This window comes from Saccoglossus kowalevskii, chromosome 13 (genome assembly GCF_978046115.1).
Source record: "Saccoglossus kowalevskii chromosome 13, keSacKowa6.1, whole genome shotgun sequence".
NCBI lineage: Eukaryota > Metazoa > Hemichordata > Enteropneusta > Harrimaniidae > Saccoglossus > Saccoglossus kowalevskii.
Genome location: NC_140653.1, coordinates 15,783,830 through 16,246,720, shown reverse-complemented (window position 1 = coordinate 16,246,720; position 462,891 = coordinate 15,783,830). Strand labels below are relative to the sequence as shown.

The following is a 462,891-nucleotide window of genomic DNA, read 5'->3' as shown; positions in this document are numbered from 1 at the left end:
GACCTTTGTCAGTAATGAAACTCAATGCCTTAAATAAATTAATTACATAAAAATATATATATATAATATTCAACAAAATATATGTACATGTATAGTGCATAACCAGTATGTGTGTTCTTTAGGAGTAAATAAAATAAATTATAATTTCTCATCAAAAATACAACTCTTGTGTCAAGTGTGTCATTCAGTATATTTTGAAAATTATTCCAGACTATTGACACAGAGGGCATCATTCATAAATCAGAAGCAAATCTTCAATTAATTCCTTGCTTGGTTGTGGATGAAAATCCAAATATGGCATATTGACTTTTCCAGATGTATCATTTGCAAGTGGTTCTCTAGATGGTACTATCATGGTATGGACTAGTCATGGTCTGAACCCATCAAGAGAATTTAACTTTATTAAAAAATACAAAGGTGATCACCATGCTTATCCATTCAGTGTACAACATATGGTTGCAATTGAGGAGGTAAGATGCACAATATGCACAAGTTTTAAGTTCCGCCGTCACCTTAGCAACTTGTGCACTCTGGTGTGAAAACATTTCAATTTTGTCTACTTTCGGGGAGGAGGGGTAATTTCGCAGTTGAATACTTTAACACATTGTCTGCTAAAAGCCGCACAGATAGCAAAATTGAATGAGAAAAATGACATTTGCAGGTGATTTTTTAAATTGTGCAAAATTTTGGCGGGAAAAATGATGGTGTTCAAATGAATCACCAAAACTGTTTCAAAATGTATAGTTAATATGAATGAACTCTCAAAGCATTATGTATCATCGATTATAGTATTCTTGAGGGGAATTCATTGGGTTTGACAGACACATATCGTTTTTCACTTTTCACAAAATCGACTTTGATTTTTTCCATATTTTTCAACAATTTTGATCAAGACTTGTAGGCAGGTGATAATTGTATTCATTTTATGAAAAAAATTAACAAAAAAATGATAGAAAAATACTTTAAAATGTCCAACATTTTGGCAAGAAATGCCCACAGCTTCAATGCTACAAAAAATTTCCATAGAAACAAGAAACCATAACTTCAGACAAACACAAGAAAAGTGACATATAAAAATGACTATATATAGTACCGATACTTACTATAATTTGTTTACTTCTTACAGAGATATATTCTAGCAGCAATTGGATCTGGTTTCTGTCTATATGATGTCATCAAAGAAACCTGTTTAGCTCAAAGTATAAATTCACATTATTCAAAGATTCTTCATATTAATTTTGTTTACAATGGGTAAGTGATCAGTTAAATGTGTAAATTCAAGGAATTCTGTTTGTACAACTATTATGTACTGGTATTAACCCTTTGAGTGTCGTACTATAAAACCTTTTATTTTTCACTGATATTTAAAGGCGAACTAAATAGAGCCTAATTTGGTGTTTGTATTTAGCAAGTTATGTATATTGATCATAAATTTGAAAAAAAAATTTAAAATAATGATTGTCATAAGTATTATGATGATTTAAATATGAGAAACCATAAACCTGCGAAGGACTTCCGTTTGCGCCATCTTGCCATAAAAAAACACCCTCATGAGGTATAAACAGGAAAGGTAACAAAGCATGATGACGAAATAGTATCTGATTAAATATAAACAACTTAGGGAGCCATAGTTGGCTGGACTGGTGAATTGACTTCTAGTCTAGGTTGTTTCACTTTTACGTTAATGTTATTTACAAGCTTATCAACATACAAACATTTTGGATGTGCGAAACAGGCATTTTTTTATCTAACTGTCTAATAAATGCTGTTTCCAGTACTGCACTGTGCATGCAAATTATTTCAAAGTCTGGATGCTGGAGTATGCAATCTTGAGTTTGTAGGGTGGTGGTGGAATCATTTTCATTCATGTATTAACGGGGCTGCACTGACAAATCATGGGACAATTGTCACAGGAATACCAAGCAGATTGTTCACAGACCTCCGTGTAATTTGAAATAAAACTATCATCTGAACAATGGGAATCGTCGACGTCAGATATACTCTCATCACTGACACTGGACTGATCTGAATCTTCACAGTATACCGTACTTCCCTGGTCATAAGCTCGGAGGCATGAACACGTAAGAGAAAAGTAGGGGATGAGCTTATACTTGAGGATCAACTCAGAAAAGATTATTTTGTTTTGGGGTTAAACACCGTAACCATCTTGCCTACAACGAAAAATTATCCAAAAAAATTATTCATTAACCACGCCGGGCTCGGGAAAATAATACTTCTTTTTGGAAAAAAATGCGTCATTGATTTCTACTAAACTTTTACAATGAAGAAACAAACATCTTCATAAAAACACACATTTGATTACAATGCGATTTACATACCGTCTGAATTTACGATGAAATAATGGGTAGGGTCTGTGGGGAAACAGTCGAAGGCGTATGCAAACTCTCGAAAGTAATTTTTCACCATGAGGTTTTTCATTAACCAATCAAAATGATGTGTCGTAATGATGAAATTTTTTGATTATTGACGATGATTTTTTAACGCAATGCGGAAGTGAATTACCGCAATGTTAAAATGTGATCTGTAGCACAACGAAAAAATGATGATTTTTTTTCCTGAAAACTTGCAATTTGCAATTTCAGAAAAGTAAAAGTAAAATAGTAACTGTGGGTAAACTGAGTGTGGAGGAAGAATTTAATCACTATTCACGGTCGCCAACATGTCACATCGTTCAAACCCTAGGCCTTTGATGATAGTCTCAAAGTAAAACATTAATCAGGTACACAACTTAATGATCACATTTTTGGTTTTGCGAAAGCTACTACTTAAAGAAATATGGATTACTTCAGTATTGCAACATTGGGGTTCATCCTGAGTAAATGACAGAATAGAAGGATGCGAACCACGTTGTGTACGTTTGCCATGCACTCTGAAATTAATGCGAGTTTTCTCATAAAAGCACGAACCAAGCTACCATGCCAATCACGATTATTATGAAATGAAACACACTTTTTACACGCATACTTTAAAGAATATCGTTGATGCCCAGTAAAAACACTCTGGGCTTATAATCGTGAATGCCCTCAACTCAATAAATACCTAGTACAAATAGGGATGGGCTTACGATCAGGCTGAAGTACGGTACTTTAACGCAATTGGGCTTCCACTCTCAGAACACTGTGGTTCAAACACATAATGCTCTAATCCATGTTCTCAAAAGCACATTGTGCATATAAAAGTTGAGTTTATATTAGTAGTACACAATGCTTGGCAGCATGAACGGCTATGTACAACTGCGTATACGAATGCGATCAGATAGTAAAACGTCATAGCTTTGAAAAGTACCCGGATGTTAAATATGTCCGTTCGTTATTAAACAAGTCATTGTCAATGACACGTCCCCGTTCCGTTCATATTTGAGTGACATATACATTCAAAGAAGATCATGACCGAAATGCACCTGCATATGTACAACACATTGTGCTAAATCTGAACAAAATCCATCCATGCATGACTGAGATCCGGTTCTGGAATTGTGAAAATACGTGATTTTGATGCATTTTCGGCCTTAAAATGGCCATCATTCCGCTATTGTTAAGCAGATCATGAAACAAATGCACATATCTATTTGTGACATGATGTACCATGTGTGTGTGAAGTTTGAACTTGATCAATCCAGACATGTCTTGGATACGGATCCAGAACTGAATTCTTTAACAAAATGGCCGCCAGTCGGCCATTTCGAACTTGATCCGAAAAAAAAAGACGTGCATCAAGGTCCTATTATGTTTAATGTATGTACCAAATTTGAACAAAATCCATCCATGCATAACTGAGATACGGGTCCGGAATGGTGAAAATGTGCGATTTCAATGCATTTTCGGCCTTAAAGCGGCCCCCATTTGGCTATCGTTAATGAGATCATGAAACAAATGCACATACATATTTGTGACATGATGTACCTTATGTGTGTGAAGTTTGAACTTGATCAATCCAGACATGTCTCGGATACGGATCCAGAACTGAATTCTTTAAAACAAAATGGCCGCCAGTCGGCTATTTCGAACTTGATCCGAAAAAAAAAATGACGTGCATCAAGATCCTATTATGTTTAATGTATGTACCAAATTTGAATGAAATCCGTCCATGCATAACTGAGATCTGGGTCCGGAATGGTGAAAATGTGCGATTTCAATGCATTTTCGGCCTTAAAGCGGCCCCCATTTGGCTATCGTTAATGAGATCATGAAACAAATGCACATACATATTTGTGACATGATGTACCTTGTGTGTGTGAAGTTTGAACTTGATCAATCCAGACATGTCTCAGATACGGATCCTGAACTGAATTCTTTAAAACAAAATGGCCGCCAGTCGGCTATTTCGAACTTGATCCAAAAAAAAAAATGACGTGCATCAAGGTCCTATTATGTTTAATGTATGTACCAAATTTGAATGAAATCCGTCCATGCATAACTGAGATCCGGGTCCGGAATGGTGAAAATGTGCGATTTCAATGCATTTTCGGCCTTAAAGTGGCCGCCATTTGGCTATCGTTAATGAGATCATGAAAAAAATGCACATACATATTTGTGACATGATGTACCTTGTGTGTGTGTGAAGTTTGAACTCGATCAATCCAAGCATGTCTCAGATACGGATCCAGAACTGAATTCTTTAAAACAAAATGGCCGCCAGTCGGCCATTTCGAACCCGATCCAAAAAAAAAAAAATGACGTGCATCAAGGTCCTATTATGTTTAATGTATGTACCAAATTTGAACAAAATCCGTCCATGCATAACTGAGATCCGGGTCCGGAATGGTGAAAATGTGCGATTTTGATGCATTTTCGGCCTTAAAATGGCCGCTATTCGGCTATCGTTAATCGGATCATGAAAAAAATGCATGTGCATATGTCCCATATAATGTGTGATGTATGAGTGAAGTTTGAACTTAATCGGTCCATGCATGTTCGAGATACAGGTGATCACGGACGCACGGACGCACAGACGCACGGACGGACGGACGCACACAGGGCAAAACATAAGTCCCCGTTTTCGGACTGCGTCCGAACGGGGACTAACAACTGCAATATTATTTCGAATACAGTTTACAATATACACAACTATAAATTAAGACCGTATTTAGGTTTGCTTTAATTTCTCTATTTTGATGTTTTGAGCATATTCACTGTGTCCAAATTTCACAAATTTGTTAAGGAGATGATAAGTTTTATTGTTATTTAACTTAGCGGATTTTACTTATCAGCGAAATTAAAACCCTGTGAATTGTTAATGTATTGACAGTATTTCTTACCATTAAAATTCTGGTGAAAGATAATATCACGTGTTTTTATATACCGGTATTCACATATTACTATCAAGCTTATCCCCAATATTGAAACACATAAAATGCGTGTACATATAATAACTTACTATTAAGTACACCAACAAAACAGCCCAAGACCAACATCAGTTCTTTCATGGACTCATTCCTTTGCATTAATATTTCTAGATATACATGTTTGTTGTGCAATATCTGATCGTATAAAATTGACGTGACCCTTTTCTAGTTAACATAGGGTTCATCACATATCCTCATCTTATAGTTTTTTGTTTTGAAAACTAATGCGTATCAATTAATGATTTGTTATAGAATGTTTGTTGCAACATGTTCTCTAGACGGTACCATTAGACTGTGGGGTAGTCGGCCTATCAATGATGAGGTGACAGGGAACAGTAAAAGTGTTCTGTCTAAGTTTATGGGTTCAAGGTATGTATGAATTATGAAGGGCTTGTATTGGTAAGCCCTCATGAGCTGTAAATTGAATTCCTTTTGTTTTTTTTCTTTGCTTGGCTAATCTAGCCCTCATGTACTATAAATAGAATGTATTTTGTTTTTATGAGTTGCTTGGCTACTTTCAATTTCTTTTGTTTTTATCAATGCTTGGCAAATTTCAAGCAATATGCCGCAATATATATTGTTGATTATTACTCAGTCGTGATTACAGGGATATACAAAAAATCACTTCACTGGTTATGAAATGCTAGTAAAATTAGTTGAAACAGGAAATTAGCAAATTTTAGCTCATTGCCATAACAGAGTTTATCCATACTTGCTAGTCATCAAAATCACTGCATCCTTAAATAGGCATCAAATCAATCTTTGGAACTCTATAGAGTTATCAGCAGTGTGCAGTCATGGCAACAAATACCGTACTTGCTCTATCTCCAATAGAAATATACTGGACCTATAATACATATGTGTATACTGGGTTCTCTGCTTTGCATTATAAAGTATTGGTTCCCAACTGTTAAATTTTGGATAAACAATACAAGCAATTAGCATAACAATGAATACAATAACAGTTATTATTATATTCTATTGTTATGTAAATTGGGTAATTCTGTATGCAATTTTTCTGAAGATAAAGCAAATAAAAGTACATGTTTTCCTTCCATTCTGGTTTAGTGCTCCAAACAGCCATGATGGGAGATCTCGAAGAAGAAGTGGCGATGTATCTGTATTTCATCCGGTTCTACTTGGTGAATGTTATGGTCATTCTGGCGCTGTGAACGCATTTGTAGATTTCGGTTATGACGGTTTAGTGTCATGTGGCACTGATCAACTATTACTGCTATGGAAGGTAAGTTAAAACAATTGTGTAGTTCTGACAGAAATCCATATTAATATCTGCATAATTATTAAGCTTAATAATTATGTGTATATTAATAAACATCTGAAGATGACACAGCCCCCACTTGTCAGATGTGATTATAGTTGGCTATGAATTATAAAGTTTGAATGTATATGTATAAAACCGGGTAGGAAGATTAAGTTGAAAATCAAAAGTATGTTACTCAAAGTTAACAGCTAGGACATCTCTATTAAATTTGGTAAAATTTGCATCAATTTTAACAAAAATTCACAATCAATTGAATATGGAAATTCAATTGAGTCAATATTAAATAGCAAATACATGAACTATTAGTTCACAAGATATTATTAAAAGAATGGCTGCCACTAGTCTGCTATATTGATTAAAAAAAATTAATTAAATATGCAAATAGACCCATTAATTAAGTTGAAACTCAATATTGCATAGCACATATCGTATGTTGACAGATCAAGTAAGTCTATACCAAGTTTGGTTTCATTTGGACTAGTTCACAAGATATCAACAAAAATTCAAAATTCATTAAATATGCAAATGAGCTTGTCCAATTGAAACTCAATATTGCATAGCATATATCTTATATTGACAAATTAAGTCTCTACCAAGTTTGTTCTGATTTGAACTATTAGTTCACAAGATAATAACAAAAATTCAAATTAATAATTAAATATGCAAATAAGCTCAACATTGATTCCTTGAAAAAAAAAATCAATGTGCATCTGTACCAGTGGTCACTCTGTCTTTGTACCAAGTCTCAGCAAAATCGGTTCAGGCATCTCCGAGAAATGATGATGGACACACCCAAAAAACTGGATTTTGACATTCAAAATGGCCGCCAGGCAGCCATATTTGATCAAATACCTCCTTACTGTGTCTTTGTATCTAGTATCATTGAATTCAATCAAGGCATCTCTGAGAAATATCAATGGACAAACAAAAGCCATGATTAACAATCAAAATGGCTGTCAGTCGGCCATATTTGATCATTTCAAAAAAGTAAAACAACTGTATGGGTGGTCCCTTTGTCTTTGTAACAAGTCTCAACAAAATTGGTCAAGCCATATTTGATCGAATCGGAAAATAAATTTACGTGCACATGTATGATTGACCACTATGTCTTTGTCCTAAGTTTCAAAAATTCAGTCCAGCCATCTCTGAGAAATCACTCTGGACTGACTGATGGAATGGCGGACTGACAAAGGCGAAACTACAAACCCCCTCCCGGACTTTGTCCGTGTGGGGTCTAATAATCACATTAAGACAGTAATTAAATTAATTACCATTAGTAATTAAATAAATGCATAATTGATGACATAATTAATTTTATGATGTAGATGTAATTCTTGAATTTCTGTGTTTATATTTCTCATATTAGGATGGTGAAATACAGTCAAGTAAAAGGAATGACATAATCCGACAAATGTTGAGATGGAATGTAATGCAATAACATATAAAGTTACTGCATGGAAACTATGTGATTCAGTGTATAGCTGGTATATTGCCATAAAGAATGGGAACTATTTGATGCAGTGTATATCTGGTCTATTGCCATAGAGAATGGGAACTATGTGATGCAGTGTATAGCTGGTCTATTGCCATAGAGAATGGGAACTATTTGATGCAGTGTATAGCTGGTCTATTGCCATAGAGAATAGAAACTATGTGATGCAGTGTATAGCTGGTATATTGCCACAGAGAATGGGAACTATTTGATGCAGTGTATATCTGGTCTATTGTCATAGAGAATGGGAACTATGTGATGCAGTGTATAGCTGGTCTATTGCCACAGAGAATAGGAACTATGTGATGCAGTGTATAGCTAGTCTATTGTCATAGAGAATGGGAACTATGTGATGCAGTGTATAGCTGGTATATTGCCACAGAGAATAGGAACTATGTGATGCAGTGTATAGCTGGTCTATTGCCACAGAGAATAGGAACTATGTGATGCAGTGTATAGCTGGTCTATTGCCATAGAGAATGGGAACTATTTGATGCAGTGTATAGCTGGTATATTACCATAGAGAATGGGAACTATTTGATGCAGTGTATATCTGGTCTATTGCCATAGAGAATAGGAATTATTTGATGCAGTGTATAGCTGGTCTATTGCCACAGAGAATAGGAACTATGTGATGCAGTGTATAGCTGGTCTATTGCCACAGAGAATAGGAACTATGTGATGCAGTGTATAGCTGGTCTATTGCCATAGAGAATGGGAACTATTTGATGCAGTGTATATCTGGTATATTACCATAGAGAATGGGAACTATTTGATGCAGTGTATATCTGGTCTATTGCCACAGAGAATAGGAACTATGTGATGCAGTGTATAGCTGGTCTATTGCCATAGAGAATGGGAACTATTTGATGCAGTGTATATCTGGTATATTACCATAGAAAATGGAAACTATGTGATGCAGTGTATAGATGGTCTATTGCCATAGAGAATAGGAACTATGTGATGCAGTGTATAGCTGGTATATTGCCATAGAGAATGGGAACTATGTGATGCAGTGTATATCTGGTCTATTGCCATAGAAAATGGAAACTATGTGATGCAGTGTATAGATGGTCTATTGCCATAGAGAATAGGAACTATGTGATGCAGTGTATAGCTGGTCTATTGCCACAGAGAATGGGAACTATGTGATGCAGTGTATAGCTGGTCTATTTCCATAGAGAATAGGAACTATGTGATGCAGTGTATAGCTGGTATATTGCCATAGAGAATGGGAACTATGTGATGCAGTGTATAGCTGGTCTATTGCCATAGAGAATGGGTACTATGTGATGCAGTGTATAGCTGGTCTATTGCCATAGAGAATGGGAACTATGTGATGCAGTGTATATCTGGTCTATTGCCATAGAGAATGGAAACTATGTGATGCAATGTGTAGCTGGTCTATTGCCATAGAGAATGGGAACTATGTGATGCAATGTATATCTGGTCTATTGCCATAGAGAATGGGTACTATGTGATGCAGTGTATAGCTGGTATATTGCCATAGAGAATGGGAACTATGTGATGCAGTGTATATCTGGTTTATTGCCATAGAGAATGGAAACTATGTGATGCAATGTGTAGCTGGTCTATTGCCATAGAGAATGGGAACTATGTGATGCAGTGTATATCTGGTGTATTGCCATAGAGAATGGTAACTATGTGATGCAGTGTATAGCTGGTCTATTACCATAGAGATTGGTAACTATGTGATGCAGTGTATAGCTGGTCTATTGCCATAGAGAATAGGAACTATGTGATGCAATGGATAGCTGGTCTGTTGCCATAGAGAATGGGAACTATGTGATGCAGTGTATAGCTGGTCTATTGCCATAGAGAATGGTAACTATGTGATGCAGTGTATAGCTGGTCTGTTACCATAGAGATTGGTAACTATGTGATGCAATGTATAGCTGGTCTATTGCCATAGAGATTGGTAACTATGTGATGCAATGGATAGCTGGTCTATTGCCATAGAGAATGGAAACTATGTGATGCAGTGTATAGCTGGTCTATTGCCATAGAGAATGGTAACTGTGTGATACAGTGTGTAGCTGGTCTATTGCCATAGAGAGTGGGAACTATGTGATGCAGTGTCTAGCTGCTCTATTGTCATAGAGAATAGGAACTATGTGATGCAGTGTATATCTGGTCTATTGCCATAGAGAATGGGAACTATGTGACGCAGTGTGTAGCTGGTCTATTGTCATAGAGAATAGGAACTATGTGATGCAGTGTATATCTGGTCTATTATCATAGAGAATGGGAACTATGTGACGCAGTGTGTAGCTGGTCTATTGCCATAGAGAGTGGGAACTATGTGATGCAGTGTTAAGCTGGTCTATTGTCATAGAGAATGGGAACTATGTGATGCAGTGTATAGCTGGTCTATTGTCATAGAGATATGTGATGCAGTGTATAGCTGGTCTATTGCCACAGAGAATGGGAACTATGTGATGCAGTGTATAGCTGGTCTAATGCCATAGAGAATGGGAACTATGTGATGCAGTGTATAGCTGGTCTATTGCCATAGAGAATGGTAACTATGTGATGCAGTGTATAGCTGGTCTATTACCATAGAGATTGGTAACTATGTGATGCAGTGTATAGCTGGTCTATTGCCATAGAGAATAGGAACTATGTGATGCAATGGATAGCTGGTCTGTTGCCATAGAGAATGGGAACTATGTGATGCAGTGTATAGCTGGTCTATTGCCATAGAGAATGGTAACTATGTGATGCAGTGTATAGCTGGTCTGTTACCATAGAGATTGGTAACTATGTGATGCAATGTATAGCTGGTCTATTGCCATAGAGATTGGTAACTATGTGATGCAATGGATAGCTGGTCTATTGCCATAGAGAATGGAAACTATGTGATGCAGTGTATAGCTGGTTTATTGCCATAGAGAATGGTAACTGTGTGATGTAGTGTATAGCTGGTCTATTGCCATAGAAATTGGTAACTGTGTGATGCAATGGATAGCTGGTCTATTGCCATAGAGAGTGGGAACTATGTGATGCAGTGTCTAGCTGGTCTATTGTCATAGAGAATAGGAACTATGTGATGCAGTGTATATCTGGTCTATTGCCATAGAGAATGGGAACTATGTGATACAGTGTGTAGCTGGTCTATTGCCATAGAGAGTGGGAACTATGTGATGCAGTGTATAGCTGCTCTATTGTCATAGAGAATAGGAACTATGTGATGCAGTGTATATCTGGTCTATTGCCATAGAGAATGAGAACTATGTGACGCAGTGTGTAGCTGGTCTATTGTCATAGAGAATAGGAACTATGTGATGCAGTGTATATCTGGTCTATTATCATAGAGAATGGGAACTATGTGACGCAGTGTGTAGCTGGTCTATTGCCATAGAGAGTGGGAACTATGTGATGCAGTGTTAAGCTGGTCTATTGTCATAGAGAATGGGAACTATGTGATGCAGTGTATAGCTGGTCTATTGTCATAGAGATATGTGATGCAGTGTATAGCTGGTCTATTGCCACAGAGAATGGGAACTATGTGATGCAGTGTATAGCTGGTCTAATGCCATAGAGAATGGGAACTATGTGATGCAGTGTATATCTGGTCTATTGCCATAGAGAATGGGAACTATGTGATGCAGTGTATATCTGGTCTATTGCCTTAGAGAATGGGAACTATGTGATGCAGTGTGTAGCTGGTCTATTGCCACAGAGAATGGGAACTATGTGATGCAGTGTATAGGTGGTCTATTGCCACAGAGAATGGGAACTTTGTGATGCAGTGTATAGCTGGTCTATTACCATAGAGAATAGGAACTATGTGATGCAGTGTATATCTGGTCTATTGCCACAGAGAATGGGAACTATGTGATGCAGTGTATAGCTGGTCTATTGCTATAGAGAATGGGAAATATGTGATGCAGTGTATAGCTGGTCTATTGCCACAGAGAATGGGAACTATGTGATGCAGTGTATATCTGGTCTATTGTCATAGAGAATGGGAACTATGTGATGCAGTGTATATCTGGTCTATTGTCATAGAGAATGGGAACTAAGTGATGCAGTGTATATCTGGTCTATTACCACAGAGAATGGGAACTATGTGATGCAGTGTATATCTGGTCTATTGCCACAGAGAATGGGAACTATGTGATGCAGTGTATATCTGGTCTATTGCCATAGAGAATGGGAACTATGTGATGCAGTGTATAGCTGGTCTATTGCCACAGAGAATGGGAACTATGTGATGCAGTGTATATCTGGTATATTACCACAGAGAATGGGAACTATGTGATGCAGTGTATAGCTGGTATATTGCCACAGAGAATGGGAACTATGTGATGCAGTGTATATCTGGTATATTACCACAGAGAATGGGAACTATGTGATGCAGTGTATAGCTGGTCTATTACCATAGAGAATGGGAACTATGTGATGCAGTGTATAGCTGGTCTATTGCCATAGAGAATGGGAACTATGTGATGCAGTGTATAGCTGGTCTATTGCCACAGAGAATGGGAACTATGTGATGCAGTGTATATCTGGTATATTACCACAGAGAATGGGAACTATGTGATGCAGTGTATAGCTGGTATATTGCCACAGAGAATGGGAACTATGTGATGCAGTGTATATCTGATATATTACCACAGAGAATGGGAACTATGTGATGCAGTGTATAGCTGGTCTATTACCATAGAGAATGGGAACTATGTGATGCAGTGTATAGCTGGTCTATTGCCAGAGAGAATGGGAACTATGTGATGCAGTGTATATCTGGTATATTACCACAGAGAATGGGAACTATGTTATGCAGTGTATAGCTGGTCTATTACCATAGAGAATGGGAACTATGTGATGCAGTGTATAGCTGGTCTATTGCCATAGAGAATGGGAACTATGTGATGCAGTGTATAGCTGGTCTATTGCCACAGAGAATGGGAACTATGTGATGCAGTGTATATCTGGTATATTACCACAGAGAATGGGAACTATGTGATGCAGTGTATAGCTGGTATATTGCCACAGAGAATGGGAACTATGTGATGCAGTGTATATCTGGTGTATTGCCATAGAGAATGGAAACTATGTGATGCAGTGTATAGCTGGTCTATTACCATAGAGAATGGGAACTATGTGATGCAGTGTATAGCTGGTCTATTGCCAGAGAGAATGGAAACTATGTGATGCAGTGTATAGCTGGTCTATTACCATAGAGAATGGGAACTATGTGATGCAGTGTATATCTGGTGTATTGCCATAGAGAATGGAAACTATGTGATGCAGTGTATAGCTGGTCTATTACCATAGAGAATGGGAACTATGTGATGCAGTGTATAGCTGGTCTATTGCCAGAGAGAATGGGAACTATGTGATGCAGTGTATATCTGGTATATTACCACAGAGAATGGGAACTATGTGATGCAGTGTATACCTGGTCTATTACCATAGAGAATGGGAACTATGTGATGCAGTGTATAGCTGGTCTATTGCCATAGAGAAAGGGAACTATGTGATGCAGTGTATAGCTGGTCTATTACCATAGAGAATGTGAACTATGTGATGCAGTGTATAGCTGGTCTATTGTCATAGAGAATGGAAACTAAGTGATGCAATGGATAGCTGGTCTATTGCCAGAGAGAATGGGAACTATGTGATGCAGTGTATATCTGGTATATTACCACAGAGAATGGGAACTATGTGATGCAGTGTATAGCTGGTCTATTGCCATAGAGAATGGGAACTATGTGATGCAGTGTATAGCTGGTCTATTGCCACAGAGAATGGGAACTATGTGATGCAGTGTATATCTGGTATATTACCACAGAGAATGGGAACTATGTGATGCAGTGTATAGCTGGTATATTGCCACAGAGAATGGGAACTATGTGATGCAGTGTATATCTGGTATATTACCACAGAGAATGGGAACTATGTGATGCAGTGTATAGCTGGTCTATTACCATAGAGAATGGGAACTATGTGATGCAGTGTATAGCTGGTATATTGCCAGAGAGAATGGGAACTATGTGATGCAGTGTATATCTGGTATATTACCACAGAGAATGGGAACTATGTGATGCAGTGTATAGCTGGTCTATTACCATAGAGAATGGGAACTATGTGATGCAGTGTATAGCTGGTCTATTGCCATAGAGAATGGGAAGTATGTGATGCAGTGTATATCTGGTATATTACCACAGAGATGATGCAGTGATGAAAGTGATGCAGTGCAGTGCAGTGCCATGAGTGTATAGTGGCATCTCCTACAGATTAGGAATTGTGATGCTGGTCATCTTTTAGCAGGCGGGCATGTTCAAACTTTTCAGAGCTACAAATCCTCTATACAATTTTACTGTACAAAGTATGATTATTATAATTTACATTTCATAAAATAATGAATACACAAGTGTGTTTATGTTTTCTTCTCCTTCACGCAATATTATTTACACAACTGATCTATTGAACACTGGTAGCAAGTATAGCATATTTAGTATCAGTATAATGTGAGCATTTTTCATATAAAATAAACATTTTATAAATTTCAAACAACGATTGAACAACAATTATTATGTAACTGTACGTGTGGATGAATCACCACAACAGTCGGTGTGTTTTTTCACCTAACACAATAGTTTCATTATTAATACACTACATAACAAAGATCTGTACCAACTGTAGTGACAATATTGCTTGCACATCTCAAAAAAATATATATATGTGAATGATTAATTTCCTGAGATCTGTGTTCAATGTAAATCGTTCATAATTGCGGGAAAGACTCACAATCGTGGGTACTGGGATTTATAACCAATGAACACAGTTGGATTTTAATGTACAAATAATGTGAGGGTTACTAGTGTTAAATGAAGTCCATGAAAAACGTACTCTCCTTGAAAACTAATCAAAAATTCTTTAAATTTGCTTGGGGTATATTGCACCATATTTTTTTGTATTGTTTCATTCACACCACATTTTATTTTGTTTCAGTTTATAAACATGTGTAGTTAAAACGGCAAAGCTTAAAACTATTCATATACTTAACACAAATAAACAGACCAGGGAATATTTTCATAACTTGTTTGAAATTAAAAATTTGCTTATTCATACTTATTACATTGTATTTTATTTATTGAATGTTTTGCAAAAATGTTATTTCTGTCAACTGTTAGAATTTGTATTTCTAAGGATGCAATCACTATGCAGATGAGTGAATGGTCATCAATTCTGAACTAAATTAGAATTAGTCTGTAAAATAAGCAGTGGCTGATATAGCTATTCTTTTTATTATGCAACTAATATAAAATGTGGTTTGTCCTAGAGTACATGTACCTACAAATGTATGAACCAAGTTTCTTTGCAATCCAATGATTCTTGATACTGTAAAGGGGTTAATTATTCACTGGGTTTTAATTTGGTTTATTTTGCTGACTGGAAAATGCGCTAAATTAAAACCCAGTGAATATGTAAAATTTAGCATAGAACACATTATCTAAATGATAAAACCGTGAATTTAAAATCTACTGAATATGCCTGAAAGGGTAAATCAGCGAAATTTAAACCCTTAAACCCTAAATCTAATAGATGTAGATGCATACAAAAAAAAAGAAAAAAAAAAACTGCAATATTTGCTTTTATACACATGATAGTTAAGGTGGCAAGAAGGGAAATTTTTATTTTGTTTCTTGATTTTTTAAAAAATAATGAAACAGTTATTTTAGACCTTGATACGACATCCCAGCTTTTCAAAAGATCTAAATTTCGGAAAGACACTGCTCAAATTAGTGTTTTAAAAGCTGACACAAATATCCGCAACTGCAATTTTGTGGATATTTGCATGTTTATCGATCGGATGGTTTAAATGATAACATCTTATCTGTATACTATGTTGTTGACGTTTCAGATATAATGGGTGATAATTGTCTGTCAAGACTTCGTCGGAAAAATATAGTCATAACTTTGTGCAACTTTCTTTTAAATCTTTTAAAGTCAATATTCTATTTACTAACACCATTTCACCAATGCAATGACGAGGAACGAAAGAAAGCGAAGATGCCAATGACAGAGGTAAAGAAGAAGATGCCAATGACAGAGGTAAAGAAGAAGACGCCAATGACAGAGGCAAAGAAGAAGACGCCAATGACGGAGGCAAAGAAAAATCTGCGACTCAGTGATGATGGGTCATATTGTGACCAACCTCGCGAATGGTTCTATGCAATTCTATATAAGCACAACCCACTTTTAAAAAACATAGTTGAACTCTAGTGACCTTGCCCTTTGTTATATAATATAATTCCCTTTATCATAGTTTGATTCAATATAAATATGCATTGTCATAATTAATTTTGAATACAAACAAGTTTTGGGGTTGAACCAACAGTGGGGAATCAGTCTACCGAATGTCCTTAAAAGATGTAAATATCTTACAAAAACATTGGTGCCTTATTTGTTTAATTATTTTAAGGGACACAATTTCCAGCTTTATTCAAAGTAATTCAGATATTTTAGTATAAAAACAAATGTCTCATTGCAAAAAAAAAGTGCTGCATTTAGATGTGAATAGATTCATAAAACATGCAAGATAACAGGAAATTTTAGCTGGCTTTAGTCGAAGTATTTTGTACAAATATGAACTGCTTCATTGTGTGACTACTGTATTATATGAAAAGTAAAAAAAAACACCCTTTATGAATAGCTATCATGTTGCAAGCACTGCTTTGTATGCAAATCAACTTAAATAGTTAGTTGGTGTCCAGTGGAGGGAGAAGTCAACAGTACTGTTGCCTCCTGAGAATCTACATCTTCAAACACTGCAATCTTTGGAAGTGCGTTTTTTTAACTAGTATTATAAAAACTCTATCATTCTGTTCCAATAGCTGAAACATATTCCTGTGAGTTTTCATTTGTCGAATGAACTGTTTGTCAAATACAGAATACATATATTTTAGAATAATTTTCTTTTTAAAATGTGGATGAAATGTTTTGCTTTTAATGTATTTTTTATGTATTGTTTTTGATTTGATAACTTTGAACTAAACAGATTTTCTATTAGCTTCAGATCTTGATCAAAGTTAGGCATCCAGTTCATAGGAGTGCTTATATTGATTTTCTGACATCTTGTTTTCTGTAAAGATTTTATTGGTAGGTTTGCAAATGTGTATCAGACTGTGCAATCTCTCCATGAGTTGGTTTTGAAACCCAGTATGGGATTCTGAGATACATTACCAAGGATATTATTACAAGATAAATCATTTGTTTCATTGAACACATACAACAATGCATATTTCCACTGAGATCAGTGACCTTTGATGTGTATCACCAGTGATCAGTCAAGTAGAAACAGTCAAAATATTTTATCAGATTTTCTCAATTTTTGCATGATATTTTCATACAGGACATCTGTTGTTCAAACTCAGGGAAGACTTTATACTGATGAATAAGGTGACCAAGTTTGATAAAGTTTGGAATAGAATTAGTGAAGTTATTATGCACACAATAACAATTATTAACGACGACGACGACAACAACAACAACGACAACGCCGGACAATTTTTCCCTTAATATACCTTTCCCTTCCATCTTTGATGGTACGGGCAAGGTAAAAAACAGAATAAAACCAAACAACCTAATTTAAAAAAAAACAAAAACAATAATATCTTAAAATTAATACTTTTATTACTCATAGAAGGTTAAATAACCATAATAAATGCCACTATATTAATATAATTAGACTTTACATTAGAATAAAAGATTTTTTCACTTTATTTTTTACGAATATACAGTAATACGCATTATAATCTGAAATTTGACACAAGTTTACAAAAGAAAAATCCTACAAGGTATTGTAACTTTCATTAAAAAAAGTGTTTGTTGGCAAATTTTGAGCTGAAAAGCAAAGAATTGAACTAATACCTGAACAAATTTCAGTAATTTTCACTTTAAATACAAGATTTCAGGTACAATTCAAGCTGAAGGAAATAATACAACACTTTATTTAAAAGTTGTCTTTCTTTAAAAGATTACAGAATATTGGCACATTTCTATGATAAGTGGAATATTTTGTTGCAGACAGATCAATACATTGAATGTTTGTTGAGGAATGTGGTTTTGTGTGGAATGGTGGAGTATCCAGCTTTATAGCATTTCTGAAATGTACATTTAATATAATTAGCATCTATACCTATTTATGGCGAATTTGTTTCTGATATACAAATTAGAATGCATCTAAAAGGCTTGTCTGATTGCCAAATTTTGGTTAATAAATCCCGGTATGCAAATTGAAAAGAATACAAAGTATCAAATTAGTATAAGCAATACCATATTTGGTTAATGGTTTCTGATATGCAAATTACAATGCATCAAGGGGATGGTTACTCGTAAATGGCTTCATAACTGTTCGTACATAATCAAAAAATCAGTTAAAACAATATTTACTACAAAATGTACAATTAACAAAGCAATACAAAGTTACAATATAAAACAGATGCATGATATATTGAAAAAAAAAATCTATGCACTTGTTTTACAAAATGTGTAACTGGTGTTAGATCAGTGAGAATGGCAGATGCTTCCTGCATGTACAATCAGGAAGTTGTGGTTGTCAGGACAACAATTGCATCATTTTGCAAGTAAGGCATGCTGGGAATAACACATGGATGGCTAAAAATATGGGAGTTGGAAAGGGCAACTCTCACAACGTGCATTACAAATAGTTCATATACAGAGTGTAATGGCAAGCTGGGCAGGGGTATTCAATTCCTGCATTACCCAGAGTAATGTCATTAATCTGGTAATCTCATACATTTCTTTCTATATTTCAAGGACAATATTTGAAATTAAACATTTCCATAATAATGATAATATGAAAAATGGGTTTGTCAAAATATATAAATGAAAGACTAAAATATGTGCCATATTTATACATGACTGATATGTAGCATAGATTCATAGGGTATATAGTGGTGTGATATGCAAGGAATACCTTGCGCAAATTGAGAGAACTAAATTTCCTAGTAATTCTACTGCAACATAGTCAGTCTGTGAAAGATCTGATTAGTGTCCTTGCTTATTCATGTACCAGGTAGTACTGTCAAATCTGCATTAGAAACCACGACTTATATTAAAATGTTACAATGCAACAGAGAGAAGGCAGCTTCTATTACAGCACCTGCACATACGAGAAATGGTAAAATTTTGGTTCTTAATTGTTCAGGAAGAATTGATGCAGCTTCTATCAAGGATACAGCTTCTAATGCAGATTTTAATGTATGTATGATGTGCGATTTTCCAATACGATGATAATGATGCTTATTTCTGTTTACCTAACCAAACCTTTTATAGAGTTTTGGATTGCGGAATGAGACCTTCATTGCTAACAACACTGTGTGCAAGATTATTAGTGGGAGATATTTGTTGCATATCACCATTGTGTTATGAAAATTTCTTGCCCCTATAAATCCTTGCTTGTACATTCATTGGGTTGGCGATATTATTATAAATATATTAGTTATTCATTGGGTTTAATTTAATAAATAGAATCTACTTAAAGTTGCATCCCCACTTTGAAAATATGTAAAACATCGCTCTCAGAACAAAATAAAAAACATGAAATACTGTTTTAGCTAACGTAAAGATATGATATTCTAAAAGTACATATCCTGGCCTTACTGGAGGGTATTGTTCTTTAGACAAACATAAGGACATAAGACAAACATAAGTGGTGAGTGTCGAATGTTTACAAATCCAGCTTAATGTAGGAGACCTGCTTATACAGTGGAATACTTTATTTTCGCTGGAATTAATTTTCGCTGAAAAGGCTTTTGGGGAGTTTTGTATGGAATTTATTTTCACTGATTTTTGATGAGAAATATAGGAAAAAAGTTTATTCGCTGGATTTTTTTGTCACGGAATCTTCCCTTCAGCGAAAATAAATTCCAAGCGAAAATAAAGTATTCTACAGTATTCATATTATGCAGTTGGGTTTTCATTTCTCATCCATAATTTAATCTCATCCATATACACCATCCACGTGATGGTGTATACGTTGATCAGGGGATGGTACTTCACAACTTTGCAAAATGGAGATGCAATTTTACATTTAACTATGATAGAAATGATTGTTTATAACTCTCAAATTCATAAACAGCAACCTAGGGAGTATAAAATAAAAATGAATGCTAATGCTAAAAACTGCAGCATATGGCCCTTTAAGGAACAAAACCTTAAAGCGCAGTGGTCGTCGCGCAGAGCGTGTTTGAATTTCATGTAAATAAACAATGTATTTTACACGCATTGTATACGTCGCTGAGTCCCATATCGAGGAGGACGGGGCGCGACGACTGTCGCCTATTAACCTCTTTAGTTAGATTTGTATTACTGTAAAATACTTTATTTTAGCTGGAATTAATTTTCGCTGAAAAGACATTTTTGGTGCTTTGTGTGGAATTTATTTTCACTGATTTTTAACAAGTTGAATGTAAAATATAGGAAAAAAAGGTATATTCGCTGGTTTTTATTTTAACTGAATCATTCCTACAACGAAAATTGCGAAAATTAATTCTAAGCGAAAATAAAGTATTCTACAGTATTTCCTGCCTGAACTTATATTAGGTTCAATTTTAGGTACAAGGTGACAAAAGTTGGTTTTGGAATTCAGCAACCACGGCATTGAGTGTAATGAAATGAAAGATAGAGATTTAAGTATGCAAATTGCACACATCCAGTCAGAGTACTCTTTTCAATAACCAGAATGCATTAACACAGTATTTTGCTCTTGAATACATTCAGGAGGATTTGTAAAATATGGTTTTGACATTTGTTTACAATTTGCACAAGATTTAAGCATAATCTAGTATTATCTAATCAATATATTATGTAATCAATATATTATCTAATTGATATATTGTCTTATCTATGATGAGAAGCCTTGTTTAAACAGTTATGCAAATTTTCAATCATAGGTTTCTTGAAATCGTAGTGAAAATCCAAACTGTTCGTGTCAAGACAGACAATAGTGTTTGTTATACGTTATCAGTCGTCTGCTGATGTGTGTATGCACAGTAAATGATGGGCGGGCCATTCAAATTATATTTCGCGTTATGCATTGTGCAGAGCCATGCGTTTACATCAATGGGTTGCAGTTTTTGGCTTATTTTACAATCTATATAAAATGAATTGAAATGTGTCACTTTTCTCATGTGGGCATGAAATTAAATATCTGAAAATATTGGAAATGATTTGTTATTAGTTTCATACAACATAGACCAGATATATCAGTGATTTATAGATATATCATTATTATTATCAAGATAAAAAATATTACATAAAATTATGCTTCCCATAATTTTTAGAAAATACTACTAATATAAATTTTATGTTACATGTACATAGAATAAAACAAATAACACAAAATCAAATAAATATGGCAATTCATAATTTCGCACCAGCAAAATTGACAAATGTCTGTTGTATCGATATGCAAATTAATTGCAAGGCAAGTCTATAATAATTGTGTAAATATATATATATAGATTATATCCATAATTTATTAAGTAAAATAATAATCAGGGAAGTAAATAAAAATATTAAAAATGTGATTATTTTTCTTCTTGAAATATTTTACAGGTACAGTTGATCAGTAGATTTTTGGCATAACTTAATAGAATCATTTGTATTGCATCAATGCCCCTGGTAACACTAAGAGGCATAGACATAAATACTGTATACTGTATCAACTGCATTTATTATGTGAAAGACAAATTATGAAGGATGTCTCTGGGGTCTTCACGAATCAAGTACAATCTTGAAATCACAAAAATTGTAGTGAAGATTTTGAAGGGTTTACAGTACAAAAATCATTGTAGAACAGTGCACTTAATTTGTTTTCTAACTGACGTGTCCAACTAGACCAGGAGAACTCTGGTTCAGTTTAGCCCAACTCAGCTTAATTTGGTTTAGATCAACAAGACCTGACCTGTTCTGTTCAGTCCAGTCCAGTCAAATCCAGTCCAGTCAAATCCAGTCCAGTCCACAATTCAGTTCAGACTAATCAGACTGGACCAGCCCAGGCCAGCCTTGATTTCAAAAGTCTCAAATATTTAAGAATTGTTTATGACAAATTGAAAATAAGAAACTTCCTAAAAACAGAAAAGCACCAAGAAATGTGATATTTCTTTTAGGTTTGATGCATTTTTTGTCTTATTTTTTTATACAATTTTCAAAATTTATATATCCAATTAAAAAAAACACAAAAAAAATGAGTTTATATGATAGCTTTAAGTTCTGGGCTCAGAATATACAGATCATTTACATGCATTACTTAGTGGACATGAAAATGAGGTAAAGTCGGATGATGATGATGATGATGATGATCATTTTCAAGGTAGAAGTACACAACAACATAAAATGAATATTGACAAAATATTTCAAATTAGTTCTGTATATAAGATCTCTTTATTGTTTTAAGAAAACCCAGAATGTTCAGTCAATTCTGTTCAAGTCCCTGTATTGAATTTAGGTGAATTGATATTTGAAACACAAAAGGGGTAAGTAAGTAAAGTAAATTCAACAAAATGATGCACATTAGTAAAAATAATAATAATATCTTCAGATACAAATCAGGGAATTGGTTGGTGAAAAGACTTTAAGTTCTATCAGTCAAAATTTCATTAAATCCGAAAAACAAATTGACACACGGATGAAGAGGACAAAAATAAACTTTAAAAAGTGATGGTTGTCATGCCGCATCCTGTTCAATATGTGACTTATAGCGATGTACACAACGCATGTAAAATATATTGTTTGTTGACACTACATCAGGTTGTCATGACAGCTGCTGCCATGACAACCTGAAATAGACAAAATATGTGGTTAATGTTTTTATTTGTTGAATTGCCATTTATTTTACACATATGATAAATTTAGTTTGGTTTAATAGAAACAAAATTCCGCATACAAGAATGCGTTTCTTGCATTTTTAGTTTTACGAAAAAACAATTTTTTTTTCCTTTTAAATGAAAATTTAAAATACATTAAAAAAACATTCTGGGCATTTTTTAAACATTTGTATTATCTACTTAAAAAGAATGTTTTGTTTAGTCAATATACTTTCTAAGTTGTTTATAAACACCATAACTGAAGGTAGAGGTAAATTTAAACTTCAGTTACATTATTTTTGAGGTAATTGTGGGTGATATCATTAATTGGTAGGTATGTACAGGGTGGACTGCAAAAACTTTACAAACATTTCTAAATCCTTATTTACAAAACACCAAAAGAACGATTATTTTTTTTTTATTATTTCTTTTCTTTCCCTTGTTTTTCTTTTTTATCTTTCTCTTTTTCTTTTTCTTCCTCCTGTTTCCAGTATTTATAGTTGTTCTGCAGATGAGTGGTCACAACTGAGCAGTCTGCAAAAGCTATAAAAAATAAACATTTGATCTATCAAGTTTTTGCAAATAATAACTGTTGATCAATATTGCAAGTACTGTATTTGAAAGTTCCACATTTATCATAAATTTTGCCTTGAGTGTGCCTTGCAACTCAAGTTGTCCCACCCGTTGATAGGTTGAAGGCGCTGTTTTATGAATCCAAGATTAGGCTAAAGGGTGTCCCACCTGTTGATAGGTTGAGAACTTTCTGTTTGAGGCTCCAAGATGAGATTAAAGAATGTCCCACCTGTTGATAGGTTGAGAACTTTGTTTGAGGCTTCAAGATGAGACTAAAGGGTGTCCCATCTGTTGTTAGATTAAGAACTTTCTGTTTGAGGCTCCAAGATGAGACTAAAGGGTGTCCCACCTGTTGATAGGTTGAGAACTTAGTTTGAGGCTCCAAGATGAGACTAAAGGGTGTCCCACCTGTTGATAGGTTGAGAACTTTCTGTTTGAGGCTCCAAGATGAGACTAAAGGGTGTCCCATCTGTTGATAGGTTGAGAACTTTCTGTTTGAGGCTCCAAGATGAGACTAAAGGGTGTCCCATCTGTTGTTAGATTAAGAACTTTCTGTTTGAGACTAAAGGGTGTCCCACCTGTTGATAGGTTGAGAACTTTCTGTTTGAGGCTCCAAGATGAGACTAAAGGGTGTCCCACCTGTTGATAGGTTGAGAACTTTGTTTGAGGCTCCAAGATGAGACTAAAGGGTGTCCCAGCTGTTGATAGGTTGAGAACTTTCTGTTTGAGGCTCCAAGATGAGACTAAAGGGTGTCCCAGCTGTTGATAGGTTGAGAACTTTGTTTGAGGCTCCAAGATGAGACTAAAGGGTGTCCCAGCTGTTGATAGGTTGAGAACTTTCTGTTTGAGGCTCCAAGATGAGACTAAAGGGTGTCCCACCTGTTGATAGGTTGAGAACTTTCTGTTTGAGGCTCCAAGATGAGACTAAAGGGTGTCCCACCTGTTGATAGGTTGAGAACTTTCTGTTTGAGGCTTCAAGATGAGACTAAAGGGTGTCCCACCTGTTGATAGGTTGAGAACTTTCTGTTTGAGGCTCCAAGATGAGACTAAAGGGTGTCCCATCTGTTGATAGGTTGAGAACTTTCTGTTTGAGGCTCCAAGATGAGACTAAAGGGTGTCCCTTCTGTTGTTAGATTAAGAACTTTCTGTTTGAGACTAAAGGGTGTCCCACCTGTTGATAGTTTGAGAACTTTCTGTTTGAGGCTCCAAGATGAGACTAAAGGGTGTCCCACCTGTTGATAGGTTGAGAACTTTCTGTTTGAGGCTCCAAGATGAGACTAAAGGGTGTCCCACCTGTTGATAGGTTGAGAACTTTCTGTTTGAGGCTCCAAGATGAGACTAAAGGGTGTCCCACCTGTTGATAGGTTGAGAACTTTCTGTTTGAGGCTCCAAGATGAGACTAAAGGGTGTCCCATCTGTTGTTAGATTAAGAACTTTCTGTTTGAGGCTCCAAGATGAGACTAAAGGGTGTCCCATCTGTTGATAGGTTGAGAACTTTCTGTTTGAGGCTCCAAGATGAGACTAAAGGGTGTCCCATCTGTTGTTAGATTAAGAACTTTCTGTTTGAGACTAAAGGGTGTCCCACCTGTTGATAGGTTGAGAACTTTCTGTTTGAGGCTCCAAGATGAGACTAAAGGGTGTCCCACCTGTTGATAGGTTGAGAACTTTCTGTTTGAGGCTCCAAGATGAGACTAAAGGGTGTCCCATCTGTTGATAGGTTGAGAACTTTCTGTTTGAGGCTCCAAGATGAGACTAAAGGGTGTCCCACCTGTTGATAGGTTGAGAACTTTCTGTTTGAGGCTCCAAGATGAGACTAAAGGGTGTCCCACCTGTTGATAGGTTGAGAACTTTCTGTTTGAGGCTCCAAGATGAGACTAAAGGGTGTCCCACCTGTTGATAGGTTGAGAACTTTCTGTTTGAGGCTCCAAGATGAGACTAAAGGGTGTCCCACCTGTTGATAGGTTGAGAACTTTCTGTTTGAGGCTCCAAGATGAGACTAAAGGGTGTCCCATCTGTTGTTAGATTAAGAACTTTCTGTTTGAGACTAAAGGGTGTCCCACCTGTTGATAGGTTGAGAACTTTCTGTTTGAGGCTTCAAGATGAGACTAAAATATGTCCCACCTGTTGATAGGTTGAGAACTTTCTGTTTGAGGCTCCAAGATGAGACTAAAGGGTGTCCCACCTGTTGATAGGTTGAGAACTTTCTGTTTGAGGCTCCAAGATGAGACTAAAGAATGTCCCACCTGTTGATAGGTTAAGAACTTTCTGTTTGAGGCTCCAAGATGAGACTAAAGGGTGTCCCAGCTGTTGATAGGTTGAGAACTTTCTGTTTGAGGCTCCAAGATGAGACTAAAGGGTGTCCCACCTGTTGATAGGTTGAGAACTTTCTGTTTGAGGCTTCAAGATGAGACTAAAGGGTGTCCCAGCTGTTGATAGGTTGAGAACTTTCTGTTTGAGGCTCCAAGATGAGACTAAAGGGTGTCCCACCTGTTGATAGGTTGAGAACTTTCTGTTTGAGGCTTCAAGATGAGACTAAAGGGTGTTCCACCTGTTGATAGGTTGAGAACTTTCTGTTTGAGGCTCCAAGATGAGACTAAAATGTGTCCCACCTGTTGATAGGTTGAGAACTTTCTGTTTGAGGCTCCAAGATGAGACTAAAGGGTGTCCCAGCTGTTGATAGGTTGAGAACTTTCTGTTTGAGGCTCCAAGATGAGACTAAAGGGTGTCCCATCTGTTGTTAGATTAAGAACTTTCTGTTTGAGGCTCCAAGATGAGACTAAAGGGTGTCCCACCTGTTGATAGGTTGAGAACTTTCTGTTTGAGGCTTCAAGATGAAACTAAAGGGTGTCCCAGCTGTTGATAGGTTGAGAACTTTCTGTTTGAGGCTTCAAGATGAGACTAAAGGGTGTCCCAGCTGTTGATAGGTTGAGAACTTTCTGTTTGAGGCTCCAAGATGAGATTAAAGAATGTCCCACCTGTTGATAGGTTGAGAACTTTTGAGACATTTTACAGCATAAATAACAAACTAACCCCCTAAGTTTGCATAAATTCATCATAGTTCATACATCAAATATAACCCCCTAAGTTTGTATAAATACTTACAATCCCATGCATCAAACATGTCCACAACAAAATAATCGATAAATGAAACTTGTGACTTTGACACATTCAGCGTATTACGGTCAAACACTGGCATCACCACCGGTAATCCCCGCTGCTTCTCATCATCTGTCTGAAATAAAAAATGATGCAAGTCAATTTATAAACGTAAAATAAATTTGCAAACAATCAAATTACAGTATTGATTGCCTTAATGAATTTGCATTAATATCTTTTGAAATCAAGAAAACCATTGAGTTTGGGCTGAGATAGCTCAGCTGTTAGCAAGGCACATTTCAATTAAAGAACTGAAGATATTATTAGAAAATGAACAATATGTACAGTATCAAAGCAATCAGACTTTTTTAACAGGTTAATCAGGTTTTTAACAAGAAGTCGAAAATATCACTTTTTACCAAAAATTACAAAAATATTCACCAAAAATAGAAATTTTGACATGAAATGAACAAATCTGAGAAAAAACCATCCAAGGTACTTGCATATCAAATTTGAAAACATTCTGACTTGTGGTTTCGAAGAAGAAGTTGAAATTGTAAAGTTGACGACGATGGAGGACGGCGACGGACAATCAATAATATGAACAGCTCCGCTGTGTCGACTTTGTCAAAAGCGGAGCTAATAAAGTGGTATACAATGTTTTAATGATTTCACACAAACATATTCTCAGTCTCATCTTCTGTTTATTGTTTCATGCATTCAGAGTATCTCATATCACCATATATAGAAATCTAGCATATCGTTATCGTATAATCTGTGAAATACTTTATTTTCGCTGGAATTTATTTTCGCTGAAAAGACTTTTTGGGTGTTTTGTATAGAATTTATTTTCACTGATTTTTGATGGGTTTAATGTAAAATATAGGAAAAAAGGTTTATTCGCTGGATTTTATTTTCACTGAAACATTCCTTCAGCGAAAATAGCGAAAATTAATTCCAAGCAAAAATAAAGTATTCTACAGTATTTTATGTAGTGTTGCATTCCTAAAATTAGGTATAAGAAGACATTAAATGAATTGTTTAACTTATAGTTGACAATATGATACCAACCTGGTTACAGTACTCTTGTGCTATTCTGTTAGCCCACTCCACACATAGTTTCAATGGTCTTGCTGGGTTAGAGATATCTGCACACTTAATTAACATACGCTTTATAAGAGTTCTACTTTCTGGTGTTGTCAGAGCTCCTGAAGATGCCGAACTATCAGGTGTACCTCTACCGCTTTGCTAAAAAAAAAAAAAAAATTATTATTGAATCATTCACAATGAATGACTAATGACATACTGCATCGTATGTATAGGATAAAACAAATCAAAAAAAAGAGAAAAACTACACATTTGCCCTGATTTCAATATTAAGTCATTTTATTATGGCGAAATAGAAATATATTAATGAGACCATAGATACATTGTATATTTGAATACAAGTTAAACTACCAGTAATTACCCTCAAACATTTTCATGATCCTGTTGCAATGGAACTGTCTATAAAATCACACCTCATTCTACTACCAAATTGAAAAGTGAAAATTCTTTTCAAATTTTGTAGAAAATTTACCAAAAATTTTGATCAATATTTGCAGAGTCATTGTCAATGACACAGTCCCCGTCCAGAATTTTGTGATCTGACATATCAATATGATGCTGATGAAGTCATTGAGATCAAATTGAAACCATTTATAGGATATGGACTTCATCCGAACGGGGATTAAATAAATAAGCAGCATACTGAATGTTCCGATATTCATTCCAAGTCACATGTCAAAAATTATCCAATGGCAAGGTGATTGATGTAAATCAGTATTCAATACTTGATAACTCGTATGGTTTCAACCAAGAGTAATACAACATATCAAGGTCTACATTAATGTATATAAAATGAATAATCACAAAATATACTGATGAATAATAGAATAACAGATCTTGTAATGTTCATGATGAATAAACTTCATTAGATCCTTTTCCAGAAAGACAGACATGTTTGTCACGAAAAATTTAGGGATCTTGATTTGATCATACATGTACATACAGGGTTCTGCCCAGCCTGATTTGAGTGTCAGTTGCTAATTAATACTCATGAGCTAATTAACTGTATTTAATGTATATGTGCAAAGTTTGGATGTAACTGTTCCAGGCATGAGAGGACAATCACAAAGAAAGACAGAACAATCTATTCTAAGAACGTTGACTAAACAAAAATTAAAGTGAACTATTTCAAATACATACCATTGAGGACCCATCATCTGCATCTTTCATCACTAATTTAATGCTATTTACAAATTTGGATAGATGCTCAAAATGTCGCACCATTTCAGTTGCCAGCACCATGTCTATTACAGTTTGTCGTATTTGTCGGTAATCATCCCTAGTTTTAAAAAAGAAGTGAGACAAGAACATGACAATGTTAGTATAATAAAGGCAGCACAGAATAAATTATCATTATTATGAATTATTCTCAATCATTATAAGTATAATCATTCTCAATTATAATGGAATGTACCATAGTTTCATTAGTCAGAAAAAAATGTTTGTGTGAGGTACAGGTTTTAAACTGAATCAAAACCTTTTCATGAAGGGCATTGGAATATTTCTCAAAATACAATGGTGGTGAAAGGGTTGGTGATATGTTGATTACCTAATCAGTATTTAAATACAGAACACAGAACTACTTTTTTGGAAGGTTACAAAAGTTGACAATGGTGGGGAAAGGGTTGGTGATATGTTGATTACCTAATCAGTATTTAAATACAGAACACAGAACTACTTTGTGGAAGGTTCCAAAAGCAGGCAATAATGATGAAAGGGTTGGTAATATGTAGCTTACCTAATCAGTATTTAAATACAGAACACAGAACTACTTTGTGGAAGGTTAAAAAAGTTTAGAATGGTGGTAAAAGGGTTGGTGATATTTTAACCTTCCTCATCAGTATTTAAATACAGAACAAAGAACTACTTTGTGGAAGGTTACAAAAGCTGGCAATAGTGATGAAAGGCTCAGGAAGTAATTTGTCTAATTATTATGCACAAACAAAACCTTCCTTAACACTTACCTTTCTAATTCTTTGAATATATTACATCTGTCATCTTTAGTTGTGAGTTGGAATGCCAATGCAGCGTGATGGCTTTCTAGAACAGCACTAAAATAAAAATATCAATTTCAGAATATTTATTCAATTGATACCAGCAATAACTAAAAAAAGCTTGCCTGAATATTGAGAGGTGCAGCTATTACAGTTTATTTACAAAGTTCTGTAAGGTTCAATTGCTAAATAACATACAGTCTGTGTGCTGCCCTCTGTCACAGTGGCAACCATATACTGACATTGCAATGGCTGTTCTTCCTCAATACTGCTCATAAAATTACAGTTCTTTTAAAAATCCCAGATTACACCTAATAATAGGCTCCCTCATTGTGGAGAAAAGTAAGGAATCATAACATGATAAGAACTAAGGAATTAGGTATCTATAAACAGTGATGTACAGTGATGTGCAATGAATCATTATCAAGCGAGTTCCATGCATTGATTGAATATATTTTAATCAATAGCTTGAAATTGATGATTGTGTAAACTGAAAAAGAATATGATTATTGCCATATTCAGAAACAAAACAATGTATGAATCCCAGCTTTTTAAGGACACTTGCAGTAACAACCCATGACAAACATAACCCAGTTGTTTTACAGACTCTCATATTTGTATAGTATTTCTAGTAAGGTTTGTTAGTCTTGTGAATTTCTCACAAACTACATGACTTTTTCAATTCACATGTGCCATTTCATCTCGTACATAGCGCCCTCACTTACAGGACTATTTTTGTAATTAACTTTTGTTTTTATTATTTCTCAGTATACAGTTATTACAATTTCTTGATAACTTTGATTGTATACTCACACATCATTGTAAAGAACAGCTAATTCACTTGAAGCATTGCACAGGAATGAGTTTGTCCTGCCAGGATGGTCGACATCATGTACTACTGCAGCAATTAATGAAGCCACTTCATCTGCAGGTTCCAAACAAGCCTACAAATACATCACAATTTGGTCAATATAATGTAATCACGGAAAGTATACATGTAGAGATGAAAGAGTATGTGAAAAGTCTACAACTGGATCAGACTGGATTAAACTAGATCAGACCAGACTGTTCTTGATCTGACTGGACTTGACTGGAATAAACTGGATTAGACTATACTGGTTCCTTTCAGTGCTGCTCACACAAACTCAAGGTGTATGTAGGCGTTTCAGGCAATCTTATCATTAAAAACCAGGAAGGAATAAAAGCAACAAGTCATTGAAAATGACACAGTCCCCGTTAAATTATTGAAAGTTCTCTTTGTGCTCATCATATTAAAGCGGAGGGGTTGTCGCGAACGTGTCCTTGAAACTTGAGTTCCAATTGGCGTATACAACAGATTATTTATTTATATCAAAACACATGTTCCGTGTAGTAGTAATATGGCCAAAAATAAAAACAGTCGTTATTCGGCCATCTTTGATCTGATTATGATCAAATTGCGAAATAAATCCAATTGCGAAATAAATCATCATGGACATGTATCCTAACATGTATAATCTATGTACCAAGTTTGAATGACAACTGTCAAAGCATGTCCAAAATACAACATTTTCAAAAAACAAGATGGCTGCCAGTCGGCCATTTTGAATCGAATCACTAACCACTGCATGTGCATATGTCCCACATAAGGTACTAGGCACATGCAAAGAATGAACGTAATCGGTCCACAGGATTCTGAAATATGACTCTAGACAGGCCGACACACAGATGGACAGACGGACAGACTCAGGAACTCACAGACGGTCGGAGACATGTATCCTAACATGTATGATCTATGTACTAAATTTGAATGTAAACTGACAAAGCATGTCCAAAATACAACATTTTCAAAAAACAAGATGGCTGCCAGTCGACCATCTTTGATCCAATTGTGAAGTAAATCGTCATGGACATGTATCCTAACATGTATAATCTATGTACCAAGTTTGAATGAAAACTGACAAAGCATGTCCAAAATACAACATTTTCAAAAAACAAGATGGCTGCCAGTCGACCATCTTTGGTCCAATTGTGAAGTAAATCGTCATGGACATGTATCCTAACATGTATAATCTATGTACCAAGTTTGAATGAAAACTGACTAAGCATGTCCAAAATACAACATTTTCAAAAAACAAGATGGCCTGCCAGTCGGCCATTTTGAATCGAATCGCTAAACCACTGCATGTGCGTATGTCCCACATAAAGTACTAGGCACATACAAAGAATGAACAGAATCGGTCCAAGGGATTCTGAGATACGACTTCGGACAGACGCACAGATGCACGGACGCACGAACGGAGACCGAATTATAAGCCCCCGTTTTCAGACTTCGTCCGAACGGGGACTAAAAATTTTGCTAAAAAGGATGAAAACTTGTCAATGTAATTTGTGTATTTTAAATTGTGGTAAAAACAACAATGTGAACATTTCTACAAAATAATTTTGCCGTACCTTGAGTCGTTCTCTTTCGAGAAAGAATGCTGTAGCATGCAAGACATCGGCCGCATGTGATGAATTATGGTAGGGATTCGTACTATGATAATTGGCTTCAATGACTTGTAACCAATTCAAAATAACACTTTCTGAAACTCCAAGAAATTCTGGTACGTTGAACCTCCGGAAAATGGCCATTCCTAAAAACATTAATGGCCTGCAGCAGAGCAAATACAGATAAGCATGGTTTAAATAGGTTGTTATGTAATTTATGAATCCATACATGTGATTTAATATTATTTGGCATATTTAAAGCTTCAAAAATAGACCTTTTCACGGTTAGTGACTGCCATCTTGAACAAGGAAGAAATCAAATGATAATGGCTAGGTAATATTCATGAGGGAATACAGAAATCAACCAATCAAGTAGAGCGCTTGGTAGCATATTCAGAGTTCATATGCAACTGTTTTATGAATCCATACATGTGATTTAATATTATTTGGCATATTTAAAGCTTCAAAAATAGACCTTTTCACGGTTAGTGACTGCCATCTTGAACAAGGAAGAAATCAAATGATAATGGCTAGGTAATATTCATGAGGGAATACAGAAATCAACCAATCAAGTAGAGCGCTTGGTAGCATATTCAGAGTTCGTATGCAACTGTTTTATGAATCCATACATGTGATTTAATATTATTTGGCATATTTAAAGCTTCAAAAATAGACCTTTTCACGGTTAGTGACTGCCATCTTGAACAAGGAAGAAATCAAATGATAATGGCTAGGTAATATTCATGAGGGAATACAAAAATCAACCAATCAAGTAGAGCGCTTGGTAGCATATTCAGAGTTCATATGCAACTGTTTTTATAGTTTGATTATTAACCGTGAAAGGATCTATTATATCAAATAGATATCATTTTTTGTTTGTTTTGCAAATAATAATAATAATAAAAATTCATTGTAATACAATTTTAAAACTTTACTTAAAACAATTTTAATAGTAACCATACCGTAGATGTTATGATCAAGGGATCATTACAAGAATTTTGCTATCGAACAGTTTTTCACAGGCATTAAGTTGTGTTAGTTAACACTGCCAATACAAGATATAATATTGGCATGCTATATTGAATGCACAACATCTTGTGCACCTTACCTTTTGGACGTAGCTTTTTCCAACTCTATGACATTGAAATCCCAGCTGGCAACGCTCTCTAAAATGGCTTCCACATGTGGAGGTACTTGATGCTGATTGGTGGGCGGTGTAGATGGCACGTTATGGTGCGCAACTGAAATGAGTTTCAAATTATTTAACTGTAAAAGTGATATGGTCATGTATCCTAAAAACAAATACATGTAGTCTTGTAAATTTCTTGCTTTATATGGCATAGTTTCAGGAAATCAAATTGATATGCAATAATTCACATGACAGATTAGTTTACTACGTACTACATGTATATACATAATATGCTCATCAATAATATTCAATTTTACTGAAAAATTATAGTGTTCCACCTTCAAGGTTGAAGCAATGGAATCAAAATTTTTTCCACACTAAGCTGGGCCAAATATGAAATCGGTACCATCTTAGTGTTCATACATAGATTACACGACATCTCTGAGTGAAAACAGTCAATTTATTAAAAATTGAGAAAAACTACCCAAACTCAAATCGGTTTTGAAATCGCTCATCAAAATTTTTTTATTTTTCAACATTTTTTTCAAGTTAGAAAGAAAATATTTGCATTACAACTGAGGGTGTATTAATGATAACAAAAATCTTACCTTTTGAAAGTGTGATATCTGAACCTGAGAACTTTCTTCTTGGGTTTATTCCTTGCTGTAAAAACGAAAAAAAAAAAAAAAACTTTGAAACTAGATATTTTATCACAAACCCGCATTAACTACAATTAACTACAGGTAGTATACGAGTTCTGATCTCTTAAGCTTAGTATAAAAAGGAGAAGAAATGCTGCAAACTACGTAGTTTAAATATGGTAGAAATACAAGAAGAAAAGGGCATATTAATAGACCTTGCATGTGCTTCTAAATGTCACATATTCTTGGCATTTATTTTGCTATATATGCGGTATGTGACAGAAAATTACCTCAATTTTTGTCACGTTTTTGGAAAAATTATTTAAAAAAATCTGCATTGACTTATATAGTCACACACAAGGCCTATTAAATTATTTCATAGTCTAGATTGCAGAATGTCAATAGTCACAAAAATGTTAATAATTTTAATTTTAATCACAAATTGTGAGACTACGGAGAGTAACTGAAATGTGGAAATTCTCTAAATTCTCACAAATTTATTGGTGAAAATGAATATTAAATCTAATAGCAAATCAGTTTCAGTTTCTCTCTCTAGTCTCAGTCTTTTAACCAATAGTGATTGTGTCTCATAATTATTGCAAGTTTCCTACGCAGTAAAAAAAGGGTCTCAAAACATGCACAAAATTTTTTTTATCAATAATGAATAAAATCTATAAAAGAACAATAACAAAAATTAACCCTTTGAATGCCATAATTTTTCCCGCAAAAATTTTCAACAACATTTTAATCATTTTTATGTATTTTTCTATAATTTCATTGATAATTTCATTGACTAAATAAACCTAATTTCTTAATGCCTGGAGGTCTTGATCAATATTTTTTAAACAAATATGGAAAATATGATTTGAATGGTGACAAAAATTGACTTTGGCACACAAAGAGTTAATAAACTATTACTGGAAATTTATGTTGAAAGATGATACGAAGGCATGGTTAATAGGAAGCTAGGAAACAAAAAGGATTCTGGGAAATACTGATACCTCAATGTTGCCATTATTCTGTTCCCAGCATGCAAAGTGACAAAGATGGAATATTAATTATAAATGACAACGTAATGATTCAGTTGTGTCGGGATATATAAAAATCAAATTGGACCTCATAAGAATAAACCACAATTAAACTATCAGTAACATTTTCATCGCTGCGATATGAGAATTCATGAGTGGAGAACAAGAATTACTCACATGGTAATTTATTCATTTTGGGTATATGTCATTAAGAAGGATAGTATTCCTGTCATTTTCAAAAGCCATTGGCAGCTATAGCAGCACATGTGCATTAACGGATGCGCTTAGATGTCATACCTAATTAGCATGAATTAACATACGATTCTTAAACATAGTGCTATAAATTTACCATTTCTCTGTTCTCTATGCACTTTAAAGTTGGTCATGTGATAAAAAGGGTGTCACCTGATATCACTTATTAGAGCAGGTAGATAATTGTGGTGTCATGGGTTGTATTACCCACACACCTTGACCCATCTCGTTACTTGTATAATTCTGCTCTTAAAAACAAGGGATAACCTCTGAATACATTTAGCTATTGAAAGTCGTTTGAACTTAAATTTTTTATATATACATGTAGTGATTCTTTATTCACTTATTCAAGGCCATAGGCCCAAACAAGTTGTACAGGTTGCTTATTTGAAAAGAAAATAATAATATATATGTACATTTACAATCATCATATTAATATTACAACAATTCTGTAATTTCGCTCCTTAACTTTAGGGCTTGAAATACAAGGGCTGCAAGCCGCATCAAAATATTTTTATCTTCTGATTTCATTAAGTCAAAGAACTTATTAAAAATAGGTGGGTTATACAAGAAATACGGTAAGTACTTGTCTCTGAGGTTTGTAAAAAAAGTACAGACTAAAAGAAAATGATATTCATTTTCAATTTGGTTCAAGTCACAGAGAGTACAAACCCTTTGAACATAAATTAACATCCTAAATCGACTTTATCATAACAATTGTGCTTGTGATTTATTTATTCTTAGTATTGGCTAAGAAACGCTAAAATAAGAGTTAAATTTGCTTTTAATACCAGACTCTTAGAACTGGCTATCAAAGTGTGCATGGATGCTTAGCTCCGGCTAAGCGCCCACTGTGGCGACCTTTAGAATGGGAATATTACGCACATGATCAAATATATGTAACTTTACATTTACAAAATGACAACCAATCCACGACTGTGCAAGGGTCACCAACCGATGGCACCCATTACATTGTAGCTCGTACTCAGCGCGAGCTCTTCCTGTGCAAAGACGTAATTATGTCTAGCAGAAATATACACTCAGACAGTACGCTGTTGCATCAGTCATACTCCCGCTGCATACTTTTCGGTATATCCTTGTAATAACCTCATATTATGAAGAACACTGCAAATTATTCTTGAAGGCAGTACAGTGATTGTATGCCTACTGCATTCTCCTACATTTGTGAAGCTCTTTCTTCTGGGAGCATTATGTTGTTTGCCTCGACTTCCCCTTTAATGGGAGATTACAGACCGAAAAGGCAACGAAAACCCTTTTTGCGGTGTGAACATTTGGGTTCAGTGAAGGGATTCTATTTTCGTCATACTACAGCATTTTCGCATTCAATTTAAGCAAAGAAAAATCTTCAAATATGACACCAGTAATCTAACACATCAAGTTGGTGACACAGTTTACCTCAAACGAAGACAAATTTGAACATTCAAATGAGATATATTTTGGAATAAATACTGACACAATTTTTTAGGCAAATTCTATTGTTTTTGATTCTAGATGTATTATAACGATTATAATAAACCTTATACAATTAGTTTTGATGTATTTTTGATACAACATGAAATGGTGAATGATACCCGACTTACCGACATGAGACCACCAACATAATCACTGGTCACCTGATCCTCTTCTTTTACTTGTTGTGAGTTCAGCTGCGGAGAATAGAGCTCTGACGTACGCAAGATCTCCAGTACCCTATCTAGAGCCTGTACTACAGTGATAGGACTGTTCTCCTGTGCAGCATTAATTATATTTATCACCTGTAATATAACCATTTTTAATAAATTTAAAAAAAAAAAAAATATTATTTTTTATTTGGATGTAACTGAAAACAGCTTTTATTTTTCGGGGAAACACGTTTGTGAATAGATGATATTCCATTCATTGTAAGATTTTCGTTTATCTCGCATGAAAGGCACAAACCAAATGTCTGCCACAAACAATTTGATTTTGAACTTGAATTTTTTTTATTCTTATAGCTCAAAGTCAAAAAGAAAGAGGAATATTGTGTTGAGATATCCTTACTTCATTGAAATTGATTATCATCCAATGTGTATAGCACACTATTAAAGCGAGAGGGTCGTCACCTGCACATGCCCGGGAATTGAGTCCCAATCGACGATAACAACACACGCTAAAAATGCAAAGGCTCATGGGTAGACACTTATTTGTAAACAATGACACGCTATGGCTATCTGCACATGCGCAGGTGACGACTCCCTCGCTTTAAGCATGCTAATACCCCCTGAAATACTGTTTGTCGAAACCCACACAATGTTTTGACATGACCACGATGCTATGACTTTTGTTTGTCCTGTTTTTACATTTAATTACTTGCATATAACACGGATCAGTGAACGAAAAATTGTCTATTTGACAAATTGTAGAAAATCTCTAAAATTGTTTTAGTGAATGTCATAGTTTTGGTACAACATTTTTCATATTTTCCTGTAAGTTTTTGTAATATTTTTGATAATTTTGCTAATTAATACTTGTAGATCTGATCAAAGTTTTTGAAATAAATTATGCAAATTTTAAAGGTGACGAAAGTTGACTTTCGTGCTCAAAGCATTAAACAGAGAAGTCAGTGCCATCTATCCATTCTTCCCCCAAATATCTCAAAAATGGGTCTTACTTTTGTGATAGGAGCTTCAATGGTCATTGAGTGTATACGTGCCATGGACTGTCTTCTATGCATCCCTCCTGGGAAAAAATAACACATATTTCAAAATACATGTACCGGTAATAAATTAATGAAGAATAAAGCAAAATGAAGTGTTACAAGACTGTATTATTTGAGCAAACATATTTGCATTCGATGTGCCAGTGCTGTATCAAAGGTGAATAAAACAAAGGGTATGCAACTACTGTGAAGATAACACTGAAATCTCGCAGAATATTTATGGTACTTTGCAAGAGTTTCACAGTTAAGAATTGAGATTTGGTTATATTCAAGGAAAACAGTTTTCAAAAGTCTTCTTTGCCTTACAAACAAATTTGATGTCATGGTTACGAGAACTACCATTTTGAAATAGATTATAATTACTGCCATGGTATTGAAATTGTCTGTTTGAAATAAATTGTTGCCATGGTTGCATTTTGCATTGTTCATCACTCGATCTGAAAATGATCTCCATTAAAGTTTGTCAATTGCATAACCGATCGATATATATCAGTTTATTAAATGAGTCTTGTATATCTCTATTTTTCTAATAAGCCAAGCTGATTGGAAGGGGGTTTATAATTACGTGGAATGAACTTAATCACAATATACCCCTCAGTTTATGCAAATCACACGAACATCTCATTTCAATGGTGTCTGCATGTTGCACGAACCATGTGAACACATCATATTGGCTGCCGAATTTGGAGCGAATTTGGACAATTAAATGCAAAATGTTGAACATTACACTGCAGTGTTTGCCACTGAGACCACTGACATTCAAATAGATGTATGTAAATAAATTTGACAAATAAAATTATGAGTTTGAGATGACAAAACAACTATGAACTATAAGATTTGGGGTACCGGAGTGTAAATAAAGATCTTACGTAACTATTATTTATCAGTTTGCAGTTCATAAATGTTTTTATTTATGCATATGTGAGAAATCTTGTATAAACAGTGAGGTGCAGTTTTTAATCAATACAAGAATAAAATAAAAATATTGACATGCAAAATTTTGAAACAAACTCATTGAACTTGACATAAATGAATCAGGGTAAGTATCAGATTTATACTATTGTTTGAAATTACTTGTAAATAAATTTGTATGACAATTATACCATAATTGTTTCATGAAACAACATCCTTTTTAATATTAACACAAGCCAAATATCAGTCATATATTTTTTATCACAGTTTCCACAGAAAAATTTAATGAATTACTCCAAATTTGCTCTAATGATGCATATGATGAGTTGAAATAATTGACAGAATTGTATATGGTAAAAGTACTGGTAAGTCGTATTTAATTGATCCAAAACACAATAAATGCAAATATTGAATTATGCGCACTTATATTGGACGATTAGATAAGAAATTATAATATAACCCTTTGGCCAAGCCAACATTGTAAAGATTGAGTGAAACTTACATTATTCATGAAAGGACAATTCGCAGATTGGCAAATAAAAACATGCTGAATAACTATATATGAGTAACGTGAATATAAATCAATAAACATAAACAAGGACATGTCGGATTATTGTGAGAAGAACATGCTAAAAACAAACATAATAGATGTCGCTATGGTAACCATTAACGAGATACAACACACAGTATTTATGACAACACATGGAAGAAGAGAACTGATGAAACAAGAATGAGTCACTAACCCTGATCGCTTGACAGAGAACGAATATCTAGAGACCCTCTACGCAACCCACGTATATCAACAGAACCACGCCGTGCAAATCCATATATGGTTTCTATCGTCAACAGCACAAAACGATTGATGTCATCACAGAGCATGAGATACAAGTATGTAATGGTAGATGAATATACAAACTGAGGCATGGTGCTAATATAAAAATTATTTATGTACTGCATGGCCACCATTAACTTATTCACCACCAGTTTTTCTCGCCCAAATTTTTCTGCACTTTTTTTTCTTATACATTGTATTCTTCAATATTTCTAGAAATAGATTCTAATTTTGAAGCCAACAGACAAAATTTGAGTAAATTTTTATTCCAAAAATTTGGTTATTTTCATCTTCTGAAGAAAAGTGCAGACTATAAACTGGACTATTTTGTAAATTTGTGATGAGAAAAAGGATCTGGTGGTGAAATGGTTAAGACCACAAAAAACACATCATTCTGTTTCTGTTTCTGGTTCTGAGCTGTTGAAAAAAATTGTGCAGTGAGTGTCATTTTTTTTCCATGTTTTCTTTCATGTTAGAGACAAAAAAAAAAACTTGTGACTGACACTTTTTGAACTGAAACTCAAGCATTACTTAAATAATTGCATGCTTTGCCAGGAAATTAATGTTTTATGATGGGGTAAATTTGCAAAACAACAAAACAAATTTAGGCAATTTATGTCAAAGTTTATAGTGTAAATGACATGCATTAACCCAAGTTGTGGATTTCAGAGTAAATGTATACATTTTTCAAATTAAAAGTAATTCACAATATATCACAAAACCAAAAACATTTTCAAAATTTGACACGAGCAGCACTATTTAAAAAAATGACATTATTAAGCAAAGCACTGACAAAAAAAAAAAAAGGACTGTAGTGGAAAAATGAAGCAGATGATTGCTAATGAGAGATCAACAAACAGAAAACAAGCAAACACTGTTGCAGTTACTATGGCAATGGTCATCAGTTGTGAAATCGTATTTGGAGAATGCGCCCTCAGTGTTGGAAATATAACAACCTAAAGTGACCTTATTCTGATATCATCAGATCTGAATCTCTTACTTCAAATCGTTTTCCAGAATAATGACTGCCAAATAGTTTCATTTAAAATCCCCCCAAGAGAGAAAGAAAAAGGCTTGGCATATCATTTATTTTTTAACTTGCTCCCATGGTTGTCTCGGGAGATCCTTTTTTCAATTTCCCATTAAAATGCCATTGCTACAAATAGGGTAGTACAATTTACACATCTCACAATAAAATGTGGTCTTACAAGGTCGATAGAAGTGAATAATTTGGGAGTATAGACCAAGAGATGAAGGAGAAAGAGATAATGAAGACGAGAGAATGGGAAAAGAGAGACAAACACCTACATTGTAAACTTCATAAAACAAACGCAAAGACCACCTTCAACAAAATGCAATTTTTAGAACTATATGCAAGTTCTACAAGTAATTAGACAAACAAGGTACAAAAAGTGTATCTTGACATAACAATTTATGTTGCTCTTAAAGTGAATGTTGACCTCAAACCTTAAAGTGTACGTTGACCTAAATGTGCATGTTAACATAAAACTATGAAATCATATGAACTGCGTTTTCCATATATGTATATGCATTGCTTTATTTCTTTTAGGTATGTATTGTTTGTAAAATGTTCCATCTAATCATGTATTGCATAAAACTGGTGCAATGAACCTTGGTTTGGTACTGATCAATCGGAAAGTAAATCTAACTGAATTAACAAGTTTTGTGTAGCACTCACCATTTGGTAGCTCTGCCCCATCCTTGTATTTCTCTAACTGGTTACTGTCAGAAGTGTAATTTGTACCCTTTCTGACGAAGACATGATGACGCACTTTGCTGCAAAATATAAGAACATTCACACATCAGTAGAATAGAATAGAATAGAATAGAATAGAATAGAATAGAATAGAATAGAATAGAATAGAATAGAATAGAATAGAATAGAATAGAATAGAATAGAATAGAATAGAATAAAATAGAATAGAATAAAATAAAATAACATAAAAAAAGATAACATACAATATAAAAGAATAGCACAGAGAATAGAATGGAAGATAAGAGAAATAGAAAAGAGAATAGCATAGATATATAGAATAGAACTAGAAGAAAAAAAAGAATATAATAGAAACCAATAGAATAGAACAGATTAGAAAATTTCCAAGTTAATTCCGTTATAACAATTTGTTGAGACACATGTTTATAGTTTATAGTTTTGACCAGTTTACTGTCCTTCTGTCTGTGTTTGTCTTCTCGCTGAAAGTGGAAGCAAAATGGAAGCATGCCATCTTCACAATATATGATAACATCTTACATTATTTTATCAACTGCAGTGTACCTCCCTCGCGTGAGATATCAACTTTTGTAAGCAGATAATAAAAACGTAACATACCCTCCATAACCGAGAACTGGTGTAACATGAACATTCTGTAATAGACTGTCACCGTTCTTCCTTCTTGTATAAAAAGTACCTTCCCACATCTGTTGAGAACAAATCAGAAAAATTTCCCTAGGACTGAATTGTGGCACATGAAATTCACACAAACGATGTCACTTCATGTTGACGTTAATTCAAACAAGCAGCCTGTCGGCTGAGATAGCCCCGCTGTTAGCAATGCACATTTCAATTAAAGAACAGAAGATATCATTAGAAAATGAACAATATGTAGCCTTGCTGTTCTCAACAAGAATTCAAAAATATCACTTTTCAACAAAAATGACAAAAATAAACATCAAAATTAGATAATTGAATATATCACTACAAAATTAACAAATTTGAAAGAGGTCCACATGTAGTACCTTTATATGTAATATAAAAGCAATCAGACTTGTGGTTTTTAACAAGAAAATATCACTTTTTACCAAAAATTACAAAAATATGCACCAAAATTAGAGAATTAAAGATATCATCACGAAATGAACACTTTTGAGAGAGATCCACATGTACATGTAGTACCTATATATGTAATATCAAAGCAAATATCACTTTTTACCATAAATGACAAAAATATTCACCAAAATTAGAGAATTAAAGATATCATTACAAAATTAACAAATTTGAAAGAGGTCCACATGTAGTACCTTTATATGTAATATAAAAGCAATCAGACTTGTGGTTTTTAACAAGAAAATATCACTTTTTACCAAAAATTACAAAAATATGCACCAAAATTAGAGAATTAAAGATATCATCACGAAATGAACACTTTTGAGAGAGATCCACATGTACATGTAGTACCTATATATGTAATATCAAAGCAAATATCACTTTTTACCATAAATGACAAAAATATTCACCAAAATTAGAGAATTAAAGATATCATTACAAAATGAACAAATCAGAGAGAGGTCCACATGTAGTACCTATATATGTAATATCAAAGCAATTGAACTTGAGTGTTTTAACAAGAAGTCGAAAATATAATTTTTCACCAAAAATGACAAAAATATTTACCAAAATTAGAGTATTGAAGATATCATGAAATGAACAAATCTGAGAGAGATCTACCCAAGGTACATATACACCAAGTATCAAAGCATTCAGGCTTGTAGTTTTCAAGAAGAAGTCGAAAAAGTAAAACACAGACACAGAGGACGACGGACAATTACTGATAAGATAAGCTCCGCTCGACAAAGTCGTCAGCGGAGCTAATAAAAAGAAAGTAAACAAAAACTAGAACAGTAATTTACACAACAGTTGGGATATTTAAATAATGCTTTGTTCAGGCAGTGAATAACATGATTAAAATCTAATGAAGGTTCCATTTTTTATCTATTTTTTTTATTTTCATATTTATTATTTTCTTCAATTTTACTTTCCCTAATAAGTTTATTATATATTGTATCAAGGTCGCCAAAACCACATATAAAAAAAAAGGCATTATGGACAAGTAAATCCGAAAAATAGTCATAAATAAAACATAATTAATAAAATATAAAAATTTAATTTAAAAAAAATTAAATAAAAAAATATTGGAGCCTATATCCACACCTGATTTTAATCAGTGTTGGTAGTGAAGTTTCTTGGGATTTACTACAAAAAGCCATAGTGAAGTACTATCGTAGAACCCTAATAGAAGTCGCACCCATTCATTTTGAACAATTGAGAACCAAAAATTCACCATTTCTTATATGTGTAGATGCTCTAATAGAAGTCGCATCCCCTGTGTTGCATTGTACCATTTTAATAGAAGCCACGGCTTCTAATACAGATTTTACAGTAGTAATACTAGAAACCATGGTTTTATCATCTGTGCACTTTGTCTACATTTGATCTGTTTTACATGTTGAACATGATTACCGTATGTTCTATTTTTAGTAAAGATCTTGTAAGCATGACAAATGTTATACGGTACATTTATTTTCCAAAGGTTGAATTTTGTAGGAGCTTTAAGAAATTAATGAATCCATCGCGAATTTAAACAAGAAATGTCATGACATGACAGTGTCCCTCTTAGTTAAACAGTGAACAGAACTGAACAGCATTTGTTTAGAAAAATGGCCACCAGTCAGCCGAAAAACAAAATGGCAAGCATAAAGGTCTCTTCATGTCTAATTTTGAATGTGATCAGCCCATGCATGTCTAAAATAGAGGTGGGCACGGATGAACACGCTCACAGGTCAATCTATAAGTCTGTTTTCAGACTGTGGCTCAATGGGGACTAATTAATGTATACCATTAACCCAATGTTGATTTTGACCAGCAGGAAATAGGACATTACATTCATTTGATGCAAAATAAAAAAAGAAATTTTATAAAAAAACATAAAAATGTCTTTTGGTGAAAAAGATTATCACATTTAAAGTGACATAATTTCTCTGCTTATTTTGAACCATTTATCCAAGTTTTTGATAAAATAAGAAAACTGCAATTAATCCAACAAATCCAAACATTAGCGATGCTGCCACCCATCTACATTACAGCAGTGCTCCATCACTAGAGGGCACTGTTTAAAGAAATCAACATAATTCTGATTTGCATTTCAATGTGAAAATTATAAGCAAGAAATGACATCAAGCAAGAACGCAGCTAACACAATTTGGAGGTGGAATTTATGAAATAGTGATAAATGATTCCCTGTGATGGATGATTTGAAAGTTTGATGAAAAGACATATTTTTGGAATATTAAATTTTTAATTAGTTGTATGTATTTTGAACAATTTGCAATTCAAAATAGCCACCAGGGAATCATGAAATTAATATTTCCATGAAAATAAGTTTGAGTAGCCTACTTTTTTATTATTTTTTTATCATTTAAATTTAGATTACAAGCTTTTGCTTCGCGAAGTTTGCATTATTACTCGTAATACCTACATCCATTCTCAGCTTGTTACTGTATAAACGAATATACTCACTTTTCCCTTTTTTAATTGCGAATACATTGTATCTAGAATTTCTTGTTTGTTTTTATCACTTTTCGTGAGTCCGTCAGTCCTTTTACCGATTATTTCATCTGTAGTGTAACCCGTCAATCGCTCATATGCAGGATTAACGTACTGAATCTCGTGGTCATTACTTGTGATTTCAATAATGTCCGACACGCTGTCTAAAGCAGCAAATACAGCATTAGCAGTCCTACAAGAAATAAGATAAATCAGATTATGATTCTGGCAGTTAAAACAATTGAATTTAGCTGTTGCTAAAAATCCATAGATGTGTTCAAATGTATTACGGAAATCTTATTTGAAAAATGTGCATTATATTTACACCACACTTTTTTTTTTTTCATCAAATGCAGCAACAATGTATTGCATGGCAGGAATAAAATTTTGTTTTGATTTCGTAGACATTTTCGGGATTTTATATTTCACTGACTCGATCACTGTAAATTATTACGAGTATACTGCAAAGTATACACTCAGGCAGCATGGGATCACATAGACCTTTGCTACATGTACACATCAGTTGTTGTGCTCACCGCACTGCCTTTGCATATACTTTGCGGTATTCTCGTAATAACCTCACAAAATAACAATTTGTTGATATAAGGAGTTTGACCGCGACATATAACGCATAAAAGCACCTAGACGAGTATCGTGCTTTCTAAAAGGTTGGTTTTGTAAAATTTTGAGTTATAAGACAATTCCACATTTTATACGAGTCATTGCAATGTTTATAAATTAAATAGATTTCCTCAGTTATTTCTCGATCTTGGACACCAATAAGTTCATTATATACTGCATGATCAATATATCAATTTAAAAAAAAAAATATATTGAGAGAAAAATTTTTTTGCTTTACAACTTAAACACTGCATGTGTAAGGAAGGTACTAGCCTGGTACCATATTTTACCATTCAATGGGTAAATTGTGCCTGAATCACAAAAATCTTGAATTAATCCTACAATTTTGGTCATTAACCTTTTCACCACCAGACTGTCTTGCCCAAATTTCCTCACTTTTTTCTCATATTCTTCAATATTTTTGGAAATGAACCCTAATTTTGGAGCCAACTGATAAAATTTGAGTGAATTTTCTGTCCCAATCGTATTTTTGTCCCAATATCTGAAGTAAAGGGCAGACTATAATTGGGACTATTTTCTGAAAATGTGCTGAAAAGAGGGAACTGGTGGTGAAAAGTTCTAATAATTATAAACATGCAACGTCATAAAGAATGGGATGTCACACTTTCGTCGTTATGGCAACTATCAGTCGATATAATGCACAAGGAAAACGTATGAAAATAAGCATAATAAAATTAGAAGCATGTTGAATTTTCCAGAATGAGAAGGTGAAATCTTAGCACTGTTGCAGAGAGGGTAGGACCCATGGACCAATAGGATGCTTACCAGGCCGCTTAGAAACTAGAGAACCGGAACTTGTCTATTTCTTTTATAAGTCACTATTGATATCCAGTATTAAGTTTACAAAAGTATACTTTATACTCTGATTTTGTTACCGAACAACTGTTGGTGATCAGAAACATGTAATTTTAGTTGTGTGTGAATATATCAAATTCAAACTATTAAAATATCGCAATACATATGTTTTATTTAAACCTAAATTTGATCTATGGCACCAAAATTGGCCAAATTGTTATTGCAAATAATTGGCCAAATATAAAAACAAAATTTGACTTTTTCTTTTTATTTCTGTAAGTTATGAAAATTCATAGCTGTGACAATTTCTGCAAGGTCCTACCCACACAGAACGTTTTTTGGCAAAATGTTGCTTTCACAAACGTTAGTGATGTTTATTTACAAACCATAGTTTATGTCGTAACCGCACTTCGCCATGCTCTAACTGTATCAATTCATTGAGACAAGCTCCTGTATTGGGATTCTCAACATATCTTTTGTTAAATCCAGCATTCAAAAGTGGTAGAATTGAAGGCTCTTCTTTTTCAGATGCACTGTTTAAAAAAAGGAAATGAAAATTAAAATATCAATTTATTTTACAACAAATAAAAATAAAAGCATTCAATGAAAGTTTAATTTCAGTTCACTGCATGACACGTACACACATGTTAAAAAAAGTACATTAACACTAGTGAGATGAGTTATTATCTGTAAGTTTCTGCCACTTCGTAGTTTTCAATATGCTTGGATAAACGTGTTATATGAGAAACACCACAAATGAGTAGAACCGTACGGGGGCGTTGACATGCACGTTCGTGTCAATAGATTTCAAAAACAAGTAAGATGCTATCGTATTTTTTTTTCATACTTTCAACATTTACAAATCTTTCACTTCACTGTAGAAATATGCCTGCGATAAAAAATGTAATCCGACAATATTCTCTCTCTGTTTGACGTCAGCAGACGTTTTTGACTATATCATCAGAGTAGCGTCAATACTCTTGGAAATAATTGTATATAATTATTCAACATGATAGAAAAGGGTGCATTCAGTATTAAAATAATACTGTTTAAACTTGCTGTAATCAGATTCTTCATCAAAACAACAGTTCAACAACCCTTCATAATTTAATTTCAAGAGTTCAACTGATGAAGCGCTTGCTGCTCTTATGATGACACAATTTTCTGGCATTATCTCTTCTAGCCTACATTACATTTTCACTGTGAATAAATAAAGTGCGAAATTTTACACATGACCAGCTTCAACTATTCACCCCGGGTGCTGTATTTGGCAGCCATTTTGATCTGAAAATTGTGAAAATCTTGAGTTATCAGATTCTTAATTGAAAAACGAGTACCCGGTATAGTAACTTTCATTTTCACATAATCTGGTCAAGTTTATTTGAAACTAGTCCGAACCTACAAAGACCGCTGAAAAGTCAGCCCCAGTTCTCATTTAATTTGTATTTTTAAATAGTCAGAATTACGAATAACTTACGAAAGCTCCTGCATCAACAAAAATCACAAAAACATTGGCATGATATTATATGTTGCAAACCTTACAGCTGAAGAGTCAAGTATGTAACTGGAAATATATCCTCGGTTCTACAAAATGTGAACAGAGATTACGGAAACAATAGCATTGCATCTGAATGAATTTGTAAGCATCGATTTAATGAGAATTTTACAATATAGTCCATTAGCAGCCAGAGATGACATTAGGAAGGTGTTATTTTAAATTGGCAATACCCAATGGAAACAATAATAATAATACTTTAAAAAAATCCAATTATCAGTTAACTAGTTATTTTTTTATTACAAAATTTAATATGATAGTGCCAAAAAGTGAAAGTGCCTACGTGAAGTCAAAAATGAGCCGTGACATAAGATTTTTATTGAATGGAACCATCAGTGAAACACAAAATAATGGCACTTGAAAAATCCAATTATCAGTCTATCGGTAACTTTTTTCCATTATTAACAAATTTAATGAGTTTCTGTAGTGAAAAGAAGTGGGCGTTGGTGTCAAGAATGAAATGTGATATCAGTTTCCGTTTAGTAAACAACATTTTTCTCACTAATAATATCCTGCAACTTTTTTTAATATTTTTCTAAATATTTGCTCTATTAGAAGCACATCTCCAATAGAAGAACATACAACCAAAAATCACATTTGTAGTATAGTGAATCATTAAAATATTACCCATTTTTGGCCAAAGAAAGAAGTCTGTAACTTAAGTGAGCGTAATGCATTTATAATTTCTTTGTTAATCTTGTCAACACCAGACATTATTTTGTACTTTTTTCTTATAAAGGTATTCTTAAATATTTCTGGAAATGAGCCAACAGACAAAATTCAAGTCAATTATCAGTTTTTACTCAAAACATTTGGCTATTTTTGTCCCAATCTTCTGAAGAAAAGTGTGGACTATAAACTGGACTATTTTGTGAGATTGTGATGAAAAAAGGAAACTGATGGTGGAATTGACAACACACAGACAGGGACATATACATCAGAAAAAAAAAAAAATGAGCGTTACATGAATCTGTCAAAAGTAATTTTTCATATTGTTATCTTCAGCCTTTCAACGCAACTGCACAAGTTGAACTTCAGAGAAAGAAACTGTAAACACTCTTAGAGGACGCCCACTGTAATGCTGCAACAGCGATGACTGGCGTTTTAACCAAATAATCATTTGACGCAAGGTAAAAACGTTTATGACAAGGACGCTGACAAGGACAAATGTCTAATATACCTTTAAGTTGTCAGTCATTTGTATTAAGAACAAGGTAATTGTGACATCTGTACAAAAGATGCTGTCGTTATTGCGCACGGTACAATAACTGATTGAGTAACGTCATTGATGAAACAATAAGATATTAAAATACAAAATACAAGACAGAATGGTAAACACTATAATTGCACTTTAAAAAAATTTTCAATCACACATGGAAACTCTGCGTAGGAAACTAGCAATCAGATACGTCTTTAAAAATTCATCTATTCGGAGATGACTTCCTGTCCACAGTGTAATCGTTTTCAAGTGAATTACACATCACTTACTGCGTCTTGCTGAACAGTATTTACTTCTTTTTTTTTTGCCGTTAATAATTGTGTACTTTAAGAAATATTATTGAATCTTTTGGGAATATGTTCCCTTATATATCCAGTTTACAAAACCACAATAGCACAAAGAAATTAAGTTAATACATTTTCATCTTTCCCAGTGTATTTTACTTATTAAGCTTTAGGGATTGGATCATTACACTGGCATACATTAGTCATAAGAACAGAGGATGTTAGAGTACCGGTATGTTCGATTTGACTTATTGTGAAACATCAACACTTGCTAAGCGTTTCTATCTCTGAATCAAATACAATAACAGTGGAGCCATGATATAGTAACAAGTGAATTGAATGCAATGTCAAATATTCAACAAATGCAATTATATAAATGCACTGACCATTTCTTTGTAACGCCTACTATAACTGTGTGCTCACTGGGTCGCGTGGCTCGTATTGACCTGCAAAAAAATATGAATATAGCTATAATGCACCATATGCAAGATAGTGCATAAGCCACAGTCAAGCATACTTAATCCAATATGGCATGATGGGAATTTCTTTACTGTTATTATGATATACCAACACCATATGTAAAGTGATAAATCTGTTATATATAGTGATATAGTCTGTTAATTTTGACTTGGTTTACAAACCGGGAAACTGGTGCGTTTAGCGTAGAATGCTGTAACCATGCAACGTGAATATTTGTATCACAGTACACTGAAATATGCAGAGGACACACTGCATTGTTCGTGTTGATACAATGTTCATGTGTGAAGTGGTTTGTTTGTTTGTATTAAGCTTTCATTTTCACCTCAAAAGCACTGTAACACCCGAATTGCAACATGATTTTTCGTTACCGAGTTTAATATCAAATTATTATACATATTCAGGGCCAATGAAATGCAATTTAGTAACATACATCTGGAAAGTAAAATACTGTATTTACACTATTAGAAGCACACAAAGAAAAAAACATAACAATAGATCCAATACAAGCACCCTTCTCCACCGACATCGACCCCCATCCATTCCCAAGATATTGACATAATATTCAGCATGCATTTACAATTGTACTCACCTGCACAGTGCATCTGCATCAAAGTTTTTGGAATGTCTACGATCTATTATAATAACATCATGGTGTTTTTCTAAAAAACACTCCAACGCAGCAGTAGGATTCCTTACAATGTTACATTTGTAACCACCTTTATCAGCCGCCCACCAGAATCCATCACTCTGAGCATCTTCTTTACCAAAAACCAACATAATCTGGATAATATGAAACGTGACATTATAATTAACATCAGAATGACTTTCAGTTGTTCAGTTTTAATGCAGTGGTTCAATTAATTTTTTTGTTTTTTATACACCCTGAATATTGCATATATGTTCATTTCAGACAGGATAATATTTTGGGTGCAAAAATTCAATTCACCTTTCATGAAATCAAATCCCCATGATTTTTGTTCTTGATTTTCTCAAAAATGTTGATTGATACCTATAGCCAAATTACCGGTATGTTGATCTGGTCCAAAATCATCAAATAAATTGGAATAAATGTGATGATAACAATACGGTAGCCAAAAGTTTAATAATCAAGCATGCATCATTGTTTTTTTTTAATTTGAAAAGGTGGCAATAATAAATCCCAATCAAAAAATTATTTTCAACATCTTATTAATATGTTTTATTATTCACTTTGTGTAGCCATGGCAACGACAATATTCTATCAATTCTAGGATAGATAACAAATCTCAATTCAGAATATACTACAATCTGCAACGCTGATTTGACAGATAAAATGAATCTAGTCATTTGGATTTTAATCTTTCACACAACAGAAGACAGGAAGGCATGTATTCTTTGTTGAAGGTCACTGAGTAGAGTATCCCAAGTAAAATTCTTATGCTGCTGGCATATAATCAAAATGTTGAAACGTTGAAATGTATGATGAATGAGGGTTGCACATCATCCAAGTCATTTCTTTTCAGCTGTATAATGATGATGAAGCTTTGTAGTGTTGCATCTTGTATTTCAAATAGTTCTATGATAGATATGTTACCTGTCTGTCTGTCTGTCTGTCTACTTAATGCACGTTATATTCAACACGAGAACAACACATCATAAACCTGTTTTCATTATAACAAAAATTAGTCAAGATTTAAATACTATCACGGTTTTTTTACAAACAATTGTTGATCATTATCTTCACATAAATCTCGTACAAACATGCGCTTGATTCAAAGTTAATTTCTAGAAATCAAAAAAAATTACAGGAAGCAAGTTGAAAATTTTATTTTAAAGGATCAACAGCAGTTAGAAATCCATCAAGAATGGGAAGTCTTGTGGCCTCCTTACAATGGTAATAGCATGCCATTCGCATCAACAGAATACATAATAGCTAGTATATCATCCATAGGCAGTTTTTATTTACTTCACTTGCTATTTGTTATTCCGTACACTTATGTGATCGTGAGTTTTATTTACAAAGCCTGGGATGTTCAATGCATGTTTGAACAGTCTTGTAATGATCTGATCTGATACACTTACGATTACATTTGTTAATCAGTGGTTTTATTGTAACCATGGAAATTAATTGCCCAAGCATTTTTGTATGATATAAACCTGTGTTGTATATGACAGTAACATAACGTCTGTGAAAGCCTTCACGAATAGCCATTATGAATGGTATAAAACAGCACCAACGGTGTTAAATGTACATTGGACATCAAATGTATGTAAATGCAACAGGGTCTATAGAGACTCAAGTCGAATGGAAGATAATATGTCATCTCTTTCATGCTGTCTTTATTATGGATTAAAAAAACAAATATTTTTTTTTTAAATTAAAGTGACTGGACATTTTTTTGGTGAAACAAAAGATCGAAATGTCAATAAAAATGCTAAAAATTGGCATTTCTACATTAGTTTCTATGGTGAAATTATCTTTTCATATCTCAAAATTTTGCTCTGTGACATATTAGATGGAAAAGTGATTGTTGATATGAACCCTCATGTTGTTTTGTTAAATTGATAATTACTCAGTGTGATAATTAGTTTTCCATTACATACAGTTGAAAGTGCTTACCCACAATGCATTGCACATACACTACAGCACTGCACAGGAGAGCATCAACAGTACAGAGATTAGAATTGGGTGAAAACTGCCTTAAAGAACACGTGGAGGGGGAGAGATGATGGAAATTGAACTGACATTCACACAGCTGTATGATTGCTAGGAGGTTTTTAAAACCAAGTTAACGACTAATGGACATAGCTCCTGTACTCATAGTAACAACACCTGTCTGTCTGTCTGTCTGTCTCTTAATGCATGTTACATTCAATCCATTTCTGCTTTATAATAGCATTTAAGGTTTTTAAAGGTGCAATTTGTATTCAAATAGTTTCACAATCTGCATGAAAATGTCTATTGCCTCACCCTTAGCGACCACATACCATATTTGTTCATTCACAAGAACATCTTGATTAGAGGAAAAAACAAAAATTGCATTTACTTGTCATTAAAATATAATTTAGTTTGAACACAGACACACCTCATCTGGTAATTTCCACAATATTTCCATTTTCCATAGGAAAACAAATTCTGGCCTTGGAATGCGACAGCAAATCGAACCCAACCACAGAAATCCATGTCATCAGTACAATACAAGCTTATAATATTGACGTAGTTTCCTTGGAGACATCAATATTCTCCAAGGTAGAAAATATTTGATAGATATTTTCTTTTTTTTTAAATTGATCGTGAAACATTAACATTACGATTTTCAATATATTTCATGTGACCTAGATTCCAGGTAATACTTATAGAACATATCAAAGGTGATTACTTCCGACACCAGTCTCTGTAAGCGTTGATATTTTTAACAAATGAGATACTGACTATGTATGGTGTGATGATACACACTGGTAATTATATTAACGATTATAAATACTGCTTCCCATTTTCAGATTTTCATGGGATATCTACAAATTTCAAAAAAAAACCAGAGACTACTTTGACTGTAAGAGTACAGATTGAAAAATCAAAAATTCTTGAAAATTAATAATGAATATAATCAAAAGTACACAATACATTTTATGTAGTTCATCATTTCGAAAAAATCAATTCAATTTTGTAAGAGACTAAACTAACATGTTTTACAAATCATATTCTTGTGTACATGAAAATAAATATGAAATTCCCCCCAAAATAAGTTATACACACCTGATGGTCATAGAAAATATTTTTTACAGTCTGAAGATTTTGAATGTTACAACTTCCCGCCAAAATTTGTGTGTAATATTTTGCACAATTTTTGTTAATTTTGAACCAAACAAACATTATTCCACATTGGCTACACATATTCATCAAAATTATGAAAAACAATTTGAATAATTTTTTTTTTTTTTTTTGTGAAATACACATCTGCTTTATATTGTTCTTTCAGACGACAGCAGAACATGCTTGTAGCGGTCGATATACATTACATCCTTACATCATTATCTATTTTGAGAACAGATTCTATGACCACTGTAAACTTTTATTTAGCTGATTATCAACTAAACAAAAATAAGTTAATGTCACAATAAAAGAAAGTGACAGATGAAAAGACATTTAAAGCAGGAACGATATTTTGAGATATGCCACCACTTGTAAGGCACAACATCATGCATTTGTGGTCTTGTATTAAATTTAGTTAATATGTCAACCATTTAATATACAAATGTTTTGAAAATGTATTATTCGTGGGGCTTTCGAGAGAACAATATTTCAAAACAAAAGACATCACAACTGTCTGAAACTAGGTTGCTACAGGTGCACTATATTCAATTCTAACAAGTGAACAACTTAATATGCTGTGGTATATCAAGTAAAACTGACACAGCTCCACACTCAATTTTCAAATTTGAAGTAAAGTTTTTAATCATATTGCATATTTAATGGTTTCAAAAATACTAATTCAGACAAAATGACATGATTAACACAGAAAGTTAACACTGTGGACAACGACAACAACAGACGTTTATTGACACTAATTTTGTCTTCAACCTGTCTTTTCTGGAAAGATAATGATGCTGTAGTTTTTTTAAACAATGTGGTGTATCATATCATTCAGACTGTCAGTGAACACTCAATGGGTATCATTCTATATATATTTTGTTAGGCAGCATAGTTGTGGAATAATTTAAAATTTACGTAGGCAGATTTAATCGATCATTAACTCTTTGTATTGAATATTACAAAAATCATGTATAATAAGGTTATTACGAGGATACTGCAAAGTATGCACGAAGACAGTACAGTGGGAGTATCGCCCAACGCGCAGTGCAGGTCGAAGCAACACGTACTGCCTGAGTGCATACTTTGCAGTATCCTCGTAATAACCTTATTATTATACATCTTTTTCTCCCAGGAATACATCATGGGATTGCCGAAATCCAAAATGTTTAGAATAAATTTAGCAAACTTTTTTGTGTAGGATCAGATTACACCCTGGGGGCAGCCATGTTTGTTTTCTATTATCAGAGGACGCTTACGTGCGTAATTGTTCCATATTTGGAATTTGCGTTTCCTAATATGGTAGGATGAAAATACCCCACAAAATACCGCAAAATTACGACACGCTGTAACTTTATATGTCCTTACAGTGACAGATGTATAATAATCAAAAAGATTGGCAACTATATTAATAATGCATTTCAATCAAGAAATGAAAATGATATGTAACACTTGCTTTATCGCATTAGCAACATTCTTTCCTTTTATAGTAGTAGTTTTCACAACTAATCTTTATTGCTTTTAACTGATAGAGAAATAGAGAACATATACGCAACATGGTTTTCTCGCAAAAGCTTTGGTCTCTCAAGAATGTTTGGAGGTATTACACAACAACAAACTATGTTTGGAGGTATTAAACAACAACAAACTAACAGTTTTAAATAAGAATACTACAAACTGCTTTAATTTTTTAAGCACCTTGGATCATACAGAGTACGTGATGACGACATTTGCGAAATGTCCTACAGTTCATCAAATTGCGAACATGTACTAGTGACAGATAGTAAGGGTCACAGCATTCAATTGTCAAACATCGATCAACACAGGAACAAACATCTGAATCTTTGGTGGAAGGTTACTTTTAAAAGTTGACAACAGAGATGGAGGTTGATAAATGTCAACGCATCCATTTTTTGAGTGAATATTAAAAGACGTACCGACTGATTTTCCCACTCAAACGACAACACTATGATAAGTGCATCGAAAAGAAAATCTGGAGGTCACTGTTACCATAGTGACACTGATAAACTCAACACAAAAAATGCATTCACTGACTTATCAGCTGCAACATTGTCACCTCTCAAAACAACATGAACAAACTAATGTACCAACGCTATTCTTTCAGTCTCATCTCATCTCCAGGCAACAATAAACAAACCTTCAGGGCACTCTGATAATGACCATATATGGCAACAACAAATGCCTTGATAGAATCAGGAAAATGATGAGTTTTAGAACCATTATGCAGCAGGAGAATTGCTGCTAGTCATATACGGGAATGAGAATCAAGCCTTTTTTTAATCTCTAAAAGGATAAAGTTTAAAAAGATCTTTTTAAAATTTTCGGGATAACTACAGTGAATGACATAAAGCTGGGGATGTTATAACATCTTTTATAAATATAAATTTCAATAAATACTGGTAGAATTCCAATTGATCAATCTAGAAACAAATAAGTGGGCGGTCCAATTTGAATGAAAGCAGATGATTAGTGTTTACAAATTGTTATAAATATGTTTTAAAACTATGCTACTGCTTTATGCTTTTCACAGTAACCATTTTTAAAAATACACATGTAGATACAGTATTCTAAAATTGAAATACTACTGTAAAATATCATATCAAACCTGTAAGGACAAGTCATTGTCAATGACACGTCCCCGTTCCGTTCATATTTGAGTGACATATACATTCAAAGCAGATCATGACCGAAATGCACCTGCATATGTACAACACATTGTGCTAAATCTGAACAAAATCCATCCATGCATGACTGAGATCCGGTTCTGGAATTGTGAAAATACGTGATTTTGATGCATTTTCGGCCTTAAAATGGCAATCATTCCGCTATTGTTAAGCAGATCAGGAAACAAATGCACATATCTATTTGTGATATGATGTACCATGTGTGTGTGAAGTTTGAACTTGATCAATCCAGACATGTCTCGGATACGGATCCAGAACTGAATTCTTTAAAACAAAATGGCCGCCAGTCGGCTATTTCGAACTTGATCCGAAAAAAAAAATGACGTGCATCAAGGTCCTATTATGTTTAATGTATGTACCAAATTTGAATGAAATCCGTCCATGCATAACTGAGATCCGGGTCCGGAATGGTGAAAATGTGCGATTTCAATGCATTTTCGGCCTTAAAGCGGCCGCCATTTGGTTATCGTTAATGAGATCATGAAACAAATGCACATACATGTTTGTGACATGATGTACCTTGTGTGTGTGAAGTTTGAACTCGATCAATCCAAGCATGTCTCAGATACGGATCCAGAACTGAATTCTTTAAAACAAAATGGCCGCCAGTCGGCCATTTCGAACCCGATCCCAAAAAAAAAATGATGTGCATCAAGGTCCTATTATGTTTAATGTATGTACCAAATTTGAACAAAATCCGTCCATGCATAACTGAGATCCGGGTCCGGAATGGTGAAAATGTGCGATTTTGATGCATTTTCGGCCTTAAAATGGCCGCTATTCGGCTATCGTTAATCGGATCATGAAAAAAATGCATGTGCATATGTCCCATATAATGTGTGATGTATGAGTGAAGTTTGAACCTAATCGGTCCATGCATGTTCGAGATACAGGTGATCACGGACGGACGGACAGACGGACGGACGGACGCACACAGGGCAAAACATAAGTCCCTGTTTTCGGACTGCGTCCGAACGCGGACTAAAAAGTTTAATCCCTCTCGTAATATAGTTGAATTCTAATTATAAGTCAATTTTTTGTCACCTTTAAAAAAATTAACTTGTATCAATTTCTCCATTATTTTTGGCCAAGGCATACATGTAGGCATGTGAACTTTGGATGTGATTGGCCGAGGCATACATGTAGGTGTGTAAAGTTTGAATGTAATTGGCCGAGGCATACATGTAGGTGTGTAAAGTTTGGATGTAATTGGCCGAGGCATACATGTAGGTGTGTAAAGTTTGGATGTAATTGGCCGAGGTATACATGTAGGTGTGTAAAGTTTGAATGTGATTGGCTGAGGCATAGGTGTGTGTAGTTTGAATGTGATTGGCTGAGGCATACATGTAGGTATGTAAAGTTTGAATGTAATTGGCCGAGGCATACATGTAGGTGTGTAAAGTTTGGATGTAATTGGCTGAGGCATACATGTAGGTGTGTAAAGTTTGAATGTGATTGGCTGAGGCATAGGTGTGTGTAGTTTGAATGTGATTGGCTGAGGCATACATGTAGGTATGTAAAGTTTGAATGTAATTGGCCGAGGCATACATGTAGGTGTGTAAAGTTTGGATGTAATTGGCTGAGGCATACATGTAGGTGTGTAAAGTTTGAATGTGATTGGCTGAGGCATAGGTGTGTGTAGTTTGAATGTGATTGGCTGAGGCATACATGTAGGTATGTAAAGTTTGAATGTAATTGGCTGAGGCATACATGTAGGTATGTAAAGTTTGAATGTGATTGGCTGAGGCATACATGTAGGTGTGTAAAGTTTGAATGTAATTGGCCGAGGCATACATGTAGGTGTGTGTAGTTTGAATGTGATTGGCTGAGGTATACATGTAGGTGTGTAAAGTTTGAATGTGATTGGCTGAGGCATACATGTAGGTGTGTAAAGTTTGGAAGTGATTGGCCGAGGCATACATGTAGGTGTGTGTAGTTTGAATGTGATTGGCTGAGGTATACATGTAGGTGTGTAAAGTTCGAATGTGATTGGCTGAGGCATAGGTGTGTGTAGTTTGAATGTGATTGGCTGAGGCATAGGTGTGTGTAGTTTGAATGTAATTGGCCGAGGCATACATGTAGGTGTGTAAAGTTTGAATGTAATTGGCCGAGGCATACATATAGGTGTGTGAAGTTTAAATGTGATTGGCTGAGGCATATATGTAGGTGTGTAAAGTTTGAATGTGATTGGCTGAGGCATAGGTGTGTGTAGTTTGAATGTGATTGGCCGAGGCATACATGTAGGGCATTTTTGATACAAGTCTTAACAAACTGACAGACACACTGATGGACTTGTACATTGAGGTCAGTCTAGAAATCCTTGTTTTCTGACTGCATCAGAACTGGGACTAATATAGTTTTGAAAAACTATAGGTTAGACAAATAAAGGTGTTTATAGGGTTCATGTACTCAGTAATCACCTACGCATGAGAAGCGTGACATTTTACATAGAAATGAGTTATCATGAAAACAATCTGAGAAAACATCTAGTGTTACCATGGCAACTACTACTACCACAATGACAGGCAAGGTTTTGAACAACACAAAGAGATGTTGATCAAAGCGAGGATAATACCGAACATCTTTTGATGCTCTGGTATTTAGCGTGAGACCATGTTGAATTTAGATATGCGTCTGTTTGTATATTAGGAGAACAAAAACTCAACCTAGAAATAATCCTGAACAACCAATGAACACTCTATTTTAATGAACACTCTATTGTAAGTTAACTGAAATCAAGAATAAAATTTCACCATTTTTAATGACAATGTCAATTGTTTATATCCGTCTAGACAATCATAATTTGTTTAGATTGTTTCCAGTTTTGTATTTGATACATTGTTTATTTTACACAATATTCAAACTGTCTGACATCTGTGGTACTCAAAGCTCTACTGTTGTTGCGCAGCACATTTCGTGTAAACAAACAATGTATATACATGTTGCTACGGGTCCCATATGGAACAGGATGTCCATGGTGCGACGACTGCAGCGATTCAAACTAATTAAACTTTTGAATGAATATGCATATCACTAACTATTTATGTCTGTTTGAATGAGAATTAACCTTTTCAAAACCTGTTCCCTCTTTTCATCACAAATTCACAAAATAGTCTGTTTATAGTCTGCACTTTCTTTCAGAAGATTGGGACAAAAATAGCCAAATTATTTGAGTAGAAACTAAAAATTGACTCAAATTTTGTTTGTTGGCTCCAAAATTAAGGTAAATTTCCAGAAAAATAAAAACGAGAAGATATCCATTGGCAATATTTACATTCTACAGTTTATTGGAGCAATAAATCATCCCATGATCTCAGAAAAAATGAATGGTGGCAATTTAGTACAAATCATTAAAGAGATTTGATTGGAATGTACAAATGTGTACAATTTTCCCAGCATGCACAGCGTGCACATTGGTTTTTAGAAAATGTGGTTATTCAATGTTATTTATCATCAGACTGACAATTCAAGAGTTTTTAGCTGTGTTTTTCTGGGTCTATATGCTTATGTATTATCTTATATGCAAAATCAAAACATGGTTGTAACTTCTAGACGCATGGAGCCGGGAACAGCCACTGGTGGCGCTGTATACAATCAAAACCTATTTAGGCTTGCCTATGCTCATGCGGACTACAGTGTAACAACCAGAAACAATTGTGACGAGTTTTGTATGATAGAAAGCGTGTACAGTCTTCAAATCACCAAAATAGACAGAGTGGTCGTCATTTCATAATAAATGCTTTTTATTAATAATTTCACTTTCAAAATAATATTCATGAGATATGTCTACGTCATAACCTCGTTAAAGGTTATTAGCATTTTGCGTACGCAGTGCGCATACTTCGGTCCATTTTTCAATATTCCACAACCGATGCGTTATCACAGTGAGGTCAATTGCAATTTACATTTTATGTAAGTGATGCTCAGCACTGCCAATGAGGTTTGTCAAACAAAACTCATTGATGGCGCTGAACGTTGTGTTCGTATTCCAAGCCCACACATAAGCGACGCTACCAGATATATACACAAGCTAACAAGCCACACCAAAACAGCGACTCCTCCGATAGCAGAAGATTTGTACACACTCCCACCATGTTATACTCTGTAATATTCAATTACAATTCTGGTTCCCAACAACACTGGATTAGTAAATGACCTATTGTATATGTATTTTTACTTAACATTTCCTGCAGACTTTCTTTTTTTCACCTCGCTGATTTTCAGTATTTCTGTGGAGGCTTTCAGTAGGAAATGCGTTAATTCCTTACTTTTTAGTATAATTTAATAATCATGGAATCTATTCGTTTTGTGTTACATTGGCTTAATTTTTTTAAATTTCCTGCATACATAGCGCCCACATCTGGTTTCAGGTCTGTATTCTCAGGGGCGAACATCTGGGCATTTTTACCGCCTGGCAAACATAACAGTAAAAACAAAGGCCGAAACTCTCAGAAAACTGTATTTTCAGATAGTTGTTGAGACTCCTCTGAACAGTGTAACATGATTAGCCAAGCGTGTGCAACATTGGTTGTTCAGGATTATTTCTAGGTTGAGTTTATATTGTTTTCTTGAATTTTCACCGGCTTTTCAACTGGCGTTCGACAGCACACTGGCTGAATATTAAGTATTTCAAGGCATGATATAGGAAAGGCAAAATACAGTGTACAATATAACAAAAGAAGGCAAATTCTCATTACATTTGATGCTGTACATCAATTTGTACAATGACCTCATATTAACTTTGTTTCATCCTTGACATGAAATGCCACATGTAACAATAAAGAAAATGACTTGAACATTGAGTACGTTACAATGAACCTATTAAATTACAAAAGTATTTACAAGGTAACTTCTCATTTGTCACAGTAACCACACAACAATTGAAATACCAGGTGTTATTAAACTTGTTGTATAAGGGTGACAAACCAAAATGAATCAATAGACTTGATTGTTCCACTCCTGTATCTTGCGTATTATGTTCTTAGCTGGTTACTAGTAGTTATATTAATTGTATTTTTCAGTTTTGTTGACCTTCATGTGGCATGTACTGTGACTGTATGTTACAAATAAAACCTTATAAATCAAATTTTTTTTTACGAGGATGAATTTATTTTGAATTTCACAAGTTAAGGAAAACTGAAATTTTGTATCGAAGATAACTTTGTTTATGTATGTATCAAAGGGTACCGATTTCAGCTAAGTATAAAGGGTGAAATGTACGGTTCGTAAGTATGGGTGTTTAAATATCGAGTATGGGTGGTAAAATATATCAAGTAGAGGAACTAAAATTTACCGAGTACAAGTACGGCACTAAAACTAGCAGTACAAGAACTAGAATGTGTTGTGTACGAGTGTTGTAACTATCGAGTGTAGGAGGTAAAATATACTGAGATATACTGAAACTATCAACATTTTGTAGCGCAGAACATTTTCTTGGAATGTAAATCTTTAAGACGATGAGTCACAATGACTATCAAACTGCTAACTCTTTTTAACGAGTTCTTAAAAATGGATTAAAACAGATTTCAGAAAGTCAGGGAAAGCTGCAAAATTTTGTAGCCCAGAACATTTTGTTGGAATGCCGATCTTAAAGACAGTGAGTCACGGTGACTATCAAACTTCTGGATTAAACGAATGGATTAAAACAGATTTGCCAGATCTGAATTTATTACTGTGGCTTGAAGTGATTTGGAATAAGGAAAGATCCTCTGATATTTCCCACAATTTGCGGCAGTAAATATTTAATATTCCATAAGACTCCAATGAAACAATAGAGAGGATCTGAGTATGCTGAAATTATAGTACCAGTAAACAAAATTAAAATTCATTGATTCCAAAAAAATGTATATTCAGGTTTTAAGTCATAAGGATTGTCAGTAAAAACAATGCATGTCACAGCTTTTATGATTTTTTGACATAATTTAAAAAAAAATTATTTTAGAAAACAAATTGACCAGAATTTTTTTTTTTTTACAATGTATATTTCCAGATATTAAAACAGGTTTAATATCTTATTTCATAAACTAGTCTTAATGAAAACACAAAATGTAACCCAATAATGATATTTGTTCGCATTTCAGTGTCATGGTAATATAACCTGATAGAACAGAATAAAGTGAGCGCTATACATTATAATAAGATTACCAATAATCCAGGCGAATAATGAAAATTATTTAAATACACAAATTATAATAAGCAGTTACTGGTAAATTTTTGCTGCCAGTAATTTCTGGGATTTAAAAACTTAAGGCACATATATCTAAGCGTTATGTATTGTATTGTTTGATTTGGACAAATAAATAAAACATTCAAAAAATTAAAATTATAGTGATAAACATATTTATAACTGCTGTGACTTTGAAATAATTTGTAAGGACTTAGATAAAGGTAGTAAACTTCCTTGTGTTTCAAAATTAATCACTTGAAACCCACAGCAAAGTATGAAAATATCTCTTTTGCCCATGTACACTGATCTGATCCAGGTGCTGTATTCTATGATTATCTACTATATTTTTAGTGAGATTTCAAAATCATCATGACAAACTATATTCACATGAACCAAATATTGTAAACCAAACATTTTCGTTGCTAGAAATGTTCACATTTTTAGGATTTTTGGTGGCATTCACAAAGAAAAAATTTTGTGAAAGTCACATGTGTTGTACAATATCCAAGATAAATTTTCCATGCTGCAAAATTTATATTACTGACTCGCAAAAAAAATTAAATTAAAATTAAATAAAAAAATAATTAGTCTCATGAAATTAAAACTGTTCAATTTTTCCTGTTAAATTTTCAGCTCAATATTTTGTATAGTTTTATAAAATTTGCAAACAAAATTTTACGAGAGAATTGTTTTAATAAATGTTGGACATGAATACATGCAATCCTTGAATGAAATATACAAAAACAATTACGCAGATCTATTATATTAAGGTGACAATTAATTAACAAAGTTGACTTTACCATTCAAATGATTAAATATCACCATGGAAATTCTCAGCGCTACTAATTAGAATAACCCGACCCCAAATGGGGTTCAGCAATACATGATATCATAACGGAAAATACTAAATTAAATAAATCCAATATAATCTGAGAATAAATGGATCTGTGCAGGTTTCTAGTTGCTGGGTTAGACGGATTTTACAGGCTGTCATAACAGTTGCCTATTGTTGCTTCAGGCACATTTTATGGTAACCATGGAAACAAATCCCTGTCGTTAAAAGTAATCTAATCGTCAGGGAAGGTTTGACCCATATACACGATATCGCCAAACTCTTTGAGTACCAAACACATGTTAACACTGATAATAAATTGCCAATAGCAATAATATTCGGCATATTGAATAACAAACAAAGTTGAATAAATTTTATAATAATAATAATAACACCAAAGACACCAATGAACTTTAACATAAAATAGCTTTAAAGTAAAAAAAAAAAAAAAAATCTGTTTTTCTTAACAGAATTGCAGTTAACCTGTAGAAAATAATGTCTAAGCAGCTAGCTTACATGGTTTTCTCTGATTTGAAGAATGTATATAGATTTCCAAAGAAAATACAAGAATTCTAAAAATCAAATCATTTTGTAAATAAAAATGCAAATTTTACTCTTTAGCAAAAAAGATAGATATTTTAATACAAGTTTACAATGTGTCAGTTCATTCAGCAATACAACTATATCTTTGTTGGTACCTAGTCTGACAACAACCGCATAAAGTCAGTGACCCAGGTCTAAATACTAAAGCATTGATAAAAATTGAATTATGATTAAAATAATCTTTATCATAACTAAATAATTGGTGCCTTCTTTGTAAATTGCATTTATTTACATAAATCCAGTTTAATATTGCGCTGTCATGTGACGTCAAAATCTCATTCTGCATTGCAAACTTTATTAAGTTAGGGATTTTTTTCTTCAATTCAAGATTATTTCCTCATACAGTAACAAGTCATTGAAAATGACACAGTCCCCGTTAAATTTTTGAATGTTCTCTTTGTGCTCGTCATATTGAAGCGGAGGGGTTGTCGCAAGCGTGTCCTTGACACTTGAGTTCCAAGTGGCGTATACAACAGATTGTTTATTTACATCAAAACATGTGATCCATGTAGTAGTAATATGGCCAAAAATAAAAACACTGATATGTATGATGTATGTGCCAAATACGAATGAAAATGGTACATAAATTGTGGAAATATAGTAGTAAGGCCAAAAAGTCAGATGGCTGTCAATCGGCCATCCTTGACCGGATTTTGAAACAAATTGTCATGGACATGCATCCTAACATGTATAAAGTACATGTATGTGCCAAATTTGAATGAAAACTGACAGAGCACATTCAAGATACCGCAAAAAAAACAAACAAGATGCCTGCCAGTCGACCATCTTTGATCCAATTGCGAAATAAATCGTCATGGACATGTATCCTAACATGTATAATCTATGTACTAAGTTAGAATGACAACTGACAAAGCATGTCCAAAATACAACATTTTCAAAAAACAAGATGGCTGCCAGTCTGCCATTTTGAATCGAATTGCTAAACCATTGAATGTGCATATGTCCCACATAAGGTACTAGGCACATGCAAAGAATGAACGAAATCGGTCCACAGGATTCTGAAATATGACTCTGTACAGACTGACACACGGACGGACGGATGGACAGACAGACTCAGGAACTCACGGACGGTGGGGGACATGTATCCTAACATGTATGATCTATGTACTAAATTTGAATGAAAACTGTCAAAGCATGTCCAAAATACAACATTTTCAAAAAACAAGATGGCTACCAGTCGGCCATTTTGAATCAAATCGCTAAACCATTGAATGTGCATATGTCCCACATAAAGTACTAGGCACATGCAAAGAATGAACGGAATCGGTCTGAGATATGACTCCGGACGGATGCACGGAGGCACAGACGCACGGAGGCACAGACACACGGACGCACAGACGCACGGACTCACAGACGCACGGACGGAGACCGAATTATAAGTCCCCGTTTTCGGACTTCGTCTGAACGGGGACTAATAATAAGGTTAAAAAGGCAGTTTACTAAGAGTTATAAAAGTGATTTCTACATCAAGTGTTGCTAAGGAAACACAGCATTAACAAAATGCCTCACAGTTAGGAGTGTACTTGCAAATCTAAATACATAAATGTTGCTTTTAAAAAAAAAACATTAGAAAGATAAAATGACGTTAAAATTTCAGGAACGGTGCAAGTATGACGAAGCTGGAATAAAGATTAACAAGCCATGCATGGCACAGTCCCCGTTAGTAATCAAATTTAAGATATATAGTTTTGTTTATAGTAATATAGCTGGAATATAACCATGTCAGAAATAGGATTTTTTAACATTAAAATGATTGACATTTGTATTTGTATTGCTCTGGAACAGCATTCAAAATCCATCCATAAATGCCAGAAATGCTTGATATTTGATGATTGTTTAGCACAAAAAAGGCCACCATTTGGCCGTTTTGAATAGGATCGTCAAACCAATATATCTGTCTATCTATGACATGATATAAAATGAATATTTAAAATTTGAACATAATCAGGGAAAGCAAGTCAGAGATATGGCACGAGAACCATTCAATAATACAAAATGGCCGCCAGTCAGCCATTTTGAATCTTATCTGAAAAACAAAATTATTTGCATCAAGGTCCCATAATGTCTAATGTATATACCGGTACCAAGTTTGAACAAAATCCATCTGTAAACAGCTGAGAAATGGTTGATTTTTAAGATTTTTTAGCACAAAAATGGCCGCCATTCGGCCATCTTGAATCAGATCGTAAAACAAAATGATGTGCATTAAGGTCCTATAATGTCTAATGTATATACTAAGTTTGAACAAAATCCATCTGTAAACAGCCGAGAAATGCTTGATTTTGATGATTTTTAGCACAAAAATGGCCGCCATTTGGCCATCTTGAATCAGATCGTGAAACAAATTGACGTGCATATGTATAATATAATGTATGATGTATGTGTGAAGTTTGATTGTGACTGGTCCAGGCATTTCTAAGATACAGGTCTGGACGCACGCACAGACGCATGCACGCACGCACATACGCACGCACGGACACACAGAGGTCAAAACATAAGTCCCCGTTTTCGGACTGCGTCCGAACAGGGACTAATAACACAGCTTGCACAACTAGAGCAGCATGACCTAAAACTTTACATCACCAAAGTCATAAAAGACATAAATATACATGTATGTAAACTGACCTTATACAGACAAGGTAAAAACAATAAATATTAAATGGCATTCAGTTGTCAAAGAAATTATGCCTTAATAGGATGCTTTTAAACAGGTTTACTCTTGCACAAGAGCTGCTATACATAATTAAAGTTAACTTAAAGAGTACTTATAAAGTACACTTTCATCCGCATGTTTCCTGATAAGATTATACTTTGAATAATAGGGGTCACCTGCGCATGCACGGAAATTGAGTCCCAAGTGACAATAACGCACAATAAAAACACAAAGGTTCATGGGTAGACGCTTGTTTGTAAACAACGACAAGCTATGGCCGTCTACCACATGCGCAGGTGAAAACTCCCCCGCTTTAAACTTACAAATGCAGTAAATAAATAAAATAAAGTGAACTGTTTTTTTTTTTTAATTAAGTATTAGAAAAAGATGTAAATGGCTGTACTACTTATAATCTCCAAACATCATAAAGCCACATATGGTTTTCGAAGAACTTCTTTGTTTCAGCTTTGCATATGACCACGCTGTCAAATGACAATTATGACCATATTTGCCAGATGACAGGTATTGTATGACCATATTTGTCAAATGACATATATTACATGACCATATTTGTCAAAAATACAAACCATGTACGAGGGAACAAACAAGACTCAAAGAAAACAGAATGTTGTAAATTAAATAAATTTAAATTGACAGGTACACTTGAATGGCAATGTCAAGGCCCACAAATTGAAACTGGATCTACTGCAACAAAAACGTAACTAGAAACGACTTTTTAGCTTAGGATCAGGTCATCGCTTCAAACACTGTTAGACTGGCAGCGAAATTCCTCCTAAATGTTATCTATCACAGTATTTGAACTAGTTTCTCAGTATCTTAACCAAAGCAGAAGAAATAGCACAGCAAACAACTCCACAACTGTTTTAGCCTATTAATTACTATCATCATTTTTTTAAGTCTTTTTTTAAGTCTTTTCCCGCAAAACAAGATGCATTAATTGGAAACACCAAATATGGCCACCTCTGAAATTTGAATTGCTGCAAAATATTGTACATACGTGCTGTATAAGCAGAGAATTAAGTCCTATAATGTCAAGCATGGAATTGCAAAATTGCCAAATCAGCATGACGCTAATCTCAGACGTGATCCGCTGATTAGAATTCTGTCATGAGTACATTTCTGGATGAATAACAATACAATTTGTCACCATAGCAACCATCAACAATGGTATTAACATGGCTATTAATATGCAAATTGGCCAATTATTCTATGAGGAGGCAGTACAAATCAACTGCCCAGGAGTCAATGAATCTAGCTGTTCTACAAATATGGAAAACATGCAGGAGATCTGGTCATAATGAATATATATAGATATATGCAGTCAAGGTTCCAATTAAAATACTTCATTATGATATCCTTACATTTAATATCTCTCTATAAATAGACTATGTGGTCGATCCAGACAGGAGAATAATTTGCAAATGTCAACGGGTTAATTTTCTTATTTTTTTTTTCACTTCACAAGATAATTTTTAAGATTTTAACTAAAATTTGGATCAAAAACTATATAAATAAGTCTTTGTTAATGGTACAGTCCCCGCAATTCGGTCACAATTTTAGCAATTAAGGGAAATGTTATTAATGCCTAAAGACAAAGCAAGATGACGACAATGCTGTTGTCTTATCTAATCACACATTGAATTGTTTTGTTATAGACATGTATTGATACATGTATTAAATATCCAATCAAATTTGATATGCAAATCACTGGTCATGTGATCTAGTAAATTGTTTTTTGAATTAATTTGCAGTGTATGGTCAGTGATTAAGAGTAATAATAGACTAATCTAATATCAACAAAAATTAGAATCATTAAATGACTTTTAAATTTGAAATCTAACTAATGGTCATAAGCTTTATTACTTATGTTTATGCAATTTCTGTAACTAAACTCATATAAAGTTGTCTATAGTATCAAATTTTTTTTATTTATTATTTTTTTATTAGACGCATAAAATCCTTAGGAAAGGATAAAAAGGGTCTTACAGAAAGAAATTAAAAAACTACAATCTAAAAATAAAAACAAAAAATAAAAACTTTTCTAAAAATATAAAAAAAATCAAAAACAATAAAGATAATTTGCAACCAATGGTGAATACAGAATATAGAATGAACACAAAATGTAGCCTAATACACTGATAGTTGATGCTGTTTTGTTCCATAGCTGTTTTTTAAGAAGACAGCTAAGGCTGGTGCAGAGTATGGTTTGCCATAATCAATATGAATTTATTCTGACTATTTTCTTTATCAAAATTTGGAACTTTATTTTGTGCAGTCAGGAATAATTTGTTCCTATGGTGACATTTCAATACAAAATGTTGCTCATCCTCAATTATATTTTGGCTGCACATATGTGCAAGCTTATTTGTTATGACATTACCCTATGACACTCTTTCTAAACAATGTTTGCATGGCATGAAATTAAGGCACTTTACAATTTAATAAGAACAAAGGATAAGTCCAACATGAACATGTACCAAGTGACTGATATATAATGTATGTTTGTGAATATACTACTTGGAGTGGACAGAAAAATGAAGGCCAATACAGTATGTTACAATGGCACTATAGCCTTGGCCAATACAGCATATTACAATGGCACTATAGCCTCGGCCAATACAGCATGTTGCAACGACACTATAGTCTAGGCCAATACAGCATGTTACGATGGCACCTTAGTCTAGGCCAATACAGCATGTTACAATGGCACCATAGTCTAGGCCAATAGAGCATCTTACAATGGCACCATAGCCTAGGCCAATAGAGCATATTACAATGGCACTATAGCCTAGGCCAATACAGCATGTTACAATGGCACTATAGCCTAGGCCAATACAGTATGTTACAATGGCACTATAGCCTAGGCCAATAGAGCATCTTACAATGGCACCATAGCCTAGGCCAATACAGCATATTACAATGGCACCATAGCCTAGGCCATTACAGTATGTTACAATGGCACTATAGCCTAGGCCAATACAGTATGTTACAATGGCACCATAGTCTAGGCCAATAGAGCATCTTACAATGGCACCATAGCCTAGGCCAATACAGCATATTACAATGGCACCATAGCCTAGGCCATTACAGTATGTTACAATGGCACTATAGCCTAGACCAATACAGTATGTTACAATGGTACTATAGCCTAGGCCAACACAGTATGTTACAATGGCACTATAGCCTAGGCCAATACAGTATGTTACAATGGCACTATAGCCTAGGACAATAGAGCATCTTACAATGGCACTATAGTCTAGGCCAATACAGCATGTTACAATGTTACAATGGCACTATAGCCTAGGCCAATACAGTATGCTACAATGGCACTATAGCCTAGGCCAATACAGTATGTTACAATGGTACTATAGCCTAGGCCAACACAGTATGTTACAATGGCACTATAGCCTAGGCCAATACAGTATGTTACAATGGCACTATAGCCTAGGACAATACAGTATGTTACAATGGCACTATAGCCTAGGACAATACAGTATGTTACAATGGCACTATAGCCTAGGCCAATACAGTATGCTACAATGGCACTATAGCCTAGGCCAATACAGCATGTTACAATGGTACTATAGCCTAGGCCAATACAGCATGTTACAATGGCACTATAGCCTAGGCCAATACAGTATGCTACAATGGTACTATAGCCTAGGCCAACACAGTATGTTACAATGGCACTATAGCCTAGGCCAATACAGCATATTACAATGGCACTATAGCCTAGGCCAATACAGTATGTTACAATGGCACTATAGCCTAGGACAATACAGTATGTTACAATGGTACTATAGCCTAGGCCAATACAGTATGTTACAATGGTACTATAGCCTAGGCCAATACAGCATATTACAATGGCACTATAGCCTAGGCCAATACAGCATGTTACAATGGCACTATAGCCTAGGCCAATACAGTATGTTACAATGGTACTATAGCCTAGGCCAATACAGCATATTACAATGGCACTATAGCCTAGGCCAATACAGCATGTTACAATGGCACTATAGCCTAGGCCAATACAGTATGTTACAATGGCACTATAGCCTAGGCCAATACAGTATGTTACAATGGCACTATAGCCCAGGCCTAGGCCAATACAGTATATTACAATGGCACCATAGCCTAGGCCATTACAGTATGTTACAATGACACTATAGCCTAGGCCAATACATTATGTTACAATGGCACTATAGTCTAGGCCAATACAGCATGTTACGATGGCACCTTAGTCTAGGCCAATACAGCATGTTACAATGGCATTATAGCCTAGGCCAATACAGTATGTTACAATGGCACCTTAGTCTAGGCCAATACAGCATGTTACAATGGCATCATAGCCTAGGCCATTACAGTATGTTACAATGGCACCTTAGTCTAGGCAAATACAGCATGTTACAATGGCACCATAGTCTAGGCCAATACAGCATGTTACAATGGCACCATAGCCTAGGCCACTACAGTATGTTACAATGGCACCATAGTCTAGGCCAATACAGTATGTTACAATGACACCATAGCCTAGGCCAATACAGCATGTTACAATGGCGCCATAGCCTAGGCCAATACAGTATGTTACAATGGCACTATAGTCTAGGCCAATAAAGTAAGTTACAATGGCACTATAGCCTAGGCCAACACAGTATGTTACAATGGCACCATAGCCTAGGCCAATACAGTATGTTACAATGGCACTATAGTCTAGGCCAATACAGTATGTTACAATGGCATTATAGCCTAGGCCAATACAGTATGTTACAATGGCACCATAGCTTAGGCCAATACAGCATATTACAATGGCACTATAGCCTAGGCCAATACAGCATGTTGCAATGGCACTATAGCCTAGGCCATTACAGTATGTTACAATGGCACTATAGCCTAGACCAATACAGTATGTTACAATGGCACTATAGCCTAGGCCAATACAGCATATTACAATGGCACTATAGCCTAGGCCAATACAGCATGTTGCAATGGCACTATAGCCTAGGCCAATACAGCATGTTGCAATGGCACTATAGCCTAGGCCATTACAGTATGTTACAATGGCACTATAGCCTAGACCAATACAGTATGTTACAATGGCACTATAGCCTGGACCAATACAGTATGTTACAATGGCACTATAGCCTAGGCCAACACAGTATGTTACAATGGCACTATAGCCTGGACCAATACAGTATGTTACAATGGCACTATAGCCTAGGCCAACACAGTATGTTACAATGGCACTATAGCCTAGGCCAACACAGTATGTTACAATGGCACTATAGCCTAGGCCAATACAGTATGTTACAATGGCTCTATAGTCTAGGCCAATACAGTATGTTACAATGGCACTATAGCCTAGGCCAACACAGTATGTTACAATGGCACCATAGCCTAGGCGAATACAGCATGTTACAGTGGCACCATAGCCTAGGCCAATACAGCATGTTACAATGGCACCATAGCCTAGGCCAATACAGCATGTTACAATGACACCATAGCCTAGGCCAATACAGCATGTTACAATGACACCATAGTCTAGGCCAATACAGCATGTTACAATGACACCATAGCTTAGGCCAATACAGTATGTTACAATGGCACCATAGCCTACCTAGGCCAATACAGTATGTTACAATGGCACTATAGCCTAGGCCAATAAAGCATGTTACGATGGAACCTTAGGCGAGGCCAATACAGCATGTTACAATGGCACCATAGCCTAGGCCAATACAGCATGTTACAGTGGCACCATAGCCTAGGCCAATACAGCATGTTACAATGGCACCATAGCCTAGGCCAATACAGCATGTTACAATGACACCATAGCCTAGGCCAATACAGCATGTTACAATGACACCATAGTCTAGGCCAATACAGCATGTTACAATGACACCATAGCTTAGGCCAATACAGTATGTTACAATGGCACCATAGCCTAGGCCAATACAGTATGTTACAATGACACCATAGCCTAGGCTGATACAGTATGTTACAATGGCACCGTAGCCTAGGCCAATAAAGCATGTTACGATGGAACCTTAGGCGAGGCCAATACAGCATGTTACAATGGCATCATAGCCTAGGCCTAGGCCAATACAGTATGTTACAATGACACCATGGCCTTGGCCAATACAGTATGTTACAATGACACTATAGCCTAGGCCAATACATTATGTTACAATGGCACTATAGTCTAGGCCAATACAGCATGTTACGATGGCACCTTAGTCTAGGCCAATACAGCATGTTACAATGGCATTATAGCCTAGGCCAATACAGTATGTTACAATGGCACCATAGCCTAGGCCAATACAGTATGTTACAATGGCACTATAGCCCAGGCCTAGGCCAATACAGTATATTACAATGGCACCATAGCCTTGGCCATTACAGTATGTTACAATGACACCATAGCCTAGGCCAATACATTATGTTACAATGGCACTATAGTCTAGGCCAATACAGCATGTTACGATGGCACCTTAGTCTAGGCCAATAGAGCATGTTACAATGGCACCATAGTCTAGGCCAATAGAGCATGTTACAATGGCACCATAGTCTAGGCCAATAGAGCATCTTACAATGGCACCATAGCCTAGGCCAATACAGCAAAATGCAATGGCACTATAGCCTAGGCCAATACAGCATGTTACAATGACACCATAGCCTAGGCCAATACAGTATGTTACAATGGCACTATAGCCTAGGCCAATACATTATGTTACAATGGCACTATAGTCTAGGCCAATACAGCATGTTACGATGGCACCTTAGTCTAGGCCAATACAGCATGTTACAATGGCACCATAGTCTAGGCCAATAGAGCATCTTACAATGGCACCATAGCCTAGGCCAATACAGCATATTACAATGGCACTATAGCCTAGGCCAATACAGTATGTTACAATGGCACTATAGTCTAGGCCAATACAGCATGTTACAATGGCACCATAGCCTAGGCCAATACAGCATATTACAATGGCACTATAGCCTAGGCCAATACAGTATGTTACAATGGCACTATAGTCTAGGCCAATACAGCATGTTACAATGGCACTATAGCCTAGGCCAATACAGTATGTTACAATGGCACTATAGCCTAGGCCAATACAGTATGTTACAATGGCACTATAGTCTAGGCCAATACAGCATATTACAATGGCACTATAGCCTAGGCCAATACAGCATGTTACAATGGCACTATAGCCTAGGCCAATACAGCATGTTACAATGGCACTATAGTCTAGGCCAATACAGTATGTTACAATGGCACTATAGTCTAGGCCAATACAGCATATTACAATGGCACTATAGCCTAGGCCAATACAGTATGTTACAATGGCACTATAGCCTAGGCCAATACAGCATGTTACAATGGCACTATAGTCTAGGCCAATACAGTATGTTACAATGGCACTATAGTCTAGGCCAATACAGCATGTTACAATGGCACTATAGCCTAGACCAATACAGTATGTTACAATGGCACTATAGCCTAGGCCAATACAGTATGTTACAATGGCACCATAGTCTAGGCCAATACAGTATGTTACAATGGCACTATAGTCTAGGCCAATACAGCATATTACAATGGCACTATAGCCTAGGCCAATACAGCATGTTACAATGGCACTATAGCCTAGGCCAATACAGCATGTTACAATGGCACCATAGCCTAGGCCAATACAGCATGTTACAGTGGCACCATAGCCTAGGCCAATAAAGCATGTTACAATGGCACTATAGCCTAGGCCAATACAGTATGTTACAATGGCACTATAGCCTAGGCCAATACAGTATGTTACAATGGCACTATAGCCTAGGCCAATACAGTATGTATGTAATTTGAACATCTGACTCAAGTGTTTAGTCACATGACTAATTTGAACATCTGACTCAAGTGTCAATAGTTACTAGTATAGTTCTTTCTCAACAATTTAAAATATCATCACAACATGCTGTTTTTTCCAATTCATTTTAGCTATCCATAGAGGCTTTAGGAAGTGGAAGTGTTGTAGTGAGACCAGCTGTTTAACAAAATGAAACTAAAAATGGAAAGTAATTCCAGTATACAGGGTATCCGAGACCATAAATACTACTCACTATCGTAATGAGATTTCAGCATTTAAAAAAAGGTCATTGAGAGGAATGCTTTATCACTTGTATTACACCAATGACTGGATATACCGGTATGAATGCTTTATCACTTGTATTACACCAATGACTGGATATACCGGTATGAATGCTTTATCACTTGTATTACACCAATGACTGGATATACCGGTATGAATGCTTTATCACTTGTATTACACCAATGACTGGATATACCGATATGAACATTATCATAAAGTGTTGATATCATATTTATAGTTACCACACAACAATTAGGAAGAGAATTAATTTGCCACATAGACACAAATATATTAGAATTCTGTTTTGTTTTTCCAGAAAGCCTATGCTTTTAATTCATAATACTGTAGATTACTTTATTTTCGCTTGGTGTTAATTTACACTATTTTCATTGAAGGAATGATTCAGTGAAAAAAAAATCCAGCGAATATAATTGTTTTCCTATATGGAAATGATTTTCAGCGAAAATTAATTCCAGCTAAAATAAAGTATTTTACAGTAATACTGACCATTATTTGTGTACCATAGCTGTTCTATTGGAAGTACATGTGCATTTAGATCCCTAAAAGACCTGTTCTATTCCAGAAGACAAATATATGAGGGCATACAAACATACTTAAACCATTTTTGTCACAGATTAAGCACATCTAGAACTCCATATACTTATAATTGTGGATCGTTGAAATAATTCATTTTAACTGTAGATGCACCTCTGTCATTTACACAAGCGCATGCATTACTAATAGAGTAAAAACAATATATGGAACAGGATTTGCCATCAAGTGTCACCTGAACCAAACACAAGAGCTGTTATGCCTTCAGGAAAAAGGAATACTAAGCGCACTATAGGCGTCATATCCATTTCGTTATTAAAAGATTGTACATCATATCAAATAGTATTGGATGTGAATAACCAGATCCATCCCACATAGAAATCAACTCAGCTGTTTCACAAAAAACTGTCAATATCTGAATTTCCTTTTTCTTATGGATGTTCTCTTCATGAAGACGTACAATTTACGTAAAAGGCGATTATACAGTTAAGCAATCTAATTACGTGACCTTTCAATTTAGGTGAAAGTCCTATGTTCAATGGAACAAATTTATTCATTTAATCTGTTCTGAGGTCCCACAGAGGAGTTTTGTATAATGAGGTAGATACATAGATATTGATAATATTTTACCCACAGAAAAGATGGTTTATGTAAATAAAATAGAGCAGAATTAAATAACAATTAAGTCACCAAACTCATTTTTAGGGTCATGAGCTTAAATGTATTTTTTTACGACAAAATACACACCGCTCTGAAGATATACAGTTGAGAATTTCTTAATTTTTGCTTGCATCTGAAATCAACAACATTATAGTCAATGTCAAAAAGTACAAATATTTTCATTATTTTAATCCAACCCTTTAGCGAATCGGAAACTATCCATTTTGTTTTAAAATTAACCAAAAAATGTCTTGCTAACATGCCGATTCATCATAATTCATTCTTTTTGCCCAGTTTTGTAGTAGCAAAAAATTTCCCAGTCTTTTTGAAATTCAAAGTCAACTTTGTCATCTTCCAAAAAATAAACTTCATATTTTTCAAAAAATTGTGATCAAGTTCTGTATCAATGGGAAATTATGTCCAGTTATTCAAAAATTGACAAATAAAAGAAAAATAAATAAAAATGTGCAAATCGCTTGGCCTAAAGGGTTAATATCTTAACACATTGACATCTGATGCCATTTTGTAAACGTCATAAATCATTGCTCCAAACTGTTTTTACTGCTTGCTTGCAGCCAGAATGGCTGACTTTTACTTTTCAACTACGGACACAAAATCAGAATATTCAAGAATTTACGAATATTCATACATGTATAAGGAAGACAAACGAATGAAATACAAATATTCCTGGGGTAATCAAGCTGTCAAGTGTACCTTGGAGCAGAGGTCAAGACAATTTACTCAGACAAAAAGATATATTCACTTTTTTTTTGAGTCTTTGATACTGACTCACCATATCGAAAGACGTGGAAGGGAAATTAATGTTGTTGACATAAGTTGCCAAAATATTCATACATTTTTTTTAATTGGAAGAACATAATGACAAATTTATCATACTAATAAATGGTTTTAAAAAATGAAGGGTCACCAAAAATATAACCATATCCCTGGTATTGCAACCTACAGGTGTTGTGTTTGTCATTATGATACGATATGCTTGCCGAATCAGAAACACAATAAATTTTTATCATTTTTCACAAAATACAGAAATGTATCCATATTTTTTTTCCAAAAATTGATCAAGATCTGTAACAAACAAGTAACCTGTAGAATGCTGTGTGGGTAATATTTTTATATTGATTTTTGTTGCATTTGCAGCAAATAGTTACCAAACAATGAGAAATCTATAGGATTGGATATACCTCTCAGCTGGCTTCACATGCATAGTTCAAGACTGCCTAACCGGTGCTTATACCAGGATTTAGTTGCAGCACTGTGGTCTGTGGTTACAGCTTCATTTTCCGAGTAATCACAAGAAATTGACATTACAATAGAAAATAAAAGACTGGCACTCCCATACAATTAATAGCAAGTGAAATTCCTGGAATTGAAACATAGATTTTGAAGTCACTGGTGTAAGCATTGAATAACTTCAAGTTGGCATAAAGACGAGGTAGTTTATTTAATCAGTGCTGAACTAGAGGTTGAAATTATAATTAAGTTCGTTGTCATATAATTTGTTTATTTAAATTTCTCCTGAATTCAAATAGAATACACTGGTGAAAGGATGTTTTTGAGGTGTGGTTACATTGTGTATGGAGTGGTAGGGTTGGGTGTCATAATTTTTTCATTTTCAACTCTCATGAAATCACACAGAATTTCACTTAATTTATTTTCGATGAAAAGTTTTCAAGCATACGGTGTGAATCAAATTTTCACTGTGCTGTGTCAAGTCTCAATAGAGTATGAGGGAAATGGCATTTTCACTGGAATTTATTTTAGCGGAAAAATGTTCACAGTGAAAGGAAGTATTCCACATTATTACATATATATTGCAGTTTATTTTGATTCGTCCCTGAAATCAAAATCAGTACTTCCACACCCCATATGCAAATGAGGTCTGAGAGCGAATAAAGTAGTCCGTTCAAGAGTAGCGTTTTTCGAAACATAGCAGAAATAAACAATATTTAGAAGTACGATACTTTACGTTTGGGTACATGAATATATTTGCCGAGTGAAATGAAATTTGAACAACAGTAATGGTACTTCTAAGCAGTAACTTATTTTGACTAAAACTAATTTGCATATCACCCATGCAATGATGTTTTTGGTATTTTCACGGTCAATATGCAAATGAACATGGTATTGGCGATTCGCTCCACTTGGATTGCCCTTAAAATCACTTTAATTTTGTGTATCTGTGTGTGTGTGTGATTTCTAGTGTTTTCACGTATTAATTCTTCTGTGATTTGTTTGGCTTGGCCGATTTCGCTCAAACTTAGCAGGTAGGTCACACCTTCACCCTAGTTATCAGGAAATGTATCTCCTACAAATTGTGGATACAACACCTCAGACATAGCTCATTTTGCTCAGCTTGAGTGTGGGCACAAAGTTACTATTGGTAAAATCTGAAAACAAATTCTGACCACCGTTTCCATGGAAACAGCCAACAACTGAATGTTTTAATACCTTCACGCCAAATGTATCACACCCTACATTTCTAATATTAAAAAGCATGGACGTAGCTCATTCTAATCCGCTTGAGTGTGGGCAACAATTGACAGATTTTTTTTGGCTTGGCTAATTTTGTTTATAATTGACAGGCAGGTCGTACCGTCACTAATTGGCAAAACAATCCTGGTCCACAGCTACCATGGCAACAGCCAAAAACTGTTTTTTGAATACTTTCGACCCCAAATTTATTACCTCCCACTAGTCTTGTATTCATGCCTTTTATTTTGGCTACGTTGCACACCGGTAAGAGATCACCGACGCCGACATTGTTACATGTACTGTATCAAGGTAATCCCGACGCAACTTTGAACTTTGAATGAACTGTAAATGCTGCCTGCAATCTAGAAAATACTATCGGTTGGAAATAATAAATTTAAGGGATTGTTCAGTTACTCTGGCCTGGGGGGGGGGGTCGGCAGATTCCATTTTGTCAGCTGTAAATCTCAGTTGACCCACCCCAATCAACAACAAAAAGTGGGCGACCCCCTAACATTATATTTTAAAACATGCTGACCCCCCCCCCCCCCCGAAAAACAAAGAAACATTAACAGTTTTGGCTCTGACATGATTACAAAATGTATGATGTGCATTGAAAATATCGTGGTTTGCCGTAATTTTTAGTGTTTGCATTTAATAGACCAGTCACCTTAGGAGGGGAGGGGAGCCAAAAAACGACTACAGAAAAGGCTGCAGGAAGTAGGGAAATCTATGCTGCTAAAGATAGTAAATAAAAACAAAGCTGTGGAGTACTCACTTGATAAACGCCCTTATAAGATAGGAAAAGAGGATTTGAATCTAGGCGGTTTGAAAACTAATTTGGATTTAATATATCTTTCATATCTTATAGACCAGGAAAGTTTTACACCTGAAGCACAGTCTGTGCTTATGAAAACAAAGGACACTTTGATTTTTGTATAAATTTGTGTTGGATTTTGGTATTTTACAGAGCAAAATATGCATATTTAAAAGTTAAAAAAACAAAAAAACTATTTATTTATTTATATACATAAATCCATTTAACTTTTTTGATTTGCTGAACAAAAACTGTCACTGCTCTTTGTACTAATTGCTGTGTTTTTCCGTCTCCAGCTACAATTGGATAAATCCAGTAAATATCTTATACAATGGTGACTTCAGACTTTAAATAACATAATCTGATATCACATGGACTTGGGATGTGTTCAAATATCATGATTTATATTTCAGTCAGTTTGACAGTGGTTGCCATGACATATACTGATAAAGGTTAATGACAAGACCAGATGGCGAGCTGGTCGAAATCAACCAAAAACATCTTATGACTCTGCAGTTTTTAAGATACAATACAGTAGCTGTAATTCTAAACCAATTTTGTTTGCGATTTTAACTAAGGTGGTATCTTTGTGGAATGTTAGTGCGAGACTATTACCCCATCAATATTGGTTAGTGTTGACAATATATAGAAGTGTTTTTTCTAGACAGCTTGACGAGTAATTAATTGATTATGATGTGTAAAACTTTCATGTGATTGGTTGTTTGTTGGAAGGCAAGGCCTTGGAGTCTCTTATACTGATTGTAATTGGTTAAGGAGTGACAAGAAATAAAGAGTGATTTAATGCTGTCTCGGGTGAAAACCAGGGACTTGGCAGAGAATCGTTTGGGAACATGAACGAAGCTTGTGTGTGTTTTTGTCAGCCTAGCGTGGAAACGACCGAATCCCGGTTACCTAAGTGAAAGGTTTTTAACCATCAAAAATACCTATCACACAAAACTTAACTGTATAGATGCATGGGGCTCTGTCGCATTGCATAATCTGTTAGTTATTTGTCAACTTCAACCCCAAAATATTTAGCCTATAACATTTTTTGCATCAACAAATTTATAGGCAATATGGGTAATAGTTATTATTAAGAACACATTTGTACGATTAACTTTTTAATCTATTGTTCTGAAATAACACTATATTATATAAGACTATATATATATAGTGCAAGCTGATCGGCCGGAAACAAGTATTAGTGATTTTCGTGGTTTCAGAGCGTGATGATTAAATTCAATAACATATGCTTGCTTTACATTACTAAACTGTTTTAATTCTATAATTTCTATTATTTTGAGCAAGGACAACGTCCTGTACCGGGACATAGTCGCTCGGTCCCATAGACGTCCATGCATTGAGACGAATAGATCATCAGGCCCCTGTGGGCGCAACCATCAACATCAAAATCCCAGGAGGTTTCTGCTGGCGACGTTACCCAGTTCCAAATAAAGATCACCAACGCCAAATAAGCAACATTTTAACCGGTAATCAAGATTAATTCAATCCACGGCTAACAAGCAACATCACAAGTGAAGTTGTAGAATGAAGCTCAGCGACTACTGCTGACAACGTAAGTCATGCTTGCATGCCTTCACCATTGTATTCAAACGAATCACGTGGTGTGCCGTTCTCTTTCAAACCCGGGATTCGATCAATAGGGGAGTTTCAGTAAAAAAAACACATTGCAAATCATGCAAATTCAACATTTTCAAACCAGTATACTAAAACAGAAATGCTCAGCGATGCAAAAGAAGGATAGATGTTACTTTTCATTATACACATCTCTGTTGATACAATCCCTCACATATTCTATTCCCAGTTATACCTGCGTAAATGGATTAGCCTCTTTTGATGTTGACATTCAGAGTAAAATCACGTGACAGGCTGTTAAAATTGGCTGTTGCATACACTTTCGCCGGTCTGGAAAATGTGTTTAGTTAGCTCTCATTCAAGTAACAATGCAGATTTCCCAGTGGGAGTGAAACTATTCGACTCTGCCATTAAAAAATAGGGGTGTTTTGAGCAAAAAACGAATAACCCTGGAGTGCACACAACACACTGAATTTCGGAACAAATCTTGCATTATTTACAGCAGCAGAATACCACAGAAATATCAGACGAAACATGGAAACACTATATATATGTATTTCGGCCTGAACCCTCTCTATTGCAATTCCAGGAATTACCCCCCATATGTGCAACCATTTTCCACCTTGGTACCACCCAAGCCTGAAAACAAAATCTTAATACCACGCTGAAGCGTTTGGTAATCAAGAAAACAGTCCCATATTGTCCAAAATTAAGATTAAAATCATGTGGTATACAACATTTTTAAAGTTTCCCATCAAGTGTCCTCTGTTTTTAAGTCGTGTGTCTGCATCGTCGGCAAACTGACGTGCTTATATATCTAAATGTGTAAATAAAAATATCAGCATTGGCATTCCCAGACTAAATTCTGTATGATTTGGAAAATCTAACAACACAGATATTCAAGTATTTGTTGACAAGCATCTGGAACACGAGTGGCATTTGCGTGTTCGTTTTGCGGTTACCGGTCATATAAGTTATGTGTGTGCGAATTGATCGCCTACACACAACCTACACTGCAAGAGTTTTTAACGAGCACACAGAAACAGAATGTAGAATCAGAGTAGCTATATCTAGTATAACATTCTGCCTTGCTCTATTGAAAGAGACAAATGTGATGAAGCACTTTGTAAAAGCAATACTTTATAAGGAATGATGAGTTATATGGCTGTCATGTGATGATAAATTGTATTCAGGTTCGTTTTTGTATCTGAGATGGGAGATGACAAAACAAACATGAGCAATTATTAGGAACATCAATAAATGTCTCCCCTTGTGCCAATTATGTGGCTGTACCTTGGTGAATATTTATCACATTGGAAAACAAATATTGATGTTCCCCTCAGATGTAGTTAATAATTTCATATATTAATACATGCCTTCACGTTCATGCTGTTAAATTATTATTATTATATATTGTTTAGAAACCTGCACCTATCCCAACTGCTATTCACATGTTCCATGGGATATACTGAAAACCATGATAGACAAATTTTCACAAATTTTGCATGTCAGTAAAAGTCGTGAAATATTAAAATTAGCTACAATTTCAGTGACTTTTGCAAAATTGTGTCTACGCAAATACCCTAGAATCATGAAATCATGGAAATTTCAATGAAAATTAAATGATTTACGGAAGGTTTTTAAAAATGTTTTCTGGGAAATTAGATGATTTTGCTTCTAGTTTGTTTAAAAGAGTAAACTATACACACTGGTAACAAGGTAATACAAATAATTATTCTACAATAATAAATAGACCAAATTTGCATTTATTAGAAATTTGTTTCCGGTAAATAATGAACTAGTGAAACAATAAGTGAGACAGATGTGCATCTCAACAGACGACATGTCGCCAGTTTTGAGAAAATAGTCCTCATTGTTGTTCCTCTCTATCTCCTCCTCCATGGTTACAATACAACTACCCCACGCCGTGGTTACAGTACAAACTGTTCACATACATGTACATGTGTATGGCACTATGACATTTAAAAGACTGCAAAACGCTGTTTTTGTAAGATACAGAATTCAAGACAGATTTGTAGGATCTATAACAACTGCAGTCTCCCCATTCTAAGAAAAAAAAACATTATGGATTTAATATTACTTTAGGCTAAAAAGAAATGATTCATTTCTTGTCCTACTTATTTTTTTTTTCATTTTCATTTCGTAGAAAGCAGAAAAAAACATTTTTGAATCGTCGTGACCAGAAACAAATAATTTGTTGGGCTTATATAAGCTTATTCTGACTGTATTTCGCTGCGAAAATTGTTCTATTTTTTCTTAACCATGACAGTATTTTTTTTTTGAAAATCACAACATTTTTAGCTGCTAATTACTTTAAGTTCTGATTGTATTTGGCTGTGAACATTGTTTTTTTTTTAATCACAAAATTTTTAGCTGCAAATTGTTGTATGTCAATTTTAATTTCACGGGAGACAACTTTTCATTGAAAATCACAAAATTTGGTAACAGATAATGTTGTATGCAAGTCCTAAAGACACAAAGGTGTAGCTATTTTTCTGAAATTTCATGCCTGTGAATGCTAGGAGGTGATCAAAATGTAAGTAAAATTTAACTATTTATTGTAATGATTAATGGGAGTTACAGAGAATTGCATTTTTATTGTTTCTGCTGAAAATCCACTTCATTCAAAGTGAAACTAACTTATTCACAATATTACACAGTTCTCATTACCGGGAATAATCTGTTCTTCTAATTATCACCCATAGCATTGTTGTGGTGTTTCCATGGTGATACTTCCAGTCTAGAAACTGTACTCACAATATTACTCCAAATCAAAGTCATGCTAGGCTTGAACCAAAACTGATGAATACTTTTTTTTTTTTAATTTTTATCATCATAAGAATAATAACAGATAAATAGACCACTTTCATGACCCCTAAAGGTCACACATCCTGGTACTTTTGTTGCTATGACAACATCACAAACATACACATTTTGATGTATATTTCTGTTCCTAACATTAAAATTTTACTCAAGTAACTAAAACAAATAATCAAATCTTGGAAATTACGCTCAAATATTGATAAAATAAATAAAAATAACGAAAATACCAGGATGTATGACCCTTCAGAGGTCATGAAAGAGACCCATGGTTACCATTTCACTTTATTCTTACATGTACACTCAACGCTAATGGCATGAACTGTTAATGTATTTTTTTACAGAAAAAAAAAACACACTTCAACAGTACATAAAGGCACAGAGATAAATACTGGAGTGCACACAAGTAAGGGTTTAACCAAATAATAAATTTTAGTACAGGTAAATCTACGAACCCACCAGAGCTATACATGCCATATCAGCAGTTTCAACTACCGGTATATTTCTATCGAACTGGGCCATTATTTAATGTTGCATTATAGGTTTTTACTCAGCAGTTAAAACTTACAGTCGGCATTTTCAATTCACAACATAATACTTCACACAATCGAGTATTCTGTCGAGTACTGTATAAGATTGTAAGAATGATAATAAAATAAAAACAGGTCTATAACACGATAGTCAAAATAGCTCTGATTTATTGTAGCAAGTGTTGGATTGTTTAATAAAAAAAAATGCAAGTTCACCAAACATTACTTCACAAGTAAATATATTAATGTCGAAAAACTGTACTTTTACAAATTTTAAAATTAATTATCTGAGATTACCAATGCTCGCATCAACACCAATCTATTTTATTTTATTTATTTTATTTATTTCACCAGAATGACCATTATTACAAAACTTATAAACAAAATACAATAGTAGTAATTCTGGTGTGGACCATGGAAATAGTCTTGATTTTGGCTTTCAAGACGATACATATAAAGAATGGCCAAAAACAAAACTATTTATATCTATTAAATAGCGAATGTATTTATGTATGTACGAGTCAAAACATTTCACTGACTGTAAAGACTGTTTAATGCATGATATAATCAAAATTATTTATATCTATTAAAGGGGAACCGCTCAATCCCATGGATTGCACCAAAGAATCATGGGACACTATTGTTTATGTTGTTTACAATGTTAATCTATCTTTTGTTATCCATTGTTATTTTAATCCAGAAAGTATATTTGTTGTGAAATTAATCTTAACTGGAAGGTGCCCCTTTAAATAGCGAATGAATTTATGTATGTACGAGTCAAAACGTTTCACTGACTGTAAAGACTGTTTAATGCATGATATAATCAGAGTTAAAGAATGGCCAAAAACAAAATTATTTATATCTATTAAATAGCGAATGTATTTATGTATGTACGAGTCAAAACGTTTCACTGACTGTAAAGACTGTTTAATGCATGATATAATCAGAGTTAAAGAATGGCCAAAAACAAAATTATTTATATCTATTAAATAGCGAATGTATTTATGTATGTACGAGTCAAAACGTTTCCCATGTTTTTCGTTAGTGGAAATAAGATCGTATCTTCACTGACTGTAAAGAACGTTTAATGCATGATAATCAGAGTTATAGCCAAAAAATAAAAAGTACATTGTACCTGTCTAAAAACTTGATCAAAATGAAAAATAGCAGTGGCTTGTCTGTAATTATAGACTTAAAATCAATTTCTTATTTTATAATTTACAGTAATTTTCAATCAAAATTGGACAGGTTTGTAAAAATTCTGCCTGTCAAATGAAATTGGGTACCTGTCGAAAATGTGGAGTGACTGTCTAAAATGACAGACAGACAGACAGGTTGACTAAAAGCCTAATTATAATTAAAGTTATGCAAATGTTGTTACCGGTAATATATGCACTCATTTGTATCAAATAACAACCAGATAATAGTATTCTCTTACACAATCTGACAACTCAAGTTCCTTCTGAAACTAAAGTTGCACTGAAAATTATGCAAATATGCTAATAAATATGCAGATTTTTATTGAAAACTATTCAGACCTTGCAAACATCCAGTAGATTGGATTTTTGAGTTTCAAGTCATATTAAATGCAACAGGTGGAAGATAAATCACTTTTAAATAAATTTTCTGAGATAACAGGTTTTTTAACAGTGTATTTATGACTTCAGCAAAGGTTTTTCTTCATGAATGATATAAAATTCTCAACTAACGAATATTCCAGGCAGTAAAAATTAAACAGTTTACAACAAATAATATTCTATAAGAGGGATTAAAATCTGCAACAAAAGTCAAACAATTATTTTGTTTACCGACCAGCATTAAGATCGGATTGTTCGGAAGCATAAGATTGTAGTGTGAATTTTGTTCATCAGTGCTGTATGATGACGCTACCTTCAGGGCCTTCCTGAATAAAATAATAAAGCTAAAAGTCAGCTGTCTATCGCATTCTGTCGTCCATCGCCGTCCACAGCAGCGATCACATAGAAATTGAGGACGGCGAGTATGGACAGATTGCATTGAAATGAACACTAAATACGGCTATCCCGGCCAGTAATCGAAAATTCAATCTTTATGAGTGATGTATTTCCATCTATTTGCTTCTATTCCCACTATCCTCAAAACGCTCAAGTGTCTTTACGTACAGTGACATGAACATATCTACAATGTAAGACGCGCTGAACACAAAGTTCATTTTCAGTAGAGGTCTATCTATTCCTGTGAGGAATTGTTAAAATTGGCCATAGACCATAAAAATACATGTCTATGGATTGGAACATCAAAATCCTTGAATGGAACATGTTCTATGTTACCACCGGTAACCAAAACAGCAGGTTATGTTCCTGGCTAACAAACCGTCTGATTGAAATGACCTGCGTCTTTGAAAATCTAGTCTTATCGCACTTGCGTTTCCAAGTAAAAAAGGTCGAAGTCAAAAACAACCAATTTTCGCCCAATCTGCTATGAATTTTGGTTATGTCATTAATTCAGCCCAGCAGTTAGATTAATTGTTAGATTTATTAGAGGCGCCCAGGAAAGAAAGATTTGTGAGGTGAATTGTGAAATAAACATGGCGACAAAGGTAAAAACATTGTTAAACTAATGGCCTTCGCCATTTGCAATTTTTTGAATTTCCTCTGCGATAGTTATGTAATTTGGAACCAAAACGTTATCGGCAAGATTCCAGAGACAACAGTGACGACCACAAAAACGTAATTGAAGGCAAATAAACATGTGAAGCATAAAAAACAGTTTTGAGTGGTAGCACAAAATAGGGGACTAAACCATTGTTGACTTTTGAGGGGAATGGAAATGACTAGATTTGAGGGTGTCGCAATAAGTGAGGACGCCAATTGTTTTTATGCTATGAAAAAGTGAAGACCTTGAACTTATTTTATGTACATTAATACGTCATTTCTTGTTTGATTACCTTACGCTTTTAGGTTCATGTGTTGTAAGTTACAGTGCACATACCTATATATAAAGTAAATGATTTAGCCCAGGCATTTTCTATGTCAAAATCGCTAAACTATCTGTTTTTACACAATCTGGGAAGTCAAAATTACTAAACGAAGTACAGGACGACAAAACTGAAATATCCAAGAACCAACACATATCAAAATTTATATCTCAACAGTGAATATTCGTGGTGTATTTTAAGTCTAACCAGAACGGAAGTGGGAATTTGTTATTACTCTAAATATCCAAACATATTATAGTATAAGCACGCCCCTCATTCAGTTGTTACCATGACAACTTACCTGGACTGGTGGCTGTGATACTTTCATCGGCCCAAAAAAAAGTTCATTTGATGCACCCTGAATGAAAATAAAAATGACAGTCAATATATGCACAGAAATAGAGTGAATAAAGGTGAAAATAACATGAGGGGAATAAACGGTTAAGATCGCCATTATTATTTGTGGTGTTTGTTTTATTGATATAAAAGAGTAACTTTAGTATCATCTACAAAGGTCAAATGAATAAAGTCAAACCTACAAAGGCTTGTCGAATACAAATTTAAATTACAAAAAAAAGAATTTTTTGTTTCGTAATCTCAAATATATGCACATATGAAAAAGCAAATAATCAATCAAAGTTGTACAGAGTGAAACTGCAGCAAAATTTTTTTTTTTATATACCAGTATATTATATTTATTATTCTATAAGCAAACTCAAAATAAATTACATTCTGTCATCTGTATGAATGATTTCTTGTTTAAATTCTTTCAAATGTTCAACCACAAAGATTAACCCTCAGAACGTCAGTCACAAAGTCACCATTCACAAAATAGTTCTATATACTATATCTGCATACTAATTAGGCAATTTGCATATCATTAACCCTTCGAGTGCCAAAGTCAACTTTTGTCACCATTCACAAAATAGTTTATATACCGTATGTGCATAATAATTAGGTAATTTGCATATCATTAACCTTTTGAGCACCAAAGTCAACTTTTTTTACTATTTACAAAATATTTCCATATACCGTATGTGCATTTTAATTAGGTAAATTGCATATCATTAACCCTTTGAGCACCAAAGTCAACTTTTGTTACCATTCACAAAATAGTTCTATATACCATATGTGCATATTAATTAGGTAATTTACATATCATTAACCTTTTGAGCACCAAAGTCAACTTTTTTTACTATTCACAAATATTTCCATATACCGTATGTGCATATTGATTAGGTAAATTGCATATCATTAACCCTTTGAACATCAAAGATAACTTTTGTCACCATTCACAAAATAGTTCTACCGTATGTGCATATTAATTAGGTAATTTGCATATCATTAACCCTTTGAACATCAAAGATAACTTTTGTCACCATTCAAAAAATAGTTCTACTGTATGTGCATATTAATTAGGTAATTTGCATATCATTAACCCTTTGAACATCAAAGATAACTTTTGTCACCATTCATAAAAATAGTTCTACCGTATGTGGATATTAATTAGGTAATTTGCATATCATTAACCTTTTGAGCACTAAAGTCAACTTTTTTCACTATTCACAAAATAGTTCTATATATCGTATGTGCATATTAATTAGGTAATTTACATATCATTAACCTTTTGAGTGCCAAAGTCAACTTTTGTCACTATTCACAAAATAAAATCTGTCCACACTTTTTCACAAATTTTAATCAAGACAAGAAGACCATCGAAAACATAATGTTAATTTGGTCCAAAATTAATAAACAAATCAATAGAAAATTAATAAAAACAATTGAAAAGTAAAATATAAAATTATGCAAAATGCAGGAACAAGACATCATGTACATACATGTGGCATATACCAACGTTACGTGTTGAAGGACGTCGAGTCAATAAACTGCTAACATATTTTGATAAGATTAACTTGTAGGTAAATATGAACAAGATGAAAGCTACATAAGATAAATATAAAGTGATCTAAATAATGGTGAAAAAAAATTAAAAAAAAATAATGATGAATAAACATCATCGCATCATGGCTTTGACGATATCCATGCATGATTTCATAAACCACATTATGCAGCTATAGTTTTGATACAATGTTATACAATGAAATACATTAGATCTCATTAGAATAATCTAATCTAATCTAGCGGTGAATTATTTTTTTTGTAGTCAGTTTAAATTAAATTCATTTGCATTTGTTTTATATCAACATTTTTTTCTTCATGCAACATCAGTTCAATTTTCTGCTTCGTTTGACGATGGAAACACATACAACAAAAGTACAACACTGCCGATATATTTATTCATTATAAACAGGTTTAAGCTTTGAACGCAGTCTTGCAATTCGGTTAAGGTTCATGGCTCATAACTGATGGTTAAGCTCTGACAGTTTTGTGTATTATTATTCACCATGACAACTATGTTCAGATTAATACCATAATACCCCATTATTATGTACACAAAATGCAATAAATTATACATGCATTGTATGTAAGTCATTAATCTTAGAGATAATAATGTTTCTAACCTGAAATTTATTACTATATTTGGGGAAAACAAAAAAAGAAAGGACAGCATTAATTTAATGTGCTCATCTTGTATCAAGCATCTGAAGTTCGCAAAGAAACAATGTTACAATTTTACACACATTTTATATTTTACATGGAACCCATATTGTAAAGCACGATGATTGTCCTTCACCTTTTCGCATAATACCATATATTCAATTTATTCTACAGACAAGTATCGTATTTGCTCTATTAAAAGCGCATCCAGAAAAGCGGTAAATGTTAGCATTTCAAATGTAAGCGCACAAAAACTCAAAATTGTATTTATTTTATACTGGAGCAATCAAACGTGCTTTATTTTGATAAAAGTTTTGTTCCAATTCCACTCACAAAAACATCTGGTTATTCTACTGATTTAACCCACTGAATATTTTCCTGCCAAAAATGTTATGTATTACTATTTTGTGTACTTTTCTAATTTATTTGTTAAATATTTAAACATATTGCCTGCTGCTGACATCCCTTTGTTTCATTTCCCTTAAATTTTGGTATGTCTGTGAAAGTTTTCTGCAAAAATACTTTCATTATGCCTCCAGCACAGCAAATATGTAAGTTGAGCTCCCAGGAAAAATGAGAAACAAGGTTGCTTTTCAATCTATGGTTAGGAATAGTAAATATTTTAAATATTGCAATTACCGGTATATGATTATATATCATATTGTATTACATCAGATAATTTCTCTCAATTGGAATTAATGACTTTGCAAAAAAAAAAATCACTATTCATGATTATGATTATGAATGAATTTACGTTTGAAACAACAGTAAAGGTTCTTAAAAACAAAGATTTTAGTAATGGATTCTATATGAATGACACTAATGTAGTGTTCTACTTGAAAATAATACACTTTATATGACATCAATCAGACCATCAGAGCATATTTCCTGTATTACATGTGCTTTTATTAAATTGTGGATGTACCGTACATAAGGTACTTTTTAGTGATGAACTGATCTTTCAACTCTTCACTGCCAGTTTCAACTTTTGTAACCTTCCACCAAAATAGTTCACCTGAAAAATCTATCTTTCCAAAATGTTGGTCAAATTCTGAGTTTAATAACGGTAATTCCAGAGACGAAAATGAAGAAAAACAGCAAATATTGGAGTAATATTGTGTGAGAACAACTTTCAGTAAATGTTCTCATCCAAGGTTTGAATCTTTTTTTCTAATTTGTCTGATATAGGTGAAACCCTTGAACTGCAAAACAGATAGTCAATTCAAGTGACAATTATGGCTTTTATTAGGAAAAATATCTTTCACATATTTTTTTACAATTTCCGTAAGGATATATTGTATTTCTGTACAGAAGATCTCTTCACTAATAATGTTTTGAGTGTCAAACTGACGCTGCTATCACCTTTCACAAAATATTACATATAACCGAAAAAAAAACGTTTTTCATATTAAAATATAATCTTGATTAAAACCTTTAAGCAATAACAAATTAAGTCATTTGGTCTAAAATATAAAAAAAAAGTAAATAATTTGGCAAAAAATGAAGTAGGGCTTGGAATCATGACATTCAAATTGTTAAATACAAGATTTTACAAGCACTAAACAACTCAGCATCATCTCAGGTCTGTTTTCAAGTCTGTGTACCCAAATAATTATCTAGACTGACGAATGTATTGATTAATAACTTGTGACAGGAACAAAGTGTTATGAATGGCAAGTAATAGCTCCTTGTAATCAGGAGTCTTCTTAGAAATATGTATACAAACACAGAGTATAGCACTATCATAATTGATATTATTGTCCAATAAAAAATAAATATTCTAAAATTTACTCTTTTCTTCTTTTGATAATGATGTTTGAAGATAATTTATTATTTGAAACAATACAATATAGCTCAAGTTCAATGCTGTAACTGCTTTAAATTTTTATAACTTCCAAGTTGGGTTTACCCTAAAATCGGATTATATTGATGCAGCTTCTCACTGTTTATCCGAAACACACTATTGATGGACAGGAAGCGGTTACCAAGCAACTAGTTTTGCCGAGGGGAAAGAATACTATGTTACATTCGCAATGAAGATGGCGTGTTTTACGTCAACAAATTCCTCGTAAAAAAAGAAAACAAAATAAATTTATATCAAGGGGAAATAGTTTGTTATTTGATACGATATGAGATTGTTCTCAACTGTTGTTTTATCGTCACATTGAGGTCTATGCGTCGATACACTCAATGACTTACCCTCATTTCAACAGTCGACCGACTTGTCTGCGTCTCCGCCTCAATGCTTATCGTACCCCGCCTGTCTCTCCGTCCGAGTATGGCTGGACCCGCCGCTGTGCTGGACGGTCCCGCCTCTGTAATGTCCGTACTCCGAATTAAATGTGTGTGTTGTTGTTGATGCGAAAACGACGAAGGTCGTGGTGAATTCGATTCGTCCGAGTCTCTGCAGTATACAACGCCGCTCTGTGATACATGAATACTCGGCGCACAGCCCATTATTTCCCGCGTTCAGTTTCCTCGCATTCTGAGGCGAGGATGTGTTTACAAGACCAAGACGGACTTGTAAATTATGTACAACGTACTATATATATTCCGATGTGAGAAAATAAAATCCCTCAAAATGTGAAGACACCTACTTCAAGGACGACTTGAGCACATATGCGATTTCCGTAGACGATCAGCCAAAGGATGGGGAGATCGGCTCCGATGAACGAATGCGAGCCGACAAGCCAGCTGATTTCGATGATGAAGACAAGTGCGCGAAGTTTTTTACTTTCTGGGTGTAGAAATCACAGCAACTGTGGTTTTCGTAACAATGAAGATCAATGAACTTAGGTTTTTTTCAGATAAACGAAATTATATCACAGCTAAGTAGTAGTCTTGACAAATCTTGAAAAGCAACGGCCAGCATCGGAAATGATTTCTCACATCGATGCATTGCACACTATATCGCTGCTGATGATGTCAAAGCTCAAATTGACGACTAACCAATCACAATGGCTAACGCTGTCACGTGACGGACACACTGACGTACGTTTTACCATTGCAATGTAATGGTACATTTTCGTGCACATATGTCGAGTGTGTATGATCTTGGATAATAATGTCATTAATGTATTATATAACCGATTTCACGCATCTCTAGCGCAAATTCTAAATTTTAGTACATTGTTGTGTTCACAAGGATATTAGCTGTACAGTACTTCAATGTCACATCATATATTTTTTTACCACCTCGGGGTCGAAACTATAATCATTTAATACATGAATGCATTAATTATCAGCAGTGATTTCACATTGTGTCGACTCACTATATCGATCTGAATTCATGTTGTCATGGTATTGAATATGTAATGCACTAATATATTCAAATTAATATTGATAAATATTTCTATTTTGCTTGATTATTTCGTGTAAAGTTTAGAGAAGAGTAAATATACACTCCAGATAAAATATGACATGTTTATTGGCAATAATGACGTACTTTAAATGTACTAATTAATTACTTGGTTTTAATTTTTCAATTTTCGCCTATAATCGGCTTAATTAAATTCACTTCATATGTAAAATAATAACTAAACTCATTGTTTCCCTGGTAACTTCGCGAATTTTAAAACCACAACAACCAATGAATAATATTAAGGTTTATGTGAATATGCTAAAAAAACGAAAAAGTGAAAATAAATGATCTTACAGTATCGGCTCATCATAAGGGTGTTGATGTGACGATGTGATAGTTTTACAAACTGAGCCGGAGCCAAGCCTGGTCTCATCGTTAACGTTACGGTACGGTACCGTGCCGTAACCGCTTGAGTATAATGTATTGCATCGCTAACATTACGTATTGCCAAATATTTTAACACTAACGCAAATATAGTATTATAATAACTGGTCAGAGTGAAATATAATCAATTATTTGTTTGGAGAATTACAGGTGATTATCTTAAAGCGCTATGGTCGTCGTTCAGCGCGTGTTCGAATTTCATGTAAATAAACAATGTATTTTAAACGCGCTGTACACGTCGCTGTGAGTCCCATGTCGAACAGGACGCAGCGCGACGACTGCCGCCCTTTAAATATAAACACCGGGATTACTAGCGCTAACACTTACGAAGCGTCAACCAACACGGTACATTTCACACATTTTCATTTTTCTTTATAAAATAATTATGTATATATTGCTATCACTCACAGAGAGATTACTTTAAATTCCCTATTTTCTTCCGTTACGTAAGTTCATAACCAGGACTTTCATACCCTGTCGCCGAGGCACATTCAAATAATGTAATCAGTACGTATAGTCTATTTATGGTGTCTGTGTCATCACTACGTCACAGACCCTCTATCACCGATCTTAGAAACGGCTACTGTTTTAGGTGTATTTGTGATTGAGGTACTAATACTACGTTAATAAAATAACAATAAATATTACTGATCGAATTATTTTGATTTTCAGCCTACAAGTGACTAGGCACGTTTGATGCCATCCTCCATGATGCCCCTTTCTCCGATGACAGTTATCTGGGGAGGGGTGCGTCCCCTAAAACTACACATACATCCCACAACGCGATGTAGTAGTGTGTGTTTTTAAAGTCTGTTTACTGTCAAACCACCCGCTGTCCGAGAATTCATCCACATACGGATGTGGGACGAACAGCCCACCGCCACCCAACTACCATGCCAACACCATCGCCACCACTCAGAACATTACCTCGAAAATCTTCGCTGAATTGAAATGTACCATTACAAGTATATACTGGTAGTCACGTCAAATCTGTGATACGTCCTGTACACCTATTTCAGTTTGAGTGGGATTTTGGACAGCAATACAATAAAGTTGAAAAGAAATATATACTAAATTGTATAAATATGACGAAAGAAAGCAAGAAATTTTAATTTTCAAATAATACCAAACATACCCTGTATGTTTACATCGTCAAGAACGGACGCGAGTACCACCAAAACTCGCCTCAGTGTTACTCAGACCGAGCGTATCCTTGTTGCATGGAACAATCAACATTTTCTCCAAATGAGAAAATGGATGCTCCATCGTCTCGAGTGATGTTTCAAATCTTGAAAAATGTGTTTTGTCGACTTTTAAAATGACAAGTAACTTGCTGCTTGTTGTACTAGTATTTCAGACTACAGCGTCAAAAGTGTACCTCTTTCGAGATTACTTTGGGAAAAGACGAAAAATAAATGTTTAATGAAAGTAATGCTCATTCATTTGTTTCTCGTCTGGGGTATGATGAAAGACGAAAACGGAAAGCGCACTGATTCTAGGCCATAGACTATAGGTGATAAATGTGATATTGTTATTGTTAACAAAAAGTGAACGATGACGTCAAATGTCACAGACTCTATCTTTAAATTGAATATTTTTTAAATTTGTATATGATTATGAAAGCTTTCTTGTACCAGATAATTGTGTATGTTTTGTGAATATTTTTTCCATTCTTTTCTCTGTAGGTTTTTATTTTTTTTATTCAGATATTTTTTTCCAATTTCACTCACGGAGTTTCTAATCCCCTAACGAAATATTAACGAAACTATCTTGATTGAGGGCGCTATGTTCCGATCACAGTCCCTCCATGATAGACGATACAAATTCAAGGAATGTGTTGAAAAGATGCTCCTGCGCTGTACATGAAATTGTTTCTGAGCTCTAGAGAATGAATTGCCATGCAAATATATATGAAAATCGAAATGTATCAAACTTAACCCGGTTTGTATACTTTTTAAAGACACGGATGGTGTGCTCGGATCTTCTGTGAATGACATTACACGAAATTACTTGAACTACGCCCTCTAGGTGGATGATATTATAGCGGTTACCTCCCGTATCTCATACTCCGATTCCTCTGAGACATCCAAATATAAACAATGAATATCCCTATTACTACATTTTACAAATTACAATTATGTACTTCTCACAGACGTGATTCTTCTTTTGCTACATGTCGTTTCTCCGCTTTTCGAGAACGCTTTCTGTTGATTTAAAACAAATTCTACAACTGAGTGGAGATTCCATTCCAGGCGGAAGGCTGCGAAGGTAGATCTTTTTCGAGACTCTGTGAATTTAAGAAAAAAACACGGAGCAAACCTTTCCAAATGTAACTCTCATCAGAAGAAGGGACGTTACTTCATCATACCATTCTCATAATTTTGCGCGAAGAGAAAAGAATACGGGAATAACGGTTCTCCGGTAATTTGTGTAGACAAATTAGCACTGATTCTAGGCCATGTAGAGATACGTGACAAAATATGAAACGAAACAGACAGCACCGGGCGAAAAGTGATACAAACAAAAAGTGCGTGACGACGTCAAACAAATGTGTGTGTGTGTGTTTGTTTGTTTTTTAAATTCAGCGCTCTATTAAAATGCTACCTCCATGAAAAGATATATTCAAAAAAACAAACAAATTACTCATATTTTTATTGAATATAATAAAAATACCCTCAAGATTTGGACGTCTCAGACGTCTTACTATACAATATGTCGTAACATACTACGTAGTGGAACTTAGAAGTACGGAATGCCGGGAAGCGAATGTTGTATGGTTATGAAAGCTTTTTTGTGCAAGAAAATATGTATATTTCTATGAATATGTTTCTATCCCTTTCCCCGTAGAATTTATTCAGACTTGTTTTTCTCGAATTTACCATAACGCTTTGGAGGTATTACTGAATCGCCAGTGAGTGGCGCGCTGTTTATAAGCACTGACCGCGGTTACTTTAGTAACCATGCACTGACTAAGTTTAGATTCACAAACTGTGATGAAAACATGTATCGATGTTTTACACTCGGAACAATATATTGCCATAGCATATAAGAAACGAAATGTAAAAGCAAGCAATTTAATTTAAATTGTCTACTTGTTATTTTTCCCCGGACACCCTCTATTTTCTAATTCAATTGACTACCCCTAAATAGCACCAAGGTTGATATCATGAGTCGGATAAATTCCGAGAAATACATTCATGTAAATTCATCATGTAACTCTTTTGGATTGTGATGCTTATGCAATGCTTCTTTTTCAAAACCTGTTTACATGTAACGTGGATCATAATATCATAAACGCAATCAGCATAACACTACATTTCTGTCCTTGCCGTTCATAGCCGGAGTCCACGTAAATAAATTTGAAATAAACGAAATTCTTCGCTATCAGGATGTCATGATTATGTTAAAAAGTGAAAAATTAACTAAAACTTTCATTACAGATAAAAAAAAAAAGTTTTATATACTAGTATATGGGCCACCGTAGAGTGTATAATAAAACCATCCTTCAGTATTTGAGTAAACAAACACCAACACTCAAACACTAAAAATGGCTGCGCCCATGTGAAGGCATTTATTTTTATTACAAAGCTGGATATTTTTGGTTTATGACCACTGTGGTTGAAGTAATATGGCCACTCTCGCCAGGAGCGTGTGTATGTTGACATCTACACGCCACCAAATCAGACATAAGATAAACAAGTGGAGTTCAGTCAGCTGGGGGACTTGTTTTGATCGCAATGACTGCGTCCCGCAACAAGTGTGCCCCGCCCCCTTTCAGAACAAAACACATTCGTTCAGTACAGACACCATTTACCAACCTACTAGATGTATACGAAGTGGGACGTCATGGGTAAGACGACGTATATCATCGGCATTATTACCTCTCAATTAAATAACAGTAAAACTTAAATTAATTCACTGATTACTTTATTATTCATGTTTCAGATAGGGACAGTGTATCTCCCGAACAGAGAAATTTACATTAACATGGCAGTGGTTTCCCGGAATGCGTTTTCAACGTCACATCATGCAAATGGGTAAATAATTATTATGAAACTATAATACATGTAGAGTATGTGAGACAGTTATGTGACATTCATATTTATCGGACATTTTGGCGTGGGGTGCGTGGTAGTCTTGTCATACATGTAGGAAGACAATTTTTAACTGGATAAAACATAGTGCTAAACTTCAGGTTTGGATGAGTAATTGGGGTTAGGATTGGAAATAGGGTGTAGGTATTGTAAAATGTTTGGTTAAGTTTCTTTATGGTTTGGGGTTTGAAACATCATTAAAATAGATATAATTATTTACAAGCACATTCAAAATGGCGACATATATTAAAGCTTCCACCCCTGTTGTACACCAATGCCAGAACCTTTTGGTGGACATCTACGTGTGGAGATTTAGTCTTGCAACACACATTGTATACACATCACTGTGAATGCTGCTACGTCTGAAACTAACATAGACATAAACATTATGTACTTATTGTCACTGTGCTATTGTGTAATACGCCTTTGATTAGTATTGAGTATATTACATAAAATTGGCAATATGGAAGCTGCTCATATTTGTATTCCTGGAAATCAATCAATTCAAGAATAGTAATATCTATAAAGATACTGTAAAATACTGTATTTTCGTTGGAATTAATTTTTGCTATTTTCGCTGAAGGAATGATACAGTGAAAATAAAATCCAGCGAATATACATGTACCTTTTTTCCTATATTTTACATTCAACACGTCAAAAATCAGTGAAAATAAATTCCATACAAAACATTCAAAAATTCTTTTCAGCGAAAATTAATTCCAGCTAAAATAAAGTATTCTACAGTATTTAGGACTTACTAACAATTACAATTTATACGATAAGTGTTTAACAAGTTGAATATCAAATATAAGGTGTTATTCTGACAGATTGTCTTTTTATTTCAGGCCGCTCACTGATATGATGTATGAACAAATTGCTGATAAAACTCTGGATATTCTTGCTGAATATTTTGAAACTCTTGGTGATGTTGAACAAGTGTCTGAGGAATATGATGTCATGTTTTCTGTAGGTCTAGCAACCGTCAACACTCTACTCTTGCACCCATGTCGTCATGGCAGATTCAACTTTTCTTGCCTTTCAGCAAAGTAAACCTGCATGCATATATATTTCAGGGAATAAGAAATTCAGTTCAATAATAGCAAAAACAATTATAGAAAAATACATTTAAATATGCAAATGGTTGCACCAAAATACGATGTTGTTTACACAGATTTTGATAAAAGAAAGTTATCAGTATTTTTGATGGGAAGAAGCAACAGAAAGCAATGAAACAAACAAACAAATGACGTTAGTGGTTAAATCAAACTATCATCAAAATAGAATCAAAACTAACAAATTCCCCCTTTTTTGCCACTGGTGAGCAAGACTTTGTGTTTAGTGCATTAACATTATATTTATACGCAATTGAAACAAATACGTTGAGACACACATACAAGTGATAAATTCAGATGAATTTCAATGTTATTGAACATTTTGTCACCGTGGCATTTAACTGTTGAACCATTAAACATGTAAAGCGTGGTAGTCATTTGCCACATTTGTGTTGATAAACATTGATTTACCCATAATCCAATGCGCTCTTCAAATGGAAATCACAAGTGTGAGGTTTGACCTGGGCGCGACTTGCACTGATTACCGCCGGTGACTCCTTCAGTGCCTTTCAATAACATGAAAATTACCTAATTAAAGCTTGGAAACATCTCAGTTCGTACTCGTTGATCTGTGCAACAGTCAAAGTCACCATCTTTGTTTATATGAGACCCATATATCTCGCACATGCGCAAATATCTTGATAACCTAAGAGGTAATAGGCAGCATTTTTCAAAATATTTTTCAGTCTGGTGTGTTGACAGTTATTGTTGGAGGAAATACTGGCACATATGTTATCAACAAACAAACTCCTAACAAACAGATATGGTTATCATCACCATCAAGGTAAATAAATGTTCTTAATTTACATTTATGCATATTTTAGCACAAATAGCTGTAGCAATATTTTGTGTCAAAATTTATCTACAAGTATTCGTTTTAGTATTTATAGTCAACAATATGTGAATTTCTTTTGGTGCACTGATTTTAGCATTTGTTTCCATAGAGAATGAAAACATATTTCATATTAAAACCTACTAAAAAATATTGTTAATTTTTTAATACTTTTAGACATCAAAAAATACCTTGTAAGATTGCACCATATGTCACCAAGTAAAATATTGAGGTATTGAGATATATCTGTTCTATAGAAAGAAAACCACAGTCTATCATGATAGAGGGACTGTGAAAAAAACATAGTAAAATGCCCCAAAACAGACAAAACATGCTATTTTCGCTGAATTTTATTGATTTTCTCAGAACTGAGTATAAGTAACATGATATATCAAATATGTAAAAATAAAGAAAATGACAATATTTTTACTTTTGTGTAGCATTCCAACTGAAGCCCATAACACTGTTTTTCTGATGAACAAAACAGTTTCTATTGTGTATATTTCATATATATGTATATTTTGTCTTTCTGAAATAAGGTAGGCATCTGTTGCCAGCTAATCCATACAACAACAGTACCAGAAAAGTATTTCCTTCCCTACAAATTTTCATATGTTTTTTTTCTTTTTCAGTGGTCCCAAAAGATATGACTATATAAATGGACGATGGATTTATAAACATAGTGGGGAGGCATTACATGATTTACTTTCTCTTGAATTCTCAGCAATACTGAATAGAAATATTGACTTCTCACACCTTGAAACTAAAGAGATAGATGACTCACATAGCAACAACAATTGACGATGATGAAGAGCTGACTAAGAAATGCATCATTGTAATATCAAGTCAGTCAGTATAATGTTTCTACAGTGAAGGATAGAAGGCTATGAACGTTATAAAAATATTAAAAATATACATTTTTTATAAAACCAAATTGATGTTTGAATTCAAATTGACCAATCCAGAAATGGTATTGTGACATCATCATTAGTTCTAATTAATATTAATGATATAGTTTAACATTATCCAGTCTGCAAGTGCCTCATTTTGAATATGTGGGCTGTCACTGTTGAAATGTTATGTGAAAGTATGCGTGTGTTTTGTGGTTGTAGACAATGTTTTGTGTATGTGTCGCTGTGACTGTTACACTGATAACCAATTATCAAATAATGTGCAGACCTAATCAGTTTTTGGTTCTTGTGCATATTAATGACCTAATTTGCATATTAATTATCCAATTTTGAGCATTACTTGTTTCTCAAGAACCATCGAACATCTTCAATGAAACAAGGTACATAGATGCTCCGCAATAATGATCTATACTCTCAAATTTATTCCTTTGCTTTAATATTTTTTTATTTTTAAAACTGTGGGTCACATTGCAGAGCTATATTAGTCACCTGACTTCTTGTTTAACAGACTAATTTGAAATTTTAAAGCAATGTCAAGTGTATCCTATTTCTGATTTTTGTAACTCCAATACTCTCAGCACAGAGGAGTTCTAAGTTTGTTTTGTTCCCCAGCTGTGTCCTTCACTTTATAGATAGATAGATAGATAGATAGATAGATAGATAGATAGATAGATAGATAGATAGATAGATAGATAGATAGATAGATAGATAGATAGATAGATAGATAGATAGATAGATAGATAGATAGATAGATAGATAGATAGATAGATAGATAGATAGATAGATAGATAGATAGATAGATAGATAGATAGATAGATAGATAGATAACTTTATTGACATTATTCTTTCTATAGAAGATGAACATAGTCAAGTAAAATATAAAAAAAAGTAAAGAGGATAATCGAAAAATTAAAATAACAGATTAATTAAAAGGCAATTACAGTTATATGTAATTTATTGGTATTTAAAAATGTGCAAGGTGTTTTTACTACGTGATCCAAGGAATTGCTTATATCAGTCGGTTGATGAATTCTATCATATGATACCAAATGTAGTTCTACCATATAATACCATTAGATACAGCAACAATTAAATTGAGGTCATGTCATGGGGTTAAGAATACTGTGATAATGTTCATACGAACAATTCATATTGCCTGTCTATACCAGCACTTCTCACCAAAAAAGCTTTTCACAACTTAGTTTATCAAGATAATTTTGATATGGATGACAATACTATGAATTAAAAAACTTGAGGAAAACATTGCAAATTAAGTCTTAAAAATAGACTTACTTCAGTTGAAAATTGTAATAATAATAGTCTTTATTGAAGTCGTATCCCAAAAATGGACATAGATCTAAGTACAATAAAGCATGGTTGTCATTCCATGTTAGAACTTGAACATTCAGATAATTACATACTAACTGAAGTGAATCTTACAGTATCACTAATTCACTTTTGGAAATAATTGAAACAATTGTTAATTTAAAAAAAAAAAGCACATGCTTGGATATCTAAATGCCACGTGTATTCAAGATATTTCATTTTGATTATAATTTTAGACCAATGATCTATATAAATTGAAGAGAACAAAAAGAAGCTGAAAAATATACGTACTGAGAAAGATATACAACAAAAATAAATACAAGATTTCTGTAAATGAAAAAGTGTTCACATGGTGTTGGAAACAGTATTATATCTATTGTTATGGACAATATATGACACTGCACAAGAACACAATATTTTGTAGGAATTCATCATTCGTACATCGTGAAAAATCATCCAATTGGTGAAAAAACAAACGATCAAATGTATTATTTTCTAGAGGGCGCACATCACTCGAATTACCCCGGTAGACAAGCCTCTGAAGCGTAATGCAAAATTGCTTCCCTTTACAATCGGGTTCAGCCGAATGGAAAATATAATAGTTTATGTATGGTCGTGTATAGCCAGATAAACACATACATGTGTACGAAAGCTAGGCTTCCCGGAAAAAGCTTGCAACTGAACACGGCTTCGTCGACCCAGCCCTCAACCAGTCATGGCGGGTGCACAAGGTGATGGAAATACGTAATACGGCAGTAGTATTTCATTGCTGTGACCAATTTAGCCAAATCAATACTTTACCGAATTTACTTGCATAAAATAATAAGATAATACATTCTTGTTTATTTCATATATTACAAATTATTAAACCAATTTGAACGTAAGTAAAATCTAGAGGTAAAATCTATTAAATACAAATATCTTCTGAGTTAGGGGGCCTTAATAGGCAGCTATGTTTTGCTGTGTTTTGTTGCGTGGTAGCGAACTCATTAGCATTTGATGTCAGTAAGAAGGACCTCACACATGCCCTTGTTTATGGTGTATATTTGAAGCGATCTTGGAATTACGACGGTCACCGACAGAGGAGAAACAAAAGAAGACATCGGGGGTTAAAAATACTGTGAGATCGTCCAGCAGGGACAGTAACTTTTACCGAAAGATTGGTAAGCGTTGATAGTGAGGTGAGGTTACCACCGTGTCAAATGATACTATGATGAATCTCGGCGACTGTGTCTTTTGTCGTATCACTGTTTTTAAGGCCTGTGATACAGTATTGGCGTGTGTATGCAGTCACAGTTGAACGTTGTTTATCAACTCATCTTGAACGATATTTCATATTATTTATAACCTGAACACTCGAACTGTAATATTATTACAGTGTAACATTCTCATCGCATTGTATTGTATATGTAGTACATTTCGTGAGTCGTATTCTATTCTCATATACCAGTGCCGATTGTAATTGATAATTAAGCAATATATCGATATATCATTGTTATATAATAATCAATAATGAATTAATCAATTAATAATGTACAAATTAGAAAAAATATAAATTTGTAAAATTCAGTCACAGATTTGCATGGGTTACTCATCACAATATTATATTTTTATAGATATTCAAAAGTAGATACCAATTTGAAGAAAGATGCCACCGGTAGGCTCGGTATCCATTCCAACTATTTCACCATTAAAACTGCCAGAGGCGGGAAAACCACTGAATCATATTGATACAAATACAAATGTAGAAATAAAATCAGGTAAGCCTCACATACCATCACAACTCTACTATGATGCAAAGGGACATGCATATCAAATATTAGATGATTAACAACACAATAATGCTGCTTGAGACAGTTCTAATGCAATGTCTATGTTATATTTTTGAATCTGGCTATTTATTTCCACACTGTTATACATTTTCTATTGTCCACTAAAAATGAAAAGTACCTGTACATATGTAATATTTTATTGTTTCATTTCATCAGCTACCCCAGGGTCATCAATATTTTTTACAACAAATGGAACGCGTCCAGATCCCTTTTCCAAACCGGGGAGCAAAGGAGGAACAATCCGCTACAAAGGGCCATTTCAACTGAATGATGGTCGACGCATCGTGAAAGCGGTGGCCTTGTCAAGGTTCAGTTTATTCCTTGTCTATACAATTGCATTATGCATTATTCCTGTTACGCATATAAAGAAGAAAAAAACAATAAATAACATTCTGTTTAATATCCTCAAACTAATATACTTTTGAATAACTCAAATAAATGTGCCTTTGATTTGCAAAAGTACCATCTCATTATTTTCTGGATGAATATTATATCAAATGTAAAATCTAACCTCCATATGAAGACCACCTGTCGATAAAGACCATTTTAATGAAGTTTTTTGGGTGTATAGCACAATTTCTCTAGGGCTTTTTTCAAATAAATAAATTTTCCTGAGATTCACAACAAATAACACAATTTGGGTTGAAAATGTCTTCATTGTCTGTACACATTCCTTTTTGACGCACTGTAGTGCAATATCTGATGACGTCAGTTTTACTTTTCGTAAGATCCCATCATCGTTGCAAATACTATTACAATGGACAGTAATTTGTTCGACCGGTATAATTATAGAAAACTGTAGTAATATGTGTGTTATTAAATGAAAACATAATGTCTGTTTTTAGGGATGGTCAGAATGAGAGTAAGGTTGTGAGTAAAGCTTTCCTGGTGGAATATGCACCTCCTTCAGATGATGAAATTATAGACGATGAACAAACATTCCAAATGGATACAAGGAGATCAACAGTAAGTTAATTATTATATAAAATATAAATACAGACAGATGAACGGTCAGCCAGACAGCCTAGGCCTATATTAGTCTCAACTACCAGACATATTCACTATAAACTTGTTCTAACTCAACTTGTCATTTTTTAAAACTGTCAAGTTCTTGCCCTTTACTGTACATTTTATTCATTATAATATTTTTTTTTACAGTTCCGTGGCACATCAGCCAGAGATGTTGGTATGATGTCACAAAGTTTCAATCCAGGCTATTCAAATAATTACTATAACGAATACTCAGCGCCCCCACAGGGTAGAACTCAGGTACCGGTAATATTAATTGTTTATTTTATTTTATTTATTTTATTGTTGTTTACTATCAAGTACTGTCTTTGCACAATTTGGAAAGGAAGCTCTAGTATAAATATACATAATCCAATGTACTGTGAAATACTTTATTTTAGCTGGAATTAATTTTCGCTGAAAAGACTTTTTAGGTGTTTTGTATGGAATTTATTTTCGGTGATTTCTGACGAGTTGAATGTAAAATATAGGAAAAAAGGTATATTTGCTGGATTTTATTTTCACTGAATCATTCCTTCAGCAAAAATAGTGAAAATTAATTCAAAGCAAAATTAAAGTATTTTACAGTATTCAATGTATAACTGATCATTGAAATGTGACTGATTTTTGTCATAAACACATGTGCTACTATTACAGTATATAAAGAGCGTATTTTATACCATTCACTGCAGCAGCCCAATATCATTGGTCGATCAGTACCACATGCTGTCCAATTATTTGACGATGCACGTACCACATGTTTGATTTCTTTCTTTTAAGCAAACCACAGCATGTTTTCAGCATTTCAGAGTATTATAATTGAAATAAAGCACAACTCATTATTACTCGTGACATAGTAACTAGGCTTGAATGCAGATGTTTCGCTTGACAATGTCTCTCCCATTATTGTGCACATTCATGTCCATGCCCTGTTGTCATGCAGTAATGGGGAGAGTATCATCCTTAGTACCCTGAATCCTGTATACAATAAATACAACTTTTGGTTTACATCTACCTCTATTGCAGATGCTCTTGTAATAGAGTAAATACGGTACTATAAATACCAATCCCACTTTAGTTATACCCTTGTTATGCAAGTACTGTAAAATGATTAATTTTCACCGGGTTTAAATTTCGTTGATTTAGCATTTCATGCATATTCAGTGGGTTTTAAATTCACAGTTTTATCATTTAGATATGCTAAATTTTACATATTCACTGGGTTTTAATTTAGCGCATTTTCCAGTCAGCGAAATAAGCAAAATTAAAACCCAGTGAATAATTAATCCTTTTACAGTACTTCACTTTTGAAGCATGACATCACAGAGATATTACAAAATGTGTAGTTCTGATTTGCTCACATTTTCTGTGATTTTTTTGGCAACATTTTGTCAAAAAGGCCAATAACAAAAATTGACAACCAGGTAATTTTTTAAACAAGCATTGGTACGGCTTACGTCTGAATCATAGTTCAATTTTGAACTGGTACCCTTAACCCCTGTTACTGGTACCTTAATGGTTTACAATTTATCTTGAGTATAACTTAGTATTTTTCTTCTGCTCTCCTCCTTGAACACCAACAAGCAGCATTTATATCTAGCATGTAATGTCTCTTTTATCTGACAGCATTTAACAAACAAAACTATAGGTATTGCAGCATAGAAGGGGACTAATCCAGTCAAAGAATATTAACTTTTACATTGCAGCTTAATGCAGAATTTGAATCAGTTGAAAATTGAATGTTTTTTTTCTTCTGTGTTCTGATTATTCATTATTAATTCATTTCTATAGACATCTATGGGATTCACTACTAATGGAAATCCGTACAATACTTATAGCGGCCCTGTAGAACGAATAATGGATAACAGATATGCCGGCCGAGGAAATCCAAATTCTGATTACTTTTTCCAGTGAGTATTTTGCTTTTTTTTTCATACATTATATTGTATGTACCAAATTTGATAATTAATGCCTATGAAATAATGCTATCATTGTGTGGGTTTATAATATTTTCTTTTAATTCATTGTTATAAAAATAACACCTGTCAAAATGTGTGCTCCGTTGCCGCTTACACCCACTGTTGTTACACAGTGAACAGTTTAAGTTTGCATCATCATGTCTTCTGGATTTGGTATTAATAGTAAGACTTGTCATGAAAATACTACTGACCAAATATGGCCATTAAGTTAGTCATTAAGTAGTGTACATTTTAATTGTTTTTCTTTTTTTGTCCGTAGTTACCACGTACATGAGACGCCACGCCCACAACCAGTAAGTATCGTTAATATTTAATATATTAGCACTGCGTGGCTGATGACAATGTTCGGAACATCAAACTGAGATAATTGAAGTGGTAAAGCTTGTAACAATATTGGAGGCAATCTGTGAGAAATGCACGCAAATATATGAATCGTATCAAAATAGTTGAAAAACTCACTGACTGTTTATGGGGACTGTTGTCACGTCTTTTGAGTATGGTGTCAGTGGTGCATAGCTTTTGGTCGAGTTGCCTGTCGTCTGCTGACTTGTTTATGGTGTTTGATTCGCCATGATTCCTAAACTGTCTAAAAACAAGAAAAAACTTTTAAATTTGCGAAAATAGCTTCTAATTGAACCGATCAAAATGTATACTGTTAATTCAATCACTTCAAAAAATATTTATTTTTACCACTGCGAATTAATTTTTAATTTACAGTTATATAATACGAGGCACATCTTGAGGATGGATTAGAATACAATGGGTCAGGTTATAGCGCCCTCTATATAAACAGTGTACAAACAGTTTTTATTTATATGGTAGTTATTGCTTTCTTTCTTATTTATTTAAATTTTCTTTAATTAGGGTGACTTAAATAACAAAATGGTAAATCTTCTTTGAGACCCTCAGATAAAGAATAAATTACCCACTTAATATTTAAGAGCGCTCAATCGCAACTGATACTGATAATTAACTGTTAGTAATGTTGACCTATTTCAGTCATTTAACACACCTCAAACATGGCAGCCAGTAACCATGCCAGTGCAGGGAATACCAGGTGTGATGAACTCTACGCAAGGCACGCAGACGGCCGGCATGTTCTACCCAACACAAGACCAAGTTAAAAGACTACAAGAACAGGATGACGAGATTAGGTCACTGAGAGACAGTGGTAGCGGCAACCAGAGAACCAAGCTGACGGACACCAGTCCTGGAAAAGGTTACTGGAAGAAACAACTTCAACATATTGCAGCACACTTGGAAGCCTACGCACAGAAAGACGTTGATTTCAGAGAAGCAATTGGCCATCCACGCATGGGCAAGGTATGTGCTGCGATGCAAATAAGATGTTTGTTACATTATTTTCCCCTAATAGCGTTGATTTTTGAGTTACATCATAGTTACCTGAAAAGTATGTGTGAGGTTTCCCTAGAATTCATAGAAATCACTAATCTTTATTGTCTGTGCACAATGTCCCCTTTTTAATCCTTCTTTTAATCCCTAATTATTTCAGCCTGTATTGTTTATTTGCTTTTTTCAGATAAACTTCGCTGCGGTAGATGATGAGTATGAAGATGAAATAACTATATCTGTCACTTTACAACTCAAAGATAGACCACCACAAAGAGGTAAGTAATGCTCTGATTATGCTAGTAACTTGGGGGTTGTGATTTGATTATGCAGTAAACTAGGGAGTTGTGCTCTGATTATGCAGTTAACTAGGGAGTTGTGCTCTGATTATGCTGGTAACTAGGGAGTTTTACTCTGATAATCGTGGTAACTAGGGAGTTTTACTCTGATAATTCTGGTAACTAGGAAGTTGTGCTCTGATTATTCAGGCAACTAAAGAGTTATGCTCTGATAATGCAGATAACTAGGGAGTTGTGCTCTGATTATGCAAGTAACTAGGGACTTGTGCTCTTATTATGCAGGTTATTAGGGAGTTAGTCTCTGATAGTATAGATAACTAGGGAGTTGTGTTCTTATTATACAGGTTACTAGGGAGTTAGTCTCTGATAGTACAGATAACTAGGTTGTTTTGCTATGATGATGCTGGTATTTATGTTGTTTTGTTATTTTTGTTATTATAGGTGGGACAATGAAGAATGCCATAACCTATGACAATGACCGAACTCGAACAAGTAAGTCTAATGATTTTGTAGATAGTGTTATTTTGGAATGGCAGTTCATGATTTCAACTTTTAATTTCTTTCTTTTAAATTTGATTTGTAGCACCAAAGAAGCCAGTTAGAACCACCAAGAAATCTCCACCAAAGATGTCTAAGCAAGGACAATTAACTGTGAGTAAGAAATCTACATAGTGGTAAAATCAAACAAGGTTAAAAACAAGGCTCCATAATAGGTTTAGACCCCTGCAATTGTAACTTAAGTCATCTTTCACAATAGTTATGTTCTGTATGTGCATATTAATCAGGTAATTTGCATATCATCAACCCTTTCACCACCATTGTCAACTTTTGTTACCTTCCACAAAATAGTCCTGTTCAAAATACATTTGATTGCTATAAGTACTGAACTGAAATTAGCAAAAATTATTGAAGAAATAAATAATTATTCATATCCTCGTTTTTGCAGGAGAATAGTTTATCTGTGAATTAGTTATTTAATAATTTTCAAGTTTCAATTTGGAGAAAGTGTTAAATATGATTTTCAAATAATACTTGTGAATGTACTTCTTTGCATCTGATCAAAGATGGCCACTGACTGTTAGTTTTAGCGTTATTGAAACATATGTAAATGTTTAAGGCAGCAATTTCCTAACTAAAGTTTCCCCAAAGATGTATATGTAGTATTTCTTAGTGGATAAATTTAAATACATAACATAACAGTCAAATAATGAAGCTGTATATTTATTTTGATTGTTTGATTTCAGGGGGCTGATTACAAATTACTGAAGGAACTTGGTCCGCGAGCTTCTGGAGATCCAGATGAAGTCACAGACTTACTGGATGAGGCAAGTTATACATCCCTATTTCAAATGATTGTTGTGACAAAATCATGTTTTTGGAGCATTAAAATATAATAATTGTTTCTTTTTAAATTTCAAAAAATTTGAACTGCAATTAAAGATTTGTTATAGTGAATTTTATTTCACATTGATGTACACCTCATTAAAGGTAAATTATTTTAGAAGCTAATCCATCAAACTCAGGATCTAATTCTTTTCTTCAAACAAGCAGCCTATCGGCTGAGATAACTCCACTGTTAGCAATCCACATTTCAATTAAAGAACAGAAGATATCATTAGAAAATAAACAATATGTATAGTATCAAAGCAACGGGACTTGCTGTTTTCAACAAGAATTCAAAAATATCACTTTTCACCAAAAATGACAAAAATAGTCATCAAAATTAGAGAATTGAAGATATCACCACGAAATTAACAAATCTGAAAGAGGTTCACATGTAGTACCTATATATGTAATATAAAAGCAATTAGACGTGCGGTTTTCAACAAGAAGTCGAAAATATCACTTTTCACCAAAAATGACAAAAATATTCACCAAAATTAGAGAATTAAAGATATCATTACAAAATAAACAAATCTGAGAGAGGTCCACATGTAGTACCTATATATGTAATATCAAAGCAATTGGACTTGCGGTTTTTAACAAGAAGTTGAAAATATCACTTTTTACCAAAAATGACAAAAATATTCACCAAAATTAGAGAATTGAAGATATCATCATGAAATGAACAAATCTGAGAGAGGTCCACATGTAGTACCTATATATGTAATCAAATCTAAGAAAGGTCTACCTAAGGTACATATACACCAATTATCAAAGCATTCAGGCTTGTAGTTTTCAAGAAGAAGTCGAAAAAGTAAAACATTGACACAGACGACGGACAATCACTCATATGATAAGCTCCGCTCGACAAAGTCGACAGCGGAGCTAACTAGGGAGTTATCATCCAAACTATTCTCCAACAAACTAGGGGTATTTCCAAACTATTCTTTTTCCATCAAACTAGGAGGTACTAATCAAAATTGTTTTTTTTTCCATCAAACTAGGAGGTGCTAGTCAAAAATGTTCTTTTTCCATCAAACTAGGAGGTGCTAATTAAAACTATTCTTTTTCCATCAAACTAGGGAGCTAATCCAAATTGTATGAATGCAGATGGTTTTCCTGCGCTGACAGTGGCTGTAATGAATAACCACGTTGATTGCATCCCTGTACTGGCTGATGTTGGTGCTGACGTAAATGCTAAATCTCCAGGAAGGTAAGGACAAGTTGAGGATTAAATCCCAAACAGTGTAATTAATAGCTGTTTTGTTACACAAGTGTTTCAGACTAAAATTTAGAGCTTGAAGTTTTATTCTATTTTTCTTCCTCATGAAAATTGCACTTTTGTGCCTGTCAGTGGTAAAAAAAGCTCGGTGGTTGCAAAATTTGAATTTGGGTCAAATTTTCTTGAATTGTCTAGGAATGGTAATACTGCATTACATGAGGGCGTACTCCTCGGCCCAGATGGTCAAGAAGCGATTGAAGCTCTATTGGACTGCAACGCAAACTGCAAATGTAAGAATGACAGAGGTGAAACGCCTTATGATTTAGCAATGAAGAAAGGATACGAATCAATAGCAGCCATATTTGCATCCAGTATGGGTCAAAGCACTCTCAATAAATTCAGTGGTGGGAAAGGAAGACGAGGATCCAGAGATTCTGCAGCTTCCGGAAGTCAAGGAGGAAGGAAACGACACACATACAAGGAAAAGAGCATTAAGGTAAGTCATGTCACATGGATGCTGAGCCACATTTCTGAATCCAAGATAATTTACTGAGTTTCTTCATGACTTGCTTTTCACATTTCTAATTTCATGATTTGGATTTCTTAACAGTTTTGAAATCAATAATTCGTGAAAATTAAATTGATATTTTTCTTTGTTTGAATGTATAGGGGATAGGAACTGTTACTGAATTCCCAAACTTTGATGCGAAAAAAGATTCTGAAGTTTTGAGGAAAGCTATGAAAGGCTTTGGTGAGTGTGATGATTATCTGTAATGTTGCTATGGTAATCAAAGATATTATGGACTTGCTATTAAGTTGGAGCAGAGTCAACCAGTCCATATCACAAACATGCATCTATAGTGTAATCTATGGCCTATCTATCAGTGATGGAATCAATTTATTTTATTCCAACATTAAGCTGGCAATCCCTGATTCTATCCCAGAAGCTTGGCAGTTTGTTATAAGAAGTTACTAGTTTATAGCCATACATATCACAATTCACCAGCATGCTTTGGGCTTCATAGAAACTCGGACTGTCAGAATCTGTGTAACGATACAATGTATGGCCTGACTGCAGTGTGTGTTGTAATGTACCCAGTCTGATGTTGATTTCATTGAATTCTTTCAGGCACGGATGAGAAATCCATCATTGCGGTGGTGTCGCAGAGATCTAACAAACAGCGACAGAAGATTAGTAGAGAGTTCAAGACTATGTATGGAAAGGTCAGTTAACATATCAGACATACTTTTTCTTTTCAGATGGCAGCATGTTTCAATTTTCTCATCATGTGGTAACCATGGTGACCATTGTTTTACGTAAAAGAATTTGTTCTTAAACTTGTTCTATGCTGAATTTCTTGTTCAACTCTATTCTGACTAAAAAGGGACTATTGTGTCTGTGTGGAGGTATACGCTAATGAGTTGTGATGAGTTTATTTCTCATGTGAATGTACACACTCAATATGTGTTCTTTATTTCAGTCTTAACAGATTTTTGCTTATTTTTAGGATCTTATTAAAGAATTTAAAAGTGAAATGAGTGGTAAACTACTTGATGTTATCTTAGGACTGATGAAGAAACCAGCTGAATTTGATGCTTCTGAGCTGAAAAAAGCTGTCAAGGTATCAAATAATTTCATTTTTAAGTTTTGTGATTTTAGTGGCCAGTGACAACCTTCTTCCAGATTCACCTTTCTTTAGAGACTAAAATAATAATTAGAATTCTGTTTATAAGTTTTTTAATTTTCTCTTTCTCTTTGATCATCTCAAACATATGTGTTTTTGTTGCAACAGTGCCATTTCATTATTTTCTGGACAAATATGTCAATGTAACGATTTTGTCATCAGTCATCTTTTCCCCAAGGTGCTCTGAGCAGGGCCAGAAGTGTTATGACGTCACGTACCAGTTGGATGTAAATGTGACACAGCGACATGAATACACTCTAAGTGGACTGTGTACAGGCTCTGCTCACAGAGGGTGACATAACTCATTATGTGTGTTTGTTAAATCTTTTCTCAGGGACTGGGTACAGATGAGGATGCCCTTATTGAGATACTTTGTACGAGAACAAATGCAGAAATCCTAGCAATTAATGATGAATATGAAAGAGGTATTAGTTTTTTAAAATTTGTGATGTAAAATTAAAAACAAGAAATTATGTTTACTGGCAATAATATGTATAATACTTACATGAATTGAATAACTTTGTCCTCACAGTGTATAAGAATACTCTTGAAGATGACGTTATCTCAGACACATCAGGCCATTTTAGGAGAATCCTTGTCTCAGTTATCCAGGGTAACCGACCAGAGGAAGATGAAATTGATCCACAACAAGCAAAGGATGATGCACAGGTACTGCATCTCAATCACTGGTCATACCACCCCTATTTGTCAATGGAATATTCCATTTTTTGGGACATTAATATATTTTAAATTAAAATGTTGTGATGATACTCTGTGACCATTTGCACACTAATCTCCGGCAGAAAGAAAGGCACTTTGTGTATTTTACCTAAATTTGTGCTAGAAGAAATTATACACGGTATCATTTACTTCATAGGCATTGTACAATGCTGGTGAAAAGAAATGGGGAACCGACGAATCAAAGTTCAATGAAGTCATGGCGTCTAGAAGTTATCCTCAACTACGTGCAACATTTGACGAGTATGGTAAAATTAGTAAAAAAGACATTGAACAGGCTATTAAGAGTGAAATGTCTGGTGATTTGAAAAATAGTATGCTGACCATTGGTAAGTGTTGGAAAATCCATAGATAAACCCTTCTAAAGCGTGTTCTCAAATTGTTAAATTTTACCAAAAAACGAAAGGTATTTCATGCAGCATCATACACCCCCCTTCTCTTTCCCTACATGAAAGTAAGATATGGAATTATAGTAATATCGTACTTGGCTTTTCTATATCCCACAAATCTGAGAAAAAAAACAAACAGTTTTATTGACTTGTACTTAATACAGATGTATTCAAATAAATATGTATAGACTGATAACTTAAAAAAATGAATTTTTTTAACCACGAAAATTAAAAGCAAAGTCAGATGCAATTTGAGAATGCTACTTAGAAGAATGCATAAAGTCTGAAATGTACCTTAGTATCTTACAATGATGTGTGAAAATAATATTGCAATTTATAAATCAACTTCTAATAAATATGATTGTCTTTGTTTCAACAGTGAGATGTGTGAGGAACAAACATAAATATTTCTCTGATAAATTATACAAATCAATGAAGGTAAGAAGTTGTATTATACTCAAAATACTGTGTATTGTGAACTTCACAATATGCGATATATCAAAAATGAGATGCATCTAGGAAAATTGACGTGAAGAAAAAAATTAGGGTCTGCATGCCATTTTTAAAGTGAGAGCTATTTAGTCAACATCTCAACTATTCTTTCTGCTGATTCAAAATGGCCGCCGGAGATTATTTGTTACCATAGCAACAAGCATGGGCAGCATGCATTTTTTTTTACTTGATTTAACTTGTTTCTATGTACCGGTAGTATCAACAATTTCTTTTGAAAACTTGAAAAAAAAAACTGATTAAAATTGGCGATTAATAATATTGCTATATGTGACATTTTCTGTTCTCTGCAGGGAGCTGGTACGGATGATGATGCTTTGAAGCGTATCGTGATATCCCGCTGTGAGGTTGACATGGTGAACATCAAAAAGGAATTCCAGAATGATTATAAAAAAACTCTTGGAAAGTTCATTGCTGTGAGTTGTCATGCCTAATGTATTTTAACCTTCTCACCAACCAGTTCCATCTTTTCATCACAAATTCACAAAATAGTTCTGTTTATAGTCTGCACTTTCCTTCAGAAGTTTTGGACAAAAATAGCCGAATTTGTTAAGTAAAATCTGAAAATTTACTCAAATTGTGTCTGTTAGCTCTAAAATTAGGGTTCATTTCCAGAAATATTGAAGAATATAAGGAAAATGTATGAGAAAGTCTGGTGGTGCAAAGAATTAAACAAAGAGTTACAATTTTTGCAAGAAATACAATATAGATAATTTTCTATTTACTGCAAGATCGTACGTAATAAGTCTGCTGCAAAAATTCTAATGATTTTGAACTTCAATAGAGGGCACTCTAGAGTGTGTTTTTTCAATGATAACTAAATGTTTATATTCAACTTTGCAGGAAGATACATCAGGTGACTACAAGAGGATCCTACTTTCATTGGTTGGTGGAGAAAGTTAAGAAGCTACAAACTAAATCAAATGGTCACCAGTATTTGGTTACCATGGAAATAAACATTTATAGAATTACTGATGCACACTACAATACCTTTCTGAATAGTGGCTGTAGAATACATCCATTTAATACCTAAATTCAATATGATTTTAAGATTTTGATATTACAGACAAAATTGGGTATTAGATTGTATAATTTTTATGTATTGACACATTTTTATTCAAATAAGCCTTATTTTAGAATTTTTTATGAAATGTGCCATTTCTTTTATTATTGTAAATAATTGTATTATAGACATTACAGTTTCACACTGAAATATATGTAGACAGGCTAGCATTTATGGTTTTTAATACCTAGTAAAATTGCCAAAAATCAATCATATTTTCAAGTCGATAAATATTACTGTAACAAACTTATTTCATAATACTACCGGTATAAGCAGCTAAGCTTTACCGAGCCCCCAAAAAATTGATGAAATAGTCACTGGGGCTTTTTACTATGTACTCTTAATTTTATAAGTTTATCATAGTGCAATTTCTAACGCCAACAAATTGATGTAGATATCTGTGGGAATAGCTACAATCTATTTAGGAATGTCTACGGTCAACTCAGGAAAATCACTCAGTCATGAGAATCAGTTAACCATTCCATAGTTTTATTCCGAACACACCATGAGATAACAAGATGGTGGCACAACCAGAAAAAGTGACAGATTGTAACAATAACAAATTTGAGCAGTAAACTGTGATTGGCTGAACCGTATACATTGTATCCAAATATAACAATGACGTGATTGTAATGTTTCTACATAAACTAAAACATGTATGGGTCCCAACGATAATATCACGTAATTGGCAGCTTTACTCTAAAATAAAACTACCACAGCAAAATGTTGTGATCACAAGTATATTCATAATCATAAGATTTTATGACAATTATTTTTCATATCTGCTTAATATATATATATATTTTTGTCTTAAGTGCAAAGCTACATTGTAAATATTATTGGTATATCGGGTATTTTAGCATAAAACGTAGCAAGTGATTTACTTTTTTTATAGGAATCAGAAAAATTCGCCAATTAAATTTAAACTTAATAATTACGATATTAAAATAACAATTTCAAGATTACTACTTATCAGCATGTACAGTGACTTTTACTACATTTTACGGAATTCTGAATTGAGAAATAATTATGAAATAAATTTCACAGACTTTTTTCTTTGAAATCAAGAAATATTAAGACTATTGGATATTCTTCATGTTTATTTCTTGTCACATGTTTGTTACAATCTCCATTACATCTATCTGTAGCAATTAAGGTATCTATTACAAAATTATTAAAATAATTATTTACATTATTCTTTTTATTGTGAATTCACTTCTCCTACTACCGGTACACTCATGAATGATGAGAGGGACGTATATTTGTACCCCTTTATACCTGCCACCATCTACTTTACATGCACGGTAACAAGTCCAAAATTAAACTACATCGGTTTCTGAAACTGAGCAAGAAAACTCCCTATCAATCAATCTCCCTTGCTTACATTTCAGGAAACATTACGAACAGTGTTTGTTTTGACTCTGGCACTTTACTCCAATAAGAAGACACTCCTATACACAACTATTTTCAAATACCAATAGAAAATATAGATTTGGATTCAAGGTCGATTTTTGAATGAAAGAATTGCATGAAATATGAAAAAAAGTGTATTATTGAATCCTACATTTGAGCACAGTGAGCTATTACTTGATCACAAACAAAATTCAAATTTAGGCATCTCTGTAAAATATAATTGCAATTGGTATGATTTTACATTGTATGTTTGTAGTCATAACAAACATGGGTGTTGCTAGGGAGATGTGGTTTTCCCGATCAGTTTATTTTGGCACCCACTGTATTGACAATTTTCTTTACTAAATGCTTTGCAACTGGAAATAAATTATACATTTCAGAGAGCCCTCAATATGTACAGCAGCATTGGTTTCCATGTCTTCATCACCCTGGTTTGGTTATTTCAACAGATACTTATTACCCCGGTTATCAAAAACTTTGATTCAGCTGATGTGTGAGATGAAGAAAAGTGGAATTCAGGACTCTTTAGTCATTCAACATTCTTCCAAATTTTCTTTAACAGTTTTCACAATTGTTGATATTTCAGCCATCGCACCAAAACCTGGAAAGTATAAAAATAGTTAGATCCAACAGAAACAAAAAGTTTGGACATATATGCCTTGGTATGAGATGATAGAAACCCATAGGGTTGGGCACGGATAAGGTAGTTCAAGATATCACCATAGTCAGAAAGAGAAATACATGTATGCCTTGGTATGAGATGATAGAAACCCATAGGGTTGGGCACGGATAAGGTAGTTCATGATATCACCATAGTCAGAAAGAGAAATACATGTATGCCTTGGTATGAGATGATAGAAACCCATAGGGTTGGGCACGGATAAGGTAGTTTATGATATCACCATAGTCAGAAAGAGAAATACATGTATGCCTTGGTATGAGATGATAGAAACCCATAGGGTTGGGCACGGATAAGGTAGTTCATGATATCACCATAGTCAGAAAGAGAAATACATGTATGCCTTGGTATGAGATGATAGAAACCCATAGGGTTGGGCACGGATAAGGTAGTTCATGATATCACCATAGTCAGAAAGAGAAATACATGTATGCCTTGGTATGAGATGATAGAAACCCATAGGGTTGGGCACGGATAAGGTAGTTCATGATATCACCATAGTCAGAAAGAGAAATACATGTATGCCTTGGTATGAGATGATAGAAACCCATAGGGTTGGGCATGGATAAGGTAGTTCATGATATCACCATAGTCAGAAAAAGAAATTAGCATTATAATTTATAATCATATACATTTTTCCTTAGATCCTAGCAAATTTCATTATGGTTATTGTTATTTTCATGGTTATCTGGGGACAAAGGTCATGCAATATTTTGCACCAAATTGATAGTTCAAGGATTTATGATTGCAGGATAGCACACTATGTAACACACTGCTGAGTCCTCCTTGCTGACCAATCTTGATTGAATACCTCGGTAATAATAATTCCATTTGTAAAATCAAATTTATTTAGCTGCTGTTGAACTAATAATAATGCAGTGAGAACAGTACAGAAATAGATCTAATGTGTTGATCATTAACAAGAAAGTTAACAAAAACAAAGATTGGCAGATTGGGAACTCAAAGATAAAATAAGCGTCTGAGTATAAATATTTGGGTTATTGGATTACACGTAACTTGTCAGATCATACACAATGTACAAAAATGTCTGAAAAGTTTAACAAGTTATTCCCCATTATGAAATCAATTCTTGGTAACCATGGCAATGTAAATAGAGTAGATTATGGTATTTCCCTGTGGAACCACATTATTAGACCTGCCTTAGAGTATGCCTGTGAGTTACTAATATTTAGTTCAAAATTAGAAAGAATGCAACGTACAGTGGGAAAGTTTATTCTAGGAGCATGTCGATACACAGCAAATGAAGCCGTTCTAGGGGACCTGGGGTGGATAACTATGAAAAGTAGAGTCAGTTTATTAAAACTGAATTATTACAAAAGGTTGTGTTTAATGGAATCAACCAGATGGTCAAAAATTATTTTTAATAAACTAACAGCAGTTAAAGAGAATAATCTGATTAAGACCTGGCCATGGCTAAAAAACATTGAAGATATAGAAAGAAATATAAAGATAAACAAAAGTCAATTCACTAATCTGTCTGAAAGAAATATTAAAAATTTGATTGTAAAAAGTGACGAGATTCAATGGAAACAAAAAATGGCAGAGAAATCAAGTCTCGTTCATTATAGAAAATTTAAAACAAATTTAAAATATTGTGAGAAATATTTAAATTCTTTATCCAACTTCAAGGGCACCCAATTAAAATTCAAGGCAAGATCCTGCACTCTTGGTTTGGCATATGAGAAAAGGAAATGGGCAAACTTGGATAATAATGATTGTATCTGTCCATGTTGCAAAAAGGAACCTGAAACACTGGAGCATTTCATATTACATTGTGAATGTTTCTCAGCACAGAGAAAAACTCTAATGGAAGGGATTGAAATGCTCCTATGTAACAAAAATGAAATAAATTTACATAAAGACTTCATAGCAAACAAAGAAGTGCTATGTTTAATCCTGGGTGACAGTACAAGGCAGTATAATTCAGTCCCGTGTGACGAAATTGATACTTTTACAAAAAAATTCTTAGTTGATGCCATGGACAGTAGAAAGAGGTATACAGATAATATTTAATATTTTTCCAGTGTACTTGTTATATTTTAGTTTTCTTATTTTTTGTTGTTGTTGCTACTTTTAGATGTTTTTTGTTGTTGTTATATTTTGTTATCTTAGTTCATGTAACTTAATTATTTTTTGTCTATCAAAAGTTTTTTATCCATAAGTCTTTGAGTGAAATGTATTTTTTTTATTTGGTGCAGCTCCTAGTTTACATAGTGAGCCCCTGTTACAAAAGGAAAGCAATAAATAAATAAATAAATAAATAGATCCCAGGATACAACACAATATTTTAAAATAAGTGTCCAGGGTTGAATAAACAACAGCATTATGTCCTTGCTTGTACTCTCACCTGTATCCCCACACACCAATGTCTTCTCTATACAAGGTATTTCTTTGTATCCCCATTGTTTTAAAATATTGATATGTTTTGATGTTACTGGATGCTCCCACATTAATGTGTTCATTGCTGGGCAAAATAAGAAACATTTCTTCAAGTCCCATGCTCTTGCGATAGTGGTCTGGAAAATACATACACATAATATGTTCAACAGTAACTAATTAACTAACATATAATCTATGCAGTATTCCATTCTTGTATGTCACTCCACTACCACCTAGCTACACTGTATGTAATCAGTAGTTACTCATTACTTATTCAGATTTATGAAAATTATCACTCATTCTATGAAATGCTCAAAAAATAAAATACCACTTTAAACGCTGTACACATGGTCTCCGAAAATATTACAAACTTGTCCTCGTCTGTCATACCTCAAAAATTACCACACAGTAAAATAAAAAACATACGAAAAAACATCCAACAAAGGTATGTAGAGTTCTGGAAGTTGAGTGTAACAAATGATAATAGAAAACTGAGAACGTATATAAAGTTTAAAGACTCATACACTTTTGAACCATATTTGCTTTTATGTAATCTGAAACATAAAATCTTATTGACTCGTTTCAGAATAAGCAGTCATGTATTAGAAATTGAGAAGGGTAGACATACCCAACCCAAAATACCCAAAATAAGACAGAATCTGTAAGCAATGTTCCCAGATCAAAATTGAAAATGAAGAACATTTCTTCATGGAATGTCTTAGGTACCAAACAGAAAGACAAAAGCTATTTAATAATATCAGTATTCCAGAAGAATTAAAAAGTGATGACCAGATATTTAAATATATTATGAGTTCAAGAGAAGACGTACTAATAAGACAAATTGGTGAATACTTATACAAAATATTTGAAATCAGAAATATCAATAACTGACATTTTACTTTTACTTTAGTTTTATATGTATTGTACTTTATTACTAACATTTTATTGCTGTTCAACCAATGGAAATTATTTCTAAGGATGCAATAAATTCAATATTATATTATTATATGATAATGTCTCCATTGACGTCAATTTCATTCAACTTTATTAAGTATATGATCAGTAGCTTATGGTAATTATAATAATAATAATAATAATCTTTATTGAAACCGTATCCCGGAGTGGGATCTTAGTTGAAAATACAATAAAGTTAATACAAAAAGATAGCAAACAAAAAAACACAAGAATAAAAAAAATGAGAAAAAAAATATATATAACCGTAGAAGTAGCATAGCTAGGTTTGGGATTGTGAATAGAACATGGTATAGATTCCACACACAGGAAATGGTTCATAACGAGTGGATGCTACATCTAGGCAATAGTGAGTGCTGTATATTGAATGAAATGCGGAATAGATTCTAGGCATTAGTGGAGAGGCATATAGCGAGAGCACACTGCATAGATTATAGGTGTTATGGAGTGTCGTATAGCGAGCGGAACGCTGGAAAGATTCTAGGCACTACTTGACTAATGTATAGCAGGTGGAATGCCTCATAGATTCTAGGCATTAGTTGAATGTATAACAGGTGGAACACCTCATAGATTCTAGGCATTAGTTGAATGTATAACAGGTGGAACGCCTCATAGATTCTAGGCATTAGTTGAATGTATAACAGGTGGAACACCTCATAGATTCTAGGCATTAGTTGAATGTATAGCAGGTGGAACGCCTCATAGATTCTAGGCATTAGTTGAATGTATAGCAGGTGGAACGCCTCATAGATTCTAGGCATTAGTTGAATGTATAGCAGGTGGAACGCCTCATAGATTATAGGCATTAGTTGAATATATAGCAGGTGGAACGCCTCATAGATTATAGGCATTAGTTGAATATATAGCAGGTGGAATGCCTCATAGATTCTAGGCATTAGTTGAATGTATAGTGAGAGGAACGCTGCAAAGATTATAGGCATTAGTTGAAAGTATAGCAGGTGGAATGCTGGATAGATTCTAAGTATCAGTGGAATGGTATATAGCAAGTGGTTATTGATTGAGTAAAATATCACATAAATTCTAGGGATTAGTGGTGTGGCACATAGTGAACTAAGTGCTGCATTAGTGGACTATATATGCAATTGGAATATACGTTAGATAGATTTCATGCGTTAGTGGAGTGGTGTATAACGAGTGGAACATCGCATAAATTCTAGGCATTAGCGAAGTGGTAGTAGTGAACTGAATGCTACTACACATGTATTAGATTCTCTGTGTTTGTGAAGTTGCGCATAACAAGTGGAATGCTGAATAGATTCTGGAGTAATTTATAGCGAGCGAAACACTGCATAGATTTTCAACTACAGTTAAAAGGCCAAAGACAATTCTTGTGGATTGTTTCAAAGTATTTCACTCACCAGCAGGTTGTCACACAGACCATTAGAAATTTTAGCAAGTGTATTGGCATCTAAGGGTGCAATCAAGAACATATCAGCCCATTTCCTAAGTTCAATATGCAAGACCGGGTCTGATCTATTTGTCCATGCCTGAAATACAAAAACTTTCAGTACAGTGAATTCAGAGAGTAACTGGGAAAGGAATGGTGGGTACTTCATTTTTGTGCTGATTCAGAGTTTTTGCCTTGGAAAATTATCTCACATTTTCACTGGTCAAAAATACAGGAAATATTTCACTGTATGTCCTAAAACTATATTATTATTAACTGTTGTTCGTAAAACTGTTGTTCATTTGTTCAACTTTGGATAGATTTCAATTGAAATCAGACCATAAAATGTGACAGTTAGCGGGAGTAAAATATCGTAGTACGTGTATTTAAATTATAGATTGAACACATTTTATTTTATTTTTATTATACTTTTTACTATTTTGTTATTTTATACATTTTTAACAAATACTACTAATCTTTATTTTATATTATTTTAACTATTGTTACCTTGTTTGCTTTTGTTATTACCAAAACTTTAAAAAACTACCAACAACTAAATAATAAATCAAAATTAAATTAAATTAAATTAAATTAAATTAAATTAAATTAAATTAAATTAAATTAAATTAAATTAAATTAAATTAAATTAAATTAAATTAAATTAAAAACAAGAGAAAACCAAACTAGAATTTTAATTCAATCAGATTGACCACCATGTATGCTTGAACTTCACAGAGACATCAAAGGCTATTGTCATGATGACCAATAACTGCCTTGGTGCCCATTAATATACTGTGTATTATTTATATACTGTGGAATACTTTATTTTCGCTGGAATTAATTTTCGCTGAAAAGACATTTTGGGCGTTTTGCTTGGAATTTATTTTCACTGATTTTTCATGAGTTTAATGTGAAATATAGGAAAAAAAGTATATTCGCTGGATTTTATTTTCACAAAATCATCCCTTCAGCGAAAATAGCGAAAATAAATTCCAAGCGAAAATAAAGTATTCTACAGTATGCTAAGGTCAATAATAAATAATCAATAAATATTAGTCAGACCAAAGTAAGCCCTGATTAAAGTAGCATTACATATCAAATACTCTTTCAATTTATTAATATATTTTTCAGTGGTTATTTGTTATATTCCATACCCAACTACTAACTCATGTTGCTGTACTTTCTCACCTTCCATTCATCCTCATCCTGGTATACTTTCACTGGTAATGACGTGGAGTCAAAGAAATGCTGTGAATGTTTCGTAGCTACAACTCGTATCTCAATCTGCAATTAAAAAAGATGTAATCAAAACATAAACCATTAAATTTTCTCAATGGCTATCATAAATTTCATCATTTTTTTTGGCTCAAGTTCCCAAGTGAAGGTTTTGTCAATTTCCCTGCCTTATAAAATTTGTATAAAAAGTTTCTCTCAAGAAATCAAATGGTTTTAGAGGTGTTTGTTGAATGACCTTGGTATAACCAATGTGTGACCGCACTGCTTTTTAATAAGAGAAGGAACTTTACTGTATAACAGGATAGCGTGTGGGACCACTTCATTATCAAATTATTGCTGTTATTGTTCATACTACCTGGGTAGTAGGTTAAATTATTATTGTTTTAGCCACTGAGGGCGTTGTTTATAACGTAGTGCATCATGACGTGGTAGAATACAACGAGCAAAATGAGGCTGTCAGCTGTGACAGGTCACTCACACATTGTCGCTAATAACTTTAATATATTACCAACACGGTGATATGAAACAGAAGGACAAAGCTGAATTCAGACATGGACTGATCACATCGCTAACGTCGTAACGATCCATATTTCAAAGACTTGGTTTTAGAGAGAGAAACACTCACTATTCAAAGCTTACGTTTTCAATAGATCCCTGCAGTTCTGTGACGAGTTGATTCATTAATATTGACGCTACACTTCCGGTACATCCGATAAGCACATTTTTCTTCTCCATCATGTAATTTTCTTCATTTGTTGCGCTATGTCCGATGTACTGAGTACCATTTTACTTTCCCATCTATGTCCTTGGAGGGCGCTGTTTAGCGAACTAATTGCAGTGGGCCGCCGTGAGCGAAATGTGTTAATTCAGAACAAGATTACATTACAAGTAGTAAATGTTATATTATTACATGTGTGTTTATTCATGTGAGTAATTTGCTTTGTTTTTAAATGACTTATTTGTCAAGATCTTGTACATTTCAATCATATCGCCCGTAGCTTTGTGAAGGCAAATATTGGTAAATTTAATTACTGTAGCCTATCTGGCACCTCATCTGGTAAAAGCTTTGTAATATCGTTGAACATTTTCTAAATCATTAACATGTGTTTCATGGTGTGGACACCAAACCTGATTAGCATATTCAATGTGGAGTCTAAAAGCTTTGTAAATCGCACAAATAGAATGAATATTTAAATACTCCTGATACTCATAATTTCTTTTAATAATACCTAGTATTTGATTAGTTTTGTTGATTTTCTCATTCATATGCATCTCAAAAGACAATTTCTGGTCCACAATGACCCCTATATCCTTCTCATTATCAAAATCAGTTCCACCCAACTTTGTAAAATCACTGTGTGTGTTATTTGTATAATGGTAGTTCAGAACGTAGTTCGTTAAAGAATTGAACTATTCAGTAGCATTGTCTTGAGTGAATCGTCAACATAAACACAGTCCTCTACAGATTAGAACATAATTTGTTATTTAAAATTACGAAATGGTTAATACGGCCAGGCCGTAGCTAGCTTTTTTTCACTAGGGGGGCAGCAAATGCATTTTTTCAATTGCGTATAAATGTATAAAGGCGTAGAGGTGTGCAGTTGCGCCATAAGTTAATGGCTAGGGGGGGGGTATATCTATCTATTTTTAACAATAAAATCATCTTGATATATTTTATGAATATAATATTATACAAAACACTTTTGTTCTATCTTCATATAGGATCAACATTAATGTAATGTACAGGGCTGATTAATACAATTGATAGTTGTAAAATACACAGTTTATGTTTACAACTTTGGCGATAGCATATTAGTTTATCTCCAGTTAGCTTTTCTTGAATAAATCACTTTTGGGGAACGAATGATGTCTGTGCCTCGGTGTACTAGTAACATTGCAAGAGCACTGAGTCTGTCTTGAGTCATGCTACATCGTGTCCACAACTTCACCCGCCGAAGTGCAGAAAAAGAACGTTCTCATGACACGCTTCCGACAGGTGTTGTAAAGAATATTGTGAGAATTCTGTGGATGGCTGGGAAATAGTTGACATCACAAACAGCAAGAGATGAAGCAGCATCATTGGGCCTTTGCTCAATTGGTGTATCACTGAACTTTGTTATCCACTTCTCAATTTCAATATTCAAAAATTCACCCCTTTGCAACAATTTACCATAGTAGTTGTTGATTGAGGTCACATGGGTTGATGTGTGCTGACCAATGTTGCATGGTAAAAGTGCTAGTGCAGCTATCAGATCACAGTGATGATCAGCAAATCGCGTCTCAAGATCTTGGATGACATGATCCAAAAAAAGATAATATACAATACATTCAATATTTTTGAATATATTCCGCATCGTTTACGAAATTCTGACAATTGCTTCCCGCCGCCGCGAGGCATTGCCGACCCTGTGAAATCTCGACCACCAAGAAGATCATAATGAAGTGATCGAGCTTGATTATTCATAGCAACCAAACTAAACGGCCCTTTTCAGGGCCACCACATATTCCAAAAAGAGAGAAGCCGTAATTTAAATGATTTATATCATCAGATTGTGGCGCGTGTGATCGATTTTTCGTTCAGTTGAATTTACTGCCATACATACTGTCAGGGCGACGTCATACATCAATCATACTGGTATTCCTCACATTACTGCTTGTACTATAAAAATTCAACATTGACAGTTGTATGCAACGTTTCTTCGAAGCTGACATGGCTGACGTGTCAATCAGAAATACTTGAAGGTAACGTTTGACCCACTGTGCGTCAACGTGTCAACGCGCTCAGTAATAAATATAAACAAAGTACACGCAACTGACTTTACCATGTTTTATTTCAAATCGTGTACAAACCAAATACGTGGTTGCTCGTAACTTTTCTATTTAAAAAAAAAGCCGACCCCCCCCCCCCCACGCTAGCTACGGCCTTGACGGCGATGAGAATTCTACAGTAAGGGGTTACCGTATAAACCAGGGTGGGTTGGGTGCCTCCTCCAAAAAACACACCCTTCCCATTTCAAACAGGAAAGCTGTAAACTAACATTTGTGGAGTAATAATTTTAGATTTGCTTTGATTTCAGTGAAGTTCAGCCTGACATGTAGACGTGAGTGGCGCCCTCGTCGACCGAGCGTCATCAGAACCTGTGTTGGGTTTGGAGCATGCCCGAAAACGCTCTATTAGCTGTGTACCATATGACTTGCTGAAACACGTGACGGTTCAAAAAAAGTATCCGTGGCTGAAAATAGCATTTACTGTGTGTGTTTTTTTTTCAGCCAAAACAGTGTATGAATATTATTGAGTAATGTGAAACTTGTTATATACATAAAATAAAATATTACATACTTCAAATATAAATGTTGTTATTTTGTGGGGGGGGGCGGATGTGAGTGATGTATGGTAGTTGTGATTGTGCATGATTGATGACTGCTCGATGCGATAAAATACATAACACATGGTCATTCGGGCAAAATCACGATTTGTTGTCTGCCCTCGTGCTGTTGGTCAGACCATAATATTGATGATGCCTTCGCCTTCGACTCGCCTTCAATATTATGGTCATGACCACCATCCTTTGGGCAGGCAACAAATCGTGATATTGCCCTTACAAACATGTGTTATTATTGAAATAAAGCCTGCCGCTGGTCATGACGTGGTTTCACCTATTTCTAACCCATACCCCGCCCCCTAGGAAGCTCGCGAGTTGGTCCCTCAGACAGAAAAAAGCCCCCCCCCCCCCCGAGGCAAAATCCTGGCTACGGACATGTAGAGCACCACTGAGGGCGCATCTCATGCAACCTTGTCAGGCTAAGTGAAGTGTTATGGAGTGAAGTTCAAATGGTGGTCGCGCGTTCGAAATCCATATAAACAATGTATTTTACACGCATTGTATACGTCGTTATGGGTCCTGTATCGAACAGGGCGGTGAACATCACCTTTTAATTTTCTGGAAAAAAAACGTGACAGAAAGGGTACGGGTACTAGTATTGAAAAATCACCCCCATCCAGAAAGTTAAAATATCAGCGACAAAAAACAAGAAATGCATTATGTATGTGTGTGTTGGGGTGGACATTTTAAAAATGTGCGAGCTTAACATACAAATAATTTGAACCAGACCCCCCCCCCTATAAAACGAGATACCCTCATGCAGTGGGGAAAGTTGGAATGCGAGCATGCGCAGAACGTTTGTTTTGTTTTTATCCAAGATGGCGGAGAAAGAACGATGTGCGGCGTCTTTCCTTTCCAAATAGCAATTTACAAAATGTATACAACTATTCTCCTCTTTCACAACATTTACTGATTCAGCTGGATATTACACGAGAGGTTTGCTGTAATCTTCGTCATACAAGATAGTCTACCACAGTATTCAGTAGATTGAAAACTGGTCGCCCATCTGTTTTGTTGTGAATGTATTTTCAGTGTTTATTTCTGGAAATCAGCTGTTGCATCGTCACGAAATCGGGAGATTAGGTAGGTTGTGGGGAGAATTTGACCCTGTTCATTCACCCCACACTTTAACAGTTCAAGGAATGCCATGTACAACATTCTTCGCCGTATACTACCGGTATGTTGTCGATTTGAGCCGTATATTAACGACACAGTTCGTTGAATTTGAGACGTGGCTACAGTTTGAATGCAAGCGTTGACCGTTGATCTGTCGGGTACGTGACCGGTCGCCGACAAGAGTGACATTTATATTCGACGAAAGTAGTATGTTTAATTTAAATTAGCAACAGTTTATGAAGTTTAATCACATTCCCTTGATGGTTTAATGTTTCAAGCAGTGATAACTTAAGCTATTATATAACACTGATTACATTAATTCAAATTAATACATGTACACACGAGTTTTGCATAATTTGGAATAAACAAGTACGAAGTCATATTGTTAGGGAATGATACAATAATCCAATATTACAGTGTCTGTATGTATATGTCTCATGGTACCTTATAACACATATGGTAATACCAGCTGACTGTGGGTATAAACAACATCGTTTGAGAAAATAATTTCACCCAATTAAATATTAATATAATCAATATTTAAGACAAAAAACAAATTGTGTGGTATAACATGCACTTTCACAACAGGTTAAAGAATGTTGGATTTCAATTCATTAGCCATCATTTTCTTTGCACCGGCTTGCTTATTATTTAACAAAACTCAGGTTAACAATGTTTACGATAAACTTTTCTGAATTTGCTAAAATTCTGGATAATTGTCATTCAAGTATCTCTGTAATTTTTCACCATTTTTCATGTATTGCCAAAAAAAGTCTTGTTTTATTATAAATTTTATGGAAGATGGAGTTATAGAAATTATTCATTATTAAAAAGTCGTAACTTCTGTCATGTCATTATTATGAGGTAGCCTAACCTTCCGACAAAAGTATGCTAAATGATTGTTTGAAATCACCAGCATAATAAAAATTGTTAGGTCCAGAGAGAGAGAGAGTTGATGAACCTTGTAGTTTTTCTGCAGTTCATCTATTTTTTACTTCCCAGTTTTGAGCACCTAATCTTTTTTTTTTAATTCTCCATTAACAGCAGTTTCAAGATGAAGACACGGAGCAAGTTAAAGCGCACAGATTTTTCAAAAACTGCTAGGATACGCTTAGCTGTTGCCAAAGGTGATATATTTGCAGTTCGTCGTTGTTTAGTTGAAGGAACAACACCAAATGATCAAGATTTAAATGGATGGACTTTATTACATTTAGCATCTTCAAGAGGAAGAGAAAAAGTTTTGCGTGTACTCCTTGAAAATGGAGGTGAGTTCTCAAGCATAGTCAGTAGGAGCATGTGATGGTACGGTACATTGTAGGCGTGTCATGAAGCTCCCTAAATACGGTACTATGGGTTGACCTGATACTGGTAGAGTAGATTGAGTTGCTCTCTATTATGATGTAATATGTTTGCTCTGTTACAGTATAATTATTAAGATTATGCGATAAAATAAATACTGTAAAGAGGTTAATTATTCACTGGGTTTTAATTTTGCTTATTTCGCGGACTGAAAAATGCACTAAATTAAAACCCAGTGAATATGTAAAATTTAACATAGAACACATTATCTAAATGATAAAACCGTGAATTAAAAAAACACTGAATGTGCCTGAAATGGTAAATCAGCGAAATTTAAACCCAGTGAAAATTAGTCATTTTACAGTATTCTTTATTTTAATCATAAATACATCTCTGTCTTCATGTAAGTTCTTATGTTACTAATAGAGCAGATGCTATACTTGTACGATAGGCCATGCTGCTCATTATTACAAGGTTTCATTGTTGGGTTGTGCAGCAGCTTTCTATACATTCAGGATATGCTTATAATTGACCTCTAAGGACAGCGCAGCCTGAAAAGGGGACTTATAATTCAGGTTTTGTCAAATGCCCGTTTTCCGCTTTCCATATTCCTTTTTCCGTCTCCAACATTTTCTCAGAAATTCTACAGCAGGTATCAGTGAAACTTGGCAGGTTGATGAACAAGGCTTCGCCGAGTATGCACGTATTTTTTTTTCCAGATCTGAATATCCCAAGTGGGTCTTTTTCACGATTTTCATCAAAAATTACCTCTCCCAGCAACATTGACAGAAGTCTGCGCATACTCAGAATAAATTAATTACTGTAAAATACTTTTTTTTCGCTTGCAACATTTTTTTGCTATTTTCGCTGAAGGAATGTTTCAGTTAAAATAAAATCCAGCAAATATACCCTTTTTCCTATATTTTACAGTCAACTTGTCAAAAATCAATGCAAATAAATTCAATACAAAACACCCAGAAAAAGTCTTTTCAGCGAATGATAATTCCAGCTGAAATAAAGTATATTACAGTAGATTAGATCTGTGAGTAACTCTGTTTACCGCATGTTATTTCTCCATTGCGTGCAGTACTGTTTATACATGTATTCTGTTCGGCTCAGTGGTCTCATTCAGTAATTACTAGAAGAACTAGTAACCTTATTTGATTTCAAGAACTTCGAAAAGGCGGCATAAGAGACGTGTTTGCAAAGGTAAGTTTTCCAGTTTATTGGGGTACGATTGGTGTACATTCCGTGACGTACGGACGTGAATATTATGATTGCCAGCTTTATATTCTTGTGAAAAGCCAAAAAAAGCAAACAATTGTCTCTAATCTACGAAACTACATGTAGTTTGTGAATTGTATATCCTGTCAAATTATTGTACATGAACGATTAATTCACGAGGACATAGTTTTCAAGTACCGGTAAATCGTTTTCCAATCTTTTGCTTGTGTAGCGATTTCCGAAATATTCACAACTCGGGGGGGAAAAGAATGTCCCTGTGTCGATCAATTTATTCATTATATAATAGCAGGTTGCCCATGATTATATTAGTATTTTTTATGTTGTGAGCATTAAACTTTTGCCGATCTGCGACTCAACATGGCGGATGTACAGTGACAACACGTGTATGGACGGTCGGTCGAGCAGTCTGCAACGGACCACAGTCCCTTCACAGGGACTGTGAACAGACCATGAAATCCCCCGGCGTTTTTTCGGCAGTTTTTTTTTTATATTTTGGATATTTCATTCACTCCTGACGCCTAAAAGAGAATTTATATTTTACCGTAGTCATTGACACCAATTCAAGAGTATCATGTTTATTGTGAATAGCGTGAATGGGTAAGCTTCGTTTCGACAATGGGCTGTTATTTCTGTGAACAATATTAAATTATTCTTTGAATGCTCAGTTTATTTTTCGAAAACAACTAATTTTTCGATTTAAAAAAAATCATGCCATTTTCCCCGTCAAAATCAAAGCATAAAGATCTTGCCAGAACATCGGTAAATCTACTACCGCGTTGCGTTCACCACGAGGTCACTGAACCGTCATTAACATATTTAAATGAGCCACGTGTAAATGAGAACATGGCGGATATTGTATCTCTTCGAACATTTACATTCGACCGAAATCATTCGTTTACGATGAAACTAAGTTGAATATTACTTCCAATTCATAAAAATTCAACGAATTAATTTTTTGTGCGTATTATAATCATTACTGAATAATAATAAACAATTGCAATACTTCGAAAACAAGTAAGTTATTCACTTGCGAAACACAGAATGACCAGATTGTGCTACCGTGATCATTTGATATTGGTACTAACCACTAAGCAATGTATTCGTGTTTGTATTTATTTGAAACTTCTTTTAGAACATACTTTACTTTTCGTAAACTTTACTGAATTTTTTTTGGGGGGGGGGGGATTCAATTCCAACATTTCGCGATGCCTATTTTAGAACCAAATTAAGGCCTTTCACTCTTCTCTGAGTGTGACACCTAAACGAGAGGTTTTATGGTGTATAAACTGGCACTAAATGAAAAAGCCGTTGAACCTTATTCAAATTTATAAGTACATGTTATTATGTATTTAATTATGAAAACTGACTAAATTAAATGTGATCTTATTCTTAATTTGAACAGAGTTATGATTTATATATCAGTAATGGCGTTTTCATCCAATATTAATTGTGCAATTGTTAAAATGCCTACCTACACATTTATTGTTTTTGTTTCTGTTGCCCTGAAATAGACATTTGTAAAAAAAAAACATTAAAAAATCATGCTTGATTAAAATTCAAAAAAAAAAGATCTAGCCATGTAGCCCCTTCCTGTTATTTGTTTCCAACTTCTTCCAGAGTAAAACTGGTGAAGCCATGTAATTGCCATACAATCATAAACTGTGGGAAAACTTATATGTTATTGAAAATCTTTATTTTGTTGTCTGTGAATTAATATAATATTTGAAATGGCGTAATGGTGCAAAATATTCTCAAGCAATTGGTCTTCTGGTGGCACTACACTGTGCATTTATGCACAGTCAGTATCCCCATGCGCGATCTCAGCTTACTAAGTGATGATGGTGGTTGAAATGGAAAACTGGACACAAAAATCCAGTAACATCTCAAACGAATTTCCGTCTGCTGTGAATGCATGTTTCTTTGCATCAAATAAATAACCCAATTTTATGATAGAAGCTTGCAATCTTGTGCCATACAGGGTCAAGTGATTGAGCAATAAAAATTGTGGTGTTATGTATCAGGTTATTGAATGTATCCAAAAACATGGTACCAATGATCTGAAATTTCAGGAGTGCTCGCTGAAGGTTTATCAATCCTGCATATTGTCTTGTTATTTTTCAATCTTGATTCTGATTCCACTCTCAAAAACTATTATTTTTTCATGGTCAAAATGCTAGAAGAATACAAAACTACTGTGATTGCATAGCGATGCCTGTAGGGCCATTGTCAATTAGTTCGCCTGATCAACACAGCGTTTTACATAGGACTGATATTGAATCACGGAGAGTAAAATCTGGTGATACTAATCCCTAGAACCACTTAGATTGGGACATATATCTTATGAACCCACATGTGTATATCTTTGACTATACTCATTTTAAACTTTTTTTTTTTTTACAGTGGTGCTGTGAACTGCTTCAATTTCGCAAGGCAATATTTTCTGGGTTCCTACAACATGGAGTGTCAGGGACTTTATTGAAATGTTGTACACAAATTTCATAAAATCCTGAATATATCTAGAAGTGAAAATTGAATGGTTTACAGTATTTTATACCCATTAATAATGATTGAAATGCAATAATATCACTGCACTAAAAAGACTTCAAACAATTATTGTTACTTCTCCATTGAAGGTTATGAGCAGACCAACGTTTATCGCTACTGGCTTTCTTAATTATTACATGTACTTGCTCTGAAAACATAGCTTTTACAATTGTTTAAATTAACAGATGTTGTTTTATGTACAATGAATACATTTTAAATAATAAACCTTACTGTGTTAATAACAAATTGTATTTGACAACATGAGAATGATTCTGATGCCCAGTGGTGATGTTGATTAACAAAGAAGTCATGTACATCAAGGTTCACTCAGATTTATGAATGCAGTTTCTTGAGCAAGTATACATGTATGACAAATAGTTTTGTTGCACTTGTGTACTCTGAGATTCTGAACATGGGTCAGTGGAAGTTTTTAGTTGTCAGTACAAAACTAGATTATGGGAAATCACTTTATAATGACATAGAGTACATATTCATTCACCTGTTTGCAGATGATCCTTGAACTACTTTATAATCAAATAACGGGGACTGTGACATTTCATGTCTTGTTTTATTTTATTTTTATAACCTTCCATCATTTGCAAACACAGTCAACCACAGTAAAATTTTGTGTAAATATCCCTGGTAATGTATTTTGCAAGTAGTGTGCATGTCGCCTGGGACTAGTATTGAACATAATACGAATGTATGCGGTGTTGTCCAGATTATTCATCATATAATGGATATATCGATTACTAATAATGTTGAAAAGATGATAAAATACGTAATTATTTAGGTATTTATAAAATTTAGGTATCTGAATTTCTGATGTGGTATATGATTGTAAAATGAATTTTCAAATACAGAAGATTCATGTTCTTTGCTAAATCGAAATATTTCTCTCCTTATTCTACAGGGAGAACAGAGCTCCGAGACAGTATAGGAGGATTTACAGCATTGCATTATGCAGCCATGCACGGCAGAACACGTATTGCACGGCTCTTACTGGACTTTGATCAACAGATAAACAGTGCAGTGAACATCTGTAGCAGTGACGGATGGACACCTTTACATGTTGCAGCACATTATGGCAGAGACTCGTTTGCCGATCTGTTACTTCAACACCAAGCTAGAGTAGACTCACTGAGCGATAAAGGCACAACGCCTCTCCAGCTAGCTATGATCAGAGAGAGAACTGCTTGTATCAAAACACTGCTGCAATGGAAAGCTAATATTGATGTGCAGCTCGGCTTCCCATTAAGATATGCGGTCATCAAGAGCAATCACTCCATATGCAAATTACTTCTCAAGAAAGGTGCTGATGTGAATTTAGGTCGCCAAGAGGATGGACAGACTCCTCTACATTTGTCTGCGTTGAAGGATGATGTTGCGGCTTGTCAATTACTCCACATGTATGGTGCTAATCCTACTGTTCGTAACCACGATGGACAGACACCTTTACAAATATCAAAAGCTTTGTCCCTTGTTAAGAGACCCTGCCTGCAATTCTTGGTTGAAATCACAGGTAATGTAGTGTTTCTTTCCCCAAAATATAGATAAACAAGTACTGTGAAATACTGTAGAATACTTTATTTTTGCTTGGAATTTATTTTCGCTATTTTCGCTGAAGGGATGATTCCGTGAAAATAAAATCCAGCGAATATACTTTTTTTGCCTATATTTCCCATTAAACTCATCAGAAATCAGTGAAAATAAATTCCATACAAAACGCCCAAAAAGCCTTTTCAGCGAAAATTAATTCCAGCAAAAATAAAGTATTCCACAGTACTTTATTTTAGATGGAATTATTTTTTGCCGGAAAAGCTTTTGCTGTACCAACTAATAGTTGCCACGGAGATGAAAATGCGTTATTGAGTAAAATTAAGGCAAGATTTCCAGACTAGCGCGGAGGAATCAAAGATCAAAATTCTAGGAACGTAACCAAGTTTGTGGATAACAGTAACACAAATCGTGAAGTAAGGGTAAAATAGTGAATTTCCCAGATTTAACTTGGATGTACTACCGGATTCGGCTGATACCCCGCCCATCCTAAACCCCGCCCATGGGCGATGTTTCAAATAGTGGGCGATGTTTTGGTCCACACATTGCCTGACTGAACCAATAAACATTTTTACAGACCCCAATTTTCCCGTCCGACATCTTGTATCGAGCGCGCTATTTCAAATATGACGCTAAAATAATTCACTGTGAAGCCGAAAAGCATTAAAAACCTTTCTAAAACCAATGCTGTATACGAATTGTTGTTGCGTATTATTACACTCGAATAAAGTCTACGCTTGAAAAGAATGTTATTTACGAAGTTTAAAATATCCAAGCCTTCCTGGTTCGAGCCTCTTGGTTGTTATCAGTAATGTTTAATCTTTGTCTGTATCGCATTCCAGACAAAATGTTGGTAAACAAGAAATGGGCGAACTAAAATGTCTCCTGCGTTTCACATACGACATGATTATTAAAAAACACAGAGTTAAGGTAGCGAGAAGGGTTTTGTGACATTTTTGAATAAAACATTCTCTGTCTGTTGTCTCGTTCAGAACAGTAATTTAGCTTATATATTTCAAAAGACTAAGTATAGAGGTACAAGTTCGCACAAACTGGACAGTCATTGTTTACATAATTATCACGTGACATCAAAAATGGCGAACCTTGTAAAAATGACTAAGTCCGCGATTGCGAGAGCACACTGTGGAATTTCCTGGTGAAATTTACGTCATGCATTGTCCGTAATCAAGTCCATTGAAATGTGTCCCCGGTAATCAAAAGACCTATTATTCCGATTTCTATGCAGGTTTGTTTTTTTGTCCCCAAATTATTTCATACTTGGCACCTTTAACAGACTATTATTCTGTGACAAAGCATTTTCTTTAAAAACCCAGACATATTTCACACCATCATTATCTTTTGAATGATAACTGCGAGTTTGAATGTCCTAGTCCGAACGCACTTGATTTGGCGGCGGTCCCAATGAGTCGTACTCAGTCAAAACCTCAACTCGAGAAAAACGCGAAAAACAGTTTTGGTTAATAAAACACTGTAGATTTGTTGCATTATTATAAATACAATGTACACACTAAAAATGGCCAAACATATTAACCTCTGATATCATAAAACTCATAAAGAGTGTCACATAATGAATAATTTCAAGCTCGAGCGTGAAAAATGAAGAAAACTGCTAGCATTTGATTCCGTACTCCAGGAACGTTCGGGTTTCCATTGTTATGCAAACGAACAATAATCCTCTGACAAACATTACTGTCCCACTGTACACGCTGACAGTTTACAAACAAGCTAATCCTTCAAGTGTCTCTGATAAGAGATCTAATAAAACGATTTTCATGGTGAAACAAAATGTCCGATGTTTGAGAAAAAAAATTGCTGTTTCAGATTGCGACACTGAGTGGCAGATTTTTCTTTTCAACGCTTTATTTTCTTCGTCATTGCGTTAGAAAAAATGGTATTAGTAAAATAGAATACTGACTTGGAAAATAAAACGATTTAAAAGAAAGTTGCGCAAAGTTACATTACTTATTTCGCACAACCTCCCGCCCGCTTCCGCTTCCCAATCACCTTTTTCTCTCGCTTTTGCGACCGCTTGTTGAATTTCCGCTTTATTTTCGACCGCGCAAACCCCGAAATATCATCGCCCGCTCGCGCGCATTTAAAATTCGGATTAATAGAAACATTTCCGAGGTTCACATTGTCTTATAATTGTCTTTCTGTTTTTTATGAATGTTTTATGAACAGCTGACAAAAGTTCAAATACTTTTTGTTTTAACTATCTATAATTATATGCACACAATCTGACCATTTGACCTCGATTTGGCTTGGACTGAATATTTTATTTTAAACAATATTCTGACGTGAAATACAAAATGTATTTCAACACAAGTACGACATGGTTGTCTGGGTTTTCTTTCCTGATTGTTGAGTCTTCGCAATGTGTTTTGTATAATTATTGTTGTTCCCCCCCCCCCGAGGCAAAGCCAAGCTGAAGGACCATGAAGCTAAATGGCAGTTACATGCATGGGCTGAGTGCCTAAAATAAAACCTAATATTACACCTCTTTGTGTATTTGTTAATTTTACATATGTTTTTCATGACAGTATGTCTGTAAATATCTAAAAAAATCTCGTTTTTCGTTGATAATTTCGATTGTTTGGAATGTATGTCTGTTGACCGTGTCCCAATAATTTGTTTGGAATGTCGACCCCAGTTGGTTTCTCCAAACTGAGTTTAGCAAGGGCGAATTCGAATCCATGAAATTCACGAGTTTTTTTACATTTGTTGGCAACTTTCGCTCTAAAAAAGATTGCAAATGTGGGTGTGGTTCTTTTGCGAGGTCCTGTTGATAATACGAACAAATATGGTTATGTGACCCAGGTCGTGCTCCGATCATGTGACTTTCAGCCAATCAATGATGTTGTAACAAAGCATATTTGACGCTAATTGAAGGGTTGTCGTACCTTCCAATTTCCGGTGTCGATTCACATAGTGTTTTTGTGCTATGACAGGCTTCAAAATTATTCACTGAAAAACATCGGTATATTTTAACAAACGAATGGAATTTGACCTCAGTTCAAAAAGAAAATACTAGGTTTAGATACATTAGAGTCCACGGCGAATCAGTTTTCTCTGCAAGTTGGGAAATAAAGTAAACCAGAGTAGGGTCGATGATTTTCACCCCTGAAGGACTTGCGTGTGAATCCTCAGTTTCGAATTGTTCATCGACTGGCCACAAAATATTTATGGCTATAAACTAAATTTGACACGTTTTTTTTAAGCCCAATAAATTACGGTATAGACTGAACTCATTCAATGATCGTGACTTATTTTTGAAAATTGAATGTCAAATTTTACCAGACCGGCCGACGTGGATTTGGTATCGTTATTTTTGGAATTAATCATTAACATTTTCTCGTTTCTCTGCTCTGTCAAAATGAGTTATCTATGCTTTTTTCACGTAACTGTCTTATTAAAATAATAATGAAAAATATTACATCTAGAACAAGCACCCAAAACATGTAACAAGAGGTCACAGTTCAGTTGCTTTCACGATACAAGTGTCATACAACTATTAAATTTGAAGTGTCGTTCAGAATTTAATAATAGTTAATACTAGTTGTATGTTCACACTTTACTATCAAAACCATCATTTCGACCACTCATGTGCCAGTGATCAGTGTTTGGGCGAGCGGTCGGTGTTTCAATGAGAGAGCGAGCGAAAAAAAACGTGATTAAAATGCGGTCGGTTTCCGGTCGGACAAGACCGCATGGTCGGAAATTAAGCGATAAGCGGTCGATGTAAAAGCGGAAGGTTGGGCGAAATGAGTACTGTATGCCCGGACTGTATAACCATGTTTCTCCGACGAAGTCTCGACTGACAATAATGCTGACAATGGATGTTAGATAAACACGCATTGTTTGCGACTGGAAGCTTATCACCCGTTATATCAGAATCATCAACAACAGAGTATACAGATAAGATGTTATCATTTAAACCCTTCCAAAGATAAACATTATGCAAATATCCACGAAATGGCAGTTGTAGTCTTTTCTTCTAGCGTTTTAAAACACTAATTTAAGCAACGTTATTTCGCAATTTCGATCTTTTGTTAACCTGGGATGATGTATCAAGGTCTAAAGTAACCGTTTTATAAATTTTTGAAAAATCAAGAAAAAAGTGAAAATTTCCCTTCTCGCTACCTTAAGCGACAAATTTGGCTGTAAGAGGAGAGCTGGGTAGACATCCACTGTCAGTAGTTATTAATAAAATGATGATAAAATACTGGCATAGATCATGCACTGTGAAAGAAAATACTCTAATTCATGAGGCAATGTCTTACAATATCAACAACAAAACAAAGTGGGCAACAACAATCAGTCAAATAACTGGTGTTGATAATAGTTGCGTTCACGCACAGCTCCTTAGCACGGGCTAAGAGGTCAAATTCCTTAGCCCGTGCTAAGAAAACGTGCGTGAACGCTTAGCACGGGCTAAGGAATGCTAAGTATGGGTTAAATCTGATCCGAATTTAAGACTCGGTCTAGACCTTAGCACGGGCTAACGAAGTATGCGCGAACGCTTAGCCCAGGGCTAAGCGCCCTCTGCGGCGACCTTTGGGTGTGAAAATTGTCCCATGTTCGTATAACGACACTATTCCACCAGTCATTACTCCGCGCTCACTTCCACACTAATCGGGTCACTGTAGTAGAGCGTACAGCAGCTCCAATCGTAGACAAAATAAATTTGGTTCGCTGTCTACGACATGCATTAATAAAACGCTGTATTCTGTTATGCCCGTTGTATACTGTTTATGTGCATCCAAATAAGTAGTCCGTCTTCTCTCGCGTTCCTGTGCACGTTGCTTCAAAATTAGAACGAAACATGCCAGCAGCAGAAATAGAACCTCGCGCGTGTCATCCATTTTTCGTTCATAAATAGCGGCTTACCAAAGGTCACCAACTAATGGCAGCCCTTAGCCCGTGCTAACGACTGGCCCTCCCTGTGCGTGGACGCAATTGGGTCTAGCCGAAATGCAAATATGCTAGATAAGCCTAAATCAGCTTAAATCTTAGCCCGTACTTCGTGTAACGTGAACACAACTATTATTAATGATTACTGGAATGGGGATAGTAAAAGTGTGAAGGGAGTTTTAGAAAAAATAGAAGATGATTATTCAAAAAAGTGGAAGAGTGACATTAATTTAGAAAAATCTGATTCAGGAGAGCTCAACAAACTTCGCACCTACAGGAAGTTTAAAACAAACTTCAAAATGGAAAAGTATTTGATGGATGTGAATAATTCAAAATATAGAAAATATATTTGTAAATTAAGAATTAGTGACCATCAGCTTATGATTGAGAAAGGGAGGTATACTAGACCAAAAACAAAACTGGAACACAGAATCTGCACAAGATGTGACAATAACTCAGTTGAGGATGAGTACCATTACATTATGGACTGCCCACAGCACAATAAAATGAGGCAGATACTTTTTACAGACTTACATAAGGATAATCCTAATTTTACTTCAATGGATCATCCCGATAAATTTATTTACATTATAACAAACTGCCACATTAAGCTTGGTGTGTTTATAATGCAAACAGGTGTGTATTAATAAAACACCTGATTCTGTACTACCTTTTAATTGCCTTTTAATTTGTTATTTAAATTTTTTGATTATCCTTTTTACTTTTTTTTTTTTTTATTTCACTTGACTATGTTCATCTTCTATAGACAGAATAATGTCAATAAAGTTATCTTATCTTATCTTATAACGCTAACCTTGTACACATAATCTTGTACTGACGTGTTTTTTCTCCAAAAAAGACGTCCTCTTTCAGTTAACCCCCAGTTAGCTCTTCGCGTTCATGGTATTTGTGAGAGTTGAAAGATTTGTTGAACACATGACAAGTAACTATATTGATTTACGTACGTTACGTCATGTACGTTCTATAAAGCTAACCTTGTACACATAATCTTGTACTGACGTGTTTTTTCTCCAAAAAAGACGTTCTCTTTCAGTTAACCCCCAGTTAGCTCTTCGCGTTCATGGTATTTGTGAGAGTTGAAAGATTTTTTGAACACATGACAAGTAACTATATTGATTTGCGTCAAGCTGGGTGGCCCGAATTTAAATATCAGTGCGTGAACTCAAACGCGTGGTTATTAGAGTTCAGTCGAAATGTACGTGAATATTGCGATCGAAGTGCGCTGTCCAGAGTTTATTATATTATAGTAAAATTTAACTTGACGCATGGTATGGTTTACATTACATGTTCACTTCATTTCAAATAAAAAAATCACCATTGGAACTTTGGTGAATCACAAGTATTTAAAATATTTTCTCGACTTTCCGACTACTATCATTTTTAATGATTTAAATGCGCCAATGTTTATGTTTGCGTAATTATTACGAATGCAACGCATTATCAAGTCGGTAATATTGAAATATTCACAGACCCAATACCCCGGGTCAGTGCCCTAACAATAGTAAAAATTAACTTGAGTTTGCGTAATTATCATGAAAGCAATACATTTAATACAAAGTTGAAATATTCAGAGCTGGTACAATATTGTAAACAAATTTGCGTAATTAGAAAAGCAGTGCACTAAGTAAACGACGTTGATATATTCAAAGCCAGTACAGAGTTGCATACAAGTTGCGTAATTACAGTACCGTCGGATATAATAAAAAACAACCAATCACAAGACTGGTTACGAACCAGTTGAGCAAGGCTAACCGAGTCGTGACCTCGATGTGGTTCGTAACTAGTCTTGTGATTGGTTGTTGACAAATGCTGAACAGGCCACGCCTTCAACTGTGCCGCGCGTTCGGGCAAACCGTTAGGAATTCCTAAATGGAGTCAATTTGTGTAGTTTTCTTGATTTATTCTACAGATATCGGTAAAATGTAGGCAAGGCTTTGGCGAAATTTGAAGGAGCAACTAATATTCTTCAACCTGGTATTTTTTTTAGATTTTATTTTTCATTCTTTTCGTCTATTTTTTCTAGTTTAAAAAATGTGAGCTGGCTGGAGCCTTCATCCCTTGTCTATTTCTTACACAAGATACCAGCCGATTTCTATCAACGCAGGGTTATTTTTTTTAGACACGATGGGCCTCGTAATATCTGCCAAAAGATCGCCCGGTATCATTATTTTTTTGCAGCTCCATCAGAACTAGATTGTCTTTTTGTGCATAAAATTCTCGCTAAACTTCCCAATGCTAGATCATATCATGGCATACATCTATCTGCCTTCATCCGTTTTCATTTGAAAAACAAAACAAAAACACAATCACTGTACCAATAATAATTGTATTTAATAGTTCATACACAAGAAAAAACAATTATTTTTACTACTGCGAATTAATAAAATCTAAGATCTAATCTAAGATGATGTGCTGCTAAATTAAATTGTAGCATTATTTGTTCAATGCGGTTATACAATGTATGAATACGATTCATTTTCTGTAGACTGCAACGTATTATGAATATTATTCACTCATTTTCAGCGATCATGTACAGCATATTATCATAAACTGTGTACTTAACTTTTCTGCATGTAGCATAAAATAGGGTTACTAATAATAAAAGCTGAATCATTTTAATTTGCAAAAAATAATTCAAATTTTGTTTTTGTTTTCAGGGAGTCCTAGATCATTGCAAGATATGTGCAGATTGGTAATTCGGCACGCTATTGGACCGAATAGACTGGATAGAATACATTACCTACCACTATCACATATCATGATCAATTACCTCAGATTCAAATTTGGAGAATAGAATGATGTAGCCATGACAACCAACTCTACCGATGATGCAGATAGTGCACTATGCATTTTTTTCTGCTGATCTAAACATGGTGGTTCATTTACATATTAGGAGCATGTCTATTTGGTGTCACGCTATCCAATATTAACCTTTTCACCACCAGTTTTATCTTTTCATCACAAAATAGTTTCATTTTTTGGGGGGGAAAAAATAGACAATTTTTTTTGAGTAAAATCTGAAAATTTACTCAAATTTTGTCTATTGGCAACAAAAAAGTGCAGACAAATTTGGGCCAGAAAGTCTGGTGGTGAAAAGCTTAAGATACTTATTCATTTTATAGTTACAAGAGGTGGTGTTCAATTGTTGCAGGTTGAGATGAATTGTAGAAATTTGGTTTCTTATTGTCTTTCTAAAACGTGCAACTTTCAAATCCAAGTGCTTCACCAGTTTTTCTGTTGAGAATAAATAGAAAATTGGACGAGTGTACAGAATTGTGGGGCAGGTTTATTGTAAACATTTACTGAAATGTTTTTTTTGTTGCACTGTTTGGTTGCTGCAGGTTTTTTGTCAATTTTTCATTGGCACAAAACTGTTGACTTCTAAAACTAAACAGTTGAGAATGGTGAAAAACACCACACATGATAAAGTTAAGTTTGTCCTAAGGAAAGATGATCACCACTGCCACTAAATCCAAAGTGCTAAGAATATGGATTCTCCAGCGCATACACAGAGAAGAAAGTTATGATATTATTTTATAAAGGTAAATGATGTTCCACTGCTGTGTTTCATACAAACAAGCAGATAGCACAATAAAATGTTGGTGACATTTGTGGCATTCCAGGAGAGTGGAAGGCCTGTTATTTTGGAACTAAAGTTGTTTTGGCGTCAAAAATGCATATTTGATAGACTTTAATAGTGCATTACATCTTGCTTTGATGTCATGGGTACAAGCACCATTTGACTTGTAGATTGTTTTACCAGTTTTTGCAGATACATGTACATTGCAGTTGGTACTAATGTAATCACTTTCACAGGTGTTCCATTGATGTAAAATGTGTGCTTGTGATGTTATAATGAAGTTGATGTCTGATCTCTATAAAGAAAACATTCTTGGCATCTTTCATTTTATTCTATGAAGTGTAAACCACTTTTTGTGAGACCAAGCATCATAAATGTGACATTATTAAGGTCTACTAGCCCTTCAACAAATGTTGATAGAAATCATAACTTGTAAAGAACTGAAATAAAACCTTGCATTAAGAATGCAGTGACTAATTTTGTTTTTATCTTGCCTGTAATGAGGGCGAGGTATAGAAGATAACTGTTTGTCCAGGGTTAACAATTTTGTATATCCAGGATAAAAAAAGTAATTTGTGTTCAATCTGTCACGAACTATTGTATTATCAATATCTTGTATTTGCTTAAATGAGTGTCTGACACGGAACACCCATAGCGACCAACAAAAAGACTATTTAAACTGTCATAATAGAAAAGCCTTCTCGTCAAATCAAGTGATTACAGTATAGGGAGTACATGAGTCAGTCATGTTAAAAAAACATGTTTGGCCCATTACCCCAATTTTTCAATGAAATTACTAGTAATCCAGTATTAATCAAAGGAGTAACAATATACAAGATTATTATTATTAATATATACTTTTATGCAGAAACAAATTCAGAGTCATAGTCCAATTGTTGCAACATTACTTAACACTGATTACGGAGTAAATAAATAGCTCAGTTTCAGTTCAATTACGAAAATTCTACAATTTGAAAAGATGCGTTGTCAGAAAGCCTCCACAGACAAATGTGGAGACATGTTGGCAGAAGATGTGTTAATACATGGGTGATAGAATGTGTTCTTGTGTGAAAACTTGTGTACCTACACTGTCAGAACAATACAGCGCCCTCAAGAAGCAACAAATCCTGCAAGCAGTATTGGTTTGTTCCTGCCTCAAGTGTCATGGCTCTCCAAACTGAGGCCAGAACACTTGAGGCAGGAAGAGGCTGATAACTAGTAATGGTTCTGGCATTTTGATTGATTTTAACTCCTAAAAGTTGTATGCATATAAACTTGTTTAACAAATAGTATGAAATGCAGAACCATCTCATATGAAGACTAAGCAGGTAGACTAGATGGGCATGGCATTATAGCAGCAATACAGACTTGCGGCTGATCTGCACTGGCTCGGAAGATGAATTCTGATTGGCTAAAAAAACAAAAAAACTTGTGGTGTTGAATGCATGTTCATTGTCAGTATTGTTATGCAAATTCAAACTAGCTAATCATTTACAACCTTCCGAGCCAGTGCAGATTAGCCCCAGACTTGTTCACGGGAAACGAAAACTGGAATGTTTTTAAATTGAGTCACTCAGTCACATGCTTTCGGGCCAGAATCTCGGCCCAGTGGAACAATATGGCGATTACTAGTTACCTGCGTTGTCAAACTGTTACCAGAAGTATAGTTTTTCAAAAATGTGGTGGTGACTTATATTTTATAAATTCATCAACAGAGGGCGCTGAGCAATGGCTAAGTGGACAAAAAACCACCAGCCTACTGACCAAACAGACATTTTGGGTTTGTTTTCACTTGAAGACCTCTCTCCCAAGTAGTCAACAAACTACTTTTAGAGGGCACACTGCCATACATACAGGTCTCTTTAGGAATGGTGATACTGTAAAGGGGGTAATTATTCACTGGGTTTTAATTTAGCTTATTTCGCTGACTTGAAAAATGCGCTAAATTAAAACCCAGTGAATATGTAAAATTTAGCATAGAACACATTATCTAAATGACGAAACCGTGAATTTAAAACCCACTGAATATGCCTGAAATGGTAAATCAGTGAAATTTAAACCCAGTGAAAATTAGTCATTTTACAGTAGTTTGATATAGTCAAATTTGAATAGTATACACAGTTCCAGGACAAAAACAGATACAGAAGGAAAATACTGTAAAATGTAATGTGCACAATAAATACAAAGACTAAAAAAAACAAAGGAAAAATGTATTATATTGAATCTTTTTTTTCTCTACACATACAAATTTGTTTACATGCACATATTACCACAGTAAATTTCATTATACACAAAATGAATGAGCAGCATAGACTTGGGTTCAAGACTCTTGCATATATACAAGTAAATTAAATTTTCATTTATAATATTTAGTTTTATATGGAAGGGAAACACACATGTTAGAATGTAAAATATCACAGGTGGTTATACATAAACGCACAATGACTAACCCACTGTAGTATAGCATATGGGTGAATATCAATAATAACAAAACAGTGGGAATAATTAATCAATCAAACAAGTTAGTAATGGATGGAATAGGTCTCAACGTTTTCGTGACAGTTATATCTTAAATGCTCGTGAGGTGCTGAAATTACAAGGCGTGTTCTGATTATTTTATGATCGTTCATGCTAGATATACTTATATAATCACTCGTACATGCCTGTCAAAGGAGTCATGTTACGTTACGACATGAAACAGAAAAGTCATGAAACAGAAAAGTCTCTTTCACAGGCTATTGGTAACCTAATGTAACAAAAACAGTTTGTTTGAGTCCTGGCCACAATTGAAATCAGATGTATTCTAGCTATGAATGAACCATGGTTAAATCCAATATTTCACTGAGTATATATCATTTTCCCAAATTTGTCAACAAAGGCAGCAGCAGCAATAACAATTCTTACCAAGTCACAGATCTTTTATATGTGATGAACACTAGTTTTTGTAATAAATCTAAGTAAGTTGCTGATTTAAAGAAAACAAATCTATTACTAAAGTACTTGTAATAAGATTATTGCCTTGAATTAACAAGATTTAGGGGGGGGGTAGATTCAATTCATTGCAGATGACACATATTCTCATCAAATGATGGTTACAATCTAGTTTCAAAACTCAATCAAATTATTCCGCAGCACAATGACTGCAAAGATTTTCCCTGAGGAAGGGGACAAAAAAAAGATTTGTAGAACAGTGCCTGGAACAGTGAATTGAAAACATTTGTTGTGTGTTTTTTTCAAACTCAATTTTAATACGATAAAATGAACAATTGTATATACGGGTACTCTTCAATGAAATGACATAGCATTTATATGTGAATAAAAAAAAAAAAAAAAAAAAAATCGCTGGGTAAACATGATTTTTATGAAGTATGCAGTTAAACTTTTTTTTCTATTTCAGTATAGCCTTAATGTATACCAGAGTGTTATTCGCAGGAAATGGAATCAAATTTAACATGCTAGAGAAAAAACTTTCAAAATTCAAGAGCAAAGGTGACAATGTCAGACAACACTTTTTCATAAATTCTAAAGCAATATTCTAGAGAACACCAGCCCAAGTTACCGCAAATTGTCTCTAATGTTCTTCAATTTAACAACTATTTTGGGCCATCAGTGATGTGACATTGCTTTGTTTTTTTATGCTGTCGAAGCAGATAATAAAGCGAGGGGAGTCACGACCTGCACATGCGGCAATTGACCATAGTGTGTCACAGTTTACAAATACGCATCTACCCATGATCCTTTGCATTTTTAGCATGTGTTACCGGTAGTATCCTCGTTTGGCACTCAATTTCTGTGTGTGCGCAAGTGATGACCCCCTTTGCTTTAAATAGAACTCCACTTTGTACATGTGTAGAAGGTGACAGACAATGCGTAAAAGAATTGAAAGGATCATGCCAAGCAAGGATGACAGAACAACAGTGTGCTCCAACAGTATGGCGACATGTACACATTTAGAAATCAGAACTAAACACTGGTAAGTACCTAGCATTTCAGAAAAGCAGATGCTCAGGGATGATTCAACCTAAATGTACTATGCACAAATACAGGAACAAACTGAAAGGGTAAAACTTGGGTATCACATAATCAAATCACTGACCACTGGTAGTGGTAATCAATGTATAACTGTACAAGAACACGCATGACATAAATACATTGTAAACTACAAATCCACATAAATATGGGCAAATTGCAAGAGAAAAAAAAAAGTAAATGTTAAGATTAAATATTCAAGAAAAGGGAATGTTTCTTTGTCAGTTAAAAATGCTGTATACTGGAATTACAAGTTTCCATTCATGTTTCACCCAAACCCTGGGAGGGGAAAAGGAGGGGGAAAGGGAGGGAGGGAGTCATTATTGAATCAAATCGGGAATAAATCTGCTCATTTTCTCTGAACATACAAATCTGATTGTCAATAAAAATAATAAGGTCAAATACAGATCAGTGTTCTTCATAGTTTTGGGCTACAACTGCAACAAGCATTGAAATTTGGTAATATTTAAAGGAAAACCCAGTGTATATGCAATGTTAACTTTATATATTTTTTTTCCTAAACCATTTTATAACCTAGTAAATATCTCACAGCAATATCAACTCTTCTAAAATTATATCAAGTAATACACTCAAACTTATAAAGGCATGAATTATTGTGACTTGTGTGTATTGATATTCTGAGTAGACATAGAAAACTTCTGATTTGAATGTAGCGAGTGTCTCTTGGGGGGGGGGGGGGAAATTTGACCATTCATGCCTTATAAAATTGCATGTATTTCTCCCTTTTTTTGCATTCCTGGTAGGAAGCTACTTGACTAACCAGTAAAACTTATCAATAAACTACACCAAATTGCTTACTGACTGATACACATGTATTCATGGGTTGGCTCTGTAAACACCCAAGTGAAAAGTAAAACCCGAATGAGAAATTATGTCTATTTACAATTATACAACCCAACAGATACATGTATACTATAAAAACAGTGATTTATATCATTTGAGTCATGTTCCTGGTGAACCCACCCACTTTGGCCATATCAGAAAGGTTACATTTCTTGTGCTGCAATATACAGCCCAGAGCAATATACTGAAGTTGAAAAATAATTTTCTGTTCAATTTAGATTTTCTCAAAATAGAGTGATGAAGTTCAAATTCAATAATGGGAATAGTTGACATGATTTATATGCCACAATAAAAACTGTAGAAGACATAAAAATGATAGCAATTAGGGATCAGAATTCAAACATATGCCAGAAAAGTGTGAGGTATAATAATAAAGTGATTTTCAGTCTATAACACAAAGTATGCACATCAGCCTCTATGAATTGGTCAATAACATATTAGTAACAAAACAAATTGAAATTAAGATGGCCATGATTATGCACTGTTAAAGTAAGCGTGCAATAAAAATGTCCACAGCACCAAATCTATTTCTGATATGCTTGGTGCTGTGGTAGTCAATGTATAACAAACAATAGCAACAAATGACACATTCAAAATATATACTGTAAAATCTGTATTACAAGCTGCAACTTCTATTAAAATGGTACAATGCAACAGAAGGAATGCAGCTTCTATTAGAGCATCTACACTCACAAGAAATAGTGAATTTTCAGTTCTCAATTGTTGAAAAAGAATGGGTGTGGCTTCTATAAGGGATGCAGCTTCTAATACAGATTTTACAGTACATTAAATATATGGGGGACCCCCTCCAAATCCAATCCAACCCAACCCAACCCAATTCCCCTCCATCCTTATTTTATTTATTCAAACTGACTGAAACTTGCACATATTTTTTTCTTCTTCTAAACAGTTCTAAAATAAAAACAGCTAAGTGAAACAAGTCACCTAGCAAATACTTGAATAATTAAGTTAATATTATCTTGGCCATTTATCAATCGGTGATGGGTAATTCATGTGAAACAAACTGTTTAAGTCTTTCCAGGTATTGTCCATAAAGCTCTACGTCATTGTGTCCAGCACCTTCTACCCATAGCGGCTCTACGGCACGTGGACACCTTTCATAGATTGCTAAGCCATGGGAAAAATCTATAACCTCATCTTCTGTACCATGTATAACCAGCACTGGTGACATTACTTTGCCAATCTTCTCTATACTGTTTAGGAAAAAAAAAAAAAAAAAGAATAAATTATACATCACAACACTTTAAATCAAAGAAACTTGAGAAAGAACTATTGACATATAGACGGGTATTGGAAGCACATTAAGCAGAAATAGGGAATATTTAAAAATTGAATAAAAAAGTTAAGATTAGCCATATACATGTAGCTCTGAACTTTGAGATGCATAATAAGATTAACAGTAACAAAAATTTTAAACCTAAGATAATAACATCTGTAGATTACTCCAGTACAACATGCATGTAAATGTGATAAATGGCTTTTGATAATCTGTGGAACAGCTAAAAATTATTATTATGCATTGATTTCACCCCTAAAATAATTAAGTCTATGGATTATTCGTTAGTACAGTACCTATGTATCGTTAAAGGCCCAGGTATACTATAAATACGCTCCTAAACAATAGGGATTATTTCTTTGCTTGTCACGCTGTAGTAAACAGCTCCAGCCAAGCTCCGGTAAAAACATGTTTCTCAAACTTACAGGTCTATTATGTCGTACCAAAGTGGATGCATGTGACTATGAATATCACAGCAGTGACTGTGTGTAGTATTTATGACAATAAATAGTGTACGAGCTGAGATTTTGGCGGATAAAAGTAAAAAAACATGAACCGGGGAAAGGGATGCACGACTAATCTTGAATAATTACTACTGTCAATCAAAGTCACGTGATGTTGGACCGCTGAAACAGGATGTGTCATAGGCTGTGCAAGTGATTAACAACACTCATTAGCGTAGCCACACCTCCAATTCACACTTGCCCGGGGCAAGTGAATTGGGCCTTTAAATCTCTATTAGAAGCTGCATCCATAATAGAAGTCGTACTCATTCTTTTTGAACAATTGAGAACCAAAAATTAATCATTTCTCATATATGTGGATGCTCAGCATTCCCTCTGCGGCTTCTAATAGAGATTTTACAGTACTATCGGTAAGTTTTATGTAAATTGGAGAATTAACATTCACTGATTACAACTAAAAATTAATCAAGCTTGAGGATTATCTCAAAGCTTTAAAGTAGCAGGTTTATTTGAAATTTTATGACAGGTTCTTGAGATATCAGTGAAACAGATACACACACATAAATACAAACATTGATTACAAAGTCTTCCATCATGTACTTTGCTTACAAGAGTCAACAATCAATGTCGATTAATGATATTTGATTAATGATCAGTTTGTTCTGAAAAATAACGGATACATTTCTGCTCAATTTAGTAGGAATATCAAACAAGCAGCCTCTCGGCTGAGATAGCTCCGCTGTTAGCAATGCACATTTCAATTAAAGAACAGAAGATATCATTAGAAAATGAACAATATGCATAGTATCAATGCAATGGGAATTGCTGTTTTCAACAAGAATTCAAAAATATAATTTTTAACCATAAATGATTGTGGTTTTTAACAAGAAAAAAATATCACTTTTTACCAAAAATGACAAAAATATTCATCAAAATTAGAAAATTGACGATATCATCATGAAATGAACAAATTTGAGAGTGGTCCATATGTAGTACCTATATATGTAATATCAAAGCAATTGAACTTGTCGTTTTTAACAAGAAGTCGAAAATATCACCTTTTACCAAAAATGACAAAAATATTTACCAAAATTAGAGAAAGATATCATTACAAAATGAGCAAATCTGAGAGAGATCCACATGTAGTACCAATATATGTAATATCAAAGCAATCAGACTTGTGGTTTTTAACAAGAAGTCGAAAATATCACTTTTTACTAAAAATGACAAAAATATTCACCAAAATTAGAGAATTGAAGATATGATCATGAAATGAACAAATCTGAGAGAGGTACATATTCACCAAGTATCAAAGCATTCAGGCTTGTAGTTTTCAAGAAGAAGTCGAAAAAGTAAAACATTGACACGGACGACGCCGACGCTGGACAATCACTCATATGATAAGCTCCGCTCGACAAAGTCGACAGCAGAGCTAAAAATGAATCAACGGTTGTGTCAAAACACTGAATGGGAAAGCACACAGGGTACAAGCAGAGCCTAGAGACCATTTAAATGTCACAAATAAGAGAAATAGAGAAAAGACTACATCTATTTCATTCCTCGAATCCTGTTCTCATTATAGAGAGCGTATGTCCATTAGCTATACTCAAATAATGCAACATTGCTGTGGAAACATACAATAAAACATTAGAGTGAAACTGCTTTTACTTTTTGCATAGATCCACATTTTCAATATTCAATATTGCATCACAACCACTGATGAGACAATGGAAAGAATGTGAAGGCTGTATATGCTTAGAGACTTTTAATCAGATTGCCTACTATATATTAAAGAGTATAAAAAAAGTAGATGCAGTTTCTTTTCTTATTTACTCAGGACTTTGTTGATAAAAGCATTAACTCCAATCTTGTCAATTTCACAATGAATTTTCATGGTGACATGACCAAATAAAGGTTAATTAAAAAAATTAAGCACATGTGCATGTAGTTTGGAGTGGAGCCCAAGACATTAGAATGTAGGAAATCAACCAATATGCTGAATAATAATAGAAACATGAACAAAGTATAAATCCAATATCCAATTTTGAACCTGAAGACTAATTAACACTCAATGGAGATGGAATGAATGCACAACTACGATACACTGAAAGGCATCCGAATATAGTCAGGAAAAGGATCCAACAACTTCATGGACGCAGTGAAATGTACATGTATTCTATAAGGTTATCTCGCATAACGAAGGCTAGCTACTATTATTCACAAATAATAGTAGGTGAGAGGATGACACTACGAGGTTATCACCTGATATCACTCACTTGTAGAGCTGGATGATGTCATGGGCTCGTACTATCCAAGTTTGGACAATACAATCCATAACTCAATGGCTATCAAAATATCCCAATAAATACACGTAAAAAGTGAGTGTCAAAAAGACATAATTTTACGAAACTATGCTGGCGAATAGAAAACTAATTGGGCAGAATGTCTAAGCGCATCTACTGTAAGCGCATACGTATTTACATTTCTGGTTACTGTTTTCAATAAGTGTAAGAAATATATTAGTGTTGACTACGTACAATTTTAACTCATAAATTGATGATTTGTAACGTTAATACATGATGTTCACCTATCCCGTGCATCCATTGTCATCTCTACAAACCTGTGCGTTATGTTAGAAATAGCTGTACTTGACCTCAGTTAAATTTGATTTGATTTCATCACAACAACTAGCATCAATTTCAACTTTAAACAAATAGATTTTGTTGTTTTATATTCACGTCATAGCTCAACTTGCAAAAAAATTCAACTCCACATTTCACAACACTTGACATTTGTTCCATTTACCATCAGAAATGTACCAGAGCAAGGAATGCTGTGTTTGTTTCAGACAACAACGAAAACAGGTTAATACTGGGAATTCAACCAAGTTTATGGCCAAATAAATGAACCTTGGCTGGCGAGCAATGATTTCACACTAAACTTCACAACTGAAAATAATGTGCACATCATAGCCATGTAATAATTAATCAGATTTATCATAATACTCCATTAACTGAGCCATAATTACTTTAGGCAGTATAACTGCTAAAAAAAAATTACAATTATACTCTCTGGGGAGGTTGAATTATAATAGTAGGGTTTAGAAAGTGATAACATGATTGTATAAGACATCACTCAATATTTAATTTCAAACAAAAAGTGTGAAACATAAGATGAATGATGGACAGAACAAAACAGACTCAAAGGTTAACTAGTATTCTCATTAATAAGAAAAAACAGGGTGGACAAGTGACAGGATCTGGCAAGTGGTTGAGAAACATAAAAAAATATTGTTTTAGCAACGATCAGGAGATCTAACCAATAGAAGGGCTATGGTGATTACATTTTAGGACATTCTGGTAGGTTTGTGAAAAGATAGGCAACAAAAATGAAATATTTACAATATCCCCCTTTGAATTATGACATAATCTCACTAATAATTCCATGAAAACAGATCATATACGACCGGTAATTAATGGACATATAGATTTGTTGACAAATACACAAATGAGAATCTAATTGGTGTTTAGTAAAGCCTTTATTAACCTTTCTCATCTTTAAAAGCAGTTTTGTGAACTATATTATCAAAACCCGCATGGTGTCAGATTTTTGTGTTACTGTATGTTAACATTAGAGAAAATCTCACTGAATAATTGTACTAAAACCTGGACATAAAATGAAGTCAGGATTTACTTGACATTATGCTAGAATTCACTTTAGACATCAGATCACTACAATGTCTGTTTCTAAAGAAAAAAATAAGGTTACATTTAGTCTGACATAAATGTACAGTAGAATGGTGAATACAAGGCAGAAAATTTCAAGTGAACACTAAACTGCCATGCTGCTGACAGACAGACAGACAGACAGACAGACAGACAGACAGACAGACAGACAGACAGACAGACAGACAGACAGGCGGACAGACAGGCGGACAGAGACACATAGACACATAAATAAATATTATAGTCTAGTCTACCAGCTGTTAGAAATATGACGCATGGTACCTACGGTAACAATTATTTGTATATTACACACGACTCTGTCCTTGCCCTGCTATCACGCAATAATAGGCAGTTTGTCATCCTTCATCCCTTAAATAACATCACAGCTTATAAATGAGCAAATTTACCAGACAACCTTAGAAAAGTATTGACAATACTGACAGTTAATTATTTACGCTAGCAAATTACTCTGAGCTTCACCTGAAAAGCTGGAAGCAGTGATTAATTTGAGCAACTTTAACATCTGAATAACATGCATGTTTGATATACAATAAGACATAATCAAAAAATTTACAATTTCTATTTGTTACCAAGAACTCGCCTGGGGATTTGCAGGATGAATATCCCCTCAGGTGATGGGGACTGCAGTTTTCTTGCATAGTGGGTGGATTGCTTAATTTCCTATTATCATTCCTTACCATATAATCTATTAAAATGTTTTTTAGAGACCTCCCAATTTCAACTCACTAGATTATCAGAAACTATCACAACTTTATATAGCAACCGACTAGGATGACGTATTACTATGGGAAATCACAAAATTATTGTCACCATGGAAACAAGCTGGGGTACCGTCCTATCTATACTTTGTTGTGCTTGACGTAGCCAAGTAAAATTAAATTGTGAAATAAAAATTTTTTTTTTGTTATATGTGAAAACAAATAAAAAATACAGAAACATTCGCGACATACCTCCAAGATTTGGATATTATACATGTGTATGTATAAATCCAGAAAAACTTGTCTTGCAGAACTAAAGCCATTAATAATAGAAAATTGTTAAAGATACATGTAAATGTATGCCAAGGAAACCACTGCATAGTGTCTCAAATTTTGAAATGTATTATCTATACCTATTATGTACATGATGTATGTACAGCCGAAACAAAGACCACCAAGTAGATACCATACTACATGTATACTACTAACGTTAATCAAGTTTCGTTCTCTGAGGGTTTGTACCAGTTAGCTCCAGGAAAGATGTAGATATTTCACTACAATGGATGAGAGGACATGCATTATTGATCTAGGACTGTCAGTGGACAGATACACTGCATTTCAACTTAAGTCCATGTATGTAATCTTACACCAAGGCTCAGCTGCACATGTTTGTTACTATCAAGAACAGTACATGGCAGTACTCAGAATACAATTTCTTCCCAAAAGACTTGAACTTTCTAGCAAAGATTAATATTTCAATGATTAGATTTTGCACAAAGACAAAATTATCTATTATGGGTCTGTCTAGTGCAATGGTTTTGGTAAGGTTTTTTGGTTAAAATAATTATAAATTGTTAAAATAATGATTGTTAACCAGGGTCATTTTCAAAATAGCAGTGAATATATAGAGCATAGGATATTCTATGCAATCTTCTATTTATAAAACAACTAGTGATTTTCATAAGGACTGGACTGTTGGCGGAGATCATAAATTATTACATGATAGTACTATTTTGATATTCTGACAGGGCATTAATCACATGTATGTATTTCTAGCTATTTTGCCAGCAGAAACTAACATCAGAATCATTATTTGTGTGCATGTGTCCTAAGCCTCTTAGTATGTTCTATTAAAAAATGTGCATACAGCACACTGTTCCCTGGTCGTAAATTACACATTGGCTGCGATTAAACAAATATTTTTTGGAGCCATCAATGTATCTATGGTTATAGAAACACAATGGCAACATTTCAACTAATTGTGGGCTAGTTTTATCAGCAGAAATCGACAAGCAATAGTGGTGGTTTAGAGGAGACAACCATTAACAAATCATGTGCATTATCAATGTTATGTTGGGAGAATTTTAAACAACGAAATCCTCAAATGAGATTTAAAATGAAATGCATTTTTGGTGAATGAATGAAAGTATTAGTATAAGCAAGATTATCCAAACTTGATCGTATTCAAAACAGTGTAAAATGCATATACTGTTTTGGCAGTTTACAAGGTGACTAGTTGGTGGCATAATTTCAAATTGTAAGGGAGAACCAAACAAATTTGCTGCCCAGGGGGTGTTATATGGAAAAATATTACATGGCTTTGTCACTACATGCTAACAATTATAAATTATGCACCCTTGTTCTAGACAATAGCAGAAAATAAAACAAATCTTCATGCAATATCAAAAACGATATTTACTATAAAAGTAGCGCACATGCTTTAAATGACAGGTTTATCCACGGTCAAAATAAGTACTACCGGTATTAATTAATGATCCAGCATATGATTGTTGGTGTGCTATATGCTATATGTATATTAGAGAGAACACAATGATTATTACATTATTATTGGGGTTATTGATGGAGCTATGTCCTCAGTCTCACCGAGTGGGAATGCATGTGGAGATGGTTATATTGTTGGATGAGTGAGATGCCCATCTTTCATTTAAGTAGGCACATGGTTTGGTACTCAATCTTGAACCGAATGATATTGATACAAACATGGTTCATCTGGTGCAAACTTGTACATTTCAGCTCCAATTGCATTTCACAGATCATATAAATCTATAAATCACCTCATTGACAGAATTACATGCAATAAATAACAATTAGATACACATGTATCTGAATAAGCCTTTAGATTACACATTTGACCTAAAAAATAAAGTTTTTGGCACTTGCATCATGGGACCATTCAACTCAATGCGATATTCATAAATCAACATCTCTACATATTATAACAAAGCAATGGCCAAAAGTATCAATGCCTTTGGAAGAACTACCAAGATCCCTTGAATATTTTATTTAATTTTTACAATTTGTGCCTTTGTCAGTCTAAATTATTAGACTGCAGTATCCCAGAGCCCATTTTACTGTATTTGTTTACTTTGTGGGGATGCACATCATGCTAAATCGATATGCAGATGATGCCCATCTTTGCTGAGGATGACACTGATGCACGATTTATTATAAAACAAGTCATTGTCAATGACACGTCCCCGTTCCGTTCATATTTGAGTGACATATACATTCAAAGCAGATCATGACCGAAATGCACCTGCATATGTACAACACATTGTGCTAAATCTGAACAAAATCCATCCATGCATGACTGAGATCCGGTTCTGGAATTGTGAAAATATGTGATTTTGATGCATTTTCGGCCTTAAAATGGCCATCATTCCGCTATTGTTAAGCAGATCATGAAACAAATGCACATATCTATTTGTGACATGATGTACCATGTGTGTGTGAAGTTTGAACTTGATCAATCCAGAACTGAATTCTTTAACAAAATGGCCGCCAGTCGGCCATTTCGAATTTGATCCGAAAAAAAAAAAACACGTGCATCAAGGTCCTATTATGTTTAATGTATGTACCAAATTTGAACAAAATCCATCCATGCATAACTGAGATACGGGTCCGGAATGGTGAAAATGTGCGATTTCAATGCATTTTCGGCCTTAAAGCGGCCCCCATTTGGCTATCGTTAATGAGATCATGAAACAAATGCACATACATATTTGTGACATGATGTACCTTGTGTGTGTGAAGTTTGAACTTGATCAATCCAGACATGTCTCGGATACGGATCCAGAACTGAATTCTTTAAAACAAAATGGCCGCCAGTCGGCTATTTCGAACTTGATCCGAAAAAAAAATGACGTGCATCAAGGTCCTATTATGTTTAATGTATGTACCAAATTTGAATGAAATCCGTCCATGCATAACTGAGATCCGGGTCCGGAATGGTGAAAATGTGCGATTTCAATGCATTTTCGGCCTTAAAGCGACCGCCATTTGGCTATCGTTAATGAGATCATGAAACAAATGCACATACATATTTGTGACATGATGTACCTTGTGTGTGTGAAGTTTGAACTCGATCAATCCAAGCATGTCTCAGATACGGATCCAGAACTGAATTCTTTAAAACAAAATGGCCGCCAGTCGGCCATTTCGAACCCGATCCAAAAAAAAAAAATGACGTGCATCAAGGTCCTATTATGTTTAATGTATGTACCAAATTTGAACAAAATCCGTCCATGCATAACTGAGATCCGGGTCCGGAATGGTGAAAATGTGCGATTTTGATGCATTTTCGGCCTTAAAATGGCCGCTATTTGGCTATCGTTAATGAGATCATGAAACAAATGCACATACATATTTGTGATATGATGTACCTTGTGTGTGTGAAGTTTGAACTTGATCAATCCAGACATGTCTCGGATACGGATCCAGAACTGAATTCTTTAAAACAAAATGGCCGCCAGTCGGCCATTTCGAACCCGATCCCAAAAAAAAAATGACGTGCATCAAGGTCCTATTATGTTTAATGTATGTACCAAATTTGAACAAAATCCGTCCATGCATAACTGAGATCCGGGTCCGGAATGGTGAAAATGTGCGATTTTGATGCATTTTCGGCCTTAAAATGGCCGCTATTCGGCTATCGTTAATCGGATCATGAAAAATATGCATGTGCATATGTCCCATATAAGGTGTGATGTATGAGTGAAGTTTGAACTTAATCGGTCCATGCATGTTCAAGATACAGGTGATCACGGACGCACGGACGCACACAGGGCAAAACATAAGTCCCCGTTTTCGGACTGCGTCCGAACGGGGACTAACAATACAATGACTCGCTACCATGGCTCTGGCACAAACTTGACAGCCACTATAGCCGTATACATTCAGCAATGGTGAGCTAGCTGTAGATACCACAACTCAATCATCACTATAATGCCATGTGACAGCTGTTGAAATGCTATCAGGTGGTCATGGCATTTATGGTTCATATTTCACACAAATTTGTGAATAATTGCAGAAGAGTAGTGAAACCAGTTAAATATTCCAGGAGAATTCTGGATGACAAAGCACTCAGCTATATGTCAAGTGAGAAAACGCACATAATGATAAGGGTTTACTATTTTGACAAGTTTAACCGCCACTCAGTGTGTATATGGTGTGGATAAACTTCTACACTTGATTTAAGCCACAACCTAAGTTGTCACAGTCGTGTAATAGTTGCATTAAGTGAATCTAGTATCAACATTGTTGTATCAGTAAAATGATATGTAAATCACCTAATTAAGAAGCAACAAAATCTTGTTTTTGTCTCTGAGCAGTAAATTTCATACAAATTGGACCAAAGATGTTTTTGATTCAAGTGAAACATTTCTGCAGGCAGACAACAGAGAACATAGCAATTACATTTTTACAATCTACCTACATAAAAATTGAAAATCATCCTGTTAGCCAATGCAGCACTAACGTTCAAATGTGATTTCCCCTGAGAAGTCGACTTTACATGCAAGGAGGAAAAATCAGTTTGCCATCTCTGAGTTAATTATATATACCATAGGATATCAGTCCCATGGTGCTTAGCAGGGACTCTGATATGTTGGAATTCTTGATCTCATTATCCAAGGTACCATACATTATAACTGCTGCATCCAAAAGATAACTTGAGAAGAAAGATGAGGTTCTAGCCAATATGAAACAAGAAGACATATACAGCTTAGTTTTCACATTTTATGATATAGTGTTTCTGATCATACTACTGAAAAAACATTTATTTTCACTGGCATTTAATTTTACTAATTTGATGCTTTTGAGCAATTTCACTGGGTTTTAAAAGTTAACTGGAAATAAAGAGTTCTATTGTTATTTAACTTGTTCTTTTGCACAAAATTTGTTTGATTTGCAGACCAGACATACTGCATAGCGACATGTACAACTCAAAGATCCGAAGACTGGTATGTCTCGCCAATTCTATGCATGAATGAATGAACATAAAGTTCAATGAACATGGCAGCAGGAATGCATCCCAAGCCACCACTCTGAGTTTAGACTAAAGAAGATTCCTGCTTATTACCATGTCAACAGTGACATCATTCCAGTCACAACTGACATGTCAAGTAGCAACAAACACATATTTACACATACATGTAATTTATACATGTAGGTGACTTATCTACATTTTATAACCATTAAGGTTTATTAAATCCACTATATATAAGCAAAGGTCAAGAAAGAAGAGTTTTTTTTTTTTTAAATGCTTTTGTGCCAGGTGACAGTTCTGGACATTGTGCAAATTGCAAGTGCTAGTGCTGACACACATAGTGCATTTTGCCACAGAAGTCATATTCATGTTTGGGACTACATGACAGGGCTGTGTGGCCATCTCTCTATCAAAGTGCAATATTAATGCGCTATCCTGGCGTCAACCAGGCTCTGGTAAACACAAGCACCTGTGGACCTTAACCAAGGTTTCCCCAAAGTAGCATTCTTTAGTGAATTAATCTCGGCCAGTGGAATTGGCCTTCCCATTGAGCTTGTGGCACACTCACCCAGGGTAGGGGTCGCCCCTTTTGATGTTCAGCATAAGGTAGGATTTGAACTTGGGTCCACCAATCATGAGTCTGATGCAACAACCACTCTGCTACCAGTGACCGTTTTTTTTTAACTTTTTTAGTTTTATGAATTGTCCAGATATGCATTGGATCTAACATTGCAAACCTAAACACGCATGCCTCCAAGAATCGGATATTATACATGTGTATGTAAAAAAAAAAAAAAAAAACCCAGCCAGCAGTATTGCAATGTAACTGACTGTTCTGCAAACAAAACGACAATAATGGGCTGATATCAATATTGTTACTTTGTTAGCAAAACAGTGATCTATATTGCAATACTGTTGGCTAAGATGCTTTTTCATTCACAGTTATACTATCACACATTTGTTAATGATTAAACATAAACCACACCAGGCGGATTACAAATAATTAAGTACAGCACTGGTGAAAATCGTCATGGAAAATGGAGACATCATATATCCTTTTTGTCTCACCCACACACGAGATGCAATACATTGACAATCCTATCTTCTCGAAAGAACCATTTCATTTTGTCAACTAATTACCAAAATAGAACTGCAGCCACCTAGGCCCTATATTTTTAATCCGTCAATATTTACCATAATAATTTGTCAACAAAAGCAGAGCAACTGAACATATACATGTAATTTCATGATACATACATATGTATGTACATGTATACAAGTCTGTTTGATAATGCAATAAAATGTCACTGTTGTGTTGATTTATTTGCTGGTACAATTTCTTCACAGATTCTGACAGAACAGTGTATACAAATACATGAATATCAAAAACAAATAAAAAATCAAAGAAAGCTTAGAAAGAACTCCCGTGTGCTGAGAGTATTGAAGACACATTAAAAATTACTTGTACTTGAGATATTGATGGAATAGCTGAAAACTAATTATGTAAATCAGGTAACTGATATGAACAGATTTGAGTGTAAAACTAATAAGGCCTGCATAATGTAATATCTATGTACCAAGTTTCATTGAAATATGATCAGAACAAAAAAACTATGAATTATTATTAGAGAATTAATATGAACGAATTTCAACCCAAAATTAATCAGGCCTGTTTATTGTCCTAGAGCATTTATGTACCAAATTTTATTCAAATGTGATGATCAGTAATTGAGATATCAGTGTTAATTAATTATTTTAATTAGATGATTAATAAGCAAAAATATTTACCAAAAACTAATTGGGCCTCTGCATAGTCCTGGGTTCATTGAAATGTGATGATGAATACTCTTTAAAAGTTTCATTAAAATCCAATTAGTGGTTCTTTATATATCAGTGGAACACTCATGGAAAAAAATAACTAATTATGCAAATTAGGTAATTAGTTTCTACAATTATTTACCCTAAAACTATCAGGTCTCTGCATAGTCCTAGAGGATCTATGTAGCAAGTCCCATTGAAATATGATGATCAGTACTTGAGTTATCAGGCGAAAAGCTGAAAATTAACTAATTATGCTAATAAGGGTGATTAATATGCACAAATATTTACCCCAAAACTAATCGGATCTCTGCACAGTCCTTAAGTAACTATGTACCAAGTTTCATTGAAATGTGATGATTACTACTTGAAATATGAAAAGCTGAAAATTAATTAATTATGCAAATTAGGTAATAAATATGTACTGATACTACCCTAAAAACTATCAGGTCTGTGCAGTGTCCTATAATATCTATGTATCAAGTTTTATTGAAATGTGATGATTAGTACTTGGGATATCACTCGAAAAACCAAAAATTGATTAATCATTATGCAAATTAGGTAATTAATATTGCACAGATTTTTACCCAATACTAATCAAATCTGCACATTAGTTCAGAGCAGCTATGTGCCAAGTTTTATCAAAATCCAATGAGTGGTTCTTTAGATATCAGTGGAACAATCATGGAACAGCTACAAATCAGCTAATTATCATGCAAATTAGGTAATTAATATGCATGGATTTTTACCAAAACCTAATCAAATCTGGGCATTGGCCCAGAGCATCTGTGCACTAAGTTTCATCAAAAATCAATGTATGGTTCTTGAGATACCAGTGGAACAGACACACACACCCCCCCCCCCCCACACACACACACAGACAGACACACAGACAGACATACTAACTGCAAAGACTCCCTTTTTGTGCTTCGCACAACGGGAGTCAATTAAATATAACTCTTTATAACAGTGTTTTACTACCCTTTGTGTGCACATTTTTGTCCTCAAAATTGTCTGAACAGGATAGGATCAAAATTACAATGAATAAGAGCCTATACTAGCAAACCCACAATGCAAAATTTACATCTTTCACAAAAAAAGCTAAAGCTGCACTTATTTGAACAAGTAAATGTTGTTAGAAACATTTCACAAATAAACTGAGAATAATTGAACATACTGGCAGAAGCCATGACATAAGAAGAGTTATAAATATAAATCCAGGTTCAGGCTGAAGGGTAGAGTTATCTTTTTCATGTGAAAAAAAAGTAACTGCTGTAATAGAAAATAGTACATGTAATTTATTGTCATGCAAACTCACAGCTCTATCTTATAATTGATTACAAGCTGATTCACCGGGAAAGCAATCAAGTGATAAAATATCTAATGAAATAAAACCAACGATTTGTTTACTTAGAGTAACTGGGGCGCGAGGAACAGAATTATGTAATCAAAGAATCATGGATGGTTGCAGAGAATATTATTTAAATAACACCATATACAAAATTATGAGAGGACATATGAATGCCCATGTTCATTTGTTACAACCCACTTTTAAATAATTAAAATTTTATAATACCTGTCAGGGGTAATTCTAGAAAAAATGGACAAGAGGGAGCACACAAAAGCGAGGGAGTGGAGCGACCAAGCATCGGGGGAGGGGGGGTTACTAGTACGTGTTGAAGGTATCGGAAGGTTTCATCGCCACTTTAGCAGTGAATCTATCGCCATTGAAATATTTTTGGAGTAATTTTGGTGTATTTGGTGTCCAATTTTAGTGTCAGCTAGTGTTGTTGGGAAGTTTTCACAGAGAAAAATATATTTGAGAAAGATTTCAGGTTGTACGGAAGTGCACGGCTTCAGAAATATATTTATTATGACTTGAAAGTTCAACCGGCAATTTTGTATCAGGGCGCTGCGCTGCGCCCCTGGTTCCTCGGTTTAGAAAAACCGTGCCGGTGTTTTCTCTGATAGAAGCAGACAATTTCATTTATCGTATACATGATCATTCAAATATAACCATACATACTAATAAGAGCATATACAGTAACAATGAATGAAAATAGATAAGTTGTAAAATAATTAAATGATAATGTACTATAAGGTATACTGTTAATACTATGGAGTAGGAAAGGATCCTAGTACTTAACACAACACTACATGCTCCCTGGTTTCATTCCACACACTAAATAACGCAATGTGATTACATGTAAACTATTTCTCATCAAAATAAACTTATGAAATGTTTATACATGTATATGAAAAAATATCTATCATATTTTGTTATCTGATCATGAAATACAAACCATCACACTAACAAAATGCAACTGGGGCCACAACATAAAATTAAACACCCTTGCGAATAGCCATACATTGTATGGTACAGTGTACTTAATTGTTCCATCCCGTCAAATTTCAAGTACATGTACCTCCTTAAAACACGAGAAATGTCACTTGAAAATGCATTTCTACCAGGATTATGATTTCATCATCTTTCTCTGGGGATGCGATTTTTTTTCTAGTAGTGGGAAACTTGTGTTGGTGGTTCATACACGCACTGTGTAAGTAAAATACAAATACAAAAAACAAAGATGATTGAGCAGGTCTAAGTGTATAGTTTAAAAATACCATATACATTATGTGACCTTAGTAGAGAAAATTTGATGCGATTCCGATTAACCTCTCTGACAAAATGCTGATAATAAATTATTATTGTAATTCTAACATACCATTGATAATGTCACAGCCCTGACTTGTACTTTAATATATCACAAAATGAAATGTCAGCATTTATATATACCTTTTTGTAAAAGCACATGTACCAATTCTGTGCAACCTTATAAGCACTGAAAGACAACTGAACACGCGAGTCGATGTTGATGCCAGTTTGCCATATTGGAATGGATCACAACACAACACATATCAACTTCCATTGATGTGCCAGAATGTCTGTGTACCATGTTTGAACCTAATTTGACAGGGTGAATTTGAGATATAAGCAGAATTGTGCAAAATAAAATGAAAATTGGTGATTTTTTATTGCAATACGACACAGACCAGTTTTCATTGATGTGCTACTACACAATTGCCTGTGCACTAAGTTTGAACATAATTGTAAAGTTGAAAGTCGAAAAAGCAATTCAGTCATATTGGATAAGATCATAACAAAAAACAATTGTATTGTTGGGAAATAATACTTTGCCTCTGTACCTAGTCTGAATAAACTTAATGATTGCATTATTTAGTTTTGTCAAATACAGCTTTTCCTAATACGATTGCACACAGGTTCGTGGGAAAGGCCATGGATGGTCGGCTTCTGGGAAGCCATGCAAATCAAACAATGATGTAAATACTGTGGAATATTTTATTTTCGCGGTATTTTATTTTCGCGATTTTAAGATACCCGGCATTTTCGCGGGATTTTATTTTCGCGGAGTTGAATAGAGAATTCGTGGGATTAACTTCCGGGATCAACACTTGCCCAGTTGGGCAGGAAATGCTCCAGATTTTGATTAGTGAAAGCAGAAGCTACTTATTGTTTGAATGAAAAATAATCACACCATCCTAGGTCTAGACATCGATACAAAAGTCAGTACCTGTTTTAATAATAGAACACATTAACGCCAAAGAACAAAGGTTTTTAGCTTTAAAAACCAGTGATTTTCATCAAGTTTGTCAGTTTAATTTACGTTCGAGTACTGTATACACAATGTCTCTTTTAATGAACTGGTTAAAGCAAGTTAATCCACCGTCATCCCCGGGTCTCGGTCTTCCTGACCCACGTGAAGAAGTATCCCTCGTCGAGGCTAAAGCCATCGAAGCTGCTAACACCGCTGTTGAACAAAGTGTTTCTGTGTCTCGCAAACGAAAACGTGGTGACTACAATTTTTATTCTGATGAAGTTCGGGCAAAAATTGGACGATCGGCTCTTGAAAATGGTGTCATGAAGACTGTTCGAAAGTTTAGCAAAGATCTTGGAAAAAATGTTTCTGAGAGTAGCGTCAGAAGCATGAGAGATTCTTATGTAAGGAAACAAAAACAAGATTCGAGTTCAATTGTCACAGCTTTACCGAAGGGTCAACGGGGTCAACCACTTCTCATCGGCCGTGAGCTCGATATCAAGGCGCAGCAGTGGATTCGTAAAGTGCGTGTAAGTGGTGGGGTAATAAATACAAGAATTGTTATGGCCGCAACACAAGGAATAGTGCAAAAAGTCGATAGAACAAAACTTCAACAGTATGGGGGAACAGTAAACATTAGTAAATCCTGGGCGAAGTCACTTCTGAATAGGATGAATTTTGTAAAGAGAAAAGGCACGAAAGGGGTAAAGAAACTTCCAAGTGATTTTGACGATATCAATTTTGCGTTCCTCCAACGATTTAAGAATGTGGTGTCTGAACATGATATCCCGAATGAGTAGATCGTTAATTGGGATCAGACCGGTGTTAGTTTGGTTCCTGGCGGAGAATGGACTTTGGAAGAACGAGGAAGTCAGCAAGTTACAGTGAATGGCATTGACGACAAGCGGCAAATCACCGTACTGTTGGCGATCAGTAAAGCAGGACATTTACTGCCACCTCAACTCATTTATGCTGGGAAAACTGAACGTTGTCACCCAAAAGTAAATTTTCCCGAGTCTTGGGATATCACACAAACCATTTCTCACTGGAGTAATGAAGATTCCATGATTCGGTATGCAGAGAAAGTAATTGTGCCGTACTTCAAAAATCAACGCACTCTACTTGGCCTCCAAGAAAATCAACGAGCTCTGTGTTTGTTCGATGTTTACAGAGCCCACCGATCTAAAGAGATGCATGAAATGCTGCAAAGAAATCATATACATGTGGTATATATTCCAGCGTGTTGCACCGATCGACTACAGCCATTAGATTTGGCAGTCAACAAAGAATTCAAAGACGAATTAAAGAACTGTTTCCAGTCTTGGTATGCAGACAAAGTTACCGAGTCACTCGACAACAGTGTAGACGTTACAGGTATTGACGTTAACCACGTAGATCTCAGTACATCGCTGATGAAACCATTGCATGCTAAATGGTTGATTAAATGTCATGATATTTTATCCAGTCGTCATGATATTGTCGTCAGTGGATTTACACAGGCGGGACTTGTTTAAGAAAATCGTGTAAAAAACTAGTACTAGTATTGGCTATGAATATTTGCCCTACATCGGAACTGAACGAACTTTTGAAATTGTGAATTACTAGTAATATTACCATTTTTTTTACTGTACTAGTATTTGTATGTATAAATATTTATGTAAAGGAAATAAAACTTAATTTTGTCATTTAATAACTTGTATTAGTATATTGTTTTAGAGTGTGTGTAGAAATGTAGCGTGTTATTCACTACGATCCAATATGGAGACAAGCTGGCCTAATTAATTATTCATGAGATGCTAAAACAACACTTCGCGGTGTTTTTATTTTCGCGCTAATTTCTCTACCGCGAAATAAGCGAAAATAAAATCCCCGCGAAAATAAAGTATTCCACAGTACATCTAATTTACATATAGATGTGATCATGCTTTCAGGACAATAAGCATACAGCAATTTCATAGCCCACCATACATTGCAAGGTATGTGAACAAACACTGGGCACATTTATGTAGGAGTGAACAATAAATTGATATGAATCATTACATTTGGTAGAATTAAAGGCACAACAAAGCACAACACAAGGATTGTCTAGTTTATGCAAGTTCGCAACAGACAAAACCATTCCCACAATAAAGCCTCATACACTGTACATTGTAAATCTACTTAGGGAAGAGTAGGAAATCAAACGGGCGGTTCACCGCGGTAATCACCGCGGCTCTCCGCGGTACACCGGGGAGAGCCGCGGACTGCTTATAATTAGGGGTCTCTACCGCGGTGGCCACCGATACCGGTTGCAACCAGTCCTAGGAAAGGTGTGAAATACGTACTTAACAGTTTCCTTTGTGATTCCATGAGTCTTTGTTTCAAATAGCTGTTTTTAAATTGAGCAGGTTACGAGCATCGCTGGCATGGAAATACTAAGCATATAGTAATATTATCGGCCCACGTATTTTATTAATATAAAAATCCATAAGTCCAATGCTGTATACGAATTGTTGTTGCGTGAAACAATGTTGTATTTTATGCATGTATTTATCACCAATTCCAAGAGTAAAAGTCGTAACTTTCGAAGGTATGAGTATTATGACTCGTCCATACATTTCACTTACGTTTGTTACACTTGAATAAAGTCTACCACATGAAAAGAATGTTATTTACGAAGTTAATAGCCAAGCCTTCCTGATTCGAGCCTCTTGTTGATTTGACAACGGTGGGTATCATTAATGTTTATTCTTTGCCTGTATCGCATTCCAGACAAAAAGTTCAAGATCGGTAAACAAGAAATGGACGAACTAAAATGTCTCCTATGTTTCACGTGCGACATGATTATTAAAAAAAACAGAGTTAAGCGGTCATGTACGTTCTATAAATCTAACCTTGCACACATAATCTTGTATTGACGTGTTTTTTTTTTGTTGGTCAAAAACGACGTTGCCTTTCAGTTAACTCTTCGCGAGAGTTTACCGATTTTTTGAACAAATGTTAAGTAACTATATCGTTTTGCGTCAAACTGGGTGGCCCGAATTTAAATGTCAGTGCGTGAACTCATTGAGGTCATTGCCCATTGCCGCACGTAATTCAAACACGTGGTTATTAGAGTTCAGTCGAAATGTACGTGAATAATGCGATTAAAGTGCGCTGCGAGTTTATTATAGAAAAATTTAACATTACGCATGATATTGTATGTTATTGTATGGTTACATATTCACTTTATTTCGAATAAAATAATTCACCGATGAGTCACAAGTATTTAAAATATTTTCTCGACTTTCGTTAGACACCTGACTCCGGGACCTGACTATCTTTTTCAATGATTTACTAGTAAATGCGCCCATGTTTATATTTGCGTAATAATTACGAATGCAACGCATTATCAAGTCGGTAATATTGAAATATTCACAGACCCAATAGCCCGAGTTAGTGTCCCGACAATAATAAAAATAACTTAGTTTGCGTAATTATTATAAAAGTAATACATTGCAAAATTGAAATATTTAGAGCCCGTCCAATACTGTAAACATATTTGCGTTATTAGAAAAGCAGCACACTAAGTAAACGATGTTGAAATATTCAAAGCCAATACAGAGTTGGATACAAGTTGTGTTATTACAGTACCGCCGGATATGATAACAAATTTACGAGATCGAAGAGCGGACCAAGAAAGAAAAGGGTTGCTAAGGTAACGCGCCAGTTCAGTGCGTGACTTGGGGGTCAAACTTCGGTCAACACACACTTGATGTCAGCAATGCCGCGTAGCAAGTTTCGCAACGTACTTGAAGTTCAATTGTGCCCCAAATTGATGTCGACGATCACTCAATTGTCGCAACGCATGTTGTACCAAGTCCATGATACACCCCGTTTCGACTTTGGCTTGCTTTTTCTTCTTAGTGCATGTTCTTGTTCACGTAAATGCGACCTCTCACCAATGTATTAAAACACTTTGAATTTATACTTATGCGTGATTATATTTGGTCTACGCGAAACATTAATCTTTCTAAACATTTTCTGAGACCATGCATGATATATATTCACAAAATAATGCGATCTTATTTTATATTATGTTGATCTCTACGTCTTACTGGATCGTTTTGTGATTTTATTCCAAAGCTCAGGCAAATAAAATAATGTGAACTATTATAGACTAGTTTCCTAGCTTTTGGCTCAGCCAAATTGGTTTAATTTTTCATTAGAACTTTGTGATCCTTTTAATTTCCCAGTTCTTTGTGTTCATTAATGGTCTTGACAATAAGTGTGAATTGCTGTGCGAGCCCACCGCACACGACCGCGGTAAACCGGGGTCATGGAATCTATGCATAAATTTGCATAAAATGCGGTCGACCGGCGAGCACCCACCACCACCGCGGTAATGACCGCGGTGCACCGCCCGTTTGATTTCCTACTCTTCCCTTATCGTTAGTGTTTCTATATACACCTAGTGCATGTATGGGTGGTCGGTGATTTCCAGTTTGTCAATTCAACCATATAACAGAAGAGCAATCAACTTCAGATGCAAAAGGAGATTGTTATCTAAAACCAAAGTACTAAATTGTGAGGTATTCCACATGTGGTTATCTTGAAATGACAACACTGACATATCCAAAATCATCAACAAACCTTTATTTGCAAATGACAGGTATCATTGAGAGCAAGAAAGCACCCCCACCTCCCAAGAAGTGTTCCATTCTCTGCCATCAGCATATCCATAGCGACAGGGAATACAAAATTATGGGGGGAGGGGCATCTCATTTTCTTTAGTACATTAACTGCCAAAAAATATTGTCTACAGCTTCAACTCAATAAACACCACTACAATCCTTCTACAAGTTTTTAAATGCGTCCTAGTTCCTCAATTGGAATCAGATACTGCAGCCTAAGAACTTCAGGATTATTTCCCTGGTTTAGCAACAATTTTTTTTTTTTTTAAACAAGTCAAGAAATCAATCATAATTACAAATGTAGATATTTCTGTTAATTGCAAATATTACTGCACATGTACTTGTTAATAAATTATATCCTTACATGTATAGGCTAAAGAATAAAGACCATTTTTTTTGTTAATTTACCAGTAACAAAGAGGCTACTACATTTTTTTTTTTAACAAGTCACAGTAAAAGCAGCCTTGAAAACAGTCAGACTCTAAATTGAATTATTATATTTCCTGGACTTCAGGTACACATCTGGAGAACAATGACGTTCATGCATATAATGAATGAACATATTCAGCTAGACTGTCAATGAAGAACCTTGGACAAGTTTTACCCTACATTATTAATGCAAGGACATCAGTGCAAAACGTTTAAATGTACATCAGCAATAAATAACTAAATCACCAAGACTTAGACATAATTTATTATTTTACACTCTATAAAGTACATGTAGGTTGAAAACCATGCGCCTTAAAATGATTAATATAGAATTTCCACCATTTCATAAATAATATAATCAACAAATATGAATGACTTATTCAAAATCAAGGGGTGGACCAAGGTCATATATTCTTTTCAATTTAAAAAATACAACATGGGCTGAACCACTAGAATAGTAATGCCTTCATTAGAAGAAAAAAATCATTTCCTTACATTTTACTTCTATTTATGTTCATACTGGGTGTCTGAGTTTAGGATTAACAACTGACATTCGTGACAGCTTTTTTATATTTAAAAATAGGAAAACCAATTAGGAACATAAATCAGAGACTTGACTACATTCATTGCAAAGAATTATGGGATATGTCAATCTAATTTTCCAGTAGAAAATTGACTTTCCATATCAATTTGACAACATATAGGCACAATTCAGCACATAAATCATTACGTATATTTATGAGTAATGTATGTTTTAGCAATAAGAACCAAGTGACAATTTTCAAAATTAATTAAACTACCCTCATCTAGTGTATTATTTAAGTTTTTTTTTTTTTTATAGATTAATAAACAAATAACCAATATTTACAAAATATGTGGGTATTCATGTACTTGTAAACCCCCAAGGAGCTGCATGATGATTCACATAGTAGTAAAAAAGAAATGTCATCTCTGGTCAATCAACTCAGTAGATTATAATTAACCATCTCTGACACTGTCATCCTAAATGACAGAAATATTGATCTTGTAATCCTTCAATTGTCATAGTCTTTTTCCCACGAAAGATTCTCTTCATTTTAATTGCAACATGCAATTTATACGTTTCCTTGAAATAGTGATTCATCATTTTTGGAAGAGGTGTGGCTACCCACAGTTCGAGACAAAACACTAATATGCTAAATTATTTTCACACTTCCTATACGACAGCAGCAATATGTTGAATCAACCAACTTGGATGAAATAATCTTCGTGATCATAAACAGGACTATAATAATATAGCAGGAACTGTCATTCATTTTAATAAAAATACACACTCAATACGATTAACAATACTTAGTGATAATAATTAAATTAATAAGTGCGATTGACTATGACATTTATAAAACCAACAATTAGAGGTAATACTGTCACAGCTAAACTATATATTAATTGTAATCACAACCATATGGTTCATATTTGATATTTTTGTTATGATGATTGATCGCATAGTTTTCACAATACCCCTCCCCTATAAAACAAAAATAAGAGTATAATGTTCAAGAAATGAGAAAGCAGTGTTTGTGAATCGTTATACTACTTGCTTTGTCATTCTCTTGTTCTTTTTTCCCCTTCAAATAAGGTCATACATACCTGGGGAAAGCATCAAAGCACCAAGTACGTTTGGTGTCAGGAAAGGCTACTCTCATACCAGACATGAGTGGTGAATGTAGTATAACTGCTGCACATTCGAATCTGGATGCCAGGTCAACAGTCGGTACTGTTCCTATACTCTGGCCGTAGATGATGATATGCTCCGGACTGATTCCGTATCGAGTGCGCAGTGACTGCCATGCAGCATCGATGTCAGAGTAGAGGTTCCTCTCGGATGGTTTACCAGAACTGACGCCATAACCTGAGTAGTCGTAGCTAAAGATGTTGCAATTTATACGAGATCCTAAGCCTATGTAAAAGCTACTCATCTGCCCGATATCGACTGCATTTCCGTGGCTGAATAAAATAGTAAAGCGTGGATTTGTTGAACATCGTACGAACATACAGCCTATCCTGTTCCCACGTTTTGTCCGCGTTTGGAATACCTCTATAGCGTCCAATTCCCGTTGTGAATACTGCCATTCTGCCCTATCGGCCAGGTGTAAACTATGTCTACTTCCAGCTTCGTCGGCAACGAAGGAATACGTCGGTTCAGGTGGCAGAAAGGCCAGTTTGGCAGCTATACGCGAAGGACATGGCGGACAGCAGAAAAGACAACACAACTCGCCGAACGAAAGCCCGTTCATCAGGAAGCTGTTTTATGTACTTAAAACACGAGCTTTGAGTCGTCTAATGTTATCGGGAAATGTACGCGATTAAATATAATGCATCGACATTGGCCAAAATGTTCAAAAAACGATGTAAACCTACGGAAATGTCAGTTGTAGCGCATACGAATAGGTCGAAGAATCTTCGGCTTCAGAGTGTTCATTTGAAAATACGATGACGTCACCGGAAAAAGATCTCGTGGGTAAAAACTTCACCCAGAAGGCGTGTTCTGATTGGATAAAAAAACTTACACCAAACAATCATGTGCTCGTTTACATCGGTGCAGACGTTTTAATTTATTGCAAACGTTTTACACTAATCAAATTAAATATATCTTAATTGATTCTAATTTATTGTATAAAAATATTCCAAAATATTGAAAATAGTCGTGATATATGTTTAACGAAAGCAACCAATCAGAAGATACCTTACTGATGTGCCTGACTTGCCGGCTTCCATGTTTGGTTGAACGCTGTTCTTTGCTCCAACCCACGTGTGGGATAATTAGCGACGTCAGTTCGTTTTCGACGAATTCCCATGTTTCTCACAGTTTTCCGTAGGATGAAACTCCTCACCCACAACATGTTGACCTCACACGTCAAAGGCGTGACGAATGGGTATCCATTGAACATAGAAGCCAAGGACGTACGAGTTCAAGAAGTGGATTTTAACCCCGAGTTCATCGCCAGAATGATCCCAAAGATGGAGTATGAAGTCTTGGTTCAGGCAGCTCAGAGTGTCGGTCACCTTGGAAACCTGCCACCTGAACTAGTTACAGACTATGAGAACAATGACGAGTTTTTAAAAGAAGCCCACAGAGTTATGATGATGGTGGAAGTAGTGGAAGGAAGTCTGGTGTGTCCTGAAAGTGGGAGGAAATTTCCTATTTCAAATGGGATCCCGAACATGTTGCTGAATGAAGATGAGGTGTAGTGGATAGGTTGCCATGGAACCGAAACCGGAACAGCAGTCTTCGCATGCCTGTTATTTTGGGCAGGAACAAATGTTTTAAGGTGGAAGCATTGTATGCATGAGCCTTGTATATAAAATATGATCAACTTGTACCAAAACACTTTTTTGCTTTTTTCACCAAATGAGCAAATTTTTTCTCTTTCAAAAATATCTGGCAGTTTTGAGCATTGTCTGCACAAATTTGCATTATTAGGTAGTTACTGTTCATCAATGCATTACTCAAAGTGTCTGCTTTCAAAGTATTTTGATGCACATGGCTTTCTTGCATGACGTACCCGGTAAAACAGAAATATTGAATTCTGATCTGTCAGTGACGCATTAAAAAAATAATGGCCGCGATATTGATGAAGTGAGCATTATATTAATAACTGTTCTTGATTTTGTAATAATTACCGTTACAATATGACCTCAATTTATGGATTTACATACAAGAGGAGCAGCTTTTAAGTTGCATTGAAAGGCATATTCTTGTGTAATTGAAGACACGACACATAACTAATGTCACAGGTCGGTCTGTTTCCTTTGATCCTTTTTTTTCTGATCTCATGGTCTACTGTAAATGTATTAATTATTCACTGGGTTTTATTTTTGCTGATAAGTAAAATCCACTTATTTAAATCTACATAAACATGTAAAATATTAATAAAACTCATTGTTTCCTTGACAAATTTGTGAAATTAAAACAGTGAATATGATCAAAATAGTGAAATAAATTGTTTACAGTATTTCTGTAAAATACTTTATTTTCGCTTGAAATTAATTTTCACTGAAGGAAGTGATTTAGTGAAAATAAAATCCAGCGAATATACCTTTTTTCCTATATTTTACATTCAACTTGTCAAAAAATCAGTGAAAATAAATTTCATACAAAACACCCAAAAAGTCTTTTCAGCAAAAATTAATTCCAGTTAAACTTAAGTATTTTACAGCAATACCAAATTTCAAGGTCAAATAATAATTGACTTTTTTGAAGTGCACAAAGGTAATCATCCAAGGAACCAACCTGATGTCCAAGGAAATGGTCTTCTTGGGCTCGTCCTCAAAGGAAGTGTTGAGTTTGGTATATGTCGCTATTTTGAACCATCTACCTTACCCCAACCACAATTTCTTCCCAAAAACTATAATCCTGAAGTATTTTTCTTGCACTTTTATACTACACAAATACTGACATACAAAAAAATCTGCAGGGGAAATTACAGAAAAAAAATCCAAAGTTTATAAAGCAAAGCAAAAATATTAACAGAGACATAGGGGGGAAAAACAAATTAGTTTTGTACAGTAGTTCTACCATCTCCTACCAGAGTTTTTAATATGCAACCTCCTGATCAAAAAGTTTGTTTTCTCATTATTATTACGACCACCCTTTTTAGGCATTATTACTTTTTCCGTAGCATCGTAGATGAATGTCAATGTATGGAAAAATCATTTATTTTCATAATTTTGAAGTTTTGAGCAATTTAACTATTTTAAGTTAATTATTTTATTAGGAACATTGAGATAAATACAGTACCTGTAGCATTAAGGTAGAAGCCTACTCACAAATTAAAAAAAATTTTTCGAGAAATTGATGGTTGTATTTCAGTAGTCGCCATTTTGACACTATTATAACACTTTTACCACAGGTTCCTATGGCAAAGATACTATACAATATCTCAAAATCTAACCTGGTGACATAGGCTGAAGAAATAATAAATTGTTAATGATGGAGTACTTTTTGTTGTTCTGAATTATTTAAAAAATCTGGGTTTTAAAAAGTGTCAAAAAATTCAATTTTTATTTAACATTGTGTTCTATGGAATTGTTCAAAAAATAGCAATTTTCAAGAAATATTAGGACACGTTTCTCAAAAAGCATAACTGTAACACACAAAATAATGCTATTTCATTGTACCATGGGACATTAGCTTCATGATTGTACATAATAAACTAATGAACATTGTCATGCGATTTATGACAATTTTTGTCAAAAATTATGACTAGGCTTTTACCTTAATTAAGGGACACATTGTCTAGTATTTCTCTTGCTAAATTTTGCTTAGATATATTGCTGTACTATTATTTTTTGAGATCTTTTATACAATTCTTGTATACTATTCTATGAGGGGCACTGAGATTATTACAGTACATTTATTATCTGAGGAAAATGAATGTTGATTATTTTTTTTTTAGCTCCGCTGTCGACTTTGTCCGTCGTCGTCCGTCGTCTGTGTCAATGTTTTACTTTTTCGACTTCTTCTTGAAAACTACAAGCCTGAATGCTTTGATACTTGGTGTATATGTACCTTGGGTAGACCTCTCTTAGGTTTGTTCATTTCATGTTGATATCTTCAATTCTCTAATTTTGGTGAATATTTTTGTCATTTTTGATAAAAAGTGATATTTTCGACTTCTTGTTAAAAACCGCAAGTCCAATTGATTTGATACTACATATATAGGTACTACATGTGGACCTCTCTCAGATTTGTTCATTTCGTGATGATATCTTCAATTCTCTAATTTTGGTGAATATTTTTGTCATTTTTGGTAAAAAGTGATATTTTCGACTTCTTGTTAAAAACCGCAAGTCCGATTGCTTTGATATTACATATATAGGTACTACATGTGGATCTCTCTCAGATTTGTTCATTTTGTGATGATATTTTCAATTCTCTAATTTTGGTAAATATTTTTGTAATTTTTAGTAAAAAGTGATATTTTCGACTTCTTGTTAAAAACCAATAGTTCAATTGCTTTGATATTACATATATAGATACTACATGTAGACCTTTCTCAGATTTGTTCATTTTGTGATGATATCTTCAGTTCTCTAATTTTGGTGAATATTTTTGTCATTTTTGGTAAAAAGTGATATTTTCGACTTCTTGTTGAAAACTATAAGTCCGATTGCTTTGATATTACATATATAGGTACTACATGTGGACCTCTCTCAGATTTGTTTGTTTGTGATGATATCTTCAATTCTCTATTTATTTTGGTGAATATTTTTGTAATTTTTGGTAAAAAGTGATATTTTCGACTTCTTGTTAAAAACTGCAAGTCCGATTGCTTTGATACTATTCATATCGTTCATTTTCTAATGATGTCTTCAGTTCTTTAATTGAAATGTGCATTGCTAACAGTGGAGCTATCTCAGCCGATAGGCTGCTTGTTTTTTTATTTATTCCATTTTCAGTCAGAATTGTTCATACCTAAATTTTAGCCAGTATTTTTTGCACAAAATGTAATTGACTCCCGTGTGCGAAGCACAAAAAGGGAGTCTTTGCAGTTAGTGTGTCTGTATGTGTGTGTGTATGTGTTTGTGTCCATCTGTTCCACTGATATCTCAAGAATCATGCATCAGTTTTTGATGAAACTTGGTGCATAGATGCTCTGGGCCAATGCGCAGATTTGATTAGGTTTTGGTAAAAATCCATGCATATTAATTACCTAATTTGCATGATAATTAGCTGATTTTTAGCTGTTCCACTGATATCTAAAGAACCACTCATTGGATTTTGATGAAACTTGGCACACAGATGCTCCAAACTAATGCGCAGATTTGATTAGTTTTGGGTAAAAATCTGTGCAATATTAATTACCTAATTTACATAATGATTAATCAATTTTCGGCTTTTCCACTGATATCTCAAGTACTAATCATCACATTTCAATAAAACTTGGTACATAGATGTCATAGGACACTGCACAAACCTGATAGTTTTTAGGGTAATTTCAGTATATATTAATTAGCTAATTTGCATAATTAATTAATTTTCAGCTTTTGATATTTCAAGTAGTAATCATCACATTTCACAAACACTTTGTACACAGATGTCATAGGACACTGCACAGACCTGATAGTTTTTAGGGTAATATCAGTATATATTAATTAGATAATTTGCATAATTAATTAATTTTCAGCTTTTGATATTTCAAGTAGTAATCATCACATTTCAATGACACTTTGTACATAGATGTCATAGGACACTGCACAGACCTGGTAGTTTTTAGGGTAATATGAGTACATATTAATTACCTAATTTGCATAATTAATTAATTTTCAGTTTTTGATATATCAATTAGTAATCATATTTCAATGAGACTTGCTACATAGATCTTCTAGGATTATGCAGAAACCTGATTAGTTTTAATTGGATATTATTTACCTAATTTGCATAATGTTCCACTGATATATAAAAAAACACAAATTGGATTTTAATGAAACTATGCAGAAACCCAATTAGTTTTTGGTAAATATTTATGCTTATTAATCACCTAATTAACATAATTAATTAACACTCATATGTCAATTACTGATCATCACATTTGAATAAAATTTGGTAAATAAATGCTCTAGGACAATAGACAGGCCTGATTAATTTTGGGTTAAAATTTGTTCATATTAATTCTCTAATTAGCATAATAATTCATAATTTTTTTGTTCTGTTCTGTTCATATTAGTTACCTGATTTACATAATTAGTTTTCAGCTTTTCCATCAATATCTCATGTACTAGTAATTTTGAATTAATTTTTAATGTGTCTTCAATACTCTCAGCACACGGGAGTTCTTTCTAAGCTTTCTTTGATTTTGTTATTGTTTCAGAATTTTCATACTCACCTTTGCCATGAAAAGAAAGATATTGCATCATTAGATTGTAATCCAACCATCTATCCATTTGTTATTAGTCCCCGTTCGAACGTAGTCCGAAAACGGGGACTTATGTTTTGCCCTGTGTGCGTCCATGCGTGCGTGCGTCCGTGATCACCTGTATCTCGAACATGCATGGACCGATTAAGTTCAAACTTCACTCATACATCACACATTATATGGGACATATGCACATGCATTTTTATCATGATCCGATTAACGATAGCCGAATAGCGGCCATTTTAAGGCCGAAAATGCATCAAAATCGCACATTTTCACCATTCCGGACCCAGATCTCAGTTATGCATGGACTGATTTCGTTCAAATTTGGTACATACATTAAACATAATAGGACCTTGATGCATGTCATTTTTTTTTTCAGATCAAGTTCGAAATGGCCGACTGGCGGCCATTTTATTTTAAAGAATTCAGTTCTGGATCCGTATCCGAGACATGTCTGAATCGATCAAGTTCAAACTTCACACACACAAGGTACATCACGTCACAAATATGTATGTGCATTTGTTTCATGATCTCATTAACGATAGGCAAATGGCGGCCGCTTTAAGGCCGAAAATGCATTGAAATCGCACATTTTCACCATTCCGGACCCGGATTTCAGTTATGCATGGACGGATTTCGTTCAAATTTGGTACATACATTAAACATAATAGGACCTTGATGCACGTCATTTTTTTTTCCGCATCAAGTTTGAAATGGCCGACTGGCGGCCATTTTGTTTTAAAGAATTCAGTTCTGGATCCGTATTCGAGACATGTCTGGATTGATCAAGTTCAAACTTCACACACACAAGATACATCATGTCACAAATATGTATGTGCATTTGTTTCATGATCTCATTAACGATAGCCAAATGGCGGCCGCTTTAAGGCCGAAAATGCATTGAAATCGCACATTTTCACCATTCCGAACCCGGATCTCAGTTATGCATGGACGGATTTTGTTCAAATTTGGTACATACATTAAACATAATAGGACCTTGATGCACGTCATTTTTTTTCCGGATCAAGTTCGAAATGGCCGACTGGCGGCCATTTTGTTAAAGAATTCAGTTCTGGATCCGTATCCAAGACATGTCTGGATTGATCAAGTTCAAACTTCACACACACATAGCACATCATGTCACAAATAGATATGTGCATTTGTTTCATGATCCGCTTAACAATAGCTGAATGATTGCCATTTTAAGGCCGAAAATGCATCAAAATCACATATTTTCACAATTCCGGAACCAGATCTCAGTCATGCATGGATGGATTTTGTTCAGATTTAGTACAATGTGTTGTACATATGCAGGTGCATTTCGGTCATGATCTGCTTTGAATGTATATGTCACTCAAATATGAACGGAACGGGGACGTGTCATTGACAATGACTTGTTTAATCTAGATTCTCAAAGGGCAAGGATGAAACTAACGTCATGTTTATAATGATGATGAGCTATGCTTTATCATTAAAATACCTTGTAATAAAATTACTAGAATATTTTTGAAAAGTATTAAACAAAACCCCAGAGACTATTAATTTGCTCCAGTTGGGATGATTGTTTTTGTTACTAAATTATGAGAAGTTAATGTCAAAATTAAAATTATGTCCATTGGACTGGTTGGGGAAAAAAGTGCTTGTCCCAATTGATGATGCAACTGCCCCTAACAGGATGAATTAAAACATTTTTTGAATCACTCTTGGCTTATCATTTACAAGTCTTAAAAACTCTGAAACAATTTTATTATGTATAAACAAATGTGGACTTGGGTAATTTCTACATTTATCTGTCTCAGCTAAAATTTGCTTGTCAGGACAGTTGCACAGGCCTCACTTCAAAATCCTGCATTTTGTCCAAGTTTAACATAATATATCCCATTGAAGGCACTGTTGCATGTAAATGCTATAGTCTTTAATGACATCATATTGGTGAAAAGTGCCCTCATTGTTATTTTTGAACCATGAGCTTTGAAAGTAATTAGTGTTAAAAAATTTAAAAAAAAATCGGCTGCTACAATCAGCCGATGTCTTCTCAGTCAGAGGTCAGTTGAAGAGATGTTGTGATTGGCTTAGATGATTGTCAATTAGAACACTCATTAACATATTTGCCCGTTGAAAAATTTACTGGTTCCTGTAGTGTTGATAGAGAGCCATGCAGAATAAACCAGTCGGGGTGATTTTGCAGCTACAGGGGATTTCGCACTAACACCTTCATTTCAGAAAATTTGTTTTCAAAACAAATTAATCGCCCGACTGCGCCAGTCTAGGGGCCCTGGGCAAAATGTCAAATACATCACCGACTTGAGATGCTAAGCCTTTCTTTCTGTCGGTCTATCACTGATGTGTAATTTCCCATAATAGTACAGTCCCCATCACGCTACTGATTTCAACGAATTGGCAACTACTCAGCCCTTAGTTTTCACTTCACATTTCATGTGGCTTACTTTGTACACGATTTTAAAACAATACAAGATTTGGCCTTTTTTCTTCTTTATGTACCAAAAATGTTCAACTTCCCAAAATCAGTAGCCATTTGAAAAACATGTTCATTTGGACCAAAATTACCACATAAAATTATATAGAAAAATGTTCAAAAGTTTTACGATTTGTCTTCAAAACTAATTTTTTTTTCATACTTGCTCAAAATTTCATCATTATTTTGGAGCAGACATTGTTTATATATCTTGATAAAAACAATTGTGATGATTTTGAAACGTTAAAATGTTAATTTTAGAAAGCAAACAAATAAATTGACAATAGAGGGCGCTATAACCATAGAATAATGTACAGTTTCAGAGTGCACACTACCATGAAATGATAATATAAATGCAAGTGTCTGATTAGAGACATGATCTATTAATTAAAATGAAGCTTTTTGGAATGATCATTAAATACAAGCAGCCATTTGCAAATAAGGTTTCATGATGCTCCAGGGTTTATATCTAAAAAAAATTTATCATGTTTGGTGATACTTTTGTAATTTCTATAATCAATTTATGGGGTAATAAGCGAAGTTTTTTATTAATCTATGTAAATATTGACCAAAAATACTCATGGATGTTCATGCTACACAAAAAACTCATTTTTTAGCTATTTGCATGGCATTACCAAATATATCAAGTGTTACATAACATGTCACCATGTTTGTACTCATTTAGGTTCAATGTTACATGAATTAAATCAAAGAAAGTTTAGAAAGAATTCCCGTGTGCCGAGAGTATTGAAGACACATTCAAAATTAATTCAAAATTACTTAGATATTGAGGGAATAGCTGAAAACTAATTATGTAAATCAGGTAACTGATATGAACAGATTTGAGTGTAAAACTAATAAGGCTTGTGTAATGTAATATCTATGTACCAAGTTTCATTGAAATGTGATTAGAACAAAAAAACTATGAATTATTATTAGAGAATTAATATGAACAAATTTCAACCCAAAATTAATCAGGCCTGTTTATTGTCCTAGAGCATTTATGTACCAAATTGTATTCAAATGTGATGATCAGTAATTGAGTTATCAGTGTTAATTATGTTAATTAGGTGATTAATAAGCATAAATATTTACCAAAACTAATTGGGTCTCTGCATAGTCCTAGGTTCATTGAAATGTGATGATGAATACTCTTTAAAAGTTTCATTAAAATCCAATTAGTGGTTCTTTATATATCAGTGGAACATTCATGGAAAAAAATTAACTAATTATGCAAATTAGGTAATTAATATCCACAATTATTTACCCTAAAACTAATCAGGTCTCTGCATAGTCCTTAAGTAACTATGTACCAAGTTTCATTGAAATGTGATGATTACTACTTGAAATATCAAAAGCTGAAAATTAATTAATTATGCAAATTAGGTAATTAATATGTACTGATATTACCCTAAAAACTATCAGGTCTGTGCAGTGTCCTATGACATCTATGTGCCAAGTTTTATTGAAATGTGATGATTAGTACTTGAGATATCAGTGAAAAAGCCAAAAATTGATTAATCATTATGCAAATTAGGTAATTAATATTGCACAGATTTTTACCCAAAACTTATATCTGCGCATTAGTTCAGAGCATCTTTAGATATCAGTGGAAAAGTCATGGAACAGCTAAAAATCAGCTAATTATCATGCAAATTAGGTAATTAATATGGATGGATTTTTACCAAAACCTAATCAAATCTGCGCATTGGCCCAAGGCATCTATCTATGCACCAAGTTTCATCAAAAATCTATGTATGGTTCTCAAGATATCAGTGGAACAGACGCACGCACGCACTCACTCACACACACACACACACAGACAGACTAACTGCAAAGACTCCATTTTTGTGCTTCACACACGGGAGTCAAAAATTGGTAGAAAATGCAGGACCTTTAATTTTTGCCACCTTGATTTGACAGAAGGCATTTAACCTGAAGTCGCTGAGTAGAGAAACGCAGTTACAGTTGCATAATTTTTATGCGCTATCTCGTGCAAAGTTCAGATCTATTTTCAACATTTGGGTTATTTCAACTGTCAAAATTCTCTGTTCCAAGGATTAAATTTCCAACGTATGGATTAGAGTTTTCCTTTTTTTGGGAAAGTCAAGTTTGAACTTTACAAACCCTTCCTGTGATTTCACGTGGTTCTATCTCAGAGAGAGAGATAACCGAAAGACAACATTCGCTTCAAAGTTTTTTTTGTATTTAGATTGGTACGTCAATTGCACAGGTCTTTGATTAGCATGGCCATTGATTCTATGGTAAAAATGGCACAGCAGGCATAGCCCTCACATAAATGTGGCTTCTTTGGCAAAAAAGCACTACATCATTACATGTCAATATTCGCACTAGTAATTTGTACATAACAAAATTCAGGAAAGACAACAGTGATATTCAATGTTCGGAACTGCTGCCTGGCACAAAAAATGTTTTCATTCAGTGTTGTATTTCACATGGCAACCTCCAGTGAAAAATCCCCATTTACAAGCTGAAAAACTTCTGGGTGAGTGACAAGATTATGAAAGACAGAGTTCAGAGGAGTAAACAGTTACACAGACGCAGTGAAAATGCAAGACAATTACCTAGTTGTATTTAAATAACTATCGATAAGTTCAACTAATAAATAAACTTACAAGTTAATTTCATTTCTATAAATAAATGATACCGGTACATACAATAATGATTTTCTAAATAAACTAAAATACAAAAAATATGATAACTTATCATTTTCTACAGTTAAATATTCTGGTAAAATTGCAGATTTAGTAAAATTCCACAACACAGTATTGTTATAAAATCCCAAACCTGAAGAGCATGGAATGCAAAGACACATTGAACACAGCCTTCGTGTTGTATAAATTATATGTTAAAATATATGGCAGTTATATATATACCTTTGGTCAATATATTATTCTTACCACCTTGCACCAACAGTACAATATCCAGGTGCACTGAGAATTCAGTCAAATTTATTAGTTGTCACACAAGAATGAAGATTTGTATATATTGCATGGAGAGTATTATTCATAAAATTACAAAAAGAAAATCATCTGAGTCATTTTTTAACTACAGTGCACCAATACTCAATTTGATTGGAATTTATATGTCAGCAAATAGTGATAATGTGACTGCTGGTCTTCAAACCATGTCATAACTGGTAGCTTACACAAGGAATATCCGATGAAATACAGAGGAAACATACTTTATATTTGAAGTGCTTATATGATTGACATTTTTTGGTTGGTGCAATATTCCTAATATAACCAAAGCATATATTGCCTTACTTACATCCAGGTACAATACATCCAGGAAAGCATGACCACCGGATTTCAAAATATTTTAAAAATTATTTTCTGCATTAGGAAATGTACAGTAAAGTTAATTTTAGTATTTGTACAGACTCCTCAATTGAACAAAGACGTATTTGTGAGTGGCTTTTATCACATTACTATATTTGCTCTCTTCAAAGTACCAACAGAAGTGATGTAAACCAAAATTACATTTATTGTTGGCTCAATCTTTAAAATACGACAAGCAAATACAGTAATTATGTTCATTTTTCTATTAACTGTTTTCAATTTTATTGTTTTAAGTAATAAACAAGCAGCCTCTTGGCTGAGATAGCTCCACTGTTAGCAATGCACATTTCAATTAAAGAACAGAAGATATCATTAGAAAATGAACAATATGCATAGTATCAATGCAATGGGACTTGCTAATTTCAACAAGAATTCAAAAATATCATTTTTCACCATAAATGATTGTGGTTTTTAACAAGAAGAAAATATCTCTTTTTACCAAAAATGACAAAAATATTCACCAAAATTAGAGAATTGACGATATCATTACAAAATGAACAAATTTGAGAGTGGTCCACATGTAGTACCTACATGTATATACGTAATATCAAAGCAATTGGACTTGTGGTTTTTAACAAGAAGTTGAAAATATCACTTTTAACCAAAAATGACAAAAATATTCACCAAAATTAGAGAATTGAAGATATGATCATGAAATGAACAAATCTGAGAGAGGTCTACCCAAGGTACATATACACCAAGTATCAAAGCATTCAGGCTTGTAGTTTTCAAGAAGAAGTCGAAAAAGTAAAACATTGACACGGACGACGACGGACAATCACTCATATGATAAGCTCCGCTCGACAAAGTCGACAGCGGAGCTAAAAAAACTTATTCCTGGACATTTTTAATTACAAACCACTGATATCTTCTTACAAAGTGTCAAACTCATGTATAAATGCTTGAATGTATCATTATTATATTTCAACATTATATTCAAAGCATGACATAACAAAATTGTTGCTTGCTTACAAGCTTTCCCAGCATGAAAAAGTATTAGATGCAGCACCGCATAGATTGCGCAAGTTATTAAATAAAATTAAAAAACAAAAACTGACATTAACACACAAACATTGAATATTATGACCATTACTGATTTACAAAGCGCGGTGGATGTCGCACAGCGCGTGTTCGAACCATATCGAACAGGACGCGGCACGACGACTACAGCCCTTCAACAATGAAACACTTTTATAAATAACTGCATTTTGGACTAGTTCAGTGACCCATTCATTCCTATTTTGATTATTTTCAAATCAACCTAACGCAAAGTATAGGCTGACAATTATTACGAAAAATTACTGTTTTAAAATGAAGATCATACCGTAACCCTTCTATTAGCTGCACCACCTAATTTCAGTTATATTTCTCTAGCGACTAAACCACCTGTCAGGAAATGGTCAAATTAAGATTTTATCAATCCAACTTAAGGTGGGGTAGTTGTCACCTACGCATGCGTCAGGTGACCATAGCGTGTCATTGTTTACAAACAAATGTCTACCCATGAGCCTTTGTGTTCTTAGCGTGTGTTGTTATCGTTTGGGACTCAATTCTCGCACGTGTGCAGGTGACGACCCTCTCACTTTAACATTTCTTCTTATAAACAAGAAATAAAAGATACACCTTTGAGTCTATCTGCATTTTGTTTCCAAGTGTCACACTTTCTGAATTTTAAATAATGTAACCACCAACTAAAACACCCTATAATTACACCCAAAATATATAACTTAAATTTTTCAGCCTCTTCAAATATACAAATTCATTCATAGTTCAATTAATAGAAGTTTTGTGGTACTTAATTGCTAAATAAAATAGAGCTTATGAATTGGAATGTTTTCTGATACATTCAATTCAACCAGTCTGGCATGTATTACATTTTTGATTTTTCAGAAGAAATATTAAATTTTAATAACTGATATTTAATGGAATTTTCATAATTTCTTCAAATAACATCCGATAGAAAAGACATCTTATATTCAAATTATGACGAATATCAGTAAACATTTTTTATATTCATGGCCTTAACTAAATATCGGAATGTAAAATTTACTTCAAGCTAAAATTTGGGCTCATCCAAAAGATTTGTAATAATAATTTTTTCTTTCTCCTACAACTTAAACTAAAAAATAATGCACCACATTATGTCTCTTGTATTTCCAGCATAACATAAATAACAAATGTAAAATGATTGTATAGGAAGTATAACGACAGCATTATTTGAAAACACATTTTCTGTATATTCTTTCAGTACCAGAGAAACAACTATTTTTACATGGCTTGAGTTTCCTATTGCTCTGCACATGATTTATTACACATCAATTCAATTTAGCAGATTTCATGAACTCTGAGAAATCAGTGAAATTAGAACCCTGTCATTTCCGTGTACGATATATACACAAGTAAATACAGTAAACTGCTGTAATTTCCCAAGTTGATAAAACTCAATAAATTTTATAGCTGTTAACAATCTCTGACAGCCTGTGGTACCACAAGGCAATGACTGTTAACAAAATTTTGCTTTCATAAATGTCAAATCAAATCATGGATAGCTGTGAAAAATTAAACGATTTACAGTGATTAAAAACTTCAACTTTGACCTTTAACCTCAGAGGTTACTCGCCATCTGGTCATGCAAATGAAGCATTTCTTGTAATTTGGTTCCCAGCTGAGAATGAATTCGAGCCAACTCGTGACTCTGCTGTTCTTCTTTTTCTTTACAATGTTCCAGCTGATTGTTCAACTCGCGTACAGTGTCCTGAAGCGTTTGATTGTTCTCTTCTAGTGACTAAAAAAAGAAAAGAAAAAAAAACAAAGTTAATATTTCATTTAGTTTGTTTTAACGTGAATATCCATTGTCATAATTAATTTTGAGTACAAACAAGTTTAAGGATTGAAACAGCAGTGGGAAAGCAGTCTACCTAATGTCGTTGACTGATGTAAATATCTTACAAAAACATTGGTGCTTAATTTGAACTGATAAAATAGAAAATATACTTGTTCAGTCTGAACTGTGTCTACACTATAAAATATTGTCACACTCATCAAATTTATATCATTTACCATCTGGAGCTTTGATACAAGTATAGTAATGAAATGGTGTTGATTGATGAACAATGACTGCCTACGTTTCAAATATTGTGTTACCACAAAGATCACTGCTCTCATATTTTGACGTATTTAAAGTACTGTAAAATGACTAATTTTCACAGTGTTTAAATTTTGCTTATTTACCATTTCAGGCATATTTAGTGGGTTTTAAATTCACAGTTTTATCATTTAGACAATGTGTTCCATGCTAAATTTGACATATTCACTGGGTTTCAATTTAGCGCATTTTCCAGTAAGCGAAATAAGCAAAATTAAAACCCAGTGAATAATTAACCCCTCTACAGTACATGGGAAAATAACAGTTTGAGAACCACTTCAAGAGAACTATGACACAAACACAAATAGGTACATGAAAAATATATAGCTTATTACTTTGGCAAAATAGAATAATAAAGCAGGGATGTAAAATTTGAATTGTTTTTTGCGTTAAAATATCATGAATACACATGCATAATTATGTATCATTTCTTCACAGAAATAATCAGCCAGAAGTATGATGTCTTTGAAATGTGTTTCAAATTATAAAAGCTCTATTATTGTGTTCTAATAGCTTTGTTTTGAAATGTTTTGTCAGATTTGGACGACTACTTTCACAAATTTTGCATATTTTCACACATAACATTTTTCAATCAAACTCTGGGAAGATTTTATACTGATGACCTCGGTGACAAGTTTGATAATTTTGGGATTAGAATTACTCAAGTTATCATGTACGGTACACATTAACAATTACTAACAACGACAGACATTTTCCCCTAATATGATATTTACAACCTAGGAATCAAGTCTACTTCATAATGACATTTGAGGAAACAAAAAAAATAATAACATCCTCTATTTAAACCTGAACATAAAACATGAAATTTGTTACAATTGATTGGGATCAGAGAAGAGCATGCTTGGAATTGACTAGAATGGGGGGAAAAAATATTGATTGCCTAGTTTGAAGGGATTAGTCTGTCAATTTAACATTGGTTATCATTTAATATCATGAATTTTTTAAAAAGAATTTTTTCAAATGAGTTGCTTTCTACTGCGCCCTCAAACATCCATTTCCCCCCCTAATAAAATGTCTCCATAGGTTTGTTATAATGATGTTGTTAATATTCATCACATGAATAAAACTTTTTTTGAGCAATTCAAAAAATCTGTCAGACATGTTCAAGAAATAAGATTGGATGAATGAATGGATGGAAAAACTCTCTCACACAGCAACCCGGTCTTTGTTTTCTGTCTCTGTATGAGGGGTCTTAAAGATGCGCATCTTCAAGTACGTGCATCATATTGAGTTTGAATGAAATTGGTCATCTCAGTCTCATCTCATGTCTAAGATTTAAATTACTAAAATGGTCAGTCGGTCAGTCATAACAGGTTGGGCAATAACAGAGTATATTGACCTGCATAAAAGTATACAGGTACAGGTATACCAGGTACAAATACATGTGGTGAGTAATTCCTCATTCTTAAAAGAAATGTTATCAGACTTCATATACTCACCTTCATTTTTGTTTCTAAAGTTTTATTTTGACTTTCAAATATGGATAATTCCTCTATTCTGTTTGTGAGTCTTGCTACTTCCTGCAAATTAAAAAATAATTTTATGTATGATGATTTGGAAAGAGCTGGAGAACTGAGGTACTGAACTGTTCCCTGTACCGGAGTACAGAATACTTCATGCTATCTGAGCAGGAGAACTGAGAGACTGAACTCCAGAATACTCCATGCTTTCTGAGCAGGAGAACTGAGGGACTGAACTCCAGAATACCAGTACCAGAATACTGCATGCTTTCTGAGCAGGAGAACTGAGGGACTGAACTCCAGAATACCAGAACCAGAATACTTCATGCTATCTGAGCAGGAGAACTGAGAGACTGAATGCCAGAATACCAGTACCAGAATACTGCATGCTATCTGAGCAGGAGAACTGAGGGACTGAACTCCAGAATACCAGAACCAGAATACTTCATGCTATCTGAGCAGGAGAACTGAGAGACTGAATGCCAGAATACCAGTACCAGAATACTGCATGCTATCTGAGAGCAGGAGAACTGAGGGACTGAACTCGAGAATACCAGTACCAGAATACTCTATGCTATCTGAGCAGGAGAACTGAGGGACTGAACTCCAGAATACCAGAACCAGAATACTTCATGCTATCTGAGCAGGAGAACTGAGAGACTGAACACCAGAATACCAGTACCAGAATACTGCATGCTATCTGAGCAGGAGAACTGAGGGATTGAACTCCAGAATACCAGTACCAGAATACTCTATGCTATCTGAGCAGGAGAACTGAGAGACTGAACGCCAGAATACCAGTACCAGAATACTGCATGCTATCTGAGCAGGAGAACTGAGGGATTGAACACCAGAATACCAGTACCAGAATACTGCATGCTATCTGAGCAGGAGAACTGAGGGATTGAACACCAGAATACCAGTACCAGAATACTGCATGCTATCTGAGCAGGAGAACTGAGGGATTGAACTCCAGAATACCAGTACCAGAATACTCTATGCTATCTGAGCAGGAGAACTGAGGGATTGAACTCCAGAATACCAGTACCAGAATACTCTATGCTATCTGAGCAGGAGAACTGAGGGATTGAACACCAGAATACCAGTACCAGAATACTGCATGCTATCTGAGCAGGAGAACTGAGGGATTGAACTCCAGAATACCAGTACCAGAATACTCTATGCTATCTGAGCAGGAGAACTGAGGGATTGAACTCCAGAATACCAGTACCAGAATACTCTATGCTATCTGAGCAGGAGAACTGAGGGATTGAACACCAGAATACCAGTACCAGAATACTGCATGCTATCTGAGCAGGAGAACTGAGGGATTGAACACCAGAATACCAGTACCAGAATACTGCATGCTATCTGAGCAGGAGAACTGAGGGATTGAACACCAGAATACCAGTACCAGAATACTGCATGCTATCTGAGCAGGAGAACTGAGGGATTGAACTCCAGAATACCAGTACCAGAATACTGCATGCTATCTGAGCAGGAGAACTGAGGGACTGAACTCCAGAATACCAGTACCAGAATACTGCATGCTATCTGAGCAGGAGAACTGAGGGACTGAACTCCAGAATACCAGTACCAGAATACTGCATGCTATCTGAGCAGGAGAACTGAGGGATTGAACTCCAGAATACCAGTACCAGAATACTCCACAGCTCCTTGTACACACAACTGTATGCTTAGAAGGTTCCATACCTGTACTTGTGTTTTGTTATCATTCTCCACCATTGACAGTCTAGACTCCAATGACGTTTTCTCTTTTTCTAATTCCTCGATACGAGAGTTGTCAACAGATCCTGATTCCAGCTCTAATATCTGAAAGTAGACAAACATTTTTGTTAAATGTTGTTTCGCAAGTAAATTCCCTCAAATTAGTATCTTTCTTAATGTTATTACCGTAACCATAAATTTTTCCCACCACTACTTTGGTGCAACATTTTGCAAATTTTTCTGTAATTTTCCAAAATTCATTTGTTGGTTTTGGATCAAATGAGCCTTGTTTTGAAAAAATATTTAAAAAAAAATTATATGTGGTTTTAAATTTGTGAAAGGTGGCAAAATGTGACTTCAAATGGTTAATATCAGTAGTCTGTAAGTTGAGACTTACTTTCTTTTTAAGTCTTGCACTTTCTTCTCTGTATGCAGCTAATTGTCGTTTCCATTCCTCAACGTTTGCCGTACTTTCTTGCAATGCTGTCGTTAACTTAGCATTATTGTTCTTCAAAGTATGCAGCTCTGTTTCCCATTTCTTTGCATTTGCAGAACTGACACAGTAAATGATAACAATGACATTTAATAAATTATACCAGAGGTACATTACATGGGGTTTGCAACTATGGTGACATGATACCAAGATCCCGTTTCAATCTTGCTCTCGCATAAGCGTTCCAACTGAGAAAAATTCGAATGCGCATGCCCGAGATAACTAGGATACTGAGATGTCCAGGTGGATCAAAATAGCTGCTCACGATATGACGGATTACGATAACTATATTTTTGTGCATTTTCGATGTATTACATTTTTTCACTATGAATGTGGTAATACATGTTTTATTGTTTTATTACAAACCGCCATGTCATGTCAGAAGGTCGTAGCACCAGTCTTGCTATCTACGAGACGAGACTTGAATGGATCTTGACATGATGTCATCATGCAGTACTATGCACGTTGCAAACCCCAAGTAATGTACATCTGATTATACTGGAAATATGGTGGCCGAACCGGATGAGTAATCAAGAACTCTGGGAACAAACAAAGGAGATACCTCTCACAAATAAGCTGAAAAAAACAAAAATGGACTTGGATTTGTTACTCACCTTTGAGCCAGTGCTATCTTCAGCCGGTCATTAGCATATTTTAGCTGTGCATCTGTTGCTGGCTGCGCATTACTACTTGAACCCCCAGTGCTTACCATGGACGCTGGACGACTACCGCTGTCTGAACCAGAGTCATCCTAATATGTAAATATTAAATAATTGTTATTTAGCAAAATATTAATTTCAGTTCAAACATTGGTGAAATTGTAGCTAAACATTTATTGACAACAATGACATTTTACTCTTGATTAACAAATTTTTAACAAATTTTTCAGTGAAAGTTCTTGAAGCAAGTGTGAATGAACAAGATTGAGGTCTTCACTTCATTTGCATCCATAAACAAGAATGCATTAGCTGTAGCTTGTCTGTCACTACAATGCTGGCTGCTGTATCCCATTGACACATCTAAAAACCTCAGAATTCCCATCAATAATGATTATAGAAAGAGAGTAATAAAATCAAGAAGACACTGAAGTAATCGTATTCCTGCTTTGTCTCATTTCTTTTTTGTTTTTAGGAAAATTTAAATATGTTAAATAATTTTTCATAAATCTCATACTATCGTGAATTTCATCAATGTTTTTTATATAAAATATTTATAAATGTTTTATGAATTTCAAATGACAATTTAAAACAACTTTACCAATCCCAACACATTAATAGATGTATGGCAGTAACTAGACAATGATTGAATGAGACCTGCAAAGACTCATGGGTAATGGGCATTAACAAATGGCTTCAATAGCCAATGAAGATTTATTCTCTAGATTCAAATTAAGATTCTTTGAAGGTAAATGTTTCATAGATATTTTATGAAAAAATATTCATTCCTTCGTGAAATTTACTGTACATAAAATATTCACATCAAAAAACAATGATTCAATTTTAACGCTGTGTTTAAGAACCTAAGTGAATAACAAAAACTGCTACAAAATGTCATTATATTCTCTCATGACTTGCAAATATTTGTTTCAAATCGATACAAAATTAGTAGCACAAGTATTAGTATACAAATACAAATTTTGAGATTATTCTGCTAGATTTTTTTCTGTACAGGTTCAAATCAAATTTAAGCTCTGCACAGCACAGTATATTCAATTGTTAAAAAAAAAGAATCAATGGCAGGGGTTAGGAGATTTTGCTGAAATGGGACAATATGCAAATTAGCTACTTAATATGCATGGCCATGGCTCCAATACTAATCATGTCTGCATACTATTCCAAGGTTTCTCTGTTCCAAATTTGATAAAAATTTCATTTACAAGTTTTTGAGATTTTGCTTACACAGGTTAAAATGAGACAATTAATATGCAAATTATCCACTTAATATGCATGGACATAGCCTCAAATCTAACCGTGGGTCATACACAGACATGAACACTAACTTGATCAAAAATCTTGAAGTTCTGCTTATACAGACAGACACATGAAATGCATCACGCACAGAAGCTAAAAAATAACATCAAAGCTAACATACTCCACTAACAGAACTTTGATGAAGATTAGAATTAATGTCTACGGAAATGTATCTTTTCCAAAGTCAATTATCACATTTTCTGATTGAGTAAGTTTTATGAATAGAATTCCATATACATGCTGAAACATGAATGCTTTTAAAAATAGCCTCATTTGCATATCACCAATGAAGGCGTCCCCTTGGGGGCGATGGGGTAGTCACATTAAAAACGAACAAATCATTTAGGATATGTCGCTTGTTCGTTTCTTTGTTCATTTGACCATGAGTATTCAAAATGTGTACATTTGAGGGTCGTCTGTGTGCATGATTTTTGACTTTTTTGTTTGTTGTGGCACAGATGCTCATAGCAACAGACCCACAATGCAATTATACATGATCGAATGAAAAGAAGTAATTTTATTTCCTATGTGACCAGTAGATCACATCAGTGATCAAGATTCAAGCACCCCTTTTTAATCACTACTTATAGTGGCCCACACTAAATTATTGTCACTGCATACATTCAAGAGCAGGATTATTCAAATTTTTTTTCATTTTCTGAAAATTTCAATCAAAAATTAAAGAATGTCCAGGTGCCTTTATGCATGTCTGAATTCATCTTACAATGTGTATACATCGATATTTCAAAAGCATATTTGTCAAACACGACACAAGTTTGATCACAACTTACACTGACACATACAAGAATTCTCAAAGGAGATGCTCAAAGCATCACCATGGTGACCAAAATCGTGCCTCCATTGCTTATATAGATAATCCTCCTTTAGAACGTACCTCTCTTTGTTCGTTTGCCTCACTTTTCGCATTCGGTGCAATATAGTTATTTATAGTCTCTGTTTTGATGACAGAGCCATTGCTTTGTCGGCTGACTGGAGGTGTATTACTGCCACTTCCCGAACCGCCACTGATTTTTGATTTCTCGTACACGACTTTTGTGGCTTCTTTGACTTCACTGAACTTTTCAACAAACTGAAAAAGAAGAACACAAGATTATTTTATATTTAAAAATAAAGTCAGGAACAATTGCAAGTTTTACAATGCTGGTAATCTAACTGAAATCAAGTTAATTAGTAAACAACTTACTCAGGATTGTGTACCAAATAACATATCTAGGAATTATTGTATAAATAATACTAATATTGAAACATTTTCTTATAAGGAGAGCAGCAGAATTCATTTTCAACAAATATTCACAACAAAATATTTTTCAGAATTCTCGTAGTTTATACAAGGTATTAAAGTGATTATTTATTGCAATTTACATTGTTTATCAAGAAATTCAAACGCTTTGGTGCACCATCAAACAGAAATAAAGATTGCATTAAATTTATTTATTATTTTGATCTTGTATGTAATTGGCTTTGTCCAGGTGCCGTTAATAAAAATAGCAATATTATTTTTTTTTATCATTTATTGTAGACAGACTACCGGTAATTGTAAATCACAAAATTAATATTCTGTTTCACTCAGGTTTGGATTCCCTATATTGATAGTAGAACAATGAGTTCTGTGATTTGAATAATTTTAATACCAATTTTTATGAATAATAAAAATAGAAATAATAAAACCACATACATAATTAATTTGCATTATACAATTGTGTAAAAATTTTCAAATTATGTTTATTTTAAAAATTAAACACACTGCTAGAATTTTTTACAATATAAGGACTGTATGACATTTGTGAAGACAATATTTCCCGAAAGTCGCATACATTTTCACTGCTACAAAAATTTTTAAATTGTCACGACTCGTTCACAGTACTTTGATATGTCTACATGTCATTTAAGTGAATTTGTCTCAAGCCACGAATTAGATTAGAAGAATCAATAACAACAATCTTGCAGTGAGAATCAAATTTAAAATATTGAAAATTCAAGTTAGATTCAAATTATAATACTGATTACTGAAATAGGATCTCTACTTGGATGCATTATTGCAACTACCTTTCAGTTTTTGCCCTACTACCGTACAGTCAACAGGAAATCAGTTCTATTAGTCATGTATTTATGAGACCGTTCTGTACAGTGTATGGACAACAGGAAATCAGTTTTATCTGCCATATATTTATGAAACCGTTAAACATCAATAATTCATATAGATCCGGAAACTACATTAAAACTAGGTCAATTTTGTGAACTGAAATACTATCTAAAGTCACTATTACAGATTTTTAAGTTAAATTTCCAGCAGTCCTAATGAAGAGTACACAATAAATAATGTATGTCATGTAAATTAAAACAATATAATGTACTTTCAATAGTTTGTTTCATGAAATATAACATCAATTATAAAGAAAGGTCATGCTATACTTCTAAGGTCACACCTGTTACCGAGTGGGATATATAGACACACAATTATTATGTTCAGTGGAACATAGTGAAAATGACATACTGTGCTCACGTAAAGAAGAAAGTTGTGTTTATAGGGTCAAAAATTGGTCAGATTTCACAGACAAGCATACAATAGTGTAATTTTGAGTTTATGTGTACAACACATGGGAGAGGGTAGGTTTTGGAGAAGAATTTGGGAAATCAGAAAATTGTGTCGACAAAACTGCATTGCATTGACAATACATCCAAATATTGTTATGAATTTTATTTATTTTGTTTAACTTTGTGAAAAACTGAGAAGGATTAATGTTCTCAAGGTTGGTTTACATGTAGCGTCACACTAGTTGGTTAGGGTTCAAGTCCTACTTTGTGTTGAACATCAAAAATGGGTTGATCTCTATGGTGGATGAGTCAGCCATAGACTAAATGGGAAGGCAAATTCATTATTAAAATGGATGTGAAAGATCGAGGGATACTTAATTAGACAATGCAGATCACAACCGGTTGACACTGGGATTGCACAAATTGCCATAATGATAAGAAGATGGTCACATGGTTATTCACCACCAGTTCCCTCTTTTCACCACGAATTCACGAAATTGTCCTGATTATAGTCTGCACTTTCCTTCAGAAGATTTGAACAAAAATAGCCAAATTTTTTGAGTAAAAACTGAAAATCGACTCAAATTTTTTCTGTGGACTCCCAAATTTGGGTTCGTTTCCAGAAATATTAAAGAATATAAAGGAAAAGTGCAGAAAAATTTTGACGAGAACGTCTGGTGGTGAAAAGGTTAAAACATGGTGTATGGTAATTGCAGTATATATGTATGCGTAGTTTTTTTAAATATAATAGAGTGAACATTGTTTATAACACTATTTTTATACAAGGATTAGAAAAACATGTTACGGCAGTTGTTTTCTATTCTAGCAACACACTCTTGGATTATGGATTTTTTGTCAAAGTAGCCATTATAATGACTAAACAATTTTGTATGGTGCACTGTGACGAACATTAATAATATAATCAATTCCATATCTTGCATTTCAAATTAATAACTAAGAACGTTTTTAAAAATACAAATTACATGTCAACTCCCCAAAATTAAGTCTGTGCATAATGAAACAAGTGAAGCCTTGCTCTATGGGTATACACAATAAAGTGAGTTGCATAATAGACTTGTCATGCCTTCTTTTTCATATTACATAAATATTAGAATGTCAACTATAATAATTAAGCTGAAATTAAAAACTCTATTTTATTTATTTTCATATAAATCTTCACATATGTGCTTTCGTGAGAAATTGCCAGCAGATTATTAAAGGCTGCCTGTCAGTGCTTAAAAATAGAGGTTAAAATGCCATTTGGATCTCAATTCCTTTTCAGAATATACTGAATATATAGGCAATATATAAGTGAGATTAAGAGTTAATGCCAGTACTTGCCTATACATTTATTACCATGCAAGAACAGAAACCCCATTTTATAGGCATTTAAGTACATAAAGTATTAGTCATTATATCAAGCAAGGAAGCAATTGAAAATATTTTGAAAACGTTATGAATGTGAGTAATTTTATAAACAGCCACACCTTCCACCCTCTAGATAAATACCAATTCACATTTTTGTCTGCAATAAACCAATTATTCATATACTGTATGATTTCTCTAAAATGGCTGCGGAGATTTGCATATAATGTAACATTATGCAGATTGACTATGCGCACTAGCCTTTAATGTGTGTTTAATCCGAAGAACCTCTACTGTAGCTAAATATAGAACAATGTTGTTAAATAATACATTTTTTGCACAAATACGGTAGCATAAATTTCTGTTTAACTAAATTAACTATGCGAGCTAGCATTTTACAGCGTGATGACCTGATTTCTCTGGCTATGCCAACCAGCAACAATGTATATCTTTATTAACCAGGATGCATACACATATATTTAATAATGCAGCACCGTTCATTTACATTTGGATGTGAACCATTTACTCTTGAAAACCAGTCGCAGAGTACCAACAGTCATTCTCAATAAAGCATGCATAGCAAATTAAATTCCATGAAAAGTTACAATATGGTATTCGCTTTAATATATAGGGAAACCTAATTCTATGTATTGGAATGTACAACAATACACGAATCGACAGATTACCTTATTTAGCTCTATCTCAGATCCAAATCCTAATCCGTATACCGTATTAGCACGAGCATCTGACCACTGCCCAAATTTCTGGCTGGTCTTGGTAAACGTCATGGACGGCGTTATAGTACTGTTGATAATCGCCTGTGGGAAGACAAGATGATAACATAATGAACAGTTGCATTTTAGAAAACTGCTGCAACTCATCAATTAGGTTATGCAACTGGAGTACAAAATGAAGATCCAAATGGTGGATGCCATTATGAACAGTAACATGACCTTGTTTGGACTATATTCACACTATCAGCGTTATAATTACACACATATTTCAAGGGATGCAATTATAAAAATCTCATAATCTGATTATATTCCATAGTCATTATACATGCATACACTATACAGAGGAAACTTTCACTGGGTGAAATTTTAGTGAAGAAGAAAACAAAACATTCTATTGTTAAATTTTAATATTCACTAGGTTACCTTAGTGCATTTAAGTATCAGTGAATAATGTGAAGTAAAACTCATGGTATCTAATAATTAACCGCATAACAGTATTCAGGTATCACCACATAAATGCACATGTTCTATAGAAGATGGACCAGTCAGTACAGAAATAGTGTTACTATTTATTTTTATTACGCTGAAAGACATGTTTTAGGTATAAGGAGAGATTTCTGATATTATTTGAAACTAGGGTCACGATGACTTTCATATGATGTGATCCTTAAGAATGGCTGCAAATTGTCATGGCGATGGGAATTTAGGGATTTGAAGTCAATTTTATTGTTTTATATGATATCTCCTCAAAGACCAAGTTTGTCGTGTTGTTCCGAAATTTGTACGACTGGTCTATTCTGTCGCACCCTCTTCAGTTTCCACCACGTTTTTGAGTATCATTAATTGTAAGCTGTCAACCAATGAAAAAGGCAACTTTTGGTCTGATCAGTTCTACATAACTATAAAACATGACTATTAATTTACATTACATACTAAAACAAAAACCTCCATCTATAACCTGACTGTAGCCTCATAGAGGGTGATGGGCAGCAGGCTTTTTAGAAAAGCTTCAGCAATAAAAGCACATTCCGAGTCCAAACCCATTGTTTTGTTTTAGCTTACCAAATATGTACTGCTTCATTTATCTGACTATCCCTGATTTCCAAATTATGACCTTGTGGACACCATCAAATTAGAAAATCATAGCAGCAAATATTTCTTTACTTTATAGGCATATTCACTTTTCACAGACATATGTCATGACTTTGCATATGTCATTATAGCTAAACCTGTCATATTCTACATGATTATTATCGTACTAAGCGCCCACCCCCCTAAAAATACAATTTTGTGAGCCGAGTAACCCCTGGGCGCCAAGTCGGACGAGTAGGGTTTATTGAAAAAAGTTGAAAACATACAAGTACACACTAATATCTAGGCAACGACATTCAAAATTGCAAACATGCAAAGTGTCGATAGAGCAATACTGTAATTTGTAGATACGACTGAATCAAAACTCAAAGAGCAACGAAAGAGTAATTTCTCACCTTGGAGCCATCTACACTAATTATTCTGTATGAATTCCTAGTACTGTCATAGAAGTATGACACTGCCACTGCTTGCTTACTGGAAGGCAACCAATTCTTCTTTGTAGTGGGATCAATCTGGAAGACATGTGCCCTGGTGGTATAAATTGGCTGCTCCCTGCAAATCAAATACACAAGTTGCAATATCAGTATACTTTAGTGACTTTTGAAAGGTGGTGGTTGTTACGCCATGTATGATAGAGACTTGTGCTCATAAATAAATTGATATTTCCACAACCCATCGCGTTCTACTAATATGGCAGCAAGTATTTTGAACAACTGACAAGATGGACAGGCGGGAAACAGAATTAAGTGCAAAATAATTCAATTAACCAAGATAAACCTTGATACTGTACACGCTGATCTACTGCATTACATTGTGGTAAACATTGTCAACTATCTTTGTCGTAGGGCATGCCTGGTGCACCAACCACCACTGTGGCAATTTTATAATTCTTTTTTAAATCTTGGTCATGAATGGTCTATTTTGACGCGTATTCATAGCTATTTATTATTCATGATATGCAGTGGAACCCAGGAGTGGAACACATTATTACAAAAAAGAAAAATATGTATGCGCTTACTCAAAAGATACTACGTGTCAGGCCACATGTGCATTATAGTTACATTGAACATGTCAGGAAAAAAAGCTGTCTTTCTTATTGGTTGGCAGCTCACAAGTCATGCTACTCATTAGCATAGTTATCACAACAACTACTATTGAGGGCGTGGCAGAACAGACCAATCACAAAAAATCCGCAAACTCGTTCTTTGAAGAATTATCATTCAAAACAAAAAAATTGACATGACTGGGCCAGTCTACCTTACAACTACAACCAAATTTTATCACTGAGCCACCAGCTTTTTAAATTGGTATCCCAAGATAAAGCTGATTTTGAGGCTTGAATTATCAATAATTCGTTTATGGTGTTCACACTACCTGACTTACCCTGGGAAACCTCTCCCACCAAATAATCTTTTGTAATATTTTAATAATCCTAGCAAAAACTGTCAAATCAACTGACACTGCTTATAAAGTATTAACAGTGGTAGCCAAGAATGTCATTTAAATCATTTAATATGTTTAATTATAAGTGAGGTTATTCAACTTGAAATTATTAATTCCTTGTAATTTATGATTATCCTGATGCAATATTAAATATGAATAATAAATAAAAGGATTTTATAACAGATAACTAATAACTGACTGACTGACAGACTAAAATAAATAAATAAATAAATAAATAAATAAATAAATAAATAAATAAATAAATAAATAAATAAATAAATAAATAAATAAATAAATAAATAAACTAACAGAATGAATAATTTATAAATTGATTTTATTATAGACGACCCACTGACTGAGTGACTGACATGAAAGGAACAAACTTGAATATGTAATAGATAACTGACAACATTTTAATAAAATAATCACTGACTGACTTAGTGACTGAAAGATAAATAAATTATTGAAATGAAAATTCGCAATAAGAATACATGTGTAAGAATGGCATTTTAAACAGAGTACTTGTATTTCCAAGGGAAGTACATATTGCAATGTGTACAAATCAGCAAATACCACATACATACATGTATGTATGAAGCTTTGTAAAGAAGGATTCCACTGTCAAATTCAAGATATCCGTGTTCAAAACCAATTTCAATTTTACAACCAGCATACACATTTTCATTTGGACGCATGCCATGCATTGTACCTCCCTAGGGCTTATCACCATACCAACAATGTTAAACAGCTTGCAGTATGACTATACAGCTCTGACTGGGAGTCAAAACTATCAACAAAATAAAAATACTCACATGGTTGTAGGAAGAGTGGCTTGAGTTATATGTATTGAAGTACACACTTAAAAAAACACTCGGCAAATAATATCGAGTTTCAGAAAGTTGTAGAAGCTTTGAGCTAACAGTGGAGAGTATTTTCTATACATACATGACGGGGGTATACTTGAGATTCAAATGTCCACAGTGAACTGTCCATCTGTGACTGGGCAGTAACAAAGACAATTGAATTTAAATTACCCTGACATGAATTACATTATAATGAATTACTACCAGAGTCAGATCAGTATGCCCTCTATTAACATAATGTGGTAATATGGGGTAAGCTTGTACATGAAGAACATTTGAAACTGAACTTCAGGGTGTCCCCCAAGTTCAAGTTGGGTCAGCTAGTAGGGAATACAAGGTAGAATTTACGACATGATGAAATTGGGTCTGCTGGTAGGGCATACAGGACAGACATGCAGGGTGCCCCCCTAAGTTCAAGTTGGGTCAGCTAGTAGGGAATACAAGGTAGAATTTACGACATGATGAAATTGGGTCTGCTGGTAGGGCATACAGGACAGACATGCAGGGTGCCCCCCTAAGTTCAAGTTGGGTCAGCTAGTAGGGAATACAAGGTAGAATTTACGACATGATGAAATTGGGTAAGCTGGTAGGGCATATGTGGCAGACATTCAGGGTGACCCCTAAGTTCAAGTTGGGTCAGCTAGTAGTGAATACAAGGTAGAATTTACCACATGATCAAATTGGGTAAGCTGATAGGGCATATGGGGCAGACATGTTGGGTGCCCCCCCCCCCCATGTGATATATAATTACTTTGTAGAAGGTGGGGTTAAAGAATTGATGATATGCAAATTACCTAATTAATATGCACAGACAGGACAGAACTTGTAAAAGATGACTAAATTGTGGTAAAAAAGTTGGTATGCAAATTATTTAATTTGCACAAATGGAACATATTATTTTCTGGAAGGTGGCAAAGTTGACAAGGGTGGTGAATTAGGTAATAAGCAAATTACATAATTAATATGAACAAACAGAACATACAACTATTTTGTGGAAGGTGACAAAAGTTAACAATTGGGGTGAAAGGGTAAAAAATATCTTGAAGTCACACCTGTTAATTAATTCAACTATTATGGTACTACACCTGGTGCGACAAATGTCATTTTAGTTTTGAATTCAGATTGTGGAATAAAACATGTGTCATACACCTTCATGCCAATATTTTGGTCATTTTTCTACAACTTCTTTGTTAATTTTGGACAAAAGAGACCTAGTTTTTCATTGATATGAATTTTAATCAACATTTTGAAAAAAAAGGTCTAAACAAATATTAACTCTTTGAATACAATTTGCATAACAATTTTGTAAAATTTTGATCAAAACTCATGACCCAATTAGATACATTTAGTCCATGATTAATATAAACAAAATTAGAGAAAAACAAATAAAATAGTGCAAAATATTGGTGTGAAAAGTAAAGTCTTTCAACTGAATACTGGAGAGGCTGAGCGAATTGCTGGATGTTTTTTTTAGAGATCTTTCATGCAAGTCTATGGCAAAGGGCCAAAACATTAATTTCATACAAAGTAATTCTCAAAAAATACATACCAATTTGCAAAATACTACACCAAAATTGTGTAGGAAAATGTTGAGGCATTCAAAGGGTTAACAAAATAACACGCAAATTAATTTTTTTCTTCAAAATTGTTGATGAAGCCATGTAGTCAATGTGAAATTATGTTTATTTGTTCAAAAATTAATTACCGATAATGAAAAATTTTATTGAAAATTCATGAAAAATGACAAATGTTGCACCACGATTTGGCAAGTAAAATTATGGCATGTAATTGGTAAATAGAATGCAAAACTTAGTTTAGTAAACATTGTTAAAAAAGTTTGCATTCATTACCTCCTCATCAATGCTATAAATATCTGCCAAACAAATGCAAACAATACAACATTATTTACGTACAAAGCGTCAGAGATAATAACTATCTTGATTCAAGCCACAGAGTAACCACAAATAGCAGATTTAACAGTCTATCTTATCCCTGACTTCCAATAGAAGGGTTACCTCTGAGAACAAAAAACATTAACATAACAATGCCCTAAACTAACACCCCTCATCCCAAGTAAATCTACGTTGGTAGTTTAGCCTTAGGCGAAGACCACAAGGGGTTGTATTTTATTGAAGATGATTTACCAAGCTGTTTTTGATACAGAGCCAACAATGTCAGGGACTATCTCGTAACTTTGTAATCTTACAACGTTCACAATAAGGTATTGACCTCCCTATTTTCATTTAAAAACCATGGCTATGGGGAATACATTAAACAAAGTATGCTAACTGAATTGCTTTGAATAAAACTTTCCGAAAAAAGTATTCAAGACATTTTTAGAAGTGACAAATTTTTGTAAAACTCCCTCACAAATTGTCAAAATAAAGATTAAAGTAAACTGTTTACTATAAGTCATTAAAGGCAGCTTGAGCTGAATTCAATTTTTGCACTACTGAGCTTGCTACAGCATGTATTGCAATGCATTATGGGAATGCATTGGAAACTCTCTAAATTGAACGTCAGTTTTGAAATGGTTCAACAATCAATATTAGGATTCATATAATATTACATGTAATTTTTCAATTCAGTCCAAACCTTTGATAAAAGTGAAAATTTATAATGAGGCTTTTATCTCACATACTTTTGATTTAAATTCATAACAGACAAAATTCAACATGAAAGTCAAGATGCATCATAAAATATTTTACAGTAAGCATTTCACTGGGGATCCTGCAGACAAGGAGTCACAGTAACTTTCACAAGATATCTCTTCACGATATACCCTTACATCATGTAACGTGTATACCCCGGTACATGTACATGTATATAATATATCTTTGTATATATACCTTAACACTTTATTGCTGTACACTGCTAGAATCATTATTTCTAGATGCAATAAAATATTATTTATAATAACAACAAGCAGCCTCTCGGCTGAGATAGCTCCGCTGTTAGCAATGCACATTTCAATTAAAGAACAGACGATATCATTAGAAAATGAACAATATGTATAGTATCAAAGCAATGGGACTTGCTGTTTTCAACAAGAATTCAAAAATATCATTTTTCACCATAATCGATTATGGTTTTCAACAAGAAGTCAAAAATATCACTTTTTACCAAAAATGACAAAAATATTCACCAAAATTAGAGAATTGAAGATATCATTATAAAATGAACAAATCTGAGAGAGGTCTACATGTAGTATCTATATATGTAATATCAAAGCAATTGAACTTTTGGTTTTTAACAAGAAGTCGAAAATATCACTTTTTACCAAAAATTACAAAAATATTCACGAAAATTAGAGAATTGAAGACATCATCACAAAATGAACAAATCTGAGACAGGTCCACTTGTAGTACCTATGTATGTAATATCAAAGCAATTGGACTTGCAGTTTTTGACAAGAAGTCGAAAATATCACTTTTTACCAAAAATGACAAAAATATTCACCAAAATTAGAGAATTGAAGATATCATCATGAAATGAATAAATCTGAGAGAGGTCTACCCAAGGTACATATACACCAAGTATCAAAACATTCAGGCTTGTAGTTTTCAAGAAGAAGTCGAAAAAGTAAAACATTGACACGGACGACGACGGACAATCACTCATATGATAAGCTCCGCTCGACGAAGTCGACAGCGAAGCTAACAATTCAAAGCTGCAAAAATTCAGTGGTTTACAGGTATTTGTGATAATGCTTTATAATAGGTCAACTATTAAAATGGCTCTCTATAGGCACTCATGATATACCTTGTATTGTCATTGACCTTGACGCCTTTGAGCATACATACTTGACAACAGATAAATGCTGACAAACTTCACACAAGATACATTATTTGTACTACGATTTGAGACAATTACGACCATGTACAACCAAATACAGATTCATTTTTACAAGATACATGAATGGCGATTAAAATATAAAGTAAAAATCAAAACACTTGCCACATTGAGCTGCCGATCTATTTTAGCTTAATACCAGCATTAAATATTGAAGAGCGCACATATTAATGAGGCTAATATTAACAATGCAGAACTAATAATCAAGGTAATTTTTTATAAACAATTTTTTACATTTTTTGCCAATCAAATGTATTATAATTTTTTATAGAATATTAAATGAAAGTAAGAATTGTAATAAAGGACATTTCTGCTACATTCCATTTCTCAGAATTATAAATGTGATTAACCAATATCATGTTTCTTTTTTGATAATTCACATGAAAAATTCAACAACTCTGGGCCGTTAAAAGGCAGTTCGTGTTTAAAAAAAAAAAAAATGGGACCAAGAAACCGCCTAAAAGTTTCACTGTAGTCATTGAAGCCTATTCAAGAGTACTGATCTTTATTGCGACTAGCGTGAATGGGTAAGCATCGTTTTGACAATGACATGTTATCACTGTAAACAATGTTAAATTATTCTTCAAATGCTCAGTTTATCTTTTGAAAAACAACTAATGTTTTTATTTTTTTTAAAAATCATGTCGCTTTCCCATCAAAATCCAAGCCAAAAAATCGTACAACAACATTCCCAAATCTCTTCCAGGCACGAGGTTCGTTAATGTGATTTTTTGGAGAAAGATGTGCGGACTACTTTTTAATCCTGCTAGAAAAAGTGTCGAAAATTTTAGATTAGCTTCTGCAATAGTTTCCTTCGTTTTGGGTGGTACAACTGCCAGCTTTGAAAATCGACGCAAGTGGATTTTTCAATGAAAATTTAAGCCCCCTAAAAACATTTGATGATCATTTTTTAAAATGTTGAACCCCAAATAAGGGCCCATCAGCCATGAAACCTCCCAGGGCGATTTTTCGGATGGGCGAATCTACGGCAGAATCCAGTATATCATGGAGTTATTGCAAAGATGTCACAAAATATCACAAGACTGTCTGAGCATATACTTTGCGGTATCCTCATAATAACATTATTATTGCACATCCTTTTGATTAAACCACTTTGTTGAAATTGTTTAATTAATATACAATAATTAGTACCACAAACTAATCAGAACTAGAGTTCATCATAAAGTATTCGTTTACCAAATCACATTCTAATCCACCCAGTGGTTCTTGGGATATTGGTAGAAACAAGATATGAACACACATCCATCCACACATTAATGAGACAATTTGTGTTTTGCATACTGAGGCAAAATTAATTTATGCTGCAGAAAACTACATTATTATCTCAACATTTCAACATCTGGGTATTTACGGATGAATTGTACTTACTCAAATTAAAAATCTAATGGAAACTGGCATTTCGAATCAGGTCAAATGTTACTATTGAAGCAGCTAACTCATTTCATCTGAATCACTATGAAATCGGTAGTAATTGTACAAAGTCAAAAACCCATGCATCATGTTCATTGCAATAATTTATGAAGTCAAAGACAGTTAACTCAACTGTGATGTTACTATTAGGAAGTGGAGTGGAACCTAAACTGGACAACGAAAGCATTGAGAACATTTTTTTTTTATATAGAAAGCCAAGATAAAAATGCAAAAACAGTTACATGTAATAGGACCTAAGCCTGTTTGGTCTTACTGTATAATATTTATCAGTAACTCCAATACATGGATGTGCATGTTAATTTAATTAGCATTTTGAGAGTCTACGGCAACTTTTCACAACCTTTGACAAAACAAATTACACACTAAAATTTTTTTTTTTACATTTTGATCAAGACTTGCAGGCAATGGAGAATTATTCCGATTTGGTTAAAAATTAACAAAGAAATTATTAAAAATACATACAAAAGTTGCACAAACATTTTGGCGGGAAAAATGACAACATACAAAGAGTTAAAAAGACCATGATATTCACTGGAGGAAAATACAAAATAAATGACACTTCAAATTCCTAATTGTTTTGCTGAGCAAGACATTCTTACAACGCACATCTCTTAGTGACCAAAAAACATAAGACATAAGTTATTCGTCATGACAAAATTAAGATAATGTTCTAAATTTGAAAATTAAGTAGGTGACTTACACAATTTTCAACAAGTTCTTCAAAGAAAATAAATAACTTGTTACTAAATGGTTGACCAGTAGAATCTATGTGGGAGAGAAGGTATAGCTACTGTGCAAATTACTCGTTTCCGTTATATTTCTTTAAATTTCCCTTCTTTTTCTCCAAAATATACTTGTTCCCAACAGTTTCCAATATTTAACTTGTTAATTCACAGGACTTCATGTGTCAGAAACATTACCTTAAGACCTATTATAAACATTTTTATGTGTAAATTATAGCATTTGCACCTATATTAATATTTGATAAATTTTTTTTGAAAAAAAATATAGAAACAATTATGCAAGTATATTTCATGAAAGGTAACGTTTAAAAGATTTACCACTATTAAATGAATGAAAAATATTTGATCAGATTTTTTTCTGAACCACACTGCCCTTGATGTACACATGTTGTATTGTTATATTCGGAATTGATTTTGCATTAATCACACCGTATTGTCAATAAGTTCAATGTCAATGACATTATAGGGGTCAGATGGTTGTATCAAAACAAACAGAATGTCATTTTTGGATTTGGAAGGTCACAGTACGTGTCTACTATCTGAACCATATTCCAATCTCCATACTGGGATGTAAAAAAGAACATCTCCGTAAATCGAACACTTTATTAAAGTGAACATCCCAGTATATCATGTACCTCCATAAACTGAACACCTCTGTAAACCATATACCTCTGTATACCAAAAACCTCTGTAAACCAAATGCCTCTGTAAGCCAAATACTTTTGTAAAACCAAAGACCTCTGTAAAGTAGGATTTAGTCAACACAGAGATATAACGTCAAAGATTTGAAATCAGAGATTAATTATTCTTTGGAGAGATTTATTATAAACACATGTTGTGTTTAGTTTTCTAATGGTAAATATCGAAGCACAAGTGAACTTCTAAACTTTTCCCTTTTAAAATGGCATAGAAACTAAAAATGTGAGTGATTAGGGGGACCTGTCCGAATATCTATTCAAAATTTGGGTATGAATTGGAAGAGTCATAATAACAAATGCAGCCTGGTCTTGATTTTGGCAAATGACAGGAAAGTTGAAATGATCACTTGCTTTAAATGTAAGTAAGGTTTGAACATCACATGTCTTGTCAACAGCAGTATTTATAATAGTGGAAATGTACTTGGAATCACACATTAACATCATTGTATCCTTTGGTTATAATAAGTGAGGTTATACATCTGATAAATCAGATTATCTTTACTTTCTGATCTTACATATATCTACTTTATAGGAATAAATCACTGTAATCAACATAATCATAATCAATAATTAATAATTAAGCATTTTAATATTTGTCATCGTCATCGAAATAAAGATTGCACGTCTCTGATCAAAATAATTCACTTTCACTATCAGTATTTTACACCGAAGAGTTGATGGTAAGTTGAAAAAAAAATATTGGCCCTGCTTGAAACACATTTGTTATATCAGGTTTGTAATCTCTGAGAACTATTAGACAAATTCAATACATGTATTAGGAATTAGGCTTATTTCACATACAAAATGGCCGCCAGTCAGCCATACATATTCAAATCTTTAAAAAAATGACATGCATATGCATTTTATTGTATTGTCTTTGTACCAAATTTGAAAGATAACAGCTCTGAAGGAAGGTACTAGGAGGTAAGAAGAAATTACCATAATTTCTTTATTAGCACATTTTTAATAGAAGCATACATAAATATAAAACTGCATTAATTGTTAAAATACGACTTACTGTGACAACAAAAATATTTCTGTCATATATACAAATCTTTCATATACTGTGATCTCAAATCATATTATAGTTGTACAGGAATTTAAACATTTTAATCATTGACTATTATTGCAACAAAAACAAACAACTGGTGACAATGCAGTATTGTGGTCAAAGGTCGAACATGAATTTAAATCACACATTCTTTGATATTCAGAAGATTTTGATATCAGCGATAAAGTTAAATATCCTAGTTATATTAGAACACACGTCCATCCACACATTAATGAGACAATTTGTGTTTTGCAATTCTGTTTATCTGACATGATACTGTACATACGCAGGTAATCTTTATATTTACACAAGTCAATCCTTTTCTCTCACCAGGCTGATGACTAAGATTGGTTACTATAGTAACACACTGCCTGTTGATGCTATTTTTACCCATTCATCTTGCAGTTTAAACAGTCAATTTGTCAATTTCTGGATCACCATTTTAACTATTTTTTTTATTGATATTGTACTGCCAAATATGATTAGGACTGGGCACCATGGTTACACCATTATCTGAAGAAATGAAATTTCCTTAAACAATCTGACATACAAGTACAAAAACATTGCACCTGACACCCCCCCCCCCCCAACACACACACACATCGTGTAAATATACATACTGAAGTGATTGTGACATGTTTATGTATACGTAGAAATACGGGCAAATTAATCACAGTGTTGAAACGCAATAATAGGGACACTGTATATGTAGCAATTTACAGCGATTGGACGCTAGCCGCAATTTTCGGACATTCCTCGTCATATATTGTCAACGAGTGTGCACGGATTTAAAATAGGTGCGATGATGGGTGTGTTAGGCTATATAATGCAGCGGAACCCCCACTCCAATACAAACGGATGCGCGTTGCGTGGCGTAGCGTTATGGTGTTCGACAATATTAAACTGTCACACCAAGCATGGTTTATAGTTCCATGCACCAAGGTACTGATTATCTCGGACGCTTCTCTTCTGGCATCACAATTACGCAGTTTTGCATCTTTTCGTCAAAACACGAACGGGGGTCATTCAAACTCGTTCACTCAAGTCCAGTGTACAAGCGTTGCCAGAGACCTGTATCGGTGTACACGGTATTTGTACTTACCCCATTCTTATGTCTGTTAGAGCTCTGACGTTCTCCAGATGTGATACAAAAGAACTCAACAAATACTAGTTGTCATTCCGAATTCCACTCCGCTATTTTGTTACATCACAGATGCCACCTGTACATACTGTGTACGTCCCGCTTCGATAAATTTGCCTCTTACCGCGAATAGTTTTACTGCGCATGATCTGGACTAATCGTGAGGCCCCTCAGCTTTCAGGGAAAGTGATTTTTGAGGATCAATACGTTTAGCGCCATCTTCTGGTTGTTTTGTAATAAACTTTTTTTTTTTTTGTTTAACGAATGCGAACGCAACTTTACAATTTATTTTGAAAATAAACACACCAATTATAGAATTAATGAAAACCTTTTCCTGAACTGGTCTGTTTTCAATTCTTTTATTCTACCAAATGGATGTTAATCTTTTTTTCCATTGTAACAAAGTTTTTAATATTTCAGGGGCTCTATTTTGAAATGGAATATTTTAAATATTGTAACGGATTGTTTTGTATAATTACATATGACAGGATACCTACTGGGTATAATATTCGATCACTATCACCCACGCGTAAACACAAAAGTTGGAAACAAGGGAAATCTATTGGAGTATACTAGTATTGCCAACTGGGGTATTGAAGTGAACATTCGATTCAGCTGTATACATCTATATAACTATATATTGAAGAAGAAAATTACCCAAATACAAACATATTCCGTAATAATACGTTTTATTATTTTAAAACTATTTTTGATAGAATAATTCACAAAATACTCTTAACATTGCTGTACCATACAAATTTGACACATGCCACAAAAAGTTGAGATCTTGAATACCATTACCATAACAAATACTATGACGTCATTACTATATTATAACACCTGTTTATGGTACTATTTTGAGTAGGATTTCGTTACGAAATTATGAGAATTCCTATTCGACATTGCTTGTTTTTGTTGCGCACATAAGTTATGAATCAGATAGCACAGATTGTGTCAAGTCTTCTTGAATTATATATGGCTAGCCCAGTTGAATATTGATGTAATATGTATGTGAATATTCTGCAAAACCACATATGATATCTTTCTGCCAATTTGTAATTGAAAATAGAAAAAGAAACACTCCCTTTTTTTGTTTTTAAAATGACTCTTGTTAGATCTTTTTATAGTATGGGTTTTGTACACTTTTAAGGGAAGTACTGGTTTTGCGCACATGTCAAACAAGTTTTCTTCTCTATTTAACAGTTCAGAAAATTAATTACATCAAATTTGCATTATGTCGTTATAATAAATCAATTCTCTGAAGTGGTGGGCGTATACCTATGATTTATAAAAATTCAAAATTGCTATCACCCCTATTTCGTGTAGCTTAAAACACTCTGGAAACAATTTTCCAATTTCTTTATTTCAGCTTCTTTGGTCCAACTTTGGTGAAATGTGTGACATAATTGATCTAATACTAAACCCATGCGTACGTTTTTATTTGTCTTGAGCGGAAATATAATTACCCCCAAGAACTTGCGTGAAATCACCAGCTCTATCGCTCTTGAACGAATATTTCATCCAGCCAGAATGAAATTACCAAGTCCAAGCCCGGAAATAGAGCCTTCTGAATTAAAAAAAAAAAACAACAACAAAAAACAACAAACCAAAAAACAAGACGAATCTCGTTTAATTTTTGACAATCATTTATCCGATTATAATATGTAATTGTCTGGAAAGAATTTCCGTTTTCGGGTGTGACATGATTATACCCATATTAATATGAAATAACGGAAGCCAATAACATCATGTGTATAACGATTTACGCATCAGTCCGAAGAATACCTCATTATCAATGATAAGATATGATTATTAATATTTTAAAACAATTACATTTATATCATATATACATTATTTCACACATACTAAATCAATTTTATATTTTCTTACATTATCTTACCTTTGTTGATAAAGCAATGTTTACGACGGAGAAGGTTAGGATAGAGTTGAAGAATATGTGTAATCTTCTTTGTGTCTTCGCTACGAGTAAATACCATTGGGATCCTGAAAATGAAAACAAACTTTGCTTTACATGAGAAATTTTATGTAAAAAAAAAAAGAAAAAAATATACTGGGGTCTATCATAAGTGTGAAGTTATGCCTTCATATACTAAAATGTTAAGTTATATAGAATATTATATGAATTTTAGTCTTGTTACTAAGTTAAGACACTTGAAATTTAGTCAGTTCCCAGTGTGATAACAGTTTTACATAATAGAAAATGTGAAATTATGCTCTTCCATGTCGCGTTTCACGTACGTGCAGTCACACGTTTAGTACGACAGCGATTTGGACGACTAGGTGAGGGTATCTATGAGTGTATTCGTACACCACGTAGAGGGCGCCATCGGGTAGGCTATCATAGGAAATTACATCGTGAACATATTTGATATACTAGTAAACTATTTACTGCCCTCTTCATTGGGAAGAATACATCAAAAATAATGTGACTAATGTGCACCGAACATTAAAAACAGTTCCAGAAAAATTCTTAAAACATGGATTTTGTGGTTAATTCTTTGAAGTGTACCGACAACATTCACTTCCAAAACGGTCGGATTGATCACTCACTTATCATTTCGATTCAAACAAATAAATGTGTTGGGACGAACCTAAGTTATATACTTAATGAAATATCGACATATAATTTCAGCGAGATTGACTCAATACTTTGAAAGGTTTTATTTATATGTATGTCTAAATATTCCAGCCTTATAATTTGCTTGTCGTTTTTGCTAAACATTTCTTTTCACCAATTGGGCGCCATTTGTCTTGTTATGCCGAGAGAAAACGCATATAAAGTCAACAAAAGGCGGAGAGGATTTCCAGTGTTTTATTTTTATTACCGTTTAGGCTTGGTCGCACTGAAACTTCCCCAGCAGTTACAACCATGAAATCTATGAAGATCTTCGCTCAGCACTTTTTAATCTATTCAGTGAAGGAAAAAAAAAATGGCAAACCAGTAGGTTGATTGGTGATCTTTGAGAACGCAGGTAATAATTTTGATGACCATTGTCATGACAACGGTAGGACAGTATTAGTTGTAAATTGTATCCACCTAACTAGAGCGTATGTGTGGTCAATTCATCTACATGTAATTTAAACAAAGTCAGTCCAGGCAAACAAATAATACGTCACGATACAGACATATAGACAAACCAGAGCGACCTCCCTAAAAACAACAAACTGTTTTAACCAATGGAGTCGAGTGTGAATAACTTAATCCTCGTCTTGTATATTACAGTTTTTAATGGATTATAGTTTCCATAGTTAGAGTTGGCTGTAAAACAATTCAGTAGATGTGGCATTTGTCAATGACAAAAGCATAGTGTCAACCACTGTTACTCTTCAGTAACCGTGTGTTAACACTAGCGTCGACTCAAAAACAAAATAGTAATAACTGTTGGCACACACTCAGAGATTTAAATATGCACGAAGCCTCATCAACAAATTCGGTTTTTTGTGCGTTTTTTTTTTGCAGGAATTTCTCCAATTGTTTTTACCTAACTGTTGGTGTGAGCTGACTGTCAAGTTTGAACAAAGTCGGCCAGCCGAAAAATCACAGAAAAGTTAAAACTACCGGGCCAGCTATGAAAGATATAAAACAAAATACACTGTAGTACATTTGGTCACACACTGAAGCATTTGTAGGAGGAGATATATTTGTAGTGAAATAATGAAAAATCATTTTGTCGGCTGTTGTCACGGCAACTGTGGGCATGATTTTTCCAAGTTTTCTGTCCCCAGTGCAGGTGTGGTCTGCCTGCCAAGTATGAACGAAATCTGCTCAACTGAAAAAATCACAAAAGAGTAAATGTAGACACATCCGTCCGGTCGTAGTGATTATAAAGGCAATCTTAGCTGGGAGCGGATGACCAATCAAAAATGTTTCCATTTTTTTTTATAATATTTTACTTTTTCAATAAAAAAATTAACAACTAACAAGATCACTGTTTTTCGAGAGATACAAATATAGAAATGCCTCTTTAGTCAAGTCCCCCACGATCTCTTCGTTAAACGAAACAATACCTAACACACGAGAGCGCTGTCAGTCGCTTCCCGATGTTGTCTCAGATCGATCGTTACAGTTTTGGCCTGGGCGCGTCCAATCTGATTAAAATCTGATGTAGTGTACGGGCTTTAATTATTTTGGCTATAAACTTATTTTAATTTTATTTTTTATTACTTTTGTTATTAATGCCCTTTTATTTTATTATTTTACTTTGATTTTGATTTTGTGATTTTTTTTAATTCCGCCCTACCTACATCGATGTAGGTAGGGCAGAATTAAAAAAAAAATCACAAAATCAAAATCAAAGTAAAATAATAAAATTAAAAGGCATTAATAACAAAAGTAATAAAAAATAAAATTAAAATAAGTTTATAGCCAAAATAATTAAAGCCCGTACACTACATCAGATTTTAATCAGATTGGGGCGCGTCTTGCACTGATTAACGCCGTTGACTTCTTCGATACCTTCCAATCACCTGAAAAACACCTAATTAAAGTTTTTTAACGTCTCAGTTTGTACTCCTTGATCTACTCAACAGTCAAAGTCTCCATCTTTGTTCATATGAGACCCATATATCTCGCGCATGCGTGGCGCGACAACTATTGCCCTTCAAAATTAAGTGAAATTAATAATGAATTTGGCAATTAAGTAAATATATAAATTGAGTACAGAAATCAGGTGGATATATACTACTCAAATGACATGACGTCATTATAAATAAAGTACTAATCCAACAGTAACACTTTTTTTGTAGCGCGCAGTAATATTTTCAATGAAATTGTGTACACTCAGTGTTTGACTACTCTGTCGCCAATGTGAATCCAACAGATGCCACTCTTATTATGTGATTTACTTTGAGGTGTTCACCTAAATGTGTTGTCGTTGAGTAATGAAATAAAAACTGTATACAAATACAAGTTAGCTTAATAATTCACAATATAAATAATTTACAATATCGCACTGAAGCTGAGTCCAGGACTGAGTCGATTGAGCTACGATAAATGTTGGCATCGCGCCAGCAACGTTGAAATAATGTTTTTTTTTGTTTTTATTCGTTTAATTTATGTGCATGTGGTGCATATAGGTGAGTCATGTAATAACTAGTTTTGACAGACTGGTGATAGTGAGTATAGATTAGCAGCGTCCAAATATGAATTTCTTCCGCAAATTCTTAGATTTATAGTTTTTATGAAGATGTGCTGAACGAGATCGTGTTAAAAAACAACTTTATAAATTTATATATTCGCGCTGTGAGTGAAATAAACAAGAGGCTCTAAAACAATGCACATTCGAATGTTAATGTGAAAAGAATGGGAAATACAGTCGAACAGAAATCAACAACTTTGTGACAACACCTCTGGTGAGGTCAATATCCGACTCAGTTTCAGGCTCGTTCACTTACATAATAAAAATGATCAAGCTAAGGGGTCAAAGTAAGCAATTATCAAATCGCGTATCAGACGAGATTTCAAAGTCGTGACTTCCGTGTCCAAGAATAAACAGCAGCGTATTTTTTTACGGAAGAGGAAGATAGTCTCGTATGGTAGTTGCGTGTATAGCTTTCTGGTGGTCAACACTTTTGTTGTGATTGTCCTGTTATCACCCGAAACGTTTACCAAACACAAGGACAACATATAGCTCTGGATATTGTTCGTTGTCTGTAGCTGTTCTTTGCAGCGGCCACCGATCGGCAGCAGTGTTGATTTCCACTATTAAACCAACGCGCGACGTCTGACCCGTTCTGACCTTGGGAACAATTTCAACATGTCTGCCACTACAACTGGTAGGTTGAGCTTATTTACACTTCTGATCGACGGTCGACTGTTTCTGATACATGTACTCGAGAGAAAGGCCTTCCGTCTTTGTACATTAAGTATAAAATACGATCGCCTGTGATATGCATTCATCCATTCAAACGTATGCGACCGTCGATGCGTATATATTTCTGTGTTCAATAGTTTTTGAGTATGAAATATTAAACCTGTTAGAATTGTTATGTTCAATTGATTTCTGCCGAATAATAATTGAAATGTTACTTTTTTTGTATTTTTAACTCGAAAGGTTTGGAAATAATGTACTAGGTAATTTGTTTCGTACGTTACATGTCTTGGAGCTACATTAATTTCATTCGATTTTGAACCGTAGAGCTAGCTTCGCTCTTGGACTAATTATTTTGCGCTGTCGTAAGAAAGGACCAATTTATTTATTCCCTTGCCTGTTAAAACAAAATCAAGAAGAGGTTATTTTTATAATAATTACTCTTTTGTAAATTAAATTTTGTCCGAATTAATTCCCTGGACAATAACGTAATTATATTCGTTTAAATGCACAATGTCTATGTCATTGTGATATCTGGTTCTAAAGCATTGATGTACAACTCACCCGTTTTCTGTCACTCATCTTCAGTGCTATTTTTGATTGGCAGTCAATTTCACATTTGCGTGGCGATAAGATATACATGATGGACAACTGAAAAAGTATTAAACAAGTAGTTGTGCAACATCTGTCCCACAAAGCCCCTAATAACAATCAACGACCTGACATAACCATATACTGTACTGGGTTTTAATTTTGCTTATTTCGCTGTCTGGAAAATGCACTAAATTAAAACCCAGTGAATATGTAAAATTTAGCACAGAACACATGATCTAAATGATAAAACCGTGAATTTAAAACCCACTGAATATGCCTGAACTGGTAAATAAGCAAAATTTAAACCCAGTGAAATTTAGTCATTTTACAGTAAGTGTCAGTCAAGAGAATTTAGAGTTCAAAACTTAAATATGTGTTTTTTGGGGATTATTTGAACAGGTAGTCAGTATAAATCATATAAAATGTCTGTTATCACATTTGTATCATATTATTAGTGATGTCATGTCATGTAACACAAAATATCAATGATTTTTATTTATAATTTTTGCCAAAATTGAATATACAATTTTTTTGGCTGATTTATCACTACAAAAATAATCATGTACATCATCGTGTTCTAACTTGAAAAAGTCAGATTTGGTTACTGTAGAAAATATAGCAACATACAGTTACGTTTCTTTTAATTCCTCCAGTAATGTCGTTAGGATGTCTGCTTTTATACACTATTTATACTTTATGTTGGTTTCACGGTATAATTTATTAAGATGGAGTGACCGTAATGCGTACCTTCAATGCCGACAGAATGAAATTGATATATTTTTTATTTTCACAATGTGAATACAAAAAAACTATACACCATTGAGATGTTTCAATGAATTTTATCTCTGTGATTGATGTATGACCATAGATGCCATATGGTAGAAGTGAATAAGGTTGTGAAGAAGTAGAATTCTTGTGTCTGAAATTTCTTGCTGCATTTTTTTTTTTTTTCATAAATATTTGAAAAGATTGAATCAACATTCAGCATTCTTCTCCCATGTAATAAGAGAACTATCAACAAACTGTCAGTCATTTGGAATTCAGAATGAATTTTAATTTTGGGTAAATTTTAATTCAAAATTTATTACCAGTTTACTTTTCCATTAATGATTATGGTTGAACACGAGAAATGATTTCTGAATTCTTCCTCGAAAGCAAACAAAAAATATATATACCTTTGGGTATCAAAGAATTTCAAGTACTTTGCCTTATGCACTTAGAATATAATTATTTGTTGAATAGAACCTTACTTGTTTTTACGCATTTACGAGTATATTATGCAGACTAACTTATGGATACCCTAAATTAGACCTTATTCATTTTCATGGAGTAATGATAACTTGTGCTAGAAGATAGATTTTTTCTTTAACTGTGCAAATTAATCTGTATGAATTACAGGGATAAAAGTATATGACTCAACAATAAGAATTGATCATCCAAGGACACACTCTATTTATTACGTCAAACATTTCTATCAAATCAAATTGTGTTTAAACCATACTTTACCCGCTGAAGTAAATAAAAATGAACATATGTTTTGTCCCTCCCAATACTGAGATTATTTTTTATTTTATTGCCATCTTTATCGTCAGATCATTTAAATTTATGAATATTAGTTTATTCATAAATACTTATTTATTCTCCTGTTTGTAAACTAAATTATCTGTCATACTCTTGCATACCAGTAGTTGTCAGTCTGATTCGTTCAACTTCAACATTGAATTCGGATTGATGTTTAAATTTTGGACAATTGAAACCCACACCCTGTGAAGGGACTTTTCATGTTATATATGAATTATAATGGTAATTTGCAAGAGTTGTGTGATACTTCCTGCTGTCTCTGAGGGTACTTATCAAACATGGGACATATAAGAGAGATTTTGAATGGGGGGGTTGTACAATAAAAGAGTGCTTTAGGGACTTTTCATTGTAGATCCACTGGGATCAAGTTTTCAATAAAGTAGTGTGTATGTGTATAGTAGCGATGACTGGTGCACTCATTACGCCCAATGATCACTCATATAAAACCTGCCAACTGAATTTTTCTCACCGCAACGTTGCTGCCAACATTCAATGTTAAGGTTCTTTATAGACATATAAGCTATTAAATATTAATAAACAAATTATCATATTCCTTTACATACAATGTATTTGTTAATTCAAACTCAAGTCATCAAATTTTGGGCATTTTTACCCAGTAAGAAATATTATAATTGATAAATTTCGAAACATGACAAAACTTTTTCACCAGGAATTGTTAAGAAATCACCAATTTTGTCGGTGTTTGGCACATTTTTGTGCAAAATGTAGCTCGGTGACTTTACCTAAAATTCATTTGTATTTTTTTTAGTAGCAGCGTAAAATAATGCCATATAGTAATTTATAAAAGTTACTCGTTAAAATACATTTATTGATTTAGAATTTCCATATATATACTCTTGTGGCTATGTGAGTATTTTGGGTTCAAACTGAATTAAAAAGTTAAATGTATTTTTTTTTTCTCACTTTCTCAATTATATTGCCATATCATTATGGTGCAAAAAATAGTTGTAGAAAAATTTCTTGGAAAATAGAGACATTTTCATTGGAACATTGTTTTAAATTATATCACTGAATTCGTTCTATTAGAAGCACATGTGAAACAAATATTTCTTGCACACCAGCAGTACTTGTTAAGAGCAATGGCAAAAAGTCAGCCTTGATATAACCAGCAACAGCATCCTAGTTATATTTCCGCTGACATGCTACATTGATGGTAAAAATATACAAAAATGGATGACTTTGTATTTTATGAGGGTTACCCTGAAGGGAAACAATTGACTGTTGCTCATTTTCTGTTGTGACATTCTACTAAATTTTGACATCAATCCTGAAATAGTATTTGATAATTTATACCAGTATTGTAACGTTTTTTTCTACAAAGCTAGGGATGCTTTTATGGGCATATTTTTTAGTGTTTCAAGTTTCAAAAACTGTTTTGGCATATTATTTTGTCCCTGAAATGACAATATAATGAATAAATAAATAAATACAATAATAGTATACTGTTTACCTATGGTAAATTATTTCAGACCAGTTTGCAGTAATTTAAATCCAATTCCATCCAATTTCAACTTTTTTTGTTAATTTGGTTTTCGTACATTATAAAACATTGATTTCAATATTTTTAAAATTTCTCCATCCATTATGTAAGCCTACCTGAGTTGAGTACAAATTTTCAAGATGAGGTGTAGTTTTGACCATGGAATGTTCCTGTTTCAAATTATTTAATTTCAGAAACTTTTGTTTTACTACTAAAATGTGTTCACTTTGGATGTTCATACCATCTTAAACTCATCAGTTGTTGAATTTATTCATTGTCAATGCAATAATAAATAACAAACCGCTATCGTGTATAAAATTCCGTTTACATTTTGTGGTTTTCTTTTGTTTGTGAAATGGCTTCCCTGCCTTTTATATAGCTTGATACAGATTTCTGCCAGCGGCTTGCATACAATTAAATGAAGCATGCGCTTGCATATTGACAAAGTAAAAGTGAAATCAGTCTGACGTGCATCTGTTAATGAAACAACAATCGCCGTCATTTGCATATTTCAAGAGGTGAGGATGGAAGTCACAACCTTGCCCCTCTGCAGACCTTCCCACCCCACCACAAGGAATGGAAAGTTCCTACTGTTTTAAATTACCCTGGAATAACTTTGACCTCTTGGTTTCCATACTATTATTGGTTCAAGCTGTTTATATGGGAAAAAAGTAGACAGGGCAATTTGTTGTCAAAAAGTAATATGTGGAAGTCCTGTAGTGTTTGAAAATGAGTTCATCTGAGAGCCATTATAGATGCTTAACAACATTATTCACTTTCATCTGAACTTTGAACACTTTTAGCACAAAATTAACTTACATAATTTTTTTCAATATACTTTCATAATCTTGATCAAGAATTCAGTCAATGATAAATGTTCATTTGGTGCAAAATTATCATAGAAATTGGCAAAATATTGCTCCAAAATGCTGGTGGACAAAAAATATAGCATTCTATGAGTTAAAAATAAATTTTGTGTACAATGCATTATCTTTCTGTTTCCAGTTACTGTTCTACTGAATCAGGGTTGGGCCATCTTTAATTCTGGGGGCTGTGTAAGATTTTAAAATGTCTTAGCCATGATACATTATAAATGTAGTCAATTGTTTCGCAATGATATCAAATTACTGTATTTACTCTATTGGTAGTGCATAAACTTTAATATACCGGATTCTGTCCGAAAAATCGCCCTGGGCAGTTTAACGGCTAGTGGGCCCTTATTTGGGGTTCAAATTTTCAAAAAATTATCATCAAATATTTTTAGGGGGCTTATATTTTCATTGAAAAATCCACCTACGCCGACTTTCAACACCAGCAGTTGAACCACCCAAAACGAAAGAACTAAAATTGTATACATTTTTTCCTAGCTGGTTTAATAAGTAGACAGTGCATCTTTCTCCAATAAAATCACATTAACAAACATCGTGCGCCAAATACAATTATTTTGTTTCATTTTATTAGTAACGAAAGTATATGTTAAAAGAAGTTTCAAATAACAACGAACACAACTGCATTGCTTAGTAGCGAATGATCGTGGTAGCACAATCCGGTAATGCTGCGTTTTACAATTGTTGATTACCGGTATTACCTAGTAATGATTATAATAACGTGCAAAAAATAAATTCGTTGAATTTGAAGTTGAAATTTCAACTTATTTCATCGTAAGCGAATGATTCCGATCGCATTTTCAACACTTGATGCTGTAGAAATGAATATCCGCCATGTTTTGAACTGACCTGACAGGTCAAATCAATAATTAACCAATGAAAACGATGGATGATGCCAACATGTTCAAATTACCATAACACATTTAAATATGTTAATGTTATTGAACCCAGCATGGAAGAGATTTGCCGATGTTGTTGTACGATCTTTTGGCTTGGATTTTGATGGGAAAGCGGCATGATTTGTTTTCAAATAAAAAAGCAGTTGTTTTCAAAAGATAAACTGAGCATTTGAAGAATAGTTTAACATTATTTACAGCGATAACAACTCATTGTCGAAACGAAGCTAACCCATTCACACAAGTCGCAATACACATCAATACCCTTGATGTGACTACGGCGAAACTTTTGGGCATCAGAAAAGATTAAAATAGCACCTAAAAAAACTGCCGAAAAATCGCCCTGGGCGGTTTCTTGGTTCCAATTTATTTTTTAAAAAACCCGAACTGCCGTTTAACGGCCCTGGGTGAATTTATGGCAGAATCCGGTATATACTAAGTACATGTAGCATAAATCGTATTATGAATAATACAGTATACAATAACTATTGGTTTACATATTGGTTCATAAACCTGACAATATTGTAGTATTTTTGGCAATCAGAGTCTCAGCAATTTCTAATGTAAAAAAAAATGTTATCTATATCACAAATGATGTAAACTGCTTAATTCTCCCTGCTAGAAATTTTCAGGATTTAATAATTTTATGACATTCATGAAAATAAAATTTGTCTTATAAAATTAAAGTGGTTTACAGTATTTGTTTCTCAACTTATATGTATATTCCCTTGGTGCATCATTTATCACCCCTACCTTTTATCGTCCCCCCATTAGTCTTGTGTAAGTTCATTTCTATTTAGTGGAGAGTCATGTTTTAGGAAGACATATATGAAACAGTAAAGTATTTTTAGCTCCGCTGTCAACTTTGTCGAGCGAAGCTTATCATATGAGTGATTGTCCGTCGGTGTCAGTCGTCGTTCGTGTCAATGTTTTACTTTTTTGACTTCTTCTTGAAAACTACAAGCCTGAATGCTTTGATACTTGGCGTGTATGTACCTGAGGTAGACCTCTCTTAGATTTGTTCATTTCATGATGATATCTTGCAATTCTCTAATTTTGGTGAATATTTTTGTCATTTTTGGTAAAAAGTGATATTTTCGACTTCTGGTTAAAAACCAAAAGTCCAATTGCTTTGATATTATATATATAGGTACTACATGTGGACCTCTCTCAGATTTGTTCATTTCGTGATGATATCTTCAATTATCTAATTTTGATGAATATTTATGTAATTTTTGGTAGCAAGTCCAAATACTATACATACTATACATATTGTTCATTTTCTAATGATATCTTCAGTTCTTTAATTGAAATATGCCTTGCTAACAGCGGAGCTATCTCAGTCGAGAGACTGCTTGTTATTTATTTTCAATGATGGAGATTATTCTTGTATTTTTTTCAGGAATAGATGACCTGCAGGGTGGGAGAAAAAGAAAGCTAGGGTGAGTACTTGTTTTTAGCTCCGCTGTCGACTTTGTCGAGCGGAGCTTATCATATGAGTGATTGTCTGTCGTCGTCCGTGTCAATGTTTTATTTGTTTGACTTCTTCTTGAAAACTACAAGCCTGAATGCTTTGATACTTGGTGTGTATGTACCTTGGGTGGACCTCTCTCAGATTTGTTCATTTCATGATGATATCTTCAATTCTCTAATTTTGATGAATATTTTGATGAATATTTTTGGTAAAAAGTGATATTTTCGACTTCTTGTTGAAAATCGCAAGTCTGATTGTTTTTATATTACATATATAGGTACTACATGTGGACCTCTTTCAGATTTGTTAATTTCGTGGTGATATCTTCAATTATGTAATTTTGATGATTGTTTTTGTCATTTTTGCTGAAAAGTGATATTTTTAAATTCTTGTTGAAAACAGCAAGTCCCATTGCTTTGATACTATACATATTGTTTATTTTCTAATGATATCTTCTGTTCTTTAATTGAAATGTGCATTGCTAACAGCGGAGCTATCTCAGCCGACAGGCTGCTTGTTTAACATCAGTATGTCTGTTGCTCTCAGACTCGAGGCAACCCCTTTCTATTCAGGAAATCGCAAGAAATTTGATGTCATCCTTGATGGATGAGTCCAGGGTCAATCTGATGAAGCCAGCATATTTGTGGGTCGCCTCTGATGTTTACATGTAACCTTTTTGCTGTAAAGTATGTATGCACTTATTGACTGGCGATGAGGGCAACAGTAAACATGTACCTATTGGTTGGTCGGCCATGAGGACAGCAGTATACATGGCCAGTCATGAGTGTAACAGCTTAATTTATCTGTTTCCCTGCTTTTATGCAAGGGCCAGTCATTTATAATACATCATGTCCACATTCTTCTACATTCACACATTTGATGTCAGTGTTCTCTAGGTAAATGCCCAAACATGGTGAATAATTTGCATATAAACTTTATAACAACAGCGGTAAATAAAGCCGCACTCTTAGAGCATTCATATTATGTGAAAAATTCATGCAAATTGTATGAAATGAACAATTTAAATTAATGCTTTTTACTACGCCATCATGCTCGTGGTTGTTTTTGCTTTCTATTTGATTGTGTATTTTAATTTCATTGGCTTTCTGATAAATGTAATTGTTAATGGATTCATAAGGATTTGATTGTTTTCTGGGAGCTGCAGAAATTCGAATTCTGGTGAAACCACACAAATTTTGACTATAAGATATGGACTTACAATTTTTCTAATAATCCGAACACTCCAATAGAACTCATCTAAAAGTTAAGCATGGTAAAACCACCATGCTTGAACGACCGGCAATGAGGGGAACACTGACATGGAAACTTGCATCCAAAATGTGAGACTGTTTCATTTTCAGCGTGGGATAGTTATTACCCTGGGTTATATTTATTATACTGTAAATGAATGAACAAATAATGTGACTTCCTTCTCGAAGATTTATATCATTGTCTTGTTTCCCCCCATACATGTGCAGATAAAATGCCTATTAAATTGTACCCTGAACTATTCCCAAAGGAATGCCATTTTAGGAAGAGTTCAGAAACTGTTGTTGTTTGTGTACGAGTACATTGTACATAGAATTGTGTCCCCCCCATGTGACCGTGGTTGACCAATGAAACAGAATCTAAATGTGCAGTGATACAATGTTGCTGTTTTCCTTTATGGGTAGCTTGCTCTGGGTCAACTCTATATACATTTAGCTTTTGCTGATGTCAGCCTGGATGTCACACAACTGTCTCCAATACCAGTTGCTGGAAGACGGTTGAAGAATTCAATAAAAAATAACAAAGACGATTAGATTTGTATTGTCCATGCCCACTGTGGGTGGGCATATCACAGATGAACCATTGTCAGCATTTATCGGCTTGTAAACTTCAATAGGAAGTTAGTTCAAACAAAGTGAATTGTTATTAATTAATCTTCATGTCCTCCGAATTTACTACGATAAGTTATAAAGATTAAACCCCAGCAACCTCATTAGTATTGTCCCGACTCTGTGATTACTAAGATCGGCAAACAACGAAGTCTATTATTCATGCTCAGCTTTACGTGCTTTTACAGCGTGTTCTCGTAGACAGTGGGTTGGATATTGATCATGATAACGTCTGGCCCCAGGATGAGATCATGTTGTTATTTACAGGTGGATGAATCAGTACAAAGGTGTGCCCTCGTTGATTGTCCTCCCGGGATTCGCATTGTAATCTGTGATCTCACTTTGAAGCATGATACCATTGATTTGTTTGACGACAGGCTGGGTAATCTACAAATTCAAATCATGATGTCATGAAATTAGAATAGTTAATAATGATTAGTTGATTCAGCTCTACTAGATGTTATGCCGTACCTGATCTCGCTTTAGGGGGATGTGAATAATCAAAACATGTGCACCTCAAGTTAAGTTAAATATTCACCTCTTCCTTCTCCCTCAAATGAAAGTTTGCAAGTGTGAAGTAAATGTAACTATTATACTATTATCTTCAACCCCCCTCTTTCTCTCTCTCCCTAAACGAAGCTTGTTGGTGTGGATGATTTCACCACAGTCCCTCTATCACAGTCCCTCTATAGAAGGATAGAGGGACTGTGATTTCACAAATACATGACAGGAATTAACTATTAGACACAACACTGTTTTTGACAGTACATCTTTCTGTTATATGACTAGTGTAGAAACTTTAAGTTATTGTGTTCCACTGTTTGTACAAACATTGAGGAATCTTTCCTTGGATACATGGGTTCCTTCAAATATTAAGTCATAGCTTTTCATATTTCTTGACAATACTGGAAATAAAAAATTCATAGTGAAATGAATGGAGAGTACGGCTGTGCAAAACATTTATATGCACGCATACTCATGTTACAGGTACATGTACATGCCCTTGGAGCATTCCCCCTAAACAATGTAGTTGTATTTACAGTACTCAGTCTGGAAGTTAGATTGCTTTGTATACTAAACAATCCGCTCTAAAGAGTTCGTAATCTGTATTGTGTATCTGGGTGTGACGTTCATCTCACCAGTTGTCCTCCTTGCCAGCAGGCCAAGTTTTGTATGCTCAGCGATTTTCATGAGTTGTTGATTCACCAGTATCAGTTGGAGTGAATAGTACTTTGTTTGGTATTTTTTCAAGTTTAAGTGCTCTTATCATTGAAATAACATGTTATCGCTGAGAAAAATATCTGATTGCCTCATTTAGCTGACAGCTCGCTGTAAATACGATTTGTAATGCTTGCCGCTGGTCTGTGGTGCCATGCACAATGTATTCGCCCAGTTGGCCTGCTTCATGCTGTTTTTCAAGTGGGTGGAAATGAAGAATTCAACATGACTGTCTTATTATTGAGTCATTCAATAAGCTGTATCGAGGAAACTATTGAAATAACTACCGATACTCTTTTTTTAACAAAATCCAGACTGAATGTCTATTTTTCATGCTTTCTAGAAAGAATATTAGAGGTAAACTATAGACAATTTGTTGAGATCAAGATTTGGGATTCTGAATTTCCAAGCAGGTGGGGGGCGGGGGGCGGTAGGGGGGTAGGTATTGATTTTGAATGCATAAATTTTGTGATGTACCCTCGGTAACTAGGTCTCAACCTTTTTCGCCATCAGTTCTCTCCTTTCATCACAAAATAGTCCCGCTTACAGTCTGCATTATCTTTCAGAAGATTGGGACAAAAATGGACAAATTTTTTGACTGAAAACTGACTCAAATTTTGTCTGTTGGCTCCAAAATTAAAGTTCATTTCCAGAAATATTGAAGAATATTAGACAAAAAGTGTATTTGGAGAGAGTCTGGTGGTGAAAAGGTTATATTGCCTTTCAGTTAGCATCCATAAAGATAATACTTGACAATTATATTTAATGAAACCTCCTCCCTATACTGCAATTTATAAATTGCTCAGAAGATGAATAAATTGGCTTGAAAACCTTTATAATTGATATACAACTTTCAAAAAAAAAAGTCTTACCATTGTTTCAGTTAATATCTGAATTGAACATGCAAAATCGATCCAGATAATATTCTTTTTTTTAATTTTTTTTAACCTTTTCACCATCAACCTATTCTCACCCAATTTTTTCAGCAATTTTTTTGAGTCAGCAATAAAATTTGAGTTAATTTACAGTTTCACTGAAGAAATTTGACTATTTTTGTCCCAATCTTTGAAGAACAGTGCAGACTATAAACAGGACTATTTTGTGAATTTGTGATGAAAAGAGGGAACTGGCGGTGAAAAGATCAACAGAACCTAAATAATGTATGTGTTTTTTGGTCATCCTCTGAAAGGAGGTCAGTTGTAACCTCCCAGCATGCACCTGGAGTGCCTACGTGCACCCCAATCATCTGTCCAAAATAATTTGATTCATTGTGTCAGGTTAACAACTAAATACTGATAACAGAAAACAGTATTGCATCCCTCCTCTCCAAATTGAAAATTTATCTTGAAAAAATATAACACAACTAAAAGCAAAAAATCTCAATGTATTTACCTGGGTGGCGAATTCTTTTTTATGTTTAAATTGAAATCTAAACAAAAGGGGCTTAGGAAATGGTTTTGACAGCTGAATTGTCGGGTCAAAGGTCAATGGGGCTATCAGTATTATCTTCTCATGGATTCTTGTTGAAGTAGCGTACTTTGCCCGCCATTGAATTAATGTCCTACAAAATGTAAAAATAAAGAAGGAAATTTGAAAATGTAGTCTGGTGAAACTTCTGATGTAGTGTGATAATTCTTTTAATGTACTGTAAAATATGTTATTCTAACTAGAATTAATTTTCGCTGAAAAGACTTTTTGGATGTTTTGGATAGAATTTATTTTCACTGATTTTTGACAAGTTGAATGTAAAATATAGGAAAAAAGGCTTAAATGTAGTCTGCTCAAACTTTTGATGTAGTCTGCTCAAACTTTTGATATAGTCTGCTCAAACTTTTGATGTAGTCTGGTCAAGCTTTCAATGTAGTCTGCTCAAACTTTTGATGTAGTCTGCTCAAACTTCTATCATATATCTACATGCAATATAAAATAAACAGGTTTGTCTTATTTTAAAAACAATTTTGCTCAGAATGCCTTATTAACATTTTCTGATATGACAAGCGATCACAGAATAATTGAAATTTTATACAATTTATCTTCATCACAGTTGCGGATAGACCCTTTCTTGTCCCAAAATGAGGGGTTCTTTCTTTCCCTTTGTGCCTGGAATTTGAGGTTAGACAACCTCTGAGTTTTGTGAATATTCTCTGTCGTCTGCTTGGAATATTTGAGTGGGAGAAGGGAGGATATTCCACTACAGTGTGTCCTTGAGAAGAGCTAGGAAATGCTTACAAAATAATTACTCAATGAAGTACATGAATAAAGCACATGCTTTTTAGTGTCTCAGTTGTCAGAATCAGCATTCACTCATTCTGTTGCATTTGTTTGAACAGAGACAACTCTAAAAATACAAATATGTACTGGAAATATTTTGCACACTTGTCAACACTATTATAAAATCTATAAAATAACTATAACAAAATACTGTAGAATAAATTATTTTTGCTATTTTTGCTGAAGGGTTGGTTCAGTGAATATAAAATCCAGTGAATATACTTTTTCTTTTTTTATATTTCACATTCACATTGAAAATAAATCCATGCAAAACACCTAAAAAGCCTTTCAGCGAAAATTAACATAACTAAAATAAAGTATTTTACAGTAGTTCAACTTACAGTCTGTTGTTTTTCACATAAAATGTTTTGGATTGAAAACTAGAGGCAATGTCAAATTGAATTTAGTGAAAAATCCAGAAAATGAAAATTTCAACAATTTGATCGGTAAAAAAAATGGTGCTCAAAGGTTAATAATCTGCGCAGCTTTACATAAGTGTAATTTGGAGAAAAAATTGTACATTCTGTATACAAAAGTACTGTAAATGTAAATTGCTTAAAGGAAAATTATGCACCTATTGATTATGTTACTGCATATATTTGCAATGTATTGTGGGAAAAAAACTTCTCATTGTATATTATGAAAAAAAACAATTTTCTTGCAGCGAAAATTTCTCTTGGTTCCTATGACACAAAGTATCAGTGACTTTTGCAAATTTTTGTCTTCGCTATCAATCTCAAATTATCTAATCGCAAAAATTAAGTATAAAATGTTTTAAAGGGTGGTCATCGTGTCGTACAATATGGGACTCCTACAACCCAAACACGCACTGAAGATTTTCCCCAATTATTTAATTTTTTACCTATCCACGAAATAATAAGTCAAAATTATACATGGTGATATGTTAGGTAACATCATGATGAATATGTCGGCTTTTTACATATGTGTAGCAAAACATCATTTTACTCCATGTGTGTTCATTTGGTATCACAATAGTCATTTTTGGGCCAATATTACATGGATTAAAAAATAGGAATAAATTGAAGAAAACACATATAATGAATGAAACCTGATCAGCATATAAGTTCTCCCAAGATACATCTTAACATCAGCTCTATGATCTCACATTCTTGAACAATAGATGGATTACCTGCTTAGAAAGACGAAAACAAATGTTTACATAGGAGTGCTTTTGTTGTCATCTTTTATCTGTAACATGTTCTCATCCATTCAACTTGTGTGCCTGAAAAGTGAGATACATTATAATGATATTTTGCTTTAACATATAGAAATCATTTGAAAAATTGCAATTTTTTTCTGTATTTTTCTTAGAAATATCATGAGTAAAAAACACCTTTGATGTCTTTTGTTCAAATCAGTAATTATGTAATACTTTTGACATCACAAATTGTGAACAATATTTCATTTCCTATTTAATTCTGTTCCAAAATTTAGAGACTTTTAGAACTCTATTTTATTGAAAGTCAAAAGACGACACAACACTTAAAATAATGACAGCTTTTCAATTTCAGATGTAAATATAATTTTTCAAATTTTATAACTTTTTTTTTTTTTGATTAGTACAATCACACAGATGAAATGTTGATACGTGGATTTCAGTTGTAAAGCTGTACAAGTCTTGTCTCGTTTCTGGCATGTTTACATTAATTCAACCCTTCCAACTTTGCATCATCTTTTTAGGGAGGAATCATTTATATTCTATTGGCTCTCTTGAAAATCAGAGTACGCATTGTACGTTCTCTGTGCTCCGAGATAAGATTTTGAGATTCGGCAATTACTGATGACAGAGGCACTGTATTTATCATATAATTTATTAATCCCTGGTTGCTCATTGACTGGACTTTATTTCTCTAACCTATAATGCAATATTATGTATCATCAAATTTATCATGCTTTTACTAGCTTGACTCGTAAATGCGCTTATCTCCCACAACATCGCTCTCATGAGTTTCTGATGGTGAGAAGTTGCTGGGATGTCGAACATTTACAAATTCTCAGAAAGTTATGTTTCAATAAAAAAATTTTGCTGCAAGTCAAAAATGTTTTTGTTTTTTTTGGCGTGGGATTTTACATACACTGTGAACCATTTATGATAATAGAGGATTTTCCGTACAATTGCGAGATCTCGCGAGATGCATGAAAGACGCGCGTCGAACGTCTGCCGCAAAAATCGAACGGTTTAATTTTGAACTAGAATTTCTTTATTTCGTAGCTCACATCGACCGGCCGATCTTCGACAGAGGAATATTGCTTCCGAATACCCTTACTTAATCGAATTGCCTATCATCAAATGTGGACAGCACATTATTAAGCATGGAAATGTCCGTGAAAATACTTTCGCGTTTGTCGAATCCTACGCGATGTTTGACGCCACCACGACACTATGACCTTTGTTTGTCCTGTATTTACGTTCGATTTCACGCATAACGCGGGATTCTCGCAGTGAACGGAAAATGGTCTATTTGTTTTGGTCGTTTGAAACGTGTGTGTTTTTAAATAGACCTGATACAGTAGAGAAAACAAAGTTTACCTGCACCTCTTTTTTCCATAGTTTTACAAAAACATTTGATCGAAACCTGTGTTGTTACTTTTTGTCTATAAATAATTCTCACTTTGAAAACACAGTGACATCTAGTCGCGTCATATGATATAATGTCACATGATATTGTATTGTATTGTATATTCTCACTATTGAAAATCTGTGTAATGGTACTTTTAATCACCATGTTTTATAACTTGCTTTTAAGTTGGAATGATAATAATTGAATATAGCAAAATTTTGGGATAATTCCACCGATCATCAAGAATCATATCTACATCTAATTTGCATATATGCATGTACCGGTATGTTACAGAAAGTTACCATAATATTTTTTTAACATCTTTTTGGTAAACAGAATTCGTTATGTAATAAAATCTTTCTTCTTATTTGTCTAGCTGGTTTATTTTCAGAATATGGATAATTTTGCCCCTAATGTCACTTTTTATCAACCTTATCTTATAAGCCATATTGTGTAATAACCACATTGTATCTCAACAGTGATACTGATCTAAATATGCAAAGTTGGACGTCACTGCTGACATTTCTTTCATTGTACATGTAACCAAAGGATGCTCAAACTTTCCAGGTTTTTTATTCGGTCTGATAACTGTCTAGTCCCTGGATTATGGTAAAATGATGCATGTTGGCTAGCTCATACCGTACTCGACCGCGTTAGCGCCCATGCCCAGGCAAGCGCCCACCCCCCACTTTTGCGCAATTTTTATATTTGGGGTCACATTCGGCAAAGCACCCACCCCTTCAAAATGCAACTAATTTAAAACTTGGTCTTGCGTAACGAATTTTGGTAATCGTTTTCATATGATACAGCATGAATATCGATCACTGTGAACATGTTGTGAATGCGCAGAATACGGTAACCGTGCGTAAACTGCGCTTCGACAATGACCTGTTAATACAAGTAAAATGCGATAAATATTTCATGCCATATTCAGTTTACCTCTCAAAAATGGCTAGTTACTAGTTTTTTGGAAAAACCATGTCGTTTATTCGCTGAAATCAATTCCAACAGATCGTACTTCGACATCGATAATTCACTTCTGCATTGCGTTATCGGAATATCTTCAGGAATTTCCGAAGAATTGCGTCAGTCAAAACACAGCATTCTGATTAGTTAATAACCAACTTGACCCATTAGGTCAAAGGACGCTGCTGTTGGGTCAAATCTGCAAATGCATCAAGGCGGAAAGTGATTTTCATCAAGGTACGTAATTAATATTGTAATAAAATGTGCGTATTTTTTGTGATCATTTCTGTTTCTTCATTGTGAAAATCAATGACGATGCAACTAATTTAGTAATTTGATTTTCCTTCAAAGACGTAATCTGTCACTTGATGAATCAAAATTTTCATTTGCACTTTTTTTCGAGGGGGGTGCTCGGGTAAGCGCCCACCCCTAAAAAATCAATATTTTCTGAGTTGAGGCCCCTGGGCGCTAACGCGGTCGAGTACGGTAAGTGTACTATAGAAGCATGTTGAAATAGCTGCATGCAATTTTAGCGGATTTGATACTTGGCATAAATTAACAGAATCTTATTTTAGCTAAAGTGTTGACTATCCCCCTGTGCGAACAGACTTTCTGTTAAATTAGCTGCATCTAGAATTAGCGAAATTACAGATTTGCTAAAATAGCTAAAATAACATGCTAGCTAAAAAGATATGGTTTACAGTTTTTTTAAAATTATTATTCAGTCCCTTGAAAAATTATAAAAGTATATCATGAATCAGCGGAATCAATGCCGTATTACATTGTAAAATTACATGTAGCTCAACCTTTTCACCACCAGACTTTTTGCCCAAACGTTTCTGCAATTTTTTTCTTGTATTCTCCAATATTTCTGGAAATGAACCGTAAATTTGGAGTAAACAGACTAAGATGTAGCTAAGGCTTGAGGATTTGTATACAGTAATCGGAACATAAAAATCTGGGGTGCTTCCTAATTACACTTAACAGTTTTTAGTCCTGTTTCAGACGCAGTCCGAAAACGGGGACTTATGTTTTGACCTCCGTGTGTGCGTGTGCGTGTGTCCGGACCTGTATCTTAGAAATGCCTGGACCAATCACAATCAAACTTCACACATATGCACGTCAATTTGTTTCATGATCTCATTCAAGATGGCCGAATGGCGGCCATTTTTGTGCTAAAAATCATCAAAATCAAGCATTTCTCGGCTGTTTACAGATGGATTTTGTTCAAACCTTGTATATACGTTGTACATTATAGGACCTTGATGCACACCATTTTGTTTTACGATCTGATGATTTTTGTTCTAAAAAATCATAAAAATCAAACTTGGTTTATACATTAGACATTATGGGATCTTGATCAGATTAGATTCAAAATGGCCAACTGGCGGCCATTTTGTTTTAATGAATGTGGTTCGCGTGCCATATGTCTGACTTGTTTTGACTGATTATGTTCAAATTTTTAATATTCATTATACATCATGTCATAGATATACGGATATATTGGTTTGATGATCCTTTTCAAAGTGGCCAAATGGTGGCTATTTTTGTGCTAAAAAAATCATCAAATATCAAGCATTTCTGGCATTTTCGGATAGACTTTGTTCAAACTTATAACATACATTAGACATTACAGGTTCCTGATGCATGTCATTTTATTTGTCAGATTGGATTCAAAATGGCTGACTGGCGGCCATTTTGTTTTAATGATTGGGCTTCTAGAGCCATATCCTTTAAATGCTTTGACTGATTATATTCAAATTATATATATTCGTCATACATCATACATATATATATACATGTATTCAAAATGGCTGATTTTGAATGCTATTCCAGAGCAATATCTCTCAATATGGACAAGTACTTGTTTGATGATCAGATACAAATGTCAATCATTTTAATGTTAAAAACTCATATTCCTGACATGGTTCTATTCCAGCTATATTACTATAAACAAAACTATATATCTTAAATTTGATAACTAACGGGGACTGTGGCATGCATGGCTTGTTCTGGTTGTATTGTGTCTGATTGTGTACTGTAAGCTCAGTTATTCGATAGATGTGTATTTCTCTTGCAATCAGTCTGACAGGCCAACACCGGCTTGTGGATGGGAAAAAAATATCATTATCAATGGAATTTAAAATGTTTTCCATGAGAGAAAATATCAGTTTTAGTTATAAATTGCGAAACAATCAAAACCATATGATGTGATAATTTTAAGCATGATAGAAAAAAATTCCACATATAATTTATCAGTTATGATGGAAAGTGATTTTCCATCAAAAAACCATTACACATTATAGGTTATGCTGGTAGAGGAATGGTATCTTTTTGTCATATTGATGATAATAGATCAGAGTGCTATTCAAAATCCAATATAATGAACCTAATTTTCCTTTCTTATGAAGGACAAGAGGATAATAAAAAAAAAATGTTGAAGGCATGTTTTTTTTTCACGTTCTTATTCTTTTTTTTTCCCCTGCAGGCTTTTATGATTTTCATTGAACAATGCTTTCAAGCAAGATATTTGATTTTCTTACTGTTTACATTGAAGGTTTGTTTACCAGTGAGAGAGTACATGTACATACACATTTGGGTAAATTTGTTTCTCGAATCTCAATAGTGCTTAAAAAATTAAGTAGAGAGTGAGATGTTGTATTTTGTTTCATGTTTTCTGGTAGGTCAAAAATATTAAGAATTATCAATATTTTAGGAATAGGAACTGACTTTTGATTCAAAATGAGGGTGGGGGGTGGGTATATTGATAGATTTGATATCATATTTTATCTCTAATGGATTGGAAGTCATGTCCATATGAATATACACAATGTATAGTGAATTATATTTTTTCTATTTTGTACATCAATCTTCGTTTATGTGGCGTCAATCTCATTTTGTGTGTGTATTAGGTAGGGGAATGAGGTAACATGAAAAATATCCTATTGGGGGGGGGGGGGAGGGGGGTAAATACCTTTAATTCCATGCCAAAATTTCTTCATGGTTTTTCGTAAAATTTAAACATTCTATTAGAGTTAACATTCTATTAGAGTCCCTGTCAATGTTTTACTTTTTCGACTTCTTCTTGCAAACTACAAGCCTGAATGCTTTGATACTTGGTGTGTATATACCTGGGGTAGACCTCTCTCAGATTTGTTCATTTCGTGATGATATCTTCAATTCTCTAATTTTGATGAATATTTTTGTCATTTTTGGTAAAAAGTGATATTTTCTTCTTGTTAAAAAGCACAATCATTTATGGTGAAATTTAAAAATGTGTCTCATGCAAAATAAATACAGTTCACACTTCTGCAGTCATTGTCCTACCACCATATGTCAATACACTACGCTACTAAAATGTTGTACTGTGTAGAAATCGAAAATATCAATTTTCTACTTCATCAGTTACAAATAGGAACCAACTCGTTGTTTGTTATGGCAACCGTAACCGCATTGAATTTTAAAATAAATTTCACAGCATGATTATTTTGGTTATTTTTTTTTCAAATTTAACAAGGCGACATATACATGTAACGCTGTGGCATGGTGTTGATTTAAAAGGCAAATCTCTAATTAAAAATTGATAAATGCCTCAATTTGTTCACGTCTTGTTTTTTCTTTAAAAAAAAACCAGGTTAAGTCATAGACCTGTGAACCTTGACCTACTTATCTATTTTTTTGATGTTCTTTTTGTTTGTGTATCACATTGTGTGCATGAACTTACATTATGATTTGAAAAAGAAAAACATAAATTGATCACTCTTTATCTACTTTACTGTTTATATACATATTGTACATAAAGAATTTTTAGGGACACCTTAATACATGTATATTGTATGGCAACATGATGAATGTATAAATGGCCACTTCTTTTCAGTTATTTTTGCCCTTGTTTTCTGCAGGAGATAAGTATTGTCCAATTGAAGAATTTTAAGACATTAAAGCGATACAATGTACATTCGTCGCTCTGCGTCTTGTTCAACATGGGACCCATAGTGATGTACACAACATGTGTGTGTAATATATTGCTTACATGAAAATAGAACTTGCTACGCAATGACTACAGTACATGTACTTTAAATAGACAATATTGAATGTGACATTTTTAAATTTTTTTTTATTTTCTGATTTTTTCTATTTTTATAGCGTTCATTGAATCGATTGGCATGCAATTCATCATTTTAAAGTATCGTCAGAATAATTAGACGGCCGGGCAATTCTTGTTTTGCTACCTTGGAGTAGTCAAGGAGATTTCTCTCTAGGGGGACGCACAGACAATCTCATGCAGGAAAGGAGATAGTACCTGAAATAAAGCAATCGGTTTTAATTTGCAGTCAAGATTGACTTGGGAGAGAACTAAATTAAGTTTGTGTCAGTAAAAAGTAGAAATTCATGCATTCAGTGGAAACTATTTCCTGGAGGCTGCCTGTCTGTTCAACGAGAATCTAGTAATTGTAAGGAAGTCTAGTCAATGGACACATGAATTGTGAACTTAGTCTGTCTCATTCACCTACCCATAAAGGAGAAATTTTCTGACTGAAAGGATTTCCCAGTCTAAAGTAGTTACCCCCCCCCCCACAATCCAATTTTCTCTTCCCAGAATTTTCGTGATTATTTTGAGCACAATTTCTTTGATTGACCGTATTTTCGTTGTTGTTTTTTTCTCCCCCTTTAATCAGAAAATTGTGAAAATCCATACTCGTTAGGATTTACTAGTTAAAAAAATGAATTGGAATTGGAATTACCGGATTCGGCTGATACCCCGCTCATGGACGATGTTTCAAATAGTGGGCGATGTTTTGGTCCACACATTGCCTGACTGAACCAACAAACATTTTTACAGACCCCAATTTTCCCATCCGACATCTTGTATCGAGCGCGCTATTTCAAATATGACGCTAAAATAATTCACTGTGAAGCCGAAAAGCATTAAAAACTTCAATAAAACCAATGGTGTAAACGAATTGTTGTTGCGTATTATTACACTCGAATAAAGTCTACGCTTGAAAAGAATGTTATTTACGAAGTTTAAAATATCCAAGCCTTCCTGGTTCGAGCCTCTTGGTTGTTATCAGTAATGTTTAATCTTTGTCTGTATCGCATTCAAGACAAAATGTCGGTAAACAAGAAATGGGCGAACTAAAATGTCTCCTGCGTTTCACATGCGACATGATTATTAAAAAACACAGAGTTAAGCGATCATGTACGTTCTATAAAGCTAACCTTGTACACATAATCTTGAACTGACGTGTTTTTTCTCCAAAAAAGACGTTCTCTTTCAGTTAACCTCCGGTTTAATAGCTCTTCGCGTTCATGGTATTTGTGAGTTGAAAGATTTTTTGAACACATGACAAGTAAAATATTGATTTACGTACGTTACGTCATGGACGTTCTATAAAGCTAAACTTGTACACATAATCTTGTACTGACGTGTTTTTTATCCAAAAAAAGACGTTCTCTTTCAGTTAACCCCCAGTTAGCTCTTCGCGTTCATGGTATTTGTGAGAGTTGAAAGATATTTTAACACGTGACAAGTAACTATATTGATTTGCGTCAAGCTGGGTGGCCCGAATTTAAATATCAGTGCGTGAACTCAAACGCGTGGTTATTAGAGTTCAGTCGAAATGTACGTGAATATTGCGATCGAAGTGCGCTGTCCAGAATTTATTATATAAGAGTAAAATTTAACTTGACGCATGGTATGGTTTATATTACATGTTCACTTCATTTCGAATAAAAAAATCACCATTGGAACATCGATGAATCACAAGTATTTAAAATATTTTCTCGACTTTCCGTAGATACCCGACTACTATCATTTTTAATGATTTAAATGCGCCAATGTTTATGTTTGCGTAATTATTACGAATGCAACGCATTATCAAGTCGGTAATATTGAAATATTCACAGACCCAATACCCCGGGCCAGTGCCCTAACAATAGTAAAAATTAACTTGAGTTTGCGTAATTATCATGAAAGCAATACATTTATAATACAAAGTTGAAATATTCAGAGCTGGTACAATATTGTAAACAAATTTGCGTAATTAGAAAAGCAGTGCACTAAGTAAACGACGTTGATATATTCAAAGCCAGTACAGAGTTGCATACAAGTTGCGTAATTACAGTACCGTCGGATATAATAAAAATTTTACTAGATCGACGCGCGGACCGCAAAAGAAAAAGGTTGCTAAGGTAACGCGCCAGTTCAGCGCGTGACTTGGGGTCAAACTTCGGTCAACACACACTTGATGCCAGCATTACCGCGCAGCAAGTTTCGCAAAGAAGTACTTCAAGTTCAATTGCGTCCCAAAATTATGTCGCTAATCACTCAGTTGTCGCAGCGTGTGTTGTGTCATGTCCATGATGCACCCCGTTTCGACTCTGACTTGCATGTTCTTGTTCACGTAAAATTCGACCTCTCACCAATGAATTAAAACCACAGGGAGCCCAGGAACTATAATCAACTGTAGTACGCAGTCTCTATGAGCGCGGGGGGGGGGGGGGGGTATCGGCTGGTATATAGTGTAAGAAATAGACAAGGGATGAAGGCTCCAGCGAGCTCATATTTTTTAAACTCGAAAAAACAGACGAACAGAATGAAAAATAAAATCTAAAAAAAATACCAGGTTGAAGAATATTCAATCTGATTAAAATAAGATCCTGGTTGGCTTAATTTTTTTTATATATAATTACTATAATTATTTTTGACTCCCATGTGCGAAGCACAAAATGGGAGTCTTTGCAGTTAGTGTGTCTGTATGTGTGTGTGTATGTGTGTATGTGTGTATGTGTGTATGTGTGTATGTGTGTATGTGTGTGTGTGTGTATGTGTGTCCGACTGTTCCACTGCTATCTCAAGAACCATACATCGGTTTTTGATGAAACTTGGTGCATAGATGCTCTGGGCCAATGCGCAGATTTGATTAGGTTTTGGTAAAAATCCATGCTCGTTAATTACCTAATTTGCATGATAATTAGCTAATTTTTAGCTGTTCTATGACTGTTCCACTGATATCTAAAGAACCACTCATTGGATTTTGATGAAACTTGGTACATAGATGCTCTGAACATATGCGCAGATTTGATTAATTTTTGGTAAAAATCCGTGCATATTAATTACCTAATTTGCATGATAATTAGCTATTTTTTAGTGGTTCCATGACTGTTCCACTGATATCTAAACAACCACTCATTGGATTTTGATGAAACTTGGTACATAGATGCTCTGAACTAATGCTAGGTTTTGATTAGTTTTTGGTAATAATCCGTGGATACTAATTACCTAATTTGCATAATGATTAGTCAATCTTCGGTTTTTCCACTGATATCTCAAGTACTAATCATCACATTTCAATGAAACTTGGTACATAGATGTCATACGACACTGCACAGACCTGATAGTTTTTAAGGTAATATCAGTACATATTAATTACCTAATTTGCATAATTAATTAATTTTCAGCATTTGATATAAGTAGTTAGCATTACATTTCAATGAAACTTGGTACTTACATACTCAAGGACTATGCAGAGATTGATTGTTTTCGATAAATATTTGTGCATATTAATCACCTAATTTGCATAATTAGTTAATTTTCAGCTTTTCCACAGGTATCTCAAGTACTAATCATCGCATTTCAATGAAACTTGGTACATAGATCCTTTAGGACTATGCAGAGACCTGATTTGTTTTAGGGTAAATAATTGTGCATATTAATTACCTAATTTGCATAATTAATTTTCAGCTTTTCTACTGATATCTAAAGTACTAATCATCACATTTCAATGAATCTAGAATTATGCAGACCCAATTAGTTTCCGGTAAATATTTGTGCATATTAATCACCTAATTTGCATAATTAACCAACTTTCACACTGATATCTCAGGTACTATACATCACATATCAATGAATGTACATGGATGCTGTAGGACAATAGACAGACCTGAATAATTGTGGGTTAAAATCTGTACATATTAATTACCTAATTTGCATAATTAACCAATTTTAAGCTTTCACACTGATATCTAAAGTACCGTAAAAACTCCAAAATTTCGACCGGTTTTAAATAATTGTTGTTCGATATGTGACGTGTTTTTATAGTCAAAATTAAGGTGCATTTTCGGACGGTCGAATTTTTCAGAATAGAAATCAGCAAATGAAAAAATGGGGATGATAGACAGTGTGCTTCATTAGTTTTTAAAAAATGCAATGTCCGTCAATTGACGTAAACTTCCTCATGTTTCACGGTAAAAGCAAAGGTCGTGGCCGAGTTGTAACTCAAAATCTAAACAAAGTCATCAATCAGTGAGTATTATGACAAGTAAAACAAAACATCAAGACGCGGAGAAGAGGTCAGCACAAAACTAATAGGTCAAAAGACAAAGCTGTCTCGCACTACCTAGAAAAACTTGCGAATGTTCGAAGTACAGGTACCCATTGGACAAAAGATGCATGGAAGTTTAGCAAACTATCTCCCCGACCCAGTGCAATGTATCCGGTCGTGTCCCTTATTTGAGGGACCAAATTCTGCCGTAAATTCGCCCTTGGATTAAAAAATAAAATGGGATTTAAGAAAATAAAATGGGACTTTTAAGGTGTATTTTGGCGTCATTTTTCGGACATTTCAATCAATCCTGCCGGCTAAAATAGAGTCTAAGTTTTACCGTAGTCATTGACGTTTGTCTATTCAAGAGTACACGTGTATGATTTTTATCGTGACTAGCGTGAGCGGGTAAGCTTCCTTTCGAGAATGAGCTGTTATCACTGTGAACAATGTTAAATTATTCTTCAGATGACCAGTTTATTTTTTAAAAACAACTAATTTTTTTATTTAAAAAAAATCATGCCGTTTTCGCATCAAAATCCAAGCCAAAATATCGTACTACAACACCAATTTCTTCCGCATTGCGTTCAATAACATTAACATATTTAAATAAGCTATGGTAATTTGAACACGTTGGCATCATCCAGCTTTTTGATTGGTTAATTAGCGATTTGACCTATTTGACCTAAGAGAACATGGCGGATATTCTACAGCATCAAACGTTTATACGAGACCGGAATCATTCGCTTACGATGAAACTAAGTTGACTTTTATTTGTATTTCATAACCATTCAACAAATTTATTTTGTGTACATTATTATAATCACTACTGAGTACAGTAATAATCAACAATTCAGAAACGCAGCATGCCGAGATTTTTGTGTTCGTTTTTATTTGAAACTTCGTTTATTTAGAATATATTTTCGTTACCAATAAAATAAAAATCTCTCAGTCAATCAGAAACCCGGATTCATGCCTTCGAGGAAGGTCCCGCTTGAACGCTCACATCGTTTTTTTTTTGTTTGGGGGAAAACTAAAACTGGTCGCAATTTTCGAATAAGAATGAGTCGGCAATTTTTAGTGGAGTCGAAAATTTGTAGGTAAATAAAACACAGAAACCGGCAAATAAATAGGCGACCGAATTTTTAGAGGGGTCGAAATTTTGGAGTTTTCACGGTACTAATTATTCCATTTCAATGAAACTTAGTATAAAGATGCTCTAGGACAATGTACAAACCTAATTAGTTTTGGGTAAAAATCTGTTCATATTAATTCCCTAATAAGCATAATAATTCATATTTTTTTGGTTCTAATCACATTTCAATTAAACTTGGAGACATAGATTTTCTGTTACATTGCGCAGAACTCATTAGTTTTACACTCAAATCTGGTCATATTAATTTTCTGATTTGCATAATTAGTTTTCAGCTAAATAATTTCGAATTATATTTAATGTGTCTCCAATACTCTCAGCACATGGGAGTTCTTTCTAAGCTTTCTTTGATTTAACGTTACAATTATTTTGCTGCAAGAATGGTTTTGTTCGTGAACGCCACCGGTGGCTTTCAGGAACAAAACCATTCTTGCAGCAAAATAATTGTAACGTTAAAAAATAATTGAAATAAATAATAATTATAGTAAATAATTAAAATAATCAACAGTTATAGTAATTATATAAAAAAAAAATTAAGCCAACCAGGATCTTATTTTAATCAGATTGAAGAATATTAGTTGCTCCTTCAAATCTTGCCAAAGCCTTGCCTACATTCTACCGATATCTGCAGAATAAATCAAGAAAACTACACAAATTGACTCCATTTAGGAATTCCTAACGGTTTGCCCGAGCACACAGCAAAGTTTGGAGGCGTGGCCTGTAGCATTTGGCAACAACCAATCACAAAACTGGTTACGAACCAGTTGAGCAAGGCTAACGGAGTCGTGACCTCGATGTGGTTCGTAACTAGTCATGTGATTGGTTGTTGACAAATGCTGAACAGGCCATGCCTTCAACTGTGCCGTGTGTTCGGGCAAACCGTTAGGAATTTCTAAATGGAGTCAATTTGTGTACTTTTCTTGATTACCTTGCCCGTACCATCAAAGATGGAAGGGAAAGGTATATTAAGGGGAAAATTTTGTCTGTCGTTGTCGTTGTTGTTGTCGTTGTCATCGTCGTCGTTAATAATTGTTACTGTGTGCATAATAACTTTACTAATTCTATTCCAAACTTCATCAAACTTGGTCACCTTATTCATCAGTATAAAGTTTTCCCTGAGTTTGAACAACAGATGTCCTGTATGAAAATATCATGCAAAAATTGAGAAAATCTGATAAAATATTTTGACTGTTTCTACTTGACTGATCACTGGCGATACACATCAAAGGTCACTGATGTCAGTGGAAATATGCATTGTTGTATGTGTTCAATGAAGCAAATGATTTATCTTGTAATATTGTAATAATATCCTTGGTAATGTATCTCAGAATCCCATACTGGGTTTCAAAACCAACTCATGGAGAGATTGCATAGTCTGATACACATTTGCAAATCTACCAATAAAATCTTTACAGAAAACAAGATGTCAGAAAATCAATATAAGCACTCCTATGAACTGGGTGGCAAACTTTGATCAAGATCTGAAGCTAATAGCAAATCTGTTTAGTTCAAAGTTATCAAATCAAAAACAATACATAAAAAATACATAAAAAGCAAAACATTTCATCCACATTTTAAAAAGAAAATTGTTCTAAAATATATGTATTCTGTATTTGACAAACAGTTCATTTGACAAATGAAAACTCACAGGAATATGTTTCAGCTATTAGAACAGAATGATAGAGTTTTTATAATACTGGTTTGAAAACGCACTTCAAAGATTGCAGTGTTTGAAGATGTAGATTCTCAGGAGGCAACAGTACTGTTGACTTCTCCCTCCACTGGACACCGACTAACTATTTAAGTTGATTTACATACAAAGCAGAGCTTGCAACATGATAGCTATTCATAAAGGATGATTTTTTTTTACTTTTCATATAATACAGTCGTCACACAATAAGGCAGTTCATATTTGTCTCAGTGAATCATTAATTTTTGACAGACACCTGTACAAAATACTTGGACAAAAGCCAGCTAAGATTTTCTGTTATCTTGCATGTTTTATGAATCTATTCACGTCTAAATGCAGCACTTTTTTTTTTGCGATGGGGCATTTGTTTTTATACTAAAATATCTGAATTACTTTGAATAAAGCTGGAAATTATGTCCCTTAAAATAATTAAACAAATAAGGCACCAATGTTTTTGTAAGATATTTACATCTTTAAAGGACATTCGGTAGACTGATTCCCCACTGTTGGTTCAACCCCAAAACTTGTTTGTATTCAAAATTAATTATGACAATGCATATTTATATTGAAACAAACTATGATAAAGGGAATTATATTATATAACAAAGGGCAAGTCACCAGAGTTCAACTATCTGATATCGCTAAAATGTAGGCAAGGCTTTGGCGAAATTTGAAGGAGCAACTAATATTCTTCAACCTGGTATTTTTTTTAGATTTTATTTTTCATTCTTTCTGTCTGTTTTTTCGAGTTTAAAAAATGTGAGCTGGCTGGAGCCTTCATCCTTTGTCTATTTCTTACACTAGATACCAGCCGATATCCCCCCCCTTCATAGAGACTGCGTACTACAGTTGATTATAGTTCCTGGGCTCCCTGGGTTAAAACACTTTGAATTTATACTTTGCATGATTATATTTGGTCAACGCGAAACATTATTTTTTCTAGACCATTTCTATCAACGCAGGGTTATTTTTTTTTAGACAAGATGGGCCTCGTAATATCTGCCAAAAGATCGCCCGGGCGATCTTTTGGTCCACATTTTTCTAAAAAAAAATCGAATCCTCCATAAGATCGCCCAGGGCGGGGTATCAGCCGAATCCGGTATATAGATTTTTGTGAGTATTATTGCATAATTTTGAAAACAAAAAATGAATTACTAATTAATTAATTAGAAAATATTCATGGAGGTATTTTTTTTAGAAATTCTGCTTTTTATTAAATTGTTGCGTAATATTCACCCATACTGGTCTTCTGGTTATCTTTATTTTGTGCAGCAATATCCGTTATGTAAATTAGTTATAAAATTTATCGATTAAAGACTTTTCTTCTATTGCCAGGTCTTGGGTTGTTTTCTTATATTAATCAAAAAATTTAAATTTTACTACAAAAAAAGAAAATTACTATGTACAGCATTCAGAATCCAAGCATCTTTGCATGTTAATCATGGTTGGCCAGACAATCTTCAAGGTCAGTATTTCGTAGACCTGAACAAAATGTGGCTATATCGTACGCCACAAGGGACTAGTTTTAAGAGCTCGTCAGTAGCAATTACCTATGCATTATATGAGGGTGGAAATTAATATCGACCTGTCATTCCTAATGTTTCTCACTGCTGTTCATGGTTCAGATTACCTTGGCAATGGATTTATTTCAGGGTTTTGTTGCTACGTTGCCTGTACCAATATTATCGTACTGCTATACTGAGGGAGGGAAGGTGAAAATAAATACGTCTTTAGCCGGACCCCTACTTTCAGGCATCCTTGTATTTTCTGAGGGTTTTATTCTCATATAAGGGTGATAATATTTAATATAACATTTTTTCTGAAAAATGTATAAGAAATTTGTATTTACAAATGTAAGATAGTAAATTCGTACCCCAATACAATACCGGAATGTGTGACCTTTAGGGGTCAAGCATAAGACTTGTTAGGATTTGTCATGTAAACTTAGTTGTACTAATATGTTTTGATGTCCCTAAAAAAAAATTGGGTCAAGAGCCATGATTTTAAATGAGCCTTGTTAATGTTCAGTGTACAGAAATGGCCGCCATTTCTGGGCATGGTGTTTGTTTCGAAAACATTAAAAAAAATTCTATTTTACGCCTGTGAAATTTGGATTCTGTGTGAATATAACAAAATATCAGGATTTTTTAAAGTATCATAGTCTTTGTGTGGCACATATTTGAACTTTGTGTGAAACTAACAATGTATTTTCACACAAGGTATCTGAGGACGATGGGATAGCTAATCTATATCACGAACTTGTTCACGTCCATAAACTCACTATGTCACTTATAAATGTGGCAATGTCAGTGAGTGCATTTTTTTTTAGTGCATGATAAACAATCATGTTCAACTATCAAGTTAAAAGACTTGTTTCCATAAAATTTACCAACACAATTTCAGGTAATTTCTGAAAGGCAAATAAAATCAGCAATGTTCAATTACCTGCATTCAAAAGAAGCGTTGAACATTGTAAGCGCATTATAATGTAAGGTCAAGGTAAGCAAGTTTGCCATTCTGGGGATTGAAGACATCATGGGAAGGTGGTACTTAGTGAAGTGTATGAATACACTGGGAATTCATGTACATGTATGTGCCATGTGACAATTAAGGTTGAACACACATTATGAGACAACTGTTTTATTGAAATTAGCTAACATATAAAATCAAGATAACCCTCAATGCTGAATCCAAGCCAACAATGTTGCATCCAAACCAGCAATGTTGGGTCCAAGCCAACAATGTTGCATCCAAGCAAATATTGTTGTGTCCAGGCCAACAACATTGCGTCCAAGCCTACAATGTGACATCCAAGCCAACAATGTTGCAACCAAACCACCAACTTGCATCCAAGCCTACAATGTTGCAACCAAACCGACAATGTTGCAACCAAACCACCAACTTGCATCCAAGCCTACAATGTTGCATCCAAGCAAATAATGTTGCATCCAAGCCGACAATGTTACAACCAAACCGACAATGTTACAACCAAACCAACAATGTTGCGTCCAAGCCTACAATGTTGCATCCAAGCAAATATTGTTGTGTCCAGGCCAACAACATTGCGTCCAAGCCAACAATGTGACATCCAAGCCAACAATGTTGCATCCAAGCCAACAATATGGCATCCAAGTCTACAATGTTGCATCCAAGCAAATAATGTTGCATCCAAACCGACAATGTTGCAACCAAACCACCAACTTGCATCCAAGCCTACAATGTTGCAACCAAACCGACAATGTTGCAACCAAACCACCAACTTGCATCCAAGCCTACAATGTTGCATCCAAGCAAATAATGTTGCATCCAAACCGACAATGTTGCAACCAAACCACCAACTTGCATCCAAGCCTACAATGTTACAACCAAACCGACAATGTTACAACCAAACCAACAATGTTGCGTCCAAGCCTACAATGTTGCATTCAAGCAAATAATGTTGTGTCCAAGCCAACAACATTGCGTCCAAGCCTACATTGTTGCATCCAAGTCGACAATGTTGCATCCAAACCAACAATGTTGCATCCAAACCAACAACATTGCCTCCAAGCCAACAATGTTGCATTCACGCCAATAATGTCTCATCCAAGCCAATAATGTGGCATCAAAGCCAACAATATGGCATTCAAGCTAACAATGTTGCATCCAAGCATCTCAAGATTATTTATACCATTATATTTATATAAATAATAATTTTTTGTCAATGGCAAAGTTTCTATAATTTCACTATGTTTCTATAATTTTTTTGCTCATATTTTTCCACTACATTGTATGTTTTTTGTTTGTTCACAGTCATCACAAAACTATCATTTTTAAACAGTTTCTATGAAAAAAGTTTATACATGTATACTGTAAGATAATTTGTTTTAGCTGGAATTAATTTTCACAAAAACAACTTTTTGTGTGTTTTGTATGGAGTTTATCTTTACTGATTGTTGATGAGTTATATGAAAAAGGTTCTTTCTCTGCATATTATTTTCACTGAATTATCCTTTTAGCAAAAATAGTGAAAATAAAGTATTTTTTAAAAAACATTTTCAAATTAATATTTTTAGTTATATTTTGAAACTGATTACGGTATATTGTATATTCTTATTCATGGATAGTTATATAAAAATTATTTAAATTTTTTTCCCTAGGATATTTTAAAGTTTATCTGTTTTTGATGCGTCTTGTGAAATTCAGTGCGCTCTGACTGTGTTGTCGTCATGTTATGCATAATTCCCACACAATGTTCAGTGACTGAATCAGCAGCCATTACACTAAAGGATTCTTCGAATCATCATTCGAGGTCATTTCTCAAGAGTATCGTTTGTGTTCTGATATTTCCCAGCACAATTCATTCCACTATCTCATTTCAATCAGCATAAAATGAAAACTTCCACAATTTGATCACCATTTTTTTTTTTGCCAAATTATTTATATTGATTCTTTTTAAAACACTTTTTAACGCCATCATTTTTCTTTCCCAAATTTTGATGCAAAACATTTAGCATTTCTAAAATTTATTTTGAATATTTTCTTTAAATGAATGTAATTTGAAAAAATTATGACATTTTATTTTGTGAAAATAGATTAAAGTTGACAACTTTTGAAATTTTTACAAAATCAGAATTTTAATTTTTTCTGACATAATTTGGCTTTAAAACACAGTTTCAGTACCTATATTTTTCCGTTTTCAAAATGAGAAAAATAAACAGGGTAGTTAAGTTTTTTTTAATAATCAATTGATTTTAATATCATCTCAATAATAGTCTTGGCAAAGCTAGACTGACTACACAATTGTCATTTAATCTTTTCACCACAACCCTCTTTTCAACACAAATTCAAAAATAGTCCTGTGTATAGTCTGCGCTTTCCTTCAGAAGATTTGAACAAAAATGGCCAATTTTTTCAAGTAAAAACTTACTCAAAATTTGTCCGTTTAAATTGGCTCCAAAATAAGGGTTCATTTCCAAAAATATGTGAAAAAAGTGCAGAAATTTTTTTTAACTTTCGCCATTTATACACTCCAGTGAAAAAAATAAACAAGGGACTGTATGCAAGTCTGAAATCAACCATATTCAACATGTATTCATAAAATTTTTTTACTATTAAAATGTGAAACATTGAATATATATCTTGTTCTGGTATTAAATATACTTAATACCAAAAAAAAATTAAAACAGTGTCATTACATTATTTTTCCTTGAAACAAAAAGCAGAATCCTCTTTTTTTTTGGCCTAACTGTTTAAATCCCTGCCAAAAGGTTGTATAATTTATTAGAATTGGATTTTTTAGAGTTGAAAATAGAATCAGCAGCAAGCATTTGTATCACATACAATGTACATGCACATGTTAGCAGTTAAAAACAAAAATTCATACAAAAAACATCTGCTTGTTTTCCCACCAAATTATTTTCTGAACAGGAATTGTTCATAAAAAATATTAAATCCCTTTGCAGCCACGACAAATAAATAAATAAATAAAAAACGCTCCACAAAAGAAAAAAACATATATTTTGAATGTGATGATACATTGTTGCCGCTGCGATCTACGATGATGGAGACATCCCCCTTCGGAGTAATAAATTGCTTGCTCCTTTGACATTACCTACACTACTAAATGAGAATGACACTCTTAATAGCCTTAGACAACGCAATTCATTCTCCGAGACCTGCATAAATTTTTATCACTTCCTTAGATTCAGTGGATAACACTTTGATCAGCACTAGTCACACATTTCCACCTGCGCTGATCATTTCATAGAATTACCCGAACTATGCAATATTTTTGTTAATGTACTTTTTTTTCATTATAAAGAGTGTATCACTATGTGTTTATGATTCTGTGATTGGTCAATCATTATCTGTTTCACGTGTGATAATGAAGATCGGCCAATGAGAGCAGGGCTCTCAGACTGATACTCACATGCTTCATTTAGAAAGCTTGCCATAATGAGAACTTTTTACTTGCAGCATAATGAACAATAGACTGGGTAACAGATTTCACTGAAATATCAGTTTAATACCTCAACTGAGTCGTGTCAACTGAGGTGAGGGATGACAAGAACGGTTGTCATGGTGATCTCATCGGTGCAGAATAAGCTCAATTTTAGACAGGCTAAGTGAGCTTTTTTCATGCATGCGTACAGAATAGCAACACTCAAAAAATAGCTACCTCAAATATCCACGGCAACAGCTGATCACAAACAGCTTTATTTATGCGTCCATGCTTCAGGTACTGTGTGTACGAGTGTTTCAGTATATGAAACCCTTCCCTCACCTGAGAATCTTCCCTCCCCTACTCACAATATAGGCTCTCCCTGGTAAAATTAAAATACAACAATATGATGCATTGAAACCTTATCAAAACACTAATCAAATATTTATCATTGATCTATCGAAGATATCACATATCCGACAGTATCATTTTCATAAATCGTGCTTATTTTTAGTAAGAAATATGGAAAGAATAAAGTATCCTATGTACTCTGATAAATCGTTTCACGGTAAAATTACCAGTCAGTTCGTCAAAGTAGGATTTTGAAACCATTTATAAGCTATTGGTTTTTTGTATTGAGGATTTGTTCAAAACCGTTTTATAGTATTTTGTGGTGGAAAATTTATTTTTCCCATCCAAAAATGAACAGGACTTTATCTTTTTCTGCATTCATGTAATTTTTTTACTATCATTTCTGTATTAAATCTAGATCATATTATTTTATTTCAAAATAACATTATCTCGACATTTTTTGGTTGCTTTATAGGACAAATATCAAACATGTTGGTTGCTTAATGAAAACTGTAGGCACTAAGTTGTGAGAAGTACATGCTAAAAAAAAATTCCCACAATTTTATTTATAGTAAAAACAAATATCAAGTGAAATTTAAAATTGTTATTTTTCCTTTTCAAAAATGTGAAACTTAATTATTTTGAACAATCTATATTGGACATATCTTGGCATCATGTTGGCTTGATATAAAAAAAAAAATTATGAACTCTGATTGTCTTCCAGTGTTTCTGACCAATTCTGGGAAAATGTAAAATCATTCAAAATAAAATGTGAGAACTGAAAAGAAAACCGAGACTGTGATTTTGTTGCCTGAAGCACTTTTCAATAATGAAGAATGTTCAGCTTTGCGATCGTTGTATCATTATCATTAATTTTACTTGTATGTCTTGTAACAAAGACTCTCTGCAAGAATAAACCAATCATGGGTTATTATTGTATAAATCTTTGTATAAAATTTGTTCGTATTTTTTAATAATTTTAAATTTTGAGATTCATAAGTTGGTCATAATTTTAAGAAAAAAAATAATGAATTTTCATACAAAAAAAGTATATAAACATTATTTTCTCCAGAAAATTTTATATCGTCTGCCTTTTTATTGTGACAGTGAGAAATGAACATGTTACAATATTAGTTATTAATAATTTGAGAAAAAATTTACAAATTTAGTTTATTACAATTAGTGTAACTGCGTTCCCAAAATTCTTGGTTTAAATGGTTCCTAGTTTATCAGTTTTTTAATCAGGAATATTTTTTAATTAGGTGTATGATATCAGAAAATTTAAAAAAAATGTTTAGTCAAACAAATATGCATAAAATTTTGAAATGTTGAGTTTCGCTATGACAACAGGTTTACTGTGACAGCTGTATGCATTTTGCCTGCAGGAGTTTAGATGTAGATGCATCCCCACCAAAAATAAAAACCTGCTGAACCGCATTCTGTGCAAAAAGCAGTATCCCGCTGCTGTCATATGCGAGGCTTAAGGACAAGATTAGTATTCCAATCACGCCCTATCATTGTGTTGTCGGCAAACCAATGTAGAGGTATTGTTTGCCTCCTGAGTGACACAAGTCAGTCTTTTGTGGTCTAAAAGGAGTATGGGAAACAAAACAAATTAATTGCAGAAAAAAATATCATCTTGTCTAACCATTTTAACAGGCGCTAACATTATGCAAAAACATTGACTTCAATTTCCTGCAACCGTAATCCAGAGTCATTTTCGTCATTGCCCTAAACATCAATCATGTTCCCTGTTGCTCATTTTATCATCCTGTCTACCCCGGCTGCCTTCCTTCAAACAATGAATTACATCTGCTCAGGTTGGTCCCATCAAAGAAAAAAGCTAAAACGTCCTGTATTCTATGCGCGTGACTCGTGCTGTCTATTGTACTACTATAACAACACTTGATATAAAGAGCGAAATATTTGTACGTCTTGAGTTATGTCAGCAACACAAAGGCAGCATTGATAATATCTTAGCTTGTGTGACCCTCACTTTCTTTTCCCAACACCTTGAATCGTACAACACAGTCAGGTTCTCAATAACATGGCATAGACGTGTAATAATTTTAAATTCAATCTTTTTCAGATCTTTTTTGATTTTCAATCACAATGTCTTCTGCTTTCGGTACTTCCTTTCGATTTTTTGAGGGAGATTGTCTTTACGCTGTCAAAACACAAGATTAATTGCTACCTATGCACCTGCTTAAGACAGACCAATCTCTCATGGGGCAGCTGGTTCAAAGAAAGCTGGCTGTCCCACTCGGCTGGTTAAAGTGCTGATTTCAAATTCTTCCAAACTCATTTGTCAGATTTATAGAAAGTAGTAAAAGCTCTCGTATTTAAACTTTTTTTTATAGAAGATTGTTTTTTTTCAACTTCTTAAGTCTTAGTTTTTAATTGACATATTTGAATTAAATGCTCGCTATCTTCGACATAAATCATAGAAAGCAATTTAAACTAATCGTGCATTTAATTTTCGTCTAGGAATTTACATAATTCTTTCTATACAAGTCTAGTAAGGTGTATGGTTCAACCAATGACAGGTATTCGGCGATGCCCCAACAACCTAATTGTTTTGTTGCGTAACCTTACTTTCGACCTGTCTTGTGTCATGTTAATTTAATGAAAATGAGTTTAAAAATTTTCATTCTGTGATCAAACATTTTAGTTCTGTAATAAAATATAAATATGTAGAAATTCAAAATTAGTTATCCGTGAAAATTATGCAAAGAAATTTACAAGATTGTGCCTAACTGGCTACCCTAAGTCTAACAGTCAACAAATCAGAGAGCAGCTTGATATGTATTTTCAACCTATCAAATCCTGCCTTATATGTATATATGCTTTGACTCAACGGGATCATGGTGAGGCATTGTGGTGCATGGCTATGACTGAGAACTCATTATCAGAATGTATTTAGGCAAGGCACCTTCCTCCTATGCTTCTCTCCACCTAGGAGTAAATGGGTACTGGGTAGAGGAGTCATTGCTATGTGTGTGTTTATCTCTGATTGGACTTGAGCTGCTCAGGCTATATACTCCCCAAGGAGTTGCGGATTGACTCATACTGGGCAGTCACTAAGGCTAATAATCTAAAGCTTCTATGGGTAGTTCTCGTGATATATAAATGCCTATGTATTATTATTCTTATCTGTAATCATGTTTTCATCGTAAGGTCCTTCCTTTTCTGCTGCCTGTGTGATATATTTTCGCAAATTTCATAAGTTAGTGAAAATAACAGAATGTTGTAGAGGGTGAATGTTTCACTTGGTTCCTTAACACACGGTGTCACCGCAACTTCTGCAAAATTTTGTTTGCACGAATGCCATTAAATCGTTAAATCACTAACATTTCTAGCAGTGAAAATGAAACGATTTACAGTATGTCTTTGAATCAGCAACCACAAACATGTAAATAGCAAGCAAAGTTACCATGGTAACAAATAAGAAAAAAACACAGATACAAAATCAACCTGAGGCATTCAGGAATTTAATTGAAACTTCAAAATTACCTATGGCAATGTGTTTCCCATCATGCCGTGCAGCTAATGACTTTCAAATGATTGATTTGTTAGGGGACCTCTAAAGATCTAAAGAGAAAATTTGACCTCGGCTAAAGCTGAAGCGTCAATGTTTCAAAAGTGATGTCATAATGCATTACATTCCTCCTGGTTTGTCAGTTACAGTGTAGTTATAGATGAAAGTCGTTCATTTCTAGGAGAATATATTCAATTAAATTATTTGTGAGCAAATTCCAATGCAAAACTCCTTTCTCTGCCTAGCAACCGTTTCCCTGCCTAACAACCCCTCCATCAATGATTAGTCATTTCTCCCCGGATATCAGGTGGTCTAATCCATCCTTTGGGATTATCTCAAGCCTTTTTCAACTTTTTTTTTTGCCCTAATTACTTACGGTCTCTTCAGTAATTCTCTTTCCAGTCATTAACAAATAGAAACCTGCCAATCATTAGACTCTTTTAGCTGATGTGTACTTGCTTTGCTGGCACTTAATAATCAGTGTTATTTTTTTTTTTAAATTTATCCCCATGTGGAAAATTTGAAATATTGGAATATTTTGCTTCGTCAGCAGTTTCAATATGCCTTTCACTGTTTCAGTAAATTTTAGGGCTGAGCAGTTTGACACTTGTTGGTAGTTTTGGATGAGCACAATTGCTGTAGGGTGTAGCAAAACAGAAGTATTTGCTGCATAATTATACAAAATTTTTCTTTCCTTTTTTGACTAGCTACTCATTCCCAAACTATTGTGACCTTGTGACAAAAAATTGCGTTAGGTATTGACGGTAGCGGGTGAGGTGATCATTTCAATATGAAAGCTGAAGACGTCTGTTTTCTTATGGGGCAGCTTATGGTGGATTAACCTTTGACCTAGTGTGACATGTCGTTGGTCCATTCTAAGTGGCAAAGAGGTAGACATGAATCCAATAAAGACTTGATGATGTCTGAATACTAATATACTGGACAGTGTCATACGAATCAAGCTAGAGAAAAGAATCGTTTGTTGCTGTTCTACTTGTATGCAAATATCTATGCTCCAGACGATTTCTTTTCATCAATGAACCTCAATATTTTCGCTGATATTTTCCATTAATTTTACCTCTCTTTAAAATTAAAACAACAACAAAAATTTGTTTTAAATTTCATCATTTTGTTAGTTTTCTTGAAAGTCATATAATTGTGCTGCTAAATTTACTTTCCAAGTCTGACCTGGCAATTAATCGAGTGCTTCAATCACAATCAGTAACTCTTTCAATGTTATAATCTAAATCCCGCCAAAATTAAAGTGTCACATTTCCTACATTTTTAGATATTTTTCGGTAATTTCTTTGGTAATTTTGGACCAAATAGACATTATTTCTCATTTTTTATATGTCTTGATCAAAAATTATGCAGCTTTATCTTGTGGAATGTGACAAAAAAAGATGTTTGCAAAAAATGTCCAATATCAGTTTTAAGTTGCCTTTTATTCTGTAATTCTGCATACAATCCATAAAATCAATAGTCTCAAAATCATTTGCTACAATTGAAGAATATTCTCAATTTTAAATAAGTTGAACTTCTCCACCAACCTACATTTTTACAATGGTTTTTATTTTTGATAAAAAACTAAAGCACATTTTTTCTTTGGGTTATAAATTCTACATGTATGTTTATTTTCACTGGTTATTTGAATGAGACTGTTTCATCATTGTGCACGTAAGGCCGTACCATTTATCACTCGGCTAACGCTTTCTAAAGGTTGTGTTAGACATGTAAAGTGCATGTAAATTATACTTATCTTAAATGACATTTGCCTCGTATGTCAAAAACAGTTTGAGTGAGTGAATGTATCTGGTCTTATGAAATGTCTACAATTTAAGCATTTGTCGAAAGTCCAGAGACATTGGATGTGATGGTTACTGCTAAGATAGGGAAATAATTAACCGTTTCATCACCAGACATTCTCGCCCAAATTTTGCTACACTATCTTCCTATATTCTTCAATGTTTCTGGAAAAGAACCTTAATTTTGGAGCAAACAGATGAAATTTGAGTAAATTTTCAATGTTTACTCAAAAAATTAACCTATTTTTGCCCCAATTGTCTGAAGAAAACTGCAGACTATAAACAGAACTATTTTGTGAATTTGTGATGAAAAGAGGGAACTGCTAGTGACTAGATTTCACTTTCTTACCACACAACATGAAGCTACAGTATGTACAACTCTCAACTTATACTCGGCGTACAAGAAAGACATGCCACATGCTAAACATTAAGGTAGAGATGCAGGTTCGTGGGCACTTGGGAGTGAAATTTTTTTCTTTTTTTGCTTTTTATTATCTAAACCGTCTTGGCTATAGACTGTTAAAATTTTGTAGAATTGTGAATAGTGGAACATACGCATAAAACGATTTTAAAATATAGATAACAGGTGCAAACATTCTCTCCTTTGAACGCTTAGAAAGATTTAGCAAGGCTGTACATAAATAATAAAAAAGAAACATGGTGAAAAAAAGAAATGACGGGATCTCCATATTATGCACTATATTTAACTTTTAACAAAACGATAATACATTTAAATTTGAAACTGGTACAGCCATTTTAATTATGAGCATTAGCAACTTCTTACTGAGTTAATTGTTATGCAAATTAGCAATTATCTCAGCTTCTTTTCAGTGCACACCCCAGAACTTAAAAAAAAAAATAGCTCCTAGACGCTTTGACCTTTTATTTTGAAATTTGCACAAATGATTGACAATGTGTTTATCTTCAAAACGTCAATCACTTTTGACCAAAAAAGCACATTTTTGTGCATATTTCAAACTACAGTGTCCATAAAAGAAAAATAATAACAAACTTAAAATTCATACAATAAGCTTTCCGAAAATATAGTTTTGTGGACAAGGGAGGTCATCTTGGTTTCCTAATTAACTAATTAAAATACCTGTCAGGTAAACTGCATCTCTACCTTAAGCAAATGTAAATAATGAAAATGTTTTGATTTTATTTACATGCATGTGCATATCAATTAGGAAATTTGCGTAACTACTACTAGTGTGTGTCGGATTATTGTGATTGTGCTACATTTTGTTGATCAGGTTTGGGGTGGGGGTTGTCGTGGCCAAACTTGTTTCCATTTGAAACAATGCTTATAGATTTTTCAGTAATGCCTATGATTTTTCAGTAATGCCGATGTAGTTTGAACTCAAGTCTGGTGACCCCTATTATTTCTTTTGTAATAGGAGGTATTGATACACTGTTCTTGTAATCTATATATCAAATTTTGATCCCAATATTGAACTGACAAAGTTTGAACCATAAATCCAGCACTGCTATCTTGATTACCCTGTAACACTTTGAGCACCATAAATTTTCCACCAAAATGTTTTTACTACTATTATTTCTATTTTTGTGTATTTTTCTTGCTAATTTTGAACCAAATAGACAACTTTTTATTGGCATCATTAGAATAAATATGAAAAAAATTATATGGTTTTTATTTTGTCGACAAAAGTTGATTTTGCCGCTCAAAGGGTTAAACTTGATATTTTTCTGCTCTTTTCTTTCTTTTTCAGCAATGTAGCCACTACTTGATTTTATTAGGAGTGTCTGCGGCAATATGCAGAACAATCACATTTCCATTATTTTTTCTGAATTTATTAAATAATTTTTGGAAAATTTTATTCATTGTACATCTAGGTTTCAAAATAAATAGATAAAAAAAAATGATAGCACATTGTACCCTGACCATGTTAGTGCTTGTAATATAGACACCCCATGACTTATGTTCATGTGGTTTTGCTTTTATCTATGATGACAGTAACAATGTCTCCTCCAGCTTTTCAGACAACAGCATCGCCGCAAAATCCAATCCTTTGTCTGTAGATCCTGCATAAAAGATTTGAGGTTATGTATAATTTGATGGTTGTCATCGTTACAAAAGGAATCTTGCTCATGAATTTGGGGGGGGGGGGAGATGTAGTTTTATTTTTTACTGAAAATTTAAATATCATTTCTTAGTAAAGTCTTACTTTTAACTGATTTTTACGCTGCCTTTCTATGCGTAAATACATATTAGTTTTACTGTTGGTTAAGCCATGCACCGTTGGTTTTTATAAGTCCCAGTAACTTACATTTATGAACCCGATAAAAAGGTAGCAATTTGGTGAATATTTCATTTATGCAATTTTCATCATTTCAACTACAAAATCTGATTTGTGAATCCATATTTAATTTTTTTTTTCAGGCAAAATTGTTTTTCGATTAACAAAAAATAAAAATATTTTCAAGTACTGTAGGCTATACGGAAATTATATATGTCCAGAATTAACAAAGAAACTAGAGAAAAATGATTTTTTTTTCTATTTATTTGCTTTTTTAAAATAAATAACATTAATATAATGTTTTTGATGTTGCATTACTCTAGAATTTTTTTTTTGAATAACTCATTGAGAATTATGGCTTTCAAAGCAATAAATTCCTGAACTGATCTTTTTTTGTATGTCACACAGTTCCATGTGGTGAGTGAGTACTCATTATGCAGACAATCTTGTTAAAAATGGAAGATGATGACCAGATAAAAATCATATAATGATTCATCAAAATTCGGAGTAGGCTGTTGCACTGCATTCTGTCTATTAATGAATGCACTTATATAAATAGTGTCAGCCCCTTTATATTAAAGCCTATTTTGATGTCATTTCCCATGTCATCTCAAGGTAGGACGAAACGAGAAGGTAACATTTGCTGATAAAACTGAAATAAAGTCACTTCTATTGGAGATGCATTTCTAATACAATAGAAAAAAAATGGTATGTCTGATTAATTTCCCATGTGAAGTTTTAATCAACACAGCCTGTGGGCAAACAAAAATTTTATGCCAGCTTGTCTTGTGATTAGATATGTCAACAAAGCATGCATGGTACAAAATATACATATACGCGAATTTTATGGTTGGCCTGGGATTTGTGAAATTATAAATACTAACTGTTATGAATGTAACCAAATCGTATATCTGAAAGAAATATGTTCTAAACATGGCTGTCAGTAAGCCCCCTAGCTTGGTGAAAATTTGTGAATTTTAGGTTTAAGCTCAAAAAAGACGTTTGTCAAACTTTAATACTTGTATGTTCAAATTTGCATTTTGTGTTTATACATGAGACATTTTTTCCTCTAAAATTGTAGTTCAAGTTTATGTAATTTTTTCAGACTTCAGTTGATATTGAAGCAATCAGAAAAAATTGTTTTGTTAAACAATCTTAAACAAGAGCGTTTTTTGTGGAAGGTGACAAAATTTGACAATGGTGTAGAATAGGCGGATCAAAAGAATTTACTGTTGTTTTGTAACTACAGACCTAAACTATTTGCTAATCTTCTAAATTAAATTGGGCAAATTTCTAGCAGCGAAAATTGTGTCCACTTTATTTACTAAAATTCTGTGAAATACTTGAAAATGAGATTTATGTCTATTTCCCCTCCCCTAGAGTGATATCCTCTTCGCCTGTATGTGAGAAACATATATTATTTTTAAAATGGCTAGAATCAATAACACTTGTGAAGGGGAAGTAAAATGACATAATGTTACTGCCCTCTGGTGTTGAAATTAGGAAAATCTTGGCTTCAAATATTTAGTACTGATATATTTGTGTGTATTTTGTAATCAGTTGAAAATTAAATGAACTACAAAAAAACTTCACAATAAATTGAAATAAAAAATAACCTTTGAGATAAAGAAATTAGATGACCTAAAAAAGGCAGAAAATTTTGAAAAACAAGATGCGAGCCCAGATATGGAAAAAAACAATACCCACTACTCTTAAATTTACCCCTCCCCTCCCCTCCCCAAAAAAACTTTATGAAGCTGAACTGAAAAAAAATCCTACTACTGTACTGAGCTGTATTAAATCTTTTTTAAAAAATTAGAAATCTTCTCATGCTGACCCCTTGACCTCTAGAGCTTAAATATGCTCTCTTCGGCAGCACTTAATGCCTCCTTAATGAATTGCGTCGTTGCATGTAATATCACATTATGTGTTTAGTTTTATGCTTCTCTCCCAACTGTATCATTATCACTCTTTTCTACTGGGGATTTTAAAAGCACCAGTTTCAACCTTTGACCCTTAGCAAAACCTATCATTGTTACAGTAATAATTTTTTTTTTTTTTTTCGCAAATTGCCTTTCACAAATGCTTTTAATTTTGTCATGTTGTTTGGCCATTGTAGGTTTAATTATTTTCAAAATAAAAATTGATAATGTCTTCCCTTTTAAATCTGGATTTAACAAATTTTAAATTCTTTTTAGCTGGCATAGGAGTGGCTGTGTGAGTACCGGTATATCCAAAGTAGAAAAACTGACTCATCAATATCAACATCACCTGGTGTAAGACCATGATTACAATTCCCATAATGCAACATCTCTAATTACTGTTGGTTACATGTAGTTCAGTTATTCAAACGTAATTCATAATATTTTTGTTCCACACACCAGCTGAAAGAATAGACCATTGTACTATTTTTAAAACCAAGAAGGTCACCACCAAATTGCCACAGATATTATATACAGATAATATCGCAATGACTTACAATTCGTATGATATTTTATTGGCCTAAGAACATCTTCTAATCTCAAAATAAAAACTTGTTCAACAGAACGTTGATTTGTGATCTCATGCCACGCCCCTAGAAGCACTCTCTGAACTGAAATGAGTGAAATCACATCCTCTTGATATGTAATGTGAATCAATAACAAAATATGATATGAAACTTATACTGAGGGACTGGTAGCCATTTGATAAGCAATGTGTATTGCCTTCATTGTATATGTTACCTATATCTAATACAAGGTATAGCAATGACTGGCTTAAATGATTGTCGTCACCCCCAACCCACTCCCATTTACCCATCCTACCCTGGAAACAAACTAAAGTCTGATATGAATCTGTCTTTTTGTTAAAAATGAATTTGTTTGGAGTTCTTCTTGCATAAAATGAAAGGAACTGGATGATTAATAAAGTTACTGTTTAATTTCAATACTTTAAATATCAAATATGTAGTATTGATTGGTAGAAAAGGAACAATGTTTAAATTATAAGCTGTTCGCTGTTATAGTCTGTTTGATGAAAAGTATTAACTATGGTAGGTTGCATCAGCTCTGCGAAAACATTAAAATGTGATATGATATACTAGTATCGTAGATCATTTTTGGCAATCGTTGTCCTAAGTAATTATTCCAAATAATAGAGTTTTCAAGCAATGACTCTTTTGATACACCACCAAGTGTTGTTATTAATTCATCTGTCAACAGTATTTCCATGGTTACCATCATATAGATCTTGGCATGTGTATCATCGTTTCTTTGTGCAGAGATTAATCTAAAAGGGTCTGCTCGCTACTTGTATTATAACTGTCAGGTTTACTCTATGCTTTAATTACGTCTTTTCACTGTAGCTGAAATTCCAGCACGAAATAAGAGTTCTCAAATCAGAATTCATCAAAGTAGGGCAACTATCATTTTTGCTTCAATAAATGTTCACAAATTTGATTACCGGGTACATGTACTTGAAATTATCTGAACTTGGTTGTAAAAATCTCTGATCCACTGCTCTAAAGTACCGAAATGAAATACTGTAAAATATTTTATTTTCGCTTCAAATTCATTTTCGCTAAAGGGATGATTCAGTGAAAATAAAATCCCACAAATAGACTTTTTTTTTTTCGTATATTTTGCACTCATCTCGTCAGAAATCAGTGAAAATAAATTCCATACAAAACACCCAATATGTTTTTTCAGCAAAAATTAAATAAAGTATTTTGCACTACTGTAAACGGCTTAATTTTCACTGCTGGAAATTTTTTGATTTGGTAATTTTATGACATTTGTGAAAACAAAATTTCACGCCATGTTGTAGGTTAGCAGAAAAATTTCCACTTTAATACAAAGTTTCACAATCTTCACTGATTTGAGAAATTCTCTAAATTTTTTCTCTTCCAAAATTGAAGACGCTAATAAAGTTGTGAATTTATAATGAGGAATTAAGCTTTTTATGATAAATACGATTATTTGCCAGGTCTGAAAACCTGATACTGATTTCAGCGACTGATATAGTTTTTTATCTGCACTTTATCGTAACGTTGGTTATTAAAGTCTATTAATCAATTCCTCATGAAGTCTGTAGGACTTTCAAGCCTGCCACGAGCTACATATAGATTGATTACATAAACAACAGTGAAACGAAACTATTCATAAAACGTATGCATGAATTTTAACATGTGTGTCACGTAGAACTTTATGGACATAACTGCCAGTAACCGGAACAATCATAATTTATGGACATAACTGCCAGTAACCGGAACAATCATAATATTCTGTAAACTGTTTAATATCAGTTTTCGTGATATGGTAATTTGGCGACATTGGTGCGAACGAAGTTTCGTAATAGATGCTGTGACTCAATATAAACCTCAATGTAAGGTTCAATTCTACAAGCATTTGTGACAATTTGTTTGAGCAAAGGTAATTTACAGTGTTTTCTAAATAATGGTAAAGTTAAAGTACAACGTGCCTCGTGATGCATCCATTAAATATTCACCATTTGATTACTTGAGAGTTTTTGTAGTGTGATTTTTCTGTAAAATTTGTGAAGATTTGTTTTTCGCATTATGTTGTGTATGAAAATTAAATTATGACTACATTGCTTCGTCTTAGTCTTGAATAAATTATTATTTGTAATTTAATTTTACATTTGTATTCAAAAGTAAAACATTCATATTATAATATATGTACATGTTTTCTAATAACTGCAAAATTAAAAATAATAAAAGATTACTATTAAAAAGTCACTAAGTGTATTAGTTTTTTGTTTGCACACACAGCACACACACAATAACATGGTAGTAGTATGTTTATTATTTTCATTTTAAAAAAAAAACAATAAAATCATTTTTATTTTCATTTTTCAGAAGTGAGTTTGATGAAGATGAGTCTTCACAGAGTACTACCACAACAAAGTATGCCAAGTAAGTCAACCAATCGGCAACCAACTTACATCTGCACTTTGTCTTAATTCCTTTATTGTTTTCGTAAGGGCAAGTTTGATTTGCTAATTCTTAATGCGAGTTTTTATAGCAAACACTTCTTTCACATCTTATCATGATTACATTCTTTCTCTGTCAGACTTTCTTTTGTTTGGAATTTGTTAATTCATGTACATGTTTCCCAGGATTGATTATGAATTAACATTAAGGTTTAGCGATCTTTTTGAGCTTGCATGTATTCAAGTTTGTAATTTCAAGCAATTTACCGAAATTTCATATTAAAAATGAAAAGTGAGCTCTTGTTGTGAGTGTGACGCAGATTCAATTGGGTGGTCAAAGATTAGGACAAATTATCAATTCATGTATAGTATAATTTATTAATATAATTAAATTACCTTTTACTAAACATGGAAGAAAAAAGTCAGTGCTGGTTGACAATTTGCCATCATTGTTACATTATTCTATAAAATAAAAATGTATCCAAGACTGTCGCTAAAGCAAGATCACCTTATCTAACAGTATATAAAAAAAAATGAGAAAAACCTCAAACAAAACTTTTTCTACAGCCCTATGTTTGAGACCCATCGCGAGGTACATGATAATCAAAATATAATTTATATATTTCTATACTAGGTAGAAGGAACAATTTGATTGGCTGAACATTTCTGTATTTCAACTGTGGTGGTGCAAATAACATGCATCACGACATTATAACAGATAGGATACTTCTAGATAAGAGAAGACAGTAAGCTGGAACATTACAACTTCAAAATCAAAGATGTGATAATCTGGCTTATTTTGGTTTATGCAATCAAAACTTTTCAAGTATCGGTTTTGTTAAACCGGTTAAAAATAGTTTGTTTGATGGAAGATCTTTATCGCTTTATCGATGTTTAAGTTGTATATATCCTTATCTCATAAGTCTGGTGATATGAATCGAGGATATGATTATTGGTACTGTCACGAGGTGTTTGGATCATAACAGAAACTGTATTATTAAAAGGACACACTTGTTATTATGTAATTTTGTATTTATTAATTTATTGTTATAGTATAAATTGATAACAGCCCAGAGGTAGGTTTTATAGCCGCATTTGTCACTACACGTACAGAAAGTACCTATTACGTGACCTCGAGGTCGCACTTGGACAATGCTGGACAAGTATCTGTGTGATGAATGAACAGGTGTCGCGGACCAATTAGCGATTGACACAATTAGCCATGTGATGGCAGGGTATTTAAAGACTGAGACAGCGTGGTGCTCGGTTGTTGCTGCTGGAGATCTTGACCAACATCTACGCTTTGTACGACCCTGGAAGCGGCGAGCAGTACCACCTGGCCAGTTTATTTATGTAACATTTTAAAAGAGTGCCTGGCACTGATAAACGTGACTAGTAGGGTACGCCGTTCCTCCCCTGGTCGTAGGGTAGTTATCGACTTTGCCGTGCTGTCTTCAGTGCAAAATATCGTAACCCCCACCTCTTACCAACAACATAGTTGCGTTGGTGCGTGTTGAGGGCCGCGTGTTGTGCTGTACCTCTGCAAGGGCGGGCGATACCGACGGCGAGAACTGTAGCAAGTATATGTTTTGTGTACCTAATAAACAATGGTTTCACGTAATTCATGTGTAGTGTCGTATGTGTAAGACTGGCCGGTGTGCATTATTGCTGCTTATATGTGCATATAGTCATATTGAACTCTACTGGAGCCCATCAGTCTAAATTATACTTGTGTTACACAAATTGTGTAATTTTATATTGGTTAAGAACCCGCACATGAGGTAGTAAACGTATTGCATACTATTTGGTATTTTGGGTTAATATTTGACCCAGTGACCTCGTGACAGGTACTGTCTGTTTCTGGTATTATGATAATTAGGTGTTTTCTATTTGTCCATTATGTCTATGACTGTTAGCAAAATACTGAAGTGCTTTGTGATCTCAATTTATTGTAATAGACAAATATAACATGATTCGTGCAACCATTCACAAGATATGTGTTGTGTTGTAGCCAATATGGCGAGCAAAGATTTTTTGTGATACAACTTGTTCTTTCCCCGGTGTATCATTGACTCCTATCATGTATCATCGAAAACCATCCATTGACAAATTTACCTTTAAAAATATCTTAATACAGTCGAGAAATTTGCAGTTTGATTAAAGAAAATTTTATGAACAAAATAAGTTTGAAGACAAATAAAATCAAGATCCCAAAAATTGTTTTTGGATCTCATCAATATGGACGATCTCTTTTCTCAGCAGTCAACACACTGATGCAACTTCTTTATTGGGATTCCATGTTGATTAAAGATACCTACTAAATCAGTCAATTTAGACACTATGTGGTAGCTTGATGAGTGAAAAATTTACAATAAGTATGCAATTTTAATTCTAATAGAGCAAAAAATGGTTTGTCAGAAGACAAACTTTAGTTTACCATTCAACATGTACCTCGGTATGCCATAAACATGTACATATGTTGTATATGCCAGTACATATTTTTACTTTAATTCTACACGTGTTTAAGTCAGTTTCAATATCTATGTTAAAGAAATGTATCACATCTATATTTCTACTCCTATCACCTTGTTGTCATCGTCATAAAACCCTGGCCTCTTTGCAGCACGTGACAGTAACCACAAAAAAGCTTTAAGTAAAATATACTATCCAATACCTTGAAAATGCTCCAATCAGCATGATTCTCTTCCATCACAGGGAACCAATCAATGTACAGTGGAGAAGCCATTGATCCCTTCCCTCATTTTAAATCAAATGCTGATTGGATATTTGCTTTCATGAAGTTTTACTACTCATGAATATTCAAATACAGGTCTAGTCTGTGTATTTTGCCAGGGTATGTTTGGGGTGTATCCGAAAAAATACTCTGGCACATGAGAATGGCAACATCAAAGTTTTGTTCAAGGTTTCAGAGGTAAAAAATAACTTGTGAAAAGTTGAAATCAAAGACAAATGATTTTTTTATCTTTTTGCAAAAAGTTAAAAATTTTTATACTCATTTTTGATGTCTTTTAAACATTGTACAAAACCAGAAACTTTACAACAAACATTAAAACATTCAAGATTTGTTTGGAAGATGCACTGGAAACTCTCGGTCTGAGTTCTGGAATCTCACAGTGCAGACAATGGTTGAGTGATGATTCTTTTTGCACTAAATGAAATCTAGCTGGTGCAAACTGGTCCAATGACAAGTAATTTGTGGTTCTGCCTTCTTTAGCAATTTTTGAGATGTATTTTATTTAAAACAAGATTAAGTCTGACCTTATAAATTCTATTATCTGTTATCATACGATATCATGGGCATGGGAAATGTGATATTTACATTAAAGGTTATCATTTTAGGTGTTAAAAACAATAAGCAGAGAAAAACAAAAAATAACTGGTGTGTCACCATAGATGAATTTAGACTTAAACAATTAATCTACATGTATATAATGAGCATTTTAGGTAAACCCCTCAGATGTTTGTATATTAGTGTCTCGTGGGGATCTGAAACATATGGGCAAAGTTGACATTTTGATGCAAAACATGTTTTATTAGGAGAAAATAAACAGAATATGTTGCAGTACTGAATAATTAACACTTCTGCTAAATGTCAGCTTGGCTGTCACTCTGAATAATTCAAATTCTAGTCTTGTTTTCTTTACGTTTCAAATGGAATCATCATTGTTAATTCATTTCCCCAAAAAACTATGGTATCATCTTTGGTACTCCCCGATTGGATGCAGTCTTATGTTTTGACTTCCATGTGTGTGTTTGGGCGTCTCCACCTGTATCTCAGACATGCCTGATTCGATCACATTCAAACTTCCCGATTACATCACATATCTTAGGTGACATATCATTTGTTTCATTTTCTGATTCAAGATGGCCTTTTTTGTGCCCAAAATTTATCAAAATCAGGCATTTCTGCCATTTCGGGACAGGATCTCGTCTGTGTGTATGCATTTTGTTCAAACTTAGTACAGAAGTGAACATTATAGGGCCTTGATGCACATCATTTTGCTTTTCAGATCAGATTTAAAATGTCTGACTGGCGGCCATTTTGTTTTAATGAATGCTGTTCCTGCATACCAATCATGTTCAAACTCTTTATATTTATATCATACATCATGTCACACATGCACATATAATAGTTTGATGATAAGATTCCAGATGGCTGAATGGCAGCCTTTTGAATTTTGAAAATTCATCAAAATCAAAGATTTTTGCCAATCGCAAACTTATTGTATATAAAAACAGGACAAACAAAGTTCATAGGATTGCAGTGACATCAAAACATTGTGTGTTTTGGGGGTATTTCCAAATCTCATAATGTGCTATACACATTTCATGATTGTCAATGGATAGAGTAAGTGTATCTAAATACATGTAGCATATTCTTCATTTTGACATTGAACTATCAAATAGAGAAATCAAGTTTAAAATCAAATTGTTAGATTTTCGTGCATATCACACAATATTAACAAGATCACACAGTGAATGGAAAATCACCTATTTAAATATAACACAAAAAACATAATTATTAATTATTAACATATAAATATAAAACATGTCTATCCTTGTTGCTATAGAAACAAGTTTGAGTATCCCATATTGCATCACTTGTATCACATCAGAGTCGGTCAATCGAAGGAACAGGAAATAAGTAGAATGATATCATATAGCTACGTTTATTAACTCGTCACTGGAAAAGGTTACATGTACTCGCGCGCTAAAACAAGTATCCAGGTCTTTTATAGCCTTGATAGGATCGGCCACCGTAACAAATTTTAGTGGGCTTGGTGCTGATTGGTTCATAGTGCTATGAGCTATGTTAATAAGAGAATAGCGTTTGAAATGGCGTCTGCTAACATGATTTGTGCTACCTCTTCTCGAGTTGAGCATGTAATAAAGACGAATAATTAAATAATCACAATAATAATACACATGTATAAAATTCAAGAAAGCACTGAGTCACAATCGAATAATATTGGATCAATAATATGAATGAGTATCACTGTAATAATTAGGGAAATAATAGTGGGTTATTCTCCCTCTCATCAACATACTTAATAGCCCACACTCATCTATCACCTCCCCTATCTGAAATAATCTAGCCTATAATATCTTTCTCTTTTTATTATTATGCAGAGAGAATCATAGTGAAATTGAGAGAAGAAGACGTAACAAGATGACAGCGTATATTACTGAATTATCTGATATGGTACCAACATGCAGTGCGTTGGCAAGGAAACCCGATAAATTAACCATATTACGTATGGCTGTATCGCATATGAAATCATTACGAGGTACGTCGTTGTTGGAGAGGATATTACTTGCTGTGGGTCAGGGTTGTAGTTAATGTATCTAGTGGATATGGCCCAAGGAGGGGGGACAGGTTTGCTAGTGAGAACTTAATGTTGGATGAAGTTGACAGAGATGCTATAGGGACAGAATGTACAGTATGGCTAACATGACAAAGGTATACAACTTTACCATAATAACCATGTGTATGCGATGAAGATCCCCTGAGAAGCTAACTCTCATGCTTTGTGAGCAATGAAAAGTGATCCCAAGTTTGTTTTCATTTTACCAAATTATCGTACAAAATTCATAATTATATTAAGATGTTTTTCATGATCACTATACCAAAGTGTGATTTTCTGTTTCGTCAATGATGTGCCAGTGAATTAGGACAACTAATTGCGACACAGCTAGTCTGTGTGCGTCAGTGGTGCACAATATTGGCTTAGAAGGCACACTGCTCTGTACAGTGTGTGCATAATGTGTTGAAAAGCAGTCTGGTACTGAATATTCACGAAGTACCTCATCTTTGAAAGGACACAGCTGACTCAGGGAAGGTATTCACACATTGCGTCTCCTGAGATTTGTATGAGCATAAACATGATGTACCAATGCAGTAGAAATAAACCGCCTGTGAAACAATTTTAATAAATATTTATTATAATTATATCATAAATTTTTATTACAGGGACCGGAAATACAAGTACAGAAGGCACATATAAGCCGTCGTTTCTGACAGATCAGGAACTCAAACACCTAATATTAGAAGTAAGTTAAATCAGTCAGTCTTAATTTACTTGATATCGACATCCACTTGAATCTGAAGGTCAAGTGCACATTTCAACTTGTCTTTCACTTTTCATTTCTTCCTTGCATGAAAATCAATCTCGTAAAAGATAACTTGAAAGGCCACCTCTTGAGGGCGCCAGTGTTGATGAGACTCCACATCAAAAAGATTGCTCTACTACTTTAATGACTGGATGATGGACTGTATTTTGACAAAAATATTTATTTTAAATAAAGACAAAAAAAAGTCCTGCCTTTGCCAGTATAACTTTTTTGGTGCATTGATATAAGACATATTTTTTGCAAATTTCAGGAAAACTTTCCATATGTCTTTGTTTTATGTCATGAAATTTTTTTTTCACTTTCTATTCCAGGCGGCAGATGGGTTTTTATTTGTCATTTCCTGCGAGACTGGTAGAGTAATTTATGTATCAGACTCAGTCACACCAGTATTAAACCAAACACAGGTATTTAAATTAAAGCGTAGGCTCGTCACCTGCACTCACGTAGGAATTGAGTCCCAAGCGACGATAACAACACACGCAAAAAGGCTCATGGGTAGATGCTTGTTTGTAAACAATGATATGCTATGGCCACCTGACGCATGCGTAGGTGACGACTTCCTCGCTTTAATTTAACTTTTTATAACAAGGGTTTGACCACTAGAACTCGAGGGGGGCCTGCTGCACATAGAAAATTCTGCACATATGGGAGATATTGTCTGTATATAATTGGAAATTATTTTCTTACTGGTAAATAGCATAAATATGTGCAATATTTTTTAATTGTTTTAACAATTCATATCAATGATAATATGTGACATTTTCATCCATGTCACTGGGCATAATTTTGAGATATTAAGTAATTTCACCATGGAAACCAGTAAAAAAATACAAATTTGGTCCAACTGTCAAGTGACCCTAATTTTCGGTATGCTTGATGGCATTAAGCCCATAACAATAAAAGTATATCAAAAATGACATAAAGATTGATGGATTGTCTTAATATCTTCATGACAACTAGGTGATTCCAATACTGTGTGCTGCTCCTAAATTCCTTACTTACCCAGTATATTATAATCTCTGTGTTTTTGGTTTCACTAAATATGCAATGCTTTGTGGGAGTAATACAGATGCTTTACTTGCAGTGCAATACCGGTACTCATAATGTGAGCATTTAAAATTATATTAACTTATCTTTTCTTTTTTGTCTAGTCTGAATGGTTCAATAACACATTATTTGACCTTGTACATCCTGATGACATTGAAAAATTACGTGAACAGCTTTCTACATCTGAATCACCAACTACTGGGAGAATCTTAGATTTGAAAAGTAAGGGAATCTTTAAAGCGCAGTTCTTTGAAGTTGCACTTTATTAGGGTATTTTTAATCAGTAATTTGAACAAACCAGAATCCTGGCTTTTTTTTTCCAGCAATGTGTGCATAATAGGCTCTATGAATGCTCTCAGCTTTCAATATTGTATTTTCTCCATTAAAAGTACATCTCCAATTGAGTTGTATGAGAGTCAAAAATATTATTATTAAAATAGTGTTTGCTTTTATTAAAAGTGCACTTATGCAAATGACGTGTTGAAAAGTCGACTGAGCATGTTACTAAGCATATGGGCAATGCATTGTGGGAGAGAATTTAAATTTGCATCTACTGAGCATGTTACTGAGCATATTGGCAATGCATTATGGGAGAGAATTTAAACTTGCATCTACTGAGCATGTTACTGAGCATATTGGCAATGCATTATGGGAGAGAATTTAAACTTGCATCTACTGAGCATGTTACTGAGCATATTGGCAATGCATTATGGGAGAGAATTTAAACTTGCATCTACTGAGCATGTTACTGAGCATATTGGCAATGCATTATGGGAGAGAATTTAAACTTGCATCTACTGAGCATGTTACTGAGCATATGGGCAATGCATTGTGGGAGAGAATTTAAATTTGCATCTACTGAGCATGTTACTGAGCATATTGGCAATGCATTATGGGAGAGAATTTAAACTTGCATCTACTGAGCATGTTACTGAGCATATTGGCAATGCATTATGGGAGAAAATTCAAACTTGCATCTATTGAGCATGTTACTGAGCATATGGGCAATGCATTATTGGAGAAAATTCAAACTTGCATCTACTGAGCATGTTACTGAGCATATGGGCAATGCATTGTGGGAGAGAATTTAAATTTGCATCTACTGAGCATGTTACTGAGCATATTGGCAATGCATTATGGGAGAGAATTTAAACTTGCATCTACTGAGCATGTTACTGAGCATATTGGCAATGCATTATGGGAGAAAATTCAAACTTGCATCTATTGAGCATGTTACTGAGCATATGGGCAATGCATTATTGGAGAAAATTCAAACTTGCATCTACTGAGCATGTTACTGAGCATATGGGCAATGCATTATTGGAGAAAATTCAAACTTGCATCTACTGAGCATGTTACTGAGCATATTGGCATTGCGTTATCGGAGAAAATTCAAACTTGCATCTACTGAGCATGTTACTGAGCATATTGGCAATGCATTATGGGAGAGAATTTAAACTTGCATCTACTGAGCATGTTACTGAGCATATGGGCATTGCATTATGGGAGAGAATTTAAACTTGCATCTACTGAGCATGTCACTGAGCATATTGGCATTGCGTTATCGGAGAAAATTCAAACTTGCATCTACTGAGCATGTTACTGAGCATATGGGCATTGCATTATGGGAGAGAATTTAAACTTGCATCTACTGAGCATGTCACTGAGCATGTCACTGAGCATGTTACTGAGCATGTCACTGAGCACTGAGCATGTCACTGAGCATGTTACTGAGCATGTCACTGAGCATGTCACTGAGCATGTTACTGAGCATGTCACTGAGCATGTCACTGAGCATGTCACTGAGCTGAGCATGTCACTGAGCATGTCACTGAGCATGTTACTGAGCATGTCACTGAGCACTGAGCATGTCACTGAGCATGTCACCGAGCGTGTCACCGAGCGTGTCACCGAGCGTGTCACCGAGCGTGTCACCGAGCGTGTCACCGAGCGTGTCACCGAGCGTGTCACCGAGCGTGTCACCGAGCGTGTCACCGAGCGTGTCACCGAGCGTGTCACCGAGCGTGTCACCGAGCGTGTCACCGAGCGTGTCACCGAGCGTGTCACCGAGCGTGTCACTGAGCGTGTCACTGAGCGTGTCACTGAGCATGTCACTGAGCATGTCACTGAGCATGTGGGAGAGGGACCTCCATGTAAAATTGAATTTTTCATTGTATAAGCATTTAGATGAATTGAAAAATATGAAATATTTGTTAGCTTCACATGTTGAGCATGATTTCCAAACCTGATGAATATTTCAATCACAAAAATGGTTAATTAATGCAAGAACAAAGATATATATGCGCATGCTTGTGTGTAAATTTATAGTGGTAAAAACTGGAATTAAACCCCAAAAAATATCTTTTCTCTATAGCTGGCACCGTGAAAAAAGAAGGTCATCAATGTGAGTACACTTAATTCTGTTGTAAATACTTGTCATTAGCAACTGGAAAGCTTTTAATTTTAAAGATGTAACCGTAATTAACGATTTATATATCAATGTTTAATTTTACAGCCTCTATGCGTCTTTGCATGGGGTCAAGACGAGGGTTCATTATACGAATGAAGATCGGCAGCACGCAGTTAGATCCCATGACGTATGGTAGATACCACCATATGAGGAATAATCGTAACGGTTTGGGTCATAAAGACGGGGAGCAGTATGCAGTTGTGCACTGCACTGGATATATCAAGAATTGGCCACCTGCAGCAGGTATAAATAACCTCATGTTTATCTAACGTGGTCATTTTCGCAATTCTTGGGTTCATGATTTACTGTGTTATATTAGCTGCTTACGTTAAAAAAAAAATGATTGGCATTGGCAGAGACATTAATTTCACTGTAGTTAAATTAATTCTGATTTTAAGTTTCACTTATGCGGTGTGTTAGATGAATTGGCAGCTGTGTTTAATTTATTTGCCAAATTTTAGATTTGAAAGTGTTAATAGCAAGTGCAGGCAATTGAAATATTAAACTTTGGTTAATTAATTAATAGATTTTTAGTATGCAAGATTCAAGTTGAAATAAAAAAGAAAGATTTCAGAGATTTATCAAATGGTGGCACTGTTGTGATAAAAGTGAACACTACACTCCTGAATAGAAGCATCTTATACATTTGTCTTTTTTAATCAACTTTTGTTTTTCTGTTCACGTTTTCATAACTGCCAATTTTTATTTTTTAATAGAAGTTAATAAATTTGTAAAATACAAATTTTTTACTGAATGATAAGTGTAACCCTCAATGCGTATGTATCAGGGGAAAAAAAAAAAATCTTTTTCAGTGGATTCTGGTTTTATATGGAATGCAAAGTGTATGATATAAATTTCATTTATGCTCTGATCCAACAACTACCAGAAAAGCTGAATTCCAATTTTGATTTTATTGATCAAACAACACACACATTTAGATTTTGTTGGCCATTCAATACCTTACATCGTGATAAAACTTTATGTATGTGTGATAGTTTTACCCATGATGCAATGTAGTTTTCATGGCACCATGGGTAGACGTGGCAGCAACTGTCTGTATGTATGTTGTTATGAGTATAGTACATTTATAGTTCTAGCTTCTGCTGCAGGCATGGAGCACCAGGAAGTCGAGGAAGCGCATAGTTCCAACCATTACTGCCTTGTCGCTATTGGACGTCTTCAGGTGACCAGTTCTCCAAACTGTGCAGACCTTGCAGGATCTGGCACGCCAACTGAGTTTATTTCTCGTCACAGCATGGATGGAAAGTTCACATTTGTAGATCAGAGGTAAGTTGTGTTGCATATGTATCTTGGACGTGCCTGTCTTGTTAGTGTGCTGTTTTAGTCTCCTCACTATTCAATAAACAACAATTATCAACTCTTTTGAGATTGTTATTACTATTTTTTGGGGTTTTGCTTTGTTTGACAGAGTCACAGGTGTACTTGGTTATCAACCGCAAGAGCTGCTCGGTAAATCCTGCTTCGATTATTATCACCCTGACGATTTGAGCCACTTAAAAGATAGCTTCCAACAAGGTAACGTCTTTGTATTAGAATGTGTTCTGGCTGCCCTACCGTATTTACTCTATTAGAGTATGCACACAGACAGTACAGCTGGAGTATCGACCGACGCGCAGCATGCTGTCTGAGTGCATACTTTGAGAGATTCTTGTATAGCCTCATTATTATACATCTTTTCCTTCCAAGGATACACCATGGGAATGTCGAAATCCAAAATTCTTTGTGTGGAGTCTGGTCAAACTTGTTTGTTTGTATTATTAGAAGACGCTTACATGCATAATTATTCTATATTTAGAATTCGCATGTCCTAATATGATAGAAAGAAAATACCCTGTAAAATACCGCAAAATTACGGCATGCCGTAACGTATGGTGTTACGGTGAAAGATGTATAATAATATGATTTATTTTATTTTGACCATAGTCATGCGTCATTTTTGTGCTAATAGAGCAACTACAGTATTTTGAAAACATTTTTTTTGCATGGATTGGCTTTATTTATATTTCAAACTGTTGATTTAATACAATACCAAGATAACGTTAGATGCGTCAGTGAAATTTTAGCGAAAAAGTGCAGTTGAATCTGCTTTGTTTACTGCTGCTGTTCACTAATATTACTAGACATATCAGTCTTTTTTTTTCAAATTTTGGATATGCGTCATCTTTTGGGAGTTCAGATGCTGGAACCAACAATACAACGTATGTATTGTTTGGTTACATTCAACACCACTGAGCCTAAATATTGGAACTGGCAAAACAAGATTGTGTAGTCAGTATAGGTATATTCTCACACGCAAGTGTTGTATCTTGTCTGCCAAAATGAACATCAATACACTATTCCTACTAGTTGCACCCTCTAGTGGTGAGTAATTCTGTGATGTGAATGGAATTTAAATTAGGTACATCTTCAGTCTGATTGTTTATAGTTTTATGCACTTTTGAAGGCTTTTGATAAGAAGAAAAATGATTTTTCACACAGTGTTTATTTATTTATTTCAGTTTTAAAATTAAAAGGTCAAGTCTTGTCTGTAATGTATCGATTCCAAGCCAAGAATCGAGAGTGGGTATGGCTACGGACAAGTTGTTTTAGTTTTCAAAATCCCTACACAGACGAAGTGGAATACATTGTTTGTACAAATACATCTGTCAAGTAAGTGGACGCTAACTTATCTCTCGCTGCTGCTAATCCTTGCTAATCTACTCGTATTCTCTTTTAGCAACTTTATACTATCTAAACCAAAACTTGTACCAACTAAACGTAATTTTCTAGTAGTTTACTGTAAAGTCTGTATAAGAAGCCGCAGCTTCCTTAATCTTTTGACTACCAGACTTTCTCGCACATATTTTTCTGAACTTTTTTTTCAATATATATTATTCAATATTTCTGGAAATGAACCCTAATCTTGAAGCCAACAGACAAAATTTGAATCAATTTTCAGTTTTTACTCAAAAAATTTGGCTATATTTGTCCCAATCTTCTTAACGAAAGTGCAGACTATAAACAGAACTGTTTTGTGAATTTGTGATGAAAAGAAGGAACTGATGTTGAAAATGTTAAAATGGTGCAATATAAGGAGATGCTACTTCCATTGGAGCATCTACACATATGAGAAATGGTGAACTTCTGGTTCTCAATTGTTTGAAAATATTGTGGCTTCTAGTAGGGATGCGACTTCTACCGCTGTGTTCAGTTTAGACAGGTTTCCCTTTATTAAAAGTATTCTCATCTTATTTGTTCAGGGATACTAATTATAATCGCATTCTTGTATTTCATTTCTGCCCTAATTTTAATACCCGGTACACTTAGAGTCAACGGGCCTGCTTCTGCTTGGTTACATTGGTTAGAGGCATTACATCATTCATAACTGTTTACATCACTGTTTTTTTGTCAGAAGAAAAAAAAATTAGAAAAAAATTGATTATTTATAGAGCAAAACTGTGGCAAACAAAAACCAATTCAGATTTGTTGTAGTTGCAGTAAAATGTGAGTGACTTGCGTCACAATTATGTGTGGTGTTTCATCCAGATAATGTGAAATCACCGACCATGTGTTTTTTTCTGGTTAGAGGCATAATTAACATATTATAAATAAATATATGCAAATATAGATGTGTTTTCTTCTCTCCATGCAGAAATCTTCAACAGAATCAACAACAACCTGAGCTAGAAGGAAACAAAGAGGGAGGTGGTGAAATACCCCATTTACAATACCCACCTCCCTCGACAACACATTTGTACCAAACGCCACAAGCTACATCTGATCCTCTCGTCAACAACAGCCGAGGTCCCGGTGAAGAGAGAAAGGACGACAAGACAGATGGGATCACTCGCTATACCACAAGACCAGATACCGAAAATTATCCAAACTTGATTGCGCCAACTTCTGCAGAAGCCAACAAAGCTGGAGCTGCCGCAACCCCCGGCTATCCAAGCAGTGCCTATGCCAGGTCGCCACAGACGCAGTATCCAAGCAGCGCTCTGGCAAGTACGGTGTTGCAGAGTGTAAGCTCACTGCCATCAAGGAAAAATTATCATGGACCTTCGCAGGGACCATGGCCAAGTCCTGTGTCTTACCCAAGCCCAGTTGATGTGAGTTTATTTCTCAGAAAAATGTATTTTCCAAAGTGATGGCTGCAACTGGAAAGATGGATAACATTAAATATGCAGTATAATTCTTGCAAGTAAAATGATTTTATATCGTCAAGTGACTGTACAGAAACAATTACTGGACATAAAAAAGAATTCGCCAGTAAGGCCGAAAAAAAAATATCTCTGTTTCTCGTTTCCGCATGCATAATTTTGAACTATGCATCTCAAACATTTTTTTCTTTTTCTAAAATTCAAAAATGCGCTTGTACTCGCACTTGTCTCAAATTCCCCCCATTTTAGCTCAGTATTCAAAAAAAACGAGATATATAAAACGAGAAACAGAGAATTTTTTTTCCTGGCCTAATGTGCACATCTGAAATTCACTTTGAGCATGGCAAGTTTAACTTTTCGTTTATCAAGTTTACCCTGGCAACCTTTATTAAGAATGTTTACAGGATTGTGCAATATATTAATCTTTATTTTAAATGTTGTTACATACTACATTGTGATTAATATCTTGGCAATTATTAATACTCCAGGGTAGCAGCGGCTCCAGTAGCTCACAGTCTGGGACCTATCCATCACATGCAGCAACAGGACAGTCTTCAACTACACTTCCAGTGACATCATCACCTGGACCTACATACACTCAGTTGCAACCCCAGGGAAGTGTCACACGGCCAGTAGGTTATCCATATCAACCAGACAAAGGTAAGTGTGTGTTTTTAAGGAATTGTATCTTTAGTGTAAATCATAAGATGAGTTGAGTATCCAGCTGTCTATTTTAGAATGCAAAGTGTGGGTTAGGAGGTTGAATCTTGTACAATCTTATCAAGATTAAGTTCTATGCAAGAATTGGACCCTCTGGAATAAATTCCATACAAGAATTGGACCCTCAGGAATAAATCCTATACAAGAATTGGGCCCTCTGGAATAAATCAAATACAAAAATTGGACCCTCAGGAATAAATCAAATACAAAAATTGGACCCTCTGGAATAAATTCCATACAAGAATTGGACTCTCAGGAATAAATCCCATACAAAAATTGGACCCTCGGGAATAAATCAAATACAAGAATTGGACCTCTGGAATAAATCCCATACAAATATTGGACCCTCTGGAATAAATCCCATACAAGAATTGGACCCTCTGGAATAAATTCTGTACAAGAATTGGACCCTCTGGAATAAATTCCGTACAAGAATTGGACCCTCTGGAATAAATCCCATATAAGAATTGGACCCTCTGGAATAAATCAAATACAAGAATTGGACCTTCTAGAATAAATCCCATACAAGAATTGAACCCTCTGGAATAAATTCCGTACAAGAACCCTCTGGAATAAATCCCATACAAGAATTAGACCTTCTGGAATAAATCCCATACAAGAATTGGACCCTCTGGAATAAATTCCATACAAGAATTGGACCCTCAGGAATAAATCCCATACAAGAATTGGACCCTCTGGAATAAATCAAATACAAGAATTGGACCCTCTGGAATAAATCCCATACAAGAATTGGACCCTCTGGAATAAATCAAATACAAGAATTGGACCCTCTGGAATAAATCAAATACAAGAATTGGACCCTCTGGAATAAATCAAATACAAGAATTGGGCCCTCTGGAATAAATCCCATACAAGAATTGGACCCTCAGGAATAAATCCCATACAAGAATTGGACCCTCTAGAATAAATCAAATACAAGAATTGGACCCTCTGGAATAAATCCCATACAAGAATTGGACCCTCTGGAATAAATCCCATACAAGAATTGGACCCTCTGGAATAAATCCCATACAAGAATTGGGCCCTCTGGAATAAATCCCATACAAGAATTGGATCCTCTGGAATAAATTCCATACAAGAATTGGACCCTCAGGAATAAATCCCATACAAGAATTGGACCCTCAGGAATTAAATCCCATACAAGAATTGGACCCTCTGGAATAAATTCCATACAAGAATTGGACCCTCAGGAATAAATCAAATACAAGAATTGGACCCTCTGGAATAAATCCCATACAAGAATTGGACCTTCAGGAATAAATCCCATACAAGAAGTATACACTCAGGATTAAATCCCATACAAGAATTGGCCCCACAGGAATAAATCCCATACAAGAAGTGTACACTCGGGATTAAATCCCATACAAGAATTGGCCCCATAGGAATAAATCCCATACAAGAAGTATACACTCGGGATTAAATCCCATACAAGAATTGGCCCCATAGGAATAAATCCCATACAAGAAGTGTACACTTAGCATTAAATCCCATATAAGAATTGGACCCACAGGAATACATACCATACAAAAATTGAATACTCTGAGACAAATTGAATTAATTCACATTTATATTTTGTACTTGTTCTCTTGATGTTTCTTTATGTAATGTACATCCTCTTTTTTCTTCTTAATTTTGTAAATAATATTATTAGTTGCCATTCCATTCTGGTTTTCATGTCAGATTTAAAATGGCAGACTGGCAGACATTTTGTTTTAATGAATGCATATCCAGACATATCGCAGACATGCCATGACTGTTCATGTTCAAACTTAATATAAACTTGATAACTCACAGGGACTATGTAATGCAATTATTTTGTTTTGTTTTTGCACTGATGTTTATTATTTCCAATTTATTTTATGTTTTCATTTTTGTTTTGTATCTTAGGTGCACATTCCCGTCCAGGCCACCCATCTGCTCACCCAATGCAAGGTATCATAATCATAGTATTTCAACACAACTGAACCCAAAAGTTGTGGCATAATGCTAAATGACTGAAATGTTCACTCCAACAATGTCGCCATGACTCGTCGTCTTAAAAATCTCAAATGAAATAATAACTGCTACAAAAGTCTTAAAGATCTCAATTAATTTTCATTGCTACAAAATTTAACATTTTTTTTTCTGGAAATTTAAAAAGAGTCTCTTGTGAAAATAAACTATTTACAGTAGTTGTAAATAAAAAAGGAGTTGTGCTAAGATTTGACAAGCATACATCGATGCACTTTTTTATTTGAGGTTAATGCATGAATTTACATTGTTGATTTTTTTTTTTTTGCACTTACAATTATTATTTTTAATTTACTTTATGATTTCGTTTTTGTTTTGTATTATAGGTGCACATCCCCGTCCAAGCCATGCGTCTGCTCACCCAATGCAACAAGGTATATTTAGCTTATGGTGTTTTATGCAAATGTTCTTTACAATTGCATCATACCATTAAATCCTTTCCACCTGCCATTAGTCTGCAGCATATTTATATTACAACTGATAAACTTGTAGGGTTGTCTCTTTATTTGTCTTCTATCGAAGTGGCGACTGAGTAATTACATTTCAAGTTAGATGCACATGTCATATATGTTACAGTGTCATGATCTCAATTAGTTTATTGTGTTCTTTGTAGACAGTTATATTTCTCTTAAATATGAGAATTCGCAATTCTTATTTTTGTCCATGTTGTTCTGATTTCCGAGAACTGATTTATCTCTTGGTTTTATTTTTCATATTTAACAGAAGCGACTCCAAGTAATGTTTACTCTGGGACCGGGGAGCGCCATCCACTGTCAAGAAGGGATCCCGCTTTATGGGCGCAGTGGCAAGCGGCTGCAGGTACTCCAAGCGGTGACCACGCGCACGGATCTTTACAGCCTGGACAACATACTGAAGACATGACTGATATCTATAGAATGCTTGGCGATCATCCGCCACAGCCTCCTTACAACAATGTTGATGAATTCGGTGATTTGTCAATGTTCACACCATTTTCTGAATAGCCTTCAGCAGGAATCTGTTTGTGCTACCCACCCCCCACCCCCCTCTTATTTTTATTTGTGTTATTTGAAATGTTTGTATTGCCCCTCTGTTCTTTGGATTATGGTTCACCCTAAATTTGTAATTGTGAACTCACAACTCAGCATTTTAAATAAGCCAAAGTAAAAATAATCTCTATCCCCTCTTTACCTAGTTGTATCCCCTCTAACAAAATAGTTTAGTCCATTTCAAGTTGCTGTTTTATTTTTTTAAGCGTGATTTATTCACTTGGAATTTGTTGAAGCAAAACAAAATGCACAGATACATGTATACACAGTTTTATATGTTTCCATATTACGTCTTTATTCTATTTATTTGATGCTGTTAATTTGTATTTCAAATTCGCTCTTAATACATACATATATTGGTTTAATATGTATAAAATAGCCAAAAGGGAAATAAAAGGTGGTACAAATTTTGAAGTGATCACTTTGTTAGACTGGTAATTGTTCTGTTTGTGAATTTTTTGTAATGATAGAAAGAATCAAATTTCTATGGTGAAAGGGTAACACCTTGCTTGTGATTGGTTAATACAAGAGCAGCCATTTTGATTTTGATTTGCAATATGACATGTAGTTGGATGCTATGAAAGGATGAATGTGATAGGCTGATATGATAAGCTTAGATTTTAATTTATACATTTCTATTAATTACTATATTTGTAAAAAAAAAAAAGAAGGAATTTTAAATTTTGCCTTTGGCTTTAACTGAAAGCAGCAGAGAGGGGTGAAAATACCATTTTTTGATGAATGCATCAGAAATAGAGTACATTGTGCACATTTTTTACTGCCTTTTGAAAACTTTCTTTTTGAGTTGCACATTTGCTGTATTAATTTGCAGTTTTTTGCTGTAGTTTTTTTTAGCAATACTTTACTCATTTTAATTAATTCTTGCTATAAATTTATGAATTATTAATAATATAAGTTTATCTTTTCATTATATCTAAAAAATATATTTTAAGAAAAATTTGAATTTGAAAGCTGTATCTTACTGTAGCGTTTGGCATTTTTTCTTTGAATTTAAAAAAAAAAGTTTTTAAAGGGAAATAATGCTCTGTCTACTTAATCATATTATGAAGCTTGATGCGCATATGTATTGCTATTTTTATGAAGAAATTTGAATATTTCTCTGCATATCAGTATTAATGTATTAGGAATATTTGCTTGTGTAACATTTGTCATGTTGACTATAAACACCAGTGTTGAGTTGTAAGTATACTGTGGAATGTATTCAGGAATTACCCTAAATCTTTTTGATTTGGAGACTTTGGCCAGAACTTGAACTTGAAGTTAATTTAATGAAAAGGACTTTTTATCGCAAGAAGAAATTAATAATATAATTTCAATGTAAATCTGAAAATGTTGTTTCAGAATGGTCATTATGTTCTGTGTAAGAGCCCCTGATTTTGAGGTTCTGAAACCCTATATTGTTGAATGACTTGTTTCATACAATTTTATCATTATACTTATATGATTTTTTTTTTTAATGCTTCTGAATGTCATTTGTGAAAGGAAATTAATATTTTATCATTCATGTTTAATAAATAGTCTTCTGTTTTGTAAAAAAATTGTGGAAACCAGAGTGGTGCCAGATGCCATTTTCTGATGAATACATACCTCAAACAAAAAAGGACTGATTTCAAATAATTATTTCAAATGTAAATTGGTTTTAATATTTTGCATTGGGTGGTGATGTTTGTGTTCTGTGTAATTCATTGTTGTTCCAGTTATTATGATGCCAGTTTTAAACCTATTTGAAAAATGTATCTCTAGTTTGTTACTGTCTCCAGTGTTTGCGAGGAAAATGTATCATAAATCATGAAATGTTTGCCAGAAAGAGGAACGTTAAATTTTTACAATTTGGTTATTAATTGGCTTTTGCAGTAAGTAAATTTTATGAAAATTACTCTGATTACCGCTCTAAAAGCCCCTGGTAAAATTTTCACTATCACATTTATTTTGAGATTTTTCTCGATAGCAGTAAATGAAAAGTATGTATGAATATTATCATGTTATGTTCAAGTATAAACATTTATAACAATCATTGTTTAACCTTTTTACCATCAGACTTTCTCGCCCAAATTTTTTTTTATATTCTTCACTTTTTCTGGAAATAAATCCTAATTTTGGAGCCAACAGACAAAATTTGAGTGAATTTTCAGTTTTTACTCAAAATTTTTTACCATTTTTGTCCCAATCATCTGAAGTTAAATGGCAGGCTATAAACGGGACAATTTTGTGAAAATGTGATGAAAAGAGGGAACTGGTGATGAAAAGGTTAACGCAATTAGAAATGACTGACATTTATCATGTTGACTTCTGCATCGAGTAAAATTTCCAAAAGTATAGTGAAGTTATTGTGCTTGCACCGATAAATTCACTTAGTCATATTTTGCGTCCAAGTGAATTCATAGCTTGGGCTCAATAACTCACCCAATTCAAGTTTTACCTGAGCTAAAAAAGATTTGATACTGTCCAAAGAAAGTTTGGCTCTCTAACTAAAATGACTAAGAATCATATGTTGATAAAATTTTCATATAAATTACATAGATTTAGATATATTTTCATTGAACTTGCGAATATGTAATGTACTTTTGTTGACAAGAATCGTATATATCTGACAAAAGTGCACCTATCTTTGGGGAACATCTGCATAACATTAGGTACACCTGGCCTTGCATGGCTTTTCAGTTGCAATCAAGTAGCTGATAAAGTATGTACATTGTACTTGTAAGAGCCTGATGAACAAAGAAAATATTGAGGGCGCTATTCAGTTTTAGTGCATTGTTCATCTGATTTTAACTTCTCAAGATTAAGAGCAGCAGTGTACACAAGATGTTGACAGGATTTTATTTTATCAAACAAGCGTGATTCTCACATGCTCAGAAAATATTTGCATACAAGGACAGACACGTAAACACAAACATACACACACTTGTAACCTCACAGAAATAACGCAACACGCACACTGCTTACACGTCTTACCATCGTCGTAGCAACACACATTGGACTAACTTTTAATATAGTTGAATTAACTTTTAATATAGTTGCGATATGAACTTGATTAAAATGCAGTCCTATATAGGGTTGCAGTTTAATTAAACTCAATTACAATGCAATACAACGTAGGTTTAATTGAATAAAAGTTGAATATCCGGTGACTGAACATAGAAATGTTTGCGAAGCTTAGGTTTAGTAAAGGGGGAAGGTATGGTACAATTATATTAATATAGATTGGACCATACCCCCCCCCCCCACTAAACATAAGCTTTGCAAACTTGACTTAAATTCGATTTAATATTAATATAAATTATGAAAATAGTGAGGGTTGTCACAATGTAGGTCCTGTCGTCACAAGTCAGTATAAAGTTAAACACAGACTTAAATACCTAGTCAACACTTGCACACTGACCTACACACACAGGTACACCTATACAACAGAGTCAACACAGGACATACACACCCTATGATATAATAATCCCTTTCAACAATGTGCTTTCTAAATGGGTTCTACCATTCCTAACTGCATGCATGAAAGAGGGGATAATGTTACAGTTGTCTGAGGGACGTTATAAACATGTTCGTAATTAGCCAGTTCAGATTGCAATAATATTTTCAAGAAACCAATTAGTTTTGAATGAATATAGGAAGATGTTTGTATATCTATATTTTAAAACTATTGTAATTTCTTGGGTTAGAATTTGCAAATACAGGGGAGACAGCATTTGTAGTTGGCTTTACTATGCTTGGGTCATTTTTTTAAGTGTGAATTTCAAGCGGTTTATTTTCAACAGTTTATATAGATCAGGCGAAATTTTGTTGCTATTTATACCCAAAAAAAAATGCTGTATAACGTACAACTTAATTAAAGCTGGACAGTAGTGTTGAGTAAAAATGTGATGAACTCTGTATTATTGATATTAATGTTATTTGAATTCTCCACATGTACTATGAATGTGGATCACTGATTATTATTAATAAAAGCCAGCTATATTGGATTAACAGTAGTTTTGTTCCTTTCACCTAGTGCTTTGTGTCAAAGTGATCATATGATTTGTAGATTTTACTGATTTGATTCAAACTGTGTAAAATATATTGCATTACAGCATTTTGTCGGAGCTCTACGGCTCGAGCCAGAATAAATAGCTGTGTATATGCATTGGGGCCCAACTATGCGAACCCAAATCATGCCCTCAATTGTCTTCAAGTAACCTCTCATTTAAATTATGACAGAGACAACATCGTTTGTAATTTCACGCAATTCCCGGCTTGACAAAGAGGTACGTACCCTAATATCTATTTGGCAGAGTAAAGAAATACTGCGATAGATTGATAGCTTAACGAGAAACAGAAAAATGGCGTACGAAATTATGCGACAAAAACTTGAAAGAACGACTGAACAGATCCAATGGAAATTGAAAAAACTTTTTTAAAAACACCAAAGATAAAAATCATAGAAGCGGTCAGTGTACAGTGACATGTTCTTAGTAGGTTTAGATTGACAACTGTTACACATATAACAGTTGAACAATTACAGAATAGTAATTTTGCATGACAATCACCTAAGCGAATAGGCTGTAACACATTTTAGCTGCCGTGTTTTTTCTGTGTATTCAAGCATGGATTCAAGATACTGGTACCTAAATCAAAACACCAGTGCATTGTCTTTTCTATCTCCATGCTCAGACACGTGACTGTTTCTTTTTTTTCTCCCAGCTCAACAGCCGTGTAAAGAAACAACACAAGCACTACACCAAACTTGTTTTCAGCCATGTTTTATTTTCATACTAATTATTTGAGGGCACTGTTCCGTTCGGCTCTAATCAAACTGAATTGAACTCTGGCAGATCTTGTCTCTCGTTCGACCTTTTACCGTGTAAACGCATTGCAGATAATCTCCTGTTTATAGGTGGGAGGAGCAATAGTTCAGCTCCAATAGAATGCTGCCGTCTGCTATGTTGATTTTTCACATAATTATATCAGGAATTATGGGCTACAATTCCTCATCATTATCTGATATTCAACAATTTGTTTAAAGTTTTTCACAAGTTAAACATTGTATTAGCCTGACAAGGTCACGTGTATTGTGCCCTCCGCGGTGCTCCAAATTCATAACAGTGGGGTCTGATGCCGGCGAGGGTGCCACCCACGCCTATATGTCAGGCTAATATAAATACGATTTTTGGCAACAAATATCTGTAAATGTTCTTTTCTGGCATTCCCTACAACAGGGATCGCTATTGACAGGGATATGCACAGAACCATAATGATTTTTTTTTGATTTTTTTCTAAGAAGTATAGTACATGACCACAACTTAAGAAAACATCCTTGTTCGAGCACTATCCTGAATGATATTAACATTGTTTCAACAAATACTACCAGACTTATTTTACTTATACTTACTTATTTGACAAGTGAGCTTTGCCAGCCAGTGGGAGAATTTGTTGAGTCCTGCAGCGCCCTCTACAACCAGGCAGGAGAGGCTTGTGGGTATCCCCAGTGAACTTTATCAGTCAGATTAAAATTGGTTGAAAAATGACCGAGTAATCCCTTGAAAGCGTACCTGAATTGTGTTCAGCTGTACTGCCTGGTTTCTATGAGTTTATGAATCCCATTAGATGAAGTCCAAAATTGGATCATGTCTATCCATACGCCCAACATTATTTCTTGGAGTTAACTGGGCCGATTTTGTTCAAAGTTAGCACATATGAAAGACATTATGGGAAACATATGCATGTCAATTTTTATTTTTGCCCTTTAAGAGACTTTTTTAAAACAAAAACAACCAAAATCAACATTTGAACACATCAGTTTCTCAGGCCTACTTGGACGATTTCATTCAAACTTGGTATGGACGCCAGTCATGTTGAGTTACTGATGCATGACAATTTCCTCTGCGATGTGATTCAAAATGGCTGACTGGTATTCTACCCATTTTATAGATATACACATTTACAGATTTAGTACAAGAGAAAAATGAGTTGCATATTTGCTATTATCAAGGGATTTCAACCACATTTAAAAGTCTGGTGCCAATTTCCATCCAAAAAACTATCATCAATCATTTCTCAGTGGTATGATTTTATCAAAACTTGGTATGGACAACACACATGATGGATTACTGATTGAATGTTTGTATTATGATTTGATACATAATGGCCACCTGGCGGCCATGTTGACTTTATTCTTATGTACATGTATTTCTATTTCTTTCCCATACTTTGATTTGTTTAGTTGAAAATAGGTATAAAAATATAGGATACATATGTTCTGATTCTGATTGACCGACTGGCTCATTACTATTTTCTTGTATTCTCATCCATATCTTGAATTTACCTTGACCAATTCTTTTCAAAAATGTTACAAAGACAAGATTGATTTGTTGATTTGTTCTTATTTTCTACCTTGCCTGTATCATCAAAGATGGTAGGGAAAGGTATATTAAGGGGAAAATGTCTGTCCGGCGTTGTTGTCGCCATTGTCGTCATCATTGTTGTAAATAATTGCTAATGTGTGCACAATAACTTTACTAATTCTATTCCAAACTTTATCAAACTTAGTCACCTAATTCATCAATATAAAATCTTCCCTTATTTCAAACGACAGATATCCTGTGTAAAATATCATGCGAAAATTGAGAAAATATGATAAAATATTTTGACTGTTTCTACTTGACTGATCACTGGTGACTGATCACTGGTGATACACATTCAAAGGTCACTGATCCCAGTGGGAAATATGCATTGTTGTATTTGTTCAATAAAACAAATCATTTGTCTTGTAATAATATCATTGGTAATGTATCTCCAAAATCCCATGGAAATACTAGACTGGGTTTCAATGCCATCTCTTGGAGAGAGTTGTTGCACAGTCTGATACACATTTGCAAACCTACCAATAAAAACATAGTTGAACTCTGGTGACCTTGCCCTTTGTTATATAATATAATTCCCTTTATCATAGTTTGTTTCAATATAAATATGCATTGTCATAATTAATTTTGAATACAAACAAGTTTTGGGGTTGAACCAACAGTGGGGAATCAGTCTACCGAATGTCCTTAAAAGATGTAAATATCTTACAAAAACATTGGTGCCTTATTTGTTTAATTATTTTAAGGGACATAATTTCCAGCTTTCTTCAAAGTAATTCAGATATTTTAGTATAAAAACAAATGTCTCATTGAAAAAAAAAGTGCTGCATTTAGATGTGAATAGATTCATAAAACATGCAAGATAACAGAAAATTTTAGCTGGCTTTAGTCCAAGTATTTTGTACAGGTGTCTGTCAAAAATTAATGATTCACTGAGACAAATATGAACTGCCTCATTGTGTGACTACTGTATTATATGAAAAGTAAAAAAAAAACACCCTTTATGAATAGCTATCATGTTGCAAGCTCTGCTTTGTATGCAAATCAACTTAAATAGTTGGTGTCCAGTGGAGGGAGAAGTCAACAGTACTGTTGCCTCCTGAGAATCTACATCTTCAAACACTGCAATCTTTGAAGTGCTTTTTTAAATTAGTATTATATAAACTCTATCATTCTGTTCTAATAGCTGAAACATATTCCTGTGAGTTTTCATTTGTCGAATGAACTGTTTGTCAAATACAGAATACATATATTTTAGAATAATTTTCTTTTTAAAATGTGGATGAAATGTTTTGCTTTTAATGTATTTTTTATGTATTGTTTTTGATTTGATAACTTTGAACTAAACAGATTTTCTATTAGCTTCAGATCTTGATCAAAGTTAGGCACCCAGTTCATAGGAGTGCTTATATTGATTTTCTGACATCTTGTTTTCTGTAAAGATTTTATTGGTAGGTTTGCAAATGTGTATCAGACTGTGCAATCTCTCCATGAGTTGGTTTTGAAACCCAGTATGGGATTCTGAGATACATTACCAAGGATATTATTACAAGATAAATCATTTGCTTCATTGAACACATACAACAATGCATATTTCCACTGAGATCAGTGACCTTTGATGTGTATCACCAGTGATCAGTCAAGTAGAAACAGTCAAAATATTTAATCAGATTTTCTCAATTTTTGCATGATATTTTCATACAGGACATCTGTTGTTCAAACTCAAGGAAGACTTTATACTGATGAATAAGGTGGCCAAGTTTGATAAAGTTTGGAATAGAATTAGTAAAGTTATTATGCACACAATAACAATTATTAACGACGACAACAACAACAACGACGACGACGACGACGACAACGCCGGACAAAATTTTTCCCTTAATATACCTTTCCCTTCCATCTTTGATGGTACGGGCAAGGTAATAAAATAAAAAAGATGTAAGATAATCGATATAGGCACTCCTATGAATTGGATGCCAATCTTTTGATCAAGATCTGAAGCCAATACAAAAGCAATGCAAAAATACATAAAAAGCAAAATGTTGCATCCACATAAAAGAAAAATTGTACTCAAAAATATATGTATTCTGACAAACAGTTCATTCGACAAAACATTTTTTTGTTGAAGTATATAAATCAAAATTCACAGGAATTTGTTTCAGCTATTAGAACAGAATGATAGAGCTTTTATAATACTAATTTAAAAACGCACTCCAAAAACAAAGATTGCAGTGTTTGAAGATGTAGATTCTCAGGAAGCAACAGTATTGTTGACTTCTCTCTTCACTGGACGCCAACTATTTCCATTCTTTGGCAATTCGTCATCTGTTCATTATCATATGTGAATTCCCACTCTTAGTAGATATTCGGATCAATTTAATAAAATACTGGACTCGAATCAGTAAATTACCAGGCAATAATATCACAAAACAAGCATACCTTGAACAAAAGAAATCCAATTTACAATTGTACTCTTCAATACAAAAAATGATGAACAACATGAATTTTTCACAAGAACAACAGAATGATTTGTTAACAAAACATATACAGCAAATTGGCAAAGCTGTCAAACAAAAATACATAAATTTCTTGAAAAAAAATATAACTGAACAAAACAAAGCTGAGAACTCTTATAATTTTGAAAAATACTTGGATGTGCTGAATATGAAACAAAGAATTTCAATGACAAAATTTCGAACTAGTAATCACAATTTAGCAATAGAAAAAGGAAGGCATATGCAACCAAAAATACCTACTGAAAATAGAATTTACAAACATTGTACACAGAATGAAATAGAAGATGAACTGCACTTTGTTATGATATGTCCACAATATAAAGTAATACGCCAACAAATCATTCAAGACATTACATTTCCACAAGAAACACAGGATGATCTCCAGAAATTTAATTTCTTGATGACTTCAAAAGATGATGTAATAATAAAAAAGATTGGCAATTATATTTGCCACCCCCGCCCTCTGGCGTTCATGGGACTCCAACGGGGCGAGGCAGATGATGAAACTTCCTTTCACCAATCTAAATAAACTCTGCAGGATACCAATAGTCTTCTTCCTCCTCACGATCACAGGGGCTGCCTCACATACCAAAGACAGACTTGATGGTCCAGAGTAGAGGAGTTGGTATGCAGATACAGTCAGGGAATGAATCAGTCAACCCAAAAAAACCAGCCAACACATATATTTCGGTTATAAACAAAGACAGGTATACTGCCGATTTAATGCAATAACGTCAATATGAACCTCGCCACATAACACAATTAAGTAAAGCCTACTATCAAAAGGTATACAGTATTAATCTGACAGGACCTGGCAGCTAAACCAAGTCAATGATCAAAATAAATCAACCCAACAGGCTGACCAAGTTAACCCAGTGGCGCCTTGTCACTGGAAAAATAAAATCAGATAAAATTAACCTGCCAGGAACTTGCCTACAAATAAACTAAATTAACCTGGCAGTACCTAACACTCACTGCCGAATACAACAAAACACCTAACTGTTGTACAAATAAAATGCCTGAACAAAGCAGTAAATGCCGCCCACAGCAGCCCCACGCAGGGTGTGCGGGTAAAAAAAGTTAACAACGTCCACACAGCTCCCATCTCAGTGCAAACGCACAGGCATGCACCCAACCATGTACACAAACACGGGGCAAACACAATAATCAAATGCACAGCATCACAATAAAATCAGTAAAATCACCTTACTGTGTCCATCACAAAGTACGACTAACTAAGCAGTCCATACAATCATGGAGGTAGAAAAGAGATTTTCTACCTCCATGATACAATCTACCAAGAGAGTGCGTCGCTGCCCCAAATACGCCGCCAAAAAAGAAGACTCGCGGTGGTTTCTCAAAAGAGCGACCAAAACGAATCTCGCAAAAAAAAAAAAAAAGTCGAAACAACACAGTGCAAGGGCCTAACACGAAATGCGCATGCAGAGGAAAATTCCCTAAGATGATGGCCACAAGCGGCGGTCAAAACAGCCCTGGCAACGCACGGGAAAATTAGGAAAATTCACGAGGCGTGCAAAGGGGAATGACGCAATCTCGGCGGCCACGCACAAAAAAAAACACAAAACAGGAAAAAGTGCTCTCACTGCCCACAAAAAGCTACAATAATGTAAATCACAAAGTTTTGATGCAATAAAAGTTCACGGGATTGTTCAACATTCGATTGCAATCAAAGACGTTTCGGGGCCCTTCTCCGAACAGTTACGGTTACAGTTCACCTACCAGTCACGACGAACTTCACGCGGGTTGAACTAGAAGTCCATCGGTGCACCGCAACGATTTCTAGTCACCTCGACCCCTATCCCGTTCGACCCGAGGCGAATAATCGAAAACGCTCCTGGACACCTCGACCCCAAGTTAGACACCTCGACCCCTTGCCCCCTAGTCACTTCGACCCCCGAAGTTACATACTGTGCGTCACTTCGACCCAAGAATTATACAACATTGATACGACAATATCATACTTTCCCTGAGTGTGTCGGCCACCGATTTCATTTCACTGTCTAGTTAAAGTTCGTTGCTTGTCGATTTCTGTTCATTTTATCGCACGCAACTGCAAAATGACGCCATCTTGGACTGAACCATTGTACTTGATCGGTGACACCCTATTATCCCGCAAATGAGGTGTTGCCGACGCACATATTTTTACTAAGTAATACTTCAATGAGGTGATGCCGAAACCAGTTGTCACTAATATTGACACTTAATAAAAGGTGTGTAATTATTAAAACGAATGTCTTAACAAGTTTTTTATTTTATTTTCTAGGCATGCAGGCTTATATTTATAGCACCATATACAGACTATCATGATTGTGATGTGTTTGAATAGGAGATATTTAACTCATTTCTGAAAATATATAATTAGTTGCGTTGTACAATAGCATATATGACAGCATTTGTTGCCACTGACTTGCTTGAAATAAATATAATACATTGTTGCAAGTCAGTCGTAGGAAAACTTGCCTGGGTGAGTGACGTAAATGCGTAAAATATGCAAGACTATGCGTTAACGGAAACACTGCATGATGATGATATGGAACATTATAAATATATTAAAGTATGTGTGGTTGGTGTAATGTACATAAAAATATCAATGACCATTTAAGGTATTTGGAAGCACATAATCATATGGTTTTTCACTCATATACGGTGTAATCAACGTAATTATGGTGGAGAGAGATACTTCGGTAAGTAGTTTGGAAATATATAAAACACGATTAACTTACTATAATCCAACTTAAGACGGTGTGTGTGTTTGTTTGTTTGTATAAGGTGTTAATTGTTGGCAACAACATAATTTTTTTGATATGAATATGTGTAATTTTCCCCCCGGCTTTTAATTGGTCGAAAAGGTGTGATATGCGGCATCAGCTTATTTCAAAGTCAAAACCTCTATAAAATCCCAGAGAAAATCAATGTTAGGTCAGTCTGAGTTCAGTTCTTGTACTGTGCACTAGCTATTTATCCGAGATTACTCCTGTCCGAATTTATCTATTATCCATCTATTTATACAAATTACCATGGCTACTAGTAGTGTATACCGTTTCCATGTGTTGTTTGTTCCCAAGAAGTTCGTCCACGACAAGAGGCTCTTGAATGCGACAATTGCAGCAGATGGCAACATCGTACTTGCAACTCGGGTGTCTCCAGGGAGACGTATCGCCAGCTCATCAATGACAGTTCTGCTGAGTTCCTTTGGTCTTGTGCTGACTGCCCAACACCAACTGCGGAAATAGATGATCAACCAACCGATATACAGATTGACGAAGACGATGCAGAGACAGATCTATCCCAGTCCTTTACCGCGCAACAGTCATTTGACCAGCCATCAGAGTACTTAGAGGATACTCTTTCTGATGGGTCGAAGTGACTAGGGGCAAGGGGTCGAGGTGTCTAACTTGGGGTCGAGGTGTCCAGGGTCGAACAGGATAGGGGTCGAGGTGACTTGACTTCCACCGCAACAACAGTGTTCTTCCGATCCGCTTCCGATCTTCACTCAGGAGCCACACAGTCCTCCCCGACGACACGGTACGACGCAATCTTCCCAGGCACAGTTCTATCACGAATATATAGATATACTTTCGGTGATCTAACCGCAAGAAACTCTGGGAAGGAGAATGGGTACGACGTTGCTTCGCTGATTCCCGGCGTCCTTTGCGAATGGCAGGTAGGACGCAGCATTGACGCTGCAGTTCGGCGACACAACGACACAACGAGGACGCAGGCGTTGTGTCGTCACCGGAAGCTCTGTCCCAGCATAAACCTGTGCGTTCATTGACGCTGCAGTTCGGCGTCTTCTACACCGATCTGACGCATATCGCGCAAGGTGTGCCGGGAGTTTATTCGAAATTTCGAACGTTTCGAGGTCAGTCGTCGATTTCCACGTATTTTACGGATATATTAAATGTTTGAGGGGCCTGTTTACTAAATAATGATAAATGAAACTTAGAAAACTTGTAAGAACAAACTGGGCCCAAATTGCAATAAGTTTACGCTGCTAGAGTCTGGTTCGGATGGAGTTCTACGCGTGATTTTATTGCGCTCAAGGACGTTCTATTTTCGAACTACTTGAAACCGGAAATAACGCAACTACTTTCGAACTTCAAACACAAAATTGATTATCGTTATTATGTGTTAGTTTCTGTTGTTTCAAAGATTGAATTATGTATGACAATAATATTTCACTCTATAAACAATATTTCACTAAAATATGTGATTCATAGGCAACTCAAATTGTAAAAATCAATATCAAGTTCCGCGTATAAACACTGTTGTAAAGAGGCGGCGGAGCGGAATTTTAGCCAAAATCGGCTAGTAAGGCGTCATAATCATTATAATTATCATTATCATTATCATTACGGGTGAAAGGGGAGACCCTGAGAAATATGGTTCTGTCCCGTGTAATCGTCCTAGGTGTAATACTTGTCCTTTTATTACAGACACTAATCGTATATTTGGTCCCAAGGGAGATGTTGAGGTCAAATATCCGTTCAGTTGTATCACTATGAATGTTGTATATTGCATTTCATGTATTAGATGCGGGAAACTTTATATTGGTTCTACAGTTCGTCGACTGGGTGATCGGTTTGCTGAGCATCTACGGCAAACTAGACAGAAAAATCGTTATTATCCGGTTTCACTTCATTTTAATTCTAGTGGACATAATATTACAGATATGTCTATTTCTGGTGTATGTGTTGTCAATGGCAACGAAAATCAGCTCAGGCGTGTCGAGGAGGAAACTATATTCCGCCTTGGAACTAAAGAACCCCATGGTATTAACAAACAGTTCAACTCATTTGTTGAGCTCACTACCTAAGGCGCGTTATTTGTTCTATTGTGGATTTTTTTGTGATTCTAACTTATAGTTCATGCGCGTTCTTACGTTCCTATGTTCTACCTGTACGTTATCACACTTGCTTCTATGCTATCGATAAAGAGCCATTGCTCGAAACGTCTAGCTATTTTTAATAGTTATTTAGGACTACGATTACCAAATATTATCTTCAATATGTCATATGACATTGGCTGGTTCCCGCCTCAAGTGTCATGGCGTACCAAGCCACAAGAGGCCGGTAACTAGTAACGGTTCCGGCATTCTGATTGGTACATCACTTTCTCGTTGCTTGTTCCATTTCCCTTAGTTACCTGACGTCAGCGCTTACGCTCGTGGCCGTTCAGGGGTTTCCTTTTGCTTTCGAAAGTTGGGCGAATAAAAAGAATTGTTTCTTTTGTTATAAATTAGCACAGAACATATCAAATCTGTAAATCTAAGCAGGCATACTGTATGAGCATGGCTTTATTGTAGCATTACAGACACGTTTACGCAAAACGGAACTTGGAATGTTTTCAAATTACGTCACCCAGTCGCGTTCCTTCCGGCCTGAAAACCGGCCCAAATGGAACAATACCAGTATGGCGATTACTAGTTGCCTGCGTTCTACCTGCCATTCGCAAAGGACGCCGGGAACCAGCGAACATATGACACAGGTTTGTGCTGGGACAGCGCTTCCGGTGACGACACAACGTTTGTGCTGGGACAGCGCTTCCGGTGACGACACAACGCACACCGGAAGCGCTGTCCCATCGGTGTAGAAGACGCCGAATAGGTGATTTTCCGTACAATTGCGAGATCTCGCGAGATGCATGAAAGACGCGCGTCGAACGTCTGCCGCAAAAATCGAACGAATTGATTTTGAACTAGAATTTCTTTATTTCGTAGCTTACATTGACCGGCCGATCTTCGACAGAGGAATATTGCTTCCGAATACCCTTACTTAATCGAAATTGCCTTTCATCAATTGTGGACAGCACATTATTAAGCATGGAAATGTCCCCGAAATACTTTCGCGTTTGTCGAATCCCACGCGATGTTTGACGCGACTACGACGCTATGACCTTTGTTTGTCCTGTTTTTACGTTCGATTTCACGCATAACGCGTGATTCTCGCAGTCAACGGAAAATGGTCTATTGCAGCGTCAATGGGACGCAGGTAACCGAACTCCGCACAGATCGATGCGCGTTACTTATCACTATTGCGTAAAGCGCAAAGGCCTCTGGGAAGGAGATTGGCAGGTAACGAGCATTGACGCTGCAGTTCGGCGTCTTCTACACCGATGGGACAGCGCTTCCGGTGACGACACAACGCACAGGTTTGTGCTGGGACAGCGCTTCCGGTGACGACACAACGGTAATCGCCATTTTGTTCCATTTGGGCCGGTTTTCCGGCCGGAAGGAACGTGACTGAGTGACGTAATTTTAAAACATTCCAAGTTCCGTTCTGCGTAAACGTGTCTGTAACACTACAATAAAGCCATACTCGTACTTATTACATACTGCAGTTTATTTTGATTCGTCCATGAAATCAAAATCGGTATTTCCACAACCCATATGCAAATGAGGTCTGAGAGCAAACAAAGTAGTCCCTTCAGGAGTACAGTTTTTCGAAATATACAATATTTACGTGTATGATATTTTCCCCTTGGGGTACATGAATATACTTGCCGAGTGAAATGAAATTTGAACAACAGTAATGGTACTTTTAGGCAGTCACTTATTTTGGCCCAAACTAATTTGCATATCACCCATGCAATAATGTTTTCGGTATTTTCACGGTCGATATGCAAATGAACATGGTATTTTCATTGGCTACCGAACTATTTTTATTTTGTAAACACATTTTCGTCTGCTATTTTTATCCAGTTCAAATCGTTCAACAACATTTTTGGCATGTCAGGTGTACATCACATGGAATACTACGATTGGGAGAACTTAATGTATGTTGACCACCTGGAAACTGAGTTTTATAAACCTTGAAGGGCTCTCAGAAGATCCACCAGCAGTAAAATCAGCGATTACTATGCAGCCGCAACCATCAGCATCGAGATACCTTGCTGCAGTTTAGCAGCTCTTATTGGCCACTTAAGCTATTTTGATATTACGTTGCGGCCATAGAGCTGCAGATCGCGTCCATTGAGAACCGCACAGTTCGCCGCCCCGGGATCCCGGGGCGCACGCTATTTTTGATGTTATCGAACGATTTCAATGAAATTTAAAACGAATAAAAGTTATCCTTGCAAACACAAACATCTTAGGTATCTACTGACCGAAAATGAAGGACTATTTCTTCTTGAAAAGTATATATTTCTGTGTATAATTAGACCGAACGTAATTTAATCGATTGAACGACGGATTTCAAGATGACCTCTGTCATGTGTCCTGATCACATGACAATGACGAAGCATGCGCAGTTGACATTTTAACTGAAAATTGAGAATGGCAGGTTCTTGCATTCATTGTGGAGATGAGTTCCAGAAGAAAGTTAAAGGGTATCGCAGGCAATCCATTGCATCTAGACTTAAAACCTCAGAAACTGTTGACAATGCATTAGTGAATGTTCTAAAGCTGAAACCCATTACCCCGTTGGCTTGTTGTCTCTTTCCGCATAATATTGAGGAGCATTGGTGGTAAAATATACATCATACTTTTGCCATACCCTGTTGGTAATATGGCCGATGTGTGTATATTATTTAAAATACAAGTAGTACCTTCTACTTGTTGAGCTTTTAGGTCAAATTTAAAAATATCTTTCAGATTCTGGTCAAAAGATTCCATGCTGTCTGCTCCTGTCACTTGTAACACTCTTTGGCAAGTTACAAGATTATTTTTAGATTTTTCACAATATATAAATAAAACTGCTTGAAAAAAATATTTTTAATAATACATGTACTTTATTTGATTTTTTCAAAAAAAGATGAGTCACTTAATGGTGAAATGAAATTAAAATTATAAAAAGCCGTCTGCCGTTGTTTCGTCACATGAAGCACTGTCCCAGACAGGCGCCGATGGCCGTCTGCTGTAGTCACGTGATTACACTCATCACTAAAAGAGCCAAGTCACGTGATAGAGGTCGGCTTCAAAATGGCGGCGTTCAATCGGAGGTTTCACTTCGGCACAGTTTTAACGTGAAATAGTCTCATTTACACGGGCAAATTTGCTTAAAGCTTGCTGTAATCAGTAACAGATATATTTGTGAGAACATATTTGTCTATTTTTTCCTGCAAGTCGAGGTAATTTTATTACAATCACAAGTTTAATGATACATAACTAGCATATTTAAAAATCTGTGCATTTCTTTAGGGAAGGGAACTGCAGCTCTCTGGTCGCCCCGCAACGTATACCACGACCAAGAGAGCTGCATAAACTGCAGCAACGAGATACCAGGTTTCTGCTGGCGACGTTGCGGCGTTACTCAGTTCCAAATATAAATTACCAACGCCAAAAGAGCAACATTTTAACCGGTAATCAAGACTCAGTCAATCCACGACCAGCAAGCAACATCACACACGAAGTTGTATCGTGCAGCTCAGCGACAACCGCTGTCGACGAAACTCATCCCGTCAGTGGAGTACCGCAGTTGCACGGCATGTTCGCGGTACTTTTAACTTCAACATAAACTGTGTATCATAGTTGTCCAGTTCAAGTTCTGGTTCTGTCGTGTTCCCAACTAAACGTCAACGAGTTATTTAGTCGGACAGTGACTCAGATTAGACGTCTGATTATTTTAATTTCAAACAAACAGTGACACGCGTTCTCCGGGCGCGTTCTACACTGACACGCGCTGCTAGGGCGTAACACTTATATTGGAACATATTAATGGGCAATGGGGTTCCCCGACCTAAATTCCATCCCGGTTTGCACGTTCTTTCTTTAATACGAAATAATCAAGTATGGAACATATGTAATAATAACAGAACCCCACACCCTCCCCGTGGCTTTCGTTGCGTATGGAAGCTTCGCTCGTGAAAGTACGGCCGCAGGATACACCGCATCACTCGTGAAAATAACTTCCATACGCAACGAAAGCCACGGGGAGGGTGTGGGGTTCTGTCATAATACTGCCTGCTTAGACTTACATATTTGAGATGTTTCTGACATTCCTCGCTGTTTCTGTGCAAATTTATAACAAAAGAAACAGTTTTTTATTCACCCAACTTTCGTAAGTAAAAGGAAACCCCTGAACGAGGAAAATAGAACAAGCAACGAGAAAGTGGTGAACCAATCGGAAGGCCGGATTCGTTACTAGTTACCCGGGGGGTTGGGGGTTGGGTTGGCTGGTTCCCGCCTCAAGTGTCATGGCGTACCAAGCCACTAGAGGCCGGTAACTAGTAATGGTTCTGGCATTCTGATTGGTACATCACTTTCTCGTTGCTTGTTCCATTTCCCTTAGTTACCTGACGTCAGCGCTTACGTTCGTGGCCGTTCAGAGGTTTCCTTTTGCTTTCGAAAGTTGGGCGAATAAAAAGAATTGTTTCTTTTGTTATAAATTTGCACAGAACATATCAAATCTGTAAATCTAAGCAGGCAGTATGTATGAGCATGGCTTTATTGTAGCATTACAGACACGTTTACGCAAAACGGAACTTGGAATGTTTTCAAATTACGTCACCCAGTCGTGTTCCTTCCGGCCGGAAAACCGGCCCAAATGGAACAATATGGCGATTACGAGTTACCTGCATCCTACCTGCCATTCGCAAAGGACGCCGGGAACCAGCGTACCGGGGGGGGGGGATTGGCACGAGAGGGCGCCATCCGATCTGAATGAAACGTTTCGACGTCAGTCGTCCGTAGCCATCGTCAAAGCAACAACGTCCCGTTTACGAACAGATGAAATAATTTTCAGCAATTTCTTTACAGAATAATCCTCAACAAAACTTAGAAACATTTCATAGACAACTACAGGCTCCAAAATTATTGTCTATTGCAAAACAATTCAACCGACAACCAGTTTGACGCCACAATTTCTTGCTGGAGCCAGAGTTCTCCGCGTGATTTTATTGCGTTCAAAACTGTTCCATTTCAAACTGCGCATGCACACACACTGTGGTTTCTCGAAATGCATACTAATTAGGTAACTTGTCACTGATAAAAGTCACCGAACACATTTTGAGCAATAGTACTAGAGTGAAATTTAAACGTGCCTCTGCATTCTCCATGGATTTCGTAACTTGCTATGATCATGGTAAAGAGAAAACCTATGCTTACTTTCAACAGTTAGCTTGAGTCTGATCGAAAACGTGTCTCAAAAAATATCTTTACATCATTTTTCCGATTATTTTTTCAGCTCGTAACGATAGAATCAGTCAATTTAGAACTAACATGTATGCTATCGGAAAGCATTTTGGCTCAATATTACTGAAAAAACGAGTTTTTTGAGAGACGATTATTTCAACCAATCGTGTCATGCAACTCCCCCCCCTGTAGTTACCGGCCTCTTGTGGCTTGGTACGCCATGACACTTGAGGCGGCAACCAGCCAACGACGTTGCCAGCTCGAACTCCAATCTCCCCAGGCAGAGTTCTATCACGAATATAGATAGAGATACTTTCGGTGATCTAACTGCAAGGAACTCTGGGAAGGAGAATGCTCGAACCCCAAGAAGAGAGAGAGAGATCTGTTCGTTGTTTCTCTCCTCCAGAGCAACGCTTCCAAAATGTTCCAGAATAACAATTTCATAACTTGTCACGTATAATACATAGTACGCAAAAGATTACAAAACTATTGAATTACAAAGTCAAAATGCATAAGAATAAATAATAAATCACACAAAATACTAACTACCGAAATCCATGCTAGGCAGCACAAGTGTACCACAAGAGGGCGCTATATCACAAAACTGCATGGTGCATATTTAAGCGATTTAAGTCGAACAATAGACAACAATGCCATGTATAATGGGTCAAAAATGCCTAAAGTAAGCCCGGGTCACATATTCATAACGCATTTCAATCAAAAAATGAAAATGACATTTGATATGTAACACTTGCTTTATCCCATTAACAACTAACTTTCTTTTTGTAGTAGTAGTTATCACAACTAACCTTTATCGCTATTAACTGATATAAACATTGTATTTCTAAGGATGCAATAAAGTTATTATTATTATATGCTATTCAACTCTGATTAGCCGTATGCTTTACATGCATTCCAATCACTATTACTATTAGAGTTGATTTGCATATCATGCAACATGATAGTTATTCCTAGAGGGTGTTTGTTTACTTTTCAAATAATACAGTAGTCACACAATAAATATAATAAGACAGTTCAAATTTGTCTCAGTGAAAAAGAGGTAAAATCAGTTGAGTTGTATATCGCAACAGTGCGCGGTGGCGCCGCAGCTGTAGATAATCCCTCGCACTCGTTTTTATCATTGAGTTAAAAATCCACTTGTTGTATAAATTGCACGCCGTATTGCATGGCCTTACCCATACACATTTGGAATGGGTCATTATATTTCGGGAGGGGTGGATAAAAGTTAAATTTTGGGAGGGGTGGATAAAGTTATATTTCGGGAGGGGTGGATAAAAGTTATATTTCGGGAGGAGTGGATAAAACTTAAAAATAAATATGCTTGGAAGATTTTAGAAAAAAACTAAATGTCACTAAATGAGGACCATTTTGAGGGCTGTTTTTCAAGTTAGTGTAAACCCGAAACGTATGATATTAGGTAAAAAGTGCATTCATACACACGTTGCAGACGTCTCGTGGGACCCGCAAGTTACTGTTTGACAGCTGTGATGCTGATTAATTGTACTTAGTTGTAGAAGCCTACTCATAATTCCCAGAATGATATAAGCATACTAGTTGGGGTTACCATATATTTTTTTCCCACCCAGGGTGCCGCCGCCATGCTTTCAGTGTCCACAAAAAAAGAAAATGTCGGTTAAAATAATGTACCATTTTGAAACCATGCTTTGTTGTTGATTACTATAGTATTTCAGTTTTGTGCATAGAATAACAACTGTGACAGACAGACAGACAGGTTCTGTATATTATCTTTATTTATTTTCAAAATTCCGAGTTTTGCCTGATATTTGGCTCGTTTTGCTCAAAATATTGGCAAATACAATTTTTTCTCTAGAAATGTGAATATACCTCTTGGAGGAAGCAAGAAATGTGGGATGGGTACAATTGTATAATAGTTAATAACATTGTATAGAGCCATAAACCAATTTGTAAAGCTCGTATGCTGACTCCATAGTGGTCGTAAATTCCTTATAACCGAATAGTGAAACAAAACACGTTTACCATCAGACTTTCTCTCCCAAATTTGTCTGCACTTTTTTTCTTATATATACTCTTCAATATTTCTGGAAATGGACCCTAATTTTGGAGACAACAGACACAATTTGGGTCAATTTTCAGTTTTTACTAAAAAAAATGGGTTATTTTTGTCCCAATCTTCTGAAAGAAAGTGCAGACTATAAATGGAACTAATTTCTAAATTTGTGATGAAAAGAGGGAACTGGTGGTGAAAAGAGAAGATACATTGTGTGTTGTCTACAGCCTCAGTGGGCTTAGGTGCACATGTGAAAATCATTCATACAATGTTTGGCGTTTTTATGAAAATTGTTTTTTGTTTTGTAAATTATGTATTCTAAGTAAACTATCATTATCTGAAGAGAGAAGGGTTGTGTCAAGTATATTTTTTCTGGAAAATACGAGGATGGTAGTGAGAAAAACGAGTCATACACAGGGGCGGATCTAGGATTTTGGAATAGGGGGCAGATAAGTTGGCCGGTGGCCAAGTTCGCGAGCGCCGATGGCGCGAAGCCTTGTTGGTTGTTAAAAATAGGGGGCGGCCCCTCGGCCCCCTTTAAATCCGCCCATTATACAATTAATTCTCTGAAATTATTCCACGAAACAAATCTTCCATATTCATAAGTCGGGAATTTGCATGTTAGATCCTGCAGTGGCGGATCTAGCAAAATGTATTGGGGGGGGGGGCATGCTTCGCTTAACATTACGGAGCGAAAATCGCAGAGAAGCTATGCGTAATCCAGATGATATGAATCGTCATGCCCTCTGGACCCGCCACTGATTGATCTTAGCATTTTACAGCGAACATAAAGATTCTCATAGAGTTCTAACGTGCGTAACATGCAACGTAGCCATAGCTCAAACAAATGGGGGTCACTGTGCTTGTTTTCAAACTAGACACCACAGCCTCTCTTTGAGTATAAAATCACTATATCTATTGAAACAGAATATGAAATCATATATATTTCATTTGTAAGTTATAATATGTCTATAATTATACGGTAGTTTTTTTTTCCAAGCCAGTCAAATTGTGTAACTTTTCATACACAATGAAACGACATCACTTTTTTCCAGACTACTTTTAAAGGGGCTAGCGGTGGTCGTCGCGCCACGCATGCGCCAGATATGGGTCTAATATAAACAAAGATGGAGATTTTGACTGTTGCGCACACCAACAAGTACATCCGGGAGATTACCGAGCATTATTCTTTTTTGGTGATCGGAAGGTACGATGCAAGTGGTGCCCAGGACAAAACTTGTACTTGTAATTTCATTAGAAATCGCATTGAATTGTGAGAAAATCAATGTTTATCAACACAGATGTCGCACATGCGCGGCCCGACGACTACCGTCCTTTAAACATTTTAATCGGGTCTCCTAAGTAATATGAAGTTGTGTTCATTTGTTAATTAAGAAAGAAATCATAGAAGTAAAATATATATCCAGCTGAGAATACATGTCAATGAAGAAGAAAAAATATTTTTAAATATAAAAGTCTAACAAAAATCAAGTCCCTAATCTGATCATCCCTCCCAAAATATAATGGTCCGTCCCTTAATCGAACAGCCCCCTTATACCTCTTGTAACCGGTGTTTCAAGTGCATCAAAAAAGGGGGCGAAGGGGCACATATTACTGACATAATCCCGAATAGCGAGAGAGATCATCCCTAACATTCATGAACAGAGAAGCCAGGGAAGCCTTGTAATCGATTTTGCTCCGGATTTGGCGGGCTTTCGTCCTTCTAATGGAGCCGCGGACGACAAGGAATCGTGATAGGGCAAATTAAGTGCAGACACACAAGCCAATTGGAAAATATTTTGTGCATGTCTTGTAGTATGTTGTATACTCAATGCTCGACGTATATCATATCATATCATATCATATCATATCATATCATATCATATCATATCATATCATATCATATCATATCACATCACATGAGTCCTGCAAGCTGCACGCAATGAGACAGATAGACAGCCACACTATCTTTTTTAACGAAGCTGAGGGGTTTGCTCATCCATGATTTCTACTGTACCGCCATTGCTGTATGATTATTATTATAAATCCTCTCTGACAGCGGCTCGACTCTTGCTCGTGTAATGGTTATTTTTTTCATGGTTTAGCTACAAAAAATGACGACACAGGTGAGTGGACAACATTATCAGATATATAAAGTGTGTTTTACTAATACCAATTCCTCTATGCATATTCACAAGAGCAAAGGTGGGGGACAATCTGATTTGGATGACCCTCAGTGATCAGATCCTCCGACTTGCGGCGTTAGTGACTTTGAATGTTTTAGAGGAATTACCAACCAAACAACAGATAATATTTGAAGCTTATAAACAGTTGACAAACACATATAGTCTCTCGAACGAATAGCAACTTTTTCGGTCGATTATGTGGGACAAGTGTCTTTAATAATTGCGTTGCTGGAAATTGTTGATGAGTTCACGACTGCACCGCATGTGTTGTTGTTACAGACAAGTGGGGTTTCCGCATTTATTTTCTCCTTTTTTAGCTCCGCTGTCGACTTTGTCGAGCGGAGCTTATCATATGAGTGATTGTCCGTCGTCGTCCGTCGTCGTCCGTCGTCCGTGTCAATGTTTTACTTTTTCGACTTCTTCTTGAAAACTACAAGCCTGAATGCTTTGATACTTGGTGTATATGTACCTTGGGTAGACCTCTCTCAGATTTGTTCATTTCATGATGATATCTTCAATTCTCTAATTTTGGTGAATATTTTTGTCATTTTTAGTAAAAAGTGATATTTTCAACTTCTTGTTGAAAACCGCAAGTGCAATTGCTTTGATATTACATATATAGGTACTACATGTGGACCTCTCTCAGATTTGTTCATTTTGTAATGATATCTTTAATTCTCTAATTTTGGTGAATATTTTTGTCATTTTTGGTAAAAAGTGATATTTTCGACTTCTTGTTGAAAACCGCAAGTCCAATTGCTTTGATATTACATATATAGGTACTACATGTCGACCTCTCTCAGATTTGTTCATTTTGTAATGATATCTTCAATTCTCTAATTTTGGTGAATATTTTTGTAATTTTTGGTAAAAAGTGATATTTTCGACTTCTTGTTGAAAACCGCAAGTCCAATTGCTTTGATATTACATATATAGGTACTACATGTGGACCTCTCTCAGATTTGTTCATTTCATAATGATATCTTTAATTCTCTAATTTTGATGAATATTTTTGTAATTTTTGGTAAAAAGTGATATTTTCGACTTCTTGTTGAAAACCGCAAATCCAATTGCTTTGATATATTATACATATAGGTACTACATGTGGACCTCTCTCAGATTTGTTCATTTTCTAATGATATCTTCTGTTCTTTAATTGCCATGTGCATTGCTAACAGCGGAGCTATCTCAGCCGACAGGCTGCTTGTTTTATAATTATTTTCTGGTTTCGATGACGTTTTTCTGGTCAGTACAGCCCTTCCCAGATTCATGCATGTGTAAGAATCTATCAAGATAGTATTTTATAACTCCTAACAACCTACTGAAGTAGGTTAAAAAGTTACAGAAGAAAATTACAGATAAAAATTAATCAAATTACAATGGCTAATAGTTTAAAAGACAACCAAAAACAGACTAAATTAAAGTTAGTAACGTATCAAGTAGCAACACTCCAAAATTAAACATGTCCTATCATTAATATAGTTATTGCATATTTACGTGATAATAATAATAACCTGAATATTTTATTTTCTGTATTGCCGATCATTTTCTGAGGAGACCTGAATGTCAGTTCAGTAGGTCACATTCTGCAAATATTGTAATGCGTAATGTTTTGCCACAACTTTTCCTGATTTGAGGGAAAATTAAATTAAAGCAGTTTACTGTACATATTTATTTTTGGGGGCACACAGATTCAGTATTCTGCTCTTAAATCATGTGTGCTGGTAGTATGTTATTTAATAATATTAACCTTACTAGTATATAGATTTAATGTTGGCTAAGTTGGTTTTGTTATTTGGTTTTTGTATAAGTAAAATTCCTACCGAACCAGAAAGTAAATTTTTCAATTAAAATTTTTAAGTAAAATTGATATGTTGTACATGTAGGTCACAGGCCTATTTCTTAGATGTTATTCCATAGACCCTCCAGTCACAACCGTGCTCCAGTTGAGGGTCTATGGTTATTCACAGAAAACAATCTTGACATACTTGTAGAAATAAAATGTAGAAATATCTGGGTCCACCAAAAATGAACATACTTGCCATTTATTATTACTGTGACCCATCTAACAGGGCTTGAACCTCAGGTTTTCTCAGGACACTCACGGTAATTGCCTTCATGACCATCATGAATTGTAATTTCTGCATTAAATTGTAGCTATTTTGTGCTCTGCAAGGTGTACGATACCTGATGTATCATATTTGCTCTATTATTAGTTAAACATAATTTAGTTAATTACATAGACAGTACCTATACATTGTATAACATTCTGCGGGGCATTGTTTCTTGCAGCATTTGTTTTTTGTTGTTGCATAGTTACGGTTTGGTGTATTTTTTAAGAAATAGGCCTGTGACCTACATTGCACTATAAAATTAAAATTGAAAAAAACTCAGATCTAAAGCCCTACATCACACTTCTAGCAAAATGTAAGGTTTGGGCCGGATTTATTTTAATCCTTTGTTGAAAAATGCAGTAGTAAACAGATTAACTCGGTGCTGTCTATTTTAGCAGGTTGGTCTCGGCCTTGAGTTCTATGTTTAGTCCTGAGATGAGGCACATGTAAACAAATTGTCAGGGTTAAAACAACGCCCTGTTGTGGCAACTCAATAGCAGGTAAATAGGTGTCAATGCCGAGTTAAATATACTAGTAAACCACTCCAAAGTATGCACAGAACATAGGTTTAGCCAACTGATAAAAAAATATGTATAATGTGTTTTAGTTCTAATGTTGCTAGCATGTGTGGACAAGGCTTCCTTTACATTTTTTATTGAAACACTTATAATTCCCTTAGGGAAATTAAAATGGTTACATCTAGCATAAAGCTTAAGACAAGACAAAGTACAATATTAAAAAAAAAAACTACTGCTATAATACGGGAAAATACATTATTACAACATTACATAAATGCAAGCTTAAAACTTGAACATTGAAATCCTGTCAATAGGAAAGAAAACAAACATGTAAAGAGAAGTATGCAATGGTTTGCTATTGCATACCTATAGGAACAATAGAGGGACAAGTACAAGTTGTGTTCTGGGCACCACTTGCATCGTACCTTCCAATCACCAAAAAAAAAAAAATAATGCTCGGTAATCTTTTGTTTTTGTACTTGTTGGTATGCGCAACAGTCAAAATCTCCATCTTTGTTTATATTAGACCTATATCTGGCGCACGCGTGGCGCGACGACCACCGCCAACCCCCTATAAAAGTAGTCTGAAAAAAGTGATGTCGTTTTATTGTGTATGAAAAGTAACAAAATTTGACTGGCTTGGAAAAAAAACTACCATATAATTATAGACATATTATAACTTACAAATGAAATATATTTGATTTCATATTCTGTTTCAATAGATATGGTGATTTTATACTCAAAGAGAGGCTGCGGTGTCTAGTTTTAAAACAAGCATAGTGACCCCCATTTGTTCGAGCTATGACTACATTTCATGTTACGCACGTTAGAACTCTATGAGAATCTTTATGTTCACTGTAAAATACAAGGATCTAACATGCAATCTTGTAAATTCCCCGACTTCTGAATATGCAAGATTTGTTTCGTGGAATAATTTCAGAGATTTGTATGACTCGTTTTTCTCAATACCATCCTCATATTTTCCAGAAAAAATATACTTGACACGACTCTTCTCTCTTCAGATAATGATAGCTTACGTTAGAATACATAATTTACAAAACAAAAACAAATTTTCATAAATACGCCAAACATTGTATGAATGATTTTCACATTTGCACCTAAGCCCACTGAGGCTGTAGACAACACACAATGTATCTTCTCTTTTCACCACCAGTTCCCTCTTTTCATCACAAATTTAGAAAATAGTTCCATTTATAGTCTGCACTTTCCTTCAGAAGATTGGGACAAAAATAACCAATTTTTTTTTAGTAAAAACTGAAAATTGACCCAAATTGTGTCTGTTGTCTCCAAAATTAGGGTCCATTTCCAGAAATATTGAAGAATATATATAAGAAAAAAAGTGCAGGCAAATTTAGGAGAGAAAGTCTGGTGGTGAACGTGTTTTGTTTCACTATTCGGTTATAAGGAATTTACGATCACTATGGAGTCAGCATACGAGCTTTACAAATTGGTTTATGGCTCTATACAATGTTATTAACTATTATACAATTGTACCCATCCCGCATTTCGTGCCTCCCCCAAAAGGCATATTCATAATTCTAGAGAAAAAATTGTATTTGCTAATATTTTGAGCAAAACGAGCCAAATATCAGGCAAAACTCGGATTTTGAAAATAAATAAAGATAATACAAGAAAACTGGTGATGGTTGTAGAACCATAACTGCCTCAGCTCAAAGATTGTTATGTAATACAAGGGAATGTGAAGGGGAATGTATTGTAATGTTACCTCTGTGTAATTTACAATATATCTTCAATGTGAAGGACAATGTGGGAGTTGACTTAAATGACTGGTAGAAGCAAGGCTGGTCAAATTTTGTGAAATAGTAGTTAGAATTTCCAGATACGCAATCGACACATTGTGGGATATCAAAATATGGATGTTAAACAGCAAGTGATATTTCCAGAGATGGAGTTGGAATTGAAGCAAAAGAGTGGCCTATTAATCCATGAAACATACTCACACATATTCGTACATATCATCCTGTCTTATTGTGTGTGGGCAAAGCTGTCATGCACACAATCAGAAAAATATGTTATTATTGTAAATAATTATGAACAATAAAAACTGAAATTTAGAAAAACTATGAAATATTAATAAGGAAAATATGTGATTTGCTATACAGTTCCCAGAAAATTATTACAAGTCCCAGAAGTACATACGAGTCGTCAAAACATACAGTTTGGTGACAGTTGGAAATGATACCAAGATTTAAAGCGTGGTGGTCGTCACGCAGCGCGTGTTCGAATTTCATGTAAATAAACAATGTATTTTACACGCGTTGTATACGTCGCTATAAGTCCCATATCGAACAGGACGCGGCACGATGACTGCCGCCCTTTAACAATTCCATGAGAATATCGCAACGTTCTTTTAACACATGAAACAGATGTGCATTGGTCGAATTTTGTATAGTTTCAATAGACATACAAGCACCTGTATATATTTTGACAATAATCCCCTCATTCACATTGTGCAAATACAAACAAGACATTAAACCTTCTTGATAGTAACAAGTAAGTGTTGTATAAACCCGAATGAAAAGTCTGGAGTCACGGCGAATACTTCTAGCGAGTCACCCCTCTAAAAACGTCATTACTGTGCCAATGACATTGAACTTTGCTCTTCCATAAAGCAGCAGTTTCTATCTTCAAATAATCAAAATAACCTTGATACCCTGGTGAAGCATGTCCATTGTTTCACATCGACTGTCCCAAGGGATATTCGTCTTCTCAATTTCTCAAGATAAATGTCCCAAGGTTGTTTTGTTTACTAGAAGGGCATGTCTTTTGGCAGAATTTCTTGTATTAATTTCCATTGCACAAACAAGTAGCAAATATTGTTACTGAAGCACAGAATTTGCATGATTTTTTCTCCCCGGCCATTCACACAAACTGCAAACGAAGTCTTTCACCTTTCCAGTTGTTGACACTTTGCAACCGCCTTGATGGATGTATTTTGACCCCGGATTCTGACCTTGCTTTCCGGCTAAATTTACTGCCTTTTCATACCAGTTCAATTTCCTTTAATTATTACATCCAAATTTCATGATATTTAATATTTAAAACCAACCTTTATTTCACAGTCGCTTTAGTTTTCACTTTTCTAAAATTATTTTACAGATCCAAAGACTTTTCACTCCCATCATGCAATCTCCCATAGTACTTCCGCAGACACAGTGGCGATCGCCAACATATCTACAAATAACCTCGCTCTCAGGAGCTGAGGAATAAAGAACCTGTCTGTCACAATAAGTTATTCTATGCACAAAACTGAAATACTATAATAATCAACAACAAAACATGATTCCAAAATTGTACATTATTTTATCCGACATTTTCTTTTTTTGTTGACACCGAAAGGGCGGCGACGGCACCCTGGGTGGAAAAAAAATATATGGTAACCCCAACTAGTATGCTTATATCATTCTGGGAATTATGAGTAGGCTTCTACAACTAAGTACAATTAATCAGCATCACAGCTGTCAAACAGTAACTTGCGGGTCCCATGAGACGTCTGCAACGTGTGTGTGAATATACTTTTTACCTAATATCATACGTTTCGGGTTTACACTAACTTGAAAAACAGCCCTCAAAACGAACCTCATTTAGTGACATTTTGTTTTTTTCTAAAATCTTCCAAGCATATTTATTTTTAACTTTTATCCATCCCTCCCGAAATATAACTTTTATCCACCCCTCCCGAAATATAACTTTTATCCATCCCTCCCGAAATATAATGACCCATTCCAAATGTGTATGGGTAAGGCCATGCAATACGGCGTGCAATTTATACAACAAGTGGATTTTTAACTTCATGATAAAAACGAGTGCGAGGGATTATCTACAGCTGCGGCGCCACCGCGCACTGTTGCGATATACAACTGAACTGATTTTAACTCTTTTTCATCACAGCCCCATAATCCCTTGTTGAGGGACTATGTTTTCATGTATCTGATGGATAGTTGTAAGTCACAATATCGGTGCCGACAATACACATACATTCACATAGAAGCTATCACATGTCCAATTTGAGAAAAATTGTGGCTGTGGTCAAATTGTTCATTATGATTATTACTGTTTCTGACTTGGATTGATCAGAGCACATACCTTATAACAGTTATATTATAATATTCAAAACCAACATTTATTTCACAATCAATCTAGTTTTCACTTTTCTAAAATTATTTTACTGATCAAATGACTTTTCACTCCTATCATGCAATCTCCCATAGTCCTTCCGCAGACACAGCGGAGATCGCCAACATAACTACAAATAACCTCGCTCTCAGGAGCTGAGGAATTAGATCTGTGCTTAGATACTAGTATACAAAAGATTGTTATTACCAAACGCTTCAGCGTGGTATTAAGAATTTGTTTTCAGGGCTTGGTGATACCAAGGAGGGAAATGGTTGCACATATGGGGGTAATTCCTAGAATTGCAATAGAGAGGATTCAGGCCGAAATACAATATATAGTGTTTTCATGCTTCGTCTGATATTTCTGTGGTATTCTGCTGCTGTAACTAATGCAAGAATTGTTCTAAAATTCAGTGTATTGTGTGCACTCAAGGGTTATTCGTGTTTTGCTGAAAACACCCCTATTTTTTAATGGAAGATTCGAACTAGGTTCTCTCCCACTGGGAAATATGCATTGTCGCTTGAATGAGAACTAATTAAACACATATTCCAGACCGGCGAAAGAGTATGTAACAGCCAATTGTAACAGCCAATCACGTGATTTTACTCAGAATGTCAACACGGAAAGAGGCTATTCCATTTCACGCAGGAATAATTGGGAGTAGAATATGTGAAGGATTGTATAAACAGAGATGTGTATACTGAAAAGTAATATCTATCCTTCTTTTGCATCGCTGAGCATTTCTGTTTTAGTATACTGGTTTAAAAATTTTGAATTTGCATGATTTGCGATGGTTTTTTTTTATTAAAACGCCCCTAATGGTTGAATCCCGGGTTTGAAGGAGAATGTAACAGCACACAACGTGATTCGTTTGAATACAATGGTGAAGGGTTGGCTCGATAGGGAGCCGTTCGATCTCGATGGAATGTTTCGAATCAGTCATACGTAGTTTAAATTAAGGTAAAAGTTCCTCCAAAGAATTGTGCATTGGCAAACATACCGTGCAACTGTGGTACTCTACTGACAAATGACTTTTGTCAACATCGGTCGTCGCTGAGCTGCACGCTACAACTTCGCTTGTGATGTTGCTTGTTAGCTGTGGATTGAATGAACCTTGATTACCGGTTAAAATGTCGTTCATTTGGTGTTGGCAATCTTTATTTGGAACTGGGTAACGCCGCCAGTAGATACCTCCTGGTACTTTGATGTTGATGGTCTATGATAAAACTCAGTCAACATACATCAAGTTCTCTAAATCGTAGTATTCCATGTAATGTTTACCAAATATGCCAAACATGTTGCTGAACGATTTGAACGGGATGAAAACAGCAGACGAAAATTTTTTACTATCTTATACTAAAATATATTTGGATATTTAGAGTACTAACGAATTCCAACTTATGGTCCGGTTAGACTTAAAATACATGACGAATATTCATTTTTGAGATATCAATTTTTGGTATGTGCTGGTTCTTGGATATCTAAGCTTCGTCGTCCTGTACTTCGTTTAGTAATTCAAACTTCCCAGTTTGCGTAAAGGGGAGAGTTTCGCGATTTTGACATCCGTCGAAAATGCCTTTGCTTCATTATTTACTGGGGGACTGCCGCTTAGATATGTGCTCTGTAACTTACAGCACATCACAGTCTCTCTATAGATATATAGAGAGACTGTGAGCACATGAACCTAAAAACGTTGGGTAATCAAACAAAAATGATGTTGTACTAATGTACGTTCAAGGTTTCATTTTTTCCGTAGCATAAAAACGATTTACTCCCTAAATCAACTGATTTCCATTCCCCTCAAGAGTCAAAATGGTATGTGCCTCCATTTTACGCTACGACTGGAAACATTCTTTTTTGCTTGACGTGTCCATTTGCCTTCTATTACGTTAACATTTTGGTTCAAATCCACGTAGCTATCGCCGAAAATTCAAGAAATCTTTCATTTCTTTGTCAACTATCATGCCGGGAATCAAATTAGCATAACAATGCGTTCGAAGGTTGTTGCTATTTTATTCGACAGCTTTCCACACTTGTGCCACACCAGTACAACGAAAACATTTAAACCATTGTTGGGAAATTCACGTGTAAATTGCGTTTTTAAGTCGCGTACCATAAATTGTGTTTTACAGTCCCTCAAGTTTGTTCCAAAGACTGCAGTCGCACCAGAGATAACCAGAATATTCGTTTCAAAACGTTCGTCGTTAAATTCACGTTTAAAAACGTTTTTGACCTTTGTGAATTGATGATAAGCAAACAATCATGGTAGATTGGCCCTGACTTTCTGTCGATTGGAAACACAAGGGAGATAAGACTCGATTTTCATAGACGCGGGTCGTTTTGATTGGACAGTTACTTTTGTTTCAGGTTCATCGTTGTTTTGGATGAATATAGAACATGTTCAAGTCCAAAATTGTAGCAATAATGTTCACGCCGCTGTACGTTAAAACACACTCTCGAACTTGACAACATTCACTTACGGACCACTATAATTGATGATTTGATTGCTGACCTGGATAACTGCATTTAGTGTTCATTTCTATGCAATATAAAATCATATCGATGCTTTGGCGGCGAAGGCTGACAGATTGTTTTGGTTCTGTGGCCGGCTCTCATGGCACGGGCAACTGACATTAGCTGACTTTTTTTACTATTCTGACGTGTTCTGGGCTGTATATAACAGTTAGACACTGACAAGTAAGTAGGTTGGTACTAGTAAACAGCCTGGGACATAGTCAATATAGGAGTCTGACTCAGTTAGGCTCTGAAAATAGCGTCATCGCACAGTATTCCATTGATGAACGAAGTTCACATAACAATCTTATGCCTACAAATCATCCCATAATTATTAACAACTTGTTACTAGCTTATACTAAAACAAGCCGGTAGGCTGGTTGGCGATCGGCTCCATTCAAAAAACAAGCAACATGTTTTCTGCTGTTGCCACTGTAGGCACCCGGCACCGTATACGAAGTTCTTTAGAAGTCACTTTATTTTATTGCTTGGACGTATTCTGCCGTTAAATGTATTATTTCCAACCGTTTTGCAATAGTATTTTCTAGATTGGATTCAGCATTTACATTTCATTCAAGATTCAAAGTTGCGATGGGATTACGTTGATACAGTGTAACAATGTCGGCGCTGGTGATATCTTACCAGTGTGCAACGTAGCCAGAATAAAAGGCATGATCATTTGAACACTGCTATTACAAGACTGGTAGGAGGTAATACATTTGCGACGAAAGTATTAAAAAAAGCAGATTTTGGCTGTTGCCATGGTAGCGGTGGGTCAGGATTGTTTTTCCGATCAGTGATGGTACGTCCTGCCAAAAAAAATCACAGAAGAGTTAAAAAGCCATTTCTGGTGAACAGATACTTTGGGGTCAACTTTCTCATTAATGAAAAAAGATATCAAAAATTCAAATAGTAACTTTGTGCCCACTCTCAAGCCGAGTATAATGAGCTATGTCTGAGGTGTTGTATCCTAAATTTGTAGGAGATACATTTAGCTCGAAGCTATACAAAAAAAATCAGTTTTTGTTACCTGTTGCTATGGCAACGGTGGGTCAAAATTTTTTTTAAAGAGTTTTCCCAATAACTAGGGTGAAGGTGTGACCTACCTGCCATGTTTGAGCGAAATCGGCCAAGCCAAAAAAATCACAGAAGAACTAATACGTAAAAACACTGGAAATCCCACTCAAATGATTTTAAGGGCAATCCTTAGTAAAGCGGATCGCCAATACCATGTTCATTTGCATATTGACCGTGAAAATACCGAAAACATTTATGCATGGGTGATATGAAAATTAGTTTTAGTCCAAATAAGTGACTGCCTAGAAGTACCATTACTGTTGTTCAAATTTCATTTCACTCGGCAAGTATATTCATGTACCCCAAGGGTAAAGTATCGTACTTCTAAATATTGTTTATTTCTGCTATGTTTCGAAAACGCTACTTCTGAAAGGACTACTTTGTTTGCATATGAGGTGTGGAAATACAGATTTTGATTTCAGAGAAGAATCAAAATAAATTGCAGTACATATGTAATAATGTGGTATACTTCATTTCCACTGAAAACATTTTTCCCCTGAAATAAATTCCAGTGAAAATGCCATTTCCCTCATATTGAGACACAGCACAGTGAAAATTGGATTCACATGTAATGCTTGAAAACGTTTCAGCGAAAAGAAATTAAGTGAAATTCTATGTGACTTCAAAGAGTTGGAAATGAACAAATTATATGACACCCGACGCTACCACTCCATACACATCCTTTCACTCACGGTAGTAATGTTTCACCAGCGTATTCTATTTGACTTCAAGAGAAATTGAAATAAACAAATTATATGACAACGAACTTAATTATAATTTCAGCCTCTAGTTCAGCACTGATTAAATAAACTACCTCGTCTTTATGCCAACTTGAAGTTATTCATTGCCTACATCAATGACTTATAAACAAAATATATGTTTCAATCAGGAATTTCACTTGCTATTAATTGCATGGGACTGACAGTCTTTCATGATTTTCTATTCTAATGTCAATTTCTTGCGATTACTCGGGACATGAAGCTGTAACCACAGCTCGTCTAGGTGCTGTAACTAAATCCTGGTGTAAGCACCGGTTAGGCAGTCTTGAACTATACATGTGAAGCCAGCTAAGAGATACATCCAATTCTATAGATTTCTCATTGTTTGGTAACTATTTGCTGCAAATGCAACAAAAATCATTATAAAAAAAATATTACTCACACAGGTTACTTGTCTTCTGTAGAAGTCCTTTTCATAAGTCGGGAGCCCTCAGAGGTTCCTGTTGGACAGGCCTTTCAGGTGAACTTGGAAATAGTCTACTAGGTGAAGCAATGTTTTTGCTGCATGCACAGGTATAGGAGACTGGGGAATACGGGTATCACCATTGGTGAAGTGTGGTAATATTAATTACAGATAGCACTCACTATACAGTGTTTTTAGTAAGACAGGGAAATACAGGTATCACCCTTGGTGAAGTGTACATGTACACAAGTAGTATACACAGTACGGAGCTTATCATATGAGTGATTGTCCGTCGTCGTTCATGTCAATGTTTTATATTTTCGACTTCTTCTTGAAAACTACGAGCCTGAATGCTTTAATACTTTGTGTATATGTACCTCAGATTTGTTCATTTCATGATGATATCTTCAATTCTTTAATTTTGATGAATATTTTTGGTAAGTGATATTTTCGACTTCTTGTTAAAAACTACAAGTCCGATTGCTTTGATATTATACATATAGGTACCACAGGTAGAGCTCTCTCAGATTTGTTCATTTCATGATGATATCTTCAATTCTCTAATTTTGATGAATATTTTTGTCATTTTTGGTAAAAAGTGATATTTTCGACTTCGTCTGATTGCTTTGATATTACATATATAGGTACTACATGTGGACCTCCCTCGGATTTGCTCATTTCGTGATGATATCCTTAATTCTTTAATTTAAGTTGAATATTTTTCTAATATTTGGTAAAAAGAGATATTTTTGACTTCTCTTAAATAATCGCAAGTTTGATTGCTTTGATATTACATTTATAGGTAATACATGTGGACCTCTCTTAGATTTGTTCATTTCGTGATGATATCCTCAATTCTCTAATTTTAGTGAATATTTTTTTAATTTTTGCTAAAAAGTAATATTTTCAACTTCTTGTTAAAAACGGCGGACCCAATTGCTTTGATATTACATATATATAGGTACTACATGTGGACCTCTCTCTGATTTGTTCATTTTGTGATGATTTCTTCAACTTTCTAATTTTGATAAATATTTTTGGTGAAAAGTGATATTTTCAAATTGTTGTTGAAAACAGCAAGTCTGATTGCTTTGATACTATACATATTGTTCATTTTCTAATAATATCTTCAGTTCTTTAAAAACTGCTTGTTTCAAATTTTTACATACATGTACATTATACATGTTTGGATACATGTTCATGATGTTTTGCTTCGCGATGGATCAGAGACTGGCAGCCATCTTGTTTTTTGATAATATAGTAATGAAGACATGCTTTGTCATTTTCATACAAATTTATACATGTTAGGATGCATGTCTATGACAACTTGTTTTACAATCAGATCAAAGATGGCCAACTGCTGATGATTTTAGGTATTCTTTCAAGTCACTCAAGTGCTGCATTATCATATGCTTTTTGCATATGCGCAATTCTGGAAGCTATAAAATCTTAGTATGTAGTACAGGACTAGGAGCTAAATTATTCTTGAATTGATTTTGATATTAATTAAGTACACGTATGTGTGATTTTACATGTCACAATGATTATGAATATATAATACTATCTGTGTTATGTTGTTTTATTGCTATAATTGTGATATCATTTATTGTCCCACGCATAAGGCGTGCATCTCCGTAATGAAAACAAAAATAGCATGAGTTTTATTCGACGTCATATACCAAAACTACTTTTATTACTTACTTTATAACAAACAGCAGAATTCTTTATGCTTATGATCTTTAAAATGGTACGTAATATTCCCCTTAATCTGGCATATGGTGTACTAAAATTATCATTTGCATACTTTCTTTGCAATTAACTTGTCTGTATGTGTATGTGTGTGTTTGTGGTAAGAACATTGTGACGACTTTAATTTAACTTTACACTTACTTGTGACGACAGAAGCTACATTGTGACGACCCTCACTATTTTCATAATTTATATTATCGTAGTTGTTCGGGTAAGCGCCCATGCCCGTGCAAATGCCCACCCGCCAATTGTGATACAGTTATAAAGAAATTGAGGTAATGTCTGGGTCCAGGGGGTCTTTTTTCTACACTTGTAATAAAAAAAAATGTTGTGTTTGTTGTACATGTAATAACAGTTAACTTCCTTGTAGTCTCTTGTGATTCTGATAAAAATTCCTGAAAAATGAATGTCAATTGCATGGTGAACGCGAAATAGCTGTGATAGCAAAATTGGTAATTTTGCATTCTGCCTACAGGGCACCGCTGTTTACGTAATTCACATTTATGTTTCACGATTTTTTATCAGAATCATAACAATCTCCAAGTCTACAAAAGGTATAATAATGCAGAAACGGTAGTTCTCTTTTTGAAATACGTTGTGACCCTGAAAAGGATCGTTTGGTGTGCGTTTTCTTAGAAACTATTCAAGCAGATCTCACAGTATCGAGAGCTGCAAAGCAAGTGTCGCACTCGTTAATCTTTAGCATCATTGACAATGAAACTAATGTTGCAATATTGTAGCAACCCGTACCTTGGAGAGTGGTTGAAAGCACGTTGTTTTGGCTTCAATAATAAAATATTTGCTAGCATCTTGCGAATCCATAACTGGGGCCATTTCATTTCTGTCATGGAAATTATTCTTTTGTCGTTGGATAAAATATTTTTTTTTCCTATATTTCAAACCCACCGCGATATCCATAGTGATTTTCCAACCACCTGAACTTGCTAAATGGTAACTTTCACCATCATGATTGATGAGTGCCTAGTCTGATAAGAAAGCAATGTTGACTTGACCTCTATGATGAAACACTAGTAGTGATGTCAAAGATGATTGCTAGACGGTAAACAAAAGCATCGTGCAAGTTTTTTGCCGCGACCCTATTTTTTGTTGTCTCTTTATTCTGATTAGATGTGAATTGAAAGTGCCAAGCTGACAGACAGTGAAATCTTTGGACTTTGAGGGTTTTGTCTTTTACGAAGATAACAATGAACGTACAAATAGAGATCTGAGAAGTTTGAACAACTTTGAATTTTTGTAATTTTACTGCGTAAATTATTATTGATCCTGTATGGCTGTTGATCCAATATTTGTCAAAACCGGAAATAGTTGTACACAGTTTAACCCCTGACATTTTAATTCATTTTGAGTTCACGCGTATCGGGCGTGTTTGTTGGCGGGGAAATCCTAATTCAAATGATTCTTCACTGTTGATTTGTATTATTTCTGGTTTATTTGTCACATTCTAAGCAATAAATTATTTCTTGTTACACTTCTAATGCTGCATATTATTAGTCGGACGAAGTCCGAAAATGGGGACTTATAATTCGGTCTCCGTGCGTACGTCCGAGGTCATATCTCAGAACCCCTTGGACCAATTTTGTTCATTCTTTGCATGTGCCTAGTACCTTATGTGGGACATATGCACATGCAGTGATTTAGCGATTTGATTCAAAATGGCCGACTGGCAGCCATCTTGTTTTTTTTTAATGTTGTATTTTGGACAAGCTTTGTCAGTTGTCATTCAAACTTGGTACGTAGATTATACATGTTAGGATACATGTCTATGACGATTTATTTCGCAATTGGATCAAAGATGGTCGACTGGCAGGCATCTTGTTTTTGTTTTTTTCTGCGCTATCTTCAACGTGCTCTGTCAGTTTTCATTCAAATTTGGCACAAACATGTACTTTATACATGTTAGGATGCATGTCCATGGCAATTTGTTTCAAAATCTGGTCAAGGATGGCCGATTGTCAGCCATCTGACTTTTTGGCCTTACTACTATATTTCCACAATTTATGTACCATTTTCATTTGTATTTGGCACATACATCATACATATCAGTGTGTTTCAAAATCAGATCAAAGATGGCCGAATAACGGCTGTTTTTATTTTTGGCCATATTACTACTACATGGAACACATGTTTTGATGTAAATAAACAATCTGTTGTATACGCCACTTGGAACTCAAGTTTCAAGGACATGCTCGCAACAACCCCTCCGCTTTAATATGACGAGCACAAAGACAACTTTCAAAAATTTATGGGGACTGTGTCATTTTCAATGACTTGTTCAATTATTTCTGATGCATGAATTGATTTTACATTCTATTCCCTGCCGCAGTTCGATCTGCGTGTTGTCAATTTTCGCGGATTTTCGTTTTTTTTTTTGCAGGGGCATGTCTGGGCAAACACCCACCCCTATTTTTTGGTAATTTTCCATGTTCAAGACCCTGGGCACTTACCCGGGTAAATACAGTACTCATTCCGCCCAACCTCCCGCTTTTATCGCTTTTTTTCCCGACCGCTTATCGCTTAATTTCCGACCGCTCGCTGCTTTCCGACCGGAAACCGACCGCTTTTTTTCCGCTCGCTTGTGTTCGCTTTTGTTCGCTCGCTCGCTCCTGCTATGGCTGGCTTCAGAAACATCGTCCGCTTGCCAACCGACCACTGGAGTAACAATGATCGTACATTGTATGTATAAACTTAAGTTTTTATTCGTAATAAATTTAGATTTTAATGACGATTCAAAACACAACGCCTATTGCTTCTCTGTTTTGCAACAAAGACGCCTTCAAATCACTTGACACATTGTAACGTTTGCTACGCAAGTCGAACTGTGACCTGTATTTACATATTTACGTTCTTGTGTGTGTAGTTCAAGCAGCTATATAACTGGTCAATCGCGATATGTATTGAGTACTAGTATTTGTGTATTGTGTGTGTGTGTATTTCTGTGTGATTTTGACTAAATTTATTCTGAACGGCGCTCAAAATAATTTGACACTTTGTTATTTGTGACCACAGTCCCTCTGTTGCGACGCAACTCACACTATGACCCTTACTCAATTTGCATAAGTAATACGAATGCTGTAGTTCAGAAAATCTAGTGGTTAACTTTTGCTCATGTCTGGGTGCGCAAAACAAAACTGCACATATAATTATCGCATAGCTGAATTTCTACAAATCAATTGGACTTAAACTACTAGTATAATGACTGTGACGATTAATCGCTTGTCTGAGTACATGCGGCGACGAATTATTGGATTGGCAGCAGCCGGACGAAAAATGCAAGAGATCTCGGAACAGTTAATTTGTTGAGGAAAACAAAACAAACGCAGCCAGTGATACATTTTGAAAACAAAAATACAAAATAAACGCAATCAGAGGCGCCGACCACGCGCGTTGGAAATAAATAAAACGTGTTGTGACAGTCTCACCAAACTCTTTCACTCGCGCAATATAATTATGTTATTTCCCAAAGCACTTATATTCAATACATTGACGAAAAACACCGAAAGAAAAATGTAAATCAGGCTTGTAATTACTGGTAACTCTACTCGAACGCAATGTTGATCACTGTAAAAGTGGATAAATTCGAATCGTCATCAAATTCAAAATTCAAGCGATCTCGTTGAATGTCAAAAATGAACTCGATGTTTAGAAAGACAAAAACAACAACATATTAGAGTGCAAAAAAAGCTAGCAGCAAAGAACGAGAAGTGCATGTGGGAAAGTGATGAGTGAACTCGAAGAAAATTATGCTGATGTGAGAACAAGCCATATACCCGCGGAGTACTCGTAAAACATCGAGAAAATGTGCCATTTCAAAGGGCACCCTTACAAGTAATGTCTGCGATTGTGTGAACATGATAACGTGCAAACAAGGAACAGAGCTCGTGGTCCACCAAGGAAACTTAGCGATGACGCAGTTAGATGTATGCGGCTGTTGAAAACAGAGACTCCTTCGATCTCACATTAACAGGTTCACGTGGATGTATCATTTTCAACTATTACCAACAACGCTATGATAATATTAATAAAGACATTGTGAAATTCTTTTGTTTTTATGTAGAAAAATACAGTAATTTTACCAAATAAAATCATATTTATTAAAATTGTTGTTCATACATGAGTTTGTAATTTCATCCAGCTCCTTTCAGTCATGATTCAAGACAAATAAAAGGCACAAATATAGATAATATAGCAAATTATTTTTTTCTGTAATATTCGTGTGTAATCAGTAATTATGAAAAAAAAATATGGGTACATATGGAATACATTTCGTTATGAATTATTCTTAATATCAATTTCTAAATTATCTTGTCAAAATCATAATGTCGGGAACGAGAAGTTTGTTTTTATTATTATTTATTGGGAACGGAAACTCTTTATCGTAGTGCTTCGCCTCGGTTGACAATGAGCTCTTCGGGTCGCTAAAACTGTATGTCCACCTCTGTTGGGGTGAACATTTGTATTATCATACTGAATACAGAAATGGTGGCACTCAATCATGGCAATCTTCCAGGTCATCGTTAGAAAGATTTTCGGAGGCAAATTTAATCTTGAAGGATTGCAGGAAATTGACCCTTACCGATTCATATTTATGAATTAATCGGGATTCAGGTACCATAGTGTTTGTAACAGAAAAAAACACTCTCGCGTGGGATGTTTCATGCAAACATTGTGAATGGTTCCCCGACACTGATTCATTTTTAACTTTCAATTTTTCTAAGACGCGGCAAACCCTGCTCATGACCGGAGATGTCGAGATGCAGGTGCGATTCCTCTTAGCAACGCGTTCTATTTATTTCCAAAGCGTGTGGTCGGCGCCTTTGATTGCGTTTATTTTGTTCTTTTATTCACGTAATCTATCACTGGCAGCGTTTATTTTGTCGCATCTCACAACTCAATGTCCAAGCTGACTTTGTTTTGGCTGTAAGTGAACTACGTACAGCTCATGAAAGTATTTCGCCCAGAGTTCGCAAAAAACGAAATACCCTGCAAAATTTGAATCCTTTATTTTATAACGAGACTATGGGCGCAAAAATAAAAACCATAATTGCAATTCAACAAGTTTAAGTAACGTGTTAGTCCGCTTGCCAGCCGCCTAGTTAAAAAACGCGATCTCCATTGATGTCGGCTTTGACAACTTCGGACAAGTAAGATGGGCGCTGGCCGACATTACATTTGCAAGTATTGTATTTGTTTGACAAATTGTACACTATAACAATCGATTGGTCGTTTTTTTCACAGTCTTACTATTCCTGCAGATATTCTTCAATTGTTATAGGTGCTACGGATTTTAACATAACTACAACTTGACCCGTGTTAAACCCAAACCATGCGTGCATGACAACCGTCACCCTACACACGGTTTATACTCAACGAATACCGTACTCTGCAGTAGACATTTTTCGCTCTCCACCAAAAATAGAATGGTTTTATTTCATATTAGTTGTGTCTGTGTCAGTGTCGTATTTGATTTCACATGTTTGGTTCGATCTTGTTTATGGTGAACATTATTACTGCGCGTATGTATTATTACCAATTTTATATGGCCGTGTGATCCACCGTATTTTTTCAACGGTTGTTCTATAAATTTTTGATTGTATTTATTCTTATTTTAACATCATAAAAACAAAAATGATACACTTGTACATGAAACAGTAGGTAATGAACTGTAAATGCGGGCGGTTGCGCTGTCAGGCGAGCGAGCGAGTGAGCGATTGCGCGAGCGGATACTTCCGGATTTGCGCGGTCGAATTGAACAAAGCGAGCGAAAAAAAAAGCGATCGAAATCCGGAAGCGGGCGGGAGGTTGGGCGAAATGAGTACTGTACGGTATCTCAAAAGTGAATGTTCGTGGTGTATTTTAAGTCTAACCAGACCTGAAGCAGGAATTTGTTACTACATGTACTCCAAATAGCCAAACATATTTTAGTATAAGGTAGTAACAAAGATTATTTCCTCAGTAATGAACTTCATAATACTAGCCATTGTGTTTTTTTAAAATCCAGAATCATAGAAATTTTGTCATTTAATTGTTGTAATACATGTATCAACCAAATGTTACCTTTAAATAGCTAGCTTATGTTGGATCTTACTGTGGGAATACTTTATTTTCGCTGAAAGAATGATTCAGTGAAAATCAAATCTAGTGACTATACTTTTTTCCCCTATATTTTACATTCAACTCGTCAAAAATCAGTGAAAATAAATTCCATACAAAACACCCAAAAAGTCTATTCAGCACAAATTAATTCCAACATATAGCAACCGCAAGGGTGCCTAGGAATTGATGTTCGATTAGCATTAAGTAAATGTTTATATGGTGTTTATAAAATGTTTAGATTATATGCATGGTATTCAGCCTACCATTCTAGTTAAAATTAGACTTTGTGCATGAATTTTGTTTTGACGCACATATGCACATTCTCTTGTTTGATGCACCTGGTGTCTCTCAGCAAGGGCAAGGTTATACTTATTGCGCTACATAAATGTAGGTTTCCACACAAAAGTCAAAGTCATGTGTTTAAGGGACCACTCAACTTCATGAAAATAATCTTTATAAACGTGTGGTCTTTATATGGAGATTGGATTGTAGAGGATTACCAACTCGTACATGTACGTTTTACACTTTATTTTTCCAGAAAGTAGTGAAATGAGATTGATTTAAGAAAGTTAAAAATTTGTTTTATAAATGGAATACTGACTATTATTTTGGTCTTTTGAACAAATGTGGGAATATTTGCTGAAATGGTTGTTACATATGGCAGGTTGATCATACAAAATAAGTGGTTACTATAGGTAGGTGGTCTTTATAAAGAGATGGTCACTATTAAACACAAGTTTGATAATATGAGTATATTTTGGTCAAACAAATGTAGATCTGGAATTGTCATCACCAAAAGAGTACGGTAGTTGTAAATTGGAAGAACCTTTGTTGGACTTTATGTATGGTAAACCACAACCTCTGATGTTTGCCACAAAACAGTGAGATGAAAAATGAACTTTCATTGCGGTTTCAGAAGCTCCAATTGTGTCAGTCAGGATGCACTGCTGTTTTTAATTAAAGCAAACAAATCGCACTGGTTGTAAGCTATTGAAGCTCGGTCTGGCAGGGAACTAGAGAAACTGAGTGTTGTGAGAAAATAAAATCACCTTCCATTTACTAGTGTCTGTTGAAATATTGAATCCCAGAAACTCAGAGTCCGTCTTTGAAAATGAAATGCATCAAAGTAATAAACTTTTCAGTATATGTACATTTATTTTGTACAGAAGCTATTAGCATTCAGTTTATTTGAAACTTTAACCCTTACACCTCTAGTTCTCTCGTTTCATCACAAATTCACAAAATAGTCGCGTTTATAGTCTGCACTTTCCTTCAGAAGATTGGGACAAAAATATTCAAATTTTTTGAGTAAAAACTGAAAATTTATTTAAATTATGTCCTTTGACTCCAAAATTAGGGTTCATTTCCAGAAATATTAAAGAAAATAAAGAAAAAAGTGCAGAAAAATTTGGATGAGAAATTTTGGTGGTGTAAAAGTTAAAGGCACACATGTGCATATGTTTTTTATTTCAATAATAAATACGAATAAAAACATTATTTTCTCGTCAGTACACTCCACACTGCACCTGCTGAAAATTTAGGCCCACATACATTGCCACCATGTGTCCTCATGTGAAAACTTTGTCAGCTTAGCGTGTACTAGTTGGTGTGCTTATGAACAGCTGTACTAGAGATAAAAATAGCACCTGATATGGATAACAAATAAAAAAGTGGATTGTGTTCAAATTAGAGGAAGAGTGTTAACCTGCTGTAAAACACGTGTTATTTTAGCTAATTTAATATAAGATTCAAAATGTCCTTCATTTAAAACTAGAGTTCAAAAGAACTGTTCTTTTTAAAATCTCTTTTATAAGAATTATGACCCGAATACAAGGATATTTATTTATTTGTTTGTTTGTTTGTTTGTTTATTCTTACACAATCCCCGGAGGGAAAGAAAATGGTCACAAAGTACAAGGAGACAAATATATATAAAAAAACAATATACTAAATAACAAATACAATCACTAAATAATACAAAATCTCTAAAATACTAACTAATATGAAATTACTAAATTGACAGCAGGCATTAAGATGTCAAGTAAGACCCTGCTTCCTGACTTCAAAGCTTTTACTTATGAACTGTGCTACTTGTATAATAATGTTCTCATTCTGTAACAATTCCATGAATTTTTTCTCTGCAGGTTAATTTTCAAATGCTGGGATCAAATCCTTAGCTTTATTAAACAGTTTGGTACGCAACTCATTATATTTGTTGCATTCCAGCAGAAAATGCATTTCATCCTCAATTAGACCTTTGTTACACATGTCACAAACCCTGTTGTTTAATGGAATATGATGAGTTTACCTGTGTGTGTGTGGCCCCCATCTGTATTTAGACAAGCCTTTACTGATCCCCAAACTTCACATATAAATCATACATGTATACATTATGGGTAACATATGCACGTTCATTCAAGATAGCAATTTTTTGGCTGTAAATTCATTAAAATCTATCATTTCTGCCATTCTGGAACCGAATTTTGGCCGTGTGGATGTGAATGGATTTATTTTTAAAACTTAGTACATACATTAGGTATTATATAACTATGATTCATGCCATTTTTTTTCCCAGATCCGACTCAAAATGACTGACTGGCAATCAATTCTACTCACATTCAATCTTCTTGCATACATGCACATGTACATCATCCACCATGTCGCACATGGACATGCATTCATGATGCCTGACTCATTGTATTTACATGTATTCTATTACAAATGTACCAAATCAAGTCTTTGTGGAGATGGATTTCAGACATTTAATTGTATATAACTAATTGCCAGTCTTTATTAACCTTTTCACCACCAGTTCCCTCTTTTCATCACAAATTCACAAAATAGTCCCACTGATAGTCTGTACATTTTTTTTAGAAGATTGGGACAAAAATAGCCAAATTTTTTTAGGTGAAAACTAAAAATTGACTCAAATTTTGTCGGCTCCAAAATTAGGGTTAATTTCCAGAAATATTGAAAAATATAAGAACAAAGTACAAAACAATTTTGGGTGAGAAAGTCTGGTGGTGAAAATATTAATATACTTGAGTGATTTCAGTCATTTATTTTTAATACTTATCGTGAAGCATACAATTTATATGCACATGGACTCCAAAATAATCATACATTGAAAAAAATGGTTACATTGAAAAAGTCATGTCACAACTTGTTAAAATATGGTTTGAATCATAATTTTCCAACTGTGATAACAATCTCTCAGACCAACTTCATCTGCTTAATTCAGCACAATTCTTCGTGCCCCACTTTATGTAGTTATCGCTGAATGAGGTGACTTCTGGTATGATTCACGCAACAGTAGAGGATCTCGCCCTAATCGCACACAATGTACTTAAGCATGTGTAGGAGTCTGCATATATCGTTACCCAGTTGAAGAAAAAAAAGATGTTAAACAGTAACTATTTCAAATCGTCTGATATGTCTTAATTTTCAAAACATATGTATGATGAAATATTACATTAACACTGTGACTATCATATGTCCAAATCTTTATTCATGTCTAGTGTGCAATGTGTTACCAGTTCTAAACTAACTACATGTTTTGTTTTTTTACTCATTTTCCCCATGACCTGAAACTTACAACACCCAAATATCCTTATATCATGGCATTTGTGTCAGCATTATTACATTTTGTTTCCATGTGGAATAATGTACACTCTAATCTGTCTCCTTAGATGGATATATTCGTAATTAATAACATTCTGTTCAGATTGAAAACATAGTGTAATTAATTTGTTTCAATTTGTAGGTTTCTTCTCTTCATATTCCTCACCAAAGCCTTCAAAACTAACGAACCATGACTGTTTCTGGTTTCAACAATCTTTCAGTGATTATGTTGTGTCTATTGGTAACGGATATGAAAAGCAGTAGATGTGCAAGATATTAATCTTTAGGACATTAATCTTTAGAACAGGCAATCAAATGATTATTTGGGTAATATATAACCCTTTTTGTGTTCCTTCTCAACAGTGTGTGCAGGTGAAGTTAGAACTTGGACACCGCGCTTCATTTCGCAAGAAGCCCACTGTTGAAGGTTTTACCCACGAATGGTGGGTATTTGTTAGAGGACCAGAAGGAAGTAATATACAGCATTTTGTTGATAAGGTTGTTTTTCACCTTCACGATAGTTTTCCGAAACCCAAACGAGGTAAGTACATGTATACTGCTGATATGGACTAGATTAATGGAAATTTAATGGAAAAACGTCAGCAGGCTTTGTTATATAATCCATTTCTTTAATGAACTTTTATTGATGTAACAAATAATGTTCAGTTTTTAGCTCCGCTGTCGACTTTGTCGAGCGGAGCTTATCATATGAGTGATTGTCCTCCGTCGTCGTCGTCCGTGTCAATGTTTTACTTTTTCGACTTTTTCTTGAAAACTACAAGCCTAAATGCTTTGATACTTGGTGTATATTTACCTTGGGTAGACCTCTCTTAGGTTTGTTCATTTCATGTTGATATCTTTAATTCTCTAATTTTGGTGAATATTTTTGTCATTTTTGGTAAAATCTGATATTTTCGACTTCTTGTTAAAAACCGCAAGTCCAATTGCTTTGATACTACATATATAGGTACTACATGTGGACCTCTCTCAGATTTGTTCATTTCGTGATGATATCTTCAATTCTCTAATTTTGGTGAATATTTTTGTCATTTTTGGTAAAAACTGATATTTTCGACTTCTTGTTAAAAACCGCAAGTGCAATTGCTTTGATATTACATATATAGGTACTACGTGTGGACCTCTCTCAGATTTGTTCATTTTGTAATGATATCTTTAATTCTCTAATTTTGGTGAATATTTTTGTCATTTTTGGTAAAAACTGATATTTTCGACTTCTTGTTAAAAACCGCAAGTGCAATTGCTTTGATATTACATATATAGGTACTACATGTGGACCTCTCTCAGATTTGTTCATTTTGTAATGATATCTTTAATTCTCTAATTTTGGTGAATATTTTTGTCATTTTTGGTAAAAACTGATATTTTCGACTTCTTGTTAAAAACCGCAAGTGCAAATGCTTTGATATTACATATATAGGTAGTACATGTGGACCTCTCTCAGATTTGTTCATTTTGTAATGATATCTTTAATTCTCTAATTTTGGTGAATATTTTTGTCATTTTTTGGTGAAAAGTGATATTTTCGACTTCTTGTTAAAAACCGCAAGTCCAATTGCTTTGATACTACATATATAGGTACTACATGTGGACCTCTCTCAGATTTGTTCATTTCGTGATGATATCTTCAATTCTCTAATTTTGGTGAATATTTTTGTCATTTTTGGTAAAAACTGATATTTTCGACTTCTTGTTAAAAACCGCAAGTGCAATTGCTTTGATATTACATATATAGGTACTACATGTGGACCTCTCTCAGATTTGTTCATTTTGTAATGATATCTTTAATTCTCTAATTTTGGTGAATATTTTTGTCATTTTTGGTAAAAACTGATATTTTCGACTTCTTGTTAAAAACCGCAAGTGCAATTGCTTTGATATTACATATATAGGTACTACATGTGGACCTCTCTCAGATTTGTTCATTTTGTAATGATATCTTTAATTCTCTAATTTTGGTGAATATTTTTGTCATTTTTGGTAAAAACTGATATTTTCGACTTCTTGTTAAAAACCGCAAGTACAAATGCTTTGATATTACATATATAGGTAGTACATGTGGACCTCTCTCAGATTTGTTCATTTTGTAATGATATCTTTAATTCTCTAATTTTGGTGAATATTTTTGTCATTTTTTGGTGAAAAGTGATATTTTCGACTTCTTGTTAAAAACCGCAAGTCCAATTGCTTTGATACTACATATATAGGTACTACATGTGGACCTCTCTCAGATTTGTTCATTTTGTGATGATATCTTCAATTCTCTAATTTTGGTGAATATTTTTGTCATTTTTGGTAAAAAGTGATATTTTCGACTTCTTGATGAAAACTGTAAGTCCGATTGCTTTGATATTACATATATAGGTACTACATGTGGACCTCTCTCAGATTTGTTCGTTTTGTGATGATATCTTCAATTCTCTAATTAATTTATTTTGGTGAATATTTTTGTAATTTTTGGTAAAAAGTGATATTTTCGACTTCTTGTTAAAAACTGTAAGTCCGATTGCTTTGATACTATTCATATTGTTCATTTTCTAATGATGTCTTCAGTTCTTTAATTGAAATGTGCATTTCTAACAGCGGAGCTATCTCAGCCGATAGGCTGCTTGTTCATAAGTATTACAACCTCCTAAATCTAGTACTGTAAAATACTTTATTTTAGCTGGGATTAATTTTCGCTGAAAAGATAATTTGGGTGTTTTGTATGGAATTTATTTTCACTGATTTTTGACAACTGGATTTTATTTTCAATGAAGCATTCCTTCAGCGAAAATTAATTCCAAGCGAAAATAATGCATTTTTCTCAACTATAAATATTAATTTCTGGAAATGGAAAACTACAAAAAAATGTTTGTTTTTCCTCAAGCATAGTCAAGTTGTCACCTTTCACCAAATTTATTTATTTTGGTTAAAGGTTAAATGCATGGATTTAAATTGCTAAACAATCATAGGGGTGTAGAGATGTGAAACTAGAAGTGAGAGAACCATGTAGTGTTGAATCATAGTCATAATTTGTATTTGTTTGTATGTTTATGTTCTTCAATCCTTCAAACAAAGTCGTCATGGATTGTGATAGCTTGACAGCATGTTTTGAATCGTATATGTCAAAGCTTAGAGGAATTGAAAAATTATTTCTTACTTCTATCAGGAAGTGACACGTGTAAATAATGAACAGTTTATTTCACCAACCTACATCCATGTTTGTATCCACAGTTGTCAAAGAACCACCATATCAAGTTGCTGAGTCTGGCTACGCCGGATTCACGCTGCCGATTGAAGTGTACTTCAAAAATAAAGAAGAACCAAAGAAAGTGCGTTTTGAGTATGATCTTTTCTTGCATCTTGAAGGCTGCCCACCTGTCAACCACATCAGATGCGAGAAACTAACATTTAATAACCCCACTGAAGATTTCCGTCGTAAATTGATCAAAGCAGGAGGGGTAAGTTTGACAATTTTTTTTTTGAGGAGGTTTGAATTAAAGATTATATGTAATGTTCATTCATACCATAAGGATACCGAAAATTAAAATTTATTTTAGGTTCACCAACATTCCTTTTGATTGTTCTTGCAAGTTCAATTTGTGAACCAACTGCAAGTAATAATATGAAGAAATAGATTCAGTTTAGTTTGATTATCCAGTATTTACTTTTCAAAAATAAACCCATTCTTTTATTCTATTAAGTTTATCCTAATTTCATGTTGGAGTGCCGGTCTCCTGGATATTAAGCTGTTGTCTTGCAAAAATTATCACAGTGGAACAAATGAAATGCACTTATCCATAATTTCCATATAAAAGTATCTAGAATCCTCAAAATACATATCAGAACAAGAACATTAATGTTGTATTCCAGTTATTAGAATAGATGATTAATATACATTTCAACAAATAAGACAAAATTATTACATTGTACCTGCTTGGAGTTCATGTTGAAAATGAAATGAATAGGTTAACATAATTTCACCTCAATATGTAGCTATGACCCCCCTCCCCCAAATTTTGTTGCAACATCTTTTTACATTTTTTACGTTTATAATTTATGACTACTTGTAAATTGCCAAAATGACTGAATTCCTATTGGCTATAAGAAGATTTTGTTCTTATTTTCTGGTGATAAAAAGATGGAGTTTTTTTTTTATGTGGGCAATGAATAAAAGCTGACTGTGTTAAGGAAAAAGAAACAAACAGAACTTAATCATCCATCAACAACAGTTTCTGTTGTCACTTTGCATAGAATGGACTACGCTTTGACTTTCCTGAAGCATGGTTGTCCATATTTTATATAGTTCTGTTGTAGTCATTGATTTTCCTTCCACGCCCCATTAATAACACTGCTCATATTTACCCCTGAAATTTGGGTAAAATATAGCCCTTTTTTTAACCCATTTAGTAGCAACATCCACTCAGATAAATGACAAAAGAGGTGCATCTATGGTTGAAATAAGTCAAATTATGGCATACAATAAATACAGTTTTGTTATTTGTGTTTCTATTGGAGATTTGCTTCTAATACAGTTCCATACATCCGGATGTAAAATGCAACAGGTTTTTGAGAACAGGTGATGCTTACATGCTCTGTTCAATATATAGTTTCCATGGATACAATGGATGAATGAATAAAAATTTGTACACTGTTGCTTTATATAAAATTAGGTATACCAGCAACTGTGATGTTTTAAAGAGTGACATTGATACCAGAACTACCCATTTGCCTAAGGAAGGCTAAAAAAAACAGAAATGTTTTTATTAAGCTGATCACAACCCAGTACAGGTGAAGTAGATAAATATAGAAAATATAAAATTTCTGAAACCAAAGGCTTTAAGTGTTGATACAGTATGTAATGATTTGAGGCTATGACGTTTAGTTTAGTTATTTGCATAATGATATTGATACATTGTATGGAACATCTCGTGAGTATTTAGACTCAGTTCCAGGCCTAGCAGTTGGGCAATAAACACCTTGGCTACAAGTGCTCCTCTTCAGTGTGTTTATACTCAGCCGGATTTGGTGACCAATACTCACTTGGTTCATTCTACTTTGAGAAGTCTGTTCTCAGTTTACATATGGTGGCAGCGGTGGGACCAAAGGCTTTATGTGTTGATACAGTATCAATCCTGCACACAAGCAATATTTATCACTTTACCTACCATATTGCATTTGATTTATATGTGTATTTCGTGTTGAGCATTTAGCATTTAGTGACCTTCTATTTTTAGGTGAGTGATCACTTGCCAGCAGAGAAACTTTCGGCCCATTATTCCTAAAAACAATCGTTATGTGTAAATGAAACTTGGTACATAGATGCTCTGGGACAATACACCAGCCTGATTAGTTTTGATTTGAATTGCTTGCATATTAATTACATAATCAATTTTAGACATTTCCAATGCACAGGCACAGACTTTTTTTGTTTTACATTAAAATCTATGCATATTGATTACCTGATTTACATAATAATTCATCAGTTTTCAGCCTTTCCATCAATATCTGAAGTACTAATCATCGTAATTCAATGATTCTTGCATAAATATTCTAAGACAATGCTACATTCTGGGTTTTGGGTTTATAATTACCTAATTTGCATAATAATTTACATTTCGTCTTTCCACACATTTCTTTTTTTAAAAAATAATCATCACGTTATAATGAAACTTGGTACATATTATGTGCCCAGAAAACAACAGATGTTAAAACAAATTTATTTTATGTATAAAAGTACAATAATCTTCAATAATGTGGATTTGTTTTCATAATTGTTTTCATGTTGTGGGGATAGCCACAATCTATTTAGAAACGTCTACGGTTGATTCAGGAATATCACTCAGTCACGAAAATTAGTTACCCCAGGCGCTGGAGGTTGTAATGTTTCACCCACCCGGTGGGATAATGCTACAGAAACAACACTCCAGTCTGACTGCTACTGGAACTGAGTGCGCCGTTCATAAAATAGATGCAGCGCTAATTGGGTGACTCAAGTGTCAATCAAACGCCCACTCTATTTATAGCAAATGTCGTAATCAAAATCACCTGACTGGCGCCATTTTCAGTTCTCGGTGTCAGTGTGCGTCTCGGCTTAGACTGTTGTGTGTAACTGTTCATAACGTGTGCCATCTCTCAAAGATGAATAGTTAACGACAATTGGAAGGGATTGTAAACTGCCGTGACCTGTTTTTTCCGGTGTCAACATCGCTGAGAAGAGGTGCGATTTGACGTAATCATGTGTCTGTTTTGCAACATCTGATCAATTTCCTTTGACAAAATCGGTGACAATCCGCCGAAACCATGATTTCGTGTTTCTTCAAGAATATCACAAGAGCAAATTAATAACGATAAAAGCAAAATAATATCAAATGTACGCGATTAATTACGCTGGTCCATGAAATAACTCCAGTCTGACACGAGAAACTTCAAACAAGTTTGTCGATGAACTAAATCCAGATCATGGTAGAAAACCGTACGACACAAACTCCGACAAAAAATAACTCTCAAATGAACTCAACCACATATGATCGATGACAGCGCTGGAGAAACTGGGATAAAAACAACAACATGATCAACGTTAATTTTACCGCCATCTCCCATATATGGTTAGTTAATATATTCAGTTGTTTATTAATAACTACGTCAAAAGTCGCGTGTGATTGGCTATTGTTCAAAGTGCAAAGGTTGCATGCATTTAATTAGTAAGTGGGCGGAACTCAGTATCGATAGCAGTCAGACTGGACTGTTTGTGGGCGGAACATTACAACCTCCAGAGTCTGGGGTAAGAATCAGTTAACCATTCGATAGTTTTATTCTGAACACACCAAGAGATAACAAGATGGTGGCACAACCAGCAAAAATGACAGATTGTAATAGTAACAAAATTTGATCAGTAAACCTTGCTGAACGCTATAACATTGTAGCTAAATGTAACAATGATGTAATCGTAAAGTTCTAACACAAACTAAAACATGTGTGGGCTCCAACGATACATGTTGTGCATCTCAAATAGCAGACAAATATTAGTTGCCAAGCTTCTTGTTTGAATTAACTTTTAAAATGTCTCCAATAATCTCAGCACATAGGAGTTCTTTCTAAGCTTACATGTACTTGTTTTGTTTTACAACATTTGGCACAGTGCCTGTCACATGTTAGTTTTGCATTGTATACACATGTATATAGACATGTTCCCTTAAATCCATTAAGGTTTTTACCGAAACAAGTGGCAGCAAATTTGTCATTGAAACACAATCACAGGAATTAAACGTTTGAGTTCCAAAAGCACCATTTTTCAAAAGCAAAAATTGATAACATTGATAGGAATAGTATGAAGAAAATCTGTATAAGGGTATCCGAAAAGTAGGACAGATTTCAAACATTCTAAACGTCTAAACAAGTTGCAGTACACTGATAATCGATGTTTCCAACTCACAATGTAAAAAATCCCCTCAAAGAAAACTGTCATCCTCTTTCAACTAGTCGAAGACACGGGACCGTGCGATTTAGACGATGGCCCTTCTTTCGATACTATCTTTTCTGATGGTGTTCGTCGATGCCCGGTGGTGGAAAATTTCAAACAGTTTCAGGTGTCAAACCCACGCACTGATGATGGTACCATTGAATAATGCAATCGTTATTGTCACAGACAATCATTGATTACGTCTCATCACCATTACAAATACAAAAAGATTCACGATAGTTCATCAGTTCTTCTTCAATCGATGTTTTATCTGCCTATTTTTCATTAAAATTCACCAAGATCTCCGAAAACAATAACATTCCAACTAGACGTCATTTTCAGTCTTGTGCATGCGCAGTCCGTCTATTGCTACTGAACATGCTCTGAATGCTCGAGATTAGCGTAACCCATTGTACGAAGGTGTTAAGAGCTAACAAGAACAATGTTTGTGAACAAACATTGACAAACTATCATGGGGTAAAGCTAAAACAATAGCATCGTGGTTCCTTCCCTTAGGACCTTCCATGGCCTAAGCAAGAAAAACAAACATGCAAATTATTTTTGGCTATAGCGTAATAATTTCATATTTCATCTTTTTCAACTGATAATGCACATTTCTCAACTGTCGTATATAGTTATTCCAGCTGCCCACTTTTTTACCCACCCACACACACTCACTCCACTATCTTTAAAAACGGTTCCAAATATGCCACTGACTTTTTCCAGGGTTACATGCCTATCGTTATTTTTTGACATCACGTTTGTTAGTAATTCAAGAATAATCTGTAATACCTCTGAGGTTTGAATGCTCCACTCCCCCCCCCCCCCACTCACTGTGAGATTACCTGACTTATGCATATAATATTACTGTATTGTAGTTATTCTCTATTGTATACTTTAGATTGTGCTTATTTATGGCGGTGGCCTGTAGTACTGAATTAATATGTATATATATATATTTGTCTATTTGTATTATGTGAAAAAAATATTATATGAATGTCGAAAAATGTTTACTTGATTTTAAAATCTTTGTATGACATTATATATTGATTGATTGATTGAATGATATTTACAATTTATTACGTGTCATAACTTGTATTTCATCAACATATATTTCTTATATCACATGTTATTCATTCATTCTCACGTTTTTGGCAAAACGATGACCAAGCAGAATATTTAACGATTGACGGTTTTTGTAAGCTAGATTGCTTTCATGTGTCACATTCAACAGCCAGGTACTAGCCAGGCTTGTTATATTTTTGATTTGTTTATTTTTAACTCCGCTGTCGACTTTGTCGAGCAGAGCTTATCATATGAGTGATTGTCTATCGTCATCCGTGTCAATGTTTTACTTTTTCGTCGTCTTCTTAAAAACTACAAGACTGAGATACTTGGTGTATATGTACCTTGGGTAGGCCTCTCTTAGATTTGTTCATTTCATGATGATATCTTCAATTCTCTAATTTTGATGAATATATTTGTCATTTTTGGAAAAAGTGATATTTTCAACTTGTTAAAAACCAAAATTCAAATTGCTTTGATATTACATATATAGGTACTACATGTGGACCTCTATCAGATTTGTTCATTTCGTGATGATATCTTTAATTCTCTGATTTTGGTGAATATTTTTGTAATTGTTTAACTGATACTTTTAACTTCTAGTTATCAATTTTATTGGCTGTAAAATACTTCATTTTAGCTGGAATTAATTTTCGCTGAAAAGAATTTTTGGGTGTTTTGTATGGAATTTATTTTCACTGATTTTTGATGAATTGAATGTAAAATATAAGAAAAAAGGTATATTCACTGGATTGTATTTTCACTGAATCATTCCTTCAGTGAAAATAGCGAAAATAAATTCCAACCGGAAATAATATATAAAAAATATATTTTACAGTATTCATTTTATGATATATATCTTCAGTTTTTAGTTTTAGTAGTATAGTGTTATTAATCGACTGTAGGCCTAATTGCGTTTATATTTACCATGCAGACAGCTTAATTTGGTGTTTTTTTCATTACTTCTTAGTCTCAGATATTTCATTATTGCTTGTTTCAAATCTTGTAGGTTGGAATAATTCCTGGTGAAGCTACTCTCTCCACGCCCCCATCAATGCCAAACGGAGCTGATGAGAGCTCCAGTACAAGTATTATATCACACACACCAAAATACATGCCTGAGGGATTCATCAAAGGCAAGCCCTACCCTGGGTTGCCACCACCAATGGTTTTACCACCAAAGAAACAAAAGAGTCATTCCTCAAAGGTAAAAGTAAATTCACTACGTTCAATTACCCACCATCGACTCCGGTCAGTCAAAATGACTATTTTGAACTGTAGGCATTAATCAGCGATTCTGCCGGTGATGGAGAGATAGAATCTAGGTCAGGAGAAGCCCCATGACTCCAAGATTCTTTCACTCCTTACGTCACGAACTCACGTGACCGAGGCCACATGGCAACGCCATAGGCAGCCGTACACTCCCTCTTCTTTCATCTCCGCCTCGTCGGGAATGATTCTGAGCGGCTCTGCCTGGCTCTGTTGCTTTTCCCTGTCCGAGTTCTAGCGTGGGTTGTTGCCGCTGCACAGCATCCGACATTGTAGCTGGTAGGATAAGTTTTCCTTGTCATTTTTACCCTCGTGTCGTTTTCCCCTTTGTGTGTAGTATTTTTCACAACAAAGAAATTAAAACCCGGCGCCACTACGTAACCACTTGCTGGTTTCGCGGCGGCACCTTTTACAACTGTATTTCGTTTTTCCCTCATGCATGTCGTCCTTTATTTACAATGTATTTAGCAATATATAGATGTAATGACAGCACCAGGGTTCACTGCTGTTTTCTTTTCGGTCTCCTCGTTTTTCCAGTCGACTGTGCAGTGGTTATATTCAGAATTTACCAGCATAGAACCCGCATCCGAGATATTTTGTTGTAGCTGCATGCAGGGTTCGGGGTTTTTGCGTGAAGGTGTGTGTTTTTTCACTGGAGTTCTGAGGCCTGAGATTTTCTTTCAGAGCCATCAAAATCACTGAGACTGACCGCGTCACAGCAAGGTCGCGCGTCCAGTAAACAAATCGGTTAAAGTGAGTTGCGTGTTTTGCATGAGTGGAAAGTCCTCACACTCGGCTACCGGTGCTTCATGTACCGGGACGTCGAGTAGGAGGCCCGATGGTGGAGGTACCGATAGTTTTCTCGGTCTCCTCCGCTGATCAGAGGACATCCTCACAGTCTGTTTTTTCAGGCGGTGGCCCACCCGATTTTACCGGCTGCAGCAAGGCTGTGGCCCTGGAGGCTTTCCTCCTATGGGGCCCGTTGCGAATCCCTTTGTGGAGCCTTCCTCGCACGGCGGCGGGTTTGCCTCCGAGTTGAGGGCATTTGTCGAAGGAATGTCGGGGCAATTGCGTCCCTGGCAGGCCGGATAGATCTGACATAGTCGGAGCGAGCTGTCTCCACTGTGTCCCCTCGGTGGGCAAGCAGGAAGAAACACAAAAGCATGTTTGCATTCAAACACGCCTCTTCTGGGGAACCCCCGTTCCCAGCCGTGGCTCTCCCATTATTTTTGGGGGATGCCGAGGCTCAGGCTAATTGCACCGGGCCTCCTCTGGAGCCTCGGGCACTGAATGCCAATGGGGTGCTGGCAGCCAAGCCTCCGATCTCGGGGCAGGGCACACGTTGACCCCCCCCCCTACGTTCAGCCAGCTAGGGTTCGTCACGCGGTAACGGTACAACGGTAACGAATTTATCCTTGTGTCTGGTCTCCGCTGTGTGTTTTGACTTGAACACACTCTCTCTCACATATTTAAGGAAAAGTGAAGTGATAAGATAAAGTGAAAGGAGACGCAGTTCGCTTGTGTCGGATACAGACGGTACTCCGGGCGGTCCCTCAGAGTCTTCCATTCGTATGACTCGGTGAGCCACGCTTTGGGGTGATGCGGAGTATCATCGATCCCAGTGATTTGATGTAAATACCCCCACCCTTGATCCTAAGGCGACCACCTAAGGTTGCTTCAATGCTTATGGGATCACAAGTGCCAGGATCCAAAGCATCCCCGTCGGCACGTCTCTCCCTGTCCGTCCAAGTGCGGAGTGGGGCGCAGAGCACGCAAACGGTGTTGATGGGGGCGGCGTTGATCAGCCGCGGAGGATGTAACGCTTAAGGCCCCCGGGTGGGGAAAACATTAGGCAACACTTCCCGCTGGACCAAACGCTACCTGGTCGGTGTGGTTTCGGGATCAGACCCCATAGCGTGGGATGAGACCAAAACGCTCCCAACCGGATTCCGAGGCTCCTTCCCCAGACCCCGGTACCACGAATTTGGCAAACCGGGCAAAGGGGGACAGCCGCGTTCCATGGGCGTCCTTGCCAATCGAAGACGACCCATCCAGCCCTGAGGGCAGAGTTGCTTGAGCGCATTATTGTGCACGCACAATCGAGACCTTGAAGGTCTTGGAGGCAGCGCCAGCCTCCTAGACCAGGCGACATTTTTCTGGTGGGCCATCGCACATCTACGTGCGATACCCCCAAGTGTCACCTAGCTCTCTTGGCCGGGGCCACTACTGTGCTACGAGACGCGGCCTTAGACGCACGTGTTTTCGCTGACAAGCTGAGTCAGGGTACGTCCCCACCTCAGTGACGCAGATTGGACATCCTCCACCTTCTTTGTTCAGGGAATGGTGGGTACAGTCTTGGAGCTTGAGAGTGCAATGAACCAGAGGGTTTAGATCGAATCCGCTAGCCAGTTGACCCTGCCAAGGGCAAGCGAAGGGCACCCCAAGCACAGAAAACACAATGCCCTAGGGCGTCGTCTGCTAGCCAGAGTCAGCCAGGAGGCAAGCACTCATACCCTTCATGGGAGGGAAGAGTAGTGGCGCGCCCCCAGGGATGAAAGAGCTAGGTTGTGGCTCCTCACCCTCCCTGGGCGGACGTCTACCCGTCAGCGGGGGAAGCGTGTTTGACGCTCACCTCTGCAACCAGGGGGACAGGCATGAGTTCGGTGAGTGGCCAGGTCACAACTTAGTGACTACTTCAGGCCTTGGGGAACTCAGCTCATGGGGGAAGGGAGGCCCCCCCCCAACTGCCGATCCCATGGCCACATATCCCTGTCGCACACAGATTGCACCGGTGTAGTCCGGTTTGGAGACAGTGGGTGACCGATCCCTGGACCTTTCCAGGTGATGACACCAATTTACAGGATACCGCTGAAATCTCCATTTCCCCCCGTCAGTGTCTCCCCTGTTGGGCACTGCCAGGGGACTCAATCAGACAGAAAGTAGCAGTTTGCTGGGAAAAGGCGCCATACACAGGGTACATCAGCCAGAACTAAGTCCAGGCTTCTACCCAAATGTGTTCGTAGTATCAAATCTACAAGTAGCGGGCATCCAGTTCTGAACCTAGGCAGACTGAATCAGTACGTGCTCCTCGATCGGTTCCACATGGAGACACCATTCAGGGTTCTCCTCTCCATCCACCATTTTGACTGGCTAGCCCCGCTAAACTTAAGCGGGGCCTAACTGCACATACCGATGCACCCAGCGAGTTGCCATCTCCTTTGAATTGTCCTTTCCTCCTTTCCCGCTAGTTCACTGGGCACTGGAGTAAAAACTTCGACAGGTGCACACATGCATATTTTCATGGGTCACACCCAATTGGCCAAGCAAGGCCTAGTTTTCACTTCTGTTGGAAATGCTAGTCGAAACACCAGCAGTGCTTCCGGACTTACCGGACCTGCCGTCCCAACCAGACGGCGCACTACCAATGAGCCCAGCAGGTTTCACTTACACGCATAGAGGCTCTCAGTAGACCCGCACATACGAAAGCCTTATCTGAGCGGGCTATCAACGTCTTGGCCAGGGCGAACAGGGATTCCACCTACATTTCTAGGCTGCAAGCATACACTGATTGGTGTAGCGGAAGGGAGATTGATCCATACCATCCCTCTATTGGCCAGGTAGCAGGCTCCTTCGTCCACCTGTTTGACGAAGTGGGTTTGTCCTACGCAGCGATCGTTGGTTACAGGTCGGCCTTGTCCCCCACCACTCAAAACGTACGGGAACAAGACTAGCCGATTGTCCTATTATTAGGAGACTGCTATTTACTGCTTTCCGGACACCAAGACCCCATGCAAGGGAGCCGCTAAGCAGACCGCCCTTTGAGCCTCTCCAATCAGCACCACTCAAATTTTTGACGTGGAAAATAGTCTTCCTACTGGCCCTCACCTCAGATAGGCATCGGCCAGAGCTGGGGGCATTGTCTTTCTCGGATGATGTACCGCCGTTATGGACAATCAAGTTGTGCTAAAGACGCGAATCGGGTTTCTCGCCTAGAACCAAATCCCAGGACACGATCCTCACCCGATCGTCATCCCCCGGCTGTCAAATTTTGTCTGCCCGGAGGGTCAGGAGGAATTGCTTCTCTACCCGGTTCGAGCACGGAGTTGCCACCAAACCGTACTAAGGATTTGGAACGGGGTGGCACATATCTTTGTGTTATGGCCCAGGCAGGCAGGATAGGCCGGCCTCCCCAACTTCCATAACCAGGTGGTTTACTGCGACAGTATTAGAGGTTCTATAATACTTTAACTTCCTCGACTCGGAGCTTGCAGAGCCACCAAGTACGAGCGCATGAGGTCTGTGCAATTGCTAACTCGCTAGTGCTAGCGTCAGCCCCCCCCCCCCCTCAAGCACACATGGAGGGCAGGTTTCTGGAGAACGCAGAACGTCTTTATCAACTACCACCTAAGAGACACTGAATCCATTGAAAAGGGTCTATCTAGGTTGGGTCCCGTCGTAGCGGGTCAGTCTTGGTTTGCTGACCCAGCCCGAACGATCGCTAGGGTCCCTGCGCATAGGCAATAAGTCAGTCCGGCATTTTATGCGGACAGATTTCTCTACCATCAGCACTCCCCTGGAAGCTCCCAGGTCCCGCTTTGCGGCCTATGCCCTCATGCAGAATTGTTTCGGTTTTTACTTAGAAAGCTTACTACCTCCCAGAATTGGGTTGGGGTCTAACTTTCTCGGGCACACCGAACCCTGTCACCGTAGTAGCATTTTGGTTTCTTGCTCCAGGGACAGCACAGGCAAGGTAAGACACCACCCTTTTTTGGGTCTTAACTAGGGTGTTGAGTTTGTTTTCATCCCGGACTGGGAAAAGACTTTCATCATTTTTTCTGTTTGCTCGGAAAAACCAGCCACCTATCAGCATCTGACTCTGCCTACAGTTCAAAATAGTCATTTTGACTGACCGGAGTCTATGGTGGGTAATTGAACGTAGTGAATTTAGGCGAGGGTTCTCCGAACTCGCCTAGTTCATATCCCCCAACCATCCCACTCTTTCCGTAGCGTTGGACTAAGTCCTTGAGGCGGAGAGAAAGGAATCAGAGTGATTGTACGGCTGCCTATGGTGTTGCCATGTGGCCTCGGTCACGTGGGTTCGTGACGTAAGGTGTGAAAGAATCTTGGGGTCATGGGGCTTCCCCTGACCTAGATTCTATCTCTCCGTCATCAGCAGAATTGTTGATTAATGCCTACAGTTCAAAATAGTCATTTTGACTGACCGGAGTCTACGGTGGGTATGAACTATGTGATTAGGCGGGTTCGGAGAACCCTCAACTAATTTTCATATCTTGAACAGCGCCTTCTCTCAAATAGAGCATTAGGTTGGGTTCCAAAATATTTCAAGCGTCCAATAGATGAGTTTCAAGTTATAACGCTATCAGTCGTTTTTTATGCGAGAATAGATGGTTGATTTCTAGTTTGCACATTATTTTCGCTGGTTTCCCTGATTTCAAACATTCAGTTTACAAGCAAAATCAGCCCTTTCCCCCAATGCAGATGTAATTAGAATGTTTTTAAGGTTTCTAAGGTAACGATGGAACTCCAAACATGTCTGTTTGCCGTCGCTAGTTCTCAGAGTGTTTTGTAAACAGGTGAGATGCAGGTAACTAGTATACGCCATTTTGAATTCTAAAATTCCTGCCAAATAGCACATAACAAAGTGGTGTTATTTGTATTACTGCAATGTCATGTCCATTCAATCTGCCTGCGTGGACTTCAGACTTGTAACGTTCTTGTCAGTTTGAAAAAATTGTGCACCAGACACCACAACAGGTAAACATTGCCTGCTGAAACTTTTTCGTAGACATATCAAAATCAATTGTAAAAAGGCATCAGCCAGAAACTTAAACATTATTTTCAAATACAACTAAGCAAACAAAGTCACTTTATTCTGCTGACCACATCTTTTTATGATGTTAGTGTCTCTTTGGTTATCACTTCTATCTTTATCACATCTTTTTCCCAAGAACCTAACAAATTCTATGAATGCTTAGAGTACAGCTTAACAAAAATTATCTGTCTTCTTATTTTCATGTCTCTAGGAGAAAAGTATGGTGAAAGGCCCAAAAGAGCAGTCAAAAACTGGCAACAAAGAACCTAAATCTACTGCTGCCAAAGCACCAATGAAAAGACAACCTTCTCCATCACCTGAGGAATCAAGTAAAAAGAAAAGAAAGCGTAGCTCAAGTAAGGAAAGCTCCCACAAGTCAAGCAAAGAGAAGAGTTCAGGAGATAAATCCAAATCTAAAGAGAAGAAAATTAAAAGTTCAAAACCTAAGACTGAAAGTCATTCAAGTGATCTTTTTGCTCCTGAGATAAAAGTGGAAAGGAAACCTAAACCGCTACCACTACCTCCTAAAAAGGATTTGCCGCCATTTGATGCGGAAGTGAGTACTGAAGAAAAAGACGATGACAGCAACGAGGCTCACAGTCCCAGTTCAAGTATTAGTTTCACATCCTTGCCCGTTGCCGGTGCGGGTGCTTTACGGACTATGTGGCGTGAACTTGAGGACCATGATGATGATGATGACGAGGACGATGATCAGGAAATAGTCACCCCATTCCAGAATGAACTTTCACAAAGTTCTGTACACCACAGTGATAGCGAAAGTAATGCAAGCCTTTCGCTGTCGACTGGCATACCTGTTGCACCAACGAACATTGAAAAACCAAACAGTGAGAAACCAAAACAGAAATCGCCTTCTCATAGTTCTTCCTCACAAAAGGAAAAGAAGAAGAGTAGTAAACGTAGCAGTAAGAACGGCGAAAAGAAGAATAAGCATTCCGAAAGTCGTAGTAAATCATCGAATACAAGTACGGACTTGTACCTCAAGGAGTTGGTCGATCTACATACCAAGTTAATGGCTTTAAGGGACAGAAACTTTCTACAAAAAGTTGTGAACCTAATAGAAGAGACGGGTGCATTTGTTCTCACGCCCACAACTTTCAACTTTGACCTGTGTTCTCTTGATAAAACAACAGTTAAGAAGTTACAAAGCTGTGTGGAGGAGATAGCAGTAACATAGCTGCCCCTGTGTTATAGTCATGCCACCCCTACTGTAAGTGGTTTGCTCTATGTTTATACATAGAATTGGGTGGGTTTATATTTGACTGTAAGATGCATGTACATGCAGAACATTATTCAGAGTTGTCTGTATAGAGCAATGATATATTTCATACTTAAATTACATGTACATGAACTCAATACTAGCCAAGACAAAATCTATTTATTTACTGTGTTATCCATGTTGGATGACATAGCCAGCACTTCACACGCATATTTTTGGTTTCAATCCTGCCAGTTTATTTATAAGTGATCCAATCTATTGCTAGATCACATGTGTGCACATATTTGTAGAGATGTAGACATTATTTTATGTAGACATTATTTTATGCACATGTTATTTCAACTGGTACACATTTTATGCGTACATCATTTCAAATACACATTTTTATGTGTACATCATTTCATGTACACATTTTTATGTGTACATCATTTCAAGTACACATTTTTATGTACACATCATTTCAAGTACACATTTTTATGTGTACATCATTTTCTGTACACATTTTTATGTGTACATCAATTCAAGTACACATTTTTATGTGTACATCATTTCATGTACACATTTTTATGTGTACATCGTTTCAAGTACACTTTTATGTGTACATCATTTCATGTACACATTTTTATGTGTACATCGTTTCAAGTACACTTTTATGTGTACATCATTTTCTGTACACATTTTTATGTGTACATCAATTCAAGTACACATTTGTATGTGTACATCAATTTATGTACACATTTTTATGTGTACATCAATTCAAGTACACATTTGTATGTGTACATCAATTTATGTACACATTTTTATGTGTACATTATTTCATGTACACATTTTTATGTGTACATCATTTCATGTGTACATCGTATGTTTGTAATTTTATGGACACTTACATATTTTTATGTACACGTTCAACTTTATGTACACATGTCATTTTATGTTGTACACATTTCATTTTATGTTGTACACATTTCATGCATGTATTATTTTTATATATACATTATTTCATGTGCACATACTTTCTTTCCATGTTGTACACTTCATGCATATATCAATTCATGTACACACATCTTTTTATGAACACATATATGTTTCACATGCACATTATTCATATACATTTCATGCACACACATTTTTTATGTACACATATATATACCTTTTTTGTGTCAATATTATTCTATGTACACAAAATTTATTTTTGCACATAATTTCATGTAATTTGATGTGTATAAATGCATATCACTTAGTTGTTTTTAGTTCTGTTAACCCCCACTTTTTTCCATCTTTAATGGAGTAAAACAGATACTGTAATATTAAAATATAGAAATTTCTATATAATACTTGACATTTTGTTCCACAGAAGGTCAGATTTCATCGCCGTAAAAACAAATCTTATTGAGACCCACTCAGGTCATGTAGACTTTTTTTTACTTCAAATAAGAAATATTGCAACTCTGGTAAAATAAGATTTTTTAGAAATGGCTAATTACTCTTGTCGCTAATGATACATTAGCTGCTTTTAGAAAACCTCAGTAACATTAATACCGACAAGAAATATCTGTAAATGTAATATGAATGGTTGTACGAAAATTGCGATATTTTATTAATAACACTCAGATGGTAACGAAGTGTAATAGAGCATCATGCTTATTTCTTTATAAGGTTATTATGAGAATACCGTAAAGTGTACATGTAGTGCTGGTCCATGCTGGTCCACCTGTTACGCCGAAGTGTTGTATTCTCGTGATTCCCTCTTTTTTTCTTTTTTTTTTGCATGTCGTCATAGTTTAGTGAGATATGACAGCCCAAAATGCCAGTGAACGGCATTTGTGCCAGTGAGATCATTTGCATCTATTGATATATGGATATGTATATGACAGTCTGAAATGCCAGTGAACGGTATTTGTGCCAGTGAGATCATTTGCATCTATTGATACATGTATACGACAGTCTGAAATGCCAGTGAACGGTATTTGTGCCAGTGAGATCATTTGCATCTATTGATACATGTATATGACAGTCTGAAATGCCAGTGAACGGTATTTGTGCCAGTGAGATCATTTGCATCTATTGATTCATGTATATGACAGTCTGAAATGCCAGTGAACGGTATTTGTGCCAGTGAGATCATTTGCATCTATTGATACATGTATATGACAGTCTGAAATGCCAGTGAACGGTATTTGTGCCAGTGAGATCATTTGCATCTATTGATACATGTATATGACAGTCTGAAATGCCAGTGAACGGTATTTGTGCCAGTGAGATCATTTGCATCTATTGATACATGTATATGACAGTCTGAAATGCCAGTGAACGGTATTTGTGCCAGTGAGATCATTTGCATCTATTGATACATGTATACGACAGTCTGAAATGCCAGTGAACGGTATTTGTGCCAGTGAGATCATTTGCATCTATTGATATATGGATATGTATATGACAGTCTGAAATGCCAGTGAACGGTATTTGTGCCAGTGAGATCATTCACATCTATTGATATATGGATATGACAGTCTGAAATGCCAGTGAACGGTATTTGTGCCAGTGCGATCATTTGCATCTATTGATATATGTATATGACAGTCTGAAAATGCCAGTGAACGGTATTTGTGCCAGTGCGATCATTTGCATCTATTGATACATGTATATGACAGTCTGAAATGCCAGTGAACGGTATTTGTGCCAGTGCGATCATTTGCATCTATTGATATATGTATATGACAGTCTGAAATGCCAGTGAACGGTATTTGTGCCAGTGCGATCATTTGCATCTATTGATACATGTATATGACAGTCTGAAATGCCAGTGAACGGTATTTGTGCCAGTGCGATCATTTGCATCTATTGATACATGTATATGACAGTCTGAAATGCCAGTGAACGGTATTTGTGCCAGTGCGATCATTTGCATTTATTGATATATGTATATGACAGTCTGAAATGCCAGTGAACGGTATTTGTGCCAGTGAGATCATTTGCATCTATTGATACATGTATATGACAGTCTGAAATGCCAGTGAACGGTATTTGTGCCAGTGAGATCATTTGCATCTATTGATACATGTATATGACAGTCTGAAATGCCAGTGAACGGTATTTGTGCCAGTGAGATCATTTGCATCTATTGATACATGTATATGACAGTCTGAAATGCCAGTGAACAGTATTTGTGCCAGTGAGATCATTTGCATCTATTGATACATGTATATGACAGTCTGAAATGCCAGTGAACGGTATTTGTGCCAGTGAGATCATTTGCATCTATTGATACATGTATATGACAGTCTGAAATGACAGTGAACGGTATTTGTGCCAGTGAGATCATTTGCATCTATTGATACATGTATATGACAGTCTGAAATGCCAGTGAACGGTATTTGTGCCAGTGAGATCATTTGCATCTATTGATACATGTATATGACAGTCTGAAATGCCAGTGAACGGTATTTGTGCCAGTGCGATCATTTGCATCTATTGATACATGTATATGACAGTCTGAAATGCCAGTGAACGGTATTTGTGCCAGTGCGATCATTTGCATCTATTGATACATGTATATGACAGTCTGAAATGCCAGTGAACGGTATTTGTGCCAGTGAGATCATTTGCATCTATTGATACATGTATATGACAGTCTGAAATGCCAGTGAACAGTATTTGTGCCAGTGAGATCATTTGCATCTATTGATACATGTATATGACAGTCTGAAATGCCAGTGAACGGTATTTGTGCCAGTGCGATCTATTGATACATGTATATGACAGTCTGAAATGCCAGTGAACGGTATTTGTGCCAGTGAGATCATTTGCATCTATTGATACATGTATATGACAGTCTGAAATGCCAGTGAACGGTACTTGTGCCAGTGAGATCATTTGCATCTATTGATACATGTATACGACAGTCTGAAATGCCAGTAAACTGTATTTGTGCCAGTGAGATCATTTGCATCTATTGATACATGTATATGACAGTCTGAAATGCCAGTGAACGGTATTTGTGCCAGTGAGATCATTTGCATCTATCGATACATGTATATGACAGTCTGAAATGCCAGTGAACGGTATTTGTGCCAGTGAGATCATTTGCATCTATTGATACATGTATATGACAGTCTGAAATGCCAGTGAACGGTATTTGTGCCAGTGAGATCATTTGCATCTATTGATACATGTATATGACAGTCTGAAATGCCAGTGAACGGTATTTGTGCCAGTGAGATCATTTGCATCTATTGATACATGTATACGACAGTCTGAAATGCCAGTGAACGGTATTTGTGCCAGTGCGATCATTTGCATCTATTGATACATGTATATGACAGTCTGAAATGCCAATGAACGGTATTTGTGCCAGTGAAATCATTTGCATCTATTGATACATGTATATGACAGTCTGAAATGACAGTGAACGGTATTTGTGCCAGGGAGATCATTTGCATCTATTGATACATGTATATGACAGTCTGAAATGCCAGTGAACGGTATTTGTGCCAGTGAGATCATTTGCATCTATTGATACATGTATATGACAGTCTGAAATGCCAGTGAACGGTATTTGTGCCAGTGCGATCATTTGCATCTATTGATATATGTATATGACAGTCTGAAAATGCCAGTGAACGGTATTTGTGCCAGTGCGATCATTTGCATCTATTGATACATGTATATGACAGTCTGAAATGCCAGTGAACGGTATTTGTGCCAGTGCGATCATTTGCATCTATTGATATATGTATATGACAGTCTGAAATGCCAGTGAACGGTATTTGTGCCAGTGCGATCATTTGCATCTATTGATACATGTATATGACAGTCTGAAATGCCAGTGAACGGTATTTGTGCCAGTGCGATCATTTGCATCTATTGATACATGTATATGACAGTCTGAAATGCCAGTGAACGGTATTTGTGCCAGTGCGATCATTTGCATTTATTGATATATGTATATGACAGTCTGAAATGCCAGTAAACGGTATTTGTGCCAGTGAGATCATTTGCATCTATTGATACATGTATATGACAGTCTGAAATGCCAGTGAACGGTATTTGTGCCAGTGAGATCATTTGCATCTATTGATACATGTATATGACAGTCTGAAATGCCAGTGAACGGTATTTGTGCCAGTGAGATCATTTGCATCTATTGATACATGTATATGACAGTCTGAAATGCCAGTGAACGGTATTTGTGCCAGTGAGATCATTTGCATCTATTGATACATGTATATGACAGTCTGAAATGCCAGTGAACGGTATTTGTGCCAGTGAGATCATTTGCATCTATTGATACATGTATATGACAGTCTGAAATGCCAGTGAACGGTATTTGTGCCAGTGAGATCATTTGCATCTATTGATACATGTATACGACAGTCTGAAATGCCAGTGAACGGTATTTGTGCCAGTGAGATCATTTGCATCTATTGATACATGTATACGACAGTCTGAAATGCCAGTGAACGGTATTTGTGCCAGTGAGATCATTTGCATCTATTGATACATGTATACGACAGTCTGAAATGCCAGTGAACGGTATTTGTGCCAGTGAGATCATTTGCATCTATTGATACATGTATACGACAGTCTGAAATGACAGTGAACGGTATTTGTGCCAGTGAGATCATTTGCATCTATTGATACATGTATATGACAGTCTGAAATGCCAGTGAACGGTATTTGTGCCAGTGAGATCATTTGCATCTATTGATACATGTATATGACAGTCTAAAATGCCAGTGAACGGTATTTGTGCCAGTGAGATCATTTGCATCTATTGATACATGTATATGACAGTCTGAAATGCCAGTGAACGGTATTTGTGCCAGTAAGATCATTTGCATCTATTGATACATGTATATGACAGTCTGAAATGCCAGTGAACGGTATTTGTGCCAGTGAGATCATTTGCATCTATTGATACATGTATATGACAGTCTGAAATGCCAGTGAACGGTACTTGTGCCAGTGAGATCATTTGCATCTATTGATACATGTATATGACAGTCTGAAATGCCAGTAAACTGTATTTGTGCCAGTGAGATCATTTGCATCTATTGATACATGTATATGACAGTCTGAAATGCCAGTGAACGGTATTTGTGCCAGTGAGATCATTTGCATCTATCGATACATGTATATGACAGTCTGAAATGCCAGTGAACGGTATTTGTGCCAGTGAGATCATTTGCATCTATTGATACATGTATATGACAGTCTGAAATGCCAGTGAACGGTATTTGTGCCAGTGAGATCATTTGCATCTATTGATACATGTATATGACAGTCTGAAATGCCAGTGAACGGTATTTGTGCCAGTGAGATCATTTGCATCTATTGATACATGTATACGACAGTCTGAAATGACAGTGAACGGTATTTGTGCCAGTGAGATCATTTGCATCTATTGATACATGTATATGACAGTCTGAAATGCCAATGAACGGTATTTGTGCCAGTGAAATCATTTGCATCTATTGATACATGTATATGACAGTCTGAAATGACAGTGAACGGTATTTGTGCCAGGGAGATCATTTGCATCTATTGATACATGTATATGACAGTCTGAAATGCCAGTGAACGGTATTTGTGCCAGTGAGATCATTTGCATCTATTGATACATGTATATGACAGTCTGAAATGCCAGTGAACGGTATTTGTGCCAGTGAGATCATTTGCATCTATTGATACATGTATATGACAGTCTGAAATGCCAGTGAACGGTATTTGTGCCAGTGAGATCATTTGCATCTATTGATACATGTATACGACAGTCTGAAATGCCAGTGAACGGTATTTGTGCCAGTGCGATCATTTGCATCTATTGATACATGTATATGACAGTCTGAAATGCCAATGAACGGTATTTGTGCCAGTGAAATCATTTGCATCTATTGATACATGTATATGACAGTCTGAAATGACAGTGAACGGTATTTGTGCCAGGGAGATCATTTGCATCTATTGATACATGTATATGACAGTCTGAAATGCCAGTGAACGGTATTTGTGCCAGTGAGATCATTTGCATCTATTGATACATGTATATGACAGTCTGAAATGCCAGTGAACGGTATTTGTGCCAGTGCGATCATTTGCATCTATTGATATATGTATATGACAGTCTGAAAATGCCAGTGAACGGTATTTGTGCCAGTGCGATCATTTGCATCTATTGATACATGTATATGACAGTCTGAAATGCCAGTGAACGGTATTTGTGCCAGTGCGATCATTTGCATCTATTGATATATGTATATGACAGTCTGAAATGCCAGTGAACGGTATTTGTGCCAGTGCGATCATTTGCATCTATTGATACATGTATATGACAGTCTGAAATGCCAGTGAACGGTATTTGTGCCAGTGCGATCATTTGCATCTATTGATACATGTATATGACAGTCTGAAATGCCAGTGAACGGTATTTGTGCCAGTGCGATCATTTGCATTTATTGATATATGTATATGACAGTCTGAAATGCCAGTAAACGGTATTTGTGCCAGTGAGATCATTTGCATCTATTGATACATGTATATGACAGTCTGAAATGCCAGTGAACGGTATTTGTGCCAGTGAGATCATTTGCATCTATTGATACATGTATATGACAGTCTGAAATGCCAGTGAACGGTATTTGTGCCAGTGAGATCATTTGCATCTATTGATACATGTATATGACAGTCTGAAATGCCAGTGAACGGTATTTGTGCCAGTGAGATCATTTGCATCTATTGATACATGTATATGACAGTCTGAAATGCCAGTGAACGGTATTTGTGCCAGTGAGATCATTTGCATCTATTGATACATGTATATGACAGTCTGAAATGACAGTGAACGGTATTTGTGCCAGTGAGATCATTTGCATCTATTGATACATGTATATGACAGTCTGAAATGCCAGTGAACGGTATTTGTGCCAGTGAGATCATTTGCATCTATTGATACATGTATATGACAGTCTGAAATGCCAGTGAACGGTATTTGTGCCAGTGAGATCATTTGCATCTATTGATACATGTATATGACAGTCTGAAATGCCAGTGAACGGTATTTGTGCCAGTGAGATCATTTGCATCTATTGATACATGTATATGACAGTCTGAAATGACAGTGAACGGTATTTGTGCCAGTGAGATCATTTGCATCTATTGATACATGTATATGACAGTCTGAAATGCCAGTGAACGGTATTTGTGCCAGTGAGATCATTTGCATCTATTGATACATGTATATGACAGTCTGAAATGCCAGTGAACGGTATTTGTGCCAGTGAGATCATTTGCATCTATTGATACATGTATATGACAGTCTGAAATGCCAGTGAACGGTATTTGTGCCAGTGAGATCATTTGCATCTATTGATACATGTATACGACAGTCTGAAATGCCAGTGAACGGTATTTGTGCCAGTGAGATCATTTGCATCTATTGATACATGTATACGACAGTCTGAAATGCCAGTGAACGGTATTTGTGCCAGTGAGATCATTTGCATCTATTGATACATGTATACGACAGTCTGAAATGACAGTGAACGGTATTTGTGCCAGTGAGATCATTTGCATCTATTGATACATGTATATGACAGTCTGAAATGCCAGTGAACGGTATTTGTGCCAGTGAGATCATTTGCATCTATTGATACATGTATATGACAGTCTAAAATGCCAGTGAACGGTATTTGTGCCAGTGAGATCATTTGCATCTATTGATACATGTATATGACAGTCTGAAATGCCAGTGAACGGTATTTGTGCCAGTAAGATCATTTGCATCTATTGATACATGTATATGACAGTCTGAAATGCCAGTGAACGGTATTTGTGCCAGTGAGATCATTTGCATCTATTGATACATGTATATGACAGTCTGAAATGCCAGTGAACGGTACTTGTGCCAGTGAGATCATTTGCATCTATTGATACATGTATATGACAGTCTGAAATGCCAGTAAACTGTATTTGTGCCAGTGAGATCATTTGCATCTATTGATACATGTATATGACAGTCTGAAATGCCAGTGAACGGTATTTGTGCCAGTGAGATCATTTGCATCTATCGATACATGTATATGACAGTCTGAAATGCCAGTGAACGGTATTTGTGCCAGTGCGATCATTTGCATCTATTGATATATGTATATGACAGTCTGAAATGCCAGTGAACGGTATTTGTGCCAGTGCGATCATTTGCATCTATTGATACATGTATATGACAGTCTGAAATGCCAGTGAACGGTATTTGTGCCAGTGCGATCATTTGCATCTATTGATACATGTATATGACAGTCTGAAATGCCAGTGAACGGTATTTGTGCCAGTGCGATCATTTGCATTTATTGATATATGTATATGACAGTCTGAAATGCCAGTAAACGGTATTTGTGCCAGTGAGATCATTTGCATCTATTGATACATGTATATGACAGTCTGAAATGCCAGTGAACGGTATTTGTGCCAGTGAGATCATTTGCATCTATTGATACATGTATATGACAGTCTGAAATGCCAGTGAACGGTATTTGTGCCAGTGAGATCATTTGCATCTATTGATACATGTATATGACAGTCTGAAATGCCAGTGAACGGTATTTGTGCCAGTGAGATCATTTGCATCTATTGATACATGTATATGACAGTCTGAAATGCCAGTGAACGGTATTTGTGCCAGTGAGATCATTTGCATCTATTGATACATGTATATGACAGTCTGAAATGACAGTGAACGGTATTTGTGCCAGTGAGATCATTTGCATCTATTGATACATGTATATGACAGTCTGAAATGCCAGTGAACGGTATTTGTGCCAGTGAGATCATTTGCATCTATTGATACATGTATATGACAGTCTGAAATGCCAGTGAACGGTATTTGTGCCAGTGAGATCATTTGCATCTATTGATACATGTATATGACAGTCTGAAATGCCAGTGAACGGTATTTGTGCCAGTGAGATCATTTGCATCTATTGATACATGTATATGACAGTCTGAAATGACAGTGAACGGTATTTGTGCCAGTGAGATCATTTGCATCTATTGATACATGTATATGACAGTCTGAAATGCCAGTGAACGGTATTTGTGCCAGTGAGATCATTTGCATCTATTGATACATGTATATGACAGTCTGAAATGCCAGTGAACGGTATTTGTGCCAGTGAGATCATTTGCATCTATTGATACATGTATATGACAGTCTGAAATGCCAGTGAACGGTATTTGTGCCAGTGAGATCATTTGCATCTATTGATACATGTATACGACAGTCTGAAATGCCAGTGAACGGTATTTGTGCCAGTGAGATCATTTGCATCTATTGATACATGTATACGACAGTCTGAAATGCCAGTGAACGGTATTTGTGCCAGTGAGATCATTTGCATCTATTGATACATGTATACGACAGTCTGAAATGACAGTGAACGGTATTTGTGCCAGTGAGATCATTTGCATCTATTGATACATGTATATGACAGTCTGAAATGCCAGTGAACGGTATTTGTGCCAGTGAGATCATTTGCATCTATTGATACATGTATATGACAGTCTAAAATGCCAGTGAACGGTATTTGTGCCAGTGAGATCATTTGCATCTATTGATACATGTATATGACAGTCTGAAATGCCAGTGAACGGTATTTGTGCCAGTAAGATCATTTGCATCTATTGATACATGTATATGACAGTCTGAAATGCCAGTGAACGGTATTTGTGCCAGTGAGATCATTTGCATCTATTGATACATGTATATGACAGTCTGAAATGCCAGTGAACGGTACTTGTGCCAGTGAGATCATTTGCATCTATTGATACATGTATATGACAGTCTGAAATGCCAGTAAACTGTATTTGTGCCAGTGAGATCATTTGCATCTATTGATACATGTATATGACAGTCTGAAATGCCAGTGAACGGTATTTGTGCCAGTGAGATCATTTGCATCTATCGATACATGTATATGACAGTCTGAAATGCCAGTGAACGGTATTTGTGCCAGTGAGATCATTTGCATCTATTGATACATGTATATGACAGTCTGAAATGCCAGTGAACGGTATTTGTGCCAGTGAGATCATTTGCATCTATTGATACATGTATATGACAGTCTGAAATGCCAATGAACGGTATTTGTGCCAGTGAAATCATTTGCATCTATTGATACATGTATATGACAGTCTGAAATGCCAATGAACGGTATTTGTGCCAGTGAAATCATTTGCATCTATTGATACATGTATATGACAGTCTGAAATGACAGTGAACGGTATTTGTGCCAGGGAGATCATTTGCATCTATTGATACATGTATATGACAGTCTGAAATGCCAGTGAACGGTATTTGTGCCAGTGAGATCATTTGCATCTATTGATACATGTATATGACAGTCTGAAATGCCAGTGAACGGTATTTGTGCCAGTGAAATCATTTGCATCTATTGATACATGTATATGACAGTCTGAAATGACAGTGAACGGTATTTGTGCCAGGGAGATCATTTGCATCTATTGATACATGTATATGACAGTCTGAAATGCCAGTGAACGGTATTTGTGCCAGTGAGATCATTTGCATCTATTGATACATGTATATGACAGTCTGAAATGCCAGTGAACGGTATTTGTGCCAGTGAGATCATTTGCATCTATTGATACATGTATACGACAGTCTGAAATGACAGTGAACGGTATTTGTGCCAGTGAGATCATTTGCATCTATTGATACATGTATATGACAGTCTGAAATGCCAGTGGACGGTATTTGTGCCAGTGAGATCATTTGCATCTATTGATACATGTATATGACAGTCTGAAATGCCAGTGAACGGTATTTGTGCCAGTGAGATCATTTGCATCTATTGATACATGTATATGACAGTCTGAAATGCCAGTGAACGGTATTTGTGCCAGTGAGATCATTTGCATCTATTGATACATGTATACGACAGTCTGAAATGCCAGTGAACGGTATTTGCGCCAGTGAGATCATTTGCATCTTTTGATACATGTATACGACAGTCTGAAATGCCAGTGAACGGTATTTGTGCCAGTGAGATCATTTGCATCTATTGATACATGTATACGACAGTCTGAAATGCCAGTGAACGGTATTTGTGCCAGTGAGATCATTTGCATCTATTGATACATGTATACGACAGTCTGAAATGACAGTGAACGGTATTTGTGCCAGTGAGATCATTTGCATCTATTGATACATGTATATGACAGTCTGAAATGCCAGTGAACGGTATTTGTGCCAGTGAGATCATTTGCATCTATTGATACATGTATATGACAGTCTGAAATGCCAGTGAACGGTATTTGTGCCAGTGAGATCATTTGCATCTATTGATACATGTATATGACAGTCTGAAATGCCAGTGAACGGTATTTGTGCCAGTAAGATCATTTGCATCTATTGATACATGTATATGACAGTCTGAAATGCCAGTGAACGGTATTTGTGCCAGTGAGATCATTTGCATCTATTGATACATGTATATGACAGTCTGAAATGCCAGTGAACGGTACTTGTGCCAGTGAGATCATTTGCATCTATTGATACATGTATATGACAGTCTGAAATGCCAGTAAACTGTATTTGTGCCAGTGAGATCATTTGCATCTATTGATACATGTATATGACAGTCTGAAATGCCAGTGAACGGTATTTGTGCCAGTGAGATCATTTGCATCTATTGATACATGTATATGACAGTCTGAAATGCCAGTGAACGGTATTTGTGCCAGTGAGATCATTTGCATCTATTGATACATGTATACGACAGTCTGAAATGACAGTGAACGGTATTTGTGCCAGTGAGATCATTTGCATCTATTGATACATGTATATGACAGTCTGAAATGCCAATGAACGGTATTTGTGCCAGTGAGATCATTTGCATCTATTGATACATGTATACGACAGTCTGAAATGCCAGTGAACGGTATTTGTGCCAGTGAGATCATTTGCATCTATTGATACATGTATACGACAGTCTGAAATGCCAGTGAACGGTATTTGTGCCAGTGAGATCATTTGCATCTATTGATACATGTATACGACAGTCTGAAATGCCAGTGAACGGTATTTGTGCCAGTGAGATCATTTGCATCTATTGATACATGTATACGACAGTCTGAAATGCCAGTGAACGGTATTTGTGCCAGTGAGATCATTTGCATCTATTGATACATGTATATGACAGTCTGAAATGCCAGTGAACGGTATTTGTGCCAGTGAGATCATTTGCATCTATTGATACATGTATATGACAGTCTGAAATGCCAGTGAACGGTATTTGTGCCAGTAAGATCATTTGCATCTATTGATACATGTATATGACAGTCTGAAATGCCAGTGAACGGTATTTGTGCCAGTGAGATCATTTGCATCTGTTGATACATGTATATGACAGTCTGAAATGCCAGTGAACGGTATTTGTGCCAGTGAGATCATTTGCATCTGTTGATACATGTATATGACAGTCTGAAATGCCAGTGAACGGTATTTGTGCCAGTGAGATCATTTGCATCTATTGATACATGTATATGACAGTCTGAAATGCCAGTGAACGGTATTTGTGCCAGTGAGATCATTTGCATCTATTGATACATGTACATGACAGTCTGAAATGCCAGTGAACGGTATTTGTGCCAGTGAGATCATTTGCATCTATTGATACATGTACATGACAGTCTGAAATGCCAGTGAACGGTATTTGTGCCAGTGAGATCATTTGCATCTATTGATACATGTATATGGCAGTCTGAAATGCCAGTGAACGGTATTTGTGCCAGTGAGATCATTTGCATCTATTGATACATGTATATGACAGTCTGAAATGCCAGTGAACGGTATTTGTGCCAGTGAGATCATTTGCATCTATTGATACATGTATATGACAGTCTGAAATGCCAGTGAACGGTATTTGTGCCAGTGAGATCATTTGCATCTATTGATACATGTATATGACATTCTGAAATGTCAGTGAACGGTATTTGTGCCAGTGAGATCATTTGCATCTATTGATACATGTATATGACAGTCTGAAATGCCAGTGAACGGTATTTGTGCCAGTAAGATCATTTGCATCTATTGATACATGTATATGACAGTCTGAAATGCCAGTGAACGGTATTTGTGCCTGTGAGATCATTTGCATCTATTGATACATGTATATGACAGTCTGAAATGCCAGTGAACGGTATTTGTGCCAGTGAGATCATTTGCATCTATTGATACATGTATATGACAGTCTGAAATGCCAGTGAACGGTATTTGTGCCAGTGAGATCATTTGCATCTATTGATACATGTATATGACAGTCTGAAATGCCAGTGAACGGTATTTGTGCCAGTGAGATCATTTGCATCTATTGATACATGTATATGACAGTCTGAAATGCCAGTGAACGGTATTTGTGCCAGTGAGATCATTTGTATCTATTGATACATGTATATGACAGTCTGAAATGCCAGTAAACGGTATTTGTGCCAGTGAGATCATTTGCATCTATTGATACATGTATATGACAGTCTGAAATGCCAGTGAACGGTATTTGTGCCAGTGAGATCATTTGCATCTATTGATACATGTATATGACAGTCTGAAATGCCAGTGAACGGTATTTGTGCCAGTGAGATCATTTGCATCTATTGATACATGTATATGACAGTCTGAAATGCCAGTGAACGGTATTTGTGCCAGTGAGATCATTTGCATCTATTGATACATGTATATGACAGTCTGAAATGCCAATGAACGGTATTTGTGCCAGTGAAATCATTTGCATCTATTGATACATGTATATGACAGTCTGAAATGACAGTGAACGGTATTTGTGCCAGGGAGATCATTTGCATCTATTGATACATGTATATGACAGTCTGAAATGACAGTGAACGGTATTTGTGCCAGTGAGATCATTTGCATCTATTGATACATGTATATGACAGTCTGAAATGCCAGTGAACGGTATTTGTGCCAGTGAGATCATTTGCATCTATTGATACATGTATATGACAGTCTGAAATGCCAGTGAACGGTATTTGTGCCAGTGAGATCATTTGCATCTATTGATACATGTATATGACAGTCTGAAATGCCAGTGAACGGTATTTGTGCCAGTAAGATCATTTGCATCTATTGATACATGTATATGACAGTCTGAAATGCCAGTGAACGGTATTTGTGCCAGTGAGATCATTTGCATCTATTGATACATGTATATGACAGTCTGAAATGACAGTGAACGGTATTTGTGCCAGTGAGATCATTTGCATCTATTGATACATGTATATGACAGTCTGAAATGACAGTGAACGGTATTTGTGCCAGTGAGATCATTTGCATCTATTGATACATGTATATGACAGTCTGAAATGCCAGTGAACGGTATTTGTGCCAGTGAGATCATTTGCATCTATTGATACATGTATATGACAGTCTGAAATGACAGTGAACGGTATTTGTGCCAGTGAGATCATTTGCATCTATTGATACATGTATATGACAGTCTGAAATGCCAGTGAACGGTATTTGTGCCAGTGAGATCATTTGCATCTATTGATACATGTATATGACAGTCTGAAATGCCAGTGAACGGTATTTGTGCCAGTGAGATCATTTGCATCTATTGATACATGTATATGACAGTCTGAAATGCCAGTAATTGGTATTTGTGCCAGTGAGATCATTTGCATCTATTGATACATGTATATGACAGTCTGAAATGCCAGTAAACGGTATTTGTGCCAGTGAGATCATTTGCATCTATTGATACATGTATATGACAATCTGAAATGACAGTGAACGGTATTTGTGCCAGTGAGATCATTTGCATCTATTGATACATGTATATGACAGTCTGAAATGCCAGTGAACGGTATTTGTGCCAGTGAGATCATTTGCATCTATTGATACATGTATATGACAGTCTGAAATGACAGTGAACGGTATTTGTGCCAGTGAGATCATTTGCATCTATTGATACATGTATATGACAGTCTGAAATGCCAGTGAACGGTATTTGTGCCAGTGAGATCATTTGCATCTATTGATACATGTATATGACAGTCTGAAATGCCAGTGAACGGTATTTGTGCCAGTGAGATCATTTGCATCTATTGATACATGTATATGACAGTCTGAAATGCCAGTAAACGGTATTTGTGCCAGTGAGATCATTTGCATCTATTGATACATGTATATGACAGTCTGAAATGCCAGTAAACGGTATTTGTGCCAGTGAGATCATTTGGGTGCAGTCGGGTGATTCTGCTTCAGTCTTGGTACATTGTTGCTGCGTTTGATGTTTGAATGTGAAGTGACTATGACGTATATTTTCCAATTATATATAAAAGATCGTAACACATCCATACAGTACTTTGAAGAAGTATTACTTTTTTCTCTGCCAAATGTATAATATTCTTTTATTTTAATTACTGGTAACACTTCTTTCCTTCCTAGAAATTATTTTTGTACTTAGCCATGACTGTGTTGTTTTTTTATATCTGTACATGTTTCATAAATTGTAGGCTAGGTAGACTTGCAATTATATTCATCTTTTTTTTTGAAATATTCTATCTTTATACTCTACTTCAGGTAGTGTTAAAAGCTGATAAAACTCGGCTTGTTCATCAGTACACTGATCATCTCTTCATGTGAGTACATGTGCTCTATATAGTTTGTTTTTATTCACTTCAGTAAACCATTTTTTTTAGCGGTTTGATTAATTTTTATGAGAATGAAATTTCACAAACACACATGTGACTATCTGACTTGACTCGAGTTTGATTTCATCTTTGTTCCAGAATCTCTCCTAAAATGAAAGATATATTTGATATATATATATGTTATTTGTAGCAGTTTGTGTAATAAAGTTTTTTTTGTAAATACATACCACATAATAATCCATGGAGAACATTCACTTCAAGATTGGTCAGGACAACAGAAAATTCTTGATGTTTTAGTTGAGGGAAAGAGCCAGATCAATACATAAAAATAGCCTATATTTCCATGGAAACAATGTTTATTTCTTACGAGTCCCAAGTGACTATCACAATGCACTAGACGCTTGTTTGTAAATGACAAAGCTATTACCATCTGACGCATGCCCAGGAGAAGACCCCCCCCCCCCTCCCTCGCTTTAAGTAAACAAATGGTAAGTGTCCTTCAATCAAGCTTCTGTAATCCCCAGGGTTAGGGTCGATGACCTTAGACAGAGGTAATCAAAGAAAGTTGGTCTTGGAGTGGCCATGCACTGAAGTAATGAGGTAGATAGAGTTCAAGGCACAAGTAATAACATTTCCCTCTTTAATCATTGATGTATCTACTGCTATCAAATGCCACTGGTGTGTCTTTGCTCATCTGTGCATGTATGCCCGAATTGATAATCTGGTTTGTTACGTAGCATTTGCTTATAAGATAACCATTGACAATTAAATGTGTAGTCATATTTGCCAGTATTGTACGATTCCACATGATTGACTGTTTACAATGCCATTTTCTATTTGATTTGTAATCAGTATTAAAGTTTCTGACTGGTAAATCTGTGTAAAAGAGCATATGCACGATTGGGGTAAATAATTTTCTTCTGCTGTTTACAAGAATGAACATTAAACCTAAAAGCAGCCTTCAAAACACTTGCAAATGCTCGAAAAATGAGGTTTGGTATTGAACTTACTGCGCCCTCTATGGTTCACCATGCATGCCAAGTCTTTTTCATTCACTGGCATTTCAGCTACCCTGTATCAGTGTCTGTATGTATGTCACATTTTTTGTTCCACCGTCATCTCAAGAACCACTAATCAAATTTTGATGACACTTGGCACATGGATGCTCTGAACTCATGCACAGATTTGATTAGTTTTGGGTAAAAATCTGTTTATATTAATTACCTATTTTGCATAATGATTAATAAATTTTCAGCTTTTCCACTGATATCTCAAGTACTAATCATAACATTTCAATATAACTTGGTACATAGATGTCATATGACACTTCACAGACCTGATAGTTTTTAGGGTAATATCAGTGCATATTAATTACCTAATTTGCATAATTAATTTTCAGCTTTTGATATTTCAAGTAGTAATGATCACATTTCAATGAAACCTGGTACATAGTTACTCGAGGACTGCGCAGAGACCTATTTAGTTTTGGGGTAAATATTTGTGCATATTAATAACCTTATAATAGCATAATTAGTTAATTAATTAGTTAATTTTCAGCTTTTCATCATCACATTTCAATGAGACTAGTGACAGATTTTCTAGAACTATGCAGAGACCTGATTAATTCTGGGGTAAATAATTGTGCATATTAATTTGCATAATTAGTTAATTTTTTGCTGTTCCATAGCTGTTGCACTGATGTCTAAAGAACCACTCATTGGATTTTAATGACACTTTTAAAGAGTACTCACCACATTTCAATTATTAAACCTAGAACTATACACCAAATTAGTTTTTGGTAAATATTTATGCTTCCTAATCACCTAATTAACATAATTAATACTGGTATCTCAAGATCTGTTCATATTAATTCTCTAATTATCATAATAATTAATAATTTTTGGTTCTAATCACATTTCAATGAAACTTGGTATATGGATATTACAATACGCAGATCTTATTATTTTTACATTGTGCAGACCTTGTTAGTGTTACACTTAAATCTGTTCATATTATGTTTGCATAAGCTTTTCCATCAATATCTCAAGTTCAAGTAATTTTGAGTTAATGTTTATTGTCTCCAATACTCGGCACACTGGAGTTCTTTCTAAGCTTTCTTTGATTTTCATAGTGGATTGTCTTATTTTAGTTTTCACTGATAAATCCCAATGTGACTTGCATTAGGATTAGGTGAATTATATGTGCACACAGGAAATGTTATTAATTCAATTGAACACAACCCCTCTTCCCTTTGCAAGTGTGAAAGAAATGTAACCAGAATATACACAGAGAATGGTAATTGAAATCACCTTTGACTCCTCCCTAAATAGATTGTATATGTATTTTTAGCTCCGCTGTCGACTTTGTCGAGGGGAGCTTATCATACGAGTTATTGTCGTCTGTGTCAATGTTTTACTTTTTAGCTCCGTTGTCGACTTTGTCGAGCGGAGCTTATCATATGAGTGATTGTCCGTCGTCTGGTGTCCGTCGTTCGTGTCAATGTTTTACATTTTCAACTTCTTCTTGAAAACTACAAGTCTGAATGCTTTGATACTTGGTGTATATGTACCTTGGGTAGACCTCTCTCAGATTTGTTCATTTCATGATCATATCTTCAATTCTCTAATTTTGGTGAATATTTTTGTCATTTTTGGTAAAAAGTGATATTTTCAACTTCTTGTTAAAAACTGCAAGTCCAATTGCTTTGATATTACATATATAGGTACTACATGTGGACCTCTCTCAGATTTATTCATTTTGTAATGATATCTTTAATTCTCTAAATTTGGTGAATATTTTTGTCATTTTTGGTAAAAAGTGATACTTTCGACTTCTTGTTAAAAACCACAAGTCCATTTGCTTTGATATTACATATATAGGTACTACATGTGGACCACTCTCAAATTTGTTCATTTCATAATGATATCTTTAATTTTCTAATTTTGGTAAATATTTTTGTCATTTTTGGTAAAAAGTGATATTTTCAACTTCTTGTTAGAAACCGCAAGTCCAATTGCTTTGATATTACATATATAGGTACTACATGAGGACCACTCTCAAATTTGTTCATTTCATAATGATATCTTTAATTTTCTAATTTTGGTGAATATTTTTGTCATTTTTGGTAAAAAGTGATATTTTCAACTTCTTGTTAGAAACCGCAAGTCCAATTGCTTTGATATTACATATATAGATACTACATATGGACCACTTTCAAATTTGTTCATTTCATAATGATATCTTTAATTTTCTAATTTTGATGAATATTTTTGTAATTTTTGGTAAAAAGTGATATTTTCTTCTTGTTAAAAACTACAATCATTTATGGTCAAAAATGATATTTTTGAATTCTTGTTGAAAACAGCAAGTCCCATTGCATTGATACTATGCATATTGTTCATTTTCTAATGATATCTTCTGTTCTTTAATCGAAATGTGCATTGCTAACAGCGGAGCTATCTCAGCCGAGAGGCTGCTTGTTTGACTTCGTCTTAAAAACTATAAGTCTGAATGCTTTGATACTTGGTGTATATGTACCTTGGGTAGACCTCTCTTAGATTTGTTCATTTCATGATGATATCTTCAATTCTCTAATTTTGGTGAATATTTTTGTCATTTTTGGTAAAGTGATATTTTTGACTTCTTGTTAAAAACTGCAAGTCCAATTGCTTTGATATTACATATATAGGTACTACATGTGGACCTCTCTCAGATTTGTTCATTTTGTAATGATATCTTTAATTCTCTAAATTTGGTGAATATTTTTGTCATTTTTGGTAAAAAGTGATACTTTCGACTTCTTGTTAAAAACCACAAGTCCATTTGCTTTGATATTACATATATAGGTACTACATGTGGACCACTCTCAAATTTGTTCATTTCATAATGATATCTTTAATTTTCTAATTTTGATGAATATTTTTGTAATTTTTGGTAAAAAGTGATATTTTCTTCTTGTTAAAAACCACAATCATTTATGGTCAAAAATGATATTTTTGAATTCTTGTTGAAAACAGCAAGTCCCATTGCATTGATACTATGCATATTGTTCATTTTCTAATGATATCTTCTGTTCTTTAATCGAAATGTGCATTGCTAACAGCGGAGCTATCTCAGCCGAGAGGCTGCTTGTTTGACTTCGTCTTAAAAACTATAAGTCTGAATGCTTTGATACTTGGTGTATATGTACCTTGGGTAGACCTCTCTTAGATTTGTTCATTTCATGATGATATCTTCAATTCTCTAATTTTGGTGAATATTTTTGTCATTTTTGGTAAAGTGATATTTTTGACTTCTTGTTAAAAACTGCAAGTCCAATTGCTTTGATATTACATATATAGGTACTACATGTGGACCTCTCTCAGATTTGTTCATTTTGTAATGATATCTTTAATTCTCTAAATTTGGTGAATATTTTTGTCATTTTTGGTAAAAAGTGATACTTTCGACTTCTTGTTAAAAACCACAAGTCCATTTGCTTTGATATTACATATATAGGTACTACATGTGGACCACTCTCAAATTTGTTCATTTCATAATGATATCTTTAATTTTCTAATTTTGGTAAATATTTTTGTCATTTTTGGTAAAAAGTGATATTTTCAACTTCTTGTTAGAAACCGCAAGTCCAATTGCTTTGATATTACATATATAGGTACTACATGAGGACCACTCTCAAATTTGTTCATTTCATAATGATATCTTTAATTTTCTAATTTTGGTGAATATTTTTGTCATTTTTGGTAAAAAGTGATATTTTCAACTTCTTGTTAGAAACCGCAAGTCCAATTGCTTTGATATTACATATATAGATACTACATATGGACCACTTTCAAATTTGTTCATTTCATAATGATATCTTTAATTTTCTAATTTTGATGAATATTTTTGTAATTTTTGGTAAAAAGTGATATTTTCTTCTTGTTAAAAACCACAATCATTTATGGTCAAAAATGATATTTTTGAATTCTTGTTGAAAACAGCAAGTCCCATTGCATTGATACTATGCATATTGTTCATTTTCTAATGATATCTTCTGTTCTTTAATCGAAATGTGCATTGCTAACAGCGGAGCTATCTCAGCCGAGAGGCTGCTTGTTTGACTTCGTCTTAAAAACTATAAGTCTGAATGCTTTGATACTTGGTGTATATGTACCTTGGGTAGACCTCTCTTAGATTTGTTCATTTCATGATGATATCTTCAATTCTCTAATTTTGGTGAATATTTTTGTCATTTTTGGTAAAGTGATATTTTTGACTTCTTGTTAAAAACTGCAAGTCCAATTGCTTTGATATTACATATATAGGTACTACATGTGGACCTCTCTCAGATTTGTTCATTTTGTAATGATATCTTTAATTCTCTAAATTTGGTGAATATTTTTGTCATTTTTGGTAAAAAGTGATACTTTCGACTTCTTGTTAAAAACCACAAGTCCATTTGCTTTGATATTACATATATAGGTACTACATGTGGACCACTCTCAAATTTGTTCATTTCATAATGATATCTTTAATTTTCTAATTTTGGTAAATATTTTTGTCATTTTTGGTAAAAAGTGATATTTTCAACTTCTTGTTAGAAACCGCAAGTCCAATTGCTTTGATATTACATATATAGGTACTACATGAGGACCACTCTCAAATTTGTTCATTTCATAATGATATCTTTAATTTTCTAATTTTGGTGAATATTTTTGTCATTTTTGGTAAAAAGTGATATTTTCAACTTCTTGTTAGAAACCGCAAGTCCAATTGCTTTGATATTACATATATAGATACTACATGAGGACCACTCTCAAATTTGTTCATTTCATAATGATATCTTTAATTTTCTAATTTTGGTGAATATTTTTGTCATTTTTGGTAAAAAGTGATATTTTCAACTTCTTGTTAGAAACCGCAAGTCCAATTGCTTTGATATTACATATATAGATACTACATATGGACCACTTTCAAATTTGTTCATTTCATAATGATATCTTTAATTTTCTAATTTTGATGAATATTTTTGTAATTTTTGGTAAAAAGTGATATTTTCTTCTTGTTAAAAACCACAATCATTTATGGTCAAAAATGATATTTTTGAATTCTTGTTGAAAACAGCAAGTCCCATTGCATTGATACTATGCATATTGTTCATTTTCTAATGATATCTTCTGTTCTTTAATCGAAATGTGCATTGCTAACAGCGGAGCTATCTCAGCCGAGAGGCTGCTTGTTTGACTTCGTCTTAAAAACTATAAGTCTGAATGCTTTGATACTTTGTGTATATGTACCTTGGGTAGACCTCTCTTAGATTTGTTCATTTCATGATGATATCTTCAATTCTCTAATTTTGGTGAATATTTTTGTCATTTTTGGTAAAGTGATATTTTTGACTTCTTGTTAAAAACCGCAAGTCCAATTGCTTTGATATTACATATATATGTACTACATGTGGACCACTCTCAGATTTGTTCATTTTGTAATGATATCTCTAGTTCGGTAATTTTGGTGAATATTTTTGTCATTTTTGGGAAAAAGTGATATGATCGACTTCTTGTTAAAAACACAAGTCCGATTGCTTTTATATTACATATATAAGTACTACATGTGGACCTCTCTCAGATTTGTTAATTTCGTGGTGATATCTTCAATTATCTAATTGAAATGTGCATTGCGCTAACAACGGAGCTATCTCCGCCGACAGGCTGCTTGTTTTAAAATTAAATATACATAATTTTCTTTCGTCTAAATTTCATAATCAAAATTGTGTTAAGAAATATTACACTATAGTTAAATTTCAGATTTTGTGTTACATTACTGGGTTTTTATTACAGCACACACAACGTGAGAAAATACTATGAGTGGAACCAAGAAATGGCAGAAATAAAATACCATACAAATAATTTGTTAGAAAAAGCAGAATATTTTATTGAATTTTGGCAAATTTTGCAATGTAAATTTGCTGTAATTACATTAATATCAGAAAAACTAGGAAGATGAAAATAAATATAGACAGACCAGCTGTGTTTGTGGACAACACAATGTCTTGGAAATGAGAAAAGTTCTGATATTTATTATGTTGACGTTACCATTCAGCACTTTTGATGATTATAAGAAAAAGATTCTTTCCCTCATCTCCATAATAAAAATGCCCATGAACCTTTTCTTCATCCCCACTGAAGCAACAACACATGTAAATGATGGGCTGGCCCTAGAACATGTATATATAGCCTCATTTCAACTGGAACATGAATTGTACATGTATGCTTGGAATGAATGGATTAAGACAGTTTACTATAAAGGAAATAAAATGGATCAAGAGAAAGCACCAGTCATTGCACAGTTAGTATATGTCGTATGGGACTTGTATCGAACACAATGCGACAACCGACTCAAGGATGTTTATTGTGAAAATGAGTTAAAATTAAAAAAAATGATGAGTAAAAATGTAGCCTCCCTCATTGATAATGGTTGAAACCATTTGTACAGAGGGTGGATCAGTCCACTTGAAGGAAGAATTACATTCACCAAGAAAACTGCAAGACTAGTTCAAGGTTCTTGTATAAAGCATGCAATATACTATATCTAATGAATGCTGTGAAATAAGGAAAGAGTCGAGGAAAAGTTCTATGATATGTGCATTACAACCTTTTTTTTTTCAATTTTGAAAGAAATTTGAATATCTCTGTGCCCGCAAAATTCTGAATTCAGATTTTTAATAATTGCGTTCAATAAAAACCTGAAAAGAGGTAGGATTCGAAACATTCAGGACACTATTCAAAATTGATGGCAGTTTGCAATCTGTTTCCAAATGATGTAAGTTTATAGTATCCAAAATTGTTTCAAAAAAAGAGGCGCAGACTCAAAAAATAATTTCATTGACAAAAAAAACTTTGTAACGCTGTACTATACCATAATTATCAAAAATTTATGCATACACATTATCAATATTAGATAATAAAAATTGACCAATCACACTCCAAATTCTTAGATATTCAAATTACTTCTTACTGCCAACCGTTGATGTGAATATTCTTCACTCATGTAAATACAATCTTGAAAAGAAGGACAACCTGAAAAGTGCACACATTCTGAAAACAAATCCTGATAAAAATTGGAAGTAAAAGCAAAATTTACAAATTACCCCTCAAAAAAAAATTCTGAATTTTTAAAAACCAAGATCAGTAAAATTACAAAGCATTGGTTGAGAACAGATCCAGTTTTTCCTATAATATACAAGATATAAATCAATAAATAAAATATTTAATAATATTTACAACTATAAGTATATTTACACACATGATTTATTATTAGATTTGAAAAAAATCTGGGATGGAATCAAAGACGAGAAAGTTTTCTTTTTTGACCTCCTGAAATTCTTAAAAATTGCAGAAAATTTATTCGTGATTTATTTATTATATTATTTAATAATTTTTTTGTCAAAGACATCTTTGCTTAGAAGAATGCAATAACAAGTGTGTGCTATTTAAAACTTCAGTAAAATCAACAAACTTATGACGAGATACTTGAAGTATTTAAAAATGTTAGTGTTCCTTGCCCACATGGTATCTAAATTGTGCATATCATCTGAAAATGGTAATTTTTAGCATTCACAGTAAATCTCATGTTAATGAACACTTTTAAGCAGTCAAGGCATAACATTTGAGCAACCTGTGTATAAAGACCACCTGTCTATAGTGACCACCCTTTCAGGATAATTTTTGCAAATTCACTTTTGTTTAAGAGACCAAAAAAAATAGTTTTTACAATTTTTTTAATTTCCTCAAGTCAAAACTTATTTGATTTTGATCAACTCAATTATGTGTTTTTGTTGTGACAGTACCATCTCATTATTTGCTAGAAAAATGTACGAGTTGACAATTCATAAAAAAAATAATCCAGCCTCCATATAAAGACCACCCATCTATATTAAAGAAGACTCTTTTGGCGGTCACTATACACAGGTTTGACTCCATACCATATATGGTGAACCTGAAGACTATGTCAAAAACGAATTTGGTGCACATCAGTGTTTGTTGTTGATTATAATCTTTATATGCTATGCGGTATGTGAAATAGTATTTTGATGTACGGTCTCTTGTATGCCAAAAACAAAAGCATACAGCCAGCCTGGAATTCAGCCATTCAGAGTGCCCCTCTCCCAGTGCACTCAATGCTCTTGTGTATCGCTACATAAACACATAGATGACATTGAATTCTGTCTCATCACCGATTAGCTACCATGGTAACTCTCTTGGGCAGACAGACACGCACGTACGTAAAGCTAGCCCACAGCCCTTCAGACCGATTCACTCATCCATTATTAGTAGATTTTTCAAAGTCTCACGATAATAGACAGCATCTAGTCTAGCATGCAGCTAGACTTGAATGCTGCCCTCTGGTGGCCACATCTTAACTACAATGACCATAGGAAGAGCAGAAGTATGGTAGAAAAACGTTTAAAGCTGTATATTTGAAAAGAAAACCTAAACATTGCAAGTATTTATATGTAGCCATATGCACGTAAAGTACAGATGATAATGTACACTATCCAAAGCATAACCAACAAAATACCAGAGAGCCACTTGCTGAGTTTCGGACCTCCCAGCTCACCGCCAACCAACTGTAACAAAGCAATCATAAAAACAACAGGAGTTACAAAATGTAGTTTACTTGTTGAGGGCAGTCTTTCCTGAAGGCTTCAACTTCAATATGGAATTGACAATGAACAAAAGAAAAGACATTGACATTGTTAAAGGAAATTCAAAATGTGATACTTGAGGGTGCGCTGTTCACAATAGTTACGGTACTTACTTTTCGGCGCACAATTAGAATAATGAGGCAGGCACCACCAACGGATGTAAATACAGTAACTGCTAGGTCGAGGTTTTCTGTAGCAATCTGAAGAGTCTTATTGTGGAAATAACGATACATAACACTAATGACCCATGGGAGTCCAAGCCCTAAAAACACATTCACACTGTTGCTTCCTATAGAAAGAAAAATGTAGATACATATTAATTTTGTCTAGACAGAATTTCTAAAATCTGAATTTTCATTTGTTGTTTAAAAATAAAAAGTTCACAAAGCTCATTCAGACAGTCGCGTCATTTCTTTTCAAGTATTTAACAAAATATCCAAAAACAAGAAATTGATTTGTGTTTTCAAGTTATCAAATTAAAGAAAGAAATCTAATACCCAGGACAGGTCGACACTTTCTATATGTGTCTTTGTCTAATTGCATAGGGAGTCTGATTAATGTATGTTGAGATATATATGACACACTTGGGTATGAAGATAGGCCAAAACTTCATTTAAGGTGTATATTTATAACTTCAATTTTCATAATTACTGTCCAGTTTCTCAATATTATTAAGGGATGACTATAGATTAGGCCATGTCAAGCAAAAGTGTTGTTACACATGCCCAATTCTGCAATTTCATTACTGATATTTTGTCGGATCCGAATCAAACAAATTCAGAAACTTATCAACTCAATTTATAGTGAGCTCTTTAGACGAGGAAATAATATACATTTTCTCCATTTTGTTGAGAAGGTACAATGAAATGGAAAATTACAAGCCATTTTCTTCACACTTTCAGTAATAAAATTTTGCCTATTTTTCATGACATTTCAGATTATTCCTTGACCATAGATTTGTTTGTTTCCTAATGAGATTAAATAATGCAGTAATAATGCATGACGAAGATGATGTATAACCTTAAACTTGTCTTAAACTGTTTTAACGCTTAGTAAACGCAACCTTGAGTTCAGCTTGAACTGCCTGAAGCAAATCAACTCCAAATCTCAAGTCTCCTTTAAATACACAGCTTTGTTTTTTTATTATTAAAGTTTTTATAATTGAAAAAAAAAAGCTGTTCTACAACAATTTTTATGTGGCTGGCCTAATCACTGTTTGCATTTGAGATTAATGTTAATTTCATAAAATAACAGTATAATTACTAATATTAAATTTTAAATTTTAATGAGATCACGACACAGTGTTCATTTATCAGCAGAAATATGGCCTGGAAAAACAAACAGAAAACAATCAATCTTTTTAACAATGTCTCAATTAATATTTGGTCCTGAGGAAATTTTCAGTTTTGATGTAGTTGTATGTACATAACTAAGTTAATTCACCTGTTATGTTGCCAATAGAGGCATCAGCATATTGGTCTTGCACGGCGGCCGTTCTGCTGGCAAAGGTGTCTGGCACACTCGTACCCAGTGCGACCACTGTGATGCCGGTGATACTGATCTTTAATCCAGCAACACAACCGAACAGGTGTCCCAGCTAAAATAAAATAAGGAAACAGAAATGAAATTTGTGTGAAAGTCCTCAGCAAATTACAAATGAATTTTATCATACCATAGAATACTTTATTTTCACTGAAGGGTGAAACACTTCTAATGCCTGAGTCAACTTTCACATATCAAAACTGCAAATTTTTGAGACACCTTAAAATTTCTTTAAATCTGACATTGCTACTAGTTTGTGATACAAAAAAATGAAATTTTTGTTAACATTTTCTGTGGAACTTTAACCTTTCTATGTTGAATGAAAACATTCACAACATAAACCTGCCAAACGTTTTTCATATTTTACAATATTTGGATCAATACAATATTTGGTCCTGTAGGTAATGGAAATGATGTTCATTTTATCTAAAATTAACGAAGATTTTATAGTAAAATATATGAAAATGCAGAAAAATGTTAGCAGTAAAAAATGGCCAAAACTACAAACTCAATTTTTTGACTGACGATTTCTAATTATTACACCAAAGTTTGATATAAAACCCACCTGTTCCATCAAGACTGTGAGAGCTGCTATCATGAGGATTGATATACAGAACGTTGGCCACCCACTCCAAATCTTCCTGAAAAATAGAAAGTAACAGTATATGTTTCATATTTTATCTATCACAACAATCTCTATGCATGATCTCTAGCCTGAAGGTCACACATCCTGGTACTTTCAGATATGTGAATTTGCTGTCAAGAATTATATCAATGCAAAGTATACTAATTCGAAAACAACGGGACACATATGCATTACATTTCTGGCAGAAGACCATCTGTTGATAAAAATGATAAAAAATAAAATATTGAAACTACCTTGGAGGTATAAATGCAAAAACCAATTTCCAGAAAAATGTAATAAGGTGTAAAATGTAGTCTGCTCTGGAAGGCGGAATTTCGTTGCCATCTTCGTCCTTATCGCCACCAACAGTCATTGCACTGCAAACAAATACAAAATCATTGTATATAACATTTTTCTTATCGAAGTCAGGAAATAGGAAAATATACATTCACTATGAAATACAATAATACATCAATGGAAAACATAGAGAGACTGACTGGTATAATAATAAGGAACTTAGGGAGACTTGCTGATATAATAATAGAACTTGCAGGGAGACTGGTATAATATGGAAAGACTTTGTGGCTGGTATAATAATGGGAAACTTAGGTATATTGGTATAATACTGAGACACCTGGAAAGACAATCTCCTAGGCAGAGTTCTATTTCTACAAATATATCTCTGCCACCATGCTTGTCGTTGATTGGTCAATGCATCACAGTGGTACTACTTTCAAAGACGTCCAACAAAACATTGCCATGCAGGTGTTTGATTTTCAAACCCAACGAAAGCGTACACGTTGTTTGTAGATTCTGGCAGCTTTCAAAGTGAGAAACTCATTTTTTTATTTTTCGTAGAACAAACGGTGTGACAGTAGGACAATTTAGCCATCAATAACCCTAAATGCTTTCGTTTCTTTATATTCCTTCATCTTGCAATCGACAGGACGATCAGTTTGGTGAACCGAGTAACACCTTTATAGTAACATATATTCCGTGATGAAATTATATTTGTTTGTAAATTATAATTATTTCACTCTTGACAGTGCATTTACAGAAAAATCTTTATCAGCTATCAATAATATATTTTGAAACTTGTTTTCCAGTAGGAATAAATCAACACGAAAGCCATCTACTAACAAAAATATGCAAATTATAAGCATGGTAAAAGTCTTGTGGTGTTTCACCACAAAATGGCAGTGTGTTGTGTTACTTTCGGTGATCTAACCACAATGAACTCTGGGAAGGAGAATGTTTTAATCATGGAAAACCCATGCAAGCAGCTGATTTCAACCTGTAGACTAACATAACCACTAACCACCCAAAAACAGTGAGCTATTATACAATTATTTTTAATTTCCCATGGATACAGTGTGTGGTTTACAGGTTTTTGAATTAAAGTAGATTCAAATCTGGGACGCGCTTTTGTACTGCCCTCTATATTACCGTTACATCCACCAATCAAGTACGGTGAAATGATGAATGTTAAAATGATGGCTGCTTTACGAGTTTGTTTAGAGAGACAGCCGTTCAGATTTGTATACCCTATAAAATTGTAAATTATCTTTTTATTGTAAAGATATTTTGTGAAAAAACTCGTTCTCACTTTTTGAACTGTTCTCCCCACGACTCATCCTCTTCTTGCTCACTCCCTAGCACGGTAGCAATTCTGTCTTGCACATCATCTGATGAAAATAATATTAAAAGAAAACTTTACATATAAATTACATAAAAATGTGTTTCATATCAAAAATGTTTAAACAGTGCCCCCTTCACATGCAATAAATCACCAAGGAGACCAATATTTATTAAAACTCAGGAAACATATGCTGCTAACTAGTGATTAGTTACCATGACAACAAACAGGGTAGTGACTGCATGGAAAAGCAGAAAGCAATACATGACAAAACTGGCCAAGCATTAAATAGTGCACTCGCATATAGTTCACAATAGTAACGATTCCAGCCACAGGAGGATATTATAAAAGAAAATAACCTTTTGACCTCTATCGATTAATTCAAATTTTCACTCCATGTGATAATATAGCAATGCGGCAATATAACAATATAAAAGTGGTAACCTAGCAACCCTTACCTCCTCCAATGTTCGCTACACATGCACTGTTTTCACCAATCTTAGCACCAAGACTAGGATTGCGTAGAGTTATGACAAAATTTTTCAAGGACTGCCAAAAAAAAAACAAAAAAAAAACATTCAAATTTAACATTCATAATACTATTGTACACACCAATCAGTTCTAAACTGGTGAAGTGTTCATTATTATTACATATTCTATATTTGCTCTATTAATGTGAATACGCTTACGTAATTTACAGACGTGTTTCTATGGTCTATTAAAATAAGAATTATTATTTATACATCGGACACTGAAAACAATAAATTTACTGATCCATAAAACGCTGCACATACATGTTCGAAAGTGTTTATGAATGAGTTTAAATTTCTTCCTTATTTGGAAATTGTGCATGACATTTCAAACTCTTTCAAACTCTTTTTTTTTTCAGACGCAGAATCACTATCATCAGTCAATATGCATTGGTCGGTACGATCGCCGTACTACCTTTGTCCATGATTTGGAAAATTCATGTAATAAACGTGTGCAATTATGGCAATAGTAATATTTAATGATCCAGTTTTTTCATTTATATGTACTTCTATGGGGAAGTGTTTCTAATAGAGCAATCTCAAGAACATTTCAATAACTTTTATCATTTTCCCCAATAGCAGTAAATTCCACAATAATGATTGAAAACTTATGGCATTCAACAACCGTGAATAAGTTATAACCACTATGCCATAAAGTCTCCACAATGCAAGAATGGAAAAAAACAATTGTTCTAAACATACCTTGTTGTTTTTATTAACTTCTACTACAATCTGTTTACTCATTTCTGCATGTTTGAAACACAGCGTTCCTGACGTTGATTTGTAGTGGTATCCTTCTAAGGTATCCCCACCCTTGGCAGATCCATCACTGTCAACATAACATTAACATAAATCAACAAACGTTATCATATCATTATTAATGTCAATCAACTATCAGTGTCAATCAATGATCTGAATCTGTCAATAACTGATATGAATCTGTCAATCTCTGATCTGATTCTGTTAAGCATTGATCTGAATCAGTCAATCTCAGATCTGAATCTGTCAACCATTGATCTGAATCTGTCAATCATTGACTTGAATCTGTCAATCATTGGTTTATTCAAATTAAAGCGTTAATCCAAACTGGCAGACATTGATGTACATAAGATCTTTGCAGACAGGATTAACACATCTGGGAACTTTTCTATATATAGTATATAATTGACAGGCCCTTCAAATTGTATTTCCCATGATGCACTTGTATAATCCAATGAATTGTGTTGTGGTCGAGTCGTACTTTAAAGATGAAACAAAAAAACTAAAAAGTTTTCTGACAACAGTGGCAAATACTTACATGGTTGTGTACTGTATCGTCACTGTACCATCACTGCCCTTACTTCGTAAAACGTTGACTGTAATCGTACTGTCTGTGAGGTTAGCATGACAGCTTGGGTCTTCAAATGAAAATTCTCCTGGTTCTGCATGAATTTCAATATTAAACACAATTTACAGTCATTATTATCAACACTTCTCCTCATACAGGCTTGTTTCGTAAGAACATGTGATGAAGTATTAAAGTTACAAATATGTGTAACCAGTTATGATATGAAGTTTCTTTGGTCATTTTATTATACTGAATGCTAAGGCCAAAAAAATGATTCTGTTGAACAAAATTTTCTTTTTCCTTGGCTTTTTTCTCCCACTTTTTCAAACATTTTTGCAGGCACCAGAAAAAAGTGAACAGCCGTTTATGAATTTATGTGTATGTTGCAGTGAAACAAGTCATAGAATAAAGAAGATGGTGGGGAGGTGAGAGAAACAAAAATAAATGTTTGTTCTTACCATCATCATCAATAATGGTTACCCTGGTAACACTGGGATCTCCAAGACCAGCATCACCACCAGGATTTTTAAGTATAACATAAAAATCCATATCACTCTCATACTGATTGTCGTTTACAATTGGAACACTAAGAGTCTTTTTCCACTCTGTCTCTTTGAAGATCTGGTAAAATAAATAACATTAATAATCAGATGTGTAATTGGAAGTGTGTGGAGAGTGCTGTAATATTGGGGGGGTGGCTTTTTTTTAAAGAAAATATTTTAACAATCTGAGGATACAAACGGTGAAATAAAAAAAGTACATGGAAATGAGTAATAAAACAAGGAAAGGATTTTGATGTTTTGAGCAATTTCACTGGGTTTAAGTTCACAAACTTGGCAGGAAAACAATAAGTTCTATTGTTTTTTCACATGTTCCCACGCATTTAGTTCAGCAGGTCTTACTTATCAAAGAAATAGCAGAATTAAAAATGAATAATTAATGCAATTACAGTACTTTAAAAAAAAACACTTCAAAATTTAAATGAGTCTACCATAACTCACCAGTTTTCCTTGTGTGTACTTGTATTCAGTGTCCCTCTTTGCAGATCCATCCCGTGTCTCAAAGTCTATGGTGACAATGCTCGTAATCGTATCTTCGAAAAGCTCATCATGCACTTCCAAGTTTCCATTTTGCTTCAAACAAAAGTAAAAAAACAAAAACAATGGATATTTTTGGATCAAATGCACATTTTTTCATATCAGTTTATACAGGTCTTAATCACATTTTTTGAAAAGTTTGAAAAAAAAAATTATGTAGAATTTATTTTGCAATGGTGGCAAAAAACAGTTGGCTTTGGCACTAAAATTAGTCCCATCTAATCTCATTTTGATCAAAATAAAAAAAAAAAATGTATACAGACAGGCAGAGAGGTGCCAGAACATTAGATTATATTTAAACGCCTTGAATGCAGACGCTATTAAACAAAATATCTATTTCGCAATCATCAGGCTGGCTATTTTACAATAGTATCTCCCACAGTCTGTTCAACAACATAAATTATTACTTTTTTGCACATCATTAAATATGTCAGGCCAACTGTAATAACGGAAATGATCAAATTATTTGTTGATAATAGACAAGTATCACCATGGTGATGCCAGTCCACGTGGTGGTTAGCAATGGATACTACTGCCCTCTGTAGGTGAGTTAGGATATGTGATTTGGAATGAATACAAGCTGTTGATAAGGTTTTTAAAAAGAGAGGTACCACATGATGGGAATAATCTGCATATGATTTATCACTGAATGTAACTAGTATATAAAAATGAATTACTCTGTTGTTCAGGAGACAATGCGAATAACGAATCAACTGGCGTTCAATATTTCATTTCAGTAAAGCTGTTTTAGTTTTTTTAAAAAGCAATTTTGACCGACAGATCATTTATCATGTTCTACTTTAGCTGTTCTATACCTTAATTTGGAGAAATTTAGATGAGCATGTTGTTTCATTTGTTCAATTGAGTCCAAATGGAAAGAAGTTTTATTTGATAACAGACGATGACCTAACTTTCAACATACATGTACATCTCTCAGTCAATTGCTACTTCCGAGTATTATTATTCGAATCAGTGGCCAGCCAACTCAAGGGTTCAATGGTTCAAGATACATCCATGTCAATTAATTGATCTTCAATTCAGATGTGTATCAGTCGTCCGTGGCAACAAACATAAATCACACAGTAAATCCCTATCAAAGCTGGATGATTATACTAGGGTATCAGGTGTTCATATACGAAACGACCAACGAAAAATGATTAATCGAAAATACGCCATAAAATACTTCATAAAAAACGAGTATAAATTTTAAGACAATCTATAGCCGCCTGTATAATGGGTGTATAATAGGTACATTGTTATAAGCATGTGTGTGAATAAGTTGCCGATATTTTAATAAAAATACAATTTGAATTTTAAATTTGCCAAAGGTGAGTGGCTCAAGCAAAAAATGCTTCTGTGTAGCATCTAATTAAGATTTTTAATATTTAGTTTTTCAAGCAAAAGAAAACAAGCATTTATAGAAATATACTTTGCTAATATGGTGAACATAACAACCTACAGATTACAGTAACGAGAATACACTAAAAACATCATCATCATCAAAAAGCAGCAGGCGGCATAGGTGCATAACCACTGAATCAGAAATGAACAGGTGGCCATGCAAGTGACCAGTGGATTAAAGTATCTGTCCACCGATGATAAGGTGTACATGAAAACGTATTAGATTAAGAATTAATACCTACCACATCAGAAACTCGCAGCTTTGATTTTGACCTGGGGGAATCAACAAAAGAGAGAGAGCTATTAATAATGCAAAGCCTGAAAACCAATCGAATCAGGTAGCGATTATAACGATCTTGAATATCAATCAATAACAAAAATCAAAGAAAAAAGAAATCAAACATGTTAGTATTACTTGATCAGTGATTTTTTATTGATTTTATGTCTTTTTTTTTTACTGTCGTTTAATATTCTGAGCCGGATGCGAACATCATCATTGTGCTGATAAGCTGTACAACATTCCAGGCCTCACTGATTATATTATCAAACATGACAGACTTAATAAATTTTCACAAAGAATTACAAGATTAAATTTAGTTCTAGACATTAAAATTATAATTTTAATTGGACATGGTGGGGGCAGTGTTACGGGGGGGGGGGGGTAATCACAATTGGACTGACAATTAAAAATCTTATTAATATTCATTCATATTTGTCTTATTAGTTGCATTGCATTAGAGACAACAAAATTCTTGTATCTTTTCAAAAATTTTGTCACAAAATCATACTCAAGTCTAAAGATTGACTTTGATAATTGTGAGAAATTTAGTTTCTTTATGCACTGGTGATGTTACTATAGCAACTGAATCCATCTGCCTGATACTTTGTGTGTGATGTTACATAGCAACAATAAACACGAGTTGCAATGGAGCTGCCTTTGCATGATTAGTGAATATTTAAAACATGTTAGTTCTTGAATTTCTCTAGAGTTTTGAGTTTTTAAGCCACAGTACAATGAATGAGAGAACATGATACAAGGGTTTTTTTTTTTCAAGGTTATCTGTACTGTATAATCCATGATGCTGAGCTGTTTCAAAGACTGCGTCAGTGATATACGATATTCTGCCTCATTGATATATGTAACACCCCCCTGCCCCCCTCCCCAAGTCAAACGTTGGGTTCTGGCTTTTCTGGTTGCTATAGTTACAATGAAAATGATACACTTCTGGTCACCATGAATACTGTATTTGCTCATATGTGAATGCCAGAGGTGTGTCTATGGTCAAAATAAGTCATATTTAATAATTAATATACAATAAATGAAATTTTGGGTTAAGAGGGATTCTATTGGAGCTGCAATTGAAATAAAAGAAATACTGTAAGCAGTTAGGTTTCAAAGTTTACAAATTGTTCATAAAACCAAAAAAATTTGCATAAAATAAAACAATAAAATATCTTGGTTTTCAAGAGAACAGCCAAAGATATGTATTAAAATTAAACTTAGTTTAACCAGCATGTTCTCAGTAAACTAGCAACTTTTTTTAGTCCCCCAAAATGTTATCTTGTTTTTGACCTCACAGAGAACTACCCCAAAAATGCTGTTGCTATGCTGACAAACATGGAGTATTGGTTTAAGAAATGTATGACATATTGCGGGCAAAGTAGATAATCAATCACTTTTGTACATGTATATCCAGATATTGCAAAACCCAAAATTATCAAGCCAATACTAACCATATTTTAATTGTGACGGCCATTCAGGCAGAATTATGGTAGCCATTTTGAATTGTAGTAACCATTTTGAATTATAATAGCCATTTTGAATTGGGGTTGCCATTTAGAATTTTGGGGTCCATTTTGTATTGTGGTAGCCATTTAGAATTATAGTAGCCATTTTGAATTGTGGTTGCCATTTAGAATTTTGGGGTCCATTTTGTATTGTGGTAGCCATTTAGAATTATAGTAGCCATTTTGAATTGGGGTTGCCATTTAGAATTTTGGGGGCCATTTTGTATTGTGGTAGCCATTTAGAATTATAGTATCCATTTTGAATTGTGGTTGCCATTTAGAATTTGGGGGGCCATTTTGTATTGTGGTAGCCATTTTGAATTATAGTAGCCATTTTGAATTAAAAACTGGTTATTAAAAATATATACATCTGTGGTTTATAATTCTTTACTAGTACCAATAGCTTTTGTTTGAATAGCTAGTCAAATGGAATAAACTTTACAAAATTTCTGAAATCCTTGTTTTATAGCTGCATCAGACTATTCTTAATAAGATAAATGGCAAACAATCTTCCCATGAATGTGTATGAGTTCATTAGTTCCATCAAATTCATAACAGACAAGCCAAAAATATTGTCATCTTTGGCATGTAACTACAGAGGCAGCTTCAGCACTTACAACAGTATTGTTTTCCTGTGATCAAGTGAAATTGTAAGCTTTATTATTTATTACAAAGCTAATGTAGGACTGGTGTCAAGAGTTATCATGTAATATCATCAACATGTAGCTGTGAATGGATGAACTAATCATTGCACATCTGATACAACCCGAATGTTTAGAATTACGAGTCTGACGTTGCTAACTTTTGATCTCATTATTTGATAACATATTTGGTTAGTCAATAAACTGTTGAATTTTCAATGTTGCTGATTTTTAGAGTTGATATTTGCTGTCGTTCACAAAGATTAAATTTGACGCCACAAGTTTTTTCTGTCCAAATTTTAATGTTATATTCTGCATATTTTTATTAATTTCTTTATAACGTATATAGGTCTTGATCATTTCTGTGAAAATGCTAAAAAAAATTATGCTGATTTTAATAGTTCATGAGGTCATGGTAAAAAATTTACTACATAGGAAATTTGTCACACGTAAAATTATATATATTGAGCAAAAATCAAATACAAATATTTTAATTAAAAACCATAACACCATTAAAGATTATCTCAGAATTAATTTGGAGAAGTGATGTACTTTAATTTTCAAAATTATTTGAAGCAACGCAAAAATAGATGCTTGACTGAAACTAAGTCTGTATACAAACTAAGTCTGTCGTTACATGTTTAAGAACTCTCGATAAATTGCTATGGAAACGTGAATAATACCCTTAATAATTTACATACACCAATCTAAGTGTGGGACTTCAGGCATACACAGGATAAAAAACAGTGCATGTATTGAGCTACAGATTTGTTAACTTGTGTACATGCATCCAGGACAAATAAAAAAAAACATATCGCATTTTTAAATGAAGCAGCTGCATACAATGTAATCTCTGAATATTTTTATTACAGGCAGAATAATTTTTAAAAACACTTAGTTGAGCACTGAAGTCAACTTTTATTACCAATCCCAAATTAAAAACTCACATAATTTTTTCATAATTTTGATCAAGACTTAATGCGGCCAATAGGAAATTATGTTCATTTGGTTCAAAATTATCAAAAATATAGAAAAATGTATAAAAACTGGCAGAAATTATGGCGATAAAATGGTTAAAGGAAAGAACTGTATTGTAAAGTTACATCGCCCTCCCCTTTCTCTTTCCTTGTCATCAACCTCTCAACTAACAATATAGTACTCATACACACATTATTATTATACCTATCCAATCCATTTCAACACAACTCATCCATTAAAATTATTCATTCAGGCCATAGACTCAGCAACCATGTACTCCAATTTCCATTATAACATCTTCAACTTGACTCCAATTAAACCTAAATCCATTTGTAATTGTTTCCCCTACAGTCATCAAGCCGGTAATAATGGCTGCCGATAGCAGATTCAGTCATTTGTATAAGGCACCATACTGGTGATCAATTATATTTGAAAAAAAAAAAAAAAAAGACTGCAGTGTCGTTGTGACAAAAAAATTTTTTTGGATCAATACGAAACAAATAATCAGTTCATGAATAAAAAGATCGCATTCACATCATAGTGAAACAGTCTCATGGAAAGCAATTTCCTTTTCACAGATAGCATACTGATTTCAGATCGTTGATTTCTTGCCTTGGGCGACAATTATCTGCCGACAGACAAGTTTTCTTATATCACTTAATATTCTGCATGTGCTCATAGTTTTAATGTGACTGAATCAGAATTTGAGCGACTGTACTGGAGTACCGGTATGTAGGGATTTATTTTTTATTTCATACAATTCCAGAAAAATGTCCAAGTCTAATTTAATTTTAACAGTTTAAGTTTTGCAATTAAAAATGAAGAATGATTTTTTTTTTAAATAAACTTTAGATGCCGAAATTAACTTTAATAGTCACCTTTCCGAAAATAAACTTATCTAATTTTTCCAAATTTTTTCAAATGTGTGAGCAAGACTTGTAGGAGGTGAAAAATTATCTCCAATTGGTTCCAAATCAACAAAGATATAACATAAAAATACACATGAGCAAAAATGGTGAAAACATTGAACTAAAATCATGGCAGGAAAAATCTGTGTAAATCTGCTTTTAAAAATATACAAATTATAATTACAAAATAATTACATTGAAATCTGACTGAATTAAAATGACACAGTAAGATGTAATAATTCTCATAAAAATAACAGGTACTATAAGTACAAACTAATCTGTTGCACAAACGACAAAATAATTGAACCGAGCATGCATCATTTTTCATCTTTAGTGTAACGCAGGATGCCGTGGCAATGAAATGATTTTTAAATTTTTCCCATGAATCAGCTCAAATGAGTACATGCCACACATTCATTTCAGCAAATCAGTACAGCATCAATTAGGATTTGTTCTCCTCAATAGTCTGATGACAGCATTTTTTTTTAGATTTCACATGCAAATATACTGACATTGTAATTTATGGAGTTCCATCAGCTTTTTAAAATTTGATGTTGCTTTGTGCAAGTGCTAATGACCTAGTAGACAGTATTATATAATTTACGAGTGCTTCCTTGTATAGCATTTGAGGATGTTTTCACAGCCTTTTTTTCGCTGGTTCATATTCTGTAATTCTTGTTTATACATTACTATTATTTTCAAAACACATTAATGAAATTACAGAATAATTATTGTTTGATGAAGTTGAGGTGAAAGAAAATGTGTTCACTGCCAGCTTTCAAAAAGTATTTGTTTTTATTTGAGCTTTCAGAAAATAAATGGTTTTACTGTGTGCTTTCAGAAAAATGTGAGCTTACTGTGAGCTTTCAGAAAACATACGAGTTCACTGTGAGCTGTCGGAAAATATGTGGGTTAATTGTGAGCTTTCAGAAAGTATATGGGTTTAGTGTTCAAAAATACTTCTTGAGCTTGGACAAAGAACATTTAAATCTGGATTTACTGTGAGCTTTCAGAAAATATTTCTTTTAACTTATTTTGGGGGCATTCTGTAATTGAATAATTATACTTCTTTTTGGGGACTTTTTGAAGATCATAGTTGAGATATTTTTATTGAAATTTTAAATGATTTGTTCAACACATACATCTCATTATATTCATCTATGCTGCAGTCCTTCCTGCATCAATATCTAATCTGAGTAGTGACAGTCCCCATTTATGTAGCCCTCATTGCCTAACTCCTCTGATCCCTGCAGCTAATCTCCTGTAGTTGGCACCCCGCTGCATCTAACTTTTCATTTAGTTGCAGATTTTTAGATTTACCATCGCAGTTTCATTTATTAATTAATTTCCTAGTGTAATACCAACTGGTGGGTTTCACATTTCTTGGGGTTCGAACCACAAAGCCACCCAAGTAGGTTATTTTAATCCTGTTCACTGATTGTTGTGGGTCTTGTCCACGGAGTGCCCCCCCTGCTTTGCCAAGGAATAAATAATACAAAACGTTACATTTTGTGTTTGTGTCACATGACATAAGAAAATACTGAAAACCACTTTCATTTTCATGAATTTTGCAAACAATTTTTTTGCATTTAATATTTCTCTGGTGTCCTACGACATGAAGTGGCAGCGACTTCACAAATTCTATAGAATCCCAAAAAACACAAACATTTCTAGAAACATTTTACAGTAGACTTTTATAGTAGAAAATCCCACTGTTACTCATAACAAAAAAATACACAATACTAAAGATAAGAGTTCTTAGTATCCATCATATTCTATTAACTGCACTGATCACATGGTCGGAATTACCTCTTCAGCTAAATTGAAAATTAATTAAATTTGTCAATATTATGTCGTTCACACCAATCTTCTTTTGTTCATAAGGAAACAAATGTAAACAATATTTCACATGGAATCAAGCATAAAATATTTAGTAATAATTTCTTTTATATCTATGTCTCTCAGAGGAACAGGTAAAGTTGATATAGTCTACAGGGTACTGACCCTTTTTTTACTTCAAGTCACCTGTCTGTTGTATCCATAGTAGCTTTTGTTAAGTTTACTATCAATAATGTTACAGGGGTATTAAAAACACTGGCTCAGAAAGATAATTTGATCACCTTATCTGCATCTTGAAAAAGGCTCTGTGGCACCACCAAATATTAATGAGGGCGCTCTGCTTAAAATGACACCAAAATGAGGCTCTGTGGCATCACCCCATATTAATGAGGGCGTTCTACTTAAAATCACACCAAAATGAGGCTCTGTGGCATCACCCCATATTAATGAAGGCATTCTACTTAAAATCACACCAAAATGAGGCTCTGTGGCATCACCCCATATTAATGAGGGCGTTCTACTTAAAATCACACCAAAATGAGGCTCTGTGGCATCACCCCATATTAATGAGGGCGTTCTACTTAAAATCACACCAAAATGAGGCTCTGTGGCATCACCCCATATTAATGAGGGCGTTCTACTTAAAATCACACCAAAATGAGGCTCTGTGGCATCACCCCATATTAATGAAGGCATTCTACTTAAAATCACACCAAAATGAGGCTCTGTGGCATCACCCCATATTAATGAGGGCGTTCTACTTAAAATCACACCAAAATGAGGCTCTGTGGCATCACCCCATATTAATGAGGGCGTTCTACTTAAAATCACACCAAAATGAGGCTCTGTGGCATCACCCCATATTAATGAGGGCGTTCTACTTAAAATCACACCAAAATGAGGCTTAATGGGGTATTACCTCCATATTAATAAAGAGCACCTTGCTTATATGATGCCAAAATGAGGCTCGGCGGTTATGGTTATGGTTATGGTTATGGTTATGGTTATGGTTATGGTTATGGTTATGGTTATGATTATGTCACAGCATACATGATTCTCTATTCCTTTTATCTGTATGTATGTATTTATATGTAAAGAACATTCAAATGGATGTTGCACAGCAACTTAATAAGTATTTGCAAATATAAAGGCGTGGACTCATACGAGTCAACAGTCTGATATTTGCATACAAAAACAAAAATTATTACTATTTTCATACTAGGTAGTAATTTTGATTGGATTGGATGATGTGTTCATCATCACCAATGGGTCATTCCATTTGAAGAATACATTGTATATGAAAAACTTACGGTTTTTTTCTGTGAAAGAGTACGTCAATGTCCAACGTGCCTGCACTTTCCAGTACGGAATAACTTGGAGATGCAAATGTGAATTTCCCGCATAAATCTATTAAAAAAGAAGCACAAAGAAAAATTCTGACATTTATATAATAATATACTGCATAAACCTAATATAATTTGCCAGAAAAAAAAAATTATTTGGGATGATTTTAGATGAGTGTTTCTATGGCAACAATATTAAATTCATAGGTTGCCTTCATGCTGTTATGAAGACAAAATCTGGTGCAATCATAACACCTCTGCATAGGCTGCCCTCTAGTGGTGTGAATGAAACTCTATATTTGGACATGTGCATTTCATTTTGCTTATCACTCTACTGTGTAGTTTTTAATATAATCAGTAATGTGGCATTCAAGAAGGGATAAGATTAGAATCCAATAAAAAAAAAACTAGATCGTATTAATGGAAGGAGGATCAACAATTTTGTGAATTTATATAAATTGAAGAAACTCCCTTATTATAAATATCATAATTACTTTGATATGTAGAACAGACATCGTGTTTTTGTTCAGATTAAACTTAAAGTCAGTCTTGGTCAGGCTTAAACCATTATTATATTGGGGGGGAAGATTAATTAAAAGTAAAAAAGTGAAAAATTTACAAAAATCAGAAAAAAATCAACAAATTTTGTATTTTATAACCATATTCTGTTTTCTCTATAACAAGTAAAAAACCATAATTAAATAATACTGAAATCTTTCCAACATCAAAATTGCAATAAAAATGGGTTATATTATTTATATTATATTTTATAATGCATATCAAAATAGAGATTTACAATTCTGGAAGTCATATGGGAGAGGAGGGAAGGAGAGATTCAGTCTGCCTCCCTCTCCCTCCCTCCCTCCCTCCCTCCCTCCCTCCACCTTCCTTCCTCCTCCCTTCTCTCTCAATCTCTACCATATGAGAGCAAGATTCTTAAAACTGATAAGAATAAATCAACTAGTGAGCAGAAACATTTTTCAAAGCCTTTTTTATATTATACTGTACTTCCTCCATCTTTGGCCCCATCTTTTTTCTGTGTTCACTGACTGTAATAAGTATAACAATGATTTAATTATGGTTTCAGTATTTTAATAGCTATATGCAGTGTCAAAAGTACGGTAACTTCTAACAATATTATATAAACAAAGGTGCTAGCTTCTTATCATAAAAACATAATGGCAGTCCTATAATTGGTTTTATAATAATTTAATAATACACTTATTGAAATGAGAAGGTTTTTTTATTCTTACCCTCACTAGGAGGCGGTTCTTCAGCGTGATTGCTTTGCATGCTACGAACTTTATCGACCACCGCAGCCATCCTAAGGGGTCCCGTCTTCTGTGAAAGCGGTGGCAGCGTGACGACCTTCTTCTTGCCACCCAACATGGATCTGACTGCAGCATGTCGGAATCTTCATAGTGTAACAAAACAAATTGCAGTTATTAAAATCAATTTAATTATTCAAAATTAGCATCACATTAAATATCAGCGCAAATTTTCAAAATTAACACATTTCATTGTTTGTAATGCAAACTTCAACGTTGTCATCAAGAAATTGATTACGGATATAAACAACACGTGAATGCAGGTGATGCACACATATTTTTAAGAGAAGAAGAAAAATATGAGAATGAGGTGAAAACTTGGTTTGCAGAGCAATAAAATAAAATTGCGCATATTTACGGAGGGTGTGGTCAAACATGACAGTTACCAAAATTTAGCACAAATTGTGTCCACAATAAAGTGCACAATCAGAGGAATAGTCTTTCAATCAGTGTTTGCTCACCAATGCGGAACTAAGTTGTTGTCAACTGTTAGTTTTGGAAGCCCGGGATATAACATGCAAATTTGAAACAATTTTTCATAAATATGCAAATCCCACAGAATTTTGAACAAGATTGTACCTTTTTTTTTTGTATGTTTTTACACCCTAACAAAATAAAAAACTTAAAAAATGATTTATATTGTTAGGATAAAACACTGAAACAAAGTATTTTTATTATATTTTCCCTTTTTTTGACCTCACCATCTTTATAACAAGCAGGCATAAGAATTTCATACAGAGTAAGTACACACACATACACAAACAAACAAACAAACAAAACAGAGCCAGTCTTTTTTTGTTGTTGTCAATGTTAGGAATGAGAATTAGATGGAAAGATTACATAGGAACATAATAGTGATGCTTGCTGACAAAATGCAAACACTGTGGTGTGAGTAAAAATTCTGGTGCCTTAAATTGACACTTACCGAGCCAAACTGACATTGCTAGACCACAAACAAACATTTGAGGATTAAAAATTGAATGATTTGTTTATTATATAATAACTAAATTTTGAACATATCTGTCAATCACATTTCCATTCTTCACCTCATCATTTTGATTCACAAACTCGCATACATAATGAGCCTCACAACATTTGACCTATAAATGATGTGCAGCAATTATTTTGGTTTAATACTTGCCGATAAATCAACAACATTTTTCAACAACATTTCATACTACAATTTCCCTTTTTTAAAAATATCTAGCTAATTAATTAATTAAACTAATAAGAAATTGATCTTTTCAATTTGATTGATATCCAGTACTGAATGTTGATATTTTAAAATTGTACATTTACACATACTGTAGCTATGATGTTTATTCTGCTGAGTTGACATGGTAAAAAATTGTTGTTATTGTCAAAAATTTTTTTTAATAATTTTTTTGCTAGGCAACTGTTCTGAACATTGAATGTCACCGTTGTCTCCCCCAACTTTTTTTAGCGAATACCAAATGCTGATATATATTCCATTTTGCTATAAAGACCATATACTGTGGAATACTTTATTTTCGCTGGAATTAATTTTCGCTGGAATGGCTTTTTGTGTGTTTTGTATGGAATTTATTTTCACTGATTTTTGTGAAATGTGAAATATAGGCAAAAAAGTATATTCGCCGGATTTTATTTTCACGGAATCATCCCTTCAGCAAAAATAGCGAAAATATATTCCGAGCGAAAATAAAGTATTCTACAGTATTCTAGTTTGTTCCTACATGACATGGTTTTGTGACCATCTTTCTATCATATGGCATTATGGCAAGATAATGCACTTTCCTGGCATCAAGTAGGCCCAGTCGAACACTAGCATCTGCGGGCCTTAACCAAGGTTTACCCAATACCACATGTGGATTTAGCCTTCCCATTGAGTCTGTGGCACAATCGGCAGGGTAGCGGTTGACTTTTTTTTAATGTTCAACCCAATTTAGGATTTGATCCTGGGTCTACCAAACCAGAGTTTGATCAACAATTATTAACCTCTATGCTATGAACAGTATGGTCCAAAAGTTGGTACAATATGCATGATGAACGTTATAAACAAAACAAAGAACACAATAAGGCCAAAAAAAGAAAAAAAATTGTTTGTTGCCCTCAGCGACCGACCGAAAAATATGAAATATCGGGTCGTGTTTTTTTTTTCTCATATACCTCAGCTATTTACGATACCCTTAGTTTTCACGAGTTTAAAAAAAAAAAAAAAAAAATCCGTCCGACCGACCCAATTTTCAATTTTCCGACTTGAGAGCAACATAAGTTGTTTTTTTTCACCTAATTATGAACGGGCTGTGTATAATGCATCCTACTTTTGTTAAATGTTTGAAGGGTTTTAATACAAAAGTCACGGTTCATATCCAAAATGCCTCACTAAAATTGACACTGCTATCGGGATTATATTCCCTTTGAAATTTTTCAAAAATTTGAACCCCAAAAAACAAGCGCCCGTTAAATTTTTGAAAGTTTGTGCTCATCATATTAAAGCAGAGGGATTGTCGCGAGCGTGTCCTTGAAACTTGAGTTACAAGTGTAATAATAGTAATATGGCCAAAAATAAAAACAAATAACGGTTGTCTTTGATGTGATTATGAAACACACTGATATGTATGATGTATGTGCCAAATACGAATGAAAATGGTACATAAATTGTGAAAATATAGTAGTAAGGCCAAAAAGTCAGATGGCTGTCAATCCGCCATCCTTGACCAGATTATGAAACAAATTGTCATGGACATGCATCCTAACATGTATAAAGTACATGTATGTGCCAAATTTGAATAGAAATTGACAGAGCATGTCCAAGATACCGCATACAAAAAAACAAAACAAGATGCCTGGCAGTCGACCACCTTTGATCCAATTGCCAAATAAATTGTCATGGACATGTATCCTAACATGTATAATCTATGTACCAAGTTTAAATGACAAAGCATGTCCAAAATACAACATTTTCAAAAAACAAGATGGCTGCCAATCGGCCATTTTGAATCGAATCGCTAAACCACTGCATGTGCATATGTCCCACATAAAGTACTAGGCACATGCAAAGAATGAACGGAATCGGTCCAAGGGATTCTGAGATATGATTCCGGACGGACACACCGACGCACAGACGCACGGACGGACGGACGGAGACCGAATTATAAGTCCCCGTTTTTGGACTTCGTCCGAACGGGGACTAATTAAAGCAGTTTCTCACATTGTTTCAACTAAAACATTATTACTTTTATAAAATACTTCATTACAAATTGACAAGCTTTTTAATACTTTTATTAGTGAAATTTGATGGAAAAAATTTTTTTTTTAATGTCTAAGGGATCTCATAGATTTTGATAAAAAGCTATTAATGTCAAAATATGTTACTCAGCTCAAAATTAATGAAATAGTCGAGAAAGTTACCTGCATTTAAATAATGAGTTCAGCTGTTTAGAGCAGAAACGGGGTAAAATAGTTCATATATGACAGCTTAGGTACGTGGTAAATAGTATATTCATTTCAGTAATGAAAAACATGGACATGTTTCACTTGAATGCTTAAGTCATTTTTCATCAGTCTTATGGTATTTCTAAATAGTAGCAAGCAATTATAATTATTTAATTTTTCAAAGAATGTCATCCTCATTCAATGCAGCAGTTATAACAGAATCATACTTTCAATATTTGTTTATTTATACTGAACATTTTCTTTAATAATTTCCCTTAGTATTCATGAGTTTATGAGTGATTCTTTTTTAGCACAATATTTTTCCCACCAAAATTTTAATGCAACAGTTTTCAAATTTGTATTTATTTTCCTATAAAATTTTTAATTTTTGCTTAAAAGAACATAATTTTCCATTGGCTGGAGGTCTTGATTGACATTTTGAAAAAAAAAATCGAAAACATTATGCAAGCATATTTTGAAAAATTCATAATCCGCATTATCATTGACCATATTTCATTAAAAGAAAAGAAATTTTACTGAATTAGAAATTAGAATACAGAGAGGTTATTAAATTCAAAATTTGAAAAATAATTTGATAAATAATAGCATCAATGAATGTTCTTCACTTTTACATTGCAAATAATATCTCGTCTGCGTAGACCATATTTATGTAACCATTAATTTCAGCGTAACCCGCACCCTTACCACGACACTCAATCGGTCAACAAATTAAAGACATGTCAGTCTATTACTGTTAGCTTTATATGAGAAACCCTTCATGAATACTTCACAGAATGGACAAATTGATTAGACAGCTAAGTGGTATGGTGAATTAATATTTACATAGTTAGGGGGTTGTCGATTACTGAGTAAGCGGTTATAAGATTAATCAGCAGCAGAATGTCTTGTAGCAAATCTAATGTCACACTTGCATTTGTGATATGACCAAGGACTGTCATTATATTGACCATTTTACTAATCTTTTAATTCCCTTAGACATTTGTCTGAAATGAATCATAGAATCGGTTTTCAAATTATTTTTAGAAAACAAGGTCACATTCGTGTCATGAAGGAAAAAAAATCAAAATATATATAATAAAAACATAGTCAAGCTATAAAAACAGACTTTCTTTTTAAAAAAAATGTAATTGTTAAAGACAATAAAGAACAAGCCAAATCATGACATGACATGTTACAGTTCCCACATTGTACAATAAAACTGAAATGAGTCAGCCATTTTGAATCAGAATTTGAAACAAATGCATAATATTTGAGATGATGAAAGTTTAAAGATTGATTAAAATTATTCAAGTATGTCAGAGATTTGGTTCTGGAACAGCATTTATCAATACAAAATAGCCATCAGTCAGCCATTTTGAATCTGATTTGAAAAACAAAATGATGTTCATTAAGGTCCCATAGACATAGCAGAATTTCTTGATTTTGATGCATTTGTAACATTTCAACGGCTGCTATTCGGCCATTCTGAATTTGAATTGTCAAAAGAATGCATTTGCATACAAAATGTACATGTATGTGTGGTATGATGTATACTGTATGCGTAAAGTTTGAATATGATTAGTCAAAAGATATAGCCACCAGTCGGCCATTTTGAATCCAATCTGAAAAAACAAAAAGACACGCGTCAAAGTGGTATTATGTTTAATGTATGTAGCAGCTGTGAATGAAATCTGCCCATACACAAGATAAATGTTTGGTTTTTACTAATTTTAATCACAAAAATGGCTACCATTTTGCTATGTGAAATTGGACCATAAAATAAATGGACGTGCATATGTATCCCAAGATGCATCATTTATTTATGAAGTTTCAATTTACTTGGTCTATAGGTATGTCAATTCCCTCGTTTCGGACTGTCAAAATGAATAATATTTTAGACCAAGAAGTAGATAAACTAGCAGCCTGTCGGCTGAGATAGCTCCGCTGTTATCAATGCACATTTCAATTAAAGAACTGCAGATATCATCAGAAAATGAACAATATGTATAGTATTAAAGCAATCAGACTTGCTGTTTTCAAAAAAAATTTTAAAATGTTACTTTTATCAAAAATATTCATTAAAATTAGATAATTGAAGAACAAAATCATCACGAAATGAACAAATCTGAGAGAGGTCAACCTGTAGTACCTATGTAGTATATATAATATTAAAGCAATTGGACTTGCGGTTTTTAACAAGAAGTTGAAAATATCACTTTTTACCAAAAATTACAAAAATATTCACCAAAATTAGAGAATTAAAGATATCATCACGAAATGAACAAAACTGAGAGAGGACCACATGTAGTACCTAGATATGTAATATCAAAGCAATTGGACCTGCGGTTTTTAACAAGTAGTCGAAAATATCACTTTTTACCAAAAATGAAAAAAATATTCATGAAAATTAGAGAATTAAAGATATCATCATGAAATGAACAAATCTGAGAGAGGTCCACATGTAGTACCTAGATATGTAATATCAAAGCAATTGGACTTTCGGTTTTTAACAAGAAGTCGAAAATATCACTTTTTACCAAAAATGACAAAAATATTCATCAAAATTAGAAAATTAAAGATATTATCACAAAATGGACAAATCTGAGAGAGGTCCACCCAAAGTACCTACATACCAAGTATCAAAGCATTTGGGCTAGCGGTTTTCAAGAAGAAGTTGAAAACAGCATTTTCGACCAAAAATGACAAAAATATTCGCTATAAATAAGACAATTGAACATATTGGGAATATATTGTTGTTGTGTATGATTCACAATATGTATATGTTCAATGTACCTGTACAATGTAGCACAAGCAAACATCCAGAATGACAGGGACGGAGAAAAAATGGTGGGTTATACTGCCACAGTGGAAGTTTAGAGATATATTCACTGATTTTTTGACCACCATTTTCACAAATCTTTCATGAAAAATGCCAATTTTTTAACCAAAAGGTACCCTCAATATTGATGGTTTTGGGTCCATTTTTGAACTAGGGAGAATCAAGTTCTTTCAAAAAATTTCACAATTATAATACAATAATGGCAAGATGACCACTTGAGGGCAGCAGAAACTTAGGATTAAAACTTTCAAAATGTAGAAACAAGATCTGAGGTCAAATAATTGCTAGAGAGTTGATGACAAAAGTACATGTTAACTGACCCCTACATGTAGAATGGTATAAATAGATAGTCTGTATATATGGTTAACCATAGACCTTAGAAAGAGGTCTTAACAGCGCTATGCTATTGTTAAAATCACTAAGTACAATATGACACCCATACGCAGGTCATTCCACTATTCAATTACAACATTGTGTTGTGCGTTAACAAAAACCCTTCAAAAAGAATGGTCTTATTTTCTTCTCAAGACACTGGAAATAACTTCTATTGAATACAGTTTGCAAGTTTTGAATCTGGAGCAGAATCCAAATTTCCTAAATTGCAGTCAGTATAATTACCACGGTAACAACAAGGTTGTCTGGGGCAGAAAATTTGTGAATTCTCTTTAATTAAGACAAGTTTACAGTCATGCAAGTTTAATTTTTTTGGGCACATTTCTTCTTTTATAGTTACCAACTTATTGTCAATCTGTGGTAAAATATGCATTTGTTATTGTATTTTAGTGTCTTAAATATTGCACCAATCAGCATGCCTCACCTATAGTTGGTAGGAACCAATCAAAAGACATGTACCATAAATTTGTTTGAAAAAAACTTTGCATCATGACAGGCTCTGTATATCCACAGTCCCTCTATCCTCTATCGATAGAGGGACTGTGGTATATCATATCAAAATAATTCAAAACAAAGCAAAGTAAAAAGTAAACACAAAACAAATATTTTAAAAGAGCTGGATAATAGTGTGAAGCAGTGTCCACATTACAGATCATTGTTTGTTTGTTGGGTTTGAGTGATTGTTATTTACTCTACTGATCACTTGACTATAAGCAGCAACACAAACATATCATACTAACAACAAATACGGTACCCTGCAACAGACATAACAACATGAATCTTGGCCCCTTGATCTATCTACAAAATCCAACTTTCATTTTCCACTTTTTTACAGGCCAGTTGGCAAGACTAAATTTTGACTAAAATTGGAAATTAAGTCATAAAACTGCTGTTTTTCTGCTAAAGACATCAAACCAACTGTTGTTACATCATCACCGTCTTTAACCGTTTGAATGCCAAAATAAATTTTTATTCCATCTACAAAATAAATCTGCATCATCAAAATTATGAAAAACATTATAGAAAATACATGAAAATGTAAAATTTTGGGGATAACATTTTGGCGAAAAAAATGATGGCGTTCAAAGGGTTAAAGAAAAATGTAAAATGTGCAAAGACGAATGAGTGAAATTTATACTTTCATATACGGACACAATTTCTGACTATAAAATTTTGGTTATTTACCTGTTTCTGTGTGATATTGTGTCCGATGTCAAGAAAGATGATACAATAGTGTTATTAGTGCACTGCAACAATTAGAATCGTGCAAAAAAAAAAGATTTTTTTTCCTAGGAAAAAAGCGGTTATTAATGCAGGTTATAAATTATAGCTGCTGCTAATGTTGCCATAGAGATTGTGATGGTGAAAATACGAGTAGTAAAAATAACTATAAAAATAATTTTTGCTTTGATGTAAGAGTTGTTCTCATTGGCTGAATGGCACCAGGAGCAGCTATACTAGCCAATCATATTATACCTTATATCCCACACAACTTATTGACACCACAAAAAGCTCTGCATAATTAATTTATTAATAGAAAATTCAACTTCATATCAATCAATTCAAGCTATGTTTGACATGCAATCTCAACTTTTTTGAATCAAGAATTTATGAATATTAACAAAAAAGTAAAATGTCTTCTTTGAAGCCTTGAGATGTGTTTGGAAACATTATAAAATCCATACTACGATACACTGGCTTAAAAACAGATCAGTATTGTGTTTCACTTGTGATGTAGGAACATCACACATATTGAGATTATAGTATCGTATCAATGCACTTTGGGAATAAGGATAACCACAGACCCTGGAAAATATCAAATGAATATACTCTAATGGGAATAAGAATACTCGGTAACCCTGAGGACCTGAAAAATATGAATAAACTCAGGAACTTGAACAGGAACAGGGATAGCCACAGGCCCTAGAAAAATGGTGACGTACGAATACACCTCAACAGCTACAAAATAATGTTCCCATCATGCATTGCAAGATTCTTGAAACTTGATACTTTAGAAAATATGGCAGGTTTTAAATAAACTGAAAACCAACAAGCTCAGATCTACTGACATTGCATGCAAGTTTCTTGAGAATTTATTTTGCAAGAATGTTTTTCGGAAACGGAATTTTTCCAGTACACCTGGCTTCTTTCCATAACAGTCCATATGGTAGGAGATTGTTATATCCCTATCTATTTCTTGCATTTATCTTTTTTTGTTGCTTTTTTTTTCACAAATATTTTCAGTAGATTTTTGTTAGAGAAGTTGTGGTACGTAGGCCCCTTAGCCAGGCAATATTTATTTCCCAAATTCTTTTAGTACAATAGTTTCAGACTTACCATCCAGCTAAAATAACAATTAGAAATTTCTAAAATACTTTCAGTTACATTAGTTTTCAGAAAAGTTTTAGCAAAGCAATATATATACCAAAATTATTTTTACTGCAATAGTTTCAGAGAAGTTGTGGTATGAATTAAGCCCCCCCTAGCAAAGCAACATTTAGATACATGTACATGCAAAATAAAGTGACACTAAGTAACAAACAATAAATGCTAACAAACACAATTTACAGTTCAATCCAAATTCAGATTTTCAGGAAGCTTATACTAGTAAACCATTCATGCATATCCCATCATGCAACACTAATTTAGCATGTTTTGTGATTTGCATCTTGCCAACCAATATTTACATACACAGCGAACAAACAAAGATACACTTAAAACAAAACAAAAACAACGACCACATGAATACATGTTGATTTGTTAACACAGTAAACAATTTATACATAAATGCTTGGAAGGGATGAGCAAATATATTTTTAATAACACTGAATGTGATTGGCTAGGGATGGTGGTAACAGGGTGAAGCAGCCAATCAGCATTTGCATACCTTGCTCTGGCAAATGATTGTCTTTCTTCCACTGGTGTAAGTACTTTGGGTCTGCCAGGTTGATTTCCAGCCTCTAGATCTCGGAGATATCTACAAAGAGAAAAATTTTCGGAAAACAAAACAATTTAAAAGCATGTGAATTACTGTATAAACATCACAGACACAGCAAACACACTTCAACTGACACAAGAATTACAAACATGAAAGTAAGGAGAAAACACTTGAAATATCGTAACTAGTTTTGAATTACAAATCTTGACCGTATGTATGACCATTTTTCAATTCAAAATGGCCACCAGAATTTCTTGTCCAAATTATTCTGCACTTTTTTCCTATATCCTTCAATATTTTTCTAAGTCAACCCTAATTTTGGAGCGAACAAGTTCAGTTACCCCACAGATTTTCTTTGTTCTGTTTCTTTTATTTGACGATGCATTTCACTGCATTGCATTATTGGTACCACTACAATCCTTCGATCAATTTTTATTTAAAAAATTGTAGCTCCAGTACAGGCAATGATTTTTAAAAATATTCAATTAATAATTATTAAAAGAAGATGCAATATTAGTTAATCTAAATACTGACTACCGGTATTTCTTTTTATTTGTCATTTTAATATCAATTTATCAGTGAACCAAGGAAAGCAAGTTTCATACATGCTTCATTAGAGAAGTGCCCTGTGGTACTCACTGCGACAAGTCTGTAACAAATGAAAACTTACTACAATAATTATAATCCTTTCATATTTATCAAGGTAATTTTTGAGTAGTATTTAGGATGTCTGGGAATAAATCATGCATGATACATGTACATGCTCCGGGCATTTAACCGATGAATGTTGTATATCATCAACAATGAATCAATGCATGGAACATTATGGACTAAGTACGGTACTTCAGGGATTCGAGTAATGTTTAAAAATAAATAGTCCACAAAATATTCCTGATAGAAAACACAGTTGATCAAATTATAACGCAATCTTAAACTGGATCAAAATATTAGCATGCATCGAATTCTGAATATTTGGTTCAAAAAGAACATCTCACGTGTAATTCAGAGAAAAAAAAACTGCCAATAACTTTTGGACCCACATTTTGGCAGTAAAAAATTAAATGTATATTTCAAAATCTTGTTAACCCAATCAATTCCTGTGTAGCAAACTGAATGTGTTAAGTAAACTACTTTCTGATTGGTTGACATTTAAAGTTCTGTCAAAGAAGAGCATTCCCCATTAAGCGTTTGAGATATAGTTATGTGAAGACAATTTTTTTAAATGTCTGGTGAAAAGACATGGTACCTTGATCTCTGCAGTGACAAGCAGAGTGGAAAATTTCATTGTTTATACTGAAAGACCAACTAAAATGTATCACAGTCTTTTTTTTTGTTTTGAATGATATACCAGTCAATATAAATGATATACTGTAGAATACTTTATTTTCGCTTGGAATTTATTTTCGCTATTTTCGCTGGAGGGATATTCCGTGAAAATAAAATCCAGCGAATATACCTTTTTTCCTATATTTTATATTCAACTCATCAAAAATTAATGAAAATAAATTCCATACAAAACGCCCAAAAAGCCTTTTCAGCAAAAATTAATTCCAGCGAAAATACAGTATTCCACAGTAGTATATATATATTTCTATGTTACAGATCCAAAAGCGCATGCCATGTGGTTTCAAGGAATGGCAATATATACATGTATCAAAGTTATTAAGGTAACAGCATGGAACCAATATTACCGGTATATGGATTTCACATATAAAGAGTTGAATTCAACATCAATAAAATAGATTTTGAAGTTTATTATTACAGTACGTCATGCTATTTTTGGAAATTCTGCAATGGGAGTTGAGTTGCTTGGTTATTATAGCTGGGGGTCCCAGTGTCAGAGTGAAGCCTCACGGTAATAACTCAACATGTATGTCATTATTACCCCTATCTCAGTTGAAACATAAAACAGCGGTAACAGCTGACATAAGAATTATTTTAATGATTATTATTTAGCTTTGAGCACATAACTCTTGTATTTTTAGCTTCTTCAGGAGATACAAATGTAGTATGATGTTACTATGAGAACAGCGCAAAAAGTGCATGATGTGTAATTCAGGTTGATGCCATCCAGTACTGCCTTCATGTATACTTTGCAGTATTCTCGTGATAACCTTATTTATATACATATTCTCCTGTATGTAGTAACAATTTAATGAGATAAAAATGCCTGAAATGTTAGCAAAAATATTCAGGTCTGCGCAACCGTTTGCGTTCAGTATATGAGATTCTATCTCATTACACACTACATTGTGACTATTTTTCAAAAAAGAGAAGTATTTTCTAAATAAAGGAGACATTTGATAGTGTACGCAACACTTTTTATTGTTTTTGTCAAATCCTCATAATTATAAACCTTATTGTAATATAAACATCTTTCCAATCCAATTGCCTAATTAGTATAGCGAAGAAGCACAGAACTGAGAAAAATGGCAACATTTATTGGAATTTTCTCAATAGACTATATTAATAACGAGTACCGGTATACAATTATAAATGTTCCATATTTGGAATTTTATTTCCTAATAAGGTAGGATTCAGATACATGTACTCTGAAGATTACTTAGATTGATTCGCTCATTTTGATCATGTGTGTCAATCTAATCTCCATCTATTGTTCTCTGCGAATTGGCGGGAAATGAATAGTGCGCGTTCCAAAACTGTTTAATGTTTTGAATGGCAGAATTTTTCTCATAAACATTTTGGTAGAAAAGTTTAAAAAAAACACAAAATGGCTGCCATTTGGTCATTGTGAATTAAATCACAAAACAAAATGTTGTTCATCAGTAACCCACCATGAGTGATGTAATTACAGGAGCTACAAATCTTATACCACAGAGAGCTACAGGTATCTACGTATATCACATTGGGTGGCAGAACCATGTAGCAGTGCTCAGATATTAGACAATTTCCTGCACAAATTATACATATCTCACTGACTAACTCAAAATTACTTTTTTTTTGATCATCAGTAATTTCATAAAACCTTTATTTGCACCGTTATTGCTATGTAAATTTTGTAACGTACGTGCCGAACATAAGTTACTGAACATGTATTCAGATGCAGAAAAAACTATTGATTGCCAGGTCATAACCATGATTTGTGCTATCAATAGAGAAAATATGTAATAACATTTTTTTTTTAATACTTACATATCATTTGTCTTGCCTTCCTGTATTGATTTCAGATTTGACTGACTGTAAAGAAAAAAAAGTAAAAAAAAAAGGTTTTTAATATACAATATTGTTATGATACACGTTATGGAAATGATGCCATATACAGAATAGCGTCAAATGGAACAACATTTGAAGGGGATATAGAATATGTAACGAGTCAATAAAAAGATTTTGAATAATTTTGTTTAGAAAGGTTTAATAAAAAGAGATGAATAGAGCCGAAAAAAACTTTGGTAGCAATTATGGAATTGTACTTAATTTGCGATTTTATACAAATATAATTAGATATTCAAGCATGTATGGTACAAAGAAAGATACCTACGATAATAACATCGTTATCACAAAGCTAATAGACTCAAAATGAACTGAGAATAATTACCAAATCAAATGAAAATTAGAGGAAATTGCCTTTTTTGTAGCCATTTTACTATTACCAATATTAACAGAAATATTCTTACATTATAAGTTATGAGACAGAAAATCTTTCAAATGGATTCCTGCTATCAACGGCTTGTATTTAACATTGTCTGAGTTTATAACCAGTCCATACTGACACTTTGCGAGAAAAAATCCTTCTTGTAAAACCATGAAATTAAAGTACTTTGATGCGGGTTAGCAACAAGGGAAATCACATTATAATCAAGTAGTGAATTTTTCTGGTACATTTCAATGATAATAATTACTAGTAAGTTGTTCATTGACATTAATTTGTTTGTTATTTTGTTCTGATGAATGTATTGGTTATGGAATTGACTATTTGAATATTTCATTCTGTACTTGTATAATTCCCTGTATCGGCTGTCATTTGTTAAATCAATGAAATAATGAAAGTAAGTTCAGTGTTAAATTGATCGAATGAACCGATTGGTATAACATGTACATTGATCAGGCATCACTACACATTTTATGCTATACAACTCTACGTTTATTTTGATTAATCTCGGTCAGCCTCATTATGATTTCTGAATATAATATTGGCAGATAATTGGATCTAATAGAGTCGTTATAACACTAACGACATCTGCAATAAGATGATGAATATACTAATACCGACTTTAATATCGTGACTATATAGACATGTCCATTTTGTACAAAAATGCACACTCGATTTGTTGAGCTTACTCGGCTTTGAGTATTTCATAAACAATAATGAAACTTTGGTAAAACTTATTACAGCAGTTTGAATATGGAATTAGACCCTAATTAATCCTTCCATACCCAGATTTTTTTATACCAAAATATTTATTGATTTTCTCAAATTTACCGCAATTTTCACAATAATTTTGAACTAAACAAAAAAAAATATGAAAATGCTAATAGATTTTTATAATTTTTTTCAAAATTTCGGTCTTACATGGTAGAGATGAAATTTTCTCATTTGTCTCAAATTTGTCTCACGAAATTAATTTTATAACAAGCAAAAAAATAAATTCTTTACATGCAAGGTGAAATGCCAGTTGAATTCAATATTTTTAACATTTTGTGTCCAACCTAAAATATAAACTTTGAATGTGAATCTGACAAAACAACACTTTACAAAGCAATTTTACATTAAAATGATTGATTGAAAAGAATCAAAATTACTTCACTTTTATGAAAATCAGGAAGTAATCTGATTGGCGATTTACAATGGCAGCCATTTTTAAAAAAACTATCAGAAACTATACGCAACACTTTAAGACTGTCCAGGAGGTGCAGACTATGAAATCAATATTATCAATACAAGATATTAGTGAATGTTAAAAACATTATTAATTCACCTCATGTTTGTAGTTGTACCAATTAAACATCTTACGTTTTAGTTAAAATGACGTATGACATTGTTTGCTTGTATTAGAATAACATGAAGTGACAGCGAGTATGCGAACACGTCTAGTTTGAAAAACGTGATTTGACAGGAGCTATTTTCTGAACAGTTACCCACATTCTAAATAATTATAACCGACCTTATGGTTATTTTCTAACCATAAGATGAAAAAAAAATTCTCATCAATCAAGCACAGTTCAACAATAAGAAAATGACCTCTATCGTAATTACTTTCAGATACTCATACATGCTGCCATAAGCCAGTCAGACTACTACAAAAAACTAGCAATAATAACACTATCATAATGATTTACTGTAAAACATGTTGAAAAAGCGGCATGCAATTTTAGCGAATTGTGGTAAAATGATGTAATAGCGAAATGTTGATTTAGCGAATCTCTCTTGTCATTGTTGATTTCTTTGTTTGGTGGCCATTTTGAATTGATAATAAAGTCATTAGCGACATCTTGAATTAGCGAATCAGTTCTCTCGCTAAATTCGCTAAAAAGACATGCTCGCGAATAAGACATGTTTTACAGTAATTTTCAAAAGCAAAAAAATTAACACTAACAACACTAATTTTCCCGATAAATTGCTGGTGCAACAATTTTCATTTTTTATTGAATATTTCTATAATTTTTTTGTTAATTTTGAACACAAGTGGGCATACATGTAATTGTCATTTGTCACTACCGATAGTCTTAATAAAAAAAATTTGAAAAAAGCATAAAAATTAGAAAGATGAAAAGAGACGGAAGTTGACTGTGCTGTCAAAGGTTAATCATGTCTGTAACAACAAAACTCAAATCTAATTGCATCAAAGTGAATATATTAATATGAAGGAGTACCTGGAGTTTAAAAATTCATAATTTTTTATGGTGATGATGACATTTTTGAAAACAAAACAAATATAAGAAAACATGTGATTTATTGTAGCAGAATAAATTCTACTGGAAGATTCCAATCTTTAGCAGTATTTTATAACAGTGGAAAAGTGATATGCAAATTTAATATGTGAAAAAAACAAAACAAAAAAAAACAGTTTTCTCAAGTTCATGAACAGATTATCCTGACTGATCATCTCCTGAGAAGGACATGTCCTTGCACTGCTTCATAACAATTTAAATTTCTTCGTCCCTGACACTTCCTTTGAAAATGGCAGTCTTTCAAAAAGCGATAACATTTTAATTTGCCTAATTTTATTCAACAAGCAAGTTAGTATTATCATAGAGTGACAAGTTCCGTGAATAACATTCCGCAAACCAATTTGTCGATACATTATTGTTTATAAAGGGACAATTAACATACAGCGACAGTCTCCACGTTTTTAACGTTCAATGAGGAAGTTGTCCTGTCAGTTTCACTGCATTTAAACAACACTGAGACATTTGCTATTGATCTTTTCATTGTATTTGGCTTCAGCAATTACGCATATGTGCATATTAAGAAACGCAACAAACCATGTGATATGTGTCAAAGGTGATTTTGATGACGACAGTTGTCATCATCCCATTCATATCAATATATTAAATCAATCAATATATTAAAATTATGACAATTTTCATCACTATGAAAATACTTAATTCTATCAATTAATTTTATTGAATAAAAATCAGAAATAATTTGTTTCTTTTGCCCCAAAGTAAATCAAGGGTTGATTTCTAAGGGCTGAAGGTAGGGTGGTGGTACTTACAATATAAACAAACAATATTGCTCACTTGAGCAAGTGACCGAACTCCAGCAATGCTAGATTATGATTAAAGGCAGTAGTTTATTCAAGTAGGTAATTGAATACCAAAAATATAATCAAGAGAAAAATGGTACTTTAATATTAGAAGCCCCATGTGTATTGTGGTATTCCCATGGTGCATTGTGGTATTCCCATGGTGCATTGTTGTACTCCCATGGTGCATTGTGGTACTCCCATAGTGCATTGTGGTACTCCCATGGTGCATTGTGGTACTCCCAAGGGGTATTGTGGTACTCCCATTGTGCATTGTGGTACTCCCATGGTGCATTGTGGTACTCCCATGGTGCATTGTGGTACTCCCATTGTGCATTGTGGTACTCCCAAGGGGTATTGTGGTACTCCCATAGTGCATTGTGGTACTCCCATGGTGCATTGTGGTACTCCCAAGGGGCATTGTGGTACTCCCATGGTGCATTGTGGTACTCCCATGGTGCATTGTGGTACTCCCATTGTGCATTGTGGTACTCCCAAGGGGTATTGTGGTACTCCCATTGTGCATTGTGGTACTCCCATGGTGCATTGTGGTACTCCCATGGTGCATTGTGGTACTCCCATGGTGCATTGTGGTACTCCCAAGGGGCATTTCACTACAGAAGGACTCCCCCCACTGGATACAACAGAGAAATCAAATGTTTACATATTGGCTACATATTTTAAACTTATGATTTTTGTCTTTCACAACAGGAATTGATAAACATACAAATTAAGTAAGATGCATCATGGGAATACTGCCTCTACGATGGGCCACTCAATTTTAAGATGTTACAAACTGACCCAAATATAACAAAATATTAAATATAGAATTTGATTTATATTCAAAAAATTAAAATATGAAATTCAGATTTCCATGAAATATAAGAGCATCCATCCCCAGCTTCAGTTTTTACAACTGTAAATATCTTTTCAATTTCATCTACATTTAACAACCTAAAAGTCAGAATTCCTGGCACTTCTATTATTGCTTTTATATTATGACAATTCAAGGAGATTTTTTCAGAATAGTGACGGAGAAAAATGGTCCTTTTATGAAGTAGGCTATTCACCAGTAGAGGAGGAAGAAATACAAGTTTCTTTCTTTGTTTGGGTTATTATGTTCCTAATCATTCAACAGGTGGTTGCTAGGATACTGTTACTATTATCATCTACATCCTGAACTCTTTATAACAAAGTTGCAATCCAGTGGAGGAAATACACAATAACTCAATAGGACGTAGGAAGCACTTGATTTTGTGAACAAAGATACCAACAATGAACAAAATATTCAATCATTCAATTTTTTGTTCCAATTATTTTCTCATCGGTAATCAATTTTATAGACCAGACTTTCTAACAGTATTTTAAAGAGCGTTTTATCAACTGTGTGAACTGTTGTTTAACTCAATTATTTAGAATGCCATGCATTTCCAACAGAACTCGAACCTACCGGTAATAAAATAATCGTTAGCTCCAAAATAAACGACATGGTAGAAATTTAATAATTGCATATGCAATTTTATTCACAGCCAGTCCTTTCAAACAAATCATTAAATTGTTCTGCAATATGCTTTCATGACACACTCAGGAAAAATCTATTTTAATTCAATTCTAACAGTAGAAATGTAGTTTTATTGGTGCAAATTGCAAATTGCTATGAAATTTATAATGTAATACTTCAAAAGTTGAGACAAGATTTGTCATTGATCAACGTGATCATCTAAATTTTTCCAACCTAATGTAATGGCCCCCAATGTTCAATAATTTTCAAAATTCAATGTTATTGAATCAAAAATATAGAATTTGTTATTGTGTATACATGTAGCCTTTGATTATTAAAAATGTTGGGGTTTGGTTATTTTTCAATGAAGCAAGCTGAATTTGTACCAATCTGTTCCACAGAAGGTGACCAAAGTCAATGATTATGCATGAAAAAAATAACAAATGTAATAAAATAAATTCACAAATGTAATTTGACAGCAGATATGCATTGTATGCATGAACCAAGCATTTGGATTGAAACCCTGTAGCACACAAGACCTGGCAACCTCATTTCAAATGAAATTACTCACACTTATAGTCACAAGCAGAACAAAGTCTAGGATACAAAAACATGCATATTAATTAGCTAATCTGCATATTCATGATTTCATTTCATCATGATTTATTGATTGAAAGTATTGCAAAGGCAGCATTCAATGATGGGTCCTTATAAATATCACATCTGAGTGCTTGATTTTTTCTGGAGTATTCTAACAACTTGAATAACAAGTATGCTAATCGGAAACAAATGAGGAGTAGACATACAAAGTACATTTTGGCCTATTACATGTTGCAAATAGATATTTGTTCAAGATATAAAAATGCCTTGCTTTTGTTCGTTCACAAGTGGCGCAGACACTCATCTTGTACATACATGAAGTAATGCAAAATTATGTGATACTTCACAAATACCATTTTCAAACGCCATAATTTTTACTGCCAAAATGTTTGTGCATAATTTTACAAAATTTTAAGTAATTTTTTATAAATCCATTGGTAATTTTGGACCAATGGGCTTTGTTGTTAATAGGCTTTAAAAATTTTGGAAAAAAAGTTACAAAATTTGAAGTAATTTTTTATAAATCCATTGGTAAATTTTGGAAAAATGTTAAGTGAATTTATTTTGTGAGTGTTGGGTGACAAAAGTTTACTTGCTCAAAGGGTTAATGATATGCAAATTACCTAATTAATATGCACATACGGTATATAGAACTATTTTGTGAATGGTGACAAAAGGTGACTTTTGTGCTCAAAGGGTTAATGATATGCAAATTACGCACATTTTTTATAAATCCATTGGTAAATTTTGGAAAAATGTTAAGTGAATTTATTTTGTGAGTGTTGGGTGACAAAAGTTTACTTGCTCAAAGGGTTAATGATATGCAAATTACCTAATTAATATGCACATACGGTATATAAAACTATTTTGTGAATAGTGACAAAAGGTGCCTTTGGTGCTCAAAGTGTTAATGATATGCAAATTACCTAATTAATATGCACATACGGTATATAAAACTATTTTGTGAATAGTGACAAAAGGTGCTTTTGGTGCTCACAGTGTTAATGATATGCAAATTACCTAATTAATATGCACATACGGTATATAAAACTATTTTGTGAATAGTGACAAAAGGTGCCTTTGGTGCTCAAAGTGTTAATGATATGCAAATTACCTAATTAATATTACATACGGTATATAGAACTATTTTGTGAGCGTTGGGTGACAAAAGTTGACTTTGGTGCTCAAAGGGTTAAACACATAATGCATTGAACTTGTACTATCTGCAAAATTTTTTGAAAAAAAGTGCTCCACGTATGTAGTCAAATGAGCCATGAACTAAAATCCACAATTACGGCTTTGTGAGTTATGCGTGCAAGAGCCTGACTGGTTTATTTTTTATTGAGAAAACCTCAAACTTGTCACGCAACGTGTTTCAAATCCTGCATTAGAACTAGCTCAACCAAGCTATCCTAGAAATGATTTGCTTGAATGCAGTAGTTAGCGGAAGTATCAAGTTCTCATACATCGATAAAAGAATAAATGCACAGTACAATAAAAAAGAAGATGCAAACAAATCCTTGGGGGAACTACTTCACATGAATTATGGTAATTTTTTAGGAAGATATATTAGAAACGCCATTTGCTGACAACTCAATCATAGTCGAATCTACATAAATGCTTGGCAATGTCCAGTTGTTTAAAAACTACTTCTAACCTGGCTATCTTGTCAATATCATAATTATTGCATTTGGTGTAAAATACATACTACTGTCAAATTTGTATTAGAAGCCGCATCTTTAAAAGATGTTGCACTCGTTCTTTTTGAATAATTGAGAACCAAAAATTCACCATTTGTCATATTTGTAGATGCTCCAATAGAAGCCGCTGTTAGAACATACCATTTTAATAGAAGTCGCAACAAACAAATACAACCAATAATAAAACACCATATTTTTTTTACCGCCAAAATATAGGTGCCACATTTTTAGTTATAAATTTTCTATCATTTCTTTGTTGATTTTAGAATTCTCTATTAGCAACAGGTCTTTATCAAAACATTTGAAACAATGGAAAAAAAATTATGCAAAAATTAAAAGATGATAACAGTTGATTTTTACATTCAAAAACACTCTTTTTGGCCAACTCCAGCATGTAGTATGCATTCAAATAAATAACTAAAACCAAAATACGAGTCACTCAATACAATTTTTGTTTTCCATTCAATATGCATATTTAAAATTAAAAACAAATCACAAGATGGAGCTACATTTTCGAGTTATACACTTGAAAGAATTCGAGCTATTATATACACTCGAACACAACAAAAAAGTAATAAAATGTCCATTATGCAAATTAGATACCTTCCACCTCAAATGTTTTAATTTATCACCAAGCACTACAGTTTTTAAACCAGATAATTGCCTCTTAATTACACTTAATAATTCTACTTTAAGTGGTTCTTAGCCCAAAATAAATACTTAAGTTTTATGACATGTTAAAATGCGCTGACCCGCTTCTATTGTGTTTGATTACTTGTTAATCTAATTTAGTCACATGGTCTTGCCAACAAATGATGCAGAATTATGTATGCTACTATGGAAACCATCTCAGGTAACACCGGAAACCCCCAATCCCATCCCCACCCCACCCCACCTTAAATTTGTTCAGCTTGGTGAACATCAGAAATTTGCTGTTTTATTTTTATCTTACATATATCAATGGAATCATGTACCCCTATCAATCCTTGGGGGGAGGGGGGGTGTTATAATTTGAAATCTTGATTGGGATTTGGAATATCTGTATTCTGTACCTTTCAGATTTTGGGTACATGCACAATCATGAGTCGTGCTTAATTTACTCCGCAGAATGTTTCTTAATATATATATATTGCTTCTCTATCATTTATTTCCGTCTCTTATACTTTCTCAATTTCCTTGACATCTTTTTTTTTGCTTCGACATTTGCATGCCATCTATAGATGCAACTGCCTGATGGAGATGAATATGACTGCATGCAGCACGCCATTATTACCCCCACCGATGAACCGTGAGATACCGCAGCATTAAACCGACAAAAATAGAAAGTTGCTTTCAGAGTAATTAAATTTGTTCAAAAAAAAAAAAAAAAAAAAATTTCCTCTATCGCATCTCGCCTCTAATATACGTTGTATATATTCCCAAAGGCTTTGTCAGACAAGTTACCATGGTGACAAGGCGAGAACATGTTTACATAATAGTAGATTCAATTAATTTAATGTATATACCAAATATATAAGGCATTCCAGTGTATAATACAGCAGACTATGTGTACATACTTAATTGGTCTTGAACAACTTATACCAGTATTAACATGTACATACTTAATTGGTCTTGAACAATTCATACCAGTATTAACATGTACATACTTAATTGGTCTTGAACAATTCATACCAGTATTAACATGTACATACTTAATTGGTCTTGAACAATTCATAACAGTATTAACATGTACATACTTAATTGGTCTTGAACAATTCATACCAGTACTAACATGTACATACTTAATTGGTCTTGAACAATTCATACCAGTATTAACATGTACATACTTAATTGGTCTTGAACAATTCATACCAGTATTGACAAGTACATACTTAATTGGTCTTGAACAATTAATATTACCAGTATTAACATGTACATACTTAATTGTTCTTGACTTCACACCAGTATTAACATGTACTAAACTTAATTGGACTGGACAACCGAGCTGCTCGACATGCATCTATGATAAAGTACAGTCTTTTTTTACTAAAACTACTTCACTTCATACCACAGGGTCCTTCTATAACAGACAGACTCTTACTATGTACGGGTCCTACTGATTACTAGTTAAACGATTAAAAGAGAATTCCTGCAATGGCATAACGTACTAATTTGTTGTAAATAAGTTTTTAACATGCATGAACTTGTCCTTAATTATTTAATGACTGAAAATATTCCAAAACAGACGTTTCTTATCATTATTCATTATCGTTAACTGCTGTACATTTCCAACCTGTTCATTAGAAACCAGGTTTGGCACTGATTTCAATGGTGCACGTTGTTATCACTTGTTATTATTATTATTATTAATATTGTGAGTTTATTTACAAAACGATGTAATTGCAGTAATTGGTGTACCCTTGAAGCATGTGGTTGGTGGTATGTCACCATCGAATGTAACAAAATATAATAATAAATCACTGTGCCCGACACAATAATAGATTACATACTGAGTTGATATCATTATTGGTAAATGAAATCAAATTAAAATAAAAAAATGCCAGTTTTTGAAAAAATATTCGTTAAAAAAAAATGTTTCTTGTATCCCAATGCAAAATGCTCAATGCTTTTCCAAAGCATACACTGTACTTCACATACATGTATGTGCAAAATATTATACTTAAAACAAAAATATCATTTTCGCTTAAATATTATCCATAATGCACCTAAATTTATCCGTGGTATAAAGTGACCATGTGGTGCATATATGGTCATATAGAAATCACAACGGTCACATGTAAATCATAAAGGTCATATAAAAATCAAAAAGGTCACATGTAAATCATAAAGGTCATATGGAAATCATAAAGGTCATGTGAAAATCAAAAAGGTCACATGTAAATCATAAAGGGTCATATGAAAATCAAAAAGGTCACATGTAAATCATTAAGGTCATATGTAAATCATAAAGGGTTATATTTAAATTAAGTCATATTAAAGTCTCTTCGACTCCCTAGTATAGTCCTTCTGACTTCAGTCTAATCCATGCCACTCCCTAGTTCAGTCACTACGACCCCCTAGTCTAGTTTCTGTGACACCCTAGTTCAATCAATGAGACTCCCTAGTCTAGTCTCTGAGACACCCTAATCTTGTCTCTGTTGACTCCTAGTCCAGTCACTGTGACTCCTAGTCTAGTCTCTATAACACCCTAGCATAGTCCCTGTTACTCCCTTGTCGAGTACTTTTGACCCCTTTAGTCTAGTTTCTGTAGTTCCCTACTCCTTCTCCAGTGACTCCCTAATCTAGTCCCTGTGACCCAATTCTAGTCCATGTGACCTCCTTCTCTCATCTCTGAGACTCCCTAGTTTAATTGCTATTACTTCCTTGTCTTGTTCCTGCGACTCTACTCTAGTTCCATACATACACCTTACAATTACAATATTGACAAATTGCATTATGGAATATATATGTATATGAATAAATCAGGGTTTCAGTGGGGACACTCACCTGGTGCTCTATAGCAAAAATAAATCATATTTTAGTAGTCGTATATAGTTTATATGTGCGCTTCTATCAGTGATGCACTTCTAATAGAGCAGGTAAGATTAATAATACATGTTGCAAAAACCCTACGTTATTTATAAACCCATAATTTGTATTAACTATATGTACTATAGTAATATGAGCTATAAGTTGCCGTGGAACGAACCGTGACTTATCCCTCCCATGTGTTCTATATCAAAAGAGGAAAGCAAGAAATAAAGGAGACATACTGGATAAGTTGGCGTTCCCAAAGGAATGAGTCTCCTAAACTAAAATTTAATATTGCAGGTTGTATTGTGTCGCAGGGCGATCAAAATATGCTACTATCAAGTCAATACAAAATATTTGCCTCGTATATGATACATGTATATGCTATAACATAGATAAGTCACATCATAATCCCAAATGGAAAGTTTTGAAAACTGAAGCTTAAAACTGAACAAGTTTTCTTTTCATACACACTTCAATAATCGCATTACAAACTATTCCAGCATAAAATAAGTTTCTTTACCGGTAATAGCTATTAAAGTTTATTTTTTCCAGAACCGAGATAAATTTAACAATAATTCTGGTGAGCTTTTTTGATAACAATTTTCAATATTTGGTTTGTAATTTTATTTAGGAAGCAGGATTGTCTCATACTCGAGGGTTGATATAAATGCATAGCTATGTATGGAATAAAGCCAGAGGGCACACGATATAATAAACCATTATTAATAGAGTCATGTATATACATAATGTGATTAATGTATGCCACTGTCATTAAATTAATCATTTGATTCATCTTAAAATGTTTATTCAAACTTATGATTATTTAAGTATTTATAAAATTAATCATTTGATTCATCTTAAAATGTTTATTCAAACTTATGACTATTTAAGTATGTATAAAATTAATTATTTGATTCATCTTAAAATGTTTATTCAAATTTATGATTATTTAATTATTTCAATTGAAAAGCACATCCTATTATCATCATTATTATTTTCTTCCAAATACATATTTTTATTAGTATAAATTTTTAATTTTTTTTTAATTCTAAGATTAATGAATTTTTATATTTTACAAAACTTAAAAGATAGTTTTAATAATTATGTTATATAAGATGGTATATGGCACTTTTATGAAACACTGAAATATATTATAATTATCTATTAACAACTCATAAATCTTATATATGGAAGTAACAGCGTCTCCTTGGCTGCATGACCACCTGAGGCATTCAACTCATATCGATAATTTCCATTTTCAATGCATATATATATCAAGTTATACATGATAAGAGAAGCAAGGTGGGAATAATGAAAATGACATATTATTCCAAAATTCCTGTACAATCAATCCTTTCTCCTAAAATAACTGTTTATAAATTAAGTAGTACCTAAACTGACAGTCAAAATAAACCAGTATTAACATGAACTTTGACATATTCTAGAACTGTTTAAACAGGCAAAATGATCTAAAACTTAAATTATTAGGGGATTCTCTGTTTTATAAGGGCTGTCCTGCTATCAGGGGTCCAAGGGTGCGACGGCCACCATGCTTGTATTAATTTAAATAAAATTCTTCAAATACAAAGCTGGATTTGATGTCAAAATGGGAATTAGTGGAGTCGTAAATTTCATAAATTTTTCATGATCTTCATGACATAATAGTGGTACAACAATTGACATGTAATTATTCTCAAACCCAACATGTATTCAGCAGTGTTATGACATATATGTTTCAATTTTGTGTTTTTTTTTCCATCCACATCCACTGACGCCATTCTATGATGTGTTTGGCATGTAGATAATTTTTCCCGCTGAATGAGCATTCATCCCCCTATAGCTGCAAGGCAAATACATTAACTATCTAACCAAGCAGCTTACAATTGTACATTTAATGAATTACACATTCTGAGAATCCCTAGCTATTATTCAGGATAGTACCGGAGTATTAATGATTAAAAACAAAAGAACATTTCACACATCCAATTTTAACGATTAATCATTTGTTTATGACATAATGTGTATTGAATAAACAATAGTGTACAGCAAATTCCGAACGCCAGCAATTACCAGTTGTTATCATAAAAATCAATTAACAATAATACCACACTTACATTTTGTGTTTTAACTCTTTGAAGCTAGAAATTTTCCCGCCAAATTGTGGCGTAGCATTTTGCAAATTTTTATCTATTTTTTCGTTGTTAATTTTGGATTATATGAACATAATTTCTCATTGAAAAAATTTACATAAGTTTATTTTGTAAATAAGTAACAAGTTGCTGTAGGCATTCACTGGGTTAACAGTTCAAAGGTTAAATAATAATACATACCAGGTAATGGCACAAGATTAAACATACTATTTCATTAATTATTTTCATCATATACATACGGCAGAGTGTTTTATAATTTAATTACTCAAAACAATCTGATCTAACCTTAAAATTAAAAAACTACACAGTTGAGCGATTTACATCAAAAGGACAAGGGTGATTTATACAAAAGTCTGAAAGAAGTCTCCCGCAACAGCTAAACGAGATGAATTATTGATGAAGGACTAGAGGAAACTCATTATGATAATTATCTAAATTGTTCATACAGAACATTGATAAATATTTAACAACTACCGTAGTTATCTTTTCGCTCCAAAATATTTATTATATTTCAAGTTAATTTTAAATAAATTCAGAATTGCTAGAATAACGTCAGTGGAAAATTTTTGTATTTTTCACTAAAATTTAAAGTCTGCTACATTTGTATGTTGTTGTAGTTTTCAGAAAAAAATTAAAATAAACTAAAGTCAAAAATACAACTCTTCTCATAGCCAAATAAATGATAACAAAACTCACTGACTTCTTTATGTAAACGCTACTAGAAAATAATATTTGTATAAAGAGAACTTAAAGTTGCTGACAGACTAATTGGATACATGGTGTATAAATGTAACTTGACACTTTTTAAGTGAAAGCTTGCATGGACGCTCAATCTATGCTCAATCTATGACTACAACTACTCCCCTACAGTTCTATTACACTAAAAATTGTCATGTCAATGGCTATTGAGTCTGTCATAATAACTGATGAGAATCATGTGAATTCAGTAATGGTAACGAAGACCATTGACCTGAACAGATTATCGTCTAACAGCAGGTGGTAGAATGAAGTGCACTATTGAGTTCCCCTGCAACTGTAACACTTTCTAATACACTGGTTGTATTACAATATTTGTAGCATGATCGAGCGCATGTCTATTTACCAGATTGCCAGGGTAACTACATTTTTTGTACTTTTATCTTTAATGAGTATTCAACCCAGTTTGATTGCAACCATTTTTCCTGACAACATTTCAGAGCAATATTTGACAAATCTATATGTAATATTTACTATAATTTGGCATTCAAAAGGTGACTTTGGCATTCAAATAATGACTTTGACATTCAGAAGGTGACTTTGGCATTCAAATAGTGACTTTGGCATTCAAATAGTGACTTTGGCACTCAAGTAGTGACTTTGGCACTCAAATAGTGACTTTGGCATTCAAATAGTGACTTTGGCATTCAAATAGTGACTTTGGCATTCAAATAGTGACTTTGGCATTCAAATAGTGACTTTGGCATTCAAATGGTGACTTGGCATTCAAAAGGTGACTTTGGCATTCAAATAGTGACTTTGGCATTTAAATAGTGACTTTGGCATTCAAATAGTGACTTTGGCATTCAAATAGTGACTTTGGTATTCAAAAGGTGACTTTGGCATTCAAAAGGTGACTTTGGCATTCAAATAGTGACTTTGGCATTCAAATAGTGACTTTGGCATTCAAATAGTGACTTTGGCATTCAAATAGTGACTTTGGCATTTAAATAGTGACTTTGGCATTCAAAAGGTGACTTTGGCATTCAAACAGTGACTTTGGCATTCAAATAGTGACTTTGGCATTCAAATAGTGACTTTGGCATTCAAAAGGTGACTTTGGCATTCAAAAGGTGACTTTGGCATTTAAATAGTGACTTTGGCATTCAAATAGTCACTTTGGCATTCAAATAGTCACTTTGGCATTCAAAAGGTGACTTTGGCATTCAAAAGGTGACTTTGGCATTCAAATAGTCACTTTGGCATTCAAAAGGTGACTTTGGCATTCAAAAGGTGACTTTGGCATTTAAATAGTGACTTTGGCATTTAAATAGTGACTTTGGCATTCAAATAGTGACTTTGGCATTCAAAAGGTGACTTTGGCATTCAAAGGGTGACTTTGGCATTCAAAAGGTGACTTTGGCATTCAAAGGGTGACTTTGGCATTCAAAAGGTGACTTTGGCATTCAAAAGGTGACTTTGGCATTCAAATAGTGACTTTGGCATTCAAATAGTGATTTTGGCATTCAAAGGGTGACTTTGGCATTCAAATAGTGACTTCGCATTCAAAGGGTGACTTTGGCAATCAAAGAGTGACTTTGGCATTCAAATAGTGACTTTAGCATTCAAATAGTGACTTTGGCATTCAAATAGTGACTTTGGCATTCAAATAGTGACTTTCGCATTCAAAGGGTGACTTTGGCATTCAAATAGTGACTTTGGCATTCAAATAGTGACTTTGGCATTCAAATAGTGACTTTGGCATTCAAAGGGTGACTTTGGCATTCAAATAGTGACTTTGGCATTCAAATAGTTACTTTGGCATTCAAAGGGTGACTTTGGCATTCAAATAGTAACTTCGGCATTCAAAAGGTGACTTTCGCATTCAAAGTGTGACTTTGGCATTCAAATAGTGACTTTGGCATTCAAATAGTGACTTTGGCATTCAAAGGGTGACTTTGGCATTCAAATAGTGACTTTGGCATTCAAAGGGTGACTTTGGCATTCAAATAGTGACTTTGGCATTCAAATAGTGACTTTCGCATTCAAAGGGTGACTTTGGCATTCAAATAGTGACTTTGGCATTCAAAAGGTGACTTTGGCATTCAAAAGGTGACTTTGGCATTTAAATAGTGACTTTGGCATTGAAATAGTGACTTTGGCATTCAAAAGGTGACTTTGGCATTCAAAAGGTGACTTTGGCATTCAAAAGGTGACTTTGGCATTCAAAAGGTGACTTTGGCATTCAAAAGGTGACTTTGGCATTTAAATAGTGACTTTGGCATTCAAATAGTGACTTTGGCATTCAAAAGGTGACTTTGGCATTCAAAAGGTGATTTTGGCATTCAAAAGGTGACTTTGGCATTCAAAAGGAGACTTTGGCATTCAAAAAGTGACTTTGGCATTCGAGAAAGTACAAATTTTTTTTAACATAATGGTGTTGGCTGTTTACAAATCTGTGCTAAAAATTCATATTATTTTTGTATTTTTACCAATAATTTTTTTGAACCAGTAGAACACCAATAATTTTCATTAAGAGCTCTTAAGATTTTATTTACAAACATTTTAAATATTCAACAGTAAAATAATTGTATTCATGTATTTTCAACTTGATTTTTTAATTCTTATTCTAATTATCGTACAATTGTGACAATCAGCTAAATAGGCTTTCTTGGCTTCTAAATAATATGACAACAAAGAAATGAATACTTTATCTGGATCTCGCCATAGATGCCTCCAACCACAATCAATTGAACCCTTTGATAACCAATATCAACTTTTGTCATCGTGCTGAAATTGACTCACATAAGACATGCAACCAATTTGAAATTAAAGAAAGAAATCATGGAAATTAAAACACATAAAAATGGGCAAAATGTAGCCCAAAAATGTTGGCAGGGGAAAAAAATGGCACTGAAAGGGTTAATAAGATTACAGTAACCACGAAGGTTAGGTCAATTGCAGCGATTTATATTTGACAATCACACTTTCAAGAAAATGAAATGGAACATTATTGAGGTAGAATTGAATCAAAGTCAGGGGACCCGTGGAATTAAAGTCGACTGGAATTCAAGCCAGATATACTTTCGCAGCACAAAAGCTTAAAGTACCGTAATTGACATAAACAGTGGCCATTCAATCCTTAACAACTTTTGAGAAGATGATTAGAAAACGCTGAGGCTTGTATACAAGATGGCTGAGCTAGCACACTCATAAAAAATTAATCTTAAGAATTAATATTACTCAGATAGTACTTGTGCATTTAGTTAGTTGCCTGCCACTTAAAGGCCATTGCGATTTGGACACTTATATTCAGATGTCTGTTTTACAAATCTATATGTACAAGATAACACACTGGTTATCTCTGGCTTATACATGTATACCTTCACCTCCAGGCAGGCAGCAACTACACTCAACATAGTGCATCTAGAATTCCATACACACATCACGGATTTACAATTGATGATGTTTACAGCTGGGCTTGTATGCTCTATCAACTGTTACCTTACCAACGCACAACAAGACTATTTCATACTCATCCTGTAAACTCCCTGCAAAGCGCATTTCACCAAATTAGGTCACAAATTTTGAGTAATCATAATGAAAAAATTTCAATTACATTGTAAATAAAAACAAAATCAATTAAATGACAAACAAACAAAACTCACCTCGCAAACTCTTTTTCTAGTGTAGCTAGTTCTTTTGATGGACCATGGAATACACTTGTGCGTGGACGAGAAGCTCCATTAACAATACGAACATTCTGGAATCAAATAAAAAAAATACTATTAATTAACCATAACAAGTATTTTCATGATGAGGCAATTTTTGTATCAAATTAATTTCCAACACTGATATTCTTAAACATTGCTGGCTTTTATAACAGTTATACACATACAGTGGGCAGGTATATAATCCAGTATACTGTACAATAAAACTCAGCAGTAGAGTGTGGGCAGGAGCGAGTCAATTGGACAGGATTAAGTGTCCATTGTTTAATAACTCAGCAGTACAGTGTGGGCAGGAGTGAGTCAATTGGACAGGATTAAGTGTCCATTGTTTAATAACTCAGCAGTACAGTGTGGGCAGGAGCGAGTCATTTGGACAGGATTAAGTGTCCATTGTTTAATAACTCAGCAGTACAGTGTGGGCAGGAGTGAGTCAATTGGACAGGATTAAGTGTCCATTGTTTAATAACTCAGCAGTACAGTGTGGGCAGGAGCGAGTCATTTGGACAGGATTAAGTGTCCATTGTTTAATAACTCAGCAGTACAGTGTGGGCAGGAGTGAGTCAATTGAACAGGATTAAGTGTCTAGTATTTAATAACTCAGCAGTACAGTGTGGGCAGGAGTGAGTCAATTGAACAGGATTAAGTGTCCATTGTTTAGTAACTCAGCAGTACAGTGTGGGCAGGAGTGAGTCATTTGGTCAGGATTAAGTGTCTAGTATTTAATAACTCAGCAGTACAGTGTGGGCAGGAGTGAGTCAATTGGACAGGATTAAGTGTCCATTGTTTAATAACTCAGCAGTACAGTGTGGGCAGGAGAGAGTCAATTGGACAGGATTAAGTGTCCAGTATATAATAACTCAGCAGTACAGTGTGGGCAGTCAGTGAGTCAATTGGACAGGATTAAGTGTCCATTGTTTAATAACTCAGCAGTACAGTGTGGGCAGGAGTGAGTCATTTGGACAGGATTAAGTGTCTAGCATTTAATAACTCAGCAGTACAGTGTGGGCAGGAGTGAGTCAATTGGACAGGATTAAGTGTCCAGTTTATAATAACTCAGCAGTACAGTGTGGGCAGGAGTGAGTCAATTGGACAGGATTAAGTGTCCATTGTTTAATAACTCAGCAGTACAGTGTGGGCAGGAGCGAGTCATTTGGACAGGATTAAGTGTCCATTGTTTAATAACTCAGCAGTACAGTGTGGGCAGGAGTGAGTCAATTGAACAGGATTAAGTGTCTAGTATTTAATAACTCAGCAGTACAGTGTGGGCAGGAGTGAGTCAATTGAACAGGATTAAGTGTCCATTGTTTAGTAACTCAGCAGTACAGTGTGGGCAGGAGTGAGTCATTTGGTCAGGATTAAGTGTCTAGTATTTAATAACTCAGCAATACAGTGTGGGCAGGAGTGAGTCAATTGGACAGGATTAAGTGTCCATTGTTTAATAACTCAGCAGTACAGTGTGGGCAGGAGAGAGTCAATTGGACAGGATTAAGTGTCCAGTATATAATAACTCAGCAGTACAGTGTGGGCAGTCAGTGAGTCAATTGGACAGGATTAAGTGTCCATTGTTTAATAACTCAGCAGTACAGTGTGGGCAGGAGTGAGTCATTTGGACAGGATTAAGTGTCTAGCATTTAATAACTCAGCAGTACAGTGTGGGCAGGAGTGAGTCAATTGGACAGGATTAAGTGTCCAGTTTATAATAACTCAGCAGTAGAGTGTGGACAAGAGTGAGTCAATTGGACAGGATTAAGTGTCCAGTATATAATAACTCAGCAGTACAGTGTGGGCAAGAATGAGTCAATTGGACAGGATTAAGTGTCCAGTTTATAATAACTCAGCAGTACAGTGTGGGCAGGAGTGAGTCAATTGGACAGGATTAAGTGTCCATTGTTTAATAACTCAGCAGTACAGTGTGGGCAGGAGTTAGTCAATTGGACAGGATTAAGTGTCCATTGTTTAATAACTCAGCAGTACAGTGTGGGCAAGAGTAAGTCAATTGAATAGGATTAAGTGTCCAGTTTATAATAACTCAGCAATACAGTGTGGGCAGGAGTGAGTCAATTGAACAGGATTAAGTGTCCATTGTTTAATAACTCAGCAGTACAGTGTGGGCAGGAGTGAGTCATTTGGACAGGATTAAGTGTCCAGTTTATAATAACTCAGCAGTAGAGTGTGGGCAGGAGTGAGTCATTTGGACAGGATTAAGTGTCCAGTTTATAATAACTCAGCAGTAGAGTGTGGGCAGGAGTGAGTCATTTGGACAGGATTAAGTGTCCAGTTTATAATAACTCAGCAGTAGAGTGTGGGCAAGAGTGAGTCAATTGGACAGGATTAAGTGTCCAGTTTATAATAACTGAGCAGTAGAGTGTGGGCAAGAGTGAGTCAATTGGACAGGATTAAGTGTCCAGTTTATAATAACTCAGCAATACAGTGTGGGCAGGAGTGAGTCAATTGAACAGGATTAAGTGTCCATTGTTTAATAACTCAGCAGTACAGTGTGGGCAGGAGTGAGTCATTTGGACAGGATTAAGTGTCCAGTTTATAATAACTCAGCAGTAGAGTGTGGGCAGGAGTGAGTCATTTGGACAGGATTAAGTGTCCAGTTTATAATAACTCAGCAGTAGAGTGTGGGCAGGAGTGAGTCATTTGGACAGGATTAAGTGTCCAGTTTATAATAACTCAGCAGTAGAGTGTGGGAAAGAGTGAGTCAATTGGACAGGATTAAGTGTCCAGTTTATAATAACTGAGCAGTAGAGTGTGGGCAAGAGTGAGTCAATTGGACAGGATTAAGTGTCCAGTTTATAATAACTCAGCAGTAGAGTGTGGGCAGGAGTGAGTCAATTGGACAGGATTAAGTGTCCAGTATATAATAACTCAGCAGTACAGTGTGGGCAGGAGTGAGTCAATTGGACATGATTAAGTGTCCAGTTTATAATAACTCAGCAGTACAGTGTGGGCAAGAGTGAGTCATTTGGACAGGATTAAGTGTCCAGTTTATAACTCAGCAGTACAGTGTGGGCAGGAGAGAGTCATTTGGACAGGATTAAGTGTCTAGTATTTAATAACTCAGCAGTACAGTGTGGGCAGGAGTGAGTCATTTGGACAGGATTAAGTGTCCAGTTTATAATAACTCAGCAGTACAGTGTGGAGAGGAGTCACATAGTTTGGCAGACAGGAGTGAGCAAATGCTAAAAATAAATATTTATCCCTCTTTTCAGTATTAGATATATAAATCAATCGATAAAACATAAATGTCATACTGCATGTAACATATGAGTTAGTATCCTTTGAAGAATGGTACAATTCCAATTTGAAGCATTCACAAGATTTAAAATTGTTTCCCAAAATCTCCAGAAACGATATATCATTCACATATTCAACATTTCATCATATATTGAACCTCAATTAATCAGAACAAAAGTTAGTTTGGAAACAATTAACCATTAACAAAAGTTAGTTTGGAAACAATTAACCATTAACAAAAGTTAGTTTGGAAACAATTAACCATTAACAAAAGTTAGTTTGGAAACAATTAACCATTAACAAAAGTTAGTTTGGAAACAATTAACCATTAACAAAAGTTAGTTTGGAAACAATTAACCATTAACAAAAGTTAGTTTGGAAACAATTAACCATTAACAAAAGTTAGTTTGGAAACAATTAACCATTAACAAAAGTTAGTTTGGAAACAATTAACCATTAACAAAAGGTAACAATAAATGATGGTATGTGTTGGTACAGCCATTGCTCTATGAAAATTCATTTTATTAAACAGGTGTATATTACACACAAGTACAATTGATGGGCAGTGTTTACTATTTCAATACCATGTCATTTAAACAAAATACATTCTATACATGTACATGGTTACATATGTATCTCTCAAAATCAAACTGTAACCTTGACGATGACCCATAATTTTTGTTTATCGAATCCCAGAGATGTACACGATTTATTTAGCCAAGGAATACATGAACAGAACGCTATACTATCACTACTAACTGTAATGAGTAACTTGTTTTTATTTTAAAATTTTCATTTACATCCATTACATCTTATTTGTTAGCTATTGTCCTACTCAACAAGTACTGAAGCCAAATTATGTTCTGTTTTCTAAACTAAACTGCAATACATGTACCGGGTACCTATTTAAACCTGTATGCTTGTATAAGAACAATTTTGAATAAATCAAGAAAAATATGAATTAAATTATTTCAGTGATATGAATATTTAAAAAAAAAACTGTAAAACAGACCCCTTAAAATGTATTCTTTTTATGAGTTGAATTCCTGTACAACCAAAGAACAGAACAATAACAATAGAACAGCAGAACCTGCACATGAGTGTGTGCCTAAACAAAATTACTGAAAAATTCTATGACTAAAATGTGGTCAAATATGCTGATAATAGTATTGACAGGTTCGATCAACAAGCAATTTAAAAAAGTGCATTTTAATCAACATTTGACATTCTCCAAATTTCAATTTTAAGTTCAATAATTTTAATTTCCGATCGTGATCGTTAATTCTCTATCAGATGAAGTCTGCGAGCTCATCTCTTAAGATGCTAGCAATTTGACCCTGAGAATCGATGGATTACTTTTTTATGTTGGACACAATAGTCTGAGAGTATTTTTTATTAAAAAAATGATGCATTAAGGTGGCAGGATACCACAACAAAAGCATTTTGTGTGACCAGAACAGAGCTGATCAAAGAAGCTTTTTGCGTTGTCCTGGTGAATAACGCATGTTAATAACAAATTTTCATTCGCGTTAATGTGAGAAAATAATCATCAGTGCTAACTTTTTTTCTTGCCATTAAGAGATAGACAACTCGTAAAAAAACGTCTTTATAAGCAGAGAGAAAGCATGCCAATAAACACTTCATCTCTTGTACGCCTACATCGTATCAGTATAATGACGAATGTGAACAGACTGATAATGTTTCACTTTTGTGTTTTAATATTTTACAAATGATGATTTTTTTTTGAAAGGATCACAAAATCCATCACATATATTGATGATTTTCTTCAGAAAAAGACAAAAGTTCACTAAAATCCATCAGTATTTTCTTTTAAAACTGAAATTACAGAACCTTTTGCCGAAAGCATGTTTTATTTCAACACTGAAAGATTGAGATTATTGCTTTCTTTTTATCACTGATTTTTCTACACTGTGTACCACGGTCATGAAGAAATATATCACATAACTAGAACACATACTGACAATGAAACATTGTATCGTTTATTTAATTCCCACCAAATATAAGTTTACACACACTAAGTATTAAGAACAAATTAAATTTTTTTTAAGTTTAATTTTGAATTAATTCAACCAAAATTTCACCAACTTTCTGAAAAAAAATACATGTATACTTCTTTGAAAATATACAATCATAGCATCTCAGTAAGTCTGCCTTCTTATTTGCTGTATTTTTTAAAATTTGTTGCGAGATTAGACAGGGCCATTTAATAACTTACATGTTTATGGTAGTTACTTTAAAGGGAATGATGTTACTCCCTGGGACTGTTTACATAGCTGTAGAATTAAATACAGTCAAACCTGCCTATAGTGACCACTTTTTGGTAGTCCCAATACATAATGTATGAGCAACCTGTGTATAAAGACCACCTGCCTATAGTGACCACTTTTAGGTAGTCCCAATACATAATGTATGAGCAACCTGTGTATAAGGTCATTGCATTGTGAAGTCATATGTTTTGCCAACCATGGGAACTATTGCTTACAAATCAATGCAGGCTTGAAATCTGCTGTAGACATTGCTCAATAGTTGTTTTATCGAGAGGAACACATACAATATATGATATTTATTAACAAAAACAACAACAAATGCCATTTTTTTATCGAGAACGTGCAATGGCCTATAGAGAAAATACCTGTCTTATGTGACCAATATTTTTGAAGAGTCACCTTTGCTTAGAGACTTAAATAATTTTTAAACTTATTTGATTCTGAACAACTCAAATATGGTAAATTTGTTTTTGTTGCAACAGTACAATCTCATGATTTCTCGGACAAATATTATGTATTATGGTATGATCCACATTAGAACAATAATAATAATAATAATAATCCAACCTATAGAAATTTTTCTATATTGGCCAGTGTGATGAGTTCCTTGGGTGGTCACTATACGCAGGTTTGAGTCAATGGAGACACAAATACTCAAATAAAATATGAAATTATTTTTTTCTCTTATCAATAAATAGAAACATTAAGATAGACTAGTAGCCTATGAATGTGTCGAATTTTTGCCAGGTGAATTATTGTTTTAGCAAAAAATCGATTAGTCCAGCAATGAGGCGGTCAGACTAAGATAGGAATTATGGTTGTATTGATATTCATAGAAAATCCATTACTTATGAAATAAGTAATAACTTACATAAGTAATAAGAGACAAGGCACTGATTGATTCACTATGTTAAAGTAAACAGTGATTTTTACAAACAATATTTGGAAACCACTCAGTTATTAGAATGGATATATAAATAAATACAATGTCAAACATACAAAAACTGTGTTAAAATAAACTACATCTATCTAGGGACTATGAATACTTAGATTGACAGGAACATTATTAATATTTAATATGACTGGGATTTAATGTAGAAAAATGATTGTAATGGGAAATACATGTTATTAAAATTATTGAAACTTTTTTAAATAGATACTCTGGGAAGACAAACATGCAGTAAATCAAGGAAAGCACTTTATACATGTATATTGTAATTTCAAATAAACCAATCCAGACAACCCCAACTTTCACCTCTATTACAAGAGATTGTCAGCTGTGCATTCTCACTGGCATATACCTCGTTTAATGGACAAATGGAATAGATAGTGTTGGGCTGAATAACTTTGAGACATTTTTGGTCATTTTAACGTTTACTTAATGTGTTTAAGTGTGTCAGTATTTTTCAGAAAAACGTGAATGCATTATACAATGTAAGCATTCATCTTTCATATGGTACTATTAATATTTCTTTAAACATATACATATGTTAGATGCTCAATTCTCTTTAAAAAATACTAAAAAAGACATGATCTGTTTTATGAATTGAAAAAACCCAAACATATTGGCAATTGAACACTACATTCAGAGTCAGCTTTATAAAGACAGTTGCTGCACGATAATCTGCTTAATTTGCATATATAACAACTACAACTTATTTCCTAGCCTGGGCCTGTAGTACCTTTGCAGAGTAAAAAAGATATTGTCTTCTTTCATCCAAAATATTAACACTTTGAGAACCATAATTTTCCAACATTTTATATATTTTTCTATTTTTTTCTTGAAAATTTTAGACCAAATGAACATGATTTCCTATTGGCTATAAAACTTGATCAAAAGTTTAGGAAAATTATGAAAAATGTTATATGGGTTTACATTATGTTTGTGAATAGACACAAAAGTTGACTTTGGTGCTCAAAGGGTTAATGATATGTAAATTACCTAATTAATATGCATATACTGTATATAGAACTATTTTGTGAATGGTGACAAAAGTTGACTTTGGTGCTCGAAGGGTTAATGATATGCAAATTACCTAATTAATATGCATATACGGTATATAGAACTATTTTGTGAATGGTGACAAAAGTTGACTTTGGTGCTCAAAGGGTTAATGATATGTAAATTACCTAATTAATATGCACATAAGTATATAGAACTATTTTGTGAATGGTGACAAAAGTTGACTTTGGTGCTCAAAGGGTTAATGATATGTAAATTACCTAATTAATATGCATATACGGTATATATAACTATTTTGTGAATGGTGACAAAAGTTGACTTTGGTGCTCAAAGGGTTAATGATATGCAAAGTACCTAATTAATATGCACATAAGTATATAGAACTATTTTGTGAATGGTGACAAAAGTTGACTTTGGTGCTCGAAGGGTTAATGATATGCAAATTACCTAATTAATATGCATATACGGTATATAGAACTATTTTGTGAATGGTGACAAAAGTTGACTTTGGTGCTCAAAATGTTAATGATATGTAAATTACCTAATTAATATGCACATAAGTATATAGAACTATTTTGTGAATGGTGACAAAAATTGACTTTGGTGCTCGAAGGGTTAATGATATGTAAATTACCTAATTAATATGCACATATGGTATATAGAACTATTTTGTGAATAGTGACAAAAATTGACTTTGGTGCTCAAAGGGTTAATGATATGCAAATTACCTAATTAATATGCACATATGGTATATAGAACTATTTTGTGAATGGTGACAAAAATTGACTTTGGTGCTCAAACGGTTTTTGCCCAATGGTTTTGTAGGGAACTAGCCTGTACTTTCAAAAGTATTTTCGGCAGATACAATAAGCATGTTGTTACAAAGATGATCTCTGATGAAAGCAATGTCTCTTATCTGATGTAGACCTCAGGTTTCAAACAGAAACCATTAGATTATAACTCATTAAGATATGCCGGTATGGCAGGTACCATATGTGCATCAGGAATTAAGTGTTCACTCTTATTAAAAACACCTGACACCAACTCCTCATTTATTCACTACTTTCACCATATTTTGTAATGTATTGTCTATATGTATTTTGGTTGTAGTGCGACTTTTGTTTAATGATCTATGGTTGGGGTTTTATTCCCACAATGCACCACTGCCTTCAACATTGTCTACCAGATCCATGGTGGAAAATACCATATTTTATTTCAGGAGAATTACTAAAATTTATGAACAGTTCAAGGCGAATGTACGTCTTAATTGTTGAGCAGATTTTCAACTGAAAACATCAACATGCAATACAGAAAAGTTTAATTGCTGTCATGTGAAAATCGGCTTAGACTATTTCAGTTTGGTTCATTGATATTTCCAGTTAAAGTCTATATGTAAGAGCAATGTACATCTGTGATATACAAACAAGATATCTGCATATATAAACCAAAAAACCTTCTCCAGGACATTTTTCATTTTAATTTGGTCTAAAACCATTTGCTGAATGCCAAAGTCATCATTTTTTTTGTCACCATTCAAACATTTTAAACCAACATAATTTTCTTTAAATTTTGCTCAAGACTTGCAGGCAATAGTAAAACATGTCAATATTGTCCAAAAAAAGTTCAAAAAGCCAAATATTTTTTGTATTTTATTACTGATGACCAGGAAAAGATTTATGATAAAAATACATTACTTTGCGGTGTGGATATCCTAAAGGGATAATGAATTAAGTTGATTCTGCAATAAACAAAGTAAATTTGTGACAAACAAACAATCCAATTAATTGCAATTCTCTTTGTACTTAATGCACAGCCATTGCATTTCACACATATCCGGCCAACCACCAAAAAGTGCAAGTCTGTTCAAATAGTGAAGTGAAATGCATCAAGGTAGTAATTTGCACACTCAACTTCCTCCTTAAATTGATATTTATATTTGCGCGACTTCCTGCAGTATCAAGACTATAGCAGCCTTCTTTATATTGCTCATTTGTTCCAGTGTAATCACCTCGTTATGTGGGCTACACCAGGGTAGGCAAAAGTATTCACGATCGTAATTTTTCAACTGCTACACATTCACTGTAACAATCATCTATGCCTGATCATTAATTCAGAGGTGAATAAAGATTTCCAATGCATATAAGCAGACACTTTAACCTTTTGAGTGCCAGATAGACATTTGGACCATACAGACAGTTTCAGACATTGCTTTTAGTTTTTGATCAAAAAGTTTGTCAATTTTTATCAATATTTCGTATGCGGAGGAGCAGACTGTACAACATCATTTTGTAGATGGTACCAAAAATTGACAAAGGTGCTCAAAGGTTAATAAAGTTTAGTAATAAATGACTGATCTATAGAATGTTTTTTGACAGACCAGTCGTCATCAGGAAATTTCATTTATATATAACTTCAAGACAAATCAATGGATAGCAAGGATTGATCACGCATCAGAGCCCAAAATGTGAAACTCATGCAAGATTATTGCGTACTTTTCATAATCAATTATATTAATAAATGATAGTTTAACCTAATATTAAATCCCAGACTGAATAATCAATAACACACTCACATCAAATTCTTGCTAGTCTGATGCGTAAACGAGAGCGACACTCAATTTAGAGTATTTATGTTAGAGAAATCACCATCAAAATTTGTTTATTATATTTGACTTGTCAACGGGCACACTGGCGCCAGGTGTTGCATAATCTTTGTTAAAATTCAATAGTTTTCTTATAGATAAAATGCACTGAAATCTCAATGGTCTTTGCTAATGATTTTCCAGATTACCATAAATTGCAAGCTCTTTTCATTTATGATTTTCAGTGTTCATAAAAACCTACAAGAAGTCTAACAAAAGAACTACTTTCTGAACATCCTAATGGTAACCACGGTTACAAATTCAGTGCATTTATATAAATGCTACCTTGTGAGGCAAGTCTGCTTGTTCAACTTGTTTGTAAATCATTAAATATATTATAACCAAGACTAAATTTTTCCCTATCAAACAAATATTTCTTGTATTCTCTATGATTGTTTTACAAATTTTCAATGTTTATCCCACCTAGAATTCCAGGCTGGCTTAGTGTATGTAGTCACACTTTTTTTTTTGAGATTTAGAGATTTGTTGCTATAAGCTTTGACATACATCAAAAGTTAGCAGTAAGTGCAAGAAGCGGGAAGGTGGGGGTATCATCAAATCCCATTCCACCTCAATATTGGGGTCATACACGCTAGTGAGAAAATTAGAATCATGAAAATAATTTACCTGCAAGCTGGCAAGTTTGCTGGTGGTAGACACTTAAATTAATTAAAATCACAAAACCCAATCAAGAAGTGATAATCATATTGTACCACGCTCTATTGAAACCACATCTCTGATAGCAATTTATTTGGGTTTCAGTTTAGGGTTTTGGAATGCGTTTATAATAGAGCAAATACTGTACTGCTGCTATTTTTTTATTTCAAATTTAATAACCTATAATATTTAAAAAAAATGAACTTTTTGTTGTTTGCTATTGTTTTTAATTTCAATATGATTATTATAAGAAACTTTTTTCTAGTTTGGGCAATCATTTGTATTATTCCCAGCTATAACTACATGTATTGAACAGCCCCAGATGACCATTACAACATGAAATGAGAATTATTCTTCTAATAGAACAAATTTCGTACTATAAACTAGTATTCAGTTGATTTATTTCAAAACACTTGTGTAACAAGTTTAATTTTAATCTGATTTTTTGAGTTATGCAAATTAGGTAAACAATACCCAATGACTAGTGGTACTTGAAAACAACTAAAAATATGCTTATTTATCTAAATTAGTTAATTAATATGCACAGTTTTAACCCTGAACTGATAACTTCTATGAATTACGTCGAGCACCTATGTTTCATTGAAATCTTATGAGTTGTTATTGAAATATATTATGTGGAAAAGCTGAAAAAAAAAGCTTTTTTATGCATATTAGACAATTAATATACTAGTACACAGAATTCAACCAAAAACTAAATAGTATTTCCATGGCACGAATGTTCTTTGCCTTATTTGAGAGCATCAATATATCAAGTTTTTATTAAAATTTAATGATTAGCATATATATTAATTAATGGAAAGGCCAAAAAATTACTAATTTGTATGCAAATTAGATAATTTATATGCACTAATTTCAACACCACACTAAATCAGGTCAAAAGAACATCTATATACCAAGGTTGATTAAAATTTAATGATTAGTACTTGAGATATAAGTGGAAATGCTGAAAATTTACTATTATGCAAATTAGGTAATTAATATGCAAGCATTTTAATCCAAAACTAGTGAATTGTGATGATTGTTTTTTGAGATAATGGCGGGACAAGCACACAAATACACACATACAGGGTATTAAACAGCGAAGAAAAAAGAAGTAAAAAAGAAAAAAAATATGGAGGGAAAAACTAGTGATTGATAAGTCGGGGTTAAATCCACTAGTGATGGTGTTGTTGACGGCTCGTATTACGAAAATGAATTACAGAGAAAATAATCCAATTTTGTCAGTGAGATTATAGTGATACACACAAAAAATAATGTAATTAGCATATCACATTGTGATTTCTTGACCTCAAGAATGAGATTCTGGAAATTATCAATGAATTGAAGATTAAATCGTATACCTAGACTAATTTTGTTCTAAAGCAGAATTGGTCATGAGTATGTTGTGCAGTGGTGTTGTATTACAAAAGGCTCTTCAAGGTTAACAAAGTTAATGAGATATTGAATACTAAACAGCAATAAGTAACACCTTAATTTTGTGCATTTTTCTATAATTGCTTACTCAAGTAACTTAATAATTTTTTGGAAATACTAAAACTAAAGTTCAACAAGTGTGTTTATTTTGTGTTAAGGGACATACTGTAAGCCACTTTCCATTTGCAAGACATATTTTCGTGAGTCAATAAAAATCGTTACATTTTGTAGCAGTGAAAATATTTCCTGGGATCATTCGACACAGTGTCACAAAGTTTGTCTTCACAAATTCCACAAAATTATCAGATCCATAAAATTCACTTATGCAAATAACGTGCAAATTTGCTATCCTTCTGTTTACTTATTATGTACAACGAAGGATTAGGGTATGCAAATTAGATATATATCTGGATATATGTACATAACAGATCTCATAATCTCATGAGTTCTAAGTATGTGTCAATGGAACATATTTTTAATGACCAATGGCATTACAGAATGCAGAAATGATCATCGCCATATTTGGAAACAGTTAATGGTTTCGCACAGTATGTATGTTTGTTTGTCTTGAGATTTTGTGACAATCTTCCATTTCCGTTAGCTGCGAGATCCTGTATTATGAGTGACATTGAATGTAAAAACAGAACAAACAAAGGTAATTTTTACAGCGGTGTTAAAACATCGTGTGAGATTCAAAAAATGCAAAAGGATTTTTGGGTTATTTCCACTCTCAATATTAAATGTGCTATACACATTTAATTATAGTCGATTTTGATGATTCGTAAGGACATCGCAATGCCAAATTCTCCTCTGAAAGATCAGCATTTCAACTTTTAGCTATTAAACAAATTCAAGTTCAAAATTATAATTATAATTTTGATACAAACTATACACGATCAGTGCATTAATTATCTCCAAAGCTATCGTTTTATTTATCGAGAAGAAAAGCATACAATTTCCAACTATCATAGGAACTCCCTGTGGAGTGCACTAACTTAGTACTTGAATGATTAAAACGCCATCAATATTTGTAACAGCATGTTCAATGGTCACGACCACAGGCCATAACTACCCTAAGTAATACATATTGAAAATACAGAGGTAATAAAACTGAAACATACAGCAAACAATCACAGCTCGTGCATATGTATTTTCATAAGCACTGAGTGACCTTTTCACCTGCTAGACTTTGACGTAGACCGCAACATTTTTGTATCAATATCAAACTTACTGTGTCACCCTTTAAAGACTTACCCCTCCAAAATATTAATGCAACATTTTACTAATTTTTTTATAATTTTTTATATTTGTTTTGTTAATTTTAGAAAAAATGGACATAATTTTCCCTTGACTATAGGTCTTCATCAAAATTGTTAAAAAAAATTAGGTGACAAAATTGACTTTGGTGGTCAAAGAGTAATGCCGACCCGCACAGAATAAATTTGAACGCTGGTAACAGCTTTCAGCTGGATTTTATGAGAAGACGAACAGACATCATACAGTTCAATATCGCGAAAATTGACAATGGCAAAATGAAAAGTAACAACCAATTAAATTGAGAGGAAACTCTTTATGAGAAATTCACCCAAAAATGCAGCTTTTCACTTTAAAAGTGCCTTCTAATTCCATACTCACCTATTAAAAACACATAAAAATTCAAAGCTAAATTTAATGACTATTGTTGAACCCTTTCTCACTTTGACGTATGCACTTTGAGTAATTTCCAAAACACATATATTGGATAGAATTTAGTGAATCTTTATTACAACGAACAAATGCAAGACATTGCTACACAATAACAGGATCTTACCTACTCACTATTACCTTAATAAAAAGTCCATCAACAAAAATCTCAAAGAGAAGAAAGCTTTTTGTTTCATCGAATCAAGAAGGGACAGATCAATTAATTTCTAGAGGGGGCTGTTTAATCTTCATTAATCTGTATTCATCAATGCTTGTAAATACATGTTTATTCGGGATTGCCATACTTTTTCCCGCCAAAAGTTGGATGCCATTTTTAAAAATGTTTTTTTTTTTTAAATTTCTTTGTTAAAGCACTACAGTCGTCACATGGCACATGCTCGAATTTCATGAACGCAAATGCGTTTTACACCATTTTCATTTTTGTTCGAAGAGAATAACTTTATGACAGTTTAACCTATTGGACATAGTACTTTGTCTCCAGCCAATATTTGTGTGCAGTAATTTGCATATTTCTATGTATTTTTTGTTAATGTTTGATCAAATGGTAAATAATTTCCACTGGTTACAGGTCTTGTTCATACAATTTGCAAAAAAAATTGTTTATAGGTTTTATTTCAAGGAAGATAACAAAAGTGAGTAAAAAGTTGGAGGTCGTCATGCCGACATATTGTGTTTAATATGAGTCTCATACCAATGTTTGCAATGCATGTAATATACACTGTTTATTTAACTGAAATTCAAAAATATGCTACGCGATAACCATCACCCTTTCAGTAATATTTCAGACCCAATTTTATCATATCTCCACTTCAGAATCTAACCATAATTTCCCCCTAATAATATTTGATCTGACCCTGAAGATATTTGCACAATTACCATATAAGTGAATTATCCACACACAGATGTTCACATGGATTGATGGTCTCTGTCATCATTCGAGATTTACCCATTTCAACTGCTGTTTCTTTCAACATTATTAAATAAAAAATAAAATTCCCTAAATTTTTATGTGATTTTTGATACAATAAAATAATAGATTATGACCATATTAGGTCTTGAACAAAATTTCAATATGCATGTCGGATTTGAGTACTGTGGAATACTTTATTTTTGCTGGAATTAATTTTTGCTGAAAAGACATTTTGAGCGTTTTGTATGGAATTTATTTTCACTGATTTTTTATGAGTTTAATGTGAAATATAGGAATAAAAGTATATTCGCTGGATTTTATTTTCACGGAATCATTCCTTCAGCGAAAATAGCGAAAATTAATTCCAACCGAAAATAAAGTATTCTACAGTAAGTATTTGAAATGATAGCATCAATGTGCTTTACGTTTTTCAAGGAGGTTACTGTTCTGTCAATAGAACCAAAAATGAAAAAGAAATGAAATGTTGGTTTTAGAAAAACATTGACACCATTACAAAAACCATTTATAGCTATTAAGGTAAGTACTTCAATAAACCTCTAGCTATGCCCAATATAGTCAAGTCTCACTACTACTGACTATACATGTACATACAATCAAAATTACATATACAGAAAAATGCATTTATGAGTTTTTAGAAATAAACATATTTTTTCATAATATTTTAAACTAAAGTGACTTCACAATTATCTGACCTGGAGAATGTTTGCACTCATCACAATGAACCAGTTATGTGAACTTACCTTATATGATTGGGCAGTATTAATCTTTTGAACGCAATAATTTTTCTGGCAAAATATGCAGCATTTTACAAATTTTTATGTATTTTTTATCAATGTCATTGTTAATTTTTAACCAAATAGGCATAATTTTCCATTAGGCACTAATCTCGATCAAATTTATTGAAAAAATATGGAAAAAAAAAAGAGTTAAGTTAATTGCATATGTGTTAAATTTGACATTAACTTGAATCTAGAGTAAATATTTATGACCACCGTACTGTCTGAGTGCATATTATGCAGTATCGATCCTCATAATAACCTTATATTATACATCTTCCCAAACCAACAACTTGATACAGGAAGCCCAGAGCTAAGGCTGTGAAAAAAAATATCTCTGTTTCTCTTTTCCGCACACATCATTTTGAACTATGCGCCTCAAATGTTTTTTTCTCTCTAAAGCATTCTAAAATGCGCTTTTACTCGCACTTGTCTCAAATTTCCCCCATATCAGCTCAGTATTCAAAAAAAATAAATAAATAAATCGCCTTGCCTCCTTATTTTAAAATTTCCATGAAACAAGAAACAGAGAATTTTTTTTTCCTGGCCTAAGCAAAACTTCTTTTTCATGTATTCATTCCATATTTGGAATGCACATTTCCTAATAAGGTAAGATACAGATACCCTCAGCAAAATGATGGCCCAATAATTTATGGCAATACAGTATTGAAAATAATGTATACACTAAAATGTAGGTACCAATATCTGATTTGAATCTTTGAGGAGCAAACATCTCCACAGATTCCAACTCTTGAATATTCTACAAGTCTCCACAGTATACAAGTAATGGCCTTCTACTGTTCCTTTCATTTGGGTGAAAGTTTCAGTTTAATTTTTGTGACATACTGCTATTCATTAGAATGATTTGATACAATGTACTGAGGGTAAAAGCTTATAATAAAATATGCCACTAGGGATTTCTGTGTACCTAGTAAATGGGTGATGTTTTTTTCACTACTGATCAAGTTGGGAGATATAACCAGAAGTCAAATCCAAAAATCTCTTCGATATTAACAATCAAAGTTGTATTATCGGCAACATTTGTTTGTTTGAAGCCTAAATGTCCAACACAATCATTATAATACATGTACCTATGATATTTGCAAGACTACACGATTGACAAACGCTGAACATCACTGAGCAGCTCTGAGAATTGAGTTTGTAGCAAGCATTTTTCGTTGTCATTACCATAAAAATTCTAAAATTTTACCTACCGGTACTAGAAATCCAACTATGTTTGATATTTTGCAGATTTTTTCATAAATTATTTTGACAGACTACACAATTGAGCAGTTTTTAGTTCTCCAAAATATTGTTCACATCAGAATTTTTTTTTTGGACTACATGTAATGGCTTTAATTAATGAAAACAAAAACCATTCAACTGCATAGTGCGGAGGTGCCAACATTGGAAGAATGTAAACATCTTGTAAATGAGCAACTATCTACTACCCATAGACGTATTCACAAAAATAACTTACTTTTCCAAGGGTCTAACCACATTGCTTACTTTTTAGTCATGGTTTGATACAAAAAATATTATTTTCTTTAGTTTCCTATGGATTTTGTACAAATGCTGAAATCCGTTTCTTAGAACACAAGTTGATAAACCCGGTGTCCTTGAACTTGACAGAACACAAATGCCATTAACCAATCAGAATACCGTATGGTACTACAGACATCTTTTGAGTATTGACAATATTGGAATGCATCCCAGAAGTAAATTTTGTAATTATCAAAGTTCAGTTAGCACTGAATTCGCTGCCTGATGTTTTTTAAAGAGGCGTTTAGCTCTTTTTAAAAGGTAAAACGAGTACTGAAAGATTTTTAACAGCTTTCTTACCTATTCACGCAATAAATTCTTTTCCACAGCGCTAAGTCGTATTCGCAATCTTATTTTTCACCTTAACTTACATAACATGTTGTTCTGCTTGTTTTTATCAAAATATTAACGGAAGTCTTGGATTGAAATTATTCTGTTTAATTCAAAATAATAATCAAAATTGTAGACAATAGGAGTTTGGCCAGACATTTTGGGTAATGCACACTGAGGAGCCTGTCGGCTCTGAGCACAATCTAATCTTTAAAAGCTCACATAGTAGCGTTTGTTTCAAATGATATCACGAAATATGATTACTTCATGTGCAGTACAACATTGCATCAACTGATTGGCTCAAAAAAATTCAGCAGACTTGAAGGAAATACTACATTATTGTATTTTGTGCTACATGATATAGACAAATCAGGAATTATGGAATAATGCATAACATATCTGAATCAAGCATGACATTAGTTTAATCATCTATTGAGACAACAGCAAATAATAATCATCTACGTCATTGCATACATGTATACTAAGATTGACCTTGAAAAGTGACAATGTGATGTAATAACATGCATGTGACACAAATTCATTCATGATGCATACTTTGAAAAAAAAAAAAAAAATTCTCTCTCAATTTAGTACATGTTGGTCAAAATAAATTTACACAAAACGAGAACAATTAGAAGAAATTCAAGAACGAAACAATTTTAACTTTCGGTTATGTCTTTTCAAGTCGTATTCACAATCATGAGTTACATAGTCTGTGATGCTTTATAGATGGTGTCTAGTTTATATGTGTTGCCTTGGCAACAGACAAGAGGGAGCGGTTATTTTTAACATGCTTCTACTTCAAGGCAAAAAGCTTATAGACGACAACGTTAATTCTGCTTGTATCAAAATGTAATGCAGTTTACATAGGAATGGATATTGGCTTTGAGTTTGAAAGGCGAAAACAAAACGAAAGGATGCTACGTATATACATTTTTTCTGGAAAATCGCAATTTTAATCACATTTTTCAAAATAGAAGAGTATATGATGAAACGTTAAAGAGCAGTGCTTCTTCAAATTTCATGTAAATAAGCAATAAAACAACTGTGAAGAAACAGGCTCAAATATGACAATAATTTTAAAAATACAAAATATTTTTTTTTATTTTAATACCTTTTCAGTGAGTTCAGCCCAGGGTTGCATTAAGAGTAAACTGCTGAGTGCTATGGGTGAATGAACACTTATTCGTAAGAGTTTTTTTATATAATTAGTTCCTGAAAATTTGGTGAAAATTTCTCTATTTTGTCTATTATGAAAAAAATGGAAGAACATATTGCAGCAAAATATGTTTTATTACACTTGTAATGTACGACGGCTATAGGAAATAATGTAGTGTGTATATGCATCCTTTCTGTCACATCGCATGCATGGCGGCGATCATTTCATTTGTGAAAATCCTATAATTTCACCTAAAGCTAAGGGGACTGTACTCCCTATCTTGTTTAATTAATCCACTAACACACTGGCTGACCAATGTGTCATGTTCAGTGATGTAGAAATCAGCTAGTCAAAATGACGTACTTAAAAAAATACCAGCTAGTTTTTTGGGAGATGGAGGTAAAAAAAACAGAAATATTCATACATGTGGACAGACTGTGGCTTTTTCAGTTTTTTGGGGACCAACTACAATTCTATTTTTCCTCAAACTTAAAAACAAACCTACACCACAGCATTATAAGTTCAATATTTATTTCATGCTGTCCTTCTGTTCAGTTTTATTCAATTATTTATTATTATACATCTAGCACCAAAAATAATATAATTTACTATTCTGTAAAATGATGTACAGTGACCCTCAATAAGTCACGATTGATTGGATCAATTTTAAAACCGAGGACAGACAGACTAAATAATTTCGCTCAGTTTGAAACTAGAGATCAGAATGACGGATTTTTCACATTGCAATTTTATAGCTTTTATTATAAAGCAGTACTGGCTGAGAAATCTTAATAGTCACCAGTTGACACCTTGAGCCTTGACATCATGATTGTCTAGTCTACAGTGTTACTAACGTCCTGTGCAAATCACATGTCATTTGCGTGACTAGACGTGTTAAAAAACAACTTTTCAATAGTTGGAACAGTCAAAAAACCACAAAGACAAAATTAGCTGTTAGGTGATCCTTTAGATAAACATTGGTACGATGTATGCATTACCGTATCCGCCTATATCTATAAGCTTTCAGAAGATGTATAGGTTGTTATAGTAACATTCTTAGTAACATTTAGTGAATGACTGAATCACACATAACGTTTCTAACACATTTTACCCCTGTTGCTATCTTAAACATTTGAGTATGTAACATATATTCTATTGGAAGTTCTGACTGACAGTTTCAAGTACCTTTACACTTAATACTATAGCAATTCAGCACGATAATAATCAGTTGTCACGTACCTCAGCAGCAATAAAAACCTAAACTACAATAGTTGAATCATTCTACAGCAATTATGGTATGATTAATTGGTGATTATTCATAATAATAAATTTTGCCTTTTTATAATTGTTGTACATGCTGTTTTGCATGTATATGTCATATCAAATTTTAAGAGTGTTATTCTTTATGAAAAGTGAAATTGACACCAGATATTCAGAACAAGTATCGGTATTACTATTATGAATACCACAATTACTGTGAAATACTTCATTTTTGCAATTTTCGATGAAGGGATGAATAAGGGAAAATAAAATCCAATGAAAATACCTTTACACATACATTTTAGATTCACCTCATTAAAATCATAAAAAATAAACTGTATACAAAACAGTTATCTTTTTTTCAGGAGAAATTAATTCCAGCTAAAAAAAAAGTATTTTACAGTATACAGCTAGGAAAAAACACATACATTTTTTTATTTTTAATTAATTGAAAACCACACATTGGTTTTCATGTATTACTGGGTACATATCAGGTTGTTGCAGCACTACACGCAGTGAAAAAAACCTTGAATATGAACACCTCCAAAAATTAATCATTTAAAATTATTCTACGTTGAACCTCTATAAACCTCAGATGAAATTGATTTTGTGAACACCATTTCACAGCCCAGTCTGTGCAATTAATTTACATCCATACATGAAACCAGGATTTACCGTTCATGTGAAAAGGTGAACAATTAAGTTGAAAAAAAAAGCATATTATCAAGACACGTTCATATATCCAGCAGCTGCGATGGTGGGTCATTTGTAACAACCACTAAACAGGGTCCCCATGAGATTACGAACAGCTTTGTTGCCATCACAAACATTTACAGTCTGCTGGGAACAAAAGAAACACCATTTGTTTTTCAATGGGCCTTGATTTTAAATGAAAATGCTAACAAAGATTGGCTGTTAAAATAACATGTGTTGACACCAATATAACACCATTTATCAGAGTGTTCTGCCTTTATTCAATCTTTGCTCTCCTCACTAATATTTATTTCTCTAAAGTACATTGTACAGTGGAGAATTACTCACAATAAAGGACATACTAGTAGCTAAGATTGGACCGAACTCAATTTAATAAACATATTTCTTTAACGACAACGTAAACCAGTTTTACGTCATTACCAGATTTAGAATTGAGTACATTCTAAATCGCTTAATCTATTTGATTAGATTTCTGTTGATTTGTTTGTAATCAATCAATTACCATATACAATGCATTATTTCGTATGAAGTTATTTTTAGTGGTGATGTACAGACAAATTTTCAACATAGCAATGTGTGAAAACAACACAATTCTACCAAATCTTGCAAGCCTTAATTAGCTTTATCAGTTCGTACAGGAGATATTTGTTTGTGGTTTGGCGTAAAATGAATCACGCTCGTTGAATAACTAGGACTAATTCAACGTTTTCGTAATATTAAAATCAATTCTATCCTTTATTGATACCTAGTGAAGTTCTTTTAAAATTACCGTAATGTTGTTGCACTCACATTTACAAATAATGAGTGTAGCAATTGTAGCTTCAGCATTCAGTATATGTTGAATCGTATTTCTAAAATATTCTTAACTACTTATCAACAGTGAAATGCATTAAAAGCATATTAAACACTTTATGAAACTATAAATATGGAAAAAAGTGTATTAAAAGTTTACTATGAGGAGTTTTCTATGATACAGGGCAAGGGTAGTTAATAAAGTTAATATGTTGCTAACTTTATTAGTTTGACAGTCCCTGGCTTGTTATATCACAAAAAGGCAACGTTTTCCATAAACCAAATCAATATGATAGCAATAGAGACTACCACAAATAAAATATAAATACACAGGGCAAGGTTAGTTAATAAAGTTAATATGTTGCTAACTTTATTAGTTTGACAGTCCCTGGCTTGTTATATCACAAAAAGGCAACGTTTTCCATAAACCAAATCAATATGATAGCAATAGAGACTACCACAAATAAAATATAAATACACAGGGCAAGGGTAGTTAATAATGTTAATATGTTGCTAACTTTATTAGTTTGACAGTCCCTGGCTTGTTATATCACAAAAAGGCAACGTTTTCCATAAACCAAATCAGTATGATAGCAATAGAGACTACCACAAATAAAATATGAATACACAGGGCAAGGGTAGTTAATAATGTTAATATGTTGCTAACTTTATTAGTTTGACAGTCCCTGGCTTGTTATATCACAAAAAGGCAACGTTTTCCATGAACCAAATCAATATGATAGCAATAGAGACTACCACAAATAAAATATAAATACACAGGGCAAGGGTAGTTAATATTGTTAATATGTTGCTAACTTTATTAGTTTGACAGTACCTGGGTGGTATTATCAACACAAAGGCAGCATTTTCTATAACCAAATCAATATGATAGCAATAGAGACTACCACAAATAAAATATAAATACACAGGGCAAGGGTAGTTAATATTGTTAATATGTTGCTAACTTTATTAGTTTGACAGTACCTGGGTGGTATTATCAACACAAAGGCAGCATTTTCTATAACCAAATCAATATGATAGCAATAGAGACTGCCACAAATAAAATATGAATACCATATTATTGATTTGAAGTGGGACAATAGCCAGAGAGGAAACGATGAAAGTCCAGGCAAGTCAATATAGGCAGAAGGGTCTTTATTCCAAGTTTATTAACAATTTTCTCCTGGGAGAGTTCACTCAATGTATGAACGTAAACGATAATAAGTATATTTATATTGAACATTTTAACTGTACTTTTTCTCTTTGTATAATTGTTGATACAGCTAGCCAGGCAGGTTACCATAGAAATAACACTTTGTGCGCTCACATGGCAACTAAAAGAATGAATTTGATAAAAAAAGTATAGCATGGAAACAATATTTGACAATAAAAAGCAGAAAAAATGCATAATGATTAAAAAAATTTAGATTGAATATTTACGCTTTTGTGATCCACAAATCGGTTTATCAAAAATACTATTAATTCATAGATAACCTAACACACACACTGTCAGATTAGTTCAACATCAACATTTCAAAAAAGAGAAATTTTTCAAATTTATCTGTCTCTCATACAATTTTCAATATTAGTATTTGAATAAAATTAGTGAGTACTCACAATTTTTGTACATTTGACATTTAAGTTAGAAATGGACAAACATTAAATGGAACTATTTTGTTGAGGAAAAAAAAAAGAGGGGAAATGGTTTAAACAATTGACCAGTTTCTTGGTAAGTTAAAACATTCTTATGATATGATCAATTTCTGTCACTCATCGAAAGAGGAAATTGCAACATTATATCCATGGTCAAGCCTATCTACTGACCCCTAATCTTTTCTGCCATTTTAGCAAGATTTAGGCAATTTTTAAGCCAAAAAGTGCCCTTTTTGGGATTCAACTGGCCATGGGAACACTCATGCCCTAAATCCAGGAGAAACAATAGTCAACTTATGAATTTTGCATGATTGTAATATCTGCGCGTAACACCAACAATATGGTTGTTTTAATTACAAGAATACATAATACCAATCAATGAGTATTCAATCATCAGTACAAAAAGCTACAAGCAAGCTGGGTGTCAGTCTAGTTTATAGCACTTATTGAGATCAGAGCACTGCTATTATAAAACCAAGACAAAAAAAAAGAAATTTTAAACATTGTGCAAAAAGAAATTTAATTGAGAAAAGTTCTTGAATAGATCCAACACTTTTGTAGTAAAAACTATACTGCTTATAATTTGAATATCTGGCCTCTATATATAATTTGCATAAAATGATTTTCCCATCTAATCTGCATATCAGTTTTGGGATTAGTGACATGCAATGAAATACAATGTAGCTATATTATCTTAAGAGTAGCTATAAAAGATCATTATCAAAACCCTCTTTTTTTCATCAATCCCTTTTCGAATTGAAAAGGAAATTAAAGATAACTACCATGTCCAGTTCAATGCATGTCCAGGCTTAATATCTGTCTAAAACAAACCTAATTATGAAAGGTTTCAATTTACCGTGAGTTATCACTATTATATTGCTTTCAGTGTACAACACTGATCTGGTTATCTTATTATAAAAACTGTGTACGTGGTGAGAATCCTAAAACAACCATTTCACAACCACAGAATGACAACTTGATGTGAAGACTGTAGAACAAGGTATGGTGGAATTCTTTCAAATATTTCCAATGCGAAGACTACCCACATAGGAGCTAAGTCAACATGCTTTGGGTGTCATGTGCAGAATGCGATCAACATATGCTGCAACCAGATAATGATGTACTCGTTTGCAAAATAAATTGCCTGATTTTGACACGCTGTGAAGTTACAGCATTTTCATTATCGGTAGTAAATAGCGGCAATTGTTACATGGGAAGTGCATGCTGGGAACATTTAAGTCAACATCACACAAATTATACATAGACCAAGACCACATGCAAATCCCCCGCCAGACAAGGGGAAATTAACCAAATGAAATTCCAAAAATTATAAACAACCTGTTACAATAGCAGTCGTTCCTTATAATTGCATTGCACCATATTATCCAGACCTGACTTGAAAATATTCATCAATATTTTTTATTCAATATTAAAAAAGAAACTCAAAACAAGATCATTAACAGAAGCGCTGAACAACGCAAAAGGAGTGAACATTATTTCGTCCAAGGTTGGCATGACAACGGCATTCAGTAGTTAAGGCTGCCATATGAACAGGAAAGAGATTTGCCAGCCAATTCTGCAAGATTTAATTTTTTATTATTTCTGATGAGCGCGACCCGGATTTCTATGGCAACATAATCACTACCTCACCAATTTGGATGTCATTTGTGAGCTGAATTTTATAGATAAACTGATAAACTACGTAATTAACTGTTCCTGCCTTATCTGATTGATAATGTACAGTGAAAATTAGATGCATTCGAAAATATGCGAAATCATCTTGACAGCTTAGAAATAATATAATTAGGGATAATGACCTTGTGTTTTCTTTGTTCAAGATTATACTCTGTGTATAACGAGCCTAAAGAAACCTGAAGTAAGTTTTGACTGGATCTTGGGAAATGGCATTGTGATAAAATAATGATGTTGATTTTTGGGCGCGAGTGGATGTCACGCTTCTTATGCAGCTGCGAGGTGTTGGTATCATGGCAGCAAGATGATCAAAATCAAAATAATTTGATGTCATATATGTATGCCATTCATATATTTTTAAAATGTTGCCAGGGAGCGGCACGGTAACCATTGTCATTTTATCGATGTATATCGCCCCATTCACTGAAATAATTACCAAGTTTGGCTGAATTCATAAAAAAGCAGACAATTTATGAATTTACATTTAATCACTCATTTGGAATAAATAAAAGTTTGAGTTTTCAAAATAAAACATAAAGCATCAGTAGAATCAGTCTGGCGGTTTCAGAGAGGTAATTAACTTTTGCCATAGATAGGCAGAATTGGTTATAACCATATCAGCAATGCTTCCTGTTTCCATAAACCACTGAGTTGATAGACAGTTTTACTGTTACTGGGTGTCATTGAATTAATCATGCTAATTACACATGTTTTAGCAACAGCTGGAGATTTATGGGACTAAGAATACATAACACCACTGAACAATGAAAAAAACACAAATGTTAAATTATTATAATGTACATATTATTCAAATCCCACCCTAAAAATAATAATGAGATAAAAACGTGTACAATTATTTTTTCAAAGATACGAAAAAAAGGTCCTCAAACATAGTTGAAAAGTCTAAAATTCAAATACTATTTTTTTTTTAAATCTTAATTAAGTTTCTGAGTTTGTATTCACAAGGTATTTCAAAGGACAGAATTATAGCTGCTTAAAATAACCAAGTGCAGTATTGGATTCTCGGATATATCTATCAAACACACATATCAATGATTATTTACATAAATTATTATCTTTATCACGTTATTAATCTAATTATTAGCATTATTGCTAATGCATTAATTCTGCTATTCTCAGAACTTGTCCAATCAATAATATTAACGACTTATCAATTTATCAACTGCACTAAAGTCTGTTTTTGTGTTTATATGTAAATTATATGTAAAGTAGTCACACTCCAATGAGCTGGCAGCAAGATGAAAAATTTTTATATTTTGAACCATATTAATCACACAACTGGAAAACTTTTGAAATGAAATGTCACATTAGCATACAGCTGCAAAGACATACAAGGAACATGTTAAAAGAGGTTAAGCAAATTACTTAATTAATATGCACAGATTTGTATCAATTAGCTGTGTAGCAAATTGCATTCCAATCTAGCCAGTGGACAAAAAATACGATTGTGAAAATGCTAAGAATAAACAGTTATTAAACAATTAACTGTATTAACCATATAGGATCTTAAAAAAGAAAGTACATTTGGGTGCTACTCCAAATGAATAATGTTTTACCAACTGGCCATCTATGGGTGACACTGATAGTCTTTATTGTAGGGGATCAGCAAACAAAAATATTTATCACCGTGGGTTGGAATGACTGAAAAATTCATCACTATATTAATAAAGACAAATTACTTTGGTCCTGTCAGATCTTGTATATGGATTCAACTGCTCTAGAAACAGATTATTAGGACATCATCTATAAATCCATCCTTTCCATGCACATTTGAAGACAAAATTGATGTGAGAATTTTTAATCATCATATAGAATTTAAAACACAAGTTTAATCATCACGTTTGTTTATTTCATCATTTCCCAATTGATGACAATCTTAAATCATAATATTTCTCAATCAAAAATATTGGTGCAAAATTTTACTAATTTTATGTATTTTTTGATAATTGTTTGTTAATTTTTGACAAAATGTTTTTAAAAAATGAAAAAAAAAATATAATAGCAAGTTAATCATGAAGCCTAAACAGTACCTTATTAAAACTAGCATGACAACATTTATGAAAGTCTATGGCTGAAGGTCTTCTTGTTTATTAATTCCTATAAAATACTTACATGGAGATGGGCTGTGAAACCATTAACCATATATGGTCATAGCACGAGTTCAATGAAAGTCAATTCATGGTTATATTGGAGATTGACTGTGAAACCATTACCCATATATGGCCATGGTAGGCACTAGTTCAATGAAAGTCTATTTCTGGTTATATTGGAGACTGACTGTGAAACCATTACCCATATATGGCCACAGTAGGCACGAGTTCAATGAAAGTCAATTCATGGTTATATTGGAGATTGACTGTGAAACCATTACCCATATATGGCCATGGTAGGCACTAGTTCAATGAAAGTCTATTTCTGGTTATATTAGAGACTGACTGTGAAACCATTACCCATATATGGCCACAGTAGGCACGAGTTCAATGAAAGTCAATTCATGGTTATATTGGAGATTGACTGTGAAATCATTACCCATATATGGCCACAGTAGGCACTAGTTCAATGAAAGTCCATTCATGGTAATATTAAAGACTGACTGTGAAACCATTACCCATATATGGTTACAGTAGGCACTAGTTCAATGAAAGCCATTTCTGGTTGAGACTGCATGACTGTGAAACCATTACCCATATATGGCCACAGTAGGCACGAGTTCAATGAAAGTCAATTCATGGTTATATTGGAGATTGACTGTGAAATCATTACCCATATATGGCCACAGTAGGCACTAGTTCAATGAAAGTCAATTCATGGTTATATTGGAGATTGACTGTGAAACCATTACCCATATATGGCCATGGTAGGCACTAGTTCAATGAAAGTCTATTTCTGGTTATATTGGAGACTGACTGTGAAACCATTACCCATATATGGCCACAGTAGGCACTAGTTCAATGAAAGTCTATTCATGGTTATATTAGAGACTGACTGTGAAACCATTACCCATATATGGTTACAGTAGGCACTAGTTCAATGAAAGACATTTCTGGTTGAGACTGCATGACTGTGAAACCATTACCCATATATGGCCACAGTATAGTAGGCACGAGTTCAATGAAAGTCAATTCATGGTTATATTGGAGATTGACTGTGAAATCATTACCCATATATGGCCACAGTAGGCACTAGTTCAATGAAAGTCTATTTCTGGTTATATTGGAGACTGACTGTGAAACCATTACCCATATATGGCCACAGTAGGCACGAGTTCAATGAAAGTCAATTCATGGTTATATTGGAGATTGACTGTGAAATCATTACCCATATATGGCCACAGTAGGCACGAGTTCAATGAAAGTCCATTCATGGTTATATTAGAGACTGACTGTGAAACCATTACCCATATATGGTTACAGTAGGCACTAGTTCAATGAAAGCCATTTCTGGTTGAGACTGCATGACTGTGAAACCATTACCCATATATGGCCATGGTAGGCACTAGTTCAATGAAAGTCCATTCATGGTTATATTAGAGACTGACTGTGAAACCATTACCCATATATGGTTACAGTAGGCACTAGTTCAATGAAAGCCATTTCTGGTTATTTTGAAGACTGACTGTGAAACCATTACCCATATATGGCCACAGTAGGCACTAGTTCAATGAAAGTCCATTCATAGTTATATAAGAGACTGACTGTGAAACCATTACCCATATATGGTTACAGTAGGCACTAGTTCAATGAAAGCCATTTCTGGTTATTTTGGACACTGGCTGTGAAACCATTACCCATATATGGCCATGGTAGGCACTAGTTCAATGAAAGTCCATTCATGGTTATATTAAAGACTGGCTGTGAAACTATTACCCATATATGGCCACAGTAGGCACTAGTTCAATGAAAGCCATTTCTGGTTATTTTGGAGACTGACTGTGAAATCATTACCCATATATGGCCACGGTAGGCACTAGTTCAATGAAAGCCATTTCTGGTTATATTGGAGACTGACTGTGAAACCATCACCCATATATGGCCACAGTAGGCACTAGTTCAATGAAAGCCATTTCTGGTTGAGACTGCATGACTGTGAAACCATTACCCATATATGGCCACAGTAGGCACGAGTTCAATGAAAGTCAATTCATGGTTATATTGGAGATTGACTGTGAAATCATTACCCATATATGGCCACAGTAGACACTAGTTCAATGAAAGTCTATTTCTGGTTATATTGGAGACTGACTGTGAAACCATTACACATATATATGGCCACGGTAGGCACTAGTTCAATGAAAGCCATTTCTGGTTATATTGGAGACTGACTGTGAAACCATTACACATATATATGGCCACGGTAGGCACTAGTTCAATGAAAGCCATTTCTGGTTATATTGGAGACTGACTGTGAAACCATTACCCATATATGGCCACGGTAGGCACTAGTTCAATGAAAGCCATTTCTGGTTATATTGGAGACTGACTGTGAAACCATTACCCATATATGGCCACGGTGGGCACTAGTTCAATGAAAGCCATTTCTGGTTATATTGGAGACTGGCTGTGAAACCATTACCCATATATGGTCACAGTAGGCACTAGTTCAATGAAAGCCATTTCTGGTTATATTGGAGACTGGCTGTGAAACCATTACCCATATACATGTATGGTCACAGTAGGCACTAGTTCAATGAAAGTCCATTTATGGTTATATTGGAGACTGGCTGTGAAACCATTACCCATATACATGTATGGTCACAGTAGGCACTAGTTCAATGAAAGTCCATTTATGGTTATATTGGAGACTGGTAACACAATGTGCCATGAGAGAAGATTTACAGTTATATTTAATAAAATACCAATCACACAATCTGCCATATATGGTCATTACATGTATATGGCACTCCAAGTCAATGTGAGGACATTTATGGATATAATGAATAAATATGGCTATCACACAATCAGCCAAATATGGTCATTATGGATACTTTGAGTCAATGAGAGGCCATGCATTTATGATGATACAGAGACTGGTTGTCGCATATAATTATGACATTTCACAATTTTATAACAATATGAAAACAAATATTTTGACTGCAGTATCCATGCCAACAACAAAAACACATTTTCTTTCGCATGGTGATATAATTATAGTTTCATTTCATGCCAATATATACTTGTAATTACAATCACTGTAAAGCTAATAAATAAATAATGAGTATGTGAATTAATGTTTTCATAGGATTAATATTTAATAGGGTATTTTTGAAGATATTAGTTTTGTTGCAATGTATTATAGTAACTGACAAACTAGGAAAATATAATCACATCTAAATTAACTTTTAAAGATATGCATATAACTATATTTTTTGATACATTGTAAAATCAAGTTACATTTTTTGCCCTTTCACTACCATTGTCAACATTTGTGATTTTCCACGATGACAAAATATAGTTCTTGTGATAATCTACTTATTTTCATAAAAGATGTTGATAAAATATACAAATGTTCATTAAAAATGCATCAGCTACTATTCTACCTGTTACATAAATTTGAGATAACTATACTACGAATTTGGCGGGAAAAATACCTAGCTGCATATGAAAGGTTTATCTACCTTTAAAAAAATACTCTCTGTGCAACACTTTTCAATTGCCGAATAGAACCTTTTCATTTCAGTTTGAATTCAGAAATTTATTAATATTTATAAAGATGAAGGAAATGCCTTTGTTGCAATAAATATTGACTTCTCTGTGGTGCATCACATGATGTCTCAAACTTGAAGCGACGAACTATGATGAACATGTATATAATAGCTGGAAGGCATTCTGGGATACATGAGGTTATACTGCCTGATTTTGAAATTGTTCAATCAACCGAGAAGATCACTGGTTATGAGATCTAAGGTTGGATAGGTGTGAGAACTCCTGGTGATTTTAAACTTGTGGGTCATTTGATGAGAATTAGATAACGTTATCTATTGAGGATGATATTGATTTAAATTTAGCGGAGTATACAAATCAAATTCAAAATTTAAGAAGAGACCAACGTTTGATTTCAAATGAACACTACAAGGATTAATACAAACAATTCAAAAGGTTTGGCTTTTATTTACTGATTAGAAATAAAATAATTTTGTTATGACACTACACAAACTGAATAATTTAAAAAGTGGTGATAGAGAGTACAGTTTTTATGCTGTCCTCTACTCATGACATATTGTTTAACGACTTAATGTGTCAAATAGAAACGAACAACATAACCTTTGGGCGTTATCAGCATTAGCGACATTTAACTACCCTACATGTCTGGAATAAACAAAGCGATGGACAGACACGTTTCATGAAAATATCGTTTCTTGTCAAAATATTTATGTAACATTTTATGCATTTGTCTATGATTTCTTGGCTAATTTTTAACCAAATGGACATAATATCTACTGGCCTCAGACCATGACAAATAAAAGATGGAAAATGTCTATGTAGTTTGTTGACGAAAGCAAAATTTGGGATTTCATTTAGTTATGTGAAAAGTACAGGAAAATTTAATTTTACTTGATTGTCAAAGTTGAGAAGAATCTTGTGATCTAATATACAAACAATTTACATGACCTTCCACTCGGAATGGCATCAATTTTTACCGCCAAAATGTTTGGATTTTATGTATTTTTCAGATTTTTGGAGGATAATTTTGGACCAAATAATTGCCTATTGGGTAAAGGTCTTAACTAAAAATTTTAAAAAAATCAGAAAAAAAAATCATCTGGGATTTATTCTGTATAAGATGAGAAATGTGGGCTTTTGTTTGCGCTAAAAGGATTACATGTAACATGAAGTTATATTGTCCTATAACAGAATCTAAATGAGTGCAAACAATAGCAGGATTTCTATAAATAATTTCATAACACATTCAGTTATTCCACTCTAATTAGTGTAAAAGGCAATTAACAGACAAACTACCAAACCAATTACCGTTATCATTTTTGTTGATGACATAACCATGGCAACAGATGTATAATGTGATTACCATGTGAATGTTATACGACAATCCGCTATTTGATCATTGTTGTTTTCGCATGAAGTTGCAATCTGTAATGTATATTTAATGAAGTAATACACCAAATCCTGCGGGAAATCAATCCCAGACTGGTACGTGTGGAATAGCAAATCGAAATTATATGCATTTATTTACTTTTTATTTTACCAAAATGTTATGCTGCATATAAACTGAATGTTTTCAGGGAAGTTGCAGAAACAATTTGACGCTCTGGTTGTGGTAACCATGGTTATGCTGTAGATAAAAATTCATTAAATTGTAATAAAAATATAAGATATATTTTGTTTTTCTAATTTCAGAAAAATTATGTAATAACGTATCTTTAACTATAACCACCTCAAAAACACATGGAAAATGTCATGGCAAAAAGGCTGGCCGATTGTATACATAGTATGTCATTCTGCTTTCCATTATCGGATGATACTGCTATACGTGTTCCATTAGGCCCCAAATGGCTCATGACGTATCATCTCCATGTCCCAGCTGTCACCGAATGAACATACGTACAAGACTCACACGAACATACATTCCACAGATACTTTGCATTTAACGCTCCGCATCACACGATCAGTCATGTGATGGATGTACAAACAAGCTGACATTAGTAATTAACACTACGTACTTTGTTGTTACATCCTAAAATGTTGATAAAGCAAATTCCCTGAAGTCCTAACGTGGAAAATCCAAGATTCAGCATCCATTCATCCTCATAATATGCTTGGGGTGATGGACATTCATAATTGTCATATTAATAATAAGCCACAATTGCCCTCAGTGCATGCTTGTGCATCAATTTCTAATAAGATCATACATAATCATACAGTTTAATTTTATTAAACTGATTATAAAATCACACAATAATTACATTAGACAATATTCATACAATAAATCAAAGAATTTGAGCACAAATCTAACTTTTGTCACTTAACAAAAAAATGAACCAGCAAACTTGTTTTCAGATTTTAATGTAAGTTGATCAAGGCCTGTACATGTACGTAGAAAATATTAAATTATGCCAGTTTGGTTCAAAATAAAGCAATGTTCAAAGTGTTCAAAGTGTTACACCAAGATAAATCTGTTAAAGTTAACAGAGTGACAAAAATATTTTCCGGTATATGTAATATTCTACATTTCTTTATAGACTAACATTAAGACTTCTATAGTTGTGGCAAGAGCTAGTTTATGATAATAGTAATCATTGAGAAGGTATTCATCTGGGTTCTCCTCAACTCTGCAGGGACTCTATAATTGTGAATCTTCCTCCACATAATAAATGACATACGATTTATACGAAAACTGTCAGAGCTTGGTGTATACGATTTATGCGAAAACTGTCAGAGCTTGGTGTATACGATTTATGCGAAAACTGTCAGAGCTTGGTCTATACGATTTATACGAAAACTGTCAGAGCTTGGTGTATACGATTTATACGAAAACTGTCAGAGCTTGGTGTATACGATTTATACGAAAACTGTCAGAGCTTGGTGTATACGATTTATGCGAAAACTGTCAGAGCTTGGTCTATACGATTTATACGAAAACTGTCAGAGCTTGGTGTATACGATTTATACGAAAACTGTCAGAGCTTGGTGTATACGATTTATACGAAAACTGTCAGAGCTTGGTGTATACGATTTATGCGAAAACTGTCAGAGCTTGGTCTATACGATTTATACGAAAACTGTCAGAGCTTGGTGTATACGATTTATACGAAAACTGTCAGAGCTTGGTGTATACGATTTATACGAAAACTGTCAGAGCTTGGTGTATACGATTTATACGAAAACTGTCAGAGCTTGGTGTATACGATTTATACGAAAACTGTCAGAGCTTGGTGTATACGATTTATACGAAAACTGTCAGAGCTTGGTGTATACGATTTATACGAAAACTGTCAGAGCTTGGTCTATACGATTTATGCGAAAACTGTCAAAGCTTGGTGTATACGATTTATGCGAAAACTGTCAGAGCTTGGTGTATACGATTTATGCGAAAACTGTCAGAGCTTGGTCTATACGATTTATGCGAAAACTGTCAGAGCTTGGTGTATACGATTTATGCGAAAACTGTCAGAGCTTGGTGTATACGATTTATACGAAAACTGTCAGAGCTTGGTGTATACGATTTATACGAAAACTGTCAGAGCTTGGTGTATACGATTTATGCGAAAACTGTCAGAGCTTGGTGTATACGATTTATACGAAAACTGTCAGAGCTTGGTCTATACGATTTATGCGAAAACTGTCAGAGCTTGGTCTATACGATTTATACAAAAACTGTCAGAGCTTGGTCTATACGATTTATACGAAAACTGTCAGAGCTTGGTGTATACGATTTATACGAAAACTGTCAGAGCTTGGTGTATACGATTTATACGAAAACTGTCAGAGCTTGGTGTATACGATTTATACGAAAACTGTCAGAGCTTGGTGTATACGATTTATGCAAAAACTGTCAGAGCTTGGTCTATACGATTTATACGAAAACTGTCAGAGCTTGGTCTATACGATTTATACGAAAACTGTCAGAGCTTGGTGTATACGATTTATACGAAAACTGTCAGAGCTTGGTGTATACGATTTATACGAAAACTGTCAGAGCTTGGTGTATACGATTTATACGAAAACTGTCAGAGCTTGGTGTATACGATTTATACGAAAACTGTCAGAGCTTGGTGTATACGATTTATGCAAAAACTGTCAGAGCTTGGTCTATACGATTTATACGAAAACTGTCAGAGCTTGGTCTATACGATTTATACGAAAACTGTCAGAGCTTGGTGTATACGATTTATACGAAAACTGTCAGAGCTTGGTGTATACGATTTATACGAAAACTGTCAGAGCTTGGTGTATACGATTTATGCGAAAACTGTCAAAGCTTGGTGTATACGATTTATGCGAAAACTGTCAGAGCTTGGTGTATACGATTTATGCGAAAACTGTCAGAGCTTGGTGTATACGATTTATGCGAAAACTGTCAGAGCTTGGTGTATACGATTTATGCGAAAACTGTCAGAGCTTGGTGTATACGATTTATGCGAAAACTGTCAGAGCTTGGTGTATACGATTTATGCGAAAACTGTCAGAGCTTGGTGTATACGATTTATGCGAAAACTGTCAGAGCTTGGTGTATACGATTTATGCGAAAACTGTCAGAGCTTGGTGTATACGATTTATGCGAAAACTGTCAGAGCTTGGTCTATACGATTTATGCGAAAACTGTCAGAGCTTGGTGTATACGATTTATGCAAAAACTGTCAGAGCTTGGTGTATACGATTTATGCGAAAACTGTCAGAGCTTGGTCTATACGATTTATACGAAAACTGTCAGAGCTTGGTGTATACGATTTATACGAAAACTGTCAGAGCTTGGTCTATACGATTTATGCGAAAACTGTCAGAGCTTGGTGTATACGATTTATGCGAAAACTGTCAGAGCTTGGTGTATACGATTTATGCGAAAACTGTCAGAGCTTGGTGTATACGATTTATGCGAAAACTGTCAGAGCTTGGTCTATACGATTTATACGAAAACTGTCAGAGCTTGGTGTATACGATTTATACGAAAACTGTCAGAGCTTGGTGTATACGATTTATGCGAAAACTGTCAGAGCTTGGTCTATACGATTTATACGAAAACTGTCAGAGCTTGGTGTATACGATTTATACGAAAACTGTCAGAGCTTGGTGTATACGATTTATGCGAAAACTGTCAGAGCTTGGTCTATACGATTTATACGAAAACTGTCAGAGCTTGGTGTATACGATTTATACGAAAACTGTCAGAGCTTGGTGTATACGATTTATGCGAAAACTGTCAGAGCTTGGTGTATACGATTTATGCGAAAACTGTCAGAGCTTGGTGTATACGATTTATACGAAAACTGTCAGAGCTTGGTGTATACGATTTATACGAAAACTGTCAGAGCTTGGTGTATACGATTTATACGAAAACTGTCAGAGCTTGGTGTATACGATTTATACGAAAACTGTCAGAGCTTGGTGTATACGATTTATACGAAAACTGTCAGAGCTTGGTGTTCACAATTTATACTACGTATAAACTAGAAAATCTTCTTGTTAATGACAAGGAATTGATATTGTATTTATACATATTGCTTTTGCATGTATATTGTAGCACAAAATGGGAGCTTATGTCGTTGCACTGTCTGTCTGTAAAGTGTACAAACCTTTTGCACTGATATATAGCAATAATTAATTAACATACAGTAATTAATTCAAATGAAACTCACTAATCAGCTAAACTTTGAAACAAACCAATGACCTGAGCATATTAATTATTATTAGGTAATATTAAAAACCATCGTCAGTAGGAAAATTGTTAAAAGTAGGTATCCTCGCTTTACTTTCCCCACTCATTTCATTTCACTTATGCCTTTGACAAACATACCTACAATTTAACTGGCTTTCAAGGATCCACAAATCCTTCTAACTTGGTGAGTGTCTACTGTTTAGAAATCTAGCTTAATTTAGGAGATCCGGTTAATTTCATATTGTGTAGTTAATTTCTTTACAAATTGACTATTTAAATAATATCTTGTATTGTAGCACGTACACGCACTCAATAATCTTTTGAGAATGCTAGAGAAAATCACACAACGTTGAAGAGCCGTTTCACTTTAACGAAAACCACTCCAATTCTCATGGATAAAAATGCATGGACAAAAACTCCTTTATTTGGCTATTCTTTTTCCAGAGTATGCGTAGGTCACTAAGGTCACGTCAATGTCAGACTACTGAACTGCTAGACATTAAATTTGCAGTGAAAAAACAACCGGTAGAACATTTGCTAGAATTGAATTCATCACGAGCAATTACTGCATGTTTAAGAAGTTTCACGTGAATGACTTTTACACTCTAGTTCACATTAACAAAATATGTTAGTGGTTTGGTAGACTTTTATTCATTTTTCTCATCGTCTACATTTTAAGTAGTCTGCATTTAATACCGGATTGGCCTGTCCAATAATCACACATAACCCCATCCACCCCCATTCATAATGTATGAAGTTGGTTTGCTCCACATTTTTTACTATGACTGGAAGATTCCATTTCAGGGAAGTGGGTTGGTGGGTCATACTTCATACTTTTAATCTTGAACAGCCCGAGAAAAACACAAGAAAAGAATTTGTTTCTGGTCATTTCTGGTCATTGCAAGCATCACTTCACAAAAAATGAAAATAAAAGAAAAAAATTAATTTAAAAAAAAGAAAGAAAAAATATATAAATTTGAATAAAAAAAAAGAAGTAAAAACAAAAATATTTCTCAAGTCAGGTAATAAACTTGAAAGGAAACCAGACAACTGTAGGGTTATATCAATATCCACACATGGCAGTTTTGTCCAATGGCTTTGTTTGGTGTAAAATAAAGTTTAATATGTTCACGACTTGTCACTTTCAAAACATGCATTCATTTGTTTACTTAATCACCATGACAACAAGCATTGATCATACTTATAATATAATAACACCACTGCGTGTTTACTGAGTCATGTGACCTATGAAGTGCAGGTGAATATAAAAGCGTATTTAAACGCGTCTTTTAGACACACGTTCTGTATTTACAGGGTGTCAGATCACAAAATCAACCCCCGGCCATAGTACATAATTACATGGAAACAAGAATGCAGCAAGTTGGAGACACTCTCCTATTCAGCCATTGCTTATTGTTACCTCACACTTGTTATTAACGTAGAATGTTCCAAACAATAGATTATTTGTTGTATTGTTGATAAACAATGCCTTTGTTGTCTGTACGATCTCTACATTTTCACATTGCCTTTTTCTTTTTTTTTAACGCACAAAGGTTCAGTTGTAAATCCCTAATGCAATTATATCTTTTCAACTGTTAATAATTGCGAATCTGACTATTTAAAAAAAAAATTCCAAAGAGTTAACATTTAACATTTAATATCAAATTGCATGAGGGTTATATAGCGACACTTCGTCTAACATCACAATCAAAACATCTACTTTCATACACAGTGAAAAACACAGTTGACTGAATTTGAAAATGTCCCTTTTCCACTTTGCAGCTATAATTGTACACAAAAGTACCGCTATCTACACGAACATTAGCTATTACGGTACATGCCTATTGACTATTCCTCTTTTGAATAAAGGTTGCCCATGACAATTCACTGAAACATGATTGCTTCCCACATTGGCGAGTGCTTCCAAGAATTCCTACGCTGTAGACTGGTTAACTAGCCATTTGAGTCACAATTTAAATACAGACAATAGCCATCACCATTGATAGTACCGAGTGCCGCTCAGTTCTCTGGGTATATCGGTGCGTATTCATGCTTTCTATTAAAGTGTATCTTCTATATATTGGCGAATATAGGTAGATTAATGCGAGTGAACACCAAAACAGGTTATACATATGCATATATTCTATTATTATTTGCACTTCAAACAAGTGCGACTTCAGTGGTCACCTGTTCATTCTACTATTTATGTTTATTAGGTTGGTTAGTTCATCTAAACATGGTTAACTTTTTTTTGTTAAGCTAGCTCAAAAAAAAAACATTATTCCACGGTCATCGAACACAAATACTGATGGCCTGCTAGGGTTCTTTAACTTTTTTTATTTGATTCGTATTTGCACAATTTAGGCCATCACCAACTCAAATCTAAATTTTTAAATTCTTGATTCAAACTGATTAGGCAATTAAGTAATATGATATTCTCTAAATTACCAACAAAACTTAAAGCAGGGAGTCACCTGCGCATGTATCAGTTGGCCAAAGAGTGTCATTGTTTAAAAACTTTGCGTTTTTAGCACGTGTTGTTATCTCGCTTGGGACTCAATTCCCGGGCATGTGCAGGGGACGAAACTCTCACTTTAAGGAAAACAAACACTAGCGTTTTTGGAAAAAACTGATACATTGAATGTCATAAAGACATAAATGTTTTTCATAAAAAATATTCATAAATGTTTTATACATTTCAATGGAACAAAAATAGACCAATCACAACACGTTAACCAATGCAAGAAAGTAAATCAGCCAATGATTGATTGAAACCCTCAAAGAACCATAGGTAATTGACATTCCAAAACTTTTCTACAGCCAATGAAATAGCATTCTTAGAGTTTGAATAAAACGTAAGGGTCTCCAGCGTAATTGTTATATAAATATTTTTTTTCCATAAAATTATTCATTGAAATTCAAATTAATTTTTCACTTCATGAAACAAGTTTACCACACTTCCACATTACATGTATGGGCCTCTATTTAATAAGGCTAATTCTGACATACCAAAGCCTTCACCAAATCCAGTTCACTCTGGATATAAAACTCAAATTGAATATCACCACATAAAAGTACAGCTGAGCAAAACAAATGACCTTTAACCTTTTCACCACTCGTTCTCTCTTTTCATCACAAATTCACAAAATAGTCCTGTTTATAGTCTGCACTTTCCTGCAGAAGATTGGAACAAAAATAGCCAAATTGTTTGAGTAAAAACTGAAAATTGACTCAAATTTGATTCAGTGCAGAAAAGTTTGGGCAAAAAAGTCTGGTGGTGTAAAGATTCAAATTTATAATCAGTATAACATACTTTGCTTATTAGAAGTGCATGTCAACCAAACATTTATCATACAAGTCATTAATATATGTACGTAAATACATATGCTACCGATACTGATTATTACGTTTTTTGATTTTGTAGAAAAATTATTATGTCATTATTATAATCTCTTATATTCCCATAGTATTTTTTGGTCTCTGTGATTGAATTTACAGTACCTTCCCTACAGATGTTTGACTCACTGTCCTAAGAAGTGTGATTTTCCCCAAGACTTATGAAGTTCACACAAAATTTATCTTTTGGTAATTAAAGCTACATATTATAGTGTAAACCAAATGGACATAATTTCTCATTAGCAACAGAGCTCATTCAAAACTTTTCAAAAAAATATTGTCAAAATTGTGTCTTTTATTTTGTCAACTGTGATAAAATTTGATTTTGGTGTTATAAGGGGCAGAAATAACAGCCACAGTATATTAAATCAGAAAAAAAGATTGATGACTCCATTTTTTTTTTTATATTAAATTCACAATATATTGTTGTGAAGGGCTTAATTTTACACAAACCTCAATGAATAATAATATTCTATGTGAAATGAAAATGTTGACAAGTCGTAAGAATCACGAGAGCTTAATATTGAAACTGGTGCCAGTAATTCTAACAAGACAACGCACTAAAGTAATTGGATTTCATTATTAATGGGAGTCAGTTCTAAAATAAGTTTTAATCATTTAATTAGATTTAGAGAAACATACATGCAATCATTCTCTCAGCGTTAAGATATGGTAAATGGTTTTGATTTTATGAGCAAACTTTTCCCTGAGAAAATCACAAAAATGTTGTAGCAGCGAAGAATTATTGTGGATAATAATTGGAATATCACTCTGATGGAATGACACAAATGAACAACACAGAACGCAAATAATATAAAATAGTGGTCATCAACATGATTTTTTCAATTCAAAAACATTTGCTTCAAACTCCCTTCAATTTTATCATTCAAAACAAGATGCTTTACACTTACCGTTTGGCTTCCTTGATGGTCATCAGCCCCGACAGCCGTACGCTGTCTTTTACATTTACACCACCATCCATTGTCTTGGGCGTATGCTGTGAAAACAAGCACAGGCATATAGCCCAGAGTCACCCATGCCTCCCAGATTTCTATAACTCCCGGAGAAATCCATAGAAGTACCACTAACATCCAAATATAGGCCCACATTGACCACACAGCAGTTAAAAGAAAAACTCCAAACTCTCGAATTCGTTTGGCATTGGGTGACGGTACACTGACAATACAAATAGAAGTTATTACTAGTAAATTAAAAGCTGCACTCCCGATGATGGTGAATGTGCCCAGCGCATCCTCTACTTCGTCTGAATCAAGACGCTGTAACGCTTCAACCACTGAGAGAAGAATCTCAGGAGCACTACTCCCCAGTGCCATCAGCGTCAAATTTGCTACTGTTTCATTCCACACAAGGACTTCAAATTCAACTCTCTGTTTCTTCTCTTCATCCCATCGCACTACTGTTCGTTTTTTACTCGTAATCACCTCAATACTGCACATAAATATATCGCTGATGATTGCAATGCCGACAAACACATATAACATCGCTATAAAGTAGAGAGTACCCCGTACCCACTCGGGCCATAGGTTCTCCGCTGGAATAAGCAGAAGGCTGGTACATTGTTTGGACCCGTCAGGAATAATTTCTATGACATATCCACGTGAATAGTTCGTATACACCCACTCCGGCATGCTGACTTCTTTCGTCAACTCTGCGGAAATATTGAAAAAAACAGAAAAGATGATTATAACAGAAATGTTTTGTTTTTTTACATACACATGCTGCAGCACAATCCCTCTATCACTGCCAATGTAGCGTTTTAAAGAGTGCTTCAGGTTAAGCCTAATCTACCAGCAGATTTAATCTCTGGAAACTATGGTATCCCACGATTCCCTGGTGCAATCCATGGGTTTAACATCTTGTCCTTACATTAATACTGTAAAACCATTTATTTTCACTGGTATTTAATTTTACTATTTTGATGTTTTGAGCAATTTCGCTTTTAAGTTAGCTTAACACCGCAGGGAAACAAATGAATTTTATTGTTTTTTTATGTGTTTATGTGGATTTAATTTAGCAAATTGTACTTATAAACGAAAAAAGCGAAATTAAAACCCAGCAATAATTACTAGTAATGCATTTACAGTACATGGCAGGCAATGCATGGGATAGATACAAGATATATTAAACACTTTATTTTTTATTATATTTTTAAAATATGACAGTATTATTGTTGATGGGTTGGAAAAAAAGGCATTAAGTTTAAACCGAAAAGTCATGTTTACCTTGTGACGATCTAAGTTGGAGAACCGGTCACAAATTGGTTGCTTGTTGAATAAAGGATCCAGTTAACCTAAAACTACTCTAGTACAATGCGTACGTATAAAGAACGGTGTTTGTAGTTCTCCGTGGTGAGAATAGTACGTGAAGCTACCTAGGGTTTCAAGCTTCTGACCATGGAGATAAAAATATATTGTTTACTACATGTACCATGTTCTGACCTTCGCAGTCGCTTGGGGAACCGTCCCTCAACACAAAACCACGGGAAGGACGTTGTGGCAAAATTTGAAAGTGAGAGATTACCAGAAATTTTAACAACAAAAATTGAAGATAAAACCACTGCAGCTGATCACTATTATGCCCGGAGAAACACTGATTTGATGTTCAATTGATTATACAGACACTTCAAATGTAAAGTTTACATCAACTACGAAGAACCCTATTCACGTTATTATTAAAACAACTTATACACACAATGTCAACACAGTTGAGTGAGGACTCATCGACATAGTTGCGTGACCACAAGACGTTGTATACATAGAATTTATTAAAACAGTTCATACCTATGCGACTATTATCGACTGTACTTTCACATGACGATACCGCAAAGTCAAATCAAGGTACTATACTGCCGTTGTTTACGTTGGAATTCCCTTGCACTGTGCCACGCGCGAATTGTGTAGCGTTTGTACACAGGGACTGTGGTTTGCAGTATCACCGGTACCACTACGCCAGGTGCCATCAACTGCTACATTACGCCTGAAAACGCTGGGCGTGTGTATCGTCTACACGGCATATGACCAATAACTGTTTGGTGGACCGAGCAAGGCTATTCCCCGAGGAATAACAAAAGCCCGTTATTTCCGAGTACGAAGGTGGTAGCAGCACCTTACCAATCGGGTTCACCCGACTTACTTTCTCCTACTGTTTGACTTGATCATGAACTCACGGTTACTATGAACCGTGATGGACTCCATCGATTCGGCTCTCCTCGCTCGGCGTCGCTGTATTTTCTTTGAAACACTCACATATTATCAATTCTGCCATTAATAATAAATGACATGTTTGCTATTATGTTGATCTTTACAAAATACAACCATTACAAAATCAACAGGGTGCTTCTCGCGATCGCCTGGCAACGGGATCTCACAATCAAAGGCAAGCAGTCAAGATTGTTCAAGCACGGCTGACTGTGTCAACTTCTCCACTAATTTACATACGAATTGTTTCCATGGTTGTGCCGTCACAAGTGGGTCCAGGGCCTCACTGATGGAGTGTAGGTGCATCCAATTTCAAAATAATTTCAAGAACTCGTTCGTGTATATCGACCCAAATCGATCGAACTACAACATGACTTCAACATTTATTCGTAGAAACGTTCGATCTAGTCAATAAAATAACAAAACTGTACAATCTAAAGCACACGAAGAATATATGTACTGTAATACCAGGGACCTACATACCCCGCAGTCTACGGCGTAATCAAATACACTATTTTTGTATCTTTGCTGTAGTCGAGTATTTTTATTCATGTTTATCGAACCTATTGTTTTCTTCCAACGGTAAACAAAACCAGACTAGTTACCTCGATATAATACATATACATTTCCTTTTTCGAGTCAAATGAAGTCGGGCAATGATAAATGCTGACGTCACTACCAAACAACGACCTAAAACGAACGTTCCGAGTGTGGTCGGCTGGACCACCATCAGTTTACGGTGTACAGCCGTGGGCAGCCGTAGAAATCTTGGTTACGGGGGTAGGTTTCCGAGCAAATGGAAAATCCAACCGAACTAATTGCAAACGAGTATCCGTGTATCAATCAACTATGTCATCCTTTCGACCGCATTCTCTCACCCCATTTTTATTATAAAAAACAGCATGTACCTTGTTATGATAATAAATTGTAGATGTGATGTTGGATATATTTATGATGAAATGATCATGCACGATTATTCATTACGAAATATGATTACCTAAATCTATTTAATACCGGCTTCTGTGTTATTGTTAGACACCGGGACTCTTAGCAATTACCCAATGCTTGAAAAGATACGGTTTAGTTTGTCCTTGTTGGAGGAATGTGTGCGAATGTACTTCTAAGTTAAACATTTATTTACGCGAACGCATGGGGAAAATGGTAATATGCCAATGCATACGGTACTATCTGACTCTTTGGGATCATTATGATACGACACAGAGCGCTCTTTCGCTTCGTGGCCTCGTCCTAAGTATTATTTACAGATTATGCGGGATCACGTCAGTATGGCAAACAAGCAGCAACAGCTCCGCAAAATGTCCTGTTTTCGACCCGTTTTGATTTGACACTCGATGGTGAGCTCATTTATTAATACCAAGTAAGTTTTTAAATATATTGAAGGTAATGTCAATTTGCCCGTCTTTCAATATTGCTTGTTTCATGAAGTACGGCGCCACGAAATTCGGCAAATAGACAGATTGTTGCTCTTGGTGTAATGACAGTACTTGTGGGACCCGTGGACAGGCAGGTCATCGCGATAACAACGTTAAATAAAACTCAAATAAACGGAACCAGCCAACTATGAAACTGCCCTGAATGTTGTGTTATTACGGCGTTTCCATATTAACCAATACATAACCCGGGGTATATAGACGCAAGCCGCAGTCATACGAATAATGTGAGTTCTAATGTCTTTCTTATCACTGTAATCGAGTGATCACACCACCTTACGGTCACGGTCACCACAGATTTTTGCAAAAGCTGTAAAACAATGGGTTTTTTTATGTTTAGAAACAATTCGACAATTACCGACGCAAAACGAAATAATTGTAAAGATGGCTTTTCTCTGACTAATGCCGTGGTGCATCGTGTCCATACTGCACGGCATCGATATGGTTACTATGCAACCGTGTCACAATAACGCACACGTCCTCAGTCCTCGACGGTGTCCGCTGTGTGGACATAGTTGAATTAAGGGTGAAATATAGGTACATATCGTAGAATAGCCCCCCTGATCAGAGTTTTCTGACGTCGTGGCTTATATAAATTGCATTTTGCAAGACCATGTGTATAAAAAAAAAACATACTTGATAGGGTATGGTAACTTTTTCAAGATATGCGTCACCTTTAGAAGGAGAAAAACATCAAGCCGGGGATGAGTAGAAATCGTAATTTATATTATATAATGTTGACTTTCGGTAAGAATGGTTTAAATAATGGGACACGAGAGCGGTCGACACAATTCATATCAGTTCCGACATTGAGAAATTAAAATATTTCAAGTTGAATCGACAAATGGCCGGAAACTGCTACTGTGACGCAGTGAATAATCCTTTACTCGTGGAATATGCCTACATACTATATCACTTAGTTGTAACATGATGAACGAAAATGAAGTGTATGAAAAATAGAAACACGAGCCTGACACCTACGTACCACACTGACAAGCATGTTAATTTCACGAGTCTAGGAATATAGCGAAATGTTATAGCAGTGAAGATTTCAATGGAGAGTGGTTTGTCACAATATTCTCCGAAACGCTTCCAAATATAAGGGCATACGGTAATAGAAAACTATTATGATATAACTGGGTGTACCGTCAGCTCTGAGGCTGAGAGGTCCCCCGGCTTGCGTTTAATTAAACTCGGCGCATGCTGCTATGGATGCCAACGCAACTTCTTTCGACACAATATTATTATATTAAAAGCAGGATGATTTTTTTTTTACCTGTCGGACGTCGGAGTAAAAATTGCAGCTGCGTGGACTGCCACGAGCTTAAGTAAATATAACAAGAGCCCGCCAATGTCCCAACAAGTGGCGACCTATGTCTGTTTCTATGGTGATACTTAACCACGCTCCCGAAATTACTTTTTAAGTAGGAGGAGGAGGACAGACGACTGGAATTTCCTCGATTTCAATGAAGCGAGTTTGTCTCTCGTTATTTAACAATGTGTTGTTGGATGATAGAGGACTATGAAATATGTACATCTCTGTCAGATTTCATGTTTAAAGATACAACCTCATACATCATGTATCGACAGGACTGTTCATTAGATAATATACTTATCTCCTTCAGATTACTCGTAAAACTCGCACAATTCGAATCGCAATGATCGTCCGCATTTTTAGCGATGATCATTTTGACGGAACTGTGTGGTTTATTTGCCGGCGTTGTCACAGAAACCGTAGCGTGTAATGTAGTTATAGGTAAGCCCAATGATAATATGCATGTTTTCAAAAAAAAAAAGAAGACACGGTGAATTTTTACCGAAAACAGCGGGATAACAACCCAACAACAGGGAAGGAAAAGAAGTCACGTACAACTAAATTTAAACGTGTCGATATTACCAACTCGTGGCCATATATAGAGAGTGAAATGCAGTTGCGTGAACATGTTTATGTGTACGTATCGCGGATAGCTTAGCATGAGACATGTTTTTATGTTTTGTTTCTCTCAAAACACGAAATACATTTTTTTATAGGCTGTTTACTAACCCAACTCACCTGCTTAATATTATATTATGGCAACACCATCCCAGTGTCATTAGTGCCAAATCCGAAGCTTCGTTCATCCGACATACCACTTCCGTAATTAACTCCTATCGTACTTCGACGGACTTTACATATTTGTCGCTTTTAGACGATTGTACAAATAATCAATAACATTGACAGAGAGTGTCAGCGATGAATTTCTATCCGTTAATGTCCGTGTGCGAAGTGTGCGTTGTTCAGCCTGATCACTCTTTGGCGATTCTGACGACACCTGAGGGGTTTCGCATTATCGGCACATGCGGGCGCTGTACGCGTAAAACTGACTCAACGATTATGTTGAAAGAGGGCGTGTGTTATCATTAGACGTGTTGAAACTTGGCCATCCCCGGGAGTGCATCACGGCATTGTAGGTCACCGTTGACAATTTTGCTTTTATTTGTCAATGTGGGGTTCCCCGTTGAAATATTGACCAAATTTGTCTTAATAAGTTTAAATTTTGTCGAATAATTGATCACATAACCGGATATTGGGATCATAAAAAAATATTTCGAAGTTCGGATAATAATAAAAAATGAATGTCCCGGTAATTGATATATTTATTGTCACGAAATGTGAATATATCCAGGGGTCTCATTTGCGTATGGATATTCGGATATGCCAGTGTATGCCAGCCTGAGAGTCATGTGCTCATACAGTGCATCACGGGAACGTGGCGTCATTCGCCGGCAAATACGCTTATTGTCATCAACCGTTGTCATGATAACCAGTTGCATCGACATCTCCATACAAATGCCATTGCGGAATCTGTCGTTCATCTTGTTATCAATTGTCAAGACCATCATGAGTATTGGTGCAATTGTGTCACGTGGTCAAAGAGACGCTTGCAAACACAGCCTAAAGCATTCGTACAACACGTAAACGCGGGAAAATATCATGTTTTATCTGCATCAGTCTTTTCACAATTTAGCAGAGAAGTAGTACTGTACTGTCTGTACATCAACGCTTCAACGGACTGAGCTTGTATTTTAACTTTAAAAGTCAATGCCCCCAA

General features: G+C 34.6%; 12 protein-coding genes across 16 annotated transcripts; 7 read left to right on the top strand and 5 right to left on the bottom strand.

Moving 5' to 3' along the window:
- The first annotated feature begins 5,618 nt into the window (after nt 1-5,618).
- On the top strand, nt 5,619-8,095 carry LOC102803882 (WD repeat-containing protein 41-like). The gene is made up of 3 exons (XM_078007581.2): nt 5,619-5,734; nt 6,434-6,608; nt 8,014-8,095. Exons 1-3 carry the CDS (start codon nt 5,619-5,621, stop codon nt 8,083-8,085), a joined length of 363 nt encoding a protein of 120 aa, XP_077863707.2. The 3' UTR covers nt 8,086-8,095.
- A 9,688-nt stretch (nt 8,096-17,783) lies between these two features.
- On the bottom strand, nt 17,784-92,903 carry LOC100375120 (high affinity cAMP-specific and IBMX-insensitive 3',5'-cyclic phosphodiesterase 8B). 2 transcript variants are annotated; one of them, XM_085506967.1, is made up of 20 exons: nt 92,177-92,903; nt 87,720-87,776; nt 50,640-50,830; nt 49,957-50,016; nt 46,899-47,045; nt 45,049-45,268; nt 42,085-42,173; nt 41,434-41,531; nt 39,646-39,738; nt 37,943-38,010; nt 36,894-37,067; nt 33,980-34,034; nt 33,351-33,483; nt 32,207-32,405; nt 30,587-30,717; nt 29,744-29,830; nt 28,920-29,058; nt 27,744-27,920; nt 26,679-26,808; nt 17,784-23,546 (listed from the first exon to the last, which is right to left on the bottom strand). In XM_085506967.1, the coding sequence occupies exons 1-20, from the start codon at nt 92,432-92,434 to the stop codon at nt 23,425-23,427; spliced, it is 2,628 nt and encodes an 875-aa protein (XP_085363093.1). In that variant the 5' UTR covers nt 92,435-92,903; the 3' UTR covers nt 17,784-23,424. The 2 variants fall into 2 exon arrangements, with proteins under 2 accessions (XP_085363093.1, XP_085363094.1); XM_085506968.1 differs by lacking the exon at nt 39,646-39,738.
- A 4,370-nt stretch (nt 92,904-97,273) lies between these two features.
- LOC100376006 (frataxin, mitochondrial-like) lies at nt 97,274-100,785 on the top strand. Its single transcript, XM_002732724.4, has 5 exons — nt 97,274-97,572; nt 97,668-97,759; nt 98,662-98,782; nt 99,615-99,712; nt 100,393-100,785. Exons 1-5 carry the CDS (start codon nt 97,351-97,353, stop codon nt 100,559-100,561), a joined length of 702 nt encoding a protein of 233 aa, XP_002732770.2. The 5' UTR covers nt 97,274-97,350; the 3' UTR covers nt 100,562-100,785.
- Nucleotides 100,786-102,961: 2,176 nt separating this feature from the next.
- Nucleotides 102,962-116,650, top strand: LOC100375264 (uncharacterized). 2 transcript variants are annotated; one of them, XM_085506966.1, is made up of 23 exons: nt 102,962-103,160; nt 103,614-103,757; nt 103,986-104,136; nt 104,675-104,795; nt 104,988-105,098; nt 106,629-106,747; nt 107,076-107,109; nt 107,816-108,139; nt 108,357-108,444; nt 108,907-108,957; nt 109,049-109,116; nt 109,710-109,790; nt 110,931-111,061; nt 111,266-111,566; nt 111,740-111,821; nt 112,200-112,294; nt 112,579-112,692; nt 113,090-113,180; nt 113,288-113,424; nt 113,633-113,822; nt 114,262-114,320; nt 114,686-114,808; nt 115,236-116,650. In XM_085506966.1, the coding sequence occupies exons 2-23, from the start codon at nt 103,646-103,648 to the stop codon at nt 115,293-115,295; spliced, it is 2,643 nt and encodes an 880-aa protein (XP_085363092.1). In that variant the 5' UTR covers nt 102,962-103,160; nt 103,614-103,645; the 3' UTR covers nt 115,296-116,650. The 2 variants fall into 2 exon arrangements, with proteins under 2 accessions (XP_085363092.1, XP_085363091.1); XM_085506965.1 differs by having other exon boundaries at nt 102,962-103,178.
- Nucleotides 115,928-124,369, bottom strand: LOC100373160 (phosphopantothenoylcysteine decarboxylase-like). The gene is made up of 5 exons (XM_002732705.4): nt 124,203-124,369; nt 123,516-123,611; nt 122,299-122,427; nt 119,916-120,084; nt 115,928-117,469 (listed from the first exon to the last, which is right to left on the bottom strand). Exons 1-5 carry the CDS (start codon nt 124,299-124,301, stop codon nt 117,402-117,404), a joined length of 561 nt encoding a protein of 186 aa, XP_002732751.1. The 5' UTR covers nt 124,302-124,369; the 3' UTR covers nt 115,928-117,401.
- A 3,383-nt stretch (nt 124,370-127,752) lies between these two features.
- Nucleotides 127,753-143,705, top strand: LOC100375415 (ankyrin repeat and SOCS box protein 7-like). Of its 2 annotated transcripts, none has more exons than XM_085506962.1 (4): nt 127,753-128,029; nt 129,110-129,327; nt 134,064-134,672; nt 142,318-143,705. In XM_085506962.1, the coding sequence occupies exons 2-4, from the start codon at nt 129,117-129,119 to the stop codon at nt 142,452-142,454; spliced, it is 957 nt and encodes a 318-aa protein (XP_085363088.1). In that variant the 5' UTR covers nt 127,753-128,029; nt 129,110-129,116; the 3' UTR covers nt 142,455-143,705. The 2 variants fall into 2 exon arrangements, with proteins under 2 accessions (XP_085363088.1, XP_002732766.1); XM_002732720.4 differs by having other exon boundaries at nt 129,107-129,327.
- A 1,733-nt stretch (nt 143,706-145,438) lies between these two features.
- Nucleotides 145,439-172,599, bottom strand: LOC100375566 (alpha/beta hydrolase domain-containing protein 17B-like). Its single transcript, XM_006813963.3, has 2 exons — nt 171,771-172,599; nt 145,439-149,347 (listed from the first exon to the last, which is right to left on the bottom strand). Exons 1-2 carry the CDS (start codon nt 172,415-172,417, stop codon nt 149,125-149,127), a joined length of 870 nt encoding a protein of 289 aa, XP_006814026.1. The 5' UTR covers nt 172,418-172,599; the 3' UTR covers nt 145,439-149,124.
- A 77-nt stretch (nt 172,600-172,676) lies between these two features.
- LOC144348084 (multifunctional methyltransferase subunit TRM112-like protein) lies at nt 172,677-175,545 on the top strand. Its single transcript, XM_085506964.1, has one exon. It carries the CDS (start codon nt 172,977-172,979, stop codon nt 173,370-173,372), a length of 396 nt encoding a protein of 131 aa, XP_085363090.1. The 5' UTR covers nt 172,677-172,976; the 3' UTR covers nt 173,373-175,545.
- A 9,234-nt stretch (nt 175,546-184,779) lies between these two features.
- LOC100313636 (homer-like protein) lies at nt 184,780-209,801 on the bottom strand. Its single transcript, NM_001168097.1, is given in 9 exon segments — nt 184,780-186,665; nt 188,486-188,566; nt 190,220-190,339; nt 190,632-190,788; nt 191,342-191,478; nt 193,593-193,787; nt 197,305-197,436; nt 198,840-198,996; nt 209,649-209,801. Coding segments are annotated over 9 exon segments (1,164 nt in total). The 5' UTR covers nt 209,654-209,801; the 3' UTR covers nt 184,780-186,485.
- Nucleotides 209,802-215,153: 5,352 nt separating this feature from the next.
- LOC100373463 (aryl hydrocarbon receptor nuclear translocator 2-like) lies at nt 215,154-282,941 on the top strand. Of its 2 annotated transcripts, none has more exons than XM_006813965.3 (17): nt 215,154-215,483; nt 222,380-222,419; nt 261,266-261,322; nt 266,491-266,648; nt 267,332-267,411; nt 267,804-267,896; nt 268,644-268,761; nt 270,914-270,943; nt 271,055-271,252; nt 272,119-272,296; nt 272,439-272,545; nt 273,529-273,679; nt 274,662-275,118; nt 275,658-275,829; nt 277,798-277,842; nt 278,247-278,294; nt 278,644-282,941. In XM_006813965.3, exons 1-17 carry the CDS (start codon nt 215,465-215,467, stop codon nt 278,901-278,903), a joined length of 2,211 nt encoding a protein of 736 aa, XP_006814028.1. In that variant the 5' UTR covers nt 215,154-215,464; the 3' UTR covers nt 278,904-282,941. The 2 variants fall into 2 exon arrangements, with proteins under 2 accessions (XP_006814028.1, XP_085363087.1); XM_085506961.1 differs by having other exon boundaries at nt 272,101-272,296.
- A 19,015-nt stretch (nt 282,942-301,956) lies between these two features.
- On the top strand, nt 301,957-373,251 carry LOC100375710 (protein ENL-like). The gene is made up of 6 exons (XM_002732722.4): nt 301,957-302,095; nt 325,565-325,742; nt 328,436-328,662; nt 334,738-334,935; nt 341,042-342,058; nt 373,131-373,251. Exons 1-5 carry the CDS (start codon nt 302,084-302,086, stop codon nt 342,023-342,025), a joined length of 1,599 nt encoding a protein of 532 aa, XP_002732768.1. The 5' UTR covers nt 301,957-302,083; the 3' UTR covers nt 342,026-342,058; nt 373,131-373,251.
- On the bottom strand, nt 365,641-462,104 carry LOC102804469 (sodium/calcium exchanger 3-like). Its single transcript, XM_078007580.2, has 19 exons — nt 461,853-462,104; nt 456,042-456,799; nt 415,544-415,638; nt 398,162-398,206; nt 394,958-395,047; nt 385,347-385,507; nt 384,061-384,157; nt 376,839-376,869; nt 375,100-375,231; nt 374,557-374,719; nt 374,069-374,192; nt 373,474-373,600; nt 372,700-372,790; nt 372,212-372,290; nt 370,860-370,982; nt 370,546-370,621; nt 369,882-370,035; nt 368,552-368,727; nt 365,641-368,360 (listed from the first exon to the last, which is right to left on the bottom strand). Exons 2-19 carry the CDS (start codon nt 456,777-456,779, stop codon nt 368,241-368,243), a joined length of 2,622 nt encoding a protein of 873 aa, XP_077863706.1. The 5' UTR covers nt 456,780-456,799; nt 461,853-462,104; the 3' UTR covers nt 365,641-368,240.
- Nucleotides 462,105-462,891: the final 787 nt, after the last annotated feature.

Bases quoted from the DNA above. Each gene is read 5' to 3' on its own strand.
- LOC102803882 (XM_078007581.2), top strand. From the start codon at position 5,619: ATGTTTGTTGCAACATGTTCTCTAGACGGTACCATTAGACTGTGGGGT. The intron at 5,735-6,433 runs GTATGTATGAAT...ATTCTGGTTTAG, and splicing joins TCTAAGTTTATGGGTTCAAG to TGCTCCAAACAGCCATGATG. The intron at 6,609-8,013 runs GTAAGTTAAAAC...TTCTCATATTAG, and splicing joins AACTATTACTGCTATGGAAG to GATGGTGAAATACAGTCAAG.
- LOC100375120 (XM_085506967.1), bottom strand. From the start codon at position 92,434: ATGGGCTGTGCGCCGAGTATTCATGTATCACAGAGCGGCGTTGTATAC. The intron at 39,739-41,433 runs GTGAGTGCTACA...TGTTGACGATAG, and splicing joins TGGGGCAGAGCTACCAAATG to AAACCATATATGGATTTGCA. The intron at 33,484-33,979 runs GTAAGATTTTTG...AACTCATTTCAG, and splicing joins AGATATCACACTTTCAAAAG to TTGCGCACCATAACGTGCCA.
- LOC100376006 (XM_002732724.4), top strand. From the start codon at position 97,351: ATGGCCACTCTCGCCAGGAGCGTGTGTATGTTGACATCTACACGCCAC. The intron at 97,573-97,667 runs GTAAGACGACGT...TTCATGTTTCAG, and splicing joins TACGAAGTGGGACGTCATGG to ATAGGGACAGTGTATCTCCC. The intron at 97,760-98,661 runs GTAAATAATTAT...TTTTTATTTCAG, and splicing joins ACGTCACATCATGCAAATGG to GCCGCTCACTGATATGATGT.
- LOC100375264 (XM_085506966.1), top strand. From the start codon at position 103,646: ATGCCACCGGTAGGCTCGGTATCCATTCCAACTATTTCACCATTAAAA. The intron at 108,445-108,906 runs GTAAGTAATGCT...TTGTTATTATAG, and splicing joins AGATAGACCACCACAAAGAG to GTGGGACAATGAAGAATGCC. The intron at 113,181-113,287 runs GTATTAGTTTTT...TTGTCCTCACAG, and splicing joins TAATGATGAATATGAAAGAG to TGTATAAGAATACTCTTGAA.
- LOC100373160 (XM_002732705.4), bottom strand. From the start codon at position 124,301: ATGATGGAGAAGAAAAATGTGCTTATCGGATGTACCGGAAGTGTAGCG. The intron at 123,612-124,202 runs GTAAGCTTTGAA...TTTTAATTGCAG, and splicing joins TGCAGGGATCTATTGAAAAC to ATTGAGATACGAGTTGTAGC. The intron at 117,470-119,915 runs GTGAGAGTACAA...TATACTTTCCAG, and splicing joins ATTGGTGTGTGGGGATACAG to GTTTTGGTGCGATGGCTGAA.
- LOC100375415 (XM_085506962.1), top strand. From the start codon at position 129,117: ATGAAGACACGGAGCAAGTTAAAGCGCACAGATTTTTCAAAAACTGCT. The intron at 129,328-134,063 runs GTGAGTTCTCAA...CTTATTCTACAG, and splicing joins TGTACTCCTTGAAAATGGAG to GGAGAACAGAGCTCCGAGAC. The intron at 134,673-142,317 runs GTAATGTAGTGT...TTTTGTTTTCAG, and splicing joins ATTCTTGGTTGAAATCACAG to GGAGTCCTAGATCATTGCAA.
- LOC100375566 (XM_006813963.3), bottom strand. From the start codon at position 172,417: ATGAACGGGCTTTCGTTCGGCGAGTTGTGTTGTCTTTTCTGCTGTCCG. The intron at 149,348-171,770 runs GTATGTATGACC...TTTCCTAAACAG, and splicing joins TGCTTTGATGCTTTCCCCAG to TATAGAGAAGATTGGCAAAG.
- LOC144348084 (XM_085506964.1), top strand. From the start codon at position 172,977: ATGTTTCTCACAGTTTTCCGTAGGATGAAACTCCTCACCCACAACATG.
- LOC100373463 (XM_085506961.1), top strand. The intron at 267,412-267,803 runs GTAAGTTAAATC...TTTCTATTCCAG, and splicing joins TCAAACACCTAATATTAGAA to GCGGCAGATGGGTTTTTATT. The intron at 272,297-272,438 runs GTAAGTTGTGTT...TTTGTTTGACAG, and splicing joins TTCACATTTGTAGATCAGAG to AGTCACAGGTGTACTTGGTT.
- LOC100375710 (XM_002732722.4), top strand. The intron at 325,743-328,435 runs GTAAGTACATGT...TTGTATCCACAG, and splicing joins TTTTCCGAAACCCAAACGAG to TTGTCAAAGAACCACCATAT. The intron at 334,936-341,041 runs GTAAAAGTAAAT...TCATGTCTCTAG, and splicing joins AAAAGAGTCATTCCTCAAAG to GAGAAAAGTATGGTGAAAGG.
- LOC102804469 (XM_078007580.2), bottom strand. From the start codon at position 456,779: ATGCCGGAGTGGGTGTATACGAACTATTCACGTGGATATGTCATAGAA. The intron at 385,508-394,957 runs GTATGCAAATGC...TACACTATGAAG, and splicing joins CAATCATTTGCCAGAGCAAG to ATTCCGACATGCTGCAGTCA. The intron at 370,622-370,859 runs GTAGTTTCAATA...TCTATTTTTCAG, and splicing joins TTTGCATTTATACCTCCAAG to GAAGATTTGGAGTGGGTGGC.